The sequence below is a fragment of the Orcinus orca genome, chromosome 18, assembly GCF_937001465.1.
Source record: "Orcinus orca chromosome 18, mOrcOrc1.1, whole genome shotgun sequence".
Classification (NCBI taxonomy): Eukaryota; Metazoa; Chordata; class Mammalia; order Artiodactyla; family Delphinidae; genus Orcinus; species Orcinus orca.
Window position 1 is genome coordinate 33,298,267 of NC_064576.1, and position 576,716 is coordinate 33,874,982.

A 576,716-nucleotide genomic window follows, 5' to 3' on the forward strand; every position below is an offset into this window, starting at 1 on the left:
AAGAAGTAATTGCTATTTTGAAAACTCTGAAAATAGGCATGTGGGAGTATGTGTGTGTGCTGCAAAGAAATTCCTTAAAACTGTTTCTGTGTATCTAAACAACTGTGAAAAGATATTTTATTGATCATGTTATAATAAGAGATTATCAAACTATAAAAATATAAGTACTTTTTAAGAGAAAATATGATTTTTAAAAATGATCAGAGTAAGTGCCTTTCACATCTAGAGGACTTCAAATACAGCATTAATTTGTTGTTGATTTTGAATATCTTATGTCTCATGATGGCTAATCATATTAACATACATAAATCCAGTATGTATAAACATCACTTTGTATATTTACCTTTGACAGTTCCTGATTGGGAGGCTTCTTTTGGGTATTCAATAAGTGGTAGTCAGATTTATGAGGATATTTGGCTAAGAAAACTTATCAAGAAACTGATGATGATTATTCCTAAATATTAAGATTAAAAGCAACATTGAAGACATGAGTTTATTTCTTTACATTTGTATATAAAATGCTGTTTGTTTAGTTACTAAATGCACCATCTGATACCTATTATATTTACAATGAAGCTTATCAATTGTAATTATTAATTCCGTGTTTTCGTATTCTGTGCCTAGAAGTAATTAAACTTCCAAATGCTACTCTTGGCATATAGTATTTAGGGACATTTTAGTTTTCTTTTAACTTAAGCTTGAAATAGATTACAAATAAGTGTAAATGAGTTTTAGCTATTAAAATTAATTTGATCTTATGTCTTTTTTAATGCTTTATCTGGTCAAGATCCAAAGCTTTCTGTTAGGATCAAAATTCAGACTACTGGAAATTTTAATTCTTCTTTAGTAATAATTATCATTATTTGTCAATCAAATCACTTACATAAAAGTATAACAAAGAATAGCCTGGAAAGTATGTACTTAAATGTATGCACACACTCTTATCAATGTGTTTCAAAAATCAGTTAAATTAGTTTCTGTGGGAAAAAGACCCATCTTCTTGTTCAGCTGAGTTGATGGCCTTGTTCTAGAAAATACCTAGAGTAAGGCCCTAATCACCTGTCCAGGCGTTCCTGCCACGTTGTTGACATTTCCTGGTGTTCAGTGGTGTCTCCCATTCTGTTGCATTCCAGAGCTCAAGGCGCTTCTTTGAAGACACAAGGCCATTCAAGTCTTCTTGACTTTGCAGCTTCACTCTAAAGGGAGAGTAAATGAAAAAGCCACGCAGTTCAGACAATTTAAATGGGGCAGCCGGAAGGCATGGTATTGCTCTGTTGGGAATTGCTTGTGAGTGATCCCTGAATCATCTCTTGGAAAAGAAGTAGAGAGTGAACTTTCTGAAACCAGGTTGAAAAAAGGATAGGAGAAAGAGGCTGTCTAGTCCTCTGTGGAAAAGCAAACCAAGGCTAGTAAGGCACTACAGATAAGCAATGTGTTTACGTGATCGACTGCAGGTTTGATACCTGATTTTGCAAAACACTTCAACAGGTGACTTTTACTGGTGGATACTGCCATGTTCTAACCTAAGGAAACCAGCGGTAGTCACAAAAGCCAAGGAACCCCAGGGGTTTTTACAGTTTGACTAACTTTCTAACGTCACAAACTGGTTAAGTATTTCTCAAGATCTCAAAATCTTGTTCCTGAAATAACAGTATTTCCCCAATTCTTTTTTAGAATTCTCCCTTCTACTCATGATGCATTGTAGTACATAAGCACATACATCTAAGCAGTCACTGAGAACACATCTAGTGGCTCTATTAGACCTTATAGAAATGCATTATACAGGGGTAGAAACAGGCAGAGAAGCATGAGTCTAGACCCAAATGTGTCAGTCTATTATTTTCTCAGTTCCCTTACATATGAAATGAAAAAAAATATTTTCCTTTGCTGATGTCAAAATAGTCTCCTTCAAGGATAGCTAGGGGGAAGAAAATCAATGAGAACTTGAATCTAATACCTGTCTTAGGCCTCAACTCCTGTGAGTATAAAGAGAAGTTCTCATATTTTGCTAATTGTTAATTTCCTCTTTTGCAAGATCAGAGATGAGTGCAACGGACTGGGAATGTTCTGAGCTTGCCTCTGAGCTCTGAGGGGAAGAGCAGAGAACCATTTGTGATTTCAAGCATGGTCATTGGAAGGGGAAATGGCAAATGAAATCTGCAATCCAAGGATTAGATGATCTGCGGACTCCCCTAATGCGAAATTTCAATGATGTTATGGTCAAAAGACTCAACTGAGATAATCTATAAGAAATTCTGATCAGGATGAATATCTTTTTCTTCTTTACATCCTCAGCAACCAGTATACAATCAGTACACAAATAAATGAGCTTTGTTATGAATATTGAAGTGATGGCAGTGTTGAAACAAAACCATACAAATCCTTGCATACACCCTCTGCTTACTCACATTTGGGAAGTAGAGCTTCTTTCACACACAAACTTAAATACTTTTCCTCATCATCTGTAGCAGCACTTCAGAGTATACTTTCACTTATATTTTCAGTCTTGATGAAGACTCCTCAATGGCTCCTTGAATGACTAACAAGATTCTTTCTTTATGGGTCCCAGATACAAGCCTTTGTTATAGGACTAAAATTCTCTTTTCCAGCTCTTTGAAACCCAATTTATTCGCATCTCGAGATTTTTGCCTTGAGAATTTTCCTAAATTAGCTATATATTAGAACAAAAATGAGCATAACTAAAATTTTGTTAGTCTTCAAGATCCTGGTCTGAATCAAATGATATATTATTTGGGGAATGAGCAGTTTATACAATTTGGAGACAAAGGAAATGGGTGGAATAATGTAGAAGCAGTTTTAATTATCCAGCTAACTTTTACTGAGCACCCAGCAAGTGCTGAGCATTATATTCTCTATCTGAAAGGAATGGAAATGACTTGAGACCACCTGAAGAGAAACATATCAACAAGTGTAAAAGCCTAAGATAATTGCCTTACCCACTGGAATGTATGGTGACAGTTATTATCTGCAAAGATTCCTGGATGTGCTGAATGTTGTGTCAATCAATAAATTATAAAATCTGACTTATACAGGAAATAGTTGTTTTCTTTAGTTCTTTTTTTAATTACACAAGTGGGGCTATGCTGGACATGTGAATGAACTGAACTCTGGTTCAAAAACTAAAATGACTTTGCAACACATGGGGAAAGCATGAGGCTGAGGATGGCAGTAGTGCAACCCCTTCCCTGAGTACACTCAGAGTCTGTACTTTGATTATGTTAAACAAGAATAAAGAGGCCTGTGAAGAATTCTCAGACAGTAGTTTCTTATATAACACCCTGCTAGTATCCCACAGTCCTCTCCTGAAAACTGGTGGAGTGAGGGGTTGATCTGGGATAATCTACTCAAGTAAAAAATTAATAACAACAACTTGGAACTTGGCGAAGACATTATCAGTAGAGCGTTGTATTACTCTCTGTACTGGTAATTTTTTAAACGGTTAATTTCTAATTAATTTCTAAGTCTTATTTTTACTAGTTGAAGTATAGTTAATTTACAGCGTGTGATAGTTTCAAGTGTACAGCAAAGTGATTCAGTTATACATACATGTATATATATGTGTGTGTGTGCTTTTTCAGATTATTTCCCATGATAGGTTATTACAAGATATTGAGTGTACTTCTCTGTGCTATACAGTAAGTCCTTGTTGGGTACCTATTTTATTTATAGTAGTGTGTGTATGTTAATCCCAAACTCCTAATTTATCTCTCCCCCTGCACCCCAACTCACATCCCCTTTGGTAACCATAAGTTTGTTTTCTATGTCTGTAAGTCTATTTCTGTTTTGTAAATAAGTTCATTTGTGCTATTTTTTTAGATGGCCTGGTACATTCTCAGAGCAGTTGTGTTCATCATTTTCCATTCCGTTGTTCAAAACTGTGTCTCCGTCTCAGGATTTAACCTTTGCTAAAGCATAGGTCTGAGACAATCACAACAAAATACCTTCCCCTTAAAAACTAGGACTTCAGAGCCCTGTTAAATCAAAAGAAAAATTCTTTCTCTCCTCCCCAGTCTCACAGCCCTCAGGATTTTAAATGGTAATGACCAGTTCATTTGAGAAAATGGCATTTTAGTGCTTCCCCTCACGAGCTCTTAAGGCATATAAGGTGTCTCTTTCCCAGGGATGTGCACCTCCTTTTGTTTTCTGGCATTACTGGAACTGACCTGGCATGGATCACTGGGTGAGCAGGCAATCTTAAACACTTCTCATATAAATTACTGGTTCCTTTCTAAGTGCAATTGCTCACAGGGTAATATACCATTTCACAACTCTGATAGCAAAGTCTCTTCATTCTACTGGGTTCCACACACCCCCAGGAAATGAACAGACAAAAAGACTGATGGCCGTGTGAACCTCAGAAATGTACAGTCTGGTTCAACCTCGGGTATGTACCTCGTGAGCACTTTGGTATCTTTCAACTCTATTCCCTTCTTTGACTCCTCTCAAATCCTCTTTTCCTGCTTTAAAACCCATCAACAAAAACAAAAATATCAACATGACACACCTATGTGAACACTATAAAAAGCAAAGCAGTAACGAATACTATTTTTCAAAGTAAATTCTATTTTTCAAATTTTCCAGAAAAGAAAATAATGCTCACATTTTATGCTCTACATTTATTAGGTAGAAATGACCCATCTAGCTCCCATGCCAAAGAGGCTTACCATTAATTGAGCACTCCAAGATTCACTGGTCGCTCATCATTGCCACATTTTCCAAACCAATGTCTTTTTCCCATGAACTCTAATGACAAGGTGTGTTTTTACTGACAGTTGACTTGGATCAGAGCTTGCAGGATTGTATTTCAGGTTGTGACTCTGTAAAACCCTGTAACTTTCTTTGAAGTTAAACAGTGTCAATCTGTTTCCATGTCTGAATAACTCTTAGAAGAGCCTGCCTGACCCAAGTCAACTCTCTGAAACACACTATTTCCCCATAATTGATGTTCCAAATGAATGTCCTTTCATAATAAAATGTGCTGGAAAACAAAACAGCTTTGCATCCTGCACAAGTTGCATCATAATTAAATTTTATTTTATCCCATCGAGGCATGCTAAATGTTGAGCAAAATATAATTTTAAGTAATTTGTTTGTATTCTTATCTGTAGGAGTTGGAAATTAACAGCATTGCTAGTTCACGTTTACTGTTAAGCCTGGAGAGCGGAGAGATTGCTTTGCAAACATTACAGTTATTATGTCTGCAGTTGGTACTCTTTGTATAAATTATTGATCAGCCAGCTTATTTTTCTTTCTGCTTAATGGATATTATAGCATAGTTGTTTACAACGCTATAGTTAAGGTTGTGTCAGCACTTCCATTATAATAAACCCCCTCTGTTACAGGGGGTTTATAACTTGTAAAAATTTGCTCTGGGCTGAAACTTGACATACAAGATCTCGAGCTGGAAGGTGGCAATTGTTATTCTTTCAACTTAAAAAAAAAAAATCTCTTTGTTCTGAAGGGCAATAAATAAATAAACAGTTTATTCTTTTTTAACAATCCTTGAAATTTCTGACTTCAAATAGAACAATTTTTATAGACTATTTGTTGGCCAATGACCTCTTCTTTTATTTAATAAAGCAAAGAGAAAGAAAAAGGACCAAGATAATAAGTTAAAACAAAAACAGAAAAGCAGACAGTGAATCAGTAGAAACTTTTATAATTAAGTTTAATACATTTCTCCTAACATTGCAAAATCACACCATAATTTGTTTTAAATTAAACATGCATTTACACTATGTAAGACTTCTTTCCACCCCCGTTCCCAACTATGTATCCCTCGAGCAATTCATACATCTTAATACTGATATTCTTTAGAGAAAAATGAGCTTTTGGTTATTTAAAAAGAAAGGAGTATGACAATTAGAAAATGCCATATATGAAAAGGTGCAATTGAAGGTACAATAGTTCCTAGAAAACTAAGGATTTAAATATCTGCCTGACTTTTTGACCTTTAATCCAGTCTGCCATCCCTCTTACCATTTAAGAGATGAAGGGAATTAATCTCAATTTATATCATTATTTTTGCTGCTTTCTTTTATGATCCAACTCTAAAATGATCTTGCTGTGGCTTGTTTGTTTTTTATCACATATTTGCCTGTGCAACTCTTAATACCAACCCCCAGATGGAATTAGGACACTTAACACTGGAAGTAAGTAGTGATGGGAAAGTATAACCAAATTATCATGGAGAGTTGACTACTTGTCGTAGAAATGATGCAGTTTGGAGTAAGGAAAACCATTCCATGATGATTTTTTTCTTTGTAACTGTTCTCTTTGTTCCTCTAACTATTCTCCTTTCTCTCCCCCGACATGGGTTTAGATATTTCTTACAATATGCTCCATAACCAGCAAAGTATTTTCGGCCAACATGTCACCTTCATTTTGAACCAGGAGAAAACGGGGTGAGGATAGAAGATTAGGGAGGGAGGAACAGTAATGCCAAATTGTGCCATTTGGTTCTGACATCTATGTAAATGTGAACATGAATAGGTAATTACTACATGTGTTCAGTAAGCATACATATATGGTCCATGCATTTCCATGCTGGAAAACAAGTCAGAGTTACTTATGACCATTTTGATCACTCCTTTATTAAGAACGGCAATTTGTAATAAAAAGTTTGAGCGCTTCAAGTTATAGCGTGTTCAGCTCCCCACCTTCTGTCCTTTGGGTAATTTATCACCAAGCTCTCTGCACCTGATTGGAGAATGTATCCTTGAGATAAAAGTCTTATTCCTTGTTTGAGGAGGGACAGGAACTGGAAAAGAGGGAGACTGTAGAAATGAGACACTAAGTCAGAAGTTGGAACCCCAGGTGGGGGGAGCAGAGACAGAAAGTGTAGAGGTACGGAAGTCTTTGCTTAAGGTAGTTAGGGTTTATCTGCTGAGCTGATTGGTGAGGTCGTGTGTCTGAGTTAAAAAGGCTTGAGAGAGTTACTTGGCATAATTTCTCCATCTTCAATGATTTACTACTGAAGTGCAAACATCAATTTTGGACTCTCTCCTGAGAAACGTTTAACAAAGTCAGTCAACTACTGGTACCCTGTTATCTTTCTAGATTTGCCAAACTTGGAGAGCTGCTTTATAAACCTCTGCCTGAAGTTTGTCTTTTTTTTTTTTTTTTTTCTGTTAAGGAAACAGGTCCATTAGTAAATACACAGATGTAAAAATCATCTTCGTCTTTACTTCGCCGTTGTGATATATCTTAGAATTGTTCAGAAGTGCACCCTATTGTGAAAGCTATTTGTGCCGGGTGTGCTAATGCACTCTTTGATTGAGTGAATTAGCAGTCATAACAATCTGGCAGTCTGGCCATAGAAGTGTGCTCAAGTTGATTTGTATTATGGCTGGACTGGAAAATCTAGTGTTAGTTGTTTTTTGCCCTGGGGCATTGTTTGTACCAAACTCCACTTTTCATTTAATTTTCCAATATATTTTGAAAGATTGAAATGCTTGTGATCAACATTTGATCCACTTGCATTATTTAAAAAAGAATTCTGAAAGTAATTTCAGATTCCAAAAAACCTTGCTTTCAATTAGAGTAAACATAATTAGAGTGACGTCTTGCTCGGAATGGTAAGTCTCCCTTTGAATCTATTAAGCATGTTATCTCCTTGTCCTGTCACTGAAAGGAATTCAGTATATATCTGAGGTATACATCTGTATTTTTCTGTTCATGCTTCTAATAGAACTTGGGGAAAAATTAAAAGAATAAAATTGCACAGAACCTTTTCTTGTTGTCCTTTCTGCATATTCCCAAATTGTTTCTGCTTCATTTAGTGATGCTATAAAAAGAGGATACTCAAAGCTTTCAGGAAATTTTGAGATATTGAAGAAACATTCAGATATGTATTGCCTTTAAGTTATTAGAACATTTTAGTTTTTTTAATATTCTATGAAATCCACATTTTCAATCTTAATTATATCAATTGCTATATTGAAACCCTAAAAATTTAAAGACATGACTTATCCTAGCTTTGTCAATATTTGTATCTTTCTTACAATCCTCTGCTTTGCAGTCATTTACCAGAATTATAATGCAGCATGAATATAACTTTAAAATGACTATTGATTACAGAGAAAGCTTTGTGAAATCATTTAGTCAGTTTCCCCACTTGAGAAATCAGTGAATAAAATAGGTCAATAGATAAGGATGGAATGGATGTAATACAGTGCTATGCCTCCCTGGGTTATAAAAAGGGTCAAAAATGAATCCCCATAGAATTCATGGTTTTATACTCGTAAAATAAAATGATACTTACCAAATCCCAACTCTAAGTCCACCTTTCTACAGATTTATTCTTCGTTTTTAAAGCACAGGTTTTGAAAGTATATTTTTATGTTTCCCTGTTTCAACAGAAGCATTTCCTTGTCACTGTCCCTTTTAACCAAATAGGATGCCCTCATCTTCAGGCTAAAGTGCCTGTTGTTATCCAGGTATTCACCGGGACTTTTGCTGCAACAGCTAGTCTGTATTTTCTCAGTCTCCTGCGACCTTACAGCTCTTCTCAAAACTGCATTTCCTACTGAACTGAACTGTCTCCTGTGCCGATTTTTGTTAAGTAATAGATGGTGAGCCCTGAGACCACTCTCTCTATTAGTTCCATTCACAGGGATGTCTTCGGGGGCACGGAAGGAGGGGGAAGGGGAAGGGAGGGGCCAGGAGGGGGCAGAGGGAGGGAAGAAAATACCCTCCCTGAACTGGTACAAGCTCAGCTTCAAACGATATCCTAGGAAAGAAATTAAAGACTTCTTAATTAGTGCAGCAATTAAGCTTTCTTGGTAGCATTTTAATCAGCATAGGCCCTATCAAAGGACAAACAGAACAATTTGCAGGTCTTTGAATTTTAAACAGTCTTATTGATTTTAGCACAATACGTCTTCACAACACACAGGGAGAATTTTCTAATATCAGTTACAGTACTCTGAGTTATGCTTATGCAAATTGAGTGCAGGTTGGAGAGGAGGAGATGGAAGGAGAGGACCTGAACCAAACAGAGATGTAAAACAATAAACAAACAAGACAAAAGCTTGGAAACCTAAAGATGTGACAGGAAGAGTGGGAATTTGAAATCTGTGCAATTGATTTATCTGCTGTTATGAAATACCATTTGCCTTAATCTCTGGTAATATTTCTCAAAAAAAAAATAAATAAAAAGAAGAAAAGAAACTTGAATTTTTCCAGGCTTTTCTTTCCTACATATTTTAATTTCCATTATGTGCCTTTTCTAATCCTATTGTTTGATCACCGGGGTAAGTAGTAGTTCCTAAAAAACGGTTTAGAGACCTGAGATGGGGGGGTGAGGGGAAGGAAGCTCCCATTCAGGTAGGGGCAGGCGCCCCAAGCCCTGCCTCTGAATGGAGCACGTGCTGGGAGACGCAGGGTTCCCTGCAGAAAATTTGGACTTTGCTTTGATGCTGGGTGGGATTATGGCTTGGTCAGCTATCATTACTTCCTGTCCGTGGCTTCGGAGTGTGGCAGGTATTAGGTGAGTGACAGTTTAAGGAAATATGAGAAACGAGAATGCTTAGAGCAGATTTGGGGCATTTAATTCTGATTTTTTCCATTTGTGGGTCTAGAATTTAAAACGAAGAAACTGGTTTAGCATTTTAAAAACTAGAGCAGAGTTTATTAAAGATGTGCATGCAATTCCAAAATAAAATTAGTAGACATAAACACTTAAAGAAGTGTTCTGATGTATGTGATATATATCCAATCCCTATTTTTAATTGAAGTCAGATAAGAGGAATGAAAATTAATATAAATTATTTCTGGATATATCAAACTACATTGGCTAACTAGGCAAAACAACTGTATACACTTTAGCTATCTTATAGAAGTTAATCTACTTTTTGGCAACAATCAACTTTCTGAATTCTTATGACCCAGGAAAGACTCCTGATATAACTGCTATGCCCCAAAAAGTTTAGTACAAACTTTAGACTTTAGACTAATTAGTCAACAGTGCCATATTTCCCTATAAATATTTCCTGCACCTTTTGACACTAAACTTCAAAAAGGTTAAATAATTAAAATGATAAAAAGAAACGTGATAATAATTTCAACACTACACTGTGAACCCGATGCTAATAGTTTATTTTTAAAATCTGTCAAATGTTAAAGCACTGTTTCTATCTTGTAAAGTTAATGAACATGTGCAGACAGGTTTAAAGCACAATTATTTAAGATTCCTAGAGATATAAACAGAGAACAGACTTGACCTATGCTCAAATCACAGGTTGGTCAAAAATCCTTGAATAAATAGTACTTTCATGCAACAAGTTAGAAAAGGGAGGAAAAGCAGAGAGGAAGGCAAAGAGCAAGAGAGTCTAAACTCAGCCTAGTGTTTTTAAGCATAGCCTCCCTTTCTGCCTTTACAAGTCAACTAGCGAGCTTTGTTTTTGTTCTTTTCATTATTTACAAAACATATTTCTACAAACTGAGGACTTTCCCAAAATACAGTGATACTTTTCAAATACAATATATGTGTGTGTAGATATGTGTGTGTGTGTATATACACACACACACATATAGTTACTCACCTAACACATTAGCAACTAGCCTTGGGTTTTAAACGATATGAGGATGGTTGGCGTCTGTGCAAGACAGGTGAATTAATTATAGAGTGCTAGGTAAGAAAAATTAGTGTGTTGTTTCCCCCCCACTTTCTAAATCTTCAAGGGTGCCTTATCTCTTCGAATTCTCTCGGTATGATTGGCATTTCTGACCTGCCTTTGGGGCGAAACTGAAGTTATTCTCAACCATCCACATAATGGCAAGCATTTCTTTCTTTCCACAATCTATTAGGAAATGAGGGATTGAATGCAGAGCATTCCATGATTCTTAAGCGATTTCAGACTGACTTTTTTCCCACAACTTGAAAACTCTCCTGGAATTTTTCACTATCTTTAAACAAATAAATAATTGAACCGACAGATAAAATAATCAGATGCAGAAAACATGCGCTTTGCTTCCACATGGATTTTCCTCAGAATAATTTAATTATCATGAAGGGAGAGGATGTGTTTTCATTTATATCTCATTGCAAAAAACGAGCGGAGATACATCCTAAATCCTTGAAGGAGAGCTCGGAGCGCTCTGGCTCCTCTTTAAGTTGGCAGACGATTGCTCAGAAGGTTTTGGGAAAAATTACGAGTCTTCGCGGAAGAAATGGAATATTAAGACATGCAGTCTAACGGTAGTAGAAGAGAAAGAAGTAGATGATCCCTCTTTCCGATCGCCACTTCTGTGTCCGGGCTTTTCCTCTCCGTCCCTCCCATAGTTTCTTACTTATCCTCCCCCTCCCCTCCTCCTTTTCTCGCTCCCTCGCTTTCCCTGGGTCTCGCGCTCTCGGAGTCTCTGCTCCGAGTTCCTGGTTGGATAATTTGGGTTAATACTAGTGAGTGAGGTTTTTGCGGCTTCAAAGGGTATTTCAAGTTTCCGGAGCTCCTCCCCTCTGCACCGTGTGACAACAACAACTCGTCCAGCCGGCAGCCTGCACTTTTCAGCTCATTTTCTCTCTGTCATTCCCCGCTCAATCTTTGATCAATGTACTTGCCAGGGAGAACCCAAGTCCTTCAAACCTCCTCCTTTTCACCTTCATCCTTAACTTTGTGCTAGAGCGGGACCCACACAACAACAGCCGACCCTCCCCGCCCCCACCTCCAAACCAGCCCCCGATCCCAGCCCCCGGAGAGGACTCGCATTTCGACTTGCGGGACACTTTTGTGCGTTTCTCTCTAGAGCGCCTCTCGCGCTCGCCCCTCCTGCGCTCGCTCTTTCTTACCCTCACCTCCTTTTTCCCCCCTTCTCTCCCTTTCTCCTTGTCGTTCTCTCTCAGAGTTGTTGTTGTGGCCCCCTAGCTCCTTCTCCCCCCCGCCCCCCTTTTTCCCCTTGCCCTCCCCGGGGTGTGTGGCAACTTTTTCCCTCGCTTCTCCTTCTGTTTCCCCTTATATGTGACCATGGCAGTGCCGGCGGCTTTGATCCCTCCGACCCAGCTGGTCCCCACTCAGCCCCCGATCTCCACGTCTGCTTCCTCCTCCGGCACCACCACCTCCACCTCCTCAGCGACCTCGTCTCCGGCTCCGTCCATCGGGCCCCCGGCGTCCTCAGGGCCAACTCTGTTCCGGCCGGAGCCCATCGCTTCGGCGGCGGCGGCGGCGGCGGCGGCGGCGGCGGCCACAGTCACCTCCACCGGCGGCGGCAGCGGAGGCGGCGGCGGCAGCGCGGGCAACGGAGGCGGCGGCGGCGGCGGCAGCAACTGCAACCCCAACCCCAGCCTGGCGACCGCCAGCGGCGGCGGCGGTGGCGGCGGCGGCGGCGGCGGCGGCGCCTCCAGCACCCCCATCAACGCGAGCGCGGGCAGCAGCAGCAGCAGCAGTAGCAGCAGCAGCAGCAGCAGTAGCAGCAGCAGCAGCAGCAGCAGCAGTAGCAGCAGCTGCGGGCCCCTCCCCGGGAAACCGGTGTACTCGACCCCGTCCCCAGTGGAAAACACCCCCCAGAATAATGAGTGCAAAATGGTGGATCTGAGGGGGGCCAAAGTGGCTTCCTTCACGGTGGAGGGCTGCGAGCTGATCTGCCTGCCCCAGGCTTTTGACCTGTTCCTGAAGCACTTGGTGGGGGGCTTACACACCGTCTACACCAAGCTGAAGCGGCTAGAGATCACGCCCGTGGTGTGCAATGTGGAACAGGTTCGCATCCTGAGGGGACTGGGCGCCATCCAGCCCGGAGTGAACCGCTGCAAACTCATCTCCAGGAAGGACTTCGAGACCCTCTACAATGACTGCACCAACGCAAGGTAAAGAGCGGGGGGCAGCCTCCGCCGCCCGGGGTCCCTTCCCACCGGTCTCCTCGCCCTTCCCTCGCTCCCTTCAGGGCGCCGCTCGCTCCGCGCGCCCGCGAGCCGCGCGCTCCGCCGAGCGCGGCCCTCTCCTCTCTTTCCTCGGGGCTCGCCGGCCGCTCCCGACCCTCGGAGAAGTTGGCACCTCACCCTGCCCAGACCGCGCTCTTCCGGCCGGGTCCACCCCTTGCTGGCCCGGGAGCGGGGGCGCAGCCGCTGTTGCACGCGAGAACCCCAAGCCTCCGGGCAGAGGGGGCGGGAAGGAGGAGGACGGTGCCTTTCCAGGGGCCACAGCGCCCTTCCTGGGCCGCGCCGGCGTCAGGGGACCCCTCTCAGCGCGGCCGCCCGTGTGCGCGCTCCCTCGGACCCGGGTTCCACCGCAAGGCGCGGGGCACTGGCCTGGCTGCTCGGAGGCGCCAGGCGGCATCCCGGGGGCGGAGGGAGGTCGTGACCCTGCTCGGCAGGGTTCGAGGAGCGGGAAGACGCGCTCCGGGTGAGGGCCCCGCGAGGTAGCCTTGGGAGTGGGTCACTTGGAGGTCGGGAGGGGGACGGCCCCAGAGGCCGGCGCAATCCCGGGGGACCCAAAGCGAGTTCAGCTCCGAAGCCCCTAGGGCAAGCCCGCGGAGGGGAGGGATCTGTGTGTGCGCGCATCTGTGCGTGTGTCCGCGTGTGAGCGTGTGCGTGTGCAAAGAAGATGAAGGGGTACGTTTGCCCCGGGGCAGACGCGAGGGGACCGTCAGGGTCCCTTCCGTAGGGGGAGGTGACCGGGGGCCTGAGACTCTTGGAAGCTGAACCGGAGAGATGGGGAAGGAAGACCACAGCTTGCTCTCTCGCTCTCTCTCCAAACAGTTCTTTTTTTCTTTTCCTTTTTTATCCCTTTTCTTTTCTTTTCTTTCTTTCTTTCTTTCTTTTTTTTTTTTTTTTTTTTTTTTGTTAAGGGTTAGTAGCTCACGCAATGAGCAGGTGCAGGCTTTGCACTGGGATGCTCTGTGTACCTGAATACCGGTGCCATGGCTTCCCCAGCCCGGCAAAGCGCGGGAACTCTATAGAGGCCACGGGACCTGGAGCCAGGCCCGACCAGTTTTATGCTAATGAACGCTCACTGGGGGAGGATCTACCGAGAGGGGGCGGGAGTAGGGTAACTTGGCAGTTTCGGGGTAGAAGTGATCGTTCCACCCGCTCTCACGGTTCCGTCTTGTCCCTATCGTTGGCTGCAGAGGGGAAAGTTCAGAGATACCGGGTAAAAGCGAGTAGGGAAAGTTGGAGTCTAGAAGTGAGCGCGTGGGAACTGCGCGCAAAATGTGTGCAGCGACTTCGGTACCCTCCAAATAAGTTTAAAGATCGGGAGAAGAAGCGGAGTTTTACTTCTTTTGGGTGTGTTCCCCTAGGAGAGCTAGGGAAACAGAGGCGGCAAGGAAAGAGGCGCAGGACTAGACCAGAAGGAAACCGGGGTAGAAAAGCCCCTAGCTATTTCTTCCTTGGGAGAAGACTTCTGGCTAGTGCCCCCGGAAGACTGGAAGACGAAAAAGACTCGAATTCCAACCCAGTAAATGTCTTACCCTGACCTAGCCAGAAACTCTTTTCCGTGTTTATTTGCCATTCTTTGCATCGGGCCATGGGCGTATATCTGGGTTTTGAACCATTATTTCTACTATTTTTGGGTGAATGATGAGCGCCCGCGTGTGTGTACGCGCACGCGTGCCCAAGAGTCTGGACAGGTGGCAGTAAAGATTGAGGGGGAATCTTGATCACTAAACGTCATTTACGGAGATAATTGGAGTCCTTGGGTGTTCAGAAGATAACATATTTGCAAAAAATCTACTGTTAAAACAAGTTGAATCAGGGCAGAAAATTGTTGCGGAGTTGTTATAAAGAATGCTAGTCGAAATTTGAAGCCAGTTCAGATATGATTGCGGTGAAATTGCCTACCTATCCAGTAGATTGGTGAAGCGCTGTTTTTCTTAGTAACCAAACCACTCTTCTCTTGAATCTTCTTTGTGTGTTTCTTACAGCACACACTGTACTAGATAATTAATGGCCATTTCACATAACACGCAAAAAAATTGGTGGAGAAAACTCCCTTCAGAGACTGCAATGTTATAATCAATTTAAAGCAGGTAGTGTTACACCACTTACAATTATTCTCTTGGTGTTTTGTGTTTTTTTTTTTCCAGAAATTTCTGAAAATATGGAATTTTCAGGTTTTGGAATTGAAGTCCTCACCATATGGTTGCAGAATATTCTTAAAGTTATTAGGAAATAATTTTAAAGTATTTTTTCCCTGAGGTTAACAAAGCCTCTGGAGTTAAAACTTTCAGAGCCAAGATAAGTTAAATCCAGTAAAACTGTTTATCCCTTCAAAAATATCTCATCAGTACTCTAATTATATTTCAATCACCTCGTTTTAATACTTTACAATGAAATGTGTTATTCCAAAACTCTATTTCAGGTTAAAGTTAAATGTGGTAAGTTTGTTGATTTACTATTGCATTTTGATCTTTTATCAACTACAAGACTTTCTCAAACCTAAACACATGCAAATACTGAAGAAGATGTGTAGTTGTAGATATCTGCCTAGATTTTCCTAATTCTGCCACTGACTAAGAAAAGAGAAAACTTATCATTGAACTCCCTCTCACCAAAATATACTGTTTGCATTGTGATGCATTATTTTTTAGTGATAATTACAAGTGTTACTGTCTTATTTCTCAGCGTTGGAAACAATACCTAAAATATTTTTATCTTGAATTTACAAAACTAAAATTACCCTTTTCATTCAAGTCCAGTTTATGCCCTTACTACTAAGATCCTTTTTCATTCATCTATATATATTGATTTCTTTCATTATGGCTTCTTTCTCCTCTGGCTACTTAAGAGACTATCTAAAGGAATAATTTATGCAAAAGATAAGAGGAACTGTGCAGAAAGGCAAACTATATAAAATAATATGTACATAGTGTGCAAGAAACATTAAATCTTAGCACTCTCAGCTTTTTACAGAACATGTATTTAATTATGTCTCTTAAGAGTATTTAGATACCAGAGAATCTGAGGAACCAAAATTTTTGATGTTAAGGAAAAGAAGCGTTCATAAGCTTGCTCAAAGTGGCTCAGTAAGTTAGTAACAAACCTCGGAGTGGATTTAATTTGCTTGGGGCTATTGCATCAGTGTGCTATCTATGAAAACTAGAATAAATGTTGAAGCCATCTGTCATTACCACAAGGAGATGAAACAGAGACTGTCACCTCCTTGATAGTAAAGCTAAATAAAATAGGGGTCTCAAAGCATGAAAGAAAATATAAGGAAATATATTTAAAAGTTGTCAGAGGACAAAGTCTGACCTTGATCACCTTCCTCTAATTATTATTTTTCAACTAAATATTAGTTGCATGAACTTGGCTGTTGCAACAGAGGTCACTTAATTAACTGGTAACCATTAAACAACAACAAAAAAAGAAAAGTAATTATGTACATGGTCAAGTCTCTGAGTCAGTTGCTTGTTTGTAGATTTGGATTAGCATTCAATTTTCTGTGAATTCAGGTAATAAAAAGTGACTGTTCTATTTTGTCATCAAAAATAATTTTTTTTTTTTTTTTGAGCATTGCCAGAAGTTGATTTTGTCTCGGGATCTTCCAAACCAGCTTGTGATTTGGGTCCTACGTAGCCCTAGATTTATGAAGTTTTTAACTTGGAAAGATTCCAGTTAGTTTTATCAGACATTTTATATAAATATACATATATTTACAAACAGTATTCTTCTGTCTTAAAAGTCAGTACCATCTATTGACAGGAAATTGAGAGACTACATGTCTTTTTTTGTCCAGTGGTAATATATGAATGCAGTTTTAGTATAAGAAGTATAAAATATTTTCCAATTCTTGGCTCTTTTTTTGTCAGAAGATTTTTTAAATAAAAATAGCATATTTATTTAACATTTCCTCCGTTGCGTGCTATTCAATGGCACGGACTTATGCATTTATGCCTTGATGTAGAAAGTTTCAACACAATACAGACTCCCTTCTCACAGATAATTATAATACTTAGCACAGAGAAATTCAAAACTTACTTCAAATGAAGAGAGACTATGCTTTTGAAGTTTTTGTATTATAGTCTATTAATGGCTCCTGTAAAGCCTGATGTCTCGTCGTATAACATTTCAAGAAAAATATGGCATAATTAGAAGAGTAGGGCCTAAAATGTGAAAGTTTTTTGGTTCCATCACTTATCTCTGCACACTTTTTAAATGTTGGTAAATTGCAGTTTAATAACTAATACATAAATAAAATCTAAGAATATGCTCACCTCGGATTTACCTTGTTTAATCACATTATGTTGCAAGATACAAATTCTCAAGTTATTTGGATAATATCTTTCAAACCTGTTTTTTTTTTTTTCCCTTGGAGTTAGTCTCCAGTGATATCATAATCATTATTGTCACATAGTGCACATAGTTATGAGGATGAAGATGGTTTACTTTCTGAACTCCACAGTTAATGTCCTGAGACACTTAATTTGATTTGCACATTTAATATTTTATTTTGTGATGCTTCAAATATTATGTATAATAAACTACAAGACAGGCTTACTTTTTTCTTGTCAGAGTTTTCTTGCATAAAATTTTTGTATTTGCATTTAAGGCAGAATTTTTAAACTTCATTTAGTCTAAATCTACTGTTTTTTTTGTTTAATCTACCACATTTCACAGAAGTTGCATATAAATTATTGAGACCAATATTAGCCACTCTCTTTGCCTCACTACCTTCCCCAACCTTCTGAGTTGTGACACCCAATATTGATTAAAGTCTAGGCTGGATTTGAGCATAAATCACTCTTCTCTTTGGTGATTTACCATGTGTGATTCACTAGCATACAAAAACATAATATGCTTTATTGTTTCTCATTTGCTGTTTTGTTTTTGGAATGTAAGTAGCATTTGTAGCTTAATGTGCTTAATGTGCAACCAAGAAGTTGTTATTTTAGGAACAATTTGTGCTTTGACTGTCAATTAGTATTATTTTACCTTTCCAAGTTATTTTACTAAATTGTTTCATACAGTTGCCTTTGTTAATCAAGTAAAATAATCATTTAAATTGCATTGTATTAGCAACATAGAACACATGTATTGCAAAATATAATAAGAAATGAAACTCTCACAGGTTGTAAGCTGTCTCCCTTTGAATCTTTGTCTGAAGAAATTAGTTTGAAATATGCCTTCTTAAATAGGTACAGGTGAGTCTTCTAGATTTCACTAAACATTTTGGTTTTAAGGTTTTCGTTACTTGATTCTTTAGAAAAGTTCAACTTTGCCTGAATTTAATCTTTCCAAGATTTCATTTTCAGATTGTTCACCAAGGGGAAAAAAAAAATCACATCAATTTATATACCTTTAAAATGACCAAAAAATGTGAAAAAAATTGATATTAACTATTTGGATATTTTAACATGTATTTAAGATAAAGTTTTATCATTTTATGTTTGAATTGTTATGAGAATAGAATGACCTTAGCATGTGCCAGCATGTGCCATTCTCTTTACTGAGTTACTGCACTGTGATTGGTCAGTCGTGTGTGTGTGTGTGTGTGTGTGTGTGTGAATGCTGCAGCTAAAAATTCAGTTAAGAATACATTAAAAATACATTTATATTTATATTTTCAGACTTAGAGACTGCATTAAGGAGGCTCTTTTCCATTATATTTGTTGTGTTCAATAATTTATTTTTTAATGAAGAAAACCTGACTTAAAAGCCCACCAAATGGGGCTTAGATAAGTGGACTATCAAAGTCTCTGATCTGCACAGATACATATATCTCAGGCATACCAGTGGCTCTGTGAGCCCACATTGTCCTCAAATTCCTTTACTTTCCTTCTCCTCAACTTGTCAGAAGTATTTCCAATCAAAAGTATTTTTTTTTGGCTACAGTATCTGTCCTTTAAATAACTTTTAATTGCTGATATTTGCTTTTTAGAATACATCACAGTATAGAAGTGTCTCAATTAGAATAGTGAGGTTAGCTTACCAAATTATTTCTTTGGAAAGCAGGAACACCAAGGATAGTATATTTATATTTGGTCTAGTAGTTAGTTATTATATTCAGTCTAGTAATTAGTTATTATTAGATTAAGTTGTGGATCATTTTATATTGATGCACCTATTTACTTTGGGAAGGTTTTTGAGAATCTTTTAAGAGGGGGTCTATTACAGATACCTGTCCAATTTAAATGTACATATTTATTTTATAAGTATTAATATCCATATAATCATATATAGAGAATGATGCAAATCACTACATGATCCAAAATCAGAGACCTTGAGCCAGGTGCATTTTAAATTTCTTGTGTGTTCTGATTTGGATTTATCTTATAAGATAGGAGGATTCTAATTCACTCATTTAAAAAAAATTTGCATGTGGGTTTTTCTAAATTGGATATAGAAATGTCCAATGACTGAACTTTGTTAAAGGTGTGGCCCTGTTGCTTTCTGATTCGTATTAGCTTGGAGTTGATCCAGGATATCAAGCTGGGATTCTTTTGCACGTTTAAATGTACGTGACTTGAGTGAAAGCTGTCAAAGACAACTTACTAAACTGGAAAACTCACTGTGTATTTAATTTGTCTTATATTTTTGTGCTTATAAACATATTGTAGTGTCTAAAAGTCTGCAGCATGGCAACACACTGAATAGCCAGCTGTTTTAAAAAAAGTTTTAGAGAGTAGTGATTAAAAAAAAAAAACAGTTTAACTGAAGCATCTAAAACATGTTATTATCTAAGATGAATACACTACCTAGAATATAGTGCATGTTTCTTGCAAGAAATAGGAATTGTTTACTATGATTTGAAGACTAAAAGTAATTTAACTATAGGTAGATTAATAATAATCTTGCAGTGGATTTTGAAGGTAGTATATATATTTAACAAAAAATTGGATATGCTTTTCAAGCATGATTTTCTCAAAGCAAATATTGAAATGGGCAACAAAGTAGATTGGTTACTTTTGGTTAGTAACATTGAAGAATTGAGGAATGTTTTCCTTTCCTTAGAATAAATGAAGGGAGGGGTAAACGAAGTATTAAAAGTCACAATGTAACTTATCTTTGAATTTATATATGGTATCAAATGTTTCTAAATAATTAGATTGCCCCTGTAGTCACAACAGGAAAAAACAATGCTTTTCTTCAAGGACAAGGAAAATATATCAGGAAAGAAAGAGTACTAGTCAAAAGGGAATTATTTTATAGAAGCACATACAATCATTTGCAGTAAATACTTGCTAGTTCAGTTTAAGGGATATGGTCATTTCTTAAGTAAAGGTAATGATAATAAATCTCTAGAGTATATTAATCAAGAAATATTTCATTACATTCACATATCAAGCAGATGAAGTATTTTGTTAAAATCTTAAACTGATTGTATTCAGAAATTGTATTAATAGCAGCAGTAGGTCAGCTGTTTTATTCATAGCCTTATATTTTAAAAACATTTTGTTTATGTATGAACAAATCACTGAAGCTGTAACTAATCTTTGAACCCATCACAGCTCTGCTAAAATAGACTGATATATTCAACAGTATTAATTCTTGTTTTATATTTAAAATATCTGTTTTTTAAGCTTAATTTTTGGAAATGATATATATGTCTTAAGTTAGGCAGTTTGTAGCTTAATAGTGCCTCTGGATTTTAAATGAATAATTTGGAGCGCTTTTCTTTGTAATATCACTGTTCACACATTTTATACTAGGATGAATGTTCTTGTGTATGCAACAAGTATAAAATTTCTATCAGTATTCAAGAGATCTTTGTGGTGGATATTTTTGTTTATGTTAAGCTTAGCCCATTTGTGGTCTATGTATTTATGCTTAAGTAATTATAATCCCTTTGTTAGAAAAGCTTTTACGTATATGTATTTGTGTTTGTACACACACACACACACACACACACACACACACGAGAGGCATGTAGAACATAGGGCCAGAAGACCAACAAGTTACTTATAAAAATAGCTTAATTTTGCTTTCTGTAATTCATTTAATATAAAATAACACATGAAAAGCCAATTCTACTTTAGTGAATGACCATAGAAAACTATATTTAAAATTACTTTTAGGGTGAAAGATGTAGTTTATATTTAAATGTTTTAAAATATAATTATAAATATAACATTATATGGCTATTAAGACAGTGATTAAACACTTATCTTGATTTTCCTAGACCTTTATTTTTATGATAACTAAGATATACTTTTAATTCTCTACGAAAAATATTTATAACTGATAAGTATTTTATTGTATGAAATCGACATTAAACTATTAGGTACTAGAATCTGTACATTACTGAAGAACCTTTAAAGTGCTTGATGTCATAGCACCATTTCTTTTATTGGTTTATTTCATTGCTGCTTGCACTTTGGAGCAAGCATATCCTTTAAAATCAGTGGATAAATGATAGGAAAACAATATCATAATCTAAGAAAAAAAGATTGCTCTTCTAAAAGCTTTGCCATCAATGAGATGAGTTAGGAATGAGGTCAATGGGTTAATCTGCAGGTCTACATAAGGAGATGTGTATTACCACTTCTTGCAGTGGACTGTAATTGTCTTTGAAAACACCTGGTAGAGGTCCAGTTAAATTGAAATCAATTACTTTCTCAATCATTCCATGGCATATGTCAAGTCATTACGTCATTGGTAAAAGTGCAAGCATGCATGCATTTTTTTGCAAAGCAGGAAGAAGCTTATAAAACAGTGATTGCTTAAAGGACTCTGCTTCATCTAAAGCTTGAGGGATTAAAAAAAAATCACTTGGACATAGTAACTTAAAATGACATTTGGTAAGAAGTTCATCTTTGCATTTAGTTATCTAAGTAAAAACAATATTTCACATTCATTTCTGCATCATCTGGTATGTATATATACTTAAAAGTTAGTGAGAATGGTTTCAAAATATTTTATGACATGTGACCTCTGACACCTTTATTCTTATCTTCTAAGAACCCTCTGACAAGTATATATTATAATCAAAGATGAATATATGTCTGCTCTTCACTGATTTTTTTTTTCTTCACACCATTGACAGTACATGCAGATTTGAACTTGTAGCCAGGAACAGTGCTTCCATGCTTCAAATTGCCAGAAGACCCCCAGGGATGGAAACTTGACCTGCTTTTATGAAACCATAGAATTACATTTATACAAGTTACCCCATGGGAAAGGAATGAACTGATCCCAATTCAAACCTTAATATTGGAGCCTTCTGGGTCAAATTTGATTTTTCTTTCTGTTAACACCTGTTTAGCTCCCAAATTTACTAACTATATATTCTTAGGAAATTTACAAAATACTATTCATGAATGGCATTTCACAGTTAAGCCAAAGTGCCATCAGAATTTGGCAGCTATTCAAGATTTCACATGTGACTAAGATGCTACTTTTTAAAACAAAATATCTACCTTTCAAATATATATGCTAGATTTAAAAGGTTAAACATAAATGTGTTTAATTGGACATGGGAACATTTATTTTGTACTTTTTTTAATTAATTTCTCTCCACAGAAGAGTCAGCCCAAGTAGGGGAAGAAACTTTTTTTCAGGGAGTTATTCCCTGTGATAACATTTCAGAATACAGATTTTTATATGAGTATATTTAATTTTTCTTAGATTCACATTTTGAGAGGTTAAAGTTCTTATTGTATTTTTAGCTGGATCACTTGAAAGTTTTCAGAAGGCTCCCTTTGCCACTAGCAATAGCAAATGAAGATCACTGACAAATTTTATATGTAAAAGCCATTTTTATTTTAGTTATGTGGACTGGGGCTAAGTTGGAAAACTAAAATTAATCATAGGTACAAAATAAAGAGGTATTTAGGTATGTATAGTTTGCTTAATTTCTGGAATATCAAAATGCTATATCATATATCTATATATATATATAAATGGATAATGTATATAAAATGGTAGGCTTTTAATACCTCTGTCTATAACGGGTGATATTAAATGACTACCATTAGATTTAGAACCTACCTCTTCATATAGAACAACTTGCTCTTGATCTTATATATACAGAAACATTTTATAAAAGGTAAAGCAACACATATACATATATATCCCCCACTCAAGTATATGCAATGACAAAAAATAATTCCATGATTGGATTTTGGAATTGTGGTTAGCAAGTTCCTTTTCCAATAAAAATTAGAGAGAATTTCAAAGATCTTTCACTTCCTTTTTCACTTAACATTGGTAAAATCATTTGGATAATTGGCTATTTCCTTACAAGAACTAAACATAAAAATTCCTAATAAGAATGGTTATAACAAATCAATTCTTGGAGTGTGGAAGAAAAACATTGAGATTTCCAATGGAAGGAATACCACTTTTCTTACTATCATAAGTCATGATTATCAAGGAGAAAATATTTAGGGTTTTAAACATATGTTGCTTATTTTTTATTGGCTGTTCTGTGACAAAAAAAGAAAGCTCCTTAACTTTCACTGTAAACTAACAGTTTTCTGCCTTGCTCAACACATCATTTGAATGAAGCTGAAAATTAAGTCAATCATTTGGATGTTTCCTAAGATCACTCTGTTGCCATATTTATAAAATAGCAACATTGATTAAATATTTCATTTAATTTAAAAGTTTGACCCAACTAGTTTCATGGTTATTTGACATGGCAATTGGTCTGCACATTCTCTGACTGTGAAGGAAGGAATGGAGGGAGGCAGATCACGTGACTGCACAACTTCATGCTGTTCTTAAAAGGAATCTAGTTAGGAAAGGCAGCTTATTCTGACTTTTGTAATGGCGATAATATGAAGTTTCTATGACCTTTGTCTTCCAGTGGCACTTTGCAGCTCAATTTCTAATAACGATTGATAGTATACCAAGTGAACTGCAAAACAAAACAAAACAAAAAAACCCAAAACACCTTAAAAAAATCTTGCTATAAAGTGTGTGAAAGGAGAGGTGGAGCTTTTATATTTTAGATAATTCTCTGTAAGTAGAGTGATCCTTAATTTTGCACAGAATTCTACATCGTACCTCATATAGGAAGCCTTTAGACGCCAAACTAAATTTCATCCTCTTAAATATCTTTATCATCTAAATTGTCCTCATAATAAATCCTCTTTATTTTTGGTAGACACTCTAGTGAAATTTTGCATGAAATATAAATCCATATTTACCCATAACTATCTATCCAAAAACAGAACAAGCTGGGTTTTTGAGCTTTTGATATTTAGATTGGATTCCTCTAATTCAACAGAGTGAAAATATGGTTTATTTTTATTTATTTTCTTCTAATTTAGGAAATGACATTAAAATGGTATATATTTGATCTGAAGTAAACTTTTTTGCTCTTGCTTTTGGGGAGTGGGTTAAATAAGGGCCCATGACAGGGATGCTGTTTGTTTTTCACAAAAGTTGTTTGTGATTTCAGGTACTCTTGGGAAATCTCTTGATCAGATTCACATCTGTTCCTGTCAAAGTGGGTGCTAAGATACCGGTCACCCAGCAACCATGTCCAAGAGGGAATTGGGCCGATAATAACTTCAAAAAGGAATGACAGATGCTAGATTAGGATGAAAGACAAAACGCATGAAAAATGAGCTTGTTAGAATCAAAAATTTGTTCAAGCACCTTTATGCAAATTAAATGAATATTGAATATTTGCATGCATTTCTACTTTTTCATTTGATTGAAAAGAAAAGAATAGCACATTTAAACTCACAAATGTGACTTTTTCTTTTGTACTAATCAGCACACAAAGCTGAATCTCTTTTTTAAAAAAAATCAGATTAGCCACCTGGGTTCTTATATCTCTACTAAGTATATTGCAATGTTTTTCGTATAACAATGGTACTCTTTGGGACAACTTAGTTTATCTAATTTTTTTCATAATAAGCAGTCTCGTGTGAAGGTTATTTTAGATAAATATAAATCTATTTCTTGAGAAAGCATTTCAAAAGTAACCTTATCCTATTGTCCTTGAAATTGGTTAATGTACATTAATAAAAGATCACTCAAGATGAATTCACACCAAAAGCACAGGCTTCTCATTGACAGGTTAAATAACAATGCATTAAAGTAAAGCAAGGTAGTATTCCTGAAATGAAAAGTAGACAGAAAAATCGCTTCAAAATTTAAGATGCTTTTTGATATATTACTAGTTTTTCTATTGAATTGTTTACATACTAATCAGAATTTAGAAGAGCCTGATAAAATGTAGTGATTGAGAGAGGTTTCTGAGTCTTGGTTTAGCGATGTATAATGTGGTCACGTAGAGAAATTGATTTTCTTCAGAAATTAATTAATTTTTCATATCGCCCTAAGCTGCAGTTAAAAAGAGTGCATACTTGTCTGTTTTTTCCAGAAATATTGCCTAATCATATTAATACCATTGCCCCAAGGATGAAAAGATAATTGTACAAATGCATTTGGAAATATGTATCACTGAGTATTTATGATTAAATTATGCAAATGACCTAGCTCTCATCCTTTCCAGACCCAGATTGTCTAATTAGGATTGATATGCTGAATAGATGTTCCAGAATTTGAATACAAGCATGTCCAAGGAGCAGAAAATTGGAAATGACAAGGCTGAAATCCAAAGAAAAGTGTCTTTCGTTTCTATACTGTGTTAATGTGCTGTTAGCAGTTGAGGGTTTTTTCCCTCCCTTTGGCTATTTTGTGACTCATATGTCCATATTAGAAGCAAGTATGCAAAATGAATTGAACTTCAGCAAAAAGCATTTCATTTCTATTTGGTGCTTATATAAAGATAATAATTCCCTTGTCATTCAAAAAGAACATCACTATTAAGTTGCTTCAAACAGTGTAAACTTAACCTTAACTGAGTGAAGTTTTAAAAAACTTCCTTTGTATTGGTATCAAACCTTTATTTCAAAGCTAGCTATCCAAACTTCATGGCATACCGTTGCAGTATTTTCTAAGGATGTGCTTTCTTGAATCTACAGTTTATTCATTTATTCATTTACTTAAATACCTATCCCCTTATATTTGGAGAAAAGTTTTCCAGTAACAGTTCTGATTAGCGGGAAAAAAGCAGCACTTTAAATGTAACAATGTTTGAATTTGAGGTCCTCAGCAGGCTTTCTCCCTCACTGATTACACTCATTCATCTTAGATGGAGGGGTGGTAGTGAGGGGGTAGGAAGGGACTGAACTGTCAGGACTCCAGCCTTTGTTAAGCAGCGGGTAGTCACTGCCTCTGAACCCGCCTGGCTCCTGCTTTCCATCTGCAGGATGATGGATTGCTATGTTTAATACATTTCAGCTTTTGTCTGTCATAGTATGGACAGACAGTACTATCAGTGATTTCAACAGTGATTAGGGAACAGTTTCAAATCCCTCCTATTGGCCAGACAGCTTCCAGGAACATCTGATGAAACATATTCATTGGCACTCTCACCATGTAAGAGTATAGTTTAACTAGGCAGAGATTGTACATTCACTGTTTAAACCAGTGCTGAAGCCCACTGAGAATTTTACTGGACCATATATCCACTTTAGGACAAAGTTACACGTGACAATATTGTAACAACATTGGGGTCTCAAACTAAAATATTTATCTCAAGTAGTCCCAAGGTAAGATAAATTTGTATTCTTTAAATAGTAACAGCATGTGTTTAACGGCAGAACTGTATTCCATAGACTATGATGTCAATTGTTGCTACTCATCAATATTGAGCTGTCCAGCTATATTGGGAGGGTAGAATGTGAGGACTATGTTAAAACAATAAGACATGACATGGCATGTGCTATTCTGGGATTTGCTGAGCTGTGGGTGCTTTGTGGTTCACAAGTCCAAAGAGTGAATGATTTCAACAACCAGAACACCACTATGTACAGCTCAATATTTTCCCTGGAGTGTTTTATTCTATTTATAAAACTGGTGCTAAGAAAATACAATTATCTAAAGGAAACCAAAATATTCTTTTAAACCATTGGTAACTTAGGCAAAGTTTTATTTGGAAAATTGGACATATCTAAATCAATAGAATTTTACTAATACTATTACAATGGACCAAATGTAATGTAAATTACAAAGTAAATTTAAAAGTGTATTATGAGCATGGAGTTGCAACTCTCTGAAAAAACAGGTAATTATCAAAATACTTAATTCAGCCAAAATTTTGCAACAAAAATCTAAATCAGGAAGAGACACGTGTTTTCAACTAATCTCTATTAATAGGAAAGATTAAAGAAAAAGTTTAGATAAGTTAGCCCCAAATATTCAATGAGAATAAGAACTCCAGAATATAACATAAGTCCCCAATTATATTTTCTCTTACTGATATGGTTCTTACATTGCAAAATTTTCACCTGAGATCCTTTCAGTAAAGGTTTCTCATTTTGAATATGGTTACAAATACACAAACGCACAAATTCACGCATACACGGCATACCATGTTTCTTTTTAACCAGTTCAATAGCTAAACTTGTTGGCATGTTGACATGGCTGATTTAGTAATAAGGGCAGGTGGGGCTGTGCCTCCTGTGAGAGTTATACAAACATTCATATATTTTACAGCTTACCTTGTTCTTTTTTTTTTTTTTGCATCTTTATTGGAGTATAATTGCTTTACAATGGTGTGTTAGTTTCTGCTTCATAACAAAGTGAATCAGTTATACATATACATATGTTCCCATATCTCTTCCCTCTTGGGTTATCTTGTTCTTTGCTTTATTTTAAAGCTTGTCTTATTGAAACGGTGTTCAGCATAAAAATTGTGCCTTCATTCAGCCTATTCTACAGGAGTCATTCGTCCGAATAAATCGAAGGTATAGCTCATAGTAGACTTCTGTACAGAAATTGCATAACTGAGTTTAAGTAAATCTAGATTTTTAATCAAAGCTGTTCACAATTTATATAGCACATAGTAAAATAATGTACCACCCCTCAAAAACTGCCTAATCATTCTAATGTGTGGTTGTCACATCTTTAGTCGTAGAGTATTGCATATTCATTTATTGCCTTCATAGTGTGGGTGGGGGACAGGTGGAGAAGTGGCAAAGTGTTTATTCTTTTAGAGAAAAATAAGGTATCAGGGGACAGCTATTAGCAGGTCACACCCCCTGAAATCACTGTGATGTGCGGAATTTCTACCAAGTCAAATGGAAATGCATGGATGAGGCAACTAGAGTTAAGGTTCTGAGCTTTGAGCTCTCAGCAGCAGATTGAATGGAAGAAGAGGCAATGTTGAGTCAATACTCTGTTCTAAAGCAGAACCATCTCATGGGATGGCTGTCCTTACCTTGCTATGTTCCTTCCCTTAACTATTTGTTAATAATTTTTAAGGGGGTAATCAATAATCAGTAGAAATTTAGGATTAAGGATCTGGCTGGGGGATAAACCTTTAAGAGAGGAAAGGAGCTCTTATACCATATAAAATCTATAGACACTTTCCCTCCAAATGTTATAGAAAATGTGTTTGGCAAATGCAAATGTGTAGTTTGCCCATAGGTGAACTATTCAGAATCGTATCTCCTGTAACATTGGGAGTGTGTGAGTGTGTGTGTGTGTGTGTGTGTGTGTGTGTGTGTGTGTGTGTGCGCGCGCGCGCATGCGCATATGCATGCGTCCACATGTATAATGTAGGTTGCCAACCCCTGTTATACACATTGTTAGTCCTATGTTTAGTTAAACACCATAATTATCAAGTAATACAAGTCATTTGTCTTACTGTGGTTAAACAAAGAAAAAAACGTGTGCTAAAAACTAAATGAATGAGTTTCTCAGGAAGCTAAACGAACAAGTTTGTTGTCTGAAATGTTTCAGAGTGGAGGAAGCTTAGAACACCCTTTAATCTATTCCATCCATCTCTGGCCACAGTGAGAGTGCACTGGCTTCTGTGTGTGTGCACAGCAGCTCTGGGCTTAGCGTCCAGCTTTTACTGTTTGGTGGATCCACAGTTTGGGGGAAAATAACGAGTCAGGCTGGCAGGTTCAACTTCTTTTTTCTCAGGAGCTTCCTATAATGATTCCACCTCTAATGAGGTGAATTACTACTGCATGAAAAAGGAGAAAAAAGGGTTTTGGCTATCTTAGCTAATAAATCACATTGACTGCATGGCTGATCAGATCAATTGCGCATAAATCAGTGCCTTAAAGAGTCTTAAACTAAGATTCTACCAAAGACCAATCGATCCACCGGCTTGTGTAAAGGCATGGTCTCTTGCCCATAGCAAACTGAACAGGAGTCCACAATATTGAAACAGTTAATATGCTGTCAGATGTTGAAATGAATGTTTTCAGATCTCAAGGGCACGACTGTGATGAGTAAAGCAGTTGTGACTGGGTTGCGTCAACTAATATGTTTTTGTCTTTTCTAGTTCACTTTTATTTGTTAGCAAGAAAATGTAATTCTCAATACATATACGAAAACTAAGTTTTGAAAACTTTATCAACAAGTGTAAGTTTGGGGACTTGTTTCCCACAAAGATATTATTATGTTATTTCAAAAAGAAATTATTATGGCTATCCAAGAGGAGTATTTCATTATGATAATAGCTGTAGATTTGAGATTTACTAATCTATAGAAAACCTGGGGTCATGAGAACAATCTGGAAACTTGATTTCAAGTTCTGATTCTATCAGTTACTAACTGGGAGATGTTGGATTAGTCAGCTGGAACTTTCATACTGTCAAATGTAAAATAGGGATAGTAAAGATAACTTTTCTATTTATTTTAAAAGAAGGTTGTGAGGATAAGAATGTGATAATAATTATTTGAAAGCACTTCAGAAATAGTAAGGTGCTTTTCAAGAGTTGTTATCTGTTTAGAATTCCCATTACTTTTTAAAAAATTGAGACATAATCTACATATTGTGTAAAGTTTAAGGTTTACAATTATATACTTCAAAGTTGCTAAGAGACTAGATCTTATATGTTCTCACCCAGCTATGTTATTTTACCAGAACCATGCACAAAAGCATAAAGAAAAATCTATTTTGGTTTTTGCTGTCACACTCTTCTCCTCTTTCTAAGGAAGTAACAGTGAAATCACAACTATTAAAAGGAACTTGTGAATTCTGAAAAATTAGTCTTTTTATAAATATAAAGTTTATTAAAGTTTTATTGCCATTAACTTTCAGACATTTTAAATAACAATTTAACATGACAAAATCTTTGAAAAGCAAGAAAAGATGAAATATAGCCATAGCATCTGCAAAGGAAATAACTTATTTTATTTCAGGGAGTATGACATCCAATAGCTACAGTAACCGCTATGCAATTCACTATAAAAACGGGAGATTCTAATAAGTTTACAACAGGTTTCTCTTCCTTTTCTTTTTGCTAAATCAGGTATTATTGAATCTTTGATTTCGTTTTAAGTTGCCTAGAGCATTCTATTATAGTTAAGTCCATAGGATTTTTTTTAACCAAATATATAATTTATAATTATTCTCTACCAAGCATCTCAAAATCCTCCCAAATGATTATTTTCTGGAGTCTCCTGTTTTGAAAATAAATTTGGGATAGGCGTTCAAGCATCTTAACATGAAATTTGGTGTCTGCCAAATATTTTGTGAACTCATCAATATAATATAATGTTGTCTATCTCAGAATACTACTTGTTCTGCCTTTGTCTGTAGATTTATAACAATGTCTTGACATTTTTGTAAATTATGTAACACAGATAGTTTCTCCCTTGTTATATTGTGAAATTTAGTAGGTTGTTGAAATTGGATCTGATTGATTTTCTCCTTGGCATTTGTCTACAAAAGCATCTCATGTCTGAAATTCTCCAGAGGAGGGGAAATCCAGGAGGATTTCTTTTGCTGCATTCTTCCTTTATGTATCTAAAGTTTTGAAATATTTGTGATCTGCTGTTAACAGTTTTAAATGTAGTTATGGAGATGCTTGCTGATAGAAGACGGTCTGGTTATTTCTTGAACTCATCAATTAATTTTAAAACTTGAAGAAATTTAATTTCTGGTGACTAATAATTACCTCCCTGTGATTTTTCTAGACTATTATCTTGCATTTATCTTGTTAAAATTCTCAGGTACTTTCTGGCACATAGTAGGCACTCATTACAAGTAAAATTGACTTTCTTATAGAATTTTTGTTTGCATATTATTGAAGTATATTAAAATACTTTTATGAGATTCTTAGTTTTAGGGAATTTTGGTTATAACCAAGAAATTAAAGCATGAATAGAAATACATATGTTTTAGATTTTTATGTAGAAATAAAAAATAAAATGAAAGTATATTTAACATTAGTTCTTAAGTATAATATAAGGTGTCAAATTCTGGAATGTATCCCATGTTTTTGTAGTAGTTTAAGCACAAATAGTTACACTTTGTGTTTCTTCATATATGTATAATTTAATAAGATTGAGATTTTACCTTTATCTCTATTATTATTATGGTTTATCAGATTAATTATGAAAGGTCACAAAACTTATAATTTTTGAAGTGTGTACAAATTTGAATTGAGTATATTCATATGCAGTTTAAAACATTACTATTGATAATAAAAATTACAGTTATGATTATTAGTGATTACTGTTTGCTAGATGTTATCTCTTTCATTCCCCATAGTAACCCTAAGAGGTAGGTTCTACCTGCTTTTAAAGAAAGATAAAGGTACTAAGGCTCAGAGCAGTTAATTAACTTTACCAAGGGCATACAGCTAGTACATGGCAAGTAGAGGAAACAGAATCCAAGAAATTTCATTCCAGAACTTTTATTTTCTATTTTCCTATTCAAATAATACTTAATCCATGACTCTAATCTAGATTGAAGTTTGAAGATTATAAATTATTTGGAAATAATAGTAATAATATAATTTTCTTTAAAATATTCAAGATGCCACTCCTATTACTGAGAGGTTATCATTCCCAACAGATATAAATAGGTTATTCTTGAAAGCTTGAAAACCATTCATCTGGGCATGTAATTGAGATTTAAACATCATTTGTATAGTAGATAAAGTCTGCTATAGGCAGAGTTTGTGACAACACTTCCCAGTTTTAAACTGGGAAGTAGCCATGGACAATTTGGGGTGGTGCCTGTTTTCTTTCACATGTTGTCCTTTAGAATAAGCTTCCTCATCCCATCTTAATCATCCACGTGGATGCAGTCTTCCATCCAAGTTGCTTGCCATTCTTTTTGGTGTCTTTAGATCTTTTTTTTAAACTTCTTTTTCACAGCAGAAAAAAAGTACTTTGCTGTTTTGTATCCTCATACTCCATATGAAGAACTTGTTTATCAGATTGGCACATTGCTGAGATTTGCAAGTTCCCTGGTGGGGTAGGTGCGTCATTTTGTTCATTTACATCTATTCACTTTAATCAAGTGTGGGAAATAATGTTTTTTAACCAGGTAAATATCATGTGGGAAAAGTGATGGAACCCTTGTTCCAGGATATCTACAGTTAAGATAAGGAGTTCATGTTGGTAAGAGCTAAATATTTTGAGTATTTCTGTTAATGTTTAGTGTCTCATCAAAGTATTGCATATGTGATATATGGCACAACTCAGGAACAAAACGGTGTCATTTCGTACTTAAGAGAGAAGGTATAGAGTTTATAAATAGTATTTAGCAATGACAGCTGTAATTCTGATGGTGGTTTGCTAAATTACATCAACTGTGTGTTGAAAAAGTGGCACGTGCCTTGATGTTTCTATAGTTTTCTGCCCATTCCTCTTTGACCTTACTAGCAGACTCGTTACAATGCTTTTCCACTGCCACCCTTCTACTATTGCCCTGGTTGCCTGTCCAGGATGACTTGAACTATTTCCTCACAACCTTGTTATTTCAAATTAACAATATTATGTGAAATAAAGTAAATTTATGGAAGTAAGTTCATTCACTAGTTCTGCTATAAATTTTAAGTATATTGTTCAGTTGTAAATTCCATTAGTTCATGCTCTTAGGATTCTCAAACCTTTACTTCTTCCTTTGTAACTTTCAGTGCTAAGATTCAGGGGAGAGCCTCTTCTATGGAAAGCCAAGAATGGGCTGAAGGAAGCAGCACCATTTTCACTTCTGCTAGAGACCTCTGTCTTAGAGATCTGACTTTGCGGTTTTCTCCAACAATCAAATCGAAATTTGATTCTTTACATTTATGACTTCCCTAAGGAGACAGTCACACTGTTTCACAAACAGTGTGCTCATTTAAATGCTTGTTAGAAGTACACATATCAGGTTTAAGCATTAGGCAAAGCTTCCTGTAACCTTAACAATAAATGTCTTTCTAAATGATCCTAACGTGTGTCGTCCATCGTCCACATGCTTTTTCCTTCGCTCAACATACTGTTGCATCAAAGAGCACTTCAGTTGGGTCTTGATATATAGAATATTTGAACTGAACTTTTTTTCACTTGTATGTGTCTAGTAAACAAGAAACGCTTCTTGTGGAAATTTAAATTTTATTATAGTGTAGCAAATTTGGAATTTAGAGTACTGTTGTTTTCAAAATTGAATAGAGTCCTAGAAGCATCAAGACTGTATTTTAAATCACTTTCAGGTAATACAGGACAGTAAAAAAGAAGCCATATACACTTTTCATAAAGTGGTGGTTTCAATATTGGAATGTTAGAAGCACGTCTGGTCCACTGTGAAATGTTATTGAAAATTAAGATTCTTTTAAATGAGCTACGTCTCACCTGAGCTCACTTTGTTTGCCAGTGTTCTAACAAGACATCCGGAAGACTTTGACAAGTCAGAAAAATAGATAGCTACCTCTTGACTGGAAAATCATTTTTCAGTCTATTATCAAGCTTGCTGAGTAAATTGTTGGAGAAATATTTTAAGGTTTAGCTTTGAATAATAGGTGAGTATTTAAGTGTCTCTTTTTTTTTTTTTCTTATCTCCACTAACAATTCTGTATAATCCTTTGATTCTTTGCCATCTTATTTCCCAGTCTCTTTTGGGATTCATTCTCTTCCTGCACTCTTCACTTTCCTCAGCTCTCAGTGTCCTTTACAAAGTTTGCCTTATGATATTTCCCATTCTGTTATCAACACAGTTTTTTGTGCACTTACGGTATGCCAGGCACAACCTAGGTATCTCACTTAATTCTCACAACAGTCCTATCTTCATTTTATAGAGGAGGGTACTGAGTTACAGAGAAGTTAAATAAATCACCCAAGGCAGCGAGTGTTAAATGAGAAGGTGACATCAGGGCTTCTAATTCCAGATCCTACACTCCTAACTATTAAAAGACTCCTATCCTAAGGAAAATTGCATACACCCATTTTGAGCTTCAGCTTTCTCACTTGCCCGTCAGGGAGCATAAAACCTAACCAACAAGAAGCGGATTTACAGAAGGGAGGTCAAAAGTTAAATGCCATAGCAAACTACGTAGAGGTTAGTAGGAATACACAGAGGTTAGTAGGAATACATAGAGGGTACTAGGAATACATAGAGATTAGTAGGAATTCAATAAATATCCTTTGCCAGGTCCTATTTGGGAAAGAGAATTCAAGAATTAGCACTTATAGTCAGGCAATGGAAAAGCCATGGTGTTGACTTCCTGTTGGCAGTTTTTCAGTGACCTTAGAAAGCCATAGACTGGTTTTCCCCATTCCTAGACAGTCAGTCCTACTCAGTAAGCAATGCTTGTTTGTCTCCAATGTCACAAACAGATATGTTTGTTTAGAGCAGACTCAAGGCTGGCAGTTGTAACTAAATATAATTTTCATCTACATTTCACAGTTTATTCATGGTGAGAAGTGCTTCTATTCAAGCATCCTTCCAGTGGACTAAGAGAAATGGGCATATCCTGTCACTGACCAAGAGTTTCAACTTTAGGGTTTTAGGAAAGATGAAATTGAATAGAGAATTGCTTTCTCATTAGAAAATAGGTAGAGTTATTTTTAAAGTTCTATTTTGAGTTGCCGTACCACACACACACACACACACACACACACACACACATATATATATATATATAATTATTATATTAATGCTGTCAGAAATCCTGGGAGGAAAATATTGCAGTACATAGAAAAGAATTTAGAAGACAATAAATAATAAATAAATAAACAAACAAGTAAATAAAATGGTTCAATATCTACAAAGTTTTTCTAGTTAAAATCTTGTGATTTTATGGTGCCACATATTTTGTGCTCCAGAAAACATTATGGCTATCAGGAAAATGAAAGTCCTCTTTATGAAAATTACTCTTGGAGCATCCTAAAACATACTGTAAAATACTCCCTTGGGCATGTAGAACAACGGTGCCACCATAATGTAGATACAGACTAGGAATTTTTTGGTGTTCTTCCTTAATTTTACACATGCTCTTTATCATTTTTAAGACAGAAAGAAAAGTGATAAAGTTTTCGTCCAAGTTCATAAGTCATATCTCTCTTGAAGTCCAAGCTTAAAAACATGAATATGAAGAAAATTAAAATCAAATTTATCCGCTCAGATACTTGTGTGGCCTTTAGGACTTGACTGCATTCTTTTTACATATTTTTTTGCCTTGCTCTATTTTCCTTTTATCACTCTCTTCTCCTTTTATTAATTTTGCATTTTTCATTGTTCTTTATCCTAATTTTGTAGTATTAGCAAAGGATGTGTCTACATTAATGAATTTAGGTATTCTGAAATTAAAGCAAAATAAACAGACATAAATGTACAAATGCCTAGAATGATAACTATAAAAAATGGCCCCTGTTACTTTCCAGGGATTGGTCGTTGGCCTGGCTGGAGATTGGAGATCGGGTTATATCTGTTAATCAGGAGTCAGAGATTGGGTTGCAAATGGAGATATTGGCAAAAGCTCAGGAAGGGCTCTATGTTCTAACATTAAGGAATTTGAACACTATATGGTAGATAATGAAAAATCCTTGGTAGATTTTTTTCTTTTGGGAGATTTTTAATTGGAAGAGTGATATGACTGGATTTGTGTTTTGGACAGATAACTGTGACCCTAGGAAGTGTGAATTAGTAGCATTTTAAACTAGAGACTATAACAATAATCTAGTTGGAAATAACTAAGGCAGCAGTAGTGGAGTTTGAGGGAGGAAAACAGAAAGAAGAGAAATTAAATTAAAATGGATTTAGTAAGATGTTCGGGGAAGGAAGAATGAGTTGGGATTAACTTTTGAGTGTTTGATGAACAAGGCTCTCAGTCATAAGACCATGAAGAGAAGAAGGTTTTGGTGAATATAAGTAATTCCATTTCAAAGGCTTTAAGTTCGAGATGCTTGTAAATTATCCAGGTGATGTCAAAAACACATATTGAGGATTCATGGGAAAAATCAGGAGTGAAGCCATCGATTTTGTTGTGAACTTTTGAAGAAATATTGAGGGAGAAGTTAGGAGCTGCGGATTGTGGCTGTCAAATAATGAATAAGGTTTTCCGAAGGATTTGATAATTACTTTATGAATTGACAAAATTTTAATACTCTCTCTGATATTAAAAAACACTGTTGGTTGTCTCTTCTGGTTTAAATAACTTTTTGAAACCACATACATGAAATTTTTACATTAAAAATTATTCGTTATTCCCAGAGGTCAGATATTATTTTTCCATTATGAATTATTCAGAGTTAAATGGCAGTCAGAGGTAGAGACTTACAAAGAGCAGGTCCTTCTATGCTGCTGAGTCATGATTGTGACTCTAAGAAATAGCTTCATTGTGTCTGATTCTAAGCTTGTAATAATAATGAGTGTCAAAAGATGAGAACATTCTGTACCGGAATTTGAAAAATACCACTGATTAAAAATGAAAGCTCTGTTAACACAGCTCACCTGAAACTCTCAGCTGGCCTTTTGGTAAGAAAGCCGCTGCAAACCACTGAGTTTGGCTCCAAGGAAGGCAGCAACAGATCCAACTTGAAGAGTGAGTTTATGGGCTGACACTGGGTGATTTAATCCAATGCTAGAAGGCAGGACCAATGTTAAGGACTGTGTTTTAAAATCAACATTAACAATTATGAACAGCAAAAGAATATCATGATACCATTTAAAAAGCAAGAGGGTATGATCTACTGTAAATCAATCTCAACATTGATAAAATAAGATTGCTTCAGAATTACTTTTAAACTCAATATTCTCATACCAGATGCCTTATAAACAACAATGAACTTTGTTTTTGGTGACATGTTTCTTTCAAGGAATTGATACCAGAATTTTAGTTCCTATATCCTCATTTTATTAATAATACTATTTATTTAATCATAGCTAGCCAATCTAATTCTTAGAGTCTGTATAAGAGAAAGTCGTCTGCACTAAATTGTTGAGTTTTTTGTATGCACAAAGTGTCTTTTTTAAATAGGAGAATATATTTATAATCAAAAATAATTTAGAGAGCTATTACAGTTATATTTATTGGGGAATAATGCACTGAGATTACTGAACTCCTTTTTGCTAAGATTCCTCTATTAATGTGACTGTCTAGTGCAGCACAAAAATTATATATTCAGCCACAAAGTTTTACCTGCAAACTTCAAAATATCTATCAGCTTTTGATTAACAAAAATTATCCCACTCAGCATGAGTCTATCAGTTTGCATTTAGTTTTGAGTTTATATATATATATATATATATGTCTTTATTGAATTTGTTACAATATTGCTTCTGTTTTATGTTTTGGTTTTTTTGGCCACGAGGCATGTGGGATCTTAGTTCCCCGATCAGGGATCGAACCTGCACCCCCTGCATTGGAAGGCGAAGTCTTAACCACTGGATCGTGAGGGAAATCCCTGAGTTTATATTTTTTATTTTTAATTTTTTTTTTTTTTTTTGCGGTACGCGGGCCTCTCACTGCTGTGGCCTCTCCCGTTGCGGAGCACAGGCTCCGGATGCGCAGACTCAGCGGCCATGGCTCACGGGCCCAGCGGCTCCGCGGCATGTGGGATCTTCCCGGACCGGGGCACGAACCCGTGTCCCCTGCATTGGCAGGCGGACTCTCAACCACTGCGCCACCAGGGAAGCCCTGAGTTTATATTTTTATTGTATCTGTTTACTAATAATTAAATGCACTATCATCATGATTTTGAAGTTTAAGCTTTTCTAGCCTTTTGTAGGTAGGCACTGCTTAGAGTTTTCATACTGACAGGTCTACTTGCCAGCCTTTATTCTTTTCCTCTAAAAAGGTCACTATTGATTTGATTGGTGAGGGAATATAAGTGGTGTTAACTTTTTCTGTTTGTTTGTGTGTTTAGTTCATTTTAGGGTTTACCAATGTTGACCATCTATACTTTATACCTACCTGGGAGAGAGCAGTGATAACTGGGAATCGTAATTACCCATATTTCCAGCTCAGATGTTGTTATATTCTCACCACTTAACTTCAGCAGAATGTTAAAAAGCATATTTTAGAAACACTACTTTCCAACTGAATAAATAATACCTTCCCTGAATGTGTATAAATATAGGATATCTTTACCACTGAAGTTGGTGAGTTACAGTTTCATAGTAAGTTTACCCAAAAGTGTTCAAGAAAGAAAGGTTCTATATATTATCATACGTGTAAAGTTACTCAATGCATAGAGATTTAATTTAAAATAAATTCCTAATGAGGGAGTATATTTAGTAAATATTCTCTTACATTTGCTACTAGAGAATGCTGCATATGCATTTTGTCCTTAATCTTTCCTATTTCACATTGTTATTACTCTCCCTTTACTGCTCAACAGAACTCAAAATAATGTATGTGTGTATGTGTGTGCATGCATGAAGTGATGGTAGTTTTCCATCTGTTTTATGCATCTATTCAATGCATATTTGTTACACACTAAATAGGTGGCAGGCATTTTTCTAGGTGCTTTGAATACACCAGTGAGTATAACAGACAAAAACTCTGCCTTCATGGGGCCTATATTCTAGCGGCCAGGGTTGGGGTGGACAGACAGATGATAAATAATAAGCATAATAAGTAAGCAAATCACATAGTTTTAAGGTGATAAATACGATAAAAACAGATTGGGTGAGGGAAGTTTGAAGTGTGTGTGCAATGGGACGGTTGAAATTTTAAATAAAGTGGTCAGAGTAGGCCTCATTGAGAAAATGATATTTGAGTCAATATTTAAAGGAGATGTGAAGAGCCCAAAGGCATTTTAACAAAGCATATTTCTCTTGGCATTTTCTCTGGCTTTGATTTCCAGCTTAGGAAAGGAGGGAAGTGTGGGTCAGAGTTACTGCAATGAGGCTTTTCCTTATATATAAGTAGGGAAAGGTTAAAAATTTATCGCAATTCTAAGGTACAAGAACATAAAATAAAATACAGCTAAAACTTAGGTTTTTAAAATCTGTCTCTGCCTCTTGCTGGCTCTTTGATCTTAGGCAGTTTTTTAAACACTGTAAGATTCAGCTTACTCATCTCTAAAAGTCAGATAATAATACTTATATTAAATAAAATCATTCCTATTAAGCACTTAGTACAGTGACTGACATTAACTACTCAATAAACATTAAGCATTAATTTTTTAATTTAATATTTTAACCTTAGTTTTTGAAAATGCAGAATTTTTCAAAGTCTACCAAGTGGAGCTTTCTTTCTAAAGAGAAATTTTTGAGTATTAAGAATTTTCCCTTCTGGTACATTGTTTTTCTTTATGGTCAAAGGAATAAAATGTGTGATTGGGAAGATTTGCATACATTATTATTAGGCAATATCTGATCAAAACAAGGTAAGACTGTTACCAATACCCCAAGCTGAGTACCTAGGATCAAGTCTGTATTTAAGGGTTCTGTCCTTATTTGGTGTTTCATAGAAATATTTTAATTTCTCAAGTTGATAAATAGACTCAAGTGATTGCTATTCATTTAGCTTGTGTTAAGAAATATTTAAAGTCCTAAAGACAATAGAGGATTTCCAGGTCTGGATAACTTTAAAAGGCACTAGAACATTTCTAGTAGAATATTAGAAAGCCAGTCTATTATGCTTTAATGTAAACTTTCTTATTGTGATATTTCCTTTGCTATTGACTTTCATCATGCCCAGGATGGCATAGGTAGGCCAACCATAACATTTACTGGCAAAACTGGAACACTCTTAGAATAAACACAGGCAGTATTAACAATTATGTTAGGACAACAGGTAAAATCTAGGACCATCCCGGGCAAATAGGTTGTAGGGTCATGGAGCTACAGAGCAACTTTTTCACCAACACGTAGAAGTTCTAGCCAGTAGTTTAGGGATGAGCAGTCTTAAAAAAGTATGAGATAATTGTTACCTCAGGGATAATTTGAGTAGACAAAACAAAATTACCTTCCTTGGAGACAGGCCAGGAGAGCAGAATTCTTACCCTTGTTTTTTATTTTCATTTTAATAAGGGTTATAGAGTTTCTCATGAATGCCAGTGGTTACAAAATTGATTAAAAGCTCATTTTAATTTATACTTCTTAAGACATCTTTTTTTAGTTGACTTCTTCAAGTCTTTTTGCTCCATTTTTTGTATTTCTACACATCTCAATAAACAAGGCCTACATTTGCCTTGGCAAGCTTTAGGTATCTCATTTACCAAGAGTACAGGCCAGTTTGTTTTTGAATAGACTGGTAGTTACTGTTTTCAAATAGCTGCCTTTCGTCTGTTTTGGTCTTCTGTGACCACATGGGCCAACATTCCCAATGTTTTAGCCACAGTCTTCACCAGCAAATATGTTAGAAGACTAATGACTTGGGTAGGGAGTTGGGGAGAAACAGGAAAATTTTGTCAGGCTTGCTTTTTCTGTCTCCTTGTGCTCTGTCTGACCAGCAAATTTCTGGACCAAGCCTCAACATTAAATTCCTCCACCGTGCGTGGACAACCACTGAGAGAAAGAAGAGGTGGGATAAGGAAGGAGTCAAAAAAGCAGAGGTAAAAACACAATGGAGCATTTTCAGAATGCTAATACATCAGTAACTATTTAGCTTCCAAAAGTTATGCTGCTCCTCTGATTCTCAAATCAAGAATATATGCATAATGGAATATTACTCAGCCATAAAAAGAAACAAAATTGAGTTATTTGTAGTGAGGTGGACGGACCTAGAGTCTGTCATACAGAGTGAAGTAAGTCAGGAAGAGAAAGACAAATACCGTATGCTAACACATATATATGGAATCTAAGAAAAAAAAAATGTCATGAAGAACCTAGGGGAAAGACAGGAATAAAGACACAGACCTACTAGAGAATGGACTTGAGGATATGGGGAGGGGGAAGGGTAAGCTGTGACAAAGCGCGAGAGAGGCATGGACATATATACACTACCAAACGTAAGGTAGATAGCTAGTGGGAAGCAGCCGCGTAGCACAGGGAGATCAGCTCGGTGCTTTGTCACCACCTAGAGAGGTGGGATAGGGAGGGTGGGAGGGAGGGAGACGCAGGAGGGAAGAGATATGGGAACATATGTATATGTATAACTGATTCACTTTGTTATAAAGCAGAAACTAACACACCATTGTAAAGCAATTATACTCCAATAAAGATGTCAAAAAAATAAGAATATATGCATTATTTCTATGATCTCAAATGAGTATTATTGCCAATATCATATTAGAGTCCCAGTTATTTTACAATGTCATGTTAGTTTCAGGTGTACAGCACAATGATTCAGTTTATATATATTCTTTTTTAGATTCTCTTTCACTGTAAGGTTATTATAAAATATTGAGTATGGTTTCCTGTGCTATGTAGTAGGACCTTGCTGTTTATCTATTTTATATATAGTAGCGTGTATATGTTAATCCCAACCTCTTAATTTATCCCTCCTCCCCCTTTCCCCCCGGTAACCACAAGTTTGTTTTCTATGTCTGTGAGTCTCTTTCTGTTTTGTAAATAAGTTCATTTGCATCTTTTCTTTGTTTTTTTAAAGATTCCACATATAAGTGATATCATTTGATGTTTGTCTTTCTCTTTCTGGCTTACTTCACTTAGTATGATAATCCCTGGCTCCATCCATCTTGCTGCAAATGGAAAGTCACAATTTTTAAAAATTATTTTTATTACTATTAGTATAGTATTTTTTTTAATAACTTTATTACTTTTGGCTGCTTTGGGTCTTCATTGCTGCGTGCAGGCTTTCTCTAGTTGCTGCGAGCAGGGACTACTCTTTGTTGTGGTGCGTGGGCTTCTCTTGTTGCGGAGCACAGGCTCTAGAGCGTGGGCTTCAACAGATGTGGCACGTGGGCTCAGTAGTTGTGGCTCGTGGGCTCTAGAGCACAGGCTCAGTAGTTGTGGCATGCGGGCTCAGTAGTTGTGGTGCACGGGCTTAGCTGCTCCGTGGCATGTGGGATCTTCCCGGAGCAGGGCTCGAACCCGTGTCCCCTGCATTGGCAGGAGGATTCTTAACCACTGTGCCACCAGGAAAGCCCGAGAGTCACAATTTTTGAGATGGGAAAAACTAAACCAATTTTAATAGTGCATCAAAAAATACTATGTCATTGAAATTCTAAGATGGCTACACCTTTTATAAAGAGAGAGTGGGTCAAATGCAGGCTAGAGAGAGAGATGTTGTGAGGAAACAGAGGCATAAAAAAGTGTGTGGAACTATTTGCTGAATTCTTCAGGTTCTGACTTCATTCTTGGGACTACTTTCTATTATATAGGTAGTGATTCCAGAAATGATGCCCCATTATAGTATTTTTAGAGGTGCTTTTGGGCACCATAGCTCTAGATAGTAGAGATTAGGTGGATATTCAGGGTCTTTGAGGCTGGTTTACTTCACTGACTTGTTATATGAGAAACTTGCATCATCCATTTTGCCTCTAATCACGTTTTCCATTTCTGGTGTGTACTTCGCTCATAACCCCAGTTTTATAACACTTGCTGTATCAGCACCCATTCTCTTTCCAGTGCTCAGTTTTAAACAGCCTCATTACGAAAAATATAGTACTTAAAAACACGGCACAAATGTGGATTACTGCAGCACAAGATTAAAGAGATTATTGAGAAATGCAGTGGCTGCTGAAATAACTTTATCCTAAAGGGCATTTCACTATTTTAATTGATTTTTTTTTCGGTCTATTTTATTAAAAGGGTCCTTGGAGAAGGTAAATGGTAGATTACTTCCGGAAACAAAGGAACACTTAACTTATCTGTTATGACTACCAATGTGTCCATACTTTCCTAAAGTTAAACATTTTCTCATCATTTCAGAATAGCTTATAATGATGAATAAAATGATGTGGACCAGTTAGTTCTAACTCTAGCTAGGGCCTACTTGATTTCTAAATATCATGTGCAATTTGGGAAAATTCACATAAGTTTTACTTATCTGTGGCAGCTTTTTGACAAGAATAGGGCTCACAATTTATTGTGTCAAATACAATCACTATTAAAATATTTTCTTATTTTAACTTCCGAAAGCCATACCTCGCCAAAATTGCACGACACTATCAGAGGTCTTTACAATATCTCTAAGTTACAAAAGTTTAGATGACTAAATAGTCTTATAAATCTCAGCGACTCAAAAGCTTATAAAGCCCTCAGGCTCTCTTGCCAAATCCCAAAGCTGGTGTGGACTCTGGATTGTGATGTTCATACAAGTTCAGATAGTTAAGTTTAAAGTTCAAATATCATTACCCCCTCCCTAAATTGGCTGATGTAAAAAAAACCAAAACATGATGTTACATGATATGTTTGTAAATCATAGTTTTAGTCTAGCCACACCTCTGTTTTCTACTAGTCTGCTTATACTTCAAGTGATGGTATGTGCAGATTAGGTTTATGACACTTTCAAATAAAATTCAGTTTACGTATATTTTCCTCTCATACGTAGAAGGAAAACCTTGGGTCTTTGTCATTTAGACACAGGGAGACAAAATAAAATGTGTGGAAGTGAGGGGTCTTCATGGCCTCTCAAAATACCACAGCTCTGTGTTTGAGTGGGTGGGATCCGCATCCAGAAGACCACAGAACGCATAACTGAGTGAATTCCTGCTGCAGGCACCCCTCAGCTGATCTTCCCCAATCTTCCTGACCCATCCCTACACATGGATCCAGTGCTCTGGGATTCTTTTACATCAGTGTTGCCTCTTCCCTACAAAATATTTTCTTTCCTTGTGGTCTTCAAAAGTTTTTTCTCAAATAGATCTAAGGAGGGAACATTTTGAAGGAGTGACAACTTCTCTGTTAATATCTTTCTGAAGCCATATGGGCTTCATTTTCTCAAAAAAAAAGGAATTCAGTTCACTTTTCTTAATTGCCTTCTTTCAAAAAAAAAAGACAAAGAAAAAATGCAGAAACATTTATTTCTTTCCTTTTTAGAATCAGTAGGAGATATTTAAGTATAAAAACAAAGTAATTCAGTGTTAGCTTTCCTGTTTAATTTAACCAAATACATTAAAATGAGAATAAACAAAATGAGAGAAGAAATGGATTCAATTGAACCTAACAGGCTGGATACCACACCTTCTCTAACATTTTTATATTTCAGTTAGTGGAAAGTGTCACTTTGAGAAGCTAAATTGATCCAGATCTGTCATTTGAAGAAGTTCCTCTTCTATCATAACAAAAAAATTTTAGCTTGTTCTAATTCTAACTAGCATCTACTTGATTTTTAAATATCATTTGCTATTTGGCAAAAATGAATATAAGTTTTACTTATCTACAGCTGCTTTTTGGTAAGAGTGGAGATTGCAACTTATTTTATCAGAACCTACTATTAAAACATTTTCTTAGCTTAACTTTTCCTCCTACTTCCCACATTAAAGAAAAATAGCAAAGCACACTTCTTTTTTATGTTTATGTAAACCCCAGGCATTTCAACTAATGCTTACTTTTGACAATATCTAACATGTTGGAGTCAAATTATTTTACTATTGGGGAGAACAATATGCCCATTTTAAAAATGAATTGTTGCCTTGTTGTTTGTATTCAAGAGCGATAGTATACATTTAGAAGAAATAAATATTCTCTCCTTTTGTCAATAAGAGATCCACTTCATTTATTCCTATTTAGTTGTCTTCTTTTTGTTGGGATTTAGACTAATGAGAAAATCTCCGAAAGATTCTTGACTGTCTAAACACCAAGCACGCAAATGCTTCTTAATAGAAATAACACAAGAAATGCGTTCAAAGACAATACGTCGCCTGAGAAATTCTTGTGTGCTGACAGCTCTCCAACAGTGTTGTCACAGCAGGAAGACATCAGTTGAAGAAACAGATAGTGACCTCAAAAAAAGTCTGGTCAGCAGTGTGGACAGGGTTTCACAAGATTATAAATCACCCCAGGGTCACTCTGTTCCCACCATAAAGAGAGCATGGTCGTTTTATTGTAATCTAATAAGAGATGGGAGCAAAGGACAGCTCCAGTGTGTGTTTGCAAAAAAAAAAAAAAAAAATTCTTGATTACAGTTTCAAAACTATACAGTTTCCCTGCTATTGAAGTGCAGATTATAGGGGTTAAGGCCATGTTAGTATTGGATTACCTTTTATAGCTGTATGTTATCCTCCGCTTCATGAATCAGAAAGTACTTAAATTAAAGTGAACATTTGGGAGTAATCCCAGTATGGAGCATGGTGATAGAAAATTAATCATGATTTGGTGATAGATTATTAAGCCTTTCATTGGAAGGGGGTCTTTCACAGAATTAGTGAAGTAACTCTCGAGTGGGTATATATATTAATATGGAAAAATACCCATGTATACAACAAGTTACGTTAGGATTGGTTTCATGCGGAAATGATTTAATAGAAGAAAACATGCTTTTATATAAAACTGTGTAAAAGAGATACAAACATTAAGTCTGGAGTGAATTACTAGCAGATTTGACTGTTTCTTGTATTCTTAATCTTTTTTATAATACTAACTTGTATTTGTTAGTTTACATGTTTATTTTTATATGCTGTTTAACTAAGTGGGTACTAAATATTTTAAATAACCTATTCTGACACGAGTGAAGCTAACAGTTTTATCTTTAAAATATTTAGGAATCAGAAAATCACTCTAATTAGTTTAAGGGTTACTGAGGAAATGGTAGCCAAAAATTTGAAGTAAAACTCTAGCTTTGGTGACATTTAAAAATGAAACATCCCTCTTTATTTGCCCTAACAACACTTCATGTGGTGGTGAAAAGAAGGCTTTAACTTTATTCAGTCATTTTATCATTGTACTTAAGCTTTGTCTTCAGCACTATTTGATTTATATACATTTCTGGGACCATAATCAGACGTCCTACCAGTTAAATGGATTTTATTCCCTAACTTATCGCCTTCGCTTTGTCAGTTTTTTCCTCTGGAACCATGCTGACATCTAGAGATAAGTCCTATCAGTCTTAGGCTATTGACTGAATTTTGATTGTGAAGAAGCCATCACTTAGAGAAAAACAGAGTGAGGTGTTATTGCCAAGGATATATTTTATGTTACGGGTCCAAAACACAAAGGTAAATAAGATGGAGTCTGTAGCTCTTCATTTTTTATTAGGCATGAGATGGACTTTGCAGGCTATGTTCATTGTCTGTTTTCCTTTTCCCTGTAGAAGTCACAGACCCCATGGTTTTCCTGTCATTTACTTTCTTGAGCAGAGATGAATGTGAAAGGGAATACAGACTCTCGAAGGATATTAGACTGGTCGGTTAAACATAGTGGGTCTTTAATTCATCTCAGTTATTTTCTAGTTGTCAGTTTCTCTTTGTTTCTTCCTCATTTATATATGCTTAAGTAGGTGAGGAAGCAGATTTCAACTGTGTCTCTTTGTCTCATAATGTCTCCAGTGCTGCTAAAAAGTGCCATTCCATGAACTGGAAACTGGAAATGATCAATAATATCTAGACAGGTTTCTTTCCTTTTCAAATATAGAAAACACTACTTTTGTGACTTTCACAGCCTCCTTCCATAGAACAAAAGCTCTGAATGTCATTGCAAATTCAAGCCAAACGTCACCAGGACAATAGTAACCAAATCCTTATTCTAACTTATTCTAACTTTTACTGTCTCCCAATGACTGCAATAAGAATTTTGCATATAGAAATAAGATATATTTGATCTCAATATCTCAGACCTCTTCTGAATCTGTAATGTTGCAGATGAGTTTCTTACTCTTATTTTCTTTTCAGTATTTATTATAGTAACAATGTAAATGAATATATCCACTTAAAATATACGGTGATTTTAGGAGAGTAAGCTATTTGATTTCCTATATGTAGAAGACATATCATCGATCATTCATAGCAGAAATACTTCTCTATGTCTACGCTCTCCCTAGCTAAAGCTTATAAATTAATTCACAACAACCCCCATCAAACACTGAAATTTCCCATATAACTAAGACTTGCACATAGTCATCTCTTTTACATATGTATTTTTTCTTGGTAATCTTTATTGCTAGACGGTCTCAAATAGAATGTAAATGCAAATGCCAACATGTATTTTTGTTAGTGGCACTGAATAGACTGCTTAAGGTTGAAAAACAAATGTACTTACTTTGATTTATCACTTGTGACATTAGCATGTACCATACTGCTCTCTGGGAAACAAAATGGTTGCACCTGAGGACAGTGATATAAACACTACTTTGATTATTTGAAACAAACCATTAGGCTTTGATGAAAGAACTATTACCATGGTGGGTCCTGTACAGGGAGAGAGTGCTTGGATATAATGGATGAGCAGTCTGCAATTACTTGTTTAGAATTTAAAGAAGTCAGAGCTTAGTTTTTAGGAGGAAATAGACATATAAAGTGAATTGAGTTTTATATGAATTTATATGGTAGAATTTTTACAGCTAGTACATCCTCAGTTGCAGTAACTCTATCTGTAAAATCAAATTCATTCAAATTAGATAAACTTATCCTAGTGCCAAATTAATTGTGATTTTAAATGAAGTCTAAAATTATTCTATTACATCTTTCAAAAAGAATTTCCCACATGGAATTTTGTTAATTTCCATCTAGAGACTAAAAGGTGTTTTCTTTTACTTACACTTTTAAATGCACATACATACACATACACAAAATTAAACCTAGTTATGAATTGAATTTATCCTATATGATTTGTAGCAACTTTACATAATTAAAACATATAGATGATATATAGATAGATATAGATATATATACACCCCCAACTACCTATCTACTAAAATTCCCCAATACATGGACATTTTATTTCAAAGTCATAAGTTAAGCTAAAATATTTAAGTTCCTGAGAAGGGTAACTCTTCTAACTTTCTAACATTAGTACATTAGTGTGGATTAAATGTCAGATTAGACAATTTTATCTAATATTGAAAACAGAATTCAGGGAATAGGATTTAAGTAAGTTTATGTGGGAGGGGAGTATGGAAAATGAGAGGGCAGGAGGGGACAAGTGGATACATGAACGTCAGCAATAGCTTTAATGAGTGGAGGGTTCGGGAACCCAGAGGCAAGCCGAAAGACTGCAGGTCTTAGATATTGGAGAGTGCAGGACAGAAGTGAGGGAGAATGGGCCATTCAAGGATGAGCCACCGCAAGCGAAGGACTGTCTGACTGAGAGGGCAGGACAGAACCACATGAGGACCACACAATGAAGAATAACCCAGTCTTTTCCCCAATCTTGCATGAGCCTGCTCTAAAACCTCATAACCTACTTCTGTGAACAGTGATGAGTATTTTCCACCCTGTGTCTTATTCAAATAATTTGCTTTTGTAGATGCACATTAGGCTGATGCTGAGGTTTTATGGTTGAATATATGATTTGATGCTCTACACCTTGGTTTGTAGTACAAAAGTTTAAAAAAGATGTTTTAAAACATTATTTTGATTAATCTGCATTCCATTTGGAGGTAGACGGCACAGGTACAATTAGCTTCATACACCCAGGAGGAAATGTGGGTTTCACAGGGAGCGAAAGAACTTGCTTAAGGTCAAGGACAGTAAGCTGCAGAGAGAGAAGCAGAACCTGGATGTTATCTTTTGGTCTAGTGGGCCTTCTGTTAACTTGTGATGCAGCTTTCCACTTTTGAAAGATTGTGGTTTCCTGATTCAGAGGCTTTAAGTCTTCATCAGAAGAGTTTAGCACAGAAAACAATGCCAGAAAAATTTTCCCTATGTGATTTTATTTGCAGTGTATTTCTGTCTTCTTTATGAGTAAATTTTGTTTGCAGAGGGGAGGAAGGATGGCTTCTGCTTTATGGCATTAAAGATAACCAACTTGTGTTGCACTTATGGGCACAGCACCTGAATTTACATACCTATATTGCAGAATTCCTTTTTTCTCAACCCAGTTAAACAAAAGCTATCAGAAGAATTATAAATTTATCAAATAAACTCAGGTGACTATTAAATGATTTTATGAGATTAATGGCACCGTTCTTTGTTGCTGTCCACTCCACAGTGCAATCGCTCTAAAATTCAGTTGCTAATTTTCCAAAAAAAGAAGCAGAGACAATTGCCATGAAAAAGGATTTGCTATTTAATTGGTGCCTTAAAATCAGGGAAGTTGGAAACCTTAATCAGCTATATATTTATGACTTTTTTCTCTATTCTTTTCCCTCTACTTCAACTGGCATGCAAGTCTGAAGTTTTATTATCAGTGACATAAATTAAATTGTAAATGTTAAAAGGGCACTGTCCCATTGAAGGTGAATCCAATGTTTTTATAAACTGAATAAGGAACGTTCTATCAATGACCTTATTCTTCTGAAGTACGTTGACAATCCTTTGATGTAGTCATCACTCCTTTGCTCTCAGCTTCATTCTTTGCGCCTGCTGGCGCTTCTGCTATTATGGAATCATTTCCTGGTTGAATGAATGTTTTCTCAAGTTTGGAACTTAGTACACAACCCAGGGATGCCTTACCAATTAAGCCGCACATTTATTTTGTTTTTAACTAGCCTGGCATTGAAGGCTGTATTCTCCAAATTAATGAAGCCCATGTTGTAATGATTCGTTTTAGATTCCTACAACCAGTGTGTTATAAGAGGAGGTGATCTAGTTTGTAAGGGCCCTGTAAGTCTATAGGCTCCAGATCCAGCCTTGCCTACATCCCTGAGACCGTGATTAGAACATAACCTCCATAGATACTGGTAAGTTGGAACTATTCAAGCTGTTTAGAGGCATAAAATTGGATTTGTGCTCTAGAGTTTGGAATCTAAGCCTGCACCAACTTTTTCCTCTTCTGCTCTATCTCTTTATTTTCAATCAAAAATCATTTTAAATTTAGATGATAAAAGTGGGCCTAGCATATTAGAACCCATTATCAAGATGATAATAATCCCATTCTCTTAGATGTTCTTAATCACTGTCCTAGTGGAATTTGAATGTCCTATGGGAACTCTCTATGGAGTTAATTGGAAAGCATTCGGAAGACTTAGGTTCAGGGTTTGTGATGCTTCCTTATTCCAACCTATGGTTAATGAGAATCTAAGCAATCATCCCTAGCTGAGTAGTTAACACACATTCTATGAGGGTCTTCTTGGTTAGACACTCTTCTAGGTGCTGGAGATAAAATGGTAAATAAAGCACTAGTTTCTGTCCTCAAGGGTCTAGCACAGAACATAGTTATAAATGTATAAACATGTAGGTAAACTAGCCATAATTACATATAATAAACCATATTTTATTTTTGTTTTTAACAGCTTTATTGAGGTCAATTAATATAAAATCTACACATATGTAATGTACACAATTTGATGTAAAGTTTCAATTATGCAAGATGAATGTGTTCTACAGATATGCCCTACAACATAGCTCCTATAGTTAATAATGTTCTATTGTGCTCTGAAAATTTGTTGAGAGTAGATCTCATGTTAAGTGTTCTAACCTTACTTTATTTTACTTGCACCTTCATGCACACACAATTACAGGTTCTTATGGTAGCAGAGGAAGGGTGCCCAAAGAAGTCTCTATGGGATGGCATGGACAAGTGTGGAAATGGGAGGGCAGGCAGGTTATATATGCTTCTGGCTGAGGTGATATCTCAGCTGAGTTTCAAAGGAGGACTAAAGGGAGGGAAAGCATCTGGGCACATGAGATGGCATGAGCACAAGCTTGCAGATAAGAAACAGTTTGTATAGCTTACAAAACTGCAAACATTTTCAGGAAGAGGAGAAGGAGAAAATTCTTGAAAGATAGGAAAGGTCCAGATTAAAGGAAGTTTCTTTCACTTTTTTCCCTGGACTGATTTAATTTAGAATCATTTCAAAAAAAGCAAAACCAAACCTAAAACTAGTGTTTATCTAGAAAAGCAGTATACCATACACAATCAGCGTCAGGAAAGGAAATAATCAAGTTGACAAATATGCTTTGTATTGATATGTATATACTATATGCAACATTATTTTGTTGCTATAAAAAAGTTTCTTTTCATATTAAGCAGTCAAATTGACATTTCAATACACATTTTAGCTTCTAGTTTTTAAGATGCAGAATGTGGGATCTAGATGGATATGCCGAAGGCAATGGACTCAGGGTGTTAATTCTTTCCATTGCTTTAGTTTTACATGTGCATGGATACAGCTGTTTCTGCTGTTGCCAGATGTTAGACCAGGGGCTCCAAGAAGCTTTTCCATATATCAGCTGTTTCCCAGAGGTAAAGTATTATAACACATAATAACATTCTTGAAATATAAAGGCAAGTTGTCTTTATTTTTAGGTGTCAATCATAAATATATTGAATAAATATGCGTCCACACAAAAACTTGTACACAAGTGTTCGTAACAGTCCAAACAAAGAAGCAACCCAAATGTCCATCAACTGATGAATAGCTAAATAAAATGTGGCATATCTATACAATGGAATATTATTCAGCATTAAAAGGAAATGAAGTGCAGATGCATGCTACAACATGGATAAACCTTGAAAACATTATGCTAAGTAAAAGAAGCCAGTCACTAAAGACCACATGCTATACGATTCCATTTGTAGAAATTGACCAGAATAGGCAAAATTACAGGGATTTAAAGTAGATTAGTGGTTGCCTATGGCTACAGGGTAGAGTGGAGAGTGACTGCTAATGGGTATGGGATTTCTTTTAGGGGGATAAACATATTCTAAAATTAGATTGTGGTGACGCTGGACATCTCTGTAAATACACTAAAATCATTGAATTGCACACTTTGAATGGATGAATGTACAATATGTGAATTATTTCTCCATAAAGCTATGAAAAAAAGAGTGATATATTGAAAGCTTGGATAAGGAGGTGAGATAAATAATGCAAAAGTATCAACTATGCAAATGTTTCTTCTTTATAATGTTCTTAAATAAAATACAGAGACTAAATTAGTAACTAAAAGAACAAACTAAATGTGAAACACATAATTAATAACACTATTAAGGGCATCTTTTTCATTGTTTCATTTAAATTTTTTTAACCTTTAATCCATCAATTTGGGTGAGGTATGAAAATTAATAAATTAATAGCTCTCTTACCTCCCAAGCCAATCAGTGATGCATTTCCCATTTCTCCTCCTGTGAGAGTCTCCTTAATTTACGGCTTGATTATTTGGAACATTCTTTGAATTTAATAGTATGTTTTCCTTCAATTATTAAAATAAATTTTAAGCAACAGTGTTAAAATTCCCACGTTTACAAATGTATAAAATGGTGATAACCTCAGCCCTATATTGCTGGAGGAAATGAATGTTTTTGGACAGAGCTTCTACTTTATTGACTTTATGATAGGCAAAACACATGCATTTTAGGGCAAATTCCCCCATTGTGTAAACTACTCCCTGGGAGTAAGTAAGAAATTATATTAACTCTTTTGATGAAGTAGTAATTGAAATAATACCCTAGTGACTTAGGGTCATCTAAAGTTGCTAAAGAAACTAAATGGAGAATTGTAGTTTAGCTGAAAGCTGAACTCTAGTTGCAGACCTAGAAAATACTAAATAAAAATCAAGTTGGCCATGGCTTAGTTTGCCCCATTGGTTCTTTTCTTCCCTCTCTCCTTCTCTCCCGATCCCTCACCCTCTCACTCTCCCATTTATTTATTTCTTATTCCTTATGAACATATTCACTGAGCCCCTGCCACATGCTGGGCACACATTACTCTTTCTACAGCAGGAGTTTCACTTCTCATTACTTAGCCTATTTTTTTTTTTTTTTTTTTTTTTTTTGCGGTACGCGAGCCTTTCACTGTTGTGGCCTCTCCCGTTGCGGAGCACAGGCTCCGGATGCGCAGGCTCAGTGGCCATGGCTCAGGGCCTAGCCGCTCCGCGGCATGTGGGATCTTCCCGGACCGGGGCACGAACCCGTGTCCCCTGCATCGGCAGGAGGACTCTCAACCACTGCGCCACCAGGGAAGCCCTTTTTTTTTTTTTTTTCACCTCTCATTACTTAGTATATTTTTGTTGCTTTCCTGACATTCAGCTATCGATTGTTTGTTCAGAGTATTAGGAAAAGTTCCTCTCCTCTTTCCCAAATTGTAGTGTGTCAACTTGTTATAGGAAATGGTTAGCATCATTTTACTGCTTCATTTTCTAAGTAATTGTTTGATCTTAGGTATACCTTTCTGAGTCCCAGCTGACTCATCTTAGTAGTATAGTAATAATAATAATAATATACAATGTTCATGGTTATTATGCAGATAAAGCTTAATGACCATGTGTCTTTATTTTTAAATCTTGGCTGATTGTAGACAGTAAATGACAACTCTTTATTGAAGACTCTATATACATAATACCACACTAGGTAATAACAGTTTCACAGAAGAAATGGATTACAGTTTCAGATCAATTTCTAGAAACTTACATTTCTTTTTCTTATTTAGAATAATATAATTTTATTACTTCTTTTATTACATGGTATGTGGTGACAGGTTGAAGGGATTTTGAGCTAATGGAAAAAAAATAGTGCTATCTCTCTTTGATATCCAATGAAAAATTGGAATTTACAAAGTAAATTTTGGCAAGTTTTGGTTATAATTCCTGTCAATTATCCTTCTATTTTGAGTGGGGGAAATGTATTTCAATAATTGTACATAATTTTTTTTTTTTGCAGAAAGCATCAGCCTTCAGATGAAAAACCTTTTAAACTAGTATCATTTACCCTCCATTTGTTGATGAATTTGGAACACTTTCATATGATTTGCACAGTGATTATCCTATAACTATGTTGGCATAGCAAGCATTTTGGTTTTTTCAAGTTTATAATAACTTGGCTTGAATGCCTTTTTAAAAACAATCAAGATACAGATAAGTTTCATCTACAATCGCTTTCTTATAGCTCTAAGTTTAATGCTACCTTTGGCTATTTGTGATATAACACGTTAAATGACTTTCTCAGCTGCTCCATATTTTAGATACAAATTTAACATTCAGGAGTATTTCATTATATGACGGTTTTGATTATAATACCAAAATAAAAGAAAATGCATTTCTCAGCACATCAGTGAAAAAGTTTAAATAAGTTAATCACATGTCTTTTATGAGGCCTTTCATTTCATAGCTCAATAGCTTTGTAAAGTTCCATTGTCACTTTTTAGTATCATTATGTGCATGCATCTAGAAATGGGAGGTTTAGCTAAGATATGAGGCCCTTTTAATTTCTGATTTGAACACATTGACCCTTTCCTTTGTCTTAATAAGTAGAATAACTCTGATTCCTGGATTTTTTTAAATGGAAACATGGGATTGAATAATTTTGCTGTCTTTATAGCCTGCAAAAAAGGGCATTTTGAAGCAAGTGATGCTTTTGTCTTTTATGTTTGTGTACAGAATAGGGATAAAAACCCATTTCTTGAATATTTTATTTTTCTTATTTATAAAGTTAATGATACTCTGCAGAAAATTATGAGTCAAAACATGCCACCACCTTTGTGGAGGTAACTGTGTTATTATCTATGATATAGTCCCCCAAAGGTATATTTCTATGTAGACTTTTTGTAACTATAAAACTATAAGTTCAAATATGTAAAAATGTATTTATTCTTTATGCATAATATATTATTTTCAAGTTATGATTTGGCTTCTTTTCTCTTTTATAGAATTATTAACAGTGAAAATAAGTTTTTGTTTTAACTAATTAATTAATTATTATTTCATTTAATTCTTTCCTCTTTCCTTTGAAATCACAAAATGGACTATTAGCCACTTATTCCATCATGGAGACTTTGAAAAAATAGTACATCCTAACCTTCCTCTTAAATTGTGGTTCTAAAGTGACAGGTTAATTTCGAATTCAGTTTTGATTGAGCATATGCCACTTTTTACATGCTTTACATAACTAAAATAGAGCTGTCTTTAGAAATCCTTGTATTAGGGAAATGAACTCTAACCAAGGTAGATTTTCTTCAATACATGCCTTTTCAAATTCATTGCAACTTTTTGGAAACATGCAGTGTATTAGACATACTAAAGAGACACAAGGGGTATGAGAGAACAGTACCAAGTGCAAATAAGAGCACTTTTCCTTAATTTAAGCTTTCCATTAGAAGGGCCTTGAAGAAAACAAAGGAATTCTTAGTGTTACTTTTCCTGTTTCAAAGGTAGTTGTAGTAATATTAATCCATGTAACATTCTGCAAGATGCAATTTTGATCTTTTGTAGATAGCACTGTTCACTACAAATAGAGTGGCATTCCCATTTCTTTTCCATGTATAGTATCATTTAATTTAACATAGGCTACTTTCATAAATGATACTAAAAGAATCCTAAGCATATTTAAGATTGGATATCATTGAAATGTGTATGTGTGTGAGTATGTGTGTGTCTGGGCGCATGTGTGTGAGTGCAAGAGTATAATTTTACTGGTTTATATTTTAAGAGAGAGGAAAGGAAGTGGATGATATTCCACGTGTTTAACAGTTACCAAAAAGGATTTACTAAACAATATCGTGGTAAGGATACTGTGAATATCTTAAATGGTTTAAACCACAGGGTGATGCTTGGATAGAAGAGCAAAAATAAAAATGATGTCTTACTGTAACTTAAAACAATAGTGATACTCATAATTCAAGTGCATAGGTCTAAAAAAAGAAGAGGTTTTCCTAAGCATTTCCATCTTATAGGAACGTTTCAAGTATAACTTAAAGACTGAACGTTGTGTGGAAGGAGAATGCAGATGGTTTAGAAAATAATATTTTAATGAACAAGCTACTTCTTATTTAGAATCTTAGAATAACCAGACTAAGAAGGGACCTCAGAATCATCTACTTAACTTCCTCAGTTTACAGATGAGGGACTGAGTCTCACAGACAGGCTTCATGACCCAAAAGGAGAGGAAGACTCTATAATATTGGAGGAATGTTGGAAGTGGAGGACAACCATAGAGGAAGGATCTATTGTAATACATAGACAATTTCATAATCATTGTGATGCACTCTTCTTTATTATAAGAGTTCCATTAGAAAAGGGACTGGAAACTAATGGTATGATTCATTTCACAATATATTTTGAGACTTTAAAAAGGGATAGCAATTAAAAACTGCCAAATGTCCAGTGGGGGAGAAAAAGGCACAATTGTAGATGAAGTGTAACTTGCTATGGAAGATTTGAGAGCTGAAAGACTGACTTGGTACTCCACCTTCAAAGACAGTTTTGCACACAGTGGTACCCACTTGTGGAGCTGGATAAAAGGTTGATGGAAAATCACTATTTAATCTTACATATGGTTTTCTGGTCATCCCTGACCATCTCTGTTGTTTCCTGTCTCACAGAGAAGTTTTGAGGCTATGCATAGGGAGTTTATTCAACTTTTAGAGCAAAGAAAATGAGGTGAGTTCCAGGTGTAATGCTTATCATATCTTGTGAATTACATCATATCTCAACTTCTCTACTCCTTGGAGGCTTCAAATGTAATCTTATTCCAGTTTCAGTATTGAAAAAAAAAATCTTTTCTCTAAGGTATTCTTTTTCTTTCTTTTGTCTCACATTTTTGTTGTTGTTTTGTTTTTGGCTTGTTGGGCTGTTGTTAAGGGGGAGTGAAACCCTTTTTATTTCATCATTTAGCATAAAAATTTAAAAAGAATTTAAGTCTTAATATTAAGATAGGATTTTGATGGCAAAGTAGTGGACATTTTACTGAATTGAATTCTTAAAATTTCAAAATATGCCAATAACCTGATAGAAACTTACATATTATATATGATATATGTACCTACCTATGTGGGAAAAAGCTGTTTGTTACTAGATAGGCACTGTTACATCTATAGTATGTGGATAAATAAGTTATTTTTCAATTCTAGTAAAATAGAAAAAAAATAAGACTAAATCAGTTAAAAGGAACTAAACTGCATAAAAGGATTAATCTACTGAAGTCTATGTTCACAAATTGGAGAAGTGGATGAACTCTTGAATGGGGCCATCACTTCAGGCAGTTTGATTAGTAATCTGTAAAGATACATCTTCTACTGTGTCCACTTATGAACTTTTCCAGAGTGGGTCCTGGCTTTCTCAGGCTGTGTCTTCATGAGCAGACAGATTTGGCCACTTTGAAATACAGCTATCAGCTCTAAGGATCTTTTGGGCCTGTGTTCTGGTCTAGAACTCAGGTATTAGATTGGCAAGGTTCGTGCATATCTTTCATTTGAGACGTGATTCATGGTGTGATGAGATCATCAGAAGAGAAGGCTGAAACACCTTTTTCCTTCCCATGTTTGTTTTCTCTTTTGCTTGTTCCATTTGAATATAATTGCCCTGCTACCACTGTCAAACAGTTTTTAGAGGACAATTGATAATTCTATCTTTTCTTCATAGAAATCATACGAGGAAAATGATCAATTAGAAAAGAACACTTCTAATGCTCTTTATACATTTGAGTATGGATTTATAACTGTATGTTTCTCTACTTGTGATTTTAATTGATTTGCATTTCCAAAAAGGTATATTAATATTTTAATTTGACATATATTGAGTTCTTTTTTTTATCCCAGGTTTAATGCCTTTGTCCAAAGTGAAGTCATCAAGAGAGTATTATATGAAACCTAAAAATTGAAACTTCAAAAATTCTAATGTATTCCTTAGCACTAGGAATAGAATCCAAGCATCCTACCACGACCTAGAAGCCCTACGCAAAGCTTCAGCTAGATTCTGTCGCATCCTTGGGAATTAAAAAAAGTCGTCTCATAAGCAACCAAATCCACTCAGTAGCAGGAGGATATTGCCACTGACTGTGTGAAGCAAAGCTTGCCTCTTCTTGGCTGCATGTTAGGGTAAGGGCGTGGTGACAGGCACTGGGGGCTTCCTTAGCAGGCCCACACACTTCTCTGACAAGGTTGTAGATCCAGTTTCCTTCCACAGAAAGTCTGCCCACTAATACCCCCTAATACCTTCCTGTGAGTAATTTCAGTCTTATCCATTGGGTGTCAGTTCAATGAAACTGAGCCATTTCTGGTTCATCCTAACATTGCCCACATCTTTTCACCCTAGACACCCTTTGTCATGCTATGTTATTGTTGTTTCAGATCTTATCAATATCTAAAAGTATCTTATTTGTTTTCTTAGTTTTGTTTTCTCCTCATTAGTATGTAAATTCTTCTTTGTTTTTTCACTGTTGGATTCTTAGTGCTGAGAATAGCACCTGGTACTTCGTAAGGAATCAATTAATGTTTGTTAAACGAATAATGAAACAGTACCTTTACACTCTCTAATTTGCTCTTATTCTCTCAGTAATAGAGAATGGAGTTTGTACATGCTTATTATTTTTGCTGGAGGATGGAAAGGAGGGTATAAAGAAAGGATCAGTTCTTAATGTATTTTTACATCTGCTAGAGAAGTACCAAGTGATACCTATGACCCGGAAAAAGGCTTTTAGCTAGAGGCTGCCAATCTCAGTCCAGGACCACATAAAATAAAAAGACAGAGGGTGCCATGACACTCTGTCAGGTTCTGTGCTGGATATTTTCCATGTGCCCCTCAGATCCATACTACATCCTTTGCCACTTGGCCCTGCGCTCCAGGAGCCAGATTTTTATGGACTGTCTTACTGGTCTCTCTTGCCCTCTGGTTCCTGGATGTGTTCAGCCAATGGAAAGTGCCAGCTGAGATCAGCAGGAGAGAGTGGGGTCAGGACATTTAGTTCCCTTTCTCCCTTCTTGCTGCCTTAATGAAGGATGGCTTCACCCCTCCTCCAATATCCACAGTCCTTGCAGGGCAGCCCCCTCTGGTTGCAGTAACCATTCCACCACCTTGCCCTTTTAGATTTCTCACACCTGGCAGCCCCAGGGTACCACACTCTCCCTTATTGGTTTACTTCATCTCTGTTGATGCTTTTGAAAATACTCTCTAGGCCATGTAACTCTTCTCTGTTACAGCATTTGAATGGACCATACCTGTGCTGAGACCCTGATAGATACACGTCCCTTCCAAGTGTTGTACTGGAAACATCACTCTTAGACATGTTCTAATCCCGGGATGTAGTGTAGAGTCTGTGCATACCTCCATGACTTGGACCATTCCACTTATCTGGGTCATGGTTTGTCCTATCAACAGAGTAGAAAGGTTGGATTAGATGACCCTCAATGTTCTTTCCAGTTTTTTTTTTTTTTTTTTGCGGTATGCGGGCCTCTCACTGTTGTGGCCTCTCCCATTGCGGAGCACAGGCTCCGGACGCACAGGCTCAGCGGCCATGGCTCATGGGCCCAGCCGCTCCGCGGCATGTGGGATCTTCCTGGACCGGGGCACGAACCCGTGTCCCCTGCATCGGCAGGCGGACTCTCAACCACTGCGCCACCAGGCGCAGTTTTAGTATTATATATTTCCCTCTCCTCATCTTTATTTTTCTTCACATACACAAACTTGCCTTTTCCCAAGAAGTACAATCCAGGCAAAAGTGGGACATGCCACTGAATTTTATGACAGTATTGCTTAACTACGTCTATCATTTATACAAAGATAGTGTCTTTTCCAAAGGAGTAGTATTCGTATTGTTATTACATTATTAACTTACTAATATAGATATGTAGATATTTTTATTCACATATTTGATTTATCAGCTTGATTTATCAGCTATTTTCTAAATTTTTTTAGTTGTAAGACAATCTTTTCTTTCTTTCTTTCTTTTTTGGTTAATCTGAACTTTAAAACCTGGTAGAGGGGCTTCACTGGTAGCGCAGTGGTTGAGAGTCCGCCTGCTGATGCAGAGGACACGGGTTCTTGCCCGGGTCCGGGAAGATCCCACATGCCGTGGAGTGGCTGGGCCCGTGAGCCATGGCCGCTGAGCCTGCGCGTCCAGAGCCTGTGCTCCGCAACAGGAGAGGCCACGACAGTGAGAGGCCCGCATACCGCAATTAAAAAAAAAAAAAACCTGGTAGAAATGTTAACTTTTTCTTATGTTGACAAAGCCTAAAATTCATGGTTATGCATGTTTAGCATTAAGTATTATACCTTTAATGTGAAATTTTGCTTATATCATTTATTAAGTTTTATTCACTTGGGGAAATGTCACACCACCTCCCTAAAAACCACTTGAAACATCGCTCAAATCAGTGTTCTGAAAGGCAGTTACTGTTTGTTGTTGTTGTTTTTAACACTCTACCCTTTAATACCTTTTCCAGTTATTTTAAATTCTGATATGCCTAGTTGCCTTTCCTTTTATAAATGGCTATTAGTGCTATTACCACCTTGTTTAAAAATGTGTTATTTCACAGACTGAGTCTGTATGTGAGAAAAAGTGGTTCACCAAGTTAAGGAACAGTGTTATTTTAGGCAATGGTAATACTGAATAACATTGTGCATCTAAGCCTGACTCTTTCTCCGCTCCTTCCATTTTTTTAGAGGCACGTGAATACTTTCAAACCCACACCTAGAAAACAGTCTGTGGTCGTTTTTACTTGGACAGTCTTGCTCCAAGGAATATTTGGACATTAGCATAAAGGTTGCACATGTTATACAAAGTGTAATTAAAGAAGCTTTGATCCCCAAATGTCAACTAGCTTGCTAAGTGTCATAACAAAGTGTCAAGCATCTGGTATACAGTTAATTTGTAGTCATTAACTCCATATTGTTGATGTGACAGTTTGTTAGCAAAGCAAGCTTGACAGTTGCATTTTGTTCTTGATTGACACCTACAGACCTCCGCACCCGTTTAGTTTACATTCCTGTTGAGGTTTCCTCAGGTTACATTTTTACTGCTTAATTTCCCCCAACTTATTAGTTGAAATGCTGGTAAACTTTTAAAAACATATGCTATGTTAGCACAGAATTTCACATTTCAACTCTAAAATGTTCTAAATTTATAATAATGCTGGAAATAAAGAAATACTTGATGATTTTTATTTGGAACCTAAAGATTTGTTCAAGTAATACGACAACCCATGCATTATTCTGATGCATAATTGTCACAAATAACATATTTATAATATAACAATTGCTATGGCAATTAATCTAGTCAGCACTAATTTCTTGTACAGTTCCATTAATATTTCCACTTTTCAGAGGCTCAGAAAACAGATAACTGGATACTTCATCATATTCTTAATTGCATTGATTTAATCCAAAGAGTCCATTACAATCTAATTTCAGTCCTTTAATGTTTTAAAATTTTACTTGTATTGAATTATATGCAACTTGTTTGATGCCAGGTTTTTACCACTGTTATTAATAGAATCCCATTTTAAAATGTTTTATAAGATACTTCATTCCTTACTTTCATATATTCTCTTATTATATCAATCCTGCATTCATATATGTAGGGTATTATGTTAGTGAATTGTGTGAAGTAAGAATCAAATATATTTTTATAATATACTAGAATATATAATTAATACAATCATAGTATGTGAATTGATGGAAATAACTTATTTAATTCCTGCAGTTTGGGTTGGTTGTGTAGCTAAGCTAAGCAATATGTGTAATTCATAAACCCACAAAGTTGTGGCAACAATCAGAAAGTTTCGTTCACCAAAGGTCATTTTTTTTTACTGCCTTTTTTGGAGAACTTTGACTTTATGGACAAACACAATGAAACTGACAGATGAAAGTTTTTAAATTTATATCCACTTCATCTCATTTATTTTCCCCTAGCAGATAAGGCCGTAGTTAATTCATTTGTTGACAAGATCATAATCCACTTCTTTTACCACTTGCATTAATTCTATCCTTTGCCCTCAAATAATACAAGAATACAACATTACAGTACAGAGAGTCCCTGGCCTGGGGCCTGAAGTCTGAATTCAGTCCTTCATTTTGTCCCCACTTTGCCATATCACCTTGAATAGATATTTTTATTTATTTAGGCTTCATGTTTCTTGATCGGTAAAATGAAATCACTGGGCTAGATCATCTCATATGTTTCTTCTAAGTCTAAAAATTATAAATTCACATGTTATTTTACATTATGATTAGGAAAGGGCTATCCATTTAAATATTGATATGATGTGCCTCTAGAACTTGTGCTTTTGAGCATTGTATGTTTTAACCTACCGGACTTTTCCAGCACATCACTAGTCTGTTAGATGACTTGAATGAGGACTAGTCAAATGAAATTATGTTGCAATTCTGCTCTTTAACCTGTTCCATGGTATTGTTGCTTCCCTTTCCCAGTTGTACTGTCTTTGAGTTGGTGGAGGAGTGAATTCTCCTTTAGAATGAAGACAAGGAACCTCATTTGTGGCAAAATGAGAAGATAGCTGTGGGTGGAGATGAGAACAAGGGTCTGGAGAATGATGGGACTGCAGCTTGAGTGTGAGCTCTCGGCTCTGATTGCTAGCTTGATCTCATGGTAAGACCTTAGGCAAGTAACTCAACTCATAGGATCCTTGTTTCTTTATCCTAAGTGTAGACTGATACCTGCCTTGTAGAATTTTGTGATATTAAATGACTCTGATTGTGGGTAAAACATCTGATCCTTGGTAGGTGCTCTATAAATGGTAGTCATGTTTACTAACTTAGTAAACTTAGACTACTTTCAAGTTCAATTCAGTCGCTCTTTCTCTCTGTGAAAGAAAAAAGGTAAAACCCATTTCGTAGGACTGACGTTCGTGTGAGGACTGAGTGCTGTGCCTAGAACATAGTAGGTACTTAATAAATACTTTAATGTATAAAGTCCATTATCTTTGTTTGAAATTCTAAATATGTTTAAGGAACTAGGCATATCAGACAACGTTTTAGTAGAAACCAAGTGTAAAACCTATAGAGAGAAGTTTGACTTGGCAGTAATTGTATGGAAGAGTAGCTATGAGTTTTCACATCTAACAAAAGTGGGCATAGGACAGATCAAGAAATTTGAGGCTGCTGGTCTGTGGTGTTATTTAGCAGTTATGTGGAATCGTGATTGGATCACCAAAGTGTGATTTCATTGGGTAATAACTCAGTGACAGTTTAGGTGATGTAAATAACTGAGTTATAAATGCAGTCATGAGAGAGGGAATAAGCATTTTCCAGATATCTTTTTGTGTGTGTGCGTTGCCCATGACTTTAGCCTCTTCTTATTAAGAGAAATCCCAAATTACATGGAAGCACAGATTTGATTGGTTACTATATAATAATATATAAAATACACATTAATAGGGCATTTATATTAAATGCCTGAGTCAATTGGAAATAGACTTCAGGGAACTGTTACCTTATTTATTTTAATTTATTTTAATTTATTTATTTAATTTAATTTATGTACATGATGACACCATTCTGATGCCCCCTAACCATCTTGTCTTCTAATACTGATCAGAGTACGTAAGTTTGGAATAAAGATAATGTTTTTAATCTAAGCTCATCAAGATAAGAATACACTTTTAAGAGTGGAAGTTGATTAAATACTATCAAAACCGCCATAAGTGTGCAAAATTATTCTATAGCTCTAGGCTTTTAAAGAAAGACAACAGGGCTTCCCTTGTGGCGCAGTGGTTGAGAGTCCGCCTGCTGATGCAGGGGACGCGGGTTCGTGTCCCGGTCTGGGAAGACCCCACATGCCATGGAGCGGCTGGGCCCGTGAGCCATGGCTGCTGAGCCTGCGCATCTGGAGCCTGTGCTCCACAACGGGAGAGGTCACAAAAGTGAGGGGCCCGTGTACCGCAAAAAAAAAGAAAAAAAAAAAAGACAGCAAAACAGACATGAAAATGTAACATCAGAATGTACTATGCTGATATATTCTGTGAGAGAGGCAAGTGGAAATCAAGGATCATGAATAGGTCAATTTATATCCTTAAGAGTGGAAACTCATTTTTGTAAATTACAGTGCGTATAAAATTAGAGCTCTATGCCTAATATTTAAATATATATATTCCTTGGGTTTAACCAATTGTGAAATATATCAATAAATCATAAATCCAGAGTAAAAATAAAATATGTGGAAGGCCACTGTGATCCTTGCAATTAGTACTGGGAGCACAATTTTAAACAGTTGTAGGACAACTTAATTTGTGAGTCAATTTCTAAAGATTTTAACCACATGGAAAGGCAGAAAAATGTGTAAACTTGTAGACAATGAGGAGAAATAAAGGAAAATACTGTTCAGTTCATGCTGCTTTAACTTATAAACACTTAAGATCAACTTGTAATGAAAGAGTCAGTTTTAAAATAACTTTTAACAGCTTATATAGACTTTCAGTTTCCAAAAATATTTTTAACAAATATTAACTAATTTGCTCTTCATATGAAGATATTATTAAGCTTATTTTATAAAAGTAGAAACTGAGGCTTAAGGGACTATATCAAGAGATTCTTCTATTGCCTGCATGTTACTTGCGCTCTACAGCAAAATGGCAGGTAAAATAACAAAGAGATAACAGGAGGGGAATATTGCTCGCTTCATATGCTCAAAATCGAAGTACACTCATGATTTTTCCAAGACTTTTCTCTGTGGTTTCTTGGTGTTAAGTTAGATACTCTCAAAGATGTCAGAGGTTGAATAATTAAATGGTAAACTAGTGGTCTGTGGAGGTAATGCAGCTCTCTGAGAGAGCTTTATTTCTGTTAGTCTATAGCTGTGATGAAAAAATCAGATGGTCCCTATCCAGGACTTGGAAACTGCTTTAATTTCAAGAAACATTTTATTTCATAGGGATTTGTGTTTTATATTCAATCATTGTGTAGTGTATATTAGACATATGAAACATTTCTGTTACAGGCTTCTTTGGTACAGTATCAATTAGGCATTTTATAATTTCAAATTAATATTTAAAAAATTATTTTAATACTTTACCCTCTGATAATTCTACCTAGGTCTTGTTGGAGAACTCTAGGACCAGTCTTGAAGAAAACCTTTTATGTGTATACATGTAATACAATATCAAAGAAAGTCATAATCCAAATTTTGATATATTTAGTCAAAGTTAATAAATTAATAATAAACTTCTTTGCTTGGCAAATATAATCAGATAGCTCAGATTAGGTTAGATGTTGATGTAGCTGTAGCTATATAACTATAGCTATAGATATATATATGCGTACATATATGTGAGTTAGTATAGAAGGGAGGTGAGCTAGTTCTCTTATCTCCTTCAAACCAATATTATAAAATATTCACAAGATGTTATTGAAAAAACATTCTGATTCATTAGAATGCTTATCCATACTGATTTTCTTGTTGAGCTGGGACATTGGTAATCTATACTAATGAGTAGAAGAGCCATCGCAGATTATAGCATTTTGGGAATTAGCAACTAAGCAAAACACACAAATTAAAGAATCAAGGGCATCATAAAATGTACTGCATCATAAAACCTACTTGTTCATTTATTTTGACAAGTGTAGTTTAATTTAAATTATTTATGGTGCTTTGTACTCCACAAGTAACTGTAACGTAGTGAATTCTGTTAAAAATAATGAAGTTGAAGCTGTATGAGCTTTTAGTTATGATTGTGCTAAAAGATTAGGGCAGTCAATTTATCTTTTCTCTGCCATTTCTACAGGCAAATTCATAGTATTCTTTCTCCCTATTCAAAATTTAAAAAGTCACCTGAGTCTATATCTTGTCAATGCTTTTATAACTTATGCCTTAATTAATGAATTCTTTGGGAATGAGGCTCTTTTACAAACAACTCATGCTAAACAAAATTCCCCACAAATCCAGTGATTTGTTGTAGGTACTCACTAGTCTACTAAATCGCATTATCCCTGTTAAAGTTAACACATTGGTGGTTACATATGATAAAAATATTTGCTTGACTGGACTTCTATTGTAAAGAATATTATGACAGAAAAGGACACTGATTGGGCATTAGATAAACCTGAGTTCAAATCTTGATCTCTTCCATGTTCTCTAACTTTTCTCATATCTGTAGGTAGATTAATTCTTTGTAAATGATAAGATTCTGTGAGTGTTCAATAACATAACCAAAGTATTTAGTACAGTCCCTGGTATTTAATAGGCTCTCGGTATGTGTTAGTTGTTGTTATATTAAATATTGTTAACCTCTGCAAAATTGTGGAATTAACACAGTTGGTCTTCAAATCAGCTTCCCCTTTTAATACTTGTGTGTGTTATTTTTCTTTCAGTGATGGTGACTTTGTTCTCTCTATACCTCCACCCCAATGAACACACACAGAGTATTCTCTACCATGGTGTTCTTGAACACTAGAAAACTACCTAATCTTTACTACTCCCTCCTCAGCCTGTTTCTCTGAGGATTCTGAACACAAGGAATTGAGCATTCGAGAAGTAGGCAAATAAATCTGTGTCTTTTCTCTTTAGCTTCTTTTAACATTAGGATCTGCATATTAGTTCATATTTAATTATAATATCACCATATACTTGCTCTCCTTACTGCTATATCTCGATACTTATATGTCCCATTTGTTTGTGTATTGAAGAATTATGTCATTTGAGGACATACATTTTGTTATAAAGTTGTTATTATATAAGACTGTGTCCCATGTAGAAGGCAGGACATCTTTGTTTGGAAAGAAGAAAAAAATGATATTACTGTATGTTTAGGAATAATAACATTTATTTTTTTCCTTCTTATAATATTTTCCTTATATATTGAGTACAGTGTCTTCTTGAGTTTTATTTATTAATTAGTGGCACCATTTTCAATGTAATCTTGAGTGCTCATATTAATATTAAGATTTCTAAGTACATTTTTCAGGATAAAGGATTTTTTTTCCTTTTCACCTGTTTTCTATTTGAGGTATATTATGAATATCTCATCAGATTAAAGATTTTGATAGTCATGAAGTTATTACTAAGAACATAAATGACAAAACTTTATAAAAGTATAACAATCAATCATCCATTTTATTTCTCCCTTATGAAAACATTTAAAGCATATAAATGGTCTATGCTTTACAGTATCCTTCAGAATTACAACTATGTTAAGAAATCTAATCTGTATGCATCAGTGTTCATTCCCGTGTTTGTGCTGGCTTTAAGTAGCAGCACTGCTTTTAATTGTGAGGTTTTAAGTTCTGCAATTAAGATTTACCCTTTTTACTAAGAGGGTTGAGTGATAGTTTTTGATTTACTTTAGACAGTTTAGACAAATTATATTTAAAAGAGCATAAAGATGCACAGAGCATTTCCTGATTCAGAGAAGGTCAAAGTGTCTTAGTCGCATTTTTGAAAGTTTTACCTTGAATAACTAATGATACTTCCTATTATATTGGCTCAGCCTTGCTTAAGACATACAAGTAGGATGTCAAACTGCTCCAAAACATCGACTCCTTTGAAAGCAGTGACCAAATGACCTTGACAGAATAGGGAACATGATATTTAATATCTTATGATATTATATTAAAATTACCAGAAAGAGATTACATTAGTGCCTCCAAAGATGCTTCTGTTTCTCTTTTGATTACTTTTGTGTTTATGAAGATAATGAGAGTTCTTTGCAAACTACTAGAAAATTTGTTTAGAGCTTTGACCATAGCAAAAGTATTGTAGAAATTTTGCAAACAGATGTTTAATTTAATCAAGGGAGACTATAACATGGATAACTGTGGTCAATAATGAAAGCTGAGGTCACAGAAACAGGTTTGTGGAATACTAACAACAAAAAAATCTCTTGGAGACTTTCTAGAAGCAGCACATTAATGAGGGACTACAAATATGAAATAGCATTTAAATTAATTCCTGAAAAATCTGAAGATACTGTGTAAAGCAGTGAGAAAAGCATTTCAAAAGTGTAGAAATTCGAGCAAAAGCAGTTTGAGCTCTACTTGTCATGTGTTGGTGTGGTGGGCCAATTGGTCCAAAGTTGGAGGATATCAGTGGTAAGGTAATGGTCAGATCATGGAAGATCTATGTGTCAGCATACTAAGCACGTGAGATATATGATTCGGGTTGTGTTTTTAGACTAAATAAATTACTCTGGGAACATCATTTGATGGGGGAGATGTTACCACTAAGGAGAGCATTCAGGAGACAATGGTGATCTTTACGGTTTGAAATTATGAGGAGATTTTAGGCTTAATTTACCCAGGCAGTGTCAGTTGAGACATAGACAATATGATAGATCTAAGAAATATTTGAGCTTTGGACTGGGAGACATTGCCAGCTTGTTTGGACAGGAGTAAAAATTGGGATGTGGATTAATATCTTAGAAACATTTTTTTAATCTATATTTTCTCTGTTGATTTGTAGAAAATTAATCACCAAATGTTGATATTAGCATCCATGTGATGTAGTGACTGAAGAGAAACTATTAGATCCTTATTTTCAGAAATATTTATAAACAAAAGGAGTAATAGCTTAAAATAAAAACTTAAGTTATTTTTTGGCTTTAAGACAATAAAATTTTACTTTGACCAATCTTAAAGCCACATGCTTCTGTTTTCTCCATGAGTTTGTTAATGGCAAATAACAGCTGCTATTTTTACATATTCAGGGATTTTTTTTTTCTGTTTTGCAATCTGTGATAAATACTGGCAGAGCATTATAAAATGACAGGGGTGCTGAAAGTGCAAATGAACTGGCAAACATGAGGTTCCACTATTTATTTTAATCTCACTGAAGCTACAGTTCTGAGTTATAAATATATTAGCAAATAATTTTATTGGCATGTTTTTGTGAGTTTTTTGGATATAAACCCATTATTTTAATAGCCAGTTGTTAATTTAACGTACATATTAAAAGTGCTGATATAAGGATACTGATTTAACTTGTTCATTCTGTTCTGCAAAAGCAGAGACCGCCTTCGGCAAAACTGCAAAATGCCATAAGTACCTCTTTTGTGCCTTCCTGCAGTTCCTTCCTGGAAGGTAACTCTGCCCTGGAGTTTTCATATTGCCACCATCTACTTCCCTTGTGTCCTGGGCTCCCATGATGATTTTCTCTCCTTCTTTCTTATACTACAACATAAACTCGTGTCTACTTTATCATGTTTAGATTCATAATCAACTGATGAAATAAATTAACTAGTTGTGGGATGTTCCTGAAAAGGGCATGACATTTTGGAAGGACTCTATCTTTTTGTATTTAATTCCCATAAACCACTCTCTCCATGGAGCTTTTAGACTCAGTAGAGGAGGGTGATGATATCATCATAGGTTAATAAAGGAAATATCTGGAGGCAAGTAGACCAAGAGTTGTTAATAATATTGTGAGATAATAGTGAGCTTTGAGAAATCTGATCAGGAAACTCTTCATAACATGTAATACTGCTTAGACTTAAATAATTTTATTTTGATTAGAATGACATTAACAAGTGCTGATATGTAATAGGTAATGCTTAAGTTTTTCTGCTTAAGTCTTTATACTTAGGGTAATTACCAATGGTTTATAAGGCAAAAACATTTAACAAATAGAGCAAAATTTTTCCTAGTTAAAAATAATGGAAAAAATTAAATTGTCAGACTATATTATCATACATTTTAGGTGAATTCTGTGACAAGTAAGGTCTATTATTCCAGTGTGTAACATCAATGCCATAGATCAAAAGGAAACTTTATAATTCAGTGCTGTGATTCTAGAATGTCTCGTGAAAACTATGAAGTCTCAGCAAAACACTCTTGACCTTTATGGCTAGACACCTGGTCAATTTTAAATAATCTAGGATGACATTTCTTGGAATACCCTCAAAATTCCAATAAACTAAAGAATTGAAAAACATATCTCTTTTAAAAATTGTCCTCTATTATCATTGGATGAAAAGTCTCACAAAGAAAAGAATAGAGAAATAACGAAGTATTCAAATGCATTTTATTATCACATTTCCTGAGCAAATATGAGAACTGTGTGCTTTATGTCACTATACAAAGAGACAAAAATACCCCAAGAAAAATTACTAAAATTCCATCTAATTAAAAAAAAAGAAACAAGCATTTTCAGAAGAACTCTAATGGTAAACCAGGGTATTCGTTACATTTCAATTCTGTATTTCTGACATTTACAAGGATGACAGACAAAGCAGAAATAAAATGTTATGTGTTTTCCTCAAAAAACAAACCACAGCTGGTGGGTTTAATTTTCTTCCTACCAGCCTTGACAGCAGCCTTTTTAAATATTGAAAGTGTGAATTAAAGCTTCTGCAAAACAGTTGCCATATAAATTTCCTTAACCACTATTAATTATATATGAAGTATCAGAAAATTGTCCTGACCTCGTTGGGGTGGTTTTTAATATGCTGAAGATGGCAAATGTTGGATGCTTTGAGCTTACCAAAACCTCCCTGAGAAGATAGTTGAGTGTATACATCAGCCTGTCCTACAAACCATCAAAAAATTCACCTTCAGGGGCTTCCCATGTGGCACAGTGGTTGAGAGTCCGCCTGCCGATGCAGGGGACACGGGTTCGTGCCCCGGTCCGGGAAGATCCCACATGCCGCGGAGCGGCTGGGCCCGTGAGCCATGGCCGCTGAGCCTGTGCGTCCGGAGCCTGTGCTCCGCAACGGGAGAGGCCGCAGCGGTGAGAGGCCAGGGTACCGCCAAAAAAAAAAAAAAAATTCACCTTCAGGGTTCCTTCCTTGATTCCTATTCTCATGGCACTTTGATGGTAATTAAATATAAAATCGAATTGAACTTTTATTGAGTCTCTACAATGGTGCTGTCTGATAGAACTTTCTCTAATGATGCAAATAGTCTATGCCTGCAGTGTTGAGTTCAGTAGTCACTGGCCGTATGTGGCTGCTGAGTGCTTGGTATGTGGCAAAAGCATAATTGAGGATCTGAATTTTACATTTTATTTAGTTTTAATTAATTTTGATTTAGATAGACACCTAGCTAGTGGCACCTATATTGAGCAGTGAAGCTCCATAACATGGAAAGTACTGTGTTCCAGAGAAGATAAAACCAACCAACAAACGAACAAAAAAGACTTCCCATATCGTAGGGAAAATAAGATAAATATGTACGTAAATGATTGGATATAATGCAAGTCAGAATGCTGTAACTAGATACACCAGAAAAACCAAAACAAGCAAAAAGTGGGGAGACACCAGTTCTAGTCTGTGATGGAAGAGAAGGGTTTATGAAATTAGTAAAAATTTAGACATGCTTTGTGTAGTACCTTGACAGTTGGACCTAATTTACAATGACATTCCAAGATGGAAGGAACTCTGTGAGTAAAATCGGGGCATTGGAGAGTTAGAGGGTATATCATGCATGTGATATCATGCTAGTGAGTGATAAGATTTAGCTGGAGGGTCAAAAAAGAGGAGCTTTGAATATTGGCTAGGGCCATCACATCAAGAACCTAAACAGGATCGGCAAAGTTACAGAAGGGAATCTCTAAAGAGGTAGGGAGGCCAAATAGGAGGTGGTGAAATAGCCCAGGCAAGAGGTATGAGTCCAGAATTCGAGTGGTGACAGTGATAAAGGAATGAAGGTGGGGCTTCCCTGGTGGCGCAGTGGTTGAGAGTCCGCCTGCTGATGCAGGGGACACGAGTTCGTACCCCGGTCCGGGAAGATCCCACATGCCGCGGAGCAGCTGGTCCTGTGAGCCGTGGCCGCTGAGCCTGCGCGTCCGGAGCCTGTGCTCCGCAACGGGAGAGGTCACAGCAGTGAGAAGCCCGCGTACTGCAAAAAAAAAAAAAAAAAAAAGAATGAAGGTGAAGGGCATGGATTTCTTGGGTGCCTTCTCCTACACCTGCTCATGGTAGCATATTAAACAAAAATGGGGTTATAACTCTATTCCTCCTGCACATGCTGTAGTCTTCTCAGCTTAGTACCTAATTATGTTTTATAGAAATGTACTGTCAATTACCCAGTCCTAGGCACAAACAGGTAAAGTTACAAAATGTCTAAGAATCTAGCAGGATCTAATGCTTTAAGGCTGGTTTTAAAGAGAGGGTGTTGAGATGTGAGGAAAGCTTTTCGCTATTAAATTACACTATTAGATAGTGAATGGATGGGAGGAATAAAAAGGAAATATACACTTTCTCTTGAGAAAGCTGATTTGAGCCTTATTTCATCTTTGCAGGTGGTGGAAAAACTTTAAAGCTCTCTCCATGAAATGAATGTCTAGTGGGTTTGATGGTCTTTTGTTTATGATTTTTTTTAATTTCCTTTTTTTTAATTGAAGTTGTGTTAGTTTCAGGTATACAGCAAAGTGATTCAGATATACATATATTATATTATATATATATATATATATACGTACTTTTTCAGATTCTTTTCCCTTATAAGTTATTACAAGATACTGAGTATAGTTCCCTGTGCTATACAATAGGCTATCTATTTTATATATAGTAGTATGTATATGTTAATCCCAAACTTCTAATTTATCCCATTTTGACTTATTTTTGAATAAGAATTTTAAGAGTACTTTAAGTAGAAACTTCAAAATATAAGGGTAAGTGGTACATATAAGGAACCCTTAATCCTTATATATGGTAGTTACAATTTTTAAACTTGGATAATTTGCCTATTTATACTCATGGGCAAATGCATGAACTTGGTGCCATGTAAAGATTTGTCATATAGGATGTCTTTCAGTTTAGAATCTGTAAATATGAATATAAAATGTTCAAATAAAGAAATGAGAACCCCAAATCTTTAGTAATTATCCTAGTTAAAAAAAAAACCTAAAAAATATACATGAACACTTGTAAAATTTTGCCAAACTGTTAGATAGGGTGTTTGTTAAGAATCAGGTTGTGTAAGGACATTGCTAAACAGGATGTGAAAGCACCACCAGGCATCTTACAAATACTCAGCATATCAGAAATCAGACAAATGTTCAACGCAAAGTTTCAGCTTGTTCAAAAATGCTTTCTGATGTTGAACTGGTGTTTTTTTCCCCATAAATACCTCTCACTGGTATGCCTAAATTTAAGAGAGGTTTCAAAATCGTACATGAGAACTTACCCTGAAATGTGCTCATACACTTTGAACTTCTACTCTCAAGTTATTATCACAAACATTTTTCATATAATTAGGAAAGTTTATTTTTCATATACCCTGGGTAGATTTTGGAGGCAGAAGGATTTTGTTTTTTGCCAGCTGTTTGTTTAAACACGCAATTAAATCTCAATTAATACTGCTTCTCTGCATATTTTTTAAATTTTTCCTTCATGTATCCCTTGGCTTGTAAATGTGTGGGTGAGTTTTTTAATAAACCAAGCTCTTAGCAAATTTAAAATGATGGTAGCAGTTTTACATTTTGAGTGTGTGTGTGTCTCATACTCTGAACACAATTATATAGTCTTCATTCCTAATTAATTTTTGTTTTCATTATTCGCAAAAGGCTTCAGCTCTTTAGTTATTACATCTTCCTGGTTTTGATTTAAATATATCGCCTTGCTAAAATTTTATATATTCACTAGTTTATGTTAATGTAAAAAATAAAATATTTTTCTTTCTCTTGTCTGGATGAGAGAGTTACAACATGTTACATTTTCTGGTTGTCCTCTGTTTTTGCTAGCTTTAATCTTAAAGCTGAGAAAATGTCCAACTCTTTGTCTTTCAGTAATTTAGTTCCACCAGGACAGGTGAAATATGTCTTATTTATATTTACATATAAATGAATAATGATTCAAACAATTATTTAACATAAAGTAGAAAAAAAAAGGCATTAAATGAATTCACAAATCCAGTTGGCCACTGCTTGTAACTCAGAGCCTGAGAGCTATATTTCTAAAGTTGTTTTTCCTCCCCTGTGTATAGGCTAAATTTAAATCTATTCTGGAATATAAGAAAAATAAAGGATGGTGAATATTTGTTAAAAAAGCAGACAATCTGAAAGGATTAAAATGCTTTAATCAGACAGAAAAAAAAGGCTTTGGCCACTTGATTAGGGCTGATTTCCACCATCTGCTTATACTTACTGAGGATCTAGCCCTGACTGAACACTAATTTGTGCACTTCCTAGAAATTGAAATCTCTCAGCAAGCAAATTAACAAGAGCAGGGATTCAGCAATAATGGAGCTCCTCGGCTTTTGTTTCCATCTGACAGATGGACAGGGTGTGCTCAAATTGAATTCAGCTTTAATTGCATTGTGCCATTTAAAATTTTATCTGCTCCACAGATTTTGTTTACAGGTTTCAGGATTCCAAACCTTTGGAAGTTTTTGTCTTTTTTTTTTTTTTTTTTCAGTACTGGGGGAGATAAAGAACATTGTAATTCTGTGGGAGTGGGAGGTGTTCATTACAACTCCTTGCCCTGAAGGGTGGCACATTAAGAAAAGGAATTATGTTTTTTAAAGTCTGGGGCAAATGGGAAACAATTCAAAGTTTGCATATGTTCAAATATTGGCAGCTCATAAATAAAAGTAATCAGAAATGCTCTGTTTCCTATCTAAATAAGAAGGTAATTTGCCTTGTTTCAATTAAAGCGTTTCAAAGTTTGCCTGTTATCAGTCCATCACTTGGAACCTTGCACTCCTGAATTCTAGAGATAAACTTTTTTGTAAATGAATCATGATATTTTAAAATTACTTTTAGTTTCTGCTTGATTGACAGTCTTCAGATAGAAGTGACTTATATAAACTGTTCTTTTGAGCAGAGGTATAAAATACTAAATCATTTAGGCATGTCCTAAGCATTCCTGTGAATCTAACGCTGAAGATGCATTTGTTACAAAATTGCTTGTCAATCTACAAGCATTTCCTCATAAATCTATGGCTTAGTAGGTACTAAACTCTGACATTTCTGGTGGCAAACAGAGATCCTGAAAGCTTGAATATACCATCATAAGATTTGATTTGCACCCTATTTATGGGAAGATTGAAGACTTTCAGCTCTTAAGCACCTTGCCAGGAATGACTGAATTCGCTTTACATAAGGCAGATAGTTCAGAGTGAGGAAGCGGGGGAGGGTGGGCTGCCTGGGAGAGAAGGGTGGGCTTCTCCAACGTCTAGAAGATGCTGTCCTGTGTTTATCCGTAAGTTATATGTGTATAATGTGCACTGAAAAGCATCTCAAAATATTTTATCTACTTTAAAATACATAGTTTCTATGTGTTTTATTTAGCTTTATCCCATCATTTCCTTCTACTTAAGACTAATTTGTAAATGGCATATTAGCCATGTGCAATATCTCCTTGGAAATGGCAAGGTATACATTTGTTTATTATTGCAGAGGTCTCCTCCAGGGGACTTCTTAAATTATTAATAATAATTAAAATGATCAAAGAGCAGTATCTGAAAGACTTCACATTAGCCACTAAACTGTAGTTTGTGGATCAAGCAATTCCATTCTAGAAAACTGGCTTACATTTTATCAGAATGGACTGTTTTAATATTTTTCCGAGGTCTCAGTTCAATGAGGATTTTAAATCCTGGTTAAGAAATCAAGTGTAGGCGTTTCAGAGAACATCTTAGTTTTATAAAGTTTAGAAAAATCTCTTCTGATAATTCTTCACTTGCTGTGCCTACTTTCTTCATAGACAGACAGTGGGAAGAAAAGGTGCCTATTATGAAAGAGCAAATGTTATCATTGCTAAACAGAGAGCTTAACAATCTAGAAGGGACTCCATTCTAAAATTTTTAGCTTTTTAATGTCTTTTAAACAGGGCGTCACTGAAACTGATAGAGAAAGCTGATCTATAAAATACGCTTGCTTCTTCTAATGTTTTCCCCTTGTGCTTTTCAAATTGTGTTTATTTATTTTACTCTTTTTAGCATTCTGGGTATGTCAAATTAGATCTTTCACCTTTTTATTCCCCTTTGCTTCCTTGCCTCCATTGGAAGCATCTGTGCTTTATTTTAGTTTCTTTCTTGGATATAATTCATAAAAATGATTGACTTTGTATATAATCATAGCAAGTGAGAGCAGAATGGAACCCTAGATATTATCTAGTCTAACTTACTCCTTTTACTGATGAGAAAACTGAGACCCAAGAGAGTTAAAATGAACTCACTTAAAGGCAACCCTGTGAGTTCTTGGAAAGGCCAGAATGAAGACCCAGGTCTCATGAATCCCTTATTAGTGAGATTTCTGGAAACACTAAAGACTTTATGACTCTGAATACCCCAGCCTCAATAACTTTTAGTGCAGTCTTCACTGTAAATATAAATAGAAAAATATCCATAAGCTGAACATTTAATAAGGAAAATTAGAATATACAGACATATAAAACATATGTACAATTGAGACTTTTTTCCATCAGAAAAGGCAGAAATCATTATTTCTCATTGCCAGTAATGCCTGCTGCATTTATAACTCATAGCCATATTTTTCTTTTTGGCCCTTCGACATATTTTCCATACCTAGAGTATAAGCATATATGTGCAGATTCATATGCTTCGATTTTTGGCAGTTTTCAGCACCACACGGCCAGAGTTGCGCCACGTTTACTTAATTGGGAATTCCATCAGGGACGTGTCAGTCAGGGTGCTGCATGCACCTCGTGTTCTGTTCTTGCCAACACGGTGGTTGAAAGCTGGTATGTGATATCTGTCTCGAGTTTATAGTCTGGTACAATAATGTCATTGCCCCATGTGGCAAATGGTGTAAGCTATTGTAAAACTGTTTGTCTATGTGATTAAGACATTGCTGCAGTGTGCGGCACCAGCCAATTACTTTTTTAATTTAATTATAGCAGAAAAAAGAGAATCGCAAAATAGAAATTCTTGTCGTAGGGAATATGTAAAATGTAAATTGAAGAGCCATGGAAATTTCATGCATTGGCAGCCTGATTTGTTTTTTATTTTCAACGTGTTTTAAAGACGGCGTTTCTTCAATGCCCTAAAATAAGACATAGCAGCATTTAGTAATTACTTAGTTCTACATCAAAATAATTATATATAGTATGCACTTGTGATCCCCTCCGCTATATATGAATGTAAAAATAAACACTTCAGGGCCTGTATCAGTTTGTACTTTCAGACAGTGTAAATAAAGCTGAATCTTCAACTTTCAAATTAAAACTGATAACCTAGGGCATTCAAGGCTTTTCTAAAGGAAGGGGGGAAACTTTAGCTTGCCTCAAAACAGGTTGTGTCTCTGGAATGCTTCTGGGACTAAAGAGATCAATTAAGTTTGTATAAACAAACAGTTGGAAAAAAGCTACTAAAACAACAGAGGAGAGAGCTCTCTATTGGGCTCCAGGGGCCTGGGGGAGCGAAGTTTCATTAACTGGATCTGAAGTCCTATGGCCTTCTATAAACAGGCATTAATTAAAGAATGTAAAAAATAAAGTTTCCGACCTTGCAATATGTTAATGATCATGTGATTCAGGGCCCGGGGAAGGGGAAGAGCAGCAGAGGTCATAAAATAAGCATGAAGCATTTAATATGAGTACTTGGCAGGGATTTCTGCAAATTAGTTGGTTATTTGCTGGTCCAAAGCAAATTAAGGTGATTTTGCTTCACTTGCTAATTTTTTATGTGCATGCTTGGCAAAATGTTTTTCACAAATGGATGAAGGTTATTGTTAATGGCATAATGAGAAATATTAACATATTTAAATAAACCCGAAAATTCTGACACACAACACAAGCATGCAGTTTTTATTTAACACAGACATTGAAATTCTATCAGGGACTGAAGATGATTTTCGATGAAATTATGGAACATGCCCAAGTCATAATGTTTAGCATTATGAATGCACCTTAAGAACTTATTTTCATAAGTTTGCACCAGTGTTTTTGAATAAAGGTTACAGGCGATCGTTGTGTATATATAGCAACTTCCTTTTAAAAATCAACTTTTGCAGTCATTCGTTTGATAATGGAGAGGGGAGAAATAAAACAGGTAAAAGTCTACCCTCAGTGGAAGGTACTACATTTCGGGATGGTTTTTCTGAGAGGTGGCATTTTTGAAATTTTGGGTTTGGTGACACGCAGCCTGCTGTCTTGACTGACTGACTTCTCTCTGCCTAGTGTTATTTTAATTTTGACGGGGATAAATGATTCTGTGCTTAGGGATTCCTATTTGCTTCCCCTTAATGGTTTTACTTTATCTGAGTACTCCAAGTTGTGTTAAAAAATTGGAGCCACTTCTCTAGAAGACTCTTGAAATGAGAGTGAAGCTGTTCTGTCACTTTAATTACCACGAAGTTGCACAGACACACCGAATTTGGCAACAGAGCCTTAGATAGAAGGTGGGGCTGGAGTAGGATGCTACTATTGACATTGTTCTGTTACAGCAATTTTAGATGGACAAATTGCAGTTGAGAAAATTTCATGACTCGGTAAAATGAGCAATGATGACATCTGTGGATGCGGGTCTGTTCATATCTTTGCAGAGCCTTTAGGGAAATAAATATCTCGGAACATTCGGTGAAGTGAAGCTCACTCAATAAATCAACCTGACACAATAACACTTCTGGCACATGAGCCCTACTTCTCCCCAGCAACACCTACCCCTCTGTGTTCCTGTGCTACCAAATGGTGTCTCCCCACAGGCCTCTAAATCAAATCAGAGCACACAAATACAGTGAGAATTTATTGGGAATTGGTTTTGTTCGGCAAAAACATTACTTATTAGATGAACTGAAATGCTAATAAGTTTTGACCCTTTAAGGACTGAGGCAGTTCAGGTGATGTGCTGGTTGGTGGAAGGTGTCTAGAATGATCTTAAGAGGAACATCTTACCGTGAGGTGTCCTAAGTTTTATGAGGATTAAATTTCTAATTTTCAGCTGGGTATTTTCTTTTCACATGACATGTATCATTTCAGAACACCACATTTTCTTTTTTAAATGCTTCAGGGTGAAATTAGGCTATTTGTGTTAGTAATCCTTAAAGTAAAATAAAACACAAAAGCTAAAGGGTTCTTAGGTGCCTGCATGCCTCTGTCTGCGTGTGTATTAAAGCAGTTTTGAGTGAAAAAAGTATAGAGTAGCCCAATAATGACAATATGCAACTAAATATTTCTACCATAATTAGTAGAATGATTATATATCAGGTAAGAAAGTGAGAAAGGAGATCATTAACATGAATCATATTAGAACTATTAATACATGTGAGAGGATTATATTAGTTTAGATTTATCTGAGCTTTCTATGTTTGAAATAAGAAGAGAATGTTCATTTTTCTTTCTAAGGGAAAAAGAATAGCTGGTTTCTGTTTTCATTATAAATTTCTTTTAATAGAGATAATGGTTGAAGAGGATCAATAGGAAAAACCAATTTCCTATTTGTAAATATCCTTAGCTCTCCTTGGGAAAAACTATTCTACAAGGCAAAGTTTAATGGTGTATTTTCTAATTGAAGATGTTTACACGAACTGTTCAGCATACCATATAGTCCTCTATACAAATGGTGTGATGTGTCTCTATGTGATTTTCTTTTTTTGGGTGATTTCCTAATTAACTGTAGCCTTTATAATTAGCTTGAAATATAATATTTCTAGTGTGTTTACCTGCTGAGTCACTTTTTCGAATAAATATGCCTTGGGAGATGTTGGAAATATTTCTGGAAGGAATGTTTGTAACCTTAAATCGTTAAACTGAAACGTGTCATGGCCTTTCCAGTGGGAATTACTGATACTAAAAATTTGGTGGTAGGTCAAAACTTTGTCATCGGTCAGATTTGTAGAAGTGATTGTATAATATACTATGTGTTATTGAAAAGGAAAAAAAATAAATAAGACTTTTATAATAACCATAGATAGTTTTACCTGTTTATAGTTTTGATCTGTAAGGAATGATTCTACTCTCCATTTTTTATTCAACTGAAAGAAAGCTTTTGTAGCATTATTTAATATTTTACTGTAATCTGGTACGAAAAGACAAGTAATGTTATTCTAACTCCTTTTGCATGAAGAAAGTGACAATACCCAAAGAATTGAAGCAATTTTTAAACTTGCAGCATTAGGAAGGTTCATGGTTATAAAATATGAAAAGCTAAAAGGGATTTCCTGAAATTGTCTTGTCCAATAATATAAGGCATTCCAGAAAAAGGGTTGCTTACTCCTGTATTAAAACTCCTGGGAAAACAAGTCTACAACCTTGCCTGGATGTTCACGTCTCATAATACCTTTCTTAAGAAATAGTTTTTTAATGTTTAGCCTAATTTCTTCTTGCAATAAATTAGTCATTCTAATAACTGTCCACCACATAAGCACCCATTTACATGCTAGTTACCATGCGAAGCTAAGTACATGAGCTTTTTTATTTGATCCTTCTAACAGTCTTATAGGACAGATGTTATAGTCCTGATATTAGAGCTGCAAAACTGATGTGTGAAGAGGTTAAATATCTTGATCAAGTTTATATAAGTAATAGGAGGCTTGGGTTGGATATTTGGTTGATTTCAAAATCTGATTTGTTTTGGTTTTTGATTTTTGTCAGTAACACAAATGCCTAGGACCATTTATTGCCCTATGTCAGGCAGAATGCTAGGTGCATATAGAGCAGAATCATATGGTTTCTTTACTACAGTTTTTGGAGGAACTCTGAATAAACGACTTCAGTGTAAAATGAGCATGCTGTGAGATTACGGACAGAGTTACTAGTTCTGCCTTGGAGAGAAAGAAGGCCTTGGAGAAGAGCTGGGAGTTGAACTGAGTCATGATGTGTATATATAAGTAAAAAGGCAAAAAAAGGCAATGAGTCAAGAAAATAAACAAGGTACGATGTGGGAATACAGGAAGTTCTGTCGGTGAATTGTACAGGATTTGGGAGAACCATTAAGAAATGAGGTCGTTAAGCTAGAAATGTGAACTCACTCCGGTCTTTACAGCATTCTTTAAGTACTTGAGTCCCATTAGTGTCATGTCTTTAGCTTAAAAGACCTCATTCCTTTATGTTCTGATCATTTTTCTTTGTAAGTGGAGAAGCCAATCTGGACAAGTGCTTCTAAGTAAGAAATAGACGTCACTGGGAACTGTGATATCTCATTTCATACTCATTTTTTTTTTTTTTTTTTTTTTTTTTTTGCGGTACGCGTACCTCTCACTGTTATGGCCTCTCCCGTTGCGGAGCACAGGCTCCGGACGCGCAGGCTCAGCGGCCATGGCTTACGGGCCCAGCCGCTCCATGGCATGTGGGATCCTCCCGGACCGGGGTACGAACCCGTGTTTCCTGCATTGGCAGGCAGACTCTCAACCACTGCGCCACCAGGGAAGCCCCATACTCATATTTATATTATTCAGTGAAATAAAATTTCGTATTAATTACCTGGGAATTCAAAAAATGTTTTGTTTGATTCAGTGAAATTTTCTTTTAACCGTTTATGGCTCCGGTATAAAAACACTGTATTCGGGCTTCCCTCGTGGCGCAGTGGTTGAGAGTCCGCCTGCCGATGCAGGGGACATGGGTTCGTGCCCCGGTCCGGGAGGATCCCACATGCCGCGGAGCGGCTGGGCCCGTGAGCCATGGCCGCTGAGCCTGCGCGTCCGGAGCCTGTGCTCCGCAACGGGAGAGGCCACAACAGTGAGAGGCCCACGTACGGCAAAAACAAAAAACAAAAAAAACCCCCACTGTATTCTAGATACGTTATTTGCTGGCCAGGTTTGAAATATGGTTAAGATTACCTGGAAAAAGAAGACCTTGAATCCTACAAAATGAGGTTCCTCATTAAAGGGCGTTAAGTTTTTTGTTTTCTGTTTTTATTTTTTTACTTAAAATGATGGAAAACTTAAAACATTTGTACTTGAATGTCAATTCAAAATTTAAAAAATTCATATAAGGAATTCTCTGTATATTCACCTTTTAAAAGTGGCTTTCATTTGTTCTAAAGGAGATTAGTAAGTAAACCTATGTGACGATGACAGAACATCTTGATATAGGGATACCATGTCAATGTGCTGTTGTTGGTCAGCCCTGGTCCTTGAAAGACCGCTTTTTATGGAATAATGCATAGCTATGCACTTGAGAAAGTGGTAAAGGAACCACTGAAGTTATAGACGAATTGGGGTCATTGAACATCTGGTCATGCAGGTCATCTTATTGAATCTCAGGTTTCTAACCTCTTAAGTGAGTTGACGGAGAGCATGGGCTTGGATTGGCTGGGCTAATATCCTGCCTTTGCCACTGATTAGCTCTGGGACTTCAAGAAAGTTACTTAACTTCTCTAACCCTTTCTTTATCTTTAGGATAATAATTTGACCAAATCTCACAGATTATGGCAAACACATTATGGTATGTAAAGTTCTTAGCAAAATGCTTGCCTCATAATTAGATCTCAAAAATATTTATTAAAAATTATCATTAATGGAAATGAAAAGGTTTTAGGACCAGAAGAATGATGTGGGTTCCAGCTCCACTTCTCGTCCTCATTAGCTGTATGTATTTGGTGTGACCTTGTCAAGTTACTTAAACTTTCTGAGTCTCAATGTTTTCACTTAAAAAGAGATCTCATGCATTGAGAAGTAAACTAAATAAAATAGATGCTCAGATGGCTAATTCAGATGATTTCCCTTTTACCTTAATAGTCAAGAGCAAGGGATCAGAAAGTTTCAATGGAGGGAGGCTGAGATGGGAAATCTCTCATCCCAGATGTGGGATGCAAGTTTAATTCAGATCCTTTCTCCACTTTGAAAAGCTTTGAAGAGTCTATCACTTTTTTCTTGACTCCTAAAGATTTAGTTAGCCAGCTTTGGAATGAAAGTAATGGAAGTTCCGTTCTTCAATAAATAGGTGTTCTAATGTTATCCTTCCTAAAAAAGTCAACCTGAAGATAGTTGAGAATTTCAGACATTTAAGTAAAACTGATAACTAGTTTTACTCTTTATTCTATTTTCTGCTTTAACCATAACACTACTCTTGGAACAAGTTTATGGATGTTTTCATGTGACCCTCACCATTTCAGTTAAACGTTAAAAAATGTATTTTTCTCACTTCATTTGGTACTTCTTCAATTGAAGGTGGCTACCACAAAGGCTAAAAAGATGTTCCAAGAGAGACGCCTTTAGTATTTTGTAGCTTTCAGATTATTCCATTTTGTTCAGCTTACCTTTCCCTGTCATTCCGTTGCCTCCATTTTCATGAAGAGTCAGGAAGAGTTCATGCATGTTCTCCCAGTTACCTGATATTAATATTTCTTCCCAGTAGAACGTGGCCTATCAGAACTAAGACCTAAGAACTTAATGTCTCAAAAATAGTATGAAGTCTAGGTGAAGCAGAATGATGGCCAGCCACCACTAAGAGTATAGCTCTTTGTAACGGTATGCTCATGTATTATATTTCCATTTAACAGAGGGTAACACTGAGCATAAGATGACTGTGGGTTGAAATATGTTAACATTTTATTAGGCTGAATTCTCATTCTAACATCTTAAAATTTTCATAAAGTGAGTTCTGTAATATTCTTTGTTTAACATGTATTGTATATAAAATATTTTCAGGATTTACTCTCTAATATCAAAACTAAACGTATCCTTCATCTTTATGGAAATAGAAGAGAATTAGTCACTATCTTCAGAATTAAGTAAAAGTTGATTGATAATTATCCCTATTGTTTTTTTTTTTTCCCTATTGCCTGGATTCCAGGTATGTGTGTTTCTGTTTGTGTATGTGTCTTGTGTGTGTGTGTGTCTTTGCCAAACGCTTATTTTAGAAGCTATGTTTCTTTTAAATCAACAACATTGTTCTGCTTTTATTTAATTATTCTATCTACATTAAGTTTTGGAAACCGGAATGGAACATAATATGTCCCTTATTCAGAGAAGTTTACTGGACGTAGAAGTTATAGTAAATTGTATTGTTCTGGGTTTTATATGAAATGTGAAGAAATATTAATGTGGTTCCACTTGTATAATCTAGTAAGGAAGCAAGATCTATAGGATAAGAAACTAAGAAGAAACATAATTGAAAGGAAAAACAAAGGACGAGTTACAAAGACAGACACAATCACAGGTGCCAAGTGAGTGATATAATCGAAGATGATTACTGGATGGAGGAGAAGGTGACCTTTCCATCAGCTGAGGTGGTTTTGGAAGAAGGGGGTTCTAGCTGGTGCTAGACTTTACAATCCTGACCCAGACTTGGTAGTTGGATATATGAGATGAGCAAACTGTATTGGAGCTATCTGCTTTTCTAACATACTTAAGTTTTGGCTGGACAATGCTAGTTTTGGTGAAACTTTTATGGCTCATCAAAATATTTATAAACCCATTTAAATTTGTATTTAATTATTTTTTTACTTAAAATGATGGGAAACTAAGAATTCACTTGGAAGGTCATAACTTCAAGAATTAGTTCTACACTGTTATTGTATAATAAATTATCAAGAAAATAGAGGTTCAGCATTAGCATAGGGAGATAACATGAATTCATCTAATGTAAACCTTTGTTAGGTATCCAAAGACAACTGCTTGCACATGGCATGCTTTTATCTATAAGCATTGAAAGTTAGCCCTGAAGAATAATCTAGATCAGGCTAAAGGATGATCACTATAATATGCTCGAGCTAATTTTGGCCCATTAGATATCAACACACGCTCTATATGCTATGTTGGGAAGATCTGGAACTCATTGTCATGTCAGAGTTTCAGACAGCTATTTGGTTTGGGGTTATTTTTAGGCAACATAATGGGTCATTTGAAGACCTAATAATATGAGTTTTGTTTGGCAGATTCTATGTTCATATGTTGTTGATATGGATCATTTAGCCTATACTTCAATTACTAGGGGTTCTCTGAACTGTTTTGTAAATTTAGAGATAGTTGCTTTGATCCGGCCATAGAATAAAACAAGAACACCTAACTAAATAGCGACTAAATAGCCTTTCATCTTCCCTTCAAAGCAAGGAAAAAAAAAAATCATTGCAAAGTAATGCTCTTCTTGTTTCTTAGATTTTTGACTTCCCCAATCACCTGAAAGTTACTAACATTAGTTTGACTTGCAAAGTCAATATTTGTAGAAATTCTTCTACGTAAGAGAGACTGAATTGAATGAAATACTATTTTTCAATTATGCTTTTGGGTAGTTTTTATTGTAATCCTTCCATTCTCACAGTATTTAACTCAGAGTTTCTGCTTTTCGCTTTACAAATGATGTAAAAGAAAAAAGATCTTCCTTAAATACAGCATTCCTAATCACCAAATGTTTATTAAATCTCTCCATGCATGCATTATGCCAAATGTCAAAGAGTAAAACGGTAAATCAAGTCAGCAAAAGAGTTATATGGACTCTTTTTTCTTCATGCTTCAAAATCGTAATTTGTGATCCAAAGGAGGCATTTTAGAATTGGTCTCGTTGGGTATAGTGGAACATTTAGAGAAGTTTCAGTTCAAAACTTTCATGCATTAAGAAAAGCTATGCAGTAAAATCACTGAAAGGTATATAGATTTGACTAGAGCATTCATTTGTTTTACTTTTGCACTGTTAGGAAAAAAAAAGTCTGTTTCAAATCCTATTTGTCCCTTATCTCTGTTTGTTCAGTTGTTTTTAATATCACATACTGAAAGAATTTCAATAGCAGTTTCACCATGAAGTCATTTGTTATCCTTCAGCAGGCTTTTGCCTACTGAATTGTAAAGCAGTTCTGACTATTTGCATCCTCCAGATGGAGCGGCATATAAACACTCCCAGATATTTCTGGTAAGTATGAAAAAAATATCTTATTTGTCCTTTCTGAGAATAAATAAGAGAATGTCAAATTTTATAGACTAATAAATTTGTATGCCGGCAGTGACATTGAATCCCTCATGGCCTGCAATGTCACAGACCCTGAGAAACACCATTTTTGTTTGTTTGTTTGTTTCAAATGAATACTAGATAGAAGCTCAATAAAAAGCCAGAATTTGATTGCATTGTTTATGTTTGCCCAATATTCTAATTCAGTTGCAATTTGCCATGAGGAAATGCAATTTACATGTTTCCCAGGCTTATTGCACAGCAGTCACTCACACATACATGCTAGCGTATGTCAGAAACAACTCCATGAATGGGTTAAGATGCCCTTTAGCATGAGTCTGCAACAACTGCCCTCACCCCCACCCCATTTTAAGATTAATTTTTATGATATACTCTTAGAGCTGTGGAAACATGGGCTAGGAAAAGGGGTAACCTAAACATCTAAACTTTTACATAGAAAAACTTTTGATATGTGTATATATGTTGACTTACTCCCAAACATGTGATTGACTCAGAAATGGTACTCTGCAAGGGATACTTCGGGCTACATCAGTTTAAGCAAACCTTTATGCACTTTTCCAGCTTAGGAGTAAATTTGTTTCCTATATTTAAATCAATATGCATAATGTAGGGTGTCTAATCTTCATATTCAGTTAAATAACTAACCTCCGCAGCATCAGCAGTGATTGACAGTTTAATACTGCTTTTGCACTTACCAGTTTTTGTATTACACCTTCTAATTTCTTCCTAAATTAAATGCATTGTGCTCAAAACAGAATAGTCATATATTTCACAAAGTAAACAAGATTAAATAATTTCACAGATAAATATGTATATGAAGCACTGAGAATTTAACTTTGCTTACTTTATCCATGTGCAAAAAAAGGAGTCTTGTGAACTGAATACAGCCTGGTTGTTTTCCACTCTGATTTTTCTGAAGAAAGAATTTTAATAAGTAATACATAATATTTCTTTTCTTTCATTGGGGCAATTAAAACAGAACTTAGTATCATATTTGTCAGTATTGATTTGACTTATGGAATAAATTTCTCTAAGTGAGTTTTAGTTGAATGAAAGTACATCTGAGATATAAATATTTAAAATCAATTTTAATAATACTTAAGAATGGATGTTTATAAGGGTTTGAAAACACAGGCTATTTAAGTTATTACAAAAGCATGTCTTTATGCATTTTCTCATATTGTGATGTAAAAAAGGATGGGGTTCAACTTAGGTTTATTATTCCTATTATGATTTATTAGCCAAACAAGTCTAACTGTCCTTGATTTCTTCAAAAGTAGCCTTTCTAAAATTAAAAGTACAGTGTACCTTACCTTCTATGAGCAGATACAGAGGTAGATGAGGAGATGTTTGTGTGTGTAGTAGAGGGTGCTATGGCAGCAAGTACAAAGATATGTCTTTACACATTTGATTTTTTTATTTGGAAATTATCACTTTGATACTAAATCCTTTGATTCAAGTTATATGTCTGTGTATGAATGTATCTGTCTCTGTGTATATATATAAAAACACACACATACCCACACATGATGCCACAGGTGTGGCACAGCAGCTATATGGCTATAAGATTCAGGTAGACTTACAGTCTGTGCAGACCCACAGAAAGTATGAATTGGAAAGAATTTTAGAGCAACTCTAATCCAATCTCCTTGTTTTATAGATTGATTATCAAATTGATTCCCAGAAAAGTTAAAATGGTACAGACTGGATCAGCTCTCACATCTATGGATTCTAAGTCCTGGCATCTTTCCTCCACACTGGCTCTTTGATTCTGGCATTATTATATCAGTGAACTGCTTTGAAAATCTTTAGTGGACTAACATTCAACCTGCTGCCCAACTACAACCTCAGTTACTATCAATACTATGAATACTATATATATATATATATATATATATATATATATATATACACACACACACAAACGTATAATACATTCATATACATCTATTATATATGTGTATAGTATAATATATTCTATTATATATGTGTGTATGTGTACCATATACTAAATATATACACTATGCAAACTATATAAATACTGGTTTAAGTATTGCTAAATTCTAGACACCACTGTCTCACTTTTATTTCAAAAAATAGTTCAAAAAAAGTCCTATTTGAAGGTCCTTTCAGTTATTAAGTCTCCCAAACATCTATCTTTTGTTTATTGACACGGGCCTCCCAGATTTCCGTTCTTTTTGTTCAACTGTAGTAAATTTGGCATTAAAGGGTGATATTCGATCCTTGCTTCCTTTATAGAGTTGCACCAAAGTCAATGAGAATTTTACACGAAAATAAAGGATAAACTATGGCCCTGGAGTAGTCATTTAAGACTGCAGAACAGACCCACAAGACTAAGTTCAGTGCCTGGTAAAGGGTTTGTGCTAAATTTAACATTGCAGAAGAGTTTCCAGCTGTTGCCTTGCTATGAAGGAGGAGAGCTGCTTTTATGACAGATTACTGTCCTCAGGAGAAAGAGGGAAGTGGAGCGGTGCCACATCTCCAGTCCGCAGAGTGCTCTGCATATTCTGTGGCACTGATTTGAGAAGGCTCATAACTTTAATGGCTCCCTTTATCAGTTGTCATGAGTCTCGGCTGAAAATCCTAAGACCTGGGAAGGGAAGAACAGGAATGGGTATAACTTTAGATGTCGAAAATACCATATTAAAATAAAATTACCTTTTTGTAAATTTCACACTGATGTTAAGTCCCTTGTGGTTTGTCACTCTCGCTAAAGTAACACAACTAGACTTTATTTGCCAGCTGTACTTAAAGATCTGGGTTTTATGTTTTTAAAAATGTCATCTATTCCTTCAATCACTTGTAAGTCCCCTCTAATCTCTTTTTAATGTAAGCACACTGGAGTTTTCCCTTTTGTTTGCTGCCCTTGCATTATTTACTTTGATCTGCTGTGAGAAAATCTGAAAGTGTGTTGTCCTAAATGCTAGCATCTCACCAACAAGATTTGAGGCCTTGTAGTTCGCATGGAAGAAAAGGCTCTTGTGTGAAGACACAGGTTTTGTTTAGTTCTCTCTCCCTGGTGGGAGCCTTAATTGCATTTTCTCTCTCTCACAGTGGCTGGCTAAGGAGTGCCTGCCTTCCCTGCTGATGCTGAAGTTTTCAAGCTCTATTACTCTATGACGGAGAAAATTCCTTGGTCCAGGAAGAAAAGGGTCAGATTAAAAAAAAAAAAGTGTTTAAATAAGTATTGTCAATTTACCATGCACAATAAACAGAAAGGAAGAAACAAGAGAAAGCCTTAATGTTTTTCCACCTGAAATTCTTGTGGAAGTTTTATGTAACCCAGTTTATAAAATATCTGATTCTAAATATCATGAAGAGGCTCAGTCCTCAGAGCAAAGAGGTTATACTTAGTATAACCAGTAAACAAAAAACTATTAATTTTTGCCCTTTCTTAGGCATTCTAGGTGTCTTTCTAAGTCTATCTATCTATGATTAAAATATATATTCTGAAGGGTATTTCTGGAGTTAATTATTTACATATATGCCATTTTCAGCTAAGTTGTAAACATCTAGTTTTATTAACCTTTCACTTTCTATTTTGACTTTCTGAGCATACAAGTGATGTGCTTGAATTCGTACATCTGAAATGAATATTTTAATTTTCTTCCCATCTGACAAAGTATACTTCACCTTCACTGGCTTTGAAGCTATAGCTGCCATGTCTGCTTCCACTTTCTGTGTTTTTCATCCTGATAGGATACAAGGCAATAATAGAATCTACTTAACATTTTCAATTTCAATGTATCTTAAATATGGAAGCTCTACTATTTGTAATGAGGTGGATGGACCTAGAGTCTGTCATACAGAGTGAAGTAAGTCAGAAAGAGAAAGACAAATACCGTATGCTAACACATATATATGGAATTTAAGAAAAAAAATGTCATGAAGAACCTAGGGGTAAGACAGGAATAAAGACACTAACCTACTAGAGAATGGACTTGAGGATATGGGGAGGGGGAAGGGTAAGCTGTGACAAAGTGAGAGAGTGGCATGGACATATATACACTACCAAAGGTAAAATAGATAGCTAGTGGGAAGCAGCCGCATAGCACAGGGAGATCAGCTCATTGCTTTGTGACCACATAGAGGGGTGGGATAGGGAGGGTGGGAGGGAGGGAGACGCAAGAGGGAGGAGATATGGGAACATATGTATATGTATAACTGATTCACTTTGTTATAAAGCAGAAACTAACACATCATTGTAAAGCAATTATACTCCAATGAAGATGTAAAAAAAAAATAGTAAAGACAAAAGTTAGGAGGAGCCTCTACTAGATTAACAGAATAGAGAGGATGCTAAAAGGAAGTTTAAAAATGACTTAGAGGCCACAACAGTGAGAGGCCCGCGTACCACAAAAAAAGACTTATTTTACCATTAGAAACTGGGTATAGATACAACTTTATGAATTAGATTACCTTTGTCCCCCAAAACATTTCGGAATATTGCTTTACGACAACTAAAGGACAATTCTGGATTAAAAAAAAAGAAAAAAATATGGAAGCTCTACTGATCTTCATTCACAACAATGCTTGTTTATTGTTTGAGGCTTAAATGTCTTTATGTATATATACATAAACTAATTGTGTTTTTTAAAACCTATGTCTTGTTATTCTGACTGAAATGGGTTACTCAAGCATATATTTTATTTTGCAAGGCTGTATTTTATTTCTATTGTTTACTCTTAAGTCTTGGTGTCTTAGGCTCTCTGCTGCCTTCTTAACTTTTCCATTCATAAGCTGTATTCCTTTTCTTCTCGTTTTTTCTTCTCCTGTAGCCTCCTTATACTCATACTTGCTCTGTTCCAAGCCTTTCTTCACAAGTGCCTGCACCTCACGGTACTTCCTGAATTGTCTGATCTTTATTACTTGTCTGCAAGTGAGTTGAGAGAGGGACCATTTTAATCCAGAGATAGCAGTGGCATTTTTGATGGATAGGTGAGTAGACACCATGGAAAAATTCATGGTAGGAAATAGTATAGGATTTTTTGGTTGATTAGAGAGGAAAAGAGGAGATGTTAGGAATTTGAGTATTTGAAGAGAAGGAAGATGCTGAACGGAAAATGTGAAGATACCTTTCTAGAGGTTGGGATTATGGATTTTAACTCTGACCGTTCTCTCTCATTAGTAATCACTGGGCCTTTCACGCTTTGTGCAATGAGCTGAACCCAGTCAACAGAGTCTTTTCAGCTATATTGAAAAGCAGTGATCCAACACATGAAGTGAAAACATCTCCTTGATACAAGAGTACACATGGCTTTAAGAACACATTAACATTATAAGGCAGATATGATTGTTATTAAAAACAGCATCAGGAAGACTATTCTTGCTTTATTATCTTTAAACTGGTTAGTAATGTAAAGGGAACCTTCTAAAAACTATTTTAAATGCATAATATGTATCTGAACACTGGTACTTTTTTGGGTTGGCTTTAGGATGGTGATTTTTAAATGTTTACAGCAATCACATTTGGGTCCTAACAGCGTTTTTGTTTTTGTTTTATTTTTTTCATTGAATTATTAGCTAGCAGATAACATAGAGAGGCATACTTCCCTAATTTTGTTCTTCCTAATTAGTGAAAAATAACATACAATTGAGGCAAATAAAGATATAACAGGATTTCTTAATTTTGAGGAGTATATATATTTAAGTTTGAGAATTCAAGAGCTAATTGGACCCTTATTAATTTTGTGTTTCAAAACACTCATATTTTAGACTGTCAAAATTGAAAATAAGGAATGAATTGTATTTTAGGGAGTTCAAAGGACTCTATTAGCATATTTTATTTTCCTGGAATCCCATTAGTAAAGTAAAAAGTAGTAAATACTTCTTAAAGTTCCTCCTTTTTCTGTTTACCATCACTCTACTTATTTATTTCAGAAGGAAGAAAGTTGTCAGTTAGGATCCATATATTGCTGAAGTCTTAGAACAGATCTAGATAATTCAGCAAATGGCTATTCTGTTTATCAGCCCCTTTTATTATGATAGAAATTCTTTATGATGAAGGCTAGGGAACCTGATTATTTTTTTAAATAGGTCAAGAAATGGATCAGAAAATCTTCAGGGGATTTATCTCTGTTTCTAGTACTTCATAATGACAAAACTGTCTTTGGCTAATGAGCATGTCTAGATGAATTCAAATATGTAGAGAAAGGGTAGGAGAGGGCAGTGGATGTCTAAGAGAATTGGTATAATTGCAGTGATTGAATTCAAAAGATTGGAAGATTGGAGATAGTTTGAGAGAAGTAGAAAGTGACAGAGCCCAGTATGTTAACCCAAATATATTCTGTTTTCTTAGAGTGAGTGTAAATCTCATAAACATAAGGGAAAATAGACCATTTTGTGTACCAATTTAGAACTAAAATAAATTCCCGACAACTCTCTGGCCTTAAAATTTCCATGTTCTCTTTCTTACATGAGCACCATATTTGTTCCATTTTTATTTTAGTACTACATTTACCCAATTACCCATTTTCTAGGCATTGACTGAAACAGTTTCTTGAGCATATTTATGGAACAGGCACTGTTTTGCCTACAAATTGAAGTTCTAGTAGTTTAAAAATATCTTAAACATAAGAGATTGGAAATCAGTGAAAATATACTTTTTGCATATATTATTTATTTATTTATTCATATACTTGATATCACCATTACAAATCCAAATATTATGCTCAGGTATATGTCACCTTTAAAAAAAATTAAATTTACTATATTGATTTTTTTACATTCTTACTTCTGTGCTAATACTTATTTTAACTTTGGGTTTTGTTACTTTACCTTGGGGAACCTCTCCTCCATCTTCCAGGGTAAGAGCCAACCTTATGTTAGTCAGTAAAGACAGTAGGGTTAATATTATCTTGTTTCCATTTTTATGCCTCTCAAAAGGAAAACAAATCATCCTTAAATATAACCTAAATTACATTTTATGTCTTTCCTTGATATTTTCTTCCATTCATTGTTCAAATGCCAGCTCCAGTGACACTTTCTCTGGGAAACTTTTCCTGCCCAGTTACTCTGAGCAGGAATTAAGTATAGCATAGAAAGGTATTTAAATTTCAATTGCTCCTCTTATAATCTGTCCTAACCATTTGTTCTCCTGTGCCCTTTCTATTAAATGTTGTGTACCAGAGGGCAGGTACTGTCTGTTGTCATGTCTGTATTCTGGTTACCTGGAACAATATCTGAGCCAGAACAGCTCAGTAGATATTAAATTAATTCAATCCTTCTATAATGATTGTTTAAATTCTTTTATCTTACATTTGGGGATCTCTGTCTATCCTCTGATAGGAAAATATAAGTAGAGGTCTTGATCTTGTTTTTATATAATACCAACTAAGTTTCAACTGTTTCTTGTCTGTAGGAAAATTTAAAATCCCATTTCTAGAACTTAATTTGAAAGTTTAGGCTGAGAATGAGAATGCAAATTGATAGTGATTAGCTAGTTTGCATTAGTTTTTGTTGGTGTTGTTGCCTTTTATTTTTTCATGAAGGCATCAGGAAGGATCGAATTTAGACATCTTTACCTTTGAGTGTTAGATCCAAGAATCTCTTACATGTTCTAATCTTTCTGGTGATAATATCCTACCTCCTTTCTGTGTGCAAGTGCATGTGTGTGTGTTTGTATGTATAGCCACTGACTGACCAGATATGAAGCAACAGCTTTGTTATCTTTGATCCTGTCCTTTACTTGTCAACCAGTCTCTTGTTATTGATTCTTCTTGTAATAGGCTTGGGGGATTTTGAAGAAGTTGTGTTTTGTTCTTTTAAATGTTGGTAAAAGTATTCCTCTTACTTGGAAGGAATTATATAAAATAATTTTGATTTTGGTTAACAAATTCATCCCTGCCCCCTACAATAGCACAGCCTGATAATACATATTTTTTACACTATCTAAATTTCAAACATGCACTAATAACTATCATAAATAAATATCTCACTCTTCCTAAGATTGTTAGGTATGAGAGGGAAACTAAGAAAGTCAATTCAGTTAACACACATGAGAACTATGGGGGAAAAGGAATGTACATAGATGTCTAAGACAGTTCTTGACTCAGCGATTCTTATGGAAGATTCATAAGTATACTAATAACTTTAATACAAGGCAGTATTTGATATAAATTTTACCAATGATATAAGATTTGCATAACAGGAAACACAAAAATGGGTGGTTGCATTTGAGAAGAGGTGGCCAGAGATGGGAAGGAGGGAGACAGGGAGAAGATTTTGCTGCGTTTTGAAGACTTCAGTAGAGTTACCTGGGAGTAAAGGGGAAAGGAGGAAAAGTAGAGGGAATACAAGTAACTCTATGGCTCCATGAAATAGAACTGGTTTTGTCTTGTTTTGTTATTTTCATCAATTGAGCTTCTAATATGGTCTGAGTTGTATGCACAGCACTCTGCAAGGATTAATTCATTACAGACAAAGAGGCCCAAAGAAGTGCCTTAACCAAACTATGCCTTACCATTTTCTGCATCCTATTGTCTAAATTATGATATTAAAATATGAGCAGTTAAAATATAATTATGATGTTAAAATGTTAGTTGTTAACATATAGCTGTTCTTTTTCAAATATCTCTGAGTGGATGAAGTCAAGTTTTCTTATAAAATTCAAAATCTAATTCTCAAAACTTTTATTCTTGCTTGTTTTATATATTTAAGTATTTAGCTCATTGTTTATATGTTAAAGACTTGTATTTTCAGTGTACCTGTAGTTTAAGAAAGTTTGTTAGATGGGACAAAAGAAAAGGCATCAAAGCTAAATTTTGTAAAATGGCATCAAAATTTTGCTGAAAGATAGGAACAACTTCCTTTTCTAAATCTGTTCATTTGGAGTGCTAAAATTAAATACCACACGAAACTCCAACTTTCACCTATCCACCTTCCTTTAGTAATCATATGATAAATGAATGGCATGTTAGACCAGTGTTCCTCCTAAGATAACAAGCTTATGGAGTATAACGGGGGAAATTTATTCCAAGTTATGTTTATTGGAAACATTCTTTAAGTGGACTTGATAAATACATGCAGTTCTGGGAGGTTCTTCGTATCTTAAGAGAGATGATATCTATATAAATCAGTAGAGGAAAAGTTGTAGTTTACATTTCTTTAATTTATTATAAAAAGAAATTTTTGTCAGATACAAATAGACTTTATTATAAGAAAATAAATTATGTCTTTTGAAAGCTAGGGCTTTTACTAAATTTCTAAACTTAAAATTTTCTTAAAATTGGAGGCATTTGGTCAACATTGTAGAGCTATAATCCACAGAATATTCATTAAAGAACTACTGAGTGTTCCCATTTATCACTGAGGGGAAATTTGAAAATGTAAATCACTCAGTTAATTCTTTTAACATTTGCTCTGTAGTCGAAGGTGAAGATGAGTAAAGTATATATCTTTAAAATATAACTTCATTTGAGTTGTATAAAAATCAAAGTATCAAAAATTAGAAAAAAGTGGATTAATTGTCAAAAATCCAGCTTCCAGTGCTATTAAGGCGGCCCAGTATATTGGGATGAAGCGTCCTCAGTTGGAAACTGAGAGGACTACCTAATTGATTTATAAGGTCCAGTTCAATTATAAATGTTTTATTTTATAACTCACTGATAATTTGCATATACACTAAACCAATGTTGAGAATAATGGGAATATTATACACAAACATTTAAAATTTTAAATGACTGGCAGAGGTCAGTGAGCCTTTTATAGTTTGTCTAGTGAAAAAAAAAGAACTTAGGGAAAAATATAGCCCCAATCTGCAAGTTTGGATTAATTTTTATTTTTTAACTAGTGAACAGGTGTAGATGTCATCATTCTGTTATATAATTACATATAGATTCACACAGCTTGTTAAAAATCTAGAGTATTATAATTGAGCACAGTTCCTTTCTTAGTCACACATGATTTTCCTAGAACAGGGGAAATGATACCAAGTTTGGTCAATGCCTACAACTCACCATGAAAAATTTGAAAATTTTGTCCATTTAATCTTCCTAATAACGCTATGATGTATTATAGGTATCGTTAGTCCCATTTCAATAATGAGGAGACTGAGACTCATTGTTCAAGTTACAGACCAGATTGGTGGAGACAAGGCTACAAGTCCTGAATGTCATGATGCAGCTCTGTCTCCCAGAAGAAGATGGAGATGCTCTCTGAGCTCCCATTTACTCCATTTGAAGAAATGCACCTGAAAATAACAAGGGGGTGATTGCTGTAAATCGCGGAAGCAGGACAGTGAAATGCAATTGCTAATAGGAATTGTGGGATGCTGAGAGAACAAACAGTAAAATTTTAGTTGATCATGAAGATAGAAAAAGACTTCCTAGGCCTGGAGAGCTTTGAGGATGCTTATCAGATGTTTGCATCATAGGCCAAAAGGCTTCTGAGATTTCTGAGACAGGGTGGGAGTGGGGAATAAGGAAGGAAGAACAAGTTGTACACATCAAGTCAGATGAGAAGTCATTTAGTGGAGGTGAACAATGAAGACTAAAAAAAAAAAAAAAATTACCAGTGAGTTGCAAAGTAAAAGCAACAGCAGGGTTTATTTGGGGGTCGGGGGGCGGGTAGAAGAAACAGCAATTTCCAATGTGGGCAAGTAGGATTCAAACATACTTTTTATTTTTGTTCAGTAATGAAATGGAATGGTATGTAAGAAGGTGCTCCCCCAAAAGTTAGAAGGCAGCAGTAAAGACAGTTTCACATAATTTTATGAATAATACATTTTTACCAAAGGCAACTGATCCAGGACTCCAGGAAATCAAAGATTGAGAGTCCCCCTTTCTTTATCACTTATAATAGCATCATCCAGACTAAAAACACTAGAATAACATTACACACTGGAATAGCATTACACAATCAAAATTTTATAAATCAATATGTTAACAAAATATTGCATTAAAATAACATCTAAAGTTATAATACTGCATTATTTAATTTTTCTTAAGTGTTATAATTAAATAAATATGTAAACTTAATTCTATATTGGGCTTGTATGTGAAAATTGGTCCTGTTGACTCTCACTTCTGTAATCTGACCATTCAAAAGCCTGAAAATCAAAGGTTTATCTGGAATACCTCCTAAAAATAGCAGTAAAATGTGGTCTCACGATGGTGCTGCCAACCCTGATTGTGAAACATTTTACTGTGGACTATTTCCCTTATAGATTGTGCCCATTAAAAATGTTTCTGCTAAAATTTGTAGTGTAATAGTGACTTTGAGAAATACACAGGAAGGAAGGAAATGTTTGATCAAATTACTGCTTAATTATTCCAAAGCTAGAGTGACTGGCTTTGTTTTGCCCTCCTTTACTGAGTAACTTCTGATGCAATCAAACTGAAAGTCAGGAAATTAACTTTTATGGAAATTGAGTCATGCATTAAATGCATTTCCAAGTCTGATACTGTTTATTTAGCAACCAGTAAAACTGAACTGAGCTGTACTATGAGTTGAAGGATCAGTACTTCAAATAAGCAATTCTGCTTCCTTCGTTATCCTTACACTTGGCTGGCCAAAGAGTCTCTAGGAATTTTGTATTTTTATACTGCTATTTAAAAGAGAGAATACAATGTTTAAGCTATTATGGTTTAAGAGTTTTTAGTTATGTTTACCTACAATGAAAAAGAATTAATGAAATTCTTTCTATATACTACCTATTGTTGCTTCATTTTTTTTTTCCTTTCCTTTTTATAGTGGCCTTCAGATAACCTTAACACCACAAAGGGAAGTCTGCCACAACTATATTCACTTCAGACTTTACATTTTACAACTAAGACCATGTTGCATATAAATAGAAAACAACTTCCTATAGGATAGCAAATGTATGCATGTCTTTGTATGTGTATGTTCATATCTATCTAACCATATATATCCATCCATCTAGCTAGCTAGCTACCTAACTATATTTATAGAAAGAGACTCAAATAAATACAAAGATCTTAAAACTTTTCTTGATTATACTGAGACAGCAAACAGTGAAGTGGACATACCATTATCTTTTCAAAATTCATGTCACAAGCTTAATTACTTAGTTTGTCTGTATGGCCATAGTCCCATGATAAATTACTGTTGTCTGTCCATTTTCTGACGTTTGTCAGTATGTTGTACCACATTTACACCATCTTTCAGTCATATCTTTTGGTGAGAGTAATGGTGCAGATTCCATATTGCTCTTGGTCTGGCAATATATTTGTAGAGACCTAGACGCAGTGGTCTTCCTAATTGTGGTCTGTGTTGATGCATCATCAGTTTACTTTTGTAGAAAGTTATAGTGACCCATTTTCTTCCTGGCTGTGGAATCATGCCTTACAGTTTTCTGAAGAAAAGTTGGATTTGTTAGACTGTAGTGTCTTTCAAGAGTATTTGAGGACACATACCTGGAAAGTTTGTTCTAGAATGGATATCATCAAGTCTAATGCAAGAGCACATTGACTTGGAGTTAGATTAACCCAGGAACAGGTCAAAAGTTATTCAGCTTTTTAGCTTAACTTTCTACATCTGTAAACTGTGGATAGTAATGACTTCTTCAGAGATATGGTGTCAGAACAAAATGGAATAATGTACCAGGTTTCTGTCATATAATATGCAGTCAAGAGATGTTTGTTCCTTTTACTTCCCACATAAAAAAAAATTTTTTTTTAATTGTAGTGGGAAAGAACATCATCACTTTCACTCTGACACCTGCAGAGTGCCTTACAGCCTGCAGATAAAGGGAGTCATTTCCATCCAAAGAACACTTTATGTTATATTTTCAAGTCTATTTGCATATTGATGATAGAAAGCCTCCATTCTATGAAGTAGAGACAGGACTAGATTATTGTGTAATGTGCAAAATATGGAATTAATTTTTACCATCTTAGAAGGTAATTGCTTGATTTTCTGACTTTTTTTAATAGTAGACTATACGTGGTACATTTACGGTATAAATTCTAGTTATCTATACCAATTTGTAGTTGAACAGTACTGCAATTCTCACTGATTAACACGAACATCTGAAAATATGATTTTACTTCAGGGTACTGTTAACCCAGAGAGTCACACCACCGAATATCATTTTGAAAATGTGTTTATTAAAAACATTTATTTGACATTAGAGCAGCTTGCTTTGTTTTTTTGTTTGTTTGTTTGTTTTGTTTTTTAGAGTCATAAGATTTATTACTTACAAAAATAGATAACTAATAAGAACCTACTGTATAGCCCAGGGAATTGTACTCAATGCTCTGTGGTGACCTGAATGGGAAGGAAATCTAAAAAGGAGGGAATATATGTATACGTATAACTGATTCACTTTGCTGTACAGCAGAAACCAACACAACATTGTAAAGCAGCTATACTCCAACAAAAATTAATTTAAAAAGATTTATTACTTACAGATTTCAGAAGCAAGGGGATACAGTGAGCCAGGGGAAGGACAGCCCTCCACCCCAGGTCACAAGCCAGCCTGAGATAGAGCAGGGTAGCAAGCACCTAGTACTTACAAAGTGATTGGGGTGGAGGCTACTAACTTTTCACAGGCTTAACTCTAAGTGGTTATTTTATTTTATTTTTAAAAAAAACCTCAACTCTACATTTTTTAAATTTTTTATTTTTTTATTGGGGTATAGTTGTTTTACAGTGTCGTGTTAATTTCTACTGTACAGGGAAGTGAAGTAGAGTTCCCTGTGCTATACAGCAGGTTCTTATTAGTTATCTATTTTATACACATTAGTATATATGTCAATCCCAATCTCCCAGTTCATCCCCCCCCCCATCACTCTTTGTTGTTGTCATTGTTCTTTTGTGGTCTTTTTTTTTGGACAGACAATAGAGTGACTGGACTATGCCATTACTCTATTTATAGGAAGTAAAATTAAAGCCTTAAAGACAAATGTGCATAGTTTGTGAACAAATGCAAAACAACAACTTTAATGGAGATTATTTGTATGCCATTTTCATTGGTTTACTCCAAAGATATATCCTCAATGATAATAAAGTAATAAAAGATTGTTTTCACAGCTGTTTGTCTTTGATTACATATTTCTTTGAAGTACTGTAATAAGACAGACTTTGAACCTGGAAAGAGATCAAATAATGAATTGTTCTGCTTTGTGAAGCTTAAGAGGGGATTTTATTGTCGAAACATATAGTGCAACATATTTTTTCTTCTAACAGTTAAATAATGGTTGAAAGTACTATGAGATCATTACAGATGGACTAGATTAAAGGGCTTGGGGCCAAGTGTGAGTGATCGTTACCAAAAAATTGGTGCTTTGGTCTTAAAAGTTGGATGTTATAATTACCAAATATTTCATTGGTTTACTTTTGAGTTAAAATAGGATATTATATAGATGATAGAATATATTCTCATATTTATAATATTTTTATCTACAGACAGTATAAAACAAAATTCCTGAATCCCAAGAGACTTGTTCCAAATTTCTTATCTACTACAGGTTTAGGCAGATTAAATTATGTGATTCTGTAAACTAAACTAAATGTCCTTAGATAAAAGAACATTAACAAGCATCATGTGGTTTTCTTCTTTTATCTAAAATAACAATTTAGAAAATGCAGCAAAAAGTTCAGTTGTAACACTTTAAATAGATTTTCAAATGTTGCATATTAATATAGCTATAATTATTGTTATTTCCACCTAAATTTTCTCTTATGAATTGCTTACTATTTTGGGCTAAGCAGACATATGGTGGGTATTACAGAATAGTAGAATCAGGCATAATCATTGTAGCATTTTGTTTTGGTTCAACCTAGGTTCTACATATTACATAATGTGATTGTAAAGCAAATGGTAATAGAGTAGCCATTTCAATATTGTATATTATGTTACTAAAGTTATATTGAAACAAAAGACTGTTTTTGTAAATACTGAAAATTTCCTGACTAGTTTAGAGTGAAAGAATAACATTTATATGACTATTGGGGGATCTAATTGACTCAGTTTAATATTTTTTCCAAACTAGTTTTTGTTGTATTTAGAAGAAACTTTTTTCTTTGTTTAAGACATAAACCTTTCAAATGATAATTTTCTTGGAATGCTAGACAAAGGAATATTGTAACTTTAGAGATTTTTATGATGAAGGTGTGTTTAAGAGATGTCACTTTGATATTTTTACATTATGTCCTACATTTGTCAGCTAAAACCAGGATATTGCCTCAATGAGAAAAAGCATGTTCTGCACTTGTCAAAAGGCAGTAAGTAATGATTAAAATAGCAGTGTGAAACGCTAGGAGATTAAAGTGATGCTAATGATAAGTGAGAGAAGAAAAGGGCAAGCTATATTTTAATCCCTGGGAGAATGGTTAATGACTTCTATTGCCTGAGATTAAACTAAACCTGTCTCATCAGCTTTTTCTGCCTGGTGAAAAAAAGCTCTCTGCACTTTAATTTATTAAAGTCTTTTAAGGAAGCACATTGATCTACAGAGGTTAAACTTTTAAAAATTGTGCAAAATACACACAAATGCTTTAACAAAAGTGTGATTTTGTTGCTTTTAGGCATGCTCACAGATTTATAAAGAATTCATTGTCTGTGCCTTAGTATGTTTAATTGAGGAATACTAATTACTTAAAGTAGAAAGTTTGTTCCTTTAAAAAACCAGAACATATTCATATTACTGTGTAGGCAAGGGGCAAGTACACTGTAGAGGATATCAGTCTATATGAAGAGATTAAATTACAGAAGTAATTATGACATGGCTTGTTCGGGATAATGTACTGTTCAGAAAAATGAAATCCTTTTTTTAAAAACGCTTGAACACTCTAGTAAATTATAATCTTTAAATGGACCAATTTTGTTAACTTTAGTCTATTTTTGCAAATTTCGACTTTTTTGATAATCTAATTGGTTGTCTAATTCTGGCATAGACTTTTTTTCATCCTCTCCTCACCCTCAGCCATGATGTCCACCTTTATTCAACTAACATTTATCTTTATGCAACTAATATTAACCTTATTCTAGTGGGATAAAACGTGTGTGTGAGTGTGTGTGTGTGTGTATGTCTGTGTGTGAGTACTCTTGCATGTGTGCACTTAATGGTGTGGAGATAAGAATGTGGAAAATTACAAAAAATTCACCCAAATCTTTTCTATAAGTTTGCAGGCCATATACTTAACATTTACCAACACTATATCCTAATTGTTTTAGGTTATCTATCATAAACATAATAATTCCACCAGATCAGGTAATAGTAGTTTACTGATTCATTGTTATAAGGGGAAAAGTTATTTTGACTTTCTAGAATGGTACACTTCTACTTTCTAGAGTTCTGTAAGTACTATTGTGGTTCAAAAGTTACTGATTTATTGCAAAAGTGGATTCTTATTTGCACTTAAAAAGTCAAAGGACCTTTTAATTCAACTATTTCATGGCAGGGTGTATCTCAACTTAGAAGAAATTTTTCATTCGATCATTCTGGAAATGTTTTTTGATTTTTTTTTTTTTTTTTTTTTTTTGCTTTTGGTGATGATGTTCTTTGTTATCTCATTATTAATACTCCTCAACCTTAAGAGTATATTTCTTTCAACTGACTAAACCAAGAACCACAAGTAAGATCTTTTCTAAAATTTCATTATCTAAAATATTTTTAAAACTTTATTTTGTATGTAACTTTTTAGGCTAGGGAGTTTAAACGCAATACATCCTTTGATGTTAATGAAACACCAATTTTTCTGAAGGCCATGTAGCCCTAATGAGCAGCTTCTTATAAAAGAACATTTAATCAAGGTTTATTTTTAACTTGTTTAAACAGATCTAATAGTTTGTGCTGATTTCATTTCAGTATAATAATTGCTAGCAATCCTATTAGTAAGTCCTGGTACAGGGAAGTTAACACAAATTCCAATCTAATGAGAGTAGTGTTACAGCAAAAACGTGTAGTCAAGGAAAGATCTGTATTATATTGGACAGAGGCACCTGGCTATTCTGTCCATAGTTTTATTTCCATAAAATTCTCAGTCCTGAATTGCTAATATTTACATGGATTTTATTAGCTTTAGTTAACATAGATTCAAGGGGGGGAAAGTTAATGAAAACAACACTTATTTTAGAGGGGCATTTTGAGAAAAGAAATTATATTTGCCAACCAAGCATATTTTGGTATAGCTCATTTTCTTATAATAAAGCTTATTATATAACTTAGTTATAATTTGTACCTAGAGCACATATAAAAATCAATCTTCTTTCCTTCTTGAGCTTCAGATTGGAGAAAATGAAATGTTACTGGATTATGGGACTTATAAATGTCATAATTGATGGAATTAAGGGACAATTTAGACTAGCAGAAAATAGTTTTTAAAATAAGTGACAAAAAAGTCTGGTTAAGAACCAAATGTTTTAAATGCCATTGACTTGCTATTAGAATTGACTTAAAACAACATTATGATACTTTAGGTTGTTCAATGAATGTGAAGATTTCATTACATTCAAGAATGAAACAACAAAAGCCAGAAGGAAGACTCTCTTTGATAGTGAAAATGGAAAAAGCCAAGGATTTCAGGCCTAGTAATGAAGTGAATATCTGCCAAGTTCAGGTTATAATCTTTTAAACTTTTTATTACTTAATATGACATAGTGACATTTAAAATATGGAGAAGTTGAAGATAAATAATCTGGAGTGAATGGCAGAATTGATTTAAAATTTTAAAGCTGTACTAAAAGTATTCTAATGCACTGAAGGGCATTTGTAAGTTATTCATTGTTTATAGGTTTCTGATTAGAATTCCAAAGCATAATGTATTATAACTTGCTTTTCCCATGATGGAGAAAGAATATTGTCTGTAGAAAATAGTGGATAGTAAAATTTAGCCTCTTTTTCCATGTAAATTATCTGCTTTTTGTGAAAGGGCTTTATGCATAGGATCATGCTGCATGCTATTAATTTCAATCAATAACTGATATATTTGGTCTTCCTGGAAGATTTCTTTCTGAAGATTATCATTTATTGTTCCAAAAAAGTTAAAATTAGAGTAGTACTGTGAGAAGTGTGAGTTTTATATCTTTGATATAAAGAATAATTTTTCACAAGAGTACTAAAATCGTGCTATTCTGGTAACCTGATAATTTGTCTCATTTACTACATTTGGTAACAGAGCATCCAGGTTACATTCTGTTTTTCAGAAAAATGACCCTAACAAAGTAAATATCACAATCAACAAGGGTGGTTGATGACAGTGTAGATTCACTGGGCTCATCCTAGATACGCTGAATTTCACAATCTGGAGGTGGAACTGAGAAATTCGTATTTTTAAAGAAGTTCCACAGGTGTTTCTACTGCACACACAAGTTTGAGAATTACTATTTTTAAAAAAGTACAAAAAAAAAATGGGGCTTCTCTGGTGGCACAGTGGTTGAGAGTCCGCCTGCCGATGCAGGGGACACGGGTTCGTGCCCTGGTCCGGGAAGATCCCACATGCCGCGGAGCGGCTGGCCCCGTGAGCCATGGCCGCTGAGCCTGCGCGTCCGGAGCTTGTGCTCTGCAACGGGAGAGGCCACACAGTGACAGGCCCGCGTACCGCAAAAAAAAAAAAAAGTACCAACTATAGGCAAAATGGGAAGGGTCCATTTTTAGCACTTTGCACCTAAAATGAGCCTAGAAGACTAAGTAAGATATTCTGCATGGAATGTTTGTATCAAATCTTAAAGCAGTTAGAAAAAAATTTAGAAAGACGTGTGGCTTTAAATAAGTTGAGTATATAGCACATAGATGTCAAATTTAGGGCATCTTCCACTGACACTGTATACTCCAATGAATTATGTCATCTAGCTCAAGTCCCTGTTCTATCTTAACTGCAAACAGATGCACACTATTTGTATTGAATGCTTATACATGTTGCATTCTGAATACTAAGTTGGAATGTATTTACAAATCTTAAAGAACAGCGATGTTTAATGCACAGGTCACCATAGAAACTAATAACTTTTATTTCTGTCAAGCTAAAGTAGTCTAATACAAATGAAAATTGTGGCAAAGGAATCATAGTATCAAAACTAAGACAAAAAGCACCAACAGTCAGCAAGTGTGCAATTGAAATACGTAGTGACAAGTAACTCAGTGGTGGCTTGTTCTTAATTTCACTAATTATGATGTTAAAAAACTGTCCAGATAGAGTCCACATTTTCCTTGAGCTGTTTCAACAATTTAAATGGAATTTGGCAAACAATAGAAGTAGTATAACATCTATCAAACAATGCCAGGAAAGGTTTTCTGCTTAAAGATTATTCCATATTTTATTCCAGCTGCCTTATTTTGTTCTAAAATTACTTGTCTTTTTTGAATTAGGAAAGAAAAAAAAAACACAAATGGCATCTGTATAGCTCACTCATTGTGCTCAGGATCATGGAACTGTTCTTTATAGGACTTTAAAAACTGTATAAACTGTAAATATTTTATTTTCTTGAGGGCAAGTACTATATATTTTCTATTTTTTTCCAATCACATTTATTGAATGTGTTTTCACCTTAAGAAAAGCAATATTTAAGTATGAAGAATGAAGTTTCATTACATCTTGGCATATTCCACTCCTTCCTACCTTCATGGAGCTTCTCCCTGGCCTGGTCATTAGAGAAATGACATCCCTTTTGGGGCTTATACTCATTCCACAAAGAGAAGATGGACAATAGGTGATCTATAAGACATCTTTGTTTTGATTATGGCATGTTTTATTTCAGAGAGTGATGTTGTAAATATATCTAATGATTAAGAACATTGAAATAAAAGAAATATAGTACCATGATTGACCCATTAGCATCATTAGGAGGGAATGCTGAGGGTTATATTATTGAAATAATTTTAATGAAAATATACTTATTCTGAAATTTTAATTATATGATAGCCCATAATAACACCAATAGTAATAATAGGAATTTCAAAACTTAAACACATAGAAAATAAACTATCACTAAAAAGGCTAAATTTTGCTTAGGAGACTAAATTATATGTTATTGGAGAATATTGCTTATTTGCTGCTTAAAATATCCTTAATTTTAAGAAATCACATTCTTCTCATCTCATTGAAACTTACACAGAAGAAAAAGTGTTAAAGGGCTAGGAAAATATTATTTCATCATTCCTGTTCCATTAGAATTCACTTGGGTGGCTGAGAAAATGGTTTATGGATTAGAGAGAGAAGAACAAGCTAAAACATTTCATACCTTCATCTCTGATAAATTCCCCAAACTCATTCTTTGCATCTGAGCCATAAATAACAACCATGCTTTTTGCTAAAAAGAGCTTTTTTCCTACACCAGGTCTTTTGTCTTGGAGATGAATGCTATAATAAATTTGAAGTCTTAGGGGGGCATTGTTTGAACTATAACATTATGGTTTACAACTGTTGCTTCTATTATGAGGAGGATAAAAAGCGGCTATGAAGCTTGATCTCTGTCATAGAAATGGATTAATATTTCAGTCTTCAGTGTGGGTCAAGTGTATGATTCTCCCCAAAGCAATTCACCATGATTAATTTTTATTATGTGGGCATTCATATTCTGTTTATATTCTTTTGTATTTTATCCGCCCATGGAATCACTCCTTGAAATACTATAACTTAGATTTGTTTTTCACATAATAGTAGAGACACAGAATTTTTAGATTCTTACTAAAGTTTTAATAAAACCTTATGGAAAGAAGTGTCTAAAATTTCTTTTTTCTTAAAATTATATGAATAACTTAAACAGTAGTAGAAACTTAAATGATTGTATCAGTAATAATATTAAATTGGTTTACTGATAAACAGTTATAAATAGTATGATATTGCCAAGTAGTATGATATTTTAATTTTGCAGTGATTATATAACTAATCATTAGGAAAACGTAGTGTCACTGGGGGAAAATAGTATAAAGGTGTGATGTTTAAGGTCTGCTTTATCTGAAGGGAGGATCTTATCTAGAAAATAAGATTTCTCTGTCGACTTTTATTACCTTACTCGATCAATCTAGCCTATGCTAATCACTACAAAACTTTGAAAACCAACTTTTTGACTCTTATATAAGTGAGAGCTTTCTTTCCCTTTCTTAGGAGAAAACAAACTTTTTATGCATAAGTAATTTCATGTATTGAAATTGTTCTTTTCAGGACTTTTATTCTTTTCTAGGTTTTGAGAAATTCAAGGAACTTCAAAATATTACCTTTCAGTACTTATATTAATAATTCCTACAAAGTGTTTGTAAGAGCAATTAACAAGTCTTATGCCTTTATGTCACAAGTTACTGTTGCGGGCCTACTGCCTGCCACCCACATGTCAGTCATAAATTTAGGTGGTTCATGACTCCCACCTGCAGGGAGCTTGGCATCAGGTATAGGCAGTTACATGGGGAGAAAAAATTACAGTCACTGCGATAAGAGATAATAGAGGTTACATGATGTTTGGTGCAACTATATACAATTTAGTTTTGGTAGGCAGTAGGTCTCAAACCTGGCTGCACCTCAGAAAATCCTGGGCTGCTTTTAAAAATACTGAGGCCTAGACGCCACCTCCCACCAACTACGTAGGAATCTCAAGGGGTGAGTGAAGCCAGGCCATTGGAGCTTTTAAAGCCTTCCCAGGTGTTTATAGATCTTAATGTGCTTCCCGGTTTGAAAGTTGCTAGACTAGAGCTGAGAGCAGAAAGAGAAAGAGTAGAGAAGAGAGGGGGTGGGGAGGGGTGAGAAGGGAATTTGGAGGAGAGAGTAGGATAGTGGTTATGAGCAGGAACTTGAGAGTTAGTCGGAACCTGTTTTAGACCCTGACCCTGTCACTCTCTAATCCTGTGATTTTAGGTAAGTTAATTATCCCTGGGAACATTACTTATAAAAGCAGCGGTCTTAAAACCCACTTCCTAGGGTTGATAGGAAGAGTAAATAAGATAGCGTATGACAGCATTTCAACAGTGCCAGGTACGTACAATGACAAATATTATTATTACTGTTTAAAGATGGGCTGGAGTGATAGGGGAGAGATGATAGAGGCTCTCATTTACTGAGTTTGGATTATATCCTCAAAGTATGAGGAAATATTACTCATGAGGAAGATTTTTAAGACAGCTCATTACACAGCCAAATTTGCATGGTATAAGTAAAACCCTAGCAGCCAAGTAGGGAACAAATAGGACAGTGTAGTACAAATGGAGGCAAGAAGGCTAGTTAGAAGACTTTTTTAAACAAACCATGTAGAAAATAAATACGGTCTTTAGTGGGGCCGTGACTACAGGAATGGAAATGGATGTGAGAGTTCCTTAAGGAGTAGAACTAGTGGAATTCAGTCACAGATTAGATGCTTGTTGGTGGGACAGGATGGAAGGAACAGGTGAAGTCAAAAGTTAATGTCTTATAGGGCTTCCCTGGTGGTGCAGTGGTTGAGAGTCCATCTGCTGATGCAGGGGACACGGGTTCGTGCCCCGGTCTGGGAAGATCCCACATGCCGCGGGGCGGCTGGGCCCATGAGCCATGGCCGCTGAGCCTGTGCATCCGGAGCCTGTGCTCCGCAACAGGAGAGGCCACAACAGAGAGGCCCGTGTACTGCAAAAAAAAAAAGTTAATGTCTTATAAATGCCTGGTTTGTAGGACTTGATGGATGGTGCAGCAGGAAGGGAATACAAAAGCAGGAACAGCATTGGGAAAAGCTGACAAATTCATGGAGCTGTTATATTTGTGATAACTACGGAATAGCCAAGCGGTGGTATCCAGAGTTAGTTGAATGTGTTGATATCAATGGGGGACCACTTATTACCTCACTTGAAATTTGGAATAAATGGAAACTCCTGGGTATGATGTTTTAGAGAGAGAGGGAAGACCTAAGAATGAAACTGAGTAATATTTACTTTTAAGGAAAAGCAGGAGAGGATTCAATGTAAAAGGGAGGCATGGTAAAAGATATAGAAAGACAATCAATTACAGTGTTGTTGCAAAAATTAAAAAAAAAACCCAATATATTTCATGATGTAAATGGTTGTCAAGATGCCTAAGAAATCAGTCTACTGAGAATTCTCCTAGTGGAGATGGAATAGTCAGATATTTACGTCATTGGCATATCTTTAAACCCTAAAAAGAAGAGCGCTTTCATGTGTTAAGAATATATTTATTGAGCACCTATTATATGCACAGCACTAGATCAGGCAATTATTAGATACCTGAAGAGAAACAGATCAAACTGATATGCTGGTGAACCACATCCCAAGGAAAACAACATTTTCAGACTTCATCACTGCCTTCACTCTTATATTTAGTTTGAAACTTTTGGGGGCTTGTTAATATTATTTTTATGCTTTTATTGAACATTTTATTTAAGTTATGTTTACAGTTTTATACAATTAAGTGTACTGTAATTCTTTTGAGTAGGATGTGTGGGTATGCGATAGTTTTTTGGTCTTTATAATTAATATAACATAATATAATAAAGGCATTGACTATTGTGGTGAGAGTAAAATTAGTTAAAAATTAAGTGCACACATAAAGGCAACTAATTATTGATATTATTTATAGTGGTACTGATATTCTTACTTAAATGCTGCATTTTTTTAATGTCCTAAATGCTGGTACAGTCTGCCCTCAACATCCATATGCAGAACCCATGGACATGGAACCCGTGGAATAGGAGGACCAACTGTACTACTCCACTTTATGTAAGGGACTTGAGCATTTGCAGATTTTGGTATCTGCAGGGTCCTGGAACAAATCCCCAGTGGATACCAAAGTGTGACTGTATTTGCTCTACAGCCATTCATCTTTATATCCTGGTGCCTAAATGTTTGCTAAATGAATGGATGAGTGAATAAAAAATATTGCAATAAGGCAAAGAAGGGCATTTTTGCTCCTGAATATTATGAAAAGGTTAATTTGTATTTTAAATCCAACAACTGTATTAAATTCAAAAAACATGTAATTATTTTGACTAGCATTTTCTGTTGAGCATGAGCCTTTATAAATGATATTCCAGTCACTTTTATTTTTATGATCAGTTATAGGCTTTATTATTTCTAAATGTAATCTGCTGTGCAAAGACACATAGAGGAAGGAATGTAGAATCTCCAATTAAGACTGGGATAACTTTGATTAGAGGTCAGCATAATATTAAGCACTTAAATATTCCAACCAAACAAACAAACAAAAACAAACAAACAGGCTGAAACACAGCTTGACCACTCAGATTTTATATTTTAAATCAGTATCATAGGGTTTTAGCATTTATGAACAAAGATATCTTGGAAATAACTGTCATATTTTATAAACCAGAGTGACAGGCTGCAGGGCCAGCTGTCGAGAGCACAGGCTTTGGAACCCAGCTGCCTGGATTTCAAACTAGACTTTGACACTTACCAACCATATAAGTTTGGATTTATCAGCTAAATGTTCTGTGCCTCAGTTTTATAATCTGGAAAATGGGCACAATAACATTGTATTTAATAAAGCAGTTCTAATGATTAAATGAGTCAGTATATGTATGATGTTTCAAACAAGCTCAACTAAATAAGATTCTATATAAGTGTTAAATGTCTATGATGAAGATTTTGACACTGGGCTCAGAGACTGTGAAGTCAAAGCAACATATATGGGAGATGATACCCAAAACAAAGCAGTCTTTAAACTTGTCTTTCCTTATCTGTGTTGTGAGCAGTTTTATATACCAGTGATGAGCCATTTGTGCTTGTTTGTAGTTTTATATGAACTGCAGTGATTAAGGAAAAATTATATTGTTAATGTGGTTCAATAAAGCCAAATTTAAAATTTTAATTTTAAAAATATACCTCTTCCTAAGATGCACATTCCTAAATCATTTTCTATCACATCATTTTTTTAATTATGTAAGTTTCAAGTATACCGCATAATAGTTCAAAAACATGTATACACTATGGAGTAATCACCACCATAAGTCTAGTTACCATCCATCACCACACAGCTGAACCCTTTACCCATTTCACTCCCCTCCACCCCCCTTCCCCTCTGGTAACCACTAATCTGGTCTCTGTATCTATGCGTTTATTTTTCTTAAATTTTGTTTTTGTTTGTTTTAGATTCCAAATATGAGTAAAATCATATGGTATCTGTCTTTCTCTGTCTGACTTACCTTACACAGCATAATACCCTCAAGGTCCATCCAAGTTGTTTTAAGTGGCAGGATTTCATTACATTTTATGGCTGAGCAGTATTCCATTGTAAATATACACCACATCTGCTATATTCATTCATCTGTTGATGGACACTTAGGTTGTTTCCATATCTTGGCTATTTTAAATAATGAGGTAATGAACATAGGGGGCATATATCTTTTCAAATTAGTGTTTTCATGTTTTGCAGATAAATACTCAGAAACAGAAGAGCTGGGTCATATGGTAGTTCTATTCTTACTTTTCTGAGGAATCTCCATAATGTTTTCTATAGTGGCTGCACCAATTGACATTCCCACCAGCATATACGAGGGTTCTCTTTTCTCCATATCTTCTCCAGCATTTGTTATTTCTTGACTTTTTCGATAATAGCCATTTTTGACAGGTGTGAGGTGATATCTCGTTGTGGTTTTGATTTGTATTTTCCTGATAATTGGTGAGGTTGAGCATCTTTTTATGTGTCTGTTGGCCATGTGTATGTTTTCTTTGGAAAAATATCTATTCAGATCTTCTGCCTATTTTTTAATTGGGTTGTTTGTTTTTTTGTTGTCGAGTTGTATGATTTTTTTTATTTTTTTGGAGGTACGCGGCCTCTCACTGTTGTGGCCTCTCCCGTTGCGGAGCACAGGCTCCGGACGCGCAGGCTCAGCGGCCATGGCTCACGGGCCCAGCCACTCCACGGCATGTGGGATCTTCCTGGACCGGGGCACGAACCCATGTCCCCTGCATGGGCAGGCGGACTCTCAACCACTGCGCCACCAGGGAAGCCCTGTATGAATTCTTTTAATATTTTGGATGTTAACCCCTTACCAGATATATGATTTACAAATATCTTCTCCGTTTCAGTAGGTTGCCTTTTTGTTTTGACAGTGGTTTCCTTCCTTGTGCAGAAGCTTTTTAGTTTGATGTAGTCCCGTTTGTTTATTTTTGCTTTTGTTTCCCTTGCCTTCAGAGTCAAATTGACAAAAACATTGCTGAGACCAACGTCATTAAGGTTACGGCCTGTGTTTTCTTCTAGGAATTTTATGGTTTGAGGTCTTACGTTCAAAGTCTTTAATACATTTTGAATTAATTTTTGTGTGGTGTGTGATAGTCACATCATTTCTGTCACTTCATTTCAATTGCTTCATAGCACTTACCCATATCTGATACTTTCTTGCTCACTAGTTTTTGTTCAGTTGTTCAGCTGTAGTGTAAATCCAGCATGGCAGGACCTTTACTTGTCTTTTCACACCTGAACACAGAGAGCTCAGAAAAGTGCCTAGGACACAGTAGGCCCTCAATAAAATGTGTTGGGTGAATTAAGGTATTGCCATAACCTAATCCAATGACATGGGGGGAGTAAGTTTGATTTGAACTCTACTGAACTGATAGTGCATTTGTAGACAATATTTGATTAAAGTACCAGCCCCCCCCCCCTTGTACCAGTTGTTTTACCTCACTGAGTCTCAGTTTTCTGGTCTGTATAATTAATACAGTTAATATAATAATATAGGCCTTTAAGGTTGTAGTGAGGATAAAACAAGTTAATAATGCACTTCACAGCCACTTAATTATCACTATTATTATCAATAGTAGTAGCAATATTCTTACTTAAAATCATATTTTAGAAAATTTATTAATATACGCAATAGCTATTAAATCATCTATGCTTTAGATATTTTTATTAATGAAGTTAACCAAACAGTGTTGAAATGTTACATGTGGCTTGATTATTTTTCTTGATAATATTCTAACGATCCCCTACTCTTGATTTTATTATAAAAGTTATAAATACCATACTGTTGTTTAGGTCCTGGCTTCTCAGTATATGGCTCTGGAACCCACGGCATCAGCATTACCTGTGACTTTATTAAGAATGTGGAATCCCAGGCCCCACTTCCTATCTATTGAATCAGCATCTGCACTTTAGTAATCCCCCCCCCCCCCCCGGTGGTTTGTATGCATATTAATGTTGGGGAAGCATTAGTTTTAGGTGATATTTTTATTTTTTATTTATTTGCGGTACGCGGGCCTCTTACTGTTGTGGCCTCTCCCGTTGCGGAGCAACAGGCTCCGGACGCGCAGGCTCAGCGGCCATGGCTCACGGGCCCAGCTGCTCCGCAGCATGTGGGATCCTCCCGGACCGGGGCACGAACCCGTGTCCCCTGCATCGGCAGGCGGACTCTCAACCACTGCGCCACCAGGGAAGCCCTAGGTGATATTTTTAAAGGAGGATAAGTATTTTAGAAATCTGAGGAAAGGAAAAAAGATCATGCAAATATTTCCCACTAAGCCACGACAATTCGTGTAACTTCCTGAGAAACAATGATTGTAGGGTAGTTCAACTTAGAGTTTTTAAACTGAGAGTAAAGAGGGGTTTGTAGACACCATCTGCTAGAGGAGATTTGTGCCTATTGCATAACATGGGGCCCCTCTGAGCAGGCTGTAACAAGTCCAGGCAAAATTGTCCTCTTATACAACTTGTACCTTCCTCTGTCCTATACTGTGAATTATAAAAGTGTGAAAACATAATGAATATTATCAGAATATTTAATAAGAAGGATAAAATAATAATTTAAGAAAACAATTCCCCAAGGGACTAAAGATTAGGATTAAAATGAGAGTTAGTGTAGCATAGAGGTAATTCAACATTTGATTAAGGACTTAATCTACTTATCTTTATTCAATTCAAGTTTTTTTCAAATTATTAAGATTTGGTGAAATGAGAGTTATTTTTAGATGTTCTTGCCCCAGAGTATAAGAATAGATGAAACAGGATAAAAGGACATACGATCTGAAGGATTTAAGGTAACACTGATGTAGAGACAAAGGATTATGAACATGATTACATTATATTCTGTAAGTTTCCTGAATCTGAAGTGCCATGTCAGGATTCTCTGATGTTTATGAAAGAAGTTATAGTTGAATGTGCCAAGTGCATGATGACTGGACTGTGTGATGAAGATGAAGAGATTGGGGTGAAAAGTAAGAGAAATAAAGAAAAACAGATAGAATTCTGATAATTGAATTGTATTTGGAAAGACAAATTGGTCAACGGCACTAAGGGGGGAAAAAAACCTTCACAAAACTACATCATGTCTTTGAGTTCATAAATATGCCAGAATCCATTTTTTCATTATTAGTAGACAAGGCTATGTCCTTTCCTTTGATGACGGTAACGAGTTCTATGACATTGCCACTTTGAGTTCTTGCTTCATTAGATTGGGTGACTGTTTATTTGAAATTGTAATGAAATATTTACTTTATAGAGCTATAAGGATTAACTGTGATAATTGAGTGAGGCTGATCTGGAGCTTTCAGTGTAATCGGCCCCCCTTGTTTGAATACAGAGCGCAGTGAGAATGAAGGAGCAAGTGAGTGTGTTTCTGCCTGTCACTTTCTTTCTACATGTTGCTTTTTCTTCTGGAGATAAGTGGCCCTAATGCTGAACAAATACTGGAAATCAGAAGCCACTGAGAATCATTCGCCTCTCGCTTTCCCATGGCAGCATGATAGACGCTCAATCAAAGAACCCCCTCCTCTCCGTAAAGCAACAATTTTGTCACCACGAGCAAATCCAATTGAAAAGTCCCTTGGCCTGAGAGGAGAACTCCAGTTGTCAGAATCAGCAAACAGAATGAAAAGAGCTAAGAGGAGTAAATTGGCACCTGGGGCCGCCGTGGTAGCCTGTGATAGGCTGGGGCATTGTGTTGGGTAGACATTCAGCCATTTTCAGATATAATGGGAGAAATTAATGCAAATGAGTCAATGGAATGAAATGCATTTTAATGCAGATTTGAGGGACTATCCCAAACTGCTTGATAACAAGTCTCTTTAAGAAAAGGCTTACATTGTGAGGACTCATTTTTTCCCCATTTCTTCTCACTAGTGCCTCATAAGGGCCTTTTGTTCTCTAAGTAAACTCTTTCTAAACTATTGACATTGCTCATTTATGTGAATTTCAGATTTTTTTTTTTTTTTTTTTCCTGACAAAGTAGCCTTGGGTGATCTGGGAAAACGTTAATTGCGAGAGGACAAGGAAACAGGCTGAAACAAGAAATGTAATCATTAAGTGTAATGTTGCAGTTGTCTATGCCTCATTATAACATGCATACAAGGCAATAAAATGCATGTTTCACAAACAAATCTTTTGACAACTATAGTTCAAGAGCCTCCAGCTGTCCTGCTTTTTTACATCTATTTCTCTTGGTTTAGTAATCATTATTGAAGCTTAACTTTGGATTCCCAGAATAGTCCTTCATATTATGCAAGAACTGGGGAGATTTTAGAGAATAAAAAGTTTGTTTTAAAAATTTAAAAAATATTTGTTTCCCAAAGTTAACCAGAATTTCTCACTAATGTTTTGTTTTGAAAATGACACTTAATAATGGTGGGAGGGTGGGAGGGATCAACTCAATGTCAACAAACAGACACTCCTTTCACAAACCAATATTTAAAATATTTAGCTCCTTTAGTCTTTCTTTGCACGAAGAAAAAGCACTTGTTGAAAAATAAGGCTTCACCTTCCACGTTTAGGTTCGTTATGGTTTCTCTGGACTATAAATGCCATCTCATAATTTTTTTAAGGGACAAAAATAGTTAATCAGATGAGAAGGTCATCAAGTGTAAGTACAGCTTGAAACTGGTGAACTGTCAGACTCACAAGTAAAGCAGCCAGAATGGGGGTTAAAAAAAAAAAAAGGTAACAGATTCAGCATTGTCCAAAAGTTCCAGACCAGTGATTAATGTGTAAGATAATGGACTTGGGAAATGAGTAAACACTCCCCATGCTCCCTGCTTTGTGCTTGAACGACTTGATGACAAGGGCAGAGCAAGGTGAGAATTTAAACAGGACCACAGGAAAAAGAAAAAGACAAAGGCTAGCAACAACACATGCGAGGGAGGGGAGTTTGTTGGTTTGCAGTATGGAAGGTACATAATAACTTTCTTCAAAGCAGGCATTAACTGTGTAATAATTTCAACTTCAACATGGGTGCAGAATTACTTGTAGAAATGATATGCTACTCAGTCATTTTTTAATACAGCAGATATTTATACTTACCTGTTTTCATTTATTTGTTCACTTCAACAGCCCCATTAAGAATTGAGTTACATATTCCATGCTCGGGAAGAGAGGATACTGTGTTTTGGTTTTGTTTGTTTGTTTTTGTTTTTTTAATGTTATTGGAGTATAGTTGATTTACAGTGTTGTGTTAATTTCTGTTGTACAGCAAAGTGATTCAGTTATACATATGTATATTATTTTCCATATTCTTTTCCATTATGGTTTACCACAGGATATTGAATACAGTTCCCTGTGCTATAGAGTAGGACCTTGTTATCTATCCATCCTATATGTAATAGTTTGCATCTGCTAATCCCAAACTCCTAATGAAGATACTCCATTTTCATTAAGTGGTGCATTCCAAAGTATTTCAGGCTATTACTTAAAGAATTGTCTAGACACATTTGGGGGCATTTTTCTACAGAAAGATTTCAAGACCTAAATGCACATCTGTTTGTTGCACCGCATTTCTTAGAAGTCAATCACTGGAACTAGAAACATAGATTAATTTATACTTGTGTTTCTATGTATTTTGTACATTAAATCCTTTATTCAGGATTTGAGATTGCATCTTCCTAAATCTGCTTTATGTATTCAACCTTGAAAAGCCTGATGATAAAGAAGTTCTGTTGTGATGATCGACAACCGACTTGCTGCTTTCAAAGCACTTTAAAAAATCATTTTGGTTTCTTAACAATAGACCTGTGAGACTGGTATTATTACACCCATTTCAGTGACTAGGAAAAGAATCAGAGAGTAAATGATTTGCTCAGGCTAGACAGCGAGGGCTCTACAGAGCTAGGACTTGGCCACTGATCCATGTTATTTTACGAAAGCCCCAAAGAAAATGCTTGTAAAAATCAAATAATATACTTTTATTGCTCCTGCTTTAGTGCTTTTGGCATTTGGGGCATTAAAATAGCTTTTCTTAATTTTGCTTTTGATCCTGAGACTTGAATTACTATGTATTGATTTAAGTGATATTTTAACATTTAATTGAATGTATGTTTATTATGAGTTACTGAGGCATAATATTAATTATTCAAGCTAAATAAACTATTTTTGCTTTATGTCAATAATGAGCCCTTTCAAAAATCTTCAAACGTGTGATACATTTTTACTGGAACTTTTAATACCTATTTCTCATGTTTTATGCATTGAATTTTATTAACAAGTAATCAGATAGTGCCCGTATATGAGTTTTTGGTTACAAATATATTATGTGGGCCGTTTTTTCTCCTGATCCTTCAAATTCACTATTGTCATTCTCACAAGCAAAAGGCAGCCATGCAAGTATATCCCCAATTTGGCATTTCTATGATATTTCTATTTGGTCCTTTTTAGTTTAAAGCAAACTTTTTAAATGTGTTCTGAAAGTTATGATTATTTCTTTTAGAAAATCAATTATGAATTTCAGATCTTTCTATTAAATATACTGTGCTTCTGAAGTTCTTTATTTATAGTTTTACCCTAAAGCTTATTGCTTTGTATTATAATTATCTCTTTTTATATCGGTCTTCCTTGTTAGACTGTGAGTTCATCCAGTTAGAAGGATCATTTTCTCTATCTTGATCTTTGTTTCTTTGATTCCTAATACAGTGTCTAGGACATAGTTGCCATTCAACATAGTATTTTTTACTAAACTAAAATATTTTTTCTGCTTTGAAAACCAACCCTAAACCGTAATCTAAGTTCTTTCATCATTCTGAGAAAGTTCAAAGCTGATTTTTAAAATTCTTACAAATGATAAAGGTGGATGTTCAACTCTCTGAACCCTGAAACAGATATAAATGGAATCCCAGTAAGTCGGATCCAAGTACACTGCTAAATATCTTGTTTAGGCTCTTTAGGATTTTTGAATTGAAATAATGTAACATTTTTCTTTAACATTTCACACTTTGGTGTTTTTCACCTTGTACTGACTTAACTAACAAATTACTGATCTGTAGTGAATAGTCATTCTGTTCTTTTGCCAGAGTATAATAATTTAAAAAGTAGGTATTTGCATATATTTGTTTCTAATGCCATGGTTAAAATAAATACTTTTGAAATTTATGTGAAAGGAGGAGGGTAGCCAAGAGACAGACTGAATTGAATTTGAAGACTGAATATACAAGTTCATCTCTATTCTTAGACATTAATTTATGGAATGTAATATCTCATATTTTTAAAGATCCATGTGTAGAAATGGATAGCTGCATTATTCCCTCTTCATCTACCTAATTGAAAGTTAGAATACATGCATTCTAGCCCAGGTTATACTGCTTAGTAGCCTTGGGACATCTCTGAACCTCAGGTGTGCCATTTGTAAAAGGAGACAGATTGGATTTGACTTAGAGACCTTCCCACATCTACCACTAACGCTGAGACCTTGAACAAGTGATTCACACTTCTGGGCCTCAGTTTTCCCCACTGCAAAAGGAGAAAGTCAAGATTAATTGCAAGCTTTGGTCAGAGTAATAAAATTAACACCCATTTGGTATGGTACACTATTGTAGCAATTTAAACTTGAGGAATACAGTTCCTGTGATAGCCATTTGGTACCTTTTCATTAGCATTACTATTCTGATGAGGGTCCACGTTTAAGCATCTTAACTATATAACAGCTTTAGTGTTTGAAATATCTTTCTGTTTTCTCAGTTCATGTGGTCTGTTAATAAATGCCCATAAAATAAACAGATCTTTCTTTTTATGCCATATTTGACTGATGTCTGCTTTAAAGAAATAAGCTGTATGAACTGGTGAGATATTCGCGGTTACGCTATTGAACACGCTTATTCAATATTAGCCAAGTTGAGTGTTTCTAGGCAACATCTCAGTATGTATAATTACCCTGAAGATGATAAAACAAAACTCATAGACAAAGTTAATCGTTTTTCTTGCTAACTTTCAAAGAAAACATTGAGATACAGTATTTTATGATGATCATTTCATTGTCTTTTTGTCCTTCTACTGGATACAAACAGAATTATATTAAATGTGATGTGAGCAAAGGACAAAATGACATTTAATGATTGGTAATACATTGGTCTTATCCTTCCACCTCTTTGTTTTTATCTTGTTCATCAGACTTGCCTGCGATTCAGCAGATTACCAGAGAGTGGAGTTTTCCCCGTCTTGCCAAGTTGTGATGTACTCTATATTTGTGACAATTTTCCTGGCTTGTCTCAAAGATATAATTTGGCCTATATTTGTCTTTAATTGAATATTTTTTGAGAATTTCATGAAATACTTTAGGACATGTGAGACACCCTGGGGTATTACAAAATCTGGGCTGGAAAGCACTGGCCCAGAGAATGGTTACTAAATTCTGACAGCTGTTGGGTCAACGGGCTAAGCCATTTAACCTCCATAAAGCTCATTTTCCTTATCTGTAAAACAAAACTCTTAGTGCTGACCTATTTCATGGTTCAGGTTGGCAGCCCTAGAAAATATTGGGAGTAATCATCCCCTTGTGAAGTATTAACTCCTACGTGTCACAAAGACGTATCCAGCACAGTGCAAGATACTTCAGTGAGTGGCAGTGAAGGGGGCAAGTGGGAATAAACTGTTACTTGTAGACTGGCAGGAACTGCAAAGAGAGTCTCAGATTTTAAGAGGTATGTATTGAGGATCTTCATGTTAGGGTCGCTGGGTGGTGCCAGAAGGGAAATGGGCATGATCAGAAAGGAAGCACTAATCAGGTGAGCTGGCTGTGAAATTCCTTTATAAAGCATTAATAGAACAGTTTTGAACTTTGTTTCAGAAAGTCATTACTTGTTTCGCTGAAACAGGATATAAAGAAAAGAGAGAGAAAATGAGGAAAAGAAAAGCATTCCAGTAGAAAATGAACAGTGTGATTAAAGAAGATGTTAATCATGAGTCCAGTGATAGCAGAATTAGGTGGCTCCTGATTTAGCATATTACGTTATTCTGACTTCTTGTACCTGTGGCCTCAACAAATTAGAGTATTTTGAAACAATGAAACGTTTAGTCATATGTTGACTATGAGAGTTAATAGAGTTAATTATATTACTTTTGTATGATTTGTACACATAGCAATCAATATTTCTTGTGTAGTAGGTAAGAACTCGTGACAGCTTGCTATTCTATGGGTCTTGCTAAGTGTGGGTAGCTGATCACAGTGACTTTTATTTTAAAAAGGAAATATGGAATAATCCGAAAAAAATAAACCATCACAGATAATTGAGAATTGATTATATTTCACACACTCCAGAGGTGGAAAGTTCTAAAGCTCTCTTCCATTTGCAGAAGGAGTAAGGTAGCCTAGTAGTAAACATCGAGTACAATTTTCTCTATACTGATGCTAGAACAATGTCAACAATCTATGAACATTTGTGTTGTTTCAGATTTTGGATATATTTTGTTATTTCAGTATCTAGATAAAATGATAAAGAGAGACATTTAAAAAACTTGCATACTTATTGCTTTAAGCTATTACATCTTCCAGCAGATGTTGAAATAAAGATTAGCCTTTTTTTGCATGTGGTAGTGCACAAACCTTTTAAAGGACCTATGAATTATTGCTTTGGTTCAGCATGAGTGCAGTAAGAAGAAATGTACCTCATCTGTAATACACTGTGTAGACTAATATCAGCTCCTTTTTTCTTATATTGCAGCGAGATATTGATCTGGTAAAATGGTACCATATTGGAGCTGTCTGTTGTGGTATTCATCATGCTGTCACATCCCGAGTGCCTTGGAGTTATTGGAAAGTGGAATTGAGAGAGTTCTGTCATTTGGTGTGACAGTCCATTCACAGGCCAGTCACTACGATATTTGCAGTGGTTTGCTTATTTTTCTAGCCGGGCTAGCTTTGGCCTTTGTAACAAGAAGGGCTTCCTATTGTCTTATGCATAGTGGTATTAATGGATCAGGTTTAACAGTTCTTTAGTTTGTCTTCCTAGTATAACATGACTCTTTTCTAGTCACTGCTCACACCTGCTGCCAGTCCCTATGCTGATGCATTGGGCTTTTTCCTTTGGGACCAGTATGTCTGAGTGTGGCTTCAAGCCCCCTAGGCTTTTGTCTGGTGGTGGTGAGGAGGTAAAAGATGAACTTTTATATGTAGAAAGCATTTCTTTCTTCCCACACTAAAATATCAGTTAATGTTAAAAGAGCTTTCAAAAATATAAAAGATACTGTCAATCTTCAATGACTAGATTAGGCAGTTTGAATGAATTATTTTTGTTTTGGATTCTTGCTGGCAACCTGATGATTTTAATAGAATGTCATGTTTTCTAAAAAAGCAGGAATGAAAGATTTTGTTTGGGGAAATAATTATTATCTACTAAAGAGTGTTAATATAAAATATATAAAGTGTTGATCATCTTTAGAAAGATAAGTTCCTGAAATTCTCAGTAACTGAAATTTCAGCTGTAGCTAAGTAACTGAGCTAGAAAAGATAGAGACAGTTTCCTGGTTTGTAGGAGTTTAAATGTAATTTAAATAGTTGAATAATGTCAAAGGAGGTGACTATTTTGATAGACAGTAATGTAAAAATTATGGCTACTGGAAACCAAGACTATAGTACTTTGGAAAAAGTATACTTTAAAATTGGCAGCTGAACAGAACTAAATATGTGAATATATTAAGTATTTAACATATGATTGTGCACTATTGTTAGTACACATTCACAGCAAGCACCATAATAGCCCAGAAGGAGCTTTTAGAGCGTTTATTAGCTATGACATGAATTTATATTCAGAGTTATCCATATGTTTTCTATGCTATTCTTTAAAATGTCCACTCATTTGCTATTTTGCTTTAGGGAGATTAAAACCTTTGAGAAGATGGCATTTCAGTGACTTGTCTGTTCTTTCTCCACCTAGTATTTTAATTTATATCATATTGATTATAAAAGAAATGCTGAAGGAATCACAGAAACAAGAATGAGATTTTTGAAATCTCAATAAACAGCACAGTAAATTTGATGTTATGTAATTATGGAATTCACTTCTAAAGGCTTTAAATATAAAGTAAGAAAATGGTGACAAATGTTTATCCACAGTGACTGTGTAAGTTTTGTGTAGAAATACTGATTTTTCATCTTAGTGACATATTTGGCTTAGTTTGCCTTATTGCTTGATATGAGATGAAGTGTACTATTGTAACAGGTGAGAAGCCATAAAATTTAATATTTTGTTCACCTGTAATCTGTTGTTGTAAGATATTAGTGTTTGCCTTCTCACTTTCACATTGACTCTTTTGGTTGCTACATATTTTTGAAGACACATTTTTTTTTTTTTAGATAATTTACATACACTACACCTTACATTAGGGCAAGTTAGAGGTGAATATTTATTTCAAGTGAATCAGCATGTTAGATACTTACCATTTGGTCAAGATTATAAGGTACAGTCATTAAATAATTTTTGTATCCTATGGAAGATTTAGATCAACAAGCTCTTCCCTTATTGGAAAGGGCAGAATAGTAATGCTTTTGGCAAAGCCATTATTGTGCTATTGGTATTCACTAGAATGGACAGAAATAGAACATCACTGCCCTCTGTAAACAGTTTCAATTTGATCTGTGTACATGATAAAAATCTTGGCTTCTCAATGCATTTAGGTGCTGTCATAGCTGTTGTTGCCAAATAAGAATGCGGTGTGATGTTATAGTAAACAGCACTTAAGCACAGCTGGCAGAATTGATCAGGGCCACATTAGAGTGAACTTCAACAGATGACTGACGCAGCAGAAACAATAACTGAATATGCAAACAGTTTTTGCAGTGAATGCTCTTGGGATCAGGCACCATTATTTTTGACTTTGAACAGGGAAAAGGGGCAGATTTGTAACCTCCTTCCATACAGAAGGGTTCTGGGTATTATGTAAACATCTGACTGCCGTTTATAATGGTGGTTAGTTACAATGCAAAACTGTAGCCTCCCCTGACTATTTACATTACATTAATTATTAAAGGAGAAAAACATAAACATCAGATAACTTTGTTTAATGTTTCACATAGGTTTTTTTTTTTGAGCCGTCTTTTTTCAATTAATGTTAGTCATCAAGAATTTCTGATTTAACTTGGACAGCAATGTGTGTGTTTCATTGATGATTCCCACCCCTTCCGTTGATTATTACAAGAGCTAACTGTGTGAACTGCATATTGCTGTTTTATTATTGTAATGATTGAATTCTTAAAAGCAAATAAGGGGCTTCCCTGGTGGTGCAGTGGTTGAGAGTCTGCCTGTCGATGCAGGGGACAAGGGTTCGTGTCCCGGTCCGGGAAGATCCCACATGCCGTGGAGCGGCTGGGCCCGTGAGCCATGGCCGCTGAGCCTGCGTGTCCAGAGCCTGTGCTCCGCAACGGGAGAGGACACAACAGTGAGAGGCCCGCGTACCGCAAAAAAAAAAAAAAAAAAAAAAAAAAGCAAATAAAGTAGAAATATCAGGCAACATTTATTCATGATATTTCTTTTATTCTTGGTTTTAAGGTCAATTTACATTTTGCTAATTACTAAAAATATGAAAAAGCCATGCAAGTAATAGGGAGAACAATTAAACAGCACTTTTATTTCCCACTTTAGCATTGAATTATTGAATTCTAAATAAACAGTTTGCATTTTAAAGAAAATTAAACACTTATTTTTATAATACACTCCACTTAAGACACAGGCTAAATAAAATAGTACATTAACTTGCCATTAAGTGGTCCATTTCCTTGAAATACTAACTTTTCCCATATTTTTTGTTACATTATTAATTTCTCTCTCATTTATTCATCCATTCATATAAATGGATGCATTTATTAATTAAAAAGAAACAGGTGTGACATTGTAGCAATGTAAGGTACAGTTTCTCAGCCCAAGGATTAAGAAGACAATCAAAAATAAATAATTATTACATGGCAGGGTCAGTGATTGCTATTGGAATGTAGATATAGGGTAACTCAAGAAGCCCCAATATATCAGGGAAAGCTTCCTGGAAGAGGTGATGTTTGAATGTAGACTCTAAGAGTGAGTCAAAAGTGGGAAAGAGAGGAAGGAAAAGAGTGCCGCTGGCAAAGGAAAAGCGCAAAAGAAAGCAAGGATGAAAGGGAATAAGACATAATTCATGAATTCTGTATGATATTCATGCCCAACAGAGAGCCTGACACATAGTTGTTTCCATAAATAGTTGTTTGAAAGCATAAACCTTTGAGTTAGGGAAAGGTGTTATTTTTGTCTTCAAGTTGGCTATACTTCCTACTGGTGCTCCCCTATCTTTCATCATTCATCTACCCCTTGCTGTCTGTGAATTTCCTCCCTCTGCTCAGAAATGGGTCTGAAGAATTCAGATTTAGAAAAATAACGGTATTGTGGAAAGATGGGACCACCTATATAATGATCAGACCCCAGTGCATAATGAAAATATGGGGCCCCGTGTTCAAAGATTATTAAGAATTTCAAGATGGCGGCAGAGAACATTACGCCAAGCCCTGGGGCCTTCTGAATGCGGGTTCCTGTGGATAGCATATGTCTTGGAAAGCCATGCAGTCTCCAAATCCTCAGCTTCCCACTTGTTTGCCTTTTATTTCCCACCCTCACAGTGCTTATTTTTAAAATTGACTATAATGACTGTGGTGTTGAGTTGTTGTGAGGCTTAGAGATAATGTTGATGAAAGCTTTGGTCCCTAGTTGGTTTCAGAGAATGGTAAAAATGACTAAAAGTTTTCCATGTTTTTTTCCTTTCAACAATATTTATATTTTATGAGTGTGATATGTTTTAAATCGAAGAATGATTTAATCGTGCATTTAAAAGACATTCTTGGACTGCTGTCATCTGAAAGGAGGACACAGGAAAATTTGTGAAAATATTAACAATAATAATAGTAATAATAATAATAGTTTATATTTATTGAGAGCTTACTCTGTGCTAAGTACTGTGCAAAGTGCTGGCATTTGCAGAATTTTCCATCATTCATTTGGTGTATTCACACAGCTCTTATCTGATGTGTTCAACTTTTCTTGACAGACTGAAATAAAATCTTAAAAAAGTATTCTAACATTATATATAAATAGAAACTAGTCATTGTACATTTTTAGACAAATTGAAATCTTGATATTTTACACATTATGTAGGTATTTGGATTTTGGATTGGTGAACAGGAAAAAAAATAGAAAATATTTAAAGTACTTAGATATTCTAGTTGGTGTCATTTTCACATTTCTGGGAAAATAAAGAGGAATTAGTGAACTTAATGATGCTACGAAGAACTGCACATTAGTTAAGAAAATGCATTGTGTAGGTTTGAAGTGTTTGCATTATTATCCGAGCTAATAAAAAGGCACTGGTCTTTGAAAATATGAGAAGCATATTTCTAATCATTTTGCACACGGCAGAGACAAAGATCTGAGAGTGACGGATGCTGTGGCAGTAGATGGAAAGGAACCCATTGATCTTTATCCATTGGTGCTCTCACATTGATCCCAATGGTGCAGGGTGTTCTGGAGATGATACAGAAAGCAGCACCAGGAACATCATCCTGATGGGGCAAGCAGTCCCTCCTCCTGGTTTCCCCTCAGTAGATTTCCCTGTTTAAAACTAAGAGGCTGAGCTGTGCTTTCTTCATCTGTAAATGATCCTCAAGTGACATTTTCTCTTGAAAATCTTTTAGCTGCTACTTACAGTGATCAGCTCTTTGACTTTAGCATATGGTCTCAAGGCTGTCCTTCACACTACTTTCTTTGTCTTAGGTAATGTCTCCCAACACCCTAGCTAAGCAATGACATTGCTACCCTGCTTCAGTGTGTACTTCATTTTCCTACCTCAATATTGTTTTATGGCTTTTTTTTTTTTGAGGTTCCATCAACTGAATATGGTTCACTCATGTTTATCTGAACCAATGCATGTGTAAAGCTGGCCAGTCAGTAATAAATTTGAAGTTTAATTTGTATGGCAAAGATATCCTAAATTTACTTAATCTTTTTATAGTTAAGAGTCATCAGGCTGTCCCCAAAAGTTCTCCCTATTGCTTTTCACTTCTCCCCAGAATAGCTGGTTTGTTTATGGGGCAGGATCATGCGTAGACTGGGTGAGCCCTTTCTAACACCTCAGGAATGTGAAAATTGACCAGGGTGGTCTTGAAATTCTTACCTGAAATACTCACGGCTTCTTGGCTCTGAGAAAGTTGCTATAGTGCCATACAAGGGCCCATTAGAACATAGTTCAATTAGAATCCCGAGGGAAATGAGGCTTGGAAGGCAGAACTAAAATTTCCCTGCTTCCTCCCATGAACCCAGGAGAGACACTGTGAAGGTAAATATAGCTCCTGAATTTATCTAAACCAAATATGTACTGAGGAAAGTCCTAGAATCCCCTAGGGCATCCCTGTATGCAGGCGAGCTTGGGCATAAGCGCTTTTTCAGTAGGGAAATTTGATTTTAAGAATTCTTATTTATTAATTCTACACAGTGTGCTGATTAAAATCACACAATTTAGTTTTAAACCTCATGGCTGTAAGTATGTTGAACTGTAGGTAATGTTTTCCTATAAAAGCTAGTTACTGTATAAAATAGATATTATGTATCAAATAGCTATTCATACATACAAATATAATATAAAACAGTGTTTACAGTTGCATATATAACTTCTCAATGCATGTCTGTTACTAGAGAAATGTGTGCTTCCAAAAGCTGAATCTTTTTGGGAGGAAATATTTGCTACGCTGTATTTACGATATGTCTTAAAATATACTTAAATAAGTAAATTGACTATAAATGGACATAGCTTTAGTTTGTAGTTAGTGAGATTATTAGAGGAGTCTTACTGTTTTTTGTGAAGGAACCCAGAAACTTCTATAAAGTAAAATGGATCAAGGTTGGTACCAGCCACTCAAAGGCTTGATCAGATAACAAAGCTCATCTGCAGATACCGTCGGATTTCTTTTACCATTTCTTTTAACTGAGTTGCTAAAGATGGGCACAGCAAGGAATGGGTTGCTTGTTGCTACAGAGGCATAAGAGAGTTCCAAACAGGTCCTTAGTGGTAAGGTTGTACGGTGTCTTGGGAATTTTTGCAGTGGATTTCATCTTACTGAAATCATTATGTCTTTTTGGGGGGCTTAATTTAAAAAATATACATATATATCACAGGTAAGTGATGTCACTCCATCAGTGACCAATCAAAATCCAAAGGTAATTGATTTTCATATTCTTCACCTCTAAGTTTCCACTTTCTCGTCCATAAAGGGAAGGACTTAATCTCTACATTCTTTTTTATCTCTATTTATGAGTTTCCTCTTCATTAACTTACATTTTGGAAGAATGTTCCTTGTCAATGATGTCACTTATGACATAATAATTACTCTTTAAGAGTATAAATAAAAGTTGTTAAGTTGTAAATATGAATGACCCTAATGTTTTGGGATGTGGTGGAGGAACATGGCAACTGCCTTATTTTTCCTGCAAGACACTAGAAAGCCCACCAGTTTTCTTGGGAGTGGGCACCCTGTTTTGTGTAGTTAATGGTAGTTTTCACTGTTGCTGTGCCCAGGTTGGTGAATTTTAAAACCACTCCTTTTGTAACATTGTCTTTGGGGCACAGAGTTGCACAGCTATGCAAGGTCGTTATATGATCTTTGCACTGCTTCATGATTGGTTCTCCAGCAAGATTCACACTGAATTATTTCTAAATCTGGATGACACATTTGAATGACACAGATTTGTTGGTGGAAACCTGAAATCTATAAAGTTATGTTTCATCCAGCTTTCTGTGCCATGCCATGGTGATTTAGACATCTATTAGGATTATATATTATGACAGTATAATGCAACTTGTATATTCACCAAGTAGCAAGAAATTATTGCTTTTCTTCTCTTTGATACTGTGAGGTCAAATCTTCTGATGTGCATACTGAAGTTTGTATGATAATTATCTTTTGGAGAAGTCACTACTAAAGAACATTCATTTTTCATAAGCATTTATGTGGCTTTTACATATGTTCTCATGATAATCTCTAGAAGAACTTGAAGGAAAAAGAAGAGGTAAACTGAAGTGGGGACAGATGAATTCTTCACTAAATTATGGAAATAAAAAGTGGACAGAGACTTGTTTTGAAAAACTATAAAGCTAATGAGAACAATCTTTTATAATATCAGTGCCATATAGTTCACAACCTAATTGGATAACAGCGACTTAATTTGACATTCACCTCAATCTGTAATGCAGATAGTATAACTACCAATTTATATATGTATATATGTATATACAGATTCAGAGATGTTGATTTGCCCAAAGTAAATGAAAAAGTAAAACAAAGCTTCTGATTCCAAGTCTAATACTTGTTTTAACCAAACCTTGTTTGGTTGCTCATATAATTCATGGTTTACTCCAAGACAAAACTGGTGGAACATAAAAGAAAAATTCTGGAGTTTGCTTGGGCTTACCTACACTTTTAATTTATGCTGCTTCAATAATTTAAAACAGTCATAGAAGCCCCTTTCTTTTTTGTGTGGGTTCTCATAAAATTACATAAAAAATTTTTAATAGTTTTTGTAGAAGTTATTTAAACCTCAACCCTAGTGGTCACCAATGTGCAATATTCTTCAAAGATAGTTGTTAAATCTGTGATTGAATATTCTTAGCAGCATATTCTTGTTGTTTGGCCACTTACTGTAAGTGTTCTTGCTTTCTTGAGGAAGGATCTATTTGTTCCTTGTTCCTATTTGGAAGGGCTACACTAATCTCTCATGAGCATGATGATCCTCTAGATATTTGAAGACTGACAAGTTGCTTCTTTTGATTCTCCTGCCCTCCAGGCATGAGCTATCCCATGCAGAGGATGGTGAGAGTTTTAGGTGCCTTGTTTCGGACACTGTACTTCATTCTCTTGCAAGTTTCTAAACTTCATTGCTAAATAAAATATATAAGGTGGTGGTCAGTTTATCCAAAGATTATCATTTCCAAATCATCAAAGTGTTCAACTTTTCAGTGTTGCTTTTTCTACCACTTAGGAGGGAGTCTGTCAGCACAACTAATAAATTTATTAATTGCAGTACTTTCAGTAAAGTGAGATTTTCACCACATGTCAGGATAATAAAATTTCCTTATTCACACCTTATCCGTCCTCTGTGCTGTTGAGCTTCAGAAGTGAGAAGAAGGCAAAAAAGGCATGTGGCTCCTTTGTTGTATTTTCTCTTATTTTCCAAGGTTTGGGGCTTCTATCAGCCTGATAAAATTTTTCTGTACACCATTGACTCCTGATATAATTAGGAGAAGCTGAGATCACAGGGAAAGAAATATAACTACACAAGGATTGAATCATTTTATTTGAAAGAGACTCAAAAAGTTCCTTTTAAATATATCTTTTATCTTGTGCTAACATGAACATATTAGAAAACATTAAAAAAATTTTTTCAAACATCTATATCAATCTTCCTCAAATGATTTTATAAAATCATAAGAACTGTCGAAAGATATTTAGGAAATGCAAATTGCCTAAGGAATTAAGTCCCACCTCTTTTCCCTGGCATAGAATATCTTCTAAATAAGTTTCATTCCTGAGCTTTGCCATTTACCAGCTCAGGAGACTTGGGCAAGATACTTAAATTCTCTTCATATTCTTATCTGCAAGAAAGGGCATATCCACCTCATAGAGTTCTTGGAAGGATTATACAAAAAAGTAAACAGCAAAGTCTCTGGCTCCTTGCCTTTAATAATCTGAACAGCAGCCCTTGACTTGAGACAGACCAGGCAGTCTTGTCACTGTTTCTCAAATATACTGTCATGATTTCTTTCTCCATGTCTTAACTCTATTGGTGTCTCCTGCCTTGGCTTTTCTCTCCAATCTGTTCCACATATCTAGAGCTTGCTCTGTTTTGGGTTCCGTAAAGGCATTCCCTGATTATTCCTTCTTCTAGTGATCTGTCCTTCTTTTTTTACATTCACATGACACTAAGTTTGTCAATTATTTCAGAACTAAGTTAAGTGTATTGTATAGTCTTGTTTAACTTCTGTCTTAGGGACATGTATGTCTTGCTTTCCATGCGATTGGAAACTTATTCCTCAACTTTGTTAAGCATACCACTGTGCAAATACCAAGACCTCAATAATGGTTATTTAAAGAGATGTCCAATCAAGAAGCCAGTATTTTGGCCCTTATAATACATTTGTTATGTGACCTTAGGGGAAGAAACTTTGCCATAAGCTCCATAAATATCTTTGGAGAAATGGCATATGGAGTAAAAAGTATTAAAATACCTTTAGAGAGGAGATACTAAGTAAGAACAAGAGAAAAAGTGAAGGCAAATTCTACTTATTTGAGAATTTTATATACCGATCCCTCTGCATACTGACCTTTGGAGAATCTTCTGGAATAAAGAAAAAGATTGAAATATTTCTAGCCTCTTAGGAAAAAATACAAGATGAAGAAGGTAATGATATTGAGATATTCAAACCAAGGTGACATTTGCAAGAGTTGGCAATTCTGGAAAGGGAGTAGAAACAAATACCTTTACTAATAGTAAAACATCTTTTTGATTTTCATTGTCAACTCTGTTTGGCTGAGAGAACCAAAAATAAAATATCTGTTTGTATTTTTCTTCTTTTTATTTTTTTCCAAGGGAGTAAATATTGTAACTATAGAGTTTCAATTTTAAAATCATGAATAGGGCTTCCCTGGTGGCGCAGTGGTTGAGAATCTGCCAATGCAGGGGACACCGGTTTGAGCCCTGGTCTGGGAAGATCCTACATGCCACGGAGCAACTAGGCCGGTTGCCACAACTACTGAGCCTGCGCATCTGGAGCTTGTGCTCCACAACAAGAGAGGCCGCGACAGTAAGAGGACCGCGCACCGCGATGAAGAGTGGCCCCTGCTCACCGCAACTAGAGAAAGCCCTCGCACAGAAACAAAGACCCAACACAGCCAAAAAAAAAAAAAAAATTGGATCATATAAAAATAATCATGAATAAATTTTAGGAATACCTTGTGTTAAATAAACTAATCAAGTTTGTGTTTGATGGTGATTAGAACATTTTGCATGTTACAGTTTCAACAGTAGTTTGCTATTTGGAGAAATGAGAAGGAAGAATGAAAGGCTAGTAAAGACCATTGATACTTAGAAGCTGAACTGAGGAAAATGCTAATTTTTTTAGTAGTTGAATTTCCATAGATTATTAGTAAAAACTCGGTTTCCATGAGCTATATTATCATTTATTTTTTCCATTTTAAGTGATTATGTCTAGGTGTTGTTTCCTATAAGATGAGATTATTTTCTATATTATTCTTTGGCTAAATGGCTTATTTTTTCCATACGTGCTATAATAGCCTAGAAAATAATGGAAGAAATGTTACCTGGCCAAAAAGATTTGGGAAGGGTAATTATTTGTTTTAATATCTACCCATTATGTCTGTTTAATAATTTTATTTTTTATAGATTTAAATGTTAATAGAATTAACTCACATTTAAAAATTAGCCAACAGAGTAATTTCTGATATATTTTAGATGAATCATTAATTTTATCAAGCATTTTGAAGGAATATTGTGTTATTTTTTTATTCTTTTCAACAGAAAAATGAAAATAAAATATTAAAGAAAATAAACAGGTAAATTGTGGGATTTTCTCCTAATAAAATGTCTCAATTTCTTTTCATTTAAAAACTTCCCCAATGGATTGGGAGTTTGCGATTAGCAGATGCAAACTATTATATATAGAATGGAAAAACAACAGGGTCCTATTATATAGCATAGGGAATTATATTCAACATCCTGTGATAAACCATAATAGAAAAGAATATGAAAAAGAATGTGCACATATATATATGTATATATATATGTATGTAAAACTGAATCACTTTGCTGCATAGCAGAAATTATCACATTATAAATCAACTATACTTTAATAAAATAAATTAAAAAAATAAAATAAAAAACTTCCCCCTAATGATGAGACAGAATTGAAGTTCTTTCCTAGAAAAACAATGAGATAAAGTTCTTGTTTGATCAATTTTTTTTAATGCCAGTCTGTTGTTACTTAGCGTCACTTGATAAGGCACTTACCTGTGGGCATTTTGCCTTTCTTTTTTCCTTCCAATAAGCAAAACAAGAATCAATTATTGAATGCCTTCCACGTGTTTGGTACTCTGTACAGTAGAAGGATGTGTCAAATATGCCATAGGCATTGTTTCAAGGAACTAGTTTGAACTTAGGTTGGAAGATAATATATATATAGCAAGTCAACTCTGCAAGAAAATAGAATAATAAAAACAGCATTTGCATTAAGAGAGGAATATATATATTATAAATTCAAAAAAAGAAAAAAAGAAGGGGAAGATATATTCCGTTTCTCCTCCGAGTTATAATAGTTAGTATTAGCTTTTTTGTAAGAAAACTAATTCCCACTAATGTTTTATTTTGAGAATGTGTTACCACCGTTCTACTATGGGCCATTTCACGTCATGTTTAGTCATATGAAATAAGAAGTGATATACCTCACTTATGTATAAAGGACAAATGGCAGGTAGCAATGACTTTTATTTTTAAATAATTTTGAAAATATTGAATAGAATATTTAAATCAATATTTGAATTTATTTTTTTTCAATGTGAAAAAGGACCACACATTATACATTGTATTGTCATGTGACTATATGATCACTATAAGGAGGTTCCAGTAATCTTTCCCTTTGAGATTATTATGTACTGAGAAGTGACTGCTGGGAGATATTAAATGTATACATGAGGCAGTAGTTATGTCTCATCCAGCTTCACTGTTGATGCTCTTACATATGTATCGTTTAACTCTTTGAGAGTTGGTCCACCAATTTGCATTATCTTAGCAGAAGCACAGCTTTTCTTTCAAGCACACTCATGTGACTTTAAATAAATCAGAATTCTACTGAGGGATTTTTTTTTTTTAAGTAGCCTGGAGTTTGCTTTCTCTGTATTTTTAAAATTTAAAACAATATCTCAGTCTAAAGTGTTTAGTTTTTCATTCAGTATGCTGTATGATTGCTTAATTTTAAATGTGAATAAAATGGTAGATGAACTTTGTAAAGAAAAATACTTGTTAAAGGTAAATACTCTTAAAATGATGCAGTTTTGTTTCACGGTAAATTTTTTTTTTGATCGGTAAAGGAGTATAGTATTTGGAATTCATCTTATTTGATGTAGTAGTAAAAAATGGCTTGAAGAAGATATGCCAGATATGTGATTTGGCTGTCTTCATCAGTCTTGAGAAAATAGAGTGAGCAAAGGATAAATCCAATAGATGTTGAATTACTTTTGCGTGTGGGATTCCAGTTAATGAGACAATGTCTGGATGCAATTATTTGGAAAGTTCTTGACCTTTTATTTGTACAAGTTGATATAATTATCATTTCATGAGGAATGGTTTTGAAATTCTCAATCCAATTTTAGTCGTCTGTTTATAGTGTGTCTTTTACTTCAGGAATCCTGGAAGTGTTTCCTACTTTTAACTTCTACACTGTATCTTCAAAAGCTCATGTGATTAGCTTCAAAGTGTCTTAGTTTAAGTTCTCATCTCAAACAATTATTCTTGCTTAGTTCCAAAGAGAAGTTTGAACAGTATTCTGTGATCCCCCATTCAAACACCCTCTTATTGTTTCTTTTTGTATTTAATGACAAAAAAGAAAAAAAAAAAACAAGAGAGGGAAAATAAATGCACTCATAATAGTTCTTATCAGCCAGCTAACCAAACTTAACAGTCAAGTGACAACTTCAAAAGCCATTCGTGGCTTGTAGCTCCCAATTTCTCCAGCTGTCCTTTTTGAGCAGAGTGGCCACTGTGGCTCTTGAGCTCTTGAAATGTTGACAGTCCAAATTGAGGTACGCTGTAACTGTATTGTGCAAACCACATTTAGAAAAGATGGTAGGAAAAAAGAATGTGAAATATCTCAATAATTTTCATATTAATTACATGTTAAAAGATAATGTCTTGGCTATCCTGAGTTAAGTAAAATATGTTATTAATTTAATTTCAATTTTTTAAAGATCATTACTGAAAAATATAAAATATCCTATGAGGTTTGCATTATATTTTTATTGGACAATGTTGTTCTAGACACATGTTCATTCTCCTTAAAAACTGTTCACTCCTCAAGCCATGATGATTTCATCTTTTCTTTTCATTGACCAATTTCTCGTCATAGTCATTGATTCACCCGTCTCTTCCATCTTTACAACTTCTTGTATGTTGGCTTCCACAAAAATTCTACTGACATTTGTCAACTTCCTCTGAAAGTAACAAGCAACCTTCAAAGTTGCCAGTTTGTCTCAGTTTTTGTCCTGTTAAACTTTCTGTTTTTATCTCCAGCATTTGGCAGTTTTCTTTTAAAATTTTCATTATACTGGTTTTCATCCTATCATTCTGATCCCCTCTTCCCTGAATTCTGTTCCTCAACTAATATTGTAAATGGGTTTTCTTTGGCTAAGGAACAGTTTATAGTCCTTTTTATCAGACTGCTAACATTGGAAGTAGCGTGGGACAAAATCCATTTTCACCTCACTTACCCTGCCTTAATACCCCATTTTACCTACATTTCACAAGGTTGAGGTTCACATCTCCCTGTTGGTGGAGAATCACTTCCATGGTGACTGACTTTACTGATAAATATATATCAGACCCTTCAAGCACGTTGGAATAATCAAGAGCTATTCTTTCTTAAAATATAAAAAAAATTTATGATTTGAATTATTATCTCTGGGCAGATGACTTCCAAATATATGTCCCTCTCTCTCCTGAGCACTAGTAGGACATGTCCAATTACTTGATGAATGTCATATAAATTCCATGACCAAAATATATTCAAAATTGATCTTCACTTTCATCTTTGTTCCTCTTTCTGTTTCCAAGGGGATCATTTTTATTTTAGCCAGGGCTCTAATATTTTCAGTTATTATTAATAGAGAGTTTTCTTTCACTTGAAGTCTGCATTTCGTAAACTATTCTATCAAGAATTGTAAATTATAAGCTCTCTACCTTTATACCTCATATTCTCCCAACTTCACCATTCCTATTGTCTCTAGCCTATAATATTGCTGATACATTTGGGACATCTTAGATTTCAGGACAAATGATGCTTCTAAGTGATCTCCTTGCTCACAGTCTCTCCATTTATATTGAAAACAAACTAACAATGGCAAAATAAATGAACCAAAAAAAACACCCCAAAACCCTTCCATAGTTACTGATTGGTTATAAAAATAAAGATTATTCTTTTTTTAAAAAAAATTAAGGCTTTTTGTGAATTGTTTCCAAACTACTTCTAGATTTATCTCTTACTTCTCCAGTTTAAATGATGTCTTAGCTAACCTAAGCGACTTGTTGTTGTTTATAAATATTCTACATTGTGTGGTTTTTATGCCTTTGCTTTTTGTCCCTATGACAGGAATGCACCTTCTCTGCCCAAATCCTCCTTGCCAAGGTCTTCAATTCCAAGTCCCTCTCTGTTCCAGAGCTCTCTCAAATGCCACCTCCTTCAAGCATACTTTGAAAGTTTCTCTTCTGAACTTTCAAACCTCTTTCTCCCAACTTTTAAAAATGTCATTTAATACCGTGTTTATGGTGTTATAGTTATCCATAAACCTTTTTATTCTACTTACTCTCAGGAAAACAGGACCCATGTCTGACTCAACTTTGTACTCTGCACAGTAGAGCACAGATGATGTAATACGTCATGTACTATAAAAGTTAAGGAAATATTGACTAAATGAATGAATGTACTCATGTACATCAGATCCGTTAAGAAAACTTACTGTCATTGATCTAATCTTATTGATGTTTTTCTATTCTATGCATACTTGTAGGCTAACTGTCGAAAAAGAGCACGCGTTTGTGTGGATTTGACTCCAACTTTCTCACAAAAAGTAACAATGTACTTTGAATGTATTAGAATGCTCTTATGTCTTTCCTTCTGTCCTCTTACCCTCTCAAAAATACCAGACGGTACTCCACTTGTTTTTCTGCAGTCATGAATTTCTATGTTCATCTATTTTTTCAATTACGGTTTTTGGTCAAATGTGTTTTTTTTTCTTAAATTCTTATTAAGCTTTTCCATGTGTCTTTCTGGTTTCATCAGTTATATTGCCCCTGTGTTCAAGGCCTTTGTCATTATAGTTCAGTGAGGGTCTACCGCCATATCCTGTATAAGTAACCAATGAAGTTTTGAATGAATTTTATGTGTAATTGGTCATAGTGATAATCTGTTCCTGTAAGGCAAGTCACAAAGAGCCTAGGCGATATTTTTTCCTATTCCTGTAAGCTTAATTTTCAATGATAATTATTATTTGGTCAGTGGAAACAGCCACAGCTCTTCTCTTAAACTCTGGTTCTTCAAAACTCTTTGCTGATACTTGAGGTAGTTGTCCAGAAAATACATGCATACTTCTAACACTCTGTTGACATTTACTTTACTCTGTTGACGCAGCTCAGTGCTTTCTGGTGGATAGGACCATGAAGATAGAGTTTTAGAGCATTTTATATGACCTTTTAATAAAAAGTGAGATGTGAAATAACCAGCAATCATTCACAGCTGCCAAAAATGGCATGCAGGATGCCTTCAGCTTCACTGACAGCCACAGTCGGTCTCAACTACTTGATATTATCTAAAACAAATTTCTATTCTGTTGTGTTATTAGAAAAAAGGATGGGTTGTATTATGAAAATATGGGTAAAATTTTGAAATGGATTACTTCCTGGGAAGTAAAAATAGTTGGAATTTTTTCCCTCAGAGTCAAAACTACTTGTAGAATAAGGAAACTGTTGGGTGAAGAAAACTAGCCCTTTCAGGCCCCTGGGTCCCATCTGAGCAATGCCTTTAAACAGATAAGAAGGGGTATATATTCAACAGTGTTTTATTTTATTTTTTTAAATTGATGGGTGTACTTTAATTGACTTACATGAAAAAAAGGATTTTATGGACTCAGGTTATATATAAAATATTCATTTTAAGAGAATAATATGAATTCTTTATGATGATAGATGAATAATTTTGAAAAATACTGTCATTAATAAAACGTGACCCTTTGATGTAAAACTGTAAGGTGATCAGCTTACTTCTAGGAAGTAACCAACCCCTTGGGATACTCTGACGATTTGGTGATCTTTTTTTTTTTTGCGGTACGCGGGCCTCTCACTGTTGTGGCCTCTCCCGTTGCGGAGCACAGGCTCCGGACGCGCAGGCCCAGCGGCCATGGCTCACGGGCCCAGCCGCTCCGCGGCACGTGGGATCTTCCCGGACCAGGGCACGAACCCGTGTCCCCTGCATCGGCAGGCGGACTCTCAACCACTGCGCCACCAGGGAAGCCCCTGGTGATATTTATATATTTAAGGAGCTCTTGCTCCCTAGTGCTGTCCAATTACTTTCTGGTGAAAAATAATTTCAATAACTCATAATATTCATAATACATACTAGTCCAGTGTTAATGTTATCATTGCCGGTCCAAAGAATGAATACATCAAATAGCAGTAACAATTTAAAGTAAAATAAAACATAAGCACATACGCTATATTGTTTTCCCTTTATTATTTCTGAACATTTCTTTCTAAAGGACCTTGCTATATGTTTAGAATGTATTCTGGAAATGATATTGGGGAAATAGTTCCAGTTAGAGAAAATGATATGAATAAATATAGAGAAGTGGGGAATATTAGTGGGAATAAAGAGAAGGAATTGGTGAAAGAAAATGCTAGAACAGGTGTTAAGGATCAGACCATAATGAGATTTCAGCAACGTGCTAAGGGGTTTGGAAATACCTTGTAGGGGAGGGAGTGGGTAAAGTGTTTCTGGAAGGGTCTAGATAGTAGATATTATAGGCTTTGCGAGCCATATGGTCTCTGTTGCAACTACTCAACTTTGCCACTGTAGTGCCAAAGCAACCATGGAAAATCCGTGAACAAATGAACGTGGCTGTGTTCCAATAAAACTGCATTTAGGAAAACAGGTAGGCAAGATTTGCCCTGCACACTGTAATTTACTCACCTCTGCTCTAAAGAATAGGGAGCCAACAGATGGCTTTTTAAGCAAAGAAGAGGGGTAATTAAACCAAAGGTCGAACTGGGGCAGGAGAAGAGAGAACGAAGGGGAGGGATAGATTAGATAGAACCTTTGAAATAGAGCTGATACATTTCGTGAAAAATTCAAGGTAAATTCAAGAAGTGGGCTTTCCTATTCTTGAAACTGGATGAAACAGTACATAACGATGGAATCAAGATCACTAAAATCTTGGCAGGCTGGAATGGTAGATCACATATAGGTAATATAAAATTAATAGAGGTGAATGTAAGATCCTGTATGGGAAGAGTTTGAAATGGTTTATTTAATAATATTATGTGTGAAAATGATTTGGAGATTGTAGTTGACTGCAAGCTCAATTGTGAGTTGACAGTTTAAGGAGGCAGCATGAAAAAGGAAAAGGGCTCTGAGATTACCTCAGAAGAATCCTTGGAATTACAAGAACTAAAAGCATTTATTCTATCTGATCTTAATAATAACTTCTGAACAATAAAGCCATGTGTTTTTCTCTTTATGGAGAAGTGATTTTGAGAAATCCAGGGCTAAGTTTCTTACAAGAGGGCATCCAGTTTAATTGAGCATATTTTCTCTTAATTTCCCAATATTTTACACCCAAGTGATTCTGACATAGAGTCTACTATTATTTGAGTGTTAATGCTACAGCCATGAGAATTAGCTAGGATGGCTAATAACATCTATAACAACCTTACATACATACATGTATGTATAATATATACCCGCATAATATTTAAAGGAACAGATTTAAATTAGACAACATTGCACAAAAGAAGTACACATCTCGTTTGAATGGATTTTTTGACTTTGCATGCATGACCCCTATGCTTATTACAAATATATTCAGAATTAGGCAACTTGTCCTTTATGTGGTTGAAAACATATGTTTTACACAATTTTTTATTGCTTCTATGTACTTAGCTTTTAACCTAGGAAAAAGAAATGTGTAAATAGTTTAAATGATTCCTCTTGGAGAACAGGTTTGTACAGAGTAGAGTAGACTGGTAGCCCCAGGTGATAACTCTTGCCCTTTCTTGGAACTTTTGTACCTTTTGGTTGCTTTATTTTTCTTGTTATAAAATTAATAAGGCTGATCAATGCTCCTCGTACCATAAGGGAATGTCTTTGATCTTACATATTCTTTTATAGAAGTAATACACATATCCAGAATAATTTGGTAAGACAGTTTTTGAGAAGACCAGTAATAAAATGTTTATTCCATATTATTAGATTTACAGTGCTGAATACACAGCATTTTTACATGAAGGTGGAATTAGTAGTGTATGTTTCTGCAACCCAGATACCCATCAGGTTTAATCTGCTTTAAAGCCTTGTTGTAAACAATTTTAGGAAGTACTGTAATTTTTGTTGTATGTTGAATATTACTAATTACCTAATGTTGTTCTTCTAGCACGATTGAAAACTTCATCGCCTTACATATATACACTAACGAATTTGCATGTGCCTATTTTATTGTTAACTGATGCTAAAGTTTCTGTCCCCAGGTCTCTCACTGTGCTTTGTTATCCTTTTGCATAGCTTCCATAAGCCCTGAGTAATATTTTAATAATATTAAGTGATGTAACATAAATAGCAGTGTGTTGGCATGGAAATAGTGTTTTGATATCTTCATTTGATGGATATCAATACTGATTACTCCTGATGGACCATTATCACCTAAGACTCTTGTCAGGGTTATTGCCATATTGATGTTTTCCTTCCAGAAAATATATTTGATTTTTTCAGGAACAGTGTCCTCTTATTTAATCATTACTGTGTGTGACTTTTGAAATAATTATCTCAAAATTATATGCTTGAAATGAAATTTTACCTAACCTAGATTTTTTCTGTTCCTCTTGACATTCTAATCTATCAATATTTTCTGTCATGTGTGTGGCCGAGAATGTGGACTTTGGTTCAGAAATGCCGGTTCAGACCTGATTATTAATCAAGACATGGGTATGAAAAATAAAAAGAAGCTCATTCATTTGGGGAATAATTAATTTTAACCAAGTTTGCACTCTGGGACTTGAAACAGTTTCACCTCATCTGTACAACTGTTTAATGCAAAATCTCCAATATAAGTGAAGTGCCCTAGGTGATCTGTTGAATTTTTCTCCCTTTTTTGTCCATCACTCCTAGATCTTTTGTGTTCTGTTGCTCATAATTCCTCCATCAGTCTGAGGTGAATTATTTTATAGCACAAAGTCAATAAAGAAAATAAAGCCTACCATATGATTTTCATTCACTTTCTATGGAATGGAATAAGGTAGCTAATTATCATAATTCACTTACATAGTTAAAAAATCTCAGTAACAAAACAGAATCCGAACAGGTGGTTTGTATTGAAGAAATAAAATAAGCTTTATTATTTTAGCCTAGGACAATTCTTTTTCTATTACACATTACTTGGGTAGAATAAAGTAGACAGCTCATGCTGAGAAAACTGAAATGTAGAGAATGCAAGGGTTAAAACGCAGACAGTACACCCAGGAGTGTCACAGGCATGGATCTCTGAAAATTACGATGAACCATCCAATTTGGATGAATCAAAAGCATTAGCTGGTCTGTTGTTTGCTTTCAGTTTTGAAAGGCATTTTATAAGTTGAGCATGCTAATGATTTCATATCTCTGATCACATTTATAAAGGCATTTATTTCTCTTATGTTAAATGTATTTATAAGGGTTTAGTGACAATTACTTTTAAGTAAATTTTATTTACTTTCTAAGTTTAATTACTTAACGAGTATATATTTTTTTCTCTTTTGAAGCACAGTTTTTGTAAAGTGAAAATATTTATGATTATGCTGGTATAGTCCTTAAGGTCCCCTACTCATTTCCTTAGACTCCTTGAGAATGACATCCACCTAAAGGCATCTCTCCTCATAATTTGACACTTAACCTGACATCTTTAGGTTTGAATTTGGGGAATTCCAATTTTGGGTTCTAAATATGGAAGCGTTTCCAAATAGATATGATCATAGTTTTGTCAAGTATAAAAAAGTAAGGCAAAATCCGTAGTATTACCAAATAAAATGTTCTGACTACTGAAATTAAATCAAATGCTTTCTTTTTGTACTGGAGTAGATGTACTCCATGGAAAATTAGTGCTTTATGAAAGGCACTTCTTCCTATTTTTTCATTTAATTGACATAAAAGAGACAGTATGTATTCAGACGCAGTCATTTTTGAGAGTGCTGATACATTCGTATATTTTAATTGTAGAAGTGCTGGACATGAGCAGTGTTTTGCATTAAATTCCACACCTGATCACATGCCTGTTGGAAGATTTCCAGAGTATGCTCTGGAAGGGACTGTTGCTTCCAAGTTGTGCCACTGAAATTAAGATCTACTCCCCAGAGAAGACAAGTGAATTAACACAATATGCTTTATACACAATGAAAACAAACTGATCTGGGTTCCTACTTTGCTTAGAACTGTGAAAAATACAATAACATGTACTTACAGCTGAATGAGTGAATTCTATTTTTACCTTAAGCATAGAATCGATGATTTACTATGTGGCTTTGTTTTAGATTCTTCTGACATGTTAAGATTCTCTGAAAAGCTAGTTAGTTATACTAACTCTATTCCAGAGAAACATTCTCTGGCCATTCCATTTTCAACTTTTTATTACACACGAAGTAGGCTAATCATTGATAGCAAGATATTAATGTTAAAAAGTCAACAAAAGTGTATAGCCTACCTCTTTGTATTTTGCTTGCATGCATCAAACACATTTTAATAAAAAGAAATCATCAATGCCATACCATTAGCAAAGAAACAATAATCACTCAGACATGAAGAAGTATTCAAAGACTAGAAGATTTTGGTGGTGAAGACAGGGGAAATAATAGAAATATGCACCAGGGCTGTTGGAATATCTTGTAGGGAATATCTAGAAAATTAGATTAATCAAGGAGCAGACATTTGGAAGAAAGTTTGTGTGAATGCCTGACAGTCTTGCTCTTTCCCTCATTTCAAATGTTGGCAGGGTAGCAGGCAGCTCCAAGGGAAATGTGCTCCTTTCATACTTGAGTAATTGATGAATTGTATGCAATATGCAAATGAGAATCCATAAATCTTATGAATGACAGCTTAATTTATGTGAGCCTTAATGAATGCAGGATTAGATTTTAATTAAATATCCTCAAAGGCACCCTGAGTAGTAGATTTTTTAGGCCTTGTTTTTTGAAAACTTGTTTCTCAAGCAATACATCTTACAAAAGCAGAAAATGAGGCAAAGGACTTAACCTATATTTTAGTAATAAACATTGTTTCATTTCACATAGGAAACAGCAAATTCAACTGATAACTCCTTAATAAAATATGTACAGATCTCTTTATTTTGTACACATTTCACTAAATTTGATTACTTTTAATTACTGTTGGTCTCTGATATCATATGCTATTTTTAATTATAAGAGAGTTATTAAAACTTTACCAAAAAGTACACTAGAGCTGAAGAATTGTTTAATAAAAGATTGTATTAGATAGATAAACATTCGAAGTATCAAATCTAATTTGACTAAAATAAAGTCTTCCTAACCATTTTTTCTTTTTCAAAATTGCCTCTCTAGACAATATCTAATGAGATAAGATGATAAATAAGACTATTTCATACATGATATTTAATAAGGAGAATTGCATACTAAAATTAGACTGAAATGATGTATACTCCTGTGGAATAGTTATTTCCTTTATTCACTTTAATACCTTGAACTTAAATGTAGGTTTACATTGAATGTATATAAGATGACAAACATCATTTTACATTTCTGGTAGGCATCTACTTTTTGAATTAGAATTTTCCTAATTTAGTTAGGTTAAAATGCACATATGATTTGGTGTTTAGAAATCTTAAACATTTGTTTCTTTCACTTCAGGTATTTTCTTGTTAAATTACATTGGGCTTACTTTTTAGTCCCCATTAGTTGTCCCAGCTAAATCAGTTTTAAACTCTGATATAAAAGTATTACTTTGAGTTTTTTCTTGGTAATGCTACAAGTGCCTATGTGAATATAAGTAGAAAAAATTACACATTTTTCTCTCTTAAGTGAAACTAACTTATATAGCTTCAAAATGTAGTTTATTAAACTTCCAGTGTTACAGGATGAATAAATTCTGGGGATCTCACGGACATCATGTTGACTATAGTTAACAATACTGTAGTATATGCTTGAAAATTGCTGAGAGTAGGTCTTCAGTGTTCTCACCACATGCACACAAGATATGAGGTGTTGGATGTGTTAACTAACCTTATTGTGGTAATCATTTCACAATATACACATATATCAAGGCATTAAGTTGTACACCTCAAACATATACAATGCTATACATCAATAATGCTGGGGAGTAATGCAGTTTGTTCACCTAGTGTCTGTATAGGTGTGTAGGTGTGAATTTCATTGAGAAGAATAGAAGTTTAAATATGGTAGTCAGTCAGAGGCTTTTACTAGAGCTGAGCTTCTGAGGTGGAGGTATCTGGAAAGGCCTTGAAATTACATGCACAAGTTTTGGTATATAACCATGTGTTCATTTTACTGACTTGATGAGTATATAACCTTCCACAGGTTTTCAAAGGGATTCATTATCTAAACAAATAAGCTACTATAATGAACAAAGTAACAGCAAATACATAACTTACTGAAGCAAAGTATATCTATGTAAAACCAGACAAAAACATGTAATCCATGCCTTATAAACCATATAACTTTGTAAAGGATCAATCGTGTGTAAACATGCTTTCCTTAACTCTTTCGTTACAAATTTCTTTTTAAATACAGTATGATTTATTTTCAGAACAATATTTAAGTAAAATATCCTGCATTTTTGTTTTATTTTCCATGATTATTGCCATCTTAAATATTGTGGTGAATTAAGGAGCCCATTTCTCTAATAATTATCATCAATTCTATCTAATCTATTTATGCAAAGAACACCTACTGACCAAAGTTAAATTTATATGTGCAAATAAGATGACAAAATAGTTCTAGAGAAGATATTTAAAAGTATTTTAGAAAACAACAAAATTTAACTGACTTTAAATTTGCTGTAAAGTTATATTTTACATATGTAATTTAATGTAAATATAGAGTTGCAAATTGTTACATGTTACTAAATTTGGATGTTCAGTTTTTATTTCAATCTGTCATTTTACATATATATTATATACGTATTACATAGTTCATACAATTTGATCAACTATATTGTGATTGTGCCAGTCCCTTTCCTTAAAGTTAATAAGCAAATGTAAGGTAACAGTGGACTAAAAGAAGGAACGAACTTACACTTGAATGAAATTAGAGTTTCTAAGATGAGCTTTAAAATTAGAATTTCATATTCAAGTCAGTTCACATTTATTTTCTCTCTCTTTCATCTTCTTTGTTGAAACTCAACTGAATCTGTGGCTTTATTTTCTTAAAGACTCCATTGCTCAAAACAGTTAAATCTGTAGCAATAAAAATACGTTTTTTGGAGATAACCCTCTTATTATGGTTTTGATGAGACTTGTTTGGCTGGAAAATTTTGAAACCTTTTTTGCTATACTAATTTCATTTCCAAAGCAGTTATTTTCAAAATTTTGGTTTTTAAATACTTTTAACAGGTTTGGTTTGAATAAGAGATAAGTTATAACCCACACAGACTGCATATATTTTTGTCTGTCATGGCATTCTTTGCCAATTATAATATCCCTTGCTTAGACATATTTGCATTTGCAGTTGGGATTGTTGGAGAAAATTGTTTTTTTGTAAATCCAGAAGTTATAGTTAGTTGTGATTGACCTTTATTATAACATTGAGATTCATTGATGAAGAAATATTTATCAGTTGAGTAATTTAGACTGTCAATTCTTTGGAAACTTTTATTCCTCTAATGTGGTCTTCATTGGAGCTAATTGGAACTTTCTTTCAAAATCAAAATGGCCATAAATCATACAGAATTTTATTTGCTAGTTCCTTTACTATTTTTTCTCTGTTTAAAACTCTAGGCATAATGTAGTTAGTTTCACTTATTATTAAAGCTAAGATAAATTTCCTATGTGTTGTTAGATATAAATAATTAATACTTGATTCAGCTGACTTTGAAATGATTCATCTACTTTGCTGTGTGTGAAAGTAGGAAAAATTTAGAAAGGGAAGTATATAATGTCTATGCAGCATTTCAAGAGAGCCTCCAACTCATTTTGAACAACAGGTTACAGAGGAGGTTTTAGGTAAATTTTTTTTTTTTTTTTTTTTTCCCGGTACGCGGGCCTCTCACTTCTGTGGCCTCTCCCGTTGCGGAGCATAGGCTCCGGACGCGCAGGCTCAGCGGCCATGGCTCACGGGCCCAGCCGCTCCGCGACATATGGGATCTTCCCGGACTGGGGCACGAACCCGTGTCCCCTGCATCGGCAGGCAGACTCTCAACCACTGCGCCACCAGGGAAGCCATTTAGGTAAATTTTGATGATTTCAAGGTTTTGTGTTGGTCAGTTGGAGTAATTTAGTAATTTGAATTGGCACGCATCAAATATATTAATCACTGTAAATGCAATTACATTGGTTTATACATAAAAAGATCATCTAGCAGAGATTATTTGCCTAGTTGAGGATCACCAGCTGGAGCTGCCCAAGTATAGAAAACTGTTTTCAATACATTTTTGGAGAAGGTTTTCAAATTACTTCTCACTTGAACTAAAGGGGATAAATATAGTCATAAACCCCTTAGAAGTTCTTATGATATACATCGTTTTATATTTGCTGGCCTTACTTTGAAAATTAAAATGTTTGAAATAGTTCCCATTAGATAGGAATTTATATTTCTGCTCTTCTTAGGTCCAAGTGAATGCCTGCAAATTGTTTTCAATACTGAAAAATCTATTCAGTCTATTTGAAGAATTTTTGCTCTACCCATCAAAATATTCTGAAAGGAAAGTGAAAACAAAAATACAAAATAATAATCTGTCATTTAAATTGTTAATAGAAGAGGACTGATATGGGATTAGAAAATTAGTTTTAAACAACTACACCTTAGTAAATCAGAGTCTGTCAGCCATATTTTAAAAAGAGCAATCAATATTTGAATCTTCTGTTCGGTAATGATTACAACCAAATTTAGTTATTGTGTCAAATGCAAGTGAACATCAAAAGAACTTTGCAAAATTACTGCTCAGATAGCTATTTATCTGTGCTGTCTGAACTTGTAAAATATCCTAAAACATGACAGCAAATATTTGGGGTACCAAGTTTACTAAGATACATCTTAGTATCTTTAATTTTGTTTAAGATAGATAAATGTACAGCTGTTCTCCAATGTTCACACCATAAGCTATGGGAAAAGATTAAAACAAACCTGGAAACTCCTAGCACATTCTGCTCCTCCCATTTATAGAAGTATTCAGATGGTCCTGTGGCACTGCTTCACAAAATCTCCAAATAACCGTTATTCCATCACCAACCCTGGTTCCCAAGTATTGAGGGAGGGACGGTCAGAACTCTCCCACTTATCCTCTGCCCATATGCCCACATTCAACCTACTTACTTGGAGAAAACTGAGAATAGTAGATTTAAACCCCATTGTTTGGATGCAGATACTGAGCCCAGAAACTTTTGGATCATACTAACAAGCAAAAGCAGAAACCTGTAACTCTTGACTCAACATCAAAACCTCTTTCCTCATCTTGTGAAACTGACTGATATATTATGACTGACTTTTTAGTTCTTCATCAACATATTTAGAACTCTTATTACTGGGGAGGTGAAATAATAAATGAGAAAATGGTGTATATCTGCTTTGGAATCATTTTAAATGAATAAAAACTTCTATATTGATATAAGCCACACTCACTACAATGATATTTGTCACGTGTTATTATCTAGGAATACCCCTCTTTCAATTTTCAACCAAATTTCAACCCATTTCCTATCAAGAAAGCTATTAAATATTTTTTTTCATGTTCAGTATGATTTAGTCACAAGAGACTGCAATTAGAAATCCACAGGAATTTCACATGTAAGGGACCCCATCTCACACTCATTGAAAGGAAATGCCATTTTATGAATTATTTTTTAAAATAAAGAAACAAGCAATCCTATGTTTCTATCCAAAGATATGAAATCTCATAGGAAATCTGCATTTGTTATCAGTCTCAGGAAGCTTCAAGGTGGGGGACTCTAGTGTTATGAGGAGGAAACAAAAATATACGGAACTTAAAATCATTAAGAATGTCACGAAGAAAAGCAAAAGGAAGATGGTTTCCTCATTTTATCCTGTGTTACTATATATAATATAGAAACTTGTTTATAGCAAATGGCATATGCTGACTGCATACTGCTAAGGAATATTCCCTTCTAATAAAATATATAAATTATTCAGAATAATAACTTAAAGGTATAAACTTATAATTACCTAAGAGCATAGTTTCTAATTTTATTATTATAATAGATACACTATTCAAAGGAATTATTAAAGCATTCAGGCATATACTCATAACTTTAAGTGTCTATATTAGACCCCTTAAGAAGTAAAATGCTTTAATACACTCAAGAATTTTCATCTAAAATCTTTTATATGGACGTTATATATTTTTTCCAACAAAATTTTAGGGAACAAAAAATACTAATAGAATTTCTGAATTGTTTTATGATATTACAAAATAAATAACAAGATAAGTTAAAAAAAATTCACTGGGACTTCCCTGTTGGTGCAGTGGTTAAGAATCCGCCTGCCAATGCAGGGGACACAGGTTCGATCCCTGGTCCAGGAGGATCCCACATGCCCCGGAGCAACTAAGCCCGTGTGCCACAGCTACTGAGCCTGCACGCTAGAGCTCGCGTGCCACAACTTCTGAGCCTATGCACCACAACTGCTGAAGCCCGCATGCTCTAGGGCCTGTGCTCTGCAACAAGAGAAGCCACTGCAATGAGAAGCCCGCACAATGCAATGAAGAGTAGTCCCTGCTTGCCGCAACTAGAAAAAACCCACATGCAGCTATGAAGACCCAATGTAGCCAAATATATATATATATATATATATATATATATATATATATATATATATATATAATAATTCATTGCACTGCAGATTTAGTGAAACAAAATTGGGAGAAAATAAGGACTAGTTTTTTTTTTAATCTTCAAAGGACCCGGTGATTATTTTTATTCTTTTGAGATAGTGGCTGAAAATGAAAAATTGAGATTGACCCTTAATTGTAACATTGCTATCAGAAGCCTCTAACACCAAGCTGATTTTAATGTATACAAAGTCATATAATTATAAAATTTGGAATACCCCTAGTTACCAAATGAATAAAAGTGGCATTTAAGTGTTTGGCCCTTTAATCCAGAGCCCTTAGTAGATGAAAATATGTTCATCTTTTACCTCCCCTAGTGATAATTATAATTGTATTGTTGGCTCACATTTCTTGACTCTTGTGTAATTTAGCTCTGTCAGCATTAATCTCTTGGCTGTTCACATCAGTGGAACTAAATGTCTGCTTAATATTATGTAGGTTAGACGGTTGTCATCCTAGTTGGGGAAAAGCAATGAAAGAATTTACTGTAGTATTAATCAAATGTATTATAAGGGCACTGGGCCTAATATCTGAACATTTATACTACAGTGAAATCAGATTTTATTACTTGCATGTTTGGAAATAGACTTTTACTTTCTTCGTGTAGAGGATCAGTGATGGATTTGTTTCTTAAATATCCATAGGTTACTTTTCCTTATTTTTCCAACCAGTGTTATTATTGTTTACTGTACAGTATTTATAACAGGAAATAGCAGAGGATCATCAAGAGAAATGCTTTTTATAAAGCAGATTTACATTTTCCTTTCAGTGTTTGATCACAGTTATATTTATCTGGGGGTAGGAATATTCTGACAGGTATGGGAGGGGAACTGCTTGATATAAAGTCACTACTGCAGGAAAATGAACCTTTTGGTAAAGACATCTTAGTTTGAAATGATAAGTAAAGTACAGAGAACATAACTATGTGCTATTATGTATCATTTTATTACCTTATGCTGATCTTGATCTTTTATATGGATAGCAAAGCATTGGCAAAGGAAGACTAAATAGAGAGATTTGTATAATACATCTTCGGCTGCAATGTAATCCTTACATCGAGGACTAGTTAGCAAGCAAAGGATTCATATTTCATTAAAATACAAAGAGTATTCTTTATAGAATCTGAAAACTTAAACACTGTGGAGTGCTTTGGAATTTTAAATGAATGGTTTCCATTTATATTACATTTTAATTTACTTAGTCAAACACATTTGTTAAACATGATTATGAGCTGAGCCTTGAACCAGACATAATGGCTGAAAATAGGGCAGCAACATGTGTCTTTTGCCTGAGAGACAGAACAGATCATATTTGGAGAATGGAAAAGGATGCTGTTCAGAGGAAAAGATTTAAGACTTAATAAGACAGCAGGCAAATAAACATTACTGATAGGTCGGTAGAAACCCAAACTTCTTATACTGCCAAGCTCTCAGAGTTCATCTCTTTCCTTTCTCTCCCTTACAAGCTGAAATCCAGCCATACTGACTTTCCTTTGTTTTCCTGATCAGAACAAAGTTGTTAGGTTCTTTGTACTCACTATCCGTTTGCCTGGAACTCTTCCCTCTTTTACTGCACAGCTGGTAGCTTTTTAATACTTAAGCCTCACCTTCTTAGAGAAGTCTTCCTTGCCCTACTAATCTAAAGACACCATTTTCGTAGTCTATTCATCTATTTATTTTTGTCTTTCTCTGCCCAGAACCTTCCCTGGTAGGTATCGGGTTGACCAAGAAGTTCGTTCGACTTTTTCCATAACATCTTACAGAAAAACCTGAATGAACTTTTTGGCCAACCCATAAACTTTCAATAAATGTTGAATGAATGACAAAACAGCAAAGATAAATACAGGAATAAAGGTGGAAACAGTCACTGTATTTCAGTGAGGCTTCAAGGGGCAGTTACTTTTTAAATCCAATTTTGATGGAAGAAGAGATGATAACTCCTCTCTCACCCAACAGGAAAAATATTGATAATGACATAATACATACAAAGCATGGAGGCTGTGAAGACAGTGTAGACAATATCAGGCAGTTTTGACTTCTGGAAGAGAATCTATGCATTTAACTCCAGCACAACAAATTTTAATGTGCCTGTTACATATGCATGAAATTGTAACGTGAATACAAATGTAATTAGTTGGTGAGAATTTGGGCTGAGAAGTTGGTAAAGGGGCCAAAAGGCCAAAAGAAGAGGCTTCGAGATGCTACAGTAAGATAAAGGAGTTGTGGTATTCCTTGAGCAGCAAATCCTATGAACAAATTAGCCATTCTCATATTAGGTCAAAGGCAGCCTTTCAAAGGTGGCCTGCAAAGGTTTCATTTATTTTTCTTCTTGAAAAGTAGCACCAGAGGTTGCATTTACACAGAAGAAGGAGCCTGTTTTAAATGCAAATAATCATAATTTAAGCTTTTAACCTTAATTATCAGTTAAATTCTCGAAGGCTTTAGTTGATTGTTGAAAGCAAGATACTAAAAACTGTGGATGACAGAGGTGATGGGTTTAAATACCAATGGAAGGAGTAAGAGCAGTTGAGAAAGCTCAGGGCTTACCTGGTGGCGCAGTGGTTGAGAGTCCGCCTGACGATGCAGGGGACACGGGTTCGTGCCCCAGTCCGCGAAGATCCCACATGCCGCGGAGCGCCTGGGTCCATGAGCGCACCGCAAAAAAAAAAAAAAGAAAGAAAGAAAGCTCCACTAAAAGTGGAGGCATGAGAGCTGCCAAGTTATGATTTTCCGGAAGCTTGCTTTGCTATTACTCAATCATCTTGCCCGATGATCTTTATTTGAAAAGTAGTGGGTAGGATAGATAGTACTTGGGAGATGTTGACAGAGGAACCAGTTATTTGGAAATAAGCACCTAATTAATGAAATATCAAATGAAATAGCAAATAAAATGAAAAAAGAAACGGTATCTTTGAATACATGACTAACTGGACTTGGGATGGAGAGTGTGTTTCAGTGATGGGAATCATTGAATTTCAGATTAGAAAGAGGCCTCAGCAGTGAGTGAGCTAAAACCTGTACCAAACGCCAGTTGTCTGTTTTACAGTATCCCTGATAATTTGAATAAGTGGTTCAACTTCTGCTTGACGTCTGAAGGGACAAGGATTTCAGAAGAAGATAATTTTTGCCTCTATTTCTCAACAGGTCCTTCCTATGTTTGGCCGAAATACTCTTCCCCTTTATCTTTAAGCTCAGACATAAAAGGAATGAATTTAATCTGTCTTTTATTTGGTTACCTTATATTAAATGTTGTAAGTTTCCTATTATGTTCTAATCTCCTTTCAAAGCTTTTATTTTTCATGTGGACCATACCATCTCTTTTTTTAAAAATTTATTTACTTAATTTATTTTTTATTTTTGGCTGCATCGGGTCTTCGTTGCTGCGCGTGGGCTTTCTCTAGTTGCAGCGAGCAGGGGTTACTCTTTGTTTCGGTGCACAGGTTTCTCATTGTGGTGGCTTCTCTTGTTGCAGAGCATGGGCTCTAGGTGCGTGGACTCCAGTAGTTGTGGTGTGGTGGCTCATACTTGTGGCTCATGGACTTTAGAGCTCAGGTTCAGTAGTTGTGGCACATGGGCTTAGTTGCTCCGTGGCATGTGGGATCTTCCTGGACCAGGGCTCGAACCCTTGTCCCCTGCATTGGCTGGCGGATTTTTAACCACTGTGCCAACAGGGAAGCCCCCATATCTTCTCTTTCCTCTTCTTTTGTTCTGAATTTTGAACCCTTCAAATCTGTATTTATTCTTTTCTGGTATATGCTAAGTGATCAATGATTTTTTTTCAAACATCAGGAGTCAACAGCCCTGAATAGCAGCAGACAAGGTCAGAATGGCTTACCCCCTCGGTTACTCTAATTAACATTCATTGTCACACTTGATTTCTGGGATTTTTTTTTTTAATTTCTTTGGATTAATAATTCCTGATATTTTTAGCTAAAGAAAGGAAAGGGATGTTAGTCTCATCTAACATCTGAGATTTGAGTGGAAATAATGAGCCTAATGATTCATATGGCAAGTCTCAAATGTAACTGTACATCCAATGGGATATATCAAAGAATGGGCTATCATTGAATTCAGAAATGGTAGGAATCTGAAAGAAACTAGATTTTTTTTCCTTTGACTTTATATTTATCTTCCCCCGAAAGTTGTCATGAAACGCACAGTTTACATTATGATAAAAAACTTACATACTATTTAATGTAAAAACATTAAAAAGTATAAATGAGAAATAAATCTAAGAGATGGAGTTATACTTGAGCATGGACTAATAGAAATGAAATTTTATAATACTTGACCCTTTGTTTCTTACAAACTAAGTGCCAGAGATAGAGGCATGGTGTGTGTGTGTGTGTGTGTGTGTGTGTGTGCGCGCGCGCGTGCGTGTGCACACGATTACATACTCAGGTCCTTGCAGTATCTGAGAGACTGTATTTTCATTTCTGGTCATCACCTTAGCGAACTAATCAATGAGGCATGAACTGCTATCTGCAGTGAAAGAAATGAAAAATAAACCAGAGATAATCCCTCAGTTAAAAGGTTATTCTGTGTGATAAAAGCTATTTTGTTAATTTATTTACTTACTGGTACAGTGAGATAAAGTGAAAGTACAATTAGGGAATTCTCGTTGAAAGGATTTTAAAGGGCAATGATGACTTAATATTTTGTATTATTTGATTGACACTTAAGAGTATTTTTAAACTAAAATTTTTTGTAGCACATAAAATTCTAAATTGTCTTGCTTTAGTTTATTGTGTATTTTAAATTTCATACATAATTACATAATATAGTTGATTATTCAATAAAAATAATCCTTAGATGAATCATAACATTTAATATTAGATCCCTTAATTTAATGAAGGATGGTTATTTTTCAGAAAGGTGGTTCCTGTATTTTAATGTATCCTGGTAATTTAATGTATAGTGTATAATTTTTTGAAATATTAATTTATTTCTTCTCCAGGTGATTTATCCCACAAACATAACTTTATTTTTCAGTTAGTTGCCAGACTGTGTTGAATTCTGGAGAAATATAAATAAGTAGAAGATAGTTATTGCATTTAAAGGCTTCGTGTGCCTAGACAGAAATGATACATAAATTATTATACTGACTTGGTAAGTATTATGGATGTGGGTGGAAGCTGGTGAGCCACATGTACATGGGAGATTAGGGAAGGAATTGATGTAAACTGGCTCAGGGTTTCTCCCATGGACAATTGATGGAAAGGGCATTTTAGGCAGAAGGATTAGCATCTCCAAAGCAAGGACATATGAAAGTAATTAGGTACCAACTACAGACTGAGGGTGGGAAAGTTTTGAGAAATTACACTGGAAAGAAATTGAGATGTTAGATTTTAAAGTTAAAGGGTCTGGTATGCTATGATAAGAAATCTGGTGAGCTGTGGAAGATTTGCAGAATGCACTGAAGGTGCTGGAATGTTTTTTCTGTATAGATCACTTAGGTCAGTATACCACAGGGACACAAGGGAAAGGACTTGAGATAAGGCAGGAGCCATGTGGATGAAGAAAAGGGTGAATTAAGAAATATCATAGGTAGAATCAATAGAATCTGGTGACCATCGAATTGAGAAGTAGAAATTACACTAAAGGAGATAGAGGAATTGGGATCACCCCTGTGTCTGGCTTTGGAAATTGGATACATTATGGTTTATTAACAGATATATGGAATACAATAGGTAATGTGATGTAGGTTCAGGGTGAAAGATAAAAAGTTTACTTTTGCCATTGAATTTGAAGTGCTTGTGACATTTCAGATGTCCAGTACACAAATGGAAAGACAGCTTTGGAACTCAAGAGAAAAGGGATTCCATATATATGTGTTAGCATACGGTATTTGTTTTTCTCTTTCTGACTTACTTCACTCTGTATGACAGACTCTAGGTCCATCCACCTCACTTAAAACCTTTTGCACAGCAAAGGAAACCATAAACAAGACGAAAAGACCACCCTCAGAATGGGAGAAAATATTTGCAAATGAATCAACTGACAAAGGATTAATCTCCAAAATTTACAAGCAGCTCGTGCAGCTCAGTATCAAAAAAACAAACAACCCAATCCAAACATGAGTAGACCTAAATAGACATTTCTCCAAAGAAGATATACAGATTGCCAACAAACACATGAAAGCATGCTCAGCATCACTAATCATTAGAGAAATTCAGATCAAAACTACAATGAGGTTATCACCTCACACCAGTCAGAATGGCCATCATCAAAAAATCTACAAACAATAAATGCTGGAGAGGGTGTGAAGAAAAGGGAACCCTCTTGCACTGTTGGTGGGAATGTAAATTGATACAGCTACTATGGAAAACAGTATGGAAGTTCCTTAAAAAACTAAAGCTAGAACTACCATACGACCGAGCAATCCCACTCCTGGGCCTATACCCTGAGAAAACCATAATTCAAAAAGAGTCACATGCCACAATGTTCATCACAGCTCTATTTACAATAGCCAGAACATGGAAGCAACCTAAGTGTCCATCGACAGATGAATGGATAAAGAAGATGTGGCACATATATATGGAATCTAAAAAAAAAAAAAAACGTTCTGAAGAACCTAGGGGCAGGACAGGAATAAAGACACGGACGTAGAGAATGGACTTGAGGACACAGGGACGGGGAAGGGTAAGCTGGGACAAAGTGAGAGAGTGGCATGGACATATATACACTATCAAATGTAAAATAGATAGCTAGTGGGAAGCAGCCACATTGCACAGGGAGATCAGCTTGGTGCTTTGTGACCACCTAGAGGGGCGGGATAGGGAGGGTGGGAGGGAGACGCAAGAGGGAGGGGTTATGGGGATATATGTATACGTATAGCTGATTCACTTTGTTGTACAGCAGAAAGTAACACAACATTGTAAAGCAATTATACTCCAATAAAGATGTTAAAAAAAAAGGGAGAAAAGGGAAACATCATTTCTAATTTTTTAGAAGTTTGTTTTAATCATTGATGAATTAGACATCAATTTCATTTTTAAGCTGATCTAGAAATTATTGTGGGGTATAAAACTTTTCCATCTAAGAACTAGAATTTTGGTTACTTTCTCAGAAACAAGGGCCAAAGAAAGTTAATATTTAGAGCCCACTAATTCTCCTACTAGACTGAAAGTTACCTTTTTACTTACCTAGTCTATTTGAGTTCCTTTCCTCACTGGAAAATACTCTTCATTTATATAACCCATATTCACTGATAGGTATTGACAGCTATTAAAATTCCTGTTTAATGTCTTTACTCAGTGAAATCAGGCAGGGAAGGAGGAAGAACAGTAACATTAAAATAGAAATGGGATGAAGATAATGGCACAAATTGGGAAACTACATTTTTAGATTGGAAAAATGTACCCTTGGAAATCAGAGAATACACTGAGTTAGCTTTTTCCTGTACTTTCACTGTTCACATTCTCCTTATTAGGCACTTTATGATAGTATTACCTTCTTTGACCATTTTATTTCAGATTTTAAAATTTTATCTGCCATGGCATCGCTTGAAGTTGTTAGGGAAGGGAAGATGTGGCTTCCAAAAGTTTAAGTGACTTGCCAAGGTCACACATCTAATAAGTGACAGCTTCCTTCTTCTGATCCATGGCCAAGTGACCTATTGTCACTATTATTCAGAGGCACCATGTTATGATGGGGTAAGCATAGGCTTTGAAATAAGAGATACATAGGTCTGACACAAAAATCTGAAATTCATGAGTCATGCTGTTGGACCAGTCAGCTCCAATTTCTTCATCTGAGAAGTAGAGATAATATCTGCCTTCTAGGACAGTTGGAATTTAAGTGAGATGAGATACCTTAGTCACCCCGGTACATAGTAGGTGTCCTGCCTATGTTAGCTTTCCTTCTTCATCAGTCAATTCAGTCTTAACTCCTTATGTTCTCAAACTGGGAGAAAAGAGGAGCAGTGAACCCACTATCAATATCTTAAAAGTTAGGTCAGTTGTTAGGCCAGGAGTCCCCTTGCTTATTTCATTTTTTCACTCCATGGTCTTTCCATCCTTTCTATTTTACGGTACACTTTTAAAATTTTAATCTCCCTTATTGGTGTCCTATATATTTGTTGCAAATATTGATGACAGGCTTCTTAAAAACCAATCTAGAATTAAACCTGATATTATTCGTATTACTATAAGGGGAGTTGGGTGGAAATATTAAACCTGTATTTTCATAAGGAATCATATATATTTAATAAATTGCAGCACATCTCTTATTGTCTGTATTTAGTCTGGCAGTCTCTACAATGTGTGTTACTATATGTAAACACATATACCTACACAACTGAATCTTGACTAATAATTGACTTACTTGAACCAGTTAAAGTATGAAAAAATTGCTATTTTAAACCTTGTTTTACTTTTCAAAATGCTATTATTCTGGGAAGTTGCATTTTAAGGACAGCTGTTTTTACAGTGCCTAATGCCCTGGATTTTCTGGAGTTGTCCCTATTTCTTCATTCAGTTAACATTTTTTGAACTCCTCTTATATGTTGGGCACAATTCTGATTTCTTCTCATTGTTATGCTAAGACCTGTTGTTACTATAACCAAGATCTCATCCACATGATATACCACTAATATTGGACTCACTGAAACTGTTTCTATGAAAGTGTACATAAAGCCGATAGAGGATAATATTCCGGAGGAAATAATATAACTGAGCATCTATTTAAGCAATGCAGTTAGAATTTGAAGGTAATTAATAATAGTTAATTTGTGATATATATGCTATTTATTTTAAGCATCTCTAAGACAATTTGAAAGGGTGTCAAGTAATAATGGAATAACTTATTATATCATCCTTACTATAATATTAGTTTTGTAATATTGTAGTTGAACATTAGGAATTGAAAAAAGACTAAACCTAAATTACTTCCATAATGCTTATTTATGAATATTAGAAACTATATTTTTCTCTTTATTTGTTCCTGGATATAGTCCCTTTTTTAAAAAACTGTTATAAAAGTACAAATTTTTGAAAACTGGATTTAGAACAGAAATGCTAATACTCCTTTGACTAAAAGAGGTGAGAATGTTATTACTACAGTTTAATTCATTATTTATCATGCTGCAGTTACAGAAATAATATATCTCAATTAGTAAATTTAAATACCTTAATTGCCTATAGAAGAACATGAAAAAAATGTCTTAAGTGACATTACATTTTAAAACAGGTTACTACGAGAATTTAGTAACATGAATTAGTTAAATGTAAGATCATCTAAATCTATGATCATTTAAATCATCAGCTCATGAATAATCGATCTAGGAGCTTTTATTTTTTGTGGGATTGGGCCTTATCTAGAAAAAAACTTTGGTATTGATATAATTATAAGACAACAATAATATATTTCTGTAGTTTACCATTTATTCCATGTTTTATGCACGTTCAGACTATTGAATTAATCTCCGAAACAATAAAAAGACATTCTTTACTAGAAATAGCCTGCTTTGCCTTGGCTTTGTGGCAAAATGACATTAGGGAACATACATGGTTGTTGAACCTGATTGCTTTAGCAGCCCTCGGGTTGATAGTATCAGGTTCCAGCTTGCCCTGCTGGGTCAACGTGGACCCAGGCCTTTAAAGAGAAAAGTTCAGGGAAAGTTCACTTCTATTGTTTTACCATGGTTACAAAACAGAGAGGGGAAAAAAAAAAAGAAAAAGAAAAGAAATCTTGGGTTTGTGACCTGTTGCTGCCGTGAGTCCTTTTCTGTGTTCTTTCTGTTTTTGTCAATTAAATATTGCAACAGAGAAAATTAAAACTTAGAGGAATCTATAATGAATACAAGCCAAAATATACTCTGTTATCACTCGTAGCTAACCCCCAGATATATTCAATGACTGTTGGTGTCATTGCATCAAGTGTTTAGATTAGTTTAATTTCATTTAAAGCATTATTTCAATTTTTCCTCAGTAAGAAGTTTAAAATTTGTAAGGTTATAGTAGGAAAGATTTGTTGATTTTAGAGGGCAAGGGGAATAACTTATTAAAAGTAATTTAACTTTGATTAAATTTGTTGAAATAAAGTGTTGTTTTAACTCGAAGAGGGAGATCATAATTTATTATTTTATTCTGGCTGTAAACTAAAGCAACATTTTCATTTAAAAGAATTTGTTTACCTTAAATGGTAAGGAGTTGTGATATGTAAGGGCCAGCATGACCTTGCTTGGAGCAAACTGAGTGTTTTTTGAATATAGGTAAAAATTCAAACAAATTCAAAATCCTAAGTTTAGGCTATATTTGCAAATTGTGGAAATTTTGTTTTAAAAATATTTACTAAGTGTTAGTTGTGAGGAAGGTCAATGCCATCTAGTTTACTACATATTTTGTTCTGTGAGCCTATAAAATATTATGATTAAAGCAATACAGTTGGAGCAGTTATTTTATTTTAAAAATGATAATTTTAATGATACCCATATTGTAGGATGTTATCTGTATAACCCAGACAGAATCACGGCTTGATGATATTTCAATCTAATTTTTGTCCACATTTTATTTTTTACTATGAATTTATGTTTTTTAAAAAGTTTTCAAATGGAAGTTCTAATGAAAATGGCTTTTTTTCAGAAAGCAGATGATTTATTTAAGAATACATTTTCAAATTATTAAATATATATACATTTACATAGATATATTGGATATTTCTTTTTTTTTTTTTTTTAACATCTTTATTGGAGTATAATTGCTTTACAATGGTATGTTAGTTTCAGCTTCACAACAAAATGAATCAGTTATATATACACATACATTCCCATATCTCTTCCTGCTTGCGTCTCCCTCCCTCCCACCCTCCCTATCCCACCCCTCCAGGCGGTCACAAAGCACCGAGCTGATCTCCCTGTGCTATGCGGCTGCTTCCCACTAGCTAACTACCTTACTTTTGGTAGTGTATATATGTCCATGCCTCTTTATCGCTTTGTCACCGTTTACCCTTCCCCCTCCCCATAGCCTCAAGTCCATTCTCTAGTAAGTCTGTGTCTTTATTCCTGTTTCACCCCTAGGTTTTTCATGACATTTTTTTTTTAAATTCCATATATATGTGTTAGCATACGGTATTTGTCTCTCTCTTTCTGGATATTTCTTTAAGTAACAATAGTATGAGTCACTTTAGAATTTTTATAGTCATACTTTAAAATACTGTTTTACTTTTTATTTGTTGTGCATGGTAATGCTTAGTTTCCAGAGGTGAGAATTCAGAGAGGGAGGTACATATTAGAGAATTAAGATAACAGAGTAAGATGAATCTTTGTAACTTTTTAGAATGACACTATCTCTGTTATGTGCTCATTTGTTTATTGATCCTTTGCAGTTTTGATTAGCATAATTTATTTTCCTTGAAGTTATCTGTGCCAGACATAGAACTGAGCTTTTTCATGATCTAGATGGATAGTAGTGAAGGAAAAGGGAGAGATTTAAGTATCTATTTAAATTAATCACAATGTAGAAAGCACCAAAAACATTTCTTCTGTAAATTTTATCATATCATCTATATTATTCAAAAATAACATTTCTGCAACTCTTTGTATAAATGCCTGAACATACTTCCAGTAACACCCAGATATAACAAAATTTTAAATGGTCTCCATACTGCTTATTTTAGCATCTAAAAGATCGTTTTTAAAAAACTAATTCTGACTGTATTTAGAAATGATTATCTTAATCTGTGATCCACACATTTTCAATATGGTCTCTTCATATGTTAAAATTGGAAAATATTTAATTTCTAGCATATAGCATGTTTAACATTGCTGATTATCACTTCAGAATTAAAAAGACTGCTTGAATAACTATATCAGGCAGCTGGTTGCAAGTAACTTATGACTTTTGAATTCAGAGGTCATCTAGTCCTTCACCTACCGTCAGACAGGACTTACCTCAGCGAGTCAGGATAAATGGCTGCTCTCAGATGTTAAAAACCATGAAGAAAAGAGTCTACAGAGATTTTACCTGATAATCTATGCTAATGTTTAACTTCTCTAATGAGAGGAAGAAGTATTCTTTTCATATCTCATCTACGTACGTCCCTCCTGTTGCAGTTTAAGGGTTGATACTTTTTTTTAATGTTATTTTCCTGCTCTTTATTACTGTGTGTTCTGAATTTATTATTGGACAGATTTTTCCAGTGCATGAACTGTTAGAAATAAATCTCATGCATTTTCAAGAATCCAGCCTACTCTATGACCTAAACATATAATGCTTAACTTCAGTGGCCTTGAAACCATGTTTTCTTGCTCTTTAGAACCACTTTCTTCATAAATAAAGAGATATAATTGTTTACTTTTATCTAGAATAACAGTTTAGGGGAATTGCTTGATCCATTCCTGCTCCAGTGCAATGAATAACTGTAATACAAATTGGTTAAAAAACATTTAAGTTTTCTATAATTTACCCCAGAAGCCAACTTTAAAGTTTCTTTCAAAGAGAAATTCTCCAAAGACTCTCAAGACCCAATGCAATTTTTAAGTAAATTGTATGCTTTGCAGATATTCTGCTGGATTCATTTATTCTATTTTTTCATATAAGAATCTATATGAAGAGTCAGGAAAGGAAACGTTGGATGTTTTTAAAGTATTCTGTCATGTGTTTTACTACCTGACAACCTTAAATTGATATTTATTCAAAACCACTTTTTGTCTTTTTTAAAAATTCTATGTCTTTCAACTACGTGCAGTCCAAAAATTTAAATCCCTTAGTGTGGCTTAAAAGATACTTTTTGATTAGCTCTTGTTTATTTTAATATCCTTTTTTTTCATAACACTCCCATCCCACTCATCAGATATAGCTTCATGCTTGCAGTCCAGATACAGGGCCCACAGAAATTCTAGCTCTCACTCATCTCTGGGACTTTCTGTGCTACTCTTCCAATCCCTTCCAATATTTCAATTTCCATGGCACTTTTTATTTGAAATTTGGCAAAAATGGGAGGTCCTTGAAATGGATTCCATAAAGCAAAATGCAAGTTTTTAAGAGAAAATCAATTAATTAATTTATCTACACAAAATTATTGCAAGTTCAAGGATTATAGTCCTGTTGAAGTCAAGGGTTGTCATTTTCTTTCTTTTCTATCCCCCTTTAGACACATATGGTCTTGGACTGTATTATATTATCACATTTAAATACTATGATCACATTTAAATGAAAGATTTTCGTGCAATTAAAGTGCCTGTTCAAATCTTTTGCTCATTTTCTACAATGGAATCTTTTCGTCTTCTTATTATTGAGTTGCAAGAATTCTTTCTATATCCTGAATCCAAGTTCTATATCAGATACGTATTTAGTAAATACATCTTTATAAATGTATTTGTAAATACATATAATTTTCTCCCTGCTAAAAAGAAATAGATAAAATGTTTTATTACTCAAGGGCAAACTTTATATATTTTGGTGATCAATCAATATTAAAAAACAATATCCATATAAGTAAAGTTTGGCTATGAATAAGTTTTAATCATTTAAAAAATATTCAAGTGGGGCTTCCCTGGTGGCGCACTGGTTGAGAGTCCGCCTGCCGATGCGGGGGGCGCGGGTTCGTGCCCCGGTCCGGGAGGATCCCACATGCCGCGGAGCGGCTGGGCCCATGAGCCATGGCCGCTGAGCCTGCATGTCCGGAGCCTGTACTCCGCAACGGGAGAGCCACAACAGTGAGAGGCCCGTGTACCGCAAAAAAAAAAAAAAAAAAATTCAAGAACCATTAGAAAAATGGTTCACAAGATAGCAATCGTAAGCAAAATTTTAAGATTATGTAGAAAAGAAGTTGACTAAAAAAATCCCAATACTTGAAAGACATTAGTTTGCTGATTTGAAGTCTTGCATAAGCGTTTTAGTCCAAAGTAAAATATTCAGTGTCTCGCTCCGGATCTGTATTTGGAAAAAGAGATTATATAGACTAAAGGGTCATTTTCGTAATTAATATGATCATACTCTTGTTTCACAGGAATACGTTGAGAAGTGAAAAACAATTAATAAATCAACTGTTTTGACTCCACTGCATCAAGCTCATTTTTTTTAAACACAATGACAATACTTCAACTGATGCCATTTACATTTCTTTTTTTTAATTAATTAATTTAATTTAATTTATTTATTTTTGGCTTTGTTGGGTATTCGTTGCTGCACGTGGACTTCTCATTGCAGTGGCTTCTCTTGTTGCAGAGCACTGGCTCTAGGTGCACGGGCTTCAGTAGTTGTGGCTCGCAGGCTCTAGAGCGCAGGCTCAGTAGCTGTGGCGCATAGACTTAGTTGCTCTGCCGCATATGGGATCTTCCCGGACCAGGGCTCGAACCGACATCCCCTGCATTGGCAGGCGTATTCTTAACCACTGTGCCACCAGGGAAGCCCCGTCAAGCTCATTTTAATATTAGTTTTTAATTTGACTTTATGGCATGTCAATTGATTGATTTGGTGTTATAGATAGAGGTATAGGAATAAACCATGCAGAAGAGATAGTTTGTATTTTGTATGCTTAATGAATCCTTGATCAGGATTTTGTTTCTGATGCTTCTTCATTTCTGGTTTTAGTAGAAATTGCTAATCCCTTGCTATAAATCTTTAGGGGCCTCATTTATAGGTGATTAGTAACTTTTGAAAAAATAACTTATATTAGTCTCCAAGTATATTATCATTTTTTTCCATTTCAGTGAGACTGGTGAAATTCTCTTATGTGCTCTCTTTCAAGATTAAAAGACAAATAGTAGGTTCTGTTTATAAAACACTATGTGCCCTTGAATATTTGTTTGCATACCTATCTCTTCTTCGCCACTTTCGTTGCCCTCTGTAGCCTGTCATCATAGTTTATTTAAATTTCTTCATTATCTTCTAGCAAAGGTTCCACTTTCTAGTCTTTCTCCATAACTTCACATTTAGCACCAACTTACATTTCATTTCTTTGCTTCAAGTTGTCACTTTTCTATAAATCTAGCCTTCTAGCTAGGCCTTTAAGGCCCTTGGAAATCTGATTACAAATTATTCTTTTAACTTCATCTTGCTTAGATATAAGAGCCTCATTATTATTTCTAAGCAAATTTTATTTCATGACTGTTTTCTACATCTTTTCTCTGGAATTATTTGCCTCTCCTCACATCCTTTCCAGATTCCAATCCTTCCAGTGAATTCACCAAATCAAATATCAACTATTTTAGGAAATTTATAGTTACTCTGTCTCCTCAGTGTTCAATATCTCCCCTTGGCTGCAATACATACAGGCTCATATTCAAGGCTAGCCCAGTGCAAAGTGGAAATGTGGGACCTCTTATGATAAGAATTCAAAATGGTGACAGCAGAGCCTTAAATCCAGTGCAAGAATCTCTCTTAAGCACAGGCCCAGTCGCATGCTCTGTTGACGCTTTCTCAAGAAGTGCTTCCATAGCGTACAGTTCACACCCTTACTGCCTATCACTTACCACATAATATTTGTGGCGTGTATGTGTCTGTCACCCCTAGATCTTGTGATTTCCATGAAGAAACACACCATGTATTAATCTTCTCTGAAGTTCTATAACCTTATAAATGTCCTCACAGGAAGAAAAGGCTCACTAAACTGTATTGAATTCAATGTGAAGAAAACTGTGGAGAGAAAAGCATTCAAAGGTGTATTTCTCCAAGACTTACATATTAAATAATTTTGGGAAATAATAATCTCCCAAATATTTTTCAGAAAATAATTTTCAGAAATTAAAATGAAAATCATGGTTTATCAATAAGATCTTTAAGACAATTTCGATAATCAAAGCAAACCTTTAATACTGAAGCAGATTCATTGTAAATGTGAGAACTCAGTTTGAAATAGATTGCAAAGAATCATTTTAGAATATACAGTTTTAAGTTGATTCTAATATGAACATGGATGCATTTTAACATTATTCAACATTTTGTAGTACTTCAAGTAAGAATGCACATTTTATTCAGAAAAATAGAATAAAATTGTGTAGTGGAAGAAAATTACCATAAGCAAATAAAATTATTCTGAAAAAATATCTTGGCCAGTGAAATCATAAGGAAAACATCGTAGTTCATGTTTGTGAAGGAACTAATTTTATTTCTATATCAAATCAGCATGTTAAAAGCATGGAAGATGTCCAAGTAATCACATAACATGTTTTTGCTAAATTTCAGATACTAAAAAAAGAAATAGCAAGCAAATTGAGAAATTATGTCTCACTGTTTTGCTCATTTCAAATTTGAATATTTGCAAATATGCTATCTTGTTGGGATTTTAATTAAGGAGATGTTATTTTTAAAAATGCAGTTTTTCATTTGTAATAAAAATACAAAATGCATATATTTTGTCCAATAGATTTCAATCAATATTAACTTCTTAAATTTAAGCAGAATTAATAATACATGTACAGCTAGTTTTTTGCCCCTTTCTATTTTCCTTATTCTTCATAAAATCTCAATGAAGATATATATAATAAAATGCCATTTAAAAATTCTGAAACGGGGCTTCCCTGGTGGCGCAGTGGTTGAGAGTCCGCCTGCCGATTCAGGGGACAAGGGTTCGTGCCCCGGTCCGGGAAGATCCCACATGCCGTGGAGCGGCTGGGCCCGTGAGCCATGGCCGCTGAGCCTGCGTGTCCGGAGCCTGTGCTCCGCAACGGGAGAGGCCACAACAGTGAGAGGCCCGCGTACCGCAAAAAATAAATAAATAAATAAATAAATAAATAAAGAGCCATTTGATCTATGGATGGAAATGGCAGGTCTGATGGGAACTTAACAGCAGAAATAACTTTTTCTTCTGAAATAACTTTTTCTTCTAAGTCCTAGCTAATGATGGGATTGGAGAAGTTTCTTTAGTAGTTAACAAATTACCCATCCACCTATGCATTCATTTATAGGCTTGGGTTGTGTGAATTTGGTGAAGAATTCAAATTCATAGAAACAGTTTTTGAATAAATTCACTTTTAATGATGTTTAATAATGATTTTTTAAACGTTGTTTAAACCATTGTCTCCCATAAACTTTAGCCGCCCCTATCTACTCACTATAGGCAAATACTCATTTACAAATAGGATAGTTTCTTTAAATGAACCCCAGTGTCCCCAGATTTGTAGCCAATAACATTCTGGTCACTAAATAGTGCTGTAGAACCAATCTTTTCTTTTTTTTCTGGACATGGACTTTATTCTTATTTCCAATGAGGATTCTTTGGATAAATAAAGGTCAAATCTCAACATAAAATACCATTACTAGAATAAAATCAAGTCCAGGACTTAGGCCAATTTACCTTGACAATAATAACTGGATACTTAGTAGCTATTTGATAGTTTTCAGTCCTGTCCTAGACCTGTCTTAATCACCATTATCTGCAAACATAATTGATCATTCTTTATATATGTGCTAGTAAATACAGGTTAGAGCTTTTTACCATACCACTATCATAAAAATACAACTATAAAATAATATTTTAATCAAAATTTATCAGATAATTTACTACATTGATTTTAGCAACAAGGAAGCATATTTGTAATAAATATATTTTAATTTTTATTAAAGCCTGTTTATTTCTACCCTTCCTTATTTGAAAAGCGATTAAATGCCACCATTAACTAGGTTAAAAGTGAGTTTTTATTACTTTGTTTTAAAGTCAGTAAAACATTTTGTCCTGTAATAACTTCATTTTAAGTCTCTATCCACCTCTTTCTCCTCATACTTGGACAGATTATTTTGGACCATTTGTCAGTAATCAAATTGCAATCTTTAGTCAGTCAAGGTTTATCAGTACATCCAAATCTTAACGTGTAGGCTCCACATAATTGGTACCATCATTCAAAATGCAACTTTTTCTCCTCTTCTCCCTTAAGAATGAACGAAGAATTAGCTGCGGGGAGCAGATTTGCTCTGATTAGGAGCCTGCTGTTATTCTTATGCAGATTCCTGACTCTACCCACAGGAGTCAAAGGCTTCGGGTCTCAGTATGTTTACTTCTGATGCATTATATCAGCAGTTGAACTGTGTCCAATATAGGCTCTTAACATTTTAAGTAGTTATAACAAATAACTATCGTATTTATGATGCATCTTGCATAGTCAGTCTTAACTGCTGCAACAAGCAACACCAAAATCTCAGCGGCTTATGACAACAAACATTTATTTCTAGTTCACGATGGCATATGTAACATCTGCTCACATTCCCATGGCCATAGTAAGTCCTAGAGCCAAGACCAAAGTAAAAGGAGTGGAAAACCTTCTACACTGAAGAAGTGTACTTTTCTCATACACTTTTCCTCAGGAAAGCATAGCAAGGACATCGAGGGGACAGCTAACCAATAATAGCATGTATCAGTCAATGTGAATTTATTAAATGCCTACTATCCTTTGACTCTGCTAATATCCGGATGCCATACAAGTAAGAAAATTACTTAGAGTTCTGCTTTAAAATTGAATTTTTGAAAAGAGAACATTTTTAAAAAGTGAGAAAAACCTAACCAATTACTATTTTTAAATCTAGATTGAGATGGCAATAAATATGTTAGAATATAGGTTGTTAAACAGATATTTGAAAATCCAGTCATACACATTCTAAATTAGTTCCTGAATAAGAGTGGCAAGGCTCTTTAAAATGATTCTCATATAACCTCTTGGAATGTTATAGTCTAATAATTTTTTCTCTTGTGCAAAATTTGTCTGAACTGATTAAATTGACTTCAGAAGGGATCTATTTTTTTCCTCACTAATTTTAAAGAAGTAATTTATGGTTTAGTCCTTAAAATTAACTCTCCATTTGGCAGCATCATTTATGCTGCTGTCAGCACCACCTTTTCCTAAGATAATTATTATCATGTGTTTCAGGAAAGATGTTAGGGTGTATTTCAATGCTTTTATTTTTTTAATCAGCATTGTTCCTTGTCTCAATAAATCTCTGCTCTTGTACAAGTTCAATGCTAACTTTTGCGTGACAGTATTTTCTGCTTCAATGTGGAGGAAAAATAAATTTACAGTAATTGCTTTCAGAGGTTTATTGTCTTATAGGACTGTTGTAAGAAAATAGGATGCAAAGCGTTTGTTAATGTTTGCTTGCTAAGCTATTGAAGGTAGATGTTTATATAAGCCCAGAATTATTTTCTTTCTTCCCTGGTTCATAGTACTCTAAGTTAATCAAGAATATAATTCACTGGTGGCAAACTTTTGGAAATGATTTTGCAAGAAATATAGGTTTAAATACACTATATAATTTTCACTTCAATTTACTACCATAAAGTTGAAATTTATATGAAAATGATGTGCAATTTAGAGGCCTTTTAAATTGAGAACTTATTTCATATTTTTGAAAGTACTTTAAATGTGAATAATTTGAGTGTTGCAGATACATTCCTTGTACCTTGCTTGATTTTTAAAACAGAATGGTGTAGCATGGGATAGAATGGGGAGAACATGGATATTTGCATAGCTTCATTCGTGCATGTGTTAAAAATGTTCTTTTGGTAAGAAGAAAGAGGAGGAAAAGTTTAAGGCAGAAACTAAAGCTTGCTTACTGTGTGCACAGGTACATGCATGAGCGCGCGTGTGTGTGTATAAACATATATACTTCTGTAATATGGAGTTGGCTGTGTTGCCAATGGCAGCTCTGAAGCCGGAGGGGTTAGATTGTGGAGCGGTGTCATGGCACTTGGTCATCACATAGAAGATTAAATATTTCTGCAATGCTGTAGAGAGCAGTAAACCAGGAATTTAGGCTTCCATTCTCAAAACAACTATAAATTCAAACACTATGAAACAGCATGAAATTGAACAAACATTTACACCTCATTACAAAATCTGGGTTTTTCCTTATACTTCCTTTCTTTGGATTAATATACCATTCTGTTTTCCTACCTACACTTTATCATCTCACATAGGATCCATTCGGATTTTTATTTTCATCTTTCTACCTCACTGAAACCTTATTTCTTTTTATTTCTATTTCTTCTCCAAACCCTAGTTACTTCCTTAATTACCTCATATCAATTTGCCTTTCATTCTATCACTCTTTCTCATTTCCTTTTGTATTTGATCTTTCTGGATTCTGTGCTTTGATGTTTAACTGAGTTCACATATATCTGAACCAAGAGCCATCAAATAGAAAATCTTTTGTAATAGGATATGGAGTGATATGCATCATTATATCCTGGGAAGACTAAGTGGTGAATAAAGTGGGATCATTTTGGGAAAACAACTGTGTCTAAAATTATAAATGTAATAATTATCTACTACTATACTGAATTATTAAATCTCAGATTTAAATATATACCTACCTAAGAAAATATCTTGATCATGTAGTAATTTAAAAAGCATCATATTTATTGGTTTCATATACATTCCTATATATATATAACTATATGTGGAAAAAAAAACTACTTAAATGAATCTGTGTTTCTGTGAAATAACACTGCTGTCTTGCATGCCAGTTAATAGCTTTTTGTGTGCCACTCATTTCTGCATGTATACATGTATCAGTCCTTCTTCAAGTTATTAATATCTCCTATGTGCTTAAAGATCAAGGAGAGACCTGGTAGAGGCTTATTAGCAAGTTTGATTTTAGATTTTAGGTCAAGAGCTGGTTTTGTATTTTTAATCTATAATTCAGGAAAACTTACTAGAAAATAATTCACTAAGTGAAAGTTAAAATTTAGGAGCCTTTAAATTAACTCCACTTAATTTAAAATTAATGGATTTTGCTTTTAACTTATTAAAAGGTTAATTTACTTTGAACTTCTCTTAACCAATTAAAAGGTAAGATGGGGTGAGAGATGTGAAAAGTTTGGAAACACCAACTTGCCTTAATTGTCATTTTCAAATATAAAGTTTGCATTATGTACTCTAGTTCCACAGAGGGGGAAAAAGGAAAGGAAATCTTCCTTTCCAAATAGTAGAATATTAGTATATCCATGCATACAGGGCTAGTCCCGCTGTCCCAGGGATCTAACCTACTCTACGACACTTCCTTAAATGTAACTGTGTAAATTAAGGCTGTTCATTACTCATTATATGTTCCTGAACTTCCTCTCTGAACAGCAGGAATGCCTCCTAGTTTGCTGAGATCAATTTTTTTCTTTGTCTTTTCTGTTTCCCTGTTCTCGATCCATTTGCCATCCCCATTGGCTTCAGCATGTGTGGAGAATGCCAGCATGTGTCCAGGCTGTGTGTGTGTGCATGCACACACACACATGTGTGCTTTTCACAGAATCTTAGAGCTCATTAGTCTAGAAGGGCAGGCAAACAGGGACTAGAAAACAACAGAAAAGGTACAATTAAAACTAAGACCATGAAATCAACCGTTTTCAGCATTACAAATTCAAGAATATAGCAAAATAAGAGAAGCATTGCTTTTAAGTTTTTGATGCTAATCAATGAACATTTTGACATAAAGTTACACTGTAGCATTTTATATATTTGACTGTAAAATTTGGTTGGGAGAGTTGATACAACTTTTGGCATTTTCTTCAAATATTTCTTCAAACCTCATGAAGAGTTTTGTGTGAAAGTTGAAAACAAGATAAATTCCTTGGTTGATTCAAAACATCTTCTATAGCAAAATTCTACCATTGTCTTTTTTCATCTTGTTCAGATTGATGTCTTACATACTAAGAGGCTCTCTGCTCATAAACTACTCACCAGACACCCCTCCATTCAGAAAGAGTAAATCCTGTCAATTAAGCCAACAAAAAAGAGTGTGAGGCATCTATACCAAAGAGGCCATGTCTTGTAGAAAGATGTGTTACTCATTCTTACCCAAACAGGGAGGCCTTGAGATTTAATAAAATTTATTGTTGAGGTCTAATTTATTGTTGAGGTCTAGAAGCCCTGTGTTTCAAAAACTGAAAAGCTGGTTTTTAGAAAAGTCACGCTAAATATGAATGAAAAATGAAATATAATTCAAAAATTGACCACTTCAAGGTGTAATTAAAGGTGAGAGCTTTTTATGTAGTTAGCAATCCTAATATCTTCATTCATTTTTTAAAATTTCTTTTTGGCTGCATTGGGTCTTTGTTGCTGCGTGTGGGCTTTCTCTAGTTGTGGTAAACAAGGGCTACTCTTCTTTGCGGTGCACGGGTTTCTCATTGCGGTGGCTTCTCATGTTGTGGAGCATGAGCTCTAGGTGCGTAGACTTCAGTAGTCGTGTCACGCGGGCTCAGTAGCTGTGGCTTGAGGGCTCTAAAGCGCAGGCTCAGTAGTTGTGGCGCACAGGCTTATTTGCTCTGCGGCATGTGGGATCTTCCTGGACCAGGGATTGAACCCTTGTCCCCTGCATTGGCAGGCGGGTTCTTAACCACTGCGCCACCAGGGAAGTCCCTCTATTCATTTTTTATCATGTTTTTTTTCTTTAAATATTTGATGTAATATTTTGTGATAAAAATATTTCTTTGTATTTGCAGCTCCCCTTAATATATAAGAGTTTTGGAAGCTGAACTTGTCCTTTTCAACTTGTGGAAAGGAAATAGCCAAGTTATAAGTTCTAGGCAATAAAGTCTAGATGTTATGCTCCTAATAGGCAAGCAGTTTAAGGACCTATTTTTAATTATTTATTTTTACTTCATACTAAAGCTTCTAAAATAAAATACTCTTCTATATATATATGCAATTTTCTACTAACATATTCAGAGCAGTACATGTTTGTTTCTCTTGGTTTTTGAAAAGTAATTTTTCTTTTAATACCACTGAAACCATCTCTGGATTTTCTATTTCAGTGTTTTTCTGATTCTAAAAAAATGTTCACTGCCAAATATTTAGAAAATTTCAAGAAACAAGTAAGAAAGCAAAGATACAATCACATATAAGAAGAAAACCACTGATAGCATGTATAAAATATGATCATACTGTAGTCTAATTTGTTATAAAACATAAAAATCTATGACAGACGTGTTTCTGTATCCTTTTATCTAGCTTTCTAATATATAATTTTAATGACCTATTGGAATTTCAGTCTAGGATACACTGTAATTTATTCAACTCAATACATTTGTATTAACATCTAAGGTTTTATTCTTACATAGCCTCTGTCTCACATTACCTCAGGATGAATTCTTAGATTTGTCAGTTTGAAAGTATTGAGCTAAAAGTATTCAAATTTTAAATTTTGATACATTAGACAAAATGGGCCCTGAGAAATATTATGCAATATACATACTTCTACTAGTATAGTGTCAGTATTTTTTTAGCTTTGCCAATGTGATGGACATAATTGATATTTTATACTTGATTTGATCTTTAATTCCTTATTTACTAGTGAGGTTGCATATTTTTATAGGTTAATTAACTATTATTTTTGATTTTTTTTGCTGTTCATATTTTTTGCCATTTAATATTGGATTCTTCATTGTTTATAAATCAAGCTCAAGAATCCTTTGCTTTTGATTTATATATTTTCCTATCTTGTCACTTATCTTTCAACATTAGCTTTCCTAAATATGTTTTTAATTTCTGTACAGATAATTCAGTCAATCTTTTTTTTAATAGTTTCTAGCACTAATGCCATGCTTATAAAGTTCTATCTTATCTCAAGGATAGTTTTTTTCTATTTTTTGCTTTTTTTGCAATTTTTTCTGCAATTGTTAAGCATGTAATTACTTAATCTACTTCTTTAAATGCATAAAATGCAAATCTATCTGAACTTTTCAAATAACTAGCAAATTGTTCTGACACCATACTTTATGTAATATAGACTTCTAGTGGATTGAAATGTAATAATTTGAGACTTTTTTATATAACCATGTGTATGTAAGGTGGAATCTGTGAGAATAAAGTTTAACCCAAAGATGGTTTATTTTTGATGATGTAGAAGCATAGATTAAACCAAATGATTAGAAATGTACACTTTATTATGGAAGTGTGAAATAAATTTTCAAGTACATATGTCTAGGTTTTTTAAACTAAATTCAGAAATGTGCATATTTAGAAGTGGGATACCTTGGTTGATGATTTCAAGAGCCACAGATTGCCATCAACTTAAAAATTTATGGAGTATTCTCTTTCCAACCACATCATTTTGAAGAGCGAAGACAGATTCAGAGCATTCAGTTAGAGGTAGGATAATGCAAAGAGGGCAATAACTCAGCAGCCTTCCACTTTATCATCATTATCAAATTGACACCATACAAAACACTCTGACATGCCATAGCCCCAGCCTCTCAGGCACTTAAATAGCTACTAAGGCAGTGTAGACTTCAATGGCCATAGATCAGCAATAAGCATCTGTTTTTTCCTCCATGCACTCATTCATTCATTTGTTTTCATTTAATAGATATTTATTGAGTCCTTACTTTGTGCCAGACACTCTTCCTATATTCTGGGAATACAGTGGTGAACAAAACACATTCAAATATCCTTGCCTACATAGAGCCTATCTGGACGGATATTACTAATAAATAAATAAGTATGTGGTATTCCTAAACAACACTCAGGCTAAAAAGACGTCAGAGTGCGGGAGGTGAACTATTAACTGAACCCAGTGCCATGTTGTATGGGGGCTGGGGAAGGAGGCATAAAGACGTGTTACTGAAGAGTATTCTAGAAAGTAGCAATAGCAAGTGCAAAGGTATGGAGGCAAGCTTTCAAAATAGTAAATACATTTCAAAATAATAAATATATTTAGAGTTGTAGATGAGAAATACAGCCTTGAAAGTGAATTTCAAAAATCATGTACAAATGGATATTTACTTCTGATGTAAATTTCTTCAGGGTAGAAACATTTTTATGATTAGCATCGTGATTCAGAGTGGACTGTGGCTCGGTCAGATGTGGTTCTATTCATCTCAGTCCATGACCTAGTCAAGTTACTTATTCTCCCTCCCATAATCATTCCATCCATCTGTAAAAGGGGCATAATGATAATATTTATCTGATAGAGCTATTGTGATGATGAAATCATATAATGCATGTCAGAGTGTTTAGCATAATGACAATCACATAGTAAATTCAGCTATTATTAGATATAAAAATTTGGGGGCATAATAAGAAAATCTACAAACAACAAGTGCTGGAAAGGGTGTGGAGAAAAAGGAATCTTCTTGCACTGTTGGTAGCAATGTAAATTGATACAGCCACTACAGAGAACAGTATGGCAGTTCCTTAAAAAACTAAAAATAGAATTACCATGTGACCCAGCAATCCCACTACTAGGCATATACCCAGAGAAAACCATAATTCAAAAAGACACATGCACCCCGATGTTCATTGTAGCACTATTTACCATAGCCAGGTCATGGAAGCAACCTAGATGCCCATCGACAGATGAATGGATAAAGAAGATGTGGTACATATATACAATGGAATATTAAGCAGCCATAAAAAGGAACAAAATTGGGTCATTTATAGAGATGTGGATAGACCTAGACACTGTCATAGAGTGAAGCAAGTCAGAAAGAGAAAAAAAAGTATCATATATTAACACATATATGTGGAATCTAGAAAAATTGTACAGATGAACTGTTTTGCAAGGCAGAAATAGAGACACAGATGTAGAGAACAAATGTATGGACACCAAGGAGGGAAAGTGAGGGGTGGTGGTGGTGGGATGAATTGGGATACTGGGATTGACATATATACACTAATATGTATAAAATAGATAACTAATAAGAACCTGCTATATAAAAAAAATTTTTAATCTCTTTCTTGACAATAGCAGCAAACTTAATTTTCACTCTAATCTCATGAAAATCTGCAAAATTGTGGGCCATTATACTTCATGAACTATCACAAGTATGAATGTTATAATTAGATCATACATTTCCTTTCTTGAATGTCCCATTTAGACACTCAGTATTTGCCTTGCCTCTTACAACATGATCTGCACTTACCAAGCTTACCCACTCCTTTCGGTTGAGTTTCACTATTGGACACACACTATTAGCTGCCCATTATATGGGAAATGGCAGGGGGACAGTGGTGCTCAAAGGCCTTACAATACACCTGGGACTGTAAAACACGTAAGAAACATAATAAATCCATCAAAATGGCCTAGAAATACTGTGCAGATGGAACATTCATTGAAGCCTTAGCCCACCCACCATTCCTCATGCTCTATGTACTTTTTTGCCTTGGAGCCCTTGACCTTGCCATTCAAAAACCTTTAACACCTTCTTCTCACCTTATCTCCCTCAGTCAAAATCACACTCCTGTTTCAAGACTTACCACAAATGCCACTTCTTTCTTTATATTATCTGAAAATTTATCTTCTTTAAAAATAATCACTTGAGACTTCGTGTCACAAAATAACTGCATATTTTACAAACAAGGAGCTTCTTTTCGAGAAAGTGTTGCAATTTTGTGTCCTTCTCTCTGTCATGGCATATACGATGGGTCTTACCACCCAGTGGCTACCCAGCACATGTCTGTGGGCTCTAATAATGTGGGAAGGAACACAATGGAGTAAATCATCAGATCTATAGCCATGGACTTTGAGAGACGTTTTTCTGACCATGAAGCTGAGGCAGAATTTTCAATATCAGAAAGTCTTCTAACAAAGAGAAAGATAAAGAAATTGACCAAAATATGGAACTCTTTATGTTCTGTTTTAAAAAGTCAAAGTGTAATAGACTGCTCTATAATAAAATGTCCAGCACAAGACTTAATCAAGAAAGTTTTTCCATTTGAACTAATGAATAAGAAAATTTATACTTTTATTCGTAGTAACACTATATTTCAACATGTCTTTGCCTCAGTTTTCATATTTATAAAACAAAAATAATAATGTCTCCATCTCACAAAATTAGCCCTCAGAAGTGCTCAAAAGAATTCCTGTTGCACAAAAATAGGCCAGCTTTAAATGTAAACTATTATTACTTAGTCAATTTAAACAACAAAATTAAGGCAAAACTTTTTAGTATTTTAAATTATGATTTGGGAACGAATAAATAAATTAGAGAATATAGGAATTATTAGCATAATGATTGGGATTTTAAAAGCAGCCTCTGCACAGTATTGCAGGGGAAATAATCCCATGATAAAACAATGTCTATTCAAGCTTGAAAGGACATTTGCCAACGTCTTCTTCAACTCTGTGGTGCAGGCAGTTTACATCATAATTTTTTATAATATCAAACATTAGTATTAAAAGACCATTCATTAAAGAAAACATTTTCATAAAGTATTAAATAGAATTCAATTAATGTAAATAATACTGATAGCAATGTTTGGTGCTTATGTAACATCTATGTCAGGTAATGTATTAAGCATGTTATTGAATCTCTATAGGCTAGAAACAGCATAGCTTTGCCTGTCTTAATCTAATCCTTTCATTAGTTCATAGGCCCAGAATCCTCCTGGGAGTATCAGAAAGTTGTCAGGAGATCTCTGAATTCTGGGGCTGGTATCTGAATCTCTGTGCTTCATAACTACATTTCTTGACAGCTCCCCATGTGTTACACAGTAGAGGAGAATGGAGGATGTATTTTTTTTTTTTCTAACAGGTTTCTCAAATAAATTAGTTATGTACATTTTCTCCGGAGGTAGCAAACAAATAACTTGTCAGTGAAGGGTGAAAACACACATTTTAGTTTGAGTCAGCCATCTTACCTCTGCATTCACAAGCAGGAAGACAAGATTTTCTGAGTTCTGGCTTAGTAGATCCTGCTTTTAACCCTCATTTGAAACTACATCTCAAAAGATCAAGAGTTTAAGATAAATATTGTTTCTACTTCTGTGACTTATGTGTGAAAATGCTTATACCAAATTGTTGTTGTGTGTGTGTGTGTGTAGATTTAGTTACTTTGCCAGAAATTTATGGTTGTGATTACTTTAGAACATAAAGACTGATGCACACTTATTATAGCTTTTTCATTCCTTATTGTTGGTTAGCTATCCTTTCCTTACAAAATATTTTTTCTCATATATTCAAAGCATATAGTAGCAACTTTGGTTAAGATTGAGATTATAAATATTATAGAAAAATGAAATAAAACTCATTTGAGTCATTTATGAATTTCCTTTTATGGATACACACCCCTGTTAAAGTAAACTTTTTTAAGGGGGATAGATCAGCTACTGGTTGTAGTCAGATTTTATCTACAGAGTTAATTACATAACACCAACTTGGGCTCCTTTTTAGTTCCTCTAAAATGTAACATCACAAAAAAGATACATTTAAAGTAATTAAATGAATCATAATGTTCTGAAGACATTTAACCAAAAATCAGAGCCTATTACATGTCTTAACATTTTTCTCAAGGTCAGAAGAATGGAGACAGTATGGAGAGATGAGATAATGACCTATGAAACTATTTGAAAATGATCATGTGCTAGACTGTGTGATACTAACCATTTTAGGAAAGGAAGGATGAACATGGGTTTGAGTAATTCAGCATGTCATTACGGAAGTGTGTGTGTGTGTGTGTGTGTGTGTGTGTGTGTGTGTGTGTGTAAGGCAGGGATGTGCCTCTGTGGTCTTTTCTTACTTAACAACCCCTCCTCTTCTTCAGTTGACTAATTCCTGTTTGCTCACACCTCATCTTCCCTGAGGTATTTAACAAGATTTATTGTAACTATATATGTATCTATTGGGCTGACCAAAAAGTTCATTCAGGTTTTTACTACGATGTTATGGAAAAACCCGTACTTTTTGGCCAATCCAGTAATTCCCCCAAATCGATTGAAAGTTACTTAAAGTCAGGGGTAGTATCTTGTTAGTATTTCCAGCTCACATTGGAGGGTCAGGCACATTAACATTTGTTTGTTGACTAAATTAACCAACAAATATGGAACAGAGGCAGATTTCATGCTCAGGGCTTGGCTTTTAGACCAGATTGCCTTTGTTCACAAGTATTACTTTTTTTAAAGACTTAATTGTTTTTAGATCAGTTTTAGGTTTACAGCAAAAGGTACAGAGAATTTCCATATAGTTCCTTCTACACATGCGTAGCCTCCCACTTTATCAACATCCTCCACTAGAGGGGTACATTTGTTACATTTGATGAACTTACATTGACACATCATAATCACTCAAAGTCCATCTTTTACAGTAGGGTTCATTCTTGGTGTTGTACACTCCATGGGTTTGGACAAATGTATACACCATTATAGTATCACACAGAGTATTTTTACTGTCATAAAAAGCCTATGTGCTGTGCCTATTTATCCTTCCCCCTACCCAACTCCACTCTATTACTTTTTATGTGTGGCATATTGAGTAAGGCATTTTACTTTCTTGTATTTCAGTTTCCTCATCAGTTAAATAAGGATAACAATAATACCTGTCTTAAAGGTGTGTTATGATTATTAAAAGAGTTAGATGACATAGTGAACTTAGCACAGGGCCTAGGGGTTAGACAAAATAATACAACTGTGACTATTTTATTATTTAATGTACTATTCCAAAATAAAATGAAAACATTTGGGAACAGGGCATTCAGAGTGTTGGAAATGGCATCTTCTACAGAGAAGAATTGGATATTATTTTGAGATTAGAGCAATGAACATATATTGGGGCCAAATTCAAGATGATCTGCAAAAACAGAGCCATTGCACATATATGAACAGGGTTATGGTATGTCCCAGTGAGATAAAAGACTAAATACGTTACTTTTTGTTCAAACAAAATATAACCAATGTTAATTGCAGAGAAGATGTAGTCATTTGAAATTCAAACAGAAAAATTACAAGAAATGAAACTTTTTTCTTTGTGACTAGGAGTCCAGAGGTTAAATAAAAGATTGGTTTAGATATTGAATGTCTTAGCTGGAATATTTTTTAATATTAAATTTAAATTTTATAGAATATGGTTTTGAAGTATGACAGAAACTGTGAGAAAGAGGCCAATAAAGTACTAACTCATCCCAAAACTTTAAGAAAGCCATTTACAATTGTTTCCCATTATTTTAGGATTTTCCCCTTAGGGGATTTCAGTCATTCTTTACAGATAATTTTGAAACAGATGTGCTGTGGGTAGATTTATCTGTAGCTTGGAAGGCTTATGGGAAGTAGAGAAAATAGTAAGGTGATTAAAAGGTTAAAACTGTTTGGCTTTCTAGACAAACATGTCATTAAATTCAATTTACAAACAGTATCCTCTTTGTAAGAAATATCATGTATGTTGATGTATAACGTATGCAATGGAAAGGTAAAAATAAATAGTATTAAAATTTTATATTCTTTAATTTAAACTTTAAATTACATTAAATTACTCTTAATTCCACAAAATATTTAAAAAATATGCATATACTTTTGAGATAAATCACTATATATACTTTATAAAGTGTAATTTACCATTGATGTGAATAAATAACTCAAATTGAGAGGAGAATATGAGATCTCTAATTTGATAAAAAATATCAAAAAATATATTCATTAAGTAAGAAATCCATGATTAATATATTAAGTCTAAGATTAATATAACTAATGCATTTCATGGATTTTAAATAATCTTCTTAGTGTGGCTATCACGTATAGATCCTATGAAAGGGGAGTGGGGACTTAAAAACTTTAGGGGCTAGATTATCCTAAGTATGTAACCTGTCAAACAGAGACTCTCTTTAGGATATTGGACTGTAATTAATTGTTAACACAATATGCAAATGCTTAAGTATAGCTTAGTTACATTCCAGTATGTTTTAACTTTTATTTTGGGGCAATTCCTATTCAGTATTTAATAGCTCCAACAGAGCTGGAGACCTCAGAAATTTTGTCAATGACCTTTGAAACGGGATTCATATAAAATAAATTTCCTGTACTACTTGAGTTTTGAAGTCAGAGTCAGCAATGATTCCTCCTCACAAGAGTAGCTAATTTCAGCTCCTATTTGTTTTCTGTTTGTAATGATTTCAGTTTACTCGTGTTAACCTTGTGTTTTGAGTAATTATCAACTCATATCAACTCTATAGAATATGTGAATTGCTGCTTTTCTTGTCTCTGGAGAATACTTCTCATGTGACAATTGTCATATGACCTATGACACAGAGCATGGCTTCGTAATGTTGAGAGATGAGGAATTTTTATAATTTGAGTATAATCATACTGTGAGCACAAGTCTCTAAACAGATTCCCTGGAAATAACAGGTTTCATGGTAAACTAAGTTTTAGTAAATGCCGATTTCACCATGTTCTTAGAGATTTATAGTACACTCTAGCATAGTGAAAGCTCTGAGAAATTGATCCACAAAACAAAAATATTAAAAGCTTTAGGAAGGGGACTTCCCTGGTGGCGCAGTGGTTAAGAATCCGCCTGCCAATGCAGGGGACACGGTTTGACCCCTCGTCCGGGAAGATCCCACATGCCACGGAGCAACTAAGCCCGTGAGCCACAACTACTGAGCCTGCACTCTAGAGCCGGCAAGCCACAACTACTGAGCCTGCGTGCCACAACTACTGAAGCCCCCGCGCCTAGAGCCCGTGCTCCGCAACAAGAGAAGCCACCGCAATGAGAAGCCTACTCACCTCAATGAAGTGTAGCCCCGGCTCACCGCAACTAGAGAAAGCCTGCGTGCAGCAACGAAGACCCAGTGCTGCCAAAAATAAATAAACAAACAAATAAACTTATTTAAAAAAAGACTTTAGGAATTTGTGAAGTTTTTCCACAAAATATATGTATGATTAATAAGTTTAATGGGGCATTTGCCAAGTTTATTTGAGCACAGAACCTTTTTTAAAATTTATTTTTAGCTCTTTTTTACAGGAAATTTTATTTTGTGTATTTGTATATGTATCTGTTCAGTTAATGTATAGAATTGCCTACTGTCTTAGTCTTGCTCAGGTTGCCAAACAAAATAGCATAAACTGGGTTGCTTAAAGAACAGAAATTTTTCTCATAGTTCTGGAGGCTGACAGTCTGAGATCAGGGTGCCAGCATGGTCAGTTTTGGGGAGGGCTCTCTTCATGGGTTGTAGACAGCTGCCTTGTCACTGTGTCCCCACAGGGCTGAGAGAGAGCAAGCAAGCTCCCTGGCATCTCTACTTATAAGAACACTAATCCTTTCATGAGGGTCTTACTGATAGGTCCTCATCTAAGCCTAATTACCTACCAAAGGCCCAATCTCCAAATACCATCACATTGGGGTTAGGGCTTCAACATAGGAATTTGGGGGGAATATAATTCAGTCTATAACACCTGCCATGTAAAGAGTTGAGGGAATGTTATGTGTTTCGTGCTTATAAGCCAGTAATCTGTATGCTTTCCAAGTGTACAGCTGGCAAAATTTCAAGTGCTTGCCCCATGGGGCTCGGTATTTTGGTGATGGTGGAAAACATCTCTTTTATGAGTTAGTTCATAACCTATTTGTACTGAGAAGTACACATGTCTGGGACACACACCTACACAGAAAATGCAAAAATGTGTCTAAACAAATGTGGGATATGAGATTGAGAAAGTGTTCAAGTTTGCCATCATTGCAAAAAGTAATGTATCTTTCAAAATTTTGCCAACTGTAGAAAAAAAGTTCATGCAAAGGGAAAATAATGCTAATCATAAAAAAAGGCTAATCAGCCTTTCAGAAAACTGAAAAAAAAGATTCAACTAGCAAGTTAACAAGATCCTTCTAAGGGAAAACTACCCATTTATAACCTGAGTATTATAAATCTGCTATGACTTTTGGTGAAATGTATACATACATTAATCTTGGGAAGTTCTTTGTGTTCTTTTATTTTGATGTATCTATTTCATGAGGTTGATTTGATCTGGAAGATATTAATGAGTATTTGTACTTTTCATATTTTAGATTAATTTTATAGTTCTCACAAGGGTAATATTTTTACATATAATCACCTGCTTTTTATTGGATATTTTAGAACTGATATGGAAAAAAAAAGAAAGATAAAGAGGATAAATTATATCTGGTTTCTGCTATGGCTAGAGGTAATCCTCAGGCACTGATCAAGTTTAGCCAGAATCGTGATTTGTCCACAATTTGAAATATATGGCCAGAGTACTGAAGTGTTAAACAAATTAATTTTAAAAATTGTCTTCATATGTTAAATGTAGTACATGCTTATGACAGAGAAACTAAAATCTTCAGATGTAGAAAAACTGTAATTCTCCATCCAGTGATAATCCCTCCTAATAGTCTACTATGTTTCCTTCTAGTCTTTCTTTTTTTTATATGCATATTTATTGCATTTTTTACTTAATTTCTCTCTCTTGTGCTCTGGTATGCCATATGTGCAGGTTTGTATCTTGCTTTTTCACTTAGAACATAAGCATTTTTTTCTGTTAGCATAAATTACTCATAAACATCCCCACTTTTTGTGACTCCATAGTGTTCAAGTGGGTATATAAATCATTAAGCAAAGTGTACTTTTTCAGTCAGAAATAATAATATATATATGGCTTATATATGTGAATATATATATTTCTCGTATTTCTTGTCTTGGTTTTGTAGAAGTTTACTAGAAAAAATTATGCAAGATATAAGCACACAATTGGCGCTTTCCTGGGGTGAATAGATTGGAGAGGGCAAATGAACTCTTGTAGATTAATGGAGCAAGACTCCTTCACCCCTAAATGCTTGTTGTGTCCCAAGACTAAAATCAATGCTCACTTGCTGCCATGTATTTTTCTTCTTAATTGTTATCCCACAGGCTATTTAATTTTATCTTCCCCCTCAAAGAAAGGAGTGTCTCTATTTTAAAACTCTAATATCTAGCTCATTACTTGTTGTACAGTAGCTCCTTTCTTTTAGACAGATGGTTGAAGGATTTGAATGATTGAATGGAACCCTTCTTTCGTTTCTCTAGACATATAGGACTTAGAACCCAAATTTCTGTTTAGCAGCTACTTTCGCATTTCCCAGTTTATAGCCATCACAATCTCTTTCTGGATTTCACGGGCCTCTCTGCTCCAAATCTCAGGAGGAGAATGGAACTTAATTTCTTCAAAAGTACTGAAGAGGTTAACAGAAAATGGTGTTTGTGGAGGTTAGGAGTTGAAAAAAATGTACTGTACCTTCCTGTAGTATTTCAAATGCCTCTCACTCTTTTGATGCACTTAGCCTCTTTAAGTTAGATTTTGACTTCACTGTGAGTAAGCACACTAAATGAACTAGGGAGAGTTGGTAAACATCGTACAGTTGAGGGAGAGAGAGAAATTAGCCTGAGACTGATTTAATGATGTAGAGTAAGGAGAGACGTCTACCCAGTGATCTGTCTGAAAAAGAAAACTTTTTCAATCAGAACTGCAGGAAAGGATGTGCCAGAGTGGATTCCTACCAAGTGTGAGAATCCACTGTATCCACTGTGAGATGCCAAGTGTGGCCATCTCTAAGTGATTGCTCTGCTCTTTTAATGCAAATGGTTGAAAATATTAAAGGGTGTACTATGGCTCATGTGTGAAGCTTGCCACAAACAATTACCAAAGTCATAAATTTTGATTTCAGTCAAGCTATTAAGAGTAATAATTTATTTAAGTGAGGTCTTCTGCTTTGATTAGAACTAAGAGAGTTCAGCTGCTCTGATCCTTTGGGGGTAAAGCTGGGTTACTGGTGTAGTAAGGAGGCTTGAAAGTGTCTGCTGTTGAGGCAACTGATCATTCCCAAAAGAAGTGCTTTTGCTAATTCTTTCACTTCCTCTTTTCAGTTAAGTTATTCTTTTTCTTTCCAAGTACAACTTATTTCTAACAAAGCAAGCAGGTCCACTTTTTTAAAAAAATCTTGATTTAATCAGTTATTCAGAGACATTAGGTGGCTTGATCAAGGCCACACCTCATAGTAAAGAGGTGGAGCCAGTATTTAAAGCTAGATGTGTCAAGACAATACAATCCATGCTTTTGACCACGGTACTACACAGCTTCTCCTGGAAGTTCCCTAAAGCTCTACTGAAAGTAATTTAAATATTCAAGTATTTTATAATTAAGTTATCTTCCTAGATCTTCTGGAGTTAAACCCTCTAACAGTTAGTGACCAAGACTGCAGTAAGGGTAAAACATCAAGGCTGTCAATAAGGGGACCTAACTTAGGTCTTGAAGGGATAGAGGAAAGTCTTGTTAATAAATAAATCGTCTAACTTCCTCTACACCAGGAAGTCTTGTATAACTCCAAGAAGAGCTTCCCTCTTGTTCTTAGGCAAAAGGATAAATGACTTGGCTTTTCTTCCAAATCTTTCTGTGGAGCGCCCCCCTGCCCCCATTCTCAATTCTTTGCATAGATATCTCAAGATTGTACTCTCCCCTAATAGTAAAGTAATCCCTAGTAAGGTGTGAGTAGATGGCTTTAGGGTGCTACCACCACCAAGGGTATTTGCATTTTAATGGAAGGCTTTAAAAGATCTTAAAGCTTCAAGACTAAAAGCAGTAAATCTCTATTAGTGGAATTGGAGGCAGTGTGATAGATTGGGCAGGAGCTATCTGGGGTAAAGAGAGCCCACTGGGTCTTTTCTAATCACAGTGTGAAATAAAGTGTTCCCACTTAGTAGCCTGAATTCTGCTTCCAGAGTGAGGGCTGTGAGGACAGCTCCTGTGGCCTCAGTAATAAAGTACTGCTAAACAGTTTCACCTTCTTTAAAAGCAAAACAAATTAAAGAACTAAAACTTTCAAATCTTAACTTCCTTTTCCTTTCCCACTTTCTCCACAGCATCTTGCTTGAGATCTCTCAATACTTGTATTCTTTTTCTCTGAGCTTCATATGTGCATTTCGCTTCTTTAGACTCAGAATCCCAAACTTTTTTTGCATCTCACTTTTCATTTCCTGGAAACATGGAGACTACTGGAATTGATGAGGAATTTGAAGAATTGGGCTTACTAAATTGGGTTAAAATGTATTTAAATATATACAGTGAGCCAGGCACTGAGCTGTTTTAAGGACAAAAGACATATTTTATATACTTTCTGCCATACAGTCTTGGGAGTGAAACAAATAAACAGATTAATATAGTCAGGGCAGAAAGGGCTATAATAGAGTTGCTCACCATGAGCTGTCATAGTGCATAGAAGGAATACTCACTAGAAGTGGTTAGTTAGAAGGATGATGAAGGTTTAGTCAGGTAAAATGGGGATGAGAATGGAATGTAGTAAAAGGCTTTGATGGCAAAGGAGGCAGGTTGCGATAGAGGTAGTGTAATAGGAGACCAAAAGGTGGTGTCAGAGGAGACCAAAGCAACATGGGACATTGTTAATAAATTCATTAGGGCCAAATATAAACCATGAATGTGGGAATAAAAGGAAGAGATTGGAAAAGTAGACAGGGGCCAAATATTGGAAGGCCTTGGTACTGTGTTAAGGAGTGTCAATGCTCTAGGGAACTACTGATATCTTTAAGCAGTTGGAAAACATGATTAAATTTGCATTTAAAAAATCATTCCAAAATCAGTATGGAAAGTTATCTAGACTTCACTCGAGGCTCTAGAGTGGGACAAAGCTGGAGGTATGTCTTGGAAGAGCTGTGATAGTAGATCAAATAAGAAAGGAAGGGATTGATCTGGAATATAGGTGTGGGGATAGGAAGAATGGGTAGAGAGATAACTTCCATTGGGATGGTGCTTGAATGTACAAAGGAAGGGAAAGACAGCTGAGTGCTGGATTTTTGGCTTAGTTAATTATGTGACATTTTGCTGAACCAAGGAAAAATAGGTTTTAATGGAGAAGATGCTGAATTCAGATTTGGGCAAGCTGAATCTTAGATTATTATAGAACATCCAAGCAGGTATTTCCAGTAGACAGGCATTAATCTGTCTGAATCCCAGGAGGAAGCTTTAGGCAGTAGATAATATATTTAGCTGTTATTTCTTAACATATCAGTAATGTTTATGAAAGAGATTACTCAGGGAGAACGGAGACTATCAGAGGGCTGTTGATGGTCTTATGGCAAATAACAGGAGTTAAGGAATCAGCTTAGATGAAGAGTAATAATGAAGAATAAGAATAAGTAGCCAGAGAGATGCTTCAGAATACACAGGGCAGTGTCCTTATTGGTTAGCAAAGCAAATGCACAATTTACTTGCTCTTGGTTCAAAGTCCTCCAGGGTCTGGCCCTAGGCAGTAAGTCTAACAGTATGGATTTCTGCCCCTCATTTTATTTGACCTGTTTCAACTCACTGGAAAAAATCTTGTACATTCATACATTTTCATGTTTCACTTCCTTTCATACATTCTCACTGGAGTGTGCTTTTCTTCCATTCTTTTTCCTCTCCATGTCCAACCCATCCTTCAGAATTTTCTTCTAACCTCCCAGGACCATGAAATCTTATCTCTAACAGGGAACATATCATCATCCAGCCTAACTTCCCATTAGTGTTCAGGTTGCAACTTGCTTAGGACACAGCACATTCTAGTTTGCACCCTAGTTCTTTCTGCACCACATATGTCCCTTTGGCAAGAGTATAAGTTCCTGAAGACTAAGAACCCATTCTCCCAAATTAGCCTCCATGGTGCACTGCTTTGAAAACAGAAAGAGCTTACTAATATTTGTTAAATGACTACATATATTACTTACACTAAATAATAGAGGTAGGATCTTTGAATCTTCTGATGAGACAAAGGCTCTCAGCTGAAGCTGACATGGAGATGTTAACTTATTAAGGATGTATCTGGAGGTTTTGATATGTCCTGGCACATATTGGCCAGAAAAATGATGGAAAAGCCTTTCATAAATGTATATTCATGATACAGAGGCAGGCAGTGGCAACAATGTGAATTATCTTTGTTTCAAAAGTTGCTAATACTGTATTCTTCATGTTTTCCTTATACAAGGATGGTGAATACTTGTATCCTTTTCACCTTCTGCTTTTATAACTTTAAAACTTATCATTGTACAATAGGCAGGCAAAGGAGAAGTACTGCTGAAACACAAAGTATTTTTATTTATCCTAAAGGCAGATATAAGATGCTACACTGGCAGTTTCTAAATGATGTTCTACAAATAATCCGAAGCCTTTCCAATGTATTTTAGCAGATTTAAAGTAAGGCAACCTAGTGGGGCTATTCATTTAAATAGAATAAGGGTTAAATGATAACTTGACTTATCTTTTAAATGACAAAAAATAAAGAAATTGCAAGACCTTTTCACACATTACATATGTATTGTCATCTATCATCTAGATATCAGGCTAGCAGTGCGAAGTAATAAAACATATCATCGAAAAATGTGCTATAGGTCTGAATCACTCTTTCATTCCACCTCCCAGCTAACTGTAGTATTAAATCAAACAAGCAGAACATTTCCTTAGGCAGCCATTGCCTTTTAATTTCCTGAAGAACCTTAAAATATCATTCATTACAAGTACTACACATATTTGGTTTTTAAAATTCTCATAAATCAATAGCAGGCTGACTGTAATAATTATTACAAGTTAGTGCATAATTTTCGTGCTGAAGGCTGCATGCAGAACTTTAGCATATGCAAACGAGGCAATTCAAACTGTGTATAGATATTAATATGAAGAAGCAGGTAACGAGGTGCAGGCTATGAATTATGCATCAAGAGTGGCTGATCTTCAATGAGGAAAATGAATTCAGCATGTAATCTAATTAGTGATGGAAGTCTATTACATCTAACTGCAAAAGCAACTGTCCTTGAAACAAATTTATTTACAGTCCATGTTACCACTTGAAACAACTTTGAAATGATGTGTAAGACAACAGTTTAATTGTAAAAATTTTTTGTTTGTTTCAGTTCTAGACCTGGAAGGCCTCCTAAGAGGACTCAAAGTGTCACCTCCCCAGAGAACTCTCATATCATGCCACATTCTGTCCCAGGCCTTATGTCTCCTGGGATAATCCCACCAACAGGTAAGAGTGCTACCTATTGATGCCGAAAATATTCAAAATCAGCCAGTGCCATAGATATTCACCCTCATCAGTTATATTTTGTTCACACTAAGATAATGTTACTGATGAGAATTTATTTCAAAACTGCATTATGATTATCATCATTTCTTTATTTGAAATAAAATTAAAGAAGTTTAATTGAACACAGTTCTAGGAGTTATTCTAATTAATCCTCTTGCTAATATCAAATGACAAATTCTTATCCCTAATTTCCTGTTAAGGAATTGAAGCTCAGAGAGAATCAGTAACTTTCCCAAGGTCAATCAGCTGGTCACTGGCAGTGGTTATTCAAACTCAGGTCTCTGGATTCTAAGTTTATATTTCATTCCACAAAAACTCACAAAATAGATTAGCATGCATCCAAACAAAAGACTATAACCATGCCAAATAGAAATATCTCCTGTTTCTCCCAAACTATTTCTGTTAGAAGCATTTGAAGGATGTTTATCACTAGAATTTTGAAAATGTACAAGTAAAAGAATAGTCTCGACCACAAAAGCTCTGTACCATAAACAACTTTCATAATGTGCTGCATGCAAAAACAGCTCATTTGATTTTCACCACCTGGATGTGTTCATTAATTCTTTTATATACTTACACATGTCTGCCCACTTTCCATGTTTCATCCAGACTCAGAGCAAATTAAAATTATGATAATAATGATATTATTATTATATAACATATAGTATTTATTAATCCTTGCCATCATGAAAGTTTATTGAGGAGATAGATGTATAAACAGCTAATTTTCATTTCACATGACTGAAACAGGAAAGATAATCTGGCAAGATAAGGAGAAAGTCTTAATTTTTTTCTCTGAATTCCCATATAAATGTTTGCTTTTTCTTTTGTAACATTTGTCTTTCTCTAGGCTGTAATATAATCATGGGTATCTTATTTCACATTCCATACTTTGTTGAATGCTCCCTGGAAGCAATGGCTCTTTTAACTCACCTTTATTTTTGTGGCAGCGTCTGAACAGTTGGTTCACTTTTGTGCACCTTTATCAAATACCCACTGAGTTGAATTTGTTCATTTTATATATTTAACATTTTTTTAAGGTACCAAAGGTTCTTAAAAGTAAATAATTCACATTCCAAAGAAGAGTTGTATCTTTATGCTAATGTTCGCAGATGAAAAATTGAGAAACAGAAAAGTAAAATCCATAGCTGAAAACAACCCAGTTACAGAGCAGGTATCATCATTTCTATTCGTTTACTTTAGTCATGATTCACAAGCTACTGAATCCTACTGCCTGAAATTCTAATTCCAAATTTGATATTTTGAAAAGGAATAGGTAGCGTTTTGTTAAGGCTTAACTGTTTTTATTTAACTAGATAAAATTTCCTGATTTGCAGATTTGGCCGGGGCGGGGGTGGGACGTTTGTACTACAGTCAAGATGGAAAGAAGATCTTAATTTTTCATGTTTTATGACTGAAAGACTCAGGTGTGCTAGAAGAAAGACAGAAGAGTCTTGACTTAACTTCTCAATGAATACGTTTTGGGGCTTTAAAAAAATAATCATTTTCACAATCATTATTTTACATTTGATAAGTTTGTGTTGATTCTCACTAATCACAGTTATATTTTGGGTGAAAAGTATTCTAGATTGTTTTTGTATTAAAATAGAAAAGATCTGGTTCCAAATTGCCTGCCAACATTTTAAGGTGAAAACAATAAATACTTCACTACCTAAGCATTGGTGAGATAAGGTGATGTCATCAGAATCTAAGAATAACAGCACCTCACATAATTAAGATCATAAAGTAACTTTGGGGTAAGTGAAGTTTCTAAACAACTGAAGATCATAAGCTGAAACTCAAAATCAAAATATTAAGTCACAATTTACAATAGCCAGGACATGGAAGCAACCTAAGTGTCCATCCACAGATGAATGGATAAAGAAGATGTGGCACATATATAAAATGGAATATTAATCAACCATAAAAAGAAACAAAATTGAGCTATTTGTAGTGAGGTGGATGGACCTAGAGTCTGTCATACAGGGTGAAGTAAGTCAGAAAAAGAAAAAGAAATACATATAACACATATATATGGAATCTAAAAAAAAAAAAAAAAATTCTGATGAACCTAGGGGCAGGACAGGAATAAACATGCATACGTAGAGAATGGATGTGAGGATATGGGGAGGGGGAAGGGTAAGCTGGGACGAAGTGAGAGAGTGGCATTGACATATATACACTACCAAATGTAAAATAGATAGCTAGTGGGAAGCAGCTGCATCGCACAGGGAGATCAGCTCTGTGCTTTGTGACCACCTAAAGAGGTGGGATAGGGAGGGTGGGAGGGCGATGCAAGAGGGAGGGGATATGGGGTATATGTATATGTATAGCTGATTCACTTTGTTATACAGCAGCAGCTAACATAACATTGTAAAGCAATTATACTCCAATAAAGATGTTAAAAAAATATTAAGTCATTTTTGATAGATCCCTTTCTGAAATATTTTACACAATTCCCTAGCTTGGTGAACAGAGATATTGAAGATAGCTTAAACTTGACACATTATTATGGACATTCATTTTTGAAGCAGGATCATTTCATGTATTTCAATTGCTGTGCTGTCTCCTCATACATGCTTTTTAAACTTTTGTTCTTCCTGATATGTTGTGAGCCCAGAAACCAGGGTTTCTCTCAAGCTTATTAAGCATTACATTGAAACAGACCTTCATGAGTCATGTTCCAGAGAAAGATGAAGAAATGGAGACTCAACAGGAGAGCAGATCAGATTTGAAGAAGTGGCTTTTGGACAGTTTAATACTCTATAGAGCCCAGGGAATGTCTTTAAAACAGGGTGTGTGAGCTCACTTTTGCCTATTTCACTTAATTCAATTTTTATGCATTTGTCCAAAGATTTGAAGCTGCCATATATTTGACTGTTGCACATGAATTGTGCTGTCTTACTATACTCAATATGATTGCTCTTTTTACACAAAATTTTTCTAGATGGAGAAGTTTAGATTTTAGAGAATACAGAATAATATCTTCATCCCTTGGAGAATGTCATTCACTGTCTTAAAACATTAACTGGAAATTTGATCATCTTAAAGAAATCTTATAGTTCTCAAGAGCATGTAACACTTTCTCCCAAGGAGTACTTTTACTCGGGGAATATAATTCAATATGGACATATAGACTTTTTGTCCCAAGACTTTATTTATATTTGCTACTTTCTTTAAAAATAAAATGTTATTTTTTTCCACAAGATGGGAAAGATGAAATGTGCTATTTTTTTAAAACAATGAAGAACTTATATGTCAACATTTTTGACATTAAGCAAACTAGTTTGAGGACATTTCTACTATATTTTTGACCTGTGAGTTTGAGTTTAAAATTTTTTTTCCAGGAGTCTATAGTTATATCAGTATCTTTTAAAGACTTGGAAATCATTTTTCTAAAACTAGCAAAACAAACAAACAAACATATAGATCTCAAAAAATAAAAAGAAAAACAAAGAAAGAAGAAAACAACCCACCTTCAAATCTCAAATCCTTTCTAAGATTTATATCATCGACTGCCTATAAACATTGAACTGTGATTTTTGTACTCCAAGTATTACCATTTGAAAAACATAAAAGATGCAGATTTACCTTCAAGATTGCCAAAATTGATCCTGTGAAAAAATTTATTTATTTTGACAATTTATAAAAATCTGTCAATTTGTTTCTAATCATTCCCTCATTTTTCTTTTCAACAATTGAACATTGGAGTTAAATAATAATCTTTCCTTGAGGAATCTGTTTTGCAGAAAAAATTCTGACTATTTTTATATTTTTAAAAAGTGTCTTTCCAGCTCTAAGAGTATGTATTTAGGTATCTATAATATGAAAAGAAAAAACTTTGAGATTGCTTATGGAGATTTTGTTTGCCACTTTGGTTGTTCAAGTGGGCTTGTGTGTAACCTTTGAAGGGGGCGTGGGCAGATGGTGATAATTTCCAAATTTATGGTTGTCACTGGATGCCATAGCAACCAGAAGTGGAAGTTAATGAAAGAAAGAAGGCTCTTTGTCGAGTCTCACAACACAACACCTCCTGTAGTGCTCCCTACATTTATTTGGACTGAGCACATGTCATAAATCATTTTTGAAAATAAATACCAGTTTGGAATAAATTCATCCTAGCAACAGAGTTCCAATAATATTCATACTTTTTACAGAATCATGTGTATTTTACAATTAAGGAAAGGGTTATTTAGAATTCTAAATACTCCCCTCCTGTGCCAGGAGTGCAACTTGGAGAGCATATTTGGCCAACTTACTGATTTTATCTTTAGGGTAGAATGCAAACTAGTTTTGAAATACAGTTTTCGTGTAAGTATTAAGAAGTAACTCAGTGAGTCTCAGATATTTGCATTTAACATTAAAAAAGTTATCCATTACCTCATTTTTTCAAATATATTCAAATTAAATGAATGAATGATTCATAGTTTTGCTTCTTAGATACATCTTTTCTCTCACTGTGACCTCGTAGGCACATAATCAATATGCATTCAGGATAAAAAAAGAAAGCAATTGTGAACACACATGCACTATGCTTAAAATGTAAGAACTTATAAATGCAATTTTACCATTTTGAAAATAATACTAGACCAGGGCGATATTAACCAGAGTTCATCCCATTGAAACATTCTTTTCTTAAAAAAGAAAAAAAAAAAAGATGATAAGAAAGTATTCTCATGTGGATTTATAATTCAAAGACATATTTTCAAAGTTTATATTCTTTATTTTTCTTGCTAAATATTACCAACTAACCAACAACAACATCCAAACTACCTATTTTTGTAGTATCAGCATTTGTAATATTTTAAATTCATTAAGCATTTCAACTTCTGAGGAAAAAATTAGTGTGTAAATATGTTTTGCATATTGAGAAGTGTATCATAACAAATGCATTGTATTCCCTGGGGAGACTTACAAGTAAGCATAACAGAAAAATGCACAAGTAAAACAGTCACAAATGGATTGATCTTCACTCACAAATTAAAACATAGCAATCTATTGAATGTCTCACTCAAAGAGTAAGTAAGATACAAACTATTTAAACCACTGAAGTTTATGTAGTATGTGTAAGTATGCATTTTCATAAATTTATATGTAGGGAATATTTGTGGAAGTTTAATCACTGGACATTTTGAGGGTAATGCATTTAGCTTATCAGTATTTCATGTATGTTTCCCTTTAAATTTTTCTTGAAGAGAAAAATTAAGTAATATATCTTCTTTTTCCCATTTTGGAAGGCCAGCCTAATACCAAACTTCATCATGTAATGTATTTAGTCTTAAAACTTGTATTGAACACTCTATTAGTTTCCTGTAGCTGCCGTAACAAATTACCACATACTTGGTGACTAAAGTAAATAAAAATTAATTCAGAATTCTGGAGAAGTTCAAAATCAACTATCACTGGGCCAGACCAAGCTATCGGTAGGGCCACACTCCCTCTGGAGGCTCTTTGGGAGCTTCTGTTTCATTGCCTCTGAGTTTCTGGAGACTACCAGCTTTCCTTGGTTTGTGGCTCTAATTTCTACCTTGTCGTGTGTATGTGTGTGTGTGTGTGTGTGTGTGTGTGTGTGTGTGTGTGTGTATGTGTGTGTATAACTTCTTCCTCTGCCTCTCTTGAAAGGATACTTGGGATTGTATTTAGGGTCCATCAGATAATCCAGGATCATCTCCCCATCAAAATCATCAACGTAATCACATCTGCAAAGACTCTTTATCCATATAAAGTGGTATTCCCAGGTTGCCAGATTTAGGATGTGGGCATAACTTTGGGGGTCATTATCAGCCTTGCTCACCCAGAAAGTCCCTGGTTGAGATATTATGAGGGGCCCAAGTGTGGTGTGGAAGAAACGCATACCAACAGATTTTGGTGATTTTTTGTTTACTATAGTATCCCATTATGTATAATATGGCTTGCCACAAAGCAGATATTCAAAATAAATATTTGTTCAATGAATATGGCTAATATATGTTTAGCAAAGGATTTCTGAGAGACATGATTATGCCTCAGAGTTACAAATTTAAACACTGGTGTTATAATGCAGCTTATAAAATCCTATTAAGTACAGTTAGGCTCCAGATTAAAGATGCCGAGTCTAGTGCCTAAAGGAGGTGCACTCGGGAAATGGAGGGCATTATTTATTTGTTTGTTTGTGGGTTATGATGGCTACATTTAAGCATTGTCATCATCCATTGATGAAATTTATACCTCTAGACTGATGCTCTAAAGAAGCAATATTTTCAGGAATAAACTGGCAACATAGAACATACTAGCCTTTAAAATTCCTGCATATATGTACTTGTACCCACAGTATCTTCATATGGAACTAATTTAATCCATACGTGAATAAAATGTAGCTCATAATATAACTAAATGCAAATATAGCTTTGGTATGAGGGATTAGATAATATATTTATTAAATATACATTATATATGTATATATTATATACACATCATAATCAGACATTTCAGTCAAATCATAATATGCCCTGCTTATTATTAGCATAGAAATTTATAAGAATCTTTATTTTCTAATCTCTTAGGGCAAAAATCTGTTATTTTAGATTTAATTACATAACCACATATTACTAGACTTCTGGACAGACCTCTCATCTATTTAATTTAGAAGAAAATTACAGTCCTTTTTTCCCTAAGTCCTTGTTTCCCTCTTCCCAGCTTCTATTGAGTTCTGTAGTCTCTTATGCCTACACTGGACTGGACTCAGTTATAATCTACTTAAACTTCTCTCTCAGTAGATTTGCAGTAACGAAGTTGCTAATACACTTAATTGACTAATTGCAAGGTATTTGCTTCTTTTTTAGTAATATGATGCCTCCTTTGACAGAAGAGAAGTTTATTTACAGAAAAGCAAATCAGATTTTAAGAGTCAATTTTTGATTATGATGGTGGATGGTGTGTGGATTTAACGGGAGCTTTGTGGATTATCCATTTATCTGTGGGATTCTCATATAGGGTTCTAGTCCCTTGGTTATACAAAATGTCACATGTTGTCTTTTATTGCTTGCTCTAATTTCTTGACCCGTAGGAGGTGCTATTACTATCTTATTTCCTTCTCTAACCAAGGGAAGTGAGAAATACATTAAATAATGTTCATTCAGGAAAAACAACCAACTCTGCTATAGATATATTTTGAGTATTCCTAAAGATGTTGTAGAACAAAAAGTCATACAAGATAAACAGAATTCTTTGTTTAATCTCCTTCTCTGTCTTTGATAGGCTTTCCCCCCTTTGACTAACTTCCAAGCTTCAGTTTCTTCCCCTAATGAAGTGATCCAGCTTTGTTATTAAGGATTTAAAATTTCATGTTGAAATTTCTTTATATTTTCTCCATGCATATTGGAGATACATTTTACACCGTTATGCTCTTCTTTGTAAAGAAGTAGAGTTGCTAATTGCAAGTGTTGACAGGACCAGACATTTCAAATAAACTTGGCAAATGTCAGAAAAATAGCAGTATTAATAAAACCTGAATTCGATTTCCTAAAACATTCATTGCCCTAGTCATGAATGAACTTAAGACCTGATTTGAAAACATTCTACGTAAAAAACACTGAAAGATTTTATTTGGTTATGCAGTCGTATACACCAATGTTGTACAGAGTGAAGTAAATCAGAAAGAGAAAAACAAATACCGTATGCTAACACATATATATGGAATCTTAAAAAAAAAAAAAATGGTTCTGAAGAACCCAGGGGCAGGACAGGAATAAAGACACAGACATAGAGAATGGACTTGAGGACCTGGGGAGGGGGAAGGGTAACCTGGGATGAAGTGAGAGAGTGGCATGGACATATATACACTCCCAAATATAAAATAGATAGCTAGTGGGAAGCAGCCACATAGCATATGGAGATCAGCTCAGTGCTTTGTGACCACCTAGAGAGGTGGGATAGGGAGGGTGGGAGGGAGCCGCAAGAGGGAGTAGATATGGGTATATATGTATATGTATAGCTGATTCACTTTGTTATAAAGCAGAAACTAACACACCATTGTAAAGCAATTATACTCCAAGAAAGATGTTAAAAAAAAAACAACAACAACAACATTGTGATAGAACTTCTGAAAGTGCTAATACACCTAAGCTTAATGGATAGGAATATAAAATCCAGAGAAAGGGTGACAACAATACAATTTTACTCTGCACTTCAGATGACATCTGGAATATTATATTCAGTTACGGCATTGCAATTTTTAGTAGGACATTGACAGACTGTGAGAATTAAGAGAATAGCCCAGAAAATAGGGTTTTGGAAATATGGTGATGTTTAGTCTTAAGAAGACTTATAGAGGGTCTGAAGGTGGATGCTAGAGTAGATTCATACTGTGCTCTTCCAAGGACAGAAATTTAACTGATAAACAGTAATTACAGAGAGGTCTGCATTGGCTTCCATAAGAAAGAGCCTTGCTGCAAGGAAAACGATCTAAAAGTGAAGTTTATTACTCATAAAACCTTAATTTTTCCTTCTGACAGAAGGGTTCAATAGGAAAGGGGGGTAAAAAGTTGTTAGCCATAGTACTTATGTTTAATTACTTTTATGGGCTATATTGTTCACGGTACAAAAGTGTAATAGTTAAAAAAAAAAATCCTTCATTGCTGGACCATCAGCCAAATCTGAAGGTAATTTTGCATTGGAGGGAGGTAGATTGAATAAGGCAATCTTGTTCCCTTCTAGTTATAAAATTTGATGATTCTATTTTATTTCACTTTGAATTATTCTAAACTTGACATGGTGCCTTTCTGGTTAAAGGGCATCCATCCTTTCAGGGTTTCATACTCATATTCTTTCATAGTTTTTGAGTAATTTTTAAAAATTACTTTTGAGATGAATGCTTCATATTTACAAGCTATCATACTGTTTGTTACACTGGTTTTCATGGATGGAATATTAACTCATAGGCAAGACTGTGACTATGGTAGGCTCACAAATATTTTTTTTCCAATTAAAAGAAATTTTAAAATGTTTTTTCCTCCTTTGTTCTCGCAGACTCTGTGAAGGGGTCCATAACTATAAGATTGATAGGAGAAAATGACAATCATTTAATATTATATAAGATAATTTTTTTTTAGCTGTGGTGGGATTTGGAATGATGGGTGGAAAAAATAGTATTATTTTAACCAGTAAAGATCATCAGAATTGACAGCAGAAAATATGACTCTTAAGGGGATTTAAATGAAAGACCTTGAACTTTACTGTAAATTTCTTTGATTTGACTTTCCACTTTAAAAAATAAAGTCTCCAAGGAGGAGTCATTTCTCTTTTTCTTATTGGAGTATAGTTGATTTACAATGTTGTGTTAATTTCTGTTACATAGCAAAGTGATTCAGTTATACATATGTATATATTCTTTTTTATATTCTTTTCCATTATGGTTTATCTCAGGATATTGAATATAGTTCCCTGTCAATTCTTGAAATTTATGGAAATCTTCCAAAGATACAACTTTTAAAAAGTGTAATAATTGAGCCAGTCGAATATTTTGATCCTTATTTCCTTCATCTATAAAAAAAGAATCTTTTCATTATGTCAAAATTATTTTTCTCATTAAATTTCCATGAATGTCAAATGACACAATTTATAACAGTATTCTGTAAATGATGAAGCTAGACAAAGATAAAGTGTTATTATCGTAATTAAACAGGCTGATCCAAGTGTTACTGACTATGATTGCTGACTCTCTATGCTCATTCCTTTGGATTTAAGAATAAAATTGATAACAAAAAAAAAAAGTATAGCTTAGGTTTAAGAAGTCTTAGCTTGGCAAATTCAAATTCATATAAATGTGCACTCTATAGATATTCCCAGTAGAGGTAGTGAACATTAAAATCTGGTTATTACATGTTTACTTTTCAGGGCTTAATGACAATAAATTCTTTTTATAAATTTTTATTTTTGGGCAGAATAAGACTTATGGATATGAAATATCATTGCTACTGTTATAATATGTGTTCAAACTGTCATAGTCATATATTGCTTTTAGAAATATGCACACTGCAAATGCTAGTGGACCTTAAAAATGAAGATTGCTTTCAATTGATTATAGCTGTATGTTGTGCTATTAATTATTGGAAATGAATTGACATATACTGTAAACAATAAGCCAGTTTTCAAAATGATAAAACTGTAACCTAATTCAATAAATTGAATCAGATTACGCAAACACTTTTGCACTTCATTAAGGAAGTAGTCAGTATAATTAATTTGAGAGCATTTTATCATGTTCACTTGTTGATATATGGCTAAGGATATATATACAGTAGTTTAAACTATTTCCAGATGTACTTTTGTGCCATTTCACATTTTAACTAAAGTTACCATAAGCTGAATTCCTAGAGAAGGCCAAAATGGATTTGATTCTTTTATCTTTGCTGCTTTTAGAATACAATGAGTAGGTTATGATTTTCTTTAAAGACATATAATTTTTTTAAACAACATGACATGGTGATGTGGCTCCTAACTTGGAACTGAAAAGTCTGGCTTTCATTCTCTTCTTCATCACTTCTAGCAATGTGACTGTGGCTAACACTGTCTGGCCTCAGTCATCACAAGGTAGATACTAGTACCTAAAACATCATTTTAGAGAGGAGGAAAAATGCTAGGAGACTCATCCAAAATTTCACTATTATGTGCTAGAGACAGTTTTCAATTCAAATTTTCTGACTCCAATTTATTGGTTATTTTCCTACATCAAGCTGCCTTCTGAAATACTTAACTTTATCATGTATAAACCAAACATCATAAGATCTGCCTTATCTCCTACTTGGTATGACTTTGTGAAGAACAAATGAGCTAATGTATCACAAAACGCTTTGCAAAGTCTTATATATAGCAAGATGTCATCTGCTATTTAGTTTTATTACAATGATTCTCGAAACAGGACTTTTGCCTTGTTCCAAATAGAATACCAGTTATTTATCTCTCAGTTTGAACACATCAATTCTGGGAATGATGAGCCCTTCCCTATATTTATGGAATTGGTTTGTAATCATTTTCTCAGTTTTTAAAAAATTGCTTTTGTATCTTCCAATTAGCTCAAATAAAATATTTTTCTCCTGATACAATCTTCTCATGTTGACGGTTACTTTTTGATCTTCATGGTATGTAGAATTTTATGATTCATATTTAATTCGCTGAAATGCCTCCTAATGTCAAATCCTTTGATGGAATATCATTCAATCAAACATATTCCCATTAGTTTTCATTTAAGAAATGCAAATATATGTGGAGAAACTATTTTTCTAAATACATATTTTCTAATGATTTGAGTTTGCCTCCTGAGATGTAAGGATATGACTTAAAGGAACAGTGTGGAGTTTTTTTTGTTTGTTTGTTTGTTTTTTGTGGTATGCGGGCCTCTCACTGCTGTGGCCTCTCCCGTTGCGGAGCACAGGCTCCGGACGCGCAGGCCCAGCGGCCATGGCTCATGGGCCTAGCCGCTCCACGGCATGTGGGATCTTCCCGGACCGGGGCACGAACCCGTGTCCCCTGCATCGGCAGGTGGACTCTCAACCACTGCGCCACCAGGGAAGCCCCAGCGTGGAGTTTTTAAGCATTAAAGGTGATGTAAGACTCTTTGTCTCTTCCAAAGGGCTATGAGATTATAAGTTGCTATTTTGGGTTAGACTTAAAAATGCGATGCTATATCATCAAGATTCTCTTTAAACATGTATAGTATTTAATATTAAAGTCAATAAAATGTTTAATCCCTCTGATAACACGTATTCCCTAGAAGTCAATTTTTGAGCGGTTCTTTTCCCTGTTAAAACATCTAGTTGAAAACTATTTTTTAAATGTGAAAATGTAGCATTGTGAAGGTTTTCAAAGTCTGTTCTTCTATTTGGATACCTTCACTCACAAATTAAAGCAGTAAATGCCTTTTGTATTATTTATTATCTTGTATTGCTTAATGAAATCCTTCTAGGGGATTATTATATTAGGGTAAAAACATTTCAGAAGAGTTATACAGAACCATGTTAATTCAAAGGAATATAAATGCAAGAATCTCTAAATTCCAAGAAAATTAATCTCTTACTATTAGAATATAACAGTATTTTGAAGTTATTTGAGCAAGAGATCCATCTCATCATATGTAACCTTTAAGTTACTTATTGAATAAATTACATTTAAGGATACCATTCCAAGGAGAACCTGTTACCATATGACCTGTCCATATGAGTTGTCTTTTTGATTTATAACTGCAATTGCTTTCTCGGCATGGATTTCATGACATAATAATATTCTATGAATTTTTGAAATTACAGTGAGCTTCACATCAATCATCTCTAATAAAATACTATATGTATCAATGAGAGAGGACTACTGGAAGGTAGACATTTTAGAAATATGCACTTCTCCCAAATACCAATATTGTTATTTTAATGAAATGGGCAGATTGCTTTTTTTTGATATTCTTTAAATTGATCGTAAAAATGGTCAGCGTCATCACTCCCATCAGCTCGCTATTCTATATTCTTAACAGTAATCTTTATTTTCCTTGAAAGTGTTAACTGTCCATGCAGTTAATTTTGCCTAGACCACTGTTGTTCTTGGCCTGAATTCAAGGAAATATACTGCTTCTGGGGGTCCTAGGCATTAATGTCTTAAATTTCAGGATTCTCGTTAAACACATGTAACATGGGCTACCATTATTTGTCCATGTTTCTTTTATCTGTAAGAATCAGAGAGATTTAAAGTGAAATCTTAGCTATGTAAAGAATTGAGTGTGTGGCTGTATTTTCCTCCACTTTCTCTTCACAAAATATTGTTGGAAATACCTTGAATTATAGTCTTTCATGCGTAAATATTTATGCTATTCTATGTGAAAAAAATCGGTACCTAGAATTTGCCATTAGCATGGATTTCTTAAAGACAACGTGCATTTCTTAAGTAACATATTTGGAAAACCTATGAATACATTCAAAAACAGCTTTAGTTTTTAGGAAACATTTTTAAAAACTTTTTCAAATTTAGAGTCTTAACCATGAGGCTTAGAAAAGCCATGCCCATATTGCAGATGTAAAACACAAAAAGAGAATATTTTCACGAGTGAAAATATTTAAGATTTTCTTTAAAATTGTTGTTTGAGTTAATCTACAGGGTACTTCTTGTATGTCTTCTTTATAGATATTCTTGCAGTTACATTGTTTATTTACTATAAGACTTTGTCTATACATACTATCCAATGGAAAGAAATAAAACCAACTTATCAGATACATGTACATTTTACTGAAAAATTGCAAGCACTTTTATACATAGAAACAGTAGCTATGTCTATACTTTTTACCAATCTGTGTTGAGTTGCTAGCATGTTACCTGGTCAAAGCATTGTTAACTTAAAATGATTTAATCAATCAATATAGTTAATTGGTTAAAATAAGGTGGGGTGCAAACATCTACTGAGTAACTATTACATGGTAGGAAATTTGCTAATATCTAAAGATTAATTTATTTTTCATGTCAAACTATGAAGGAGGTCTTGCTTATCCCATTTTACCTACACATAAACTAAGGCACGATAGCTTAAATAACTTGCTCAAGTTGAAGAGAAGACCTCACTTGGGGCTGAACTCAGGAATGAGTAATTATAAACCCTGTTATCAGTGTATCATCCATTCCAAGGAATGCATTAATCTCCTTAGAGGCTATTTATATTTTGAATAGAATTGAAACAGGGTGAATTGAAATAAAAGATTTTTTTAAAAGGATAGAGTCAAATTCTTAAAGAATATGTCAAATTTTTATTAACATGCTTAATCTTAGTTAGAAAAACTCACACCACAACTTCATGTATTGGACAGATGAATCATATTCTCGTATTGTAGGCATTCTAACCACTAGTTTAATATTGGGTGGAAGCTTAAATTATTTTAAAATAGTTTTATATTTTAAATAGTTGAGCTGTTCAGTGCTTTGATTTGGAGGCTTAGTATAGAGGCAGCAAAAGAATAGAGTGAGTGATGTCAAAAATTATATTTCAGAATTTATAATCAAGCTTAATTGCTTAATAAGCCACTGTGTTTGAATTTTAATTCTAACCTGGCCATCCTTTTATTAAGCATTTGTGGAAAAGCCTATTAAGCCTTTTTTTATTTAAAACATTGCACTTTGTTTGCTAAATAATGTAATGCTAACAGACCGACAAGTATTTCATGCTATTAGAGTTATTTCTGAACTTTATGAATAGTCAAGGATAGTGTAGTATTACTTGTTAAGTCCAAAGCATACTATTCTATCCTAAATAATTAAAGAAAATTTCTTAACTTTTGTTAATCATTTACTCTTTGGGCTTTCATTTGCCCTATTCTTCATTAGTAGTAAATCTCTATGCTATTACTTATTTGTGCAATTGATATACTACCTGGTTAAGGCATTGTAACAACTGGCTTCCAAGGGCAGTTCAGTGTAGGCTCTTTGACTCCAAGAATTATAGCAATACTTTTCACTATACTTTATAAAACACTATCCTGTTTGATATAATTGGCAAAATAGTTGAAGCTATATTTGAGATATTTAATTCTTAAGTTATTATTGTAACATTTTGGAAAATAGAAAATTACATTACTTGTAATTCTACTGTGTCATGTACCATATTTCCTTTTTGTTTATAAATGCTGAGTCCTTGCTCACTTATATACTAAATATGTACCAGAATATCCTATGTCTTTCTATTTTTCAATATGCGGTGAACCAGTTGCTTATAAATATAGTATACTATCTCAGAGCAAATATGGTGGATTCACAGTTTCATCATTGGCATCATTACAAATTTTATATCCGTCTTCAAAACCTAGGTTTAGGATTCTTTTATTCCCCTTTGTATTGTATCTGTAATAATTGTGAGCACTTGAATTTTTACCAGTTTCACATTAAGATCTCAATGAACAGGAAATAGAAACAATTTCAATAATTTATGCCTATTAAGCATTTCAAATTCTACATTTATGTTATTATGCTATTTCATCCTGTTTTTCAAAGGGGAAAAAAAGTTGTTTCTGAAATTCTTAAAGAGTTTAGTCTTGATAGAAAAATAAAACTGTAGCATTTTTTATTTTACATTAAATCTCAAAATCCAAATAAAAGATTTGAATATTAGGATCTTGCTTAATTTTGACAGTTGTCTTAAAGTGAATTTAGTGTTTAATGAAATTTTCTGGACTGATAACTCAAGACCTGAAGGGAACAATTCTAGTAGTGAGAAAGTAATTTTCTGGCCTAATTACACCTTCGACCTCACTACAAAGTCTGTCAACAAAAGTGCCAGGTTTGATCATGATTTTTTTTGATGTGTATTCCCCAATCTACCTCACACAGGAGACTTTTAACAGTAGCATTTGGTATTTGCAACCTAACTAAGATTTTACATCTGAGAATCAAACCTCAATGTACTGTTGCCAGTAGGTGAGTCCCTTAAATCCCTTTTAGAGTTGAAAAATTATATGAGTATTAGTGAACTTTACATATTGCGCTCTTTGGAAACCTGCATGGCTATATTATTTGAGATGGCCATGCAAATTATATCAAGTATTAGCAAATGAATGATGAAAAAATTGAACAGCTGCAGTCTCTAGAATCTATTTCTTATCTGTATTCACTCTAAAGGCCTACAGAGTTCTAAAATTTGGGAATCTATACAACTGGCCTCTTATGGTGATGTGGGTCCCTGATTAGCCTCAACCACTAAATACATTTCCTTAAGTTTCTGAGTCTGGGTGTCCTTATATTGCAGTGATATAATAGTTTATGTTTAATTGTTTAGATGTTAACTCTTGAATACTTTCTCCAATAACTTCTTGACCAGAAGACATTTAACTGCTGCATTAAAGATCTGTCGATGTTTTTCATATGAACCCAAATTTTGCTCCCCAACCTGAATTATCTATCCTCTCAGCCTAGCCTTTTTTGCCTTCTCTTCCTCCTCTTCCCCCTTCCCTTGTTGAATTTTATTTAAAATAGTTTAAATGTCAAGGTTGTTAGTGAAACCTTGTGTTTAGTGGAGGCTACAGTCTGATTAGAGAAACAAAGTAGTGAAAGGTAACTGATTGATGTTACTGAGTTATTGTCTCGGCTCTTTCTGATTTTAATTCCTCCATCTACTTCTGATAAATATTTTTCTCAGAGTAGTTACACACACAGATACACGCACTCACACACATTCCTAATTTCTAAACAAGTAAGGGGTGTATAGTCATTAAACACAATATCTTAAATTTGCAGCTAATCAGAAATAAATATTTGTTATCATGAAACATACACATAATTATATCAGAAGTCACTTTTGGAATACACACTTTAGAAATGGTTATTAATGTATTCAACAAATATTTATCCTGAGTTTTAGGAGTTAAAAGATAAATGACATTGCTACTCAATAAACTGTAATTGAGGGTACAAAGAGGCAATTACCAAGAGAGATATACAAAAGCACTATAGGTTTTGTAAAGAAGAAGAGGAAACGAGGGGTTAACAGGATAATCATTGTCATCACTGTGGAAAGTGGCATCTGATATTGGCTTAAAATGGGTATGATTTGATGAAAAAATGTATTTGTATAAGCACAAGTATATGAAAAATAAATTTGATAACATTTTTGTGAAAAAAAAGATCGGGTTTTACATTGATCACGAGTATGATACGACTGAAGGTTCAAAGCAATTATTGGCTGACTAATGAATGTATAATTTTCAAATCATTAAAGTATTAGTAATTGTTACCATCTATTGGGATTTATTATATTTCAGTTAGTAAGTTCTTTCATGTGTATTAGCTCATTTAATCCCTGTAATATGTCTTTGGGTAGTTATTATGGTTTTCATTTTACAGATGAGTAAATTTTGGCACTGATTTTTCTTGCTCAAGACTGTTAACCTGACTGCCAAGCCTGTCTCCTAATTCACTGTGCAACAGCCTTGTATTCTTATCAGCAGCATTGTGTTCATTTATGGTTATTATATTTGATCATGATTTTTAAAAATATCTATTCACCAATAATCCATTTCACTGTAGACTTTTTTTTAACACTGACATTTGAGGTTTTTAACCTAAGTATGATCTTTGCTTCTGGGAATAAAACCTCGATGTACTATTGACAATATGGTGATTCACTTAAGTCCATTTTAAATTTGATAAATTATGTGGGTATTAATGAGCTCTACGTATTGTACTGTTTTGGCAGCAGCCTTGCTTGCTTAGACCATATCAACAGTATTGTGTCCATTTATGGTTATTATGTCTTGAGAGACCACAATAGAAAACAGTTTGTCCAAACTGGGTAATCAGAACTGGAAGTTATTTTCATAAGATTGGTTGAGGGAAATGAACATTTTTAGAAAAGAAATGGGGCTTTAGGGAAAGGGCATGCTTGCTGTCTTTGGATATTTAATAAAGGATATAGATTAATTGTTCATTGTTCTAGAAGGTAGGGCAAATAAGTGTCACTCATGAAAAAGAAAGACTTATGGGGCAAAAAAGAAAGTTCCAAATATTAGCCCACTGAGAAAACGTGTGGCCCACCAGGCTTTGATATCTCATTATAAATGTCTTGACTATTCTCTCCCAGGTGTGTTACAGAGGATTTTTTTTTACATTTAGGATAATTTAATAAATATTATTAGTAGTAGTAGTAGTTCTAAGATTCAATATGCTGACAAAATAAAAATAAATTATTCCACGGAGTCATTTTATCTAAAATTTTTTTGATATTTTATTTTGGAAACATATAATCTAGCAAGTTTCACAAGTTTATATTCCTTTCCAATATTATACAGAAACAATGTAATTATTAAATTAGTTGTTTGAAATCTGAAATACACACATTTGATTAAATCAAGTTTAGATAAATTAATTTGGGTAATTTTATACATGATTTTCTATTTGAGTAACACTTCATTAATCACTCTATTGTGCAGAAATGGCCGTAACATTCCAGGGCACGGTTTAAACAATGTTCATTCTTCTTTCCTGATGTTTAAATTTATCCTTTGGCAGATCTAGGCAACAAAATAATAAAAAACATTATATTTTACCTAATGCATTAATTTTAAAAGATCCCAGGAAATTGATTTTGCTATGTAGTAAGACATGTTCTAGTGATTAAGTTCATGTTTACTCAAAATGATGCAGCCAAAGTATTACTGTTATACATTATAATAAACAATTAGGAAAACTTATAGAGAGATTTAAACATTTCTTTTTTTCTTTTCACTGTTTAGATTTTGTTCTATAGTGATCTTGTATCCTTTTTCATTTTTATTATCACTTTTATCCATAATACTTTCCAAACCATTGTACATACATCACTGGATATTAGATATTTGTACTTGAATTTCCTATTGTCATTTCAAACTTGTCAATGACTAAAATTGAACCCATTATTATTTCTTCAATACCAAACTCAGCTGATTTTTCTGTTTTTCTTAATGGTAACTTATGTTTTAAATAATCACACAGGCTAAAGAGCTGAGAGAGTTCCTATAACTGCTAAGGCAATCTAACAAAACAAAAAGCAGCTTACACAGAAAACAGAATATTATTTTACAGATTCATTTAAAGCCCTAACTTATTTTTTAAGCATTCATACCTTATGTCATATTATATCCCAACAGCTTTTTGTGATACATAATAAAACCCCAGTTCACAAATGAGGAAATTGGGACTCAGGTTTGCTGCTCAAAATTAGAAAAGCTAGAAAATGGCAAAGTGAAAATTTGAATCCATAACTACACACCCCTGATCTTTCTATTGTATTCCTTTAAGGGGCTATTATTGTCATACGACCCTGATATGTTTGCTTACCTTACCTCTAGTAAGAATAGAATAGTTTTGTTATTTATTATAACTGTAGATCAAATTATTACTAAAAATATTTCTAATAGTTAAACCTCAAGTGAATATACATATTTTGTGTCAGATCTGGAATATTGACATGCTATATAGTCAAAACCCTTGTATATAATTATAACCCTTCTAACATTAAGCAGGTGACTGGACTACATATAAGTCAGGCATAAAATGCCCTGAATGTAGCAACATAGTGAATCAAGCAAATTACCAAAGGCAAAGCTCATTTTGTGCTCTGGGCAATTTCTGCTGCCAGCACTTATACATCAAAACTTCACTCAATGTACGATTGATTTTATTTTATTTTGTTTATTTTTAATTCCCTACAGCAAGCTATGTTAGCTTTGTAGAATGCTGTCCGCATCATTAGGTTCCTAAGAAATTATAGTTGTTTCAGTCATGGTTGACCAAAATATTATTCCCTTCTTATAGACCATGGATATTGGTTCTTGGATTGGTACCACTGAGCTGAAATTGTGTAAGGCTAGTGACTCAAATACACAACACACAGAGAGAAAGCATCAATGTTATTAGAAATATGAGCATCCGAAGAATAATGCTGTAAAATCAGCCGGGCAGTGGCCATTAAAGATATTTTCCAGTTTAAGGAAAGAGGTTCAGATTAAAGTATGAAAGTCCGGTCTTAAGACAGGAATGAATTCCTGTGTAAAATGATACATGTCTTCCTTTCACAGTTGCTTTTTATGTTGCTTTAAAACATGTCAAAATAATCCCCAACAGAGGAGCCTAAAAGGAATGTCAGCTCTGTGGTTATGTAAATCGAATTGAGTGCTTTACAGCAGGTTTAAGATTTTTATAACTCAGAAGTTGTTAACAGCCAGCTGGTTTGTATCTGTTTTTTATGGTTATTCTTGTCATATGCAGCCTCCACAATTTTTAATTATATTTTATGGTATGTGTTTTCCTCCTTTAGAATCCCTTAGCCACTCTTTGCTTCACAAGATATTTTCCACTGGGAAGGGAACAAGCACAGTGAAGGGAACAAGCACAGATATTCCCATCATTGGAAATACAGTTGTATAATTACTTACCACTAACAGCTCTATAGTGTGAAATGCAAGTAACTTTCCATTGCAAACACATAACCTTCTATTAGAGCATTGAAACTGCTTTAATGTAATAAGAGCTGCTTGAAAGTTTGTGAGCTGCCCCTCCCTAGTAAGTCAGAAACATGATGATTGTGCCACACTTTGTATTTCAAGTTTCTAAAAAAATGATATATAGATCTTTCTTTTTTCTCTTTCTTTTTTCCTTCCTTCCCTCCCTCCATCCCTCCCTTCCTCCTTCCCTCTATCGCTCCGTCTCTTCCTCTTTCTTTCTTTCCATTTCTCTCACTTTTTGGGTAATCATCGTGTAAATTGATACCTGCCTCATAGTTAAGTTCTAAACACATACTTTGTTTCCTAATTTTGATTACACAGAAAGATAGTAACTTCCATTGTATTATGGTTCTAAGAATCTCATACTCTGGTTACAAGGTATTGCTTATAACCTCAAAGGTATTAATGAGTTTTCCTGAGATTTTGGATACCCTAACTAGAAAGTGGGGCTAATATTCAGATTTTTCTTTTAAGGAAAATGAAGTGAGTAGAGAAAAATGTTTGGAATCTGAAAGAAATATTTAAAATAATTAAAAATATGCACATTTATCAAGGGAGTGTGTGTGCTTGTTTCACAGAGACATTTTTAGAGAAATCAAATCTTTGAAACAATACGCACTATTTTTGTATTACTCCTTTGCAAAATGAAAATATGCCAACAAAACTTATTCTTCAAATCACAGAATTTCCAGATTTGGGAATACAATGATGTAAGTTTTAGGCATTTAAATAACTAAAAGAGAATATATTACTGATAATATTTCAGACATGGTAAGAATATTCAGACCAAGTGAAGGAGATTAAAAATATGTAACTATGATTTGATATGCATTATATAAATATGTACTGAATCTAGATTATTCAAATTTCACATCAATTTTGACTGTGTCATAGGAAATCCATGATGCATAATATGCAATGGAAACAATGTATTTTATTATCTTATCCTAAGAACTGATTATGTAATCCAATTTTATTACTTTGATTGGCTAAATCAATATGATTATTATCACCAAACAGTATGTTCAAACATAACTTTTAGTGGCTTATATCATAGATATACCATTTTTAAGCTCCTAGAGTTAAGGTTCAGAAATGTTTATTTTGAGCCATTGAACACTTATATATTAGCATTAGAGTATTTAATAGAAGTTAGTATTTTTTTCGCCTTAGGACTAGGCATCTAAGTACATTTTTATTGACTTTGTCTAGAACTATTTAGGTTCATAAATGTGCTTTTGAAACTAAATTAAGACCACGAGGTAGATTTGTATGTTAATTATTTTGAGATTTGTTGCATCTTGTACTATATATGTGTGTGTCTGTGTATGCCAGAAAGTCAAATGAGCATCAGAGGAAATCGTGGAAAAGGATAAAGAAGTGTTTTTTGAATGCCAGCCATGTACAAGGCACTGGACTAGGAGGCATTTTATATCCTGTCTGTCATTCACTTCTCACAAAAATGCTATACAGTGTGTGCAGTTAGCCTGGCTTTAACATGAAGAATCCAAGTCTCAAGTTAGTTAATTTGCTCAAAAGGCCATAGCTAAGATGCTAAGAAGTAGAGGAGGCAGCTTTTGATCCGAGATATCTATATCTATATCTGTCTATATATATATATCTATATCATCTTCTTTCCCAGAAATACAGATTGACTGCTCAGAAATGTTTGGAGATAGGAAGATGTTTTGAATTTTTATGGGGAAGCTAATTTGTCAGCATTAAAGAGATATGATGACACTTTAGGTAAAAGAACTAACATTTATAATTTAAAAACAATATTTGGGAAGGAGAAATAAAAGAGAAAAAAATTGGGGAAAGAAAAGAAAACAAGATTGGTTAGAGAAGAATCAGCAAAATGTGTTCAAATTTTTGGTAAGATAAACCAGACAGGGAAGATTTACACTAGACTTAGAGTGGGTGCCTTAAAAAGCAGTTCAATTAGCTGTTTTTCCAGGACTAAGGAGTTATTAACTTACAAACAGAAGTTTTGGCCTGCTGTTCTATTCAGTAAGCAGAAGAAAAATTATAAACCAATGATCAGATTAAGGAAAATAAACAGTTGAACCGAAGTATAATTGGGTTGAACAGAAGTATAATTAGGGCATATGGAGAGGAAGAATACAGAAAGAAGAGGGAATGAGCAAAGTTTGACATAGCTGTAGGAGGTCTCACTCAGACTGGCAAGATGTAGTCCACCAACGAGGTCAAAGATAACATGAAACTGGACTGAATTGAATGAGAAGAAAGAGGCAAGAACAGTTTACTGTAAAGACCCATATCTTAAATCCCAAATAGCTTAATTTAAAAAATTTGTTCCCCATACCCTGGGGCCTCTTGACTTCTGAGATGGCCCACACTCTGTCTATGGAGTGTTTTTTTCTCTAAATAAATCCACTTCTTACCTAAAAAAAAAAAAAAAAAAAAAAATTTGTTAATGGTAAACTTTGAAGTGTGTCACAGAAGTGTCAAGCTCTTTAAATTATTGTCCAATTAAAATTTACCTTTTAATTTTCTTCCTAATTTATGTGGTTTGCAAAAATTGTGACCCTTCCAAAATTTTCCTTTAATCACTTTTTCTTCTTTGACTGATTAATTTAAACCAGGGTGACATTTAATAAAGTTTTCTTGCGAATGTGAATGAAATTCAAATACCAACAAATTAAAGCAGATAAAAGAGAGAAGGAAAAGAATGAAATAATATTGTTATTCAGGATTGTGGTTATTCAGAGCACTAAAGAGTTTAAATGTCATTTCTAACTTTTTTTTTTTTTTTGGTTAAGAAAGAGGTATCACCAATATCAACCTGCTACACCTTGGTGAAGAGTTTACCATATAATATCTTGATTTCTATATTCAAGGGATCAAATCTCATTGGGAGATAAATTTTACTCATAGAGTAATTAATAGTTATGATGATATAATAACATAGCATAGCATCATGGTATATGTGCCATATGAGTCGGGGAAGCAATAAGGGCTTAGAAGTTCAGAGGCTATAATCCTCACAGCTGTAGCCATCTCAGAAGGCTTCTTGCAGAAAGTAAAACACCCTGTTTTCAACTATTTCAAAGGAACAATCTGGAAAATTTCTAGTCTTGCATCTTTAACTTTTCTTTAAATTTGACTAAGCTACAGTAGAGGTCACATTCCACACACACACACACAAATCGATGCTGACATACGGACCCCAAGAAGAATCAGACATCTGTACACATGGCAAAGTAAAAGGTACTCCTTAACAGGAGATAAGCCTCCAGATTTTCCTCTAAGCCTGTCTTCCTTCATTCTTTCTTCAACTCCCTATCAAATAGCCATTTTACCATTTTACACTATGTTAGAAGGATTTTTGTTTCCTCAACCTTCCTATGTCTTCACTCTCTGTGTATTTGGAATCACTTTGTGAGCTAATGGCCAGAATGTTGGCATTTCAGACTTAAAGTGAATTTGACATTTGTGAAATTCATCATTTATGAAACTTTACGTTCCCAAACATTTCTATGTACTTGTGCATTACAGTTGTACGCGGGGGTCAGTCTTTTAGTTCACTGAGGCCCATTTAGAGTGTAGAAGTTTAGGATGTGAACTCTGGAGTGGACAGGTCCAATTTGAATTCTGACTGCCCCATTTATTTGTTGTATAATTTGGGGCAGTTACTAATCCCTTTGCACTTCATTCTTCTCATCTCGAATAATTTGTGTGTGTGTGTATGTTTATGCATACACATGCATACTACACATACTATAGATATAGTACAATTATTAGTATAGTGCTTACCCTACAGTGCTTTCTAAATGGTGGTTTTGGTTTTTGAAAACTCAATGTAATTTGTCAGTTCTGAAATTTTTGTTTATAACTGAGAAAATAGTATTTAGAAGAAATGATAGTAAATACTTCAGAAATGTTTAATTTTAAAGACCGTGATCTCTTGGTATGTGTAGTAGATAGATAAGTAGACAGAAAGTATATTTAGAGAGGGATATTCAACCTGAGGCTCTGTTTTTGTAGTCTTAATGTTCCAATATTTCAAGCATATCAGGAAAGAAAAGCACCGTAAGGCAAAGCTTTAAGAAGGCCATGCCGTCCTAGGGGTAAGATAACTCAGGTGTCAGGTGCACCCATTACCATAGGTAAAGGGACTCAGGGAGTGCTGGGCCTGCCCTTGCTCTGTCTGCAAAGTGAACTAGCCCCTGAGATCAGAGGAAATGACAGATTAAGGAGCAGTGCAGGCGCTGAATTTAATGACAATCTTACTTCACTCCGGCTTAGGTTATTTTTTTTTGTTCTTTGGTTAGAATTTACTTTTAGTTCTTTGGTAAATGCAGTGTTGACTTTAGGACCGGCTGATGTTTGGAGGTGCTGTGCTGGGGTGAGTGTATTTTCTTCTGAGTAAATTTGAAAGAGTATGTTTCTTTGGAGTATGAACTCGGGGGTGGGTTTATTGTGCTGTTTTCTCCAGAGGCCTTGGAGGAGGACAATTTCTGTCACCAGGTGATAGGTCTTAAGTTGACCATGTGAAATTAACATTTTATAGGCTAAAATTGGTCAAATATCAGTGATTTCATACAGTTCAACCAAGCATGTGATTTTGCTAATTTCAGAATCTAGACTTAGAATATGTAGCAAGATGAGTTTCATTTATTTTGAGTTGTGAGGATATTTGGATAAATTGTTGGAACTTTAAGCTGTCTTCTTCACTTATATATCATAATGACCATCTCATCCACACTTCTACATTTTCTGGATTTTTCTTTTCTTGTAGTGTTTTCATTTATTCATTCATTCAAAACCAGAATGCTTACTCTATGGAGAGAACGAGAGAGCAAAAAGAAAATTTAATGAGTCATGGCCTCTGCCTTCAATGAACTCAGTGTAGTTGGTTAAACTGGTAATTAAATAATTACAACATAATTCAGTAATAGCCATAGTTTAGATTTCTGCAAAATTGAGAGGTTGAGGCAGAGGAAGACATAATCAACTCTGTCCCAGTGAAACAAGAAAACTTTTTCTAGAAGGTGATAAGTGATTTTGGTGTTCATGCATAAGAAGGAGAAAGGGTATTCCTGGCAAAGAAAACAGTGAATGCAAAGGGATCAGATACTAAAACTGAAAGATTGTTCTTTGCGGTTTTACATATAATATAAAGTGGGGTCAGAGCAGTGACATGTTGGTGATGTACCTGGAAAGGTAGGTGAAGGACAGATTATGAAAGCATTAATATCGCCATGAATAAGGTATTTGGATCTTGTGGTATAGGCAATGGGCGATGTCAAAAATGTTAAAGCAGAGAAATGGAATGATTTAATTTTGTGTTTAGAAAGACAAGATAGTCTGTGGTGGGGGAAAGGAATAAAAAAGAAAGAGCAACTATTTATCAGGGTGCTGATAGAGAATGGAAATCCATACTAGTATTCAGTATTGCTTTCTAACCATCTAGATGAAGAGGCAGTAGCCTCACTCTTCCATTTGTGTGGCCTAGTGCCTTGCCGGTTCTAAAGGCAGATCAATGACACCATATATAATCTTTACAATCGTGTGCATTTATTAGATGCCTGTGTCATATGAAACATAAGTTGTAATACAGTGTAATATGACAAATGTCAATTAAGTAGTTCCTCAGAACCTCAGGTGCAAATTCAGCAAGGCTTCATTCATTTATTAAAAGTCTAGTATAGGGCTTCCCTGGTGGCGCAGTGGTTGAGAGCCCGCCTGCCGATGCAGGGGACGCGGGTTCGTGCCCCGGTCTGGGAAGATCCCACATGCCGCGGAGCGGCTGGGCCCGTGAGCCATGGCCACTGAGCCTGTGCGTCTGCAGCCTGTGCTCCGCAACGGGAGAGGCCACAGCAGTGAGAGGCCCGCGTACTGCAAAAAAAAAAAAAAAAAAAAGTCTAGTATATACCAGAGATAGTGCTAGAAGTTAGTAATAAAATATTGGATAAGACATGGTGCCTGCCTCATGAATATGCATTATAAATATAATCTTATGAACATATGAATATCTGGGTATATGTGTGTGCTCATGTGTGTGTATGATACTAGTACAAATACAGCTTTCAGTTACCTAAAATTGTATTCCAAATGTTTTCATAATATATTCAGAATCTTATGATGCAAAAATGTCTCAAAACTAAAAAATGAATTGCTATATTCCAGTTTTTCATTTTCATTCTTAAAGATGTATTAAAGTAATGAAATCAACTTAGCCTGTTAATTTAGACCTTTGTTTAAATATCAGTGGTTCCAAATAATCCCAAAAACCATAACCAAGCATACTTCTTACCCGAAATGCTTCTCCTTTTGAAGAGGCTATCTCCTTCACCTATTCCTCTGATGCTTTCTCGTCTTCCTCCATTAATTTCTCTCTCCTTTTTTTTTTTTTTGGTGTCTTCAATCTCCATTTGCAATTCACATCTTATCTCTTCCCACCAGTACACTCAGTTCTTCATTACTTAAAAAAAATGTATACCTCAGCAAAGCTGTCTTGCTCTCTTCATCAGGCTGCTTGAAAGAATCATGTACATTTGTTGCCTCTCTTCCTCTCATTTTGTTTGTCTCTGAACTTTCCAGCTTTTGCACCTTCTTTCCTGTGGCCTGTTCTCTTGAAAGCTGCCTCTGATCTTGCCCTCTCACTCCCACCCCTTATTGCATGTAGGTAAGCCCAGGCAATGTTGGAGGATTTGCCATGGTCTCTCATTTTTCTTCTCTGGGAAACTTATTGACCCTTAACAGTTAACTAAAACATACATTGCTAAAATCTAATCTCAGGCAATCGTTCCTCACCTCAAATGCAACATGCTCAAAAGGTGAACTCCCAATCTTGCATTTTCCTGTGTTCTTGGTTATTTCTAATATTGGAGTTAGTTTATAACATCGTCTTGCCCTCTGGACTGTACCAGTCATCTTTAAGTTCTCCTCTTCAGACCTAAAGTCTACTTAGAGATCAAACTTTCTTTCTGAAATGATTCTGATACCTGTCCCCTCTTCTGCACACTTGCCTTCTCTTCCTTTCCAGCTCTGGCAATCTTGTGCTTGGACCAGTACAATGTTTCCTTGCTATGCTGGTTTCTCTCTCTCTCACAGTTTGCTCTAAATTTATCCTGAAGTTGCAAAAAATAAGTTTAGATAGGAAATATTATGGATCCATTAAGAAAATCTATTATTTATTAATACCTACTCTACTCAAGGTGTAATGTGTGTGTGTGTAAAAATATATACATGTGTATATAAAAGTATATTAGTTTCCTATTGCTGCTGTAACAAATTACCACAAATTTAGTGGCTTGTAAGGCAACACAAATTTATTATATTATTCTGAAGGTCAGAAGTATGAAATGAGTTTTACAGACTAAAATCAAGCTGTTTGCATGACTGTGTTCTTTCTGGAGGCTCTAGGGGTGAATGGTTTTCCTTGCTTTCTGCAGGTTCTAGAGACCACCCACCTTTCTTGGTTTATTGGTCTCTTCCTTCATCATCTGAGCATATCCCTCCAACCTCTGCTTCCATCATCACATCTTCTTTTTCTGACTTTTACCCTCTTGCTACCCTCTTATAAGAACTTTTGTGATTATAGTGGGCCTACATGGATAATCCAGGACAAACTTCCCATCTCAAGATCCTTAACTGACTTAATCACATCTACAAAGTTTTACTGACCCTGTAAGATAAAATACCCACAGGTTCCAGGAATGGAACTTTGTGGGTGGATGGGGGTGCACACTATCCTCTTTCCAGTAATAAGTTAATCTTCACTACAACCCTAAGTATTATGTCCGTTTTACAGATGGTGGAACTGAAGCTCAGAGGAGTGAGGCCCAGCTAATAAGTTATACATTCAAGTTCTGAACTGAGGTCCACCACATTACTTTTTCTGTACAACCTCCAATTTAATTGTGCCATGTACTGTATTAGGTATTGGGGGATATCACTATCTCAAACAATGAAATTATGGAGGTACATGTCTAATTGGTAGGGTTGTAAGTAAAGCACGTAGCCATAGTCACCTTTGGTGCTCTGATGAGGTCCCCACAGCTTATGAAGGAAGCCTAGGGGATAAAGGGGGGTTATGGATCAGCTCTGACCAAGATACTTCCTTTCTCAAATACCATTGGTCCCAGAGCATAAAAGTATTGGAGTGGCATGTAAGCACATTTATGAAGTGACACCAATCTTCATTTTCAGATCTACATCCTACTAGTTTCCCCACCCAATGTGTCTTACACCATAAACATTATACTGTCCATACAAGTCCAGCATGTTCTAAGCTTTGTCCCATTGCTCACTATTTCTTTTCTTTTCTTTTCCTTTTTTTTTTTACCTTGAAATAATTATCTTCCTCAGTTCTATCAACCAAAATCTCTACCTATATTTCAAAAGTTATCTCAAATACTACATCCTACCTGAAGCTTTCCTGGACACCCTAGCCTTAATTAATTTTTATGATCTTGAATTACGATAGAAGCACTGTGTACTTCTAATACAACTCATACATTCTCTCTTGTGTTATAGATAATTGTATATGTGTCTACCCAACTAAAATGTAAGTTTGTTCCTTCTTACCTTCCTCCCTTTCTTCGTTCCCTTCCCTCCTTTCTCTTTCATGTTTCTTCCTTATTTCCTTCTTTTCTTTCTTCATAACTTTCTTCAACATATATTATGCAACTCCTCCATGTTAATCCCTGTTTTCGATACTGACAGTGTGTCTGTGAACAAGCAGAGACATTGTCAGTATCAAAATCTCTACCCTCATTGAGTTTACATTTTTAAGAGCAGGGATCATGTTGTACCCATTTTTAATTCATTTTAGCCCCTGGGACATGGTACATACTTAATAAGTTATGATTTGAATTTAATATCTATGAGTATTAAAATTTAACTGGAAATTCCCACAGTCATAGCCTACTCATAGACTTTCAAAAGATCTATGATAATAGTTCTTTATTGAAATCAAGGAATATTTGATTGAGTGCCTATGTTTTCATTTACTTTTCCTCCTGAGATTGCATATTTTGTATTATAATGATTACCAAAACTGTATTTTGCTTCTAGGAAAAAAATATAAAACAGATTATATAATAGTTCAAATGACTTTGTAAGTTTTTAGTAGCAATAAAAATCAGTAAGATACTTAAGTAATTGCCAGTGAAATTTACCTCATTTGTAATGAATTACTTTTCATAATTGAATGTCAGAGCCATTCCTGTTTGTATGTATCCTACAAGTAAGTCTTAAAAGTCAAATTAAGTTAAAATAATTTATCTTAAGAATTATTAACATCAAATAATTCTGATCAATTTATTATGATGAAGATGCACTGTCAGTTTTAGTTATGATGTGAATAAATGTGTGTGTTGAAAGATCATATGTAGTTGTCTACTTTTATCAGAACGCCTTGAACAATTAGAATTCAGGAAGACAGACTTTAGAGTCTCTTAGAATTCTACAAGTTCCTGATTTCCTGTTTTAAAAATTGATTTGGTCTCCCATTATCACACAGAAAGAAATGTAGGAATGTTTCTCTGTGTTCCGGATGCGCAGGCTCAGCGGCCATGGCTCACGGGCCCAGCCACTCCGCGGCATGTGGGATCTTCGCGGACCGGGACACGAACCCGCGTCCCCTGTATCGGCAGACAAACTCTCAACCACTGCGTCACCAGGGAAGCCCAGGAATGTTTCTTGATTAAGAATATGCTTAAACTAGATCTATTTATCAAGTGCCCTGAAAACCCAAATATCTTGTTATCTATTAGAATAATATATTTATTATTTAATTTAAATCATGCTTAGAAGTTAACAGTTAAATCCTTTAACTTCTATTCAGTAAATGATATCTCTATGAAGGTGTTTGATGAAGCTTGATACTGAGAGCAAATAATGTAAGGAAATGGGGAAAAATATACTTTTCTGAGAACAGACATGCTTCTCTTTAGATAATAAGAGACCCATCTAGCGAACTGCTGTTATAATATACCAAGTACTTCTTATATACTGTATTACTTGACAATTAGAAATTTCCCATGAAACAGAACTAGCCATTGACTGTGAAATCAATGCAATGGTAGATGTAACATTGCTGATCGGAATTTGGTACGCACCGATTTATATTTTCTTATGGAATAGTGGGGAAATAGCTATGGCATTTTTATCCATTTAGATCTTCTTTTATTTTTTCTCCACTATTCCTGGATATTTCACTTTGAATAAACAGTACATATAAAAATAATAAATATATTTAAGGGGATCAAATATGTGTTTAAAGAACCTATGTGTGCCTGTTGGGGGTAGCTGAAAGTGCTTGACCTGTCAGTGGAGAAAGAGATATGCTAGCTTGGTTCTATCCTCTATTCATAATGTGAGACTGGGTTAGGAGATTCTGCTTTCCGAGACACTGCCAACTCTTATGTCTGAATCTGATAATTTGGTTACTATATATTTAAAATCTAAACTTATCCTTTGAGATTTTTGTTAGGTAATGTTGCTTGTGTCCATGCAACTGGATCTCTTTTTTGATGTGACTTTACCATAATATATGTCTTGTCATAAAATATCTTTGGAGTCAAGATGTATGTGTAATAATAATGTATAATGTAATGATAATGCAAATCCTTTTGTAGTTTTTGCAAAATATATATTCCCTTTGATTAGAACATATATTAAAATTGTTTCCATCATCTTAAAATCATTTTCCTTATGACATTGACTTGTGAATATTAGTGTCTTTTGATGTCAGAGGACAATAACAATAGCCTACATATATGGAGTGCTTTTGTTGTGCCATGCACAATTGAAGTTCATTGCGTGTATTCACTCATATGATTTTTTTAAATTAATTTATTTATTTTTGGCTGTGTTGGGTCTTCGTTTCTGTGCGAGGGCTTTCTCTAGTTGTGGCAAGCGGGGGCCACTCTTCATCGCGGTGCGCGGGCCTCTCCTGTTGCGGAGCACAGGCTCCAGACGCGCATGCTCAGTAATTGTGGCTCACGGGCCCAGTTGCTCCGCGGCATGTGGGATCTTCCCGGACCAGGGCTCGAACCCGTGTCCCCTGCATTGGCAGGCAGATTCTCAACCACTGTGCCACCAGGGAAGCCGCACTCATTTTGATTTTGATAACCACCATAATATGTAGGTACTTTTATCAGTCTTATTTCCAAGGCAGTTAAGTGAGTTGTCTAAGGTCGTTTAGTAAGTTGTGGATTCAAATTTTATACACTCTTGAAATTTGATCCAGAGTTCATTCATGCAAGTACTTATAAAATTCTTTATGAGGAATATGATTTTCTACCAGGTTCTGTTATTGATCCTGGGAAATACAGTTGAAGTAACAGATTCATGGGAGTGATGTCATGGGCCTGGCTCTGCCATTTGTTCTCCACAAGTAGTGTCAGCTCTGTCAGTAGTGGGGATAGTAATGCAAAAAAAGGCAGCGAAGGACCGTCTCTGATGGACTGATAGCAAGATGAAGGAACAAAACTGTCATTATGAAACACCTATGTCCATTTTTCACACATCCTATGTCATTTAATGTTCTCACCAATTCTGTGAGAGACAGGCAACACATGATCGTCTCTATTATAGCTGGGGTAAGTTAATTGAAATGGTCAGAAATTAGGTCTTGCAAACAGAGGCCATCTACCCAATGACAGAGGGTGGACCGAATCTCAGATCTTAGACTGCAAATCCTATATTCTTTGTCCGAAGCCATATTTCTGCTATTGCCCTCAATTTTTATACTTCATTAAACTTTTTCATTTTACTGTTGATGATAGCAAAGATGGAAGTGAGGAAGAGACCAAACAGCAATGACATGGCAATAGACGTGTGAATGCTTAAAGCTACTGTTGCCTCTCTCTCTCCCCTCAACCCTCTCAGTCAGTTTCTCTCTCTCTCATTCTCTTCCCTCTCTTCAGCTCTGCAGTTGCTGCTTCAAGTTTTCCTACACTGGTCTGCATTCTTAAGAAAAAAGAACATGAATCCAATAGTTTTAGTACTGCATCAAAGCATTGAAAAATATCACTACCAGCTTTAGCCACTTCACTATCACGAGAAATATTTAAATGACTGTTTGATATAGCTCAAAAGTGACCAGTTCCTTGGTGTCACATTCCGTAACAATTTATAAATTTGATTGTCCAGCAATCGAATGAAGGACAACATCTTATTATTCATTCTATAGGCATGCCATCTTATTATTTATTCTATAGATATCTCCAGCTAGATGTGGAAAAGGAAGCTCAAAGCAATTGAGTGCTATTTCATGTTTCTGTTCCTGGTAGCTCTAAATGTAAAACTCAAGGTCACTATTGTAATTTTATAGAACTTTTCTGTACAAGGACTTCATTATGAGAAGTAAAATAGTGCCTTGAGAAAAACAATGATATTATCCTCTGAATCTAGGTACATGCTCACTGTTGAGCAAGTATGGGACAGATTTAAAATGATGGAAGATTTAGAATAGCAATGTATTTGGGCTTCTATTTGAGGCTGTTGACAATTTTCTTCAATATTCCCCAATAAGCTTTTATTGCAGGTCTTGTTAGTTGCTACCCAATAACCCCTTATCAGTCTCTTCCTTTATAACAAAGCCCTAATTTTATTAAGAAATTCACATTTTTCTCCAACCATAAACTGGCATGATCAGGTGATATAATTATGACTAATGAGTTCTGAGGGGTGATTCATTAAGGTGTCTCTTGAGAAAGAAGTCTTTGTGGGATAAAGAGAAATATATAGAATAAATAGCTCCTCACTTTTTTGCTTGGATGCCTAAAATTATTGTAGCCAACTTTCTAACATGGAGATATTTTCCAATATGTTGAGGCTAGCAGAAAGGAAGTATGGAAATAATTTCGGTCCTTGACATGGTTGACCTACTGACTTAACCAACTCTAGCTGTGCTCCTGAAATTTTTTTTTAGAAGGACTGCTATGGTTTTAGGATTATATTATTATTATTATTATGTAATTTGGTGATTTTTTTCTTACTTGCTCTCTGCTTTCCCACCCAACTTCACAGCTCATGCCTTACAATGTAATGATAAAATATGTCAAGACTTCACATTTGTGACAGTGTGCAGATTGTTTCATTGTCATCCTAGTATCATTGTTATTATCATGTTTATAAAGTGATATGATAGTGTCAGATGACAGACATGAAGTCAAAATCACTTTCATTACTTAATATGATAAGCATGGCATCCCAACAAAATCAAAATTTGGCTGTAGCCTCAGGTATATTTAATGCTACCCATGCCTTTCCTGTTTTTTGTCCATCTGCTTTTTGCTTAGCAGTTTCTACCAGATGCCAGGATATTGGTAAATAGTAATGATATATATTCTGTGTTTTTTGGAATTTATCAGGATACACAATGAAATGGAGATTTTATTGTTTTTTTCCTTTCAGAGTTTAATCAGAGTGTATTTACTGCTGCAAGTGCAGACCTAGAAGTTACTTTTCTCTCACTAAAATATTCAAGTGTGGCTTTCTTATGATTATTGCAAATTTTCAGGTACATTGAATAAAACAAAATAATATAGATCTTTTTCGCCACTATGTGATATACATAAATTCCTTTTGAGGTATTGTTAGTGTGTCTTTGAACACTTTGCAATTTTCCACATGACTAAAATTGACAAAAGATATGGATCTTTTGTAATAATGACTAAACTTGTACATATTGCTCAGATTTTCACACCAAAATGAAGAAAGCTGGTGGAATGGGTCGCTTGCGAAATACTTAGCTTTTTAATGACATATATTAGACTCTCTGTGATTACCAACACTCTACTGTTGTCTTATTAGTCACTTTTTAGTGGCTGAAGAAAATTTGTTTTGACTGTCTCATTGTTTGGAAGAAAAGCTGTTGCAGAAGTTTTATGTCTGTTTTTGGTTCTGTTAAACTGGAAAGGGCATATTCCTGTCTCAAAGGCTTTTCTTCAAGGACTTACAAGCCAGAGCTCAGTGTCTGAGTTTGTTTCCAAACTTGAATTTCTCGAGTTTCAGAGAGACAGACTTCTATTAGGCCACCGGGCTAGCACAGCAATGTTTAGATATTATTTCAATCAAAGAACTGTGTTCCATTACTCTAGGATCTATGTCAAGCTGTGGATTAGGTTAAAAAACCAACAAAAGCTCCTGGTGATTGAAAGATTATAAGTATTTTGCTACATTACTACATTGCAGGCATGAGCACGTTCTTTCAGGATTTTAGAGTTTCACAACGTTACAATTAATTAATTGTGTCTATCTAGGTAAAACACTAGTCAGAGTTACCGTCTGCACTTTTAATAAATCCTTTGAATTCCCTTGATCTTTCTTTTTTCTTATCCTCTCTGTGTACTGTAGCAAAACTTTCCCAAACCCATAAAACTTTGATTAATGGAATAAAGAATTAGATTTGAGATACCTGTTTTTGTTACTCTCCCATGCTTCTCTGACCTTGGGGTCACTTTCTAAATGTACCTCAGCCTTTTTCAAAAACTGGTAAATTAAATAAACTGAAATTTATATAAAGCATGACCATCCTTGCTGTTACTAAGTTCTTTATCCACAAATGTATACAACTAGCCATTTACTATACACATTCAAATACAGTGTTTCTGTTCTAGTAGTTTACGTTCCTTCATTTTCTTCACCTTTTCATTCTTTTGCTCCCCAACTACATGCATGCATACAAATTAGGTAGAAAATAGAGTGGGGCAAAAAAAATCGTTTATCATTGACAGTGTTTTTCACTGTAACATTTGGGTAGCACTTCTTGCTTTCTTGCATGAAATCAAAAACTATTCATTGATTCTAAAACCCTCTACTAATTAATAACAACGAATTGCCTCACTCTGCTTCAGTTTCTGGATATCCAGGTTTAACTATGCTTTTGGAAAACTTGTGTTTTTATCCTCAATTTTCTATGCAAAGAACGCAACATTTTTTTCCATTCGGAATTTACATTAAATCATCTTTAATTTCTAGGTTTTCCACTTTCTCCTTAGTCTCTCTCTCTCTCTCTCTCTCTCTCTCTCTCTCTCGGCAAATATAGAAAAGAAGCAAAGTTGCTACTATCAACGTGCTTCAGCCTCGACCCTGGGAGAACTCAGTGTCTCCCAGCTGTGTGAAGTGTATCTCTTAGTAGCGACCCTGGTCCTGCTTTCACCTGGTGCTGCCAGTGTAAGCAGCTATCATGTTCGGATTCAAAGGTGACCCGAGATAGCATCCTGGGGACATGTCCCTGGAATGAAGTAGAGCCCAATTCTGTCCATGTGCTGCCAGGTGGGAAGAGGGTTGGGAGTCCTGCTGAGAGCGTTGTGATTTGTGGGTAGAATCTGGTAGGGGTGTCCAGTGCAGAGCATCAAGCCAACCCTCTTTCCTTTCTGTTTAAGAGTATCTAAAGTAACATGCAGAACATGGCTTCTTCCCTTTCTCACAGCTTGGGTAACTCTGTTGGTGATGTGAGGATCTGTATCTTATTTATGCTGTGGTGTGGAGATTAAGATGTTGCAGTTGAGGCTATGATAACTTTTATACTCAATACAATGCCTCCTGAAAAAAGGAGGGTTTTTAAAATTTAATTCTTACTTTATATTGGGGTATAGTTGATTTACAATGTTGTGTTTGTTTCCAGTGTACAGCAAACAGATTCATGTATACATACCCACTTCATATCTAGAGATACATACAGACTGAAAGTGAGGAGATGGAAAAAGGTATTCCATGCAAATGGAAATCAAAAGAAAGCTGGAGTAGCAATACTCATATCAGACAAAAAGGGAGATTTAGTTCAGAAGAACTCAGTTCATTTTCTTCTCTAGAAAATAATGGAAAAAAAAAAACTATTCACAGGCCATTGTTGAATGAGAGTATCAGCTAAAAACATAGACTTGTTCTTAAAAATTTTAATTGCATAATGATAACATGAATTATTTCACTGCTAGTATTTTTGATTCTGAAAATAAAAGAAGGATTTTTTTGGTGTGTCTAAAACAGGGCAGACAGTACATAGATAATGTACTTATTTACGATACATTTAATGAATTTTAAATCTACAGTGGACTTTGTGCACCAATGGTGAGATGACAAAGCATCATATTTTGCTAAGTTGGAGACCCAATTTAAGAGTTAGATTTGCAAAAACTACATGTCTTCTTCCTCCCTTTTGTAGTTTTACATTTAGCTAGAGAGGTTGTTCTCTAAGATTCAACACCTAAATAATGAATTTTTTTATATTGTTCAAAGCTGACCTCTGCTTTTAGAAAAGTTTATCTGCACTTTCTCATCTGTTTAGAAACATACATTTTTGGTTAAGAGATCGAAGACAATCTCTCTTTGTCTTTTTTTTTTTTTCCCCCTGAGCTAGGGAGGTTGAGATAAAAAAGAATGACTGCTTTAAAAGTCACACATGGCTGTAATTTAAGATTTTTTTCCTCTCATTGTCCGTAACAGTTGAAAGAAACCTTCAATGAAAGTTTATTAACTAGGCCAATGCCTGAGGCAATAAAGGTTCATTTATTACCAGTTTCTTGGCTGTTTTTCTTCTTCTATTTTTCGGTTAAACTCATAGCGTAAGATAATACTTCACAAAATTAAACCTTTGACCTTCTGTAGAGTTAAGTCTCCTTTGATTAGATAAAGTAACAATTTATGGTCCAGCATGAGGTTGCACATGAAATGAATAATGCAATAGACTCCGTGTGGACTGAGAATCTATTGCTTTTGAAAAGATGAATGCTGTTTAAAGGGGGAAAAGTCCGCTTAAGTGTGTTGTCTTTATTCAGTGTGCACTTTAGCAATATTTCAAAAGGGTTTACTTCCAAGATAAAGTTATGTTTGAATTTTCTAATTCTCAGAAGGAAGATGTATGACAAAAATACTGCTAAAAGCTTTGTAACTCTTTGTGGGACTGTCTTATGTGTGATTATGCCACGCACTCCAGGTATTAACAAAAGCTGAATTATAAAATAGTCGCATGAGGAAAATGACCATTGCTTTTACAAATGGAGTTCTATAATGATGGGACAATTAGCATAGCATAACTCGCGATAACATGATGAGCTACTATTAACATGACTTAAATTGATATTTGATAAGTTTTACCAACAAGAAGCAGAGCGACAAGAATAAAATAAAATCATAATAATATTAAGCTAGGTTCTTAATTTTTAAACCAACCCATAGGAGTTCAGTTTTTGGTTATTATGATATAGCAACTTTGGTGAATAACAGTAATGTTTTAAATTTTGTTTTGCTTAAGTCATGTTATACTTTTGAAATTCCATAACGCGTTGCCAGAAGAGTGATTGGATATGATTTTCCAGATATTCCTCTCATTTTTCCACGTGCTCTTTTCAAAATTATTTGGCAAAATTGAGAAAAGTCTCAAATCAGTCAGTGAAAATATTGTATTGGAATTGTCTAATGACTCCAGAATAGATACACATGCTTTCAGATTCAGAGTTGATGTTTATTTCTATCTTCAGCTCCGTGGAGGTAGAGAATGTGTACACAGCACAGGTTCGTGTTTCACACGAAGCTGTTGTGATTAGCTGGTTGTTTAAATTACTAATTGACATGCAGAAGTTGAATGCTTGAGAGAAGTGTTTTAGTTTTAGTTTGGTTTTTTTTCAATTAGCTTAAATTATTTAAGATGAATAAATCTACTGCAGTGATTTAGTTTCTTTTAATAGAATCTCATGGTACAACATAAATTAGGTCAAGAGAAGCCATTGGATCAGTGCAGCTATAGACTTTGCTTATAAATGAAGAGATGTAAGGAAAATGGAAGATTTGCTCTGACTTACTACTGTTTTGAAATAAAGTAAAAGGTTCTATCGGAATGTACAAAATACTAGCATTTATTGCCATGTTAGAAATTAGATATTTCTTTCTGTTGTAATGCTTTTGCAGCAAAAAAAAAAAAAAAAAGAAATGAATAGTGCAATGCCAACCATTGGTAATTCTTTGACATCCACCTGCTCTGTTCGTAGGTGAGCTGGGTTGAATATATGCATCAAACCTCAGAAGGGAAATAGTTTTGAACATAGACAGCATTTATTTCCTGAACAATAAAGTACAAGTTTGCCTCAGAATCAGACAATTTAAGTAACTTGTCTAAATTACACTAAAAAAATTAAGTAACCTGACTATGATTACAAAGGCATGCCATGATTAAGGCTTCATGCCATCCTCTAGGAGATGGCGACCACTTGAGGCTATGGACTGAGAGCTATATTTCTTTGTAATCTTCCTTGTCACGTGGCAGTATTTATTTTTCTAAATTAATCAGGATTATTCTTTTCCATAGTCCAACTTTAAAACTGCAACTAAAATCCTACGTTTCCAAGCACTACAATTGGGCTCTCACACTTCATATTTTTCTTGAAATCACATAGGGAAAATACATTTCTTGTCGGCTGATTATGGAGATTCAATGAGATGGTGATATAAATGTAAGAACCCAATGACAAAAGTGTGAAGAATATATTGCTTCAAATAGTCCTTCCATTCCTATCCTATTGTTATTCAGTGAATATGGCTATATATTTTTCTCTACCCAGACCCTGACCTCTATTTAAAAAGTGTGTATGTGTCATTATATATATACAATGGTGTGTGTGTGTATATATATATATAGTAATATATATATATATATATATATATGTCTTGAGTCTTTTCCTTTATATTACTATATCAGAAAAATTTTTTGGCCACATCGTCTCCAGCTATTTCTGTCTCATTGGGTAACTCCCCCAAACAAAACTTGCATGTAAAAATGACCACCTCTATTATAATTTTTTTCTCATATCCTCTCCTCACCAACAAGCACACACTGACAGAGCCCTACATGCTACCAGGATTCTGGAAAAAGAAAAAAAAGAGACTTATTGAAGTATCAAAGGAGTTAGAAGAGCATTTACATGGTGTTGAGAAAAGTAGGAGAACATTTGGAAAGACTATTCTTAGGCTGAAATGCCAGTGAGGTGACTTTGGCAGGAAATTAAATTTATGACACCGTTTCCTCTTTTCACTTATTATACTGCCTGAACTGTCACCAATATATTGACAAGTAGCCTCTTTTAAAAACATCCTTTCACAATGTCACATACTGTCAGCTACTCTCAGGTTGGTAAGAGCCACCTGCCTGGGGCCAATGCTTTGAGTAATTTGGGGTGATGAGTCATGTACATAGTAAGAAGTATTGGGCCTTAGACAAATATGAGAACATCCAATGCCCAGTTTAGTGGAGAATGGAATAATAATAATGAGAAGAGCACTTTAAAGAAAATTCAAGACAAATGTTACCTCTTTCAATTTGGTTCTATTTATAATTTTTTCTATATTCAAGATATAGAGAGGAAAATAATTTATGTGCCTTTCTCCTTTTCCTTGTTGCTCTGTATCTAAAATATAGGACTCAGGGTAATATTATAAGCAATATATTTCACCAGTAGTACAGGTTAAAAGTTTTGTGCACAGAGTTGAATGACCGTTGTTTCTGTGGCAGATATATTCAAAATTTTATAAAACGGAATCACAACTGAACATTTAGGTCAGGTTTTTAAGTGGAATCAACTTATACTTGTGGCATCATCTGAGTGTCTGTAACCTTGGTTTCCTGTGCAATCCATAAGCTACTTGAGAAAAGAGGAATCATTTTCCTTCAATGATTCCATAGTTTACTGTATTCTGTACTTTTCTTTTTTCGCTTATTGACAGAGGCAGTGTGGCCAATGCTGAAGTGGGAGTTAGGGGAATTGGGCTTAATCTATCCTTATTTAATGGTGTGACTTTATAGAAATGATTAACCTCGCTGCCCCTAAATCTCATCATCAGTAAAATAACAGGGTCGCAGTAGATAAAGTCTTTCTCATGTCTATGTTTTATAAGTCCAGACTCCAAGTGGCTGTTAAGAAATAGTTTTCTAAAGGTGGTAATGTTAACAGATAGAGTCGAAGTGAAAGTTATATATTCAAGACCTTGTTGTGTCAGGTTAAACTTTTCATAAATTATCTATTTTCTTATTTTAAATCATAGTAATTTAAACATTTGAATTGATTCTGTATCATCCTGATTCTATGAGTTAGTGATTAGAAGTTGAGTGTTTCAAAAACTTCCATGGAAGTTTCTCAGTGATTTTACATGTGGCCAAATAACATCAAGATGGGGTCCCCTCCCCCTGACTTCACTACTGCTATTTCTTCCTAAACTCTGGGAGACTGTAGATTTTAAGCTAATCAGAAAAGAATGCTAAACTTGATGTCTACTCGATTTATTAGTGATTATCAATATTATAATAAACTCTTTCTGTATATTTCTCCAAATTAGTAGTTTTTTTTGTTAATTGACACATTTAAAAATCTAATTTAATCAATTGAAAAACTGGAAACTGATATAGGGAGTGTTTCCATTAGCAGCCTCTAAGATCAATTTTCCTTTTCTCTGCAGAATATAAATGTGTTTCAAAGGGCAAGAAAAATCAGTCTAATGGATATTAGGAGACAAACTCACACTCAAAATCTTCAGTCTACCCTGCTTTACAATTAAGTTACTTATTCTAGTTGATTATCATTTCTGTTATTTCATCATTCAAGGGTGAGGACAGGCATAGTTCAATCACAATTTCTGTTTATTTAGAAAGTATTGAGAAATAAAATAACTGGGAAAATTAGTTTCAGTTTTTTAGACAGCTGGTATTTAAATAAGGATAGGAAGAAGACATGGTGGAAAAAGGTACTGGTGTTTTCAAGTTGTTATATTGAGCCAAGAGTTCTTCTAAGACTTGGAGTGATTTCAATTGAGTTGTAATTCAAACTCATGTAGAGCTTACAATGCACCTTCAACAGAGTTTTGCAAAGAGTCTATAGGATCTGTCAGGAACAGAAAGATTACTTCACAGTAATGACTGTTGAATTGAACTATGCTTTCTGATGTTTTACTTTCTGAATTGAATTGTTGGACAAGATTAATTGCACACGGTGAGAATTTTAAATGAATGACTATGTAAAGCATTAAGTATCTCTGTAGGCCACTTGGGGGAGAAAAAGCTAGAAGGTTTAAATGAATAAATGTATTTAAGGCACAGAATGCCTGGGCTAATTTTAAAATTCCTTTACTAACATCCTTTATTGAAAATAGAAACCCACTTTATTCATCTGTCTTTGTTATATTGCTCTAGCTGAAGTAATTTAATATTCCTGCTTTCCACTAATCTTGTAGTTCAACAGAAGTAAACAATAGGTTTCATAAATTAAAAATACACTCTTCTGAACATGCTTATAAGATTAAAAAAACAAGGCTGTAAACATTTATGACTGAAACAAACTAGATTGTTCAAATACTGCCATGATGTATCATGTATATCAATATGGCACTGATATCAGTTAGAATGCAAACAAGGTTTTAAATGATGTGCCCCTTCATTTCAGCTGGAGAGTCCGCTTCACACCATCTGCCTATCAGATGGTTAGGAACCAGGGCTGCGTATTAATGCCACATGTTCGATTTTCCTCCTTCTTGTAATGGTTAGATTCATATTGCTAATAGCTGTGCATGAGCACTGTCGATGAAATTTCTGTGACGGTGGAGTGATGAGATATTTATAAGCTGCCTGTCTCCCTGAATAAGCAATAGGAAGAATGCCAGACATAAATAACTTATCAATTCCAGAATATTAATAATAACTACTATTGGCTATAAATGAGTGCATGTTAGAGTACTTTTTTCTACATTTGGGTAAAGTGACATAGCCTAATAAAAAGTCTATCATATGGAAGCTTTGAATGCTTACTATCTCTTGCTTATAACTAATTTTATTTAGCCATTAGGTCTTGGGAAATGCATTTTATATGGAATGTGATGTAAAAGTAGACAACATATCAAACATTTGGAAGTCATCTTGATGTCTTTGAAACCAAAGATCAAAGATTAGACCTTTCAAGTTAATGAGCAAACAAACAGATCAGAGAAAGAATTTGACAGCAATATGTCTCTTTTATTGATATTTATAATCTATAGTTGTAATCTGCTCTTTATAACTAGGGGTATTAACTTATTTGAAAAAATAGAATGGGGATACTTTTCCCTTTTTAGAGAAAGCAATCAGGATTGTATAACAGCATTTGAAGGATTTAAAGGCTGTTTTGATGAAAGTTGAGAGCAGAAGAAAAATGCTATCTTTGCAAAGCAAAATAAGGCTCTCAAGGAATAATAATTCCTGCTTCCCTCCCAAATGATAAACCCATGGATTGGTCTCAGGATATTGAATTGAAGTAGCAAAGGGTTTGTATCAATATAGCACAGAGTGGAGACAGTCATTTTATGATAAATTTGATCAGTGTAGGCTACTAAATCAAATGATTTGATAGAAGCATGATTTTCAGGTGTCCATTTGTCAAATGTTTAAATTTTCACCATACACTGTTAGATAACTTTTGTCATATTTGCATTTTTGTGAATAACTGAACAAAGGTAAAACTAAATAACATGATGGATATTACAGGTTACTTGATAATATTTACTACCATTTTCAGAGGGCTTAGTATGTGCCCATGCTGTTGTGTACATTATTTTACCTTTATTCCCCACAATACTGCTATGAGGTCAGAACTGATATCTCTGCTTTAAAGACAGGAATTTGGAAGCCTTAGGAATTACATAACTTGCTGCAGTAGTTCATATAAATTTGATGCATGTTGTCCAAAGTTTGTATGGCTTTTTGGAGTGTTTTGTTTTCCAATGACTTTATGTTTACTCCTTATATGATAGTGAGTTTACATAGCTAGGAATTTCCATGCCAGTCACTGTTTCAACAAGAACTTTAAAAGGTTTTCATGGACCATCAAAAAATAAAAGTACAAGTAGGGCTTTCCCGGTGGCGCAGTGGTTGAGAGTCCGCCTGCCGATGCAGGGGACACGGGTTTGTGCCCCGGTCTGGGAAGATCCCACATGCCGCGGAGCGGCTGAGCCCGTGAGCCATGGCCGCTGAGCCTGCGCGTCCAGCCTGTGCTCAGCAACGGAGAGGCCGCAACAGTGAGAGGCCCGCGTACCGCAAAAAAAAAAAAAAAAAAGAAAGAAAGGAAAAGAAAAAAAAGTACAAGTAAAAGAAATCTATAAGCCAAGATAAATATAAAGAATTTCTAACAATAGCTGGTTAAAAAAGTAATATAAAATTTGCTCTGAAGGAGTAGAACAGAATGGAGCCTGCTGCAATGAGTTTGTAGCATAATTCAAACACTACTATGACAAGCTGTTTTTCTAAATGTATGTAAAAATCTATTCATTCTTTTGAATTGTAAGTGGTAGAGTTCCTGAAGATCAAGTAGAAAAAAAAGAAGCCTAAATATTTTTGCATGACAGAAGGCCTATGGGCTTTAGCCTAAGTTTGATGTACAGTCCCTTTTCTGAGGGCCAAAAGAAGGTCTACGAGTTGCACAGTATATGACTTATTATCCTTTCTCTGAAGGAAAACATGTTTTTTAAACCAACTATCTCTCAATACATTATTTTATCAATGGCAAAAGAATTTTAAGTATACATTAAAGTTTCCCCATTGCTGATGATAAAATTGGATTTAGAACCTTTTAAAATAAAATGAAATTATACTACATTTGACTTCTCAGTTTAGTGTATGTTTTTGTCTTTGTGTGTGAGATACTATAATTGTTCTTGGAAAGTGTAAAAAGAAAGTTTCGTGAGGTAAAATAGATGGGTTAATCATTCCTAAGTGTAAGAAAACCTTTGTTCATTTATTTGTTTCTTCACCATACACACACACATGCATTACATAATATATATGTAATTTTTCTCTCAATGAGAGAAGGAAATCTGGTGAAAATTTTACCTGATTGAAGAATCTGGAGAAATTACCCAAGCTGTTTAATTAACAATTACTGTATATACCAAATAGATTCGTATATGTAAGTGGTTGGTTGAGTTAATAACGTGCATGACTACTGGATCTATAACACACAGAAGTGCTGTGTTACCTGGCTGGCCTCCTTGCTTCTGCTCTGCAAGGGTAGAGGCGCAGAAGACTCATTTTTCCAAAGTCTGCATCACACTACAGCAGTATGTCTCAGATTCTGATTATTGGTCCAACCTGTTTTGTATTTTAACAAGTTTCCTTGTTGATTCTTAAGCATACTCACTTTCAGAAACCACCACAGAGATGATCTACCTAGCTAAAAAGCTTTTACTGTAAGGTGTAGACACACTTTAATAATGTACACTACTGTCATCAAATAATCTAAGGGCAGGGAGCATCAGAATCAAGCTACTGAAAGATAAAAATACAGATTCCTCAGTCCATCTCAGAGATAGGGTCTATGAATGTGGCCCCAAGGAAGATAACCTTCAACTTTACCACACTCTGCAGCTGTATTTGATGTAGATTATCACTTGGAGAAACGCTGGATTACCTAGTTCTAAGGGAAAAATGGCTTGTTTTGATTAAGAAGAGTTAAAAGCAGTCATAAATTCACTGCTTCAGGGTGGGATATTGAAGGAGAATATGCTGAAGTCTGATTATGAGGCAGGTGGAGAAGAGTTCTAAGTGAGAAAGTGTTATGGAGGGAGGAAAAGTGTGTGGTAAATGTTATGGGTTGCCAATGTTTACACAAGCAGACCATTCTTTTCTTAAAAATTTTTATTTCATTTTGCAGTATAGTTGATTTACAATGTTGTGTTAGTTTCAGGTATACAGCAAAGTGATTCAGTTACATATATATATATATATATATACCTTTTCATATTCTTTTTCACTATAGGTTATTACAGGATATTGAATATAGTTCAGTATGGCTCAAGGACCTATACAGCAGGTCCTTGTTGTTTATTTTATATATAGTAGAGTGTATCTGTTAATCCCAATTTGCTAATTTACCCTCCATCCCACCTTTCTCCTTTGGTAACATTGTTTGTTTCCTAAGCTGTGAGTCTGATTCTGTTTTGTAAATGAGTTCATTTGTATCATTTTCTTAGATTCCACATATAAGTGCTATCACATGATATTTGTCTTTCTCTGACTTACTTCACTTGGTATAATAATCTCTAGGTGCATGCATGTTGCACAGGTAGAGCATTCTTGATTGCATAGGAAGTGTTTTTACAATGTGAACTCTCTATGAAGTATAGACCAAAAACTAGTGTTATTTTGTGAATTTATTACACTTATTTTTTCAAAGGCAGCTTCAATAGGGAACAAACTATACAATGGGACCTCTTTCTAGAGTGAGTGCATAGATTCTAAAATAAGTTTTTACTAGAGACAGCAAGTTGGAGGGAATTTGAGAATTACATAAGAGATTTGAAAGGGCCATGGCAAGGCCAACAGGAAGTGCAATCAATGCAGAGGTGAGTGTGAGACTTTCATGATTCTCTCCAGTCCTAGGCAGATGTAGCTTTGGAAAGTAAATGCTTTTTATTAAATTAATGAGATTTGCTACTCCTAGTATATTTACATTGACTGTAATATGAACATAATGTTTTAAATTACTTACATGGATATTGTCAAAATAATGCCCATATTTCTCCTGTGGCTTTCCATGTAATCCAGTTTGAGAAGTGTTTTTTCATTCAGTGACAATTTGTGCCAGGCTTTGTGCTCAATGTTTGGGATACATATACTAAGAAAGTATTTCTGTCCTTTCAGTGTTATAACCTAGTCGGAGGAGCTAGCCCTACACCGACCCCCCTGAGCAACACCCCCCGCCCCAAAAAAAGGAGCAATAAAGAGTTTGAGTGAGTTTCTGTTCTCAGATTGCACATTAAAGTGACCTGAGGAACAGTAAAATCAACCAAAATATACAGATGGATGTGTCCGAACCAGAATCTCAGTTGGTAGGACTCAGTTCTTTGCATGGTTTTAAAGCCCTGTGGGTGATTCTGATGCACAGAGAATGCAGACTTTCATTCAACAGGGCTGAGAACACAAGTAAGTGGACCACTAGCTCTACTCTTGAGGAGTAGGGTGGAGAAGGTCAGCTCTTTAAAAGAAGTGAGTCTTAGGCTGATTCTTGAAGTGTTGGAGCTCTTTCCCAGGTAGATTGAAGAGTCAGGGTCCTGAGCCTGCTCCTCCTAGAGCATCATATTTAAGCCTCACATGACAGATGCAAGGACAGATCTGGGGCAGGGGACTAGAGAGATTTTCTAGAAAGTCTGAACAGCATGTGCAAAGTCTGGCTTGAAAGAGGAAATGTAGTCCACTAGAGGTTGTGAAAGACCCCTATATGTCTGGAGCACACAGAGCAAAGGAGACCTGGGGGAAAGATAATGCCACACAGATAAGCAGGGTATTTGAGCACACAGGGCCCTGACAGACACATGAAGCACCCACCTTGTTCCTCAGAGCAGGCATCAAATGCCAGGGTTAGCTTTTTGTTTTCATAAGGTCACGTTGACTGCAGTATGAATCATAAGAGATTGGAGGTAGGGAAAGTGGAAGCTGTTAAGAAATAATTACAAGACTCCAGGGAACAAAAAGTGGCAGCTTACACTAGGGGAAGCCAGGGGAGATGGAGAAAATTGTCTGAGTGTGAAAGCTATTAAAGAATTAAATTTGAGAACCCATCAAACAGTTAGGTGAGTTAGTGAAACTTAAATCAGCAACTGTTGCAAATGTCATAGCTTTCTTCTTGCTTTCATGAAACTGGACTGAAAATAGAATATTTCAAAAGTATTATGGTTATAGCATGTGTGTGTCACACACACATCTATCTGTTGGAATTTGCATTAGAAGTGTAAACCTAAGGGGGAAAAAACTGTCAAATGGAAAAAGAGAAGAGTACCATAAATAAGATCAGATAAATAATAAAATTGTGAAAAACATTTTTAAAAGTCAAGGGTTAATGCCGGCAGCTGAGGAGAAGCAGGATACTTCTAGCTGAGGGAGACTGCAGCCAGCCCACTGTATCCTGCTTGAGTCATAGCTAGGACTGGGCTTGACTTGCTGCAGTAAAAACTAGAACACAAGGCCTGCCTAGTTTTTACTAAACATTATGTGGCATTCTTCACATAGTTTATCTTATTTAATCCTTCTATTATCCCTTTGTGAATAAGATGAATTTACAGATGAAGAAACCATACTTAAGAAGATTTTATAGCTTGTGTAAGGCCATATCAAGCATAGTTATGTTTCATGCTACTGAGCTTGATTCAGATCTATCCAATAATAACAATCATATCTCAAGTGGTAGTTTTTTCTTTCTTATTTGAATACTATGGAACAAGATTTACCTGCCACATAAATCAAAGATAAAGACCCTAGATGTGTCATAAATTGGATATGGGACAACACCAGGCAATGAAGGGAAAGGACAAGTGGGATGTTCACATTGGTGACAAGGCGAAACTGAGGAAGAGAGATTTTCTGGGAAACACAAAGAGAATTTTAAGAGAACAGGAAAGAAAATCTTCTGAAACATCTTTGAAGGAAATGAGTAACTGGGGAGAAAATTCAATCATAGGAAGATGAGAGAATCAGTTCAAGTTGGGACTTAAAAGGCAATAAGTGTTCAGTCGAGACCCAGATGAATTCTTTGAGTTCAGATCAGTGCCTTTTTAGGGGGCAGTTACCAGTTTGTCATGCAAAGAGTCAGTCTGAAGGTCTTGTTGCGTTGGGGTGAAAGTTGTCAAGGTCTCTTTGGTCTGATCTGAAGGATAGGTGAAGTATTCTCCTAACCTCAAAAAAGAAAAAAAAAAAAAAAAAAAGCAGAGGTTTCTAGGGAAAAAGACCTTCTAATTCCCGAGGCTGCAACTTATTTGCTATAGTAACTAGAAGTGGGGAGGAAAAGAGGGAGAGAGGTTTCAGTCTCAAATCCACCAGCTGCAAGTGGAAATAAATCATACATAAATTCAAAGCAGGCTGAAGCGCTGTAGCCAGAAATTCTGAAGCAACATAGCAAAAGGAGTATGAGGGTGTGGGTGGGTGTGTGTGTATATCCTCTCATAGACTGTCAGAGTTTTAGAGTTAGCAGAGATCATTCACACGTTTCAGTGTCTTTCATTTTGCAGATGAAGGATGTCGGATGAAGTGAATTGACTCGGTAAAAGTTCACACGTTTAAGGAAAACAAATCGCTCCTGTGCTCCAAAACCTCTGCTGGTTACCTAGAGCCTGTACCTAAAGCCAGGTCTTCACTTTCTGATCTTCCGTATCTGGCCTCAAACTATTTTTTCTAATCTCATGATCACTGCCACCTCCCGTTTTCTGGATGAACAGAGACAAACTTTCTGGAGACGGTGTGGCATAGTGGTTAGAAAGGTCAACTCTGGGACTAGAATACTGGAGGATGACAAGTAGGGGAAGTGAATCACAGGACTAGAATGTTCCAGACAAAGGCAATGGCAATTGCAAAAGCACGGGCTTGAAGAGGCAGGGCACGTGTGGGTACTGGGGCCACGTTCAGCATAGGGGGAGTATGACATGAGAATAGGGAAACTTTGGGTGATTAGGTAGGTTTCCAATTTTAGTGAAAAGCTTTGTGAGTTAAGCTAAGCAGTTCAGATTTCCTCCACCACCACCACCACCACCACCCCCGTAGGCAGCTGTAGAGGATTTGGAGCCAGGAATGACATGTTCAGATGGGTTTGTTTGAGGGCAAATTCTGTCTGCATTTCTACTACTCTCCTTCTGTGTACGAATCATGCATTTGCTAATATTGAATATGGGAGTTCGGAGAGCACTCTATGATATCAACATAGTTTCACTGGTTAGCTGGGAATGAATATATGATATCAGAGTACTGCATAAAGGAAGCAGATACTTCAATATGTTGTATATGTGTTCTATAAAGCACATGGATTCTTACGTGAAAAATCAGAATTTGAATTACCTCATTTTTAATTTATTCTTTAAAGGTTTGACAGCAGCGGCTGCAGCAGCTGCCGCTGCTACCAATGCAGCAATCGCCGAAGCAATGAAGGTGAAAAAAATCAAATTAGAAGCTATGAGCAACTATCATGCCAGTAGTAACCAACATGGAGCAGATTCTGAAAATGGGGACATGAATTCAAGTGTCGGTAAGTTTTATGTTCACTGAAACTTACTGTGATCATTTTGCTACTCAATGACTTTCTTTTCCAGAACAAAATTATTGGCTACCCGTTCAAGAAGTTGGACCCTTTAGCTTTGAAAATAGTGTACATTTTGAAGAAACCACTTAGCCTAACAACACACACTCTAAATAAATAATTAGCAACATTATTTTTAAATGTAGGCATTAACTTTATGTCTGCAACCTCTACTGTAAGAATTCAGTTAACATCTTTCATAATACAAATAAGTTCTAATAGTCAGAATTCAAAAATATTTATTATAGGTAAGATGGCAGAAGAATATTTACAAACAAAACCACACACTAGTTTTTTTATTCTTAATGCATTGGTTATCAAATAAGAAATGTGCCTTAGCACCAAAACATATAAACTTAATCTTTCCATGTACTGCCAAGAATAAGAATTATGCTGATAATTAATTCTTTCTGTATACATCCATTATCAGTTTCTCTTATTTAAAAAATGCCACTTTAATTTCTTAATTTGATCTTCTTCTTTCTTGAGGTATGGAGGGATGGAAAGTTAACCATTACTGTTTAAACCAAAAAGGAACAGCTTTCTCTTTGCAGAATTAATTTGGGTAATTTGTTTTGTCAAACACAACTTCAAATGAGAGTTAAATTTTTATTGATGATATCTTTAGCGTCTGTGTGTTTGTGACATAAAACATTTTTTTCTGCCACTGCACTGTATTATTTCCCTTTAAAATGTAGAAATCATGCTCAAAATATAATTGAGCAAGAGAAATTTGGATGCAAGATGTACACAAGACTATATCCAACATACATGTTCATGAGGGACACAATAATTTTTGGAAGTTCAATTAGATTTCCTTTTCTGTGCAACATTTTAACAGATTATTTCTTTAGCTAATCAGCAGCTCCCTACTTTCAGTCCATTGACCTACAGGTAGGGGGCGTGTATGAAGAAATACTGTGGACTTCAGTGATAGTCATTTTCACACCTGTTCATGGAATCATGTGCTAGATATGAGTAACCTAGTAGGAAGTAATTTTAAAACACATACACAAAACACAAAATACCACCACTTCAGTGATGCCAAAGAGCAGCTTCTAATGTAAAAAGGGGAAAAATAGAACTTTTCAACAGAACTAGACAAGAGAAATAGAAAAGGAGAGGCGTTAATGGCTTTGACTTGAGAGTATGATAAAGAAGGAGGTAGCAATTCTTGGACAAAAAGATGTGGAAGAAAGCCAAAGACACGGCTCAAAATCTGAAAAGGACTAAGGGAAGTGCCAGCGTTCGCATTTGCAGTGCTTCTATTGAGAAGATGGAGGGCGGTGGATGCTTTAGGGCATAGTTTACACACATCGATTTAAACTTTTAAAAGTTAAAAACGATACTGAAGTAAAATGAAGGAATTGTAATTCTGTTTTTAGAACTATTGACGACATATTATTTTAAAATACTAGTCTTTTACTTTGCCCAGTAAAACAGAGCAAGATTGGACACTTTTAAAAACAAGTAATTGGCCACTCTAAACTATAGTTGTGATTCCAAAGCATAATTTAGATTGTTTTCAAAATTTTAGGAGAGTAAGCCTTTAATGTGGGCTGTTGTTGGTAGCTGGTGTTGTGAGGAGGGATCGTTAAGTTAGGCAATTTAATAACACTTGAACAAAATATATTAAAACATTATACCTCTGTCAAATTTCCTGAGCAGCAGAACAGAAGCTGTCTTTGGAGAAACCAACAGGCATAAGATAAAGAGACCATAGCTCATAATTAAGCGTTGGCATACACTTAATATTTGATATTATGGAATAATACTTGCCCTCTGACCAAATTGTGCTTATCATAGTTATTTGGATAGCTAGGCTATCATAATGACTTAAACTAAGAAACAATTTAAGTTTGCTTTTTAGTTGGAAGAAATCACTTTTCTTCCATTAAGGTATTCACTTGCTAGTTTATATTGCTTTTTTTTTTTTTGACACCCATCATCCAATTTGAACCAGAAACGGAAATTTATTTGAATTTTCCTAGAGGGCTTAATATTTTGAGATTGTGTTAACATTAGTGCCATTGCTAGTCCCTAAAGCTCATGGATCATGTATGTTAGAGATCTGTAGCTGATTTGGGGGGGAATGTTATCCATTGTCATTTTTATTCTATTCTCACACATTACTGTCCTCTAAGAATTTGTGATTTATTACCCTTCCTGAGCACACCCCCTGCCCCCTTATTCTTTACCTAGAGATCAGGGAAAGAGAGTTTAGGGGAGGGATGGGGTAGAGTGGGGGAAGGTACAGAGCAATGGTGGGGATGGGAGGTTGAGCTTGCATAGATCACGGCAATTTTGAGCAATTGCTTTAAATGGACTCCAGTCTTCTCTGGTTCTGAGGATAGTGCCTGCCTCATGGTAAGTGTTCAATAACTATTTGCTCCGTGACTTTGGAAAGTTATGTGAACTTTCTGAGCCTCGCATTCCACATCTGAAAAATGGTATAGAAAATAGTATCTGCATCGTGAGAATGAAAGGAAATCATATTTGACAAGTGCTTATCATTTTATTCATTACAGTGTCTGTTTATCACATTTTTTTGGTCACCCATAATGTTAGTCATGTGGGTATTGCTTTTGTTATTATTTCTCCCAACTTACCCTCCTGAAAATCACCTTCTTCCTCTTTTTACAGCCACTGACTGTTTCCTCCTCTGTTTTCCTATTCTCTCTGCTAGGTATTATTTGTTAAGCTGCAGGCCTGTGAGGAAATTTGGGGGTAGCTGTGACGTCATTTGGATTTTGTTGTATGTTTGATTTTAGCTTATTCTAGGAACACAAAAATAATCCTAACACAGCCTCAGCACTCAAGGGGCGTACACTCCTATGGGTAGGGTGGTTAAGTAAGCAGACAGTCATAACAGGATGCGGTGGATCCCCCAGGAACATCAGCTAGCACGAGGCGCTTAGGAAGTGGTATTGAAACCTATGAATTCCAGGAGGTATCCCAAGAACCTCAGAAGCCTTATATTTCAGAATACAAATGTACAGCTCTCACGAATCTGTCACTTGGCCCTTGGAAGTAGCGAAACCCCTCAGAGAGGTGCTACTTAAATGATGTATTGTTACTACTCAGCCCTGCCCAAATCTAGTGACATTTCTGAAGTCAATTCAGGGTTCTATTTTCCCTTATACTCATCTGGCTCACGTGTTATTTAAATGTTTCAGGCTTCTCTACGTAGAAACACTGTTTCCCCCGCCCCACTTCCTTACTCCTTGGTTGTAAGTAAATCCTTAGTGCTGCTAGAAAATAGAATTTTTTCTTTGCTTGGTTTCATTTCATTTGGCTTGATGAGGTGAAGGAATATTCTTATTATAGAAGACCCTCTCTAGTTCTTAATATGAATTGTAAAAATTAGCCAGAAAAAAAGGTGTTTGAAGAAACCTATGACACTGACAAATAGTTATTTTATATCCCAATTTTACGTGGTAACCTTGAGCTTGCATCTTTCCAACAGAATGATAACTTTAGGAAGAAGTGAGGACTTCAGGATAGATCTGAGTGAGGCATCAGTAGGCTGAGTAAAATATATGGCTGTGTCGCCATTCTCCCTCATCCACAATCAATTGGATTCTTTTAGTTTAATATTTACTTGCTAAGATGAGATGCTAGTCTGCATGGTGATAAACAGTCTGCTCCTGGCATCTGAAGGTGACCTGTCAGTTCATATGGACAAATCTCCTGCTTACTGAAATGTACAAAATAAATCATTAAAGCAGGCAGGTGCTCATTCCCAGATTTAAATCACCATAGATTTATGATTTGAATTAATGCTTCATTTGGCCATAGAAATGGATGCTGAGACAAATGATATGCACTGGTTGGGGTTTCCATACTGTAGCCATCCTGATATTGATTACTGAGATGTCTTTGCAATCTCTTGTTTATATCAAGTACTATCTTGTGACAGGTTGGCTGATATGAGCTACATTGCAGATAAGAAGGAAAAATGTCCTGGATTCTTTTTAGTGGCAACGCTATCCACAACATACAGGCCAGATAAATTGCTATTTTTTTGCTTAAGGACTGATCTACATAACCAGCTTAAAAAATGCTGCTTGGAAATTTGGACTGGGATATTGGAAAAGCAGAATTTAAAACCGGTGAACTCAAGGTCAATTTCATAGTCTCTATAGCTATGTTTTATCTGCTTATCTTCTTTTTTTTGGCATCATGCACATTTTTGAAGGTACTAAATTAATCACAATCGATTTAATCTAAATAAAGGAAACTTAATTTTACTTCTAGTTTTTAACTGCTATATAAATATTGACATAGTGAGCATCTCTTAGTAGTTTCTCTGTTATTTAAATACTTGCTAAACCTAATATCTTACCCCCTTAACTAATGACAACAAAGGAAACGACTCTAAAGATAAATACGTTAAATATTATTCCCAAGTGCAAGAGTTTGTGGACTATAATTTACCAAGAGGCAGGAAAAGACTGCATTTTTACTTCTCTTAACATTTTATTTAAGGAAAACACTATGTACACAGTTTAAAGAATACTCGGAGGATTTAAGAGGGACCTTTGCCACAAGCTAATATCTGACTCATAGAACTGGTAAACAGCTATCAACAATAGTAGATTGCTTGCTTAGTAGGAAATGAGTTCATATCTATTCAAAATGTGATCTCAAAACAGATGTCCCAAGAAAATCTTATTGTTTAAACTATAGTCATAACCCCCGAACTGCTGTTATTTCTTTAAGGAAGTGAAGTAATCTTAAGACTTCAGAATTTCTGTCTCTGAACACCATGTAAAGGAGGCAAGAATACCCTAATGCAGTGATCCACAAACTTGAACACATTTCATATGCCTGAAATGTAGGATTCTTTTGCATTTTTCAAACTTGCAATAGTTACAAAGATATAGGAGTTTCAAGTAAAAACAAGAGCTTGAGTTTGGGATTAAACAGCTGTGTTCATCAATGGTATTCCTTACTCCTTACCTCTGTCCATCAACCAACAAAACAAAACAATGAAAAAAAAAATGCTAGGCAGATAGGGAGATAAAATTATCTTCCCTGGCTGACCATCCCCTTATCTTTTTTTTTTTTTTTAACCATTCCCAAAGAAATAAAATAGTTTACATTGCAGTCATTTCCTTTCTTCTATCTCATGTGTCTATTTAGAAGGAAAAATTAATTTTATGATTTCAGGAAAAAGTCTTGGAGACCTTGAGAAAGCAAATAAAAGGAAACTGAGAACACAGGCCACCAAGCAGAGCTCTGTAGTTGCACATTGGATTCTCTGCTTTGGCAATGTTAATGAACCTCAAATCCTTCCTATAATTAGATGAGGGAATTGCTTATATTTTCAAACAGATGATGCTGCTATAATGAAACGATTGACAGGGAATTTAAGAGTGTCTACAGTAGTCATTTGGTTTCTGTTATTAAAAAAAAAAGTTTAAAAAGAAGATTGGCTTTAGACATAGGTCCTGAGAGAGGTAGTAATTTACATAGCATGCTATGACAGGTGTCTTTGTATAGGAAGGAAATAAAATGGAAGACTAGAGAAATGATGGGCAGGTATAGCAATTTTTTGGGGAGGGGGTGTCCTATGCTTATTCTGTGTAGGTTCTTTAAAAGGGGCCGAGACTCAAGAGATGGATCCGGATTGAGTGCACAGCTGTAACTGCTGATGAGCTAATTGCTCCTTATCTCTCAGCCCCATTCATCTTCATTTTTTACCAATTACTGAGAATTATCTGTGTTCTCAGTTGGATATGAGAGTTAATCCTTTTTGGTTAAGCTGGCAGTACTGTGAGCAGATTCCAAATCGGAGGATGAAAAAGCCAAAGCAAGCTTGCTCTAAAAATGTCTCCAGTTCAATTACAGTATCACTGATTCATAAGAAATTTGCCATTGTTTAACAGATTAAATGTGGAATTTTTTTTTTAACTTTCTTAATGTTTCTTTGCCTAACAATGATTGTTAAGATCCTTCTTCCTGTCTGATGAGTACAATTTAATAATATTAACAGCCAGGGTCTTGTAAACATGGAAACACACAAGACTACCCTAAAAGGCCAAAAAAATTCTGACGCATGAAATGAGAAGTATTTTAGAACTGATAGCTTTCAATTTATATGTAAACACTTTTAATCTATGCCTTTGCTCTCTGTGGCTTCTCATATGGTGAGGAAAGTATGTCCAAACATAAACCTTTTCACAAATGTCACATTAGTGGAATTTTAATGGAAGGACCACATAAGCATCTCCTAAAAGTGTAGGAACTGCCATGGTTTGTAATTCAATTGATGGTGAATAAGCCATATGGTTCACATCATTTCCTATGCAAAAGATGTCTTCATATCCTGACATTTCACACAAAATTGCTTATTCCAGCAATGAAAAGCTAAAAAGTAGTAAGCTATGCTTTCATAATTTTCAATGCATTTTTAAATATTTAATATTTCTGGCATTTCTTCTTCATTAAATATTTTAAATAAGGTAATCTAATGTGAAAATATAAAGAATAAATAGCTAATTTAAGACAAAATTATCATTTGAATAACTTTTAGTATGATCAAACAAGTCCTTCTAGATGCTTCCAAAAGCAGAGATTGGGGAGCAGAGAGCAAAATATGTCAGAAGATTCAGCTTCTAGTAATAACACTGCTAATAAATAACTTAGCTAGTTAGGTCTCTTAATTTCTCAGATTTCTTATTTAATAAATAAGGAGCTTGATGCCCAGTCAACCCCTTGGTTCTAAAATTCTTTGATTTTTGAAATGAGTAGAAGATAAAAGGCAAGAAGTTATTCTTTACAGTGATTTCTAAAATGAAATACAAAACTGAAACAACCTAAATGTTCAAAACATGCCATCATTATGTATATTGTAACACATCATTTCACAGATTATGTAACCATTACACATGACAGATAATGGTGGAAAATATTTATTTTGAATATAAGAAAAAAAGAGGCACATGCGGTAATAACTGGTCATTTTATTAAGCTCTTTTTCATGATTTTCTAGAAAGTGCTTGGCATCATTTTGCATTTTTTCTCATAACATATTTTGGATCTTTATTGTGCATATAAAAGAATAAAAACATTAGTGATCATAACAGGGCACTATGGAAAAAATACATTTCCATATTAAAAAGAACACTCTTCTCATTTAAAAATATTTGAGCATGTATTTCTGAATCCACTCCTATATGTAAAGAAAATCATTAGAGTATGAACAATAACATATACTAGTTTTCTGTATGAATTATTAAATGTATGGTGTAGATAAGCAGAATGCAGAGAATATTTCCACTTTTTCTGTAGTGTCTGTTTCATTTTCATAAAAAAATTTTTAATTTATATGGACAGTTGGAGAGCATAAGTAGAAAATATTAGCCCAATGTTTTCCTTTTGGTTTTAGTATTGCATATTGCTTACTCCAACTAATGACAGGATAATGAAATAAACTGATAATATAAGCATTTCATACTAAGAAATATAAATTAAATGATTTTATCTGATGCTCTATCCTTGTGTAATCATAAAACATAAGGATATGTAACATATATCCAATTGGATATGCTATATGGTAGACTCCATCACATTCTAGGAGATTGAATGCATTTATTACAGGCTTCAGTTTTCATTGAGGAAAGACCTAAATATGATCGTCAACCTACATCAACATGCTATAATGTTTATAGGACCTTCAAAGTAACATATAGTGGGAGCAAACTTTTCAGTTTAAAATAACCCCAGGCCTTATTCAATCTTTTTAAGATCAGGTAACTCTTATTTCTTTCATTAATATGATCCTCCATTATTTTATCTTATATTTTAACTTCATATGATTGATGACATATGATTAAAATAAACCTTCAACGTTGTGTTCTGTAAATTATAATGTTTGATGATATAAATCTTTAAATATCTCATGATAACCTAACATTAGAGAACATATTCTTTGAGCTGTCACTAAGGGTGTTGTTCATGGTTTAACATTTTGTGAGCGTGAGCACACAAGTTTCTAACTCTGAGCCCAATGCCTGTCATCAGACTTAGCATCTTGCATTTATTTGACTGTGATTCCTCTCTGCACTGTCCAAATATTCCAAAAGTGTACAAAGCCATTTGTATGAACCATGGCATGTCCAACTGAATACAAAATATAATAACTTAGTGATAATAAGTAAATAATATAGTAGTCGACATGAATGTCTAAAAATGTCAATTCACTTATGAAGAAATAATGTGGCATACATCATCTTGCAGGCTTTTAGTACCCCCCTCCCCCAGATGAACCTGGATCATTTGGAAGATAGGAAAAATAGAGGATTTAAATATGGTTTTCTTTAACAGCAGGTCATAATGGAAACACAGACCCTTCCATTCAGTGCTGAGAGAATTACCAGTTTGATAATGATTAGGAATGTTGTTATTAAAACAGTATGTGCAGTTCATTTTCAACAGTTTTGAATTAGAGTCTGCACTAATGAAACGGATACGGTTTCCTTCACAAAGGGCAGATCTGTTAGTTAATATCGCTGTAGCAGTGCCTCGCAGACCATGCCTTTAGCTCTATTTGTATTTCACAGCATGATAAGCAAAGAGTGTTGATTTTCAAGGATCCTGCTGATGAAAGGTAATGGCATTATTACATCTTTATCTCAAAAGCAGAACTGAGTGGTAAATGATTTTTTTTCTCTGTTGCACAAAAGATTTCTTGGTTAGAAAGCCTTTTTTATTTCTTTACATCGTTTTCGTCTTGGAAATGATATGTTATTATTTAATGTCTGCACAGCAAGCTTGAAAGCACCTAATAGCGAATGGATTGGAAGTGAAGTACCTCCTGCTCACAGATATGGATCTTCTCAGTCACACGCTGTACCAGCTGTCATCCCAGCCATACTGCTGTGATTTAATTAGTCTGTTTATGTCCTTTCTAATAATATTTCCATCTCTATGAAAGGGCAAATGCGACAGGGACTTTTTCCCTTTCTGGTTCTGCAGACTGAAGAATGTGGCCTACATCTGATATGTGAGGACACGGGATTGAATCACCATTCCTGTCACTTCAAGCTGTTGATAAATTGTGCAGCCAAGAAGTGTACTTACTTCCTTGGGGTCATTTGTAGGCAGGGAGTAATAATCTGCATAGGGACAAAGAAGAGAGGATATTTGTGTATACGTAAGCATGTGTGTATCCAGTCATCTATGTATGTATGCGTGTGTACACACACGCTTATGCAAATACACATATATGTGCATGGGGGTATTCTAAATTTAAAACAATTTATAAGACCATGTGAACCCTGCATTTTTATCAATGCCGTGCGTGTCTTTAGGGCACACATTTAAGTTTTTTTCATCAATTGATTTCATACAAAATTACAACATTTCAGGAATTCTTGGAAAGGTTTTTCCTTTTTCTAAATGAAAATTCAAATAACAAGTCATTTACCTGGAATTTTACTTGTACAGCTGCATCGATTGGGGGCTTTGGAGAGATCTTTGTTTTATACAAGTATTACATTTTAGGATATCCAGGGAAGGAAGACTTCACCATCTTCATAAGACATTTAATAGTTATATTTTTACTTAAACTTTTTCTAGAAAGTATTTTTAACTGAAAAGGATAGCTCAGGTTCAAAACAAACTAACTACCACACACTTATATAAGAATGCATAAGTTAATAAACAAACATAAAAGAGATATGACATTATTAAATATAATGTGGTGATTGATAGTCTATACTCAGGCACTATGCTGTTTGAGTGATTCAAGCCTACTTCAAAACGCAGTGGCCTTGTAAACATTCTTGATTCTGCCTTAGGATTCTGTGACCTTCTAATGTTTCGTGAGACACAGATCCGTATAATAGAGATGGGGGGAAAATGATTTCTAAAACCAGTCTCAGTTCGTTTTAACTTCATTCATATTTCTCTTAGAAAGAAACATCTACCTCTTTTATAAATAATTGGTTAACTAATTCTCTGTGTTTTAGCTGCTTTTTGGAAATAAATTGCTTTTTCTTTACTTTATGGTTTGTGTAAGTGCTGAAATTGTGTTACAAGGTTTTCTGAGATATCTTCTTTCTGGGTTATCTCACTTTTGTTTTTATATTTCTGTTTTTCCTCTCTCATCTTTTACATTTGAATAATCCAACTACATTTTTGGAGTGGGACTTGTTGAAACAATGAGTATATTGACAAAGTAAATCCAATATTCATTTTACGTGAAAATATCAAGGTTAAAAATGCTAATCTTACAAAGGTGGTCAAATTGTTTTAAAATGATTTCCTTTAACAATCTAAATGTCAGCCTCCTAGAGTTGCCAGTTGTAATGCACACGGCATGTATTTAGTTTCTTTTTGCGCTTTCATGTACCTACCACTGTCAAACCTATGCCTACATCAAGAGGAAAGGTCAGGTTCTAAAATCGTTTAAAATAAATATATCAAAATAAGCGTCAAAATTAGAAAATGTCTTATATCTATGAGTAAATGATAAGACTATTTTCAATCCTTTAGAGTCCTCTTCTAGATAATATATTACCTTAGCAATTAAATAGCTAGATATCACACTACACACACACATACGCACACACGCGAATGTGCACTCACACACACAAGTACCCATATATTTCAGCTCTCAAGAAACTCTCATTAACTTACTACTAGTATAAGCTGAATTTATGAAATATATTTATTTTTAAAATTATTTTATTTTGGAAAAAATATCGAAATACTTATTTGGCTATCTTTCCCCTCAGGTGTAATTTCACTGTTTCCTCTACATTTGCTATACTGAGGAACGTAAATGTTGATGATTAAGTTATCTTGACATGAACCATTTTGATGCTTTGAAAAAACTCACCATGAAGCATTTGATGGTATTTTTTATTAATTGGATAAATGAATTGTGAGATGTGTGATTGCATGATGAGGTACTCATTTAGTTGTTGCTTTTTGCTTTTACTAATCTCTGTCATATTGGATTTATAAATGGAATGGAGTGACCTTTGAAACTGTGATGGAAATGAAGAGATAAACACAACTTGAAAGGACAAACCAATTAATATCAATGTGTTAGTTACACATACATGAGGAATTTTAATCCTTTGCTCTCTACAGTAAATTTGTGAATCATTTGTAGAGAAAAGGAGCACACTTTTTGATAGTTAAGGATTTTAATCTTACATTTTCCTAAATTTTTTAAATTTTATGTAACATTATTATATAGATAACACACAGTTAGCTTGTTTTTTGTGCATGAAATGTTGGCACTACCTTGGAAAGATTGACAAGATCCCCTTTTAACAAAAAAGTTAACCATGTACACACAGATATTCAAACATGTACACATATAAGGCACATGTACACATATAACATGATCTGAAATCATATTATATATTTTTAAATAAATATATTGTAATCTTGATTATAGTAAATCTTGAAATAGACCTCTCTTTTGTAAATTTAGACTCATAACTGATCCTCTGCCATTGACCATAGATTACTTTCTAAAAAAATCCAGATTCAGGAATCATAAATAAAGCATTTATTATTTTAACCTCAGGAATCATAAATAAAGCATTTATTATTTTAACTTGTTGACCTGTAATTTTAAGAAATATTTTTCAAAATCAATAATATACTTGAGTATGCTTTTAAAATAAAATCTGAATAGCCAATTTATACTTTGTTCTTACCTCATGCTTTCTTTCTTTGCCTTCCCCCTTTTTTAATCTAATTGGGCTTATTTTTATAAAAATGAAAAAAACAAGCCAGTTCTGCTGTGGTGTGAATTTTAGAACACTTGTACATTCTATCCCCTTTAATAGCTTAATTATAGAATATAATCAATTTAATATACAGGTTTTGAAATATTGCCATTGATGCACAACAAGGAAAAAAGTAATACAAGCTTGACATTTTAAAACACCAGCATTGAAAGACTTTCACTTCTAATTGATTTTTAAAAGAGTTCCCTGGAAAAGTGAGCTCAGAAATGTTTATAACAGCTTTGGCAACCTTCCAAAATGTTTATCACAAAGTGTAACTCAGCAGTTTCTAAGTTCTCCCATCAACTGAGAAAGATGTGTCCTGTAATTGGCTTAATCTATGCTGATATTAAACCCCTCACAGAGACATCATGTTTTTTTGAAGACATAAATTCTCAAAATGGTTAGTTCAAAATAAGAAGCGTTTTACTTTTGTAAATTGGAGAGAAATTGTTAAGAAGTAAGTTATGGATGAGCAAAGGATATGTACCTTTTACATTTTGATGAAAATATGCATTTTCTTCTCCTTCACTTTTAAAAAATCTGTTGACCTTCAAAAGTTTGGTAAAATTGACAAAAAGGTGATTTTTTTAGGCATGTTAATATCATACCGCTCCTTATGGTTGATTGTAGGTGTGAAAAACTTCCTCTGACAGCCAAAATAATTAATGGACATGATATCCATTCTATTTTAACAAGCAAGCAGACCGAAATACAGTAATATTGACCTCAAGCAATTACGTTAAAAGGCTACTGCTAAGTATTTCAGGAAAAATGATTCCGTTGACTAGTTGTTTGTCAGTTCCTGTATGTTTTTTTATTGATTGCTTTTGGATATATGGCCCCATGATTGAAAATGTTGCTGGTAATATCTTCTCTTTATAGTACCAAACCTACTTGCTGTGATTGATGAGATAAATTTACACAGAAGTGCATATACAATTTTATGTAGATCACTACTTTCTAATAATATTAATTTTGTAGTGAGGTGTTTTTTTGAAATTAAGTCAGAGTAGTAGGCAACTTCATAACAATTTTATTCTTCCAGATCTTTCCTTATTGTGTATTATTTTCTCATTTGTGATTCAGAGCAATAATGTGATATTTCAAAGTATGATCAGCCAGAATGAGTCATCTATTTGTAAAAATTTCTGTTTAAGATGAAGACTGTACAACATCTACTCATTCTCATAGGAATCTGGAGAGATTTGTGGTTTGAAATTTCTGTATCATAAACTCGTGGTGCAGGCAGTATTACATTTAGTCAATAACCAGGAATTCTGATTAGTTGGATATAAGTCACTAATGTTGAGAAATAAACGTAACAAAAACAATGAATAGAAAAGAAACGAATTGATAGAAACAGGTAAGGAAGTCATTCAGTAGACAATCGTACCTAATTTGTCAAAACAATGCATCACCTAATACAAGTTGCATCTGAGAAATAGATTTGCATGACAATGTCCCTCAATACCAAAATCACATCTGTTTTTCTCTAAATTTGAACTATAAAACCATATTAAAAACAAATATTTAAATGTCACATACCCTCGAATCACATATATATATATATGCACATTTATCCATCTATCTATCTATCTATCTATCTATATACTTGCTTTTACACTATTCAAAACTCAAGGCACTATTCTTTCCTAATTTATTTATTTATTTTTGGCTGTGTTGGGTCTTTGTTTCTGCGTGCGGGCTTTCTCTAGTTGTGGTGAGCCGGGGCTACTCTTCATTGCCGTGCGCGGGCTTCTCATTGCGGTGGCTTCTCTTGTTGCAGAGCACGGGCTCTAAGCACGCAGGCTCTAGATGTAGTCATGGCATGCGTGCTCAGTAGTTGTGGCTTACAGGCTCTACAGCGCAGGCTCAGTAGTTGTGGCATGCAGGTTCAGTAGTTGTGGCACACAGGCTCATTTGCTCCGCGGCATGTGGGATCTTCCTGGACCAGGGCTCAAACCCGTGTCCCCTGCATTGGCAGGTGGATTCTTAGCCACTGCACCACTAGGGAAGTCCCTATTTCCTAATTAGATGAAAACAAAACAAAACAAATACCCCTCATGTGATGTAGTTCGACATCGTTTTTGTTTCCTTATAACCACAGATAGTTTCCTAGTATAGTCATATACTCGTATTTTACCTCAAATTCTAATGTGTACCTAATCTTCATGCCTACAGTTTTCCAGTGATATGCTGATTTCCTTTTCTATCAGTCCTCACACTGCACCAAACTGTGTTAGTACTCTGTAATGTTTACTGCTGCCTCCCCAAAAGGAGTAATTGGAAGGGGTGGAGGCATAGAGAGAGAGCAAGAATTAGAGACAATGAGAGAGAGAGAGAGAGAGAGAGAGAGGTGGGGAGAGAGGGAAAAGAGAGAGAGAGAGAGAATGAGAACATTTAAGTGAAAACTGAGAGGCAACACAACTTTGTGTTTAGTGTTGAGAGCACAAAATATGGTGCCTAACTGCCTGGGTGTAAAGTGTGGCTCTGTTCTTCTTACGACATTTTTGGCATCTTAGCACTTTTGTGTCTCAGTTTCCTCATCTGTATGATAGGTATAATAATTATAAATATTTCATAGGGACCTTGGGGATTATTTGTGTTAAATTACTTCTCAGAACGTGATGGGACACATTGTAAGCATTATACTAAAGTTTATTAACTAGAAAATAAAAATAACATAATAAAGTGCATGCACACACATACACACTCACAAATATCTTCTGAAATGTTGGGAGTTTCTAGTATTCCCAATGTCTCAGCATTATTTGAAGCCCTATTTCCTCCTCTACATGCCTCAGCATTCCATACTTATCCAGGATCTGCACTATTTGATCCTGATTGAATATATCCAAAGGGTGTTTTATTGACTATTTGCTGCATTCTAAGCCTAGTGTAGTGTTCAGGAAATATGCTACCAGGTTTAGCTTACATTGCTTCTCCTGTAAAAAGCACACATATATAGGAAGAATGAGGTTGTCAGTTGTTTCATTGGCACATTTTTTTTTTAGAAATCAATAATCTGCTTGTAAACTTTTTTTTTTTTTTTTTTTTTGCGTTACGCGGGCCTCTCACTGTTGTGGCTTTTCCCGTTGCGGAGCACAAGCTCCGGACGCGCAGGCTCAGCGGCCATGGCTCACGGGCCCAGCCGCTCCGCGGCATGTGGGATCTTCCCGGACCAGGGCACGAACCCGTGTCGCCTGCATCGGCAGGCGGACTCTCAACCACTGCGCCACCAGGGAAGCCCCAGCTTGTAAACTTTTAATTGAAAAGTTTTGTCTAATTTTATGTTATCAGACAAAATATGTACTCCAACTCTAAAAACAGACATTACTTTATTCAGTGCACATAAGACTTCCTTTAATTATCCCTTAATAAGCTTGGTTTAACTGGGATTTACGGAAGAACAGTGGTCATTAACATTAGCCAGATTAAGACTGTGTTAATTACTATTGATAGATAAAATAACGTGCTAAAGTGCTTTAAATTATTCCTATACTTATGAATTGGAAGTAAGTTTCAAGGTTTTAAAGGGAAGTTATATTTTATTTATACTTTAAACTGAATATTGATTTTTATACAGGTATGTAGACATAACAACACATGATTTCATGGTTTAAATTTACAGCTTCTTTATGTTTACCATGAATAAGGGATAATCTTAAAATATATCATTCTGGATAATTTCCTAAGATATGGAAATGTTCACATTTACTTTTATGATTCATGTTATATGATTTTAGTTAGAAACAAATACATATCTTAATTATAATTAACTTCAAAACACTTAGTTACTTCCTTTTTAGCAATTGATAGATGCAAATGTTTTCTTCTGTCTTGAAAAGAATTTTTAGAATTGTGGCATTTTATATTAATGTTGTATTTTCTTGTTTATTGCTCCCCTTTGTGTCTATTTTCAGTATCATATTTGGGGTTAATAATACCTGAAGTTTAGCTAGTTTTTTTTCCCTCCATGTATCAGTTCTTAGAGTTTCCGAAATGAAACTTTGGCTTAGAGTTGGAAGACATGTTATAATGTAACTTTTTTGGAGATAAACTTCTGTTATGATGGCGTGGTCCTCAGAAGTTTGCCCAGGCTTTTGAATGATGACTGTCACTTCACCAATATCAGTTATTTTCCTAAAATGAAGATTAAGTCCCATTGTTTTTTACCTAAGGCTGCCTTTTGGATCTAACCTGTAAAACCTACAGTTTCTTTGCCCCAGTCTGGAAAATGATGTAGAATATTAGATGTGTAGAGATTTTGAGTTTACCCTATGTAATCGACATGAATAATATGTAATAATACTGGAAACTATCAATTTTGGAAGCAGCATTTCACATTCAATTTTGTGAATAAAGAAGCCTAAGTTAAAAAAAAAAAACAAAACACATTATATCAAGTGAAGTATTTCTCAGGATTCCAGAAATAGTTTCTGTCACTCATCCCTACTTCCATTTTCTTGGAACTGCTCTTTTAATATATATATACACATATATGTATCCATATCCATGTATATATTTAATGTTATTCAAAGCAGGTCAACAACCCATGAACTCTAGATTGCTAAGACCAAAGCAATTCTCCTGGTTTTCATCATACAGAAAATTATGCAATCCACGAATTAAATTTTATAGATAGTGTTAACATCATATCCTTTGCCCTGCATGATTTAGAGTACCCTCATCCATTTAAAGATCCATACCAAGAATTTTAGTATTCGTCCCAGGCAAAATGTATTGTAAAGTAATACAATTTCATGCCCCAGCATGGACTCTGACTTTGGTCAGTCTTCCCCAAATTTAGTAAATAGCAACCTTTCAAAAAATTGTTAAGCCACATGCTCAATCTAGAAAATTTGGAATCAACCTTGACATGGCTCCCTGCCCCTGTCTTGCAAATACTTTCTTATGTAGTACACCGCCATATGGGTTTATTCTTCCTCCAAACCATACCTAGGATTCATTTTCCTCTCCACACTGCCTCCACTGCCTATGTGGCAACCCACACTAGTCCCCCGCAGCGTGGCCCCTGCAATAACCCCTAATTCAGTCTTCCCACTTGCACTCTTTATCTTTTATCATCCTCTCTTGTTATAACAGCTCCTGTGATGACTGTAAATCATAAATTGATTCATGAGATTTGCCTTTTAAAAAGCTTTCATTGGCTTTTCATTGTACTTAGAGTAAAACTCAACTTTCTTCACATGGCCAAAAAGACCCTGCATAATAAAGAATGTGTTTCATTTCTCCTCCCCAAACCCTTCTGGGTTATTCTTCCCTTTCCATCTTCTCTCCATACTGGCCTTTCTTCAATTCTGTAAACATACACACCTTCCTTCCCCAGTATTCTTAATTCTGACCAGTAGGCCAGAATTCTTTTTGTTCTTGACTTCCTAGCTCCTATTCATTTTCCAGTTCCTGCTTTAATGTCTTCCCTGAATGATAAATTTAAGTTAGTTCTCCAACTCTGCCCTTAACCCATTCCATTCCATATCACCTTGTTCTTTCTGTAGCACTTTGAAAAGTTCATAATGATATCTTTATTTGCAAGTTTGTTTGCTTCATGCCCATCCTGATACACGAGCATCCCAGCTTGACAAGGGCAGAACTGGCTTGGCTGCACTGACTGGCATGTGCTGTTAGTATATTGTTGTTCAATAAATTCTCCAAGGGGAAAATGGTGGGATGTTGGAACTAAAAGAAGACTTGAGCTAGCTTTGATATATACAACCTCTGAGTTTGGGCAGCTGGGAGTAGTGAGCTGGAGCTGGCCCACCAGAGTCAATTGTCAAATTGTCAAAAATTCTTTAAGCTTATTGTTAAAAAAAAAAAGTCACTATTAAAATTTAAATTATATAAATTTAGAAGTAAATAAAAACAGGGGTAATAAATACTCAAGACTTAAAAAAAACCCAAAAAATAAAAAACAAACCTCCTGAATGAATGTTTCATGAATGAGTGCTCAGTTAGGCCAGAATACCTTTGTACACATATCTTTGTTACTGCTAGCTTTCTCTTTACTCAAGGAATTCCTCTACATTTTTACCAGTTAGAATATTTCCTCCATTTTAGAGATAGGTTCAAGCTGCATTTTGTTCAGTGTCAGCATTCCAGGGTTTTATTATGGAAAGTTTTTATTCTCATTTTCACATCTACTTTTTCATTTTCATTTAATCTGAGACATAAAATGTTAATATTGTTGGCATTTCCATTTTACAGATGAGTAAATTGAATCTCAGAGGAGATCATTTCTTGCCTGACATTTTGTGACTTTTAAGGTGGCATTACTGGAGGTAGGGTCCGCTGTTTGGACTTCTACTTTAGTGTTCATTCCAGGTTATTAAAATAGGGAAAAGAAGGTTCATTCTTTTTTAAAAATATTAAATTAGAAATCCAGAAACTTGCTCTCCAGTTTAGTTTTTCCAGTACCTAGCTCAGGTGGCTTTGAAGACATAATGATACCTTTCTTTATCTTACTTTACTAAGTTTGGTTAATTGCAGGGCTCAGAATGAAGAGCTTTCAATTTATATAATTCTCTGATTACATAATGTAATATAACATAAGTAAACAGTATCTTTAAGTCACTGAAATCAACCTCCATGCTATGGAGAGGGGAGGTGAGATAGTACTATAGCAATTTAGGAGCAAAATATATTAAAGCATTAAAATTTTTGTGGATATAATTCATCAATTATGGAGAATTTGAAAAGAAAATTTGAGTGGATATCCTACCAACTTTATTATTTATCACTATTCATTTTTTTACCCTTGTCCAACAAATTGTCCTAAAAATATAAAAACAAAAAATCATTTGTGATTCTGTGCCCTTTTTAATAACTATCTTTTAATTCATCCTCCTACAGTTGTCCCTCAAATAATAGGTATTCGCTACATCTGAGCTATTTTACACGATATGTTTCTTGGATTATACTATAAACTCTTTGTGGCAGGGACCTTGTCTTTTTATATGCTCTATAAAGCACCGTGCATACCTAGGGAATTTTATGAATAATAATAAAAAAGGAGGGAAAAAAGCTTTCATCAGCAGTGTTTTATTTTGCATGTGAATTTAGGGATGAATTCATGCTATTATCCATATTTCTGGAGAAACACCTCCTTATATTACAAAAATGGACTATGAAGAAAGCATGTAATATTAAATCTGAAAATTTACATTGCTGGTATAGGAAAAATAAATGAAGCAATACAATTTGCTGTTTCCCGTCCATTATAAAAATATTGCCAAGTCTGGCATGTGGTTCATAAAATCAAACATTTTCTCACACAGCTGTGCATGAGGAAATGAAATACTGCAGGTATAAGAAACCACCTGTTTGCCAGAACAGGAGTTTCAAAAAAGATAAACACCAGAATTTTATATGGGTCCCTGTTGAAGGTCTATTCTACTATTAATACTAAAACCTTAACTCTTGTTCTTCAAACAGGTGTTTTACATGTGAATTGAAGTCTGAATAAACCCATGGATGATTCACTAATAAACACCATCGGTTTTTCTATTCAGTATACAGGATGATATTGAATACAACTGTCAAAGATAATTTCACAACCAATCCAGTTTTAAATGCCCAAATTACAACAAACCACAAATTCCTGTTTACTCAACATGCTCTTCTTTCCCTCCTTTATCTTAGTTGCAAAATTCTCATGAACTTGACAGTGTTCTCCCTTGGTGAAGAGAATGTCTGAAATATGCCATAAATCATAGTGAGCTACTAGAGAAATTCAAATTGCTGTAAGCACAAGTGCCAAGGGACTGCTTATGTACTGCCTGAGCCATAATGCGACGTTCACAACGAGATCATTGCATCATAATCTCATTCTCACTGTGATTTGCGTTGTGCGTAGGGGGCTCAAATGTCAGAGAGAGAGACGAGAGTGAGTGTCAGGTTAGATTTCTCTCCTATTTTACATTAAACAAATGATCAGAAAAACACATTAACCTGGATCAAATATTTCAGAAATTAAAACTTCTCCAAAGTTTCCTCTGTATAGGACATTTAGGTTTAGCATCAGAATTTCTAGGGACAGTTGAGAGACCTTTTAATATATTTTTGCTTCTTGTTGATGAAGCGTTATCAAATGAGCAGTGTATTCATACCATAAACATCCAACTTAATGAAGGTGTCTGTCAAACAAACAAAACCCAAGAATATTTCTAATAATGTAAAATTATCCATATTTGAAAAAATCTTGAAAAATTGCAGTTATGTCCAAACTACATGTCTTTGTGTTATTATAATAGATTGACTTTTCACCAGTGCATATGCATGCAGAAGTACATATGTACATGTATGTTTCTGTTACTGACATGGATGGTCTCTATTTAAGATTCATGTTTGGGAACTAATAGATGCTTTTTAGTTTGTTCCTATATACAATTGTATTCAATGACTAAAAATAAAAAAATGGAAATAATTTTTGCCACATCTTTACTTTCTGGATGAAGGGATAAAAGAATGGCCTTGAGCTAAATAGTCAATGATATGTGACTGTCATCACTTTCATAGTCAAGAGAGTAGAATGCTAATGTAAAACATAACTTAGAATATAATATTTATAAGCCCCTATGAAACATACAAATATCCCCACTTTGTTGATTACTTCTCATTTAATATTTGAACAGATAGGTATTATCATCTATTTCTACTTAGTGGTTAAAAAGGTTTACAGAATCCTAAATATTATGCAGTCCAAACTCCATCTTTTCAACGTGGAAATTCTAGGAAGGCAATCATATCAACTGCAAATTAGAACACTTTTTTTCCCTTCTCTCAGGATAGTTTTGCTACTTATTTTATATTTTGGTAGCTCATCTGAGTGAACTACCCAATCTTTGAAAACAAGTTGAATATTAGTTTCTTGCTTTTGGATTTATGGAGTATGTCTCTCTTATTTCTGTCTCATGCATGCTGTTCTCTGGGGTATCTTGAAGTATATTTATCAAGACGAAAATGTTTCCTTCTTTTACTAACTTAATATTGAAAAAGTATTTTTAATTATGTATTTTTTTGTATCTATTAAGATAAAAAGTCAATTTCTGAAGACCTCAGCTTACTAGTTGTGTTTACTAGCTAATATTACATACATGTATTTCAGTCTTCAATCTAGACTAAAGGAACATTGTTCCTTATTTATTTCTAATTTTTAGTCTCCATAGTTCTCATCTAAGGACTGGACACATAATAATCTACTTCATATTTATTATCATATTTACCAGTGGCTTAGAATAAAATTTATTATAGTACTGTTGCTTAACACCTCTGTTATAAAATGTTTTTTTGTTTTAAAGAAAGGGTTATTACTTTTCTCCTTTCAGGTTTAAAATAAAGCAAAAGAGAACAAGAAACTCAATTTTTACATTTTGTCCAAATTTGAATGTGGATTAGATCTCCTTTCATATCTTCCTCAATTACACAATGTCTTCTTAAAGGAAGATACAGTTATAGACCCAAACCTTTGTACCTTTATATCCCCAAACTAGACCCTTACATTCCATGGTATGTATGCAGTAAATTCCCTATGGACCATGCACCTAAAGGCTCCTGTTTTCCCAATGGCACGGATCACTAAATAATTATTATAAAAATATAATAGAATGAATTTGGCATACTCAAGCCAATGTATTTTCCTTTTGAAGTACCACTATGTTTTAGTTCTCACTGATTTTAGAATAATTTAGTTTTAAGTCAAATTAAGGGAACAAAGATACCATATTCCTCATTTGGAATATCATTCACTCTTGAACTAATCTGAGACATTTTAAAAATGAATATTTTAATTGATCTATTTATATTTGAAGACTTGAGAATAAAGTTAAATTTTAAGAATGTTCCAGTAGCCATATGGTAATAAATGCCATATACAAGTATAACTTGGAGTGAAAGTGTCATCTGGGATGCATTATAGTCTATAAAATCAGAAGTTCTGAAATTGCACCCTAGTTCTGTTGCATATTACCTTCTTAGCTAAGTCCACATATTCTTTTTTTTTTTTTTTTTTTTTTGTAAAATGGACATAGAATGCTTATCTATCTTAGGAAAACTCAGGGCGATGGGGGCTCTGCAGAATCCACAAAAAGTGCAAGGATCAGCATTTGGGCAGCTGTCCCTCACACTTTCCCCTTATTCCTATCCCCTTGGAGAGCCCAACAGTGTTGAGACGCAAGGGAAACCCAGAAATAGAAAAATAGCAGAGAGAAAGGCAGAGGGGCAGTGAAAGTGCCAAAAAGAAAAAAAGTTAATAGAACAAACTAGCTGTCTTTCCCTATTGCAGGACCCAAGCCAGAAACCAAGATTCAGGTAGGAGGAAGGAGATACTTTAATTTGGATATGAAATTAACATTTTGATTTAGACTACATTTTAAATACTGAAAGGGATCAGAGGTCTGTGGGATTTGTCTTCAAAGGACAGAGAAAGGAAAGATTACAGACTATGTGAGGTGGAGTGGTCAATAGAAAAAATAAAGAATTTTTTCATTGAGACCATTCCTGAATACATGTATCTATTTCTTATGTCATTCTCTCTCCCACAATAGTTGAAGAACATGGTGCTAGGCTGAGGGACTGAAGGATGTGGGCTTGGCATGAATGAGGACTGGACTAACCTACAGGCAGAGGAACCCAGACTCAGGATGATCTGACAGATGATGTCTATGTGTGGAACTAAAATTGAAAGCCTGGCAGGCAGTCCAGATGAGGTGTCAAACCAAAGGGGAGAGAGACAGAACCTAAGCAGAGAGCAGCAGGATGAGAAATGGGAACACTAGATCTGGCAGAAGTTTCAAAATGAAGATGGGAAATGGGACATCAAGAAGTTTTTGATTTACTGGCACAGAGTTATAGGCACATTTTACACTTAGCCCAATAGCCTTAGCTGGCAAGACTGGTCATCCAGCTTAGATACCACCTGTTATCTCTATTACAAATATATTAAAGTTATTTCTAATTCATAATACAAATCATTCCCACGAATGTGGAAATTATGAGAGAATGGCATGATGATGAGTTAATGCTCATCATTTAATAGTTCTGGGCATCAGTCTTCATTTCTAAAATGAGGGAATGAATGCAATAATTTTCAAAATTTCTTGTTTAAAAATTCTTTGATTTTTATATGACCCCTGTTCCTTTGAAATTGCACACCTGATATGCTCTATGAATTTTGTTGGTATCTTATAATTTATCATGTTTTAACTATTCTCCATAAGGTACTGGCCCTGAAATAGGATTATACGTGTTATTGCTGGTAAAAATCTTTGTATATACTTAGCGAAATAAGTTTACCATGAGTATTTTTTCAAGAGTAGAATTTTATCAAGAACATTTTTTCTGGAAGAATTAAAACACCAATAGCCAAACTTCTAAGAGACAAATCCTAATCATATTTGATGATAATTGAAGTTAAAGCTGGCTTTTAAAGTCAGGTATATTTTAGTGCAATATTTTTTACAGACTTTCTTTCTTCCAAGTAACAGTTATATCAGAAATGCATTTATTTGAGGCACTTAGAAAAACTATTTTAGAATTACATGGGTTAGTAACTGTACAACGTTAACTCACTTATATTAAGATCACAGCATATAAGGTGTCATGTTTTATACAAAACAGTAATGAGCCTGTACAGTTGAATTTAAAATGGGAATTTTTAATATCAAATAGAAGACATGCAAAGTAAGGATTAAATTTTCATGTTGTGAAAAAGTTACGCAGGTGAACACCTTGTTTTTACGAGTTTAAAGTATAGTCTGAATAAATCTATGAAAAGCTCTTTTTTAAGCGCAATTATTTGCTATAATGTGTAATTTTTCCTTCCCTTTATGTTTATTTTAATTTTAATGTGAAAGAAATGATCATCCCATTTTCTTTGAAAGTGACATAAAGGTAAAACCACAAATCTCTTGAAAGAATTCCTTTGCTCTCAATCACATGAATGTTGTTGGAACAAAATTTTGCCACCTGCCAGAGGCTTTAAAAACTAAATCAAAAGGCTCACTGCTTCAAAATACTCAAACTAAAGGTAGGCTTCTTGATAAAGATGTAATGACTAGATTATTCTCATCATACAGTTATTATTGTGCAGCAAAATTGATGGATCTTCTGCTACCTTTCACTAGAAAATAATTCATAAATGAAAATGAAAATATTTAAATCACAAATAGTTATATTATTCTTTCATTCTACCTGAAAAATAGAATTGGGTTATGAAATTCAGGGTGTCTCCCTATGTTAGTGTTAAAACTTCCCGAAAGATAAAAGAAGAATAAACGCGAAGTATTTCTAACAGTAGTTAAAACAATTCAGTGTTAGCATGCTTCATTAACTGTTTGCATACAAGACAAAAGTGCTTTCTGATGAAGCAGAAAACCAACTTGGGACCAATTTTCCACAACATAAATTCAACACTCATTCTACCTCTTGATACCTTTGTATTCAAACTACCAGGAAGGTTTTTTATATCTGTCATATTGGTAATCATTTTAGTACTCCTATTTTAGATTCTCTAATCCTTGAAAATAATTCCAGTTTAGGACCTTTATTTCCTGAGAATAAGCTTAAGATTAACATTTACTATTTTTTTAAAATAAATGTGAATTAATTGCTCTGACAGCTGTCAAACTGCTTTAGTAAGAATCAATTCTTACCATGTAAGAAACATGGTAAACAGAGTATTAAAATGGGCAGCTTAAACAAAATCTTCGTTACATTCAATTTTTTTAAAAAAAATTATTAAAGGTTACATTCAATTTATTCTCTGTCCCTCTGTCTCTCTGTCTCTGTCTATATATATATAGATATGTTTCATAATGCCTATGATGTATTATTGCAAATTTCATTATTCTATGTAATATCATTGATTTTGATACCAAAAGAAGAAGAGTTAGCACCTCTGTAAACTAGCAAAGGAAGTGAGTGCTAAGTTGGAGAAACACCATTATTGATCATTGTGTCTGAAAATGCAGCCTCAGTGGTAGGTGTGTCACTTCTGCCAGACCATCACAGCATAGCTACAAAGTACTATCAGACACAATGAAGACATCCACAGTCCCTGTAGAGTACAGTTATTCCGTTTGGTACATCATCTTTTGTCTTCAGCAGCAATGTTCAAAAATCACTTTCACTTACACAGAGTGAGAATCTGGAAGACAATGTGTCTTCTTCCCTTCTCCATATTCTTTTCTAGATTTTGCATGGGGAAAGAAAGGGACACTGTAACCTGTTTTCTTCATTAATGAAAGTGTAATTTAGAGTTGGTGAACAGGGTGAATCAAATCTTAATCTTTCACAATGTCATTCAACATCTGTCTCTTAAGGTACTGTGAGCCAGCTTTTTTTGTGGGAAAGAATGTCTTTGATAAAAATTGAGAATATTGTATGAATACCTTTTTTATTACATGGAAAGAAATCAATTTCTAGATATCTACACTATAAAATGTTACTTTAGCATGTTTAAAATATTCAAAAGCTATACTCAAATTTACACTAAACTGAATATTTTAACTCTTAGAATTTTAAAATATTTCTAATTACTGACCTTTTTTGGATTTCAGAAAGAGAAATTAGTCATACCCAAATATTTCCTATGGCAATAAAAAATCACATCCTGTTATTTATCTCTTTCAGAAATGAACATCATATTGTATTAAAATAGTGCATGATTCAAGCCAGGGAATATACTCCTAGTATGAAGAACATGTTGAAGTAGTGGAAAAGTTTAGTATTTTTAAAATATGATTATTGATTCAGTGAACTAAATATATTAAACATGTAAAACATTAGATTCTTTTAATATACAGGCATACTCATCTATGGATTTTTCCTGAAATGTTTCATGTAAATCAGGACTTTTATCGAATCAGGTTTTAAATCAGTCCACTACTTAGGTAACATTTTAATATAATGCATGTGATTAAAGTGAGCCACATCTCTAGTGGTTCTGGAATTCAAGCCGTTCTGCATAAATATTGCTTCATACATGTCTGTATTTATAGACTACCTTGTCAATGGGGGGGAAACCTAAATGAGATCAAAGGAAGTATTTGTGTTTACTATTTTGATTCAAATACTAGTGGGCAAAATAGCTCCTTTGAAAGTCCCTTTGTTTTGACTTATTAGCAGGATATGATGTTAGAGATGATAAGATAGTGCCTTTGATGTAGGAGGAGCTAAATGAGTGAATAGCTCCTTTGCCATTTGACACCTGGCTTGTCTAAGGTGTGGAGATTTTACTGGTTGAGATAACTTCTCTTTAGAAACCAAGAATCAAGCTGGGACAAAATATGTTTTTATTTTTCTGTTTTGGTTATATCATGTTGATTAGTCTTAATTCTTAAAAGGGCCCAAATGATTGGAAACCATAAAAACAGAATCCCAGTACTTGGATATTTTACCTTTCCAAAGTAGTGTTTAACAGTTTAGCCTCATGAAAAGTTGTCCATTCTTTGAGTGCGTGGATGACAAAGTTGGTAGAGTTACAATTAGCATTCAGTCTTCAATGGTTCTGTTTGGCCTATGGAATATCAAAGAAGTTAAGTTCCACTGCAGAAAGTTCAAGAATTCACTTTGTTTATTTGTCTTTTAGAACATTTAGTTTATTTTTTTTAACTTAATAATCAGTTGATTTGATGTTGCTCAATTTAATAAGTATTTCTATGGTAACTATGCATTCAGGTTTTTAAAGTGTTGTTTGAAATACAAAATAAATGAAAAATCAACCAATTGGAAAATAAGTTATGAAAATGTCAATAATTACTGAAGATTGTTAAATTACATGGTTTATATTGCATTTTACTATTCATTGAATATGGTAACATTAAACTTTATAGGTAGAATTTTTTAAAATATATTCATTACATCAGACAATTTTTGTGAACTTATCATATCAACTCCCTCATAATCTGACCTAATAGCTTAACTAGAAGAGACTGACTAGACATGTCATCTCAACAGTTATATTAGATTCAACATTGATCGAGATATCAATATTTTCAAAGCTACTCTCACATTCTTTCAAAAATACAAATAGGCTTTCATTCTCCTTTGTAATAAAGAAACAACATGTAATGTTCAAAATTTTATTTACACTGGACATAGTATATATATCACATATATGTCATATACATAATTTAGTTTGATTAAAACATAAATTTTGTACTAATGTATTATTTCCAACATACAAAATATATTTCTCTCAGTGGGCAATACATATAAAATATTAGCTGTTAGAACATTTATCCCATTTATAATTGGCTAACATATAATGCTTTAAAAGTGGTTATTTGTATAAACCAGACACTATTCTATTTTAGACTTTGCATGTAACACAGGAAGGAGAACAAGTTATATGCTTCTTAACATGACGGAATTCTTCAGCTCCACTATCACGGCCTTGCGGAGAGGTACTTTATTTTCCTAAAATAAACCTTGAAATTGATGCCCAGCCCAGCCACTCAATGCAGACATTTAACACTCACCAGGAGGGAGGTTTGGTGTGCTGAGCCCACTAAGTTTTAGATCTCAGAAGGGGCTTTACATCCTGTGGTGTAGGCACACTTCTTTCAGTGGAAAGTATGCCATTAAAACACTGCCCTCTTGCAGTGACTTTAAACCAGTGTATTTGGAATTGTTTTTATTCACTACACAGCATGATAAGCATTTTGGATTTTCCTGATATAACATTGATTTAAATCCAATATGTCAAAAATTATTTTCAGTTTTTGCCAAAAAAACAACCATTATTCCAGGATAGTTACACTCACATATTTATGTACCCACACATTTAAAAAACAAAAATGAAACAATAGTAGATGGAAATATACTAAGTTAAGCAAAGAGAAACTGATCTTAACTTCTGTCAATTCCATAACCAATTGAATAGATGATATAAAGGATTCACTGTGAATAAAAGAAAGCATGTAATAGAATAAAATAATTTTACTGATTAACTTAACAATATTCAAAGAGATTATTTTGGCATCATGGAAGCACATTCTCAATGAAAACATTGTGCGTTGTATTATTAACTCATAACATATGATCTCCATTTCTGCCTCCCTAGATTTCTACCCCACCATGGGATAGAAACAATGTGGACTCACACATTTATTATATTAATTAGAAATCACTACCTAATATAATTATTCTGGCAAGCACATGGTGAGTACTGAAAATATTATTGAGAGAATTTCTCCATTTAACTCCGGTGTTAAAAAGATTTGCATGTCTAAAACTGCCTTGATTAGATATTGTTTTTGATGACTCTGCTCAGTGTTTTAGTATATGCACATTAAGCATGAGGACTTTTAGCACGTCTGAAGTAACATCTGCTCTGTCTTTTTGTTGCTGGGTTCATGGTATAATTATCTCTATATTTCACCAAATACAATTTTGCTCCCATGACGGACAAAGCAGCATGAAGAAAACATAAATAATTGCAGATTAGAGAAACAGAAGGCAAAGTGGGTGTAGATGGCTTTGATAAAAAAGGGTTAAGGAGAATAGAAGGTCAGCTCATTATTAAGAAAAAAGGAGGCAGTTAAAATTAGATAGGGTCTTTGTAATTAAAGAAAACACACACAGATTTTTCTTTTAACAATGTTTCCTATTTGGCCAAATAGTTTAGTGACTTGCAGTGTTGTAGTTTGTTTTGTATTTATTTAGAAAACCCTTTAAGAAATATCCATGCTTGGATACACAAAACAAAATTTAATTATTAGAGGAAATGTTGGGAAGATATAGGAGGTTTTGTGTTTAGTTTCCCAGAGTGTAAAACACTCTTTTTTTGACAGTACCACTTTTTTTTTTTAACATCTTTATTGGAGTATAATTGCTCTACAATTGTGTATTAGTTTCTGCTGTATAACAAAGTGAATCAGCCATACATATACATATATCCCCATATCCCCTCCGTCTTGCGGCTCCCTCTTACCCTCCCTAGAGGTTACCCTCTAGGTTGTAACCTGATAATCCACTTTCACCGTGCCTTCAAATAACTATTCGTCAATATATTTGCGTGAGGTAATAGTATTCCCTTTGTATTAGATTTATGTTAAATTTGGGACTATTTACTGTATGAAATATCTGACTGTTTAGCATTGTACAAATTATGTAAAATAATATTATATAATTTACACAACATACATAAAAGAGCCAAATGTTGATATAGTATGTTTTGGCAACTGACAACAAAATTTATTGTACACTTTCTTAAAATATTCTGTAGGTTTGGTGATTGCATTAGCTTCACGGGTGTGAAATGCCATTTTCCTCATCTTTTACTTTTAGACTACAAACCATAAAGCATTTTGAAATGATAATAGGGTATCACTTTGGCACTTAACTTTATTTGTATCATAAAAAGTCCTCAGAATTCTTTAAAAACAGCAATAATGTTCTGTTTTTGTTTCTTTATAAAAAAGATAGAGGAAGGAGATTCTGATCTAACAGGTACTCACCAAGTAGTGTAAAATAGGTGAAAATGTCAAAACATATTTCCTATTCCATTCTATATCTGAAGCATAAAATTCATATATCAACTTGAACAATTACAAGACAAATAAAAAAAGAAAATCCAGAAAGCAAAACAAAGTTAGTAATAAATTACTATGTAGTATGATGTTGAAGGACAGTTTAAAAGATAAGTATGCAATACAACATAAATAATTTAAAAAATAATATATTCTTCCCATGATGTGTTTTTCTATTGACAAAAGGGAGACAAAATATCTGTTTTAGTGGTTTTCACCTAGATGGCAGGCTTATCAGATATTAATCACTCTGATAATGCCTGGGAGACTTTCCCATCTCCCTGTGGATTCCAGAAGTTCTTACCAGCTTGCCTCAGGCAGGCAAAAAGGTTGTAAAATGGGCAGAGGCATTTGTAAATAAACCATTTCCAGAAAAGTGCCATGAACCAACACTATGTTATTTGCCTACTAATTCTTTGAACTGTGCTGGATTAATAGAGAGTATAAGATAAAACTACTTTGGAACATATGTGATTATTTAAATTGGATTTTTCCTGGAATCATGGAATCTGAGTCAAAGGGACCATATAGTTCAGGTAGTTCAAAGTTTTTCAATCCTAACAGCACATTAGAATATTCTGAGGTGCGAGGGGTGTCTTAAAAAAGTACCTGGACTTACTTCAAACCAGCAAGATCATAATCTCTAAGAGTAGGATTCTATGTATTTTTTTTTTTTAAGTTCCAGGTGATTTCAGTAAAAAGCCAGTTTTGAAAATTACTGAATTCTAGTCTAATTAACTTTTCATGATTTGAGGCCCCTTTACATGTGTTTGTCAGTATAAACTTGAAAACCATTAGTTATCTCATATCCATTACACGATTCCATCTGTGGAAAACTTTTGACTATTAGAAAGTGTTTATATAATTTATACACAATGACCATTCTGAACATAACAGCCTTTTAGATATTTCTATGTGACATGGATTCCTGGATCCTCATTTTATGGCTTCATAATGATAAGTGCAAGCAAATCAAAATCATGTGGAAAGTTTGTATTAAGCTAAATATATCCACCTATACCTCAAGATTTGGGCAAGTATAATTTGAAAAGCTAGAAACATTTTCCAGCCGAATTAGCTTCTATGACCATTATTTGTGAATGAATATCTTTTGTACATGCTTTGCAGTATTTTGAAGAGAAGCTCTGAAATTTGTTTTGACTTGACCAAGCTAGTGAACAGAAGGATTTGAGTCTAACAGTTTTGATTTTGAAATCTATATTCTTTCTACATCAGTGTGTTTCTCATTGGTCATAGGTAATCAAGCATATCTGAATCTTTTAGTTACACTATTTTTGGTGACAAATGCACAAATAATCATATTTTCTCCTTCTGTGGTTTCAAATAACTGATTAAGATATTGAGATATTGTCATATGATTTTTTTTTGGCCCTACTCCTTAATGCCACTGACCATGATTTGATACTCAGAATGGAAGTTATAATAAAGAGTTTTATTTGCTTTCTCACTTCATATATTTTCTATCTTTATTATTCAAACACTTTTTCACATTAGATTTCAGTCCTCTAAATTTCCTTATTTGTGTGTGTGTGTGTGTGTGTGTGTATAAAGAAGTAATACAACGAATCTGAAAGTTGTTATTTTTTTATACACACACAAATAAAATGTTTAATATTGGCATAATTAGTATGGAATCAATGAGTATGACCATTTTCACATTAATAAAGTTACTGATTCAAAATAACATAAATACAGAGTAGGAAGGTGCATCATTCAGGGGAGTTGAAGTCAATTTTATTTGCCTGCACACATACTAATACACACATGGAGAGATATCTTAATTTATCTTTCCTGCTGTACCATTTCAGTTCGAGAAAGGCATATGGCTTTGTAAAATTCCTTTAAACTCTGAAAATGGTACGTGAGTAGATGGGATACAAAACTGCTGTCTGTTGCTTTAGTTCAGAACAAAGGGGTAGCATTTTCTTTCCCAGAGAGCCCAGGAATTGTTTGATAGTATTTCTGCCATTCAGGTTGTAGAGTTCATAAATCTCTTTTAATGCCAGAATTACATTACATTTAATGAAATTTTACTCCTAATTCATTTGATTTAGCTATTCACTTGCCTCTAATTTGTGGGTCAGAGAATTTCAGCAATTTTGTCTGAAGTGGTATTAGATTGTTTTAAATATGTGAATAGTGCAGTTCTGCCATTCTGTTAAAACTCAATTTTGAAATGAATGCTCATTTGTCTCTTTATTTATATTATCAGTGTGAAGCTTGAAATTATAATAATATTGTCAAGTTTTGACTTATTTTATCCTTAGATTTTTTTTTTTTTTTTTTTTTGCGGTACGTGGGCCTCTCACTGCTATGACCTCTCCTGTTGCGGAGCACAGGCTCCGGACGCGGAGGCCCAGCAGCCATGGCTCACGGGCCCAGCCGCTCCGCAGCATGTGGGATCCTCCCGGACCGGGGCACGAACCCGCGTCCACTGCATCGGCAGGCGGACTCTCAACCACTGCGCCACCAGGGAAGCCCTATCCTTAGATTTTAATGATAGAGTTGTGTGGTTCAGGAAAGTGATACGTTTTGAGCTGTATCCCGATATAAATAAGAAATTTATGCAAATATAGGGAAGGAGAACTCTAAGACTTTCAAAGGATGAGTACTAACCCTGATTTGAGAATGAATAATTTGTCAGAGTAACTGGAGGTAATTTTGTACTAAGATTATTTTCCTTTACAAATGTGGAAAATTAGCAGATTTCTGGTGCTTGGGAGTACTGTTCCCACATAATTTTCACTACTGCTGAAGGAGGGTCTCTGTTGAGTTGGAATTAGAAATATGAAAATAGGTTTTCTATTTTCAATACATGGTAAATGATAGTTCAAGTTGGAAAAGTGTTGAAAATACAATTTTTGAAGTATGTAGTGGCTTAAATAGCCTTTTGAGGACTGGCAACTTAATCATGACCCAATTGAACATTATTTGAGGGCAAGATTTATGATGTAAACCATTTAATAAAGAGTTGTGTATATACATTTTCCACAACACAAATGCAGTTTATAGAATAGACAAGTAAACATTAATACATTTTAGGTAGTAAAATTTATCAAAATATTTACATCGTCTCCAGTTTTAGATCTTTACAAGTTCCCGGTGACTACAGTACAAGGAAACAGTATTACAGCTACTGCATATTAGTAGAAGATGTTTACCTAATTTTATTTCTGTCCTCTTCATTCAATAAAAGGATTCTGCTCACATTAATAATTGTGTCTTCAACTACTGAGCAATTCCTATGGATGAACAAGCCATTGTGCTTACATGTGTCAGCCATTCAGCACAACAATGTGACAAGGAGGCAGGGAGAGTGATGGTCATGTCCTCACCTAGGAGGTAACTGAGACACCGAGAGGTCAAACAAATTCCCTGATGTCATACACTTGGACGTGGCTGAGCTAAGATTTGAAACCTGATTGGTTGCCAAAGTCTGCACACCCAGCAGGGTGAACTGGTGGCAGTGAAATCATGAGAGAGGTGGGGAAGAGACTGGGGAGGGCTTTTCCAATAATGTTTGTCCCTACTGGGAAAAAAAAATATGTACATTTAAACTTCTGCGGCAAGTGGTAGGTATTACACCACATTGGTGTACAAATACGCATAGTGTTGTTTTATAATAGAGAATACTACCTCAAACAAGTGCCATGAGATTCTAGGTCAGTAAGGCCCTTAAAACCTGCTGCATCACAAAAATGGTACCTTACTAGACTAATTAGAGAAGTAAACCAATATAAATAAATTGGAAGTGACTGGTTGATTTCAGTGACATTTATTATTCAAAATACCAGTTTTCCTTAAGCTTGATTTTAGATTTAATTTTTAATCTTTTGGAATTGAAAATAAATGTTAAATTTAAATGTAATGTTGTTGAAGCCTCCTTTTATGTCCCCCTCCTAGTGCCACAACCTTTCCTTCAAAGGTCTAGCTACCTATTTAGCCACAAAGTTTTCTATTTATTTATTTTTTGCAGTTCTGTAAATTCAAACTTGCTGTTTCCTCTGCCAGTGATGTCATTTTTCCTTCATTAGACTACATTTCTAATGTTCTCTTTTCTATGGAGAACTTCCCCACTCAAGAGAGCATGCACTTGACCTAGAGTGCCTTGTTCATACCTGGAAATGGCAAATGAAGATGTATCCTTAATACAACATAATGAGATAATTTTACTCTTTGAGCTTCATGATGCCATTGTTTCAATTTTCATAAAACAACATAGTCTTCCTTCTATCATTCATTTCTTTGTATACTTTCTAAAATTCACATAGATTACAGTTATTATAAGCACAATGCATTGAACCGTATATATGAAGACAGTGTGTATAAACCATACATTTCTGCTTTGCTTCTCAAATCCTCAAAATGTATAAACACTACGGTATTTTCTTCTTCCACTGATAGGCTGTGAGCACCTTGAGGGCCAAACTGTCTCCTCTCTATATTCACCAGTGTTTGGAGTAGGGACTCACATGCAGTGACAACTCAGTAATTGAATTAAATGAAAAATGAGTTAATGAGTAAGAATCATGAAAGCAAAGAAAAATTAAACTACTTTATTTTTTAAGATATACTATTTCCAATTAAAGCCTAAAAAAACAAGGCTTGAAAGAAGAGCATAACTTGAGATCATCTACTCATCAACCACTGACCTAGAGTGCCTAGAAGAAAACAGAGTTCAAGGTTAGTGTCTCTGCCTGTGGCAAGTTGTTTTTTGAGGAGGTGCTCAGTTTGGGACATCTCAAATTTAAAATCTCTAAAAGGAATTCTTGGTCTTCCTACCCCAGATCTGCTCATTCCTCAATCTTCTCATCTCCATTATTGGTAACTGCATGTTTCTACTTACTTGCTCATGCCCCAAATCATGGAGCCATCTTTGACTCCTGCCTCTCTTATACTCACATCTAATGTATCCCCAGATCCACCCATCTCTTACCCTTTCATCACCTCTTGCCTGGATCAGTGTGAAGGCCTTCTAACCTGATTCCCTGCTTCCTGGCTACTCCTTTGCAACTGGCAGAGTAGTCCTGTGAACACCTATGTCAGACCAGGTCACTCCTCTGCGTATAACTATCTCAGTTCTTCCCATTTCATGTAGAGTAAAATAATAAAAGTCCTCTTGATAGCCTGTAATCTAATGCATGATGGGCTCCTGGCTTCTTCTCCACTCTGACTGCCTTCCCTCCCACTCTCACTGTCACTCACTCAACTTTAGCCACTCTGGCCTCCCTGTCTTTTCTCAGATACCCCAGGAATGCTCCTGCCTTAGAGTCTTTGCATTGCTGTTAACCTCTTCTTGAAATCCTCTTCTCCATAGATCTTGTTCTCTTGTCTCCTTCAAATGTGACCTTCTTTTTAAGACTTTTATCAACAACCCTATTTTATTTTATTTTATTATTTTTTTATATATTTATTTATTTATTTGTGTTACGCGGCCCTCTCACTGCTGTGGCCTCTCGCGTTGCGGAGCACAGGCTCCGGACGCGCAGGCTCAGCGACCATGGCTCACGGGCCCAGCCGCTCCGCGGCATGTGGGATCTTTCCGGACTGGGGCACGAACCCGTGTCCCCTGCATCGGCAGGCGGACTCTCTATCACTGCGCCACCAGGGAAGGCCCCTCCTTTCCTGCTTTACATTCTCCATGGCATTTCACAATCTGACGTGCCATGTAATTTATCTAGCATAAGATTATTCAAATGTCAGCCTCATGGGAACTGGGATTTTGTTGTCCAATTTGCTCATTGCTAATTCCAGTGCCTAGAACAGTGTCTGCAACCAATATTTGTTGAAAGAATGAATTAACAAGGGATAGATGTTTTGGAGCACAAAAACATATAGCAATAATATTGCTGAACAGATTTAACTAAGACAAACTCTGAGCATGTCCATTGTTCTTTAATGAATGCACTGTTTTTCAGTTAGATCTAAGGGTAAAACAAGGCCCTCCAAATTTCTTTGCACAGAGTAAGTGATGAAATAGTTAAAACATTTATTTTCTAAATGTGACATGCTCTAGGAACTACACATCACTTTGGCTCATGTTTACACATTATGGTACTATAACTGCTTAAAATGTAGGAATTTTAATTGAATTTTATGGCTGGTCTACATTGTTGATAGTAATTTCTATGTTATAGCTTATGAGTTTAGTCATAGAAGGATACAGAGAAATTTCCATTGATGTAATAAAATATCTATAAAAGCAAAATGGTGTTTCCTTAGTAGGTAGTTATGTTATATATCTCCAAATCTCTGAACATTTAATTATAAAAGAACACATTTGAGCACAAATATTTAGTAAATGGAATAACTTTCTTTAAGACAATAAGAATCAATGATGTATTCCTAGATCTATTATATAAAGTATATGTTTTTAAGAAACCATTTTGTATTATATAAAGTGCCACAGTCATATATTTTTAAGCAGGAGCCCACGACTTCCCCTGAATTTCCTTATTAGTGATACCCATAATCAAGCAGTTTATTTCTTTTTATGTTTAGGTATTTCAGATATGTTTAATATGTGTGATTTGTCAATTGAATCTAATGTAACATACCACAAGAATTATGAAAAGCTGTACTTATATTCTTTCATCTTTTTTAAAAAATTTAATTTATATTGGTAGGAACACACAGCAGGAGATCCACCCTCTTAAATTTTTAAGTGTACAACACAGTACTGTTAACTATAGGTACAATGTTGTACAATAGATCTCTGATTCTTATGCATTTTGTTTAACTAAAACTTTATACCTGTTGTTTAGCAGCACCTTATTTCCCATTGTCCCCAGCTAAATGGAATAAGCCAGTCACAGAAGGGCACATACTGAATGATCCCACTTACAGGAGACATCTAAAATTGTCAAATTTATGTTATCGTCTTCTATTCCATTTTTTTAAATGGCCACATAGGTTTTTTTTTTAATAGATCTTTATTGGAGTATAATTGCTTCACAATACTGTGTTAGTTTCTGTTGAACAACAAAGCAAATCAGCCATATGCATACACATGTCCCCATATCCCCTCCCTCTTGAGCCTCCCTCCCATCCTCCCTATCCCACCCCTCTAGGTCATCGCAGAGCACAGAGCCGATCTTCCTGCACTATGCTGCTGATTCCCACCAGCCAACTATTTTACATTTGGTAGAGTATATATGTCGATGCTACTCTCACTTCACCCCAGCTTCGCCCTTCCACCCCTGTCCTCAAGCCCATTCTCTATGCCTACCTCTTTATTCCTGCCCTGCAACTAGGTTCATCAGTACCACTTTTTTTTTTTTTAGATTCCATATATATGCGTTAGCATATGGTATTTGTTTTTCTCTTTCTGACTTACTTCATTCTGTATGACAGACTCTAGGTCCATCCACGTCACTACATAGGTTTTTAATTGGAAAATATATTATTAACCTATGCTTACAGTAATCAAGTAATTAACTGAAAAATTCAAGATTCTATTTTTCTTAGGAACATTGAAAATTTTAAGCTTTCCAAAAGCACATGCATTAATCGAATTTAACGTGAACCCAGAGTGATTCTTCTCCATAGTTAGTAATAGATATTTAAGATATTTTACTTACTTCACCATGGGAAACGATGATGAAAAATGGGACTATTCCATCATTATTGACCTTTAAAACCCCTTACGTTAGAATTATGAATACTTTTGGCTGAAAGCATACATTATCTTGCTATTTTCTTTTTCTTCTGTATATTCCCACTCAACAGCATATTCTTGAATATTGAAATGGACAACATTCATTTGACAGTTTGCTGTCTAAAAATTAATTTTTTTGTACTTGCTTTGGTTGCATCTGGGAACCTAGAAATGAAATTTTGGTAGAAATAAAAATGCCACTGGGAATATTATTGATTACCTGGAATGTGTGGCTTTCATTTACCAGTTATGACATATTAGCTGAGTCATCTAGAAATGAGTTGGCTTCTATTCTTTCAATTGTTGATATAACAGATCATTTAGATCCATTGTTTATAGCAGCTTTCAGATGATCTTAATATTTTAGAACATAAAATATCTGATGAATTCTGTAGAATCTAGACAATCTGAAAAATGTTTCCAGAGTATATTAACATCTCTGAATTGTAAGTGGTCACAAAACATTTGTTTGAACATTTATATTATTTTCAACAAAAAGGTATTCCTCCCCTTCTTTCTTAGCTGCTAACTTAAAAACAATAAAAATAAAAACAACCCCCCGAATTTTTTATGTTGTCTCAGATTCATTCCTGGCTTTAGTCAGTCAAACATTACACAAACTCCCATGCTAATTTTTCCTCTCATTCTACGGTGATGTGGTCTTATGCATTACTGTTGTGCACTCTTCTTGTTTCTAAAAATCTGAACTCTGAGGCAGCTCCTTAGCGAGTTCATTTGTTGTTAAATTCTATGATGTTTCCTAGACTCCAGAGCATCACATAATGCTAATTATAGTGCATCGCCTTTATTTGGAATGCCAGTTCACGGAATGCCTATTCTGGACCACGCACTGGGTGAGCCTAGGTGATACAGAGACTAAAGATGGAAGCTTAAGGAACCCCTTGGTTCCTCCTTGGAGGAATATTGCATTTTCCTTATTAAAACTGAGGTGGTCAAGTTCTGCTTGGTTTTCTAGAACTTACCAGCTTTAAATTGTACTCCCTTTTCTTTTAATGTGCATAGTATATTAACTATTTTTTAATTTGTTTTTAAATCTGCTCCTCTCAAGTCTAATATTTCTTAAGAATGGCCATAATTTCCTTTCTATAATTTTATAAACTCCAAATTGACATGGACATTTTTTTTTTCCAGGCACTTCTTTTTCCTTCTCCTCCACTTCCTCCTGATAACACCTGTTATATGACAGGTGCTTTGTATACACTCATTATCTAATCTGTGTGATAATGTGATACTTATCCTTGGTTATTGTTATATTACACATGAGAGACTGAGGCTCACACAGCTTCTTTAACATCTCATCCCCATTTCATTTCTGTCTGACTTCAACACCTGAAGTCAGTCACCTGATCTTAACCTTGACATTTCTGCTTAATAATTGCTGTCTTTATCAGTTACCTAGTTCTACAAGTTTGATGCTTCATGTTCATCATCTTACTTAATTCTGTGCTTGCTCTTGAATAGGTATTATCCCCGCTTTCCAGATGAAGTGTTTGAGGTACAGAGTGAATCTTTATGCTTAAGGCTGTGAAGATAATATTTAAGTCACCTCTAACTTTTGCCAAGTTATATGCGTTGTCTGCCACCTCAAAATGACTAATAACTGATTTTTCCTAGTGAGGTAAAATTAAGTCTAGAGGAAAAAAGTTCCCTTTCTTATTACTACCTTGTTTTAGATTCAATTGTTGGCATGGACGTAATGAGTTTTCTGTAAAAAACTTTAGAGCAACTTTTCTAATCTTGTACTTATTGTCTGAAGTAATACTAGGATAGTATTTGAGTTTCTAAATTAATACATAACCCGGATGTTCTAAAAAGTCCTAAAATGTTATCAGATATAGCAGCAGTTCTTGAAGTGTGGACCCATGGAAAGGAGGGTTCCCAAGGGCTCAGGGAGTTCAACAGGTCAAAAATTTTTTTTCATAATAATACTAAGACCTTAATTACTATTTAAAGACTCATTCTCTCATGAGTATACACTTAAGTTTTTTAGAAACTAGATGATTTGTTACACCACAACAGATTAAATGCAGAAGTGGGTATGAAAATTCAACTGACTCCTCTTAAGCCAGACATTAAAGAATTTTGCAAAAGTGTACATTTTGGGGAAGATATATTTATTTCTCACAAAACATGTTATTTATGCTAATATGCAATGAACTTGTAGTTATTTTTAATCAATCACTAAATAATTTTTAAATTCTCAATTTTCTTTTCTAACACGATAAGTATTGACAGGTATGACCAATGTGCATAAAGAGATTCTGAAACCAAAGTGTTTGAGAATCACTGATATAGAGAGCCATGTATTATAAACAAGACCCTTGACGTTTAGAATCTATATTAAAAAACCTGTATCTACCTACAGTAAGTTTTACTCCAGGATTTTCTTTAAAAATGTTTGTAGTCCATGATGGTAGTGAGAAGAAGAAAGAAAAAGTCTCAAATGAGAAACTTGGAAATCTTAGACATGCTAAAGCATGGTCTCAAGGAAGATTGATGATGGAGATAAACACAAAGTTATTTTCAATATGAAGAAATACTCCTTATGACTTTCATTCTGAACTATATGGTAAATGGCCAAGCTAAGATTTAAGACTGTTGTTGAACCAATAGGCCTGTTGTATATTTATCCATCAAATTTTAATTATTTGGAACGAAGAAACAGTCCAATAAGCACATACTGAACATGTAGTATACACAGATAAATCCCTTCTCTCTAGTCAAAGCAAGGTTTTACTTCATTAAGCCATTTCTCCTCTCTAAATATTTTAAAATACAATGTAAGTATGACTTTTACATAAAATCAAGGGGACTGTTTTCCTTTGACCCTCTTTGTAAATTCATGATGTAGGGAGTCGGCATTTAGTGATATTCAAGATTTTGCATATGTTTATAATAGGTTGTCTTTCTATTTTTGATATGTGAAGTTTAAAGCACACCGTGTAGCTTGTGACCCCAAGAATACTTTATGTTTTTTAATCTGAAGAGAAGCCATAATGTTTTTTTTTAATATTAATTTGCACCTCTTTAGATTTCCACAGAGGACATTTTTAAAATTTATGTGTAGCATAAACACTTCTTTTAGTTAATTGTAGAAGTTTAACACTGACTATATTTACAGCCCCGTAGGTATAGTTGAAAATTTACATATTAAACATAGTTGCTCTCTGGCATGGTTTAAGAAAATGATCTGTGTTCTTAATTATACCTTCAGCATAAAAGCGCGAATGTCATTTACTGAAATGTAAAGAGGAAATCAGTGATGATGAAGATAATGATGATCATAATATAAAGCATATTAATTATATTACGTTGGCAAATTTTGTTCTTTTTTCAGTATTTGATCATTTTACATTTAATGAGGCTGTGAGTTGATGTTTATTTCAACGTGATGAAAATGCTAGACTCATAATTAGTTTCACAGCTATTTTATATCTTTTTAGGTGAATCAAAACTTTAATATCAATGAATTCAAAGCACATTTCCAAACTAAAGTAAGGAGTGTATAACCATGTTTATACTTTTTGTAGTGATTAACTTTAGAATCAAATACTGATTTGTAGTGTACAAAATGAGTATGTAATATGGCTTAATGAAGACAACTTGGTGGTTCATTTGCTGTGTGTAGCGAAATTAAAGTTTCTTACTTTTAAAAGACATACTATGAAAAGCTGAAAAGGAATAGTCTCATGATATTTAAAGCTATAAAACTAATAGTTATCAATATTTTTCAGTTAATATTTGTCCTTTCCTTAAGCAGTTTTAAGGATACTTAAAGCATAGTCCAAAATTAGAGTTGACAATTGCAAATACAAACCAACCAACACAGTAATAAAATCAATACTTACATTTCCCTTGAGGCCACTATTTACTGTTTGCTGCACCATTTCCTTAATGGAATGGCAGTTATGTTTGCAGAAACCTTGTAACTACCATTTTTATGTTTTAACTAAAAGCAGCTTTCTTGAAGAAGTATGATATAGAAATTCTTAAGCTACTGTTAAAAATAGTCATAACCATTTAGTAGTCAATATGAGTGCAGGGAAAGAAACCTTTCTCTTTAAAAATATTTTTCTGATAAACACTGACACATTTCATAATGCAGTAATATTTTTCTAATAATGGCAATATGTCCTTTATGTCTTCATTATGGTCAACTTAATTTGTAAATAGCAAGCTATACTTAAACAACTTGTGAAGTTTAAATGAACATGCAATTACTGGGGTACATTTCGTTTTGGGGTTGATTTTGACAGTGTACTATAAAAACATAAAAGGAAGGAGGGGAGTAAGGCAAATTAGCAGTTTATTTTACTCCACACATTCGAATGAGTTTCAAAATGTAATTGGAAAAATGATTTACTAATCTTTTAGTTGATTTTTCTTTTCTTGCTGTTATGCTGTTATGATTGTACAAAGATTTTCTTTTTTTAGTTATTATTTTGTATTTTTTATAAAAAAATTACTTCAGAAGTGAAATATACCTACTATTCCATCGTATTGTCTATATCTCTTTTTTTACCATACTTTCCATTGCATTTGAAATTAAGTAATATTAATATGGCATTTCATGTCAATTATTTTAACAGATTTAAATATTTCTAGGATTTAATCAAAGTTAAAATATAATTTATCTTCACCTTTTATTCTGGTTTTGTCTTAAAGATAGTAATAACATGAGTCATCCAAGATGGAAGGGTATGTTTTACCTCCCAGAGGAATTTATGCATGGCCAAACTTTGTTCTTATTAGTAACTGTACAGGCTAAAGTAGAGAAGTTTTGTGAACAGAATTCATGGCCTTTTTTAGAGAACATGTTTGAAACAGGATATTGAAAATAAAGTCCATTGGCCAACTCAGGTCTTTTTACATGATGATGTCAGCAACTATGTTGCGTGATAAAGCTGCAATATTTTCATGACAAAGAAAATTTCATATCCACATCTTTAATAAATGAAGAAGAAAAAAGTGTCCTTACTCAATTCATATATTCCCATCAGAACCTTTGTAGCTTCTCTCAAACTGTAAATATTGAGAGTAAGATCAGAATGAAAGTGGTGTTGCATCAAAATTAATCGCTGAAGTTATTACATTGTCTCATGTATCCTGTATTCGGGCTTTTCACACAAAGCTTTGAAGAGCCCTACAGGACCAACCAAATGTAATTGATACAGAATCATTGCTTCACAACAGCTGCAGTAACAAGGTGCTGCAGCTTTTACTTTAATCTACCTTTCTTTCTGAGAGTTTATTATGTTTTTGAATTTATTCTTTTGTAGATCTGGGAGCTATCTTTTTTTATGGAAATTAATCTTTTTAGAAGATTTGTACTCTCTTTTTCAAACACTAATACATTCATTCAAGTATCCTATTATTCAGATCCAGCTGGCTTTTATCTGGTGATATTTACTTCAAAAAGCCAAGCTAAATGGTATCATAGATTAATTCTCAGGGCACAGGAAAGCTTTTTTAGAGAAAAACATGATTTGGTAATTACTTGAAATACCATAATAAAAATCACAGAAAATGTCAAAAATGTATTGTATAATCCTTCATAACAGTAAACTTCAAAAAGTTGTTTCATTGAAAATGTGGTATTCTAAGTCCATCATAATTTTCATTTCAGTCAAACATAACTGGAAAGTTTGCTTGGGGTTCTAATAAACTCTATGATGAATTTTAGGTTTATATTGTTTGTTCACACAAAGCAGTGAAACTTCAAAAGGGACATTATCCACTGCTATCTCTTACATAAATCAAACTGGAAATAAGACACGTTTTACAATTCAATTTAAGATCCCACTGAGACAATAATGTTGCAAGCTGTGCATTTTTCAAAGTAATATAGTAATGTCTAGTTTGCATTTTTGAAAAACCAGATTAATCACACTTTATTGAATACGTTAGAGCAAACCAAAAATTCATCTATTATTAAAAACTTGTGCAACAAACACAAACTATATTTTATACATAAAGGACAAACTCATTTATTCATTAGGATAAAACACTTGGAGTTTGCATTTTGTAACCATGAAAGAAATGACATTTGCTATGGGGGCTGTTTTGAATTTTTAAAAGCAGTCTATGCAGAGTAAGCTGCTTGAAAATGTATTTTAGCACGTTTACCTGGTCTTAAAGCCTCCAGATAAATATAGAATTTAACTTGAAAATTTTGGAGTAAGAAAACAAAAATCATTAAAGTAAATGATATGGGCTATAGAGACATCTTCTACAAATAAAAATCATATTGCGTTTTATTTTACATGTTAGCAACTTAAAATAATATGACCATTTTATGGATTTGATAAGAAAAATAAAATCCTCCTCAGGCAAAATGAAGGATTATCATGCTCTGTGATATTATCAAGCTAAAGAAAATAAGTACTTTTTGCATGTATATATTTGGATGTACAATTTTAATAAGACATTCTGTATAGCATTGGAAATCAAAATTTTTATGGCATCATTTAGAAATTATTACCTACATAATATATATTGTTATTTTTGAAGTCAGTATTGAGGAATTCTAGTGAATATAAGAATTGTGAATAGTGAAGAAAAGTGAATAGCAAGAATAGTGGCTAAGGCTGAGATGTATTTTTACTGGTGCATATTTTTCAATGTCAGCATAGTAAACACTGTTTTGCTCTCTACAGATGTGTATAATATTCTATATGATAACAGTTATTGAAGGTGCTACAGAATAGTAATATATATTCTGCACAGAATAGAAGTAGCAATATATTAAAACACATTCCCAGATTAAATTTTTCAATAAAATAATAAAGCCAAACTTGTTATATTTCAGAAACCTTATTATTAAATCATGAATTTGGGGGGAATATTTCCTTTTTGTGTCACTCAGAGCATCCCCCCAACTTGCTTTCCTAAGAATTCTACATAACCCATATTCACTGGTAAGCTGTTACCTCCTATTAAGAAAGAGTAAATTATATCTTTTATGTGAAGACTTCCGAACAAGATACACATAGTGTTCCTTTTATTGTGGAAAATCTCTAGAGTGCATATATAAAAGGAATTAGTTTACAAGTCACTGGATTCAGATATGGGGAAGAGTATGCAGTATATCCTCACTCGATATAATTGTTTTGTCATGTCTGCCTCTGGAAACCAATTTGTTCTTCAGTCATCATCTTAGAAAACTCTAATGATAAAGAACACAATATTTTTTTTTCTATTTTATCAGTTTTCCAGTGGCATGAAATATGAGAATCAGGATTCTTGCCCTGGTCATATCAGTGTCGATATGGTGGATGACAGAACTTGGGATGATTATTCCTGATGATAAGTTCCTTTTCCTCCTTCTGACTATCTGATACATCACGTTAATCATATCTTTCCCCTGCCTAAGATGATGATCAAACTCATCATCCTGACATCTGAAAACTTTCATTCTCATCTCCCTACCCTACCTAATTCTTTCTGACTCCTGATGTGTTCCTAATATGTACTTTCTCCTCCAGTCAATTGAACTACCCACCTGTCATCCAGATCCACCATTCATGTTTGTCTTTGCTTCATCGCACAGTCCAGGCAATTCTCTCAAGTAAGTGTGCTCTGTGTGGTACAGTGGGAAGGATTTAGGACCACGGATCAGGCAAATAAGTGTGATCGAGTCCAGCTCTTCACCTGAAGACTTATGCGACCTCAAGCATTTCATTTTATCATCTTGAACCTCAGTTTCTTCTGCTGTAAAAGGAGAAGATGGTGCTTGATGGTGTTATCTTCTCAGCAAACTCTTCCCAATCTACCCTCCTAACATACATGCTTACACATACACACATATGTCATGTATATGCAAAAATTCTTTCATCCCTATATGACAGATATTTCATTTCATGTGTCATGTCACTTTATTTATTTGCTTATTATTTTTTCTACCCACTTCCCAATGAGAATATAAACTCCCTGAGGATATAGATTTTTATCTGCTTTATTCACTGCTATATTCCCATCGCTTGCAACATTGCCTGGCATGTAGTAGGTGTTTGATATATGTTAAAAAAATGAAAGAATGAATGACTTTTGTGTCTGTTTTGTACTACAACATTCTATGGTTCAAATATATACAGAAAAATAAATTGTATGTTGTGTAGTGATGTTTAAATATAATTTTTTATTCCTTGGCCTGTATACCATAATATTCTTGGCATTTGGTTCTCTTTTTATGATTATATGTTGATATTTTAAAAATTATTTATCTTCTATTTATATTTTTTCTATTTGCTATGACTGCATCATAATCTTAATAGTCTATGGTTTCTTCCCCTTTCTTTCCAAGATTTTCAATATGCAGTATTAACTTGAATCTTTGGGTAAACAAGAACATGAAATCTTTTTCAAGGCCAGAATTTAAACATATGTTAATATGAACCTGAGTAAATGCACATCATGGAGTGATTTTCAAAAATTATTTTCACAGTCAGTAGAGATTTGACACATTTAAAATTAAGCCTCTATTCTTAACACTTTAAAAATTTATTAGATTTGAAATAGATAACAATATATTGATATAAATATTTCAAATAATCCCACATAGTATTGACACACATAAACCATTAAAAACAAATCACTTTAAAATTTTTGCTTATAGCTGTGTCCATACAATAATTATAATTTTGTGAAAATAGTTCAAATATATAAGGTGCAAAACATATTCCAGATGCTTCTTTGTGAAAAGTAGCTTGTTATAGGAAGCATTAGAACAAAATTTCAAAAAAGAAGCTCTTGAGTAGTTAATTTGTTTTGAAAAATTGTTTAGCCTACTAACTGAAGTCTTAACTAGTTTTTTTAATATATTATTTTAATTAAGAGCAACATTTAACAAGGTGTATTTGCCCAGGTGTTAGGCCAGGTACATCTAAACGAGACCATCTGTGACTGTGGACGATGGTCCTAACATTCCATGTGAATGATGTGAGAGAATGTACATGATAGAACAGAACAGACTAGAAGTAGAAATGGTGCCATATTTTAATTTTGGAGGAGATATTGAAATTATTCAAGACAAGTTTTTGTGATCACAAGGGAAACTAACAGATCATTATAATTTTTTATTACAGAGTATTTTTGCAGTTAGATAGCTATTTATTGTTCAATAATTAAGGACCCTCTTAGAAGATAATTATTTTTAATAGGTAGAATTCTTTTTACACTGAAAATATTTAAAATACAATGGCTTTATTATAGATAAAGATAATTTGGGTAGATGTTATTTTTGTAAGTTCAAGATTTTTTTCTTTTTTTTTTTTTTTTTTTTTTGTGATACGCGGGCCTCTCACCGCTGTGGCCTCCCCCACTGCGGAGCACAGGCTCCGGACGTGCAGGCCCAGCGGCCATGGCTCACGGGCCCAGCCGCCCCGCGGCATGTGGGATCTTCCCGGACCGGGGCACGAACCCGTGTCCCCTGCATCAGCAGGCGGACTCTCAACCACTGCGCCACCAGGGAAGCCCAGTTCAAGATTTTTGAAAGTTTTACTTATTTAAGTACTTGAGAAAAGATGGTAATTTCATCATTCATCATTTATTTTTCAATAAAGCATGTGTCTTTTTGATATTGATGCTGAGAAAAATTGTTGAAGAAAAGAAAAATAATGAATATGACTGATTTATCCAAATATCAATCACCCTGTGTGGGCGTTTTTTTTTTTTTAATTAACATAAAACCTGTGTTTAGCATTCAATTCTGACAACTGAATCATTGGTTCATTAGTTTGGTCGAATCATTAAGTTGGTTGTATTCTCTCATATTTTTCATCGGTGACATTACGGTTATAACAATTGCACTAGATAATTTTTGAAATAAGAAATGAATAGGACTTCCCTGGTGGCACAGTGGTTAAGAATCTGCCTGGCCAGTTCAGGGGAGACGGGTTCGAGCCCTGGTCCAGGAAGATCCCACATGCCATGGAGCAACTAAGCCCGTGTGCTACAACGACTAAGCCTGTGTGCCACAACTACTGAAGCCCGTGTGCCTAGAGCCCTGCTCCGCAACAAGAGAAGCCACTGCAATGAGAAGACCATGCACCATCACAAGGAGTAGCCCTCGCTCTCCTCAACTAGAGAAAAGCCTGTGTGCAGCAGCGAAGACCCAATGCAGCCAAAAATAAATAAATTAATTAATTTTAAAAAATGAATAAAGATGTTTAAGTTTTACTTTATATTGACCCATGAGTGTTGATATTGTCAGAAAGTCAATCCTCATTTCAAAACACAGTTTCTAACTATTTCTCTTCTTCTAATTCACATTGTCATACCAATCTAAAAAAGCGTATTGTATCCATTTATTCTTGGGATAAAGATGAATGCTTTTATATTTAATTCCTGAATTGGAATTAAATTAGAAATAAATTTGTCCATATTACTACTCATCTTTCTAAGTATATTTTTATCACCAGCAACTGAAATTTTAGTGGTCATTTTGACCTTGAAAATCTCCTGCTGCGTCTGCCCATGAAAAACTGATGAAAAGTGCTTTGAATAGTATGTCTTCACTACATATAATGGAAGCTATGGAAAGAATGATTTGGTTTTGTATAAACAGTAGCTTTCAACACACCTGCCATCTGCATGTAATCTACCACTAGGATATAATATTATTTCTATGGCCCTTCAAATCTGCTGAGTTCTTTGTGATATGTAGTCCCTTGATTTAAAGCTGCATCTCTCCATAGTGTTCTTAAGGGGGACCTTGTAATTACTGGATATTACAATTATTTGTCATACTATAAGTTGGACTAATGGCACCTTTTCAAACTATGCTTAGTTGTGTCTATTTGGTTTTTTGTCTCTGTTCAGGCTATCTACCTAAGTCGTAGTTAGGATTGTTAAATCTTTAAATCCAATGATAATGTTCTACATTTATTCACTCAGTATTAATTGAGGACCCAACATCTGTCAGGCATTCATGTTGACCATTTTATTTAAAAGAATATTATAGCTTACCAGTAAGTGGGGAGAGTTGAAATTATAAAAATGCATTGATACCCATTAGTGTTAAGAACTTACTGTAGGAGTCATATACCTAATTTTGCTTATTCCTGCTCAGCTTCCTAGGCTTTATTTTTAAGTCATCCAGCTTGGCTTGTTTGGGCCTTATTCTGTGGCTTTCAGTAGAAATACACTTTTAGGAGAAATACCTTTATACTTTCTATACCCTCTTCAAGCATCATGGCTTAATCTCCCACTTACAAATCAAAGACATCCAAATCTTCCTCACTGGGCATCTGCTTTCCTTCCAAATTTCAATGCCATATTTCCAGTGCTTGTTGTCAGTCTAATTTGAGTGATTCTGAAATATCTCATATTCAACAAGTCCAGAATCAAATGGATTTTTATTCATAATGAAACCTGATCTTCCTCATAAAGGTGATTAAAAGCTGGTATTGTGAGTTCAGAATTCCAAGATCTAAATCCCAGGGCAAGTTTAATCAACTTTAATAATACTAATGTGGATCTATCTCAGAGGTTCTAAAGATTCATTGTGATAGTGCATATAAAAGCTGAACATAGTGAGTGACACACTGGAAGCAGATGATACATATTAGATATCATCATTGTCATCACCATTATCACCATCTTCATCGCATCATTAATAACATCACCGTATCCCCAACTGTTAACTAGATACTGAAGTTACCTCTCACATTTTACTCTTTTCATCTCCATTTGTATCCAAATGATTATCACATTCTAAGAAGTTTATTTCTAAAATATTAGACATATTTCCTATTCTTCATCTTCTCTATCTTTTATTCCAGTCAAAGGATAAGATTATGTGCATATATGCTATATCTATCTCTCTTTTCTGTTATAAGCTGGTCAAGGACAAAGGCTATAGCTTATCATTTTTTAATGCCACAGTGAAATTTATCACATGTGAATGTAAGAATTGGTCTGGGTTTGCAACTCTCGACTCAAAAACTGACAGAGTTAGTCCTACTTTGTTAAATGCTGAGGATACAGTGACGAGCAAAAGAGGCATAAGCCTGATCATTTGGTGCTTACGTTAAGAAAAGAAATGTTGGGTCTTTTACTTAATAACAATGGGAAACAGTTGAAGTCCTCTAAGCAGGGGAGTGACAATGTAAGATTTGTACTTAAAAGTAATGATGGTCCTGGAATATGATTACAACAGCAGAGAGAGAAACAAAGTAGAGATAAATCACATTGATGAAATCAACAGGAATTGGACATCCATGGCACACAGAGAAAGAGGAGGAGATAAAGATGATTCCTAGGTTTGTGGCTTATACAACTACCTGGTGATGTCATTCTTTGAGGCTAACCAGGTTTGGGGAGAAGATAATTTAACACTTAGATCCATGCATATGAGAAATATCAAAAGAATTCCATGAGCCTGTTATCCTACCTATAAGAGTTTTATGCTTTTTAGAAAATTAAATAGCAATTTTGGCTCAAGTGAGAAGATTTTTCAATTTCAACATAAATAATTTGAAATTGAAATGTTATATGAAACACTGGAAGTTAAAACTGATTTCAACTGACCATGAGCAATACTTAAATGTGAACATAAAATTGCTAATATTGTATACCATGGCTTTGAGTACTCTAGTAACAGTATAGAAAGTATATTAACTTGAAATTTTATTTGATGTAATTGTAACCCTATAGGGAAATTGCAATATCTTTAGAGTGGAGAATTTCTAGTTCATTTGTTTGCCTAATGGAAAAATAATTTGATGAGTTAAAATGGGAAGAGGTAGAAATTCATTGACATTGGCTATGAAAAAGGTTAAAAGATGCAGTTAAATTAACATGGATACACTATACCAAACTGCTTTATTCTGAAGAATTTTATGTATTTATTTTAGATTGGAAAGCTTAAATATGTTCCTAGTATTGTTATTTCTACACTGTCCGTAATAGCATTATACTTTAGCTGTAGAAATTAACCTATCTGTTGCAATATCTTAATTTCCACTGAATAGAAACATTTGACTCTTGCTTAGAGTCATCCATATCAACAAGACACCCAAATATTTAGTCAATACAATTAATGTAGCTACTATTTGTTTCCTATACTGAGTTCTATGTAACTATTTACCAGTCTGAGTCTGCATTTGTTTGTTTTGTTTTGTTTTGTTTGGGGGATCCATTTTACCTCGTTAACACTTAGAACATAGTGCTAATGAGTCCAAAGAAAACAACAGCATCAAAAAGCAAAGTGTTTCTGATATAATTATCTTTGTCTTCTCCACATTAAGTATTTAACCTTTTATCTTTATAGTAATGGCCTTCTTTCTTTTATTTTAAGTTCCATCAAAACTTTCTGGAATTTGGTATGAAATAAGGGAAAATATGTAAAATACTGTATTCTTTATATAATAATTTATTCTAATAACTTTCATGAGTTCAAAATCAAGGTTATTTAAATGGACACTGTTGTCTATTTTTAGTTTCCTAATTCTGTTCCAGTTTTCCATGATTCCTCAAAGATTCTCAGTGTAATTGTTTTTAATAATATCTGCCTGTTCTTCAAGTATCCATTTATGTAGCCCATCTGACATTAATGAATTGAACTTCAGCTCTGATTTTACAATTTGCTTCTTATTCTTGCAAGTTAGTCATTAGCCATGGCAAATAATATTCAAGCAAAATTTTAAAAATAAACAGTTCTGATTTCCAGTATTTCGTGTGCCACTTTGTGCAACAGCTTAACTTATGCTACTTTCAACAACACTGTGGAGTATGTAAGGCAATAGAAGTATCTCAACTTGATGAAATTTAGCTAATATCATAGTTCTGCTGAGTCCAGGGACACTGATAGCACCAGTATTATATTATCACTGGTATTATATTAATACCAGTATTATATTATCATATAAAATAAAATGTTTCAAAACAGTTCTGCATTCAAAAGAAAACAACACAGGTAAAATAGAAACCTCCTTGTATGGCAAGAGTTTTAAATTTCTAGTTAACAAATATGTAACACTCAGAGTTAGGTTTAGTTAATGACAGATAACTAAAGAAAATGCCTATTTCTGGGAAAGTAACATGTTTTCCTAAATGACTCATATTTATTGGCAGTGGGATAGTTAGAATTCATGACAATATTATTCTTTCTCTCTAAGAAAAAATAGCACTTCCAAATCAAACAGGATATGTGTGCAAATATAAATTTTAAACTCTGGAAATGGCCTGCTCTGTGGACATTATTGTGCAATACCAATTAGGAGGTGTTTGTGCTGTTTTCTTTGCTAAACCACTGTACTTAAACTGGAACATTTTAAATTGTTACCCAATTAATAGTACCCTTTACAGATTGCTTCTTCCTCATTTTAAAATAAAGCAATTTGATAAAGTTGAACCAAAACACCAGAAGATTTCAGTGTTTCTACTTGCTAAAGTAGATCACTGAGCTCAGATTGTTATCCAGAAAAAGATTTAAAAGATTACATTATAGTAATTCATGAAAGGACTGTTTCTCCTATTTATGCAAAGTACTAGTATTACTGCTGACGTTTCCTATCCCATTTTTTATTAGGGTGAAGTTTATCCTCTAAAAGACAATAACTTGTTTATTCTCACCTACCGCTGAAGTAACAGCTGAACATCTGTAGCATCTGAGACTAGTATTTACTTTTCCTTAGCAGTCTTGATTCCATTGTTAAGATGGCATTCACATCCTTCTAAGTGGTCTCCAATGGTATGGAGTAAATGCCCGCTCTTGCCATCATTTTCATTGTAAACGAATCTTGACAATGTCAGGTTCCCGTCACAGTCTATCAGTTCACTCACTAAACTGTGGTGTGACCGTTAGTCCCTTTGAGATTTGCCTCCTTTATCAGGGTCAGCCTGTGGGAAAATCTGAACAAATAGTTACATATCAACTAGGTATAAAAGATAATGACATTTAAATATACTTTTACTATTTTAATGCATGGTGGTTTAAAAGGCATTTCTTTTCTACAGATCACTTTAACTTTGTGTTTGATTACTTTACATGCACTCTGTCCAAAATTCATTAAAAAATATACAGTGGCCTTCTCTTTTGGAACCTATTACTTATTGGCTATGTTTAGGATTCAGTAATAAATGTAATTATTTGGGCTAGGATTTTAATCAGTACCACTGATATACATACCCATAGTTTTTTTTTTTTTTAATTAAAGAGAAACAGTAACAATATCCTTACCCAAAGCAGTTTTCATTTCCTTTCCTACATAAAAATTGTGTTCCAAAAAATGATCTTCTTTCTTTTATTAATGATTATCTCCACATTTAATCATTCTTTATTTTTTTATGTAATCTTTTTTTTTGAACTTCTGTCTCAATTGAAAAAGTTTCAGTTGATTTGTGAAATAACATTTCAAACGTTGAGCATTCATATTTCTTTCCCTTTCTATCAGTTTTTTACAGGAATCAGTTACTAAAATTCTACTTATAGTCATATTTGTTTTTGGTTCTACTGAATATGCTATGTAACAAGATATTAAATAGAAATTTTCCTCTGGTTCCACACAAGAACAAAAGGGACCAAGTACTTCTCAATTTAAAAAAAGTAAATACCAATCAGTACTTATTAATAGCAGCTGAACCAGAGTTGCTATCTTAACTATCACTCCAGACTCCACAGACGGTCTCTTCCTCCATTTATAAGAGGGGAAGACCAACACAAGGGAGGAGATTCGGAGAAAACATTGTAATGAAAAGACAGCACTTAATGGAGGGAGCTGTGGCTTAGTGATTCCTTTTTGAGAGTACTTCCTCACCACCAAGTTCAGGGAGAGGAGTTTCAAGAGAATTACTCAATGATTACAGATGCCTCCACCTCATTTCATAGCTGGATGTCTGCTTTGGTGTGAACTGCTGATCTGCTTTCTGTACAAGTTTGAGCAAGGGGAGAAAGAATTGAGGAGAGGTGACAGAATAGAGAGTGGACATCATCAGAACAAAAAGACCCACACCAGAAGGGCCTTAGTTTCAAGAGACCATGGCAGTTTGGGGAGCTTAGAAGAGCAGGAAGCTGCAGGAGATTTCCATTGTCAGGGACTTGTGCAGTTAGGAGGCTCCCCTGGAAGACCCCGTTAAATGATCATTACTTGGCAGGGAATACTTGGCATTTAGGCACCTTCCACCTGGGAGATGTCAATGGCCAATAGGCATAGCCATAGAAGCAACAGTGTGGGGAGGACTTGAGCAGGAACTGGTTGGATGGGAGACTTTCACCCTCCCACCCAAGAGAATAGATGGAAAAGCTGTCCAAGCCCCTCTGTCTTCCAGCTCCCTAGGCCCTAGGGCTGGCAAGTGGTGATGGAGATGAGGATGCAGAGAGTGGTGTTAAGTAGAATGGATTTTCTTATACTCAAAATCTGCTCAAGGTTATTAAGGGGCAGAGGTATGCCTTAACAGAGCATATCTGAAGGCAGTAATTAGAGGAAAAATTAAGCTAGTTTATATTTGTTATCCATCAGTTCTAACTGTTTGAGAACCTGTTTACCTTTAAAGTAGGAATGTCTTCAAAATTTAAGGGTTTTGGGCTCCCCTGGTGGCGCAGTGGTTGAGAGTCCGCCTGCCGATGCAGGGGACATGGGTTCGTGCCCCGGTCCAGGAAGATCCCACATGCCGCGGAGCAGCTGGGCCCGTGAGCCATGGCCGCTGGGCCTGCGCGTCCGGAGCCTGTGCTCCACAACGGGAGAGGCCACAGCAGTGAGAGGCCCGCATACCGCAAAAAAAAAAAAAAAAAAAAAAAAAAAAAATTTAAGGGTTTCTCCCCAAAGTAGTCTATTTCTCTGTTTATAACCTGATCCATCATAAAATATGTATCATAAAATACCATAAAAATATAAAATGGAAGGATACAAAATATAGTCTGAGCTCAGAAAAAGACTAAGATAGTCCACCAAGCTATTTACTTTTTCAGAACCTACGACTATGTTTTAAAGTTGGGGGTGCAGAGGATGTAAGCAGGGAACGTCCCATACCTATTCCTTATGAATCAGAATTTCAGTTACACTGAACCTTAAAATCACCTTGCTTGTCCCTGAGAAATACACATCTTTTACAGGAAAGGAAACCTAAACACACACAATTACTTTTTGTATATAAGTTCCATATATTTGCATATATAATTATAGATATATTCTTACTATCGGTATAATTAGGCAGAGTAAATAAACTGTTTCAGATTATATAAATGCATAATTAATAGCTTTTAGCTAGAGACAAAACAGGTAATCAGGTGTTCATTTCAATTTTTCCTCTTGTGTTCATGTGCCCACTTACATCTGGTTGCTGTAAGATGGTACATTTGTTAATTCTCACTCCACCAAAATCACACCATTGCATGAGGAGCTGGCCTTCCTGATGCTTGTGGTTACACTACTTAACTTCATCATGTAACAGCTGCCTGTGTGTTCTGCCGTCAGTCAGAGCACAGATTTATTTCCACCCGTGTAAACAGGTGTCTAGCCTGAGATTGTTCCCATGCTTCTCCACAATATGTGTTTAGGACTAGGTGTGGGAGATCCTCTCTCCCTTTAATCCTTACCTCCAACACATTGAAATATGGATATAGAGTCTAGATAATCAAACAGCTGGATGCGCTGAATCTTTTCATGAGCTCATGACCAATTTCCTTGGTTCAAAACCATTTTATATATTTATCAAATGTCTGAGTTTTTGCATACACATCTCTATCCCCTATTATAGAGTATGTTCTTTAAGGATACTAGGGCTAGATCAAGTTTGTCTTTTTATTCCATTGTAAAGTCAAAGAAATGGTAGGATTCTACAAGAATGGAAGAGGAGAAAAGAATCAATTATTTTCTGTTTCTCTGTAACTCTCCTTACCAACTGTTAGAACTTTTCTTATATGCGAAATCTGCTGTCTCCTGTAAGTTTTCATGCAGTCATAATAATAAGCTTTAATCTTAAAGGTGTATGTGTGTATGCATGTTTGTGTGTAGGCTCACACATAGATACTGGCTTATATCAAATATATTGGCTTAAACCAAAGCACTTGAAATTATACATTTAATAACTATGGGCATGTCTTGTTCTGAAGTGGCCTATTTTCAATACTTATTTATTCATGCTAATAGAGGAGAAGGATGTTATAAATTAAGCAAAACTCACTTACAACTGACTTGGTTATATATTGTATATTTTTCATTGATATAAGAGTGAAATTGAAGTATATTGGGAAAATGGCTTTTCCCGTTTATTAACTGGTAATCTAGATGTAAATAAAAGAAATTGGCTCAATTGGACAGAGAAACAAAAGTAGATAATAAGTATAAGCAGAACTCAAACTCAATCCAAAATAATGAATATGAATATTTTTCCCTCCTCCATATATTAGTTAATATTTGTTAACCTCAAAAATGCAATCTACTATGAAAATGTAATCCTTGGATATTTTAAATGAAATATAAAGAGAAAATTATCTATTATTTATAAATTTCCAATGCAGTTCCCATATTCAATAACATTTATTCCAAAGTGTTATTTCTATATCCAAATAGTTGGTGATTATGCTTTAACTCTTGTTTTAAATGATAACATAAAAAGTAAATATGAAAGGAAGAATTTTGCATATACTTTGATAAAGGCAATATAAAGTGAAAATGTTTAAAACGTTTTGTCACTGAATGCTTTCTTGACATAATATGTTCAAAAAATTTTATATACTTACAGCTTTTGCATGTTTGACTAGGACCTTGGTATAAAGCGTCAAAAAAGTCACAAGTAGAGAAATAAGCTGTATAAATTTGTGAATATAGAAGTGAACTTTTATATCATAGTGTAGGAGCAAGCTGGAGAGATTGCTTTTATGTGAGTCATTTCTGTATGAAGCTATAAACTTTTTTTTTTAGCCAAAAGCTGTCCTGGTTTCTTGTAAAATAATAAAGATATCCATTTTAATTGATTCTCTTCATTGTTTAATAAAATTGCTTTGTCTGATTGCTGAAGAATTTGAATTGAGTTTTCATTACCCACTTCTGAACAATTTACTCTAAGATCCAGACAGTATTGAGCTAATGAGTTTGAATTTATATTGAACCTTAACTGTCTTCCTGAAGTAAATGGAAAAAAAAATCATGGCAGCAACTAAGTATTCTTCATGAAAAACTATGTCTTAGAGATTTTACAATGAGGCTTTTAATAGAGCTAAAACATTTAAATTGGAGTTTTACCTACTTTGCTGTTTCTAAGCATATTATATGAAAATACGGTTTCTTTTCCTTTTTTAAGAAATGAAAACTCATAAGCTGACAGGGATATTACAGAAACTTTCTTTCAAGTGGGCAGTTTGTATAGTCAACAGATTCAGTTAAACAATAAATTAATGGTAAAATAATTTAATCTGAGAACATGCCTAAATTGAAATGATATATAAAAACCTTCCAAGGAGTACCCTATTAAGGTGTTTCAAGATCTGTTTAATCTGGGACGTGGCCATGATGTTGAAATACACGCCCTTAAAGGTACTGTTCTGACTTTGGCACCTGTATTGCCACCGTCATAAACCTAAGTTTCTCTGCAGTTGAAAACAAGAGATACATTTATTGATTCACACACATTTAATTTATTGCTTTGATATTATTATCTTTTGTAAATGATCTTTGTGTTCCCTGGAGCATGTCTAACCAAGCTGGGCATTTAATGATTCTATGTTTAGGATTTTCTGTGGAATTAAATTAGGAACTTTAACTCTGAAGGGTGACTGGGATTCTATTATACAAGGATGACTTTGGGTTCTATAACTATCAGTGTGCTTCAGTTCCAAGAAGTAATTAATTCTCTAGGTATATAATAGAATCTATTTTATATTAAGTTGGTTAGTCAAACAGGAGTAGACTTCACAAATAGGCTACCTGTTGTAAAAATGTTATTTTTCAGAAAATTTGAGACTGTATTTAAGAAATAGAAAAACAAAAGGAAAATATGGTTTAGGGGAAATTTACTTACTTGAGCTTATTTCCCAAGAAATCACTGAGCCAATCTCCAAATGTGATATATATTTTTTTCACATCTTTATTGGAGTATAATTGCTTTACAATGGTGTGTTAGCTTCTGTTGTATAACAAAGTGAATCAGCTATACATATACATATATCCCCATATCCCCTCCCTCTTGTGCGTCCCTCCCACTCTCCCTATCCCACCCCTCTAGGTGGTCACAAAGCACTGAGCTGATCTGCCTGTGCTATGCGGCTGCTTCCCACTAGCTATCTATTTTACATTTGCTAGTGTATATATATCCATGCCACTGTCTCACTTTGCCCCATCTTCCCCTTCCCCCTCCCCGTGTCCTCAAGTCCATTCTCTACGTCTGATATGCTTTTTAAAACCTCATTTCCAATTATTCATTAGAAGATTTGGAATAATATTGTATCCAAATAATTGATATTCATTCCCCACAGGCAGCAGTGAAGGTTCTTGGGAAAAGGAAACACTGTACTCTTCCCCACCCCAGGGATCTCAGGCTTCTGTTACCTGCCCCCGCATACCTAGAGCACTTAGCCTTCCAGTCAGTCATCCTCTCCGCCATCTTCAGCAGAGCCACCTTCTGCCAAATGGTACGATGGCATTTTTTAGCACTAAAAATGAAAGTTGCAAAGAATAAAAAAATCTAATGATCAGATAGTGAAATATAGGACATAGTAGATAGGTACACTACATTTAGACAGCTAAACGTGATAAAGAAAACCATAGTATTTTAAACAAGAATTAGACTGATCAGAAGAATAATGTAGCAAAGAACTGTTTGTATTAAACACAAATGAAAAGTGGTGAGTGATAAAACATGGCACCAAACTGGCTAGCTTTAAGCCTAATTTCCCTAAGTGATAAGTGGGTACTGTTGCATGCAAAGAGGACAAATATTTTTCCTTTGACTCTCATTATTAGAACATTTTATAATGCTTCAATTTTCAATGATTTATATCCTTAGCCATTTTAATTAATGAGATATACCATGTTTCATTGTTTTACTTGAATAGAGAAATGATGATATATGTGTATTTTTTACAGGACTGGAACTGCCTTTTATGATGATGCCCCACCCTCTAATTCCTGTCAGCCTACCTCCAGCATCTGTCACCATGGCAATGAGCCAGATGAACCATCTCAGCACCATTGCCAATATGGCGGCAGCAGCACAAGTTCAGAGTCCCCCATCCAGAGTTGAGACATCTGTTATTAAGGTAATTGTTTAATTACATGATTGATTTGCCTTAAGCCAAAATCATCTTAAGCCACCATCACTCAATCCATTTTTCTTACTCCACAAGTAGTTCTAACTCTAAAAAGCTAAGCGATAGTGAATAGATTATGAGAAAAAAAAGTCACTTATAGTAATTAGAACCAGGGGTACAGTATTTAGGCAGTATTAGGCTAACTTGAAGTTCTCTATTATATCTACTAAGGGAGAGATGAACATAGCATTTTAAATGATATACTTCAAATTGTGTGTATGTGCTTATATGCATGGTTGTGTTTGTGTTTGTGGGTATGTGTGTATGTGTGTGTGGTGTTATGAGCCATAAGGTGTGGGAAATGGTATCTGATTTGTTTTCAGAAGACCAGAAGGGTTAAATTATGGTTCTGCCACTTAACTAGCTGTGTCACCTTGGGCATGTAGCTAAATCTTTCTGATTATTTCTACACTAAAAAAATGCGTAATACAGTGTGGGTGTAAAAACTAAATGAAATAATAAAATTGAAATTTTTTGTAAATTCAAAAATACACAGTAAGTGGAAGATAACATTACTGTTATACAGGTATCACATATGTGTATATATACACACTTCTCTGGCTCTCTCTGTATATGTGTGTGTGGGGGGTATGTGTATACTTTTAAATATGTGTGTGTGTATACTTTTTCATTCATATTATTTTATAATGTATATTTAAATCAAAGTACTTTATTTATTTATTTATTACTGGAGTATAATTGCTTCACAATGCTGTGTTAGTTTCCACTGCACAACAAAGTGAACCAGCTACATGTATACATATATCCCCTCCCTCTTGGACCTCCCTCCCACCCACCCCATCCCACCCATCTAGGTCGTCACAGAGCACCGAGCTGAGCTCCTTGTGCTATACAGCAGGTTCTCACTAGCCATCCATTTTACACATGGTAGTGTATATATGTCAATCCCAGTTTCCCAATTCATCCCACCCTCTCCTTCCCCCTCTGTGTCCACCCATCCATCCTCTACTTCTGCGTCTCTATTCCTGCCCTGAAAATAGGTTCATCCGTACCATTTGCATTGTCAGAATAGATTATTAATTTTTAAACTAAGTAAAAGATACCTCATGCTGCATTATCCGTATTTGACATAATTATTATCTTGTTTTTCTGAATATAATACATGTGAGTTTAGGGGAGTCTCTGGAGCATATTTTACATAAAAGGCCTTGTTACAACTCTTATTCATTGCTGGTGGTAATGCAAAATGGTATGGCCATTTTAGTAGATGGTTTGGTGGTTTCTAATGAAACTAAACATACTCTTACCCTACAACCGTATAATTTTTATCAAAAGGAGTTGAAAATTTAGGTCTATACAAAAATTTGTCCATGGGTATTTATAGCAGCTGTTTTCATAATTGCCAAAATTTGGAAGCAACCAAGATGCCTTTCAAGAGGTGACTGGATAAAAAAATTGTGTACCTCCGTGTGCAATGACTTTGTTGTTTGCCATTTGTGACAATGTGGTTGGGCCTGGAGGGTATTATACTTAGTGAAATAAGTCAGACAGAAAAGACAAATACTGTATGTTTTCACTTATATGTGGAATCTAAAAAATAAAACAAATGAACAAATAGAACAGAAACAGATTCACATATACAGAGAACAAACTAGTGGTTACCAGAAGGGAGAGGGTTGGGAGGGAGGGTCAAAATAGGTGAAGGGGATTAGAGGTACTGAACTACTAGGTATAAAATAAGTAGGCTACAAGAATGTAATGTACAGCACAGAAAATATAGTCAATATTTTGTCATAACTTTGTATGGAGAGTAATCTATAAAAATATCGAATTACTGTGTTGTACGCCTGAAACTAACATTGTAAGTCAGCTATACTTCCAAAAACTGAATTAGCATTTGTTAAGTGAGTGAGCCATGGTTCAACAACAGACCACAAGAAAAAATGAAATAGAGAAGTTTATTACTCACAGGTCATGGAGGAAGTACTTGGCATGCCTCAGGGGACCAGACAGGTGGGTCAAGGCAGAGTGCAGACAGAGAGAACAAGGCAGGACCTGAGGCAAATGGCTTTATTAGGAACCATGGGTGGGGTATTTCAGGATTTCCAGGCTGGGGCTGGATTGGTCAATTCAAACCAAAAGAGTAGGGTTTTGGTAAGTCTCCCAGGGGTCTTATTTAAGAAGACTGTTGATCACAAGGGCTTTTGGGGAAGTCATACCAGGGACTTACATTTGCTTATGACTTTGGCTGCTGTCTAGAGCATGCACTTGCATGAAGGGGGCTAGTGTCAGTTTAAGGTCCCTGTAGGCCACGTGGTCAAACAAAATGGATGCTGAAGCAGCAATACCACAGAGTAGCTTAGCTGAATTCTCACCACCATACAATGGAATATTATTCAGAGCTAAAAAGCAATGAACTATCAAGCCATGAAAAGGTATGGAGGAAACTCAAATGCCCACTGCTAAGTTGAAGAAGCTAGTTTGAAAAGGCTACACACTGTATTGTTTCAAGTGTAGGACACTTTGGAAAAGGCAAAACTATGGAGATCCTAAAAAGATCAGTGGTTGCTAGTGGGTGGGAATAGAGGATGAAAAGATGGAGAACAGGGGGTTTTTAGGGCAATGAAAATACTCTATATGGTATTATTGTGATGCATTCAAGTCATTATACATTTTGTAAAGACCCTGTCATTACTTATATAGAAAGTTGAATAATATGCAAGTAGGAATTTTTCATATAATAATACTCTATAAACAAAGATGTGTACTTGCTCCTTAAATAATTTTCGGAAGAATCCTTACCAGAGGAAAATAACAAGAAATATCACAGGAGGCCAAGCTCAGCTACCAAAATATTCTTTCCTGAGAGAATGCCACTGAATGCTACATTGTCATCAGTGAGGGAACCGATTTGTTTATCAAGGTATCGATTCAATTTATGATCAATTTTGATAATAGTTATTACTGAGAATTCAACATTCTCATTGTCTCACTCATTCGAAGCAGTGTTTAGTAAACTCATATGATACATATTAATTAAACTTAATTCAGGGGAAATTTTTATTTTCCCCAAAGAAAATGGTTGACTCTTATGTCACTTTAAAGAGTAAGGGGCCCAAGTTGGTAATTAGAATAGAGCCTACAAGTTTGTTTGCCTGAAAAGATTCTAAATATGAAGGCCAATTAAAAGTGAAATGTTAAATACCAAAGATTTACCCCCACTGGAAGAAATGATAAAACAAGAGAAAATAGGCTTTGAGGGATGGTCCATATGCAGGAATGTGCTATTTACATTTTTTGACAGTAATGACAAGAATTAAAATTAAAACTCAACCCAAATGAGAATAGCAAAAAGAATTTGTAGGACAGAAGAAAAGCAAAAACATAGCTCTCAGAGTTACAAGCTTAAAAAAATGTTTTGTTATCTATTTCTACGAACTAAAGGAACTCCAATGATTTTCTTATAAACCTATTTATGAAAATGTACCTACCAGTTCAAGCAGTAGAGCAGGGTCTGCAAGCTGCTGAACTTGGGTAAAACCTACGCTGCTGTCAGTTTTTGGATGGACCATGAATTAAGAATGATTTTACATTTTTAACTGGTTGGAAAAAAAATCAAAAGAAGAATAATCCTTCATGACACATGAAAATTATATGGAATTCAAATTTTAGTGTCCATAAATAAAGTTTTCTGGATATTAGCCACACTCTAATTTACATAATGTCTATGGTACTTTCAAATACAAAGGCAGTGTTGAATAAAATATTTGCTAGCTAGCTTTTTATAGGAAAATTTTGCTAATCCTTGAGTTCTGATTAACTCAAACCCATGTGGATCTTAGGCTGTGGTAAATGGAAGCAGCACAAACTAAACTGTCAAACACCATAAAGCCATAGGATTTGGCATTGAAAGGAAAAGAAATTAAAAGCATTGAGGAAAAGAAAATTATATAGGTGAGGACAGTACCACCATGACATTGTTATTTACTTTAAATGCAAGCCTCCATGACAGTCTGCTAAAGTACTGAATTTAGATTTTCTCTGGTTGATTGTCTTGGACTACTGTAAATATTTTAGTAAGGTAACTTTGAGGAGGGAGGAAAAGGACATATACTGTTTATACAATAATAATTCTACCTTAAATCCCAAATAGCTAAATGTCTAAGATTATATTAAATCATTAGACATTCTGTATTAGTCTATTATGTATCAGTGAAACCCATACACTTTTACTGTTTAATATTCATAGAACATGAAGAGTCATAGGCTTGGGATGTTAGGTGTTTTGTAATCCAGCTCCCTCCATGGTGGAGAAAGCATTCCTGCATCCTCTCTACCCATTTTTATATATCTATTTTATAGAAGGCCTATTCTATTTTCAGCAAATTTAAGAGTGTGAAGGTATTAATTGATCAAATTAAAATTTTCCTCTCAATAGCTTCTACTTTAACTTTATTTTCTTGGAAAAAATGTCTCCTAATTCTTCTGCGTTCTAACTATTTAAATATTTAAGTCCTCTGCTATAGTACCTGTGGTGTTTCTTTTTTCCAGACCAAAATTCTAATTTCTTCTGACAATTTTTCATCAAGCCTCTTGGTTGACCTTCCTTTTCTTAAATAAGCCCCCTCCTCACTACCCCTCTCCTGCATATTACTCTAGAAGTGAACCCATCAGTGAAGAGACCAGAACTAACATAAACCTCAGTTTGGACAATAGTTTATAAATTTAGTCATAGTTCATAACTATTTTTGCTAGTTGAATGTGTGACTCGGTAAATCTCATGCATTTTTGACATGAAATTCTACTAAGCCAATTCTTTATCTTTTACTTGTATTAGGAATTTGCATTTATCCATATTAATTTTTTTTTATTTTCCAGTCTATTGATTTAGGCTCTTTAGATATTCTTGAGTGTTAATACTCCAAACTATCATATTAGCTATTTATACCATCTTTGTATCATTTCCAAATTGTAAAAGGATTGTATTACTTTAAATCACTGAGGAAAATAAACAGTATAAATCAAGAGATCAATTCCTCTTGTCATTAGAGATTTTCTAATAGGCTGAAATGTTCTACTAATTGGTTCTCTTTGGGAATCATTCATCAAGTAACCCCAAATCCCCCTGAATGAATCAATATTTTTCTCACTTTTATTTAATAAATTCACAATGATATCATAAGGATTTTTAAAAAATGGTTCTTTCTGAAATAAAAAGAAAATTAAAAAGAAGCAAGACAACATATTTTAGTGGTTTAAAACATGGATTCTGGAGGAAGACTTCCTGGGTTTATATTCCAGCTCTGCCATCTCCTAGTCTTATGACCTTGTAAAAGTCACTTAATATCCCTGTCTTTGTTTCCTTTTCCGTACAATGGGGATTATATCATTATTACCTCATCAGGTTGTCATAATGAGTAAATTAGTATTTATAAAATCATTAGAAGACTTTCTATAGTGACATTATCTTCATATTATCACTGGTTTATTTTCCCCCCAAGTATTCACAATCTTCTGTTTAAAAATAAGTTCTAGAATTTTATAGGGAATCTGTGTCAGGCTTTTGAAATATAGTTGCAATTATATAGTAAGACCTCTCTCTCTGTCTCTCTCACTCTCTTTTGCTTGTTCAACCCTTTTCACCTAACAAAAGTAGTGTATTTTGCTTTTGGTGGGTTTGCTAGTTCAGTAGTATATAAAGCAGACTTTTTTTTTTTTTTTTAAAGCAGACTTTTAAATGTATTTTTTTTCCAGATTTCACTTTTCTTTAGTGATAATATGGAATTGTTTTTGAGAAATTTGGCAACATTCATATTATTCTACATTACTGAATAATCTTTCCTCACATGCCACATTACAGCATTTTTCTGAGAACAGGGAATATGACTTAACTTTGTTAATTTTCTCTGCCAATCTGCTGTTTTGTGTGTGTGTGTGTGTGTGTGAGTGTGTGTGTGTGTGTGTGTGTGTGTGTGTATGTGAGAGAGAGAGAGAGAGAAATAGAGATTGTTTATGACATTCTCATTTAAAGAATTAAACATTGAAAAAAATTTTAAATACAATGTATACATTTTCCATTCTCTAATACTTTTTTTCAAAACAGGTCCCTAAAATGCTATATCAGTAAATAGGACTTTACTTGCATGAAGTTCAAAATGTTTAAAGATCATAAAAACTAGAACCAGAGTAACCAGATTCTTGAAGTAGATTAAAAAATCTTACAGCAATGTCATTTACCTCATGTTTGCTTTGGGGTACAGAATAGTTTATCTTGGGACAACCATAAATAACTCTAGATGTATGCATCACTTTTAAACTTTTTTTTTTTTGCAAAAAAACTATTTCGTCTAAATTTTACCTGGATTTAGAGAAACAGTTAAGTCTTCTCTCTTCATGTTTATTTGGGTATTGATATTAAATATGAAAAGAGAATGCTAACAAGAAAAAGGAAGTATTAAAACACAACTACCACTAAGGATGCCATACATCAGTGTATTGAAATATAAAACATATTTAGATCCATGAGTTTATAATAATACTAAATATAATACAATTCTCCCTTGGAGAATTCTAGGGAATTGATTCTTTTAAAGGACAAATAAGGGTTTAAATAAAGGATAAAGGGGTGGAGTCAAGCATTTTCCTGCCTTTCCCATACAGACTGTCCCTCAGGATAACACAATGATGCATGAGAGAAACTTTCTATTCATATAAATAAATGAGTATGGAATGAAATATTGCAAATAAATGAGTATGGAATGATATATTTCGAATCCATCAAATTGCACGTCCTAATGAAGTGATGAATCTGGGCTATGATTATCAGTGGTGGCTGGCATCATAAAATGCAACCAAGAAGACATTATGCACTTCCAGTGAAAGCATACACCACCATCTATGAAGTACTCTTGCCCCCAGATCAACTTGAATCAAGCATCCGGATGCACTTACGCCAGAAATTCAGGGAGGGACTTCTCTTTTAATTAAGATAATAGTATTTATTATTACAGAAGCCTGAGGTATAACTTCTGAGTCGAGACTGCCTTTTGCCGCTCAAAGTAACTGTAGGAGTTTATATTACCAAATAAGAATCTGGAAAGTTACTAGGCTGCCTGAATTTTCATACAGATATGGGAAAAATATAGTTCCCTATCAACACTGAATAAGTTTGAAGAGACAGTAGGAGAATAAAATGATGTTGTTTATGACTACACTCATGGGTCTTACCACTTTCCCATTTAGCAAAATTGAGTATTTCTTGAGTATCATCATCAAAACAAATAAAAAGAGCTATGTAAATATCCCTTGAAGCCTCAATTTAGAACTCTGAGTTAAGGAGTTTTGATGGTGGCTACCAGATATTCTACCAGATGCAAGTATATTAGGTTTGTTTATGTCTTCCAGAAGTACTTTTTAACATTTTCCTAAACCCAGAATCCCAATCCTATTATTTATCCTTTCAGTTCACTTTTCCAGAATAAGAGAATATGGGTGTCACAATCAGTGTGTATGATTCTGGATTTCACTAACAGTATTTACTAGCTGATGATATATGCTCCATGAGGGAAAGGAGTTTTGTCAGTTTTGTTTACTTACGTGTAACCAGAGCCTAGAACACTGGCATATATTAAGTGCTTAGTAAATATTCTCTGAACGAATGAAGTCTGAGTTGTGTTAAAGCTCAGGAGTTTAGGTTTTATAAAGTGCTAGTCAACTTCAATTTCATAAGATAAAAGTTGTATTAAGATAAATTTAACATTAGAATATCTTCTCCCCACTTCTATAACATACTCAATAAGGGAATTGCTAACTGATAAAGAGATGAAAATGAAGATAATTAAAGAGAGCAATATAAAGTAAAGCTAAATGAAATAACCCATTTAGAGAAATAAGTTGTGATTATTTAATCTTACTCTAAGAAAATATTTTAAGTTGATAAAATATAATGCATTTTGTGGTGGAGATGAGGCAGCAGACACAATACATTTTTTAATGTTTAATTAATCACGTGTGTAATACTGAATATTTTATATGTTTTATTTAATTTTTATTTAATTTATTTTTTTATTGAAGTACAGTTGATTTACAATGTTGTGTTAGCTTTGGTTGTACAGCAAAGTGATTCAGCTATATATGTATATAGGTATATATTCAGCTAGATATATGTATATATATTCTTTTTCAGATTCTTTTTCCTTATAGGTTATTACAAAATATTGAGTATGGTTCCCTGTGCTATATAGTAGGTCCTTGTTGGTTATCTATTTTATATATAGTAGTGTGTATATGTTAATCCCAAACTCCTTTTTATTTTGGAATTTTAGAATTCATTGTTTTAAATTCCACCTTTGATTCTGAATTGTGGTAGAGACCAATACTTCTTGTTCTACCTAGAGGCAATAAATGCAGCTTTCCCTTTATTGTTATTCTGATACCATTAGTTTATTAGTATGACCTTTTTTTTTTTCAGTGAGAGTGTATTCCTCTTACATTTTCATTTATTATTGTGGCTAGTTTTATAAAGATGGAACACTGCAAAAGATTGTGTTTTATTGATTGGTGGAGTTATGATGCAGGACTGTAAAGCAGTGTGTTGAAGTATTAAATTAAATATTCTTCCTCTTTGTCCTACTTCAGGGACATTTTGGAGGTTAAAGGGTCTCACACAAATGAAACGATAAATCCAGTTTACATAGTTTCCCTATAGACATTGAACTGCTTCTTTCTTATTATGTCTGAATAAAACTCATTATCTATTTTGTTTCAGTAATAATTATGAGATTCTCTCCTAAGCAATTCTTTACTGTCTCCATTATTCTCCATCTTATAGCATACTCTGGAAAGGCAAGCATATAAATATGATAAAAGAATTAAGCTGTTGAAATAAATTAATTTATTGTGCAACAATGTATTCAAATCTTACTTGCTCAATGGATTTTACTTTAATGAAATTCTTCAAAGAACAATACATCATGTTCCAAAGATTGAAATTATACATTAAGTGAAATGACTGAATATGTTGTGTCTCAGTTTATAGAAAGTTTCAATTAAATACTTAAGCTTCTAAAGCATAAAAATTTGCATAAATTAAAATATTTCTTTAAGTAAAAGTATTAAATATTGTCTGTATCCTTTGTTCTTAGACAAAAAATATAATTAAAGTAAAAATAAGCTAAAGCTAAAATAAATACTACAATTTCACCTATGTTTCCTAAGCCTTAAATTATGATTTAATATTATTTTACATTAAGATTTTAATCTAGCTTATTTTTGACTTAGTTTATTATGTGACCTTTAGAGTGTTATGAATGTATAAGTGAATAAGTGAATAATGCATGAATGAAAAGAATCATCAAGGAAAACTTTTACAGTTAAATAAAATTGACTAATGAAAAAATTGTTATACTTATGTGGAAAATAAATAAATAATTGTTCAAAGGCACAATCATTGTTACTAGAGTTTTGTGCACTAAATATTTACATATTTTATGAGTTAAATATCTCAGGAAAAAATCAGTTTCTCATGCTTTCCATTAGTGCCACTGAGAAATCTATTATGACAGGAAACTCAGACTTGCAAAATGATTTTAGAGGGATTGATTTATTTCAAGATTGCACTTTACCTCTGTTTGGCTAAACACATGCCACTGAAAATATGATCACTTACATAATTATTCAGAGGACTATTAAAATGTATTGATGGATAAACATTGATTGAGTGACTTTGGGAGAAAATAGAATGTCTAATTTAGAAAATTTTATTTATATAAAAATATAATAATGTTGTTTCCTAAATATATACCATGTGTTTCTGCATAATCCAAGCATTAAGAATTAGATGTATTAGGAATTAGCTTTAAAGCTTATCAAACTTATGTACCTCTTTATCAGAATTTCGAGAAATCAAGGTTAGACTCTTGATCATGTATATCTGGTCATGTATGCAGTTAACTATAGCATGGCTTATTAATACATTTATACAGACTAAAAAGGAGTTCTATACAGTTTTATAAATCCATACTCTATAATAAATGCACAGATATTCCAAAAATGATACAAACTCCAGCCTTTGAATGCTGCACAGAAGCCAAGATTATCCTTTGATTTGTGATTGCAAAGACTTGATGTGAACTTTATTGCCTTATTTTTAAATTAAAAATTGTGGGATATTTGTGCAATTGAATATATTAAAAAGTAAAAAAGATAAACTATTAATACATGCGATAACCTGAATGAATCTAAAAAACATTTCGTTGTGTAAAAAAAACCAGACATAAAAAGTATGTACTATATGAGTCCATTTTTATGAAATTCTAGAACCAGCCAAACTACTCCCTGGTGATAGAATTCAGAAAGACGTTGCTTCTGGGGATAGAAGGAATAGGCTGGGAAGGGGCATGAGAAATCTTTCTGGGGTTATGGAAACAGTCTAGATCTCGACAAAACTCATCAAACTGAACACATAATAAATGTACAGTTTGAAGCTGCTTCATAGTTTAAGGTAGGGGTGAATGTTAAGAAGAAAGATTTATAATCCCAGCTGCTTTTAAATTATAATTAGAAGATAGGAAGTAACTTTTGGCATCCAGATGTGGATTCTCCGCTCTTTTAAATCGTATATGTGTTTGTTTTTTAGAAATGTAGGTCATTTGTTTGCCATGTGAACTAAAGAACTTATACCATTTAGAAGCATAGCTTGTTTGATTTATTTATTGTGGAAAAAATAACTAATATTGTGTTCATTTTGCATGTTGAGACATAGAGTTTAAAAATACGTCTTGCAACTTTTGAGAGTAGAATTTAGTTGACATTTTTCTTTTTTCCTTTTGGTACAATATTGTTTGACCTGGCAAATTATTTGTTGTAAAGTTCCTTTTGGGACTATTTTTTTATTTTATGGTATATATATTGAGAAACAGTTTTATGTATGGATTTTGGAAGAGGGCTTGGCTATCTTGAGGGTTACTTTCATTTTATTTGTCATGATCCTCAAGAATAGAACCTCTGTTGAAGATGTTTATTGACAATGTGTAGGACTGAAAAATTAAAAGGGTATGAAACAAGTGGTGCTCAGTCTTGGATATACATTAAAATCGCCTGGAGAGCATTAAAAAATACTGGCTTCTGGGCCCCCCTTCAGACTCAGTGTATAAGGTTGCTGTGAGAAAGTACAACAAACTGGGTAGCTTAAAACAACAGAAATTTATACCCTCACATTTCTGGAGTCAAAAGCAAGATGTCAGCAGTACCATGCTCCCTCTGAAATTCTAGGTAGAATCCTTCCTTGCGTCTCCATAGTTTCGCCTGGTGGCTGGCAATCCTTGGCAATCCTTGGCTTGCAGCTGCAGAGCTCAGATCTCTACCTCATCTTCACATGACATTTTTCCCTCTTCACAATTTTTCCATTTTTCACATTTTTCCAATATCTTCACAATGTCCTCTTGTGAAGACATCTGTCATGTTGGATGAAGAGCCCACCCTACTTTAATATGACCTCATTGTAACTAATTTCATCTGCAAAGACCCTATTTCCAAATGCTCACATTCATAGGTATTGGGGGTCAGGACTTCAATCATTTTGGAGGGACACAATTCAACTCATGACCTTCAGTAAGCCAGAATCTTGGGGAGTAAAGCCCAGGCATAGGCATGTTGAAGAACTTCCCAGGTGATTCTAATTCAAAGTAGAATTGCAACCCATCACAAGGCTTAAAGGAACTTTTGAGTTTGAAGACATACATGACCCTCTTTCTCTGTTAGTACAAAGCCTTGTGTGTCTTCCATATTACATTAGCCTTTGATATTTTGAAAACAGCCTCCTACAGGCCGATTCCATTTTAGAACTTTTTTCTTTTAAAAAGTCTGCTTTTTTTCATATTTGCATCTTTGCACTCTAATCAGGAATAATTTACTTATTATTTATTATGTATCATGTATCAGTTTATTTGTACACTTCCAAATATTTATGAATTATTGAAAAGACTGTTCTTCAAGGTCTGGGTGTGTTGATAGCTGAAGGTATAAACATCTTGTTGCTCGAAGAAAATATTAACAAATGAGTATCTTATTTCTTAATCAATAACTCTATTTATAATAGCTCATTGGAGACAGTTATACAATACATTTGCACATTGGTCTCATAGGGAAGGTGCAAAACTTAAAGGGGAAGGTATGGAGTGGGACCTGAGTGTTAACATAGAACAGTATCAGGAAACATGATACCAGGTTTCCCTGGGATAAAACTAATACATATTTCATGAATTTTCCCTAATATATTTGTGTGGTTGCATTGAAGCTAGGAGTCTGAAAATTATTAGAATCAAAGAAAATTGTTCAAATGTTAAATAATAATAGATTTCTATGATGCCTTAAAATGTAACTAAGTATATCCAGAGCAGCCCCATAATGAAATAGGTGTTAACAATGCCTCCGGTATTATTATTATGATGTCATGGTGATAATCTGTGTGTTAAATGATCCTAGACACTTGCTGAAGCAATATAACTTATTTAAAGATTTTTTCAATTAATAATTGTCTAGAATTAAAACCTGCTTTGTTCTGTTAATTCTTTGTTGTCTAATGGTTCTAAACTGGATGTCTTTTTTGATCTCTCCTTTTATCCAAAGAAGGCATTGACATTTACCATTACTACAGCGATGTTCACCTATGGAGCCATTTTCCTTTCTATTCTTTCCTTACTTTGACTTTTCTCAAGATAAAAGGTGTCGTTTAATCCAAATAAATGTTGATGAAAAAATGTGTTTGTCTTCACGTATCTATAGAATTAAGAAAAATCAACATTCCTTAAGCAAAGGTCCAATGTATTTACCTCTTTTCTCCCCCCTCCTCCCCCCGCAACCATGGTGGTGTAGGAGCGTGTTCCCGACAGCCCCTCGCCTGCCCCCTCCCTGGAGGAGGGCCGAAGGCCTGGCAGCCACCCATCATCACACCGCAGCAGCAGCGTGTCCAGCTCCCCAGCCCGGACTGAGAGCTCCTCGGACAGAATCCGTAGGTGTCGTACTGCCACTTGTCACCATTTTAAACTTTATTAGGTGCAGCTGGCTTTTTTAATCAAAATGCCCTCATTCCAAATAGATCTCAGATGTATCATGTTCTGACGCTCTGTAGCAATAGCCATCTCTCAAAATTATGTCTCCCAGTTTGCAATATCATGAGGTATGGTACTACATTAACAGGTTCTGATATAAACTCCCTCTCTTTGATGCCACACATAAAGATTTGAGCTATGAAACAGTTAGAGAAAGTAAGTAACCTTCTAGATTAGTTTCTGAGGTAAACACCTCCAACTCTCAAATACCTAGCGTCCAAGTATACTGTTTATGGTTTATTCCTCTTCGTTCCTTCAATCCCATCCCTGCCATTTTTTAAAATTCAGTAATTTTTAAACTTCATCCTTGTATTGACAAAGACATCCACAAAGAGGAATAAAAGAAATAGAATTCAAAATAACTGATTTTTAAAACATTTTGTAGTCATTCAGAAGATCAATAGATTGAAGAGTGTGAAATTGGTTAAATCTTAGGATTTGAATTAGTAACAGTCAATAATGCATATTATCATCACATGTTATTATTATTAAATTCTAAAAAGTAAGGTTATATTTTATTTCGTGATCACATTTTCAGATATTTAATCCTGGTCCTCATGGCCAAGAAAATTAAGAGTAAAGTTAATACACCATTCAATTAACTGGTTATTTTGTGTATGTACAATAATCTAATATTATTTACCAATAAAATGAGCATATTAACAGAGACTACCTTGGTTGCTAAAACCAATACTTACTGTATTGTTTACAGACTTTAGTTATTATTTTAGGAAATCATGCTTATAGCATAAACTTCATTTAATTACACAAAATTTATTGAAGTTATTTGGTTGTTGAGAATATCTTCATAATAGAAAAAAGCATTTCTTAGAAAGTGTCTTTATAAGCTATAAAGGAAAGTTTGCATATCCTCAATATAGATACTGTGGAGGCGGATAACATAAATATTGGTCAAATTGTATGGAATAAAATTATTTTTAAAATAGTCAATCATTGACAATTACATAGAATTCAATGTAATTCTAAATATGTATACTTTATTTAGCCTGTTTATATTTCCCTAAGTTTGTAAGAGATGATTATTACTGTTTATTAATAAAAATGGATATAGCACTTGATAATCATTGCCAAATCAATTATATTTCTGGGGCTGGTAAACCTCAGTTAACACTACTTCAAAGCATTTTTCAAATAAAATATTTTCGATATGCCTTTGTGCCATGCTGTCGTTAGAATCAGAAATTTAATGATGAATATTTGGTTTCATGTCTAATGCTTTTTAAGGTATCATTGGAAAGGAGCTGTCCTAGAAAAGAAAATTATATTTTTTTCATAATACTTAATCAGAAATACAGACAAATAGGGAAAGATTTGAGACTTTTGATATACAGTCTTTGTTTTACTAATCATATTTTTAAATTCTTGATAGAAACAAAGTAATTACTTTTTCATGCATGGACTACCATAATTGTCCAAATGGAAATATTGACACATGTACACACACGTGTACACATATATGCATATATACAAATACATGTGCAAATGTATGCATATTTATTTTTAACTTTAGACTAACATAAAAAATTCAAAAATAATTAAAAATTCTTAAATATTTACCATCCAGTTTCACTCAATCAGTTGATCTTTCTGAAAGATATACCTGATAAAAGCCTAATGCCACCTTATTGTCCTTATCACAGACACTGTGCTTCTTTACCTCAAATACTCCATTGTTTATTTTGTACAAACAAGGAATTTCCCTTACATAACCACAGAATAGTGGTTAAAATCAGGAAATTAAGACTATTATCATACTATTCTATAAGCTGCACACCTTATTCAAATTTCACCAGCTTTCCCACTATTATTTTTTCCTTTTTTTCCTGACTAATATTTTTAATAATAAGAGATTTTTCTTTCCTGGTCCAAAATCCAATCCTGGATCACATGTTGAAATTACTTGTCATATGCCCTTAATCCTTTTAAATCTGAAATGGTTCCTTAATCTTTTTTATCTTTCAGTACCTTGACATTTTTGGAGAATGCATACCATTTATTTTATAGAATGTCCCTCAGGTTGGAATTTTTTGATGTTTTCTCATAATTTGACTTAAGTTATGTATTTTTGGCAGGAATGACACAGACATGATAGTGTGTCCTTCTCAGTGCATGATTTCAGAAGATATATGATATTTTGCCAATACTTGTGATAACCATCACTTGGCTGAGTTAGCGACTGACTTCTAGATTTCTCTCTTGTAAAGTTCCTTTTTAAGTTGTTTTTAACCTTTGTAGATAATAAGTATCTTGTGAGGAGATATCTTAACATTATGTAAATGTTCTATTCTTCATCAAACTTTCACTTCACTACTTTCACAATTGTTCATTGAAGATTCTTCCCTGAAACAATTATTACTATGGTGATTTCCAAATGGTAATTCCTAACATAGTCTTATATATTATTTTATACACATTTTAAAACTATACTTTTTGCAGTGAAAGTAAGGTTTTATGGAATGATTTTTCTTCAAAATTTTTGCACAAAACCAAGATTTTCATGGGCAATTTATTAAGAAATTTATTGACTGGATTGTGATCATAAGGGTATTTGATCATCTGCTTTATCATTTCAGTAGTGACAGGTTACTCTCAATAGTTCAAGAAAGAAATTATTGTTTTTAATCATTCAACCATTTAATAGGTATTAACTGGGCTCTTTTATTTTTAAATTTGAGTTCAAATCCCAATTTTTAAAGAAGTACTTTGATATCTGTGAAACATCGTGTTTTATTGACTAGAATAGGACTCTTGAAACAGCTATGTCAGTGCCTTAACTTGTTGAAAACTCTATTTGCCCTCTCATGCCACTAGAATTTTTTTTTAAATTATGTTTTAACTTTATAGTATTAAAGAGTGTTCTAACGTTAAGGTTGCAGTTTTTGCAGAGTTAAGGAAGGTTATATGCTAAGGAGAGAATGTGATACACTAGATAAAGCTTGAATATTTCATTTGTAATGGTTATAGGGGTATGGCCATTCAAAAGTATTCCAGACATGAGAAAATATACATATTTTATGTGAAATAAAAATAAGATAAAGCAGTTTCATTTTCAATATATTTCTGCTTGTTCTCAAAAATTATCATAGTTATCAGTTCTCACAGTGTTCAACTTAGAGATAGATTATAATTTTAAAGTTACACCATGGTATTATATTTATTTCTGAGTCCAAAAGAATTTAAATAAGTTATTTGAATATTGTATATTATGGTGTTTTAGTCTTTATTCTTTTGTTTCTGACTTGACAGCTGTCCATCAGAATGGTTTGTCCATGAACCAGATGCTGATGGGTTTATCACCAAACGTACTCCCTGGGCCCAAAGAGGGAGATTTGGCTGGTCATGACATGGGACATGAGTCGAAAAGGATGCATATTGAAAAAGGTAATATATGATTATAAGGTCTTGTTTTTCCTGCTCAACATATGAACTAGGTTTTAATCATAGAACAACGTATATTTCTAGATTATATTAGAAGATGGCATATAAACATTTTAAAAACCTATAATATTAAGTAAAATGCCTATTCAACAAAAAAGAAATATGAATGAGACATATTTATCTTAAACAACAGGTAAATGTTCATTTATTTTCCAGTACATTTAAAAAAAGAGAATTGTTTGTTTTAATTGTTATCTCTGAGTTCCTCAAGGACTATAGTTGTTCTTTCTCCGTGCTTTTAGGGTCAATTGTCATTTTACTTAGCATAATAGAGCAAGGACAATATACAAAGGATTATTATGATTATTTTTTGGATTAAAAGACACATGGTCATTTGATCAACCAAGAAATATAGTGAATCTTATCAACCAATGTACTAGTAGTTGTTTCTAAAGTGTATGCAACAAATAACAAAGCCAAGATTGTGCAAAGCTGTGAGAGTTTCCTATTTATATTTTATTTGTACCAGCCTAACTCATTTTCACAGGCAAAAATTTGTCTTTTCATGCCTTATTTCATGAAATACTTTCATGGAGAATTGAAATATTATTTTACATGCATGTTGGAAATTTATGCTATTGGATGCAAATTAATGTTTTCAAATGGTAAATTTAAATTGGGACCACTGCAGCCCTGCCATATCTTTTTCATCTTAATTTAATATTTTCAAATTTTATTAATAATATAGACTGGATACTTTGACTGTCTTTTTTGACATGAATATCAAGTAATCAACGTTATGAAAAGGATTGTTTCTTTGGAAAACATAATTATACAAAAGGTACAATTCATTGGCTGTCAAAAAGGAAGATAAGTAAAATTGGCTATTTAGATAATCAGAATGACATGGTTGGAGAAAGACTGAGTTTAGGTGGACCAACCATTTTTCCTCGAAAATGACTATTCACAAAAAGTAAAAATGCTTACATAAACATTTTTCTATTCAACATGAAAACAGCTCTGCTGAGTCCTTAGGAAGAAAGAACACTGCATTTCTATAAATTAAATTATCGGCATTATGCAATTAATAAGAAAATGGTAATCTTTTCTAGGTGCTAACATGTCAAAATCTAGGCATATTTGAGAGCAGCATTAAGGCAACTTCCTAATTATTTATTTTAAAATTCGCTATCAAATATTATCACAAAGCTGGGTGGAACATATACAAGTGCATCAGTGAACAAGATTGCCTCTAAATGTCTAATTCTAATTTTCTGTGAGTTCTTCTTCAAAAATGAAGAAAAATATATAATGCCTATGTATATTTTGACATATACCTTTTATATTTAATCAAAAACAAATTTGAGGAAATATTATGGAAATTTTTATAGTAATAAAATATAAAACTGCATAGATGATTTAAGTTTTAAGTAAGAATATTGAAATATAAAAATTCATTATTTGGGTTAAGTAGCCATTCTCCACTAGGGTTCTATGAAAGAATGAAGCCCTATAGAAAATGATTTTAGTGATTCATTTCTCAGTTTTCCCATAGATGCTACATAGCTAGTTTCACTTGAAATGCATAAGAGAGAAGTTTTATGATATACAGTGGTTGTCAGGATATTAGGGTTTTGTTCTCTTGCAGAACCTTGGTGAAAAAAGGTTGGGAGTGAAATATAAAAGCCTGGAGGTGGTAGTGAAGAGAACACCAAAGAAATGACCAATAATATGATTGGAATAATGAATCTCACTGGAATTTTTGGTGGGAGCTTTCTACACTCTCATGTTTCAAGTTGAGTTGACTATAATTTTTGTAACTTTCTTTTTCCGTGAGTCTTCAGTTCTGTCTGCCTATCTGCCCATCATCTGTCTATATACCCATCATCTATTTGTTACTACTATTTTAACTTTACCATCATAGAGCCTTTCCTGAGATACCATACTAGGTTGATATAGGGATCCCACTGCTGGTGTTCCTGTGTGCCTGCCCTCCAAATCTTCGTTACAACATTTTCCTTGTTATTTGGAAGTTATTTTTTCATTGGTCTGCTTCCAGTACTAGACTGTATACGCCTTGGAGTCATGTGTGTATTACATTTGCTTTAAACAGACTAGACAATCTATGAATGCATATTGATCTGTGCTAAATTACTAGAAGATTCTAAGAGATGGTGAAAGTTAAAATAACTGTGATGATGAAAGGCAAAAGGTGGAATTTCATAACCTTTAGAACATACATTTATATGGAACAGTAGAATGTTCTGGCCAGGAATATACACAAAAACTTTCTATATCACTAATGGTACTTCTTATCATATCTTAAGTTTTTAAAATGGTTTTGCTGTCAGAATAAAGACCTTGATCATATCCCAACAGTTTTTCAATATTTTAATGTATATTTTATAAAGGAAAGTAAGTTTTTAATATTCTCCCTAGAAATGTGAAACTACCTTTAAACTCATAATTTCAATTGTAGTTATGGAATCGTGGACATTGTAATAGATTTTGATACTCTTACAGTAAGAATTTTATTATATGATGCTCATCTCTTTTATGTACTCTCTTTTATCTATTTTTCAGCATACTGAATTAATAGTAAATATTCATAGGCTTTCTAGATTGATAGGGTCTACTAAATTAAAAATTGTTTTCTTTCATGACTACATTTATCATGTGCTGCATACTTGCCCTGTAACTTTCTTACTACACATATCTGTATTAAAACAAGTGACTTCATTTAGAGACATTTGTAGAGAAATTAATTACATGTTTGTGTCATTTTAGGCTTGAACTTCTTAAATGTAATTTGCTGCCGACCACTTTAAATCATTCAAAAGATAACAATTCTTAAGAAAACATTGATGGGCTTCCCTGGTGGCGCAGCGGTTGAGAGTCCGCCTGCCGATGCAGGGGACGGGGGTTCGTACCCCGGTCCGGGAAGATCCCACATGCCGCGGAGCGGCTGGGCCCGTGAGCCATGGCCGCTGAGCCTGCGCGTCCGGAGCCTGTGCTCCGCAACGGGAGAGGCCACAGCAGTGAGAGGCCCGCGTACCGCAAAAAAAAAAAAAAAAAAAAGAGATACCAAAATTAGTTTGTATGCTGAGAATCACTGTGGTCTAAAATCTTAATCACCAGTAACTTTTAAGCATTTTAAAATCTTCTTAATATTAAAAAGCTATTGACTTTATTAGAATATTTACGTCACTATTAGTTGAAGGACCAGTAGCTTTACAGGTGTTAGAACTCAGAAATACTAAGTGCTGAGTAAATTTGCTACTTAGTTTTTAAAATAAAAACACTCTAATGGGTTTTTGAACCCAGGAAGAGTTTAATTAAAGTACATTCAAAATATAAATATGAAAAACAAGTTAGTGTATCAAGAAGTAATAGACATATAATATTGTTTCAAGCATCCCAAGTGTAAGGAGAAATGATTTTAATAGTATGAACTTTGACTAAAATTAGGAGTTTGTCAAGGATATGTGCTGAGGAAATCTATGATACAGCTCATAGCCTCAAAACCAATTTTATGTCTTTTAACTTTTCCAAACATACTGCAAGTTCTCTAGAGCTTTCTGGATTTTAAAAACATTGCTGATTTTTACCCTCAGTCTAAATTTAGTGGAATAGGCAGTACTAATTGACATTTTCTTTTTTTTTAATTGAAGTATAGTTGATTTACAATGTTGTGTTAGTTTCTGGTGTACAGCAAAAGTGATTCAGCTTTATATATATGAAACAATGAAAGAATTACATATGTATATGTATGTATATATATAATATATTATTTCTCAGATTCTTTTCCAATATAGGGTTATTATATGATATTGAGTATAGTTTCCTGTCCTATACAGTAGGACACTTTTGTTTATCTATTTTATATAAAGAAGTGTGTAAATGTTAATCCCAAACTCCTAATTTATCCCTCCCCCTACCCTTTCCCCTTTGGTAACCATGAGTTTTTTTCTATGCCTGTGAGTCTGTTTCTGTTTTGTAAATAAGCTCATTTGTATCTTTTTTTTTTTTAGATTCCACATATAAGAGATATCACATGATATTTGTCTTTCTGTCTTACTTCACTTAGTATGATAATCTCTAGGTCCATCCATGTTGCTGTAAATGGCATTATTTTATTCTTCTTTATGGCTGAGCAATATTCCATTGTATATATGTACCACATCTTCTTTATCCATTTTTCTGTCAATGGACACTTAGGTTGCTTCCATGACTTGGGTATTCTATGAACATTGGGGTGCATGTATATTTTCAAATTAGAGTTTTCTCTGAATATATGCCCGGCATTTAAATTATATAAATAGGCTCCCTGTTTCTGTATGCTGCACTTCTCTCTTTATCCCCACAAAATCTGTCTCTTGGTGCTAATTTACAGTGTTACTTCTCTTATGCATAATTTTTTCCCTGGTTTTTCTAAAATTGCTTTAATTGCTGCTATTTCCAACACATTTTTGAGCATGTTTTATACCTTGCACGTAGTTTCACATGCACATTTTTGTTATTATGGAATTTATCTAATTTTTTGCTAACCAAAAATCAAATGTATGCTGCAGATATGATACTGTATGCTACAGTATCAGCTTTTTTCCAATTATAGAAAATGTGCGCATTTATAATTGGAGCTAAGTACTGAATACCTAATTTATGTTAGTGTATTTCAGTCTTGGACTAAATAAACCAAAATGATATAATCAAAATTTACTGAATGTCAGATATGTGAAATAAACCATATGAAATACAAAACTTCCCTTCTTCTTTTGCTGCTACAGTTGCACAGAATTTTTCTTCATATATATTCTAATTTTCCCTATGGTTGAGGCTTTTCCCTTTATTTGTTTTCATAAAAAATATGACAACTTTCATTGGTGACTCCTGACATTTTATTTTTTTATTTTTCATTTTTTCTAATTATATATATTTTTATTGAAGTATAGTTGATGTACAATATTATGTTACAGGTGTACAATATAGTGATTCACAATTTTAAGTTATACTCCATTTATAGTTATTATAAAATATTGGCTATATTCCCTGTGTTGTACAATATATCCTTGTAGATTATTCCATATATAATAGTTTGTATCTCTTGCCATTTTAGAAGCAGCAATAATTTAAGATGAGGCAGGAAATACAGGGGATTTGCTTCAGGCCATGAAACATTTCTTTTGTCACATATTCTTCCTTGGCAGTGCCCAATATTTCCAATGGTTAACAGACTTGTATGGAAGGTTCTCATTTTGGTATTCTGAATTTGAGGACAAAGCACTAAAGGCAATAAAGTAGTTAGCAAACTGGCCATATTGGGATACCCTCTTATTAATGCTTTATTCTTAGCATCCAACCTTGTGGACCACTTTCCTACAAAACATCTTTCTTAAATGACTGCCATCACTTTTTTCCTATTTGTGGAAATAATTTTTTTGAAATATATTTCCTTTTGCACATTTCTCGTTGTTTAAAAATTCTACTTTTAGGATTGTCTTCAAAAATGACTTCCTTTTTTCAATTCTAGGTTAACATTACACAAATTAATTTATAGTAAATATCATACACACATATATCAAAAATCTGAACCTGTTAGTATCTCATGTGACTATATAGATGTACACAGAGTGAAAAACGCTTTTCTTTAGAAATTTTTATATTTTGGTAATGTTAGCACACTATATGTGAGCCACTTATAAAATGAACTACCTCAATGTTACCTAAAGTTTACATTTTCCAGGAATTTATTATTATGTAATTAATATGAACATTACTAAAAGAAATAGGGCCATTTATTGATGCCGAAGATGTCAGTTGCTTCTCCAGGACATCCATAACTTTATGTTTTAAAAACTGTTTTGGACACTTAGAAAGTTGAATCATGTTACCACTGCTGATAATTTTCATGAACTAAATGCTATTAGCAAGTATTTAGTTTTGGATACATTATAAATAATAATATACATTTATAATAATTTTACTTACTGTAATAGTTTTACTTTTACTTAGTCAGATGAAATGTCTTTTCCCCATGGAAAAAACAGAATAGACTATTAGTTATTCCACTTAGTCAGCTTTATTTTTTTGAGCTTTTTTGATAGGCACAGAATGACTCACTTCCTCACTGTTTAAGAAATATTTTTATGTAGTCATGCCAATAGCTAATATTTTTATAGCATTAAAAGTGAGGTAGGAGTAAATTACTAGTAGATTAACATATTAGCTCCACATACAAATTTGCTTCATGTAATGATTTATTTATGAATTATTATAAATTATTTTATTCCCTTCATTTAAAATGTTTATTGACTTAATGAATTGATTATCTCTAATTTTTAATTTTGGAATTTATTTGCATATTGCTTAAACCATGGATTTCTATTTTTTCTAGTTTCAAGTTGAAATTTTACATATTCTGGTGTAGAAGTGATCTAAAGGGAATGTGTACATTCTTCTGTATGTTTATTTGAGAATTAGCTCAACTTCAAACTTCATTTTGGAAATATTATATCCTATATTTTTTAGTGAAGCTAAAACAATTTTTCTTTTGTATATTTTTATTTCATACATGGGCAAATATATATGTTTCTAAAAGAACTACAAAACACTGTCCTTTCTTCCCTGATTAGACATATTAAGAAATGTACAAAAAAATAGGCCATTAAAAGTTCAGTGACTCAGAGAGCTTTCTTAATCTTTTTTATCTAAACTGATAGCAAAATATAAATGCCAGTTTCTGCAGATAAGCTTCGTGTGATGTTGTTTTTGTAGAACAAAACAGTAGATATCTACAATCTCATATGTTTCAACCTAATACTTTTGAACATTTTTCTATTCTGAGATATAAATTAGAATTTCTTCTAAAGAGCTTAATAAAAAAAGAAAAAAAATGACATTTAAAAATATATTTCCAATCTTGCCTAATATTCACAGTCTGCTTTTATTGAACCTTTTTAATATTCTTACATGTGCTTATGTGTGCCCCTGCACATGGGCAAACACACAGGGCTTTATCTTCATTTGATAGATGAGGGAGTGATACTACTTTGAATGCTATGTTATGAGTTAAGAAGCAAAGTAATAGCCCCCTTGTCTCTTGTGCTTGAAGCAGTTTGAATTCCTCCATCAACTTGATGGAATGATTTAACACATCATTCAGCCTTGTTTGCAGGACCTGTAAGGTGACAGCAAAGCTCAGGTAAATCTTAAAGATATGGAAACTAATTTGGAGGAGTTTATATAACACATTAGATGAAAGGTCAATATGGAACTCATGGCTATTAAGTTTAAATGCATAAAAACCTGACAGTATTTTGAACATATTTTAAAAGAGATATTGCCCACCCATTCTGGAGAACTGGGTATGATGCTTTCCTCTGACTTTTCCTTATCTATTACCACTTATTCTTGTGCCTTTTGGCAAACTATTCCTAGAAATTTGTGTGATAACTTCAGCATATGAAAATCTGTTTTGTTCCAGTAGAAGCTATATTTTAAACTTTTCTTAAATTTTTACATTACCATTGTCGCTAGTATCTTATGCTACAGTTTCAGAATATTAAACAAGTACAATTGTTTTAACTACTGTGAAATTGACAGATGAAGCTGAAAACCAAAAGCACCTTTCATGGGATTTTAAACACTATTTTCCTCCATATGCCATCCCAATTATTATTTAGATATTACATTCCTAATTTACTGTTAAGGTTGATTAGAATTCAAGCCTCTCAAAAGCATGCACCAAAGGTCTTGGGCTGTAGAAAACATTTTTATAAAATAATCCATTAATGCAGAGGAGTGCAACTAAATTAGTTAGCAATTTGCTGAGCATGAATTAATGAATAGAGCTTCTTCCAGCTCCCAGAGTTGTAATTTTCATAATAACCTCAGACCTTTATTTGGCAGGTTGTTTAGTTTTTTCGTTTGAAGGTTTTCATTAGTCTAATGAGGACTGTGCAAGGGCGAGCAGTCAGCACAATTTACATGGGGAAGCTATCATAATAAATGAAGCAATTTGAATAACACGCAAGGGTTTATGCAACAAGATAAGAAGAGATTGTAGAGTGAGATTTAGAGGTAACCAATACATTAGACCAACTAATAACTGAAGTAATCCCAATAAAAGGCTTAAGTGAAAGGAATGAAATTAATGATATATACAAAGTTGTAATGATATGATACATGATTCATTAGATTAATAAAATAAGTATTCAATTGTTTTTAGTGCTTTTCGTCTAAGCTTTGTTTGTATCAGGCATTTTAATTAGGTTTGTTCACTGGATCACTTTGCTTAGTTAACTTTTAGACCATAGCTGAGGTTTTTAATGATATCTTTTCTTTCTTATTTACACTTTATAGCCTTGATAGTTCATTGAATTAATTATATGCAATATATTGTGTATGGAGATGGTTTTTAAAAGTAATTGCATATAGCTCCACCTAAGTGGTGATTAAACTTTAAGTATGAATGCCCAGTATGTTTCTCAGTTTTTAAAAACAACTGTTTTTTGCTTCTACTTTTGATAAAGTACCTTTATAAGTAGTTGACAAAGGTTGTGATGTCCTATAATTCACACCAAATTGTAATAACTAAGATTTTTTAATTGCTAAATTCCCAGATTAAGAAGAGCCACTCATAAAAGACATTATTAGAAATTATTCATTTATAGTCAATGTAATTCTTTAAGATACAATAGAAAATGTGTCTTAAAAATAGCTATAATTTTATTTTCTTCTTTACATGTCTTTCTATTGAAAAATGAATTTTTGTTTGGATTGGTTTGAGAATTAAAACTTTTATGCAAGTAATTCAGTCTGAATGTTCAGCATCCTTTTATAAGAGATGAAGAAAGAGTTGATAGGATTTTTTTTTTAATTCTATAGCAAGTGACATAAAACTTTAGAAAGCAGGTTTCATGTTTGATATGTGAAGTCAAATTACTTTAAAACTAAGTAAAATGTAATTTTCAATGTCATTATGTATCAGCCTTTATGAGGTCACACCTTGAGGGAATTCTTCTTCTAGTTAAATATCTGTGATAAGTGGCCCAAATCAGTGGACTTTTATGAAGTGTTTGCCATTCTGTTGTTCCCTTCTTCTGAGTTTGGAAGTCCTGGCATGTATCTTTACCCCAGTTTCAAATCACAGTCTCTTGCTGTAGATAAATTAATGGATAATTATATTCCTTCTTTGTTTATGAAGGAAACAAGTGGTTTAGCCTTCTTACATTTGTGAATATGTTAAAAGACGGTTAGGATATATTTAAAAAATAATGATGGCTCTATATTTCAAACTTGTAATTATATTTATCTTTAAGGTTTAGCCTTTGAAAAGGGGCAACATTGAATTCTTTCATGGACTATATTTTGTTAATTTCTTTTCAGTAAAAACTACGTCCAGAAAATGAAGTCGTTTTCTTTCTTTTTCTTTCTTCCTTTCTCTCTCTCTTTCTTTTTTCTTTCTTTCTTTCTTTCTTTCTTTCTTTCCTTCTTTCCTTCTGCATTTGAAGTATATGGATACAGATTTAAATATAATTTTGTATCTTGATATTATCTTTGTATTAATTATAAAACTGGGATAACTATTAAATATTTTGTGGTTGCTAGTGGAGCATAAAAATAAATATATAATTCTTTGAGTTATATCTATCAATTTGCTGTATAATTGACTTTATAATTTATTTGTTATTTATGAATATTATTAATTACTATCTATTCTATCATGACCAAAACTAACCTAAGGCTTTTGTGAAAAAAGTTTGAGTTCACAAAGCAATTTCATTATTCATTTAAGAAGCAATTTTCACTGGAAGCACTCTAGCACAGGGGTAAAGAGCATAGTCTGAGAATTAGACCTCTTTGTATTCAAGTCCAGGTTAAAGTTGTAAACCTGGTACATTATATAACATCCTTGGCTTTCAGTTTTTCATCTGTGAAAATAGACAAATAGTACCTGAAATATAATCACAAAGTTTTGTTATGGTAATTAAGCGCTCAGCCTGTATGATATATTGTATACATGGTAGGTCCCTTCAGGAAAGAGACTGTGCGTAGGAACAGAATTCAAGGTGTGACTGGAGAGGATAATGCAGTAATCCAGGGCTTAGTAGAAGCCGTGCTGTCACATTTTGGTGCTCCATCTGATCTGCTTGCTGGGGCATTCAGTTGACTGATCCATCCAGAGGACACAGACACATCTTGAAGTGACACAGATCAGAGAGCAAGGTAGAGAGGGTGGACAGTGAATATGGAGCAGACTGACAGGAATCATAAGTCACTGCATTTCACGCTCGGTGAATGCGAGTTTGGGTCTGTGTTATTTACAACAAGATCTGCAGTGTCTGTCACTATGGTGCGCTGTAATGCATTACATAAAGGGGTGAATGGTTTATCTGATCAGTGGTCATTTGATGTAAGTAGTAACACCAAAGAGAAGATCACAATTCCAAGAAACATTTGTGGAAGGATATGGAATAGTTTTATAGCTGTAATCTCATACCTTTAAATAAATCATTGTAAATCGTTTCTTAGCAGCATTCTAACAAATTTACCATTTATTAAAAAAAAGCAAGCAATTTTCTCTGTATTTCTTCATGTCTTCATTAATTCAGCAAACGATTTGCAATTACCTGCTATATGGCAGGCACAGTGTTTGTTGCTGAGAATTCAGAGATGAATTTTAAATGAAGGACATAAGACATTGTTCTTTTCTTTTTTTAAGGCATACTAATGAGAAGCTTTTGAATTAAATTGATGATACCGAGGGACAATCCTATATATAGGAGTTATTCAAAAATGCCATACTTCTTGCCATACTTTGCCTAAATGTAAACTCTATTAAAAAATGGCTATGTGTCTCATGGCTTTGTTGTTTCCTTCCATTTTATTTGGCCATCATGAATACACAGGAAGTTTTCCATTCCACCTCCTCTACAGTCATGCAACAGGTGTAGTTTTACACCTGAAGCTAGATTGAGAATTGTCATAGACAGTGGTGTGCATTGCTTTACAGGTAACAATGAGACAATTTTAGGAAACAGATACGCAGTAAATCATTATTGTGTTAAAGGATGTTATCATGTTATCTCTCATGACAAGGGAGAGGACGTGGCACTTCTTGGCGACCTTTAACAGAAATAGTCCTTTTAAACCTAGATCTAAGGATGGAATGCCTTTCTGAGTTTTGCTATTTACAGATAGGATGGAAGACCAGACATGACCTACGTCATAAATTGTCTTGCAATTGGGGTGGGGGGTGGATTTTTGAAGACAAATAGTGCCACATTCTCCAAATCAGTGTTCTCTCCACTTATGCTATCTAAAATAAAATCCAAATCTAGTCAGGTGGGCAATTTAAGGGTAGTGTATTTCCTTATCTCACAAGATTTAAGTTAGATACTCTATGCATCACTTAGAAAAGTATTTGGAACAGTTATCTGTTCAAGAATGTTGGTTCCCTTTGTCTACAGAGAAAGAAATCAAGAATTTAATTATGTCTCCATACATGGAAATAAAAGCATTATGCAAATCAAGTTTTTTTTTTTCTGTAGTTTTCCTCTAAACTGCAATTTACATATTTGTTCTTGAGGTTTTTTTAGTTAGTTTTGTTTTAATCTAAGTATTTTGAGTTTTCAGTTTATATCATCTTTACTAGGATCCAGCTTAAAGAAAAAACAACATTGGATTATAAATCTATAAAAGACTCCAATAAAGGATGCATGCTAATGCCAGTTTCTCCTCCAAACATTACTCAGAGGCCAAAGTCAATAGGATTAAATTTTTCTTCTGTTGCTTTTAAGTTTCTAATGATGAACCTAAATCCTTTCAATCCTAACATAATCATAGCTCATGCTGCATCCTAACTTAAATGCAATATTCAAGTTTAGGCAGCGGGTGGAAGGAGAGAGAAGTCTATTCCAGTAATATTGGAGACAGCCTCCTTTTTTTTTTTGTTTACTATTAATTCATATTCCTCAAGGGTCTCCAATCTTTTATTTCATATATATATATATTTGATTCCACTATAATTCTTTTTATTCTAAGAGCCTTCATAGGCTTGGAATAATTGCTAATGATGCAAATAGCTGAGATTATAGTCCTCTCAAAATGTCCATTTATTGTCCAAATTGAATCCTACTTTTGGCTTCAAATAGCCAAAGCTCTAGGTTTTCTTTTTAAAGGTAGACTAGCCTTAGGATTATTTTTTTCCATAGTACATGGAAGGTACAATGAGAAACTCTAAAGTTAGAATTCAAATTAGAGTTTATATTTTCTCTTTGAAGGAAAATTTGTCTTCTTACAGCATTCATGTATGAAACACTGATGGACTGAACACTGTCAATGTTTCAGGAATCATGGCAGTGGATGGAGAAGAACTAGTCCCATTCTCATTGGTTTAGACCAGCCCCCAAAGAGAAATATTTATTTATCAGGAAAGAATTTTAAGAGGGAAGTTCAGAATCATGAAAGTGACATGATCAATAGTCAATAGGACACTATCAACACATGTATTTCTTTCTTTCTACCAATTATTTATGGCTAATAATTTAAATCTCCACCGCCAAATGAGAAAAACTACAGTTATGTATGAAATTAATTCAGATGATTAAAGACGGTTATTTTTACTTTTTTCACATAATAGATTTCTCTCTGTACAATGGTACATTTTTTTATAATTTGTTTACAATCTTGCAATTTGTAATGTTGAAGAAAAGAACTGGGCAAAGATCAGTGATTTTGCCATAAATGTCAATAAATTTTTTAAAGGATGTTAAGCTAAAGGATATTAGAGTGGAATACTGCAGTAACTCATTTTTAGAACCCGTAGAATCAACATAATTAAAATCAATCGCAAAGCAAATTTCACAGGGTATATTTTTTTTAGATAACAAAAATTTAACTCTTAACAAGTAAAACTGTCACTGATATTCCAAGCAAAAATGTTATGCTTTTACATTGTTTTCATTTAATTATGGCAGAAGACCTCTGTTTAATGACAGCAAATAATTCATATGATGTTATCAATAATAATGTAATGTAATTAAACTAGTATATATAAACTGTAATATGTAGAGTAAGTTTATGTATACAAATTGCAAATCCAATATGCATCTTGCAAAGAAAAAAAAATAATCTAGATCTTAAATAGTCAAGTAATGAATGTTTTCTTTGATATTTTCCATAATTTACCTTTTTATTGAAGGTATTGTATAGTCTATTTGTATAATGAAATATTAAAGTAAGCCATGACAGTTTTTTAAAAATCATAATCATTAAGAGAAATTAAGTCAGACATAAGAGAAAGTTTAAGAGCCAATAGAAAATCATTCCAGAAAACCATAAAAATACTTCCTTGAGTAACTGATACTCAGTATCATCCAAGGAAGCAATCTTTCTTTGCTTAGTGTTGGCTAGTTAATACCATACACCTGATTGCAAAGCATTCTAAAGTGAAATTTCTATGGAACCTTATATACTAGGACTTTATAAAGAACAAAATAATCAATGAACTTCATTTTCCACAAATACTAGCATCATAGTTTGCACCTATTACTTACAAAAATATTTCTAGGGAAATAAAGTTCAGAATATTGTTTCTTTCCTACTTCATGAAAAATGCTATGAAATATAATAATTTGTATTTAACAAAACTTAAAATAAAGAACATGTATTAATAGGACATGTATGTGTAAAGAAAGGGCTTATGGGATTAATAGATAACCACCATATAGATTTTTATTTATGTTGGTGATCAATTACTTGAAAAATACCTCCAATTTTAGCTTAGAAAATATTGTAGAACTTGATTAGTAAGTTTGCTACCTATGATATTTTTATGGTAGACCAAATATCCTAATTTGTGTGAGTAACATAAATTTAAATAAAATGAAAACCTACAAATCGCCATAATGTCCACAGAGCTATAAGATTTCAAAAAGATTTTTATTGTATCATAAGAATTATGATGTTATATAGAATGAAAGCACCGTAAAAAAATCTGGATTTTTTTATATATAGTATCAGTTACATTTATTAATGATAGTTATGGTGATATTTGTTTTTGTGATAACCCACATATAATATCTGTCCTAAGAATGACATGACCAAAGGCATTTGTAATTATATTTACTTCTGAAAGATTATGGTTTATAGTTAAAACAAAAGAGGCATCCTGTCATTTTCTAAACCTGTTAAATGTGACAGAATCTATTTTTCTGCCAACTTGTGAGGACCAGGCAGTGAGCAAATTTGCTGTGGTCAGCTAAGTGTAACCACTGAGCAGGAAAGTGAATTTAATAATGCATTATTGTTCTTCACTGAAGGTGAACTGTTACAGTGCCTTTGTTATAGCCGACTTTGCCTCTGCTTAGGTTTCCAGATGCTGTGTAGATTACCTGCTTAAAATCTCTAATGCATGATAAAATGTAGCAGGTATACTTTTATATTAACATAAATGCATCCTTTTTAGGGCCATAATACTGAATCTAATTGGAAATATTTTCTAATTATATTGCCTTGTGAATTCATGTTATAAATAAGCATTTGCTATATAATATAGAATAAGTGACATGGAAGTAGAAATTCATAAAGCTTATCTTATACTATTGGTGATTTATTTTGTTGATACTGAAAAGAACTTTCTAATATTTTATGATATGATAAAGAATATCATCTTTTAAATCAAGTTTATTTTATTTTCCATATTTTAAAACAAACTAAAAAATAGAAGAAACTCTTGAAAATAGATTCAGTTCTCCCATAACTACAGTTTTTTAATGCCCTTTCTTTTCCAGTTCTAACTTATTTTGATGTTTTCTTTTTAAATGCATTGATTAACTGTAGAATTTTCATAACATTTTTAGCTCTCATTGAGTTGAAAAATGCATGGTAAAGAATTCAAGTTTGCTGTGATTTTTCTTTTTCTATTTTTTCCAAGTTCAATTCATTAAAAAATAAAATAGAATATGTAGAAGATAATGTCTTGAAAGAATTAGAAAGAAATGTAAGCTTTATTTAGGAAATCAAAACATGAGGAATGTATGCATGTAGATTACTTATATCATTGTAAATTCTCATATTGATAGAGTTTCCTGTCATTAAGATTTTCAAAGAGCTCATGAAAATATTGCAAGTTGTAGGCTCCTGTTAGCTTAACATGATATAGATTCATAGTTGGGAATCGAACAGTTAATTTGGAAGTTATCTCTCAGAGATTTTTTTTTTTCTAGTGAGTCTTTTGAAGGAGATGTTTCTTATAATCCGTAACTGAAAAGCACACAAAACCTAATCTCTGGTGTCACTGCTGAACTTTATGGGAAAGAGGCTAAGAAGAGCATTTTTCTGAATATCAGGAGCACCCATCAATGAATATCACTACAGACCATAGAACATGCAAGTTCCAGAGGCAGGAGGAAACCAGGAGTTGACTAAAAAAAAATAAATAATAGCAGCTAGACCCAGTGTGAGAATGCTTTTATAGAACAGTAAATAAGAAAGCGATTTCCACCATTGTTTTTCTCTTAACAAATAGAGCTCTGTGAATATAGTAGAACCATAACAGTTTTAGCTACATTTGCACTCTAACATATAAATATTAAATATTTTGATTCTATTCAGTAATTACAAAATAAAATATAATCAACTGTGCAGTCTTGAAGAAAGAGAAATGAATTATAGTGTGATGGTAAATATAAATACTTACTTTCTAAAATGATTTAAACTCTTTAATTACACTGTTAACAATGTTAGTCCTTCCTTTTATTTTATTAATTTTTTTAATCATATACATTTCAGATGTACAGCATTATAATTCAACATCTGTGTATACTACAAAGCGATCACCAGAAGTCTAGCTCTTATCCATCACCATACAGTTGACCCCTTCAACCATTTTGACCACACCCAACCCCCTTCCCCTCTGATCTGTTTTCTGCATCTATGAGTTCACTTTTGTTTCATTTTGTTTGTTGGTTGGTTTTGTTTTAGTTACAAAATTTTTTTTTAGATTCTCCTTATGAGAGAGATCATAAGACGTTTGTCTTTCTTTGTCTGATTTACTTTGTTTAGTGTAATAACCTCTAGGTCCATCTGTGTTATTGCAAATGGCTGAACAGTATTTCAGTTTATGGCTGAGTAGTATTCCATTGTATTACATATATACCACTCCTTCTTTATCCATTCACCTATTGACAGACACCTAGATTGTTTCCATATATATCTTGCCTATTGTACATAATGTTTCAGTAAACATAGGGGTGTATATATCTTTTCAAATTAGTGTTTTCATGTTCTTTGGATAAATATCCAGAAGTGGAAAAGCTGCATTATATGGTAGTTTTATTCTTAATTTTTTGAGGAAACTCCATACTGTTTTCCACAGTGGCTGCACCAATTTACAGTCCCCCCAGCAGTGTATGAGAGTCCCTTTTTCTCCACATCTTCCCCAACACGTGTTATTCCTTGTCTTTTTGATAATAGCCATTCTAACAGGTGTGAGATATCTGTTTCTGTGTCAGTATCATACTGTTTTGATGAGGTTAGTTTTGTAGTAGTTTGACATCAGGGACCATGATACCTCCAACTTTGTTCTTCTTTCTCAGTATTGTTTTGGCTATTCAAGGTCTCTGTTGGTTCCATACAAATTTTAGAATTACTTATTCTAGTTCTGTGAAATATGCCATTGCCATATTGATAGGGATTACATTGAATCTATAGATTGTTTTGGGTAGTATTGACATTTTAACAATATTCATTTTTCTAATCCATGAGCATGAAATGTCTTTCCATTTTTTTGTATCTTCTTAAATTTCTTTCATCCACGCCTTATAGTTTTCAGTGTACAAGTCTTTCACCTCCTAGTTGGTCTTCCTTTAAAAAGGACAGGAAAGATTAAACAAAATTGAAATGCAACAAATACATGTTTAACTTGATGCTGAAATCTTGATTTAAAACAAAATAAAAGTAGACTTCCTTAGGGAAGAAAGGTGCCTAACACTTGAAACTTCAGTCAATCTTAAAGAGTTTTCTTTTTAAACTAAATTTGTGATATAGCTTGCAGTTTCTAAAAATCTTCAGAAACTTCTGCAGGTTGATTTTCAGCTGTAGGTTGATTTTTCCCCAGTAATTTTCTCAGGGGAAATTCATGTGAAAGTTTGTTTATTTCAGACTGCTGATTTTCTTAGCACTTGAGGTTCCTTTTTTTTTTTCCCACAGATGTAGTGTTAAAGAAAGCCAGCACATTATCCCAGTTCTTCAGGACCTATTTTCATGGGTCCCGCCTCTCTTTTTAGATCTTCAGGAGCCTCATTCCCTCATTTTTGGATATTAGAGTCTTCTTTAGCCACTGTAGAGTTTATGGCTGCGTCTTATGGTCTCATGGAATTAATTACATGGTTCTTATTTAATATCTTCAGAGGAGTAAAATGTACTAGTGAGAAATACATTCACTCTATACCATTCAAACTAAATCCCAACGTTCGTTAGTCACTTCAAATGTAGTATTGAAATATCTAACTTACTACAGGAATTACATGATTCTGTGTAAGTGGAGTGTCAGCGTTTCCTTCCAAGTTCACAATCTCTTATCTGTGTTCTCTCTAATCCCTTTCCTTGCTCAGAATTCTTATATAGGTAGGGAGGACCTTCCAAAGTTTCTTTTGTCACTCCTGCCTCTTCAAACACTGCAGACAAAATCAATTTTGCATAAAGTAATTCTCCTTGGAGGAAAACAAACAGAACAACAACACAAACAAACAAAAACTCATAGAACTACACTTATCTCCTTCCTAATAAAATGATGAAATTGATGATAGCTTCAAGTATTTTATCTTAAAAGTTCAAATAATTAGATTTTTAACCTTAGTATTATTTTAATTCCTTCTATACTCTAGCCTTGAGAAACAATCAATGTGAAGTATCTAAAAGCAGTGGCCTTGGGTGGGGCATCTATCTTTAAAGGTCAAACAATAGTGTACCCTGACATCCAGTTGATGGGTGGTTATGTTTGCAGGTCTAGAGAAGTAGGAAAGGGTTCAATGAAAATTCAGAAGCTGGCATATCCGATGCATAAAATGATTTGGATTCTTGTGGGGTATATTTAGGGAAAACGCTAGTATCACTCATGTATTTATGATTTCAGTAGGAAGAGCTTGATGGAAATATATAAATATACATATATATACACAAATATATGCATTTTCTGTACATTTCTAGAAAACGGCAAATATGTATTGAGCATATACATCATACCAGATACTGGAGGTACAAAGAGGAACAGGGCATCACAAGGGGCACAATTTCTAATAAGGAAAACAAACATGAGACAAAATTATAGTGTGATAAATCTAACAATTACAGTATATCCAAGGTGGCATCAAAGAAGGAATGATTAATTATGAAGGAGCCATTGAAGGCTTTGTTGTATCTCTCCTTAGAAGTAGACATTGTAACAACATAGACATTCTTGAAATTTCTTTCCTTCACCCTCCTCTCCTTTTTCCCCTTTATTTTTACCAACAACTATTCATTTTTTGTTTTTTAACATCTTTATTGGAGTATAATTGCTTGACAATGGTGTGTTAGTTTCTGCTGTATAACAAAGTGAATCAGCTATGCATATACATATATCCCCATATCTCCTCCCTTTTGCATCTCCCTCCCACCTTCCCTATCCCACTCCTCTAGGTGGTCACAAAGCACCGAGCTGATCTCTCTGTGCCATGTGGCTGCTTCCCACTAGCTATCTATTTTACGTTTGGTAGTGTATATATGTCAATGCTACTCTCTCACTTGGTCCCAGCTTACCCTTCCCCCTCCCCGTGACCTCAAGTCCATTCTTTACATCTGCGTCTTTATTCCTGTCGTGCCCCTAGGTTCTTCAGAACCATTTGCAAATATTTTTTTAAAGGGTACTTAGGAAAAAATTAGGGAAAGGGAACTTTTTTTTTCTTTCTTATCTCTAAAATCAGGGGAGTTGAAATGGTCTTATTTCTTTGTGTGTGTTTTTTTTTAAATTGGAATATAGTTGATTTACAATGTTGTGCTAGTTTCAGGTGTACAGAAAAGTGAATCAGTTATACATATACATATATCCACTTTTTTTTTTTTTTAGAGTCTTTCCCCCTATAGGTCATTACAGAGTACTGAGTAGAGTTCCCTGTGCTATACAGTATCCTTATTAGTTGTCTATGTTATATATAGTATAGTAGTTTGTATATAAGGATTTCCTGATTATGGAAGGGAGGCAGGTTGGGGAGGGCACACTGAGTTAGAGTACCCTTAAGCACAGTGAAAGAAATTTAGTGCATATGAAGAAGGTTTTTCATCTAAGAAATAGTTGACATGGGTCTCATTGAAGCCTGAGGACCAAGCACTGGGATAGCTCCTGGGGGCACAGTGCTGAATAAGATGTAAAAAAAAAAAAAAAGCCTCTGTAAATGTGGAGTTTATCTTCTCATCAGAGGTCAACTATAAACAAGCGAACAACTACTAGGGAAGCGAACATATGAAGGAATATCAAATGGTATTTTGTGCTATGAGCAATACAAAATGGAGTCATGTGATAAGAACAGGGCGGGGCATTATGAGTAAAGATGACCCCAAGAGGCCTCTCTGGGGTACTATTTGAACTGATGTCTGAATGACAAGACAATGCCTGGCAGCCAGAGAAAGTCCAGAGATGGGAGGGGAGTTATTTTAGGCAAAGGGACAAGCAGGTCCATGGCCCTGAGCAGAAAGAGCCTTCATGAAACCTGGTGGCTGGCACATAAAGATTAAGGTGGAAAACATGGTAAGGAGTCCGGAAGGTAGGGAGGTACCAGATCATTTGTACTCTGTGATAAGAAGTTTGTATTTCTTAAGCACCCATTGAGGATTTTAAGCAGGGGAATGACATAATTTTAAGTGGCTTTTGTGCTGCAAATATATAATGGGGTGGGAGGACTAAAATTGAAGAAGAAACTAGTTAAGTGGCTGTTAAAGAGTGTAGGTGAGAAATGCTGGTGACTTTGACTAAGGTGTTGGCAATTAAAATGGAGAGAAATGGATTGCTTGGAGTGGTGCTGAATGGGTTTGCTTGGAGATTTAATAATGGAGAGCATGATAGCAAAAGAGAAATCAGAGTCTCTTACATTGAGGTGTGAGCCTTTTGTGAAGTCCATGAGGGTTACCACTTTCAACCCATCATGCAGTTGAGTGCCCATACAGACAAAACACTCAAAGTATTTGTTAAGTGAATGCATTCCATATCATGCTTAAGCTTGGATTTGAGGAATGACATTTGTCATACAATTACAACAAAGTTAAAATACTTATATTCATAGCCACTTGGTAGAAAATGCAGTCAAGAAATTGATTGATAAATATCTTTCTTCTCCCATATGCTCTGTTTCCCACAGCACACTGCCTGTCAGTAGTTTTCTAAGTACTTTACATTAAGCCCTAAGGTTTTGAGAGGAGAGGATGTCTCAAGAATGAGGTGAGATGAGATCACAGCATTCCATGGACTAATCCTTTAACCAAAGTAGCTCTGCCTAGAACTTTAGGGATAAAATTTCACTTGAAAAAGGATTTGCCTGCTAAAAATATTTAAAGTGTTTTAAATCGACTTTTTTAGTAAATTTACTAATTTTAAAAACCATTTAACTTAAGACTATCACTTACACTGTTTTCTTTCTTTTTTTTTTTTACGGAATGTTAACTTTAGTTACATCTATATTTGTTAAATTTTCACTAGAATATAGTTTAGGAGGATCAAATCAATACATTCCCCTTAATCATTTACCCTTAAAATGAGAGTAAATAAAATTCTTTATCAAATAAAACAAATATGGGCATTAGTCACTCAAGGAAAAATACTTTAACGACCATGTTTAACCATTTTCAACTCTAATTTTGGTGCAGAATTTTCACTCATTATTTTATAAAGAAACTCTCCAACAAACTAAAATGTGTACATTTAAATGCATCTTTTCCCTCTAGCCAACTTGGGAGAAAATGTTAAACCATTGTTTGACACTTTTAAAGACTTCTTTAGATTATTATTGAATCTTCAAACTATTTATACAAATATTTTCAGTTGCCATAAGATTTTATTAAGGTTTAATGTATTTTGGGAAGTTATCAAAAGTGAAGATTGGCAATCTTGACTTCAATAAAGTAAATAAAGTGCAAACCAAGCCATTTAAGTGTTCATAGCAAATATTTTAAAGCAAAATATACTCAGCATCAAAGCGCTGACTTGGGAAAAATTCATCTGAATTAATTTTAGCGTTTTGTAATCCACAGAACCTGTTAAGGAACTTACCATGTCTATAAAATAAAGCAAATGTATTGTTACTTTCCATATCAAGTTTTCTGAGACTGTCTCATTTTTTCATGACCAAAATTTGATAATCATTTTCACTACTTTATTATTGATTGGTTACTTAATAAAAATTTTCCAAATCATAGTAAAAAATCTTAGTAATATGTTATTTGTAAGTTCTTAAGCATGGTACAAACCATTTGGGAGTTTTAATTTTGTAAAGAAAATTTACATGATAGATGCTCATTATTATGTCTATAACATCTAAAAATATAATCAATGTCTAGAAGAAAATGTCTTTAAGGTTTTCTTACACCAAATTTTTTTTTTTTTTTTTTTTTTTTGCCTTACGCGGGCCTCTCTCTGTTGTGGCCTACTGCCGTTGCGGAGCACAGGCTCCGGACGCGCAGGCTCAGCGGCCGTGGCTCACGGGCCCAGCCGCTCCGTGGCATGTGGGATCTTCTCGGACCGGGGCACGAACCCGTATCCCCTGCATCAGCAGGCGGACTCTCAACCACTGCGCCACCAGGGAAGCCCTCTTACACCAAATTTTAATCAGAATTTTGCATTGTACAATATTATGACATAACAAGATACTAATATATTGATAATATTAAGCTTGGTTTTCTAAAGATCATTGTTCTGCATTATAAAATTAAATTACATAAAATATTTTATACTTACTACAATAATTTTAAGAAACATACAGATGCTCTAATATGTTAAGTATTGTTCTTGGAGTTAAGATGTCAAAGTTTTCTTGTCCCTTTTCTTTTAGCTTGTTGTTCTCACCTCTTTTATTTTATTTTATTTTATTTTTTGCGGTATGCGGGCCTCTCACTGTTGTGGCCTCTCCCGTTGTGGAGCACAGGCTCTGGACGCGCAGGCTCAGCGGCCATGGCTCACGGGCCCAGCTGCTCCGCGGCATGTGGGATCTTCCCGGACCGGGGCACGAACCCGTGTCCCCTGCATCGGCAGGCGGACTCTCAACCACTGCGCCACCAGGGAAGTCCTCTCACCTCTTTTAGAGGAAAAGAAAATTATCTATAACGTATCTAGATAATTTATCTAGAATTTCAGCAGGTTTATTTGTTTTGGAAAACTTACAGACAGAAACAAAGTAAAGGCACAATTTTATTTTAGTGGGTTCATTTAAGTGATAAATTTAAACTTTTTCCCCTTTCAAATAGTATGTATACACTATTAAAAATATGGGTTGTAACTTTAATATTTCATGACATTATATAACAATGGAATTTACAGTTTTTATCATCATCAATATTACTTCATCATCCTCTGGCTCTTTTAGAAGTTTTTCTTTTTCCTAATCTAAGATTTAGAATATTTTATTGTAAAATCTAGATGCTGTTTATTTCTTTTCATTCTACATAGGTGCAATTCCTGACTTTGGAAACCATCAAAATATCGTTTACCCTTTAGAAGCTAAAAGATCTGATGTTGATATTTTGGTTAATTTTAGAAGTAAAATGTCAATATATAATTCAAGAATTTTTTTCCTTTTCTTTATGATTTGTGTAGATATTATTAAGGTAATAAATATTACTCAATGATTCCAAATCCATCAACAAAGTAAGCACACAGTTAAGATATCAAGGATAATTAGATCTTAAAAACAAATAAATATTTCTTGAAAGATTCTGGTCCTTTCCTTGTTGCTATTGATGTTTGTATTTTTCCATCATTTTATGTGTTCCCTGTTTAGTACACCTTCTGTCTATCAAGAAAGTCAACAATAATAAAAATGTAAATCCACATAAAATATGTTGCCTCTCATTGAGAGAACATTTCAAAGATTTTTTTATCAGTTCTTCATTTTTCCCCTGTCAGATGCTGAAATCTTTTACTACCCCTCATATTGCACAGAAATGCAGGTCCACTGATACTGTCTTCTTGTAGCTAAGCTGTGAAGAAGTCAAAATTTCATTTTGTAAAGGCAGTTATCATGAAGAGTGCCGCAGGCCCAGGTTATTGGTCCTTATTGAGCAAACCTGAAGATAAGATGTCTAATTTCCTGACCAAGCTTCTAGTGTGTTTATGTGAGTCTTTCTTTCTATGCAAGTGGGGGTGGGGTGGGAAGAGAGAGAGAGAAGGGGTTCTTGTATAAAATGTTGAAAAAAGTGTTGGAAAGACCCTTAAACTAATTTTAATGAGATTACTTAAAGTGGCATATTCGAATTTAATATGGTCTTGAAATAACTGTGGTCAAGTTTTTTTTTTCTTTTTTTATTTAAGTATAGTTGATTTTCAATGTTTCAGGTGTACAGGAAAGTGATTCAGTTGTATATATACATATTATTTTTCAGATTCTTTTCCATTATACAAGATATTGAATATAGTTCTCTGTGCTATAGAGTAGGTCCTTGTTGTTTATCTATTTTAAATATAGTAGTGTATATCTGTTAATGCCAAATCTCCAAGTTTTAATAATAATTTCAATATCATAGTGCTTAAGCCTAATTTGAAGCACTGAGAAAAATAGGCAAACAAGTAATGGTCAAGCTTGGAGTTTTCTCTTGACTTTGTTTTACTATTTTATGTCTTTTTCTTTTCTCATGATAATTTTTAGTTTGAAATAAAAGGAATTACATATGAGACTTTCTTTTATTCCTTTCGATGCTGACCTACAAATAGTCTGATGAAGGAAATGGAATAAAAATTGCTCTAACTGCAATTAGACAGACAGAAAAAAAAGTCTTCTGAAATATGCTTTGAAGGGCTTTTCTGTGACTCAGAGTTTCCATTATATTCTCCGATTCTCCTAACCATTAAAAAAAAAGTTACTGTATCGCTTTTTGTATTTTTCCAAAAAAAAATGTTTCAAACACCTTTTCTGACTAGTTGCTCTAAAAACAGTAGTTTACTCATCAAAGTAGGTAAACTCAAAATATGTTGTTTCTAATAGGGTAAAAATGTCTCCCAGTGTTTTTTGGATTCACTTGCCATTAATTTTTCTGAATATAATATACCTGATATATAGGAAAGTGCATCATATTATTTGAAATTAGGCAGAGGCTTGTAAATTCCATTTGACACCCCCAAAATAAAATTGAGAAATATATTAATATATAACTTGCTACCATCACATATATCCCAATTATTTTGAGGTACTAAAGCAAATACAAAGTGGAAGAGATAATTAGGGCTACTGTCATGGATTATTAAGACAAAAGCATTTTTTCCTAAAGTTATTATTATCCTCATGATTCAGTCAATAATGGGAAGGAGAAGGAAGTCAATTGGTATTTACTGAATGCTTACTATATACTAGAAATCTTTAAGCTTATGAACATATTAGAGATTTTCTTTTCCTTTCAGGTTTTCCCAAAATCTCATCTTTCGTCGGTAGTGTAAGCTTTTCATAATTAAGTACTGTGAAGGACAGACTTCTTAGTTTTTATTTTGGTAAAGCTTTTCCAATTACTTTGTGTTGGTGTTGGAGACACCCCTCTAGATTGCTTTTGGTGGAACAATTTAACACGTAAATAGTAAATGTTAGAAAGTGGGGTATAAATATTTGAAAAAGTAAACTGATTTAAAATTTTCATAATTTGTTTTACTTTTTTCATCTCTTTCAGTATTTCTAAAATTAAAACCAATTTTTAAATTGAAAGGCAATATATCTTTTTCTCAAAATTCTCTTCCAGGGATAGATTTTAATAACATAGTCTTACAACGCAATATATTTGAAAACCCCAAAGAACTATTGTCAGCTAAATTGTCTTTACAAAATGGCAAAAATATCAGTATAAAGACTTAACAACTGGCAATGTTCAACCAAGGACTTTATCATTGTTTCATTGTCATAGGTCTTATAAAAAGTTATTCAATAATATGATTAGCTGGGGTTCCCTGGTGGCGCAGTGGTTGAGAGTCCGCCTGCCGATGCAGGGGACACGGGTACGTGCCCCGGTCCGGGAAGATCCCACATGCCGCGGAGCGGCTGGGCCCGTGAGCCATGGCCGCTGAGCCTGCGCGTCCGGAGCCTGTGCTCCGCAAACGGGAGAGGCCACAACAGTGAGAGGCCCACATACCGCAAATAAATAAATAAATAAATAATATGATTAGCTTATTTTCTGCTTTCTGAATGAAAGAGGAAAATGATCCTTACAATAATAGCAAGAATTTATTAAGTACCTACTATATGCCAGACACAGCATGCACTTATATTTATATTAATATGGTTCTTCATCAAGACAACTATATAAAAACATTGTATTTATTTTAAGAGTGAGACCTAAAAACTCAGTATCATGGAACAGGCATTCAAAAGAGGTCTTCAAGTCATAAGGCTGTGTTTTCCGTTTACCAACCCGTTTTGAGTACAACACCTCTGAGAACAAACAAGCACACAAAATGGCAACACTTATAACGTAACTACTTAAAATCATTAGACATGTAACTCATATTTTCCTATAACGTTAGCTTTGTGTATTTATCTCAAGGGTTGATTTTTGTTTATCCGTTCCTTTCTTCTTATGTTTTAATATTTCAGGCGTTAACAGGCCAAGTCCTATTTCTGAGTTAATATTTTAAAAAAGAAACAATGATGACCTCATTATGCAAATACATTTATTAAGCAGAGTTTCACTTTGTTTATCTAATATGAGATTAGGGAATTTCAGAATTCATTCTAGAGGTCTTCATCCACAGTTGCATAACTCTTAATGACTTGCCATTTGAGTTTTTCTTCAGTTCCCATATGTTTATGCAAGGACAAACATCTCTTTTTTGTTTATAAGGTTGTAAACACCTCCATAGACCTTCCTTCATTAGAAGCATGTGAACACAGTGTATTTGAAATTCAGTTATGTTCTGAAATAATTTGAGTGAGTTTAACAATGTATATTTATACATGGGTAATAAACATAACATTTATAAGACAAAAAATTCACATAAAACTTATTCTTTGTTAAACTATATAACTTTTCTTGAAAGCTAGAAAAGCACTCCTCTCTCAATAAAGAGATGTCTAAATGTTCATATCCACAGGATGCCTGGTATTATTGTCTAACAAGAGGAAGATACCTACACATAATTATCTTATTTTTGTTATTGTTATTATGTATTTTTTTTCTACCTCACTTTACACCTCCTAACATCTTCCTCTGTCCTCCACCCTCATGTTGATCATAAGAAGGGAAGAAGAAGAAAAAAAAAAACCTGAAAAATGATAGTCTGAAACCAACCTAGAAATTACCTTATGAAATCCTTTTATTAAAAAAAAATAAAATGGAGAAGAAATGAAAATTATTTTTACAAATGAAAAATCTGATTTGTCTTTACCTTTCTGCATTTACTTACTCAACAAATATGCATTGAATGTCAATCCCATGACATGCTATGATGTCAAAGTATTAGTTTCTTTCTTTTTTTTTTTTATACATTTATTTATTTATTTATTTTTGTCTGCGTTGGGTCTTCATTGCTGTGCACAGGCTTTCTCTAGTTGCAGCGAGCAGGGTCTACTCTTTGTTGCAGTGCACGGGCTTCTCATTGCGGTGGCTCCTCTTGTTGCGGAGCACGGGCTCTAGGCATGTGGGCTTCAGTAGTTGTGTCTCGTGGGCTCCGTAGTTGTGGCTCATGGGCTTAGTTGCTCTGTGGCATGTGGGATCTTCCTGGACCAGGGCTTGAACCTGTGTCCCCTGCATTGGCAGGCAGATTCTTAACCACTGTGCCACCAGGGAAGCCCCAAAGTATTAGTTTCTAATATTAAGGTTTTTATTATTATTTTTTTAACCACAAGATGATCAGGAAATATGGGTTGCTCGTCTTTCTTTTCTCTTCCCTCTGTGAAATCATTAGAGAGCTTTAATCATTTAAGAGCTTCTTTAGCAAAAGAAACAAGTAAAGTGACACTGAGAAGGCAAGTAGGCACCTACAGACAAGTGATTACCTTAAGAGTGGGCTTCAAGCTCACCCCTTCCCTAGAGTTTCTCTCCAACCCTTTTCCTTTTCCTACAAAGAACAGCGTTGTAACCTCTTTTAAAATTTAAGTAACTTTAAAAAAATTTGACTTCATCTAAAGAATATAGGATAACTTTCAGGTGTTATTAAAGAAGAGAATAAAATAATATATATTTTAAAACAATCACTACCAAACCATGTAAGTTAGAAAATTATAGAACAAACAAAAAAGAGTACGTAGGGGCAGTGATCAGAACATATTTTTCCCTTTCTGCGAGGGTAGCATGCCCTAGAATTGATATATAGCATTGGGAGAGGTTTATTTGTTGTTCCAGGCCCTTCTCTAAGTAGTAAAACAAATAACATTAATTTTTCCTTAGTGTTCCAAGGCACACAGAGTCGAAAAGCTTTACATGCTTTCCGTAATTGTGTTGTGTTACTCATTCAAATTTTACTACTTCAATTTTTCGTCTGCAATATTTAGTTGTTTTGCATTTATTTAATATAGTATACTCTAATTTTATTTAAAAGTTATTTCAAAAAAATCTGTAACAGTGAAAGAGCCAATATAATGCAAATATTGTTTTTAACTGTAACCTAAGTAATTTGATAGAAAAGATCTATATACGGAAGTCTTTTCCTTTGAGTATAAATTGAACCTTGTTAATGTGACTCTGCTTGCTTTCTAATGGCCATTTTGCTAAAATACTGGTCCCCAAATTTTGTTTCCCAAAATGTTTGTTTTCTACAGTATCAGTTACTTTAGATCTGATCTTTGGGAAGAAAGTAAAATACTTACAAGGAGAATGCAGACTTTTTGAAACTTTATAATATCAAGTAATTAAGGAATTGTGATTGGCTGAACTTGCATTTAAAATGAATGGTAATATGTAGATGCACCTAGATTATACCCTTTGACAAAATAATATATTATAAAGCTTTCTGAAGTCTTTAGTAAATATTTTCTAAAGTCATTTTCCAGGAACATAGCATTAGAGAGAGAATACAGACCTCAAGGCAGGTGGATCTGGCTCTAAGTCCCAATTGCTGCATTATGAGAGGTATAATAATAAACCAATAGAAATATCTAAATCTAAATATTGTTTGAAGCACTTTATGAAAACACATAATAAAATAAGCACAGCCTTTGGCACATTGTAAGTGCTTTATTTATTCCTCCCCCTCTGTTTCAGTAACTCCAGTCTTACTTGTGGTAAGCTTATAAATTTCTTTTATCACTTATCTATTAAGATAAAAGGTCTTTTCTTAGTGGTATGGTTGACAATTAATAAAATTCACTATATGTGAGAATACATAATAATGTACATGCTGACAGTAGAGACACTAATTTGACTTTTAAAAATATTAGTATTAATAGCTACCATTTATAGAACATATAATGTGGGACAATTACTGAGTTTTCTCTGTTATCTTTAATCCTCACTGTAAGCTGCAAGGTGGATGTTATTATCCTTACTTTACAAATGAGGTTCTGGGAGGTTAAATGACTTGTTCAGGGTGACACAATTGTCCTGCAGGGAAACTGGAATTGGAATCATGGATTCTGTTTCTGAAACCTTCTTTTTCCTGAAGCAATCTTACTCCTTGAAGAGAAGACATACCACACAGTTGATGGAATTAACATAAATAGGTGAATGTATTAATTTGAATTCTAAATTACAGTCTCATCATCTGTATCCATCACTTCAAATACTCTGGTATAATCACTGAATTGCTCTAAACAATTTGTTCATGTTCTTATGTCTGTATGAACTCTGTATCATTGCTGAGCTTTGGAAAACAAACCAAAATATCTTTATTTCTGTGCTTAATCTCCTTGAAAATTTTAACTGAAAATATTGGGCTATTCTTTTTTTTTTTTTTTTTTTTTGCCGTACACGGACCTCTCACTGTTTGGGCTCTTCTTTACCATGAAATTTTGTTGATCAGCTTTACAATTTATAATGTTTAAATTCACAAAGAATTCATGGTAAATGATATTTGCATTTTTATACTTGAATCATTGTTTGCCATGAAATTGGTATGCACCATCTTGAATTATTTGATGATATGTGTAAGAGTGAAGGGATTCTTTTAAAAAGCCTTAACAAATTTACCAAAGGCAGTTCAAAGACCTTTATCATTTTTTTTTGTTAGTAACTTCCATTCTCATGTCATTTGTTTTAGTTTTTACTACCTTCTTCCTCCCAAAAAAGAAATCACTTTGGAAATGGAAAAAATTGTTTCAAATCATTGGCAAAACTTAATGACTTCTGACTGCTGTGATATGTTAATGTAAGCCAGACCAAATGTTCCTCAGCTGCATATTTGGTGTTGTTCACTGGGAACTGGCAAGATTTATGAAAGCCCAGTGGCAAAGACTGTGCTCACATGCCTCTCATTGTAATTGTTTCCCATATTCAGTGATGAAGGACTGTTAGGGAAGAAAATATCAACTTTTCAGGGACTAGTCATTTAGACTCAAATAGAATGCTATTTCACCTCTGATTTACTATGGCATTCTCATGACATCTAAGTTATCAAAGTTCTTTAAACTTTTCTACCTCAATTCTTAGAGATATAATCTGTGACTTTTCAAGGTGCTCTGAAGTTACAAAACAAAAAAAGGAAGTGATTTGGTTTCAGTAATTTATAACTATAAGATACTTACTTTAACTTATATTTAAAAAATGAAAACTTATTTTATCAGTTATGTGTATCGCAAATATACACACATTACTACTTTTATCAACTTTTAACCTCTTTTTAAAAGTAGTGGAAGGCAATTCACATTCTCAAAAAAAGTAAGTGTTAAATATAAGTACCTATTTATAATTATTAAAATGCTAGTTACTGTTCAGAAGGATGAATAAAGGGGAGTGTTTTAAATATCTGATGAAGATATTTCAAAGATGTTAATAACAGATCTAATACCAGATGAATATAATAGTCAAAGTTTAAGCTTTCCATGGAAGAATTGAGCCTTAGGCAGATTCTAAACCTGAGAGTAATAGCAAGCCCCAGAAGACTTCACTGAAAAGACAGGATTTTGATTCAAAGGAAGTCTTAAATGTATGACAAGAATTGACAACAAATAGCTTTGTAATACTAGTATTCAGTACAGGACACCCTGTTCTTACATAACGGTAAATGTTCATTGTAAGTATTCTTTGCAATAGTCATACATATTTTTACCATCATGGTAGAACAATACTTCCTTCACAACTATTGCATTTAAAACTAAGTCATAATCTAACTTGTATATGCTGCCTATTATGTACTAAGCAGTAGTTGAAGTTGACATGTACTAATTTGCTTAGTCCTAAGATGACTTTTGGAGATAGGTAATATTATTTTTCCCATTTTGCTGATTAAGAAACAAAGTTGCAGAAAGAATCTAGAGTCAATATTTGTGATCTTAAACTGAATATGATATTGCTTTTCAACTTAGGTTGTCTTTTGGGAAATATGTCAATAGTTATTTGCTTCCATTATAATATGATAAGAAAAAGGAATTGCTAATGATGACAGAAAGATCTCACATACTTATTCAAATGCTTTTTCACACACTATGAAATTTTATCCATATAAAGACTCAGTAAACTATTTAGTGATTGAAAAAGGATGAATGTATTTTCATTTTTCTTATGTTTTAGCATGTAATATCAAAAGACTAGCTATGTATTGTTAAAAGGGTCAGCCTCTGCATTATTCAATATTGAACTCCTTAATTATGTATCTCTGTAAAATAAAAGGAAAAGTGCTGACAGAATGCAGAAGAAAAATCTAAATTTTTTTTTTGCAATAACTGTGACACAGATAGTATAAAGCAATATTTTTGTCCTTGAAATGTTTAGAAGTATTGACATTCTGTCCACTAAATTGTCAGCTTGTCTTTAAGGTTAGAGCTTCTAAGTCCTTAGCATTTAACAGACTGACATTGATCTCTTGGTTGTTCAAACTTGTATACCACCAGCAAGCTGGACTTGATTTTGAAGCAGGGCATTTAAAATTTTGCCCTTGATGATGATATGTCATAATTTCCATCGACTATGCTAGGATTATTTGCATTGAATGTCTAGCCTTTAAGTATGGTTCCAAATATTCCACCAATATTAAACTTTTTGATAAACTCAATGTTAGAAAAATTTCTTATGTATTAAGGGACAATTCAGTGGATAATAAAATACAGATACAAAAGCAAAAGAAAGTAACAAATTGGTTCTAGTCTGACATATACTTCAGAAACCAGTGTTATAAGGATGTTCACAATGCTTATTAGCATCATTTTGTTTTGATAAACAAAACAAATTGTTTAATAACTTTGTCATGTTTATGGAAATATTTCCAAGAAAAAAATCTAGTAACAAAATTCTAGTAACAAAATTCATTTGTTACTTTTTAAATAAAGTGTGTCAGTGGGAAAAATAATTTATAGGATTTGAAATAATATTTATTAATTCTGGACAATAACTGGACTTTCCAGATAATATTTTCATTGTTCCGTTAGTTGGTTAAAGAATCACAAGAAATGGCAGTGAATTTTTTTTTTTAAGATTTCTTTGACTCCCTCCACCCACAGGCTCTGAGCAAGGCAGTAAATAGTCCATTTTTGTTAATGAAGCTTCCCTCATACAGCTGGGATTGTTTAATATTTTACGAGTGTTACTTTGTTTTGCTCTCAACGATCTCAGGCAGTTAAGGATTTATGAATCGTGTTTTTCTCAGCCCATCTGCGGTTTCCTATCTTCCCTGGCCTTGAGAATATGTTTAAATTTATTAAAGCGAAGCAAAGGCTCATTATTTCAAAGGAGAGCCAAAGTGACACAGTGAATTGGTTATTAATGGAAAGGCACTGCCATAGGGCGATTGAAATTTAATGATATCCTACAAGAAAAAAATGAGGGTGTCACTTTCCAAAAAGTCATGCTAAATGCCAGCCTTTTTAAGGTCCTGCCGCTAATTTTATGCCTACGCACAGTAATGTTTTCAAAAGCGTTTAGGAAACACGGACCAGTGACTGTACTGATTATCCTTTTCACCTTCGCGCCTGTTCCAAATGGGTTTGTGCAGTGAGTGATTTAATCTCTAAATATAGGGAACGTTAAAAAAAAAATAACATTGCTGTTTTTCACAAGCTAAGGGCCTTTTGCAATCCTCCAGAGATGGACTTGCAAATATGTTATCTCCATATGCTCTCAGTAAGCTCTCAAACTGGCGCATCACCAAAAAAGAAAAAAAAAAAAAATCAATCCCTTGATTTTTATTTCTGTCATTCAAAAGATATTTTAATGTCATAGTCTATAAACTATATTTATTAATATTCAGATAACATTATGTTTGTGCTACAATATGGGACTTGGTGTAATTTTAAGTTTTCCTTATTTAACTTAGTCATTTTATTGAATTACACTGTTGACACACTAACATACCATTTCTTTATCTCCCCCCATTTAATGTAAACCAGAGACATCTATCTATTACTAGGGATGTTTTTTTGATAAATTGAAATGTCCCTTATAGAGTTACTCTCAGTAATTTCCTGTATTAATCGAAATACCCCTTAATTATTTTTAAAGTTATTTCAAATTCCTCTGGAAAAAAATTGACATGATAATATCCCAATCATGCTTCAGAACGTTAGATGGGATTCCATAAGGATTCCTGAAAGCATACTATTCCTTTTACAGTTTTTGCTTTATTTGAATTTTTCTACCTGTGCGTTAATTGGTGACCCTAATACTCTACCTCTGTATCACTTTCAAATATATATTGATATTTGAAGAGGGGTGACTGTGTGCATTCCAGGAAATGGCAGTTTAGATTTAGGGATCTTGTTCAGTTAGACTTGGGATTCAGCAATTTAAGCAATACATTAATTCCATGAAGTAAATATAATATGAACATTTTTAATTCTGGAACAGCAATAGGTCCGTTTTTATACATCTTTACTTACTACTGCTGAATATAAACTAAAATGTAAATGGTGCATTTGACAGGCACTGTAGTAACATATAATTTTCTCATACTGCATCTGGTAATATTAAATTGTCTACTGGTGGCAAACACACTTTTGGATGTAGAATAGTATGAGTTCTTTTTCCTGTTTTATGGCAAAATATGTTTTCCAAGAATTTCTGAAGTTAATTTATAAAAATTAAATTTACACTAAATTCAGAATTACGTTAACAAGATTTTATAACTTGTGATCACACGTTGGGGAACTTTTCATTTATTCTGGGTCAGAGTGTGAATCTGAAGAGATGAGAAAAATGTTCAAATCTAAGAGACAGTAATGTGTCTTATAGGAGAAAAATCACTTGGAATAGGGTGTCAGGGATCCACAATTTAAGTTTCTCTGGATCCTGACTCTCTTTAAGAGTAAACTTATCATTCTATAATCTTCCTAACAAAGACATAAACACTCCAGCTACATCTATTTTGATTGTTTTACGACAGTTTACTGGAGGCTGAGCAATGACAGATTTCTTCATTGTCTTTTTGCCAAAATTTGTCCTTTAAGTCATTTTTGTTGACTGCCCCTTTTAGCAGCTCACCTCACAATGAGAGAGAAGACAATTAATGGGAGGGTGATTTATCACTGCCAAAAACTGTCAAGGACTTCAGTTGTAGCTGGAGAAAAAGCAATTTCACATTATGGCATTTCATTCTGAATACATTGTATTTACAGCTCACAGTTTTATTTTCAGAGCCTATTATCAGGTGAAACAGTTGCATCTGAAATGTTGTTTGTGACATAGGTGACCTGTTAGGATTTGATAAGTATTTACGCCAGAGCACAAGGGGCTCACACATCTGCTGTTGGCAGAAGCAATGGAAAAAAATAACCTGGAAATGAGGCGTTTGATTTTTCTGGTTCCTACACTCGAGCATCTGTTGCTATAATTAAGTGGAATTCAGTAATTGCAGAGCAATGGTGAAATAAACATATGCATTCTTGCCAGCTTTTAGGATTTGGTGTCCTTTCAGTAGGAGAGACAAGCAAAGTGACTTCAATAAGAACAAAGGGTTTTGTAGCAAAGTTTAACAACTAACTTTTTGGTAGAAGAGAAAAAAAGAATGCCAGGTCAGAAAATGATTTCATCAGAAAGTGAAATAGTATAGTTTTACAAGAAGGAAGTTCCTGCAACATGCAGCCTTTGGAACGAACTCTGCATCTATAAGCATGTCAAAAGGGTTAAACACCAAACCCGAGTAAGTTATATCATGGGGGAATAACAAAAATAGGTTTATTATTAATCTTAATGGTATTGTGCCATGAAAAAGAGATTACAGTGAAATTCATTTAATAAGCTAAAGAAGTACATTTGGTAAGTTGTAAGAAATCAGTATGTTTTCATTGGAGCTTGACTTTTAAAAGCAATATGATGGATTATTTGGGGGCTAAAGTAATGCTCTCATCAAAATAGAAAGTGATTCTTAACAGTACTGGGGACAAGGGCAAGCAGTGAGATGGGCTGTAGCACTTTTTTGAATTACAATCCACAAGCCTTGCCCCTGCTCTCCAGGTACTTCTGAGAATCTTGGAAAAGGACCCCAGATGTCTCCCAAGGTATTTTTGTTCCCATGTACTTTGCAGAGAAAGTCTTGCCTATGAAACAAAGATACCCTGCTTATGAATACTGTATATACTTACTAAAATTCTTTAGTCAATATGTTTTATGCCCCATTAGTTATTTAGAACAATTCAAATTCTTCCACACAGTAGAACAATTTGGATTTGGTTGTTATACTGTAGTAGTTTGCGGTTTCCTGGAAATGTCACATGACAAATTCTATTGTGCTATAAATACCTGCAAAACAATGACTTTTGGAAGGAGAAAATGTGAACTTCAAGCTCTCATGAAATCAAAGTATTAGTATTCATTTTTTTAAGTTTTAAGTGGATTTCATTATTATTAGTAAGGACAGTATGGTGGCTAATAAGCTAAGCTACAGCGTCACTGTGACGCCCTTGCTCTGTCAGCCATTTGAGAAGGACTGTGAGTTTAAATATAGAAGAAGCTGGCTTCATATGTGATTTGGCATTTTTATCTGATACTTTGGCTTCAGATGATCACTTAACTTTCTGGGTGAAGAAAAGACATGAGGAGTCAACCATGAAGAAATGAAAATGATGGATTATGGCTTCATAATGTCAACAAATGTTGTGTGTCTGCTTAGAAGAGAGCTTCTTTTTTTCCTTACACTTCTTTTTCAAGAAGTGGCTTTAAAATGTGTTTTAAAATAGGTTCAATATTTTTAATTCTCGTTGGATTGTATTGAATAGTAAGGAGATTTAGAGCTATAATAAGTCCATATCTATATCATCTAATCTATATATTCATATTCATATCTATATATTTAATATGGGAAAGTCACAACCTATTATAGAAGAAACTGAAAGAAAAATATCATCCCTGCCCTCTATTTGTTTACAAAAGACTTACTAACCACAGCAAACTTTTACACAGCACACACTATATGCCAAGTGCTATTCTAAATACTACAGATATAATAACAGCCTCATAGCAATGTTTTAGACAGTCACATTACTGTTATTACCCCCATTTTACAGATGAAGATAACAAGGCAGAGCTCAAGGCCCTGTGACCAGTAGGTAGCCCACAGGTCTGGGAATTGAGTCCAAAAGAGCCTAGAGGTTAGAAGTGCCATAACTCAAGTGCATGAATGTTTTACACGTGGGGAATATAGTATGTATGTATATACATACTATAGGTTGTGATGTGGTGACGAGAGCATGGCATTATTGCACTTAATCCTTACAATAATTTTCTGAAGTTGGTATCATTTTATCACCATTCTAATGGTGAGGAAATTGAGGTTTAGAGATGATTAATAGATTTTCTAAGACTCAGAGCTTAAGAATGACATTATCAGGAAGAAACCCAAATTTGACCTCTTCTAGTGCCTTTTGCTCTCTGAACTGCCATATGCTACATTTAGCCTTATTTCAGTTTATTGCTAAAATCTTTTTCTTACATGTAAATATTAAAAAAAAAAAAAAAGTAATGGTGATGTAGTGGCCAGATAAATTTTCTTGATTAGGTGTATATCAATTTCTGTTCAAATGTTTAATCCTGCCCATATGTGTATGCTACATTGATTAGGACCCAAACATTTGAACAATAGATTCGCTGAAACTTTAGTGGTAAAGTGTTACAAAGTCCTCAGAAGTCTTCCTTTTATCAGTTGTGAATATAATTGGCATTTCTTTAATGAAAACTTTAAAATTCTTTGTTTTGTACTTATTTTAAAACAGTTTGTTAATAAAAGTATTAAAATATGAATAGAAGTAATATTACCTAAGTGAAATTACTGTAGACAGTGGAGCATAATGGTTGAAAGCATAAGCTCTCAATTCAGGACAATTTAGATTCCACTTCCTACTCCATTTAATAGTGAAGATGCTATTAAATTGTGGTGGTTACTTAGCTACATTAATCCTCATTTTCCAAATGTGAAAAACAGGAATAATAAGTACCTGCTTTGTGGAGAAGATGTAAGAATAATTGAATAATGTATAGACATGGGTAACTATCATTCCTATCAACTTTCATCATCATCAATCATCCCTAAAACAGGTAGCCACGAATTGATCAGCAGGTATGTTCCAAAAATTCACTTGTGCATTGTTTGAAAGTTGAACCATCTTTTTCTCCCATAGAATAACATCATAAATATAGATTAGAGCTAATTGAAAGAATACTATCAGCTCATTAGTGATACCCTATAAATTTGTTATGAGTTAAATAGGATCTCTGGAAAAACCAGAGCTAGACTATTTGAAACAATTATAATAAAGGATGGTACTAATCCTATTGTATAAAACATGAGTCAGCAAACTTTCTCTGTAAAGGCCCAGATAGTAAATATTTTAGAATTTGTGGGCCATATGGTCTCTGTCACACCACTCAACTCTGCTGTTGTAGTGTGAACGCAGCCATAGATTACAAATAAATGAACGATTGTGGCTTTGTTTCAGTAAAACTTTATGGACACTGAAATTTGAATTTCATATAATTTTCAGGTGCCACAAAATATTATTCACTCTTATTTTATTTTTTCAATCATTTCAAAATTCAAAAGCCATTCTCTGCTTGCAGGCTACACAAAAAACAGGTGGTGGGCTGGATTTGGCCTATAGCCATAGTTTGCCCACCTCTGACATGAAACATGATTTTGTCTCTCCTGAACTTTTTCCTTAAAATATTTTATTCCAGTCACCTTTGTCAGTCTTTCATCTCTCAGAGATGTAAAAGGTTCTAAAAATTGGAATTGATTGTTTTCACAAGAAGTCCAAAGACACATGGACAAGGCCAGAGTGTGGATAACTTGGAACTTAGAAGTCCAGGTACAAGATAGCATCACAACCTAACAGTGTTCTGCTTTGGTGCAAGCCAGTTAGCACTTCAAGCCCAGACTTCTCATGTTGAAAGCAGGGGAAATAATCTCATATTTAACAGGCTTGCTGTAAGGAACAAATGAAATACTATATATATATTTTTATTTTTATTTTATTTTATTTTTTGCGGTATGCGGGCCTCTCACTGTTGTGGCCTATTCCCGTTGCGGAGCACAGGCTCCAGATGCGCAGGCTCAGTGGCCATGGCTCACGGGCCTAGCCGCTCTGCGGCATGTGAGATCTTCCTGGACTGGGGCGCGAACCCGTGTCCCCTGCATCGGCAGGCGGACTCTCAACCACTGCGCCACCAGGGAAGACCTGAAATACTATTTTAAATGATCATAAGTTAGAAAACACTGTGCTATTGCACAGTTCAAGAAGTTTGAGATATGAGTACCTCAGTATATGATGGTTTTCAGTATCTGTACTCTGGGTCTCTGTATTAGTTTTGTAGGGCTGCCTGAACAAAATACCACAGACTGCATGGCTTAAACAACAGAAATTTATTTTTTCACAGTTCTGGGGGCCCAGAAGTGCAAAATCAAGGTGTGGCACTTTTAGTTTTTCCTAAGGTTTCTCTCCTTGGCTTGCAGACTCTGCCTTCACACCGTGTCTTCACATGGCCTTTCCTTTGTGAGCTAGCATAGCTGGTATTTCTTCCTCTTCTAATAAGGACACTAATGTTGTTGGATTAGGGCCCCACCTTTGTGACCTCATTTAACCTTGATTACCCCCTTAAAGACCCTATCTCCAAATACAGTCACATTGAGGATTAGGGCTTCAACAAATGAATTTTAAGGTGACACAATTCAGCCCAGTCCATAACAGTTCAACTTAATGATTAAATGGTCCATAAATCAAGGTAGGTAGCCAAGCCAAATCCCCTTAGACATAAGGCAGAGTCTAACATAGAAGATAGGCAGTGTTACTATAAGGATATACCTTATAATAGCTTATTTAGTCTCAAAATGCAATAGCTGCATTATTTCTATCTGAGATAAATTTAAATAGAATTATATTGCATTGAATTTTTACTTTTGTTGTTTTCTTTCTTCTTTTTTATTTTGCATTTTGTATAGGAAAATAGAATGCCAAGGAGTAAAATTAATTTGCTTTATAGAGATTGATTTTTGACCTGTGAGTAAGGTTAAAACAGCAAAAGCTTTTAACTCTAGGAATAACGAGTAGTGCTTCAGGACTTTTGGCTGTGTTTATGCAGGAAACTTTTGCCAAGGTACACAATATTGTTTTCCCTAATGCCCTCTACTCTTTATTACTTTCCTTTGCTGAAGATTAGATTATTTATTTCCTGAATGTTTGTTTGCTATCTATCATGTAGACCTTTTTGTTTGTCTTTAGTTGATTAAGTCATGTGTCAGCTTCTACTCATGTCATTGCTTTTGGTGGAGTAAAACAGATTGCTCTGGGAATCATCAACCTTGAGGGAATTTACATAGTGCTATTTTGATATTGAACAAAAATTCAAAAATCCTAATTGTTCTCTCTCACTACTTCTGTAAATTAGTCTTCAGATATTTCAGAAGGTTTTTGGTTTTCATAAACAGCTACATCCAATGTTAATTTAATACATATGTATTTGATTTCTAAAAAGGCATGACAGAAGATAATGTAGTCTTGAAAATCTACAAGTCCTACAAAAAACATAGACTGACAGGTGTTTAATGGACGCACATTTATAATCAAGCCCCTGTTGACAACCATTACTTGAAGAGTCAGTTAGATAGTTAACTTCTAAATTCTCTTAAGCCAAAAAGTGGCAGTTGAGTTAATTTTGTCAATAATATGTAGATTCATGTTATGGGATGTAGTTTGCTAAGAACCTAGTGAAGGCCATAGAAGTAATTTTAATTGAGTTTTTACAACCATTTGATAACAGTGTTTTGATCACTGTAGTTAGGGCAGCATTCCAACAGTGGCCATAAAATCTGTGACTAATCCACTGAGTCACCCAGTCCCTGTCATATATTTTTTAATGGCCCATGTTACTGGGAATTATTACAGCTTTCTAGTGATAATTTTTAAAGAGAGAAACTTTGTGGACACAAAAGATGAATAGAAGTTTAAAACTTATGTTTGTAAAGACACTTAATAAAACATCTCACTAAGTATATAATGGAGTTTACTCACTTATTTATAATGACTGTTCAGACTCTTAAATCATATACATATAAATATACAGTTATGTGTATATGTATGTATGATACTGATGAATATTCTAACTTTCCTTGCTTAATGTTTGCAGGGCACTTACAGATGCTAGAATAATCTCTAATGTTTTTGCTCAATCTGCTCTGGAGATGGATGAAATAAATAGTTTAAACTAATTAATGTAACACCAGCTGTTACAAGTGCTTGGCAGACGTCTGTGTGTTTTGATGGGCAGGGAGCGGCTGTTGTACTTGACTTTATTTTCGTACAATGTTGATCACAGTGTAAGCTGGAATAAATGACAAGCTGAAAGAAGAAACAGAGGATGAATTCCATGTAATGTAAAATAAATACCATCTTCTTCTTCTCTAAAAATATATAATTTTTAAAGCTAATGAATGGAGAAACTGTTGTGCTGGAATTCACCAAGTCATAAAGCCTTTGATAGCTGTTAGGATAACATGCCCGGTAATTCTATGCAGCAAACAAAAAGCTGCTAAAATACAGGTATGTGAACTTGGACACTGTCCTTGGTTTTCCAAAGGACCTATCTGAGTTGCAGGTATGCAGTGACAGCTAATCGTTTGAGACCTTCTTTCTGCTAATTAAATGCCTTTAGAAAAAAATAAGAAACATTGTAGTCATCTGGAACAAGTTGTGAAATTATTTTAATTATATTATTTTAGCAAGTGGAAAGGAGGTATTGGGTTTTATTGCTTGGTGATAATGAATGTTACTGTTTTTAAGTTTCTGTGGAGTACTAGAGTATCCTTCTTATATATCCGATTCCCTTGTGAAAAAAAAAAAAAAGGAATTCACAGCCCAAACCCTAAGTGGGAATTGTTCATTGGAATGGTATCCTTGTGAGGAGAGTTTTGTTTGTGAACTTACAATGGAGAAAAATGCTTCTGCCCATATGCTTATAGTTTCCATAAGACTTTAGAAGTATAAATAGCCTCCTAACTTTTAAAGTTGGAGGGCACAATCATTGTGCTCTGGCAGAGAAACAGTGGTTGTTATCTCAGTATGTGCCAGCATTAAAATAACAATGTCATTGTACAGATTGTTACCCTGTGAATTTGTCTAATAAGTTATAACAACGTGTGCTGGGCAGATGGCAAGTGTGCTCCTGAAAAAAACTGATGGATGGGATATGATGTCATCAATGAGATGACAAGGTTCACAAGGTACTTGACCTCCAAGAATAAGTCCTAACTGGTTAGAATTCTACATGGTGAACTTTGGTGACACTAGCTAAATGGGAAATATGTGCAATTTGTATTTCTTTATAGTGGTGTTTACCCCCTTCACTGAACTCCGCATAATGGGATTTTGTCCCCGAAGACTCAGAGATATTGTTGGAGGGTTGCACCCTGTAACCTTACGAGGATTTCAAATACAAAATCCACACATCTAAACTTTAACAAAATCACAGTGAATGTTATTTATGAAGTCAGGTTCAGAGCTTTCCCTTTTTTATATGTATATATGCAGAAAGAACTTAGTTAAGACATCCCATTAATTTTAACATGTTATCACAAAACAGCAAAGTGCTGACTCCGTGGAAATATTCAATGCATAAAATTAAACTTTTATATTTTCATTAAAATATGTTTCTATATATACAAGCTTAAAATAAGCTCTCGTCAGAGATCCTGATGTTGTCTTTATACTTTAATTATGACTTTACTTGAACTTACATATGACAAACCTAAACACATTAACACTTTTATTTCAATATTATCATTTTAAAATTTCAAATGACTTCACAATCTATTTCATATCACCTGTGTGACATGACCTCGGAATTTACATTGGCCTGGCAAATGTATTCTGGATAGAGATCATAACAAGTATGATTACAGATAGGGGGGCTCAGAGGAAATATGGGCAAAACATGCTAATAGGATATGTATATTGTGTGAAATAGAATAAAAAAGACCCAACTGTTGATAATTGTTTTGCGGAAAGAAGGTTGACTGATCAAAAAACCTGGCCCAGAAGAAAATACTGTAGTTGTATTAAAGAAAGGACCAAGCAGCAAAGCACAAACTCCCATTTTTAAACATTCTCACATCAGATTTTATCCATAAGCTGGCAAAAATTCTAAGGTCTAACAAAAGTAAATTGCCATAAGTGTGGTGGGCTACGTTGTTGTTTTTGTTCATTTTGAATAACTGAGCTCAGGTTATTAACAGTGAAGATGTTTTAAAAAATGAGATAAGTACTTTATTATTGAAGGAGATGAAAAATATACACATACCACTGTGACTAGCATAAAGGATATGCGTGTTTTTGTGGCATATTCTGGAAGACTTGTTAAGTGCTTGGAACAGTAATTTGATTATGAAATATATTATCAGGCACACATATATATATATATCAATTCTATCAGTGTTAAAGAGGAAACATAGAGATAATATCTATAGCTCGAAATTTAATGAAGTTATAAAACTAGTAATTTTATCAACTGAATGAATTTACAGTAAGATAAATCACCCCATGACGTTCATTTGTTTGGTAACTTTATATGAATTTGTAGTGGCAGTAGAAAATGAAGAAATGTAGTATTTTAATGTATTCCATATTTTTGATATAAATTCTAACTGTAAATAGAGTGCTGAGGGTTTCTTAATCACTTTAAGTTGACAGCAAAGTTTAGCTTATAGTTGCAAATGTTATAACAATGAATTAATTTTAGAGCAATTACTATGGTAATATAGATTATAATTTAGATTCAGTCTTATCTCTGGATATATCAAAGCCTATATGTTTAAACCAGTTCTAAACTTTATAAGTTTATACTATTATGTGTTAATATTGCCTAGTTGATTAGCATAATTAAACATTACTCTGTCAATGTATATCAAGCGATCAAAAGGGCTTATGCAATTATTTGATAAATTATTCAAATGGATTTGCTATTTTTAATATAAATGAAATAACAGAACCCATATCTCATACCACATTGACACTCAGTATTGATTATATGGCTAAACCATTTTCAAGGGCTGACTATACTTAATCTGATCTTTTTTTCTGTCTGAGGAAGATAAAATATTAATACAAGGTAAATGAGTGCTCACTGAACTTGCCATATGGCCTCTGTGGAGGCCAGAGGGGCCTGGGCAGCCTATGGACTTGCCATATGGGCCTAGAGGGAAAAGGTAAGTATTACACAGAGAACAAATCTACCATATGGACTGGGTGGAGCCCTTGAGACTCTAAATACTTCCTTATACTGGAGCATTTTCACAAAAGAATAAAAAGCACATTAATAATACATTATACAAAAACCCTTGAAAATGGATCAATTGTTTAGATTTAATATGATGCTTTCAAGCAATGTCCAGAGCATATAAATAATCATGGTTTACTTTGAAATGGCAAAGAGGATCATCAATCATTTACCCCTGACATTTTTACATTGCATTTAACATCTGTTCCATAATAGCATGGTACAGTAATACACTTAACATCATATTATACACTGAACCTAAACAAATAAATATAGCACTAAATTAGAGTTTCTGAAAGTTTGCCTTGCTTCTATGGATATTTTTGCAAATACTGAATTATCTACCCCTTCCATCATTTGAATTTTTTGTTATTATACAAGCAGGTGAAATTAAACAAATGGCAAAAACAATTTTCTTGGTACAATCAAACCTCATTAATTTTGTTTCTGCTAATATGGAATTTATGATAATTCAGCTTGGGCTTGATAAAGTTTACCTTTGTACTAGATATGAAGAAAAGATTTGCTCAGCCAATTATTAGTATAAACAAGATAACAATGAACATGTTTAACCCACTTAAGAGAGCATACTTTTAAAGGATTTTAGGACATTAATTGAATGCAAATATATACTGCTAATAACAAATGAGTCTAATTTAGTCTTTGAAACAGGTCTTGTAGTACCTGTACTTGTTAGCAGATGGTTCCAATTACTGTATATACTTCCAAAGTCTGTGCATATTTCTTTGTAGTGTTCTATTTCTTATACTTTTTTTGAATTTAGCCATTTCCACTAATCATTTTCTCACTTTATTTTGCAAAGCATCTGTGTTTCTGTTTTTGTGTGTGTTTTTTAACATGTATAATCCTTAAAAAAAAAGATTACTTTTCTAGCTTTTCTTTAAAGGCATAATGCCTTTATGTGGGTTCCTATAATTGGGTTTTTATAATTGAAACAACAAAAGGCTTATAAGAATCAATTCAGAAACACAACTGTTTGGCAAATGTGGATACATCTGAAATTATATTTCAAGTTGTTCTTTGCAATTCTTTATGGCCAATTTACATATGAAAACACTTATTCATAAAAGATTTTGATAAGTTCAGGATCTGGTATCATTGGATTGAGTTTATTCATATTTTGAAATCCAAGAAATGTTTGTCAGAACAAAATTATCCAAATCTTTGGACTTTATTGGTCTATTAGACTGAATATTTATATTTCCTGTCAACTTCAGTGGTCTTTACACAGTCCTCATAGTTGCCATTTGATTTTTCCCTCTCTGTTTTGGAATTTTTCCTTTCTCCTGTGTTAGTTTTCCTCCTGATTCTCTAGAGGGAGATCAGAGCTTCTTCCTCTATGCCATTACTTTTCTCCTTTGACTTAATGGATGCTCATTAATTCATGTTCTAAACCAAATGGAAAATCATAGGATTCTAAATTCAAAAAATTTGTAAGTATGAGGAATATGATGCACAGAAAGCTAGGCAGTAGTCAGGATGCCAAAGCAGACAGGTGGCAAGAATTTCTTGCAGGTGGTATGTAGCAAGTGAAGGCCTGTAAGCAATAGGCATTAGTGGATTCTGAAAAACAAATGTGTACATGTATTGGGGAACACTTGACCGTAGAGAATTAGTTTCTGTGTCGGATTTCCAAAACCAAAAATGATAAGATAGAAAATGTAAGAACCCTAAGCCAAGGGAAACTGAAATATTGAGTGTGGAACCAAAGCACAGGTTCTGGCATGGGATTGGCCCCAATTATAATATTAAGAATAAACCCTGTAGGAAAACAAGGCAGGAATATGATTACTAGAAGCAGTACTGAGGGCCACAGCAGATGAGTAGAGACAAATTCATACTGAGTTTTTGTTTGTTTAATCTCTTAGCTTGATATGCCTTATATTACTCCTTCAGCTGATACTAATCATTGCCTTCAATGATTACTGACATTTGAATCTCTGGTTTGGAGCTAAATGGCATGTGCGTGGAGGCAAAGGAAAGAAGAGAAGGTAATTATTACAATTCTAGATCTGGGTCTATAAGGAGCCAACAAGTTTTCTTCCTTTTTATTTTTTGGCCTTGTTTTTTTGTTTCTCAATCTTTATTTAGAAAGCAAGTAGAAATTCTCGGCTCAAAGTCTTTGGTAAGTAAAACAAATGTTTATCTCAACAGGAGTGTCATCAAGCCCTTATATTCCCTCCACCCTATACCTTGCTACATCCTGGAGGCTTCTTTCCAAATTTCTCAGTTTGGTTAATGTCACTACTTTTTCCTGGCTCTCAAACACACAAACTAAGACTTTCTATTTGACTTTGACTTCTTTTTTATTACACAGTTTAGTCACCAATTCCTATGAAATTCTTGCCAGCATCTCTAGGATTGGAACACCTGTTGATAACAAGGACTTAAATAGGAGTTTTCTAAATGGGCTGCCACCACTATACTCATATTTCTTCCATATTCTCATACTCTCATTGTCCACTCGTGATTTTCTAGAATTCTCATTGAAGCAAGGATTAGGACTGGTAATGGGCCTCTCTCATTGTTCCCTGTTACTATCAGCATTATTCCTATGAGGACTTCATGGGATATAGAACCAGGTAAGGTATGCAGTAGGAAAAAACCCTAAGTGATGAAATGGCATAAAATGTGATTTCACATTCTAGCTGTGTCCTTACTATGCAACTTTAGGAAAATTACTTCATCTCTATAAGATTCAGTTTCTTTTATGGTGAAAAAAGGGTAATACTATGCAAGATTTTTTTGTGTGAGAATCACATAAAATAATGCATTCAAAGGTCTAGTGTATAGATAAAATAAAAGCATTTTACTGCAACATTGCTTATAATAGCAAATATTTTGGAACTAACTGAATGCTGCAATGGAAGAATGAATAAATAAAATAGAGTGTAGTTGTATAATCTAATTCCATACAGCACCTCAAATGAATAAATATATCTATATGAACCCATTTAGATAAGTCTGAAAAACATAATAAAAGTTGGAAAAAGATATTAATAGTATGATGTTATTTATGTAGGATTAGCCCAAAAGTGTGTTAAAGGTTACTCATGGTCTCACACAAATAGGAATATATCCAGATCTATATTTCTATATATTATTTATAACTATATAAACTAAAATGAAACACTACAAACTCATCATTTTAATTGACTCTGAGAAGAAAGTGAATGGAATGGAACTGAGATTAATAAGATGATAGAAGGAGCAGCTGTGGAATTGGGCAATTAAGTGGTCGGTTTTTGAACATGTGAATTTCAAGATGCCTATTAGCTATCCCATGGGAAGATGTGAGTCCAGAGATGAGGGCAGATCAGGCAAAAGGTCTGAGCTAAAGATATAAATTTTGGAGCCATCAGCATATAGATGGTATTTAAAGGCATGGGTCTGAATGAGATCATGAGGAATGAGTATAGCAAAGGAAAAAGGTCAGAAGGTACCATGTAATGTTTTGAGATTGAAAAGATTAGATGAAAAGGAAAAGCAATAAAGAGACTAAGAAACTGCTATTGAGGTTCTGGGAGAAGACGAGAGAATGGTGTCCTGGAAACCAAGTGAAGAAAGGGTTTCAAGAATGAAGGAATGATCAACCCATCAAGGGCTGCTGATAAGTCAAGTACAGGGAGGTCTGAGAATTGACTATTGGATATGGCAATATGGGCAACACAGCTAATTTTGATAAAAGTCATTTTATTAGGAAGGTAGGAATAAAATACTGACTAGAGTGGGCTCAAGATTATATCTTGGGGAGAAGGTGAGATTACAGAGTTTAGCCAACGCTTGAAAAGGGATATGAAAACTGGGACAGTAATTGGAGGGAAGGATGGTATCAAGGGAGATTTTCTTTTTTAGATTAGGTGGGTTATATTACAAAATGGCTATATACAGCTAGAAGTATTCAATAAAAGGGGAGAAAGTCTATTCAGAGAGGGCACAATTGTCCGAGCGATACCCTAATTATTTAGTAAAATTGAGACAGAGAAGAGAATGACTTACTTGATATTATCATTATTATTATTATTTTTGAAATGCTAGAATCCAGATTGAAATGCTTAGAGAAAATGTAAGCCAACCTTCCCCCCTAAATTTGAAAGTCTACATTCAGGATGGAGATAAACTCAAATTACAGCCAAGTAATCAAGTAACAATATAATTTTTAGCACATTCTATCTTTAAGTCTATATGGCACTCAACTGAAACAATACAAAGAAGTAAAAGTTGTTCTTTTGTTTTCATTATCTTTCTAAGAGAAAATAAAAATAGTGATAGTAAGCAGCATGAGAGCTCAAGACAGATGAAGCCCAAGATGAAGAAGAGATGGGAAGAAAAGTCTTGGCTATTCTAAATGAATGCAGGCCACATGAATGATGTTTTAAAATGTTTGGATTAAATTTACAGCTGAATTTGCTGGCCCACAGACAAGAGAGCCGATCGATGCGTAAACAAGCTAATGCAGTTATGATTCTTTTGAAAAATGGATAGAAGCTTATTTCACATAAGCTTGATAGTGACCCTGAGGATTCTAAACTCATTCTTTAAAAGAATTTCTTAGAAAACAGGATGGTAATCACTAGGACTGGCATGGGCATTCCAGGAAAACATTCTTTCAATTTAACCTCATTTGTTTGACTATCAGGGAAATGTGGGAATAAGATGAAGAGATTTCAGTAAAGATATAGATAAGTTTTTTTTAAATGTTTAATTGTTAATAATTAATAGATGATAGAGGAAAATATATTAACACCTGAAGGACCAAATCTAAAGTAGAGGGAGAGTCTAAAGCTTTGATATAAATTTTGAGACAATAAATTATCTTTTTAAAAAAATTATTTCTCCTCACCATATACTAAGATTTTAGCCATGCCTTAAGGCTTGTATCCTGATTATCCTTCATTCTGAACTGGATTTCTCCTCTTCCAGGAAGTCCAAGAATGAACTAAATGTCCTTACTTGCTGCGATATTCCTCTCTTCTTAGCTTTGTTAGAGTGCATATACTGTATTACATTGAATTTGTTATTCATCTATGAATATTTCTAGAAAGACTAACTTCTAATTTGGCTGATTTGTCAACTGAACCATTTGGCAAAATAAAATATATTCATATTTCAGGGTTACTTTGGTTTCCCAAAAACTCTGATGAAATTTAGCATTGTGAAAGTAATTTTGTTTGTGAAGGAAATATCTCCCTTTAGAATATCATGATTTTTTGAAGCTGTTGTTATCCTAGGCACGGTATTCAAATCTCTGTGGAGAATTTGTGTGCTATACACTAAAAGTTAGGGAATAGATTTTTAGAATACATGATAAGAGAAACAATGAGGACATTATATTTGATGATTCCCAACCAAAAGGAAGAGACTAATATAAATTCTTCCTGTAACTGCTAACCTGGGCCAAGGTAGGTAGGGTCTATATCAGAATCTTAAGAGTTACCTGTGAGTTTTGAAAATTCATATAAATATAACATTTTAACTTATCTTTATTATGATAGTTCTTCAAATATAAAGATAGTTATGATAGTAGTTATGATAGTTTTTCTAATATAAAATAACATTAAAGGGCAGTGAGAGTTTTTTCATGTTTATCAAGAGTGTAGGAGTAAAACCTGCACGTTTGGTTTGCTTGTTCAAATGTGAAGCACTTTCTAATAAGGCTGAAGATTTTAATTGTTTTCAAATTTTCCATCAGTATTGTCATTTATGAAATTATGTTTCAATACATATGCTACTTATAATTTCAATACATATGCTACATATGTTAATCTTAAAGTATATGGGACAGAAAGTGTTAGTAATATAGACAATAGCAGTAAAACTTCCAGTTTCTAACTGGATTCCTCATTCTTGTGAAATCTTACTATATAGGAAGGAAGAATAAGTAATGAAGGATAATTTATTATGTCAAATAAACTTATTACTTAATTGCCTAAAGCCTTTGGTGAGAGTTTTTAAAGTAAATTAATAATCTAAACATAGAATAGTTATTGACTAACTACATATATCAATAGAAGAGTTCTACACACCTGAATACCTGTGTGTACCTAGGTAGTTATATAGCTATGTTCATATGTGTATATAGTCATTTATATGCATATATACATACATATAATATAGTTTTCTTTGAATTTCCTTCAAAAACATTAGATCTTATAGGGTTATTTTACCAATAGTAATAGAATTTATCTAAATCTTTCTTAATGTGCTGTTAAGAAGATTCTTTAACCAATATATATGCTCCAAATTTGAAAATTCTGAGTAAAACAAAATGCACAAAAATAGCCTGAAAGATTAATTTATTTCATTTTGAAATATTTTGAAACATTTTTTTATTTACTATACACATGTATATTGAGAGCCTAGTAAGTGCAAGGCACTGCTAAAGGTATAGGGGACACAGTATCATCAATACAGAGAGGAATTTTGTCCTTAAGCAGCTTGCATTTTAATTAGAGGAGAGAAACCATAAAAAAATATACAAGAAAATATAGGGTAGCAATAATGCCAGCTTGATTTGAATTGAACAAAACATGTCAGAGGAATGAATAGTAGGATGGTAGGATAAAATAGTTCTACATTCTCATGAGATGTATGTGATTAGAAAGAATGTGCCTTTTCTGCAAGATGATCAGCCACAGACAATCTGCTCCCAAACACCATGGACCACAACCTTGTGTCCAGAGCTCTTGCAATTCTTGCCCCCTTACTTCTCTGATGTCTACACTAGCCACTCTCCTCACACTAGGTGGGTCTCAGCCGCACCACCCTTCCTCAGTTCCCATAACACATGTTCTCTTTCTGGCTAAGATTCATCTAACTTGAATGCATACAATCTTCATGATTTGAAAAAAAGAATCCTCAAAGTGAATCTGAGGCATCCATGCAATTAGACATATAGGATATAAAGTAGAAGATAACAGGAAATACCTTGATAGGAAACCATTGCTTGATGGTTTTTTTTAATTTGAATTTTTAAAGTAATTTTCACTTTTCAAGCAGTTTTTCCAATTAAATTAAAAACAGGTAATAAAGGAAAACTTATGCAAGATGTCTCATTTCTGTGTCCAATTTCTGACCTTTTCTTGAGCCAACAGCTGTTTTTCTCTTAAACATAACACATTAAAAAGCTAGGAACAACAATTTTATAATTCTGACAATGTCATCTTTTTTCTTTGCTACAAAGAGCAAGTGGTTATAAATTGGAAATCAATTTTTTCAAACTTTCTATAGTAAAGGTCCAGGAATTTGCATTATGCTTTTATGCTCTGAGAGTTGCAAAATAGCAGCTGTGCTGTTCAAGAATCCCCTTCTCGCAAGGGAAGAATGCTGACAATGATATAAACATACACTCTTAACTTTTTATATTTCCCTAAATCCTAAAAATTAGTGCTCTCCTTTGCATTTGTATATGACTATGTTAGAAAGCAGTTATTTTTAAAGGAAGAAGTCATAAAATCTCAATAGGTAAAAGGGTTATAAACGTCCTATCAAGTTTAATGTCCTATCAATTTCCAGGGAATAGTTTCTATAATATTCCTGACAGGATGCTTCTTAATTTTGCATGGACACTCTCTGTCATGACAAATTTAGTATTTTCCAAAGCAGCCAACAGCACTTTTAGGTACATGAATCAGATCTTACCGTTTTCTACCCATGCTTACTAGTCCCTTTTCTGCACAGGGTAGCTACAAATATATTAATTTTTTTAATTGGAATTTTAAAATTTAGAACTTTAAATATCATAAATAATTTTTACATGCTAGGTTCACATTTCTCAAAAGACAATCCAAACTGAAAGCATTTTTTATTGTATACCTTTTCATTTGTTCAGATCCAACTAATTTAAAATGTAACCTCAGCAGAAATGCATCTTTATTAATATAAGAACAAAGGACTTAACAAATTAACTAGTTTCAGAAATAAATTGCATCAGATATTCAACCAGTCAATACTAAAAATGTATAACATGCATTGAGGCATTGAGGTTACACAGATAAACAAGATGGCCAGAATTCCTTCTTTCTCCTTTTTTTCATGTTAAACACACCTAAGGAAACAAACCTGTAAAGAAGTATGTTTGATTATAATTGTCAATGAATTTGATCATCTGAAATAATCTTGGTAAGATAGTAATTATTTTTTATGAATGGGAGGGGAAAAATGAATTGGTTCAAGCCAGTGAAACTGAAGGTGTAGATAGAGCTTGTAAGTATCATCTCAGGAGACTTTGTACGTTCATGTGCCATGCGCTCGGTCTCAAAATGGTTCGGCAAGGGAGGTGAGAGTGAAGGGGCCTATTAGAACACACCTGTGGCTTGGAAGGAGTTCTTGTGCTTAGTAAATTAACAGAAATTAATTTATCTAGATCAGCATGCTGATGTCTAGATTAGGGCAGTGTCCCAGTAGCTTGGTGCATGGTATCTTATCAGATGATGTAGAGTGGTCACCAAGAACTATGCAAGTTCCCGGTACGAGGATGGAGTGACACTGATGGAGTCAGGAGAGGGTTGGGTCTGCTAGAGAAAGAATGACTTAGAAATCTAGATAAAGTTTTTGTGGTGGAAAGTGAGGCAATATCATGGCTAGGGTCGCATGATGATGAAATTCAGGAGAAGCTAAATTGGAACAAGTGCAGAAGACAATTTGGGACAATAGCCAAGGACTGATTGTAGCTGATCAATGGGTAAGGCATGGCACCTGCTCCTTCTGAAGTAAATCTCTTGGACAATAATTTTTTTTTGTTTGTTTGAAGAATCTTTAAGTACGCCTTGATTTTTTTACCTCATGAAATGCATGTGTCAATTTAAAAGTGACACTTTCATGGTTAAATATTTCTCACAAGGAAAGTATAGACCTTGTTTGTATGGTGGCATTAGGAAAAGGATTGGAGCGAAATTTACAGAAATTTACCTTGGTGAGCTACTTAAAGTTAGGGTTGGTGTTAAAGGTCTGTTATACTCATGGTTGGAGTTCTCTGGTCCCATATATGGAGAATCTGGAATTTCAGTTCTAAGATATCTTTGCTTCAAACATGAATAATCATAAATGTGACAGTGGAAGTTGTCAATTTGGGGGAATCTTGGCTGCCTAGGGTGACCATTAGGTGGATTTCCAGGGAATAAGTCAGACCTTGCTTAAAAATGAGTGAAATAGAAAATCTCTAAGTTTTCTTTCTACTCTGAGATAAAATAACTGTAGAATTATTTTCTTTTTTGGAGTGTATGTTACTTGTACATATCTGAGCACACATATCAAATACCTTTTTAAAATTCTGATAAATATCTTACATTTTACTCCTTGGATGTTTAAAGAACATAGGCTCTAGAGCAAGACTACATGGGTTCAAACCCGGCTCCTCTCCTTACTAGCCCAGTTATCTTGGCAAGTTAATTAACTCATTTTTACCTCTATCTACTCAAGTGTAAAATGAGGATAACACTAGTAACAATCTAACAACTATTGTGAGGATTAAATGAGTTAATGCATGCAAAGTGCTTAGAACAATGCTTTGCACGCATAGGAAGCACTCTGTATATGCTAGTTATTTTGATGATACTGGTGATAATCTTTATCATACCAATACCTCTGACATTTTGAAAGAAGAATGTTAATAGAATCTTTCCTGACTGACCTTCCTTACTTTTTTTTTTTTTTTTTTTTGCGGTACGCGGGCCTCTCACTGCTGTGGCCTCTCCCGTTGCGGAGCCCAGGCTCCGGACACGCAGGCTCAGAGGCCATGGCTCACGGGCCCAGCCGCTCGGCGGCATGTGGGATCTTCCCGGACCGGGGCACGAACCCGTGTCCCCTGCATCGGCAGGCGGACTCTCAACCACTGCGCCACCAGGGAAGCCCTGACTGACATTACTCTTATGTTAAAAACTTTATTATAGAAACTCTCAAACGTGCATAAAATTAGAAAAGGATAATGAACCCCCCATATACCTACCCATCATTCAGCTTTAACAGTGATCGTCTCAAGCCCAGTCTTGCTTCATAAATTCTCCCACCCAACTCCTCCTTTCCCCCAGAGAGTTCTGAAGCCGGTCCCAAACATATTTTATTTAATCAGTTGATGTTTCTTTATTTATTTCTAGTGTGTATCTCTTAAAGATAGGGCCTCTTTTCCCTAAATCATAATATCATTATCACTCCTAAAATCCCTTGATATTTATTAAATATCCTGCCAGGTTTCACATTTCACAGATTGTCCTATGTGTACATGTGTTTGTGGGTATGCATATCCTTGGAGTCAAAATGTTCTTTTTCCCTGTATTTCCTCCAAATAAAATCCTTTTTTTGTGGGGGGAAAAAGTCTTTATTGTTAAATAAATAAAGTGATAGTTTTTAGGGTCAATCACTTTTGAACTTGTTTTGTCTGAAAAATGAAATATGTGTACCAAACAATTTCCAAAGATATCTCACACTTTCGTAACTTCATGGTAATTTTAGTCCATGTGCAAATCAGTGTTTAAGGAATCCACAATGCCAGAACTATTCAATATTTCAGGGGAATAATTTGAGAATTTTGTTCTGTTGTATTCACTTAGCAATAAGATTCATTTTGGGTTAGGAGACTCATAAATGAAATAGAAGTGGGCAGAGGTAACAAGAGAGAGCAGAATATCAAGCCATGGCACACCATGAGGGTGCCCAGTGTTCCTCGTCATTTTCTCTTTACTTCTCAAGGAATATTAATTTTGAAAAGGCCTTGGATTTATGTGACAAATTCTCTCCCCACCCCCTGAAAATTCTCAAAGCACATTTCAGAAACTCATTTTTGGCAGATGAAAATTTAAGTAAATTGGCCAAGGTCACAGCACAATAAGGGCAGAGTTATCAAGGCAATGCAGTTTCCTGCTTTTTCCACCATCCATGAAATTAGAGTAACTCCACCCCTTAAAATGAAAGGGTCTACTTTTTTTTCTTTCTGAAATTATAAACCATGATTTGGAAATGTTTTTTTACCATTAACTCAGACTCTCAAAAGTGGTCTTTTAAGGCTATGAAATGTTTGTGTGTGCATTATTTCAGCTACTACAACTGCATATATTACAACCTATACAATTTGCTTTAAAAGAAGAGTGGCTTTTTTGTTTGAGCTGATTTTCTTTTCATGAGGTATGACATGATGAAGAAGCTATCTGTAGGAACAAAACTAGTTCACTTTCTATGGGCAAGCACAAGCTGTAAAGTAGATTATTAAAGTACACAGAAATAGAAAGTTAGATCAGAAGTGATATTTTACTGTGAGGTCTTCTTTTGGCCTTATAAAATGAGAAAGAACTAACCTTGTTCTATTTCTGAGTCCTGAAAAAAGCCTCCTAGCAGGCATATCACCTTTAATTAGGTTTCTGCTTTTGGGAAGCATTCTACCAGCCCCCTTTCATTTATTTTTAATGATGTTATCACTAACAGGCAAACAGTCCCTTAATAAAACAAAAACAGTTTCTATATAAAGCCTGGTGTACATGTCCTGAGTCAGTCATCTAAAAACAAATGTTATGATTGTTTCCGTTGTGCTCTTAGAACCCTTAATGGCCCTACTGTGCAGATATGCAAAACATCAACCTAGGAAATATAACCGTGTCTGTTATGCAGATTTCAATAAATGCTTTCCCATATTCACTTGCAATATCAGCAGTGAGGTTAAACCTACAGGGTCATGGAAAAGACAGAAAGGTCAATTAAGTGGATTTTTTTGGCATAAGCTACACCAGCTCCTTCATAGATACTTACAGCTTAAGACTTTAAGAGACAAGCAGGGGTGAAAGCCACCCAAAATGTTTAAAAGTTAAATCAGTGTGTGTGTGTGTGTGTGTGTGTGTGTGTGTGTGTGTGTTTAATGTGTGGCACCATTGTATTTTGCCAAGAAATTCCAGTTTGTGGGAGGAAAAAAATCTATGCATAGATGCCTGAGAATTTTAGTTTCATCTTCTCAATGGCCAAAGGACAATTTTGCTGTCAAGGCCAAGTTTAGAAATTAAAATTAATGTATAGCTTGATTTAGTGTTTCCTCCATACATAGATTTTGAAACACAAATGCAGAATAGACAGAAATTAAAGACTCTCTTTTGAGAATAATGGTAGAAAAAATATACTCTTTCCCCTTAAATATACATAGTTTCTTTAGGACACTTAGTATCCCTGTTTTCCTTGAACTGTTATCCCTGTGTGGTTTCCTCACAACCCTTTCACCTTCCCTGTTTAAATATTTCCCAGTATTCAATGCCCATTTCGAATGCACCTTGCCATGAAAATTTTATTTTTCTTCATTCTGCTGTCAACTTGCATCATCTAAGTATAATCTCTTCTTTTTCTAAATAACCACTGGGTGTCATTTGAATCAATCTTTTGGCACATACCCTTATTAGGATTATAATTGCATGTATTTTTTTTATCTTCTTCCTAGGGCTTCCTCCTAACCCAAGGTAATGTCTATGAAATTGCCTTGTAATCAATAGAGAGGTTTCCCAGTAGAAAGTATTTTTAGTTTTATTCTCCTGGGTGTAGTAAGCAGAGTCTATATCCTTCTCATTTCAGCTTCTGCCTCATCTCATCTCATTCACATATTCTTTCAACAGATATCAATCAGTTCTTACCGTATGTTAGGGAGCTGCAATACATGTTCTATTTCTTCCCTTAAGGAGTGGTCCCGAACTTTTGTCAGCTTCTCAACAGCAAACAACCCATGATAGTTGCATGTGTGTGTAATAAATACTTTATGCCTTAAATTAGGCAGAACTGTGAGCTTGGTGTATTTCTTAGCACACCTCCATCATCCTGCCAAAGATGCACTTACAATGATCTCCTTTGAGTATTAAATCTTCTCATTTGTTTACCCAAACTTGAAATCCAGAGTTCTAATACTGCTTCCAGTATATCCAAGCAATTAAGTGTTCTTATGCTTTTCAGTCTATTTCTCCAAAATCTGTACTATTTTCTTTTTGTGTAAGTAAATTTACCCATTTTCTTTAGGACCTGCTACCTGAAGAAAATCAGTAAACTAGTTCATCCTCTTTGGCCCTTTCTCAAGTTATTTCTATCATAGTCAATTTTAACTGTTCACTGAACTAACTCAGGTTTAGTTTATATATGGCAACTGTAATAATATACAGTAGTAATTTTATTATCAACATGATATTTCATCATCACAAGGCTCATTAGAGAGAAATAATATAGAAACCACAGGCTTATGGCTCATGGTACAATATTAAGTTTCCCTCCATGGCACATTGAAGCCAAGTTTACAATAGGAAATTTTGAATAAATTTAGTTATTTCTTAATTATTAATACTTTATATTTATTAGCATTTTATATTTCACAAAGCACTTTCATATACATAACCTAATTGGATTTGAACTACAGTCCCTTCAGTCTGTGGTCTTCATTTTAATAAATAGACCAAATGAGTCTCATAGAACATAACAGATGGATTCTTTGCTCAGTTATTTGCTAACACTTGGTAGAACCAGGACTTAAACTCACCCCTTCTGAATCTAGCCTGGGTTACTTCTCATTTTACTGTAACTGTATCACATTATGGTAACGATTTTATGTAAAAAAATGGAGTAATTTTAAATCCAGAATTTGGAAAGTGGGCTTAAAATTTAAAATATGAGAAAGGACTTATTTTGTGATATTCCTGGATATTTTATAAGAATTGGAATAGATACATGAAAGTTTGTGACCAGTTTTTGATTTAAGATTACATTGTGGCATCAGAATTATTAGTTCCTATTGTCAAATTAAATCCAGAGTGTCTTGAGTAGGAATGAACCATGGTTGAGGTGTGACTGAGCTCAATTTAAATGACTGTGTTTTACATTTGAATGTAAGTTTCAAACTTTTTAAACACCAATACTTAATTTTTTAAATTATTCATGCCTCTACTCCAGTTGGACAATGTGGCTGATGAGTTTCCAAAAACACCAGTAAACTTAACTTTATATACAATTGTGATGGGAATTTATCAAAATGACCAAGAAAAATTTTTATTTCTATAAATAACTATTCACTTCTCTATAGACAGTACCATATTCTCCAGAATTTTTGTCAACATTTTTTTTTACTTTACCAGTACAGAAATATAACAGTTTCATGCAAACTTTCAGATCACTTGTAAACATTAAATATGGAAATTTTTCCATTTTAATACTGCTGGTATCTACTTCACATTACTATGAATAAATGTGAATTCCCTTGGAATGTATGGTTTTCTAAAAGGGAGTATTTTTCTACTTGGACCTTATGATATAATAAAAGATATCAGAGACAAAGATACACACACACACACACACACACACACACACACACACACACACAACTTGAAAACGAATATATAATTCAAACCCAAAGGGATTAGTTATGAAAATAACATATTAACAGGAAAGAAAACATTTTAAAAGTAGAGGCTCATTACTTTTTCAAACAACATTTTTCCTTAGGATATCCTGCTAAATTGTTATGTGTGATAAGATGGGATGGAAAAAAGCCTGTCTTACAGCGGCATCAATCTTAGTGATAGTCATTTATTGATAAGTGACTTAAAATATGAGTAGAATCATGAGATGAAATGATGAGAAGAATGAAATATCATTTTTTCATACTTTATTGATTTTGGAGTTTTAAAATATTTTCTTCTCTTTTTTACTTTCTCTTTATATTGTCCTTTATGTTCTAATTGATGTTAATTGATTATGTCTTGTTATAATTGTCATAATTATATTTGTTATAATTATTAAGATGTTAATCAGTAGCTTTTTCTGGTCAAAAGATGAAATCATTTGTTAGTTTATAATATGTGCTGTTCTGTTTTCCTTTAGAAAATCACTGTAGTTCCCTAGAACTAAATTAAAATACAAGAATACTTTAAAGTTAATAACCACTCCTTCTTAGGACTTTAAAAACAACAAGAACTCTTTAGAGAATTGGCATAACTACTGACCCCTACGGTTGTAGAGTATTTAAAAAGATTATGCCCTAGTTAATGCAGCTTTCAAAAGTGCTTACTTTATTCCTAGGAAGATGTACCCATCATTGCATCAGTCCTCAGTGTTGTGAATGACTGTCTTATAAATTTTTCAAATTTTATTAGAATTTATCAAATTGTCTAATTTGATAAAATGAAGCAAGATAATTTGACTCCTTATAAAATAGAGTTTGTAAACCTAAGTATAATCAATAGCTTTCTCTGAAATTTCGTGTTTGTGTGACTCATTCTTTTTCAGATGTTAACGAGATATCCATAACTCTTTGGAATTTGTAATTAAGATATTGAAATTCAGATGCCAAATTGATGCACTATCACCCTCCAATCAATATAAGTGAAATTTCCACTTAACTAATTTTTCTGATTTCTTATAAGGAGTAATAGAGAATGTGTAATTTTAGATTTGAGTGATACTAGAGTTTGTCTCATTCAACCTGCTAGTTTTTTAAAATTGAGGAAATTGAAGCCTGAAGAAGTTGTCCCATGTCCAAAGTAGCTGTTACTAACTGAACACTGAATTATTTTCATTATACATCCCAATGTATTCAGAAAGTAGTGTGCACAGTTTTAGTTATCTATAGCTGTGGAACAAATTGCACTAAAACTTAGTGGCTTAAACCATCATACATTTAAAATCTCATGATTTCTGTGAATCAAAAATCTGGGTACAACTTAGCTGGATACCTCTGGTTTAAGGTCTCAAGAGTTTGCAGTTATGCCATCAGCGTGGCTTGCAGCCTCATCTAAAGGATTGACTGGGCACGGAGAATCTTTCAAGCCAACTCATGCGGTTTTTGGCAGCCCTGTCTCTTGTCCTTTGTCCCTGAGCAGGGCTGTCTCATGACATTACAGCTGGTTCCTCCATGGCAGGAAATATAAGGAAAGGGAGAGAGAGATGGAAACAGACTTTCTACAGCTGAATCCTGGAGGTGACATCCCATCACATTTGCTTTATTCTGTTTGTTAGGTCTAACTCAGACTAAGGGAAAGGTTCTATATGGGATGTGAATAACAGCAGGGAGGAATCATCAGAGGCCATCCTGTAGGCTACTATATACCTGCCACCTGCTCAGAGAAAATACTTCCCCAGTACTTGTCAAGTAAATTAAAATACTTATTTATTAATTAAGTCTTTATAGTAAAACGTCTCAGGTAATGGAATTGGAATATGGACTCTTGGTTGAACAATAGTATTCTATATACATTATTCTTTCTGATTTTATACTGTGATTATGAAAAAGTATGCCCTTGAACTTATGAAATATGCAGTGAAGTCTTAAAGATTAAAGAGGGAAGATGGTTCAGACATACATACACATGCACAGAGCAAGAGACGGACAGAGACAGAGAAATAATTAAAGACCAAATATGGCAAAATGTAAACAATTGTTTAATTTGAGGAAGGAGTTAAATTTGTTTCCAAGGGCTGGTTTAATAAATTACCACAAAAAACAATAGAAATTCATTTTAAATTACCACAATAAAACAATAGAAATTTATTTTCTCATAGTTCTGGAAACCAGGGGTCTAAAATCAAGGTATCAGCATGATGAGCTCCCTCCAAGAGACGAAAAAGGAGAAACTGTTCTTTACCTCTTCTAGCTTCTGGTGGTTGTCAACATTCCTTGACTATAGCCCCCAAATTCCAATCTTTGTCTCCATCTCCACTTTGCCTCCTCCTCTTCTCTGTGGCCCTCTTCTGTGTCTCAAATTTCCCTCTGCCTTTCTCTTATAAGGGCACTTGTCATTGGATTTAGGGCTTATCCTACATCAGGATGATCTCATCTCAAGATCCTTAACTTAATCACACCTGCAAAAACCCTCTTTCCAAATAAGCTAGAATTACTGGGATCCGGGGATTGGGCATGGACTTATAGTGGGGACCGGGGGGCTACCATTCAATACACTACAGAAGTATATAGGGATTCTTTGTTCAATTCTTGCAACTTCTCCATAAGTTTACAATTATTTAAAAGCATAGTATCAAAGAACAAAAAACAGAGATTACATTGTCAAATGCCATAATAATTCAAAGAGAATAGCATCTGACAAACTAACTTTCTTTTAAAGATAAAACTTTAAAAAATGTACAGATATATCAAGCTGCAATAGGTGTTTTGTGAATTTGTGCTTCATCATCATTCATTGTTTGAAGTCAGTGGAGATTATGTGATGTCAAAACACTCTTCCATGTTGTCTGGCTTCTCAAACTTTTGCTTTAATCTTCTTAAGACATTTAGGATATCAAAGGTCACTTTTATTTCAAAAGGAATAACTGTGTTCCCAATTTTACTATCTTTGTAGGAAGACTGAGACTTTCTATGATGTTAATTGCCACAAGATGACAACTTTTTCTCAGACAGTAGGGTCTTGAAGCCCAAAGGAATATTTATGTTTTGTTCGATCTTTGATTAATTTATTTGTCTTCTTTTCAAATATGTTTATTGATCTTAAGAATCACTCTTTTTTCATTTCTTTATAGCTGTCATTGTGCCCTAAATTTGATTGAGTGAAAGTGGCTTAATGCAGTATCTCAACCATATAAAATGATAAATAAATGAATCTAATCACATAATACCATACTACATGATAGTCTGTTCACACTTACCTGAAGCCGTAAGGACAAAGATGAGCATTCCACTGAAGCAACTGCAGAAAAAAAAAAAAAAAAAATGACATTCACACACACACCCCACATATTCCTACACATAAACAAGGAAGAATTTTAATCCTACATTGGGAAAAAATTGGAGTAGCTAACAGAATAATGATGGAAGACAAAATGTTTTACTAACTATAAGAATTAGCTACTTTACAATTGGAATCTGTCACTAGGGTCTAGATGAGCTCTTAAGACTTGCAAATTGTATTTTTTAACATCACTTCTCCAGTTTCTAGTACATTGTTTAAGTAGATATTGGTAGTATTAAGTAAATACATATATAAATGTATATATCATGAGTGATTAATGAATTAACTCACACAATAGCCAAACGTAGTCAAGCATAAATGTATTGGTTAAGTCAAGTAGTCATGGGAATTATGGAACTTATAATCAAATGTGTGTGTGTGTGTATACATACATTTGATGCTTTTTGCTTGGACAACCTTTAAGAATTGTGGAGTCATAGACTCTAATGCTGAAAGCAAACTCAAGTGGTCGTCTGGTTCTATGCCTTTCTTCAAGAGACAAGCAATTATTATCCCCATGATCTATTAAGCCACACTTTCTTTAGCATGTGACAGCTAAGATGATGCTGATCAAAAAATATAGCTCTTTATTCTTAAACAATTTCACATGCACATAGATGTTTAACAAGCACCTTTGCAGAGCTATCATGAGAAAATGCTAGCAGCCTTGGTCTGGAGGAGTAATTTATGACAGCTAGGTAAATGGTGTCCAAGATCACCTTGATCATATTAGCCACGTAGTAGCCCTACCCCTGCACTGCAGGCTTTCTTTAACCCTGGTGACAAGAGTGATTAAAAGAAATAAAGAACACAATGAGTCCTACGCAGGCTGCTAACTCTGTTTCTTCTTCTAGTACCTGCTGCCTCAGATCATCTGTCAGTAAGTTAACAGAGGAGGGAGTGGAAAGAGAAACTGCTAAGGAATGAGTGAGTGTGTATGAGAGCAGGGTAGTTAACAGAAGGCCTTGTGTCCGTCACTCCCCTCCCCAACCTTTCTTCCCTTTTGGTTCATTAACTAGAAATGTGGAAAGGTGAGGGAGATGAATTTAACTTGTCCTGACATTAGTCAGAGACAGAGAAGTGCGGCAACTTCCAGAATATTTCTGCCCCAGAGAGAGGGAATTGGAAAAGGTGTTGTGTGGTTAGGTGTTGTAATGAAAAATAAAGAAATGATTCAGGAGAACAGTGGAATCAAATTATAAGCATAAAGGTAAGTGTGCTGAAGTTTTTAGCCACTTGCAAAATTAAGAGATATTATCAGGACTGTGCAAATATATTGCTCTAATTTTCCTGGGGTGAATTATGAAAATATTTACAAAATTTAGAATCCCGCCCTGAATAAAATTTTCTCTGTGATATAATAGACTAAAATAAACCATAATAAGTATCTATTTTAAAATGTTTAAATAATAAAGAACTGAATAAGAAGATTTCACCGTGAGAGTAAAAAGAATTTGTATCTGGGCATTATTCTAAGTTGCTTACAATGTTGGAGAATGTTCAATAAGCAAAGTAAAGGTTAATTTATCTTAGGTTTTATATTTGATTTTTGAAATGTTTTGAGAGTTGTATATTATTACCCTTTCTTTAGACCCCTTTTTCATGTTTAAAAAACTAGTTTTTCAATATGAGGTGAGAGGTATTCAGGGCCAAAAGAATTAGATCTTTAGTTTTCATGATATTGAATTATTCTATTATAATTGAGAAAGAATATATTTGATTCCAGTTTTTATTTTAGTCGTGGAATTAAAGGTTTTAATTGTATAGTCACTTGTAGATTCCTTAAGAATATATTTGAACAAATCATTGATATATAGGAAGGGTTAATTGAGAAAGAGACACTAATATACATAGCATTTCTCCTATATGAAGCTCTAGAAATACCCTATTGTCAATCCGAACAGAACAAACTAAAATGAGATAATTGGGAAGGTGCCCATAAAGTCAGCCTGAATATATTATCACAACTATATATGAGATAATATTTGTTTTAAAAAGATTCTATGGCACTGTAAACTCAGTCTCATTAGAGACTGCATTTAAGAGGCTTATAAAGTTACTCATTAATGTTATCTTGTTGTATCTCCACAGCTTTTTCATTAAAGAAAATTCAGCAGAAAGCATTTTCTCCTGATAGCAGGAACCAATTTGCAATAAATGTTCTGGAAACCACTAGGGAAGCCATTACTGAGGTCTAATAAAAACAGACAAGCGTAACTTGTTCTATATTTTTGTTTCAATCACATACAGATGAGACCCCGCTTTCCACACCAACTGCAAGAGACAGCCTTGACAAACTTTCTCTAACTGGGCATGGACAACCACTACCTCCAGGATTCCCATCTCCTTTTCTGTTTCCTGATGGATTGTCTTCCATAGAGACCCTTCTGACTAACATACAGGTAGGACTTTTTCACAGTCTGGGAGAAAGGAACGTGGAAGGCTCAGTTGTCTATTTTTCCCAAATTCATACTATTCCAGCTTAATCCATTCTTGAGATTGACTGAACCATGGTATTGAAATTTTTCTAGCAATTTAAGATTTTAAACTTACTACACAAATCAAATTGGTTAGAAATACAAATATGTATATATTACACACATTAATATACACACATTAAGGTGTATACACCTTAATGAAAACTTAGATGCAAATGACCTAGGCCTTTTAAAAATTATTCTGCCTAAATGCCATCCTTATTGCCAATTAATGGGAGGAATCTAACTGTTTAAGTTTGTCTGATGTACTAAATGACAGTATACCAGTGCTAATAAATATTTAGCTATTTTTAAACTGCTGGCCTTTCGGTGAGGAAATGATATGTTTAGTCATTCAAATATGTCTAAAGTAAAATAATCCAAAAAATCCCTTCTTTCATAAATAAGTTTATTTCAGTTAATAGGGTTTCTTCAAAGAATAGACTTCAAAAAGCCATACAAAACTTTCCACGGATTTCCTATGTAGTCTTCAGGATGTATATTTTACGTACAGTACATTATGAATCAAAAATACTTACAGTTAGCAATAACATAGAGCATGGAGCCAAAATAATAAGAGTGTTTGGGATAAAAGAAAGCATAATTTTCTTGCCCACACATGAAGTGGTCATGTGGACCCCAGATGGAGATTTTTGCCATCTACTTCAACACACTTGGAATAGCTAGTAGTAAGCATACGCTTACAGATACTGTGCTGGTAATTTTTTTTTTTTTAATCTTTGCTCAAGCACTCGATCCTTAGTGATATTTTTCTGTACACATTTCCTACCATATTAAACTTTCTCCCAGTAGAAATGTAATTAATTTTATTTACCCCTCCAAGGACATAACAGAAGGCCTTTAATGTAACATATCTTCTCATCTATTAATATGGCATTTTTAATACTAACGTAATTAGAGTCTCCAGAACTGTATTCAACTTTAAGGTTTTATATCTCAGTAATTGAAATAAATCATCAGTCTAGCCTAAATGTAATCAAGGCTAAATAATTGATTATATTTTAGAATAAACATAAAACTTATTTTTTTCAAAATTTGGCCCATATTATTTTTTTCCAAGGTAGAGTTTTTAATGAATTTCTCCTTTGTCAAATTAAATGCTTTCAGAAAATATCCCTCAACGTTTTAAAATGGACACTCTGAGAAGTAAGGGAACAATTTATTTTCTTATGTATATAACCCCATATGAAGCTAAGCATTTAACTTAAATTTCTCCATTTAGGTGTCTGTATCTTCACTAACTAAAACCTCTTTAACCAGGAAAGTGGTAATTTAATTTCAATTTCAGCAGAGAAAACATTTCTGTGTAAACATTTACTAGTATAGACGAGCTTGCTCATCTGAAGAGTGGGTTTACACAGGGACCCTTGCATTGTGTGTGAAAACCACATCACTAAGTCAAATTCTGTCAGTTTGAGAGTGTTTTTCCACCCACCCCTGGCCAGTAATACCCAGACTGGAAATATCTGCATCACCTCAAATTGGAATTATTTCTTTAAAGAAAAAAAAAAGGAAACTTCAGTTTTAAAACGTACAAATTTTAGACAAATAATTTATTTCATTGAATATATCTCTAGATTTAATATACTCTCTAACCTTCCAACCAGCCTTGAGAGGTATATTTTAGGAAGAGTTGATGATAGGATGATCATCAAGGCAAACTAAGTTATTTATTTCTAGTCCCAAATCATAGGAAACTCTGTCTGATAAAGTTAGAACACTTACAATAAGAATACTTCATTTAAAATAAATTATGCTTGTTCACTTCAGTCTTGCATATATATAAGTATGTATATATATGTAGATATTATATATTTATATGTATGGATTTAATACCTATATACATGTATATGTGTATGCACATATGTGTACATAAGGTAAAATAAAGATGAAAAATCTTATTGAGTTCCATGCACAGTAATACAAACACACAATACATACATACATACATATATACATGTATATATATATATATATATATATATATACACACACTCATTAGACACACGTACTGGATTTATGTTCAGTAATGGTTTCACATTATTTTGCAAAAGGTCATAGATGCTAGCTCTTTTATTATTGCCACATATATTGAGTTATAGTAATATCCTAGGAATGGTATAGAATGTTTAAACAGTCATGACCCTGGCTTATGGGGCATACAGTATAAATGTGTTTGCTGTCCAAATTCTAATTTGGGTAATTACATTCTGTCTACCTCAATTTCCTCTGCAATTTCAATTATATATAATGGGGTTCTCTGCTTTCTGTTTCAAATGGTAACACTCTTTTGGCGTGGTAAGTTTAAAGCTCCATATTTCCTTTGAAGGTATTTTATCACAATGACAATGAAAAAGAATTGAGTTAAAAATGTTTATATTTTTTACATCATACAATTTCATGTTTGAAACTAAAGGTTTTTTATGTATATTTGTTATTGTAATTAAACCCAAGACATTGGGTTATATTTAAATTTAGTGCACATAGACTCTATTTTTCCTTAAAGTTAATGACCAAACATCTCTTAAGAATAATTTAAGGAGTTATTGTTCTAATAGTCAATAAGTTAATTTCATGATATTCTATAATTTGATAATTTTCAATTTTAAAATTTGTAATGATTACTACAGATGTCCTTTCCATAATGTGTTATCAGAATTGAATTTTCATAAATGTTATTTCTTAGTGCTTTAAAAGAGGGCCTGTGGAAAAATACTGTAGACCAGTATTTTAAAATATATATGTACTATATATAGTATAGAAAATACATATTTTATATATATCAATAGTATAGAAAAATATATGTAGTATAGAAAATATATATATATATTATATACCTTTAGGCACTAGATTTTTGCAACCTTCTAGAACTATACTGTTCTTTCTTAAAATTTGAGTGTTTCAGAAATTAAAAGTAATGAAGGATAAAGATATCTTCAGTAAAAGACAGCAATTTCACTTTAGTGAGAGATATGGATTCATTCTAGATTTTGCTTTTTAGGATTTTTAAAAATGTATTTTATATGGAATTTTATTTTATTTTTTTCAATGTGGGTAGTCTTTCATTATGGCTTCCTTAATCAAACACATCTGTGGAGAACTCCCTGTGAGATTATAGGTGAGGAAAGTAGAATTTTAGTGTCAATTTACTGGATGTGACACCTTCGATCATTGACTACCATTTGAACAAACTGAAAGGAGAATTTTACCTACTTACTCAATCTGAGCTTTCACGCTGTAAAGAATAACTGGGATCTATTTGTACATAGGACCAGGAACAAATGATTTACATTGTTTATCCTATTTACAAGAATTATTTTAAATGACTTACAAATATTAAAATAAGAATAGGTAAATAAGTAGAAAGGTAAAATAAGGTAGAGAATATAAAGTTTAGTTAGGGGTGAAGTTAGCACTAAAGATATATGCCATAAGGGGAGAGAGGATAGGAGTTTGGGTCAATGTGGTTTGTCTATGTGGTGGTATTAAACAAACAAGGAAGACCTAAAAGGGATGTTAAAACCACAATGCATGGCAGTCCCAGATTGGTTCATTATGGTCTAATAAATAAACATAATCTAAATGTTGTATTTAAGAAGTATTCGTTACTTCTATATTTAAGGGAAGACAATGAAAAATAATTTGACCAGGGCTTCCCTGGTGGCGCAGTGGTTGAGAGTCCACCTGCCGATGTAGGGGACACGGGTTCGTGCCCCGGTCCGGGAAGATCCCACATGCCGCGGAGCGGCTGGGCCCGTGAGCCATGGCCGCTGAGCCTGCGCGTCCGGAGCCTGTTGTTCCGCAATGGGAGAGGCCACAACAGTGAGAGGCCTGTGTACCGCAAAAAAAAAAAAAAAAAAAAAAAAAATTGACCAAATATTCTGATTATACATATTCCAGTCTTTACATTTCAATGTCATGCCAGTAATGTTATAATTTATACATTTCAAAGAAATTAATCATTTTTCATTAGCATCATCAATACATATTTTTAATTATAACAGAGTCAGATAAGAGAATTAGAAGGAAACTTTTCGAAAAGGTAAACAACAAAATAGGACACTGGCTTCAAAATATGGGTAGACTAGAATCAGATATATTGGTCTTACATTATATCTTTTTATCTTTAATCATAATAATATATTAATCTTCTCCCCTTTTTTCCCATTACCAACTTGTGAAAAGAGATCAAATAAAAAAAACCAGTAAAATATAGCCAGTATTTTTAACCCAGTTTACTATAATGAAGACAGTAGCATTAACCTCTTAAAAATCTGGACTCTATATTGTATTTACTAATTTATATTGTATACAACAACAATGATAATAACATAAATAGTAAAAACTAATATTTACTGAGTAATCTTAATGAGTCCTTATACAGGAAAAATACTCCTGTATAAGTCTCCTCTACTCTACTTCAACACTAGTTAACTTCTGACGCTTCTGATCAAGAAATGTCTGGTAGTTTTTCCCATACCAAGCAATTCTGCAACCCCAGCTGGGTGCCCTACAATTTAACTCAATTCTGGCACTATCTACCTAGAGATAGCATCAGATCTCACAGGTTAAGAGTTCAGTCCCACAAGACTGCACTCCTTGCCCCCATTTCCATTGTCAATTTTAAGTCCAGATTATAACCTGTGCTTGTGACCAAACAGCTACAGATTGGAGGTTCCCACCCCCCACCGCCATGAGTTCAATTAATTTGTTAGAGCAGCTCACAGAACTTAGGAAGATGTTTTACTTACTAAATACCCAGTTTATTATGAAAGATGAGAAAACCAAGGTCAAGAAGGAGCAGATGGCTTGTCCAATATAACTCAGGAGCAGCCAGATAGAAGAGATGCATAGGGCAAGGTATGTGGGATGAGGCATAGAGCTTCTGTGCCCTCTGCACATGCCACCCAGCCAGTACCTCCACATGCTGACCAATCCAGAAGCTCTCTGAACCTCACCCATCCTTTAGGGGCTTTCCAAAAGTCTACTTAGTAACAGAAACTCAGGTGTAGTTGCAAGGGGCTTATCGTGAATAACAGACGACCCATTTCACCTCTGTTGCTCTTATCACTTAGGAAATTCTACCCGTTGTAGGATCTCTAGACACCAATATCCAGTGTAGGATACCTAGAAGTGCTTTTGATGGAGAGGTCATTGTTAATCGACTTCGGAGAACAGTAACCATAACATTAAACCAAGTATAGCTATAACTTTTGTCACAAGAGCTGTGAAAATGTGTTAGTTGATACTGTGCTATTATATATTTTTTTCTGTCTATAAAAGTTCCTGGTTTCAAGGCACTCTATTCCTTCTCATCCTGGAAAGAAACAAAAGGAAAAAAAAAAGTTAAATAAGCTAGGGATTTCTGATCCAGGCTTAGTCAACTTACTAGTTTGGGATCTTGGATAAGTCACCTGTTCCTTCTGGACCTTGGTTTTCTAATATTTAAAAGGTTTTAGTTAGAATAGGTGATGGCTAAAAATCTCCTCCAACTAAGTTATTTACTTTCATTAGAAGCAGCAAATTATTGAGCACAAATTTTGGCACGTGAGTTTCAGTGACATTCATGGAACCTTACGTGTCATCTGATTCTGAAATAAATGTGTACAAAATACAAATATGGATTAAGTAAGCTTTTCTTCCTCTAGGATCTAACTAGCAAATTAAGAAATGTTTCTTTTATATCAGTATATCTTGTAGTTCCCTTATACAAACAGATATTTGTACTTCCTAGGCTATAGAAATAGTTGAGATATTGCTAGATTAATCAGTGTCCTTAAATATATATATATGTATATTATATATATAATAGACTCATTCTCTGAAAATTATGGAAATAATTTAATTTACATGGTAGATCATTTCAGAAAACAAAAATGTTTGTGTATTATGACAACCATTATGCCTGACCTATAGAAAAGAAATTTGAGGTCAAACAACTGCTGTGTCATAGAGTAAGCTTAAAATGCATTTCTTCACAACTGTCATGGTCCAACTTCAACATCATGAGAACTGACCTCCCCTTGGAAGCAAATTCATGTTTTAAGCCCCGTGTATTTTACTGTCATCGTAGAATTTTCTTGATACTGCACGACCACATGAGACCCAGCATTTAGTGTGACCTTTTGCATATGATCTACCTGGAAAACTTACAGAAGTCACACAAATCTGAAAGTACTAAATGGTGTCCCAGTGATTTGTAGATGTTGTGAACACTACTTGCTATTGCTTTTCCCAGCTCCCTGCTGCACTGAAATTTAATCGGTTTTCTGTATTTTTTGCAGCAGAGCGGTCACAGGCAATACCATATTTTTTGCATATGCATCTGTTTGACTCTAGTGAAGATTTTTGTTCACACTGGACTCCTGATGTGCACTGATTTAAAGTCTAAAAATGAAACTTAATTTTATACAGCTTATAAGTATTCCCTAGATGGTATTGGATCCTATAAGCTAATATTTTTCAGACATAATCAGCAGGAATAGGTAATATATTACCATTAGTGACATTAGCAGCAACAGTAACAAAAGGAAACAGTAAATATAAATGATCTTAGCAACTTCATACTTTACAACAAATATTAATATAAAATTATACAAATTAGAGTTGCAGCTTAACATTATTCAACATGTTTATTCATAATGATTGTTTCATATTTTAAAAATGCCAAAATATTGTGTTTTGTCAGCCAAGGACAATAATAGTTTAATAGTAATTTATTTTAAACAGCTACTGATAATACAACCAATCAACACATTAAGTGGTGCCAACATTGGCATCTTGCTAAATAATATCTAGACATTGCACAGAGAGTACATCTTTCAAAGATAAGTCAACAAGAGCAATCAGAGCAGAAAATTAGAATTTGGTATCTTAGAATTAAAATACAGCAAAACTAAAGTTTTAATTGGGGTGATCTAAAAGGGCACTTGATGTAATGATCTCTTTTATTTGTTACTAATTGTTTGTTTCTGATGAAGAAGAAACATACACAGGAATGTTACTGAATTAAGATGGCAGTTTTCTTAGCAGCTATGTTTTATTGCTAAAAACAAAATAGTAGGGAGGGATGAACTGCCACATAGAAATTCTCTGGTTTGTTTCATATCACAAGAATTAATCCATAAAACTCAGGGTCAGTAACAACAAATATGAAATAATTTATATGTGCTTGAAAAGAGACTAAAAATGGCTTGTGACAATGCTACATCAGTGGGCTGAGCTGAAGGTACATTCCTATTGCACTAACAAGTCAAGCTGGAGTTGAAATTCCTGAATCAAACTGCTTGTGGTGTCTCCTGCAAAGGGGTCACATTCTAGAATATATCTACAATTGGCATTAACTTCCATTTCATTTCTAATTTCAATTGAAAAATTCAGCTGCTGATGTTCACAAACCAAAGCAAAACATCTTCTTCAAAACAGCATTTTGTATTGCTGAGTTGATAAGGATGGAAATTTTAGCTCCAATTTTTACTAATAAGTTTACTAATAATTTTCTAAAGCATCTTAGAAGAGAACACATGCAGAATGCTTTGTATATGTTTTACATATTCTCATAATCTCATTTTCAAAAACCTGAGAATACTACTAATTTTTAAAAATAGAATACAGTCAAATTACATATATATGACTTTATGTTATATAAATAAATATAGTTTGCCTTCACCGTATGCTCTTGAATTATTATATATACTGTCAAATAGTCCCCTAAAAGTTATCCTCTGTTTATAGCCGTTTTGATTGCCTTTTTAAAAATAATGCACTATTAAGCCACTAAGTTTTGGATCCCTTACACATATTATGTAGCTCGAGAAAAATATACCAGTATTATAATTTCTATTCATCAAAATTTAAAAAGCTACTCTATGGTAGGCACTCTCTAGGTTTTAGGGACGTAGTACCCAATGAGAGAAAATGTCCCTGCCTCAGAGAGCTTAACTTTCAGTGGAGAAGATGCAACATAACGCACTAAATGAATAAATATATGACAAAATTACATAATAATGCTATGAAGAATTTTAAGGAGGGAATAAGCAGGTGAGTTTGGAGGGCTGTTCCAGATAGGATGGGAAGAGAAGGCCTTTCTTGAGTGGTGATGGAACAAACGTGCGATGAATGAAGGATGAGCCATGCAAACTCGGGAGAAAAAGCATTCAGGAGGGTATCAGAAAGACCCAAGTCCCTGGTGCAGAAACAAATCAGTGCCTTGAGAAACGAAAGGCCACTGGTGTCGCATATAATCTCAGTAGGGAGTAGTAGAGAATGAGCCCTGAGAGATAGGTGGGTACTGCCAGCATCACGTGGGCTTATATAAACTATGTCAGATAATTACACGTGGAACAGCTCCAGTCTAATTTTCTCCACGGTATTTATCTCTTAGACACGCTTATGTGCTACCCTCATATAGTTTTAAATCTAGATATTCTAATTAGAAGCAGTTGAACCTCCATGCCAAAAATATTTGTCTTTCTAAAATAGTTTAATTAAATTTAGATTTTTTTTTGCTTTAGTTATATTATTTGTCCTAGTGAGTACAGAGTGACTGCACAACAGGAGCCAAAGAATTTGATAAGTGGGTTGTTCTCTTTTAAAATACTTTAAAGTAATGAATGAAATGTGCTTCATACCAAAATATTACAATTCTGAATACCTTCTTTGTACAGGGGCTCTTGAAAGTTGCCATAGATAATGCCAGAGCTCAAGAAAAACAGGTTCAACTTGAAAAAACAGAACTGAAGATGGATTTTTTAAGGGAAAGAGAATTAAGGGAAACACTGGAGAAGCAGTTGGCGATGGAACAAAAGAATAGAGGTATTTTCAAACTTCCAACTAAGTCTAATACTTTATGTCAAATATTCAACATAACAATACTATGTTTCGTGATTTACTGTGAGACCGTAACTTTTTTGTTTTTACTTTTAGCTAAATTTTAGAGCAGGATTTGAATCCTGGGCTTACTGTGCTTCTTAATCTCCAAAGTACATTGTTTCTCTTCTGTTCATACCTCAGGGGGTTGAAATATATCAATTATATCATTAATCACATAATTTTTATTGCTTACAGCATTTAACAAATTCATAATTTTAAGATAAGAAGGTGCTCTGATAAGATGACAGCCATGAAGAAAAATTTTATATTCATTCACAATTGCCCTTTGAAAAACTTAAAGTCATAAAGCTAAACTAGAAAATACTGATTATTCAGGCGAAGCAGATTTAGTAAGATATTTATCAACTGAAATGGGAGACTGATGAATATCTGAACAAATGACCAAAGTTGAGTGTTTGTATAATTTTCTTTCTGAATGCCTCATTTTTATCCAACAAGGTCAAATACACATCAGAGTAGAAACTGATATGAATTTTTATTGGGTAAAAATAATGATATTATCAATCTATGATCTGCTTTTTACACACTTTACAGTGCATGTATAGATAATTTTGAAGGTCATTCATATTTATGTGTTTATTTTATGTATGAAATCGAAGAGTGTTTTCTTTACAACCACTTCCCGTTTGTCTCAGCTCTAAGGTTCTCCTCAGTATTCTAGAAGGGGGAGCTCCTTTTCTCTCATTTAATAAGTACTCATTATAAATACTCCACACTTTCTCCTTTGATATGTTTGACATGGTCATTTAAAAATCATTCTTTCTGTTTTGCTTTCAAAACTGGCAGGACTTAAAGGTTTTTCATTAGTTACTATGAAGCAACGCTAGTGGGTCCTGGGATGAGGCTGATTTGGGAAACTGTCACCCCAGGTGTATAGCACTGTTCTAAATAATGTGATTTCGCATAGATTTAGATACTAGAGTAATCAGAACAAGATAAACATTGATAGCAGGGTATGTTCTAAGTGAACATGGTTCATTCTGTGGAACGATCTTCCATGAGATAGCCATGTCTTGATTTTGTTCTCACTTGGAGAAGTGTTTTTTTTTTAGAAGACTTAAAAGCAGACCCTTGAATTCCTAAAGTAACCTTTTGGTTACTTGAGAGACTTTCAGAATTTTGTTGGTTCACAACTGTTGGAAGATTTACATTCTGTTTTATTCCTTTAACCACTAGAGGTATAGGGCAAAATGTTTCACAGATCACATCATGCACCTCCCATTTAATTAATTATGAACAACAAATTAAGAGTAATAACTATCAGTAATTATCTATTATGAGTGTGTCTATTGAAGCAGCATATTACCTTGAAGAGAGAACATGGCAATCCCATTTGCTTCAGTCACACAGGAGGAAGCAGTGAGCCGTCTATGGCAAGGCGCTGGATATTGAGCTTTCAGTGCCATCGGAGTACACAATCCAAATAAATAATTCAGAAATTACTGTTTCTATTTAAAGGGACTTATAAACAATCATCTTTGGAAAGGGAAAGAGTAGGCAAGTAATTTTGTTAAGATAAGCATATGATTTTCACACTATTAAATAAAGGAAATTATCATTTATTTGAAACCAGTTTTGTTTTTCTTATAAGACTGTACTCAATGTACATTTTGATAAAATACAGTTTCTGTTAATATATAATACCAGCAACAACAAACCAGACAAGTTAATGGTCTGCCATCTTAATAATAATGATTATAAAAATGGGATTTGTGTAAATTAGAAATTGAAAGTAAAACTCTTACATGAGCCATTATTACCTTATTTTATATTTTGAGTAAATATTGTGCTAAATAAAAAATGTTGTTCTTTAATCTGTAGTAAGTAATCATATAATAAACTTGGAATGATTACTTCTTGTGACTAACTCTACCAGAAGGATTTTCTAATACTGATTCTGTCACATTCACATCCACAATGTTTATCAACTATCCAAGAGCAAATTATTTCAGAGAAAGGACTTTTATGATTTCCATATGCTGATTGCTTACTTTATATATAGTATAAAAGTTAAAACAATGATCAATTATTGTATGTATGAAAGTACAGTTAACGTATATTTTGTGAGGAACATTTGTCATTATTTATTGATTACCTGTTATATACAAATATATAAATTGTCCAGTAGGAGAAAAATTCATCATAGTTAACTTTTTGTATCATAAGCTACTTTTTTATATAAGTAGCAGTGAAGCTTTATACTCATCAGATTCCTGCAGAGTAAAAGTAAAACTTTCTTGAAATATGTTATAGTGCATATATATTTGCTATGAAGAAATTATTAATATCTCTAAGAAAATTGCAATAGCTTCATCCAAAAATATCTGCTTATATGTGTTAACAATAATTAAGATTATTTAGCTCCTCATATACAGTAATATTTGTTGCATTTTCTAAAATTTCAAGAAAGAGTTATTAAAAATTTTGCTGGTGCAACATCTTTGTAAAGCATTTATAGGGGAAATGCTCCATTTACTACTCAAAATTGATGCTTCATAAAGAGATAGGAGTCATAAAGTTTTGCACTATTCAGACTACTTTGTGTTAGTCTGATTCCAGGGCAGAGACTAAGCCACAAAATTTACTTAATCAGTCTTCCTTTATTAGTGAATAGAAATATCTATTAAAATTAGTTTCCCATTAAATCTGCCTCCACATATGACAATTAGAGTCAATCTTGTAATAGTTCAAAGCTAAATAAAAATTGGCCTCCTTAGATATTTTACTTAGATTTATTTTAGGTAAAAGTGGGCTGCTGTTTTTAAACTTCCTCTGCATAGACAGATGCAGTCCAGCAAGGAAAAAAAAAAAAGAAGAAGAACATTACATAAAACACAGACCATTTGTGGAAATTTGATCATTGCAAAAAATTTAAAATATAATAATGTACATATACTCTTTTCTAGCCATAGTTCAAAAGAGGCTAAAGAAGGAGAAGAAGGCAAAGAGAAAATTGCAGGAAGCACTTGAATTTGAGACAAAACGGCGTGAGCAAGCCGAACAAACACTAAAACAGGCAGCTTCAGCAGATAGTCTCAGGGTCTTAAATGGTAAGAGGATGCATCTTTATGCATGGCTAACTAACTTTCATTTTGAATACTCAAAAGGCAATTTTAGACATGTGTTTGTGGTTTTGTATATTTCTACGGCTTGTGATTCATTAAGCTCTGCTTGAAAGCAGGGTGGGAAGAAGAGTCATATGTGTTGGGGGAAATGTTTTATTTCATAGGTGCTTCCACAGTTTTGTTACTTCAGTATCTGAGACTTGACATTGCTTCTCTATTTAACCAAATCTGTCTGTACTGAAACATAATAAAATATTAATCTGAGAAGTTCCCAACCCCCCATCTCATTTCATGAACAATTTTGCATTATTTATCCATTCAAATCTTCTGATAGTTCTCATGGTTATAGTCTTTGTTCAAGCTTTAAAAGATGACAAAGATTTATGTAATTTTAATTCAGCACCAAAGTAACAGGTTGCTTTTTTAAAAAGGACAATGGGAATCAAACGAAATGTGTGTCACTCTTAACTTTCTGTGCTTTTAGACTCTCTGACCCCAGAGATAGAAGCTGACCGCAGTGGCGGCAGAACAGATGCCGAAAGGACAATACAAGGTAGGAATTTGCAAAAGGCTATAAATCTAGATCTTACTCTATGAGTTTTTCCTCCGCTTTAGCCTGCTATTCAAGCATGTAGCCTACCATCTGGGCCACATCAAAACAAGTTCAAACAAGGTCAAGTTCATCTTGCTTGTTTATATGAGTGAATTCATTTTGTGCTGATAGACTTTCTTTAAATTAACAGGTCATTTCTGTTTATACAATGCAATTAAAAAAGAATAATTAATTTTAAACAATGTATGATTTAATCTTGAACACAGTAAATGTGTTTTATTGAATGCTTGAAGCCCAATCTAATACAGGAAGGGTTTATAAGTTCTATATCAGTAAATTCATGAGTTAATCAACTAGGTAGTTCTTAAAATTTGAAATTGTCTTCTTTTTGTTCTTGTGACATTACATGCAAAATAGGCCAGTTGAAAGCTAACAATAAATAAGATTGTTTGGTCTTATGTGGGTTTTCCAAATGTTCTGTGTGCCACTATATACATTTTAATAACACAAATCTGCTGAGCAAAATCATACATAGAATACTAAAGGGAGTTTTATTAAACACTCAGAAGAGCAAAATATTTATATTGCCGAGACCACACTATTAAGGAAAGAACAAAATCTGAAGGTAGCACTTATAGTCTAACATCTATTCTAGACAATAAACTCAATCTAACAGCATGAATACTAAACAGTAAAAAGAGCATTAAATGAAGGTGATTCTTCAAAGGGATGCCTTGAACTGCTAAAATCCTCTCAATTGCTTTTATTTTGCATTTTAGGCTCAATCATTTTAGGGATATTGTTTGACGTTAATCATGGTACTTAATCGGTTTCAAAAGTATCATTCTTGGTTTAGTGTAAAGGAAATATAATGTTGTAAAGTATCATACATGCAATAAATAAAAATTGGAAACTTGAAACATTCCTGGAGAATGTTTTTTGCTTGTTGATTTTAACTGACATCATGATAATTATTTTTTAAATCCTAAGGCTTGAACCATATGTTATTATGAGACACCTTCTTGGATATACAAGATTAATGCACCTGTAGATGTAGAAAAGACTTCATTGTTTTAGAGCATTACGGACTTAGGTAAAATTATATATGTGGGTGCATCTAATATTATTAAAATCAAAAGATTTCTGTTGCATCTCCAAAGAATTGCACACACATGTAAACAATATGTGCTAATAACAAAGCCAGTCCTCTTTATCAGGGGCAATAACCTCAATACGGCCAATGTAGATAATCAGCCCTGGTTTGTGTGTTTGAGCACTACTCAGGCACTAACTTAGCTAATGTCCAAAGTGGTCTAAGGAAGCACATAAGTCTCTAGGTAGATGTGATATATAAATTATCTGATATCCACAGAATTCTCAAGGTGGTCAGAACTCAAACTAAGAAAAACTATAGACAATATATTCCTTCACACAAATAGGAGGTTTAAGAAAGGATTAGGCAATGATTAAACATTTTTGCATAGTTGACATAATATATAGTTCATGAGTTTGCTAATCAGCAATATTTTGCCCATCAATAAGGCCATAATTATTTTTATTTGAATTTGTAAAACTCCATATATTCAAATATATTAATATATTTCAATATAGATAAGATCTTGCTATCTAGGTTGAAGTTCTGACAACTCTCAATTTCTATTACGATTTACTTAATACTCTGAAGAAAAATTTTAATAATAAATTGCCTTCTTTTTGCCATCCGGAATGCTGTCAGTTGTATAACATAGAAAACCCACTCAAACAACTTAATGATTAAGGAAATGAAACATTTGAACACAATTATACATAGTTACTTTAAGCAAATATAAAATTTATGGGGTTATTTATTGCTTTGGTTTAATTGTAATATAAAACATTTTTTCACTTCATTCATTCATTCAGCTTGTCGATTAAAAAGATGGGTTCTTCAAGTCTAATATGAATGATCAGCAATATTCTACCTTTTGTATACTTGCACTTGGATTTAGTGATTTTCTTATACTGTTCATTGAAGAGTTTTCTGTAAAACATTTAACTAATATTAATGATTTTAATTACATAATATGATTTTTTTCTCAAATGTAATCTAAAAAAAAAACACTTTAGATGAATCTGCATTTCTATGTGTTAATTGCTAAAAGTTATTTCACTAGCACTTGAACTACCTAAGACTTTTAATATACAAAAGCACAGATCATCTTTTGCTACTTGAACCCCAGTAAATAAGCTCATTTGGCCCTTTGAAACTTTTTTTAAACCTGGAAACTAAATTCATAAATTTGGAAGCTAACAAAAATAACAAAATTAATGATGAAGAGACAATATCGAAGAAAAAAAGACTGTATTTAGTAAAATTCGGAGCCTAAGATCAAGAATGGTAAAGGCAAAGAAGAAAGAGCCAGAATTCATTGCTAATTTGTGAAATGGCCTATGTCAGGCATTCTGGGAGCTATGAGCATGTGTTGCTTCACACTTCAAGAATGACACAAACACAGCCTTGTTCCCTTCACTTACTTTTTTCTCAGTGTCCCCAAGCCCAGGCATTATGATAGTCTTTGTATTCTTTCTTGCTCCCAATCCAATCATAACTGAAATTATGCTGCACTCCAAAATAAACTCAACTTAATTAGGAAAAAAAAGGGAAACTCACATTTCTTTATACTTGTCATATACTCCTTTATTTTTAACATTTTGGCAATAAATAAATGCCATGCTTGGCCCAGGAGTTAGTCACCTAGCAGTCAGGCACTTAAATACTACTCAGTGACCCCCAAATTGATGTTGCCTCGTCAGTATTTACTTATTTTATTTATTTTCTTAGGGGTAATTATTAATTATTGTTAACATTTTTATTGGAGTATAATTGCTTTACAATGGTGTGTTAGTTTCTGCTTTATAACAAAGTGAATCAGTTATTCATATACATATATCCCCATATGTCTTCCCTCTTGCATCTGCCTCCCTCCCACCCTCTCTATCCCACCCTTCTAGCTGGTGACAAAGCACCGAGCTGATCTCTCTGTGCTATGCGACTGCTTCCCACTAGCTATCTATTTTACATTTGGTAGTGTATATATGTCCATGTCACTCTCTCACTTTGTCCCAGCTTACCCTTCTGCCTCCCCATGTCCTCAAGTCCATTCTCTAGTAGGTCTGTGTCTTTATTCCCGTCTTGCCCCTGGGTTCTTCACGACCTTTTTTTTTTTTTAGAGTCCATATATATGTGTTAGCATACGGTATTTGTTTTTCTCTTTCTGACTTACTTCACTCTGTAAGACAGACTCTAGGTCCATCCACCTCACTACAAATAACTCAGTTTCCTTTCTTTTTAAGGCTGAGTAATATTCCATTGTCTATATATGTCACATCTTCTTTATCCATTCATCTGTCGATGGACACTTAGGTGGCTTCCATGTCCTAGCTATTGTAAATAGAGCTGCAATGAACATTGTGGTACATGACTCTTTGAATTATGGTTTTCTCAGGGTATATGCCCAGTAGTAGGATTGCTGGGTCGTATGGTAGTTCTATTTTTAGTTTTTTTAAGGAACCTCTATACTGTTCTCCATAGTGGCTGTATAAATTTACATTCCCACCAACAGTGTATGAGGGTTCCCTTTTCTCCACAGCCTCTCCAGAATTTATTATTTGTAGATTTTTTGATGATGGCCATTCTGACTGGTGTGAGATGCTATCGCATCGTAGTTTTTTTTGTTTGTCTGTTTTTTGTTTTTGTTTTTTTTTTGCGGTATGCGGGCCTCTCACTGTTGTGGCCTCCCGCGTTGCGGAGCACAGGCTCCGGACGTGCAGGCTCAGTGTCCATGGCTTACGGGCCTAGCTGCTCTGCGGCATGTGGGATCTTCCTGGACCGGGGCATGAACCCATACCCTCTGCATCGGCAGGTGGACTCTCAACCACTGCGCCACCAGGGAAGCCCCACATTGTAGTTTTGATCTGCATTTCTCTAATGATTAATGATGTTGAGCATGCTTGCATGTGTTTGTTGGCAATCTGTATATCTTCTTTGGAGAAATGTCTATTTCGGTCTTCTGCGCATTTTTGGATTGGGTTGTTTGTTTGTTTTGATACTGAGCTGCATGTGCTGCTTGTGAATTTTAGAGATTAATCCTTTCTCAGTTGCTTCATTTGCAAATATTTTCTCCCATTATGAGGGCTGTCTTTTCATCTTGTTTATGGTTTCCTTTGCTGTGCAAAAGCTTTTAAGTTTCATTAGGTCCCATTTGTTTATTTTTGATTTTCTTTCCATTTCTCTAGGAGGTGGGTCAAAAAGGATCTTGCTGTGATTTATGTCATAGAGTGTTCTGCCTATGCTTTCCTCTAAGAGTTTGATAGTGTCTGGCCTTACATTTAGGTCTTTAATCCATTTTGAGTTTATTTTTGTGTATGGTGTTAGGGAGTGTTCTAATTTCATTCTTTTACATGTAGCTGTCCAGTTTTCCCAGCACCACTTATTGAAGAGGCTGTCATTTCTCCATTGTATATTCTTGCCTCCTTTATCAAAAATAAGATGACCAGTCTTCCCTGGTGGTGCAGTGGTTGAGAGTCCCCCTGCCAATGGAGAGGATATGGGTTCATGCCCCGGTCTGGGAAGATCCAACATGCCATGGAGTGGCTAGGCCTGTGAGCCATGGACACTGAGCCTGCGCATCTGGAGCCTGTGCTGCACAACAGGAGAGGCCACAACAGTGAGAGGCCCGCGCACCGCAAAAAAAAAATTAATAAATAAGATGACCATATGTGCGTGGGTTTTTCTCTGGACTTTCATCCTGTTCCATTAATCTATATTTCTGTTTTTGTGCCAGTACCATACTGTCTTGATTACCTTAGCTTTGTAGTATAGTCTGAAGTCTGGGAGCTTAATTCCTCCAGCTCCGTTTTTCTTTCTTAAGATTGCTTTCATTATTCGGGGTCTTTTGTGTTTCCATACAAATTGTGAAATTTTTTGTTCTAGTTCTGTGAAAAATGCCAGTGGTAATTTTATAGGGATTGCATTGAATCTGTAGATTGCTTTTTGTGGTAAAGACTTTTCACAATGTTGATTCTTCCAATCCAAGAGCATGGTATATCTCTCCATCTGTTTGTATCATTTTTAATTTCTTTCATCAGTGTCTTATAATTTTCTGCATACAGGTCTTTTGTCTCCTTTGGTAGGTTTACTCGTAGATATTTTATTCTTTTTGCTGCAATGGTAAATGGGAGTGTTTTCTTAATTTCACTTTCAGATGTTTCATCATTAGTGTATAGGAATGCCAGAGATTTCTGTGCATTAATTTTGTATCCTGTTACTTTACCAAATTGATTGATTAGCTCTAGCAGTTTTCTGGTAGCATCTTTAGGATTCTCTATGTATAGTATCATGTCATCTGCAAAGAGTGACCAGTTTACTTCTTCTTTTCTGATTTGGATTCCTTTTATTTCTTTTTCTTCTCTGATTGCAGTGGCAAAACTTCCAAAACTATGTTGAATAATAGTGGTGAGTGTGGGCAACCTTGTTTTCAGTTTTTCACCATTGAGGACGATGTTGGCTGTGAGTTTGTCATATATGGCCTTTATTACCTTGAGAAAAGTTCCCTGTATGCCTACTTTCTGAAGGGTTTTTATCATAAATGGGTGTTGAATTTTGTCGAAAGCTTTTTCTCCATCTATTGAGATGATCATATGATCTTTCTCCTTCAATTTGTTAATATGGTGTATCACATTGATTGATTTGCATATACTGAAGAATCCTTGTATTCCTGGGATAAACCCCACTTGATCATGGTGTATGATCTTTTAATGTGCCGCTGGATTCTGTTTGCTAGGATGTTGTTGAGAATTTTTGCGTTTATGTTCATCAGTGATATTGGTCTGTAATTTTCTTTTTTTGTGACATCATTGTCTGGTTTTGGTATCAGGGTGATGGTGCCCTGGTAGAATGAGTTTGGGAGTGTTCCTCCCTCTGCTATATTTTGGAAGAGTTTGAGAAGTATAGGTGTTAGCTCTCCTCTAAATGTTTGATAGAATTCACCTGTGAAGCCATCTGGTCCTGGGCTTTTGTTTGTTGGAAGATTTTTAATCACAGTTTCAATTTCAGTGCTTGTGATTGGTCTGTTCATATTTTCTATTTCTTCCTGTTTCAGTCTCGGAAGGTTGTGCTTTTCTAAGAATGTGTCCATTTCCTCCGAGTTGTCCATTTTATTGGCAAAGAGTTACTTGTAGTAATCTCTCATGGTCCTTTGTATTTCTGCAGTGTCAGTTGTTACTTTTCCTTTTTTCGTTTCTAATTCTATTGATTTGAGTCTTCTCCCTTTTTTTCTTGATGAGTATAGCTAATGGTTTATCAATTTTGTTTATCTTCTCAAAGAACCAGATTTTAGTTTTATTGATCTTTGCTATTGTTTCCTTCATTTCTTTTTCATTTATTTCTGATCTGAGCTTTATGATTCCTTTCTTTCTGCTAACTTTGGGATTTTTTTTTTGTTCTTCTTTCTCTAATTGCTCTAGGTGTAAGGTTAGGTTGTTTATTTGAGAAGTTTCTTGTTTTTAAGGGAGGACTGTATTGCTATAAAATTCCCTCTTAGAACTGCTTTTGCTGCATCCCATAGGTTTTGGGTCATCTTGTTTTCATTGTCATTTGTTTCTAGGTATTTTTTGATTTCCTCTTTGATTTCTTCAGTGATCCTTTGGTTATTTACTAGTGTATTGTTTAGCCTCCATGTGTTTGTATTTTTTACAGATTTTTTCCTGTAATTGATATCTAGTCTCATAGTGTTGTGCTCAGAAAAGATACTTTATATGATTTCAATTTTCTTAAATTTACCAAGGCTTGATTTGTGACCCAAGATATGATCTATCCTGGAGAATATTCCATGAGCCTTAGAGAAGAATGTGTATTCTGTTGTTTTGGGATGGAATGTCCTATAAATACCATTTAGGTCCATCTTGTTTAATGTATCATTTAAAGCTTGTGTTTCCATATTTATTTTCATTTTGGATGATCTGTCCATTGGTGAAAGTTGGGTGTGAAAGTCCCCTACTATGACTGCGTTACTGTCGATTTCCCCTTTTATGGCTGTTAGTATTTGCTTTGTATATTGAGGTGCTTATATGTTGGGTGCATAAATATTTACATTGTTATATCTTCTTCTTGGATCGATCCCTTGATCATTATGTAACGTCCTTCTTTGTCTTTTGTAATAGTCTTTGTTTTAATGTCTATTTTGTCTGATATGAGAATTGCTACTCTGGCATTCTTTTGATTTCCTTTTACATGGAATATATTTTTCCATCCCCTCACTTTTAGTCTGTATGTGTCCCTAGGTCTGAAGTGGGTCTCTTGTAGACAGGATATATATGGGTCTTGTTTTTGTATCCATTCACCTGTTTATGTCTTTTAGTTGGAGCATTTAATCCATTTACATTTAAGGTAATTATCGATATGTATGTTCCTATTACCATTTTCTTAATTGTTTTGGGTTTGTTACTGTAGGTCTTTTCCTTCTCATGTGTTTCCTGCCTAGAGAAGTTCCTTTAGCATTTGTTGTAAAGCTTGTTTGATGGTGCTGAATTCTCTTAGCTTTTGCTTGTCTGTAAAGTTTTTAATTTCTCTGTCAAATCTGAATGAGATTCTTGCTGGATAGAGTAATCTTGGTTGTAGGTTTTTCCCCTCATCACTTTAAATATGTCCTGCAACTCCCTTCTGGCTTGCAGAGTTTCTGTTGAAAGATCAGCTGCTAACCTTATGGGGATTCCCTTTTATGTTATTTGTTGGTTTTCCCTTCCTGCTTTTAAGATTTTTTTCTTTGTATTTAATTTTGATAGTTTGGTTAATATGTGTCTTGACATGTTTCTCCTTGGATTTATCTCGTATGGGACTGTCTGTGCTCTCTGGACTTGATTATCTATTTCCTTTCCCATATTAGGGAAATTTTCAACTATAATGTCTTCAAATATTTTCTCAGTCCCTTTCTTTTCCTCTTCTTCTAGGAGCCCTATAATTCGAATGTTGGTGCGTTTAATGTTGTCCCAGAAGTCTCTGAGACTGTCCTCAGTTCTTTTCATTCTTTTTCCTTATTCTGCTCTGCAGTAGTAATTTCCACTATTTTATCTTACAGGTCACTTATCCATTCTTCTGCCTCAGTTATTGTGCTATTGATCCCTTCTGGAGAATTTTTAATTTCATTTGTTGTGTTGTTCATCACTGTTTGTTTGCTCTTTAGTTCTTCTAGGTCCCTGTTAAATGTTTCTTTTATGATCTCCATTCTATTTCCAAGATTCTGGATCATATTTACTGTCATTATTCTGAATTCTTTTCAGGTAGACTGCCTATTTCCTCTTCATTTGTTAGATCTGGTGGGTTTTTACCTTGCTCCTTCATCTCCTGTGTTTTTCTTTGTCTTCTCATTTTCCTTAATTTATTTTGTTAGGGGTCTCCTTTTTGCAGGCTTCAGGTTCATAGTTTGCATTGTTTTTGGTGTCTGCCCCAGTGGCTAAGGTTGGTTCAGTGGGTTGTGTGGGCATCCTGGTGGAAGGGACTAGTTTCTGTGTTCTGGTGGATGAGGCTGGATCTTGTCTTTCTGGTGGGCAGGTCCATGTCTGGTGGTGTGTTTTGGGGTGTCTGTTACCTTATTATGATTTTAGGCAGCCTCTCTGCTAATGGGTGGAGTTGTGTTCCTGTCTTGCTTGTTGTTTGGCATAGAGTGTCCAACACTGTAGCTTGCTGGTCGTTGAGTGGAGCCGGGTCTTGGTGCTGAGTTGGAGATCTCTGGGAGATTTTCACCATTTGATATTATGTGGAGCTGGGAGGTCTCTGGTGGACCAATGTCCTGAACTTGGTTCTCCCACCTCCCAGGCACAGCCCTGATGCCTGGCTGGAGCACCAAGAGCCTGTCATCCACACAGCTCCAAATAAAAGGGAGAAAAAAAGAAAGACAGAAAGGAAAAGATAAAATAAAATATAAAGTTATTAAGATAAATAACAAAAAAGAATTATTAAAAAAGAATTTTTTTAAGTAATTAAAAGAAAGAAGAGGACAACCAAACCCAAAAACAAATCCACCAATAATAACAAGCACTGATAACTATACTAAAACAAAACAAAACAAAAAAAACGGACAGACAGTCCTCTAGGACAAATGCTAAAAGCAAAACTATACAGACAAAATCACACACAGAAGCATACACATATATACTCACAAAAAGAGAAAAAGGGAAAACAAAATATATATCGTTGCTCCCAAAGTCCACCTCCTCAATTTCGGAGGATTTGTTGTCTATTCAGGTATTCCACAGATGCTGGGTACATCAAGTTGATTGTGGAGATTTAGTCCACTGCTCCTGAGGCTGCTGGGAGAGATTTCCCTGTCTCTTCTTTGTTCGCACAGCTCCCGGGGTTCAGCTTTGGATTTGGCCCTGCCTCTGCCTGTAGGTTGCCTGAGGGCGTCTGTTCTTCACTCAGACAGGACAGGGTTAAAGGAGCCACTGATTCAGGGGCTCTGGTTCACTCAGGCATGGGGGAGGGAGGGGTACGGATGTGGGGCGAACCTGCAGGGCAGAGGCTGGCGTGACGTTGCACCAGCCTGAGGCGTGCTGTGTGTTCTCCCTGGGAAGTTGTCCCTGGATCCCGGGACATTGGCAGTGCTGGGCTGCACAGGCTCCTGGGAGGGGAGGTGTGGATAGTGACCTGTGCTTGCACACAGGCTTCTTGGTGGCAGCAGCAGCAGTCTTAGCGTCTCATGCCCGTCTCAGGGGTCCGCGCTGATAGCCGTGGCTCGTGCCCATCTCTGGAGCTCCTTTAAGCAGCACCCTTAATCCCCCTCCTCGCGCACCAGGAAACAAAGAGGCAAGAAAAAGTCTCTTGCCTCTTCGGCAGCTCCAGACCTTTTCCCGGACTGCCTCCCGGCTAGCCGTGGCGCATTAGCCCCCTGCAGGCTGTGTTCACGCCACCAACCCCAGTCCTCTCCCTGGGATCCGACCAAAGCCCAAGCCTCAGCTCCTAGCCCCGCCCGCCCCGGCGTGTGAGCAGACAAGCCTCTTGGGCTGGTGAGTGCTGGTCGGCACTGATCCTCTGTGCGGAAATCTCTCTGCTTTGCCCTCCACACCCCTGTTGCTGCGCTTTCCTCCATGGCTCCGAAGCTCCCCCACTCTGCCCGCCGCAGTCTCCACCCGTGAAGGGGCTTCTAGTGTGTGGAAACCTTTCCTCCTTCACAGCTCCGTCCCACCCGTGCGGGTCCCTTCCCTATTCTTTTGTCTCTGTTTTTTCTTTTTTTTTTTTGCCCTACCCAGGTACGTGGGGAGTTTCTTGCCTTTTGGGAGGTCTGAGGTCTTCTGCCAGCGTTCAGTAGGTGTTCTGTAGGAGTTGTTCCACATGTAGATATATTTCTGATGTATTTGTGCGGAAGAAGGTAATCTCCGCGTTTTACTCTTCCGCCGTCTTCCTCATCCGTATTTAGTAGCATCATTTCTGTAAAACTATAGAGGTGAGGAAGAGGAAAACAGAAAGCAGTTTAGGAAATGTTTCTGAGCATAGAGGCCCTATGCAATTGACTTACTTATCTTGAAAAGTAAGGTAAATCAACACATACTGCACAGGAATAATGTTTTTGTTGCTGATATTTCTAGTAACTAACTCAAAATTCATGAATGTGGTCATTTTATGAATTTAAAATTTAAAAAATTTAAAAACAGCTTGTTTCAGGAGCTGGATTTTATGGTATCTCTCATGCCTGAGTCTTACAGAGTTATATGTCATGATTTGTTATGAAGTTTAAAAATTTATCTTACTTTAAAGCTTTTTGTAAGATATTTTGAATATATATATATATATATATATACCATAGACAGAATTCATATAAATACTTATTTAACTATTTTTTGGACTAGTTAATAAATATCCTCCAAAACCTGAGCCACCACACATATAAATGCACATCCACACAAATGTATGCAGCCAAATCTATAACATTATGTGTTTCTTCAACTAAATCCTAATCTCTTCTTGTATTATTTTTTTTCTCACTCCATAGGCAATAGCATTCACTTCAATGATTTATTTAACATATATTTTAACAATTTTAAAAATATCTCTCCAGCCAATACAGACATCTCTTAAGAGTTCCAAATAATATCACATTTGTATTTGGCTGTCTCACAGGGACGTCAAAGTCCAGGGCACCAAACCTAAAGGATTCTTCACTCCTCCCTTCTGCAAACCTGTCTTCCTCTGTGTTCCTTCTCTATGGTTCCCACATCTGTCCAATCCAATATCCTCCTTAAATACAGTGAGGGAAGTGAAGCTTGACATTTCCCTCCCTTGCCTTCTACACATAATCGAAACTTTTGCCCTTCACTCTCTGTTCTTCTGTCATACTGGATTTTTTTTTTTCCGTAAAGCCTCACGTCTTTCTCCACCTACCAACTACATTTCCCCCTCTTTGCTGCCTTTACTTACCCATCCTTTAAGTCTCATCTTAGAAGTCACAACCTCCAGGAATGCTTTCCAGACTCCATACCTACCCCTGCAGCTTCTCCCTGCTCTATGGGTCTAGTTCCTCCACTTAGAGGTTCTTATCATACCTTTCTCTTCTTCACAATAACAGCTGTTCATCGGTAGTTCCTTTTTTAATGTATTCTTCCTCCTTTCTCGGGATGGTAGCCAGGCAGGGAATGAACCAGGCCTGTTCTGTTCACCACTGTGCTCCTAGTGACTATATGCTTGACACTTACATCCTAATATGTCAAACGTTTGTGTCACATTTATGGTCCCCAAATTTTGGACACATTGTGATGCTTGCTATATATTCCCCGAAGAAATTAGGACCTTTGTTAGATCTTGCGGATAGATGTTAAGGATCCCTATTGTCCTGACATTTTTCAGACATTGGTTGGAGATACTGATGGGAGGAAACGAAGGATAATATGATTCCTCCCAGGAAAGTCAGACTGACAAATTCTGGCAGAATTTTTCTATGTAAGAGCTGAATTAACAGAATGTGTTTTTTCTTCCTGTGTGCATTTCTAATGTTACTTTTTTCTTACACATTTGACCCAAGATTTGGATTCTGTGGATATTCACTTACATCCATTTTAAATTTATATTTAACTTAATATACCATAATCACATTTCTTAAATAACACTTTCTTCTTTGGTTTAATAATCATTAACCTCATGCTTCTTTCCTGATTTGTTTCCTATAATTTCAAATGGTTTAATCTCTGTATATTGTTTAGGTGTTCAATATATAGATATGAACTATAACATGGGAGAATCATGAATTAGTACTGTTTACTCTGTCTTTTATAAATTTTCAAAAAGTCTAAAAAGTTCACTTGCAAAATAACAGCTTTCTGCTTTTTCCTTCTAAGTAAAAATCCATCCTCTTAAACCAAAAAGTAATTGTTGAAATCACTGGGAATGTGGACCACAGTTCCTCTGACATCTTAGGATATCTGCAAGTTATGCTTGCAAAATCTTGACTCCACTTGAAAGTACATCTCTTTTATTTACATCCAATGTCCATAATCAAAACTGTTTGGCTTTTTATTCTATTTTTGACTGATCTCAGATCATAGAAAACCAGATGTTCTTCCAATCAAAGGACATAAAAGACTTGCCTTCAAATTAACAATCTTTTTGTTCCAATTTAAACATATCTTCTTTCTGTTTCCTAGATATGTGAAGATACATGCAAAATTTGAAAATTATTCATTTATTCAACAAATGTTTATTGAACACTGATGAAATGCCAAGCACACTTATATGATGTTACTGCCTTAGCACTGGGAAGGGGCTTTAAAGATAAATTAAATCTCTTCATTTTGCAAGAGAGGAAACCAAGGTTTAGTAAGGGTACATGACTCGATAAAGGTTACACAATGAGTTAATTGGAGATGGGAATACAACATGTCCAAATGTTTTTCACATCCCCTATTTTCTTCCCGATTGTTTTTAAATTAGGATTGTTAAAATATTGTTCTTTTAAACTATGTTATTATTATTTTTTGTTTAGTAACTTATAGATCCAAAACATTATAATGCATGTCAAATTTATGAGTGAAATTTGTATCTTTTATCAAGCTATTTCTATTGAGTCAAATGTTCCAGCACATATTAAAAGTCCTAGTAATACATTTTCTTTTATTTAGACTTAGTGATATTACACAGTAAATGGAGTATTTGCTTATTAAAATAGTAAGGTGGATTAGGAGCTCATATTTATTGAGCCTTTCCTGTATATTCTAATTTAAATGTAAGATAACGAACATGCAGAATGGCTAATTAACATTCTCACATTTGCACTATGAGTTAGTGGGGTTGCTGACATTTAAATTCAGACTTATGACCCCAGAGTCTTTGTTCTTTCCTCCATGCTTTGCTCTCTGTATTTATGTGTCTCTCTTCTAGGATAGCTACTTGAAGTCCCGTCACTCATTGTGGTTAGAGAGCACATTGCCTGTTAATGACTTCAAAAATTCAAACAGTCTACTGATAGCAGCTAGAGAATGATGTGTAGTTGGAAAAAAATGTTTCTTTTCCAGGTTTTTACTTTTTAATCAGTCATTTATGCCTATACCATGTTTACAGACACTTCCAGACATGCTAGGGAAAACCTCATTCTAAATGAAGAAAGTGGCAATAAAAGAAATTAAGAGATTAATCATATTTAGATAAAAGATGTATCTACACCCCTACAACTTAGCATGCAATGAACTTAGGACAAATTTAAAATCAGACACAAATCCAATTTTGATTCAGTGTAAGACATTTGAAGAGCATTTTCATTTCTCCAACAGTATGTGGTTTAACAGAGTTGCTAAATGGTATCCCAAGACTTCTACACTGTGAAGGTTCTACGCTGAATCTTACTTAAATTTACCACTTTAAAGATCTATATGAAAGTATGGTTTAAATTTGATTTCACATAATTGTCTTATGCATATTTCTATTTCTAATCCTTAAAAAAGACCCATAAGTTTAATGTGGGCTTGGAGGTTCTCTAGACACCTCTACAGAATCTACCAGTTAAGAAATGCTAGGAGTCAGGTCTAGATTCAAATCTTTGCTCCACTATTTTTTCGTATAGTAATTGCTTAACCTCAGAGCCTTACTGTGAGGATTAAATAAAGTAACCCATGTAAAGCACTGAGCATATGCTGAGCAATATAGTATGTACACAGTTAAGTTTTAGCTGTTAATATTAAATTTTATTATTACGAGTTAACATTTATAGTGCCTAGCAACTGGTAAACACTGAAGCTATTATTACTCTAACATATAATTTACTTTTCTATTTTTTAGAAAATTGGTCTCTATTTATAACATAATGTTGACTTAGTCTCACAGTAAAGTGTTTGCAGAAATTTACAAGAAATTTTTTGTCACCTGAACCTAATTTTCTATGTATAAAATGTCTTTATTTAGCTTAAAAGAGGGAGGCTTTCATTTAAAAAAAAGGGAAGGTTGCTTAGTACTGATTTCTGGGCTGCCTGCAGTGCATACTGACTATTGTTTATTCATTTAGAAAGTGTAATCACCTTAGGGATTGCCTCAAACTATTTTTCTTGATCTTAAAAAATAAATACTAGAATTATATTACTATGAACAAAAAAAAAATAATAAATTTATTTCTAGTCCCTTGGCACTGGTTTCTGTTGTTTGGCAGCATTTCAATGCAGCTAATCAATCTAAACAACATTGATTAAGTTGAACAAAAGATGATATTTATTGCAGGCAGTAATCAATAAACATGCTAATGTTCCATAGTTATCATAGGTCATTGTTTACTCATTTAACTAGACAATAAGAGTTATTATTATTAAATAGAAAGTCTCAGTGATACTCATGAGTTGTAATATTTTATAAAATTTTAGAATAACATTTTCTTATAATTTCAGTATAACCATGTTTATTCTTTTAAGACATATATCAAAAAGTAAATCTTGTTTTTGAATGTAGGCAGATATGCTTAAACTCCAAATGCTGAAGGTCTCTTATAGGTCTGTTGGAAATGTCTTATGTAATTTCAACTAATTATACCTGAAATCAGATGTGGTGAGAAGTATGAAGTTGCTCAAAATATTATTAAATAGTAATTCATTAGAATTATACTTACATAAAATTATTTTCAATGTGTTATTTCCATAGAGCTAATTTTCTAAACTCCTGGTTCTTACAAAAAAAAAATTGTCATTTTTATATGTTTGTGTTGAGTTGTGACATAAAATGAGGTTTTGTGGTGTAATTTTAATTTTTATTCCATTGCCCAAATATTTAGGCAGAGTAAAGTAAGGCCAAATGATTGCGCATAGTTTGTAGTATATTCGACATCATATTTCCTAGTAAAGTAATATAATAGGTGGTAGGTGCTATAAGATTTTAGGGGATATAGGGAATATCAGGAAGAATGAATTGGAATTGGAGGCTTAGAGAGGGAAATGGACATTGTACAACTAAATTGCTTTTAAGGATTGAAATAGAGCAGTTATTAATGGAAAATATAATAATATTTTGTTAGTATAGATAAAATTGAAAAATTGAATTAAATTGGCTTGTTCATGAACATGTTTTTGTCTTGGCTTGAATACTGTCTGAAGACCATAATCAAAGAATATTGATAAATGGAAATTGGGACAGATATTAGCAGGGGGGCCTAAAGATCAATGCTAGATCCATGTAGATTTAACATCGTAACTAGTGATATGGAAGAGTGGTTAAACAGTGTGTCAATGAAAGTCACAGATGATCTTAATTTAGAAAGTGTAACATACATCTGTGTGGGCAGTGTAAATATGCAAAAGAAATCTAGGGAATTTAGAATTTCAGGATGAATGGAATGAGATTATCCTTGTAAGAAAGAAAATTTAATTTTAAGATCTATTTTTAGAAAATGTTAAAGAGCTCAACAAATATCAATGAGAATGTATGTCCACTTGTAACTTTTCATTGGACCATACTAACAGTGACTGGCTGCAGCACTACAGAAGTGTCAGAGAATAGGTAGGAAAACAGCCTCTGTCATTTTAATTTTATATGTATATTTATCAATGATACTTTTATTATTATGACTAACTAGACAGTTCAGGACATTGTTTTTCATTATGGTCAAGAAATTAATTTATTAGTTTTTAGACAATATATTATCACCTTCAGATTTAAGGAAAATTTATTTAAGTTTTTGCTTTGAGTATTTTTCACCCTTATTATCAAGGGAAAAATTTGATGGCCTTTGTATCCAATTAACTTGCTCACTGGAGATCGTAATAGTAGAAAATGTATATAAAGTCTACCGAAGCTGAAGACAGCTACCATTTAGTAATATAGATTTGTGGTTCATATTCATAAAATCTGTTTTCTCTTTTTATATTCACCCTTAGAAAGTAAAAATACCCTGGCCATCTATACATGTTTTCTTTTATTTTCTGAGAAATGTTATTGATACTTTAAGAGTTATAAAAGTGATCTGAAAATATTTAAATTACAGAAAAAGAACTCTCATTTTAAAGTCTATTCACTAAACTACAGAATTTGTATGAACAACATTTTAAGAATTGGTACATAAAAACATGATGATGGAAAGTATGTGATCAATTTATATCATGTATATGTCTAGACTTTTGAGATATATTATCCCCTTTGCTGTAAATTCTCCTTTAGAAAAAAAATGAAACATCATCATTTAGACTATAAATGTAAAAATGCTTATGGTGCATTATTCTACCTCCCATGGTTAGGGACAGAATGCAGACATGCCACAATAATGTTTTTTATTTCTACTGTTCGAACCATATTAATGAGAACATCATTTTGGAGAACTAATTATTTCTATTTGTCTTGTGTCACACTTTCTAATTCCCCTATATTAGCACAGCCAAAGCAAATTAATTGCTTTTCCAGCAGTTGAAACTTGTCCAAGAATGAGCTCACATTCCCTTCCAGTTTCCCTGTTTCTGGGAGTGCATTGTGTCAGAAATTTCTCTTGATACTTAACATAGTCTAGAGAATATCTTTACAGATTTCTGTTCACTCACTGGATGAAATTTATAAGTTTAAGTGACCCGCCAGGAAAGATAAAGTTCTTAGCTGCAAGATTATCCATCAAAACAGTTAAAGTGAAATTAAAATTAAATGAATGAATCTCACTGAAGCAAAAAAAGCAGTAATTAATGGTTCCCTTAATTGTCTTCATAAAATATTTGCATGGGTCTAATTTGCATAATTTGCAAGTATTAATTAATCTTTCAAAGGAATTTTGTGCTGAGAGAAGCCAAAAAATCTCTTTGTTTTATTTAACATCTAATGAAATATTTATCTTCTTTAATGAACTTCTCATCTTCATTAAAATAAAAATTGCACAAGTTTGTATGTTTTAAATGTTTTTATAATTGAAGTATTCAGAAAACCTCTTTAGACTTACAACAGCTGAAAAACAAACAAGCACATTATTTAGCATTCAGTATCATTTTACAACAGCAACACTTTAAAAAAAAGTCCAATTTCACTTTCTCAAAGGTGGCAAGGCAGTCGGTAAATGAATAAATGAATATAACTGTTTAGTTTTAAAAGTAAGATTTACAAAGACCCGATCATTTCTTTCAATGGTAATGATATTTTTATGCTGAAATAGTGGGCAACCAGAGGAGATATATATATATATATATATGAAAAATCAGTATGTTTAGTTGTTTGGGAAATGGTTCATTGGTTGAAAATATTTTAGCTGTTTCAAAGAAATTAGTCCATTAAAATCCACTTGCTGTTTTTAATAACTGCTGGATTGACAGTATGTCCTGGAAGAAGCATTACAGTGCTAACTTTATTCTAAATCTGCCTGCTGAAGAAAGGCAGCAGGTGTTTCTTCTCTCACAAACTAAGGGATCATAGTGAAAAGCAAGAGATGTGTCTTGGGAGAAATGAAATCCAAAATTTCATCAAGTGCCAAATAGTATATATTCAAAAGAGGTGAGGAAGGGGATGAGGAAGGAGTCTGGAAGTTAAAAAGACATTAGGGAAGGGACGTTGGTGACCTGAGAATGGTACTCATCCTTTTTGATGCAGCAGTGATTCAGGATATTACAGAGAACATCGGTTAACTTTTCTAAAACAATTGCAAGTTTGCACAGCTTTTTCAAATACATTATTTGTGCTGATCTTCACAGCATGCCCATTTTATATTTGAGGAAACTGAGCAACATGGTCTTAAAGCAAATTGCTTGGAATCAGACTGTGAACTCAGGACCTTCTCATCCCTTTGACTCCATATGCCTTGCTCTTACATGACATCCATCTTTGTATCTCATGATAATTTATGAAGTGGCTGTGACTGGCTCAATGTTCAACCAAATAATGAGGGTGGCATAATTTTTTAAGGATTAAGATTTAAAATGCAAATATATACTAGTTCTTCCCGTGTAAAGTTTAGTAATGTGATAATATCAATTAAATTGACATTGGGGGCTTCCCTGGTGGAGCAGTGGTTTAGAGTCCTCCTGCCGGTACAGGGGAACACGGGTTCGTGCCCCGGTCCGGGAAGATCCCACATGCCGCGGAGCGGCTGGGCCCATGAGCCATGGCCACTGAGCCTGCACATCCAGAGCCTGTGCTCCGCAACGGGAGAGGCCACAACAGGGAGATAACCTTGTACCGTGAAAAACAAAAAAAAAAGAAATTGACATTGGTTTCCTGTAGGATTCATCTTCAGGGAAGTAAAAAGGCATTTTCATTAGGCAATGGTTATTTTTTAGCCCTGAAACCACTCTCATAATTTGCAATTTCTCATGGAGTTTTCTCTAATATAAAAAGGAAAATAAATCCATTAGGTTATAAAGATAATTATTAATCAGTTACAAAGTAAATGCCAATACAGATTGTTTCTCTAGCATTAACATTGGTGATTTATTTAAATAACTGATTTCTAAATTATTAGAATTAACACTAAGACAATTTAGTCTTAGGAGAACAGTGCGGGACTGGAAGCCATAGTCTAGTATCGATACCACGATTCATTAATGTTGTGATTTTAACTGCTAAGACCTGCTCTATTGCTGATATTTTTATCCTTTCAAAATGGCAGAGACATGTGATTTTTTTATGAGTATAAACACACACACTCACACCCAAACAGTGTGTTCATGGTCCATTACGGGTACGTAGATTCTGGATACAGGCTGCTTGGGTTCGAATCTCCACACTGCTATTTATTATCTGTATAATATTGAGTGTGTAAATTAAACTATTTGATTATGAGAGTTCCTTATCCATAAAACATAGAAAATGATCATGATATTCACCTCACAGAGTTGTTACAGGGATCAAATGAATTAATATATGAACTTACAATTAATATAAGAACTTACAAGTAAGTAAAGGCTATGCTATAAAGAATTTGCTGTTTCTACAATTATGCACAAATTTAATGTAATAGTACTTGCAATATTATTCATTTTTGGTGAACATTAAACATTATTTGGATTTTTAAAAATTATCTTAAGCCAATGAATTTTTTTTCAATATGTGGCACATACTTTTTCTTTTAGTATATTTTAAGCTGGAAAATGAATAATATTCACCAGCTTTTTCAAGGCATTTAAAAAATACATGACAAATTGTAGGTTTCAATATTTATGTCAATGTAAACAATATGGCTTAAGGAGATTTATTTTCAGCTCTGTATTATTACTTATCTCTTTTCAAATTAAAGATAAGCCAGTTGTTTTTGACTCATTTAAGATAAAAGTGTTAGAACTTCTTAATTTTTGTATTATATTTTGGCAAATTTCTTTTAATATGGTTTGTATTTTCATATAGTATGGAGTAACTGCAGACTTTTTTAATTCATAGATAATCATACTCCAGAGATAGTAAATCTCCAAACACAGTTTCACCTAAGCTTACTAATTATACCTATAAAATGATGAATAATGGCTACAAATTATTGGATCTGACTCTCATTCTTTATTTATTTCTGCCTGGCAGAAAGAGCATTGGATGGGGTGATTTTAGACCATAAATTATTCCCATACATAATCAGGTGTGCTGTGTTTAACTTTGATTCTATATTATGGTTTTACATTTACTTATGAAATTTCCATTTTCACAGATTAAGATTAATTATTTGATTTCCATGATGAACTGGTATTTACTTGTGTTAATAGTTTTAGGTCTACCTTGTTCCAAGTTATCATAGTCTTTGGACTATTTTTATGTTTCTCCAGCAATGTTATATGAAATCTCAGAGTCTAGAGTTTATCTCTAGTTTAAATGTTGGGAATAAAGAGAAATTTCACAAATGAGAAAAGATTAGATATAAGACAATAAGGATAGAAAGTACATTCCTTTTCTAAACCCACATATGGTTCTGGGTTCAAGCCAACTATTGCCCAAGTAGGACCATAAGTTTGGTATGACCATATACGTTTTCTAAGGTAACTCAAAGATACACATTTTTATATAAAATGACAGATTTTTTTAAAAATGTGGAAGCCTTAACACAATAAATGTTCATTTATGTTCTCTGATAATAGTAAAACAGAAAAAATTCTCTCAATAAAAAAACTCATAGTATATCAGATTGTCAATATGTAAACCAAATTGAAAATAACAATAAATCACAAGTAAAGAGAACAGCTCTCCAAGCTTTTTAGAGTGAATGCAGTGACTTCCCCTAACTGCTTTGAATTCAGACATACTTTTGAGATAGAATTTTGAGGCCCACCTGCCCATATCTTTTTTTCAAATGTGTACAATTCAGATTTATTCCATTTTATCAGGCACTTTAGTGGTTTGATTATTGCAAAGGATTAAAAATGTGAATTTTTTTGTTTTCTAGATTCTAATTTTACTTCTTAATTTATTAGAATGAGGGCTTCCCTGGTGGCGCAGTGGTTGAGAGTCCGCCTGCCGATGCAGGGGACACGGGTTCGTGCCCCAGTCCGGGAAGATCCCACATGCCACGGAGCGGCTGGGCCCGTGAGCCATAGCTGCTGAGCCTGCGCGTCCGGAGCCTGTGCTCCGCAACGGGAGAGACCACAACAGTGAGGGGCTCGCGTACTGCAAAAAAAAAAAAAAAAAAAAAAAAAAAGTTATTAGAATGAGATGCATTTAAATAAATGCAAAAGGTCATTTAATTTAAAGGTTTGGTTAATTATATAATGTAGCTCCTTGGCTTATATTTCCCTAAGAATTCAGAACCAGTCTTGGTTAACATATCCAAGTTTCAGTAAATGAAAAGAGTGAAGTAAATGTGGTAGATACAAAGAAAAATGTTAATGGCATAGAACTCATATGCTTATGGTCTTTTAGAATAGTAAATTTCTTATAATTCTTCATAGCTTTCCCGGGTGGACCCTTATTGAGATATGTGATATATTTACACTAATTTTCCAAGGTTTATCAGCAGCAGAATCAAAATGTGACTGTAAGAAACTGTTTTTCCATATCATATTATCCCACTATCTGTAGATAGTTTATTGTAGCCTTACAATGAGTTAAAATGCAGGCAAACTTCGATTAGTGGCTTACAGCTCCTTGTTACACCTATTAATATAGCAAAGTAGGGCAAGGTGGCCCCATTGCATTGAACTGATTTTAGTGCAGGCTATACAGAAACCTCCTTACTGGCTCTCACAAAGTTACCCATGTCAAGTCCAAATCCATGGTCATCAATAAACCTTGGCTCCCACCGCAACAGATGATCCATTTGAAAGAAGTAAAAGCACTAAGGAATATGAGCTATCTTGTTAACAACAGAGCAAACTTCATTTTGGTCCAAAGATAGGAATAATATTTAACTTAGTTTCCACATTCTCTCATCTCATAATTTTACATCCACAACAAAAATCTTGACCGACTAATCCCAAAAGTTCTGATAGCATTGACCTATACAGTGAAAATGTTATGAAATTAAAATGTTATGAAAATCAATGCTTGAGTGGTTGTAAATAAACATACAAAAATTAGGTGAATATTTTTAGGAAGTTTATATACTTACATTTCAGTATAGCTAGATTTTGGGGGAGTTGTTTTGTTTTAGTGAAGTCACATAAAAATTGTGGACTAACTGCCCACTTTGATCTCAAAAGCAGTTCTTGGGTGCCTTGTTTTCAATAGCATTTCAAAATGCAATTCTATTCCTTTATGAGAAAATTAGAACACAAGCATTTATTTAAATGGAACAATTCACATAGAAAAGCTGTGAATTATCACAACTCAGTTGGCTCCTTTGCATGTTATTTTTACAAAACAAAGGTAATGCAAAAAACCTTTCCAAATATTTTCTTAATGTTAAAAATTTATAGTCAACAAAGGAGTAATTTTTTATCTCATCATTCCAAATCTATGGGCTTTATATATTTTAACACTTGAAGTGGTGCTTTTACATGAAGTATTAGGGAACAAGTATGCATGCAATTTTAGCAATGTTTAATGGATAAGTGACTGTTTAGAGACTTGAAAATAATGACTTTTATTGCTTTTTACTATTGACAGCATTTATGATTTCTCAATAAAACAAGTTAGCAGTGTGACAAACATAATAAAATATTGTTTTTCACATTTTTCTGCTTACTTTTAATTTTAGCTTCTTCTTTGCTGTAGTTTTTGTCTTCTCCCTCTCTAAACACTAACTGAAGGTCTACATTTTCATATGGTTAGGCTAATAAATACAGAATATAAAGATATCTCATGAAGGAAAATTCTAGCAGTGCCAAAACCATGAATTTAAGTTGTAATGAAACCTTAAAATTTCTGTTCTCATTACTTTCAATTAAGTATTTTTCATCTGCTCTCTCTTTGAAACTCCTCTAACTTTAACAACTCATTTCAATTACTGTAAAATCTTCACTACAGTGTGGAATGGAAAAGCATAGATAAACATGCTTTTCCAACATACCTTCCAGACTGCTATCAGTGTTCTCGTCTGAGAATTATCTCATGAACATTTGGCGAGAACAAAATTTTTAAATGGTTTCCTGTGAAAAATGAGTGTCATTTAAAAAAAATTATATATCTTCTTGGATTTTCAAAGTCCACGTTTTAGTATTTTGCAGACTCCAAAAGCCCTGCATTAAAATTAAACAATGTCTTGCTTTAAAACATATCTTTGACTAAAAAGTTAAACTAGCACTTAACTTTAATACTAGTGTAGTTTTTGAGTTTTTTAACATATAATCTGCTGTAACTAATTCATCTTAACAAATGGTTAATACTTAAGTGCTGGGGCCAGAAAAAATGCAAAAGACATGGTATCTTTCCTAAATAATTCATACTCTCACGAGATACAGAGAAACATAAATAATTCTAATAAAATACATATTGAGTTAATTCCTATTGATAAAGCTGTGGGTGTCAAGGTGTTGTTCAGGGATGGTAAGAACTATAAGTCAAATTTTACTTATATAAAAATATGAAATATTTATACATTTAAATTTTTATATGAAACAGGAATAATTTTAACATTAAAATATGGCTATATCATGTGTCTACATTCCCTTTATTTAAAAAATAACATACTCTATAAACCTTTTAGGTAGCCAAACTTTGAAGTTTTTCCAGTGTAATTCATTTTTATATTTGTTGTTTATAAGAACTCACTAGTATACTATTGGGAACATACATGTTCCAAGGCATAAAATCAATTTAATAGATTAAATCTGAAATTTAGAAAACTTGATTTTTTTCTCAAAAGCTATAACAGATCTATTGTTCTCTCTTAATGAATAACACTTTGATCTACTGCTTCTGAAATGTAAACAAAGTACATTCAGAACACAAACAAAGCAATTGATTCCAATTACATGATTGGTGAAGATTCATTTAAGTCTACATATGTAAGTCTAAATCTCTGAGAAGCCATATTATTGATATATTTTATATAATTTTTGCAAACAAGAGAAATAAATATTATGGCTGCTTCTGAGTATGGCTTTAAACAGATTCCTAAATAATATTTATTAAAATGGAAACCTGGTTCCCCTTGTTTTACATCTGAAATAAATATACTAAATCCTAAATACAATATAAACATTGTATAGGAGGAGTTGATAAAGAGTAAGAAGTGAAGAATGTAATGTATTCACAAATGAAGTAATGAAGATCCAAATTATGGTGGTGGGCAAAAAATAAATAGGAAGGTGCATTTGAAATGCAAGGGGAATCAAACTGCAGGGATTAGAAAATAGTGGTTGGTAATTTGAAATAGATAATCTGGGAAAGAGATCCAGGCTAGAGTACAGGATGATGAGTTTGCCTTCCTGCTACTGGTTTTGATATGACAACTGGGCTTTTAGGTAAGAGTTGAAGAGTATCCATCTAGGTAGACATAGAGCTGTCACTTGAATGTGAGGCGATTTCAATGTAAAGTCTAGACAAGAGACATATCTTTGGGCACCATTAAAGTCTTATGGAGAAAATATAGAATCTTTTTGCATAATGTTGATATTGCCATTCTTCTGAAAAGGCCAGAGTATCAAGCCACCCTCCCTCCACCCCAAGAAAAGATTATGATAAGTAACAAATGCAACATTGGGAAGCAAAGTATGTTCAAATGGTTATGAGTTAACAGATTTCTCTCACTTTGCACCATCCTTATTTGTGATGAATAACCTAATACATATTTTTTTAAATAGAGAAAAGATAATGTAGCTTTTTTTATGGCAGTTAGAAAGGATGGATTACTCAGCATTGAATTTTGTCCATTAAAGTGAGTGTAATAAAACTGGAACCAAAAAATTTACAGTGCTATATTATATACATAAAATTAGAATAAAGAAGGCTAAAAATACATAGTGGTATATTAGATAATTCATATTTTGACTTAGTTATTTTGCATCTTTGTTGATTCTGCAGATTTTACCTATGACAAACTGTCAGTTCAACTTTGCATTAAGAGACATGTATTTTTCATGATATTGTTTCGTATGGTCCTTTCAAGTAATCAAACTGCATTGAATAGAGTCATAAAAAAATGCAGCAATCATTTACTCTCATTGTTAGCTTTTCCCTCTAATGCACTGATATTCTTTGCAATCATTTGAACAGTATAATGCACTCTTATTTTGATGAAGGGAAAGTAAAAATTACACTTATTTTTTTAGACTTGGTAAGTAAAGAAAAAGTGCTCATATAATAGTGTTCTGAATTATCACAACAAGTTTGTGATCTGCCAAAATAGTACTAGTCTTATTTTAAGCTTTAGGAGCACCATGATTTTTCAATACATAAGGCATTTGGTAATAGAGTCATCAAGAGTCTGGTTAGAGTTACAGCATTTAGAGAATCCTCATCTGAGTACTGAACTCCTAAACAGGACCTGTTAAAGAAGCCTGATAAAGTAGTGAACTCCTCATTCAGACACCATGATGCTATCTATCAAAGACTGGATGAGAAAAGGCAAGGTTTATTATCCAAGACTTACAACTTAATATTTTTATGCTGTACAAGTAAGTTACCTTAAAAAGAGGTGGAACTGAAGTCCAACTGAAATGAATCAGGGTTATTAAGATAAAATAAGCATTCCTGGTTGAACAATTTGGTATTGTCCAAGTGCAACTGAGAAATAGCCCTAAATTAAGAGTAGTGTATAGTCCCTATGGTAGGAAAATAAAGATTTTATTATAAAGTAGTTTTGACATAATCCTAGATGAGTTCCTTAAATTCATAATGTTTCTTGAAATCTAACCTTAATTCAGTATATAATGATCTACATGGTGATAAAACTTAATTTATTCATGTCACAATTGCTAGCGATGGGAGAATAAGGCAATACTGACAGTAACCACAGCCACAAGCTACTAATTTTAATGGAAATAGTGGCCTATATTACAATGACCCAGGGAAGAATTTCAAAGTGGGCATGAAACATATATATATCAGCATTTATCTTCCTTCTAAATATATGCACATTTATTATACTTAAGATGTTTATTTGTATAATTTTTGTGTTTATTTTTTGAAATTGTATTAAAGAAATTTGGCAATCTCATGGGATTTAATATATGCTGAAAACTAATTGGAACTTAAACATAAATTGTAAGTAAGTCTAGAGTGTTCAGATGTTTCCTGAAATTCTTTGTGTCTACAGAGACAGAAAATTTATAAAATGCCAAATTGTCTATTAGCATTGCATATTTTTGTGATAGCACATTTTGTCTTTTTTTTATTACTTTCCATTTTAGAAAGCATTTAGTGTCTTACATTTATTATTGTTTGTGACTGTTTTGTTGATATTTTCCTGATCGATTTGCAAAGAATTATGTTTGTTTCCTTGGAAAACATGTAGTATAATAATATTGCTTCAAATATTGCAAGATACCAGATTTAACCAAAACTGAACTTAGCCAGTCACCACTACTGAACCAAAGATTCTGAAAAACATTACAAGGATTGTCTGATCTCTAGGTGGCTTTAATAGAGAGTCTAGAATTTTTTTTTCCTTCTCTTTCTTTTCTTTTTTGATAGCTCATTAAATTGTAACAATTCCAGCAGTATGGAGCTATAATATTTCCTAGGATGGTTACTTCTGTCACATTGGATCAAGTGATTTGATGATACAGTCATTATTCTGAAACAAGTTTAATATAAGGATTAGACTACTGAAAGTTACTGTCTTTAATTCTGAGAAGGTCACCATATATCGTGAAATAAGATCATCAATCTGTAAGGAATATCTATGTTTTATTCCTGATAGAATCAAAGTACCCTAAGGTAATACAAATAATTTCCACTTCCACAAAAATATATATATTTTTTAAAGAGCAAAACAAATCCTTTACAATTGTGAAAATAAATATTCTGTGATTTAAAATAACTTATTCCATTAGTAGCAAACCAGAGAGGTTTTTAAAATTTATTTTGATATAGTAAGACAAGAAATATTGTACTGGGAATTATGCAACTTGGTTTTGCTGTTTCTGTGAAATGCAGGCAGACTTCCAGGAGCACTCACAGGCAGCATTTGGCTTGGTGAGTTCCACAAGATGCAGAGTTGGGTTATCAATCTTTTCTGTGTTCTAAAAGAAAGCAAACTAAGATATACTAAAACACTGTAAGTCACAAGAACTGAAATATTTACCTGTGACATTGACCAGCACATCTTTCTTATAAAAGAAGGAGTATTTATTATATATTGTGGCACAACAAACTACTTTGAAACTTCATGGTTTACATCATTTATTACCTCACAGCTTCTGTATGTGAGGAATCTGGGAGTAGCTTAGCTGGGTCCTATGCTTCGGGTCTCTCTCAAGCTGCAAAAAAGTTTTGGCTGGGGCTGCAGTCATCTCTAGACTCAACTGAGTCAGGCTGTACTTCCAAGCTCAGTCATATGGCTGTTGGCATGCCTCACGTCCTCAAGGGTTTTGTACTGAGGGTCCCAGGTCCTTGCTGGCTATTAGCCAGAAGCCATCATCAGTTCCTTGTCACCTGGACCCTTCCTAGGGCAACTCAGTACATGGTAACCTACTTCATCTGATCAAGCAAGTGAAAAGATCCAGAGAAAGAGTGTCTGCCAGCAGAAAGTCACAGTTTTTTATAGTCTCATCTTGGAAGTGACTTTTCATCACTTTTGCCATATTCTCTTCATTAGAAGCAAGTCACTAGATAAAGCCCACACTTAAAGGGGAGAGGTATCTCACAAGGATGTGACTGCCAGGTAGCAGGGGGCATTGCTAACCATCTTAGAGGATTCCTACCATAGAGAGCTATGCAAAAAATAAAATTGTCAAGTTACCTGGTGAGAATGGGATCGGACCAATGAGTATTATATAATTCAAATATTTTATAAGTTCAGGAATGTACGTATAGGTAGACCAGATGTCCACATCAGTCTTTGATGGAAACCTTATCCCTGGTTCATGTTTTAATGGGTATTTGCCAAAATTTGCCTGATCAACTCTGTTTGACAAACACTCAACTGATTCTCATATTCTTTCTTTAGATATGATAATTCTGTCAACACAGTTTCTTGTCTGTTTGATAATCTGTCTCTTTAATCTGTCTCTGCACATCTCTGAACTGATCCCTTATGTATTAGTTTTAGAGTTTAGTGCACAGAGAACTATCTTATTTAAGAGTTCTTGTATAGCATGTTAGTGTTCTCACCCACATGTGGTCTAAATACTTGATTCCATTGGATGAGATGTTAAGAAAAGCTATTCCCCACAAAAGTGCCATTTCTTTAGTTAAAAACAATTCTCATATTTACTGAAAACATTTGAGAGCTTTCATTGAAGTTTGACATTTGTTAAGTTTAGCACTAGACCAGAATTTTGGTTCAGCATTGTATAAATGTTAAATCAAGCTCTAGGTATTTAGAACTTTATTCATTCACAATTACTTCTCTAAACAAATATAATTTTATTAAAATTGCTGTATTAGTCATGCTATAAAAAATAGAGAAACATAAAAATGCTAAACTTTTAAAAGAAAAGTTCTGCCAAACTTAAAAGAAAATAACTAGGCTCTGATAAGAACTGCCCTTCTAATTGCCACCTTTGGTTTGTTCTCAAGAGATAACACATACATTTTTTCTGAAAACTCAATTTATTCACTGCAGATTTTGCTTGTTTCTTGCAGTTCTAAAGGATACAGATGCTTGATTTGAAAGATCCTTGTTTCTCTTCTCTGCAGTATCTTATTTTTATCAAATAAGTCATCACTTTTTTATGCTCCATTTTTATTAAGCTTAGTAGACAATTTTTCCATCATCACTAAGGTTCAGATATACCCTCAAATGATTTCCTTCCATCCCTGTGTCTTAGTCTTTGTTCTCCCAGAAATGAATAGAAGAATGGAGAAAGTAATAAGAGATTCCATTGTGCTTCTCTTTGCTGAAGTTGGGAGGTCTCACCTTCCAATCAGGACAAGGTAACCTAAGTGCAAAGTACCCCATTCTCACTTGATGGTACATTAGCCTCTCTGATGAATTCTCACGTCTTACTAATGAATACTTGATTAGAACACACACAAAAAAATACTTTAGCATAGTAGACCTAGCAGCAATATAATTTTTCTTTGTTTTAGAAATAAAACAAAACTTTAACAATGTCTGCTTTTTGTTTTTGTTTCTCATAAACTTTTAAAAGATAACCTGTGCTTCAAACAGCTAAACAGAACAATATTTCTTTATACCAACAAGTGCACATTAGCATACACAGCCCTCACTAACTAACAAGTAATACAGTTAGGTAGACTTCATAAACTTTACAATTGTAAATTTACCATTCAAACATAATGGACCAAGAGACCAGAATCCAGCTTATATGCATACCCTCAGTCCACTAAGTTTCATGAATCTGAACCTGGTTTTTCTGAAGAACTCTATTAAGAAAATCACTAAGCATCATCTTACTATCTAATACTTGAATAGGACTTCTCAAAACCTTGCTCCTAAGCAGAAAACATATTTACCATGAGAATACTTCCCATATAATCAGTGAAAAAGTGTATGTGGATAGTGGACAGCGTAAACCTTCAACTAGTTATGAATAAATACCTGATATTGGTGATGTATTAAAATTTCATTTCACTTAGGCAAACTGTTTTATTTGTTAAATTTACATTTGAAAAAGTTGTACTTATAGAAAAGTTCAAAAATATTAAAACTCTTATAAGCATTTTACGATGATTCATTTATTGTTAATGTTTTGTTCCATGTGCTTTATAATTTTCTCTATCTGCGTAGTATTTTCTGAAGTATTTGAGAGTGAGATGTATAAATCATGGTTCTTTACCTGTTATATTTACGCATACGTATTTCACAGGGTACTTATTAAAAATAAGGATGTTCTCTCATACATAAACACAGCATATTTATCAGCCCAGTAAATATTTCATTGACACAGTACTTTTATTCAAACTGACATTGAAATTCTAATTTTGTCATTTGACCCAATCATGTCCTTTATAACATTTATAACCTTCCTGAATCCAAATTAGGATCACATTATATTAAGTTGTAATTTCTCTTTAGTCTTTTTGATCTTGTGCATTTTCTTGGCCTTTTAAAAAAATTGTAAAATTGACTTTTTTGAAACAAACAGTCTTAAGAGAATGTTTCTTATTTTGCATTTGATGTTTCCTCATGATTAGATCAGGTTGTGTATTCTAAGCCAGTATACTACCCAAGTGACGTTGTGTTCTTTTCAAGGTATAATATCCAAAGGTGCATAATATCCATCCCTCATTTTGTAATGTTACTTTGATAGTTCCTTCTGTATGTATTTATTGAGCACTTGCCAGGTTCCAGGCAATGTTCAAGGTGCTAGAAATACACAAAGTCATATGGTATGTTACCTACTCTTAAAGAGATTATAGCTAGACTTTAATCAATTTCTCTAAGATAGCAAAGCTGTACAAGTATTGGCATAGTGAAAACAACTTAGGAGAGGACAAGAGTTTGGATCCTATGACAAGTGTTGTAACAACACTTAGGTCCTAGTAATACAATGTATGGAATCCAAACCCTATCTGCATGAGTATAGGCTGATCGTTCACAACTAAAACATTTTGTCAGAGGGCTAATTTTTTAACATGAAGTATAGACTTGCCTGTTCCCTGTTGAATAGACAAGCAGTAGATAGTTGATGATGTTTTAAAAATCAAATTTGCTTGGTTGTAATCATGGAGATATGGTTTTAAGAACATTAAGTTCTTAAATAGATATCAGTTCATAGAACCACAGGGTCTAGATTTCTACCCCAATTGGGGAATATCCTTGAGTTACAGAATAAAAGATATTTAATACCCACTAAACCAAAATTATCTTAACCTTTGATAGTAAATTCCTCTTTGCCCACAGAGAGCATCAACATCATAGTTGAGCCTGAAGTTCAGGCAAAGGGACTCTTTAAGATACTGACAACAAGAATGTCACTTCTCAGGAGAGCTGAGATACTTTACACTGATCTAGCCATTTGGAAATTTTTTTTTTTTTTTTTTTTTTTTTTTTTGCGGTACGCGGGCCTCTCACTGTTGTGGCCTCTCCCGTTGCGGAGCACAGGCTCCGGACGCGCAGGCTCAGCGGCCATGGCTCACGGGCCCAGCCGCTCCGCAGCATATGGGATCCTCCCGGACCGGGGCACGAACCCGCGTCCCCTGCATTGGCAGGCGGACTCTCAACCACTGCGCCACCAGGGAAGCCCTGGAAAATGTATTTTGCCCAGGGCTGGAGTTGGCGAAATAACTCCAAGCTGGCTAAGATTAACCATAGCCATCTGCATATCTTCAAATGCCTTCTCTCAACGTTCTTCAGCTCAGCTTTCATTACTGGTTTGTCTGTTTAGTTTCCCATTTTAAAAGAATGTGTGATTAGATCAGGCTGCCCAGTGATGATTCCTTCTAGCTTCCCAAGAACTAAAGTCTAGTTCCACCTGTTCCAATTTGTCAAATTGTCAAAGTTCAGGTCTCTCCCCTATTAGTGTGCTTACCTAGAGTCTAATACAAAGTTTCTTCTCATGTAAAGGACAGGGATTCACTTTCATTATTTTTGTCTAAAAATGTGGTTATCTTTTAACCTATATATCATAACTTTAGATAATCCTCTGTTCTCAGACATGTTTTAAACTAGACTATGTTCTCTCATGTACTTTCTTCTCTGAAGAAAACTGAAAAATATTTAAAAGCAGTTCTCAATTATAAAACTATTTTTGTTTGCAATATTAGCTGCAGTCAAGAGCTTTACTTCATACTAGCCTTGTAATAAACATATTATCTACTCTGATTTCAAATGAGCTGGGCCATGTTGGTCTACTGAGTAATCCATTATCTACTGCTTGTACTAGTATGTTTGGCTTGTATAGACAGAATAACTTGGTGTGCCTTCTTACACATAGTCCATGCCCACTCTCTAGAATGGCACTGGGTGCTTATAGAGAAAGCATTCAAAAGGGATCTGGGATTCAGTCCTCTCTCACTTTGACCCAGCTCTGTGGGCCTCAGGTTCTGCAGCTATCACCCTGAAATACCTAAAATTCAAAATCTTTTGCAACTTTTTCAGTTTTTACTTTTTCATTATATTTGAACACAACCTTGACTATAACTTCTGGAAATCACTGATACTGTTATTATCTGCATTTCATGAGAAGAAATGATATTTACCCAGTATTCTCTTGTAAAAGAGCTTGTGCTGAACATCAATCTCTCTTAAAATATTTCTCATGTTAAATGTAGACTTTGTGTCTCTGCTTCTTTGCCTCAGCAGTAGCAGAATGTTCTTACTCTAAATATAAAATTATAAAAAAAGCAAGAAACAATATTTTCTTTAATTAGCTTCTTCCTTTAGGGGTTTTAGAAGAAGGGTTATGACTTGACAAAGATCCTTCCCATCTGTTCCTGTTTGTTTGCTTTTATTTTGACTTCCTTTCGTTGTCTTATCAAATATCACATGAATCATTAACATTTGTTTTCATCACTTGTTTTGGTTTCCCTTACTTTTTATGATTAAGACATTCTGTTGAGAGAAGCTCAGGGTTACTATATTTCATATTGACCTAATATTATTTATGTAAATATTAAACTTTCTAGATGTATGATCTTATATGTTTGCCCTCTGTTATGTTCGTATTTTCCTCAGCTCTGGAGGGGTGAGATAAGGGCACATGCAACTGTTTTGTGAAAGCAGCAAACTTCATTAGATTACAGGTGTCTGGATATACGTTTTGAACAAATAGATGCCATTTTTAATAAAACTACTTTCTAACAGGAAATGTAATTTATTACGCCCTTTGTGCTAAAGGCAAGTAAAAGATCCTTGTGGATGTTTTTGCAAGGGAGTTCTATTCAAAACTGGAATATATACCTATTTGCCTACTGAGTAATACTTTTCAGTAACATACTCCCTTGTTAATGATTCCACTTAGTTTTCATACAATGAAAGCATTGGATTTCTGGTGTCAAGTAATTTGAAATGATTCCAATTTGTATGCCATCTTCTAATATAAAATCTCATCATATATTGTGATTGTTATTGAACAAACATCATTAGTTTTTTAAAGTAAATGATAAAGCTATTCAATACTTTAGTTTTATATATGGAATAAAAGCTAAATTATATATTTGTCTATATGCATTAGATGTTACAAATAACTACACATAAGAGTAGCTGCAAAAACATTAAATCAGTGTATACGTATAACTGAATCACTTTGCTGTACATCTGAAACTAACACAACATTGTAAATCAACTATATTCTAATATAAAATAAAAATTAAATTTAAAACAGAACAAACTTAATTCATGAACACAAAACAGAACTGGAAATTTTGTGACATTCTCCATTTCTCCCTCCTCATCCACAGCTAACAAATAACTGATAGAATCTTTATATTTAATGGTCTGAGCTGAAGATTTCAACTTTAATGTTAAAACCTGAGATTCATTTTTATCGAGAGTTTAAAATTTTTTCTTTAACTCATCTGTAGATCCAAATCTGCATAATAACAGTAAGCAGCATACAAAAATTCACACCTGCAATAAACTATTCAGTGACCTAGATACTTTCTTATACACCAAATTAGAGCTGTAAACATCAAATCACAATGAACTCTGGAACTATTAGGAATTTGTAATCTAAATAGCTTCACTCAGTGCCTACTCCCACATGCTTTTAATTAGAAGAGACTTTTTAATTAAGTACTCCCATGCACAAAGTGTCACTTGATGATTTTTTTCATATCAACATCCCTTACGAAAGCAAATAATCATTGTGTCAACGGAAGATATTTTCTCTGAAATCAAACTATAAGAATTTTAGTTCTGATTTCAAGTTGTTCAGTTGAGGCTCTGCATACTAAAAGAAAACCTCTGTTTTCTGAGAAAATGGTGAGGGACAGATTCACAAAGCAAGGAGGCTGATGGTACCAAGGTATCCAAGAGTCAGTCCCTTACCTCTGCAAATCAGAGACAGGGTATTTCCTCCAGTGATCTTGCAATTGCTTATTAGAGGAAGTGACAGAATAGATTTGGGTTCACACAAATATCTAATCACTGCACTTCCATTCACTAGCTCTTTGAAAATGTGCCAGATAACTTAACATTTTTGAGTCTTAATATCCTATTTGTAAAAGGCACTAAGAATACCTATTTTTTTGAGTTGTTGAGAAGTTTAGATTTAAAATCTATAAAGTGCCCTGAACACAATAGGTGCTCAGAAAATATTAGCTATACTGTTGGTAATCATTATTGCCTTTATTGCCAGTTTACTTGATCTTAAAAAAGTTCTCATCCGTTTGAGATATCAAGGAATGATTGTTTCATAAACACTGCTCAGCATCAGGAAAACATATTTTTCTGTGGCCAACAAATGCAGAAATAAAGACAATATAGGAAATGGTGAGTAGGTGTGAGATTGTCTAGTTAGAAGGGAAGTATAATGCACAAAGGGCAGCCATTAAAACAAAACATGAATAAGCCTCTGAGTTTCCAGATGCAAACAACACACCTCTGAATAATGAAGTCTTAGCCATGAAAATACTCAGGGATTCCAATAATCTCCATCCTGCGCTTGTTTTTACAGGGCCTTCTCTAGGGCTCCATCACGTTGCCTGCTGTTTGAAGAGCTGGGGAAGGAAAGATTATTGGCACCATTATTACATAACGTAAAAAAACATGGCACAGTTTGAATTATGGGCCCATGTATTCTTCCTAGCACCCTTGCCATTCAGCTTGCTGTCCGGTGGTTTGTTATCAGAAGCCTGAGATAAACCTACAGTCCCATAACTCAGAAGCCTGCTGGTAGCTCTCTGGGTACATCCATATGTGGTTATTTGCTGCGGGTTGGCGGGCCAATATAACTTCTCTGGACCAACATAAAATTACTTTAAACCTTTTTTTTCTTACAGACTTTGAATTATCCATAAGTATGTTTTAATAAAGATGACAAAATTATATGGTAGAATTGCCTTGAAAGTTAGGCTCCATAGACAAAGGGAGAGGGAGTTACTCTCTAGGGTCTGTCTATGCCTGGTATGTTTCTGTTTCCAGGTAATTCTAAGGCAGATAATCTCTGATGTGTAAGTATTATTTAATCATGGAAATGCCTTAACTATAGCAGTTTGGATCTATTTTATAGCTGGCATCTTTAATGCTTGATGCTTTTGTCCATCTGTTAGGAACATTAGTCAAAAATTTAAAGAGACATTTATTAAAAGTAGATTATTATAGTAGATCAAGTACTGAGCACATAAATACAATGTATATAATTTTTATAAACATGCTTTGTATATGATCTAAAGGATCTTATAAAATAATTATTCATGCTATAATTTTAATTACTATATTTTTATTTTAAAATTTAGTTTCAGACAGACTTTAAAATTTCTAACATGCTAAAGGGAATTATTTTTAATACATAAGCATAAGTAATTGATTTCTCTGAAAGTTTAACATTTGAGACTGCATTAAAACTTTTAAGGCAAGTATTATGCTGAAGCACTCTCCTTCTGATACTGATGGGAAAAGAAATATGGCTGCTGCTTTTGTGGGTCTCGCCATGTAAGAAGCTTCCCATACGTAACTTCAAAGTGAGACAAAGTGCTATGGAGTTAATTCTTAGGGTGCTTGTGTTGGAGAGTAAATAGGAGACTCTATATAGAGAAGTTTAATAGATGGGAGCAACAATGTAAGTGGGGAAGGAGGAGGTACTTATCTTGAGGCATTTAGAAGGAATAACAGGCCTGAATACTCCAAAGCAGTGCAGAGCTTGGTGTGCCATATGTAGAATGGCACACCATTCTATGAAAAGGAGAGCCAGGGTCACTGACTGAGGGAGAGGGGTAACATATAAGGTTAGAGAAGAAAGTCAGTAGCAAATTACATAGCACTTGGGTGAAGAATTTGGCTAGTGGACCTTTTAAAACAATGATTCATACTTAATGAATAATTTCTATATATCCATTCTTTGCTACTACATTCCTTCTACTTAATACGTTATAGACATCACAGAAGATTAGAAAACAATTTTTCAAAACTTTAATATTTTTCTTTAACAACCTTTTTTTTTTTTTTGGCCGTGCCCTGTGGCTTGTGGAATCTTAGTTCTGCGACCAGGGATCGAACCTGGGCCCCCAGCAGTGGAAGCGAGGAGTTCTAACCACTGGACCACCAGCAAATCCCATAATTTTTTTTTCATTAATGTACCAAGATTCTTTAAAACTCCATAGAATGAAATGTTAATCTTGAGAAAATAATTTCTTTTCCACAAGTATTTTGAAGGACTTCACTGAATAAAATTTAAATTTAGGGGAAATTGAGAATGTTTCTCTCCGCCCGTCTAATCCTAGGAAACGTTGTCTATTTAAAAAAAAAAAATAAGAATGAGAATGATATCCTCAACTTAAGTGAATACATGATAGAAATATTGAGATAATTGGAAGGAGAGAGAAGTAGGGATAAATTAAATAAGGACTAAAAATTAGAAAATTTTGGTTAAAAGCATCAGTGTTCTACCTCTTTGGTTATTTCTATGACTAAATTTTAAAACAATTTAGTTGCTTTTCTTAATAAAAAATTAAGATCAAAATTATCTTTTAATAGGTCCAGTTTTTAGCCACATGATACTAAGAATATGAAAGAAAAGTTTCAGTTTATTTTTATAATATTAGTTTATTAGGTTTATTTATCTACTTTGTATAAATCACATGAAAGCTATATCTGATTTATTCATTCATTCGTTCATTCAAACACATTTTATTGAACATATACTGGGTGCTTAGACTGTATTAATAAGCCAAACAGCATTCCATAACATCCTAGAAGTAATAGTCCAACTGTACAAACGACGCTAAGCTAAAACATGTTGTAGGAATATAAAACTTAGGCACACCAATATTTCTGTGAAGTAGAAAAATAGTTTAACATTGGTTTTAAGCTCCTTACTAATTACTGTATCTACCACAGATTATGTATAAGCACTCAATTAGCTTATCGTTGAAGGTGAAATCTGCAAATATTTAGACTCTCTATTTCCTAAATTTACTGTAGGCTATTTCTATTTCCTTATGCTTTAATTCTTGAAGCTATCAGACATTTTGCAAACATTTACATTACAATATACATTTAAAAAAATTTTGGAAAACTTTACTTTTCTGATTACCTTCTACTGTAGATATTAAAACGTGAAATTTAAACAGATTTTGTACAAATATTTCCAAGGTTTAGACCACACCACAAAGTGGACAGTTGGGAGAGTGTTACATTTGGGAAACAGGCTTATGTTTTGTTTTGTTTGTCCTCTGGATTTTTAATTCCTTATTTTTGCTTCATTCAAGTGGGTTTATTGAAGATTTGATTTACTTTTCTTTTTCACATAGCTGTGTGTTTCTCAATAGGTAAAAGCTGAGTAATATATTAATATTTAATTGTTCATTTAATCTCACTTCAAGGTGGAAAGGCTATAGTTCATTGATATTGATGAAATAACCCAAGTAGCTTTCACATAAATAGCAACAAATGTGCACAACTGTTACATTACACGGTATATTTAACAACACCTCTAAGAAGTAAGATGGGAGCTCAGTCTTTCCTGATGGAGATATATCTGAGTGCATTCAAAGAAAATTTGGTTCTGCAAGCTTGGAGGAAGTAATTGTCATTCAACAGAAATCAACTAGCTTTGCATATCAGTAAAACACATACACACACTCTTATCTATTTTCTGAGTGCTCTGTACTGATATCAAATATATATTTATGAGAACTAGAAACGTTGTATTCTTTTCAGTCACTTCAATTCAATGTAACTATGAAATTAACTTTGAGAATATGTGAAAAATGTTACTTCCTACATAAGTGAAGATAGAATAAAACCCACAAATTTTATATCAGGCTATGTAGTTTTTATATTCACATTTGTCCCCCAGATGTCATATAAGTAATTATTTTTTGTTGTTCATTTTTAGATGGAAGACTGTATTTGAAAACTACTGTCATGTACTGAATCTTTCCTGTTGAAGAAGTCCATGTTATAGTAAAGAACTTTGCAGTCAGACATTCGTCATTGGAAAGTTTGGGAAAAAAATAAAGTCCTTTTAAGGGAACTTCCTCAATTTTGTGTATTAATGTTCTTTAAAAGTTTAAGTATTCTACAAAAAAAAAAAAGTTTCCTTCATTGATTTTCACCTGTGGTTCATACCAGAGACCTGAGAATGTTTGTAAATGTACAAGTATCAAACTTCTTACAGTTAATAATTGCAACTTTGCTGCTGGACACTTGTATATGGAGTCAAAGGCAGGTCTCAATAAGACCTAGCTTTGTTTTTTTAATGGAATGAACCATTTTCCTCTTCTGAAAATTCTGTATCTGAGCACATCAAGAGACGCTTGTAGCACTGGTCACCCAGACTTACAGAATTATGTCCTCCAGAAACCAGCAAGAACACTTGGAAATGAACTTGTAGGGGACAGAGAGGATTCCTAAAAAGTCAATAAATCAAAGAGTAATATTCTGTTACATTCTATTTTAAACTCTCTAATTGTGGGTTTTCTCCTGAAGATTTTTGTTCATGTACTTTCCAAAAGACCAACAAATGGATATTGACAACAACCCCGTGAAATAACATTTTGCATACCTGAAAAGAAGCATTGGAGATAAGCCAAAAAGTTTCACCGAAGGTCTTTTTTCCTTAAAAATATATAAACGTAACATGTTTTCATTCCAAACTGGTAGTGGTATATAGAATTTAAAATGATCATTATGCTTCTTCTTCAAACTGTTGGTCACATGTACAGTATATAAACATAAAACATACAAGGAAGGTATTATGTATGCAGTAGTATACTAGAGTTTAGGAAAATGAAAATTTTAGAAAATACGTTTTGTCACCCTGTTGGTCAGAAAGACACCTTTCTGGTTTTAACGCATGCAGGCATGTAAATATTTGTCTGGAGTCACAGTATTAATGAATGAGATCTTAAGCATCTGGTGACATCAGAACTCTGTGTCAGCCACTTTTATTTGTATATTGAACCCTAGTTAGTGCCCCAAACTGCACTATTGAGAATGGACTGTGGCTGAACAGTAAATCAAAACACCAGAAATATTTTTATATGTTAATGTCATATTATGTTAATGTTGCTGAAAGACAAAACCTAACAAACCCTTGATCCTTGATGTATCAGTCCAATACCATGTAGCGCTGAGTGATAAAGTTAAAATGTGTTGTGCTTCCCACCCTGGTCAGAGGGAAGGGTGCCTACGTGTTATTTTCACTGTCTTTTTGAAAGTTACAGTATGTGTTTTCACTTTTGTGCAGATAACTGGAAGTCAAGCTACGAACAGTGCTTATTACATGCTGAAGTTACCTTCTCTTTGTTTTTACATATTTGGAGTTACACCTTTAAAGACTGATACGTGAATCAGTATAGTTGCTGGACATTTTATGATTTTGCTGTCATCTTACAATTTTATGATCATAACATTATTTATTACCATAAATAGCAAAATCTTAAATGACCAAGAAAACTAGCTTAAAAATGTTTAAAGATAGTTCTCATTGGGTATTAATGATTTGAAAAGAAATTAACATTATAGATACACTGGCACTAAGCTTCTATAGTTTTTTAGGTCTTCCTTGCAATACTGGAACATATTTCTTTTGTGTAGCTCGCTATTAACCAGCTAAGACCATTTTTAATGCAATAAAAAGGTTATATATACAGTTCCTATTTTTAGCTTGCTTAAAAGGGAGCAATATTTTTATTTAAAACACTGTTAGTAAATGCTTTGTAGAAACTTGGTTTTCTAAGCATAGTTCTTCCATAACCTTCTTTTGTTATTTGAGCACAAGAGATTCTATTCCTTGTTGTATGTATCTCTTGTTTTTCCCTGTATGCAGTCTTTAAAGGATTACAACACTTAAAACAGAGGAACTTGTGGCAAGCTTTTGAATCATACATTTTTTGAAAGTTTTTTTAAAAGCCTACAACTTCCGTAAGTAGTAAAATCAGCCATTGCTCCGCTTCTTGCATAGAGTCACCTGTTAAGTAGGTTAAATAGTTTTAAAATACATACTTTCCAGACCTTTGAGAATGTTTTAGTGTTTGGTTTGCTATAAAAGGAAATTTTAGCAAGGATTAAAGAAAAAAGCTATCAGCTATATGCTATGAGAGAATCTTACTAACATGTTGTAAATATTGCAAGTCATGAAATGTTATTTTAAGTCTGTAACTTAAGTTTTTTTCCCCTTTATTAGTTATACAGGTTGGTTTAAAATTTGTTTTTTGGTTTAAACAAGTAAAATTGTGCCCATTTTATGGTTTCCATGCTTTTGTAATCCTAAAATTATTAATGTCTGGTTGTTCTATATTATAACCACATTTGCGCTCTATGCAAGCCCTTGGAACAGAACATACTCATCTTCATGTAGGACCTATGAAAATTGTCTATTTTTATCTATATATTTAAAGTTTTCTAAAAATGATAAAAGGTTATTACGAATTTTGTTGTACAAAATCTGTACAAAAATCTGTTTTTACATCATAATGCAAGAATTGGAAATTTTTCTATGGTAGCCTAGTTCTTGAGCCTGGTTTCAATGTGAGAACCACGTTTACTGTTATTGTATTTAATTTTCTTTTTCTTTTCAACAATCTCCTAATAAAACTGTCTGAAATCTCCCTGTGACTTTATTTACAGTTCTTCTTTATTAAATTTTGTGAAATGCATAGCATTGAAGGAATATTCACTTTCTAATGGGAGGCATCTCAAAACAACATGTCAGCTCTTTACAATATGAAGGGAACAATGCTCAATGATTTTATTTAACATGCAACTGCTTCTATCTCTAATATGAATCACTGTGGTGAAAAACATCATAAAAGCACACTCTGTAGTTATTGTTTAACAAGCAGATTTTCCATATTTTGTTTCTTGCCAGCTAAGCAAACTGCCCACATATACATGATTTATTTATGTACATTTCTCAGTTTATGAAGCTGTTATTTGTACCTTTTTCCTTTATATTCTTATATTCCCATGATTCTTATTTCACAAAGCTTTGTGCTGAATAATGTAAAGTAGACATGTTGATGGAACAAAATATATTATTCCCATATCTATAAGAGTGTAGATTTGTAACTCTAACTCAGTGTTTTGCTTTCAGTCTCTATCATTGGAAAAAAATGCCTTTAGAAACTTTGCAATTCCTATAGCCTTTAATAATATATAAACGTTTTTATCAATCCACAATGCAGCACTCAAAGAAATACTGGGTTACTATCTCTGTGAATACTCTAAACATTCCCAAAAGAATGGAAAATGAATTTTTTTCTGTCTAAAGAGATTATTTCAATGAATTAACAAATTATGATTTATCCCTAATAAAACCTCAAATGTTTATATGACCATTACAAACACATTTTTGTCTTCTGTCCTCATATGTTTTTGTCAGTTAAGACTTGTACTAGAACATCATACAGCCTCTGGATGTTAGTGGCATTTGGTGATGATTTAAGGTTTCTCCCCATGTGTTTTTATTGGCATTAGCAAATTTACAATATGACAAAAGTTATTTATTACTAGAGAAGAGTAAATTATAAATAAAAGTTACATGGATTGCATTTTGACATATGAGAAGTAGGGATGTTAATAGAATTAAAATATTATTGTAAATGACATTGTAAATATATCACTTTTCCTCATGTGTAGGCTTGGTGCTAACATTTATCTTTCATATGTACAACTGGTATATAAAAGCTGAACCAAACCTCATTTATTCCTTTAAACAGATTCATTAATAAAGCCTCTGTTCTGCACAAAGCACTGTGCTAAATGTTGTAATGAATGAAAACATAGCTGTTTTCCCAGAGGAGCTTATAATTTTGTTGGAATAGGAAGTCTTACTTTCAGCAAGAGAAGATTCAGTCAGCATCTTCTAGGCTGTCATGGATATAGAGCTAGTATTAAGAGGGCATGGGCTTAGACGCCTTCCTACTAAGTGGTAACAATCTGGTGACTCATTTTGTACCTTCATCTTCTAGCAACTAATATAAGACAGTTTGGGGGTCAGACAATTCTGTAGAGCTTGAGAAAGGGGATGAATACATTTTCTTTTCATGTTATTTTTCATGTATTTCAGTCACATCACTCTTCTTACCAAGGCTCACAAACTTTGTTTTAAATAAGTAGTCTGTTTGCAAAAATCATCAACAAACAGTAAATTCCTAATATTCAGATTATTGAGTATAGAGGTACAATATTCAATTCTTATCATCCAGCATCTATGTGGCTAGGGCAAGTAATGGCCTAAAATGATTCAAACACAGAGCATAAATTCCTAAATGCCAAATGAGTGTGTTAGGTAATGAGTGACATTTGTAGTGGCAGCATCATTTACATTTATAGGTTAATGAGCTAGAGATTTTGGCTTGAAATATTGCATCTGTTAGGACTCCTTTGGTTGGCTGTAACAAAACGAATTCCTGCAAGTCTAAAGAGCAAAAGGAATTGGTTAGGACGACAGAGGGATGCACATGGGACCTCAAGCCAGGATTGCAACCAACCCCCAGGGACCAGGGCTCCTCTTCAACTTCCATCTTTCTGCTCCTCTCAGTGACTCTGCTTCTTTCTCCTCTCATTGCTGACATATGTTCCTCTTGATTCCTCTATTATTCAGGAGCATACGACCACACCCACCGAAGTGAGCCAATCATTTTTTCTCTCTTGTCTTAAGTCAGAATCCCTGAGTTCTAATTGTCTGGAGTCAGAGCACATGACAGTAAGGTAGCTTGGCACAACAAACAGATGAATCTGAGGAATTTTAGAAACTACTGTGTCCAATTAAATTTGAATCTCTGGGGATTGGGGCTGTGGCATCGGGATATTTAAGTTCCTAGGGTGATTCTAATGAGCAGCTGAAGTTGAGGACCACTGTCTGGGAGGATGGCAAGTATTACATAGAAAATGACTAGTGGGCCTTCTGTTGTGGGGTAAGGGGGGTAGTTGGAGTGAGTGGGGGCCATTGTGAGCTATGCAGACACTATAAAGGACAACTAATAGTTCTTTAAAATCATAAAAATTACATAAAATCTATACAATAATTCATATATTTTAAAAAAGTAATTCTAGCATTGTGAATCTAATTCTGAATTGAATATGAATCTACAAACCTCCCAATCACGTTTAATAGAAGTCACATTATTTTTTCTAGATAAAATTATTGATTAATATGACCTTAGAACTAACTACACAGGGAGGTAAAAATTCTATTTCAATCATTACTGAAGCTTATTCCCTCTGAATGACCTCAGTCCAAACATTTTTCACAGTCCATACCATTTGGGGAGAACCCCTTGAGTTTTCATGCCTAGAATCTAGTTTTCGAGAAGCTGTCCTAAGCCCTTCCCTTTGGAGAGACTCCAGGTTTGTGGGAGAAAAAATTGACACAGTGTGGTGTAATTCTCAATGTGGAGGAGAGGAATATTTAAGACAATTAATTTGTAATTGGGAAATTACATGTGAAAGGAGGCAATGTTTCTATGCTTTATTTGAACTGGTAAAATGTCAATCAACACAAGTAGACTTGTGATAAGTTTTGCATACAGAACGTAATACCTGGAGCGACCATTGAAAGTGCTGTTATCAATATATATGCTCTACAAGAATACAGGTAAATCAAAATGGAATTCAACACTGTAGCAAGATTAGTGCCCAGATAAAAAGTAAATATTTTAGGGTAATTCATCAAGAACTTTAAGATAACTTTGCTAGTAGTTTCCACCTCTCTTAGGCACTTTGGCTGCTCTTTCAACAATGCTAATTGTGTGCCAAACTTTGTCTACTACTACAGATTAAGATAAGTTGGTTGATACATCTCTAGCACAATGCATCTCTATTTTCTACTTATTGGGTGTACTCACATCCAATAATATATTTCAAACTGATTTTTTTTTTAATGTAGAAACTGAAATGGTAACTATTAAGTTGTTAACATTTGTTTTTAATTTTTTAATTTAATTTTTATTTTATATTGGAATATAGTTGGTTTACAATGTTGTGTTAGTTTCAGGTATACAGCAAAGTGATTCAGTTATACATATACATATATCCATTCTTTTTCAGATCCTTTTTCCATTTAGGTTATTACAGAACATTGAGTAGAGTTCCCTGTGCTATACAGTAGGTCCTTGTTGATTATCTATTTTATATATACAGTAGTGTGTATATGTTAATCCCAAGCTCCTAATTTATCCCTCCCCTACCAACATTTGTATTTTAGAAATCCCATTGTTAACTTCTACCTATACCTCGAGTGTGGGGAGCTGATGTTGATACCAGTCAGTTCTTTTTTACTAACTCATTTTTTTAGATTTACAAAGGAAAAGAGTCTCCCATTGAGATGGATCTTTTTTTTAAGTCCATCTGGTTGTTACGTGCCTCGGTTCATTTATGATGAATGTCTTTTGGCTCCTTCCATTAATAAATTTTGATGTTTCTTAGTATGTGCTTTACATGCTTTGCTTTCACTTTTCCCGCAGATAGCTACTATGAGATAATAGGTACACAACAGGGTCTATGAAAATGGGAAAGTTCTTGGAAAATGAAGTTCCCAGCAATGTCAACAGAACTGGTCAAGAATGGAGAATCAGATCAAGGAACCAACAGGCAAATCATCTAACAGAACAATGTAGTTTTAGGGGAGAACAGTCAAGATGGGGGTGGTAGAAAATTCTTAATTGACTAACATAAATGATGCTTTAGCATCAAGATTTGACAAGTATTTAAAGCTATCTCTAGGCTTTGGGGACACCGCCTCATCCCTGGGGAAGTTTTCACCTGCAGTTGCCTCAGTGTAGCCAAATGTACGTCTATTTTGGTAGGTTACTTAGGAGTCCTCTTTTATCTGCTGAGTATTCAGTGTTAGGCCCAGGGGTCTTCTGCTCATTCTTGCATCTGTACCACATGTATCCACAGTAAGCACTTAGGTATTCTTTACCCCAACAAACACCTCTAATGTTGGAGCATTGTTCCAAATGCAGCCAACCCTCCTTGTACCTTTGTCAGAAGAGTGAGCCAGACACACATTTCTACCAGGTGAAATTCTAGCCTGAGATAGACACTGGTCCTCTGTGTCCAATAACCTCTGATCCTCTGAGTGGTCATCTTGAGGTGTCTTTAGATTTTAGATGAGAGACAGACACCTGTCACCTCCTATGGGTGATTGGAGGGGATTGGACCTAGAAAAAGCCACAGCACTCAACAACAACAATCTGTTTACCTCAATTCTTTACCCCGTATCTTTCATCTCTTTTACAGTCTGTAGGTGTATGGACAGCTGAGGCCACAAAAGTAGTTTTCAGATAGCTATTTGCAAGCTCTGCATGATGACCTTGCATCTTACCTTGGAAGGTGGTATCCATTTTATTCATTTATTGATTAATTTATCAAAAATTACCTTTAATATTTTGGAGATAATTATAGACTCAATGCAGTTATAAGAAATAATAAAGAGGCATCCCATATACACTTCACACATTTTCTTCAAGGATAACATTTTGCATAAATATAGTATAGTGTCAAAACCGGGAAATAAACATTGATATCACCTACCAACTTTATTCAGATTCCATCAGATTTACATGCACTCATTTGTGTGTGTGTTAAATATGTTTAGTTCTGTACAATCTTATCACAAGTGTAGATTCCTATGAGTGCCACCACAGTCCAGATACAGAATATTTCCATCACAGGGATCCCTCATGCTACCTTTTTATAGCTACAATCATTAATGTCTCTCCCTACCTTTCTGTATAAGTTAGGGTTCTCCAGAGAAACATAAACAATAGTGTAAATGCACACACATATAGGAAGGTACATGCTACCAGGCTCTGTAGAGTATGTAGGTCCTTCAAATGCCCCCACCCCTATTCCTCCAGTGGACCCTGTAGCCTGTAGAGAGGGAGTAGGTGAAATTCCCTCTGATGCCTGGTATATATTTGGGTCTAAGCCACCCACATGAATTGCAGCTGCTATTCAGCCCAACACATACCATGTGGTTGGAAAAAAGAAGGAATTGCAGCAGCCAGTGGGCTGAACTCAGAGAGGTTTGATTGGTGATCAGTCCAGCCCAGGACATTGACCCTTTGCATTAACAGTTAGGCTGTTCTAAAGGGATTAACTTTTTGACTTGGACAATGAGAAACTGAGGGGTGGATGATCATGAATAAGCACTGTGGGGTCAAAATATGTGGAAAGATGGTTGGGTTATCTTGCAAGAGACTGAGACAGTCCTCACTGTTTCAACCCACTAGTTCATCCCAGCCCTAAGCTGTGTATGGACCCTACCAACTTATACTTCAGTAAATACAACAGGTTAGGTACATAGACAATCAGCCAGCACAGTGCCTGGTTACAATGGTGTATTGTCAAGGATGCTGGATTGCCCTTGAAATACACTGACCTTGTTAATGCAGTAACAGAATGTCCTGTATATTCTATTTAATGCCCAAGGCAACTGCCAAATGAGTCTGGCACCACCCACCAGAGTTCCCAACTGGTGAGAAATTGGAAAATTGATTATATTGGCCCCCTCCCTCTGAGTGAGGGCTCTAAATATGCCCTGGCTTGTATGGATGCTATATCTGGCCTAACCCAAGCTTTGCTCTGTTGTTGGGCAAACCAGGCTGCCACCATCACGGAATCAGAGAAACTGAGTACAATGTACCAATACCCTGGTGGAATCGACAGTGATCGTGGGTCACATATTAAAGGTCATGCTGTGAAAGACTGGGCAAAAGAACATGACATTGAATGGAGGCTCCATCTCTCCCATAATCTGAAAGCAGCAGGGTTGGTAGAAAGGAAGAATGGAATATCAAAGCAGCAGCTTAAATGACTAACAGGTAAAACTACCTTGGCCAGTGGACTAAGGTATTATCCCCCGCTTTAATACATTTAAATGAGCAACTAGTAGGGCCTACTGCTCCATATGCCAGACTGGGGACCCCTGTTGAGACACCCAACACTATAAAGTTATGGAAGTCATGGGAAACAACCATTGCCCCTTTTCTCACAGTAGATCAACACACTATGCTGCTGAGAACACCATGTCCCATCATGCCTTGGGAAAGGTATTATCTACTGGAATTTGTAATGGGACAGCCCATTGGGATGGATGAGTTACTATGCACCCCTGTTTAAGGGGTTATGAATCAGTCTCCACCGGGGTCTTGTTGTCTAGCTACAAGCTGATGCTGTTGAAACTCACTACACCTGGAATAGAACACTCACCATTGATAGAGGGAAGAAGGTGGGGGTCTTGGTCTGGCATATCCCACCCCCAGTCCATCTCCTTACACCTGACAGTGCTGCCTACCTCCACCAACGTGTGTAATATGCACAAACAAGTCATGTTCCTAAAGTGCCAGCTCCCTCTCCTCGAGGACAGGTGGACATGCTCTGTTTCCCACTGGTATGATTACTTGGCAATCATCTTTATTCCCTCCACTGGCCTGGAGGACATTATAACCGTTACTAAATCCACCCAGCAAACCTTGAATGAGAACCAGCAAAGCCTGTCCTTACTGAACACCGAAATGTCTCTAATGAGAAAAGCTGCCCTCCAAAACTGAATGGCCTTGGACATTATCACTGCCTCACAAAGAGGCACTTGTGCCAGTATCCAAACAGATTGTCGTGTGTCCAGACCTGAGGAGTCTGCTCATGTATCGTCTTTATTAAATCAAATGAGGGTGAAAGTGAATTTCCTGAATGATCCAACCCCCAGTCTAGGGGACTTAGTAGATCAGTGGTTTTATCATGAGGCTCTTGGTGGGAAAAATTGTTACTCATTTTGCACGTACCTATATTTGCATGTGCCTATATTGTTGCTGTGCAATCTACCACCAATGCAGCCAGAGAGCCGCCAAATGTGCCACCTCCATTCTAATAAAACCCCTTGCTGACTGTTCAGGGCACATTGCAGGAAAGGGAGCATGTGAGATTGTATGGGCCAGTCACAAGGGGCAGAGTTTTGAAGGAGGTTATTGAGAAGACGTGACCCCTAGTTGACCCTTGAGCTGGACCCAGGCAATTCGAATGCTTCTTACCCAGCCTCCTGTTCTTGGAATGTATGTTCTGCCCACCATTTCCACACAGCCTTGAAAAAGTAATATGTTGTTGAGACCATCTGGACTGTTTACAGCACTGAACCTGGTTAAGGCCTCTATATAACTGTTAAGATTCTAGTAGGTGGGTGCAAAGACCTACTTGTCTTGTAGCCACCCAAGGCAAGCATAGTAAGTAAGTTCCCTTGTTTCTCAAAACTGATACCTACCAATCTGGAGTTGTTTGCCTTTTTCCTTAGTCTCTTCTTGCCCTTCGTGTACAGGGACCAGTTTCAGATTATACCTGGGGAATTCCCGAGGTTTCAAACAAACATTTATTTTTTAGTAGTTGTAAAATATCTTTATTTCATACTCTTCTTTAAAAAAAAAGTATTTTTATTTAGTGTATAATTTTAGGTTCTCAGTAATTTTATCTTAGCAATTTCTATTTTACATTGACTTCTGGCATCCACTGATATTTTGAAAAGGTAGTTTGAATATTATTCTTTGTAGGGAATTTGTCTTTTCTCTCTGGATGTTTTTAATAATTTTTATTTGTCTTTGGTGCTTTGCAGCTTGAATATAATGTGTATAAGTACAAACTTATTTTTATTTATTATATTTGGGAACTGACGTCTCCCCCAATAATTGAGGAGGTGTTTTTCTTTAATTTTGAAATTTCTAAGCCGTTACCTCTCCAAATAATGTTTCTGTTTTTTGTACTTTTTGCAACTTTCTGGAATCCTAATTTAGTTCTAAGTTAGACTTTTCTATTAACTTCTAGGTTTCTTAACCTTCATACACATATGCTGTTTCTTTAACTCTGTTTCAGATTTATCTTTCAATCTACTAAGTATACAGTTTGTTATTTAACACTTGCATATAATTTTTAATAGCAATTATTTTATTTTTCTTTTTAGAAATTCTATTTGTTTTTTTTCAAACCTTCTTAGTCATTCTTGATAGTCCCTCTTTATGTGTTTGGTTCTTTCATTTCTTTATGTATTGTGATATACATGTATAATATCACACTTTTATTCTGTTTCTAATAATTCAATATCATATTACTGAGGTCTGATTTTGCATTCATTGCATTTCTGATTCTCTCTAAAGCCTTATCTTAATATTTTTTAAAAAAATTTGGTTTGAATTCACGTTTATTAAAACTTTGTGGGAATCCTTTAAAATCTGGTTTAAGAATGTAGTACTCCATGGAGAAATTTTATTTCCTTTTGCTAAGTGCCTAGGAACACTTTACTTTAAATTTAAATTAACTTAAAGTTCCTAACTTGTAACCTCTTAGTTCACAGAGTTAGTGTAAATCTGAGTAATCATTTCGAAAGACAGGAGGGTGAGTCTAATTCTCCTGAAGTCTCAAATGAGAATTTCCTTCTCTACCCAGAGCCACAGCTGATACAAATCTTTTTCCTACATCTGTCTTGGATGTTTTCTACTTGAACCTTTTCACTGAGAGTATACTCATTTGAGTTCTAACTTCATGGGAAGTTCCCCAGTCTGACTTTATTTCCTGCCCCTCATAATCATGATGATTGTAGCTGAAGCTCTGTCACCATGGATTTATAGATGGCTCAGATAAACAAAGGCTTTTGCTCTTGGCCACTTCCCTGAAGGTCTTCTCTTTTATTCTGGCCTCAGAGTGACACCCTCATGTTTTAAATATTTAATCCAGCATTTGCTGGTTTTGTTTTTGTAACAGGGATGTTTCAGTGTGTTGGACTGTTATTATCAGAAGTTAATACTTACTACATAAAACTTAATTTTCAGACTCCTAAAATACAACTTATATTTAATACAAACAGTAATCAATCAATTAACAGCAGTTAAACATTCATATATTATTCTATCATTATAAGGAATTAATGCTATGTGTAAAATTCTTAGTGTAACTTCAGGAATACAATAAATGCTGAAAAATGTCAATTATTATTATTAGAATAACACACAATATGAAAGACACAATTTTGGACCTCAGGGAGCATATATGCTGTAATAAAATAAAACGTTAGGATATAAATATTATATGTTGATTGCAATTCTAGAAAAATAATGAATATATATAGTTTTAATATGTACATTTTCACATGAAAAATATTTATTTGACATAATATATACATATATAAACTCTTAAGAAAACCTTCTCCTTTATGATTTTTCAGGATTATCCATTTTTGAAAATGAACACATTACTTTTTTTCCATCAGCAAGTTACTAGAGTTTGTTGATACTTTTTGAGAATTTACAACTATATTTTGCTTTTATCCTTGATTAAGTCAAGTTTCTGCCAAGCATGATGCAGCTCAACATTTCATTTTTTTCTCCCTCTTCCTCCCTTCCTCCCTCCCTCCCTGCCTTCCTTCCTTCCTTCCTTCCTGCCTCTCTTTCTTTCTTTTTCTTTCTTTCTTTCTTTTTCTTTCTTTCTTTCTTTCTTTCTTTCTTTCTTTCTTTCTTTCTTTCTTCCTTTCTTTCTTTCTTTCTTTTTCTTTCTTTCTTTCTTTCTTTCTTTCTTTCTTTCTTTTCTCTTTCTTTCTACAGAATTTAGAAACAGTAGATAACTTACCTACTATCTTTTTATGTATGTTACAAAAGTAGTTTTTTATTTCTTACTTATTGGTCTCTGTATTGTTATTGCTGTATATTGTATCACAACCTATGCTATAAATCACAACAACTACACTGTTATTATTTTTGTTAAAGCAGTCAACTACATTTTAAGGTTATTTAAATAATGAAAAAGAAATCTAATATTTACTTACAGAGTTATCATTTCCTATGAGCTTCATTCTTTTGGCAAACCGTTTTTTAAATCCAGTATCATTTCTCTTGTGCCTGAAGGACTTCTTTTTACATTTCTTTTAGTGTGAGTTTGCTGGTGATGAATTTTTTCAATTTTGTATGTCTCAAAAGCCTCTTTGCTTTCATTTTTGAAGGAAATTTCCATAAGTATAAAATTCTAGATTGACAGGTTTTTTTTTAAGTACTTTGATTTTACTGCTTTATTGTCTTTTCATTTACATTGTTTTTGACAAGAAATCTGTGCTCTTCCTTATCTTTATTCCACTGTAATGTGTCTTTTTCCTTTCTGTATGCTTTTAAAATGTTCTCTTTATTACATGTTATGTGCAATTTGATTATGATATACCTTTGTGTAGTTTCCTTTATATATTTCTCATGTTTGAGGTTTGCCGAGATTCTTAGTTCTTTTGGTTTATAGTTTTTATCAGGTTTGAGAAATTTGGAGCCAATATTTCTTGTAATTTTTTCTTCCACCCTTTCTCCTTTCTTCAGGTATTCTAATTGTACATATATTAGACTGCTTGGTCTTGTCCCACTGTTCAGGCTTTCTTCTGCAATTTTTAATCTTCTCTTAATTTCATCCAGTGATATTTTATCCCAGACATTTTTGTGTTATTTTCTAGAATGGTGATTTGGGTCCTTTGAAAAAATACATTCTGTGTCTAAATATGTTCAATATTTTGGAATGTATGCAATATAATTATACTGTCTTAATCCTTTGTCCTCTGATTCTAAGATCTACCAGCTCTGTGCAATTTTTAATTGATTGATTTTTCTCCTCCTTATATTTCAAGCATTTCTGCTTCATTGCATGCCAGGTAATTTATTATTATATGCCAGTCTTTGTGAATTTTACTTTATTAGATTCTGGATCGAGTTTTGTTCTTGGACAATGTGTCAGAGTCCTTAGGAACAGGCAGAGTTTCAATGATCCTCTAGGAAAACACAGAGGGCTCAACATATAGTCATACGCATGCCTATAACATATCATGAGGAAAGGATAAAAAGCAAAACCAGCAAAGGAGAAATGCATATAGGGCAAAGTTTGAAGGAAACCAGGTCCAAGCTTTCAAGGGTCCTCCCAGAGTGGAATCACAAAGGACATTCATAAAGCCCCCAGCAATGAGTTGTGACAACATGTTCCCAACCAGGGAAGTACCCCCAGTCTGTCAAGTACCCAAATCCCATAGTCCTAGAGGGAAAGAATATGTGCAGCCTAAGCCATGCTTTTGTTTAACCAGTTTAGGCACAGTGAGTCACTTTTATCAGTTTATGATAGGAACTCTCTGCAGACCTAAGTTCCCAGATGCCAGTCGATGCCAACCTTGCATGCAGGTCGATTGCTATGTTAACTCTTGTATACACATGCTATTGAGTTACTCAGAAACAGCTTCATTCCTTCCATTCTTGATTTGAATTTTGCTAGGTGGGGCTGGAGAACTCTTTTGTTTTGTGGTTAATTATTTCCCACTACTGAAGCAAGACACTTTGAGTACTTTATCCAACAGTGCATGAATTGTAGGTTTTAGAGTCTGGCTTGTAGGAATAGGCACTATTCCACAGACTGGTGAGCCTCAGGTTTAGTTCCCTCTTATTCTTGTAGGTGTTTCTTTGCCAGCCTTACATAGTGTTGATCAGGACTGCTGAAAACTCAAAAGAAATACTCTATAGGTATCCTAATTTCTCTCTCTGTGCAATTCTTTCTTTGTTGGTACTCTGTTCTATGAACTCAGGTCCCTTTGTTCTCCCCAGACTCTGAGGTTTATCTCTTCAATCAGAAAGTCCTGCAGGCTGTGCCTGTCCCCCTGCTTGTGACTCAGACTGAAATCTCTCTCCATGTAGTAAGGCTTAGCAATCTGAACGTTTCTTTTGTTTATTTTCTTTCTCTCAGAGATCACTATCTTTTATTGCCAGATGTCTAAAGTCTTGAAAATTTTGTTTCACATATTTAGCATGTTAGTTATTTTGGGGCTGAAGGATAAATCTAGTCCCTATTATTCTATCTTGGCAGAAGCTAAGATTTCTCAGGAAACATGAATTTAAATAGTTACATGTCATGGTATAGTGTAAGGAAGATATATTTAAATAGCCGCATTTTGAGGTCTATTACCAGGTTAGCCTCCAGTTACTCCTTTCTCTTTATCAGATTTTCTTCCTTTTTTTACCCTTGAAGGTTCCCATTCTCAGTCATCTGAACATTTTTTAGCTGTGCTACTTCTTATTTTGTTCTTTATATTTGAATGTCTTGAGATTTTTTGCTCAGAATATATAATTTTTTTTTTACTTATACCATCCAACAAGGCTAGACTACCACCTTCTCTGTCCTACCTTTGTCTTGTTGCCTCCTTTTAATCTTAATTATGAATCAGGTCAGGTGCTAACTTCTTAGGAAGAATTTCTTGATGATCCTTCCTATTCAACTCACTCAACAAAGGTCACAACCCTTCTTGGCTTTCTCACAAGCCATTGGACTCTATGATTACATCTAAAATGATTTATAATGCTTTTTTTCCCCTTTGGCTTCTTTTCTTTGAATGTGAGTCTCTCGTGGAAACAAATTCTGTCTTCTTTTGTTATTTATGTCATAAATCCCAGCTCTGGGGATGATTTCTAATAGTTGATTAATAAATGTTTGTTAAAATCATTATGAAATTATGAACTGGACTAGCTCTAAAAAACGTTTTCTATCATCCAACATAACAACTTACTTTATAAATAAAAATGATTGCGGTCCAGTGAAAACAACAGTGCAGTTTTGTTAAGCATCCACAGAAAGATGCTTTAGGGCTACAGGAACATGGGGCTAAGCTCCTTGGTCAGGATGGACCAGTGAAGGTAGCAAGGATCAGGGATAAGCACAGAGCTGGCAGATATAACTGACATGAAGCAAGAAGAGGTGAAAATGTACATAGTTGGAGGGCACATGGTGTTGGCAAAAATAAAAAGGCACAATTCTTTGCCTTATAAATTCTTAACCTTAATTTATTTTATATCCCCTTAATGACACTACAGAAGAAATAGGAAAATCTAAGTAATGTATTTTAGAATGAATACAAATTATAATTATAATAATAATAGTAGTAGCTAACATTTATTGCACATTTACTTATGAACTATATGTTAAGCACCCTCCTAAGAATTTGACGCACATAACCTCCTTTAAGCCTCACAGTAAGCTCTGAGGTAGACGCTTTTGCATCCACATTTTCAGGATGAGGAAGAGAGACTCAAAGAGATTAACAAGGGGCTTCCCTGGTGGCACAGTGGTTGAGAGGCCACCTGCCGATGCAGGGGACACGGGTTCGTGCCCCAGTCCAGGAAGATCCCACATGCCGCAGAGCGGCTGGGCCAGTGAGCCATGGCCGCTGAGCCTGCGTGTCCGGAGCCTGTGCTCTGCAATGGTAGAGGCCACAACAGTGAGAGGCCCACATATCGCAAAAAAAAAAAACAAAAACAAAAAAAGAGATTAACAAGCTGTCCTGTGTTCATGCAGCTAGTAAATGTCAAAACCAAGATGAGGATTTTTGAAGTCAGTGGTCTTAACCATTAGTTTATAATAGTCATGACTCACTAACTCTTGATAGAAATCCCAGATCAAACTTCCTTGAGCAAAAACTAAAACTAAAACACAAAAAAGGAAAGTTTTTCAAATCCAGGATTATTTTAGCTTCTCACAGTTCGATTCAGAGCCTCGATGATGCAATCAGGATTCAATTAAAAAAAAAATCTCTCTAACAAGTCTTTCTCTTGTTTTCCTCTCTTTTTTAAGATACACACAAACCGTAATTCCTTCATGTAGTTTAGTCCTCCATGCAGCTAGATCCCATTGATAGAAAAATAGAAATTTTTTCTTCACCAACAGTGTGGGTAAAATAGCTAATTTTTTCACCAAAAAAAATTATCTCCTTCCATTGTGTAATGTAGTTATAGATAATTTTTCTTTTTTTTTTTTTTTTTTTTCAGATCAACAGTTTCAACGTAAAAGCATGTGACTGAATTCTAGCCAGTGGATTTGGGAGACAGCTCATATAGGCCATTTCTAGGTCTGGCCCTTTGAAATCTCCCATATAATCCTCTGTACTCTCTTTTTACCAGTGGGTGTTGCCTCAGAATGACACTGAAAAGCAATTTGATGATGAAATAGCTTGCTTTAGCCTATTTTCCTGAATGTCTATGTGAAATATAATACCATCTTCATCTTTCACCTATTTTTTTGGGTAAGAAATAACTTACTTTTAAAAGCCATTGTTAAAAGTTAGTGTTACTTAAACAACAGAATAGTTTTTGGTTTGACTTTTAGGCCTAAATTTATTAATTTGTCCATGCCTGAAATTTGGCTAAGTGGAATTGCTACTGTGATTAACTTAAGTCTTGAGGTCACCCTTTGCGTTAGAGCAGACTCAAATCTACCTAAGTTGCTTGGACTCAGAATTGAAGAAGGGGATCATTTACTATAGATATACTGTAGTTTTTGTTGTTGTTGTTGTTTTAACCAGGAAAAATAAACCACAACAAAGTGGTAGATTATATCTACTATAATTTTTGATGAGAAGTTCATCAAATAAGTCATATTTTAAGCTTATAGCCTTCATGGCTTATTGACACATACTATCTCATTTTGTCATATGCCCTTGTGAACTGTGTAATATAGGTCATCTTATCCCCGTTTTACAGTTGAGGACAGAGTTGAGGAATGTTTAAGATACTTTTGTTTACTAAGTGTCTCTGAATTTGAGGGCAGATAGGTTTTTAATTCATTTGAGGTTGTATGTGATTGAGATAAAAGAAGTGATACTAAATAGGAAATAGTTGAAATCTCTACTCACTGACTTCCTCTTCTATGGAAAAAGAAGTTTTGTTTCCTGTCTCCTCCATTTGCTTGCTTACAGTATTCAGGTAACTGGTAAAGGTGAAAAATAAGCAAAGGATAAAAATGATGAAGAAACGAGGAAGAGGAGGAAGTATAAAAAGAAAGTGGAAGAAGGAGATAGAGTGGGAAGTGGGAGAGGAGTGTACAACACGGAAAAAGAGAACAAATGAGAGCAGAAGTATGGGGAGGGATTTTGGTGGCTTAGAATGGGGGAAGAGAAAAGGCAGCTGCAGATTAACAGCAAGATTGGGAAGTGGAAATATGAGGAAGGAGGATTTTTAGGTACATTTTTATCACACTATTGGGCACAGTGTAAATACTCAAATTGTTTCCATTATTTTTGGCTATTGAAATATTGATATTTTAATGCAACCATGTGCAGAAACTAGTTAATGTTTACTATTAAGTAAACAGCTTTATTAGATTTAGATATATTGGAAAGTCAATGCACATATTTGAAAGTTAATCAGGTAGAGGTACTAGAAGAGATTTGAATACTTCTAACCCTAGTCTCTGTAGTTAAAACTTGTGTAGACATCAGTGCACATTATACTTGAATTTCTAATTACAGCAGGTTCCTAAAGACACAGCATTTCCTAACAAAGTATGTATCAAAAGGTGTGCAGTCTGGACTCAGAATATTCCAGACCCATTGCCACAATTTACAGTCTAAATTCACATTTGACTTTACAGGATCCTTAATTCAAATCTGATTGATTTTTTTTAGCTGTTTCAATTCATTCTTTGCCCTATGAGTAGTCATATTTGTAGATGAGTGTACACTAGATACATTATTTTCTTGGCTTTTGAACAAATTTAGATGAATATTAGGAAATATCTTTCAAAGTGTGTTCACTGTTGTTCAGTTCTTATGTTGAATACTGATTTCATGCTTGCCTGTCTTTTTGTGCTCAGAAAAAGAGTCACACAACTGTTTGTTAATAGACTGTAAAGTGATAACAACTCATATGTAGAGAAGGTAAAAATTTTTTTTTTTGAGTGAAGACATCTTTATTTTATTTTATTGTTTTTAACAACTTTACAGAGTATAACTTCTTTACAATGTTGTGTTAGTTTCTACTTTATAACAAAGTGAATCAGTTATACATATACATATGTCCCCATATCTCTTCCCTCTTGCCTCCCCATCTCTCCCACCCTCCCTATCCCACCTCTCTAAGTGGGCACAAAGCACCGAGCTGATCTCCCTGTGCTATGTGGCTGCTTCCCACTAGTATCTATTTTACATTTGGTAGTGTATATGTGTCCATGCAACTCTCTCACTTTGTCCCAGCTTACCCTTCACCCTCCCCGTATTCTCAAGTCCATTTGCTAGTAGGTCTGCATCTTTATTCCCTTCTTGCCCCTAGGTTCTTCTGACCATTCTTTTTTCTTTTTTCTTTTTTTTTCCTTTTTTTTTTTTTTAGATTCCATATATATGTGTTAGCATTTGATATTTGTTTTTCTCTTTCTGACTTCACTCTGTATGACCGTCTCTAGGTCCATCCATCTCATTACAAATAACTCAGTTTCATTCCTTTTTATGGATGAGTAATATTCAATTGTATATATGTGCCATATCTTCTTTATCCATTCATCTGTTAATGGACACTTAGGTTGCTTCCATGTCCTGGCTATTGTAAATAGAGCTGCAATGAACATTGTGGTACATGACTCTTTTTGAATTATGGTTTTCTCAGGGTATATGCCCAGTAGTGAGATTGCTGGGTCCTATGGTATTTCTATTTTTAGTTTTTTAAGGAACTTCCGTTCTCCATAGTGGCTGTATCAACTTACATTCCCACCAACAGTGCAAGAGGGTTCCCTTTTCTCCACAACCTCTCCAACATTTATTGCTTGTAGATTTTTTGATGATGGCCATTCTGAATGGTGTGAGATGATACCTCAATGCAGTTTTGATTTGCATTTCTCTAATGATTTATGACGTTGAGCATTCTTTCATGTGTTTGTTGGCAATCTGTATATCTTCTTTGGAGAAATGTCTATTTAGGTCTTCTGCCAATTTTTGGATTGGGTTGTTTTTGTTTTTTGATACTGAGCTGCATGAGTGACTTGTATGTTTTAAAGATGAATCCTTTGTCAGTTGCTTCATTTGCAAATATATACTCTCATTCTGAGGGTTTTCTTTTCATCTTGTTTATGGTTTCCTTTGCTGTGCAAAGCTTTTAAATTTCATTAGGTCCCATTTGTTTATTTTTGTTTTTAGTTCCATTTCTCCAGGAGGTGGGTCCAAAAGGATCTTTCTGTGATTTATGTCATAGAGTGTTCTGTCTACGTTTTCCTCTAAGAGTTTGGTGGTGTCTGGCCTGACATTTAGATCTTTAATCCATTTTGAGTTTATTTTTGTGTATGGTGTTAAGGCGTGTTCTAATTTCATTCTTTTACATGCTGCTGTCCAGTTTTCCCAACACCACTTATTGAAGAGGTTGTCTTTCCCCACTGTATATTCTTGCCTCCTTTATCAAAGATAAGGTGACCATATGTACATGGGTTTATCTCTGGGCTTTCTGTCCTGTTCTATTGATCTATATTTCTGTTTTTGTGTCAGTACCATACTGTTTTGATTACTATAGTTTTGTAGTATAGTCTGAAGTCAGGGAGCCTGATTCCTCCAGCTCTGTTTTTTCTTTCTCAAGATTGCTTTGGCTATTCAGGGTCATTTGTGTTTCCATACAAATTGTGAATTTTTTTGTTCTAGTTCTGTGAAAAATGCCAGTGGTAGTTTGATAGGCATTGCATTGAATCTGTAGATTTCTTTGGGTAATAGAGTCATTTTCACAATGTTGATTCTTCCAGTCCAAGAACATGGTATATCTCTCCATCTCTATGTATCATCTTTAGTTTCTTTCATCAGTGTCTTATAATTTTCTGTATACAGGTCTTTTGTCTCCTTAGGTAGGTTTATTCCTAGATATTTTATTCATTTTGTTGCAGTGGTAAATGGGAGTGTTTTCTTAATTTCACTTTAAGATGTTTCATCATTAGTGTATAGGAATGCAAGAGATTTCTGTGCATTAATTTTGTATCCTGCTACTTTACCAAATTCATTGATTAGCTCTAGCAGTTTTTTGGTAGCATCTTTAGGATTCTGTATCTATAGTATCATGTCATCTGCAAACAGTGACAGCTTTACTTCTTCTTTTCCAATTTGGATTCCTTTTATTTCTTTTTCTTCTCTGATTGCTGTGGCTAAATCTTCCATAATTATGTGGAATAATAGTGCTGAGAGTGGGCAACCTTGTCTGGTTCCTGATCTTAGTGGAAATGATTTCAGTTTTTCACCATTGAGGACGATGTTGGCTGTGGGGTTGTCATATATGGCCTTTATTATGTTGAGGAAAGTTCCCTCTATGCCTACTTTCTTGAAGTTTTTTATCATAAATGGTTGTTGAATGTTGTCAAAAGCTTTCTCTACATCGCTACAGATGATCATATGGTTTTTCTAGGTCAATGTTTTAATATAGTGTATCATGTTGATGGACTGGCGTATATTGAAGAATCCTTGCATTCCTGGGATAAACCCCATTGGTCATAGTGTATGATCATTTTAATGTGCTTTTGGATTCTGCTTGCTAGTATTTTCTTGAGGACTTTTGCATCTATGTTCATCAGTGATATTGGTCTGCAGTTTTCTTTCTTTGTGACATCTTTGTCTGGTTTTAATATCAGAGTGATGGTGGCTTCATAGAATGAGTTGGGAGTGTTCCACCCTCTGCTATATTTTGGAAGAGTTTGAGAAGGATAGGTGTGAGCTCTTCTCTAAATGTTTGATAGCATTCGCTTGTGAAGCCATTAGGTCCCGGGCTTTTGTTTGTTGGAAGATATTTAATCACAGTTTCAATTTCAGTGCTTCTGATTGGTCATATTTTCTATCTCTTCCTGGTTCACTCTCGGAAGGTTGTGCATTTCTAAGAATTTGTCCAATTCTTCCAAGTTGTCCATTTTATTGGCATATAGTTGCTTGTAGTATTCTCTCATAATCCTTTGTATTTCTGCAGTGTTAGTTGTTACTTCTCCTCTTTCATTTCTAATTCTATTGATTTGAGTCTTCTCCCTGTTTTTCTTGATACATCTGACTAATGGTTTATCAATTTTGTTTATCTTCTCAAATGACCAGCTTTTAGTTTTATTGATCTTTTCTATCATTTCCATCATTTCTTTTTCAATTATTTCTGATCTGATCCTTATGATTTCTTTCCTTCTGTTAAATTTGTTTGTTGTTGTTGTTGTTGTTTTTCTTCTTTCCCTAATTGCTTTTGGTGTAAGGTTAGGTTGTATTTGAGATGTTTCTTGTTTCTTAAGGTAGGATTGTATTGCTGTAAACTTCCCTCTTAGAACTGCTTTTGCTGCACCCCATTCGTTTTGCGTCATTGTGTTTTCAGTGACATTTGTTTCTAGGTATTTTTTGATTTCCTCTTAGATTTCTTCAGTGATCTCTTTGTTATTAAGTAGTGTGTTGTTTACCCTCCATGTGTTTGTATTTCTTACAGATTTTTTCCTGTAATTGATATCTAGTCTCATAGCGTTGTTGTTGGAAAAGATACTAGATACGATTTTAATTTTCTTAAATTTACCAAGGCTTGATTTGCGACCCAAGATATGGTCTATACTGAAGGATGTTCTAAGAGCAATTGAGAAGAATGTGTATTCTGTTGTTTTTGGATAGAATGTCCTATAAATATCAATTAAGTTCTTCTTTTTAATGTATGCTTTAAAGCTTGTGTTTCCTTATTTATTTTCATTTTGGATGATCTCTCCATTGGTGAAAGTAGGGTGTTAAAGTCCCCTACTGTGATGGTGTTACTTTCGGCTTCCCATTTTATAGCTGTTAGTATTTGCCTTATGTATTGAGGTGCTCCCATGTTGGGTGCATAAATATTTACAATTTATCTTCTTCTTGGATTGATCCCTCGATCATTATGTAGTGCCCTTCTTTGTCTCTTGTAATAGTCTTTGTTATAAAGTCTATTTTGTCTGATTTGAGAATTGCTACTCCAGCTTTCTTTTGATTTCCATTTGTATGGAATATCTTTTTCCATCCCCTCACTTTCAGTCTGTATGTGGCCCTAGGTCTGAAGTGGGTCTCTTGTAGACAGCATATATATGGGTCTTGTTTTTGTATCCATTCAGCCAGTCTATGTCTTTTGGTTGGAGCATTTAATTCATTTACATTTAAGGTAATTATCAATTTGTATGTTCCTATTACCATTTTCTTAATTGTTTTGGCTTTGTTATTGTAGGTTTTTCCCTTCTCTTGTGTTTCCTGCCTAGAAAAGTTCCTTTAGCATTTGTTGTAAAGCTGGTTTGGTGGTGCTGAATTCTCTTAGCTTTTGCTAATCTGTAAAGCTTTTAATTTCTCCGTTAAATCTGAATGAAATCGTTGCTGGGTAGAGTCATCTTGTTTGTAGTTTTTTCTCCTTCATCACTTTAAATATGTCCTGCCACTCCCTTCTGGCTTGCAGAGTTTCTTTTGAAAGATCAGCTGTTAACCTTATGGGGATTCCATTGTATGCTATTTGTTGTTTTTCCCTTGCTGATTTTAATATTTGTTCTTTGTATTTAATTTTTGATATTTTGATTAATATGTGTCTTGGCATGTTTCTCCTTGGATTTTTCCTGTATTGGACTCTTTGTGCTGCTGGACTTGACTATTTCCTTTCCCATATTTGGGAAGTTTTCAACTGTAATCTCTTCAAATATTTTATCAGTCTCTTTCTTTTTCTCTTCTTCTTCTGGGACCCGTATAATTAGAATGTTGATGCATTCAATGTTTTCCAGAGGTCTCTGAGACTGTTCTCAATTCTTTTCATTCTTTTTTCTTTATTCTGCTCTGCACTAGTTATTTCCACTATTTTATCTTCCAGGTCACTTATCCATTCTTCTGCCTCAGTTATTCTGCTACTCATCCCTTCTAGAGAATTTTTAATTTCATTTACTGTGTTGCTCATCACTGATTGTTTGCTCTTTAGTTCTTCTAGGTCCTTGTTAAACGTTTCTTGTCTTTTCTCCACTCTATTTCCAAGATTTTAGATCATCTTTGCTAACATTATTCTGAATGCTTTTTCAGGTAGACGGCCTATTTCCTCTTCATTTTTTAGGCTTGATGGGTTTTTGCCTTTTTCCTTCATCTGCTGTGCATTTCTCTGTCTTCTCATTTTGCTTAACTTACTGTGTTTGGGGTCTGCTTTTCGTAGGCTGCAGGTTTGTAGTTTCTGTTGTTTTTGATGTCTGTCTCCAGTGGCTACGGTTGGTTCAGTGGGTTGTGTAGGCTTCCTGGTGGAGGGGACTAGTGCCTGTGTTCTGGTGGTTGAGGCCTGATCCTGTTTTTCTGGTGGGCTGTTCCATGTCTGGTGGTGTGTTTTGGGGTGTCTGTGGCCTTATTATGATTTTAGGCAGCCTGTGTGCTAATGGATGGGGTTGTGTTCCCGTCTTGCTAGTTGTTTGGCATAGGGTGTCCAGCACTGTAGCTTGCTGGTCGTTGAGTGGAGCTGGGTCTTGGTGTTAAGATGGAGATATCTGGGAGATTTTCACTGTTTGGTATTATGTGAAGCTATGAGGTCTCTTGTGGACCAGTGTCCTGAAGTTGGTTTTCCCACCTTAGAGGCACAGCCCTGATGCCTGGCTGGAGCACCAAGAGTCTGTTCTCCACATGGCTCAAAATAAAAGGGAGTAAAGAAAGAAAGAACAACATGAAATAAAAAAAGTAAAATAAAATAAAGTTATTAGAATAAAAAATAAAAAAAATATTAAGATAAACATTTTTTTTAAGTAAAAACAAAACAAAACAAAAAACGGGTGAGAGAACACTTGGACAAATGGTAAAAGCACAGCTATACAGACAAAATCACACACAGAAGCATACACATGCACACTCACAAAAATAGAAAAAAATATATATATATCGTTGTTCCCAAAGTCCACCTCTTCAACTTGGGATGATTCATTGTCTATTCAGGTATTCCACAGATGCAGGTACATCAAGTTGGTTATGGAGCTTTAATCTGCTGCTTCTGAGGCTGCTGGGAGAAATTTCCCTTTCTCTTCTTTGTTCACACAGCTCCTGGGGTTCAGCTTTGGATTCGGACCCACCTCTGCCTGTAGGTCGCCTGAGGTCGTCTGTTCTTCGCTTAGGACGGGGTTAAAGGAGCAGCTGATTCAGGGGCTCTGGCCCACTCAGGCCGGGGGGAGGGAGGGGTGCAGATGTGGGGCGAGCCTGTGGCAGCAGAGGCCAGCATGATGTTTCACCAGCCTGAGGCGCATCGTGTGTTCTTCTGGGGAAGTTGTCCCTGGATCATGGGACCCTGGCGGTGGCGGGCTGCACAGGCTCCCAGGAGGGCAGGTGTGGATAGTGACCTGTGCTTGCACACAGGCTTCTTGGTGGCGGCAGCAGCAGCCTTAGTGTCCCATGTCCACCTCTGGGGTCCGCGCTGATAGCCACATCTCGCGCCAGTCTCTAGAGCTCCTTTAAGTAGCCCCTTAATCCCCCTCCTCGCGCACCAGGAAACAAAGAGGCAAGAAAAAGTCTCTTGCCCCTTTGGCAGCTCCAGACCTTCTCCCAGACTCCCTTCCAGCTAGCTGTGGTGCATTAGCCCCCTTCAGGCTGTGTTCACGCAGCCACCCCCATCCTCTCCTTGGGATCTGACCTCCGAAGCCGGAGCCTCAGCTGCCAGCCCCCACCTGCCCCAGTGGGTGAGCAGACAAGCCTCTCGGGCTGGTGAGTGCTGGTTGGCACTGATACTCTGTGCAGAAATCTCTCCACTTTGTCCTCTGCACCCCTGTTGGTCTGCTCTCCTCCATGGCTCCAAAGCTTCCCCCCTCTGCCACCCGCAGTCTCCGCCCACGTAGAGGCTTCCTAGTGTGTGGAGACCGTTCCTCCTTCTCAGCTCCTGCCCACTGGTGCAGGTCCCATCCCTATTCTTTTGTCTCTGTTTTTCTTTTTCTTTTTTGCCCTACCCAGGTACGTGGGGAGTTTGTTGCCTTTTGGGAGGTCTGAGGTCTTCTGCCAGCGTTCAGTAGGGTTTTATTTTGTAGAAGTTGTTCCACATGTAGATGTATTTCTGATGTATCTGTGGGAAGGAAGGTGATATCCTCGTCTAACTCTTCCACCATCTTGAAGCTCCTCCTCTCGAGTTGAGAAGGTCAAATTTAATAAAGTTTTTATGAGCATATTCCTAGTTATATTTTGTAAACATAGAAGTATTTAATTTCAAAAGTTTTGGTCTCTTTGATAATCTGAAATTTATTATGAAATAAGAACTTGTGACTGAATTGCTTAATTTTAGTCAATTTTATGGCTAAGTTAATTAGGGAAACTTAGATATAACAAAAACATATTTGTAAGAGAAAGAAATATTTTTTTAAGGAAACCATTTTATAAATTGAAAATCCTCCAGTGAATAATCCTAGTACACTGACTGTGAGGAAATCAGTCAGGCTGCAGCATTTCAAGTACTTAAAATACTTACTTAGTTGAACCTTATATTTAATTTTTCTTAAAACTTAGTATTTGTATTCTTTTGGTTTGAAAAGTCATATAAGCTGACAGATTATTTCAGTTAGTTGGAACTTATTTTGATGCTATGTGGGAAGAAATCAATGCCTGAGTTCTCTGAGAAATAGACTCGAAGTTTGCATGCAGATGTTCATTGGGATGTATTCTTTGGATCAACAACTGGAAGAGTGAAGAAAATAAGACTGGACAAAGGAAGCAGTTGAAGTTCAGTGATGTTCAAAGAAGGGCCTCAGCCAATCCCAAAGGAGCTGGGATGACTCTACAAAGTTGTACAACATAAAGGCAAGAAAGGCTGGGCTCCATAGCCTTGCAGGAAGCAGTTATTAGAAATGTTTTTTTTTTTTTTTTCCCAGAAAGGGGGACATGATTTTCAATGAAAGTTTTGGAGAGGTACTCAAATAAATGATGTTAGTAGTTGATAAGTCCAACGGCTAAAGGAATGAGTCTCGAAGAGGGGACATGTGTGAACTATGATGGCATCCATTACTATTAAAAAACAACAACAACAACAAAGAAACTAGAAATATCTTCCCATATTGCACAGCTCAGTTTCAAAAACAAGAATATGGTTCACAATACAGCAACTCTATAGCAATAGATATTAATGAGCTTTCTCATCATATACTTAATGTTCTTTACCTTTTATCTTTTTTTTCTGCTTTGTACTTTTTCAGTTGTGTTCTGTCTCTGGTTTTCATTGCTGCAGCTACTGCTGTTACTGGCTAACTTATCTTTTAAATCATCTAAGTCTTCAGAGATAACACAGCATTCTTTCCGTGGGTCCTCCTTCTTTCTATACACTCTACTGTCTGCTTCTTATCTCACATTCTAATTCCCTAGGGGAGAGAATGCTATTGTTTTAGACCCTCACCATTCAATAAAATGTGTCTCTTGGGCAAATCTTTTGTGCTAGCACCACAGCTAGCCAGAAGGGAGTCCGGGAGAAGGGTTGATCTATATAAATGACTGCCTTTGAGTATGTGATGTGGCCAAATTAGTGAGATCACAGAGCATACAACATGATGATCTATTTATAAAGAACTTCCCAGAAAGAAGTTCTGAGTAAGGCAGGAAATAAGGGGCTACTCTATAGGGGTCGATTTAAACTGAAGCTCATTGCCTGGCTTACAAATTCATAGTAGAGACCCCCTTACAGGGATTTACCTCCCCCCATAATGTTTGACCCAGCTGGGATTATCAAATTTCACTCTGCATTTAACATTTAGGAAGATAGTTTAAAATGAAGATTGTTAGGGTAACAATAAACATTTTGTATCCAAAATCTGTGCTTCAGATAACAACACAACTCTAGTTAGTTTCAGAAGAAAGAGCTCTAAAGGAGGCGGCCAGATACTTACAAAACTTGGGGGTTGTTTGCCCACCTGGCTCCTGATTCAACTTCCAGGAATAACTCTCAGTACAACACCATGGAACTGGCTTATCAAAAGGGCTGCTTCCCCTGCTGTAATCAGGTCGTTAGGGAATAAAGCAATCTCTGACACAACACATATCAGCAAATGGACAGCACATACCTTCCCTGTTGGCACCAAAAACTATGGAAGAGGCACAGGCATCTATCCTACAGCCATCCCAGGAAAATCTGACCACATCCATAACCTTAAATGCAGCAGAAATAGGGGAGGCAGCAGAAGCAGAGTCTCTGCTTCATGATATTCACTTTCATCTTGCAAACTATTACAGATGCATCTACTTGCAGAAGATAATCCTACATGGAATCAAGAGGAAGGCAGTCTTGAGAAAGTTTCCCTATCTTCTAATCTACAATGAGTAAACTAACCTGAACCATCTGCCAAAACCCTCAGTGAATCTGATACTGGTGTCCATGAACCACAAATTAAGAAAGCAAATTATCAGATGGTAACTCATTGGGTAGAAGTTAGTGCATTCTAATAAAGAAAACAAGAAAGTAAATAGAGAGAATGATACTACCAAACATTAAAGAAGAATTAATACCAATCCTTCTCAAACTCTTCCAAAAAACAGAAAAGGAGTGACCTCTTCTAAACTTATGAGACCAGCATTATCCTGATACCAAAATGAGCCAAAGATGGCATAAGAAAAGAAAATTGCAGGCCAATATCCCTGATGAACATAACTTAAAAAGTCCTCAACAAGTTACTAGCAAACCAAGTTCAACAATACATTCAAAGGATCTTATGCCATGATTAAGTGGGATTTATTCCAGGGATGCAAGTATGGTTCATCATCTGCAAATTAGTCAGTGTGAAACACCACATTAAAAAATTGAAGAGTGAAAATCAAATGACCATCTCAATAGATGAAAAAGTAGCATTTGACAATATTCAACATTCATTTATGATAAAAACTTTCAACAAAGTGGGCATAGAGGAAATGTACTGCAACATAATAAGGTCATATATGACAAGCCCACAGTTAACATCAGATTGAGTTTCTATATACTAATAATGAACTATCCAAAGGAGAAATTTTTTAAAATAATCTCATCAAAAATAATAAAATACCTAGGAATAAATTTAAACAAAGAGGTGAAAACTTATATATTGAAAAGTATAAGACATTAATGAAAGAAATTGCAGAGTACACCAATAAATGGAAAAATATTCTGTATCCATGGATTGAAATAATCAATATTGTTAAAATATCCATACTACCCAAAGCAATGTACAGATTTAATATGCTCCCTGTCAAAATTCCAATGGTAATTTTCAAAGAAATAAAACAAATAATACTAAAATTTGTATGGAATCACAAAAAACACTGAATAGCCAAAGCAATCTTGAGAAAGAGCAACGAAGCTGAAGGCGTCATACTCTCTGATTTCAAACCATATTACAAAGCTATAGTAATTAAAACAGTATGGTGTTGGCACAAAAACAAACACATAGATCAATGGAACAGAATAGACAGCCCAGAGATAAAAAACCTATTCATATATGGTCAATTAATTTATGACAAAAGAGGCAAGAATATGCAATAGGGAAAGGACAATCTCTTTAATAAATGGTGTTGGGAAAACTGGACAGCCACAGGCAAAACAATTAAATTGAACCACTATATTACACCAAACACACACAAAAAAACCCCAAATAGATTAAAGACTTCAATTTAAGGCCTGCAACATGAAAACATAGATGGTATGTATGTACCTTGACAAAGGTCTTGACAATGATTTTTTGAATCTGATACCAAAAGCAAAAGTAACAAAAGCAAAAATAAATAAGTGGAACTATATTGTACTAAAAAGATTCTGCACAGCAAAGAAAGCCATCAACAAAATGAAAAGACAAGCTACTGAATGGGAGAAAGTATTTGCAAATCATTTATCTCATAATGGGCTAATATCCAAAATATGTGAAGAACACGTACATTTCAATAACAAAAAACAAACTGGTACCAAGTCCAAGCTCATACTTTTTGACAAGCCAATAAATCAAGAGACGAGTTGTTGGGACTTTATTTGAAAAGACAGCAGACTGAGAAGATGGTGGACTAGTGTTCCAAAGAACCATCTTACCCGAGTTAGAATTCAGGCTTCTTTTATACCAAAAGGGAGGGGATGTTGTTGGTTATTGCAAATTTCTTGGTGTTAAAATACTTTGTTTTTGCATCTCTCCATGTAGGTCAGGTCAGGATGTTCCTGTAAACAAGACAAATGTTATTCTCTGTCCTGCAACTTTTTATCTCTGTATGAATGGAAAAGTGTTGCACCTTTAAAAGTCAGAGCATTGAGAATGGGCTATCCTGTATATTTCAGGCTAATAAGCAACATTTTTAACTTGCTGCAAAAGTGGTAGAATACAAAGGTCAAAGTAAAAGAAACAGATCCAATATGGAGTCATATTTGTTCTTCCCCATTACAAAACAATCCAATTAAAAATGGGCAGAAGATCTGAATAGACATTTTTCCAAAGAAGACATATAGATGACCAACAGGTACATGAAAATATATTCAACATTGTTAATCACCTGGGAAATACAAATCAAAACCACAACGAGATATCACCTTATACATGTTAGAAAGGCTATTATCAAAAAGATAAGAAATAACAAGTGTCAACAAAGATATAGAGAAAGGAGAACCCTTGTGCTCTATTGGTGGGAATGTAAATTGGTACATCCAGCATGGAAAACAATGTGGAGGTTCCTTAAAAAATTAAAAATTGAACTACTATATGACCCAAAAATTTTTCTTCTGTAGTATTTGTTCAAAGAAAATGAAAACACTAATTTGAAAATATATATGCTCTATATTCATTGCAGCATTATTCATAACAGTCAAGATATGGAGGGCTTCCCTGGTGGCGCAGTGGTTGAGAGTCCGCCTGCCAATGCAGGGGACACGGGTTTGTGCCCTGGTCCGGGAAGATCCCACATGTTGCAGAGCGGCTGGGCCTGTGAGCCATGACCACTGAGCCTGTGCGTCCGGAACCTGTGCTCCACAATGGGAGAGGCCACAACAGTGAGAGGCCCGCATACCACAAAAAAAAAAAAAAAAGATGGAAACAACCTAAGTGTCCATCAATGAATGAATAGATAAAGAAACTGTGGTGTATATATATACAGTGGAATATGATTCAGCCATAAAAAGAATGATGTCTTGATATTTGCAAAAATATGGGAGGGTCTCAAGGGTATTATGTTTGGGAACTAAGTTAGACAGAGGTAGACTAATACCGTGACCTCTCTTATATGTGGAATCTAAAAAATAATAATAAAAGTTTATAGATGTGGAGAATAGAATGGTGGTTGTCAGAGGTCAGGGGGTGGGAGAAATGGGTGAAGGTGGTATAAATTTATTACAAAATACATAATTAATAGTGAGCTTTTTTAAAAAATGATCATTCAGAATATTAACCTGAAGATTTCTTAAAAAATAAAATTGTGAACAATTTAAATTTACAAAAATGTAGAGAAAAGTTATAAAATTATATATCAAATACCATATGTACCATATATTCATTATGCTATATTTGTCATAATTATTTTCTATCACTTTTCTTAAAAGTAATAACATTTATGGATACAGTTAGAAACTCAGCCCATCCTTCCCCCTTTCTTACTTGCTCAAAAAAAAAAAAAAAACCAGGGTGGGTAGTAGGCTTTCTTAACATGTCTGGATTCTACAGTGTTATTAAATATGTCCTAATTACTTTAAAGTATATAAAGATACTATCTATGATTTTCCTTTTTCTTTTTGTAAAATATTTGTGGACTTTTAAATAGATACAGCATTGAATGTTATAGTTTATTAATCTTCGACCTTAAATATTACAATTTAAACTACTGGATAATATTGTCAACTACATTAAAACAATGGAACTTAATAAAATCATAGTTAATATGGCCCCAAGGCATATCATCCAGAATTCCTCTTTAGTGCTGTTTCCTGCCTTGTTTCTAAGGCTGATAAAGCAGAGAGGAAGGAGACAAGAGGAGATAATGCATGAAGCAGCAACACTGAGGGCAGCCAAGGCATCACTTAGCAATTACCACTCACTCAGGGACAAATGTGCTACTTGCTTCTCTCACTGCACCCTTTGCCATAGGTGAAGTCCCATGAAATTAATACAATCTACAGATTTTTCCTTTTAATTTGTAAAATAAGAAAACTGGATAAAACCTATTGTGCTGCCACATGAGTTTCTGTAACACAAACTAGCTAACACACATTTGGTAAAAATGGGAATGTCACAGCAACATTGTATTGACTTGATTTTTCCCCACACCATTCCCCAGTTAATTAATCCAAGGGATTTAATTTAGGGGCAGAGGGGTTGGAAGAGATACCACACAGCTTTAGGTAATTACTAGATTCCACCTGCTCCTTCCATAACTCTTATCCTGACAGTGGCTCCTACATTCATTCCTTCTACAGCCCCGCGCACAGACTGCTGATGTTCAGGAAGTGATGCTGAGCCTCAGAGAGATTTTCCCCTGACACTGACAATTCATTATGTGCCTGAATTTTCCCTATTATGGTAGGAAAAGAGATGTCAAATGCAAGGGACTTCTTAGTCTACAGTTGTTTAAATACGCCATCTTTCATATCCTTCTTCTCCCCCTATTCCCAAATCACCCCTTCTAAGGGAGGTAACACTGAAGAAGTTACCTGCTTGTTGGAAGATTTTCCCTCTGACCCTCTGTTCATGGTATCTGATTTATAAATTTGCTCATTGAATACTTTCAAAATCAGTAAAACATGCCTACTAATTTTTATGTGAAAACAAAGACCCTCTTATCTGGTCCAAGTGGTCTTGTTAGTTTTAAAAGACTAAAACTGGAAATGGGTCCTCATTTTTCCTTAGTGTAGACCTTCATGTGGTTTGCACTCAAGGGGCATTTCAACTGGGTAGTGAACAAAACTGGCTACTTTCCAAGGGCTCCCTTGAACTGGATTCATGCTGGAAGAATCTTGAAGGATGGTCATTTTCTGAAATAGTCATTTCACTTTTTTTTTTCTTTGAACTTGAGCGAGCTTTTCCATTTTTCACCAATAGAAGATTCAAGTCCTCTAGAACTTTGTTCCTTTGTTTCTCACCAGCTTTGTTTCAAATATTTTTCTGTTTAAAGCTGTTCTCTCTGCCTGTTGCAGGTCACAATCCACCAGCTGATCTTTGCTCATTGTTGGATAGTACAGGTAGGGAGTGATGAAGTACCTTTTCCCAATCATCCAGACAGTCTCTCCCTGACCTTTGCCCTATAACACCATTCCCCCCACCTCACAGACCTCATTCACTATTTGAGGATTTCTCATGGTTTTGTGACAGATGGAAATGTGATAAAGCAACCCTACTGACTTCATTCCAGAAGCAGTACACACTTTATCTCTAAATAAGAATTATTGGATATCTGGGGACTCCCACACCAATAATTTAAGATGATGTTTCATCTTGAAGACACCGAGTACAGTTTTTCTGGTGGCGTCTTTAAAATCTTAGCATCATGGCCACTGCTATTCTTCTGCAGGGGGCTTGATACTGTTACTGAGCAAGGTTCTTGGACTCCTTAATCAATAGAAACTGATAAGTGTCCAGACAACAAATTCAGGCAAGGCTTTATTGGGAGCAAAAAAAACTACCAGGTTCCCTTGCTTGCTCCCTAGAGGAGGGGAGGGTGGGAGCTGGTCCCTTAAATCAGGTGAGGGTAGGGGCAGAATCAGGGGTCAGTGTGGAGGAGTAGCTTGGGTGGTCTGCCTACCCCCTTGGTGGCGCCATGTGCAGGGATCATGTGTAGTACCCTGCTTTTGCTCAGGACACCTCAGAAGTGGCAGTTGGGGTTTTGGTCTTTCTGTATCTTTCTGTCCGTAATTTGCCCCAGCTGTACATGCATGTAGTTATTTCTAGTCCCTTATCGTTTCTTTGTATTCTGTTGCTCAAGGAGACATTTGCCAAGGTGCCAGCACTGTAGCAAAGGGTCCCAGCCTGTCTCAACACTACCATATACATATTAGTGGAGGAAAATATTAAGAACCTTTGATGGGGCACTATTTTAAGTCATGTTCTATCATCACATAATTATCTAATTGAATCAAAATCATAAACAACATTATGATGTATTATTAGACCCGTAATAAAAATAAAGAGATAAAGCCATGAAGTTTAGGTGATATTCCTGAGGTCACACAGCTAGAAAGTGGAGGAGTGAGTAATAGGATTCAATTTGTCCTACTCTACAATCATTCTCTCAAAAATCTTTCCATTATACCTGGCTACTTATTGTTTTTGTATATACATGAAATAATCAGGGAATGTTGTTAAATATATGTTTATTAGAAAAAAATTAATATCCAATAGGGCAGTTTAGATCAACATTTCACAAACTTGAATGATATTTTAAAGCACAAGCACTTCCATCAAACCCCATTGTTGTTTTAAACTCTTTTTAATTTAAAGTACTTCAGTATATACAAATATAAAAGGAAGGGTAAAAATCTTTTACTTATAACCCCAAGAACCAAACAATTTTATACACTAAATGAAGCAAACCCCAAAACACATAAACTCTAAATTCATATTATATTATGGTTGATGGTGTTGTGCTGAAATTAAATCATTCCTTACAGCAGCGGTGCCCAACCTTTTTGGCACCAGGGACCGGTTTCATGGAGGAAATGTTTTGCACAGACTGGGGGGGGGTGGGGTATGGGAGGGGGTATGGTACAGGTGGTAATGCTAGTGATGGGGAACAATGGGGAGCAGCAGATGAAGCTTTGTTCGCTCGCCTGCCGCTCATCTCCAGCTGTGTGGCCCAGTTCCTAACAGGCTGGAGGTGGGGGACCCCTGCCTTACAGAATGAATATGGTAATGACTGTTATAGTCAGACTCTTATATTTGACATACCTGTACTGCTGTTTGCTAGGGGATGGCACAAATATCTCACTACTACCTCCTTTTCAAACTACTGTGAAATCTTTTCCAGAATGTTCTAAGGTTATGTGGCATTTATTTGGCACAAAAGCATAGTTTACTAAAGCACCCTATATTAAATCTTCCTCTGTTCTTTTTCATCAAAGTGAGCCAACCCAAGTAAAAGGGTGTGACATACAAGTTGATGCAAACCTGATTGCCAGGCTGGACATTAAAATTTGAAGGTGTTTGTTGAACCAGATAACCCAGAGTATACATATGATAATTTTTTATAATGTTTTGGCTTTATATTATTTGCAATAATTTGGGGCTGATATACACCCTTCATGAACCTTAGTTTACTTATCCATAAAATTAAGATAAAAATAATAGCTACCTTATAAACTTATATAAATATTAAAAGAGTTAAAATGTGTTCAATCCTTAGAAAATGTCTTTCACACTCAACTCTAAATAACTATTAACTTTTATTCTTAACAATTTTTATCCTAAAATGAACACAAGCTATTTTAGAAATTAGTATTAAAAGCTAACCAACAGGGCTTCCCTGGTGGCGCAGTGGTTGAGAGCCCGCATGCCGATGCAGGGGACGCGGGTTCGTGTCCCGGTTCGAGAGGATCCCACATGCCGTGGAGCAGCTGGGCCTGTGAGCTATGGCCACTGAGCCTGAGCGTCCGGAGGCTGTGCTCCGCAACGGGAGAAGCCACAACAGCGAGAGGGCCGCGTACCACAACAACAACAACAAAAAAAAAAAAAAAAAAAGCTAACCAACAAAACTCTTAGAAGAAAAACATAGACAGAACATTCTTTGACATAAAATTGTAGCAAAGTTTTTTTGGAGCTGCCTCCTAAAGCAAAGGAAAGAAAAGCAAAAATAAACAAATGGGACCTAATTAAATGTAAAAGATTTTGGAAAGGAAACCATCGACAAGATGAAAAGACAACCTATTGAATGGGAGAAAATATTTGCAAATGATATGACCAATAAGGGGTTAATACTGAAATATATAAACAGCTCATACAACTCAATATTAAAAAAAAAACCTAGTTGAAAAATGGGTAGAAGTCCTGAAGAGAAATTTTTCCAAAAAGATATACAGAGGGCCAACAGGCACATGAAAAGATGCTCAACATCTCTAAACATCAGAGAAACGCAAATCAAAACCACAATAAGATATCATCTCACAACCATCAGTTAAGGGCACCATCAAAAAGAACACAAATAACAAATGTTGGTGAGGATATGGAGAAAAGGGAACCTTAGTACACTGTTGGTAGGGATGTAAACTGGTGTGGCCACTATGGAAAATAGTATGAAGTTTCCTCAAGAAACTAAAAATAAAACTACCATATGATCCAGCAATTCCATTCATGGGTATAAATCCAAAGAAAACAAAAGCAATGATTTGAAAAGATATAGTCACCTCAGTGTTCATAGCAGCATTATCTACAACAGCCAAGATATGGAAGCAACCTAAATGTCCATCAACAAGTGAATGGATAAAGAAGATGTGGTATATATATATATACCACATATATATATGGTATATATATACACATATACACATATATGGTATATATATACACATATATATACACATATATATATATATATATATACACACATATACACATGTGTATATATATATACACACACAATGGATGATTACTTGGCCATGAAAAGGAATAAAATTCTGCCATTTGCAACAACATGGATGGACCTAACTGGTATTATGTTTAGTGAAATATGACAGAGAAAGACAAATACTGTCATCTATACATGTATTCTAAAAATTAAACAAATATATATAAGAATATAACAAAACAGAAACACACTCAGAGATACAGAGAACAAACTATGGTTACCAGTGGGGAGAGGGAAGGAAGGAAGGGCAATATAGTGGTAGGGGATTAAGAGGTACAAACTACTATGTGTAAAATATATAAAATACAGGAGCTTCAAGATGGCAGAACAGTAAGACGTGGACATCACCTTCCTCCCGACAAATACATCAGAAATATATCTACATGTGGAACAACTCCTACAGAACACCTACTGAACGCTGGCAGAAGACTTCAGACCTCCCAAAATGCAAGAAACACCCCACATACCTGGGTAGGGCAAAAGAAAAAACAGAGACAAAAGAATAGGGATGGGACCTGCACCAGTGGGAGGGAGCTGTGAAGGAGGAAAGGTTTCCACACACTAGGAAGACCCTTCACAGGCGAGACTGCGGGTGACGGAGGAGGGAAGCTTCGGAGCCACGGAGGAGAGCTCAGCAACAGGGGTGCAGAGTGCAAAGTGGAGAGATTCCCGCATGGAGGATCGGTGCCAACCAGCATACACCAGCCTGAGAGGCTTGTCTGCTCACCCACCAGGACGTGGGGGGACTGAGAACTGAGGCTCAGGTTTCGAAGGTCAGATCCCAGGGAGAGGATGGGGTTGGCTGCGTGAATACAGCCTGAATGGGAGAAGTGTGCCACGGCTACCCGGGAGGAAGTCGGGGAAAATGTCTGGAGCTGCCAAAGAGGCAAGAGACTTTTTCTTGCCTCTTCGTTTCCTGGTGCACGAGGAGAGGGGATTAAGAGCTCTGCTTAAAGGAGCTCCAGAGACGGGCGCAAGCTGCGGCTAACAGCGCGGACCGCAGAGACGGGCATGAGACGCTAAGGCTGCTGCTGCCACCACCAAGAAGCCTGTGTGCAAGCACAGGTCACTCTCCAAATCTCCCATCCTGGAAGCCTGTGCAGCCTGCCACTGCCAGGGTCCCGTGATCCAGGGACAATGTCCCCGGGAGAATGCATGGCGCGCCTCAGGCTGGTGCAACGTCATGCTGGCCTCTGATGCCACAGGCTCGCCCCGCATCCGTTCCCCTCCCTCCCCCCGGGCTGAGTGAGCCAGAGCCCCCGAATCAACTGCTCCTTTAACCCCGTCCTGTCCGAGTGAAGAACAGACGCCCTCAGGCTACCTACATGCAGAGGCGGGGCCAAATTCAAAGCTGAGCCCCAGGAGCTGTGCGAACAACGAAGAGAAAGGGAAATCTCTCCTAGCAGCCTCAGAAGCAGTGGATTAAATCTCCACAATCAACTTGAGGTACCCTGCAACTGTGGAATACCTGAACAGACAATGAACCATCCCAAATTGAGGAGGTGGACTTTGGGAGCAACGATATATATATAATTGTATGCTTCTGTGTGTGATTTTGTCTGTATAGCTTTGCTTTTAACATTTGTCCCAGGGTTCTGTCTGTCCCTTTTTTTTTTTTTTTTACTTAAAAATTTTTCTTTTCTTTTTTTTTTTTTTTTTTTGTGATATGTTGACCCCTCACTGTTGTGGCCTCTCCCCCGGAGCACAGACTCTGGACACACAGGCTCAGTGGCCATGGCTCACGGGCCTAGCGGCTCCATGGCATGCGGGATCTTCCCGGTCCGGGGCAGGAACCCATGTCCCCTGCATCAGCAGGTGGACTCTCAACCACTGCACCACCAGGGAAGCCCCCAAAATTTTCTTTTCTTAATAATTATTTTTTATTTTACTAACTTTATTTTATGTTACGTTATTTTATTTTATCTTCTTTCTTTCTTTTTCCTTTCTTTCTTTCTTTCATTCTCCCTTTTATTGCGAGTTGCATGGATGACAGGCTCTCGGTGCTCCAGTCAGACGTCAGGGCTCTGCCTCTGAGGTGGGAAAGCCAACTTCAGGACACTGGTCCACAAGAGACCTCCCAGGCCCATGGAACATCAAACAGGGAAAATCTCCCAGAGATCTCCATCTCAACACCAAGACCCAGCTCCACTCAATAACCAGCAAGCTACAGTGCTGGACACCATATGCCAAACAACTAGCAAGACAGGAACACAACCCCATCCATTAGCACACAGGCTGCCTAAAATCATAATAAGGCCACAGACACCGCAAAACACACCACCAGACGTGGACCTGTCCACCAGAAAGACAAGATCCAGTATCATCCACCAGAACACAGGCATTAGTCCCCTTGACCAGGAAGCCTACACAACCCACTGAACCAACCTTAGCGACTGAGGACAGACACCAAAAATAATGGGAACTATGAACCTGCAGCCTGCAAAAAGGAGACCCCCAAACACAGTAAGTTAAGCAAAATGAGAAGACAGAGAAGCACACAGGAGATGAAGGAGCAAGGCAAAACCCCACTAGACCTAACAAGTAAAGAGGAAATACGCAGTCTACCTGAAAAAGAATTCAGAATAATGATAGTCAAGATGACCCAGCATCTTGGAAATAGAATGGAGAAAATACAAGAAATGTTTAACAGGTACCCAGAAGAACTAAAAAGCAAACAAACAATGATGAACAACACAATAAATGGAATTAAAAATTCTCTAGAAGGGATCAATAGCAGAATAACTGAGGCAGAAGAACGGATAAGTGACCTGGAAGATAAAATAGTGGAAATATCTACTGCAGAGCAGAATAAAGAATGAAAAGGATTGAGGGCAGTCTCAGAGACCTCTGAGACAACATTAAACACACCAACATTCAAATTAAACGGGTCCCAGAAGAAGAAGAGAAGAAAAAAGGGGCTGAGAAAATATTTGAAGAGATTATAGTTGAAAACTTCCCTAACATGGGAAAGGAAATAGTTAATCAACTTCAGTAATCACAGAGAGGCCCATACAGGATAAATCCAAGGAGAAACACACCAAGACACATATTAATTACACTATCAAAAGTTACATACAAACAAAAAATATTAAAAGAAGCAAGGGAAAAACAACAAATAACACACCAGGAAATCCCTTTAAGGTTAACAGCTGATCTTTCCACAGAAACTCTGTAAGCCAGAAGGGAGGGGCAGGACATAGTTAAAGTAATGAAGGAGAAAACAACCAAGATTACTCTACCAAGCTAGGATCTCATTCAGATTTGACGGAGAAATTAAAAGCTTTACAGATTAGCAAAAGCTAAGAGAATTCAGCACCACCAAACCAGCTTTACAACAAATGCTAAAGAAACTTCCCTAGGCAGGAAACACAAGTGAAGGAAAAGACCTGCAATAACAAACACAAAACAATTAAGAAAATGGTAATAGGAACATACATATCAATAATTACCTTAAATGTAAATGGATTGAATGCTTCAACCAAAAGACATAGACTGGCTGAATGGATACAAAAACAAAACCCATATATATGCTGTCTACAAGAGCTCAACTTCAGACCTAGGGCCACATACAGACTAAAAGTGAGGGGTTGGAAAAAGATATTCCATGCAAATGGAAATCAAAAGAATGTTGGTGTAGCAAGTCTCATATCAGACAAAATAGACTTTAAAACAAAGACTATTATAAGAGACAAAGAAGGACATTACATAATAATCAAGGGATCAATCCAAGAAGACATAACAATTGTAAATATGTATGCACACAACACAGGAGTACCTCAATACATAAGGCAAATGCTAACAGCCATAAAAGGGGAAATCGACAGCAACACAATCATATGAGGGAAATATAACACCCCACTTTCACCAATGGAGAGATCATCCAAAATGAAAATAAATATGGAAACACAAGCTTAAATAATACATTAAACAAGATGGACTTAATGATATTTATAGGATATTCCATCCAAAAACAACAGAATACACATTCTTCTCAGGTGCTCATGGAACATTCTCCAGGATAGATCATATCGTGGACCACAAATCAAGCCTGGGTAAATTTAAGAGAATTGAAATTGTATCAAGTATCTTTTCTGACCACAACACGATGAGACTAGATATCAATTACAGGAAAAAATCTGTAAAAAATACAAACACATGCAGGCTAAACAATACACTACTTAATAACAAAGAGATCACTGAAGAAATCAAAGAAGAAATTTAAAAATACCTAGAAACAAATGACAATGAACACACGACCACCCATAATGTATGGGATGCAGCAAAAGCAGTTCTAAGAGGTAAGTTTATAGCAATACAATCTTACATTAACAAACAGGAAACATCTTGAAAAAACAACCTAACCTTACACCTAAAGCACTTAGAGAAAGAAGAACAAAAAACCCCCCAAAGTTAGCAGAAGGAAAGAAATCATAAAGATCAGATCAGAAATAAATGAAAAAGAAACAAAGGAAACAATAGCAAAGATCAATAAAACTAAAAGCTGGTTCTTTGAGAAGATAAACAAAATTGATAAACCATTAGCTAGACTCATCAAGAAAAAAAGGGAGAAGACCCAAATCAATAGAATTACAAATGAAACAGGAGAAATAACAACTGGCACTGCTGAAATACAAAGGATCATGAGAGATTACTACAAGCAACTCTATGCCAATAAAATGGACAACCTGGAAGAAATGGACAAATTCTTAGAAATACACACCCTTCCGAGTCTGAACCAGGAAGAAATAGAAAATATGAACAGACCATCACAAACACTGAAATTGAAACTGTGATTAAAAACTTTCCAACAAACAAAAGCCCAGGACCAGATGGCTTCACAAGAAAATTCTATCAAATATTTAGAGAAAAATTAACACTTATCCTTCTCAAACTCTTACAAAATATAGCAGAGGGAGGAACACTCCCAAACTCATTCTACAAGGCCACCAACACCCTGATACCAAAACCAGACAAAGATGTCACAATAAAGAAAACTATAGGCCAATATCACTGATGAACATAGATGCAAAAGTCCTCAACAAAATGCTTGCAAACAGAATCCAGCAGCACATTAACAGGATCATACACCATGATCAAGTGGGGTTTATTCCAGGAATGCAAGGATTCTTCAATATATGCAAATCAATCAATGTGTACACCATATTAACAAATTGAAGGAGAAAAAACATACGATCATCTGAATAGATGCAGAGAAAGCTTTTGACAAAATTCAACACCCATTTATGATAAACCCCTCTAGAAAGTACACATAGAGGGAACTTTCCTCAAGGTAATAAAGGCCATATATGACAACCCCACAGCCAACATCATCCTCAATGGTGAAAAACTGAAACCATTTCCACTAAGATCAGGAAAAAGACAAGGTTGCCCACTCTCACACTATTATTCCACATAGTTTTGGAAGTTTTAGCCACAGCAATCAGAGAAGAAAAAGAAATAAAAGGAATCCAAATTGGAAAAGAAGTAAAGCTGTCACTGTTTGCAGTTGACATGATACTATACATTGAGAATCCTAAAGATGCTACCAGAATACTACTAGAGCTAATCAATGAATTTGGTGAAGTAGCAGGATACAAAATTAATGCACAGAAATCTCTGGTGTTCCTATACACAAATGATGAAACATCGGAAAGTGAAATTAAGAAAACACTCCCATTTACCATTGCAACAAAAAGAATAAAATATCTAGGAATAAACCTACCTAAGGAGACAAAAGACCTGTATGCAGAAAATAGAAGACACTGATGAAAGAAATTAAAGATGATACAAATAGATGGAGAGATATACAATATTCTTGGATTGGAAGAATCAACATTGTGAAAATGACTATACTACTCAAAGCAATCTACAGATTCAGTGCAATCCCTATCAAGCTACCAAGGGCAGTTTTCACAGAATTAGAACAAAAAATTTCACAATTTGTGTGGAAAAACAAAAGACCCCATATAGCCAAAGCAATCTCGAGAAAGAAAAACGGAGCTGGAGGAATCAGGCTCCCAGACTTCAGACTATAATACCAAGCTACAGTAATCAAGAAAGTATGGTACTGGCACAAAAACAGAAACATAGATCAATGGAACAGGAGAAAAGAAAGCCCAGAGAAAAACCCGTGCACATATGGTCATCTTAGTTTTGATAAACGAGGCAAGAATATACAATGGAGAAAAGACTTCCTCTTCAATAAGTGGTGCTGGGAAAACCAGACAGCTACATGTAAAAGAATGAAATTAGAACACTCCCTAACACCATACACAAGAATAAACTCAAAAAGGATTAAAGACCTAAATGTAAAGCCAGACACTGTCAAACTCTTAGAGGAAATCATAGGAAGAACACTCTATGACATAAATCACAGCAAGATCCTTTTTGACCCACCTCCTAGAGAAATGGAAAGAAAATCAAAAATAAACAAATGGGACCTAATGAAACTTAAAAGCTTTTGCATAACAAAGGAAACCGTAAACAAGATGAAAAGACAGCCTGCAGAATTGGAGAAAGTATTTGCAAATGAAGCAACTGACAAAGGATGAATCTCCAAAATTTACAAGCAGCTCAATATCAAAAAATCAAACAACCAAATCCTAAAATGGGCAGAAGACCTCAATAGACATTTCTAAAGAAGATATACAGATTGCCAGCAAACACATGAAAGAATGCTCAACATTATTAATCATTAGATAAATTAAAACTACAATGAGATATCATCTCACACCACTCTGCATGGCCATCATCAAAAAAGCTAGAAATAAATGCTGCAGAGGGTGTGGAGAAAAGGGAACCCCCTTGCACTGTTGGTGGGAATGTAAATTGATACAGCCATTATGGAGAACAGTTTGGCAGTTCCTTAAAAACTACAAATAGAACTACCATATGACCCAGCAATCCCACTACTGGGCATATACCCTGAGAAAACCATAATTCAAAAAGAGTCATGTCCCACAATGTTCATTGCAGCTCTATTTACAATAGCCAGGACATTGAAGCTACATAAGTGTCCATCATCGGATGAATGTATAAAGAAGATTGGCGCATAAATACAATGGAATATTACTCAGCCATAAAAAGAAACGAAATTGAGTTATTTGTAGTGAGGTGGACGGACCTAGAGTCTGTCATACAGAGTGAAGTAAGTCAGAAAGAGAAAAAAAAAAAACCATATGGTAACACACATATATGGAATTAAAAAAAAAAAGTTCTGAAGAATCTAGGGTCAAGAAGGGAATAAAGACACAGACCTACTAGAGAATGGACTTGAGGATACCGGGAGGGGGAAGGGTAAGCTGGGACAGAGTGAGAGAATTTCATGGACATATATACACTACCAAACATAAAGTAGATAGCTAGTGGGAAGCAGCTGCATAGCACAGGGAGATCAGCTCAGCGCTTTGTGACCACCTAGAGGGGTGGGATGGGGGTGTGCGAGGGAGGGAGATGCAAGAGGGAAGAGATATGGGGACATATGCATATGTATAACTGATACACTTTGTTATAAAACAGAAACTCACACACCATTGTAAATCAAATATACTCCAATAAAGATTTTAACAGAAAAAAATCAAGGATATATTGTATAGCACAGGGAATATAGCCAATGTTATATAATAATTTTAAGCGGAGTATAATCTATAAAAATACTGAATCATTATGTTGTGCACCTGAAACTAATATAATATTGTAAATCAACTATACTTCAGTTAATAAAGCAAAACAAAAATACTAACCAACCTCTGAGAATATATCCGTAGCGTCCAGTATTATAGAAACCCAATTTGACAAATGCCATTTTGACTCTCTATACTATCTATGCCACAGAGCTGTGATTCACACATAACCATATTATACAGAATAATTATTTCCAGGTTAATTGCTTCTATTTTGCAAAAATAATTTCCTTACTTAAACGTATGAATATTTGAATAGGAAATTTCTGCTATTTACCTGTGTACAGGTTCAACTATCAAATCATCTGTCAAATTTTGAATATTTACATTTAAATATTCTGAGCTTTTTATCACAAGTGATCTGGCACTGTATTATTTTTCTTTTGAATTCCTAGAAAATTTGGACTGAAATGAGTTTGGCCAAAAATGTGGATTTGTATTGATATACTCTTTTCTTTTTCCTTATGTATAAATTATACGTCTTTTAGAGTCATCACGTCTTATTGATTACTTTAAAAGCTTCAGACATTTCACAATTCCTATTTATTTGGATTCAGTCCAAAAAAGCTGTCAAATTATTCCACCCACTTTTTTCAAATTCTCTTTACCATGAGCCTCAAAGCTGTGGAAATTAGATGCATGATTACATGGGAAAGCAGATGTTGTGCTGACCCCAGTTGAGACAACCCATAGTCATTTGGGCTTCTCTTGTGAGCATGGACCCTATTGAAGCTCCATTTCCACAGGCCAATGGCAATGTCTTTTCCCCTCAAAGGTAGAAATTGTTTGCTACGTGAAACTCCTGAAAGAATGACACTCAATTTTCAAATGGGAGAGAGAATTGAGGACAGGCAAAGAATGAATTATCCTCCTTCTTCCCCCACAGATTTATGATAAATTAGTAATTCACTATTTTAAAATTTTTGTTTACTTTTTAACATTTTTATTTTATTTCAAGAAATAGAAGATCATAAAACTTTATGAGATTCATGTGTCATTTATTAAAAGTTGTAATCCTCAGTTCCACCTAGATAAAAATCATTAGAATATCACTAAATTTTATGAATTGTCAGGATATTTTTTTTTCTCCTTGCTGGAGAGTTAGTCATAAAAAGAAAAAGGAATATTAATTCAAACAAGAAACTTTAAGTTAGTTATTGAAAAAATCTCTACAAAATCTATCAGTAATTATTTAATTCTTCTGCTGCTAGCCATTTACTATCAGAGTAAAACCATAATTTCTATCATACATACCACTTTCTCTTCAAGGAAAGAAAGGACAAAGTTTACTACAATCCAGTTTTCTTTGTAGAACTATTAGGTTACACAAAGACCCTATATCTATGTATTCCTTGCAGGCTTTTTCAACAAGATCACTTACAGCTTTGAGAATCAATTTTCCTAGCAATATCATGGCTTGCTTACATACTCAACTACATAAAATTTTTACTCATCTTTCTGGACTGTGTGTTCTAACTAATTAGTTCTACTGAATTCTGAACATTTTTAAAATGGTCCATATCATTTAAAAAGACAATGCAAGACTCTACAATGTCCAGCAGGATAAACTAACTTGGTGACAGCCCGATTATCACATTACTGCTTCCTACATGAAACATCTTCCAAAAGTTTTATAATTGAACTGTACAAAACAACAACTACCACATGAGCCACAACAATGATAATGTCATCAACTGCATAAAGGAGATTAAATTCAGTAAAGATAATAATAGAAGTTTCCTGATATTCGGCTTGTACCAGATTGGTTTCAGTTCTCTGTAACATAGATGCTACTGATCACAAAGTAATTGTCAGGAAAAGAAAATCAGCCAGCTAGATCCTATGAGCTGATTAGCATAAGGGAAATCTACACTTGTGAACACAGACAAAACCTAGCTTTGCAGAACACAATGATTGTGATTGGCATAACTGTTTGACCCCTAGTTGAAGCGGGGATTCTTTTGGTTCCATTCTTCTTTTAGAGTCATTGTATGAAATGAAGGCAGAATGCTTCCATTCTAGCCCTTTCGATTTCTCTTCTCCCCTCTATTAGTCAGCTTATAAAGCTCTAACTGGTAGCCCTAAGATACTGATTGTGTGATAAAGGAGCAAATGTTGCCATTGGAAACTTTAGTTTGGCTCATTTACTGTCCTGGAAACAACAACAAAAAGAAGCAAAAGAGAAATGTACTTTGTAAGTGCTTTAAAGAATGGCCAAAATGATGAAAACCAATCTAACAAAGAATCTGTGAATCAAATAGCCAAGCACTTTGCTTTACACAATCAGTATCATTTCCCCTATCAGTTTAAAAATGATATTGAGACTGAAACTCACCTTTTATACAGTGTAAAAACAACTTACCTATTTATATCTGTGTATTTTACTGTTGTAGGGAGTAAATTCACTTTTATACAGTCTGCATGGTGATGTGTCTTGGATGACATTTCAACTGTGACTCAGCTTCCAACAACAAAATTCAGAATATGTTCCCGTCTAAAACTTATTTGCTGAAATTAGTGGTCATAAAATAGTTAAGATATATTGAACACTTACTTTATGCCAGCTTCTCTTCTAAGTGCTTTTACAAGTATTAACTCATTTGACCCTACCAAAGAGCCTATGAAAGAGGAATTAATATTATCCCCATTTTATAGACGAAGGCACTGAGAGCCAGTGAGGTAAATGTTCCCAGAGCTCATAAGTAATCAAACTGGAATTCAAAACCAGGCAGTCTTGCTTCAAATTCATTCTCCTAACCACGATATGAGACATGCCAATATAAAGTAAATGATTAAGGAGATAATATGGTACTGTGGAACTGGATTTAAAAGTTCCACAACCAAGCCTGAGCAAAATAGTTTATTGTACTGGGGCTCAGTTTTTCCATCTGTAAGCTAAGGGCATTATTTTCAAATTATATGTATAATTTATATAAATGTGTATTTTGATCTATTATGTATTGCATATGTATATTTTACAAATAAATTTTTTCTAGAATTAATGCTGATCTCCATTTATGCACTGTGTTGCATGGACCTCTTTACAACAATGAAAGTGTCATAACTGCAAGTCTCTGCATGAGCATAATGTATCTACTTTCTCTCTGTACCCACTTTATAAGTGATAAGTGAGTTTACTTTTCCACTCTGAATTTGCTGCATTCCTTTTGTGCTATAACTTAGAGTATTCATTAACATATTTGGAATTTGCTGATGGCTAGGTTTTCTAAATTTTTTGTTCCAGTGAGAAAAGAAAAATTATGCCAGACACACTGTGGACACACAAATTATGTCCAATACTGTTCTCTTTCATTTTTTCAGTTTCATTGGGAAGTAACTGACATATATCACTGTATAAGTTTAAAGCATATAGCATGCTGGTTTGATTTACATATACTGTGAAGTGATCACCATAGTAGGTTTAGCTAACATCCATCTTCTCTTATAGATACAATAAGAAGAAAAGAAAGAGAGAAAAAAGGAAAATAATTTTCTTCTTATCAACACTGCTCCTGAACATTCATTGCAACCTTTACTACATCATTAAGAGGAAAATGAGCTCCACACAAAGATCATAAAACACTAAAGGTGAAGAGATTTTAAAATATAATAATCATATTCTAAAACAATTATCTGAGAAATCAAACATAGCCATAAAAACAAACAAACAAACAAAAGTAAATAAAAATCATTTGGTAAAGCTGTTGGCCTTTCAGGTTATGATCAATTTTTATGGAAATTCCTTGTGAGAACTAAAATGAAAGTAAAATGAGAAAATGATTTTAAAGCTTTGTGTCTTTCAGAGAGGTTATTCAAAACACATAAATATCATGCCCTTTCACCCCTGTGTGGTTAATATGAGGCCCCTTGTCTTAACTGAAACATATATGTAATTGAAGGAAATTAAAATAAATTAAAATTTCATATTTTGATGGATATTTAATGACTATCTTGATACCAATCTTGTGCTGCTCAGCAACAATAATCCTTCATTAATTCTCCACCACATTAATACAAAAGGAAAAAGAAGAAGAAAAAAAGAAACTTTTTCCCACTCCTTTGTTCATTCTTCTGAATCCAGCTAAATTTTCACCAAATACTTCCCTTGAAGTAGTCTATACCACCCCTGGCAACAAATTGGATTTAAGGGTCCACTTCCTTGTATCACTATATAAAAAGTGCTTTGTATCCTAGGCTCCCTTGCCTAGTGATTTCTTAGGATATGAAAATATGGTACGGCTTATAGGTACATGGGAGAAAATCTTATCACACTTCTGTGATGTATATCCCATACAGGAACAGTATGTGGTTATACCTTAGACTCATCAATTGGTGTTTTAAAAAACTCAGCAATTTTCACCCATGCCTTTCTTCTATATTTTGTGTGTGTGAGTGATGGTGCAAACTTTGAGTAAAATATTTTATCAATTATACTCATCATTTTATTCCTTACTATATATAATTTTTTTTAAGCTGTTGTTTAGCTTTTTTCCTGTACCTTTCTATCGAAAGGATCATTGATCATATTCAGGTTGTTAATATTTCATATCTGCTTGCTACAACCATATCATAGCCTGTCTTGCTGCCTCATTTTTATTTCATTCAATTGTATTTTGTTCATAGCTACTAGAAGGTGATTGCATACATTAGATAATGTGATCTGATCTCCTTTCCATTTGATAGGAGTATGTTTGTTAATGTGATTTAATTACTTTTCCATGTGATACATTAGGTCAATTGTCTGACAGGACCACACAATATTTATTCCTAGCTAAATATATTATTAATTGCATTTTAATTCATACTTAAAATATACATATAATTCAAACATAGAGCATAATTTGGAGTATACTTCTATGAGTTTTGAAAATGCATACAGATATGTAACCATCACCATAATCAAGATACAGAATAGTTCCATCACTCCCTAAAATGACATTATGCTGAACTTTTGAGTCAGTTTCTCCATCCAACCACTGATCTTTATTCTATTTCTATAACATTGCCTCTCCAAAATATCACATAGATGGAATCATATAATATATAATCTTCTCAGTCTGGCCACTCTCATCTGCATAATGTGTTTGTGATTTAGCCATGTTGTTTGGTATATCAATATATTTTTTCCTTTATTTTCTCTGAGTAATATTCCAATTTATCCACTCACTAGTCGAAGAACGTTGTTTCTAGTTTTTGATGATTATGAATAAAGCTGTTAAAACATGTGTGTACAGATTTTGGGGTTAATATAAGTTTACATTTCCTTTAGGTAAATACTTAGAAGTACAGTTACTGGGATATTTAGTAAGTACATGATCAGCTTCATAAGAAACTGCCCAGCTGTTTTCCAAAGTGGCTGTACCAGTGTGCACTCCAACCAGCAGTGAAGGAGAATTCCAGCTACTTTACATCCTCTCTAGTACTTGATATGGTCTGATTTTTTTTTTTTATGTTAACACTATGATAGATGTGTTAGGGAACCATTCACCAAAACGACCCGCCTTGGCCAGGCAGGAAAATAGCTGCTTGCCTGAGTTATCTCACAGCAGGAGATCCCAATAAGGAACACAGAACTGACAAGCTACCTACCGTCAGCCAAAACAATCTGGAAGGGGCCAAAAGGAGGGAAGAGTTGTCAAGCCATAATATGTCCTGTCAACCTCCCAGAAACCCTCACACTGGAATCCATCTTGGCTGATAGATGTGTGTGCCCCCAGGAAGGACTCTGAGGCAGACCAAATATGGGCACAAGCAAGATGACTGACCAGAGACAACCTGGAAAACTAGCCCCATTCCCATAAGACCTGAGACTGTGAGCCATGTGGCAGAGCAGTTCTCCTGGGTTCCCTTACACTCCTGCTCTCTGCATGAGCACCCCTTTCCAATAAAGTTTTTTTGTATTTTCAATATGTGTGTCTCTTCGGACAATTCATTTCTGAGTGTTAGACAAGAGCTCACTCCCAGGCCCTGGAAGGGATCCCCCTCCAGTAACAGATGTAGAGGTATTTCATTGCAAATTTAAAAATAGCTTATTTGAGGTATAATGGATATAAAAAAAACTAAGTAGTTACCATATCCTGTGTTCTTCATTTATTTATATAGATTCATATTTTCATTTGGTGTCATTTTGCTTCTGAAAAAAGGACTTTCTTTAACATTTTCTGTTGTATGGATCTCCTGGTGACAACTCCTTTAAGCTTTTAGCTGTTTTTTTTTTTTTCTTTCAATACTTTAAATATGCTATCTGCTGTCTTTTCACTTGTATTATATCCAACAAAAAGAATCTGCTGACATCTTCATTTTTGTTCCTCTGTTTATAATGTATTCTCCTCCCCTCTGGCTTTTAAAGTGTTTTATCACTGATTTTTAGCAACTGGATTATGAGGTGCAAGTTATCTTTATTTTTTTTTAGGTGAAGTTTTCTTTATGGTTTTGTGTTTGGGGTTCTGTGGATCTACAGTTTTCTTTAAATTTGAAAACTTTGGGGTCATTATTTCTGCCATTTTTATCTATTCCTCTCTACTCTATTTTGGGGACTCTTAATTACATGTGTTTCAGAGCTCTGGAAGTTGTCTCACTTACTGATTCTCTATTCATTTAAAAAAATTCTTTCTGTTTCATTCTGGAAATTACTATCGCCAAATTCATTATGCTTTGTCTTCAAATTTACCAATCTTCTGTAATGTCTAATCAGCCAATAATTCCATCTAATGTAATTTTTATCTCACACATTGTAGTTTTCAACCTTAGAACTGTGATTTGGGTCTTTCTCTCACTCTTTAAAACATATTTATATAAGTGTCTGAACTTAACTTTTTGAACTTATGGAATACACAGTTTTAATGTCAATATCTGCTAATTCTAATATGTGTGTGGGTTCAGGGTCAGTTTTGATAGATTGATTTTCCCCCCTCATTTTAGGTCATATTTTCCTGCTTGTTTGCATGCCTGGTGACATTATATTGGCAATTTTAACTTAGCACATTCTCAATATTTTGGTATTGTAAAATTCTTCAACTTTTTTCTCTGGGATGCAGTTACTTGGAAACAGTTTGATCTTTTCAGGTCTTGCTTTTGAGATTTATTAGTAGGACCTCACTCTAGGATCAATTATTACAATTGACAAAAGAACATTTTGTGTGCTCTACCCAATGTCCTGTTAATTATGAGATTTTCCAGTATAATTGGTGAGAACAGGCTCTTTTCCTAGCCTTGTATGAGTGCAGTGTACTGTCTCCTCTCATTTTTTCAGATGATTCTTTTCCCAACCTTGAGTAGTTTCCTCACATGTATGTGTGATCTGTACTCAGGTGAATACTGCAAAGAACTCCTCTCCGGATCTCCAGAGTTCTCTTTCTGTGCAAATCTCTCCTCTCTGTACTCCAGCATCTTTGAGCTCCCGGGATTCTTCACTTCAGAGTTTTCTGGTTAAACTGGTATTTTTCTTTTCTCCATATGCCACAGCTGGGAAACTCTCTCAAGGCTGTGAACGGGGGCAATCCTAAGGCTCACTTGCTTTTTTACCATCTCTCAAGGATCAATGTCCTTCATTGCTTTATGCCCAGTGTCTTGAAAACCACTTTGATATATTTTGTCTTTTTTGTTGCTGTTGCTTGAGGTAGGAAAGAAAATCAGGTCCCTGTTAATCCATCTTGATTGAGAGCAGAAGTCAACTCTGCTCATTTCTAAACCTCCTCAAATGTATGCTAAATTAAGAAAAGATGTCAAAACCCAAAAGGATAGAGAAAGTGTAGGAGGGATGATAGTTGAAAGGAATATTAAGGAAGTTTGGGATATGAAAAATAGATGAGCAAGTGGCATCTGATTTAGTTGAGCAGAGGAAACTTGAACCCAAGTACTTGCATTGCAAGCAGCCATTCAGAGTCAAAATGATTCATAGTTGGAGAATTCCACATTGTCTCAGAAACTCTGAGGAACTTCTTATTCAGAGCAAATATTTTATTACAAGAGAAATTCCTGGTTTAAAAGAAACAAAATAGGTAGTGGAGGTGATGGTGGTTTCAATATCCAACAAGGAGCAAAACTCGTAGCCAATAACTCAGAGTTCCTTCTGTGGCCTCATTCATGTGTCTTTGTTAGCTCTAAGACAGAAAGGAGATAAATTTTCAAACTTTTGTTAAGAAAACTCTGTCAAATATGATCAAGATTGTAGAGGCAGGGACTGAGACCTCAAGGAAAGGGATCCTGGGCTTCTGCAGCTGGAGTCCCAGAGGTAAAGGACAGGCAGGAGAACCTGAGAGCAGTCAGTTTCAGAGTTCTCGAATCTGTATTTGGCTAGGGATGACGGTCGTATTTCTTCACCAGTTGTTCTTCAGTTCCAGGGCCAAACATAGAAGAAATAGATAACATTCTATAAAAGGGTACATTAGACATCCGTATACTTTACCAGCTCTCATATAATTCAAATAACTACCCCCTTTTTGCCCCTATACAAGATTGAATATATGTCTGAAGATGTTGAATTAGACAATCTCAGGATTTATGAACATCAAGCAGAGCTGAAGGCAAGAAAATTAAATTATCTCCTTACATAGCATGTAAGCATGACCTAGTTTTTTTCCTCTACTAAGTTCCCACAGTGCTGGCATTCAGGCTTACAACCTCAAGAAAGACACTGAAATGCTCCTCTGTGGGAAACTTGCTAGTCTAGGAGAAAAAGTTTCTGAAGACAGATATTTGAAAATCCCTCAGGGAAAGAGTGAAATCCCCACACACTTACCCTATGGTGAGGTTGACCAGTCTACACACCTTTACCATGCACACATTTTGATGACTCATTTTTTACATATGAAATAAGAGCCCGTCGTTGGTCATCCTATTAATAACTTAAAGGAAACTTCTATCATGAAAAACAGCAAAACAAAGAAACAAAACAAACAATGCAAAAGTCAATTTTCATGAGCACAAATAAAGGAAAGATTCAGAGAAATTATAATGATATCTTCATAGAGGTAAAGTATAATACTCATCCACTAAAAAAGAAATAAGATGCTATCAAATACAAAAATTTAGAGAATAAAAAACTCAAAGAAATAAAAATATAGCAATTCCAGTGATAAAATTTTCCACTGATGTTGTAGGAGAGGAAGTTGAGAATTCTAAAGGAAGTTAGGACAAATGGATTAAGAAATGGAAATTCTGAAAGAAATAGAAAGACATTAGGATATCAATACATGAGAGCTTATGAGTCACTAATAGGAATTGAAGAATGATAATGGAGAAAATGCAAAGGAAGAAATTATCAAGAAAATTTTACAAAATAAAAAAAGGTAAGATTATTTGTATCAATTTGACCCAAAGAGAGCCCAGCAAATTAATTGAAAAGACTGATACAAACATCAAGGCAAAGAATATGAACCTTTTCAAAACATTGGGGCAAAGAATATGAATCTTTTAAAGAAGGTAATATGTACGAATAAGCATACATACATACACATAGTTTATCTTTATTATTCATGAATTCCATACTTGCAAATTTTTCTAGTCAATAAAATTTATTGATAACTCCCAAATCAACATTCCCTGGGCTTTCTCATCATCCACGTAAATGAATGAGTGGTGAAAAATTTGAATCGCCCAGTGTGTATATTCCCAATTAAATTGAACAAGGCAGCACTGCCTTCTTGTTCCATCTCTCATAGTATAAACAAGTGTCCTATTTATGGTCTGTTTAGTGCTATTTATTTCTCAGTTTTGTGCTCTGTGTTTGTGATTTTGCTGTTGAAAATGGTTCCCAAGCTCATTATTGAAGTGCTGTCCAGTTTTCCTAAAGGCAAGAAAGCTGTGATGTGCCTCACAGAGACAATACAGGTGTTAGATAAGCTTTCCTCAGTCCTGAGTTATTGTGCTGTTCGCTGTGAGTTCAATGTTAACAAGTCAACGATATATATTAAATAAGGTGTCTTTAAATAGAAATACATATAAGGGATTTGAGAAGATGGCGGAAGAGTAAGATGCAGAGATCACCTTCCTCCCCACAAGTACATCAGAAATACATCTACATGTGGAACAACTCCTACAGAACACTTACCGAATGCTGACAGAAGACCTCAGACCTCCCAAAAGGCAAGAAACTCCCCACGTACCTGGGTAGGGAAAAAGAAAAAAAAAGGGACAAAAGAATAGGGACGGGACCCGCACCAGTGGGAGGGAACTGTGAAGGAGGAAAGGTTTCCACACACTAGAAAGCCCCTTCGCGGGCGGAGACTGGGTGGCGGAGGGGGGGAAGCTTTGGAGCCACGGAGGAGAGTGCAGCAACAGGGGTGTGGAGGGCAAAGCGGAGAGATTCCCGCACAGAGGATCGGTGCCGACCGGCACTCACCACACCGAGAGGCTTGTCTGCTTACCTGCCGGGGCGGGCGGGGCTGGGAGCTGAGGCTCGGGCTTCGGTCAGAGCACAGGGAGAGGACTGGGGTTGGTGGTGTGAATACAGCCTGAAGGGGGCTAGTGCGCCACAGCTAGCCGGGAGGGAGCTCGGGGAAAAGTCTGGACCTGCCGAAGAGGCAAGAGACTTTTTCTGGCCTCTTTGTTTCCTGATGCGCGAGGAGAGGGGATTCAGAGTGCCGGTTAAAGGAGCTCCAGAGATGGATGCAGCTAACAGCGTGGACCCCAGAGACGGGCATTAGATGTTAAGGTTGCTGCTGCCACCACCAAGAAGCCTGTGTGCAAGCACAGGTCACTATCCACACCGCCCCTCCCAGGAGTCTGTGCAGCGCACCACTGCCAGGGTCCCGTGATCTAGGGACAACTTCCCCAGGAGAACGCATGGTGTGCCTCAGGCTGGTGCAACATCATGCTGGCCTCTGCCGCCACAGGCTGGCCCCGCATCTGTACCCCGCCTCCCCCACGCCTGAGTGAGCCAGAGCCCCCGAATCAGCGGTTCCTTTAACCCTGTCCTGTCTGAGCGAAGAACAGAGGCCCTCAGGCGACCTACACGCAGAGGCGGGTCCAAATCCAAAGCTGAACCCAGGGAGCTGTGCGAACAAAGAAGAGAAAGGGAAATCTCTCCTAGCAGCCTCAGGAGCAGCAGATTAAATCTCCACAATCAACTTGATGTACCTGCATCTGTGGAATAGACAACGAATCATCCCAAATTGAGGAGGTGGACTTTGGGAGCAAGGTAGATTATTTTTTCCCCTTTTCCTCTTTTAGTGAGTGTGTATTTGTATGCTTCTGTGTGCGACTTTGTCTGTATAGCTTTGCTTTCACCATTTGTCCTAGGGTTCTGTCCTTTCGTTTTTTTTTTCTTTTTTTTTTTTACTTAAAAAATTTTTTTCTTAATAATTATTTTTTATTTTAATAACATTATTTTATTTTATCTTACTTTATTTTATTTTATCCTATTTCTTTCTTACTTTCTATTTTCTCTCCCTTTTATTATGAGCTGTGTGGATGAAAGGCTCTTGCTGCTCCAACCAGAGACAGGGCTGTACCAATGCAGTGGGAGAGCCAACTTTAGGACACTGGTCCACAGGAGACCTCCCAGCTCCACATAATATCAAATGGCAAAAATCTCCCAGAGATCTCCATCTCAACACCAAGACCCAGCTTCACTCAACGACCAGCAATCTAAAGTGCTGGACGTCCTATGCCAAACAACTAGCAAGACAGGAACACAACCCCACCCATTAGCAGAGAGGCTGCCTAAAATCATAATAGGGCCACAGACACCCCAAAACACACCACCAGACATGGACCTGCCCACCAGAAAGGCAAGATCCAGCCTCATCCACCAGAGCACAGGCACTGGTCCCCTCCACCAGGAAGCCTACACAACTCACTGAACCAACCTTAGCCACTGGAGACAGACACCGAAAACAACGGGAACTACAAACCTGCCACCTATGAAAGTGGACCCCAAACACAGTAAGATAAGCAAAATGAGAAGACAGAAAAATCACAGCAGATGAAGGAGCAAGGTAAAAACCCACCAGACCTAGCAAATGAAGAGGAAGTAGGCAGTCTACCTGAAAAAGACTTCAGAATAATGATAGTAAAGATGATCCAAAATCTTGGAAATAGAATAGAGAAAATGCAAGAAACATTTAACAAGGACCTAGAAGAATTAAAGAGGAAACAAGCAATGATGAACAACACAATAATGAAATTAAAAATACTCTAGAAGCGATCAATAGCAAAATAACTGAGGCAGAAAAACGGATAAGTGACCTGGAAGATAAAATAGTGGAAATAACTACTGCAGAGCAAAATAAAGAAAAAAGAATGAAAAGAACTGAGGACAGTCCTAGAGACCTCTGGGACAACATTAAATGCACCAACATTCGAATTATAGTGGTCCCAGAAGAAGAAGAGAAATAGAAAGGGACTGATAAAATATTTGAAGAGATTATAGTTGAAAACTTCCCTAATATGGGAAAGGAAATAGTTAATCAAGTCCAAGAAGCACGGAGTATCATACAGAATAAATCCAAGGAGAAACATGCCAAGACACATATTAATCAAATTATCAAAATTAAATACAAAGAAAACATATTAAAAGCAGCAAGGGAAAAACAACAAATAACACACAAGGGAATCCCCCTAAGGTTAACAGCTAAACTTTCTTCAGAAACTCTGCAAGCCAGAAGAGACTGGCAGGACATATTTAAAGTGATGAAGGAGAGAAACCTACAACCAAGATTACTCTACCCAGCAAGGAACTCATTCAGATTTGATGGGGAAATTAAAACCTTTACAGAGAAGCAAAGGCTGAGAGAGTTCAGCATCACCAAACCAGCTTTACAACAAATGCTAAAGGAACGTCTTTAGGCAAGACACACAAGAGAAGGAAAAGGCCCCCAATAACAAACACAAAACAATTAAGAAAATGGGAATAGGAACATACATATTGATAATTACCTTAAACATAAATGGATTAAATACTCTCACCAAAAGACACAGACTGGCTGAATGGATACAAAAACAAGACCCATATATATGCTGTCTAAAAGACACCCACTTCAGACCTAGGGACACATACAGACGGAAAGTAAGGGGATGGAAAAAGATATCCCATGCAAATGGAAATCAAAAGACAGCTGGAGTAACAATTCTCATATCAGACAAAATAGACTTTAAAACAAAGACTATTACAAGAGACAAAGAAAGACATTACATAATGATCAAGGGATCAATCCAAGAAGAAGATATAACAATTGTAAATATTTATGCACCCAACACAGGAGCACCTCAATACATAAGGCAAATACTAACAACCATAAAAGGGGAAATCGACAGTAACACAATAATAGTAGGGGAATTTAACACCCCACTTTCACCAATGGAGAGACCATCCAAAATGAAAATAAATAAGGAAACACAAGCTTTAAATGATACATTAAACAAGATGGACTTAATTGATATTTATAGGACATTCCATCCAAAAACAACAGAATACACATTTTTCTCAAGTGCTTATGGAACATTCTCCAGGATAGATCATATCTTGGGTCACAAATCAAGCCTTGGTAAATTTAAGAAAATTGAAATCGTATCAAGTACCTTTTCTGACCACAACGCTATGAGACTAGATATCAATTACAGAAAAAGATCTGTAAAAAATACAAACATATGGAGGCTAAACAATACACTACTTAATAACCAAGTGATCACTGAAGAAATCAAAGAGGAAATCAAAAAGTACCTAGAAACAAATGACAATGGAGACATGATGACCCCAAACCTATGGGATGCAGAAAAAGCAGCTCTAAGAGGGAAGTTTGCAGCAATACAATCAATCCTACCTTAACAAACAGGAAACATCTCAAATAAGCAACCTAACCTTGCACCTAAAGCAATTAGAGAAAGAAGAACAAAAACCCCACAAAGTTAGCAGAAATCATAAAGATCAGATCAGAAATAAATGAAAAAGAAATGAAGGAAATGATAGCAAAGGTCAATAAAACTAAAAGCTAGTTCTTTGAGAAGATAAACAAAATTGATAAATCATTAGCCAGACTTATCAAGAAAAAAAGGGAGAAGACTCAAATCAATAGAATTAGAAATGAAAAACGAGAAGTTACAACTCACACTGCAGAAATACAAAGGGTCATGAGAGATTACTATAAGCAACTCTATGTCAATAATATGGACAACCTGGAAGAAATGGACAAATTCTTCGAAATGCACAGCACTGCCGAGACGGAAGCAGGAAGAATAGAAAATATGAACAGATCAATCAGAAGCAATGAAATTGAAACTGTGATTAAAAATCTTCCAATAAACAAAAACCCAGGACCAGATGGCTTCACAGGCAAATTCTATCAGACATTTAGAGAAGAGATAACATCTACCCTTCTCAAACTCTTCCAAAATATAGCAGAGGGAGGAACACTCCCAAACTCATTCTACGAGGCCACCATCACCCTGATACCAAAACCAGACAAGGATGTCACAAAGAAAGAAAACTAAAGGCCAATATCACTGATGAAAATAGATGCAAAAATCCTCAACAAAATACTAGCAAACAGAATCCAACAGCACATTAAAAGGATCATACACCATGATCAAGTGGGGTTTATTCCAGGAATGCAAGGATTCTTCAATATACGCAAATCAATCAACGTGATACACCATATTAACAAATTGAAGGAGAAAAACCATATGATCATCTGAATAGATGCAGAGAAAGCTTTTGACAAAATTCAACACCCATTTATGATAAAAACCCTACAGAAAGTAGGCATAGAGGGAACTTTCCTCAACATAATAAAGGCCATATTTGACAAACCCACAGCCAACGTCGTCCTCAATGGTGAAAACCTGAAAGTATTTCCACTAAGATCAGGAACAAGATAAGGTTTCCCACTCTCACCACTCTTATTCAACATAGTTTTGGAAGTTTTAGCCACAGCAATCAGAGAAGAAAAAGAAATCCAAATTGGAATAGAAGAAGTCAAGCTGTCACTGTTTGCAGATGACATGATACTATACATAGAGGATCCTATAGACACTACCAGGAAACTACTAGAGCTACTCAATGAATTTGCTGAAGTAGTAGGATACAAAATTAATGCACAGAAATATCTTGCATTCCTATACATTAATGATGAAACATTAGAAAGTGAAATTAAGAAAACACTCCCATTTAATAATGCAACAAAAAGAATAAAATATCTAGGAATAAACCTACCTAAGGAGACAAAAGACCTGTATGCCGAAAATTAGAAGACACTGATGAAAGAAATTAAAGATGATACAAATAGATGGAGAGATATGCCATGTTCTTGGATTGGAAGAATCAACATTGTGAAAATGCCTCTACTACCCAAAGCAATCTACAGATTCAATGCAATCCCTATCAAACTACCACTGGCATTTTTCACAGAACTAGAATAAAAAATTTCACAATTTGGATGGAAACACAAAAGGCCCCGAATAGCCAAAGCAATCTTGAGAACGAAAAATGGATCTGGAGGAATCAGGCTCCCTGACTTCAGACTATACTACAAAGCTACAGTAATCAAGCCAGTATGGTACCGGCATAAAAACAGAAATATAGATCAATGGAACAGGATAGAAAGCCCAGAGATAAACCCATGCACATATGGCCACCTTATTTTTCATAAAGGAGGCAAGAATATAAAGTGGAGAAAAGACAGCCTCTTCAATAAGTGGTGCTGGATAAACTGGACAGGTATATGTAAAAGTATGAAATTAGAACACTCCCTAACACCATACACAAAAATAAACTCAAAACGTATTAAAGCCCTAAATGTAAGGCCAGACACTATCAAAGTCTTAGAGGAAAACATAGGCAGAATACTCTGTGACATAAATTACAGCAAGATCCTTTTTGACCCACCTCCTAGAGAAATGGAAATAAAAACAGAAATAAATAAATGGGACCTAATGAAACTTCAAATCTTTTGCACAGCAAAGGAAACCATAAACAAGACCAGAAGACAACACTCAGAATGAAAGAAAATATTTGCAAATGAAGCAATTGACAAAGGATTAATCTCCAACATTTACAAGCAGCTCATGCAGCTTAATAACAAAAAATCAAACAACCCAATCCAAAAATGGGCAAGAGACCTAAAAAGACATTTCTCCAAAGAAGATATACAGATTTCCAACAAACACATGAAAGAATGCTCAACATCATTAATCATCAGAGCAATGCAAATCAAATCTACAATGAGATATCATCTCATACTGCTCAGAATGGCCATCATCAAAAAAATCTAGAAACAATAAATGCTGGTGAGGGTGTGGAGAAAAGGGATCACTCTTGCACTGTTGGTAGGAATGTAAATTGATACAGCCACTATGGAGAACAGTATGGAGGTTCCTTACAAAACTAAAAATAGAACTGCCATACGACCCAACAATCCCACTACTGGGCATATACCCTGAGAAAACCATAATTCAAAAAGAGTCATGTACCAAAATGTTCATTGCAGCTGTATTTACAATAGCCAGGACATGGAAGCAACCTAAGTGTCCATCAACAGATGAATGGATAAAGAAAATATGGCACATATATACAATGGAATATTACTCAGCCATAAAAGGAAACGAAATTGAGTTATTTGTAGTGAAGTGGATGGACCTAGAGTTTGTCCTACAGAGTAAAGTAAGTCAGAAAGAGAAAAACAAATAGCATATGCTAACACATAAATATGGAATCTAAGAAAAAAAAAAAGGTCATGAAAAACCAAGGGTAAGACGGGAATAAAGACACAGACCTACCACAGAGCACAGGGAGAATAGCTCGGTGGTTTGTGACCACCTAGAGGGGTGGGATAGGGAGGGTGGGAGGGAGGGAGACACAGGAGGGAAGAGATATGGAAACATATGTATATGTATAACTCACTTTGTTATAAAGCAGAAACTAAAACACCATTGTAAAGCAACTGTACTTCAATAAAGAAGTTTAAAAAAAAAGAAATACACATAAAAGAAAGTTATGTATTTATCATTTGATGACAATGTGAGAAAAACCAATTTTTTATGATTCTTAATATTAGGGTGCTTTCTTATATAAATAACCAGATCCATGACTAAATAAAAGGAACAGGACATAAATATACACATCTGTCAAAACTCATCTAACTGTACACTTTAAATGGTGCATCTTACTGAATATAAATTATACTTCAACAAAGTTCATGTAAAAAAAGAGGAATCCATGGACTCTAGGAAGTATAGAGTCTAGAACAGAGAAAAGCCAAGGGAAGTCCGGAATGATAATAAAAGGGTGTCCTAGAATGAAAAGGTAGCAGTAAACCTAGAAATTTCTGATCAAATGGGGGAAATGAAGCATAGCATCTAGTAGAGTTATCTTCAAAAAATAATAATAATTTTAAAAATAAGGGAACTGATAAAATATCAGATATATTTGATCACACCTAAGAACAGTTTACACTACCATTGGAGTGTTTGAGGATATGTTAATGATAATTATGTAGAAAATAGATTAAATAAATGAGAGAATTATGAATTCTAGGAAAAATTTAAAAAGCACAAGAAAGCATATATAGCTATATTACACCATATGGTATAATAACACGTAGTATCTCTACAGATCAATAAATGAGGATTAATTTTACAAAAGTAGTATTATAAATACATTGGGTAAATGGAATAAAGAGATATATATTCCAATTTGGTATTTGATGTAAGGAGCTAAATTCTTGTCTTCCTTAGTAGAAGGTAAATAGATAAATATAAATTTTTTAAAAGAAAGCTTCATAAATATATTATTTTGAAATATGTAACGAAACACTAAAATTAACAGTTCAAATGCTAATATAATTTCTATATGTGGAACAAGTGTGGGGAGGAATGGAGTTGGGACTGGCATATATATATATATGGCATCCATATATCTTTAAAAGAGGTACATATATTATTGATAAAAATTAAAATTTAGGGCTTCCCTGGTGGCACAGTGGTTGAGAGTCTGCCTGCCGATGCAGGGGACACGGGTTCGTGCCTTGGTCTGGGAAGATCCCACATGCCACGGAGCGGCTAGGCCCGTGAGCCATGGCCGCTGAGCCTGCGTGTCCGGAGCCTGTGCTCCGCAATGGGAGAGGCCACAACAGTGAGAGGCCCGCGTACCGCAAAAAAATTAAAAAAAATTAAAAATAATAAAAAATTAAAATTTAATTTAAACATTAAAAATTAAGAATGATTAGTGGAGATTCAGAATTAGAACTCAAAATACCTATCCTAGAAAGAGATAAATCCCATTAACATTTATTTATAATTATAGAATTTATAATATTTAATACTCTGCTATAAAATATATTCGGATCATTTCTCATATTTCTAAGTATTCTTAAGTATATTTTAACAAAACATAGTGACTATGTATTGTGCCGTAGGATTTTTTTTTCTTGACTTTGAATTTTTCACTGTTTTTGTTCTCTAGAAGAACAGAATTAATAGAATGTATCTAGGATGAGATTTATTATAAGGAATTGGCTCACTTGAATATGAAGACTGAGAAGTCTCACTATCTGACATGTGCAAGCTGGAAATCCAGGAAAGCGAATGGTGTAAATTCCAGTGCAAGTCTGAAGGCCTAAGAACCAAAAGGGCCAATGAAGTAAGTCCTAGTCGAATAGTAAGACAAGGGTGACAGCTCATTCAGGCAGAGTGAGCAAATTCTTCTTTCCTCTGTCTTTTTGTTCTGTTCAGGCCCTCAACAGATTGGATAATGCCAACATACATTGAGGAGGGTAGTCTGCTTTACTCAGCCCACTGATTCAAATGCTAACCTCATCTGGAAATACCCTCACAGATATACTCAGAAATAATATTTAATCTGAGCACAGCAGGGGCCCAGTTGAGTTGATACATAAAACTAACCATCACAAGTCCACTCTTTGTCAACCTAGCCCCCATACACTTTTCCTTAAGCTATATATTCTTTGGGAAAGGATGGGGAAAATATTAGCAGTATAAAATTTTGATAATGTACCAGGGTAATTCCCTAAGGTGACTCAGTTTCCCCTTCATTCAGGGGTTCTGAGTCTGTAAACCGGCTCAAGTCCGGGAATTAATTGATTAAACTCATTTTTTTTTGATTCAGTTAGACTTTTGTTCACTTGACTTAGAACTTTTCTGCTTACACACATCAGGTAAGAATTTAGTAGCTCCCTATCCATTTTGTTTCTAGTAACAACCATGATCAATTAGCCTGAGCAATCAGACTCCTCTGATTGCTGCTTTGACTCTGCTGTCCATTACTTTAACTACACCCATGTTGTCTTTGGCAGTTGGGTGTTGCCACATGGCCCCTGCCACCCATAGATCCAATTACTCCCATTGCATTTAGTTTTCCCAATTCAGTGACTGCAGCTCCCATGGTGAAGTCTGGGCTGCAAAGAAGAGAGATCACTGAGCTCTTCAAGGATGCTGGGGCTCCCCTCAGAAATTTATTTCTCACAGAATTGGTAAGAGGTATGTCTTCAGGTCCTTCCCACGGTGGGTGAGTAGGTCTTAAATGGAAAAACCCACTCTATCATATCAATCTTCCTGACCCGTTAAATCCCTTTTTCTACATTAAACCAAGACAGTTCTGGCATTTCCAGTTCACTCGCTGTGGGCCAAAGTTTGGTCTATGTTTCAGCCAACCAAACAAACTGTTAGAAACTTTTCTAATTCCTGAGCTGCAACATTAAATGCAGAATCTCCAATGAGTGAGTCCATGTTAGTATTCCTTATCCAAATTTATGTTCCTTCCACCATTATCCTACACCCTTAGTGTCCATTCCTACACATGTCTCTGCCTTTCTGCTTGTATCAATCAGAAAACTCAATGAGCTCTTTTGAAGTGTAGCGTGCCTCCTCTTCGGTCAAACTTTGTACCTCAGCTTTAGAGGCCTGCTGGGACTTGAGTCTAGTTATAAATCTGGAAACAAGGAGGAGTGGTGAGGGTGGGTCCTGAGAAGAGTCAGCTCTGTCTTGCATAGCCAATGTCTCCGGGGAAGCCACTACCGTTTTCTCAGGCAATGCAGGGTTAATCCCCTCAGACAGGGGTGGAAAGACAGATGCTCCTGGGGTAGAGGTGTTGCTGCCTCTGAGTGTGGGGAGGCCACTTCCACGGGAGTTGTGGAGGTCTCTGCCACTGGCCAAAGAGACTCATTAGAATTTAGGGGCTCAATGACCCCAGCTTCTTTAGGGTCTTCCCATACATCCCCATCCAAACTTACCATACCACATTCTTTCCCAAACAATGTCCTCATTTTAACAGTAGACACCCTACAATGCTGGTAGTTCAGGCTGAGGTGTACTTTAGCCAGTCACAGGATGAGATTCTACATCTGATTTTCAGCAATTTTAGCTCTGGGGCTACCGGAGATAAGGGTCTCCTTCAGAGCATACACAGAAAGCTTCAGGACATTTTTATGGTGCCTGAGCTGGGAATTCAAATTCCTGAGCTCATCCTTTTTTTTCACCACTCTGTCTAGGGACAGTAAGAGCAACCAGCCAACTTCATTATGTTTATTTGTTTTCCAAAAAAATTTTTAAATGTTATATATGGTCACTCAACTCTAGGCTTCTTATAAGTCATTGGTTAGAAGTATTTAATACAAATATTTCACATATCTCTCTTACCATTTGATGCGATGGACTCTCAGGGCTGTCTTTACTACTGAAAATGAGTCATCATCATCTTTAGAGATAATTAGTTAGAGAGCCAATTCCAGAAACCCTAGAATCAATTCATAAAACTTATTTTTAAGTATTGTTCTTTTAGAACTATTCCCAGTTCCAGAATCTGAGTTAAGTCATGGTCTCCAGAGGAAAAGAACCCATAGGATATATATTTAATAAACTGACATATGATTATAGAGGCTAAGAAGTCCCATAATCTGCCATCTGCAAACTCAAGACCCAGAAAAGTCAGTGATGTAAATTCCAGTCCAGTCTAAAGGCAGTCAGGCAGGGAGAGGAATTCTGCCTTCCTCTGCCTTTTTGTCATATCCAGGCCTCCAGTGGATTGGATGATGCCCACCCACATAGGGGAGGGCAATCTTTTCCATTCAGCCCATTGATTCAAATGCTAATATAATCAAACACCCTCACAGACACACCCAGGAATTACATTTAATCTGGGCACCCCAGGGCCCAGTCAAGTTGACACAGAAATTAACCATTATACCTGTCAATTACTTTTTTCTCTTTAAATCATCCTTCAGCCATTTGCATCCTTCACCCTAGTCAAAGGAGATTCTAGATTTTTTTTTTCCTACCCTATTTTTCCCTATGTGGTACAGAGTTATTGGAAATAACCTTCTTTCTCTGTAAACTGTTTTGGGCTGCCTGCCCTTCCAGAGACTTCAGTCAAGTCAACACTTTGTATGAAATATTTCTCAGAACCAAGGGGCAGTTGATACTAGAGTTAAGCTCTTAACAAAGTTCCAATTATTTCACTTATTCTATATTTGTATCCTGAGTTGGAGAGTAAAATCTTTGAAAACAGAATACTGCATCTTGCTTTTATTGCATTTCTTTACTGAATCCAGTATAGTACTGGACATACAAATCCAATGACTGACTAACTTGTAAACTAGGGGACCTAATACTTTTGGGGAGGAAAAATAACACTGGCCAGGGATTGTGGTATTTAAATCTCCCCTATGAAGTATTCAGGAAGAGAATTGTGTGCCAGGACATGTTGGGCATGACAAATGTTACAAACATCCTAAAATAGGAGAGCACTGAAGGCTATTTAAGCTTGAGTGGTGAGTTATGCATTTGGAGGTCAATCTCACCTTATTCTTAAGAAATATTTTATAATGGACTTTAGTTCTCTAATATCCTTTGAAATGAGCAATCATAACATACTTATGAAATGAGTCTGTTGTTAACATGATAGAATTATTTCCTTATAACCATAAACAATTTCTATCCTGAGATTCAGTATTGTATTTCATTAAGTGGAGTATACCAAAAAGAATACTATTTTACTCTGCTCTATAAATCAAGGATAAAACAAAACTGTACATTTGAACTGATTAATTTTTTGATCAGTTCAAGTGATTTTCTTTCTTTAAATCCTTGCACAAATTGTGGAAGAGGTAGATTTACTGAAACCAGAAAGCATTTGGCCAAGGCAAACTGCCCTCTGGCAAATATGAACATTTGTGCCAAGGGACATTTTAAGAGATCTTTCTTCTTGCATTTGTGCTGCTGTGTGAAGTTATCCTATTTAAAGACTTGTTTTTTGAGTGACGTAAGCCAGAAAGAGAAAAAAAATATTGTATATTAATGCACATATGTGGAATCTAGAGAAATGGTACAGATGAACCTATTTGCAAAGCAGAAATAGAGACATAGATGTAGAGAACAAACGTGTGGACACCAGGTGGTTAAAGGGGGGTGGGTGGGATGAACTGGGAGATTGGGATTGACATATATACGCTGCTGGGTATGAAATAGATATCTAGTGAGGACCTGCTATATAGCACAGGGAACTCTATTCAGTGCTCTGTGGTGACCTGGATGGGAGGGAAATCCAAAAGGGAGGGGATATGTGTATACATATGGCTGGTTCACTTCGCGGTGTGGCAAGAGCTAGCACAACACCGTAAAGCAACTATACCCCGATAAAAAAATAAAATTAAATTAAATTAAATTTAAAAAACGCTTGTGTTTTTCCCTTACTTTCCCTTTTCTGTACCAAATTGTAAAAATCGCCGTCTCCTTTTAATGACTTTTCATTTCACATGATTGTATGGCTTGATCTCCATGAATTATTTTTATTGAGAAGTTAATTTGTGAGATTTTATTTTTTAATTCTAGTTTGCTTTCTAAACTGTACAAAAAAAGATCTAGTTAACGAGTGCAGAAGAACCAAGTGCTTCAGTTACTTATCTCTAGGGTGATTATACATCCTTTGTGCCCAGAAAAGTCCTAGTTTATGCCTGTTTTCCTAGGATATTTATTAATAGTATCCCTTTTCTCAATTTCCAGAATGTCTGGATTTAAGTGATAAATTATTAAGGTTAATCTCCTCACAGAGCAAATAGGTGCTACATGTAAGTATTCTTTGGCAACTACTCAGCCAACTATATATTTCAGAGCAGCAAAAATCCAAATGACAGGGAAGAGGAGGAACAAAAATCAGCCCATTTTCTTATATTTAAAAGGTGTAACACCATTCTGGCCATTCTGTTATTTGGTTTATTTCTTGTATAACAGTAGCACTTGATAAATAGGATTTGTTTTAAAGAGAATAATGCAAAAGATGTTTGTCACTAAATTCTAGTTAACCTAATGAGATATACAAAGGCAATTTGTATTATGATTCTCATGTTTATTTGTGAATATTCTCGAATTAAGTAATCAGGAAAGATAACTGAGAAGACAGTCCCCGTCTAACAGAATGTACAATAGAATACAGCACTAGCTAGACTAGGCAATAAGAGTAGATATAATCTACTAAAGGAACTCAAGTAGACATCAAATGCCACCACCATCATTGTCAGGCATAGTTGCAGGCCTAAGAGAAGACACATAAAATAAAGTGGCAGTTACAGCAATGATGCCTTAAATACAAGCATTCCTCTAATTTTGACTTGAAATCTGACATTTACTCAGAGCCTATTCAATAAAGTATTGGACCCCTCATAACTTTATAGCAAAGCATCGTTTGGAAAAAGTAGCCTGAACACTTAGAAAGCTAGACAAAAAAGTGTCTTTCTAAATTTAAGATAACAGGTGGAGTTTTATATTCCCAATTTTTTCAAGCTTCTCTAAAATTCTCTATCATACCCAAACTGCATTCATTGATACTGCTCAGCAGAGACCGTTTGGATAATAAATATTCACATCTATTTTTATAGTGAATTTTACATTCTTATTGTATTTTAACCATGAAAAAATTGTCTGACCTAGATTTATAGGACTTTCTACCCAAGATGCTTAGTGATTACTTCCTCAAATAGGTGATAATATGTGTTGGGAATACAAAATGAACTCTGGGAAGCAAATAACCTAAGTAGTTCATCATTATGCATATAATCCACTTTTTTCAATTATCCATGTCACTGGTTTGCTACTTTAGCATGACTAATAAAAAGTTATTATTATTGTTGTTTCTTATTTTTTTCCCTATTGAATTACAACTATGAACAATTTGCAAAGAAAATGAACTATTCACACCATCTCTAATTACTACTGTCATTGATTTATTTGAAGCTGATGATACAGAATTCTCACACTTTGGTAATGTTTTAGCTTTGAAATTAAATATGTGTAGTATTTTTTTTCAGGGATTGAAATACACCTCTTAGACATCACTGATATTTTTTATCTTGTTAAAAGAATCATCTTCTGTGGATAATCATTTTAGATGTATATTTACTATGTGAAGCAGACCCTGCTCATTGGCTACCAAGCAGCCATTCTACCCCTCATCTTCTGCTTGTAGAAACTGTATATATAAACAGATGGTGAACAGAAATCTCTTAGTTCTATGGAAGAAAATGTTCTTGCCCAGTGCCATTATTATATCCAGGGAATAATCACATTCTGAGAATCCCATTCCCTTTAGCCCAACTTTAGTCAAGGGGTAGGCATGTGAGAGTTCTGACCAATGAGACAGGCAAAATCTCCTTCCTGCAGTTCTTTATCCAAAATAACAGGGCATATATTCATGAGAAGAAAATATTTTGCCTTATACTCCTTGTTTCCTTTTTTGAGTTGCTGGTGGTGCAGTAGCCATATTTCAACCATAAGGCAGAAGTCATTAAGTCAAAAATCGAACCCATGAGAACAGAGAGTGGAAAAAAGTCTGGGTCCCTAATGGCATCCCTGAGTTGCTGAACCATACCCATATTTTTTGTTACTTTTACAAGTATCAGTATGTTTAGAGCCAGTTTTAGTCTTTTGTTGTGGTTGTTACTTGCTGCTGGAAGTCTTCTTTATATATACATTAAACACGTTGTTTTTCTTCATTAATTCCAGAAGTTCATATTTTAAAATGCTCTTCCTGACTCCCATTTATGACTATCCTTTAGTTTTTGATCTTGGGTTATATAAACATCATCTTTTAGTTCTGCTTCTCTCCAGGCTCTGGAACCAATCTCATTCATAAACTAGGAAAGTACAAGATTTAATAGGCCTCTTACTCAGTTATTCAAGTGACTGCTGCATGCAGATTCCAAAATCAGCATTGCTTCCTGAATCTAATAACTAGATTTTTAAGTTTCTTCTCTGAGAGTACACTTGTCCACTGTAGAATAGTGTCCAAATGCCTGGACTAGTTTCAAGTCACCACTCTGTCATTTACTTGATTTGTGAATTGAGCATGTTAGGGAATTTTATGGGACCTTGCTTTCCTTTTCTGTGAATTGGAGATAATGATATTGCTAGAGATGAATATGAAGGTGAAATGAAAACAGATTGAGCTCAGTTCCTGGTGCTATGACTCAAGGAATCTAATAGTAGGCCTGAATATCAGTCTTTTAGAGTGGACCATGTGGAGACTCAGGGGGATTGAATAAATTGTCCAAGATCCCACAGATATTAGGAACCCAGGAAAAGAAAGATTTAAACCATGTGTCTCTATAAACTGGATGTTTACTGTTTTCATTCTACCATGCTGCCCTATTTCTATGTTTATTTTTAGTAAGAGCACTCATTTCTTCTATTTTCCTGAAGGCATCTTTCCCCTCCTGGCATCGCTTTATTTCCACCCTCACTCTTCCCCACGATGGGGAAAGAAGATCACTTGACATCAGTTCTCTTGGCTACTTGGTGAAAAAAATTTGAAGAGCATTGAAATCTTGAGATCCCTAGGATAAGATCCCCTGTGGTCATTTGCATTGCCATCTTGTTAAAATAAAGTGATAGTTTACTGGACATTTAAAACAAAGTGTTTTTTGTTATTCTGGAATCCTGAAGTCCTATGGTTTAGAATTAATGTCCTTTTGTCCTAGTTTCTTTTAATTTCTCTTCAAGAAATGATTTAATATGAAGTAGCTTAAGGAATAAAGAGTAACAGCCATATTAATGATGGTCTCCTCTGAAAGGCGGTAAAGGATTAAAAGCACAGAGACCTTTTCTCCTTTTGCACCCAGATTTTATTCTTTTACATCTGCTGCCTTGTGAAAGTAGTAGGAGGCACTGAATGAATCATTGTTGCACTATCATTAACATAATGCCCATGTGTAGATTTATCAGCAGACTTTCAGTTTGATAAACTGTTGGCATGTAAATATATCCTTGAAGAAATTCCAGTCCAGCTGCTTTTGCTTACAAATCTATCAATGGTTAAAACCACTGAATGTATTTTGCCCGTTTCTGAATTATAATTACATGTCTAATTGTGAATTAATTATAAAAGAGGAAGACAAAACAACACAATAAATATTTCCCCATTTCTGGACACATGTCAAGTTTCCCCATATTCATGAAATGTAAGACCTTACTCTCATATGACATGATCTTACTTTTTTTTGCCTTTCTATGTGCAGGTAGTTAGACAAAACAAATTTGAAAAAATTATTTGATTCTTTGGAAGACTGTTTATTCCCTTGTTTTACTTTCTTCTCTATATACTTAATCTTTCCAGGACTTTAATTAAGATTAGATTTTGATATGCCAGTCACACTAGCATTGAAATTGACCTGAATATTGAATATCTGTTGCTTTCCAATGTTTTCATCACATGCAATCAAAATGATTCTACAATTGCCTTGATTTTCTGCTTTTCATCTGTGAACCACAGCAACCAAATATATACATTCACAAATTAATATGAATGATGAAAAAGCATCAGGCCGTGGGGCTGTTACTATTCATTTGTGAGTTCACCTGAAATACAATTACATTGATGGGGAGACATCATCTATACTGCTCAGACCACTTAAAAGGCATCTCATCACTCACTGTGCCTGTAACACAACAGTCACTCTGGATAGGCTGTGAAGGTTTGTATGTGTGTATGTGTGTGTGTTTTCATGAATGTGTGCCAAGAGGGCAAGTCTGAGAGAACCAGTTTTATACAGCAGTGCTCCCACCTCTGCCCCAGAGCACTTAGAAAGGGAATGTGGGAGACTGCAGAAGGCAGTTGTAGTGTGAGGCCAAAGATAGAGCACTCCTAGCTCAGAGAAAGAGCTTTGATCGCTTCTTGTTTCAGAAACCTGCTGCCCTTCGCCCATTCTATCTGTACCAGGCATTCCAATGGTCTGCAGAAACTCAGCCACAAAGATTCTTATTCATCTTTAAATCCCAAGATACAAAGTGCCCAGCATAGAGTAGCAGCCAAGTAAATATTTATGGCAGCATGGAACAACGTTGAAGATCCCAGTAGAATTTCTCTGACAGTAGCCACAGTAGCAGGCAAAGTTGCAAGCACGGTGGTCTCTTTGTGAAGCAGACAAAGCTCTGGAGCCCATTTCTCTTCTCTGTTACTTTCTCCTAAGGGCCAATTCTTCTCAGGAATCTTCAAACAACAACAGTAGCCACAAGAGAAAAAAATAATAATATAACCTAACATAGTGCAGATTGCTTGGCACTATGTTAAATGCTTTGGAAGCATTGTCTCATTCAATCCTCAAACAACCCTTTGAAGTCGAAAATATTTTTGTCCCCATTTTGAAGAGAAGAAAACTATTGTACCATTTTTCAGACAAGAATAACAAGGTGTTCAACAGGTGACATAAGAACTCAATGAAGTCTGTTTCTCTTTAACTTTCAGATCTCTGTTGGTAAATTCTATCTGCCCCAGAGATTCTCTGATTTGCCTCTGCAAAGGAATTCCTTGAGGTTTTTGTTAGAAGTTCATATACTTTGGTTCTAAAAGTGGAAGGGGACAGTAGAAGGCACTTAGGAAGCAGTATTTTAATAAGAACACAGATTAGTTTGATTTAGTGATCTTAAGGCCTCAACTTACTCAACACTGAGTAGACGTAATTAACTTTAAGTGATTTTAAGAAGTTTTTCCTTAAGATGCTATTGAAAAGTAGTACCATTCCAAGAAATTAATTTGTTGTGCTACTGCCTCAGCTTTTGAGAGTTGGGGTCAGATTTAAGAGAGAAGAAAGTCTCCCTAAATCAACATGCCACCTGAACAATGTACATGGAAACTGCATTTATTAGCTCTATTTCTTCATAATAGGAGACTTAGGCAATTCATATGTGAAAGTCACAAGTGTCAGTATCAAGCTGATAAGTACACTTCCTCTGGCCTTGTATTGGATATTCCTTTTTTTTGTGTGTAATCAAATGTTTCTTTATTTTTGTCCTTTCACAGGTAATATAGGATGCTTTTTAAGAAAAGGAAAAATAAACTCCCATAATACAGAAGGTTATAAAGTAAATGTTTGCCCTGTGCTTTCCCTAACTTCAACATCAGATTATCTTAAATCTGCCCAGTATTTTGTACACCGTATGTATATTCACATATTAACAAATACACTCAATTTAATTTACAATAGAATTTTTTCTGTATTAGGTTTTTTTTTAAAGTAATCAGTCTATCATGAACATCAATTTTAAGCAGTACAAACTTACCTCCACTTCATTCTTTTAATAGCTACTTAATATTCTATAAAATGGATGTAACTGTATTTTAGGTCTACCCTTATTGATGAAAACTTAAAATGTCTCTATTTTTCTCAGTTAATAAGTAACCCTAAAGTTATCATGTCATACAGAATCTCATAAATTTGTACATGTACTATCATTTTAAGTCAGAAAAGACATATAACAGATTGATAACAGTGATTGGAATAGCATTGTGTTCATGTCTGCCTATGTGTTTTTCTTTATGTTTGATTGCTGGTGTGTCAGAGTTTGCCAGCCCATTACCCTATCCTTTCCTTTTTCTCTTGGGCACAGCCAGACTACATTTCTAAGCCATCTTTGTAGCTGGGTATGGCCTTACAACTAAGCCCTAGCCGTAAGGCATGTCAGCAAGGTGAGGGACCACATCCAGGTCCAGTCCAGCCTGTGGAGCCTTGCCCACTGAAGTCCTCCCGGCCATCTTCTCTGCACTGGGCTTGATGCAGACAAAGCTGTGTTGAAGATGGCCTGGCTGAAACAGGGGAAGAGCCTGAGTGTCTGGATCCCACTATGTGTAGAAAAGTCAACTGCAGATATTGAAACCCCAATTTGCACTCTCAGTGAATGAGAAATAAACATTTACTATACTCGATCTATAGTACAATTTTGAGTTTTATTACCTCAATTCGTAATACTCAATACCCCTCCCTCCTCCCTTTTAAAAAAAATCACTAATAAACATATATTGCTTAGGTAATGTTAAAGAGATTTTTAAAAATTTACCCAATTTATATAAAATTTTGCAGACCTAGTCATTTTTTTCTTCTCTTTTTATAGGGTTTATTTTCAACCAGTTCAATCAATGTGATATCTTTTTTTTTCGCCCTGTCTTCTATACAGTGAGGTCTCCTTTTAGGTTGAAATTCTAGGGTTGTCTAATATTACTTTGAAGAGAACTGATCAGGCTTGTTATCAACAATGAAACTCTTATTCATCGAATAGTTCTAGGAACAGTCATGTCCGTTGTGAACTTGACTAGTAAACTATGTGTAAGAATAAAAAACAAAACAAAATTTTAGACTCAAGGAGGTAGGGAGGACCCTGTATGCAACTTATCAAAAGATCATGTAATAGGTCTTAATCGGCATCATCCAGTTAAAAAAAAAAAGATAATGTTCCTTAAAGTCATTGAATCTGTTCAGTCATTGAATCAGTTTAAGACCAATACAATAAGAATATTTTATACTTTACAAAGTCCTGCTACAGCTTTCTTAAGGCTAATAAGTTTGCATTTTAAGAAACTGGAAAGTAATTCTTTTGGAGGAAAAACAGAGACATAAGAGACAAGTACCTACAGTGTCATGCCATTGCATAACACCATATTTTTGCATAAATCTCATTGGGCAGACTTTCTAGTTATCTGTACTACACAATGTTTATTTGGTCATACTACATTTAATGAACTTATGCCACAAGCGAGTTTTCCAACAATGATAACTAAGAAAAATAGTGACAACCTTAGAGAAGTAAACTTGACAAATGGGTGAATAAAAATCCTACAAGTTCTGTAAATGCAATCTCTTCATCACAAAAAAAGAATGCTTAATGGCCATTCCACTCTTTAGTCAACTAAAAGGCCTACTTTACCTGTGATGTAAAAATAACTACCTTTAGCATTATTGAGAGTTATGCAGCAACAGAGGATAATACTTTCCTATGAAAGGCATTTAGAAGTTATGTGCTGACTATTTGACTTTGAATTACCCTTGGTTTTAGTAGTCTTCAGTGGAAATCTCATGAGTACTTATCCAGGGGTAAAATATGAAAAATTCAGTAAGTTATTTGAGTAGTTGTTAAATTCTACATTTCTAATTTAAAAATCTTTATTGTTGCTGCATAACGGGGACATTCACTCAGAAAAAATAAATGTATCTTAAAAAATGCAAGTAAACTTGCTTAATTAGATTGTAAACTAGGACCATATGTAATTCACCTTTTATTATCTCCCCCCAAACAGAATTTAGCAACTGTCCTTCATTCTTATTCCAGAAACAAAATAGAATGGATTGGTAATTTGAGGCTTGGGCTGTTCTCTTTCTTTTCTTTCTTTTTTTTTTTTTTTTTGCGGTACGCGGTCCTCTCAGTGCTGTGGCCTCTCCCGTTGCGGAGCACAGGCTCCGGACGCTCAGGCCCAGTGGCCATGGCTCACGGGCCCAGCCACTCTGCGGCATGTGGGATCTTCCCGGACCGGAGCACGAACCCGTGTGCCCTGCATTAGCAGGCGGACTCTCAACCACTGCACCACCAGGGAAGCCCCTCTTTCTATTTTTAACATCATGGCTTCTCCAAAGAAATGGATAACAAAATACACCTAGAACATTATGAAACTATTGAAACTCAATGATTTAAAATGTTTCTTTAAAAATGTATTTAACAATAGACTCCTCAACTCAAATGGAGAGGAGATAAAACTCCAAGTTAATGGAGATAAATGCACAAATAAATTTGAAAAGATTTTATGTTAAACTTATAATTGTAATTTTAGGTAAAGAATAATGGTTCAAAGAGTGAATGTAACTTGCTAAAAGCCACCTACATTGTGGACCTGGGCCTGTCTGTTTCCAAAGCTGATGTTTTTTCTGCTACATTAGACTATATATCAGACAGATGTATTCTTGAATAAAAATTCACAGATAGGAAAATGGAATTGCAGTTGAAACATTTTGGGGGAGAATAAGAGATAAGAGAAGCAGAAATAAAAATTCTACAGATTTCTAGGCCAGACAAACAATATTCAAAATGTTTTCCTAATGCATATCATAAAACAGTCACAGTATCATACTGGTAATGATGGAGGACTTTATTTGTGAGAAGTTTTATTCTGCTAAAAACAACATCTGATAAATACTTGACTTGCCTTATTAAATATTTCATCATGAAAAACTTTGAGGAATCAATATGGGGAATTGCAACTCTGGACACTATTATGATGAATAAAGAAAACTGGGAGTAGAAGCAAAATGATCTTTGGGAATAAGTAACCATGTCATTTTTGAGTGTATTAAAACCAAAGAAACGAAGGCTAGAAGTCACCAGACACATGCCCAGGATTTTATGAATGTGTATTTCAAAATATTGAAAGGAAGATAGTTATAGTTCTATTGTTAGCTCTAAAAATAAAAGTGGCTTCAGAGATATATAGATCATATAGAACTAACTTCTAATGGTGCTATATCTTAATACTTAATATTTGAAAGCTACCTTATTGCATTGAAGTCAATGACACCCTTTATCTCTATATCTCTATATCTGTATCTATAACATTTATATCTATAGCTATGTCATCTATATATCTTACTAAAAGCTAATATAAACAGGGACATCTATGTAGCATACACATTATATATATAATATATAAAATATTGTATGTATTATATATGATATATATCATATTTATCTGAGTTTAGATATTAATTAAAAATGTTTCTCTTTAAAGAATAATTAAAAACAACTCTAGCCATGTAGAGCCTTTCTCTGTCCTTGGTCTACTTTGGATTTAGCTCTTCTTCAATCAACTTAGTTGTGTTGATTCTTTCCTCACTGTTCTTTTTCTCACAGCAGCCTGTGGTGGGGTGATCAGGTTGACCACTACTTTGTACATGGGTGTTTATAATCACAGTTCTTTTTTGTCTGCATTTAATCTTTCTTCAACTATTATATACAAAGTTTTCATCAAAATAATGTTTCTACAATACTATTTTCCTTCAATGTTCCTACAATGTTATATTTCCTGATATACATTATGAATGATGCTTTTTCTAGGGACAAATCAAAAAAATGCATCATTCCTATTTGTTTTTTCCTTTCATTTGTCAGCTGAATGGCTGTAGCACTGTAAGACTTATGACAACCCATATTATTGAAAGCACAAGACAAAACAAATTACATAATGTTTATTTCTTAAAAGATTTGGCCATCTTATTACTCTTACTACAAACTTATACTTTATTAATTACTATCTACACATCTCTCTCTCTGTGAATTACTATCTATAATTCTTGAGTGTGGCAGAGACAGCATGCTCACTTAATATTCCATCTGCTCTCAGATTTCCCAGCCTCTTAACAGTTAGGTAAGGCTATGTGATTAGTTCTGATCAATGGACTGTGGGCAGAAGGGACATGTGACACTTCTTGGCCAAAGCATGGGATCAGAGTACATGGTCCTCTGCCATTTATTCCTCAATGATAGCAAACACAGTGATCTCATTTGAGGGTAGTAATCAACAGATTAAATAGCCTGGGTCACTGAGTCACCACTTAGAGGACAATAAACATGAAGAGGGTAAACTACAGCCCTTAGGTCTTACCCAGATCACCACCTCTTTTCGTGAACAAAAGTTTTTTTGAAACGCATGTTTATTCATTTATTACTACCAGTGGCTACTTTGATGCTACTGGAGCGGAGCTGAGTAATTGCTACAGATATTGTTTAGCCCCAAAGCCAAAAATCTGATCTTTTACTGAAAAATTTGTCAATGCCTGATTTAGAATATCAGTGAATAACATGGGATAGCTCTGATATCTTAGTCAGTCAGAACTAAAACCATTAATGTCATAAATATAATATTTCTAAAATATCCTCTAAGATATTCTCATAAATGATCATAAAATCACACATGATAAAGTAAAAGACATGTCCCCAAAGGTATATAATAAATTGTGATTTATTTCTAGACAAAAAGAATATTTTAAACGTAACATACAAAAGAGAAGATAAAATGTAAGCAACATCATTTGAATAAGTCAAGCAACTTATGCTAAAGATGGAACTGGATGCTCTTACAACAGAAATTTTCCTGTATATTATTCTCCATTTTGTGTTAACAATGTCAGTCCATTCACACTATGTATTTGAAATATTTTTTTCCTACATTTTATGGGCCATTAGTAAAGCAGAACAAAAATAGTGATTGACTTAAGATGTGGTGTATTTTTATACTGTTGATACTGCATAGGAGACAGGTCATATCTGAAGTAAAATTTGGCAGTTGCTGCTCATCTGAATCATTTCAGAGAAATATAAAGGGAAGAACTAGATCATGTATGTCATTGTGTGTGTGTGTGTCTATGTCATCACATTACATAGAATAAAGGATACAATATTATCAGGCCTTGCATTTACTACATGTGGCTAAATAGCTTTTTTAACAGAAAAGATCTGGGAGAAGAAATTCACATTTCCAAATCACTTATATTGGGTTCATTTAAGCATAGTTTTCAAATGCAAGTTGCATTGAATACATGTTGATCATCATAAATGCATTTTCCATAGCTACTTATATTTCAAATGGTCTTAAATAGATCATTGTGGAAATTGAGTTATTTGATTCTGTGGCTCTTTTCCATCAACTCCTATTGCTCACCTCATTCATCCTCTACACATAAATCACATGTGTACATGCGCCGTGATTCCACGCAAGCGCGAACTTGCAGAAATGTTTATTTGTAGTAATATAGTAAGCTCTGGAGGAATATAGTATAAACCTTTGATATTTCTACTAGTAAAAAGTAACTCTGGAGGAAAATAAAAGCTTTTTATAGTACCATTTACTCTTGATATTGTACTCTTGTGTGCTGATTTTAAAGAGGGAGATGAACATGGCCTACATTCCCTTGCCTGTACCACTGAAAGAGTGAAAAAAAAGGTGTGTCATAGACACAGGGCTCACCTGAACAGAGTGGATTAACTAAATTATTTGAGGCTGAGTTTTGCTATCTTCCAATCGCTTAATTTAAAGAAATATTTCCTCACAGGAGTCCTCAGCAAAATTCCAAATGGGGAAGATTTTTCAACTGCATTTTCCATCTTTCTTTTTTGATTTTTTTTTTGCATGCTCTTTTGTTAACCATTATCCATGCTCAGAATGATTTCTGACTGTCCAAGCTTCCTATGCCATTTACTAAGAATTGGACTAGCCTTTACAACCAACTCAATTGCTATAATTTTTGCTTTATTTCTGTTGTTTTGACTAAAATAATGCTAATACATGACTGATCTTATTTTATACTTTTGTGCTCAAGCATTTCTTGTTGTTTTTTTTTTTTGCGGTACACGGGCCTCTCACTGTTGTGGCCTCTCCTGTTGCAGAGCACAGGCTCCGGACACGCAGGCTCAGCGGCCATGGCTCATGGGCCCAGCCACTCTGAGGCATGTGGGATCTTCCCGGACCGGGGCATGAACCTGTGTCCCCTGCATCGACAGGCGGACTCTCAACTACTGCACTACCAGGGAAGCCCAAGCATTTCTTTATAAAGGAAAAGAAGTTTTGAATTTGTGGAATATGTGAGTTATTTTTAGCAGGGAATATTATCTTGTACTCTCTGGTAACTGTGGCCAAACTAATCCTCATTCCTATTATCAGTTTTACTTCCTCTCTCTGGAAGTTTTCTAGGTCCATTATATCTTCTTAGAGAAATCAGTTGGATAGCCAGGAATTGTGTATAAGGTCCCTGAATTCTCAGTCTCTATATCACTCACATGTGTTTATTTGCTTTAACACATGCTTTTACACACACACACACACACACATACACATGCACACACACACAGAGCTTTCTTTATCTAAAGCTGTAATTTTCAGCTGTGGCTGCTAAAAATAAATACTTGGATACCTCTAAAAAACCCAAACCTATATATGTGCCCATCCCAGAAAAAAAAATTTTTTTTTTTTACATCTTTATTGGAGTATAATTGCTTTACAATGGTGTGTTCGTTTCTGCTTTATAACAAAGTGAATCAGTTATACATATACATATGTTCCCATATCTCTTCCCTCTTGCGTCTCCCTCCCTCCCACCCTCCCTATCCCACCCCTCCATCCCAGAAAAATTAATCAAAATTTCTGGCTGAGAATAGGTAGGAACTGGTATGTTTACAAGTTCCTCAATTTAAGAAACTCCAAATTGATAAAGTAATCAAAGGAATATTTTCAAACTAGGGGATTTTACAACTTAATTGTATTTATAGTGGCATAATACCACCTAATGATGATTGAAGTTATTGTTTTCCTGGCCTAGTAATAGATAGTAATCACAGACTTTAGTATGTTATATCCAGCATCTCTATATATAAGCATCTCTATATATAATTAAAGTATGGAATTTGTTGCCGTTCTGTCGATTGCTTTTCATTGATCTGCAAACACACCAACAATCCTTGTGATTTTTGTTTATTGTTTGGGTTAAGATATGGTAATATTTTACATTTGTGGGAATAGAATATTGTTCAAATAGCAGTTAAAATTTGTTTCCCATGTATTGCATGTACATGTGCACAGTTTTGGGAAATAAGTTCAAATATGTTCCTTCTTTTGATTTCATAACTCTAACTTGTGGACTACATCCTAAGAAATAGACCAAAATGCCAAAGATGTAAATTACACTATTTATATGGCAAAATATATATTGTAAAATATCTATTAAAACACTACATTATATAGGTATAGGGAATAATCAATATTTTGGCCTCAATACTATAACTATTATTAATCATGTATATGAATATTTGGTCATATTAAAAGGTCAAAGGTGAATATCAAGATATTAAGATGATTAGTACTGAATAATCTTAATTATGTTAAATGACTTATTTTAACTCTACGAGGAAGTGGACACCCATATGGCCTTCACCATGGGGGATTTTAGGCAATCAAGAAATGATGTGAGAATGTTTGGTAAGACATCAAGTCAAAGTTTACCTGTGTCATAATTTTGACCTTATTTATAACTTCAAAAATAACAAAATATGCCATAATCAAGAATGGGAGCTTGTCAGGGTCATGCTTTTGATCCGATTCTGGCTAGAAATGGATGGTTGTGAGTTCTTGCAAGGTAGTCAAGCACGAGGTGAAGCAGTAAGCTTAGTGAGTTTGGAGTGTTGGAGGATGGAGTAAATACAAACTCACTGCTATTGCTGAGATGCCATGGTTGCTGGGTGATTTCCAGCTGTGGGATTACTTTTCTGCCTTGGATCATGTCTTCAAGGAATATTGAAAGGCAATTGTATTCCCTATCCCATCATTTTCCTGAATATGGCAGTTTTCTGAACATGACAAGAACAAAGCTTGTTGCTTTTTGTCTTGTTTTGGTTTTGCTTTATTCCCATTTGTTTCCTGTTCTATCTATTTAGGTTGAACATATAAATTATCTCTGGCTTTAGAAATGTGGAAATTGGCCAGGTGTCAATGAGTGAATAGATGTATATAGTTTGAAATAATGCCTCTGAGTTGTTTTTTTTGTTTTTTCTCTTTAAAAGGATGGTGGTACTAGATGAGCCTGTCTCCTGCAGACATTCATGATTATTTATTTACAAGAACTGGCAGCAGAGTTGGTATTTTTTAATGGACAGAATAAGATGGTTTTATATCTCAGGAGACTTGATTTAAATGGCAGACAAAGCAATCCAGACAGAATGGTATTAATGAAAGGTTTTAAGGGTTATGAGCGAGACAATATTCAAGTTGGTTTCCTCACAATTTCTTTAGCCCTTCATTGTTTTTTAATTACTCTTCAATTTTATTTTTTTATTTTAATTTTTTGCGGTACGCGGGCCTCTCACTGTTGTGGCCTCTCCCATTGCGGAGCACAGGTTCCGGACGCGCAGGCTCAGCGGCCACGGCTCATGGGCCCAGCCGCTCCGTGGCATGTGGGATCTTCCCGGACCGGGGCACGAACCCGTGTCCCCTGCATCGGCAGGCGGACTCTCAAGCACTGCACCACCAGGGAAGCCCTACTCTTCAATTTTAGTAGGTGCCCTTCATAATGAGTCTTCAATAAAATATTAAATAACAAATGAGTTTTTTAGAAAGAATTTCCATCATTAGTTTTATATAAAAGAAGATAAAGGCATGCACTTTCCTGAAATAAACTCAACTTCCATGGGTCTTTCAAAATTGTGTTGTAGGGATTTAAGTGTCAGGTTAAATGGGCTACAAAGATTCAGAATAAAATCTAAAAAGTCTGGAGACTTGTAAAGAAATATTTGATTCTTCATAATTATGCCTAGTATTGGCCTTGGACCTCTGATTCTGAGTGACTTCCAAATATAGATTTTCTACCATTTGACAAAATAAAGAATACTGTGCTAATAGCTAGTAAAGTGAGTTCGGGAACATTATTGATTAACTCTATCATTCATGCACTGCCTTGAAAATATTTAGTTACATGATTAATTCACTTTGCACTTAATCAGTCTATGAATTATGTGACTAACTATGATAAGCCAACTATGTGAATGATAAATTTAGTGAATAGAGTTTTCTGATGCATTTTATCTTTCCAAGTACATTATCAAAAGTGAAGCGTTGCCTCTAATCCTAAGGAAATATAGTGTAACTCTTGGCAGCCTACTGCTATAGCATATTTTTATTCATAAGGGAACAGGGCAATGCTTACTTTTCAGAAAGTAATATGCTTCCCTCTCTCTATGGAGCAAATTTTTATCATATCTATAATGGAAAGCAAATGATATGTCTTACTATAAGTTTAAGTTCCTGGTAGCTATTACCATAATTGAAGGTATTGAAACGGTGGAAAATACCAGTGTGTAGAAGAATGGAAGGAAAGGAGGTAACGTGAAGGGAAAACTGGGCTTGTTGATGCCCCAATGTTTTCTGGTTCATGTATTTCAGAATAAGGACATATTTTGCATGTTCACTTTTATTTCTATTGTATAAGAGCATAACCATTTTAAGTCTTTATCAAAATGAAACAAAACAAAACAATAACAATAATAATAAACAAAAGCCAAGAGGCCAAGATACCTAATTAATTTTTACCAATTTAGTTAACCAGACAAGTTAATGAAAATTTTCACTGATTCAATTAAGTAAAATTTTCAATTAGTAAAATTTCACCAATTTCAATAAGCTGATTGTTAAACTGACTGGGGGTTTAAATGAACAGTTGAGTCCGTATGATGGTAGCTGCATAGAGAAGTAATATGATAATCAAGAAGTAAATGGCAGAACTCTGTATAAAGTATGTACAGAATGAAACTTTATAGATGGTACTTTATCCCGTCATCATGTCAGAAGACTATTATATTAATTATATCTTCTAGTATGCTTCAAAATAATTACTACGTTTTTGACATTGAGAATTGATACATCCTATATTCTATTGTGAATATTATGCACTTTATATTGTCCATAAGTCTCTCTTACTCTATTTTGTGTGAATGCAATAACCCCCTAATTTGTATCACTCTTGGAATATCTATCCAAATCCATCCTGCACGAGGCAACTAGAGTAATCATTTTATAAACATGAGCTGGATCATGTTACTCCCCTTATCGGAATATTCAATGACCCATTATCCTAAAGATCAAGTTCAAAAGTCTCAAGGTGGCCCACAAGTGTGTGTATGTTCAGAAAGCTGCCTATGCCCTGCTTACTAGTACTGCTCACCTCTTTGTTCTCCAAGTTTTTCCCTTACAAAACTTCCAGTTCTACTCTTAACTTCTGTCAGCTCACCTACCTAACTCATCTTTGAGTTCCTGACTGTAACAGGTTTAAGAGGAACTTTTCCTGACCTCCTTAACTGGGACAAATCTTGCCATATGTTTGCATATTAACCTATATTTCTCTTTTGGCAAGAGTTATCACATTTTTAATAGCTTGTGCAGTTTTTCCAGCTTGCTTTTAAGATCCATGCTTGTGGGACCATATATGTTGTTTTTTCATTCAGTCGATAGCATCCATAACTCTGTATGAGAAGATATACAATACATAGTTATAGATCAAATCTCTCAAGGAAATTACATACTGATCTAAAAAGATAAGCAAGCATAGAGCTTAATAATTTATTTGGTCATCTTAATAAAGTGTATCTAATATTTATATTTATAACAGAGCTATTTTATTCCAAGCTCTTTCATTCACCAGCTGAGGAATATAGTTTCATACCTCAGGAAGCAGTGACAGTTTTTCCTTGCTGCTATGAAAATGAAACCAATTCATTCATTTGCAAGTGACCTCATTCATTCATTCACTTATCCAACTAATGTTTATTGATCCCCAAATGCCAGATCCCAGAAGTTGGGATCTTAGGCATATATTATTGAATATTGAGTTTTGCTTTGAATAACTCACTGAAGAGTGGAAGAGATGAACCAATATCAAATAATTACTATGATTTTATAATTTCTCTAATAAAAGCAAGTATAAGAGCTATGGGAGCTCCATCAGTTGTTTTAGCATTGTATAAACACAGCCACACAGCTTATTTTTTGCTCACAGTTTTTTTGACAGGATGAGTAAACATTCATAAAAAACTGAAGAAAGATATCTTGAGATAAATAACACAGTAAACTAGATTTGTTTGCCTCATACCAACCTCATCAAACTCACATCTTGCTTAACAACTGTCCTCATCATTTGATTTTCTTTCCTCCCCTTGAAAATTAGTAGTTATTCTTTACATTATTATCTACCCTATCTCATATGCTGTACTTTTTTTTTCTGACATTAGCAGATCATCAGGGAACTGTGCATGTTGTATCATGGTTGTGTCTCACAATGCACAGCTTCCTAACTAATTATTTATTTTCCTAAAAATAAAAAAGTACTGACATAAATCTGACACATTAACACTATTTTAAATGGAAATTTCAGATGATTTTAACATGGTATCATCTCAAGTAAATGCATTTCCTGAGGTAGCTCATGATCATTGGTTTATTTACTGACAGAATGTTTTCCATGATGAGTTTCAATGATTTTAACCCGACCTAACATCTTACTTGCATTTTTGCCTCCAACTAAACATTGAGTTGATAACTTCTTTGAGATATTCGCAATAATACCTGGATGTTCTCTTCGGGAATTACAGCTAATTTAGAACCCATTAGTATATACACTTAATTTATATTGTTCAGTTAAATGAGCAATATCTTACATGAGTCTGCAGTGAATCGTCTGCCTTCAGGTACCAATTACCCAGGTTTGTTTGCTCTTGCCAGGGTTATGCAAAAGCCTGCCTTGTTCTGCTTAACTTAGGTAATTGGATGTCAGCAACAGATTGCAAGTGCTGTTATTCCATAGTTTACTTCCTCTTCCAAGTCATTTATATACATCATATTACTCGTGTATGTGTGTGTGTGCGTGCCAGTGCACATGTTTATGAAAATTAGAGTTGTTAGGGCTGGTATTCTGTTTGGGCTCTTTAGATGCCCAAAAGTTTTCTACAAGTTCCTGATGGGATAATAACTCTATTAATTGGTACTATTATTTACCCGCTATGAAGGGAAAATCATTACGGTGACTAACTGAATAAGGATGAGATATGGTATCTAGGTATTCATAAGAATATTTATTTTGCATGACATAGAAAAAATAAACTTTAAATTTTATCTAATTTGCACTGCACAAATAAGAAACCATTATTTTCTGAGATTTTATGTTAAATTTATTAATCTTCTTTATTCAATAGCTTTTCATTCTTTCATATTTTATTCATGAAGCAAATATTTGCTGTTATACCTAGTGTATTTCAGCAACTAAGTTGAATGCTGATGATCAGTGGTGAACAAGGAAAATGTGGACCTGCTTTACCTTCTAAAGTAAAAAATAGATCAAAAACCAGAATTGTAAATTGGTATAAGTATATATGAAGTCATACTCCCTTTTCACACTTGGATGCTTTATACTCCTTTGTTTGACTCTCCTTTTTTATACTTGAATGCTTTGTATACAAATTAAAGTTATCTTTCTATAGGGTAGTTAGCAAAAGCTTTATTGAAGAGATGACTTTTAAGATAAAAATAAAAAGATGAGAAGAAGCCATATAAGTGCAGAGTGAGAATATCAGTATACCTGGAAGCAGAAATAGCATGTGCATTGGTCATGAATTGGAAAAGAATTTTTTGTTTGGGAAGAATTGAAAGGAGGATGGTGTACCTAGACATCAACAGTGACAAATATTTGAGATGGGACTAGAAAAATAGGTTGTAGTCAGTTTACACAGCACTTTGAGACCCATTTAAATATATAAAATTTATATCTTTAGAATTCTGGAACATCATTTTAGCAGGGAAACGACATTATTTTATTTTAGACTTGTGAAGGAAATAAAAGAGGTAACGTGAAAATGGGAAGGCCAGTTAGGAAGCTGATGTACTAAGCCTGGGAAGACATTACGTTAAGGGGAGTGATGATGAAACATGAAGTAAAGAGATTTCAGAAAATTTAATATGATAGAATTTACAGAAGATGCTAATATATTATAAGGCAAGTAAACAAAAAAGGGAAGAGTCAAGAATAATCCCTGGATTTCCAACTTAAGCAATTAGGTGGAACGTGGTATCCACTAACTGAGAAGTAAAGACTGACTTACTGGGAAGTCTGGGAGTGAATTGGGGAGTTCTTAAGGGAGAAGCTTAGAGCTATTGTGAAATAAGTGACTTAATTTTGAACATTTTAAATTTGAAAAATATCTATCCTAGTGAAGAGGTCAAACTGAGCAGATGGATATGAGCTTTTACAATACAAAGAAGAATATTGGAATAGATAATGATTTGAAAGCTATTGGTATGGAGCTTTATGGAAAGGTACGGTTGGAGAAACAAGAAGAGAATCAAAAGAAGGAGGGGAACATCAGTATTTGGAGGCTGAGTGGAGGAGAAGAAAAGTGATTTGTTACATAGTAGAGTGGGCTCATGGAATATAAAAGAGAACAATGAACTGTATCAGATGAGGTAGTGATTCAGAATAAAATAAATACAAAAACATATTCTTTGAATGTATCAATAGCAACAGTTTGGACATTGCTGAATATGAAAAGAGAAGTTTAAACTGAGTGTTAAATAGAAAATCAAGTTTGATTGGTTAAAGTGGGAATGCAGGCAAGAAAGAGGAGGTGGCAAGTATGTACAATTGTTCTTGGAAATTTGTCTCTGAAGAATAACCAAAAAGTGAAGCTGTGACTGGGAGACTTTGAGGAGGTTATGGGACTTTGTTTTCAAATGTTGGAGATACAGGGTTGTTTTTCAAAAAAGTGGAGATGATTCATTAAAGATGGGGGAAATTCTGATTTTTGAGTGATAACAAAATTAGTTAAGTCCACAAGAAAGCAAGAGGAAATAGGATTCATAGCTCAAGTGAGATGATTGAATTTTGAAAGAAATACTACTTTAAAACAGAAAGAAAGAAGGAAAAGATGAAAGCAAAATAAGCTTGGAGATTTAATTGTTGAAAATAAGAAAATTGGTTAATAATGAAAAGGGAAATATATTTGGGGCAAGAGGAGATCTGACAAATTATCCAGATGTAGGGATCCAGTACCCACTATCTTTACAATCGTTCATTTGTGTAACAATAGTCCACAATATGTGAGTGTCCACCATGTGTCAGGTGCTATTTGAATACCTGGGAAACACCGTACAGAGATAGACAGTAATACCTGCTTTCATTATTACAAATTAAAACAATATAGGTATGGAGTTGTTTACCATAACTGAAGTAATTTTCTGCATCTGCTCAGGGGCAGACACAGAGAAAGTGAATGGTAAGGGCTCTTGGCACTGGGATGGCTCTGGGTCTGTGACTCCCTGATGTTTCTTAAGCTAACTTCCTAACTGATGTGTCCCTTAGTGATGAGGAATAATATAGAAAAGAAACATTTCCATTTCCCAACTTTATTAAATCTTATTATTTCCATATTTTGCCAATTTTATTAGATACATTAAAATGTTCTGATATATTTTTAATTTGCTCACATTCCATGTCTCCCTCTTCTGAGTCTGCTGTCCTGAATTATCATTCTTGTGAATGTTTTCGTATCTTCTATACATAGCAAATAGTATATAGCATTGCCTTGCATGCTTAAAATTATATAGTGATCAATTTGTATCATTCTACTCAGTATTTATTTCCCAAGTGCATCTTAGCTCTTCTCCATTTATTTTAGCTGATTTGCATTATTCCATGTATTAGTATACAACAGTTTTTTCATTTATTTTTCTATTGAAAGGAGACAGGACCATTTTGGCAATTTCCCATACCACCTTGTCCTCTGTCTCTGTTATCATGTCCCTTTCTTTCCTAAAAGTGACCATTTTTGTCTGTGTGAAAATACACATATAACACACACTCTTTTCTTGGTTTCTTTGACTCAGAATGATTTATCCATATTGTTGCATGTGGCCATGATTTTTATTTCCACTGACGTTTCATATTCTATTATGTGAATATGTTTATCCTTTCTATTACAGGACATTTGAAGTGTTTCTAACTTTGAGCTATTTTCAGTATTGTCCCCATGAATTGTCATGTACATGTCTTTAGGTGCATACATGTACACATTTCTTTGTGTATATACCACGGATGGTATTATGAGTCATAGGGTATATGTGTTTACTGCTTTATGAGATCTTACTAAACAGTATTCCATAGTGGATGTACTAATTTATTCTTCTGTCAGTGCTGGATGAACAATCCAGTTGCTCGACATCCTTGATCTTTTCTTTTAGGGGTAACCCTTATCATGTCCTCGTTTAGAAAACTTTGTCTTCTCCAAAGCCATAATATCTTATATTATTTTCTACAAGATTTAGTGTTTTAACTTTCACATACATATATTCACAACCAACCCAGAACCTACTTTTCCATATGTTACAATTATAGATCAAGATCCTTTGTTCCCCCTTAAGGACAACCAGTTGAGTTGGAACTTTTTATTAAAAAGACCAGCCTTTGCTCTTTGCTTTGTAGTGTCTTCTTTTTCTTAGTCCACTGACATATATGTGCTTCTGTTTTTGACTCACTGGTCTACTTGTCTATGCTTGAGTCAAAACCACACTGTCTTAATTCTGTAGTCTAGTAATAAATTTTAAATTAGTAAATAATTTTGACAAATTACTAAATTTTGATAAATGAGTAAATAATTTTGATAAATTTTGTCATCAAAACTTATTTTTCTTCAACATTACATTGGATATTATTGGCCCTTTGCATTTATATATACATTTTGGAGGCAGCCTAATTTACACACACACAACATAGTGTGAGTATGTGCATTTATATATTTTGTGATTATGATATTAAGTATATACAAATTTAGAGTTGTCTTTTCATATTGGTGGATTAATCCTATTTTTTTATTTCTAAAATTTGCTCCTTAAACCTCTGATATAACTATACCAGGTTATTTGTGTGTGTGTGTTGTTTTGCCTTGTTTGTTTTGGTTATTAATAGCCTGTTATTTATTTTTTCTATCTTTTTACTTCAACATTTCTGTGTCGTTATATTTAGGTGTATGCTTTCAGCCAAAGCAGCTGCATTTTAAAAATTAATATGACAACCTTTGTCTCTTAATTACAGTAGTTAGATAATTTAAACATAATTTCTAACATATTTGGGTTTAAATCTACCATTTCCCTATCTCTTTTTGTTTACTATAAAAATTTTAAAAACTGCTTTATATTGTACCATTTTAGCTACATATTGTGCCAGCAGAAAATTACAGTATAAAATTGGCTGATTAAAACCTGATATTTTCTTCATTTCCTGATAAATTCAAGGACCCTGGAACACTTAAATGTATATATTCCCTTCTAAATAGATATAAACAAATATATGCCCTAAATATATATATATATATATATATATTTTTTACCTTATTACCATAATATATGTTAGGTTTATATATACTTTAGATGACAAAGGACTCCATTATTTTTTATATTAAATATTTATTAATGTATCTATGAATTTATTATTTCTGTTTCTCTTTATTTCTTTCTGTTTTTATTTTATCTGAGAATATTTTTCTTCTATGTGAAGAACTCCATTAGTATAACTTATAATATTAATACTGGTGACAAATTTTTTCAGTTGTTTATCTAAAAATGAATTTGACCTTCATTCTTGGAAGGGTATATTTTTTTACTGAATATAGAATTTTCAATTAGCAGTTATTTTATTTTCACACATTAAAAATGCCATTTCAGTGTCTTAATTTCTGTGGGGATTTTAGCTTTGGCATTACCATTGCTACTTTGAAGTCACTGTCGATTTTCTCTCTTTCTCAATTAGACTATTCTCATTTCCTTTGTTTTTCAAGCATTTTAGATACGATTTTATTTGTTTTAATTGAGATTGGTGTTTATAGAGCTTCTTGTATCTGTAGCTTGATGTGTTTTGTCAGTTTTGAAACATAGCTGTTATCTCTTCAAATATTGAATTGTTGCATTCTGTTGCCTCTCTTTTGCATCATTGTATTGGACCGTTTTACCACACTCCAGATGTCTCTGTACTGTTTTTAGTATTTTAAAAATCTTTTTACATTTCCTGGCTTCAATCCACTTTTTTCTTTTTAGTTTGTTTTTTCTTTTTCAACTTTAGCTAATATGTGGAATTGGATTGTTAAATCAGATTTGTGTAAATCAGAAATCCTACCCAGTATCAACTGTTACTAATCATACGTATAGCTGATTCACTTTGTTATAAAGCAGAAACTAACACACTATTGTAAAGCAATTATACTCCAATAAAGATGTTAAAAAAAAAAAAGAATGCATGCAATCAAGAAGCTTAGATGAAGTGGCAAGAGTTTTGGGACACGGGTGATAGTCTCTACTGGTGATGGCTCCTTACTACATTAGGCATGTCTCGATGGCTTAGAATAGATGAGGTCTCTAAGTGAGAGACAATGTACAATTTACTTATTTTTGATTGAACAACTATCTTATTTTCTGTTAAATAAACCACAGTTAAAAAAATTCAGAAATAGCTACATTATCATCATTATTCCTTAACACTGAGTATTTTGTTTTTGAAATGATTCTGTTTATTCCACTTAATGTGTTTCTTAAATTACAACAAAATATCTATTATCATTCTATTTATTAATACAATTATGACTAAAAATTTAGCATTATATTATTTTCGTTTTTATCTTTTCATGACTTTCTAAAGATTCTTCAGTATTTCCTTGTTTGGTTCAATACAAATGCAATCAAGTAGAATATGTCCAAAATTGTGATCAGCTTAATTGACCACAACCATTTACAAATAACAAGCAACCTAGAAATTATCAGAATATGAAAATTATAAGTTCTTGGAAACTAAGCATATCATTTTGGCTGATTATTTTAAGAACACTACATCTACATGAGGAGCATATAAAAGGTGGTTTGTAATGTAAGTAGCAAAATCCACACATTTATTTTAAAGAAGCTATTTTGGGAAGAAATTCCCTTTATTTATGAGATCATTGCATAAAAAAAATTAGAACTCTTTTAAAATTAATGTAACACACATACACACCCCTTCATATTTTTTGTCAATTATTTATTTAAATCCTCAAACTTATCACAAAGCTTTACTTTGAAGGATATTTTGACAGTTTCAAAAATAAAATTTAACTTCTCATGGGGAAAATTACAGAAACTAAAAGTACTCACATCAGTTAGAGAGAGGTTCTGAAGATTATTCCCAAAGAGGGGTGTTTAAATTTTGTTTAGCAAAGGTGATATTTTTGAATTAAGGCCAAAGCTTCAATATATTGACAAGAAACAATAACATATTAGATATAAAATTTTGCTATTTTACTATAAAACGACTGTCATTATATTATAGCTATAAATTTAAGTACAATTTTCATTAACCTAATTATTATCAATCCAGGGAAAGATCTTTTATTATTCTCTTCCAGTAAAAAAATTACAAAGTCTTTATTTGAGGCATAATTTGGACTTTTAATAAAATAAACGTAGATTTATATTTTTTGACATGTGTATCATGAAATTTTTGGTAGGACCACCAAGGGGTTTATTTTAGAAGTGTGGGCAGAATACTGTAACAAAAATAGGATGATAATAAAACTTTTAGAAGCTGCTAGGATATTCTCAAAAATCTATTAATTTTTTTCTCCTTTCTTCTTTATGGATGTTTGTGTGTTTGTTAACTTGTTTTGTTTATTGGTTGATTTCTCTTCAGGCTCCTTCACTAAATGTATCACTTATTAGTGAATATACTTTGAAGTTTCTTGAAAATCTGCTATCAGCTATTTATTTTTGTAGTAATTATACTTTTAAACAAATGGAATGATGTGTTTATTTTTTTAAACCTCATTACATTCTTTATCTTCTCTATCAATCTATCTATCTATCTTCTATTTTTCTATCTCCTGTCCATTTATCTATGTATCCATTCATCCATAATTGCTTGTTACTGGTTGTATAATCTTTAATTTTGACTTTTAAATACTAAATATTATAGACAGAATTTAGATTTCATATATAGACACATTTTGTATGAGCTATTGAGTACCATATGCTAAATAACTGTTTCACAATTTTAAAATGTTTAGCCTACAATGAGCATTATACTTATGGTTTATAGATTTTTTTTTTACATTTTTTGGTGTTTTTTTAAAATAAGCTTTTTAAGAACAACTTTAAATTTACAGAAGACTTGCAAAGATAGTAACAGAGTTCCTATAGACCTTCCACTGCTTTCTCTATTTATTAATATCTAACATTAGTATGGTGCATTTGTTATAATTAATGAACCAATATTAATACATTATGATTAGCAAAAGTCCATATTTTATTCAGATTTCTTTAGTCTTTAACTTAATGTCCTTTTTCTATTCCAGTACTTTGTCCAGGATGCTACAATAAATTCAATCCTCTTGTCTCATTAGGCTCCTCTTGGCTGTGACAGTTTCTTAGACTTTGCTTATATCTGATGACCTTGAAAGTTTTGAGGATAACTGGTTAGATATGCTGTAGAATATCTCTCAGTTAAGATTTGTCTGATATTTTTCTTGTGATTAGACTCTGGTTATGTGTAGTCAGAAGGAAAACCACAAGAATTAATGTGCCATTTTCATCACATCACATTAAGGGTACATACTATCAACATAATGTATTGCGGTTGATGTTAACCTTCATTGGATGAGATAGTGTTTGTCAAGTTTCTCCACTATAAGTTACTACCTCTTCCCCGCCCATTTTCCATACTGTCCTGTTTGGAGAAAGTTTTTATGTGTAATGCACAATTAAGGAATGGGAAGCCATGCTCCACCTTCTTGAAGATGGAGTAGCGATAATCAATTTCATAAAATAAGTCACAGATATAACATTTTTTGGCTTTGTATATAGCAATTTGATATGGCCATTTAAAAATCTATGACACTTTGATTTATAAAAAAACAACTCATTACACTTTCAACTTTTTAAAAACAATCAAGTGATCAAGATATTTCATGTAATTTGTCTCTATTTATTTATTTATTTTCTTTATTTTTTGGCTGCATTGGGTCTTAGTTGTGGCATGTGGGATCTTTTTGTTGTTGCTGTTGCAGTGTGCGGGCTCTTCATTGCTGTGCATAGGCTTCTCCCTAGTTGTGGTGCGAGGGTTTTCTCTCTCTAGTTGTGGTGTGTGGGCTCCCCGGTGCGTGGGCTCTGTAGTTTGCAGAATGGGGGCTCTCTTGTTGAGGCACGCGAGCTCAGTAGTCGTGGCGCATGGGCTTAGTTGCTCCGTGGCATGTGGGATCTTAATTCCCCGACCAAGGATTGAAACCATGTCCCCTGCATTGGAAGGCAGATTCTTTACCACTGGACCACCAAGGAAGTCCCTAATTTGTCTCTAAAGCTCCCCTTTTATTAGACCTCAAACCATATCTTACTTGAGTCTTACCCCTTTGGTGAGCTTTACCTGGGAGTAAATTTGGAGAATCAGAAATGGGATAAAATAGGAAGAGATGTTTATTACATACATAATGTGGTGCATAAAAATGTTTTTCATTTTAGTTCAGATGCTTTGATGCATTTGTGTGAAATACCTCTTGTGTATATCTTCATTTCTTACATGAAATGTCTCTTATTCCTCTCCTGCCCAATAGTTCTCAAGACTGAAAAATGAAACACCCTTGATCCTACAATCAGTTCTAGAAGGGAGTAGCCTTGCAGTGTCACCAGACCTCCCACAAAGTTTGCATGGGCAAGAAACACTTGTCTGTATTAAATCATGTTGGTTTCAAGGTTTGATTGTTACTGTAATGTACCTAGCGCATCCTGACTATAATGAGACTTTTAATTTAACATCTTAATTTAAATTTAGATTTAAAATCTTTTTAATTTGAGAATCTGCCATGACCTCATCAATTTCTCCACTTCATATTCAGGGGCAATCTCTTCTACCCAGAATTATTGGGAAAGGGCTGTCTTTTTCAAGTCACAAAGGGGTTCAATAAAGAGTTTGCCAAGGTTATGACATAAGTGGGAGAAATCGTTCAAAGAGTGGAAGACTCAAAGAAGACTGGTTAATTCACTAGAAAAAATTTAGTAACTTCCTCTTCCCTAGGTACCAGCTACATTAGGAAACAATCCCTTTATTGATTTATTATTGAGCTTGAAATTCCTTGCATTAGAGTAACTTCTTTGAGTTAAAACATTGTTTCCAGAAATAAAGTTCTTATTAAATATAAAAGTTCTCTGGAGAAACATTGAATTAATAATAATAATAATAATGAAATAACTAACAGTTAAAGGCAGATCCATGTTTTGTGGAAACTTAAGCTTATATTGTTTGCAGAGTCCACTTTAAGAAAAAATAATATAAAATTAGATCAGGGTACTTTTAGAATAAGAAACAAAATAAATAGTGCAAATTTAAAGTCATAAATACTACAACAATCACAAAAAATGTAAAAAATTAATTATCTTCCTGGTAACCTTAATATTACATTTTTTGTCTGACTACTCATTCATTTGGCCATAATTTAAAACTATCTTCTCTACAGAGAATAGAAAAGTATCAGTCTTTCTTTTTCATGGTTGCTCAGAATGTGTATTTTATTCCTGAAAGTTTATAAAATGTTCCTTTCAGGTTCACAATTCTTTAGTAATGTCATGTAAATGTTAGGATTACTGTTAAAGTTGGGAAAGGCTGTAAGTTTTCAGGGCAGTTTAAATTTCCTTGTGCAGTTGCTGACTTAAATGTCCCTACCTCCTTCCAGTGCTTCTTTCCTTAAGACTCCCTCATATCTCTCAAACCTCAATGCCACCTCTTACCCTGTCACAACCAGGGATGAGATTCAGAGCAGGAGGTCTAAGTATTGCTGAGAGCTTTCTTTATGCCAGTATAGCCAGTAATAATTGGACTTTGTACATCACACAAATACGTATCATAAATTGAAACTTATATATTCTTTTCATTTTTTTAAATTGAAGTATAGTTGATTTACAATGTTGTGTTACTTTCTGGTGTACAGCAAAGTGAAGGACCTTGAAGCTTAAAATGCATCTGCTGAGGGTTGTGCTAATGTTTGTCTCATTTTACCCAGGAATGTCCATTAGCATATTATCAGGGACTCCCTTGTATTAACTAGCTGGCCATCACCTAGAACAAAGCAAGACACTGAGGAACTTAAAACTTTAAAAAAATGTTGATTGCAGAAGAGTCCTAAATCTGGTGCATGAAAGACTACAAGGCTAAAAAGATTTGGTTGGACCTCTCTGGTGGGAGACACAAAATAACCAAGGGACAGCATGAAGTTTCTTCCCTTAGAGGAAAAGAGAGTAAAAGAATCAGGGGGTGTTGAAGACAATCATCACCACTAAGACACTTTCTTAGCTTTGGACCTATAATGGAGAACCGTAGTTCCTCCACCATAGCATTCTAAGGTTACCTGGAATTGTAGACTTTTCTTCTTGTCCGCTGTGTCTGCAGATAGTTAGAAGAGTCCTAGACATATTTAACTAACTGACTCTGCTTGAGAGATGTAAAGGAAATTTCATAAGTGTTTGATGGAGATGGAGTAGGGGACAGGAAAGAGCATACTGGACAAGGGGAAAGCATGGATTAGAGAAAGGACAGTGTGAAAAGTAACCACAAACCCAGGGAACAGTGATTTTAGAGGGCCTGGTAGGAAATGGTAGGTGTAAGGAAGCATCCAAAGATGAAGTTGTTTGAGAAGGTGGTCGAGACTAAGGAATTTGGACTGATAGTATATCTCAGGCTAGAGAGTACTACGGGATCTTTGGTAGTACAGAGACATGAGGTTATTTATTTCAGTACATATAAAAATGGATCTGAATTCAGCAATTTGAAAAGTGCATTATTTCTTTCAGGAAAAAAAGTCCCCCAGCACAAATCCAGCAGTTTTTGTTTTGTTTTGTTTTTAACAGTACTTGGGCGTCCTAAATGAGCTAACACATCTCTACAACAGATTTGATTCAAGGAAAACTACCAGTCAGAAATCATTCTTACATTTACAGGTATACAGTAGATTAGCGATCAGATGTTAGATTTTATGACTGAGACTAATTATTTTTACCCAAAACTATTCCAAATGTATAAACACAGATGGAGTCACTAGAATTTTTAAGAAAGTAAATGTTTAAATACTATAGTGATTTTCCCTTTCCTGGAAATCATAGGATGTTTCATGTATTTTAGCAGCGTTAACATCTAGGTAATATTGTTATGCAAAGGTAACACTGTGTTTAGTCAACTAATTTGTGAATCTTAAACATCTAAAATAACAATTGTTATTATTTTTAACCAGAGAGAAAAATTAAACTCAAATGAAAAAAGTGGTTTACTTCTTAGAATTTTCCATTTTGCACATTTTTCCATAGGATTTTCTTTTACAAATCCCATCCTCCCTTGTGGAATGGGATACAGTCCTCCTGCAGTGAGCTGCCAGCACAGGGAATTCGAGCTACCAAAACATGGCATGGAACATTATCTGCTGGTCTTTTGTTTTCCTGTCCAATGTTTGCAAACATTTTATTTTCTTCTAAGTTCAAAGTTGATGTGTTTTCAGTAAAAATGGCACAACTAAAAAAAATGAAGACTTACTTTTTTTCCATCTAAATAGGGTGGGCTAAAACTATCAAACTTTTCATTCAGACACATCTACAGTGCACATCCTTGCTCTTTGCTATAGGAGTCAATCAAATGAAGACATACCATTACTCCCAGGAGAGCTATAGAATAAACAGAAATTTTATATTCGGCAATACACATTGGGTTATGTTTAACACGTTTATATAGGGAGGAGAGTGTACACATAAACGGCATGGACTGAAAAAATTTTAGTACTTTCCACAGATGATAAATTGTGCTCAATTTAACAACCTGTTTTAGGGTCAAGTCAACATATTCTAGATAGAACTAAAGAACTCTGACAATAAATCTTGTTATACCTAACATTATTTCTTTAAATATACAAATTACAAATAATTTTAAAGTAATCTTACATATGGCTGATCCTTTTCCTTCAGTCTTGTGTTTCTGATTTCTAAGTGTTTACATGGATTATAGATGATGCCATTGCCACCTAGAAACTTCCTTACTTTCTAGATTTTTAACTAAAAGCTAGTTAGACAAGCCATATATTTCAAGGAAATTGAAACTATCATGAGATTACATGTAAGCAAAATCCTTGCCAGAAGAGATGCATTTTATTATTTCTGACACTTTGTAAAAACCATCATAAAATTCTATTACAAACACATCTATAAATAGGGCCACATTTCTCTATAATAAAAGGTTAGACAGGTAACACAGATTTCACTGCACTTAAAACCTTTCAGCATTACCAACTTATTCAAAGTCTTTTCTTCAACTTTCATGAAACTTCTCTCTCTTGCTTCTCTTTCCATCAACACGACTGTTCCTTTACAGTCTCCTTTGCTGGTGCATATTTTTTTGCTTTCTGTTTATAAGTCACTAGAACCAGGGAACATCTATGAGAGTAATTTCATTTTTTCCTACATAGTATACACTGCATGAGGCTTACAAAAATGTGTAATTACCCAGAAAGCTTTTTTCCTGAGTAATAAATTTTGTTCTTACTTGAGAATCATGGCAAAGGTGTCAATTTCTTTGAGTTTATCCTACTCACAATTTATTGAGCTTGTTGGATATGCATAGTAATGGTTTTCATTATTTCTGGGAAATTTGGGACCATTGTTTCCACAAATATTCTTTCTGTCCCTTTCTTTCCTTTCCTAGGACTCCAACTGTGCATATGTTAGTACTCTCATGATGTCCCTCAGATCTCTGTTCTTTTTCTGAATGTTTTTTTCTTTCTGTTCTTCAGACTAGAAAACTTCATTTGACCTATTTTCAAGTTCACTGGTTCTTTCGTCTTCTGGCTCATCATGCTGTATAGCCCCTCTAGTGAATTTTTCATTTCAATTATGCTTTTTTAATTTCAGAACTTCTATGTTGTCTTTTATTATAATTTTTACCTCTTTATTGATACTCTCCATCTGGTGAGACACTGATCTCATATTTTCCTTTAATTCTTTAGATGAGGTTTCCTTTAGTTCTTTGAACACATTTTAATAGCTCAAGTCTTTGTCTGGTAAATCCAACATCTATCTGGGCTTCCTCAGGAATATTTTCTATTCTGTGCTCCTGAGTATGAGGCATAGCTTTTGTTTCTTTTCATGTGTCCTTATTATATGTTGAAGACTGGACATTTTAAGTAATATAATTGGGTAACAATGGAAGTCAAATGCTTCCTGCTCCCAGGATATTTTTTTAATACTGTACACTGTTGTTCCTGTTGCTATTTATTTGTTGAATGACTTTCTTGGACTAGTTCTTTAAAATTTGTATTATTTATCATGTGTAGCTGATGAAGCCACTGCTTGATAGCTTAGTGGTCAGGTGATAATTAGATAGACACTTCCTTAAATACCTTAAGCCAATAACTCTCCCACTGTTTGCATAGGGACTCTGTGTGTATTCAGATATAATTTCCATGTTCTGGCAGTTTATGACCCTGCCTCAGCCTTCACTTCTAGCTTGTGCACAGCCTCAGGGTCAGGCAGAAATTAAAAAAAAAAAAATGATGTCTTTCTTAGGTCTTTCCTGGGCATGCACACATCCTTGCACAAGCACATGGCCTTCTAGATGCTCCCAAAATGTCAGAACTTTTCAGAGCCTCCTACGGACTTTTTATTCTGCTGATTTTCCTTTTCATCTCTTCGATCATCCATTTCTTTATCCCAGCTGCGATCACTGCATTAGGAAGCAGCAATGTTACACAACTGACATTGCTTTTTTTTTTTTTTTTTTTGATATACACTCTGAGGATGGGGCTTTACTCACTGAGTGAGCTAAGTCAGGTTAAATAGTGACAAGCTCTGTGAACGGGGCTTTTAGAGGCTTCCAAATCAAATAGTGATAATTCTTTGGAGATGGGGTTTTTGAGGGGAGAGCTCTAACGTGTTCCTTCTCCAGTGGCTGCTAGACTGCTATTTTTCATAGCTACTGTTGTTCCAAGACTGCTGGTTTTCAATGCTACCATGGAGCTGGGGAGAGGAATAGGTGAATAGGAAGTTTCAAAATGCGGCAATTCTTGCTGTTCTTACTGACAGTCAACTCTTTTTCTTGAAAAAACACTTAGAAAACTGTTTCAAGCCTTTGGTTAATTTCCAAAGTTCTGAAAAAGTTGATTTTAACAGTTTTTTCCAGTGTTAATATTTTTGTGGAGGAGTGGATTTTGGAGGTCCTTACCCTGCCATTTGGAAGTGCTTCTCTCCTATCTCTAGAGTTCTTTGTAAATTCTGAATACAAGTGTGTTTTTTAAAATCAGATATATGATTTGCAAATATTTTCTCCTTGTCTTTAGTTTGATTTTTATCTCTTAACAGTATCTTTCAAAAAGTAGAAACTATTAATTTTGATGGATTTCAATAAATCAATTAACTTATTTAATAAATTGGGCTTTTTTTCCTATATAAGAATTATTTGCCTAATCAGGGTCACAAAACTTTCTTCTATTTTCTTCAGGGATATTTATGGTTTTAACTTTTATATTTGGGACCATATTCCATTTTGAGTTATTTTTTGTATATGATGTGAAGTGTGAATCAAGGCTCATTTTGAAAATATGGATATATAATTTTTCTAGCATCAGTTGTTAACAAGACTAGATGTTCTTGTTGATATGTATTTATATCTTGATCAGAAATCAGTTGTTCATAAATATGTGCATCTATTTCTAACATCTTAATAGTATCAAGTCTTTGGTCAATGATTACAGTATATTCCTTTATTTATTTTGGTCTTTAATTTTTCTCAGCAATGCTTTTTAGTTTCCAATGTTCTTTTCTAACACAGTTGTAATCATTTAATGCTAGCATGTAGAAATACAGTCTTTTTTCTAATGATATTATACCGTTCAACTTTTCTGAATTCACTTATTAGCTCCAGTAGCTTTTTTTATAGATGCTTTGGAATTTTCTACATATGCAATCATCTTGCCTATGAACAAAGACTGTTTTATACCTCTTTTAAATAAGGATACTTTTAATTTTAATATTTTTATTGCACTATCTGTAATCTATAGTACAATGTTGATCATCCTTGTGAAAGTGAACATCTTTGTCTTGTTCAGGGTCTTATAGGGAGAATATTTAGTTTTTCACCATTTAATATGATGCTGGCTGTAGTGTTTTCATGGGTATTCCTCACCAGTTTGCAGAATTTCCCTTCTATTTCTAGTGTGAAGAGACATTTCTTTCAGGATCACTTGTTGGATTTTGTAAAATATTCTTTTCTACATTTATTGAGATGATCATATGGCTTTCAAAAAAATGTTAATATCATAAATTATATTGATTAACTATAAGATATTTATTCCTCTCTTATATCTTCTGCTAGTATTATTTTTGTAATGTCTATAATGTAAGCAAGGCACATTTTAAAAGCGGATAACTATAATATATTCAGGATATAATAATCAACAGAACTATACTTAGACTCCTCTGAGGCAGTATACACAAATATAAGTTAGAGAGAAATTCATAGTTTTGCTACATTAGCATGAGGTATTATGTTTTCCTATTATGTATGTTTGTTCAAATGCAAAACCATAGTCACTAATAGAAAATTACATGTCTTGTTAAGGCAATAAAGTAAATAATATATAAAATGTGTCTTTCTAAATAAAATACATTATTCAGAACTGATAAAATTTGCAAGTGGTAATTTAAATTTTTTGTTTCTAAAATTTGCACCTTGTCCTTATCCATTAACTATTCTGATTCCTAAAGAATATATAAGTAAAAGTGTTCATTTTGATAGCATTGACTGACTAATTCACAAAAGAAAAATGAAAAAATGGCAGCAAAATGACCCATTTGTTAATAACCTAAGTTAACACAAAACAAAACAAAAATCAACAACAAAAAACATCCAGGGAATAAACTCTTAGATTTCTTAGGCATAGTTTTTCCTCCTAGGCAGCAGCGATTTACCAGATAGAATAAGTGAGGCAACACAAATTTACAAATGCTTATTACACAAACTTATTTACAAACCCTTTAGCAAATGACACAACTGGATAATGCCCAAGAAGTTTTGAGCTTGTAGTTTCAGTGTTATTCCTTCTATTTTCTAATCAAATCTAATACTACTTTAAAAGTTAACTCCCGAGGGACCTTGAAGATGGCGGAAGAGTAAGACGCAGAGATCACCTTCCTCCCCACAGATACACCAGAAATACATCTACACGTGGACAACTCCTACAGCACACCTACTGAAGGCTGGCAGAAGACCTCAGACCTCCCAAAAGGCAAGAAACTCCCCACGTACCTGCGTAGGGCAAAAGAAAAAACAGAGACAAAAGAATAGGGACGGCACCTGCACCAGTGGGAGGGAGCTGTGAAGGAGGAAAAGTTTCCACACACTAGGAAGCCCCTTCGCGGGTGGAGACTGCGGGAGGCGGAGGGGGGAGCTTCGGAGACGCGGAGGAGTGCACAGCAACAGGGGTGCGGAGGGCAAAGCGGGGAGATTCCCGCACAGAGGATCGGTGCCGACCGGCACTCACGAGCCCGAGAGGCTTGTCTGCTCACCCGCCGGGGCGGGCGGGGCTGCGAGCTGAGGCTCGGGTTTCGGTTTCAGTCAGCGCGCAGGGAGAGGACTGGGGTTGGCGGCTTGAACATAGCCTGAAGGGATTAGTGCACCACGGCTAGCCGGGAGGGAGACCCGGGAAAAGTCTGCACCTGCCGAAGAGGCAAGAGACTTTTTCTTCCCTCTGTTTCCTGGTGCGCGAGGAGAGGGGTTTAAGAGCGCTGCTTAAAGGAACTCCAGAGACGGGCGCGAGCCGCGGCTAAAACAGCGGACCCCAGAGACGGGCGCAAGCCGCGGCTAAAAGCATGGACACCAGGGACGGGCGGGAGACGCTAAGGCTGCTGCTGCCGCCACAAAGGGGCCTGTGTGCGAGCACAGGTCACTATCCACACCCCTCTTCCACGGAGCCTGTGCAGCCCGCCACTGCCAGGTTCCCGGGATCCAGGGACAACTTCCCCGGGAGAACGCATGGCGGGCCTCAGGTTGGTGCAACGCCACGCCGGCCTCTGCCGCCGCAGGCCCGCCCTGCACGCAGTGCCCCTCCCTCCCCCCCGGCCTGAGTGCGCCAGAGCCCCCGAATCAGCGGCTCCTTTAACCCCGTCCTGTCTGAGCAAAAAACAGACGCCCTCCAGCGACCTACACGCAGAGGCAGCGCCAAATCCAAAGCTGAGCCCCTGTGAGCTGTGAGAACAAAGAAGAGAAAGGGAAATCTCTCCCAGCAGCCTCAGAAACAGCGGATTAAAGCTCCACAATCAACTTGATGTACCCTGCATCTGTGGAATATATGAATAGACAACGAGTCATCCCAAATTGAGGAGGTGGGCTTCGAGAGCAAGATCTATGATTTTTTCCCCTTTTCCTCTTTTTGTGAATGTGTATGTGTATGCTTCTATGTGAGATCTTGTCTGTATAGTTTTGCTTCCAACATTTGTCCTAAGGTTCTATCCGTTCCTTTTTTTTTTTCTAAATAAGTATTTTTTAATTCAATAACTTTATTATACTTTATTTTATTTTACTGTATCTTCTTTCTTTCTGTCTTTTTTCCTTCTTTCCCTCCTTCCTTCCTCCCTCCATCCCTCCCTCCTTTCTTTCCTTCTTTGCTTCTTTCTTTTCTTTCTTTCTTTCTTCCTTCCTTCCTTCCTTCCCTCCTTTCTTTCTTTCTTTCTTTCTTCATAATTCTACCAATTCTCTCTACTTTTTCTCCCTTTTATTCTAAGCCGTGTGGATGAAAGGCTCTTGGTGCTCCAGCCAGGAGTCAGGGCTCTGCCTCTGAGGTAGGAGAGCCAGCTTCAGGACACTGGTCAACAAGAGACCTCCCAGCTCCACATAATATCAAACGGCAAAAATCTCCCAGAGACCTCCATCTTAACACCAGCACCCAGCTTCACTCAACGACCAGCAAGCTACAGTGCTGGACAACCTAAGCCAAACAACTAGCAAAACAGGAGCACAACCCCACCCATTAGCAGAGAGGCTGCCTAAAATCATAATAAGGCCACAGACACCCCAAAACACACCACCAGACGTGAACATGCCCACTAGAGGGACAAGATTCAGCCTCATCCACCACAACACAGGCACTAGTCCCCTCGACCAGGAAGCCTACACAACCCACTGAACCAACCTTAGCCACTGGAGACAGATATCAAAAATAGCAGGAACTACGAACCTGCAGCCTGCAAAAAGGAGACCCAAACACAGTAAGATAAGCAAAATGAGAAGACAGAAAAACACACAGCAGATAAAGGAGCAAGATAAAAATGCACCAGAACTAACAAATGAAGAGGAAATAGGCAGTCTACCTGAAAAAGAATTCAGAATAATGATAGTAAGGATGATCCAAAATCTTGGAAATAGAATGGACAAAATGCAAGAAACAGTTAACAAGGACCTAGAAGAACTAAAGATGAAACAAGCAATGATGAACAACACAATAAATGAAATTAAAAGTACTCTAGATGGGATCAATAGCAGAATAACTGAGGCAGAAGAACGGATAAGTGACCTGGAAGATAAAAGAGTGGAAATAACTACTGCAGAGCAAAATAAAGAAAAAAGAATGAAAAGAACTGAGGACAGTCCTAGAGACCTCTGGGACAACATTAAATGCACCAACATTCTAATTATAGGGGTTCCAGAAGAAGAAGAGAAAAAGAAAGGGACTGAGAAAATATTTGAAGAGATTATAGTTGAAAACTTCCCTAATATGGGAAAGGAAATAGTTAATCAAGTCCAGGAAGCACAGAGAGTCCCATACAGGGTAAATCCAAGGAGAAATACGCCAAGACACATACTAATCAAACTGTCAAAAATTAAATACAAAGAAAGCATATTAAAAGCAGCAAGGGAAAAACAACAAATAACACACAAGGGAATCCCCATAAGGTAAACAGCTGATCTCTCAGCAGAAACCCTACAAGCCAGAAGGGAGTGGCAGGACATACTGAAAGTGATGAAGGAGAAAAACCTGCAACCAAGACTACTCTACCCAGCAAGGATCTCATTCAGATTTGATGGAGAAATTAAAACCTTTACAGACAAGCAAAAGCTGAGAGAGTTCAGCACCACCAAACCAGCTTTACAACAAATGCTAAAGGAACTTCTCTGACAAGAAACACAAGAGACGGAAAAGACCTATAATAACGAACACAAAACAATTTAGAAAATGGGAATAGGAACATACATATCGATAATTATCTTAAATGTATTGGACTAAATGCTCCCACCAAAAGACACAGATTGGCTGAATGGATACAAAAACAAGACCCTTATATATGCTGTCTACAAGAGACCCACTTCAGACCTAGAGACACATACAGACTGAAAGTAAGGGGATGGAAAAAGATATTCCATGCAAATGGAAACCAAAAGAAAGCTGGAGTAGCAATTCTCATATCAGATAAAATAGACTTTAAAATAAGGACTATTAAAGAGACAAAGAAGGACACTACATAATGATCAACGGATCAATCCAAGAAGAAGATATAACAATTGTAAATATTTATGCACCCAACATAGGAGCACCTCAATACATAAGGCAAATACTAACAGCCATAAAAGGGGAAATCGACAGTAACACATTCATAGTAGGGGACTTTAACACTCCACTTTCACCAATGGAGAGATCATCCAAAATGAAAATGAATAAGAAAACACAAACTTTAAATGATACATTAAACAAGATGGACTTAATTGATATTTATAGGACACTCCATCCAAAAACAACAGAATACACATTTTTCTCAAGTGCTCATGGAAGATTCTCCAGGATAGATCATATCTTGGGTCACAAATCAAGCCTTGGTAAATTTAAGAAAATTGAAATTGTATCAAGTATCTTTTCCGACCACAACGCCATGAGACTAGATATCAATTACAGGAAAAACTCTGTAAAAAATACAAACACATGGAGGCTAAACAATACACTACTTAATAATGAAGTGATCATTGAAGAAATCAAAGAGGAAATAAAAAAAATACCTAGAAACAAATGACAATGGAGACACAACGACCCAAAACCTATGGGATGCAGCAAAAGCAGTTCTAAGGGGGAAGTTTATAGCAATACAAGCCCACCTTAAGAAGCAGGAAACATCTCAAATAAACAACATAACCTTGCTCCTCAAACAATTAGAGAAAGAGGAACAAAAAAACCCCAAAGCTAGCAGAAGGAAAGAAATCATAAAAATCTGATCAGAAATAAATGAAAACGAAATGAAGGAAACAATAGCAAAGATCAATAAAACTAAAAGGTGGTTCTTTGAGAAGATAAACAAAATAGATAAACCACTAGCCAGACTCATCAAGGAAAAAAGGGAGAAGACTCAAATGAATAGAATTAGAAATGAAAAAGGAGAAGTGACAACTGATACTGCAGAAATACAAAAGATCATGAGAGATTACTACAAGCAACTCTATGCCAATAAAATGGACAATCTGGAAGAAATGGACGAATTCTTAGAAATGCATAACCTGCCAAAACTGAATCAGGAAGAAATAGAAAATATGAACAGACCAATCAGAAGCACTGAAATTGAAACTGTGATTAAAAATCTTCTGACAAACAAAAGCCCAGGACCAGATGGCTTCACGGGTGAATTCTATCAAACATTTAGAGAAGAGCTAACATCTATCCTTCTCAAACTCTTCCAAAATGTAGCAGAGGGAGGAACACTCCCAAATTCCTTCTACGAGGCCACCATCACCTTGATACCAAAACCAGACAAGGATGTCACAAAGAAAGAAAACTACAGGCCAATATCACTGATGAAAATAGATGCAAAAATCCTCAACAAAATACTAGCAAACAGAATCCAACAGCACATTAAAAGGATCATACACCATGATCAAGTGGGGTTTATTCCAGGAATGCAAGGATTCTTCAATATACGCAAATCTATCAACGTGATAAACCATATTAACAAATTGAAGGAGAAAAACCATATGATCATCTCAATAGATGAAGAGAAAGCTTTTGACAAAATTCAACACCATTTATGATAAAAACCCTGCAGAAGATAAGCATAGAGGGAACTTTCCTCAACATAATAAAGGCCATAGATGACAAGCCCACAGCCAACATCATCCTCAATGGTGAAAAACTGAAAGCATTTCCACTAAGATCAGGAACAAGACAAGATTGCCCACTCTCACCACTCTTATTCAAAATAGTTTTGGAAGTTTTAGCCACAGCAATCAGAGAAGAAAAGGAAATAAAAGGAATCCAAATCGGAAAAGAAGAAGTAAAGCTGTCACTGTTTTGCAGATGACATGATACTATACATAGAAATTCCTAAAGATGCTACCAGAAAACTACTAGAGCTAATCAATGAATTTGGTAAAGTAGCAGGATACAAAATTAATGCACAGAAATCTCTGGCATTCCTATATACTAATGATGAAAAATCTGAAATTGAAATCAAGAAAACACTCCCATTTACCATTGCAACAAAAAAATAAAATATCTAGGAATAAACCTACCTAAGGAGACAAAAGACCTGTATGTAGAAAATTATAAGAGACTGATGAAAGAAATTAAAGATGATACAAATAGATGGAGAGATATACCATGTTCTTGGATTGGAAGAATCAACATTGTGAAAATGACTCTACTACCCGAAGCAATCTATAGATTCAATGCAATCCGTATCAAACTACCACTGGCATTTTTCACAGAACTAGAACAAAAAATTTTGCAATTTGTATGGAAACACAAAAGACCCCGAATAGCCAAAGCAATCTTGAGAATGGAAAAAGGAGCTGGAGGAATCAGGCTCCCTGAATTCAGACTATACTACAAAGCTACAGTAGTCAAGCCAGTATGGTACTGGCATAAAAACAGAAAGATAGATCAATGGAACAGGATAGAAAGCCCAGAGATAAACCCATGCACATATGGACAACTTATCTTTGATAAAGGTGGCAGGAATATACAGTGGAGAAAGGACAGCCTCTTCAATAAGTGGTGCTGGGAAAACTGGACAGATACATGTAAAAGTATGAGGATAGATCAGTCCCTAACACCATACACAAAAATAAAATGCATTAAAGACCTAAATATAAGGCCAGAAACTATGAAACTCTTAGAGGAAAACATAGGCAGAACACTCTGTGACATAAATCACAGCAAGATCCTTTCAACCCATCTCCTAGAGTAATGGAAATAAAAACAAAAATAAACAAATGGGACCTAGTGAAACTTCAAAGCTTTTGCACAGCAAAGGAAACCATAAACAAGACCAAAAGACAACCCTCAGAATGGGAGACGATATTTGCAAATGAAGCAACTGACAAAGGATTAATCTCCAACATTTACAGCAGCTCATGCAGCTCAATAACAACAACAAAAAAAAACAACCCAATCCAAAAATGGGCAGAAGACCTAAATAGACATTTCTCCAAAGAAGATATACAGACTGACAGCAAACACATGAAAGAATGCTCAACATCATTAATCATTAGAGAAATGCAAATCAAAACTACAATGAGATATCATCTCACACCAGTCAGAATGGCCATCATCAAAAAATCTAGAAACAATAAAAGCTGGAGAGCGTGTGGAGAAAAGGGAACACTCTTGCACTGCTGGTGGGAATGTGAATTGGTTCAGCCACTATGGAGAACAGTATGGAGGTTCCTTAAAAAACTACAAATAGAATTACCATATGACCCAGCAATCCCACTACTGGGCATATACCCTGAGAAAACCAAAATTCAAAAAGAGTCATGTACCAAAATGTTCATTGCAGCTCTATTTACAATAGCCTGGAGATGGAAACAACCTAAGTGCCCATCATCGGATGAATGGATAAAGAAGATGTGGCACATATATACAACGGAATATTCCTCAGCCATAAAAAGAAATGAAATTGAGCTATTTGTAATGAGGTGGATAGACCTAGAGTCTGTCATACAGAGTGAAGTAAGTCAGAAAGAAAAAGACAAATACCGTATGCTAACACATATATATGGAATTTAAGAAGAAAAAAAAAATGTCATGAAGAACCTAGGGGTAAGACAGGAATAAAGACACAGACCTACTGGAGAACAGACTTGAGGATATGGGGAGGGGGAAGGGTGAGCTGTGACAGGGCGAGAGAGAGTTATGGACATATACACACTAACAAACGTAAGGTAGATAGCTAGTGGGAAGCAGCCGCATGGCACAGGGATATCTGCTCGGTGCTTTGTGACCGCCTGGAGGGGTAGGATAAGGAGGGTGGGAGGGAGGGAGACGCAAGAGGGAAGAGATATGGGAACATATGTATATGTATAACTGATTCACTTTGTTATAAAGCAGAAACTAACACACCATTGTAAAGCAATTATACCCCAATAAAGATGTTAAAAAAAAAAAGTTAACTCCCTTTTTTGCACAAACCTCAGTTAAACTACTCCACAAAGATTGTCTTACAGTGAAAGTAGTTAAATAACTTATAACTCTGGCCTTGGTTACTATTACTTAGTTTGCATGTAACATTTTCATTACAGAATTATTAACGTGAAAAGAGGACCCAATACCTGGATCTATTAAGAGAGGCACCTACCCCATCCAGTCCAATCAAGTCCCTGAATACACATGATTGAATTCCAACCGTGTTCTTAACCTATTTCACTCTTTTGATTGCAGGAAGATAAGCATTAACCACCTTCCTCTTTCATAATTAGTCTCTTTCTCTTGATATTTCTTTTAAATTGTCTGATTGTAAATATCCTGTTTCTGTTAAATGCACAAATTATTGTTCCAATATAGTATATTTGTTTATGATAACTGCAAACAGCAGTCTCCCTAATACATATCTTTAAGAATTTTTTTCTCTTTATAGAAAGAAGTCCACCTTTTCATTTTTCTATATCCTCACCAGCTGATCATAAGTTTTATAAAATACTTTGCCACATAACTCATTCTGTTTAATTTCATCCATGAAAACCAGTTTCGAACTTCAGTTAACTTTCAAAGTAACAGCTGCACTGTTTCTTTTATCTGGCAAAAGTAGCAAGATAATTGGTTTTATATAAACGTTGATCAAAAAAGATGATTTAGAAAAGGTTACACCAAAACAGAATCTCATTTCCCAACTCGCTAACAAATTCCAATGTGCATGTTTTTTATTTTTCAAGAAATAAAGTTTAATTGTCTTTTTATATTGATTTATCATAAACTTCCCTAAATATTATTAAATTGATGATTCTCTCACTGAAAATGTATCCATAAATGAAGAGAAAAATATATTTAAACCTGGTCTCTTTTGGACTTACGTTCTAAGTAAAACAACAAGAGATCTTAGGATCTGTAGTGTGCATAAAGCTGCAAGACTCTTCTGTCATTGTGAAAGCATACATGTAAATTTCCACATGCATAACCTGGTGTAAAATATCTTTTCGTTGGGCATTAGAGATAATAGAAGGCCAGCGGGGTGAAAATTAGCTCTGATTTTCACTGGACCATTCCGCATCACCTGGTTTCACCAGCTGTGACTTACATGTGGTAAAAAGTGCCTGAAGGAGCAGATGCAAGGATGTTCATGTCCTGAGCATGTAGTCCTGTTGGTATCAAAGCAGCTCACTGGAGGATACTTCAACCCCCAAAGACTATTTGACCACATTTCCAGAGCTTTCTGATACAAAAGACTTTAAGAAATAAAAGGTAATATACTAAAGCTTTCATCCCTATCCCCTTGGACTCCATTATAATCACCTTCTGAGAAAGCACACCTCATTACAAAACCAAATTGCTTGCCTCCCAAGAGCTACTTTTAAGTCTGGGTGGATTTTACTTATCCTCCAAACAACCAAAAATAATCAAGATGATTGTCTTAGTTTGACAATGTCTGATGGCTTTTGCATAATAAAGTCAGAAAGGTTTTCTTTGTTTATTTTTTAAAGAAAATTCCGTCTGATAAATGAAGACTCTGTATAATTGATGCATATTAAGAATAACGTTATTAATTCACAGCATATGAATACTTATAAAGAGTTGTATTAAAAAAGCAGTTTCAGTTTATCTGAATTTAGGGAACTTAGTCACATCACTTAGAAATTATTCATAAGTGTCTAATCTTATATTATTTCTATATTATTTAATCTACCTTCTGTCCTTGAAATATTTTCCCTTGGTATATGTTTGTCTAAAATGTCTAAAATGCAATAGCATAATCATTAATACAGCTTATATAAAAGCCTTATTTTTTAAGGCAATAAATCAAGTAGTATTCAAAATGTTTCTTTCTAAATAAAAGGTATTATCAGGTGCCAAGGAGAATCTCAAACAAACTTTTGGGAAAGAGCAAGCAGAAAGTGTGACCATAAATTTAATGTACCCTTCAGTTCAACATGACGTGATCACATGAGTCACTGCTTCTCTATATTCTTGTGTGGCATTGCTTTTGTTAGTCTTGAGTTGCCCTCACTGTCTTTGGAACCGTAGACAACTAATAAGACCCACATTATCAAGAAACTTAAAGATGAAGTGCTGCTATATTTCTCAATTCAGACATGCTGGAAATATTTGGAGGAGCCAGCGTGGTAAGTATATTTGCACGATTACGTGAAGAATCTCCTAAGATGAAATTTACTATAAACGATGGTGGGGGTGGAGGAAGGAGAGGGACAGACGAGAAAGAAAGAAGTGGGGGGAAAATCAACTGATTGATGGTTGGCAGGAGCTATCCTGTGCATTGTAGGATGTTTAGCAGCAGGATATTTACCGCTAGATATCAATTCCACTCCCTGCCTTCCCCCCTATCCCCAGTTATGACAACCAAAAATGCCTCTAGACATTGCTAGTTGTACCCTGGGGTAAACTCATCACTGGTTGAGTACCGCTGATATAAAGGAAGGAGTGTTTTGAGCATAACCTTGCATTGTATTACTCAGTTATTTGGATTGGCCTGCTCTGTACCCCGATCAATCCAACCAGGATCAATTGTGCAAAGGATGAACTCCATAGAACCTATTAGGAATATTGGTAGACCTGATGGCTACAGCTGGGTGAAGGAGTTTATCAGAACTACACTCAAAGATATATCATGTGAGCCAGCTTCTGGGAACTTTCTGAAAAAATAAATACACACAAACACGAGTGTTAACCTCTCTTTTTATTCTAGTCTCATGAAATGGCTGTACAGAATTTTTAAACCCAGAGAGGACTGAATGACAACACAGGCCTTATTGAACCATGAACCCCTGGTCCCAGAGGGTTATCTCGTGACCAGAGGCATTGGCATCACCTGGAAATTTGTTACAAATGTAAATTCTCATGCATGACCCCAGACTTACTGAATCACTCTTTGTTCCATAATTTTCTAAGAATATTTTTCATGAACAGGTTTTGAATTTTATCAAATTACTTTTCTGCCTCTTTGGAGATGAGCATTAAGATTTTCTTTTTAATCAGTTTATGTGCCTGATTTAAAAATATATTTTTTATGATAAAAAATATTTGTGTGCCTGGAATAAATTCAACTGGGAAAAAGATATATTATTCCTTTTATATATTGTTGGGTTTGTGTGGCTAATATTTAATATATGACTAAGCATCTATATTTGTGAGTGAAATTAGATTGTAGGTTTTCTTTCTTATGCTGTCCTCACCTGGTTATGGTTTCAAGTTTGTACTAGCCTCATGAAACTAGTTGGGGAATACTACCTCTCTTTTCTATAGGATTCTATGAAATGTTTCTATAGGATTCTAATTCTCTCCTTTTGAGTGTTTGACAGTACTCATCTGTAAAGCTATGTGGGTCCAACATTTTCTCTGTTGAAAAATTTTTAAATATCAATTGAAATTGTCCACAATTATAACATCATTTAGGACTTAGTTTTTTCTTGAATCATGCTTGTTAGTGTGTATTTTTCTAGTAATTTCTTTTTCCATCTAAAATTTTCACTATATTGGCTTAAAGTTATTCAAAATATTTTTTTTTATCCTTTTAATTCCTTGTTGGTCAAGGTGTGTTCTGCAGCGTTAGCATCACCTGAGAGTGTTACAGAAATGCACATCCTCAGGTCCCACCCCAGATCTACTTAACGATGTCCCTGTTGCAGGTAGAATTGTGTCCCCTAAATTAACATATTGAAGTCTTAATCCTCAATACCCCAGAATACTACAGTAATTGGAGATAGGGCCTTTGTAGAGGTAATTAGGTTAAATGAGGTCATACAAGTGGGCTCTAATTAAATATAGGCAGGGGCCTTATAAGGAGAAGTAGAGACATGGGGCTTGCCTGAGCACAGAGAGAGCCCATGTGAGGACACAGGGGAAGGTGGCTGTCCACAAGCCAAGGAGAGAGGCCTCAGGAGGAATCAAAGCTGCCAGTGCCTTGATGTTGGATGTTTAGCTTCCAGAGATGTGAGAAAACAAATTTCTGTTGTTTAAGCCTCCCAGTCTGTGATATTTTGTCATGACAGCCCTAGCACACTAATATCACCCTCAAGTTATTTATAAGCACATTCAGTTTTGAGAAGCATTGTTTAGTCTCTTCTGATCTACACTCATTCTCCCTTTCATTATGAATATTGCTTGCTTGTGCCTTGGTTCTATTTTCTTCTTGATCAGTGTTTCCAGAAGTTTATCCATTTCATTAGACTTTTTAAACAACTGACTTTTGACTCTCTTGACCCTCAATATTATATCTTTGTGTATTATTTTATTAGTTTCTTCTATTATCTTTATTACTATTTTATTACTTTGTATGAATCTATTCCATTTTTCTTAGAATTTTTAAGGTGAACGTAACTGACACATACAATGGGGCATACTATAAATATCAAACTAGATAGACATGTTGGGTTTTGACTAGACATATTGATAATATGAAGTTATTAGTTTAATTATCCATATGTCTTAGAAATTTTGAGACTTCTTAGATTAGCCAAAATTTGAAAAGACTTCGCTCTCCTCATTTTAGCAAATTCTCAGTGCACTGCGTACTTTGTCAGTGGATTCTTTGTGACATGGGTGTGGGATGTTTGGGGTGCTTCAGCTGCAAAGAGATGAGGTATAATGGTTTTCAGAAGTGTTACAGCCATACAGTGGGAAGACTGAAGTTTGTTCAAGCATCAGTAAGGATCTAATTCTTCTTCTCAAAGGGAGTAAGGCATAACTTTTCCATACTGTACATCGATATTTCACAGATAATCAACAAATCCTGCTGATTTTTCTTTGATATTTTCCTATACCTTTTAAAATCTTAGTCCAAAACACTATTATCCCTCAGAAGAACTACCATAATATCATCCTACGTGGACTTGGATCACTTCAAATTAGTCTTCACACAGAAGTCAGTATTCATTGATGAATATGTCATATTACTGTTTAAAAAAAAAGTTTAATAAATTGCTCTTGTTTGTAGGATAGCAACCAAGTTTCTCATCATGCTGCATAGGACTCTTTGATGTCATTCTTTCAGCCTTTCCAGGCTTGTCTCTTAACACTATTTCTTTTTTGTGAGGATTCTACATTTTCAGCATGTTAGTTTCATTAATCTCCCCTGAAGGGTTTCATGCATGCTGACTTCTGGATCAACCTCTAGCATACCTTTTCCCTGTGAATTATTCCTAACCCTTCATGGCTCTACCTAAATATCAGGGCCCTGAATCCAGAGATTATATCCAATTTCTCAGCTATAAGCTCCCAATGACATCATGGCAGTTCTCACAATGGCAATTCAGTAATTAACTGTGCATTTAGGTATTTAAAGTCTTGTCATGTTGCAATCATATAATCTTCATAGGCAGATAGCAGGCTTGTCTCATTCATCACCCCAGTGTTTCAAAGTAAGTGAAAGTAAGTAGAGACTAATTTAAAGCAAGTGTAATAAAAATTTTCAGTACACTTCTTGTGCAACCAAGTGTAGTAATACAAATTAAGTTATATTTTTCAAAATTATAATGAAATTTATAAAGGATAATAAAACTGTTTATAACACTGATAATAATGGTTATGTATTTCTGTTTTCTTCAGATAAATACCCAGAAGTGCAATTGTTGGGTCATATGGCAGTTCTATTTTTAAATTTTGAGAAACCTCCACACTGTCTTCCACAGGGCTGTGCCAATTTACAGGTCAATCAATACTGCATGAAGCTTCCCTTTTCTCCACATCCTCAACAACACTTGTTATTTGTTGTCCTTTGGATGATAACTACTCTGATAGGTGTGAGGTAGTATCTCACTATGGTATTGATTTGTTTCTTCCTGATGATTACTGCATCTTTTCATGTATCTGTTGGCCATGTGTAAGTTTTCTTCGGAAAAACATCTATTTAGGTCCTCTGCCCATTTTAAAATTGGGGTTGTTTTTTCGATGTTGAGTTGTGTGCATTATTTGTATATTTGGGATATTAACCCCTTAACATATATATTGTTTGCGAATATCTTCTGCCAGTTAGTAGGCTGCTCTTTCATTTTGCTGAATAGTTTCCTTCTCTGTGCATTTTAGTTTGATGCTGTCCCATTTGTTTATTTTTCCTTTTTTTCATTTACCTGAGGAGACCTATTCAAAAGAAATATTGCTAGACTGATGTCAAAGAGCATACTGCCTATATTTTCTTCTAGGAGCTTTATGGTTTCAGGCCTTAACATTTAAGTCTTTAATCCATTTTGAGTTTATTTTTGTGTATGATTTGAGAAAGTAGTCTAGTTTGATTCTTTTGAATACAGCAGTCCAATTTTCCCAGCACCATTTATTGAAGAGACTATCTTTCCCCCTTTGTATATTCTTGCCTCCTTTGTCATAGATCAATTGACTATATGTGGATGGATTTATTTCTGGGCTTTTTATTCTGTTCCATTTATCTATGTGTCTCTTTTTGTGCTGTACCACATTTTTTTTGATTACTGTAGCTTTGCAGTATAGTTTGATATCAAGAAGCATGCTACTTTCAGCTCTATTCTTTCTCAAGATGGTTTTGACTATTTGGGGTCTTTTGTGTTTCCATACAAATTTTACAATTGTTTGTCCTAGGTCTGTGAAAAATGCCATTGGTATTTTGATAGGGCTTGTGTCGAATCTGTAGATTGCTTTGGGCAGTGTGGTCATTTTAACAATGTTAATTCTAATCCATGAGCACTGCATATCCTTCCATCTGTTGTGTTCTTTAATTTCTTTCATCAATGTCTTACAATTTTCTGAGTACAAGTCTTTTACCTCCATGGTCAGATTTATTCTTAGCTATTTTATTCTTTTTGATGCAATTATAAATGATATTGTTTTCTTAAGTTCTCTTTCTGGTAGTTCATTGTTAGTATACAGAAATTCTGTATATTAATTTTGTGTTCTGTAACTACTGAATTCATTTATTTGTTCTAATGGTTTTTTGGTGGAGTTCAGGATTTTCTATGCATAGTATCATGTCTTCTGCAAACACTGACAGTTTTACTTCTTCCTTTCAAACTTGGATTTTTAAAATTTCTTTTTCTTGTCTGATTGCTGTGGCTAGGACTTCTAATATTATCTTGAATAAAAGTGATGGGAGTGGGCATTCTTATTTCATTCCTAATCTTAAAGGAAATACTTTCAGCTTTTTTGCCATTGAGAATAATGTTGGCTCTAGGTTTGTCACATATGGACTTTATTATGTTGAGGTATGTTCCCTTCATACGAACCTTGTCAAGAGTTTTTATCATAAATGACTGTTAAATTTTGTCAAAAGCTTTTCTGCATCTATTGAGATAATCATATGATTTTTATTCTTCAATTTGTTAATGTTGTGTATCACATTGATTTATTTTATGGATATTGAAACCTCTTTGCACCCCTGGATAAATCCCACTTGATCATGGTATATGATCCTTTTGAGTGTTGTTAAATTTGACTTGCAAACCCTTTGGTGGTTTTAATTAAGCATTTTACATGATTCCATTTTCTCTCCTTTCTTAGCCTATCAGCTATAGTTTTCTTTTGCTTTTTAGGTGATTGCCCTAGAGTTGCAATATATATTTACAGTTAATCGAAGTTCACATTCAATTAACACTATATTGCTTTACAGGTAGTCCATGTACCTTATGATAACAAAATAATTCTAATTTCTCCTTCCTATTCCTTTTATCATTGCTGTGATTTGTTTCACTTATACATAAGCATACATAATCGAATACATATTTGCTATTACTATTTTGAACAAGCTATTATCTGTTAGATCAATTGAAAATAAGAAAAATGAAAGTTTTTATTTTACTTTTACTTAGATCCTCTTTGACGTTCTTCCTTACTTTATATAGATCCAAATTTCTGACCTATATAATTTTCCTTCTCTAAAGAACTTATTTTAACATTTCTAGCAATGTGGTCTACTGGTAACATATTCCCTCAACTTTTGTTTGTCTGAGAAAGTGTTTATTTCTTCTTCAATTTTGGAGGATAATTTTGCAGGGCACAGAATTCTAGGTTGGTGGTTTTTTCCCTCAAGACTAAATATTTCACTGTACTCTCTTCTTGCTTGCATGATTTCTCAGGAGAAGTTAGATGTAATTCTTATCTTCACTCCTCTTTAGAGAAGGTGATCCCCCCACACACACCTCTACCTTCTTTCAATATTCTTTATTTATCTTTTTTCTACAGTTTTACTTCAAATATTATTGCTTCAAATATTCAAAAATATTATTCCTTCAAATCTTCTTTTTTTTTTTTTAACTCTTTACCTTCTTTCTTCTTTTTATGGCATTCTCATTATTTGAAGTTGTCCCACAGTTTTTGGATATTCTGTTTTGCTTTTTTTTATTTTCCAGTCTTTATCAATTTTGGAAGTTTCTATTGAGATATCCTCAAGCTTAGAGATACTTTCCTGAGTTGTGTCCAGTCTACTAAGGAGCATTTTTCATTTTAGTTAGAGCATTCTTTATCTCTAGAATTTATGTTTCTTTTCTTTCTTAGTATTTCCATCTCTCTGTTTACATTGCCTTTCTATTCTTATATGCTGTAGATTTTATTCATTAGAGCCTATAACATATTAATCACTGTTTTGAATTACCAGTCTGATAATTCCAACATCCCTGTTAGATCTTAGTCTGGTCTGATGCTTGCTCTGTCTCTTCAAACTGTTTCTTTGTCTTTAAGTATGCCTTATAATTTTTTCTTGATAGACAGACATGATCTCCTAGGTAAAAGGAACTACAGTAAACAGACCTTTAGGGGTAAGGTGTAGGTGGGGAATGGGAGCATTCTATAAATCTATAATTAGTTCTCAGTCTTTCAGTGAGAGTTTTCCTCTGGACTCTGAACTTCACCAGTCCTTCTCATTTCATCCCTTCCCCACTTACCTGGGATAAGAAATCTAGAGTGAAATGGAGTTGGGTATTTTTCTTCCCTTAGGTTGATTAGGCTCTGAAAAAAACCCCAATAGTATAGGCTCTGGTAAAATACTTCCTCTTGAGGGCAGATCTTATTAAGAAAGACAGAAAGCTGTGACATATTTCAAAATGGTATCTCCCCCACCCCATCCACCAGAAGTAAGAGCGTACATTTTTCTGGTATTCACTTTAAGAACTTGGTCAAGCTCCTGAAGGTAATACTCCAAGTGTGTGTTCTCACCATAACTGTGTACCCTGGAGTTTTTACCTCTCAGGCTTGTCTACATTAAGCCTCCAGCAATTCATCAATTACAATTCAGGTTTTCCTACCCAGCACTGTTTTCCACAGAGGTTTCTTCTTATGGGTTTCTGATTCAAAAATTTGTGATTTTCTGTATTCACCTGTTGGTATTTCCAATTTGGGGAGCAGCCATTTGCCCTATGACTTCATTTCTCTGATAGATCTAAGAAGATTTGTTGATTTTTCAGCTTTATACTTGTTCTTAAGTTGGAGTGATGCCACTGTTATTTTTTTTAATGCTTAGATAGCAACTATTTTCTCCTCCCCACTATTCTCCCTTGCAAAGTAGCCTAACTTAATTCAGGAATCCACCTGTCTCAATGTGGCCACATCCTTCAGGAGAGGTGGTCTCATTGAGCTGGAGCTGAATCATATTTGGTCTAGCTGATCATGACATTTATATTCTCCTTGCTTGAAATTGGTTTAGAAATGGATATATTAAAAAATTCTGCTCAAGGAGACAGGAGGGAAGTTTCAGAATTCTCTTTGAAAAGGTTTCTCTTTTTCTACTGTACATTACTCTGTCTGGGTGTGATATCTGGAATTTCAACATCCATCCTGTGAATGTAAGAAGGTTATGATGAGTTTGGCAGATGAGTAATATGGATGATATCATTGAGCTGTTGAATTAATCTAATCGTGGAACCAGCTCTATGAGGTGTTTTTTTAATCAGAAACACTCTCATTTTCTAACTATTTGTAGACAATTTGGAAAACTCTTTGATAAGGTTTTCTGTAACTTGCTCTTGAGAGTAACTAACTTGACTCACAAACCATTGGGTAAACAAAACAATGGGTACATTTAACATCACTTTTTCAGTTATGTCTTTCATTTATCAAATAGAGAGTATTTTCCTCCATAAGATTAAAAAAAATGACGCCTGGAAATAACATCAATTTTTTAAAATTTTGAAGCAATATTTTATATGTAGTAAGAATACATAGTAATTAATAAGGTGGAACCTGAAGTTAAACTTTCTTATTTCCAACACTTAACACACAATGACTTAGACAAGTTATCTAATTTTCTATTTCTCAGTTTTCTCATATGTAAAAGAGTAATAGAAACTACTTCAGGATTACTGTGAAGATTAAACGAGATAATCTATGTAAAGTTCTTAACAGGTACCTGAAACATTGTAAGCACTAATAAATGTGAGTTTTTATTATAAATAACATTTTATTTTTCTGAATTACAACATTCTCCACTAATTTTTCTCTGTCTTTCAATGTAATCAAGTTCCTACAAGGGAAATTTACATGGGAATAAAGTTAGTCCCGTTTACTATACCTTATTAGGTATGCTTAAAAACATTCTCAATCTGTATAATTCTACAAGAAAGCAATTAAAATTAGATTTGTTTCAACTAAATCATTTTAGAAATAACTTCAGATTTTAGAAATGAATTTTATTCTAGTTGCACTGTTGGTTTTCTATCCTTCAATATAAAACAGCAGAGCAAAAATTTATTGATATTATTCTTTTTTTAAATTATTATTTTGGCCATGCTGAGCGGCTTGTGGGATGTAGTTCCCCCACCAGGGATTGAACCTCTTGGCAGTGAGAGCACGAAGTCCTAATCACTGGACTGCAACAAGGGAATTTCCTATAAGATGTTATTCTTAAGAATAAAATTTATTGTCAAAAACTTAGTTTTCAGTTTAAACCAATTTATAGGTATTGACTATTGGTCATGAGGTCAAGATTCTGATACCTTGTATGCTTTTTTAATTAATTCCTACAAATGAATATGGAAATGAAATATAAGTTCCATCTAAATATCCTTACATAATATGCACCTATTTAGTATTTGACACTGATGTATACTAGTAAGGATGAAAATAAAATTGCCATTTCCAAGATATTAGTCAGTCCCTTTGCTTCCCTTTGTAACAAGGTTTTAAACATGCATTTTCCTGAGACTCTTATTCATTTATTCCTTAGATTTTTTTTTAAAGCTATAGACCCAATGATTGCCTCTGCTAGCCTTTCCTCATTTTATTCTTAATAATGACTCTTTGGGGAGCAATGCTATGGGGAATGAGATTGATCACCCATCACTGCTTCTGATGTGCTGTTTAACCAAGCTGGTGAACCATAGACTGTCATCATAAAGGGTATCAAATCAACAGTGTGTGCCATGCAGCCTATAGTCCTGTGCACTTAACAATAATGAGAATTCTTTTAGTTCATTAGACAGCCCAAGGAACTGCTAAGTAAAATTCAGGACAAAAAAGTTTTATGTGATTCTGGGTAATCTATATCACTAAAGAAGTTGAAAAATAATGTCCCAAGTATGTGACTTCCTGATTTAGATCTTATGATGTTCAAAGGATTTCCAGAATTTATGTTACATTAGGTAAAGAGGAGTGTTTCAGTTTTGGGCTTAAGTATATGATGATATTTTAAAAGATTCATGATTATCAGTAGCAGTATCTTGTCTCCCAAATCATTCTTCAAAACATGGCAATTTATTGAGCTGTTTTTTTCATTTATTTTAAAATTCATCTTTGGCCCCATGTCATGCTCTGTTCATTTTGGATTTGGGAAATTATTTAGACAGGAAAAAATATATTAAATCCTCATATATTAGTTAATTGTTTTACATATTAACATTTTACTTTCCAGTGAGGCTATCAGATTTTCAAAGAGGACATGCATGGTTTCTGTTTATTTCATATGTTATAGTGGTTATATCATACACAATTTTGTATGTAGAATTTTGTTAGTAGAATTATGATGAACTTCTTACTCTACTTAAGTAGATAGGATTGAACTAAATTTTCTCAAGTACTTTAGATTGGAGTTTACGTTATTTTATGATAAAGCCTATTTGTAATGCAAAGTCAATCACACCTGTTCATACACAACTTGCCACTCATCCTGTTTTCTCTAAGTATACACTGAGTATGATTAAAAAAAAATAATAAATAAAACCAACTTCCTAAATAGACATAGCTTAGCAAAACACACCTTTCACTTATTGGAAAAATCTTGTACCAAAACCAAACTTCTGTACAAAGCACATGTTTATTTATATATACAGAAATATCCAAAGGTTAACAATGCCCTAAACATTTCTGAGAATATCTATAATATTGCCAATAGAATAAAGTAATTATTATACATTAATATGGAATGTAATGTGGAGGAATTTTTTTCTAATATTTTTAGAAAAACTAAATGGAATTTTTATAATCTTAAAAATTAAAAATGCATTCTTTATTTGAAACTAAATACAATAATAATATTTTAAAGTAATACGCTAATTCATTCCATACCTTGCATTTAATTGAACAAAAACAGCTTTTTCATTTTTCTGTACTTCCCTGTCAAAGCTTATCATTTTCTCCTTGACAAAGCATCTGTTTTTACCTTTTCCAAGTGTATTCTGGTTTTGAAGAGAGTGCCTGAAACATAATAGATAATAAAAAAATATTTATAGGAAAATCAACTGAATGAAAAATTACTCCACATGCTATTTTTTTTCTTTTGTGGAAATTTTATAATATATTGGATAAAATTGTCAGCATATTTTACAATAATTTTGCTTTCCCCTTTTCATATTAAATTTATAAAATAGTTTGTATAAAAATATGAAAGAAATATAATGGGATAGATAAAAGGTAACGTATTTGAGCTTATTTGCTTGATAAGTGTGTTTAGACATTGATTATGTTAGTGCTTTTGAAGTCTCTACAGGCTGAATCTCCACTAAACTTCATAGATAGTCTTTTAACTTTATATGTGCATTATGTGAGGTAGCTTAATGAAGAAGGAGGGAATATAAGAAAGAATAATATGCACTTTAATAAATCATATATCCTTGTGTTATTTAAATGTTTCTTCAAGGTTGATTGAAACTTTAACCTCCGTCTCAATAAAAAAGAAAAGCTTCAAATTTGCCAGACCTTGAATTTTTACAACACTATGTTGAATTATGCAGTGATCAGTCAATTATTCATCTCCCTCAGCCTGAGATAGCTGTGCTTTGAAAAGCATGCAAAAATGGGGCTACAGAATGTGATGCTGTGTCAACACATTTCACTCAGGATTGCTTACAAGACAAATTTTTGTTTCAACATTGATTCTAGTTTTCTTGATGTTTGCTTCTAATAAGGTACCTGTTACAAATCAATTTCAGTTTGCATGCTTTAGTTTCTGATTCAGGATGATACACTGCCAAAATGATATTACTGCCTTTTCCATAGATTTCTACACCCATATGCGAAATAGAGACCTTTCATATTTCAAGGTAATATTAACATAAGACTTCAAAACGAACCTACTTTTCTGCTAATGGAACAAGCAAGAATGGATGAACTCATTCTAAACTCCAGAACAGATTTATGTGCAATAGTTGGAATTCTTAAAATATTTCATCAATAATATAAATAGAAAGAAGGATGCATAAATACAAGTGTGCTGTCCTCTAACAAATCTATTGACAAAGAAAGGATTCTGTTTGGGAAGCAGAGAAGGAGAGAAATATTACAGCAGTGATCGAGGGCACTTTGGAATTTGAAGCCTGGGTTGGAATCATGATTCTGTGATTTATCAGCGCTTTCACCTAGGGCAAGTAGATTTACCCCTCTGAGCCTCAGATTTCTCATTGCTTTAACAGAGAAAACCACACTTAGTTCACAGGACAGTTAGAAAGAAAGTTAGAGTGTATGTTGAGTATTTAAAACACAATGTTTGGTCCCAGGTGAGTGCTCAAAAACTTATACCTATTTTAATTAACTGGTGGCTGGAGTTGAGAAGGGAGACTCACAGATATGTTTAGACTTCAGGACACACATTTTCTAAAACTGGTAAATATGATAAAATACTCTGTTTTGATTAATGAATGAAAGTATCCACAGTATTCTGTCCAAAAATCTGTTAGCATGTTTACATTTAATGAGAGGTATGTGGAGCTGGAAAAGGTATCTTGTATTAGTTACTTGTTGTGACTATCTATAATGTCAGCTTTGGCTGTATCATATTCCCTTCCAATGAAATTATCTTGCTAGGCTTTTATAGGATCTTTCCAGCACAACTGGAACATGCAGAGACCCAACATAAATTATGAAATTCAAATCTCATTTGATTTCCTGTTGAAAGTGAGTGTGCCCAGACAGCCCAAAGTTGACAGTAAAATCACCCCACTAGTTCAAGGAAAGCTGCCTGAGTAGAATTGAAAATCTTGGACCTAGTCAATCCAAATACACTCTGTGCATAGTTTTAGTTTTAACATTAAAGACTTTACAAAGTTGAGTTGCTATTGCTGTTGTTTTTTAGTTTGAACACTACTGAAAAGGTACACATTGCCAAAATGATTGCAAAATTATAAACAACTTATTTCAAAATTAGCAAAGAAAAGTAAGTAAAGAATTAAAGATATTGTATTGCCACATTTAATAAACCAAATTAGCCACTGTGTTTCTAAAAAATAATCATATCTGATAACTATAGATTAAAAGGATTACAAACTAATTTTCCCAAATGCATATGACATTGAATAGTCTAGATATATGATTTTTCCTTGTTAAATATTTTCAGAATAAAACAAACCAACTCTAATTAGCACAAAATTTGTGAGACTAAATTCACACTACATCCCACATAGAAAGGACGTTTGGGAAAAAAAATCCAACAAACTCAAGAAGAGATATTTCACTATACAGAATGTAAGCTTATCTGCATCATTGCTTTCAAAGTGTAATTCTCTTTTGTTAGAAATACTGAGTAAAAATCAGTGCAGCAGGGGTTAATGAATCTAGGATCAAATGAATCTGGGCATATGCTCCATTAATCACACAAAAAAGTACCCATGTCTTTTATTTAAATAACATCTCAGAATAAATAAAACTGAAAAACCTTAACAGCCACTGACCTCTTTCATAGTCTAGTGTTTACCTAGATTTTCCCAACTTCAAGAAATAGTCATTGCAAAATCATAAATATTTAAGTCATTTCTCTTGCCATATATTTGAAGTTAGGAAAGGATAAATGTGTTTATTTTGCATTATCCAGAATTCTATCCAGAGAAAAAACAAATATATTGAAGGAGCACAGTGAAACATGGAAAGCAAATATACAGAATTGGGAGTAAAATGATGTGGATTTACATCCAGCCTCCATCACTTCCAAACCTATGCTTGTGTAACTGTGGCCAGATGTTCTACCTAAATAGATATCAATTTGCAACCTAAAAAATGGTGATGATCATATTTAGCTCAAAGGGGTATCCTAGGATAAAATGAGGTACAGGTTATAAAATACTTATGTTCCTTAACATATGACAAATGCTTAAACATGATATTTACCGACCAATCTTGATGGCCTGAAAATAGAGAGAAGAAATTATTGTTTTTCAGTAATCTTTGAAACTACATCACAAACCTAATGTGTTTCTAGCATACTATTTCTACCAGATTCATATGTGATTTAAATTAATGTATTTTCTCTACCTTCTATGTTGTTTCCTTTTTACTCTCCCTTCTTACTTTGTTAAAAAACTTCCTATCTACTATCTATCTGTCTATCTATCTATCTATCATAAATATACATAAACAAGTTTATATCTATCATAAATATACATAAACAAGTTTACATCCCTCTTTTTTTTTTTTTTTTTTTCGGTACGCGGGCCTCTCACTGGTGTGGCCTCTCCCATTGCGGAGCACAGGCTCCGGACGCGTAGGCTCAGCGGCCATGGCTCACGGGCCCAGCCGCTCCGCGGCATGTGGGATCTTCCCAGATCGGGGATGAACCCGTGTCCCTTGCATCAGCAGGCAGACTCTCAAGCACTGCGCCACCAGGGAAGCCCTACCCCCCTTCTTTTTCACTTTGAAGAGATGATTGATCCTATTTTCTCCAGATATTCTTTTTTGTAAAATGGGACTATATGTCATATTCATCTGTGAAGATGTCCAAAAAATACAGCTAAATGGGCCCATGCTAGACTTGAGTCAGAATTCTCAGGTGTGGGACATAGGAATGATTATTTAAAATTTTAAAGAGATATTTTCTCAGGTTATGCTGATACATTAAGAGGTATTGAAGTAGAATATTTGATGTTTCTATTACTTAGTTCTGCTGATATATGAAGCCCAGCAAAGAATTAGCCAGGGACAAAGAATAAAAATTATACAATTCATTGAAAGGAATAGTTTTATTTCTGTATTTATTTATTAATGCTCCACTTTGTTCCTAAAAATGAATCAACCCAGTCTTAAAAAGATAGGTGCTTTGGAATGCTAAAAAAGAAAGTTGAATTAAGTGAAGATAGAGGGTAGGGAAAAGGGTAAGAAATTAAGGTGAATTTGTGATGAGGGTTGATTTAAAATATTCAATGTACAAAGACTTATGCATTTGCTAAATACAGGCCACAAATTTCACTCTAAGTTTTGTCCAGCCAAAGCAAAGAAAGAAAAATGAGCATCTGTATTGTTTACATAGTCTATAACAAAAAATAAGCCAATAGATGAGGAAGCACAATTATTCCTGATAGAACTGAGAAAAATTTCTCCAGTCTGTGTGCAGAGGATACTGGGTCCAAATAACTGGACAGATTCAACATATAATTTTTGGACCAGGAAAATACAAAACTTCTAGAAAAACAAGAAATTTTGTATCTTTATAAAAAGTACAATGATCTGATGAATCAAGTCTCTTGGCTCACAAATCAGTCTGAAAGTCAACTTCTACTCTAGCATCATACATAAAATCATATCATTCTAAGAGGAAAACTTCTGAACATAGTTCTGTAAATCGTAAAGCTAATCTTAAATATCTTAAAATATTGAGATTTTTTTTCTAGGAAAGCATTTTCATCTTAGAATGAATTACTACCTTTTCTCTAATCATACCAGAGGTAATAACATGGTTGCTCAAAGGGCTTCTTCTACTAAAGCTAGTACAAGTGATGAGGCCATTATAATTTAGGGTGTGTTCCATCCTTCTGTAAGAGGTAATTCCACATGAGATGACTGTAATGGATACAGTATGCTGTGATGTAGTATATAATAATAGAGTGTAACATAGCACTGCATGACTGTAGGCCTTAGAATGACAGTCCTGGGCCAAACAACTTAGGATGATCAATTTGATTTACACATAAGGCTGATGCAAACCAAGGCACAGGAACATCATGAAATCCATCTAGTCCTACATGCAGTGATGGAGACCTAGAAAATAGTCATTTTCTTTCCACCTTTTCTTACTGTTCAATTTTGGTTGAGTGCCATATAATGTACTGAAATAAACTGTCAACATACACTGCTGTTGCTCATTGGCAAAAAGCTCTGCTGCTTTTTGGATGGCTGACAATGTGTCTGTGGCATCAACACAGAATCTTTATAAGTTTAAAAATAGATACACATCATGCTATAGTGAAATGCTGCTTTGGTGGTAACAATACTATACATATATACTTTTACACCTCTGATTTCATTTAAATTCAACTCAACATGCATTTATTGGGTGGTTTATGCACAAGTGCTATGCTGAGTGTTGGAGAGGCAAGAATGAATAATACATGGTCCTAGCACTAGAGAAAAGCATAATATGGTGGGTAATACAGGTGTGAAAACAAATAACTTGTAATAAAATATGATAAATACTTTTAGAATGAAAAGGAAATGTGCTGTGGGACCTGCTTAGAGAAAAGAACAGTTAATTACTTCTAGGAAACTTACTGAAGAGGTGACATTTGACCTGAGTTTTATGAGAATTATAGATTTTTCCATTCTAAGCACTAGGAAAGACATTTGTGTTAAATCCTGGAACATGAAAATTTTGGAAATGCTGTGATAGGTTGCAAACTTCTGTAAAGTGGAAGCATGGGAGCTTAGGACATGAGAAGAGCATGGGCCAAGTGTAGAATGAGTGGAAATTGTGGTGTTAGGGATGGACAATTGGGTGCCCACTGTGAATGACTTTGTATGCCAAACTCAGGAATTTGGATTTTATTTTGTAGCCAATGGACATGCAGTGTGGTTTTAATATAAGGAAATAACAGAATCATTTTTTTAAAAGAGAATCATCATGTTGAAGGTATTAGAGAGGTGCTGTGACAAGAGACTGCTGCACTAATTTGAGAGAATGATAAGGACAGACTTGGAATAAGACCATGACAGTGAAGAACAGAAGAGAAGCCAGATTTGAGAGACATCTCTAAAGAAAAAATGTGAAACAATGTGTTGAGTACTTAAATTTCAGCCAGTGAGAGAGTGGGCAAGATGCAAGAGATAATCCAAGTTTCCATCTTGGAAGAAGATAAAAATGAAAGCTGACCCTCTTGACTAGAGAGAACATTAGGCAGAGTTTGGTTTAACAATATTAAATTGAATTCAGTTTTGCATATACTCAATTTAAGGCACTTGTAAGATATGCAGTTATGTTGATTAAGCATTGGACTTAGAGCATGGTTCTCAGGAGGAAAAGTGTGGCTGGAGATAGACACTTGAGACACATCTGCATATGGCATGTAGTTTATGATACGGATAAGATCCTGTGTCGGGTATATCTTGGGTGCCTCCTCATATATTCTATTCTTATCTGTCTCTGGGACCCTCAGCCACTTACCATCATTGCCACGCAAGCCACCACTGTAGGGACCAGTGCTGCATGGACTCTGACCACCTTTGCGCAGATGCGTCGCATGCCCATACCTTGTATCTTTTCCCTTTTGCCTCAAGGCACCCATTTTGCTCATATGGTATGAGGCATGCGAGAGATCTTCTTGGCATCTTTGCATGCACAGATTAGAAGTAGAGGGAATTTAATATGCTGTGGAGTGAAACTGTGATCAATGGAAGTCAAGAGCCAGCAGGTAAATTATTTCCCCTTTTTCCTCAAAATGGACTTCCATTAGTTCATACAGACTCTCAGAACATGGCCCAATGTAATCCATCAATCAATTATGTTTGGCAACAGTGGGTACCTCCATCTTAGTTAGAAACCCTTCATCCTGTTTCTCCTTCCTGCCTTATCTCATTTTTCTTTTAACTCATTCTTGCTTCCTTAGGATTCTATGTTCTAATAGAATAGTAACATTAAGACTTTATCTAAGGCACTTCTCTCTGGGGAAACTAGACTATATCACACTGGGGAAGCTGTATCATTTCTGAGACCAAACAGGAGACAGAAGTCACTCAGTAGTTTGAACAGGTAAAGTGTAATATGAATAATTATCAATTATTACAGGAGCTTACAGTAATAAAGAATTGATGAGGAAGAGGTAAAGAGAATTCTAAAAAATATAGGAATAGCAGATATAAAGGGAAGGGAGCCACTCCCTATGGGGCTGAGATAGAGAAACCAAGGGAGTTCTCCCAGGCCGAGAGCAAGGTTTTGTTGGAGAGAGCACAGCCTTGCCTCAACTAATGGCAGAGAAGTTGCTGTGGTGTCACACCATAAGAACATTCCAGAAATCTGCCCTCTAGGCTGCTGGGGAAATCTTTTTACAAGGAAGTATCTCATCAGTGGTACCCCAAAACAAAAACACCCAAGAGGGTTACTGGGATAAGTCCCTGGCCGATGAGTCCTGCTGGCCACCATGCATCACAAGACACCGCAGAAGATACTGATGCTGTGGAAACTTGGTACTGAAGAATCTGTGTGCACAGTGGGAGCCTGGTGCCACACAAAAGCACATACTACAGGCACCGGGCCCTGGGAAAGTTGAGTGTCCTGTAAAAGCTGGACACTGGAGAAAACACCTGTGTTGCAAGAGCCTGGCTACTGAGCACTGCAAGAGAAATATTTAAGGGGTCAAATCCATTTCACTGAGCAGACAAAAAGGGTAAAAGAACCAAATACTAATAAATCGATCCCTGGCATATAGACTAAGATAATCACCTTGGAAGAGTATCACAAGTAGCATATAAGACAACAAATAATATAGCCAAGTGGATCAGGACATTTTAAAAGTGGATAGAGAATAATGAGCCAGTGTGAAAGAACAATGGAAAGATCAGAGAACCAAGGAAAGAGAGGTGCTAGAAAAGCCAAGGAGATCATAGTTTTGAGAAATAGGATGTGGTTAAGAGTTTAGTCGCTTTGGAGAGGTGAAGAAGGATGAAGAGTGGACAATGGCCTTTGAATTTATAAATGTTCAGGTTATCAATGATATCAATTAGTGATGGGTCAGTAAATGATTTAAAGAAGAAGGCAGAAGAAGATGGAATGAAAAGTAATTGGATATTGAGGAAGCAGAGATATTCAAGGGATTTGTGGATAAGTGGAAAATACAGAAATATGAATGATAAGTAGTAGAAAGTATTTTTGATTTATTATGGTTGTTGTCATTTATTAAATGAAAAAAACTTTGATGTGTGTGGATGCAGAAAGACATGAAGAGATCAAAGTTGGAGTGGTGGGAATCTCAAGTAAAGTCAAAGGGAAAGCTTTGGAAAGAAAAAGGGATCACTTTCACTCTGAGAAAATATGGAAAGGGTAGTGATGATGCATTATATTGGAGGACATGTACTATGGAAAAAACTCAGAGCTACAGTCACAAGACCTGAGATGTGACTTTGTTTTTCTTCCTAGTGTTGGACTGTGGACCTTATACAAGACACACTCTTACTGTGTCTTAATTTTCTACATGTTAAATTTGTGATAAGAACTCAGTAATATCTAAGATCCTCTTGAGAGCTAACATTCTGTGGCAATGTTAGGCTCTCCATATAACAGCTGGAAAATAAGAAGCAGAAAGGATAATTATTTGCCCAAGCTCATCCAGAAAGTCAGTGCTAATTTTGAGAGATGTGCACAGGACTAGAGCACAGAGATCCAGGCAAAGTGCACAAAATGTTTTGTACAAAATCAATTTTACATGAACCACCTGAATAAGCCATCTCATGAAATGTTGGAATAGTGCATCAAATATGTCTGCAATTCAGAAATGTAATATCAGTGGAATACAGTCCAGCATGACAGCCCACTCAGTGAGTCTGATGGACATGTGGAATACAAATCAGGTCTCAAATAGAACTATATTGTAGGATTTATACCAAGCATAAGAAAAAGGAACTTATAATTATCTGAGGCAACTGTAACCAATTCATAGAAATAATAGTATCAGTAGGTTGAGAATTAGTAGTGATGCAGAGGGACTCCAGGAGATTTCCCCTCTCAGCCTCTGGGTGTGACAGACAAAGATCCTCAAATTCTTCTCAAACATTTTTGGGCAAGCAGGTCACCTATAGATCTAGTCAAAATGTAGATTATGATTTTGTAGCCTGGAGCTTGGGGTAAGGCTTGAGATTCTGCAGTTCTAACAAGCTCCCAGGTGATGCAGACCAACTTTGAGTGGCAAGGGTCTAAGAAATGACAGTTGGCTGAACTGAAGGGCCAGTATGGGATACATGTGAAAACAACTACAAAACAAGTTAAATAATATTGAAAAAAAAAAAAAACTACTAAAGGCATAGAACAGTCTTGAGGGTGGAAAGTGATTTTTTTATTCATGGCTATATTTTAGTTTTCAAATTCTTTAATATAGTCCCCTTTAAAATATTTAACAGCTAATGTTTGCAGCAGATTTATGAACATAAGTGACCATCTCGATGAGTGCTTCTCATAATTTTCTTTGCAAATCAACTGATATCAGATAAACCTAAGTGATTAATTAAAAGCAGATCCTGAGGGGCTGATACAGACTGGAGAAGACTAAGGAGAAATAATGAGATGCAGTGTGGGAAACTGCAACAGAAAAAGACACAAGTAGAAAAATCAGTGAAACTCAAAGTCTGTAAATCGGTTAATAATATTGTGCCAATGGTGATTTTCTAATACTAAAAATTATACTGAGTTTATGCAAAAATGTTAGTACTAGAAGAATTGGGATGAGGGAAATAATGGGACTCTACACAATTTTTACTAGTTTTGTATGTGTCAAATTAGTTAAAATATAAAAGTTTATTTTTAATAAAACCAGGTTCCTTTGCTTTATTCTAGAGCTACAATATCAGAATCTCTACTGGGGAGACCAGGAACATGCATATTCAATGCATTTCTTGGACAAACATTTTGCACACTAAGGTTGAAGAACAACCTGGAACACAGCTTCTCCTGAATGAACCTTACTCTAATCCTGCCTCCAATGTAGAGAGTGAGAGTGGGCAGTTACAGAAAGAATGGCTACTCCAGCATCATAGTTCAGTTCTGTACACTGCAGAATATGTACATAGTTGGCTCTGCATTGCAGAATGTGTATAATCCTGCCATCTTAGTGTGTTTGTCCACCTGTCACCTCCCCTTTACTGGTGCCATATTCTAAAGCAATTTTATGTGTCTTTGGACTAAAGATTTTAGCTTGTCAGAATCTATTTGATATTGTGTTAACTTACATAAAATCTGCTTGCAATTTTATATGGAGGTGAAATATGCTATAGGGTATGATATTGAAGCTCTAAAATATACTTCTGTTAGATTCCACATTATAGGAAGCCTGCACATTGAAAAGAAATGTTGGATTTTTCGAAGCTGGATCCAAATCAATCACAAGTCTAATGCTTAACACTGCTGATATGTCAGTCATTTCCAGAATGGTGTGCCATTCATACCGTTAAATGAACATTTTCATTTCCCAGAACAGTAATCTGCTGTCCATCCTTATAATATGGAGCATTGTTCCCAGGCTATTTACATCAACATTGCTCCCTTACAATGGATCTGTTACATTGGTTTATATAAATTGAAGGATGCTTTTAAATAAACCAGAAGAGAACAAATCAACATGCTGCTTGTAATTAATCAGAGAGATTGTATGACAATGAGAAGATGCATCAGGATGTAAGAGGAATATTATGGACACCAACTTTAATAATGTAGAGTATACATTTAAACAGCCTTATTTGGAAAAGATCCATATTGACTAAATGTATCAAAAGGGTGATTTAGAGGAGTTTTTCTTATGTATACGATTATGTGACTAGAAGCAGGAAACAGTATTTGTAGTTTCAATCACCTAATGAGGTCTGTCCTAAAATGTAGATTTTTTTAGTGTGCTCTGTGGAGATATGTTTATATGAATTTTTATGAGCTTTAAAATGTAGGTTGAGAAGCTAATTTGTTTTTGTTTTTCTTTTCAAATCAAGGATATTGAGTAAATTTTGCATATATTATTTTCCTTTTTCATGCAATAAATATCTTAAAGACAAATCTGTAAATAGAAAGGAATGGATCTTCCCCATTCTTTCCAAATTCATTCATTGCTGCAGAATACAAACCCAATTCATAACAAGTGAAAAATACTCTGAGAAATGTTCTGAAATCAAATTTCTCCAAAGAAAAAGAGAAAAATACTTTCATGGATTCAGTCATTCCCATGTGCATATTAAATATGGAGATACCAAGAAATGAGTTCCTTATTATTATTTTTTTAATTCACCAAGTATCAGTTCACTAAATGAAACAAACATGAGTAAGGGTTTGTGTGCATATATGGACACACCCAATGCAAACACACACAAGTGAGCATCCTAGAGTGAAAGCTTTAACACATCCTCATTATTCAGGTAGTTAAAGAGCAGGCTAAATAGCAGCCCTGACATGCTGTAAATCTTCAAGGCTGACAGAGAAGTGGTTATGACAGCTTTCACATTATCTTATTGCAGAATCGAGGTAGTAGTCACAGCTGGCTCATATGTCAAAATGTGTCAGGACTTAAATGGTAAAACAGGAGTGCAACAGCAATTGGCTTTTCAATCAATAACACAATCAATATATTTCACAGATATTTTCCCATATCTAAATTACTCTGCAAAGATGAGGGAGCTCAAGTGAGTGTTTATAAATCAATAAAACACAGAGCTAAAGGACATCTGCTCCTGTTCTTTTACTTCAAGGTGCTGTTTGCCTTTTCTTTCCAACCCTCTTCTTATTTAAGAATGTACTTTTGAGGACAAACAGCCCTCTTGTGCACACAAATCAGCTTACTGCTGCATTTTGTGCCCATGATGTTTTTTAATAATTCTGTACTTGAGCATTCAACTAAGTGGAAGGACAGCTTTTCTTAGCTTAGAATGCTCTGACTGTTAGAATTAATGAAGCAGCTTTCAAATTTCAAGTAATATATGCTACATAAACTCAAATAAATAATATCAAAGTACAGCATCCAGCCTTGCAAGTTGAAATAATAACCCAGGGCATTATTTTTTTCCTCACATGGAACAATATTTGTACTGAAAATTATATATTGAATTTGTGCAGATATGTCACAAATGAGAAAAATGCTGTCCTCTACAAATCTATCTCCTTTGCAGGAGCAAGGAGGGGCAAAAAAAGAGAAAAATCTACAATTTAATGCAAAACTCTAATACTGACATATAATTTTATTTCCATCCTGTATATCAAAATGAGGTGAAGTATGAAGCATAGTTTAACAAAAGCTGCAGTATTTTGAGTTAAAGCTGCCATATTCTATCAGTGGCCTCTATAATACAAGGTGATATTATGTTTCATACTCTGTCCGTGCATCTTTAAAAACAGAACTTGTGTTGCAAGTGGAATGCAAATGTAATACATCAATCCATACACTTTTCCTAAGCTTGTGTTGCTGGGGGAAACACTTTCCAAGAAGCTTGCACTAAAGCACAGGCAATTGAAGGGTCATGGTAAGGACATCACTTCCATTTGAATTTGGGACATGATTAAAAAATGGGGCACCAAAATGGAAGATACTCCTCCTTATTCAAAGCTCATTTTTTTGCCAATGCTTTTTCTCTAAATTTATAGCTAAGAATATTTACTTCTTATTCCAATAACTAGAGTGATTGTTTTGCCTATCAAGTTGGCAATGCCTTATAAATATAGACAGAATTTCATTCCTATGGCCAGTGTTATCTTCTGACAACTAATGATCCTCACCCTAGTAACTGGTTAATTAGAATGTAATTTCCTTTGTCATGCCCCACCATTTTTTCCAGCCTCATGTCCCACTAACTCTGTCTTTATACCTTATAGCTCAGCTAAGTTACTCTATTCCCTGAAAGTGCCTTGCGCTGTCAGAATTTCATGCCTTTTCAACCTGCTAAAATTTGTTCAACTTGTGAACCTATTGAATTTGTCACCGTTGCAAGTCCCATTTGAAATCCAACCATTTTGGGAAGCCTAACTCAGCCCGTAACTAGAATTAGGTGGTCTTTCTTCTAAACTTGTAGATTATGTTTCTTATGATTCTATGAGATACTCAAGTGCTGCCTTCTTTTATAAATATTTATTAATGATTCCTTCCCTAAGAATACAATACAAAACTCTCTGATGTTTGGGACTTTCCTTGGTCATTTTTTGATTCTCTACTGCTGAATAAATATTGAATCATTTCATTTATTTTTATTGAAGAAAGAATGTGTTTAAGGTATCTAAAATCATTTATAGAAAATAATAAAATGAACTTTAAGCTCCTAGAAAAAGTTCAGTCTCATTAATTTCATTCACATAACAATATTCATGAGCACCTACTTTATGACAGGCACAGGACATAGCATTGGACAAAAGAGACAGAAATCCCTTCCTTCATTTTACTTACACCTTGGCAGTAATAAAAAATTGTGAGATAAAACTATAATGGATATAATTTTTATATAAAATTCAAAAGATTAAAAAAATTTTTAAGACCACACACAATATATTGTCACAATTCTCTCAGGAGTCTGTCCCATAAGATATTTAGCACATTTTTTTTAATCTTTATTGGAGTATAATTGCTTTACTATGGTGTGTTAGTTTCTGCTGTATAACAAGGTAAATCAGGTACACATATACATATATCGCCATATCTCTTCCCTCTTGCGTCTCCCTCCCACCCTCCCTATCCTACCCCTATAGGTGGACACAAAGCACCGAGCTGATCTCCCTGTGCTATGAGGCTGCTTCTCACTAGCTCTCTATTTTAAGTTTGGTAGTGTATATATGTCCATACCACTCTCTCACTTTGTCCCAGCTTACCCTTCCTCCTCCCCATGTCCTCAAGCCCATTCTCTACATCTGTGTCTTTGATACTATCCTGTCCCTAGGTTCTTCAGAACCATTTTTTTTTCTTAGATTCCCTATATATGTGTTAGCATACAATATTTGTTTTTCTCTTTCTGACTTACTTCACTTTGTATAACAGACTCTAGGTCCATCCACTTCACTACAAATAACACAATTTCATTTCCTTTTATGGCTGAGTAATATTCCATTGTATATATGTGCCACATCTTCTTTATCCATTCATCTGTCGATGGACACTTAGGTTGCTTCCATGTCCTGGCTATTATAAATAGAGCTGCAATGAACATTGTGGTACATGACTCTTTTTGAATTATGGTTTTCTCAGGGTATATGCCCAGTAGTGGGATTGCTGGGTCATATGGTAGTTCTATTTATAGTTTTTTAAGGAACCTCTATATTGTTCTCCACAGTGGCTCTATCAATTTACATTCCCACCAACAGTGAAAGAGGGCTCCCTTTTCTTCACACCCTCTCCAGCATTTATTGTTTCTAGATTTTCTGATGATGGCCATTCTGACTGTGTGAGGTGATACCTCACTGTAGTTTTGATTTGCATTTCTCTAATGATTAGTGACGTTGAGCATTCTTTCATGTGTTTGTTGCCAATCTGTATATCTTCTTTGGAGAAATGTCTATTTAGGTCTCCTGCCCCTTTTTGGATTGGGTTTTTTGTTTTTTTGATATTGAGTTGCATGAGCTGCTTGTAAATTTTGGAGGTTAACCTTTGTTAGTTGCTTCATTTACAAATATTTTCTCCCATTCTGAGTGTTGTCTTCTGGTCTTGTTTATGGTTTCCTTTGCTGTGCAAAAGCTTTTAAGTTTCATTAGGTCCCATTTGTTTATTTTTGGTTTTATTTCCATTTCTCTAGGAGGTGGGTCAAAAAGGATCTTGCTGTGATTTATGTCATAAGACTGTTCTGTCTATGTTTTCCTCTAAGAGTTTGATGGTGTCTGGCCTTACATTTAGGTCTCTAATCCATTTTGAGTTTATTTTTGTGTATGGTGTTAGGGAGTGTTCTAATTTCATTCTTTTACATGTACCTGTCCAGTTTTCCCAGCATCACTTATTGAAAAGGCTGTCTTTTTTCCATTGCATATTCTTGCCTCCTTTATCAAAAATAAGGTGACCATATGTGCATGGGTTTATCTCTGGGCTTTCTATCCTGTTCCACTGATCTATATTTCTTTTTTTGAAGCAATACTTATACTAAAAATATTAGTCCTTGTTTATCTGAAATTCAAATTTAACTAGGTGTTCTGTATTTTTTCTGAGAACCTTAACTTAAATGCTATTTAATAAGTTAGTAATAAATGAATTTAATAAATTAAGCTTTATCCAGGACCAGATGGCTTCATAGGTGAATTCTATCAAACATTTAGAGAAGAGCTAACACTTATCCTTCTCAAACTATTCCAAAATATTGCAGAGGAAAGAATGATTCTAAACTCATTCCAAAATGCCAGCATTGTCTGATACCAAAACCAGACAAAAAATATCACACACAAAAATGAAATTATAAGCCAATGTCAGTGATGAACATATATGCAAAAATCGTAAGCAAAATTTTTGCAAATCAAATTGAACAACACATTAAAAGGATCATACACCATGAGTAAATGGGATGAAACCCAGACATGCAAGCATGTTTCAATGTCCAAAAGTAAATCAATGTGATAAACCACAGTAACAAATTGAAGAGTAAAAATTATAAGATCATCTCACTAGATGCAGAAAAGCTTTTGATAAAATTCAACATCCATTTATGATAAATGGATTCTGGATAAATTCTCCAGAATGTGGGTATAGAGGGAACATAACTCAACATAATAGATGCCATATATGACAAGCCCACAGTTAACGTAATTCTCAAGGGTGAAAAACTGAAAGCATCTCCTCTAAGAACAGGAACAAGACAAGCATGCCTACTTTTGTCACTTTTATTCAACATAGTATTGGAAGTCCTAGCCACAGCAATCAGACAATAAAAAGAAATAAAAGGAATCCAAATGGGAAAGGAAGAAGTTAAACTGTCACTATCTGCAGATTATATGGTACTATACATAGAAAATCCTAAAGACAGCACTGTTCTTGGAGATCTAGGATGGGTTAACTTAGGGCTTGGTGTAGCACAGAAACATTAAAAGAAAATTCTGAATATTATTATTGTTATTTTTTGAATCTTTCATTATAGGCAGGGAATGTGTTGTTGAATATTTGTTTCCAAAACAAAATTTGCAATAAACAATTTCTATACAAATTTATATACTTTAAATAAAATTGAAAATTACTTCTTCCAGATAAGTCAGTGAACTTATATTGTGTTCAGGTTTGACTAATCACTAGCAGCAACAACAATAGCAGCAAAATCTAATCTTTTTTGCGGTATGCGGGTTTCTTTCTGCTGTGGCCTCTCCCGTTGCGGAACACAGGCTCCGGACACGGCAGGCTCAGCGGTCATGGCTCACGGACCCAGCCGCTCCGCGGCATGTGGGACCTGCCCGTACCGGGGCACGAACGCGCGTCCCCTGCATCGACTCTCAACCACTGCGCCACCAGGGAAACCCTACAAAATCTAATCTTAATTGAGTATCATGTCCCAGACACTTTCCATATTCAGTCTGAAATAAAATATAGCCTCAGTTTAGATGATTATCTCTATGGATGGAATCTATTTATATAGTTTTGCATTCTATTAAATATATATTTGCAAAAATAGAGACAGCAAACAGCATTTAGAATTTGTGTTCAGGAATGAGGGCTTTGAAAATGCTATAATGTCTTCAGCCAACATATAAGATGGAAACATAATGAGGCAGAATGTAAACTTAACAGTAGGTAGCAGCCCTTGCTTGCCTGCAGGAGAAGAAATAACGGGAGAAAATTTCTCCTTAAGGCACTTGGAATTGTGTGCAGAAATAATGCTTATAAAATTGTCTATAAACTTTACTTTCCATGAAACCCCTCCCAAATGTTCAAATGATTAGCCTCCAAATTCCACCCCACCCATCATTTTTTGCTTACTTGTTGTGGTAACAAATACCTTTAAAGCTAATGAGGTAAATCTGAGGATGGATATTAAATTAGTCCAGGACAAAGGTGCACGCCCTCAGGTCAGCTGTAGAGCAATTTAGGCGTGGACAAGCTTTGAATTAATCTTGAAGAAAGCAGGCAGAGTAGTAAGTCTTGGACTGCTCTTGAAGACATTGACAAATGAGAAGATCTATAACAAGTTTTTAAAACATACTGAGGACTCAATTTGGTATATCATTACCAGAAAACTCAATACAAAGTGAAACAGTTCAGAAGGCTCAAAAATATTAATTGATAATGAAAAAGAAGAAAGGTGATTGATGAAGGGTAGATTCAATTTGATTCAAAGGCAAAGAAAACATTAAAGTTATAAGTAGCAACAAAGGAGAATTGTTTTGTTGACAGTCATGCAAATAAGCATTGACCCATATGCTCAGTGCCTAAAATAAATTTAGTGTACTTTGTTCACATTTCCTGTCAGCTTGGGTTTTATAACAAGTTACATTTTGTTGGAACTCAGAATACTTGTTGCAGGAAGGAGCTTGTCTTCTTTTAACCTGCTGATTACTAGAACACTAAAAGAGTATGGTTGAATGGAAGGCTGAAGCAATGGCATTTGTAATTTAATTTGGGTCAATGAACATTTGAGAAACCAAATATAACTTTCATGGTCTAATAATTCTTGAAAACTCTTTGAAAAGCTGGTTTAACATTCTTCTTGTATACACTTGGAAACATAAATCTTTTAAAAATATTTTAATTATGTAATATGTCAAATATATATAAAGGTACTGAGGCACTTATTTACCCACCATGTAGATTAATAGTTTGTCATCTTTTTCAGAATTTAGGTTTTTAAGAAGTAAATATTAGAGATGGCTTTGAAGTGATCTTTTCTATTTTATTTGCATCATCCATGCCTAAAAGAAAACAAATATCCTGAATTAGATCTGCATTATTCCCCTGAATATGTTAAATTATTACTGTAAAATTGCATATTCTTATATAAAACATATCAAGTTTTTACACTTTTATTTTTATAATTATATCAAACTATATCACTTGTAACTTGATTTTTATCACCCCAAAAATGTACTAGAGATTCATCACATTGATTTTTCTAGAACTGGTATGTTATATTTGCTGCTTAATATTCCAAAGATTATACAATTTATCCATCCATTCTATCATTGAGTGACATTTAAAGTTGTTTAATTAACTTGCTAAAAAATGCCACAATCAATTCTTTTGCACGAGTCTCTTTGTACATGTGTGAGTGTTCTCTGGAATATATAACTAACAATGAAATTGCTAAATTTATGTGCATTTTCATTTTTACTAGATATTACTAAAATGTTTTGTTATGAAACCTTACATATGCTGTTTGCAAAATCAGTTTTTCTGAATGTTCTAAAAAGTTATTTCTCTTTATTTTTAAACTTGTTCTATGTACTTGTACTTCTTTACTCTATCAGTAAGTTATATTTTTACACTGTTTCTTATAGGAGTGTTATGTAACATTTCTTTTCTATAAATCAAGTACCAATTGTCCTACTACAATTTATTGAATAGTACATCATTTCTTTACAGAGTAGGAATCCCACTTTGGCATATAACAACCATACATAATATGTATATATAAAACATATATGTACATATAAAATACATATATGCATATATATGTGTGTACATGTATATACATGCATATGAATATTTAAAATTTTCTACCATTTTATTTGTTTTTCCTGTATTAGTATCTTTAAACTATTGTAGTTTTATAATTTGTCTGGACAGCTAGAAGATGGAATCCCAATTGTACTACTACTTTCTTTCCTTCTCCTCATTTCCCCCCTTCTCTTTCACATTTCTTGTACTCTTCCTTCTTTCTTTTCTTTTTATTTTACTTTTTAAAATTTATTCATTTTATTTACTTATTTTTGTCTGCATTGCGTCTTCGTTGCTACAGGTGGGTTTCTCATTGTGGTAGCACACAGGTTCAGCTGTTCCACGGCATGTGGGATCTTCCTGGACCAGGGCTCAAACCCATGTTCCCTGCATTGGCAGGCAGATTTTTAACCACTGTGGCACCAGGGAAGTCCCCTTCTTTCTTTTCTTTATTTCCTCCACCTTCTTTTTTCTCCCCTCCTCTACTTTTCTTCATCTCTCTTCCTCCCTTTCCTTCACTGCTACCTCTTCCTTTTCTTTCCTCTCTCAAAATTATCATGCCCATTCTTCATCATATGAATTTTGGAATCAACTTAAACTTATAAGACCTTTTTGGGATTTTGTTGACAGGTCAGGAAGGACTTAACTCTTTAAGTAAATCTTTCTATTTAATCTTTCTATATAAAATGTCTCTGCCCTTATATAAGTGTATTTTCACGTTTTTAAAAAGTCATACATTTTTTATTTTGTAGTCTTGTATATCTATTATTGGATTTATCCCAAAATACAAGTGTTTTATTATTATTATTAATAATATTAATATTTTGGTTATTGAAATTCAGATACTCTTTATTACATACTCCAATTGTTTTTGTAGAACTATAGGAATGTTATCATTTTTATATATTGAGCTTTTCTAGAATAATTTTGAATTTTTACTAGTTCTAGTCAATTAAACGTCCATAGCATAGTTTCTCTGGATATGTCTAATAAATCATGAAAATTTGTTACCTCCTTTATAGTTCTTAAATGTCATATTTTTCTTGATTTATTGTATTGCCTAGATCTTCAAATACAATGTTGACCTAAAAATGGTGACAGTAGACATCCATCCTGATTTTAAAGATAATAAGCATAAACTTTCACAATTAATAATGTTATTTGCTGTACAGTTTAGTAGGTACCATTTTCCTGTTGTAGAATACTGCATTGATTAGTGGTTTTATGTCTGTGTAATTGCATATGGGTTTTAATTTTTTGGTATTTATTGAGATAATAATGATTTTTTAAATCATCAATTTGATAAAAATTGATAAAACTATGTTTACTAAATATAATATTTTTAAAGACAAACAATTTTTGCTTTTGTCAATTAAAATTATGTTGTTAGGTTCATTGAATTAGTATTTATTTACTTATTTATATCTATATTTTGAGTTCTTAATTTTCATGCTTTCCTTCTTAATTGTGGTAATAATGTCACACTAATCTCAACATTACTTGCAGAGTATGCTTTCTTCTTTTTCTAGTCTTTGTAAATTTATTTATGAAATAGGGGTTGCATATACATTGAAACAATCACATCAAAATGGTAACAATTTCCAGTAGTGGAAAGGTACATAAAGGTCAGAGTACCTTCAGAATATCCTTGCAATTACTTATTTGCTAAATCCAACACCTGACTAGTAAGAACTATTAGGTAGTAAGTAATACTTCAAAAAATATATAGTATTGGATCATCTAACAGCTTATAACTATATATGTTTTATTATTTTCTAAATGCCATAGGCACCTGAAGAAAAACTCCACAAATCATTACTTATAATAAGCAAGTATCCTAGAAAGGTACATCAAATGTTTCAGTTCATGTCTAAAAGTGTTTACTTTTTTCTGTATGAACAGTAGGCTATTTTGCTGTTTAGATGGCAAATAACTAAGTCTTATGCCTATGAATAAGAGACTAAGTGAAAGTATTCTTTTCCTCTAAGCAGTTTGTGACTATTTCAAAATTCTCAACAAGTCCAAACATAATTTGACACCAACAGAAGTTAAAAATATAATATTAGGGAGGCTATAAAATTCTACAATAATTGTAAGCAATGCTTTCTTTTTTTTAAAGCCATTCCTCTTAGACAATACTGGAAACTGGAGGAGTAAGGTAAAGGGTCAGGTAGCAGATTTGTGCTAATGTAGATAACTCAATTGTTTCAATCAAACCATGACTTAGTATTTATGAAAATATTTAAATACAGAAATAGATAAAAATTGCTTCAAAAGAAATATATATGTATATATACCTATATGTATATATATATTTGATACATATAAGATACATATATATGATATATGTGTATATCATCTTCATAAAATATCTATGAAAGGAAACATTACCAAAATTTAATCCAGAGTTGAACAAAAACATAAAATATTAAATCTTCATTAAATCATTGCTGGTGATATTGTCAGAAGTAAACATTTCTATGGTCTAAAATATATTTTAAAATGTGTATATTTTTAAATTTATGGAGCTATAGTTTGAAAAATTATGTTTGATATGGTGGCCTCAAGACCCTATAAGATGCTTAAAAATATATATTAACATACTCTGCTTACTTGGGAATGAAATTGACCCAATACACTTCACAGTGATTTTTTAATACAGTGAAATGAAAACATAAATAATGCTTGGGTTAATTAGAAAATTTTGTGAATTAGAGTACCCATTTTAGTGAAAGATGAACTTATTTTTGCTATATGATATATATATCTCAGAAAATTTTGTCCTAATGATTAAGACTCTTATTATTACTCAGGAAAGCTGGATACCTGAGAGATGATTGGGATAATTAGTGCAAGGTTGAGCCAGGAGATGATTAATTTGTTTAATAAGACTTTTGTTCTTTTTTTCTAAGTTTTTGCAAGTATATTGATTACTTTTATATTTTCAAGACAGTTCATGACCTAAAATACTTCAGACTATGTGAGTTCTAATATTGACTCTATCATTGATTTGATTTGTCATTGATCTTCCAAGGATAAATCATTAACCCTATCTAGTAAAACAAAAAAATGCTCAGTCTTTCACATGCTGAGTGAATGCACTAGTTTTAAAAGGAATTCCCTGGGTGATACCCAATACAAACAGTTGCCCTTTTGCTCATCCAGTGTTTGGCTGATTGTTTCCTCATAAAAAGAGACAGTGGGGACCTTATATGGTTGCCCCTTTTGTCATCAGCTTTCCTCTTAGAGCAAAAGAGGACATTTTGGCTTTCGACTCTCTAATTATTTAATGGAGGTCAAAAATATAATCTCTCAGTTAGAATATTTTTAAACTACAGGCAAACTGATGGCCTTAGTAGGGTTTAGTGAAATATATGTAACGGGTTTTTTTGTTTGTTTTTGTTTGTTTTAATGAGACTTTAATTAGTTAGGCTGGATTCATAACTTCTCAATTTGTTTCAAAGATGTCCAATACAATCTCAAGGAAATATCCCAAGAGGAACCATTTCATTCACATTAATATAGGTTTCCTCACTGCCCAAACTATTTCTCATTTTAAATTTAATACAGGATAAAGGTTATAGATTGCAAAATAATTAAAATATATATTAATCAATAATTATTATTACTCATTTGCTTTTTATAATTTGAGGTGATACATTTAATTTAGAAAATGCTGAACACAACTATATATAATAGAGTCACTTGCTGAAGTGTAAAGCATATAATGAATATGGTAATAGTAAAAGCAATTTGCTATTTTCTTTTTCTCTAACTCACTTTCAACAATATAGGCTGTTCTGGGATTCACAGGGTTAGTTATCCTTGTGATAAAAAGGGTGCTAAAATTTTGACTTTGACCATGAAATTTGTTCCACTCTTCTAAAGAAACATCATGAACCTGTAAAGGGATTTTAACAACATGTCTTTCAAAGTCAAACAATGCAATTCTTATACAGACGGGGCTGCATTGTCTGGTGATGAGGTGTGAGAAGTTTGAAATAGCTTGGTGTGGGATCAAGGTTAATATAATTATGGACCACAAACCCCAAGAAATCATTCACTCTCTTATATCTGACCTACCAGCCTGCAATAAAAGGTGGTCTTTCAGTCTTCAGTGCACTGATTTAAAATGATCTATTGATCTGGACCAAAGAAAGATGAATATACTAAGGGACCGAGGCCGCCTCCAAGTGATAATGAGCAGACCGGGAGGAATGTAGCTGTGGGATCCGGAATCTTCTTTCCACAAAAGACTATGGCAAAAGCTGGAACTTTAAAGAACAATGATGAAGATTCGGAGAGGAATGTCATTCTTGTGGTCTCTGAGAAAATGAAAATGCATTAAAAGAATGTCAGGAACTACAGAGGAGAATCATACAAGTGAATAAAAGATGAGTTCTTTGCAGTTGCGGACTGAAGCAGGCGCCAAAGAGAATCACACAACTTTGGGAATTGTGGAAGCTTTACTTGTTTCTAAAGGTTTTTTTTAATACCCAGGGCAAATGAAAATGTTGCAAGAAAAAAGGCCCATCAAATCTTTCAATCACGGACATTTTCATGTGTGTTTGGATCAAAAGCAATAATATTGAGATAAGTGTTTCTCTGGTCTATATGTACCTTCTCATTTTTGGTTACTCATGGACACAGATATGAACTCTCATGCTTTGTAGATAATTTCTTTTCAATAATTATGTATTAGAAAATAGTGCCTACAGTTTTTTTTTTTTGCATTATAAATAAGTTACCTTTAAGAAGTAGATGTCTAAGTTTCAGAAGGCCTTGTGTTTGAGGCAGAAAATGCATTTGATAGTATAATTTAAAATGATTCTCTTTGCTTTATACATTCTGCTATTTCAGTTACACATACGTTTGGGTTTATTTCATTTTGTCTCTATCACTCTCTTCCGTGAGATATCCTTAAGTTATAGAGGACAAATTATTTTAACACATTCTTTTCCCTCCAGCATACTTAAAAACAAAAAACACACAATAATATTTGTTCTAATTAATAATATTTGTTCTATTTAAACATCAGTGTAGATATTATGTAAACATTTAGGTCATGATTAATTACATTTATGAGGATAGTTAGACACTGCTTTCCTCACTGCTACTATTAACCCCTTCTGGGATTTTGCAAGGATGGGAACTGAGTTGTGTGTGACTCAGGTCCTGCTCCTGAGAAAACTCCCAACAAATATGCTCTCAGCTTGACCCTCAAGCCTGTAATTGGAAATGGGGAAAGAAATAATCACAATTTTGAAAGCATGTATAATATGGTAGGAAGTAAATGGCCCTAGACTCAGGAAACTTGAGTGTAAATCTTGGCTTTGTCAAATAATTAGCTAAGGTTTCTGACTTCTCTAAATCTCTTCCATGCCAAAGGGGCATAATAAGATCAACCTGAAGGTATTTTTGAGGTCTTTTATTGTCTATATATTCAGTTTTATATTTATTAAATAAATATGATATATGTCTATATCATATCATATATATTATAATAGATAAATTATGTATATATACACATATATGTATATATTCATCTATACACCTCTACACACAAAGATATGCAGCAAAAACAGCAATTGAACATTCCACACATCCCTATATCTAGTTCCCTGAGTAAATTACTTTTAACATTTCCTCTTGTTTTTTCAGCTATGCTTCATATTTCCAAGGGATTAGTCTCCAAAATTTACAAACAGGTCATTTGGCTCAATATCAAGAAAACAAACAACCCAATCATAAAATGGGCAGAAGACCTAAATAGACATTTCTCCAAAGAAGACATACAAATGGCCAAGAAGCACATGCAAAGATGCTCATCATCACTAATTATTAGAGAAATGCCATTCAAAACTACAATGAGATATCACCTCGCACCAGTCAGAATGGCCATCATCAAAAAATCTACAAACATGGGAATTCCCTGGTGGTCCAGTGGTTAAGACATTGCTTTCATTGCTGGTGGGCCCCGGTTCAATCCCTGGTTGGGGAACTAAGATGCCGCAAACTACACAGTGTGGCCAAAAAAAGAAAAAACAAATCTACAAAAAATAAATACTGGAGAAGGTGTGGAGACAAGGGAACCCTCTTGCACTGTTGGTGGGAATGTAAATTAGTACAGCCACTATGGAGAACAGTATGGAGGTTCCTTAAAAAAACTAAAAGTAGAGCTACCATACGATCCAGCAATCCCTGGGTATATATCTGGAGAAAAACATGGTTCGAAAGGATATATGCACCCCAATGTTCATTGAAGCACTGTTTACGATAGCCAAGACATGTAAGTAACCTAAATGTCCATCAAGAGATGAATGGATAAAGAAGATGTGGTGCATATATACAACAGAATATTACTCAGCCATTAAAAAAATGAAATAATTCCATTTGCAGCAACATGGATGGACATGGAGATTATCATAATAAGTGAAGTAAGTCAGATAGAGAAAGACAAATATCATATGATATTGTTTATATGCAGAATCTAAAAAAAAGATACAAATGAACTTATTTACACAACAGAAACAGACTCACAGACTTATAGAATAAACTTATGGTTACCAGGGAGGAAGGATGGGGGACAGGGATAGATTGGGAGTTTGGGATTGAGATGTACCCACTACTATATTTAAAATAGATGACCAATAAGGATCTACTGTATAGTACAGGGAACACTATTCAATATTCTGTAATAACCTAAATGGGAAAAGAATTTGAAAAAGAATAGATACATGTATATACATAACTGAATCACTTTGCTGTATGCTTGAATCTAACACAACATTGTTAATGACTATGCTCCAATATAAAATAAAAATTAAAAATTTAAAAATTAAAAAAGTAAACTAATTAACTTCCCTATACCAACTTTTTGTTTTATGGAATAAACAAGTGCTTCATTTTATAATTTGATGGTATTCTAAGACATTAATTATTCATCCCTATGATCTCGGGTGGTCTCGGCCTGCAGAGTGTCTTGAAGCAGTATTTCGGTTCCCGGCCAGAGATTGAGATCGGGTTGAGGCGATGAAAGCACTGAATCCTAGCCACTAGACCAGTGATCAGTGACAAGGCCCTGGCCCTATGGCTTTGCAGAAAAAGAATTCTCACAAAGACGGAAGGTAGTGAAACAAGTAAAGTATTTATTGGGAGAAGAAAAGAGTACAGTACGTGTGGGTAGACACAGAGGCAGGCTCAGAGAGAGAGAGTCGCACCCTCGTGGCAGTTTGAATCACTTTTATGGGACATTTTTTCCAGGTTTCCTTTGGCCCATCATTTTGATTTGCCTGGTTCAAAGTTCATATTTGGTATGTCTCAGGATCTCCCCATGTGTGTGCGTGCATCTCTTAACCAAGATGTATTCTACTGAAGAGGCCTAAGGGTAGACTTAGCAGCACTTAGCATCACTCCACTTTTGACTTCCAAGGAGCCTTTCTGCGCATGTGTAGTCAGGGAGGTCTCCTGACTTTGAGAATGAGAAATATGTGGTCTCTTATCTTCTATCTGGGCAGGGCCCACCCTCCTCTCTCAATTGTCCTGTTATTCTCATCTCGTCTCGGAGTATTGGTCCAGAGGGAACAAACACCAACCGTTTGCCCCAGGGGCCCATGTATCTGCTGCCTCACCTATGTGGTACAAAAGAACTATAAAATCCCTATTAATATAGTAAAATACATAAGATGTTTGTCATTTCCTTGTGTGTCTGTGTGTCTGTATATGATGTTTTTCTTTGCATCTGATGCTCTGCAAGGACGCTGACAAGAGCTTGTCTATCTGGCATCTCTTTCACTAGGAAATCCCTTTCCTTCTCTCTTGATTGTATCTTTTGTTTCTTTTTCTTTGTTTACCTTGTATTTTGAAGAAACACATCTTCAAGAAGCTTCTTGAGAAAGTTTATTGGAATTTTAAAATCTTGTTTTGAGATCTTGCTTCTTTTAAAATATTTTTAGTATCATATTTAAATATAATTTTTCTATCATTTCAAAAGACTTTTTTATTGTTTTTTTTTAACTGCCAGTGTTGCCATTAATGAGTTTAATGCAATTTGATTACTGAGAATTTATAATTTTTTTGTTTTTGATTTTAACCCTCCAAATCCATTCCTCAATCCATTCCACAGAAGCTTTTTAATTCTTCATTTTTCAGTTGCCATTGCTCCCATATTTCTCAATGCTCTACCTTAATATGGATTTTTTCCCATTAATTTGTCTAGCTACTCAGTGGTCCTTTCAATTAAGAAAGCTGTGCTTTAGAAAATAATTTTTTTATTGTTTCTTTGACAATATTCTTCCATCTGGTTTTCCAGCTATTTCGGGTATTCCTTTCAGTTGGGTCTTGGATTTTACAACCCATATTCTCAAATAATTTTTAAACAAATTGTCCTATTTTTAAAGAAAAAAATAAAGTATAAAAATTCTGGCATTCTTGAGGTTAATTATTGTAAATTGAATAAACAATTATCTTAATTCCCACATAATATCTCACTAAAATGGCAGTGAAATAATCAACAAAAAAGTATTACTGTACAAACATACAAAAGAATGGAAGAGGAGACACAAAAAGTCAAGATATTTCAACATTCTGAAAAATTGAGTATAGAAGAATGGATGGATGGATGGCAACTGAATTCAACAAAGATAAGAAAGTTGGCACATATGCAACAAGGCACGTTATGGTTTACACTGCACTATCGTGAAAGGTCCAGGTGTCACAGACAGCAGGTGTCTGTGAAGGAAGAAATTAGGGATTGAGTCAAACACAGAAGAGTAGGTGACATATCTGTAAACAAACCTCCACCAGGTGTCCTCCCTTACATAGCATAGCAAGATGACTACCTGGAGAACTTAATCTTGGGGAAATTAAACCAGAGAAGCTCAGGATATAGGGAAACCAGCCACAGCTGAACACAAAAGTAAGGTATGATATTGAACAGAAAGGCACTGAGAGAAATTGTACACATCAAACAGTGAGATCCCTACTTCTTTTTTTGTATTCAATCCCCAGAAAGGTGGATGATGAAAGCTGGACATATTGTATCATGCAGGCAGGAGTCTAAGGTTTCCATTCGGGGAAGTTTCCAGATTCCAGGAGAAAAGACTGACAGATGTATCATGAGGAATTTCCCAGTGAATTGTTCTATCTTTTTCTCCTGTGAAGAAGCTCATCATTCAGAAAGTCCCAAGCATGCATGATCTAGCAATCATCTGTTTAGTTCTGTATTAACTACATTCATTAACTACATTCATTAACTACATTCATTACAAATTGTCAGCAAAACTCACCAGGCATTTGAAGAAAATCTCTAACATAAAAAATGAAAACAAAAATAAACAGAAAAAGAAGTAAGAAAAAAATATAATTCAGGAAGAAAAAAAAAGCTTTAGTGACTATAAAGTCTAGAAAAAGATAGATGTTTTAAGTATAAACAAGAAGAGGATACTATAAAAGGAAAAAAAAAATAAGATACTGTGTGTCCAAGGAGGGACTCTTGTAATTAGAGAATATGATCATAGTAATACTTTGAATAAGTCAATAGAAGTTTTAAAGGAAAATTTGTCACTTTCCTTAAAATGATAAGAATGGTAAAAATGTATCATTTTTTTTGACTCAATCCCCAATCTCTTCCTTCACAGACACCTGCTGTCTGTGACACCTGGACCTTTCACGATAGTGCAGTGTAAACCATAATGTGCCTTGTTGCATATGTGCCAACTTTCTTATCTTTGTTGGATTCAGTTGCCATCCATCCATCCATTCTTCTATACTCAATTTTCCAGAATGTTGAAATATCTTGACGCTTTGTGTCTCCTCTTCCATTCTTTTGTATGTTTGTGCAGTAATACTTTTTTGTTGATTATTTCACTGCCATTTTAGTGAGATATTATGTGGGAATTAAGATAATTGTTTATTCAATTTACAATAATTAACCTCAAGAATGCCAGAATTTTTATACTTTATTTTTTTCTTTAAAAATAGGACAATTTGTTTAAAAATTATTTGAGAATATGGGTTGTCAAAATAAATTAATAAAGAGTAGAACTTTTCCAGTTGAAATGGAAACAAGGGAGATAAAACCTAATTGGATTTCATCTTTCTTATCAGCCCTCAAGAAAGTGTCAGCAAATGGAGTCCATACAAATATGATCATAAAACATTGGTTAGGGTTCAGTACCAGACTATAGAAACCACTTTATCTAATTCAAGCATACATTTATTGCCAGGAATTCTTTTGATAGGCTAGAAGAATGGACTCAACATACAGCTCTGATTTCTTGTAATATCACTACTTCTGCTGTGATTGGGAAAGCACTTACCTCTGTTTAGAAAACTACCGGATTAGGAAACCTCTGCAATAACCTGCACCAGCAAAATAGTCATTTCCCCCAAATTCTCTCTTCCTTCCTAACTGTGATTCAACTTGATGTTTGGAGCAAATTCATTTCTTTGATGGAACTTCAATCACATCTGGAATCCAATGGCAGGAAATTCTCAGAAGTACTTTTCAATCTCTTTGGTATCTTCTGGAAAAAGGGAAGGGTGGGTGTTAAGAAAGTTAATTTATTATTTAGCCATCCATCTCTCTATCTAACTACATCTGCAGCAGCTTGCTTTGTTCATACAATAATACAACTTGGATATTTTAGCTCTGCTTAAAAAAAATACAAATAATTCCAAGTGATTGAATGAATTCTTCATCCATGCTCATCTCTACCCAGGCTTAAGAGTGGAGAAGTCAGAGGCTTGGATTGATTCATGGTTTGGGTTTTGTATGGTGAGTGTAAAAGTAGAACAAGAATGCAGACAATTGAAATGAATAGTTGAGAGACTACAGTCTTTGAAAAGAAAGAACATCCAGAAAACACTAATACTATCCTTATAGTACTTATGGTATTAATCAATTTATTAGATAAAATCCTTACCTGCAATGAGTAAAACCCATTTTAGCTAGTGTAAGAAGGAAATAATATAATAAAGTTTATTAGAAAATTCACAGAACTGTTTCAGAGCCAGAAAATCAGACTTGAAGGCTACTCTATCACAAAGACCTAAATTGTACTGAAGAGTGGCTTTGGCTGAAACAATATTATATGGATTTAGTCACAGACCCTGCAGATAGCATTGTTGATGCTGGGCGGTTTGTATTACTCTTTAAGACTCGTCATTTTACTACAGAAAACTGGCTTCCTCAGCCAACATACTTAATAGAATGAATTCCAGGCAGCTCTAGTTTCTTCATGGTGCTTCTAATTAAGAGTATGATGCCTGTGTTTTAGTTTCAAAAGAGTGTGCTTGAATTTGACAAAACATGGAACAATGAGTTCGGAAAAATCCAAATGTCTTCTACAATAGGACTGAAGAGAAATTATAGGAAATCGAGAGAACTAGTAAAATAGAATGTTGACAACACTGGTTGTGTTATTAGGATTTAATATTTAATTGATACAGCCATTGCAGAAAATGCAAGTATTTTGAATATAGTAGTCACTAAATAAAAGTCTGCAAAATAATTAAAGGATTGGTAATACCTATTAAATATAATAAATATGTATAATAAAAAATAACCTAAAATGTGCATGAATAAAAAGCAACTATTCCCACATTTAAACTAAGATTTAGAAATTTTGTATATATTAGCAACACACAACAATTCTAGTAGCAATGGAAAATAAATGGCAAAACAAACTTACTAATAGCTTATTATTGGAATTTTAGTAACTCCAGCAAAATGCTGAAGTATTTTTAAAAATACTTTGCATCAGCTCAAAATTTTCCAAATGTTTGATTTCCTTTGCATGCTAGAGAATTTTAAGTTGTATCACACATATATAAATGATACACAGTGATATAAATAGAAAATAGGTCTTTGAGTATACTTTCTAGAAATTAATATATCAGAAATTATCACTTTTGTTTCTTAAAGTTATAATGAATAACTTTAATATGCACTTCAAATTATTAATGTATTTTGGCAAGAAAATAAACTCTCTTTAGATCAACAGTTTCGAGGCAAAACCTGGGTGTCTCTCACTGTTTTACTTATTCTGGTAGCAGAGACACTATTAGATAAATTTCATCATGCAAATGTCTCTTTCTAAATAAACAGAATCAACATTTTCTACAAGGATCTGCTTCAAGCAACACTTACTATAACTATCACTTCAGATCTACTGTTTTTAGAACATTTTTTATGTTATCTCAATAGAAATTGTTTATATTAATGGATTGTCATATATGCTTGCTGTTTATTTCATACTTATTTTATTGTAATATTTACAATTCTTTTCTAAAATTATTTTTATTTACTTTGAGATTTTGACTGGATCACATCTTACTTCATAGTAACAAAGGATGAGAGTTAGTAAAAAACAAATTATTGACATATTATCTCCTGTATCATAAAGTTTAAAGAGAGGGTTGAAGGTAAATAGAGATAAAAGGGAGTTGGAAATAGAAGAATAATAAAGATGAAAGGGAGGTAGAGGAAAAAATTTTAAGAGAGCTGAAATAGGAAAGAGTGGAAAGAAGGTTTGATATAAAAAATGAGATGGAGGCAAGAAGCTAGAAAACAGAAGAGAAAATAAATTGACATAAAGCATCTAAGAAAGAAATTACACAGTTTGTTGATAGAGGAGAAAAGGAGTCATTTTTCTTAAATGTTTGTAAAATAAAAGAAGTCTAATCATGTCTTTAGATGAATAGTATTGCATGGATCTTATAGGAAGAATATGAGAGTATAACTGTCACAGTGAGTCACATCAACTCCAGAGATCCAGCATACTTTCTTTGATGTTTCTCAGAAAAACATGCTAGTTGCCTTCCACACCCGAACCTCGGGGAGTCTGTGATCCCTAGCTTCCTTTCGGTAACCCACTATAAACTCCATTCATGAATATATCTAAGCCTTTCCTGAACCTATTTATATTTTCAGACTATATAACCTTCTGGGATAATGGCTTGCATATGTTTACTACCAACTGTGTAAAGTACAAAGCGTAAATCCCTTTTATCTTTTACCCTACATTGGGCATCCTCTAGTCCTGATGCACTTTAATTTGGTGAAAGGAATCCATCTTCACCTTTCATGATCTGGCAAAGTTTGAATCCATGCAGTCTCATCTACAGTTTTATAAAACTGAATGTTCTAACTTTTTACAATATTTTGACATAGAAGCAAAGGTTTGCCAGAGCTTTACTTTTAATTAGTTACATGTTTTGAGAGAAATTATCTCATATTTCTAGGTCCCCAAGTTATCTATAAATCAAAGTGCTTGAGCATGTTTAAAATTTCTTCCTTCTTCTTACTTGCTTGTACATTACCACCCATTCCACCCCACCCCTAGGAGGGGGGAAAAAAAAGAAGATGTGGAAGAGAGGAAGAAAACTGCATTGTAGATGAGTACATGGTCTTTAGAGTTAAACCACCAGGATTCAAATTCCACTTCCTCCACTTAGCTCTATACCTTTAAGCAATTTACTTACTTCTCCATACTTTCATTTCTTCATCAGTAAATTGGGGATAATAATAGTTTCAGCTTCATAAGGCTATATTTTGTTACCAAATGTGTGTTATGTGTATGTGTGTGTTTAACTTAAATCAGCATCTACTATATAAAATCACTACATAAAAGCTGGCACATGTACACACACACGGAGAAAGAGCGAGACAGTGAGAGCAACACACCTCCATGAACTGGTGCCTTTATGTGATCATCCTATGTTGACTCTGGCCTTGACCTTGTGACTTACTTAAGCCAATGGACATCAGTGATGAGAAACAAGTCTATTTTGAAAAGTCTTTCTACATGGGGCTTTCG

The 576,716-nt window shown here is 34.7% G+C and overlaps 1 protein-coding gene across 1 annotated transcript; it reads left to right on the plus strand.

The window, feature by feature from the left end:
* The first annotated feature begins 11,448 nt into the window (after positions 1–11,448).
* Positions 11,449–426,405, plus strand: DACH1 (dachshund family transcription factor 1). Its single transcript, XM_004286289.4, has 11 exons — positions 11,449–12,820; positions 186,111–186,226; positions 235,098–235,259; positions 293,341–293,513; positions 306,399–306,534; positions 309,902–310,036; positions 373,048–373,199; positions 381,962–382,109; positions 385,094–385,237; positions 385,737–385,805; positions 423,690–426,405. The coding sequence occupies exons 1-11, from the start codon at positions 11,985–11,987 to the stop codon at positions 423,725–423,727; spliced, it is 2,109 nt and encodes a 702-aa protein (XP_004286337.1). The 5' UTR covers positions 11,449–11,984; the 3' UTR covers positions 423,728–426,405.
* Positions 426,406–576,716: the final 150,311 nt, after the last annotated feature.

Excerpts from the sequence above, each read along its gene's own strand:
- DACH1 (XM_004286289.4), top strand. The coding sequence starts at position 11,985 with ATGGCAGTGCCGGCGGCTTTGATCCCTCCGACCCAGCTGGTCCCCACT. Across the intron at positions 310,037-373,047 it reads AAGGATGCATATTGAAAAAG|ATGAGACCCCGCTTTCCACA; the intron begins GTAATATATGAT and ends AATCACATACAG. Across the intron at positions 385,806-423,689 it reads TGCCGAAAGGACAATACAAG|ATGGAAGACTGTATTTGAAA; the intron begins GTAGGAATTTGC and ends GTTCATTTTTAG.